This window comes from Halictus rubicundus, chromosome 11 (genome assembly GCF_050948215.1).
Source record: "Halictus rubicundus isolate RS-2024b chromosome 11, iyHalRubi1_principal, whole genome shotgun sequence".
Classification (NCBI taxonomy): Eukaryota; Metazoa; Arthropoda; class Insecta; order Hymenoptera; family Halictidae; genus Halictus; species Halictus rubicundus.
In genome coordinates, this window is record NC_135159.1 from 11,685,171 (window position 1) to 12,159,381 (window position 474,211).

At 38.0% G+C, this 474,211-nt stretch overlaps 38 protein-coding genes, 1 long non-coding RNA gene and 1 other non-coding gene across 83 annotated transcripts; 21 read left to right on the top strand and 19 right to left on the bottom strand.

Moving 5' to 3' along the window:
* Positions 1-7,839: 7,839 nt before the first annotated feature.
* Positions 7,840-28,403, bottom strand: LOC143358723 (uncharacterized). Its single transcript, XM_076796073.1, has 2 exons — positions 28,048-28,403; positions 7,840-14,234 (listed from the first exon to the last, which is right to left on the bottom strand). Exon 2 carries the CDS (start codon positions 14,231-14,233, stop codon positions 13,358-13,360), a length of 876 nt encoding a protein of 291 aa, XP_076652188.1. The 5' UTR covers position 14,234; positions 28,048-28,403; the 3' UTR covers positions 7,840-13,357.
* A 1,132-nt stretch (positions 28,404-29,535) lies between these two features.
* On the bottom strand, positions 29,536-30,773 carry LOC143358518 (large ribosomal subunit protein uL16). 2 transcript variants are annotated; one of them, XM_076795688.1, is made up of 4 exons: positions 30,703-30,773; positions 30,530-30,563; positions 30,042-30,347; positions 29,536-29,923 (listed from the first exon to the last, which is right to left on the bottom strand). In XM_076795688.1, the coding sequence occupies exons 2-4, from the start codon at positions 30,550-30,552 to the stop codon at positions 29,593-29,595; spliced, it is 660 nt and encodes a 219-aa protein (XP_076651803.1). In that variant the 5' UTR covers positions 30,553-30,563; positions 30,703-30,773; the 3' UTR covers positions 29,536-29,592. The 2 variants fall into 2 exon arrangements, with proteins under 2 accessions (XP_076651803.1, XP_076651802.1); XM_076795687.1 differs by having other exon boundaries at positions 30,695-30,773.
* Positions 30,774-30,972: 199 nt separating this feature from the next.
* On the top strand, positions 30,973-33,998 carry Nup75 (nuclear pore complex protein Nup75). The gene is made up of 8 exons (XM_076795689.1): positions 30,973-31,207; positions 31,524-31,950; positions 32,028-32,407; positions 32,487-32,806; positions 32,966-33,183; positions 33,248-33,466; positions 33,556-33,655; positions 33,728-33,998. The coding sequence occupies exons 1-8, from the start codon at positions 31,178-31,180 to the stop codon at positions 33,927-33,929; spliced, it is 1,896 nt and encodes a 631-aa protein (XP_076651804.1). The 5' UTR covers positions 30,973-31,177; the 3' UTR covers positions 33,930-33,998.
* Positions 33,999-34,187: 189 nt separating this feature from the next.
* Positions 34,188-42,943, top strand: Lrrk (Leucine-rich repeat kinase). Of its 3 annotated transcripts, none has more exons than XM_076796659.1 (3): positions 34,188-34,810; positions 35,014-35,176; positions 35,268-42,943. In XM_076796659.1, exon 3 carries the CDS (start codon positions 35,276-35,278, stop codon positions 42,644-42,646), a length of 7,371 nt encoding a protein of 2,456 aa, XP_076652774.1. In that variant the 5' UTR covers positions 34,188-34,810; positions 35,014-35,176; positions 35,268-35,275; the 3' UTR covers positions 42,647-42,943. The 3 variants fall into 3 exon arrangements, with proteins under 3 accessions (XP_076652774.1, XP_076652771.1, XP_076652773.1); XM_076796656.1 differs by having other exon boundaries at positions 34,188-34,753; positions 34,811-35,176; XM_076796658.1 differs by having other exon boundaries at positions 34,188-34,753; positions 34,837-35,176.
* A 628-nt stretch (positions 42,944-43,571) lies between these two features.
* LOC143359059 (oxidized purine nucleoside triphosphate hydrolase) lies at positions 43,572-45,276 on the bottom strand. The gene is made up of 3 exons (XM_076796715.1): positions 44,981-45,276; positions 44,339-44,484; positions 43,572-44,027 (listed from the first exon to the last, which is right to left on the bottom strand). Exons 1-3 carry the CDS (start codon positions 45,130-45,132, stop codon positions 43,846-43,848), a joined length of 480 nt encoding a protein of 159 aa, XP_076652830.1. The 5' UTR covers positions 45,133-45,276; the 3' UTR covers positions 43,572-43,845.
* Positions 45,277-45,448: 172 nt separating this feature from the next.
* On the bottom strand, positions 45,449-46,505 carry Mrps23 (mitochondrial ribosomal protein S23). Its single transcript, XM_076796716.1, has 4 exons — positions 46,333-46,505; positions 45,916-46,077; positions 45,747-45,849; positions 45,449-45,685 (listed from the first exon to the last, which is right to left on the bottom strand). The coding sequence occupies exons 1-4, from the start codon at positions 46,374-46,376 to the stop codon at positions 45,542-45,544; spliced, it is 453 nt and encodes a 150-aa protein (XP_076652831.1). The 5' UTR covers positions 46,377-46,505; the 3' UTR covers positions 45,449-45,541.
* Positions 46,506-46,778: 273 nt separating this feature from the next.
* Positions 46,779-48,105, top strand: Nero (deoxyhypusine hydroxylase nero). Its single transcript, XM_076796702.1, has 3 exons — positions 46,779-47,202; positions 47,279-47,599; positions 47,669-48,105. Exons 1-3 carry the CDS (start codon positions 46,923-46,925, stop codon positions 47,977-47,979), a joined length of 912 nt encoding a protein of 303 aa, XP_076652817.1. The 5' UTR covers positions 46,779-46,922; the 3' UTR covers positions 47,980-48,105.
* Positions 48,106-48,175: 70 nt separating this feature from the next.
* LOC143359174 (uncharacterized) lies at positions 48,176-50,016 on the top strand. Its single transcript, XM_076796922.1, has 4 exons — positions 48,176-48,327; positions 48,410-48,629; positions 48,728-48,907; positions 49,449-50,016. Exons 1-4 carry the CDS (start codon positions 48,176-48,178, stop codon positions 49,725-49,727), a joined length of 831 nt encoding a protein of 276 aa, XP_076653037.1. The 3' UTR covers positions 49,728-50,016.
* Positions 50,017-50,989: 973 nt separating this feature from the next.
* Positions 50,990-62,450, bottom strand: LOC143359043 (facilitated trehalose transporter Tret1). 4 transcript variants are annotated; one of them, XM_076796687.1, is made up of 5 exons: positions 62,292-62,360; positions 61,025-61,193; positions 53,741-53,894; positions 52,144-52,589; positions 50,990-51,963 (listed from the first exon to the last, which is right to left on the bottom strand). In XM_076796687.1, the coding sequence occupies exons 3-5, from the start codon at positions 53,856-53,858 to the stop codon at positions 51,055-51,057; spliced, it is 1,473 nt and encodes a 490-aa protein (XP_076652802.1). In that variant the 5' UTR covers positions 53,859-53,894; positions 61,025-61,193; positions 62,292-62,360; the 3' UTR covers positions 50,990-51,054. The 4 variants fall into 4 exon arrangements, with proteins under 4 accessions (XP_076652802.1, XP_076652801.1, XP_076652803.1 ...); XM_076796686.1 differs by lacking the exon at positions 61,025-61,193 and having other exon boundaries at positions 62,292-62,450; XM_076796688.1 differs by lacking the exons at positions 61,025-61,193; positions 62,292-62,360 and adding an exon at positions 56,482-56,621.
* Positions 56,672-70,181, top strand: Glob1 (globin 1). Of its 3 annotated transcripts, none has more exons than XM_076796710.1 (4): positions 56,672-56,804; positions 57,402-57,583; positions 58,494-58,719; positions 59,494-60,468. In XM_076796710.1, the coding sequence occupies exons 2-4, from the start codon at positions 57,429-57,431 to the stop codon at positions 59,623-59,625; spliced, it is 513 nt and encodes a 170-aa protein (XP_076652825.1). In that variant the 5' UTR covers positions 56,672-56,804; positions 57,402-57,428; the 3' UTR covers positions 59,626-60,468. The 3 variants fall into 3 exon arrangements, with proteins under 3 accessions (XP_076652825.1, XP_076652826.1, XP_076652827.1); XM_076796711.1 differs by lacking the exons at positions 57,402-57,583; positions 58,494-58,719; positions 59,494-60,468 and adding exons at positions 65,183-65,364; positions 68,526-68,751; positions 69,520-70,181 and having other exon boundaries at positions 56,707-56,804; XM_076796712.1 differs by lacking the exons at positions 56,672-56,804; positions 57,402-57,583; positions 58,494-58,719; positions 59,494-60,468 and adding exons at positions 64,482-64,585; positions 65,183-65,364; positions 68,526-68,751; positions 69,520-70,181.
* Positions 70,182-70,286: 105 nt separating this feature from the next.
* Gig (TSC complex subunit tuberin) lies at positions 70,287-99,214 on the bottom strand. Of its 6 annotated transcripts, XR_013083052.1 has the most exons (30): positions 78,727-78,979; positions 78,396-78,532; positions 78,107-78,300; positions 77,821-78,024; positions 77,569-77,743; positions 77,268-77,468; positions 77,053-77,194; positions 76,833-76,981; positions 76,590-76,762; positions 76,344-76,515; positions 76,039-76,260; positions 75,694-75,952; positions 75,502-75,620; positions 75,083-75,247; positions 74,836-75,001; positions 74,585-74,781; positions 74,393-74,509; positions 74,130-74,311; positions 73,840-74,053; positions 73,332-73,763; positions 73,024-73,201; positions 72,757-72,955; positions 72,429-72,612; positions 72,147-72,329; positions 71,894-72,069; positions 71,474-71,822; positions 71,119-71,259; positions 70,884-71,054; positions 70,538-70,810; positions 70,287-70,471 (listed from the first exon to the last, which is right to left on the bottom strand). XR_013083052.1 is itself a non-coding variant. In XM_076796664.1 (29 exons), the coding sequence occupies exons 1-29, from the start codon at positions 98,964-98,966 to the stop codon at positions 70,604-70,606; spliced, it is 5,436 nt and encodes a 1,811-aa protein (XP_076652779.1). In that variant the 5' UTR covers positions 98,967-99,214; the 3' UTR covers positions 70,287-70,603. The 6 variants fall into 6 exon arrangements, 5 of the variants coding, with proteins under 5 accessions (XP_076652779.1, XP_076652776.1, XP_076652778.1 ...); XM_076796664.1 differs by lacking the exon at positions 78,727-78,979 and adding an exon at positions 98,939-99,214 and having other exon boundaries at positions 70,287-70,810; XM_076796661.1 differs by having other exon boundaries at positions 70,287-70,810; positions 76,344-76,512.
* Med26 (mediator complex subunit 26) lies at positions 81,249-86,371 on the top strand. Of its 4 annotated transcripts, none has more exons than XM_076795749.1 (4): positions 81,249-81,621; positions 83,152-83,226; positions 83,350-83,625; positions 85,046-86,371. In XM_076795749.1, the coding sequence occupies exons 1-4, from the start codon at positions 81,559-81,561 to the stop codon at positions 86,255-86,257; spliced, it is 1,626 nt and encodes a 541-aa protein (XP_076651864.1). In that variant the 5' UTR covers positions 81,249-81,558; the 3' UTR covers positions 86,258-86,371. The 4 variants fall into 4 exon arrangements, with proteins under 4 accessions (XP_076651864.1, XP_076651867.1, XP_076651865.1 ...); XM_076795752.1 differs by lacking the exon at positions 81,249-81,621 and adding an exon at positions 81,657-81,772; XM_076795750.1 differs by lacking the exon at positions 81,249-81,621 and adding an exon at positions 81,813-82,602.
* Positions 89,499-92,952, top strand: Ras64b (ras-like protein 2). The gene is made up of 4 exons (XM_076797286.1): positions 89,499-89,887; positions 90,667-90,754; positions 91,397-91,608; positions 91,992-92,952. The coding sequence occupies exons 1-4, from the start codon at positions 89,783-89,785 to the stop codon at positions 92,184-92,186; spliced, it is 600 nt and encodes a 199-aa protein (XP_076653401.1). The 5' UTR covers positions 89,499-89,782; the 3' UTR covers positions 92,187-92,952.
* Positions 99,215-103,209: 3,995 nt separating the features above from the next.
* LOC143359041 (monocarboxylate transporter 12) lies at positions 103,210-125,400 on the top strand. 2 transcript variants are annotated; one of them, XM_076796681.1, is made up of 6 exons: positions 103,210-104,861; positions 117,838-118,094; positions 119,958-120,084; positions 120,203-120,382; positions 121,223-121,386; positions 121,498-125,400. In XM_076796681.1, exons 2-6 carry the CDS (start codon positions 117,881-117,883, stop codon positions 122,544-122,546), a joined length of 1,734 nt encoding a protein of 577 aa, XP_076652796.1. In that variant the 5' UTR covers positions 103,210-104,861; positions 117,838-117,880; the 3' UTR covers positions 122,547-125,400. The 2 variants fall into 2 exon arrangements, with proteins under 2 accessions (XP_076652796.1, XP_076652795.1); XM_076796680.1 differs by having other exon boundaries at positions 103,212-104,861; positions 121,492-125,400.
* A 49-nt stretch (positions 125,401-125,449) lies between these two features.
* On the bottom strand, positions 125,450-131,456 carry Rsg7 (regulator of G-protein signaling 7). Of its 2 annotated transcripts, none has more exons than XM_076796691.1 (13): positions 131,323-131,456; positions 130,980-131,114; positions 130,501-130,726; positions 130,333-130,429; positions 130,203-130,253; positions 129,572-129,727; positions 129,257-129,480; positions 128,957-129,141; positions 128,760-128,873; positions 128,556-128,681; positions 127,927-128,113; positions 127,647-127,739; positions 125,450-125,961 (listed from the first exon to the last, which is right to left on the bottom strand). In XM_076796691.1, the coding sequence occupies exons 3-13, from the start codon at positions 130,717-130,719 to the stop codon at positions 125,896-125,898; spliced, it is 1,518 nt and encodes a 505-aa protein (XP_076652806.1). In that variant the 5' UTR covers positions 130,720-130,726; positions 130,980-131,114; positions 131,323-131,456; the 3' UTR covers positions 125,450-125,895. The 2 variants fall into 2 exon arrangements, with proteins under 2 accessions (XP_076652806.1, XP_076652805.1); XM_076796690.1 differs by lacking the exon at positions 125,450-125,961 and adding an exon at positions 126,588-127,046.
* Positions 131,457-132,491: 1,035 nt separating this feature from the next.
* LOC143359034 (uncharacterized) lies at positions 132,492-145,434 on the bottom strand. Of its 2 annotated transcripts, none has more exons than XM_076796666.1 (11): positions 144,784-145,434; positions 142,387-142,484; positions 141,400-141,546; positions 141,199-141,318; positions 140,851-141,001; positions 140,615-140,744; positions 140,363-140,516; positions 140,091-140,279; positions 139,894-140,013; positions 136,629-139,677; positions 132,492-134,871 (listed from the first exon to the last, which is right to left on the bottom strand). In XM_076796666.1, exons 1-11 carry the CDS (start codon positions 145,082-145,084, stop codon positions 134,687-134,689), a joined length of 4,644 nt encoding a protein of 1,547 aa, XP_076652781.1. In that variant the 5' UTR covers positions 145,085-145,434; the 3' UTR covers positions 132,492-134,686. The 2 variants fall into 2 exon arrangements, with proteins under 2 accessions (XP_076652781.1, XP_076652780.1); XM_076796665.1 differs by having other exon boundaries at positions 134,767-134,871; positions 136,379-139,677.
* Positions 145,435-146,426: 992 nt separating this feature from the next.
* Positions 146,427-150,582, top strand: LOC143359055 (phosducin-like protein 3). Of its 3 annotated transcripts, XM_076796706.1 has the most exons (5): positions 146,427-146,527; positions 147,045-147,285; positions 147,550-147,728; positions 147,801-148,002; positions 148,103-150,582. In XM_076796706.1, the coding sequence occupies exons 3-5, from the start codon at positions 147,552-147,554 to the stop codon at positions 148,369-148,371; spliced, it is 648 nt and encodes a 215-aa protein (XP_076652821.1). In that variant the 5' UTR covers positions 146,427-146,527; positions 147,045-147,285; positions 147,550-147,551; the 3' UTR covers positions 148,372-150,582. The 3 variants fall into 3 exon arrangements, with proteins under 3 accessions (XP_076652821.1, XP_076652822.1, XP_076652823.1); XM_076796707.1 differs by lacking the exons at positions 146,427-146,527; positions 147,045-147,285 and adding an exon at positions 147,331-147,466; XM_076796708.1 differs by lacking the exons at positions 146,427-146,527; positions 147,045-147,285 and adding an exon at positions 147,336-147,457.
* A 1,530-nt stretch (positions 150,583-152,112) lies between these two features.
* Positions 152,113-155,836, bottom strand: Scm (Polycomb protein Scm). Its single transcript, XM_076796679.1, has 8 exons — positions 155,410-155,836; positions 154,977-155,267; positions 154,653-154,888; positions 154,013-154,580; positions 153,552-153,740; positions 152,901-153,470; positions 152,547-152,701; positions 152,113-152,391 (listed from the first exon to the last, which is right to left on the bottom strand). The coding sequence occupies exons 1-8, from the start codon at positions 155,435-155,437 to the stop codon at positions 152,257-152,259; spliced, it is 2,172 nt and encodes a 723-aa protein (XP_076652794.1). The 5' UTR covers positions 155,438-155,836; the 3' UTR covers positions 152,113-152,256.
* A 1,096-nt stretch (positions 155,837-156,932) lies between these two features.
* Pcif1 (Phosphorylated CTD-interacting factor 1) lies at positions 156,933-162,898 on the top strand. 3 transcript variants are annotated; one of them, XM_076795660.1, is made up of 6 exons: positions 156,933-157,224; positions 157,647-157,936; positions 158,548-158,703; positions 158,773-158,915; positions 159,106-160,470; positions 160,657-162,898. In XM_076795660.1, exons 2-6 carry the CDS (start codon positions 157,679-157,681, stop codon positions 160,931-160,933), a joined length of 2,199 nt encoding a protein of 732 aa, XP_076651775.1. In that variant the 5' UTR covers positions 156,933-157,224; positions 157,647-157,678; the 3' UTR covers positions 160,934-162,898. The 3 variants fall into 3 exon arrangements, with proteins under 3 accessions (XP_076651775.1, XP_076651776.1, XP_076651777.1); XM_076795661.1 differs by having other exon boundaries at positions 157,652-157,936; XM_076795662.1 differs by lacking the exons at positions 156,933-157,224; positions 157,647-157,936 and having other exon boundaries at positions 158,552-158,711.
* Positions 162,899-163,020: 122 nt separating this feature from the next.
* Jmjd4 (jumonji domain containing 4) lies at positions 163,021-165,783 on the bottom strand. Its single transcript, XM_076795663.1, has 4 exons — positions 165,267-165,783; positions 164,250-164,547; positions 163,901-164,171; positions 163,021-163,819 (listed from the first exon to the last, which is right to left on the bottom strand). Exons 1-4 carry the CDS (start codon positions 165,499-165,501, stop codon positions 163,352-163,354), a joined length of 1,272 nt encoding a protein of 423 aa, XP_076651778.1. The 5' UTR covers positions 165,502-165,783; the 3' UTR covers positions 163,021-163,351.
* Positions 165,784-166,385: 602 nt separating this feature from the next.
* Cycy (cyclin Y) lies at positions 166,386-170,738 on the top strand. Its single transcript, XM_076795748.1, has 4 exons — positions 166,386-167,200; positions 167,575-167,795; positions 167,931-168,217; positions 168,301-170,738. Exons 1-4 carry the CDS (start codon positions 166,969-166,971, stop codon positions 168,587-168,589), a joined length of 1,029 nt encoding a protein of 342 aa, XP_076651863.1. The 5' UTR covers positions 166,386-166,968; the 3' UTR covers positions 168,590-170,738.
* Positions 170,739-172,597: 1,859 nt separating this feature from the next.
* On the top strand, positions 172,598-174,861 carry LOC143358711 (uncharacterized). Its single transcript, XM_076796059.1, has 4 exons — positions 172,598-173,203; positions 173,272-173,421; positions 173,492-173,659; positions 173,736-174,861. Exons 1-4 carry the CDS (start codon positions 173,069-173,071, stop codon positions 174,444-174,446), a joined length of 1,164 nt encoding a protein of 387 aa, XP_076652174.1. The 5' UTR covers positions 172,598-173,068; the 3' UTR covers positions 174,447-174,861.
* Positions 174,862-184,713: 9,852 nt separating this feature from the next.
* Positions 184,714-311,931, bottom strand: Ca-alpha1t (Ca[2+]-channel protein alpha[[1]] subunit T). Of its 3 annotated transcripts, XM_076796653.1 has the most exons (36): positions 311,278-311,931; positions 281,110-281,221; positions 278,098-278,231; positions 274,243-274,340; positions 271,090-271,261; positions 262,081-262,119; positions 236,498-236,601; positions 235,100-235,275; positions 234,393-234,485; positions 233,972-234,150; positions 232,037-232,209; positions 230,966-231,300; positions 229,532-229,753; positions 226,217-226,346; positions 225,147-225,451; positions 223,634-223,785; positions 222,997-223,200; positions 199,866-200,022; positions 196,158-196,313; positions 195,460-195,594; positions 193,448-193,738; positions 192,743-192,888; positions 192,335-192,481; positions 191,921-192,086; positions 190,900-191,246; positions 190,592-190,784; positions 190,318-190,467; positions 189,794-190,174; positions 189,332-189,524; positions 188,641-188,902; positions 188,302-188,432; positions 188,066-188,215; positions 187,710-188,002; positions 187,043-187,319; positions 186,627-186,886; positions 184,714-186,509 (listed from the first exon to the last, which is right to left on the bottom strand). In XM_076796653.1, exons 1-36 carry the CDS (start codon positions 311,643-311,645, stop codon positions 185,685-185,687), a joined length of 7,656 nt encoding a protein of 2,551 aa, XP_076652768.1. In that variant the 5' UTR covers positions 311,646-311,931; the 3' UTR covers positions 184,714-185,684. The 3 variants fall into 3 exon arrangements, with proteins under 3 accessions (XP_076652768.1, XP_076652769.1, XP_076652770.1); XM_076796654.1 differs by lacking the exon at positions 262,081-262,119; XM_076796655.1 differs by lacking the exons at positions 199,866-200,022; positions 262,081-262,119 and adding an exon at positions 215,575-215,695.
* A 3,775-nt stretch (positions 311,932-315,706) lies between these two features.
* On the bottom strand, positions 315,707-321,966 carry LOC143359038 (spermatogenesis-associated protein 20). 7 transcript variants are annotated; one of them, XM_076796673.1, is made up of 13 exons: positions 321,829-321,966; positions 320,905-321,101; positions 319,999-320,368; positions 319,773-319,916; positions 319,452-319,541; positions 319,083-319,340; positions 318,822-319,001; positions 318,530-318,739; positions 318,225-318,417; positions 317,723-317,891; positions 317,130-317,338; positions 316,622-316,821; positions 315,707-316,445 (listed from the first exon to the last, which is right to left on the bottom strand). In XM_076796673.1, the coding sequence occupies exons 2-13, from the start codon at positions 321,045-321,047 to the stop codon at positions 316,173-316,175; spliced, it is 2,439 nt and encodes an 812-aa protein (XP_076652788.1). In that variant the 5' UTR covers positions 321,048-321,101; positions 321,829-321,966; the 3' UTR covers positions 315,707-316,172. The 7 variants fall into 7 exon arrangements, with proteins under 7 accessions (XP_076652788.1, XP_076652789.1, XP_076652787.1 ...); XM_076796674.1 differs by lacking the exon at positions 321,829-321,966 and adding an exon at positions 321,738-321,752; XM_076796672.1 differs by lacking the exon at positions 321,829-321,966 and adding an exon at positions 321,392-321,534.
* A 19-nt stretch (positions 321,967-321,985) lies between these two features.
* Hspc300 (haematopoietic stem/progenitor cell protein 300) lies at positions 321,986-324,424 on the top strand. 3 transcript variants are annotated; one of them, XM_076796723.1, is made up of 3 exons: positions 321,986-322,090; positions 322,504-322,586; positions 322,663-322,781. In XM_076796723.1, the coding sequence occupies exons 1-3, from the start codon at positions 322,009-322,011 to the stop codon at positions 322,687-322,689; spliced, it is 192 nt and encodes a 63-aa protein (XP_076652838.1). In that variant the 5' UTR covers positions 321,986-322,008; the 3' UTR covers positions 322,690-322,781. The 3 variants fall into 3 exon arrangements, with proteins under 3 accessions (XP_076652838.1, XP_076652837.1, XP_076652836.1); XM_076796722.1 differs by lacking the exon at positions 322,663-322,781 and adding an exon at positions 324,102-324,424 and having other exon boundaries at positions 321,995-322,129; XM_076796721.1 differs by having other exon boundaries at positions 321,995-322,129.
* On the bottom strand, positions 322,782-325,007 carry LOC143359061 (uncharacterized). Its single transcript, XM_076796717.1, has 3 exons — positions 324,899-325,007; positions 323,675-323,938; positions 322,782-323,049 (listed from the first exon to the last, which is right to left on the bottom strand). Exons 2-3 carry the CDS (start codon positions 323,925-323,927, stop codon positions 322,868-322,870), a joined length of 435 nt encoding a protein of 144 aa, XP_076652832.1. The 5' UTR covers positions 323,928-323,938; positions 324,899-325,007; the 3' UTR covers positions 322,782-322,867.
* Ndufv3 (NADH:ubiquinone oxidoreductase subunit V3) lies at positions 324,459-325,484 on the top strand. Its single transcript, XM_076796719.1, has 3 exons — positions 324,459-324,782; positions 324,886-325,012; positions 325,267-325,484. The coding sequence occupies exons 1-3, from the start codon at positions 324,747-324,749 to the stop codon at positions 325,410-325,412; spliced, it is 309 nt and encodes a 102-aa protein (XP_076652834.1). The 5' UTR covers positions 324,459-324,746; the 3' UTR covers positions 325,413-325,484.
* A 643-nt stretch (positions 325,485-326,127) lies between these two features.
* Positions 326,128-329,922, bottom strand: LOC143359065 (uncharacterized). Of its 2 annotated transcripts, XR_013083055.1 has the most exons (4): positions 329,535-329,922; positions 328,481-328,663; positions 328,160-328,241; positions 326,128-326,228 (listed from the first exon to the last, which is right to left on the bottom strand). It is a non-coding gene; the product is annotated as an uncharacterized LOC143359065 (long non-coding RNA). The 2 variants fall into 2 exon arrangements; XR_013083054.1 differs by having other exon boundaries at positions 328,160-328,663.
* On the top strand, positions 326,225-333,566 carry LOC143359049 (farnesyl pyrophosphate synthase-like). The gene is made up of 7 exons (XM_076796699.1): positions 326,225-326,822; positions 331,210-331,375; positions 331,840-331,980; positions 332,129-332,332; positions 332,419-332,583; positions 332,655-332,867; positions 332,950-333,566. The coding sequence occupies exons 1-7, from the start codon at positions 326,659-326,661 to the stop codon at positions 333,148-333,150; spliced, it is 1,254 nt and encodes a 417-aa protein (XP_076652814.1). The 5' UTR covers positions 326,225-326,658; the 3' UTR covers positions 333,151-333,566.
* A 1-nt stretch (position 333,567) lies between these two features.
* LOC143359051 (uncharacterized) lies at positions 333,568-335,455 on the bottom strand. The gene is made up of 7 exons (XM_076796701.1): positions 335,304-335,455; positions 334,994-335,234; positions 334,735-334,914; positions 334,444-334,667; positions 334,113-334,375; positions 333,822-334,028; positions 333,568-333,743 (listed from the first exon to the last, which is right to left on the bottom strand). Exons 2-7 carry the CDS (start codon positions 335,138-335,140, stop codon positions 333,568-333,570), a joined length of 1,197 nt encoding a protein of 398 aa, XP_076652816.1. The 5' UTR covers positions 335,141-335,234; positions 335,304-335,455.
* Positions 335,456-338,277: 2,822 nt separating this feature from the next.
* Positions 338,278-344,127, top strand: LOC143359175 (uncharacterized). The gene is made up of 9 exons (XM_076796923.1): positions 338,278-340,085; positions 340,160-340,365; positions 340,431-340,695; positions 340,768-340,936; positions 341,050-341,402; positions 342,094-342,134; positions 342,231-342,894; positions 342,990-343,120; positions 343,374-344,127. The coding sequence occupies exons 1-9, from the start codon at positions 338,403-338,405 to the stop codon at positions 343,819-343,821; spliced, it is 3,960 nt and encodes a 1,319-aa protein (XP_076653038.1). The 5' UTR covers positions 338,278-338,402; the 3' UTR covers positions 343,822-344,127.
* Positions 344,077-353,097, bottom strand: Tho2 (THO complex subunit 2-like protein). Of its 2 annotated transcripts, XR_013083053.1 has the most exons (29): positions 352,910-353,097; positions 352,717-352,760; positions 352,244-352,335; positions 352,046-352,159; positions 351,822-351,937; positions 351,603-351,733; positions 351,147-351,526; positions 350,899-351,077; positions 349,582-350,174; positions 349,281-349,515; positions 348,971-349,088; positions 348,567-348,729; positions 348,309-348,490; positions 347,934-348,218; positions 347,752-347,864; positions 347,483-347,678; positions 347,113-347,241; positions 346,919-347,047; positions 346,582-346,839; positions 346,329-346,480; positions 346,131-346,260; positions 345,935-346,040; positions 345,813-345,847; positions 345,418-345,528; positions 345,135-345,195; positions 345,006-345,067; positions 344,496-344,568; positions 344,353-344,417; positions 344,192-344,250 (listed from the first exon to the last, which is right to left on the bottom strand). XR_013083053.1 is itself a non-coding variant. In XM_076796667.1 (28 exons), exons 1-28 carry the CDS (start codon positions 352,972-352,974, stop codon positions 344,220-344,222), a joined length of 4,275 nt encoding a protein of 1,424 aa, XP_076652782.1. In that variant the 5' UTR covers positions 352,975-353,097; the 3' UTR covers positions 344,077-344,219. The 2 variants fall into 2 exon arrangements, 1 of the variants encoding a protein (XP_076652782.1); XM_076796667.1 differs by lacking the exon at positions 344,496-344,568 and having other exon boundaries at positions 344,077-344,250.
* A 429-nt stretch (positions 353,098-353,526) lies between these two features.
* On the top strand, positions 353,527-354,610 carry Rpl31 (ribosomal protein L31). Of its 2 annotated transcripts, none has more exons than XM_076797040.1 (3): positions 353,527-353,671; positions 354,014-354,240; positions 354,428-354,610. In XM_076797040.1, exons 2-3 carry the CDS (start codon positions 354,020-354,022, stop codon positions 354,576-354,578), a joined length of 372 nt encoding a protein of 123 aa, XP_076653155.1. In that variant the 5' UTR covers positions 353,527-353,671; positions 354,014-354,019; the 3' UTR covers positions 354,579-354,610. The 2 variants fall into 2 exon arrangements, with proteins under 2 accessions (XP_076653155.1, XP_076653156.1); XM_076797041.1 differs by having other exon boundaries at positions 353,671-353,751.
* A 281-nt stretch (positions 354,611-354,891) lies between these two features.
* LOC143359153 (protein phosphatase 1 regulatory subunit 14B) lies at positions 354,892-361,254 on the top strand. 5 transcript variants are annotated; one of them, XM_076796886.1, is made up of 5 exons: positions 354,892-355,025; positions 357,055-357,272; positions 357,354-357,443; positions 357,525-357,566; positions 357,784-361,254. In XM_076796886.1, exons 2-5 carry the CDS (start codon positions 357,066-357,068, stop codon positions 357,823-357,825), a joined length of 381 nt encoding a protein of 126 aa, XP_076653001.1. In that variant the 5' UTR covers positions 354,892-355,025; positions 357,055-357,065; the 3' UTR covers positions 357,826-361,254. The 5 variants fall into 5 exon arrangements, with proteins under 5 accessions (XP_076653001.1, XP_076653002.1, XP_076652998.1 ...); XM_076796887.1 differs by having other exon boundaries at positions 358,466-361,254; XM_076796883.1 differs by having other exon boundaries at positions 359,488-361,254.
* Positions 358,398-365,354, bottom strand: Bap60 (Brahma-associated protein 60). Of its 3 annotated transcripts, none has more exons than XM_076796879.1 (7): positions 365,275-365,354; positions 364,611-364,738; positions 364,243-364,418; positions 363,589-363,934; positions 363,321-363,518; positions 362,986-363,244; positions 358,398-362,797 (listed from the first exon to the last, which is right to left on the bottom strand). In XM_076796879.1, exons 2-7 carry the CDS (start codon positions 364,722-364,724, stop codon positions 362,391-362,393), a joined length of 1,500 nt encoding a protein of 499 aa, XP_076652994.1. In that variant the 5' UTR covers positions 364,725-364,738; positions 365,275-365,354; the 3' UTR covers positions 358,398-362,390. The 3 variants fall into 3 exon arrangements, with proteins under 3 accessions (XP_076652994.1, XP_076652997.1, XP_076652995.1); XM_076796882.1 differs by having other exon boundaries at positions 363,589-363,919; positions 365,275-365,353; XM_076796880.1 differs by lacking the exon at positions 365,275-365,354 and adding an exon at positions 365,046-365,268.
* Positions 365,355-367,610: 2,256 nt separating this feature from the next.
* Positions 367,611-372,881, top strand: Mp20 (muscle-specific protein 20 transgelin). Its single transcript, XM_076797280.1, has 5 exons — positions 367,611-367,768; positions 369,026-369,237; positions 369,419-369,539; positions 370,362-370,563; positions 372,501-372,881. The coding sequence occupies exons 1-4, from the start codon at positions 367,739-367,741 to the stop codon at positions 370,551-370,553; spliced, it is 555 nt and encodes a 184-aa protein (XP_076653395.1). The 5' UTR covers positions 367,611-367,738; the 3' UTR covers positions 370,554-370,563; positions 372,501-372,881.
* Positions 372,882-388,986: 16,105 nt separating this feature from the next.
* LOC143359047 (muscle LIM protein Mlp84B) lies at positions 388,987-411,584 on the top strand. Its single transcript, XM_076796694.1, has 9 exons — positions 388,987-389,167; positions 394,397-394,521; positions 396,950-397,112; positions 403,416-403,542; positions 406,718-406,814; positions 407,503-407,587; positions 409,138-409,434; positions 409,669-409,989; positions 410,365-411,584. The coding sequence occupies exons 2-9, from the start codon at positions 394,407-394,409 to the stop codon at positions 410,639-410,641; spliced, it is 1,482 nt and encodes a 493-aa protein (XP_076652809.1). The 5' UTR covers positions 388,987-389,167; positions 394,397-394,406; the 3' UTR covers positions 410,642-411,584.
* A 3,820-nt stretch (positions 411,585-415,404) lies between these two features.
* LOC143358763 (uncharacterized) lies at positions 415,405-433,782 on the bottom strand. Its single transcript, XM_076796186.1, has 3 exons — positions 433,434-433,782; positions 429,940-430,133; positions 415,405-415,911 (listed from the first exon to the last, which is right to left on the bottom strand). Exons 1-3 carry the CDS (start codon positions 433,780-433,782, stop codon positions 415,516-415,518), a joined length of 939 nt encoding a protein of 312 aa, XP_076652301.1. The 3' UTR covers positions 415,405-415,515.
* A 6,762-nt stretch (positions 433,783-440,544) lies between these two features.
* LOC143358525 (uncharacterized) lies at positions 440,545-445,161 on the bottom strand. Of its 2 annotated transcripts, XM_076795698.1 has the most exons (8): positions 444,878-445,161; positions 444,139-444,219; positions 443,973-444,021; positions 443,810-443,900; positions 443,614-443,742; positions 443,221-443,423; positions 441,106-443,124; positions 440,545-441,013 (listed from the first exon to the last, which is right to left on the bottom strand). In XM_076795698.1, the coding sequence occupies exons 1-8, from the start codon at positions 445,022-445,024 to the stop codon at positions 440,961-440,963; spliced, it is 2,772 nt and encodes a 923-aa protein (XP_076651813.1). In that variant the 5' UTR covers positions 445,025-445,161; the 3' UTR covers positions 440,545-440,960. The 2 variants fall into 2 exon arrangements, with proteins under 2 accessions (XP_076651813.1, XP_076651815.1); XM_076795700.1 differs by lacking the exon at positions 444,139-444,219.
* Positions 445,162-445,822: 661 nt separating this feature from the next.
* Positions 445,823-445,895, top strand: Trnav-cac (transfer RNA valine (anticodon CAC)). The gene has a single exon. It is a non-coding gene; the product is annotated as a tRNA-Val (tRNA).
* The last annotated feature ends 28,316 nt before the right edge of the window (positions 445,896-474,211 follow it).

Here is a 474,211-nt window from a genome sequence, read left to right on the forward strand (position 1 = left end):
GTAATAATTTTAAGTGGACCCCAACGGTAGTCGAACATACGTGCCTGTGCCCCAGGATCACTATTTTATTTCGTTATACCCACAAACATAAAAACAAAAATTAAATTATCAAAACATCCTATTATTTGTATTTGACAAATACCTGTTTGCGAGTTTTTTTCTAGTTAAACGCCTGGACATAAATTTTTTAAAGTTTTCCCACAGATAGAGAAACCTTCGAAGAACATATGCAGAAATTTTCGATTTCAAATATTGATTCTTTTTTCTTAATAATCTTTGAGGAACATATATTTACTCGGTTTCAAATATTAAGTTCTTTTTTTAATAAATTAGTTTTAATACCCTGGAGGTACAGACATAGAAGAATTTGTTTAACCGTTTAAGTATAAATATTACATAATTATAAGTAGATAATTTAAATATTTGTTACCCGAAAGATACATCTAGATCGCGTTTTACATTGCCCCGTAAAATCTGTTTTGGAAACGCTAACTACGATCTCGATTCGAAAATTTCTCTCAAAAAAATAACATCGAAATTGGGTGCTCGTGCTGTGTGACACTTATCGTTAGAAGGAGTGAATATTTTATCAACGACATTTCTCAATTCTCCTGCGACTTCTCTCCCCTTCTTTATTTTTAGTCCTTTTTCTCTCGAGACAAATGCCATTTCTTTCTTAGACAGTGAAAATAAGCGATTGGAAATTTAGTACTTATATACTGATTGGCAAATGATGCTACGTGGACATAACAACTAATACCAACCAACAATTAAAAATATTTAAACATAAAAACAGTATTTTTAATTTTATACTAAATTCTTCTCAATAGAATATCTTTATTTGAAATATTTCTAAGATTTGTATTTATTTTTAAATATACAGAGAATATGAATTATTCAGCCTTAATTAACAGGTCTTTGTTACCATTCTTTTAAGTTGAAAGCATTTATTTTTTATAATATTTGTGATCAAAATTCTTCACTTGATTAAATAAATCATTTGTCTCTATTTGAGTACTGTAAGGCACGCTAAAATTATATTGAAAATTAATAACGTTAATTTTGATGTATCTGCAATAGTTAAATAAATAATCTAATGTTCACACGTAGCATTCTTTACTGATTTTGAACTATAATAATCGAAGGGGCTACAAGGATTTTCTTTTTAGGGCTCTACGCATAGAGGTATCACTTTTAACGAAATTTGTTTAACAGTAGAGTGATTAATTACTCAAGGCTCTGAAGATCGAGTTCAGGGAAGAAATGAAATTTCCTTATATATCACATATCTACATTTGTATAGTAAAGATTTTAAATCATGATCGAACTGTTTATGTATGCGTCTAATTGGTCGAGACAGAAATTCAACAACGTTTTCGTGTATATATATATATATATAGATATATGTATAATAATATTCATATATAATGTATAATATAATAATATAATCATACATACAATTGTTAGAATTATATTATTATTATACATAATATTATATGTAATTATAATAATTATATTGTTATTATTATATATAATGATATATACACTTATGATAAGTACATTATTATCATCATATATAATAATATACTAATAATTACCTGTATATTATAATAATATAATTATAAATAATAATCATATATAATTCAATGTATGCGTTAAATTACATTATAATTATATTATCACCATATATAATAATATATTAATAATTACATATACAATATATAATAATATATATCTATATACGAATAGAGAGAAGGAGATCATAATACACGGATCACAAAGATTAAATATATACAGGCTGATTTTGATCTGATACAAAGTATAGCAGAGGCTGGTTCATCATACCAAAATAAAAATAAAAATTTATATAAACCCAACACCTTTCGACGAAATTGGGCCTTGGTTCACTGTTTTTAATCATGCTTTGCGTGCCATACAAATATTGTATTATGAACAACTTCATTTAAAGACATGTAAGGAAATATTACAAAACAAAATAAGCTGAAACTCAAAAAGATCATATTCATATTTATATGAATTTTTCTTCTTATTCGATCATACTAAATCATCCTCTTCCATACTTTTCACTTATTCAGAAACACCCTGTATAGATATAGGATGATCATTTCAACGATTCAAGGAATAGTGCAGTAGTAAAAATGTTTGTTTTCCAAGTACCATTTTATCAAATAATCACAATACGTTCTAAATAGGCCTTTTAGACACATAATTGGTCGAAACAGGAAATTCTCATCGACCTGAAAGTTTGGGTACACTTATCTACACTGTCTCTAATTTATCTATTTCCTAATATACAAATTAACAAATTCAAATTAATTAGACATTATATAATTACGCCATCTAGCAGTTACCCTCGTAACTAACATGTTGGATACTCTGTTGGTAAAACGGTTACTCTCTCGGTAACGTTGTCTAACAGTTTGAACGTTTCTCCGCTACATGCAATGGCGCTATTTCGAAATTTTACTAAGCAAATGATTCTTGCCGGAATTTGCATTGATTCTTACGGCAAAAGCGGCACGAATCACTTGTTTTTTATTTAAACCTTAAATTTCATTCATTAAGCTATTATTTATCACAAATTCTTTTTACAATTTCATTCCCCTGCATCAAACGTTATGTAAAACATTTATACTTTCAGTTTGAAAGACATGTGTTTCCATTGAAATGAAAAAATTATTTTTAATCATGAATTATTATGATTCCCTTGCTGTAATAAATATCTGCAAGATTAATCAATGATCTCCCTCGATTAATACGTGTACCCAAACTTTCCAACTACAATGCACAATTCACTGCGAAACTTTGTCATTAATCATCATCAATCATCGTGAAAGAATGACAAACGATCAAACGAATCTCGACAATAAGCAGGCAGCTTATTTACAAGCGAGATACATACATATACATATATATATGTACATACATACGTATATGTACATACGTATGTAAATAGATATACAGATGTGTAAATGAAATATATGTCGTTCGTAGAAGACGTTAAAACTTGTACCTTTCAACCATGTTAAAAAATCATCGAAAAACAAATACAGTACTTTGATTCAAGGCCCTTGCAATCATGAAGAGCTTTTCGCGTAATAAGTTTTCTATCAAAGTTCCTTCGATACTTGTCGAAATTATCTCATAGTAGAAAAACAATTACTAACTATGGAGAAAGTGCTGGATAGAGTTTATCTTCCATGGACATTTTGCAAATCGCCTTTTTGATTATTTAAACATTTTTTGATCACTCAAAAATCACCTCAAACAATAAACAATCATTTTTGTTCAATCACTTAGGCTCATTGGCGTGAAAACAAATTCTTAAAAATTCGCAAAATGTCCATGATCGTTCATTTTAGAACTATCGACGCTAGGCCATTTGGTTAATTCTCTAACAATTTAATATTTTACCGTACTCTATATTTTTAGAAGACTACTAGGTAGATTAAATCATGCTTTTAAAAAATCATTCGAATCTCGGTTAAAAATTCAAAATTCCCGGTGACCTTTTAGCGGGTCACAAACACGCTCGTAGAAATGAATTTAAATTTTGTATATATCTTTCTTTTTTCTGACGACGCCAAGCTATCGCGTGATGCCTTAAAATTTGTTTAATATTATATTATGGAGTTTTTTTGTTATTTTTCTTACTGTAAAGTGGTATCGAAGACAGACAAGATAGAAAAGTGCACTTTCCTCAGCGCCGACTGGCTGAGTACACGTTGACGACACGCATTGTATATGTATGAATATACCGGATGTCTCTGTTGAACAGGATCGTCTAAATATCTGCTTCATTTGTCGTTAAATGAAAAAACATCTCGCTTCGAGACAAGACAAAGTTATACTGTATCAAATGGTAAACATAATAATAGAAAGAAATATTTGCCAAGTTCGTTCTTCAATGACTTTTCAAGGGCGTCGATATTTTTTTCAAACAAGATCTAATTTGGATTTGATATTCTTGTAGGGCATAAAAATACGAATCCAACGATATACATAAACATACTACTTCGATAGCATAATCTCGAGATATTTGTGTCTGAAAGGTTTGAGTACTCAACTACTCGAGTACTTAAATCCTCAAATACTCAAAGCTTTCAGACACAAATATCTCGAGATTAAGCTATCGAAATAGTATGTTTATATATACCGTTGGATTCGTCTTTTTATGCTCTACGAGAATATCGAATCAAAACTACAATGTTTCGTTCGAAAAAAATACCGACGACCTAAAAATCTCATTAAAGAACGACCTTGACTAATAACTCCTTCTACCATTAAATGTACTTCTTCAAATGGAATAACTTCGACCTAGGAAGTTTCCTAATACAACGATAAATGGGGCAGATATTTAGTTGATCCCGTCCAGCTGAGACGTTCTGTATATTATATAGAAAGTTACAAACGATAAAAGAATCGGGTATAATGTACACGTACAGACTATCAGAGGAGACTAGACAGTCCCCCATCGGTTTAGCTCGTTCCCCAACCCCTAATCATTGTATCTACTTCGTGATCTAACTTGGTCTGAAACGACACGAAGTTCCTCTCTGACTTCGAATGTACTTTCACCGCTGACTGTCGGGCGATCCATTGTAATCGCCAGCGATTAATTGGCCAGCACTGTTCCTCGGCCTGTACTGTACATCGGTCATTAGGCTTCGTCGGAATGCGAGCCATGGGAGCTGCGTTTCTTCTTGTAGTTGGTGGGATGATGGTGATGGTGGGGATGGTGGTGCATGAGGGCGTCGGTCTCGGGTTGGTTTGGGTGGCCCACTAACAGGTCCAGGGTGCCCCTCGGAAGGCTAGCCGGCTCGTTTGCAGGAGGCGGAAATGACGTTGCCATCGGCGACTCCGTCGGTAATGGCAGACAATGCAGGACGTAACATCTTATAGTTGCTAGGACGATACCTATAAAACCAGTCGAGGCTTTTAGATTCACGCTGCTAGAATGTTATAAAAATTATCCTTGTACTCGGGAGAATCTACAGAATTGGTTCCCGTAAGAATTAACTCCGCGGTTTTTATTGTTAAATTACTAAAAATTCTCAAAGTTGAACAATCGATTTTTCCTTCCGAGGAATGTTCAAATGAATTTCAGACGATTGTAAATGTTTATAACGTCATTAAAAAAATATAACCGTACTCGAGAGGGTGTGCAGAATGGTTTCTGGTGGGAATCATTCCAGTAGTTTTTATTGTTAAATTACTAAAAATTCTCAAAGTTGAGCAATCGATTTTTCCTTCCGAGGAATGTTCAAATGAATTTCAGACGATTGTAAATGTTTATAACGTTATAAAAAAATATAACCGTACTCGGGAGAGTGTGCAGAATGGTTTCTGGTGGGAATCATTCCAGTAGTTTTTATTGTTAAATTACTAAAAATTCTCAAAGTTGAGCAATCGATTTTTCCTTCCGAGGAATGTTCAAATGAATTTCAGACGATTGTAAATGTTTATAACGTCATAAAAAAATATAACCGTACTCGGGAGAGTGTGCAGAATGGTTTCTGGTGGGAATCATTCCAGTAGTTTTTATTGTTAAATTACTAAAAATTCTCAAAGTTGAGCAATCGATTTTTCCTTCCGAGGAATGTTCAAATGAATTTCAGACGATTGTAAATGTTTATAACGTCATAAAAAAATATAACCGTACTCGGGAGAGTGTGCAGAATGGTTTCTGGTTTCTGGAATTGAAACTAGGTAGGCTTTTTCGATAGAATTCCTACCAAAGAAGAGAAGGAGTGTACCCCCGATGAGTAGGCCGAGTCTATGGTCGGTGGTCGTTGCACCCGGAACGAGTTGGACTAGACCAACGACGAGGACCACTGCGCCCAGCAACAGGCACACCACCACTACGTGCAGTGTTGATATCTGTGAAAAATGTTTGCCTCCCTGAAATCGTATTCTACATCGAAATCGCCATGACAAATTTTACCTTTCCGCAAAGATACATTTCCGGTAATGGGTCCAGATGGCTATTGTGTCCATGGGGGCTGGGGGTTGGGGGTGAACCCTGAGGCGGTGGCATCCATTGAGCCCCTAAGTACAGTTGACTGGGACGTTTTAGTCTTTTTTCTTGTCGTTTCCGTTCGTGGCGTACCGCCACCGCTGGCATAGCACCAATCATCCTGGGAAAGACGTTTAAATAATTATAACAATACAAAAAACGATGAAAAACATATATCGACGTATACAAGAGAACATACGGAACGGTATCCCATAAGAATCGTCCCCGTAAATCTTTCCCCTCGATGCACAAAACTGTACCAAAGTCGAAAACCTAATAATTAGACTGCGGGTTTTATGCATTTATGACAAAAACGGGCAGGCGTATTTTAAAACAGTATAAAACATTAGAAAAATTTTTAAATGCTGTTACATTATTTTCAACCTATTAAACATATTAAGAAAGAAAATAAATTTTTATTTCACTCCAGTTTGTTGGAATTCAGGTAGAAAATTTTTATTCCTGCAGCAGGAATAATTTACTATTGTTTGCCGGAATATATCGAAACGTTGATAATGATATTTTTCGTTCTGAAAAAAATTGAAATGGCATTTGGAGAACCTTTTGAATCGTGTATTTCGCGTTTCCGGCGTTTGCCATTTAATTGTATCGATTTATCGCGATAGGTTTTTGATCAGAGAACATTTTCAACTTCCGAAAGGTTCGTTTACCATTACGCAATCGTCGCTGCAATTTCATCGAGTTCATAAACCGGGAGACGGTATGAACTTTGGTGACCCCAGGTGACCTCGCCGGTCGATACGTCACTACATCCACCCGCTGCACCCGGCGAGCTCACCGGGATGCTCGAATGCACCGGAGCTCCATGCATTTCCACGGATTTCGCTTCTTTCTGCTGCCCGTATACTGTTTTAATGCACACGACCCCCATTAACCGAACATTCCTTCAATCGGAGCTCGGTGAAAAAGCGAAAAAAATCGTACAACAAATTCTCTGTACTCGTTAGAAAGAAGACACTCCAATCTTTAAATCCACGGTGGTTTAAGTCACGGAAAATATTTTTTAAGTTGCGTTGAAAATGTACGAATTCGTCAAAGAAAATGCTTTGTTCGTCAGCTGGCTGACGACACACTTTTCGATCAGAGTGCGATAAAAGCGTAAGAAAAAATCGTACAGCAATTTTTTTTGGCTCGTTGCAAAGAGCAGACTTCAATTTGTAAATCCACGGTGGTTTCTGTTGTTAAATAAATCTTCCGAACTCTCTGGAAACGAGTAAACTAACACTTTTAGGAAATAAGTATTTAAAGAGACGAAATAACTATTTAAAAAATATTAAGAAAAAAAAAAAAGAAAAAATATAACAATTCAGTGGTAGAAAGCGGATCTTTTGTCCTTTAGAACGAGACCAGGCGCGTCGTTGCCGAATCCTTTTACAGGAAGTTACAGCGGTCTGAATATTGGCTGAATTGGTCGGCCAAGATATAGCGATCGGTCGATCATTATTTTAATTGATCGTTAATTAATAGATGGGGAAAAAAGGTGACTGTAGCCCGCAGCATTCTCGGCCGAGTCCACATCGCGCATGGGCCTAAAGTGCACTCGAAAAGATCGATTTTGCCAGCACACTTGCACCGAAGGAAGCGAGTGCTCGTGCGCGCCGGCGAAAGACATCGAAACAGATCTTCGTGAATTTTTTCTCGCATGCAAAATGTGCAGACACGAACATGCGGTGTTTTTTTTTTTAACCTTAGAACCGACATAGACAAAAATTATTCGAAACGAACGAAAATCTCGAGATAACGGCTGAGGAAAATGAAGGACACAATAGATGACATGGTAGAACAGTCGGTGGCTAGATTTATTAAAGTTCGTTTCGTAAAATCAAGGAAACATCTGTGAACGGTGTTTGTTTGAGATTGTCCTCTGTAACGCATCGTCGGGGCAATGTAGGAAACCAAGTCGCATAGACTGGAGCGTTTCATAAAGATTTATTCTCGAAAAAGTCGTGCACTCAGGTGTATATAAGTGGTACAATAGAGAAACGGCATAAGAAAGCTTAATAACGTCCTATTCATAGTAGTTGCGTTAATTATCGGTAAAAGTATTGCGGTAGTACAATGCGAGAGCTATAATTGTAACAATGATAAAGATCGTCCGCTGCTCACTTAAACATCCGCTCCGCCCTTAACAGCTAGCTTACGTCCTAGAACTTGTACATACAGATAAGATTACGCGTTAGGTTACTTATTCAAGAGATTTGGCTCGTCCAACACATCATTTCCTGGATCCACGCCTCGATTTTCGAAAGTGGAGGACGCTCGGAACTTCGTCTCTCCCACGTGGACTCAAGAAATCGAAATTTGGGTACAGGAATCGCGGAAAAAGACCTATTGTGCGCGTTGAATCAACGTTCTCGCGATTTGGAATGTCTTTTTTGTTTTGTACCGTAAACTAATGCTTTAACAAATAAAACTAGGACAATAAAATATTAAAAAAAGGTTCTAGTGATCTTCGAAGCTTTACTGCGTGATATACTAAGTATAAACGATTGTACCACTTATGTCGAGATATATTTCTGTACCCGGAACTCAATGTACGATGGACTCCAGCGATTTTAACAGCCTCGTTCACGAGTAAATACAGATATCATATGTATACACACGTTAAACAAACAAAATGTTCGATTATCGACGGTTCACTTTCCGGTGCGCGTCGCGCGAAAACGATAATGTGTTCGGCGACGAAAAAAATCAGAGGTGTAGCCCAATGTACCAGTAACAATCCTGTAAAGTTTCGTCCCGATAGCTATTGTGGTTCTCCCGGAAAAAATTCGCGAACATCTCCCGGCTGCCCCTAGGGAGACTACATGCGGCGCGGTCGGCGGGTTGCCATGCTTCGGGGATATTTTCGATCGAGTTTCCTACCAAATGGAAGCAACTATCGACACATAGTCACTCTTGATTATAGTCTTGTTTTCAAGCGTAGAATCGATCCAGAGATCGTCCATAATCGAACAATTCGTAAATACTCTCAACAGCATCTTTTTGTCGTGCATTACAGATCTTTTGCAATAGAAAAGTAAGACAACCAACGCAATCAGAGCAAGAAGTCCACCACCAGCGGGTAGTTCAATGATATCGGTGTGGAATCAATAGTCGAATAGAATTTGCAAGTCTCAGCCTTTCAGTTTCGAAGGAATGGAAGAATTAAAATTAATCGATCGCTTAAACGACGGGCGCGCGCGCTTAAATATTAATTAACCAACTAATATAGTGGGATGTACGATGTATATACGATCTGTAAATATTCTGTTCCCCGAATTAGTGTACGTGAATCTCGGATTAGCACCTGTTCGATCTACTCTCGTTTCGCACTGTTCCTCGTTATGATCAACGTTTGTAACTTAAAATTAGCAAGTCAAAGAATATTAACGATTTTCCTTTTTTTTCCACGCAGACCGATAAATATTATCGATTCAATTCCTGATAAGGGAAAAGATTCAACTGACTAATCGAAAACCGGTGTGTCCCTTCAATACCGAAAAGCTACGGATACGAAACGCATAGTAAAAGGCACTTTCACTCAACATTCAATCGAACCGAATCGTCGCGTCGTTCACTTTCCGTTTTGTTTTGTTCGCCAAAAAATGGTTCGTGGCGAAGATATACATATACTTTCTGTCCACCGTAGTAGCGTACAGAAAATGTTGTTTAATGCGCAGAGTGCAAAAAGTTAGTACACTGTCTCTCTCTCTCTCTCTCTCGCTTTCTCACGCAATCTTTAATTAGCTCACTTTCTCACATTCTCTCTCACTCTCTTGCTCTCTCATTCGATCTCTCTGTTTCACTAATTAATGTGCACCAATTTAAAAAAGGTAGAGATGTATAATAATATATATGTACAGAGTAAGATTCTTCGAAAGAACATTATTCATTTCTCGGTATGAGTTTTAATTAATTTTTCATTGGATCACAGAATGGTAGCGCCCGAGCGTGGCAATTTTTTTTATTGAAGATATTCGAAAACGACCGATAAAACGATGGAAAAAAAGCATAGCGCGCTCATTTCCACGGTGTTCGATCGAGTTGTTTCCGAAAATCCTGCCGTCTAAAGCTAGCATATGTATCGAATACCCAAGACATTATAAAATGGAATATAGAATATTAAAATTACAAGCTATATCTTAACAGTACTGCTTTTATCAGTCATTGGACACCGAGCGTTCCCAACAACTGACCTTGGAACACCGAACGGATCGAACCTGTCCCCCGTCTATCCGTCTGAAACGCAATGGAATCGAGAACCGTTGAACAGGTAATTAGCTCTGAAGCTAACGAACTTATCTTTAACCAGGAAAAGTATGATTGAACGTGATTGTCCACTGAAGGTTGTCCTCTAAGCTGATAGTAACCAGATCAATGTCTCAAACTAGCGAAAACTGCATTCGTTAATCTGGTGGATGCATAATTATACGGTGCACGTTATTATCTAAGTGTCTATGGTTAAATCATTCGATGTAACTCCTACTGTTGATTCGATCCAAACAATTCAAGATCCTGTACTTGGATGTAGCTACGTAACTGAGATCCGAATAACTCACGATCATGTTCTTGGATACTCATTCAATATCACTCCGTGCATCTGACTACTCACCCAATTGAACAATTGAGTACTCGGTCCACTGAAAATTAAGTACTCGCTCAATTCACTGCTCAATTGCCGATTAAGTACTCACTTAATTCGATATTAAGTACTCACTTCACTGATAATGAAGTACTCGCTTAATACGACATTAAGTGCAAACTTAAATCGACATTAAGTACTCACTGAAAATGAAGTACTTCATACGACATTAAGTGCTCACAATTAATAATTGAGTAGTAAGTCCGTTGAAAGGTGAGTGGTCATTGAATTAAGATCCGAATATTTTTCAAATCCAGAAACTCGAATCTAGACACTTGAGTGCACAATTTTAAGTTCAAGCACCCAAACATTCAAATTCAGGTTGCACTCAAAGTACTCAAACTCGAGCATATCCGATATGTGCTCAATTCAGATCCAACCGTTCGAGTACTTGCTCAATTTAAATTCAAATTTCTAAGTACTCACTTGATTTAGATCCAAGTAACTCAGTTCTCATTTAAGTTATGTCGGAATAGCCGAAATCAAGTATTCAAATACTCAAACAATCTTGATACAGGTACCAAAAATTGAGCACTCGAATATGTACTTGATCTTGGACCAAGTACGTATTGAAAATTGAGTACTTGAATATGCACTTGATCTTGGACCAAGTACCCAAACTTTGATACTCGAATACTGATTGAACTTGGAATCGAGTACCCTTTAAATCCAGAAACTCGAATCTGGATGCTTGAGTACTCAACAATTGAGTTCAAATACTCGAGTACTCGAATTCAAGTTTCTACTCGAGGTACTCCGAAAGAGTTATATTGGATACTCACTCAACTTTGATCTGTGATCGAATACTTAAGTACTCAAATTCAAGTTTACATATAGAATGAGTACTCTGAGTACGCAGATACCCAACAGTAAGAGCTCCAATTAATTGTCTTTCACAGGTGATTGAACTAGATACACCATCGCGTAATAACAACCGAAAATTCGAGTTTTACCTGTTTAGCAAAGTGCATTCGAATGCATTTCAGGGCCGGACCACTATTAGTTCACACAGAAAATCGTCCGCCATCTTCGTCCCTTTAAACTTGTTTATGTAATATACAAATATGCAACATTCTTAATCAGTAGAAAAACTCTGTGATTTCTTTGTTGAATGTACAACTTCCTAAAACAATAGTCAGAGAAGTCTACGAGAAGCGGGCTGCAGTAAAAGTCATCTCAAAAATGAGAACTGTTGAAGTAAATAGAAAATGGACGACCCCTATTGCGATGATCACTATTATATACAGATATATATATATATCTATAATACTGTACATTTGTTATTAGTCCACGAAGCTATTTTATTTTTCAACTGATGTATAATATATCAATCAAATCATAACGTTTCTATATTGATTATAAATACATTCGAATTATCCATAGTGCGTTTCGAAAATGTGAACGATTTTCGGCGTGAACTTTTGGAAAATTCATCTTCAGGTGCAATGACTAATATCAGACCACTAATATCGGGACCACTTTCCTTACTAGTTAATGAATAATCCACGGATTATACTTTGTTTGGACACACGATACTGACTTCCGATAAATACTAAGTGCGATGAGTATGTTAGCGTTGTAAACTCACTCTCCCTCTTTCTCTTTCTAGTTTTTTTCTGAATCTTAATCGAACATTCTCGGATGGTTAATCAGTGAATTAATTAATGATATCTTGGGAAACGCCAGCCCACAACCCCCACCACCCTCGGTTCCTGTTAAAACCCCTCTTTTCGGATTAATTAAATCTTGGTCCTTGAGCTTATATTTCTTAAGTAAATCATTCCAAATTAACCTCTCTCAATGATACTCCTACCGGCATTCCCTTCTCTACACCTCGGGTACCTATCTACCTATGGTTATGTTCTCAGGTTAGAGTTACCCCTAGCAAAAACCACCTATGAAAGCTTCAATGGACGAAAACTGTAACCGATAGGATCTCCCCTGTCTCCCGAACCTGTTTTCCCATAGTTCCGATCGTCGAGCAACGAACAGATTCGAAGCGAAGGTTTTTTTTCGTTGAAGCAACAGTGAGAGCCCAGTCGGCATCTACAGGGCTCTAGTTTACCCACAAACAGTATTTCGTTCTTGCCTCGATCGGCATTACTTGTGTACCGAGAAAGAAGACTCTCTGACCGTTTAACGAGACGAACGGGCGCATATCAAAAGACTGTATGTATGTGTATCGTTGCGTTGTTTCAGCAGTGAACGCCGAATGAAGCCGCTATACGTTCACAACTTCTTGGACACATCGTTTAAACGATTTTATCAACAGTACAGAAAGATGACGGGTTCTAGTAACTTTCCTGGGACTTGGACAAGAGTCCCGGACCTTGTTTATCGACAGAGCGTGAGGGGAAGTCCCGTTTCTAGGGCATACTGCAACGGTATGTAAACAGGTTGGCTACCCTGCGACTCGAATGCGAGGCCGCTGAACTGTAAATTGTTCGGCGGAATCAACTTTCTATGTTACGTTGTCTAATCTTTGTTTATACGTTGGTAGTCAACGTGTTAGACGATCATTGGCGAGTGTATATAGATCGTCTCTAAGAATCCTCCAAGCAAATTTCCGTCCCGTTTTTTCTTCGGCAATGATGCAGGTCTGACCTGGGCCGCAGAAGGTACTGTGAAAAAATGTCGGAAAGCACGGTTCCACAGTGCAGAATTACAAAAGTAGTCTAGATCCTGGAGACGAAGAGGGGCTGGTGGTGGATCTGCTGTGGATTTCCATTCTGCTTGGAGTAGCGTGGATTCTGCAGCAGCTCTCTGGTCTCGCTGGGAGAGCCGGGGCTGAGACTGTTGGTGGTAGAGGTTTCCACGCGATCGCTGATGATCTCTTCCTCTGTGATCTGTTCGAGATATAGAGCGGCCGATTGGGAGTTCTGGTGATCCCCGTTCCCTATGGGAGGCGGCGAGTAAGCTGGCGGAGGACTTCTCGGTGGAGATCCGGAATCCTTTTCGTTTTCGGTTTCTATGGACACGGTGGAGGCCACCTGCTGCATCTGTCTGGCCCTCTTACCCTGTTTGGTGGTCAGTCCTCCGGTCTCCGCATCCCTCTCCAGTCTGTGACCTGACTTGGACCTGGTCAGTTGTCGTTGAACATACTCCACCAACTCGTTCTCTTCTTTCCTGGCGATCACGCGGTTCAGAATGATCAGGAATATGCCGACGCCCACCGCGAACAGCCCAATGGCCACCATCTCGTTCCACCAGCCTTTGGAGTACTTCGTTCCCCACTGTGTCATGTCTCCGGGAAGCGATCCGCTCATTAGAAAGAAGGCTCCCAGCACTAGGAACACCACTCCGATGTGCAGCATCCCAATAGACGTGACCACCTTCGTGTCCAGCATCCCCTGGCCAGCTGCATGGCTAGAGTGGCCGGATTTATGGTGTCTCGAGTGCTGGTCCAGGGAACCGGTAGACGCTCTGGGCGATGTCAACCCACTGTCACCCGATTGCGCACTATAACGACGTTCACGGGCACGACGCTGCTCGTCCCGGCGCTTTCTCTGACGCTTGATGGCCAGCGCAGAGTGCAATCCAACCGCGTGCATCCTGCAACACCGGAAAGACAACCCTTGCTCAGTGAATCATCGTCTACTACTGTTTACGAGCACTACTGACTCTTCCCGACAAGTATTTTCCTCGATTCTTTAACACTAGAACTACCAGGATGGACTCAAATTACTTCACAGATTTCTCGTTTTGATATTGTAAAAGTGTTCTTGTGGGAATTTGTACGGTAGATTGATAAATCTATTCGTATACAGACAATTGATGTCTCTATGAATGCAGTTTTGTTTACTTCGTATAATTATAATAAAAATAATGGTTATTCCGACCGTTTGGTGCTTCTAGTGTTAACGAACAATAACCAGCTGATTGACCATTGTTCAACAGCTGGTTTGGCAGAGTTCTAATGAGATCGGTCTACATGCATCAGGCTAGTACGATTCTCTCTGAGTGAATCTACTGGCAAAGTGAAATAGATTTTCGTTCGAGTTCAATAATGCTCGTGTCTCCTTCGAGGACTGTTTTTTTTTCTTTTTGTTCCCTTTCTCTCTCCCTCGCTCTCTCCCTCTCTCTCTCCCTCTCTCCCTTGAAAATCGATTCGAGAACATTGGAATTCTAAAAGCTGTACAAGGTTCGCCGACAGGGTTCACAGGATGCACTGCGATAGAATCACGCGTTAATTGGCTACACACTAATGGATTACCAACGGTCCCCGCGTTGTTGTCCCTGGACCTGTGAAAATTTCTTCGTGCTCGCCAATGGCACTCGGCTAGCAAACTACTTGATTGGCTAACTACGGATTGGGGGGTGGGGGCGGGTAGGCGTGGCTAGGAGTCCAGAGGAAAGCGATCGACGATGATCTGATTGATCTAACCAATTTACGAATTACTGTTTTAGTATCTATTGTAAATATTGATTTCTTTTTCAATCGTTTTATTTATTTAGGAAATTATGAGACTGGTCTAGATTGAGGTTAGGTTGCATGCAGAATTTTTAATACAAGTTTTTTAGGATGTAATGGAGTCAAGATGCTAGCGAGTCTTCATACAAACAAGTTACTAGGACTAGGACAGGGATTTATGATTAATTCTCTAATTAAATCTAAAGAATGTGCATCGGTGTGTACCCCTCACGTATCAATACCTTACTTACATGCAAAAAATTGTTATTAAAGCAACTATCGAATCTACGTTCAACAAAATATTTTGAGTTGGAAGTTTAAACTAGCAAAAGTTACAAATACTTTTGCACAGACCTTATATTCTTTATAATAAATTGAGCTCCTTACAAAATCGAATTTTTTATCCTATATATATCCTACGTCTTTAAAAAAAACCCCTATAATGTTTGAAGTACGCTATATTATTTTTATTAATCAAATTATTTTTAATCATTTTGTTTGAACAAGTTAATCGTTTTCGTTTGACTTTATTTGGACGGATTTGCTTTGATTCGAATTACTTTACGAATAGTGCACATGCGAAATATTTGGTGTACATGCTGAAGTGTGTGTGCGAGAACTTTTTGGCGTATTCGCTACCATTTTGAATATTTCCTGTCTATGCAAATATTTTGGAGAACGTTCTCCATATACGTGCAAACGTTCCATGCTCTTTGAATCCCTAGGAATACCCTAGTTTACACAGTATACGTAGTATGTGTGTGGTAATATTTTAGTGGGTTTAGTTTCGCTTTAGGGAGTCCAATTTATGAATATTTCACTGTACGGATAATGCACGAATTTGCCCCTAGTGCATTTAATTTACGTAGTTAAATGCATTAAAGAGTACACAATTTTTGTGTGAACGTATTTTTTTTTATTGTTGTCGAAATATCAAGAAAAATGTTAGCAATGTTTTGAGCTAATCTATGTCCGTTATTTTCTACGTCGGTAAAACAGACAGCCTTTTATTTTAGTCCCTAGCAAGTGGACGTGTAAGTTGTAAGTGATGCCTTTTGTTCGCGAAAACCACCGAAACTTCTTTTCTTTAGGTAGGAAAGTGGTCCATCGCTTAAAGAACCCTGAGAGCAGTGGCTCTTGTTGTTCGATCCGGCTTTCTAGCAGATTGTTTGCCTACTTGAGATGCTTTCAGACGGATCAGACGGGGGTTGCCCTAAATCGTAGCCCATCGACACCCAAAACATTATACGTCGACCCTTCTAGACACTCCTACCCTTACACTCGACTAAACCTAACCTGCAAATCTATTTCCAATCACAGCATCAATCAAATGCGGAATTTTCAATTTCTATCAATTTGAAATATATAAATTGTTTTATTTAATTTTCAATCAAATTTTGAACATTGAACATCCCCATGGACATAAGTGTATAAGTGTAACGTAGTTGCTAATAATGGGAGGCACAAGGAAAAAAAATTGTTAACTCGATGTATCAGTTATAATACCCTCTAGACCGCCGCAAGAGAGTAAAAAGCACTTTTATATATCGATTTTATGATGTCACATTGCATTATATATAATAACGTTAAGGTTGCTTTTAAGATCGCTAGCGGAGCATTTGAAAAGCAATTTGTAGGGCGGTTTTTATATCCCACCTCTTGTTAAATCGAAAATAACGTTCCACAAAATAAATGGGAATATATTACGTAATGAATAGTTCAAACGGAAAAATAAGGAACATTGTTCGCAGTTAATGCTGCTGTCAATTAACACCAACGTGTTTACGAGGCCAATCGACATCGGATTTCTGAAAATAGTCTTACAAACTGAACCTACACAGCGCAGACGGTGTCTGAAGTAACAGCTGTGATGGTTATGAAACAAGTTGAACGGATTTAATGATTTAGAAGTTTCGTCGACGACCTTTCCAAGAAGCAATAACTCCTCGATGCATTTTTGCACCACGGAACAGCATTACTTCCCCGTGAAAGGGATTCCACTTTGCGACGCGAGAAGTATGTGGCCTCATTCTCCGCGGGTAATCCCCCGGTATTGCCACTCTTTTAATGGCGGCTCGACGATGGTTCCCACAAGGCTTCACGTGAGACGTGTACTTTTATACACGGGTTTCTTGCGACTTATTGCGACATAAGTCAAGAAAACAGCTATATTCTCTTTAAATCCCCCCGGTTATTAACGCAAAAGAACGCTGTTATGCTCAATTTTTATGCGCTGGTAATGGAGACATTCCCTTGTACGTATAGCGGGAAATTTAAATTTCAAAGCAGCGAACATAAAACAACTGAGCTCTGAATGATTTTTATTTCTTCCGTCTTTGGTATAATTCTCCCCCGTTATCAACGTAATGAAACTGTACTGAATCTTTCAGAAAACTGACTATATTTTATTTAAGAATAGTCCATTTAAGAGTAGAGAAATAATTATACTAAGTTTCTTAATGTGGTAACGTACCCAGTTCTTGTTCCACACAAGGCGGGAAATTCAAATTTCGAAGCCGCAGAAATAAAATAACCTCTAATACATTTGACCGCTTCTGTCAAGGTAAATAGCAAGGTTTAAAGCAAATAACTCTTCCGACAAACAGCTCACTGGTACTCGAGATCATTTTTACCAAGACTGCTCAAATGTGTAACGAGGTTTATGTGCACGAAATGTGGGTCAAGCCCTGATACGAAAGGGTAAACTCTCCCTACGAGGCTAGACAAGCCACTAGTGGATAAGATTTTTATCATCCAGCCAGTATATCTATCTTCTTCGATCGATGTAGAGATGCTTATCCCCAAAGGCCCGAGTGCAGATCTTCTAGCGTGTAATCTCTCATTGAATCCATAACGAGTCATTCTTTCGCCAGTAAACACTTTTCTTCTCGTTTCTGCGCGGTACTATAACCTTATCTCGAAGCAATCACCAAAATATGGTCGTAAATAAAAGGAGAACAGTTTTTGTTGCGGGAAATGTGAATGGTTTCACTGTTGAAACCCAAAATACTGCGTCAGAAAGTGGGAAAACCCCCATCGGTGTGGAAACCGAGTTTCTGCAGTTGCAGTGCCTCAAAATAAAACCACGGAATATTGTACAGTAAAGTATGCTTCTTTTCTCTTTAATATGCATATAGTTGAATTTGATGATCTCAGAGGAAAGCGGATGAAACACAGGTGTGGGCAGTGGAGTTACAGCGATGAGTACAATTAGCTAATTGATGGAGAAGAGGTTGAGAAAAGGGAAAGAAAAGTAATATAAATTAAATAGAGATTGGAAACGGAAATTGCAGAAGAGAAACATATAAAAGAATTAAAAGAAAATTGGATAGAAGTCTTGTGAAACGTAAAGAAGGTCTTGAGGACAGAGAGGAATGTTTTATCTTTCAAGGATTTCGCATTTTCCTGTAAACTGACAAACTAGATTGCTGCCGCTAAAGGATAACAAAGAAAGTTACAAACACAAAATGCAACAGGTTCTAAATCTCCGCATAGTTTCAGCATCCTAATACTATTCCCTAAGAGTTTCTCACCTATGCTCAGACTATCACTACTGTGGACTCTGAATTTCAGTATACTACTTCAGTATACTATCTTTGACAAAAGACATGTAATGCTAGCTCAAGGCAGCTGCAAGCAGCCTAAACTGCAGCTACGGCTCACCTAATTCTTTCTAAGGCTCTGCAAAGGACTATGGACTAGCCTACACTGCGTCATGGGCTTACCAACTGTCACCGGGATGGTCCAACTTCACAGTTGGGTATAGAGAGAGTTAAATAGCCTTGACTCTTGAACCTTGGAAGACCTTGAAGGCAGCTCAGATTAAAACTCCCATGAGACACCTCTCTCCGGAGTACTGTATTAGGACTTGGTTTATCCATTCTCCCAGACTAGGAACCTTGGGCTTGGTGGACCGTCAGAGGTATCTTGGGATAGGTGATTTCCATGCTGCATGGCTATGCAGTGCCTGAAGGGACAATTACAAGAGTAGTAATTTCTATTAACTGGGGGAGGTGTCTAAGTCTGATAGTTCATTCATGGAGACCTTTGCTTTTTCTTTCGTATAAAAAAAAAAAAATCAGGATAGTTGAGAGGAGACATTTGGTAACTGAACGCATAAAATCACAGTTTGTAAGTTTGTTCAGTTTTCACAGACAAAAATTCCAAAGTCAACGAACACATTGCTCTACGCTTGATAACTTTCCTAACAAGCACGAAGTCTTAATTACAAAGTGAGGTAGTAGGTAAAAGTATGTTGACCTAAGATAAACATTTTCTGCCGTCTAGATTATCAGCTTTTTCTCCACGGTTCTCAACTACCCTCAATGTATTCCACTTCCCAATTAAGGATGGCTTTAAAATTCTTTTAGGTCCGCCATCGAATCAAATATTCAACAGTTGATCGTTATTAGAGCACGTAGATGGAGCCGAGGAATAAATGATCAGTGTGCCTGTGTTACCCGGAGTAGGTTCCTTTTGCGAATACGGAATAATCGATCCAATTAGCAATGATATCTGCTCTAATTGAACGATAATTCGCGGGAACACCTTGAGGAGATCCGGTGTCTGAGGAACGCGTATTAAGGTCGTCGCAGGGGGGTTTACCCGTTAATTTCCTTCTTTATCGGCTAAACGGACCGTCGTGGCGCCTGGCATCCTATACACGTTCACGCACCGGTGCATGTGCACGTGCACACATGACCTCGTTGCACATACCGCACTATCCGACGCCGTCTATTTTGCGTTTGCGTTCCGCAAAGTGGGATGGGGATGGTTTATTGATCGCCAGCGAAGGAAACGATTCTGCGTCCCGCGCATCGTAATCGCGAAACCATCGCGGAGTGTCCGACGACGTCTTCTCGACGTCATTTCCGTTGTCTTTTACCCTAAATACCTTTTACCCCGAGTCTGATCAGTCTTAGGCGAAGGGGCATTCCAGCAGCTAAATTTTCAAGTGATCCGGACAGAATGGTGTCCGGGTCCACTTTGACCCAGCTTCTAAAAGCTCGGGTAAAATAGGGGATGGTACATTAGATTGCTCCTAGAGGAATTTTTAAAAGGAACTGGTGAACGAAATGTTCTAATTTTTAAGGGTCTGTAGAAGCATTTTTTAGCTTTATGTAGCAATTTTTTTGGTAGCTAAAATGTTGCAAAATGGCCGAGTTATACGATCTGGAAGACAACCGGCTCCTTTGAGTTTGAAGTTTGATAACTCCCAAGGAATAACGGGTATTTCGGGAATTTTTTCTCGGATAATAACTAACTAGAAAATTCCGATTTTTTAAGGAAACGTTGATGCGTCTTTCGGCTTTGTGTAACAATTTTTCGAAAGAGGAAGTATTGCAAAATGGCCGAGTTATCCGAGCTGGAGTTTCTGTGCGAAGGCAATTCCCGTGGAATCTGTACGAAATGCGCCATTGGATCGATTTATCGGCACAAAGTGTAACTGGGTTATTCGCTTTTAATCGGTTCCCATCCCTCAATTTATGAGGCAAAGGAGCGTGAATTAAAAAAGAAAAACAAAGAGGCCGCCGCCGGGAGCAAGATGGACTTTCAACTTTCTATTTAAAGCCAGTCGTTTCTGCGATCGACAAACAAGCCTGCCGATACACATTAGTTCCCGCTTCACCGTCGAGTTTGCGACTTTAGATCGAGTTTGCCCCCATCGAAATAGTTCCGAACCTAATTTCCCTCGAATCGCCGAGCTAAATTTCCGAACGAACAACAACGGAACATTATCTATTTCAGTCTTTTTCTTTCCTCGGCAAATTTAAACAATTTTTCCTATTATAAACCGTGCTCACGGCTGAAGTATTTTCTATTTTGACGGATAATGGGGGATCGTCGCTTGTGCTTCGGTGCGAGGGAAATTATTTCAGTGACCAAAGTTTCGTCTTAGAGACGATATCGTTGATTTAGGAGAGGACAATGCGGTAGCTATTGTCTCGCCGGTACAACGTGTTGAAGGGATAAACGTCTGTGTGAATGGATTTGAACACATTGTACTTGTTATCAGGATCGACGTCGTCCCCCGTGGAATAGGCCTGCCTCGTTTGCCTCGCTAATGTAATTAAAGATTAAGCCAAACTTATAGAATGGAGATTACTGGCGTCGGACTACTGTGAAATCGGCTTTGCGGCCGGGAAGCGCGAACGTACGCCTATTTGTCAACTGCCACTCCTACAAGTGAGCAAACAGATTGTACAGTTGCCGTCAAAAATAGTTGAACAACCATCTATGCCAATTACGTCATAACTTCGTTGCTTTCCTGGCTGTCATTCAAAAATATCCCCCCATCCCTTCCAGAAAATTAGTGGCTTTGAAAGTGGAGATTTCAAGCTTTAAAATGAGCCTGGATACGTCACGATTTTTTTTTTTCACCGAGATACAATACCATAAACATCTCAGTTTCGCGAACAATTTGCCTTTTCGCCTGTTTCTGTTTACTGTAAAAGTATCCCAAAGACAAAAATAATTAGCGGCGTTGAAAGTAGGGGCTTCCCCCTTTAAAATGAGCCTGGGTAGATTGTTCTAGGGCTTTTCTCATCGAAGCTGCGATAGTTTCAACTTTTCGAACTCCCTGGAGACGTTTAAATCCAGCATTTTCGACGAAAAAATTTTGTTCATCTTCGAATTTTGAAATGTTTTTAATACATAAGTTGACGCTATTTATTTCGAAATATGAAAATCGCTATCCCCTCTTCTTCTTCTTCTTCTTCTTCGTCCGAAAGCCGGCCCCGTGGCATCGAAAGAGAACTGCAGTGAAATAACGGCGTGGGTCAGAAGTGACCCCGGCATAGGCCTGGAACTCTCGCAGCAGTCCGAGGGTTAAAACGATCATCGTTCGCCTAAGGTTTATTGGAAGCAAAATCGTTTAACAGCTTCAGCTATAAAAGGAGGAGGATATGCAGAAAATATCCGCAATCTAGGGGATGCAAAAAGGTAGTGAAAGGGTTGCAAGAAGGTGGAACATTGCAGGAAGTCTTGTGCGCGAGAGGTGCCGAAGGAAATCCGTTTTTAGCGCGGATAACAAACTGTCAGCGTTCCACGCAAATAGACCTGTTTATTTTTCCACGTAGCTTCGTGTTTTCCAACACACAGCGTTCCCCGAGTTCCTCAGCCATTTCGACGGGCCTACGCCAAGATGGCTGCCGCCGTTAAACACCGTTCGTTCGGTCGCTGAAAACTTTCATTCTCTTAATGGACGATCGGCGGCTTCCCGTTACACCGTTCTCTTTGTTAGTTATTTCCCGTTTATTTTCGGACTGGAAACCTGCCAGCTCTTTATGCTTTACATTACATGCATCTCTTAAAAAACAGACGCACTCTGCCTTCTGCTTACTGTCTTCCACGAATTTAGGACAATTGCTGCTTCAATCGTGCCGACAGACGTTGCAAAAATATTGTGTTTGTCCGGAAAGTTCGCGCCGATTTTCAAGGGAAACTCAAACGCAGTCAAAAACCCGAATTTTGTCGAAACGCTCCGCCATTTTGTTCTGGCGAATTCAATTTACGGGTGCTCCTCCGTCAGATTTCTTAGGTGTAGCGTGTGCAAAATAAAATTAATTTCATTCGTATGAGAACTAAGTTTCAATAGAACTGAATCAATTTCGTGCAAAACTGATAATAAAATTACAAAATAATGAAGCGAAATGAATTTTGTTTGTAGGGGTTCGAGGTTACAACTAAAGTTGTAGCATAGTTGAACGAAATGAAATTAATGTTCGCGCAGTTTTCTGCGGAGTTGAATTTATTTCATTCGTGCAAAGTTAAGAAGCAGAAAGGTACAAATAAATGTTGTACATTCAATTCCGACTAAATTTTCGTTTTACCAAACTGGAACCCGTGTGGGCGTGTTCTAGAGCATGCGGTGGGGGGGGGGGGGGGGTTTAATAACCATAGCGATATGTATCAAACACGAACAAGAGGTGTGTGTACATAGCAGTTAAAAGCAGCGAGATACCAAGTCACGGGGAGGCTTTTATTACAAACGGAAATATGTGTGCGGAACACTCGAGTTCCGACACCGAGCTTTTAGTGTCTCGGTTTAAACGAACCTTGCATACGCTGTCTTGTTACCAAAAACGTTCAGACGCGCTGAGCACACTGCCGCGCAGTTTTATAATAATTTATTTCGACAAAATTCTCTACAGAAACATTCCGGATTTTCCTCCCACAGAATTTACTCGGACCCGAAATTGGGCGACTCGTGGCGAGCGCACGCGAGCTGCATTTCTATGCACGCGAGGAGCATTTTTCGGAACTTTTCTGGCTCGAGACACAACAAGCGGTCGTGCACCTGCGGAAACGAGACGGTTGAAAAAAAGAGGGCCGTGGCCAAGTGGTGGCAGCAGGGATTTGCCCTCGACGGCTTCGTGAGAACTCGTACTCAAGTGTAACAAATTAGAACAGGCATAACGAGAAGCAGAACGGGTCGAAATTAACCCTCGAACCCCTGCGAGAGCTCCCCACCTACGCATGGGTCACTTCTGACCCACGCCGTTATTTCAACACAGGTCTCTTTCGATACATGCCTCGGGACCGCCTCTCGTCGTATTTCAGAGGAAGCAGAGGGGACAGCGATCTTCTTATTTCGAGACAAAAAGCCGTCGTCTTGTATCGGAATAAAATTTCTTCGACGCGTTGAAACGTTGCTGCAGTGTTCGAAACATTTTTTCTCTGAAATAAACTACCACGGAGTCGAAGATTCAAGCCTCCTGTTTGCAACGAGCCCTTCTTCGGTGTAGAATTCTTTCAGGATTTGCTGCACTTTGAACGCAACGTTTCCGATTTATTTCGTAGAGAAAGAGCACTGTAGGAGGAAGCAACTTAGGGCTGTTGAAAGTAGAGGATTGGCCCTGTGAAACGAGCTTAGGCAGTTCTATATTTTATAGAAAGAATTATTTTTTCTACAAAATGTTTTGGAGAAAATTATGATATATCGAAGTACAAAAATTTCGAACTCGAGATTTCTAACCCAGAGCCGGGCAACTGGAGGCCCGCGGGCCGCACCGGTGTCGCCTTCTATCGATAGAAAACTAAATATCGGCGTGGGTCAGAAATGACCCCGGCACAGGCCTAGGACTCGCAGAAGTCCGAGTCGTCGTAAAAGGGAAACTTCAATCTTCAAATTAGAGTCACGGAAAAAATGTTGAAAGCTCTGTAAAAACCGTTCGAATCGTTCAAGAACAGAAGCTCGAAGTGCAAACAGAATTCCAATGAAAAATTGAGGTCACGTTTATGTTCTGCATAGAATAGTTTTCGGAAAGAGACACTCGCAAACTTTTATATGAATTTGCTTCGGTCGATCATTTCCCCCTCCCCTCCCCGCCCCTCCCTCGGCCAACTCGAAGAGGCGGAAACGTCCGTTGCATGAAATGTAATTTCATCGTTGCGTTGCATTGCGATCGCTGTTCCAACGTCATTAAATAACAATGACTGCGAGCGCGTGTTTCTCAAGTCGTGGAAAGAAATTGAAAGCGCAGTTAACTGTGCCGGAGTCATTCGTGACCCGTCGCGATCAGGATAAACTCGAGCGACTGTCAATACGTACAATTTCATTCGGATATAAGACGACGCTTTTTATTTCGAAATAAGAAAACCGTCATAGTGTAAGAACCCAATTACTGTGGGGTACCAATCACTGTGCCTATATTAATTATTTTTAAAGCGTAATGAATATTAAAAAAGGGACATGAAATTTTTTTTTATTCAATTTCTTTTTTAATATGCTTTAAAAATAAGTATAATTAATATAGGCACAGTAATTGGGTCCCGTGACCTACCCTCTTCTTCTTCTTTATCCGAAATACGACGAAAGCCGAACCTGAGCCATCGTCTTACATCGAAAGAAAACTGTAGCGAAATATCGGCTTGGGTCAGAAATGACCCCGGCATAGGCCTAGAGGAGAGGTCCGAGGGTTGAACCAGGAGGTCGACGTACACTGAATCGTAACAGGATGCTTTCGTGATACTGTTAAATTATTATGGCCCAAGGACATCGTTCTTGCTACCCTGACAAATATTATAATTGCGGGGAATCATGCGAACTTTATTTTTTGGGGACGAGTTCACCGACATTAAATAAAATAAAGAAATGGTACTATACGTTATCAAACCTTTTTATGTTTTATTAAATACATTCACGAAATTCCCCTGGAAGTTTTATCTATCAACGAAGAATTAAATATTACATAAATTCATAAAAACCACGACGTAGTTATATTAAAAATGACATTTAAGTTGTCGCGCAACGAAAAATTAAATATGAATTTTTCGTGACGTTCTACAGAAACCGGAAAGAAATAAAAATTTTATTTTCCGTTTGAAATGATCTCAAGGTCGAAATACAAAGATCTAAAATACAATTGCTGTACAGTTACGTTCGAAATAATTCAGGGAGGAAATTCATGGAATTTTGAAGATGTAGATTATTTCTGAAACATCATAACCCGAAGATCCGTGTTGCCAGTATAGCGACCCAAGTTAGTTCAGAAGTCCCCGAAGTGTTTTCGTATTCCTCCAGCACACGAAATAATGTTGACTAACCTGTTGCGAGAAAAGCCGAGGCGTAATACGTTATGCTATAGCAACAGAGCTTATAGGCGAATTTGACCTCTATTCGACTCGGGAGGGGAGTAACAGGGACGTTGTACGAAAATTCTGACTTCTTAGCTGCGCATTAGGTCGCTTAGAAAATCGCAATTCTTATGTACATTGTATGAATTGGCGCTACTGATTGTTTATTAGTACTTCTGTAGTAATGTTTTAATTATCTGTAAGACTCTATACAGTATCTATAATTTTTCGGAGCTATCCTTAACAATATAACATAATTATATTTTATATTATATTATTATATTTTAATGTTATCTGTAACCCTATAATATAATTTTTCAAGTTATGTGCAACCCTATTTATAGCCTTACGATATTCTAATACCTTTTCATAGTTGTCACTGGCACTGTTTATAATACTTGTGTACTATTTTTAAGGACATAGTTGCTCAGGGTGAATGCTCAAGAGACCTAAGAGAATTCTCGAGTTTCACTTTCTCTAGTACTTTCTCAAGATTCTCTTTTTTTTTTAAGTTCAAAGTTAAGATTCGAACATAGCTGATGCTAGGGAATGTAGAAAATAAGAAACTATAGAAAAGGGAAAAGTGAGTTGAAAATGGGAAACTATGGTCTAAATTGGTTCTAATGTTTGCACTGTCTAAGCTAATTGCAGTGTCTCATTAAATTCTAGTTATACCCTCTATATTCTCTATTTACTACTGGGATATAGTCGGATAGATTAACACTTTTGCAGAGTCTATGCTGCAAGATAATTAGAGTATCGATGAAAATGCTGGTTCTAAAATTTGTACAAAATCTGCTATTACTTGTAAGCTTTAATTAGATCCTAGTAACGGCTGTTTGATAATAATCTACTATGTACAATGATTACTTACAATTTACCGTGTACAATGTTTGGCTTCGGCATTGTTTACTATCTAAAATAAATGGTGTATTATCCAAGGTAAACAGGTTTTGGTCTCCTATCCCGAAACTAATTAGGTTCTAACTAAACTACATATTTATCATAGATATCCAATCGTATAAATTAATACTGACCAATGTCCAAACTAATTAGTTCCTAAATTGAACATCTTACTTATCATGTACACCCAATCATATAAATTAATACTGATCATCTATAATACGTCTGTCTTCTATACTAAACAGGGTATCAGTGAAAATATTGGTACCAAAATTTTCACAGTCTATGATATTTATTACTTTCCTGTCTTGGAACTAATTCGGGCAAGGGACCTAATTACTGTGCCTGTATTAATTACAGTTATTTTTAATGCACAAGGAATATTCAAAAAGAGATATATGACGCATATATTAACTAATGAAAAAAATTAATATATCTTTTCTAATATTCATTATGCTTTAAAAATAAGTGTAATTAACATAGGCACACTAATTCGGTCCCTTACATTATATATCTAGTCAAATAAATTAATATTGATCAAGAATAATGGATCGATTAAATTTGTTTTCTTTCTGATAAGACGAGACAAGGAGGCTGATCATTTGGCGTGCAAGAAATTTTTCTAAGATGGACGCCGATGGGTGGGGGGCAGAGGCGACCCCCTCCCTTCAATTTTTGTAAATGAAATACGGTACTAATTTTTACGTTCGAATAGCTGACTAAACTATCTAATTAAACTGTGAAACATTTGCTCAAAGCGTTTTTCCTTAATATACACTGTGAAGAAAGTTACGAGGAAGAAAAGTTCTCGTCAGCGGAAGTCCTCGCGGAGGCGTCGAAGGGTAGGTAATTGATTCGAATAAATTAATACTAATCAGCTACTTGGTACGTCCAACATCTACCATCTAAAATAGATAAAACAACAAAAATACTATTCTCGAGAATTACCCGATCTGTGCTACCCATATTCCTCGGTCGTAGAACCTAGCCCCCGGTTGTCCTGTTTATCATCGACAAATAAATATCACTACAGATAAACAAACATTTGTCACCGAACAAACACAAACAAAGCGTCCCGAGAAACCAAAATAAACGTTCTCCCGACTGAGAACGATTGATCGTCACGGAACTGCGTCGCGCACCCCGTACCAAACAACCCCCAAAAGCCTCTAAAAAAAAACCCTCAACATCTCTAGGAACTGTGATCAAACGATCCACAGGTAACCCGGACCCGCGTTAAAGCCTTTTCGTCCAACGAAAAACCGATATATCCCGAAAAAGCTTCGATCCAATGAACCCCATGCTCACACGCCTAGTTGAGCATAGTCCCTCAACCCCTAAAAATCGTCCTTCGAACGCAACCCTCTAAAAAGTTACCGTATACGGATCTAACTCGTTGCCGCGGCTAAGGAGCCAGGAAAATCTGAAAGAGAGAAGATCCGAACGGAAGAGAGACTGTCTGGGAAGACGTACCTGACAGTATAGTCGAGCTTCAGACGTTGACGAAGGGGTGTAAACGGTGTCAGGCGCTCACGCCATGGAGCCTCCGGCGATCTACGTCGATCCTTTGACCCCCACGATCCGGAACTGACTCGCGCGGTCACTTACATTTTTAATCGGAAACCAACCGGTCGACACATCGGAATAGAATTGCGAGACGTTCGTTAGCGAGTGTTCAGACGAGTTACGAGACCTGAGACTGCGGGGGAGAACACTTCGTTCTGGCACTTGCGCCGACTTGTTCCGGGATCGGCGAAGACACTCCAGCACGGAAGCTCGTCGACGAGTAAAAGCTTCCTCGGCTCGGACGCAGCCAGGACGCGCCTTTTCGCGAATCTGCGCAAGCTCGGACTATCGCGAACCCACTCTCCCCCCATTGTTCGAGCTTAGGGTCGCCGCTGCCGCGGATGGGACGCCGACGTACCTGCCTGCTGTTATGGTTGCCGGAGGAAGGGTCGCGCCGTGGCGCAGGACTTCCGGACCCGGGTAGGGGAAACGCGGGCTTGCCCCGGACAGTTAAACGAAACACAAAGAAACTGTTAAGAAAAATATTCAACTGTGTCGAATTGGCAACATGGTAAAACATAAAATACGATAAATAATTCACCTTGCTAATTATTTTATCGAGTGCAAGATCTTGTCGTGCTTAGCTTTAGCGGAAAGGTCATCAATCGTAATCAAATCTTTTAATAGATATTTAAGTAGATAAACATATTAACAGAGAGGAAATGAGAATGCTCACGCTCGGGGTTTTAGTGTCTCCACTTTTCTGCATCATCTTTTTAGCCTGGACCAGAACCTGCATCATCTTTTTAGCCTGTATTAGAACCTGCATTACTCTGGAATTATTTGCTGACAGGTTCTTGTCCAGGCTAAAAATTAGACTAGGGGCCAGCACTATACCGGGGACACTAAAATCCCGGGCGTGATCACTCTCATTTCCTCTCTGATATTAATAAATATTCCAAAGTATCGAAATTTTGAATTCAATTCGAATTGCGATATATCGAATATCGATTATACCTATCGAATACAATTATCAATTGTAATCGAACACATCAGTATCGATACCTACATCGATACATATAGTCGTAATCGAACACATCAATATCGATACTTATATCGACACATACAAGTCGAGACTTGTTCGTAATCAGTATATCTTCGCTTCAGTACAATTTAAAACATTACAGCGATGACGATGTTGATAAAAAATCAAGTCGCTATAATATTAAATTCATATTTGACTGTGATGTACGATGTACAATTACATTATTTTTGCACCGAATAGGTCACAACAAAGGGTGTTACGTATGTACGAGTCTCAAGATAAAGAAAGTTATAAATAATGTTTCTGTCTCTTTTTATGTACTCAGTTTCGACGTACAGGACCTTTCAGGAACATCATAAAGGTGTCATCCATCATAAAGGTGTTAAGCATAGAACAAAACTAACACCACATAAATGTTTATGTATAGTTTCTTTAATGAAATTCAATTCCAAAAGTTTATTTGTTCTTTACGCAACAGCAAGTAATTTTCTGAATTTCTTCCACTCATCCAAAGGACCATGCTCAGGCAAATACTTGACGTTGCAACCATCTGGAGCAAGACGACCAGCTACTTTAAGTTCTTCATATTCGGCACGATCGTATTTTGTAAATCCCCACTTCTTTGAGACATAAATTTTCTGACGTCCGGGGAACTTAAATTTGGCACGACGTAGTGCTTCGATAACAGCAGCCTTATGACGATCCGATGAGCGTACACTCATTATAGGTTGTCCAATATGTACTCTGGCTACTGTACCTTGTGGTTTTCCAAAAGCTCCTCTCATTCCAGTTTGGAGCCTTGTAAATAAAAGAGACAATTCCATCAAAATTAGTTGCAATACAAGCCAAGCAAATATTTTTTATTCAATGATAAGGAAAATTATATACTTCAATGGATTTCACATCATATACATACCTATCAGCTCCAGCACATGACAACATTTTGTTGATGCGAATAACATGGAATGGATGGAGTCTCATCCGAATATGGAACTGATCTTTTCCAGCATTTTTGACCATGTATTTGTTCGCACAGATACGTCCTGCTTCAAGTGCTTCTGAACTAAGTTGTTCATACTCATCGGACACTAAATGTACACATAATGGAAAATCTTCCACAGAGGCCTTCTTTTTTCCAAGATCAAAGATACGAATCTTTGGGTCAGGCACACCACGACAGAATCTTGACTTTGGATACGGCTTGTTTTTACAGTATCGATAACTATAATAAAAAGAATAAACATTTCACACCATTTCTAACCTAATCTACCGTTTATCATATAGTAAATGTATTGAAGTTTTACACAATGCATTAAACCATAAAAAAAATTAGAAAATATTTTAATCTATCATGTTTCACTAATTTTTTAATAAAATTTGTAAATTAGATATTTTATTACATACCATCTGGCTGGTCGGCGCCCCATATTGGCAGTTGCTAAAAAATAAAAAATATTAGTATAATATTTTATAGAACAGTTGTAAAAATATGGATAATAAGTCAGATAAATGTAGAATGTGTAGATGTATAATATATGTTAGGATATTTTCGGATTTTAATGAACGATTATAATTACTTGTGCTGTCAAACGACTGCCGGCCACTACTCTGAAGTGAGACGCAGAGTAGTCTCAAGAGACCTCTGTGACTGAAATAAGAATTACAGTCATAAAATACAATTTAAATGTAACTAGATAGTTACTAGTCAAGGATAATTTCTAATTGACGGTTCTATTGACGGTATCAGAGAGGATATCCTTATATATATAAGAACGTAAGAAGTATATTTACGTAGATGGTTCAAGGGATCCTCACCAAGCCCTGAAATCTGTAATAATTAATAATAAAGGAAAAATGGCGCCATCACGGGACACCATGACGTTTTTGGGGTCGCGTAACGATACAATCGTAATCGAACGTGTCAGTATCGATAGCCGCTACTGTACATTTAATTTGTGGGAAAAGTGCAGAGAAAATTGACCACGAATGTAAAATTCATGTAATTAACCAAAATTAACAAATACTTCGAATTGAAGGTTTTAACTAACAATTATGGGCGAAGTCGAAAATCCTCCGACTATCGTAAGTACTATAATTTTTTTTAACTGCATGTTTTGAAATCATACATAACCTATAATACTTAACCTCATCACTGTTATTTTGATGCCGTGAAAACTTTTTTGTTTGTTGAATGAAAAATGTTTAGAAATACAAACAGATAATACTACTTAAATGAACTCCTTTTTAATGTCTGGTTTATCATTGAAATTTTGTAAAAGGATACGTAATCTACAGAAATTGAATTATACCTTTATACACGGCTTATATTTGTTCAAAGATTAATTTGACGAGGCTATTAACCACAGAAATTCATTTATAGTAATTTTTTCATTTTCAGGACATTCCAAATGTCCATAAAAACGAACGACTGTCAGCAAACTGGGTAAACAGCAACAAAGTCAGCATATACAACACCAAAAACTTGCAAAACAAAGACTTCGCTAAATACAGTCCAACTGTACACATTTTAAAGCCAGAAGTAATTTTATTTTCTCCACAATTGCGCAAACTAGTAAATGAAAGTAATGGTGTCTTTTTATCCATTCGAAAAATTAAATTGTCTTGCGATGATGTTAGGCCAGAGCTTTTGAAACATAGCAAACAATATAGATCTATCTTAAGAGCATGTATAGAAAGCTTACAAGATATATGTGGAAAATCACTGTCAGACAAGAAAGAATCGCTGGAGAATTTTCTTACAATATTTTATCAGATTGAATGTGTCTGGCACTTAACAGAAATTTTATATATAGATATTGTACCAGGTAAAGATTTTTGTTCCATTTAATAGATTTGTACATTAATTATATTGATTACAATTCATTGCCCTTTTTAAATTTAGGAGACGTAGTCCTACCACAATTGTTAGAATGGATCAAATTTCACTTTCCATCTACAGAACGTATGGCAAATAAAATACTGACTTTAAAGACAATTGGTGCAGACTTGGAACATGCTAACTACTGGGAGACACTGATTCGTTGCACGTTACAAGGGAAATTGGAATCAGTGCGAGCTCTTCTAGCATTGCACAGTAAAGCAGACGATCCTGCCTTCATTATTGCCGACAATATACTTAAAACAATGCCAGTGTACAACGTATATGGTGGTTATTCAGTAAACGAGTTCAATATGCGTTGGAAGCACTGGCAGTTAGATTTAGGCTCGCATTTGAGTAGTAAAGATTTCATCGTTGATCAGGATTTAGAAATGATTATGAAGGTATTCATAATATTGTCATATATAAACACAATGACCTGATATTTAATCATTTTAGATTCTTTAAAAAAATTCAATTTAGTTAATTTCAGGAGACCAGGAAGTTCTGTGGCAATTAACATCTTATACGGATGCTTGGTACGAACTGTTAGCAGCCAAATTGTTTTATTCATCTCCATGTTGCAAACAGCCTGAGCTTTCACATCATGCGAACAGTATTGTCAAAAGATGGCAGGCTAATAGACCATCCGATAATGCTATACGAGCTTTGATGGAAAGCGATCTGCATCAAGTTATTAAGGAAATACAGTATATGGGAGATAATGGATGGTTTGCAACTCATTTAGTGGATTTACTATACACTTGTGGCAGACTTAAAGTTTTAGACAAAGATCAAATCGAGTAAGTGATTTAATGATCACTTTCCTTTTAAACTCTGACGACTTTATCACGTCAATCTCTTTGAGGCAAAATTTGTCTCTTCTTCTTTCTTTGAAAACCACAAAAAAAAAAACTACAATATTCTATTAAATTAATAGAAAATAATTTTGTCTGTTTAAGGGTCACAAGCCAGCTTCATGAGTCTCTAATACTAGAATATGGCAATGCATTAATGGAACATCATTCTCTTTGGCAATGTGGTGCAAGTTATTTAATGCACTGTCCTATGGAAGGTTTAGCAAGACTCGAACTGTTGATACAATCGTTACCGATGGGATCGGAAGCAAGAATAAATAAAATTATGGATATAGCTCGCGATAATAGAATGGACCATATTGGTTGGTAGTTTTAGATAATTTAATATTCTTACAATGTAGTAATTATTTAAGAATTTTTTTTCAGTGACTAGCATATGCAAAATCCAGGGAATAAAGTGCATAAAACACGGCAGACTTGGAAATGCGCTTGCATGGGCATTAAAGGGACAGGACAGTGGTTTTGTAACTTACATAGCTGATCAATTTTTAAAACAATATGCAGACACTGGCAAACTCGAGTGTCGTGATCTTCTAGAGAATTTAGGGTTCTGTATGATGGCCAGTGATAGGCTTACATTTTTAGGTACTAAAATAAATTTTAGAATATTTTCTGGAAAGTTATGTTAATTTTAAAATAAAGCGACAACTATTGTAATAGCATTTCTCTTATAGGAAAATATTGCGAATTTCATCAAATGTATAACATTGGAGAGTTCAAAGAAGCAGCAAGTTTATTGGTGTCCCTTTTAGTCTCAAATCTAACTCCAAAATAGTAAGTCAAATATAGATTAAAATAGGATTGAAATTGATTAAGAAGATATCGGTAAAAAAATTTTCATTTTAGCTTCTGGTCGATTCTTTTGTCCGATGCTATCCCATTATTGGAAGCTCAAGATGTGATCATATCCTCCAACGATTGTTACGAATTATTACGTTGCGTTGAAGCTCATGGTGATGACCCTAAGTTTCAAGTAGAAATTGAAATTTTTAGGCTGGCTGTTGCTAGAAATTTGGCGAGAGCATTGAGCCTCGAAGGCTGCCAGTAAAATGTTCATTACTGTGTATTGTGTAAAAATTTTCTAATTTTCTAATTAAAAGAATACCACTTTTCTATATCCAGTGCAAGAGTTTATCTGAGCCGACCTATACATTACAGATATTTCATATCTTCTATGATTTATGTTTTATATTTTCTGTATTTTATAATTTATATTTTCCATATATTTATTCCCTTATATTTCGTATATTTTATATTATCTATTGACTACTTGCGCAATCTTTTAAATTACGACATATCTGTTGTACAAATCAATCAAACCAGTAATTATTATTCACGAAAAAGTATAAGAAAAATTAACCGAAAACTTCTGTTATCAGTAAGAAAAACAAAATTATAATACAATAAAATCAATGAATAGATCAGATCAATGATTAAGTTGTGGATCCTTGTCCACTTAAAAAATGCAAGGGAAAACAGTTTAAAATTTGGAAATGCGAGGGATTACGTATATGAATGAAGATTAATAGGATTTTTATTTTATTTTCTTCCAGTCAACGCAAGAAAATTTTCCGTTATTTTATTTTTTGTTTAATGAACGAAAAAGAGAATTTGCATAAAAATCTGCAGTCTAATGACGATGTTATGTAATGTCAGATACTATTTATTTTAATCGATTCGATGTCACTGATGCGTGGGACTGCATTTAAAGGTGTGTACAGTCGATAAAGAGGTCTGACAAAATGGCGATCACCGAGTGAGTTTAGTGTTGTTCTCACGTTTCACGTTAACAATATCAACTGACAGTGACCATTATCCTGTCAATGTAAGAAAAACAGAAAAAAAAAGTATGAAGGATGTTTGATGACTAAAGTGAGTTGCAAAACAAATCATGATTTCCACAACAATCATTTATCTTCACGTTTATAGGTATACAAAAAATTTCGTATGTGTAGATTTAATTTAGCGTACCAAATATGGCAATATCAACAATAAAAAACTGATGATATTTTTATTATTGCCAAAACAATACGTAACTCGAAATAAAATAGAAACTATATAGATCGAAAATGTGACAATTAACATTTCTCAAATGTTTATAAACAATTTTAAATACTCAATTTCCACTTTAGATTTAGTGGAAATATTTAAATTCGCAAATAACTATAAAATCTACAATGAAACATTTAATTTTGACTGATCTCGAGCAAAAAGCTGTGCAAAATACCATAAAAGAAGAATGCACCAGCTAAGCACATATGCAATTGGAAATAATAAAAATTTATAGATAAGTTTGTAAGTATTAGCATACTTGTATTTAATTTAACATTGCTGTTATGTTATATTTTTATGGTGAGCTGGTGTTTCTATGGCAAAATCATTCCAGATTCCGTCATGGAAGACTATACCCCAATCGATGAAGATTTCCCTGGCCGTCTGCTGCACCAAGCCGCTTTATGGGACAACGCAGAACTGTTAGAAGACCTTCTAAGAGGTGAACACGCGCAATACATAAACAGCCAGGACTCATGGGGCAGGACACCATTGCATGCTGCAGCAATCACAGAAACCTCGAGATGCTTGGACGTCCTATTATCAGCCGGTGCTAATCCGAACATCCCCTGTGGGCCCAGAGGCCACTACCGAACACCGCTGCACATCTGTGCAGAACATGGTCACAGTTCCAACATCGAAAAGCTACTGGAATTCAACGCAGACTTGATGATCACAGACAATAACGGTGAGAAACCGATAGACATAGTCGAGAAAAACAAACAGGAGGCTTGCAAGAATCTACTAATCTCTGCGGCAGAGAAGTATGAGTTGGCCAAGCTGGCAACACATGCTTCTCTGCGCGCGACTTGCATCCAGGGAGATACAGTGGCAGCTAGGAACATTATCCAGGGTCTTGTGTCCGATGTCGAATATATTGTTAACATGGCACCCAATGGTGCGAACACATTGTTGTTCACAGCCTGTGAAATGGGTCACAGAGACATAGTGCGGCTACTTTTGGACAATGGCGCAGATTGCAGAACGCACTCTGTGACCAAGTACTGTCCATTGTACATTGCCTGTTATAATGGCAAGGTGGAGATCGTGGATCTTCTTCTCAGACATTTTCCTAAGCAGATACAGTCTTTGACGGTGGAAAAATGGCTGCCAATTCATGCAGCGGCTATAAACGGTCACTACTTAGTTATCGATTTACTATTAAAATTCGAATACCCGCAACACATGTACCAATGCTACAAAGACTCGTCAGGGGAGTTCGAGTACGATATGCCGTTTGACATAAACACTCAAGATGTGACGGGGCAGAATGTTCTTTACATATCCAGCATGCTTGGAAATATTAAGATCGTGGAACTGTTGCTGAATTACAAAGTGAAAGCGAGGAAAATTAAGGAGGAGGATATGGGAGTGACCCAACCGCTGCCAATGTCGAAAAGAAAGATTTCCAGTGGGATTCAGAGGTTAATGTCCAGCTTGAATTTCAGGAGCAAAGCGTTCGATAAGAAAGACGATAACATGATGTGTCCCTTGAATTTCGATTTATATTGTAATAATGGTAACGAGACTGCTTTGCACGCAGCTGTGAAAGGCAAGCACACAGACGTAGTAGCTGCTTTGCTAATGGCAGGTGCTGATCCTAATCTACCGTTAAAAGTTCCTTACGATCAGAGTGATGCAGAGAGCAACTTCTCCAGTGCTTTAATCATAGCTTGTCTGCAGCAAGACATAAAGATAGCCGATCTTTTACTGAAGCATGGTGCTGTCGACAACACGTGCAAAGCTATAAAAATCGCCGCACAAAACCGGGACGAGCCGTTAACAGCGAAACTTCTGTCAATAAAGGCTTATCCGGACTCCGAGTACAAAATTAATAAAAAAGCAATGACCGAGTGCACTCAGACCTCCCATTTCTCAGCGTTGCCTTCTTTCGGGAATGTCACATACTCGACACTGTTTCCGAACATACCGACAATGATAAACTGGCACAATCAACAGTGTCATCTCTCGCAAATTAGGTCTCAGTGGCTGGTCGACGCTGTGCTGCACGTTAACAAGAAACTGAACGCGAAGAATAACGACTTGGTCCTCTACGCTATTACAAGGATAGATATTTCCCGTAATTCTATAACTTCTGTACCTTCTACTTTATTTTACCTACAGAGCCTACGGTACCTGAACATGGCTCAGAACAAGATAGACAGCCTGACTGCTGATCCAAAAAGCCAGAAGGACAAATTGTGTCCTGTTCTGGAGGAGATATACCTTCAGGACAACAGATTAGAGCAACTGCCCGAGTTTATCATGAGTCTACCAGTCCTCGAAGTAATGGACGTTTCGAACAATAAACTACAGTGTCTCCCGGACAATCTATGGCGAGCACCGAAGCTCAAAGAGCTGAATGCGTCCTTCAATCTACTCAAAGACCTGCCCAGTCAGGTGTCTCAAAACATTCTACGCAAATCTCAGCGAGACGACGCTTTAAATCACAGTCCGAGCATAGCGTCGCAATTAGGCATGTCCCGAGAAGACTCTCTGGAGTTCGAGTCCTTCACCAAAATAGCAAACGCTCGTATCATCGAGATGAATCGTCCGCATGTGTGGACCAAGTCGGTCCAAGTTTCGGAAAAGATCACGGATGACAATGAAAACGGAGCTAGGTCTGTTCTAACATCTTTGAACCTAGCACATAACTTGTTTAACAGCATCCCAGTGGCGTTACCTTGTCTGGCTGTTAATTTAGTCAGACTGAACATGGCTTATAATTCTTTAAGATCCATGAGCCACATAACATCCTACCCTGCGAGCCTGAAACAATTGGACTTGTCCAACAATCAGATCTCTAGGTGGCCCAGCTTGCCGCAGGTGGACAGTGCCGATGTAATGGAGCAGGCTAACACTGCCTGCTACTGTCCCACTACCAATGTCCAGTCTCCGATAGTCCCAGGTAGCAATAGACAGACAGCAACGTCTCTGAGAGACGTGGTTCTGATGTCAGTCTGCACTCACAGGCGCCATCTTCGACTGGAGAATCTGCGAACACTGATATTAGCTAACAATCATCTCAGCAGAATTCAATTGACTTCGATCGACGACGGAGAGATGCCAGCTTTGGACGAGGAAAATGTCGAGAAAGACATGAAGATGACCTACTCTGGCTCGAAGTTGTATTTGCTGTTCCCTAACGTCAGCATGTTGGACGTCAGCAATAACAAACTGAAAGAAATACCTCAGAACATTTACGAGCTGAATAATCTTTCCGTGTTGAACATAAGCGGAAATCCTGATATTATGGAGTTGCCTCCGCAAATGGGATTGCTCTCTCGTTTGTGGAACCTGAACACGCAAGGTTGTCGGCTGCAGGAGCCTCTGAAGACTATGATCGAGTCGAAGAAGTACAAAACGATGGACGTTATTGGATACTTGAAGTCGATCTTGGAGGACGCTAAACCCTACGCTCGAATGAAGCTGATGATCGTAGGGATTCAGGGAATCGGCAAAACGAGTTTATTAGAACAGCTGAGGCAGGAGGGCGAGGTTCCAAATAAGAAGAAAGCCTCCGAGCATTGGGCGAAGAGGATGGGCAATAAAAACATCAACGCGAAGACTGCCAGAGGTACTATAATATCCACAGTCGGTGTCGACATCGGGGACTGGATCTATGAGAAGAAAGTCAGAGGTCAGTCGTCTCATGGGCCAGTTTACTTCAGAACCTGGGACTTTGGGGGGCAAAAGGAGTATTACGCGACTCACCAGTACTTCCTATCCAAGCGTAGCTTGTATCTGGTTGTCTGGAGGATCATAGATGGCTTCAAGGGCGTGTCAGAGATCTTCCAGTGGCTAGTAAACATTCAGAGCAGGGCTCCGAACTCCCCAGTGATCATCATTGGCACCCACTACGATATATCCAACGAGCACAGCGAAGCGTTGCAGCAGTACATTCGCGACAAGTTCATAAACGTGGTCGATGCTGAAAAGTGCGGCCTACCGAAGGTCATGGAGACCATAGAAGTGAGCTGCAAGACCAGACACAACATCAAGATGTTGTGCAACCTAATCTATGACGTTGTCTTTAGCCTGAGATCTCCAGGCAGCAAGGAACTTCTGCTGGAACAGAAGGTTCCCTCCAGTTACCTTGCCTTGGAGGACGTCGTGATTCAACTGGCTCACGACAGGAAACTGTCTGGAGGGGATCCAGTGCTGAAAGCGGACCAATACTACACCGCAGTAAACAACGAATTGCAGAAACTCCATCGGTCCTTCAGAGACCCTGCGGAATTACACCAGGCTACGCTGTTCCTGCACGAGAATGGCATTATCCTGCACTACGATGATGCTACACTGAAGGATTTGTATTTCCTGGACCCTCAGTGGCTCTGCGACATGTTGGCGCACGTAGTGACCATTCGCGAGATCAACCCGTTCTCTAGATCCGGGATTATGAAGCTGGATGACATACAACATGTCTTTAAATCCTCTACGATATCCTCGATAGACACACAAGGCTACATTGTGAGTCTATTAAATAAATTCGAAGTGGCTCTAACTTGGGATTATCGTACATTGCTGATTCCCTCTTTGCTGCCAACCGAGGAGGACATTTTGAGAAACAACCAGGTGATCAAAATCCCTGTGAAGACAAGAGGTTGGCACGTGAGAACGAAAAAGATAACATCTCCCATAATTAGCTTCCAAAACTCTGCTGATAAACAGAGCACGGAATGCGTACTGACGTCAAGGTCACAGCCAGATTGTTCTGTGACAAGACTGCTTCTTATGTCCTACTTTCCGAGTGGCTTTTGGTCACGACTCATAACCAGGATATTAGCTGACGACGCTATAGTTGAGATAGTGATGTCTTTTTTGGCACCGTTCAAAGATTTCGTGGATGATAATATTTTTATAAGTTTACTGGACACTCAGGCTGAATGGGTGCTCTGGCAAACAGGGATTGAGCTGAGGTACGCTAACATTACTCTGTTACGGCTCAAGGAAGTCAATTACAACTTGAAAAACGTTCCGTACGACTATAGACAGTTTAAGTTTAAGTTGAAGCAGGATGGGATTTGGTGTACGGTGGACTTGAAAAATTCGGCGATTTTAGAGATTTGGTTCCCGGTCGATACTCTAGTGATCAAGCAACCGATAATGTCTGATTCAGCCGACGAGGAGCCTATGGGTTATCGAGCGATCGTCGTAGAGCCTCGTCCAGAAAGTATGCCCCAACTATTAGCGTTGATTGTCGACCATATTGATATTTTACTAGAGGACTGGTACCCCACGCTGGGAACACGTTTCGTGCACACTTCCGAAGGCAAATTGTTAGTCACGCGGCTGATACCTTGCCCTAGATGCTTGTTGAACAATGGAGAGAATGAAAGCGACATTAGCGACAACGATCGGCTGGCAGAGGACATCCAAAAATATTATGTAAACAAGGAAAGACAGAGCCAGGACAGTTATAAGTCTGACGGAGACAGTGGAGTGGGCTACGATAGTCTAACATCCAGCAGGATGCCCTCTCTGGAAGGTCATCCTGATATTTCGAAGCAAAACTCTCATTTCGAGGGTATTTTGGCTTATTCCTGGATGGTGGAGGAGTGCATACTGTCCGCATATAGTAACAAGCCCATCAGTTGTCCTAAACACTCCGACATACCCCTGTCTCATGTGGCTCCGGACATTATTTTCATGGATCTAGGGTTGAAACATCTAATCAAGTCGGAGGATATCAAATTAGGGAAGCTGTTGGGTCGCGGGGCGTTCGGATTCGTTTTCAAGGGGGTCTGTCGCTTGCCAGGATCCTACCAGAAGACTGATGTTGCCATCAAGATGCTACAGCCAGTTCCACCAGGCCCGAATTCGAAACAGTCCGCGGTGCTGGCTTACAAAGCCGCGCAAAGCAAGTGGGACAGAGACCCTCTGCAGTACGCTTGCAAGGCTTACTGCACCGCTAGACAGGAATTGAATATTCTATTAACACTTCGACACCCTAACATTGTTCCTCTGATTGGCATAGTGGTCAGTCCTCTAGCTTTAGTGCTAGATCTAGCACCGGAGGGCGCATTGGACAATGTACTGAGGAACTACAGGCGTTCAGGTGCTAAATTAGATCCGTACACCTTGCAAACTATAATATTGCAAGTTGCGAAGGCCGTGGAGTACCTGCATCAGCAACACGTGATTTATAGAGACTTGAAATCGGAGAATGTTTTGGTCTGGCAGATGCCTTTGCCATTTCAGGATCATCCCGAGCATCCGGTTCACGTTAAAGTAGCGGATTATGGCATCTCCAGGCTAACGTTGCCGACGGGTGCTAAAGGGTTTGGTGGAACCGAAGGATTCATGGCACCGGAAATCATCAAGTACAACGGCGAGGAAGAGTACACCGAGAAAGTTGACTCTTTCTCGTTTGGAATGTTCGTGTACGAATTGATCACCCTAAGGCAACCGTTCGAAGGTCACGAGGCGGTCAAAGAGTGCATTTTAGAGGGTGGGAGGCCACCGTTAACTTACAGAGAGACATTCCATCCCTGCTACGCTCTGGATTTAATGGTGATATGCTGGGCACAGAATCCTAAAGACAGACCCACGGCCAGTCAGATAGTCTCGATTGCTTCTGCACCGGAATTTACGCACTTAATAGACGTCATAATGCTTACTGAAAGGACTCAAGTAACGGCTATCACTATGACAAATCGAACTATCGAGGAAAACATAAACGGAGACGAAATCTGGTTTGGACATAATAATGGCGAAGTCGACATGTTACTGGGAACACAGAAGGGCTGGTTACAACATGTTAGGATCGAGACTCCTGTGATACCTTACGCAATGTGTGGCGTGGATGGGTACATCTGGATCGGGGACAACGCAGGCCAAGTGCACGTCTACCTGGGCAGTAACTTTGGTTGCGTTGCTAGCTATAATCTAGAACCTGATCACAGCAGGGAGTCGAAAGTGATCGGTTTAATCTATTTGGAGCAGATCAAGCAGTTCGTAGTGGCGCTACACAGCGGTAGGATATTTCTGTTGACCAACTCCTTCACGCAGATGAAGAAGATGGAGATTGTAACCGAGACGCAAGACAATATTAAGACATATTCTCTGGCAGCTGTTTACAGAAAAAAACGAATACTTGAATTATGGGTTGGGCAGAGCTTTGGCAAAATTTCCATCTACATAATGAAAGACAATAGTCTGATAGATACGTTGCAAGTTTTTCATGTCACAGGAGAGGCAGCTACTAAGAATCTGTTTGCTACATATTTACTGAGCGCTGAAAACTGTATACTATCATACACGTATCCTGGATGCATTGTTTATCAGTGGGACCTGGACACCAGGCAGATAATAAATAAGCTGGACATGTCGAAGCTGGTACCTTGCTCGGAGAGTCTCAAGTCGATCTCTATAGAGGAGAATCTATCCACAGAGAAGTGTCAAGTGACAACGTTCGAAACTTGTCGGAACCAGTTGTACATTGGTACAACTTGGGGCTGCATCGTGGTAGCAGAATGCAATTCTCTGAGACCAATCACTGTTTTCAGACCTTTTGAAGGCAAGGTCTGCCAAATCATTTCTTTCAAATCGTCAGATGAAAAGAAATTGGTACTGGCCACTGTTGGTCAGGGTTACAGAAGTCTGATTTCAAGGTACACCGACTATCCGATTGACTCGTTAGACGCAGAAGACCTCAGACACAGCATGTACGCTTTATTATGGAGATCTGAACACTGGTCGGCTGCATAAAGGTGCAAAGAGCAACAGTGATACAACTAACTCACAAGTCTATACGTCCATGGCATATGGTGGCGAGCATATAGATAGGGAAACGTGGAGTCGTCGATTTATTTGGATGTAATAGTACAAACTTGAATTTGAAACGATTTTTTAGAGATAGTACGTTAAACTGCTTTTATTAAGCTTTCTAAATCGTATAATTTTTATTCGTTTTGATATACAATTTCATGCATGCATCCAAATATACAAAACTGATGAGTGTTTTCCACTAGCATTTAAATAGGGAAGCAGCCCACAGCATATGTGGGTAAAGCTGTGTCTCATTGTGGAACGATGTGGAAAAAGAAGTGAAAGAAGGAAAAACCATCCAGTCTAAATAAATTATGTGATGTAACCGAAAAGCGTGGAAGAAAATATCATTAGATATGTGATTAATGGATTCCATGGCATACAGATGTGCCGAAGTAATTAAAATAAAGGTGGACCAATAAAATACTAAAAGTTCGTGGTAAAATTCTAATATTTATTCTTTACGAATACTCATCATTTTTGGCATATCAAAATTAATGAACATCATACGATTTAGAAAGCTTAATAAATGCAGTTTAACGTAGTATTTTTGAAAAATCGACTCAAATTAAAATTTGCATTTTAACATGAAAGTAAATCGACGACTTCACAATTCCCTATTTATATGCTCGCCACCATACTTTAGTCTGTAATCTAAGATCTCTCGCACTAAAACCTGAAAATTTGTATCTGTCCGAGCTATATGGTGCTTGACCGAAATATTTTTTGCAAATTATCATTTAGAAATCGGAGGTAGCTTAAGCAGGATATTTTTATCGTTTGTGATACGATAAGATACAGTTTTTGTAAATATTTAGGTTGGCAAGGTAACGACGAATAGCAAATTAATTTATTAGCCTCGCAGTATATTTGAAACATTTATTCAATGATCTCTGATGTGTTGGTAAAGCTTTTATATGTTTAAGGTAGCTTAACGTACGAATTAAATGTACAACTAGTGTAGGGAGTCTGTAAAATATTTGTAAAGTGAATACATCAAAATCTTTTTAATACAAAATCGATCTAAATGGAATTTTGTATAAACAAATTCGTTAGTCTATCGAATTTTAATGCAGAAAGACGTGAAAGTGCATTTCTTTTTATTGTGCGTGAATGTTGAGAAATATAATTAAAGGATATTATTCACTGGGTAGCTCTTCCATAGCATCAAGTTTATGTTTAAGAATTAGGTCTTGACCTCGATAGAGAAAGTATCCCTTGAACAATTCTCCTCGTAACATATAAGGAAACCAATATTCATCATCCGGCCACATTTGTTTAAATGGAATATCTTTTATATTGTACCACTTCGGTCGCATTTCTGAACAAAAAAAAATATCTATCTATAATTAGGATATATTTACTAGAAATCTAAGTAAGCGAACAATTCGTTTAGTAAGAGACTAGGTGTTAGGATTTTATTTTGTTACGAACGTTTTCTTTTATTCAGTGTGATTACACTGTGTCAAGCCAGTTTTACATTTTGTAGATGACTCGATTGCTGAGAAATTTAATTTTTAAGATAAACTGGTTTTACACACTGTAATTAATTACTAACAAGGAATAACGTAAAGAATAAACGAGCAATGTAAAATTTGATTTCATTAAAATGTCAATGTAGGAGTTAAATACCTTCAGTTTCTGTTGCTTCTCCATCATACTTGAACGTCTCGAAAACATGGACTTCCAACAGAGTCTCAACTCCTTCAAACTCAAATTCTAAAATACCAATCTTTTTCAAATCCGGTACAGTCAAACCAGATTCTTCTTTCAATTCGCTGCAAATTAGGAAAGGTGAATTTATATGATTACTATCGCTACTTTATTATTATTCTTATTACTAAATGGAACAATTTTGATTCATGCTTATGTAGTAACTTATTTTATTCTTTAAACCTGTACCTGCACGTTACAACTATAAAATGTTTTACAACTCAAATTTTGCAATAAATTTAAGCGATAATTAATTGATTAATAGGTTTAAACACTCATGTATACAAGCTTAATTGTAATTAAAAATTTCAAACAAAAACCTAGACAATGAATGATTACAAAATTATTAAGAACCTAATTTAAAGCTTGAATATAATTTTCGTAAATTATTGTTGTATAAATCTAAAAAGGCATTTTGTTGAAATTTATTGTTAATGTGATACTAATGAATAAATTGTTGTTGAATATAATGTTTTTAATTTGTTTTATGAATGAAACAAGGGGTAAGTATATACCGAAAAATTTCAGTTAAAGTTGCAGAAATTGTTCAAAACAATTTACCGAACGGCTCCCTGAACAATCGTCTCTCCAGATTCAACCTTCCCACCATAGCCATTCCACAAATCTTTTCCAAATCCTCTTTTTTTCTGACCCAACAAAATCTCTGTTCCTTTCCTAATAAACACCAACGAAAATAGTTGTCTCGCGGACATTTTCTACTAGAAAACAAATGATTCCTTTTTTATGGAATCGTAAACAGGGTTACTAAAATCACTGTTACGGCAGGTAACAATCTCACACGTGAATCTGGAATGTGCTTTTAAAGGTTATGATACTTAAAGATAAGCTTTTTGAGATAAGATGAGTATTATAAAGATAAATATTATAGAGGTGAGATAAATATTATATAGATAAGATAAGTATTATAACTTCACTTTAGCATAGTGTACCATCCTAGTATAGTAATATAAGTAGTATCTACTATATATTTAAATAAATGTGCTAACATTTTCTAGACTGTTGCTTAAGATTTAATATGCAATGAAAGGTCAATGTAATATAGATAATGTATTAGGTAACGATAATATATTATATTAATCTCTTTAGTAATAATATAATTTTCTAAGTCTCAGTTTCAACTTTACTGTCGCTCAAATGCTGGGATTCTGTGTTTTGGGTCTTTTTTAACTTCTCTATTTCACTCGAAAAACGTGATGTATACTTCGACAATGCTTGATCAAATGCCTCTGACTCTGAGAATCCATCCTGTAATTAATCAGTACATTAAATGTAATATATTACATTAATATATTTCATTGAAAATTACCTTTAAGTAGAAGGAATATTTATCTAGGAATAATTGAGTTTCAGTAGTTCCTGCGGTTTTAAAATCTATCGACGGTAAAAATGTTATACTTTTATGAAATTTCCTACAAAATAATAATGCTTACAAATATGTTTGTTTATTATTTGCGTGAATGTATTGTTAGGCTTACGCTCTCGTAACATCTTCCTCGTAAAAGATATTTCTTAACGGCTTTTCAGACACAGGTCTATTAAATGTTGGCTCATACTTTGGAGGGAAATTTTTGTATATTTCGTACCATATCGGTATATTATTCTCTGTTATGGATCCAGTATTAATCAGTGATGATATTCTAGAATTTGTGTACAATAATATTACATGGCCTTTCGTGTACACTTACATTAATAAGATAGTGTATTACATTGGTGGTTTATTAATTTACACAAAAATTAAATTTCGTATAATTCGATATAAATTGTTTTTCTTTCATTTCGGATCGAATAGCAATAAAAAATATTCTTTATACTAAAAAGCTATGATAATTATAGAATTACAACCTAACCTCTACTAAATTTACAGTAATTAGTAAATTAAATATAAACAATACCTTGAGAAGATGGTTCCAATCCTTTCCAGTCTACTGTGCGCCATAATGTACAATTTGCAAGTATAAAAATTGAATATTAAATATTATTAACTTCTCAGATTTATGTTTATAATGTTCAAGCTGATAGTGAACGAAGTTCACTGTCAGTGTTGTCAACTGTGAACAAAGTAGAGAAAAAAATCAACAGAAATTGCGCGCGCTTGTTTGAAATTGTATTAATTATTAACTTCGCTAATTTTCAACCGTTTTCATTATTTTCAATCATTAATTCAGAGTGTCCTCAATTATTACTTTAATTACTTTATAACTATGGAAAAAGATAAAAAAGATAGAACCAGAGAGGATATTATCACAAACGAGGTGTAAGATCCTATACTTCGTCTGTAATATTATCCTCTCTGATAGAACACAACTTTTGATCTCTATACTTTATGACTTAACCTTACATTTTTTAGGTTAAAATCAGTTTAAATAAGCATGCGATACGGTGTTTATGTACATATCGATAATATGGTGTCATCAAATTGTTAATGAATATTACTAAACATCCTATTTAAAGTTAATATCTTTAATAAAAAATTAAGAGAGAAATGTTGCAAGTGAATGATAATCAAATTGCAGCGATAGGTCGTGTTTTAAACGACAAAAATCGACCGCTGAAAGAAAGATTCCGCGCACTATTTACATTAAAAAATGTCGGAGGTTCCGAGGCTATCGAACAAATTCACAATTGTTTTAAAGATGACTCTGCCTTATTAAAACACGAACTAGCATATTGCCTAGGCCAAATGCAAGATGCACTAGCTATACCAATTCTCGTAGAAGTATTAAAAGACGTTACCCAAGAACCAATGGTTCGTCACGAAGCAGGTAAATTTAAATTTGATTTTCATTTTTCAATCTTCAATCTATAAAACAACGAAATATTTTAATATTATTATTACAGGGGAAGCTTTAGGCGCAATTGGAGACATTAGCGTAATTCCAGTTTTGGAGGAGTATAGCAAGGACAGCGTACCAGAAGTTGCAGAAACTTGTCAGTTGGCACTGCACCTATTGCAATGGTCGAAGTCAAACGATGCCCCAACAAATTCTAATAAGAGTCCTTACATGTCGGTGGATCCAGCTCCGCCAACAGATATTTCTGATGTCCAGAAATTAAAAAATATTCTTTTAAATGAGAATGTTCCCTTATTTGAAAGATACCAAGCTATGTTTTCATTGAGGAATATTTGTACACCTGAAAGCATTCTAGCTCTCAGTGATGGTAAAAATATCTGTTTCTCGTTGTAATATTTTTTATTATAATATACTACATCGTATGTTCTATTTATAGGTTTAAAAGCTGGTAGCGCTCTGTTCAGACACGAGATAGCCTTTGTTCTCGGACAACTGCAGAAAGAAATCACTGTACCTTACTTGCAAGCTTCCCTAGAAGACGAGAACGAGAATGAGATGGTTCGGCATGAGTGTGCAGAAGCATTAGGCTCCATAGCAACTCCAGATTGTTTCAGTATTTTAAATAAATATTTAGATGACAGTAAAAGAGTTGTGCGCGAGAGCTGCATAATTGCTTTGGACATGTGCGAGTACGAGAACAGTTCCGAATTTCAATATGCTGATACATTATGTAAAGTTTCTGCATAGAAACATACTTTTAAGCGAGAAACTTGTATAATAAATGTATTGCAAAAAAGTCAAGAATATAGTATTAACACACTATGTTTATATGTAAATATTATGTGTAGAAAATAAATGACATATATTTATTTCTATGATGTACAATGAGAGAAACGATTTTCAATTATTGTGCCAATATGTCAAAATATTTTGCACAAAAAATATGGGAAACCTAAAGACATTGTTTAGAACAATAAAGAAGAAAAGGCGCCAGGAGATTCCCCCAATCGAGGGCAAAGACGCCGAGATAATAAAAGCGATTTGGAAAACTGTGGAAAAGGATAGTGCGTACTACGGGTTTGCGATGTGTACGACGTAATTATTTCCCCGTCTCATTAACCACCGAGCAGTATGGTCGCGTTAATAATAACTATAAAATAATCGTGTGAACTTGTAGACTTTTTAAAAATTACCCCCAATACGCAAAATACTTCGAAGACGAGGCAATACCGGAGTTTGTGCGCGAGGCCAAAGTTAAAAAAAAGTTCACCACCATTTGCGACATCGTGTCCGCATTGTTTATCAATTATAATATCAAGCCTGCCCAGAGGGACTATCTTCTCGGCTACATCGCGATGATCCACAAAGACATGGGGTTGGCGATACAAGATTTCGAAGTGCGTACAGCGTGGAAATAATTGCGTTTTCCAAATTCATTGAAAGCATTAGAGAATTTTACTCCAATTTGATTTTTGATTGATCGACAATATTTTAGAATTTTATATCGTGTATCGTGGAGGCTTTGTGCACAGAGCTACCGCAACTGATGACCTCGGAGAACGTTATAGTGCAAATAAAATATTTCAACATTCTGTCCGAGACAATGTTACTGCTGATGGAAAAACACAGGGCGAAGATCGACGAAATGACACGTGCAGGAGCCAAAAACGATAAAGTATGTATTCTTCATACTGTTCTATTGTCTACAAACATAAATATTTCCTCATAAATGGTGTAACAGCTAAATGAGATCACCTCAACACTCTGTCTTACTTACTGTTCTTTTCTCAAGGTCATTTGTTAACTGTATTCCAAGGTCATCGGTATTTTTTCGAACGGAACATTATAGTTTTGACTCCGTATTCTTGTAGAACATAAAAAGACGAATCCAATGATATGTATGATTATACTATTTCGATGGCTCAATCTCGAGATATTTATGTCTGAAAGCTTTGAATAACTTACCTTTCAGACACAAATATCTCGGGATTGAGAAGTCGAAACAGTACAGTTACGTACATCGTTGGACTCGTCATTTTACGCTCTACTAGAATCTCAAATTAAAACTATAATATTTTTGAAAAAATACCGATGACCTTGAAATCTCGTTTTTGACAAAACTGACAAAATTGACAAAACTAACCCGCTGATGCCGTGTCACATTGTCCTGAGAAGTTTCTTCTTACACTCCAAAATGAAACGTACGTTCCCCATAGGGTTGTAGTCCATGCTTCGCAAAAGAGCCCGACCTGATCTACAACTACCCATTGAAATACTGGATGTACAAGAAACGCTATTGGGAGTATCGAAGGGCCGTTTGGGCGTCGCTAGATATGGGGCCAGCGGTGGGCACCGCTGCCGTAACTGATCCACGGAAGATCAGGTTGCAGAACCGTCGCAGAACGATGGAAATGAGGCGAGCTAGTCGGAGACGACAGACGATAGACACGAGCAAACAGGCTAGCTCCGACAGTGACCAGAACCCAGGTAACTAAAGATCTCAGCTGTTTTTATCCTTAGTCATTTAGCGTAATGAGATCGTTCTTCCAGCGGATAACAAACCCGAAAGACGCACGCCTGTTCGAGACACCTGGCTGCACCCAAATGTCCATAAAAAGAAGGAGCTCAATACAGTTCCCAAACTGCTCCCCACGAAGACCACGCGCCAGGTAAACAAAATTCACATCAATTGATCGTATCACAATTATTTCCCAAACCGTAGTTCGTTGTAAGATATATATTAAAACTTACTCTGTTAAACTTATTCTGTTTCGGGGGGACACATCTTGTGGTGATCACAAATCTTCTCTAGATGGACGTGCTGGCCACTGTCAATCATTAATTAATAAAAACATTCTTCTAAATTAAGGTGGCGAAGCGTGACAAAACCCCGAGGGACATGGTGGTGCATAAAAAGTCGTCTTCTGTGATAGACATCCACCAGAATCCTAAACCAGCTTTGCCATTGCCGGTGAAACCTCGCTCGCCAGGAGGTATATCGCCTTCGTTAACAATTCTTGGTTCAGTATTGCTTAAGAAATTTGTTGTGTTTTTTTATCTTTGAAGAAACTACGGCGAATTCGAAGCGGCACGGCGTGGCGAGAGAGCGCAAAAGACAACGCAACAATTTAATATCACCATCCGCAAAATTGTACACGACATAACCATCTTGCAGAAGGATGTAACACGTCCAACATAGTTATTAAATTAGTGTTCGATTGCCTTTCAATTATTCTCAATTAATCTCGACGCATTACGATCCCGGATTAAATTCTTGACCCATTTCAGGTTCTCGCACACCTCTACTATGCCTCCATCAGAATATGGCAATGACTTTGACAGTGAGGCGCAGGGGGATCTACGAGACCCCACTCTTACGCTTAGGCTTTGGGGGGAACGGTCGACATAGGTCAGTGGTGGGCACGGTAGGGGCCCCTGAGCTGCCTGCTTCCCCCACCAACGTCTCTTTCGTCCAGCGCGCACCTCCGCTGCGCAGCGGTACCTCGTGTCTCCGTCTCTCCCCTCATACCTCCCGCAATAGCCGACACTTATGCTGTCTATCCACATCCACGAGCCAGGAAGCAGGTAGCTAGCTGTCTTTGTCGAGCGATTCGACAAATGGCGGAAGACGTGTAGCGCGAAGTAAGGATATCACGTGGTAAGTTTTCTCACTGCCATCTCCTGATGGACACATAGTACTTTGGCCCATAAATGGCCCATGGCTGGTCCTCGATCACTCTTCAAGAACCGAACACGCTTCGAATACTCGGTTATCCTTTATTTTTATTATATTACACAATATACAATATCATAACCGTGTCGTTAAGCCAGTTCCTCCTTGGTTTCGGTGCTCTCCTCTTCCTTGATGTCCCTCTTGGTGGTGCTCATGAGCTCGTTCTGGATCTGCAAGAAGGACTTCTTCGACGTCTCCGGCATGATAAAGATGGCCGTGGTGGCAATAATCAGCTCGACGGCGCAAAAAATATAGAAAATCGTCTCCTCGCGCGCGGCATCCACTATAGGCTGGTAGCATTTCGAAACGATCAAACCTAGCAGGGCTCCGACGGTGTTTGTCAGAGCTGACGCCCACATCTTCACACCTAGGGGGAAGATCTCTGAGCAGACAACCGCTGGGATGCTGCCTAAGCCAATGCTGAATGTCACATAATAAAGTATAAGCGACACAACCGGCACTAGATTGTACGGTTTCATATTGAACCGAAGGTTCCCGAGAAGAAAGTAAGTCCCTATCAAGGCTAAGCAAATTGAACACATATACGCCGAGATAAGGAACAGAGGTTTTCTGCCGATCCTGTCGATGATGAGTGCCGTCGCAATGCCAGAAACTACGCTGATTACTCCTAGAATGACCAGGACCAATTGCGTGGTTAAGATCGGGTGCATGTGCCCGATCAAAACCCCAGCGTATGAATTGATAGCCATCGTCCCAGACAACTGTTGGCCCCCTATCAGCAACAGCGTGATGTACAGAGCTTTCCTGTGTACCGGTTTCGTCAACAACTCCTTCAGGCCACCGTTCTTCTCCAGTTCCATGAACTCCGACATCTCTTCTATCGTTTTGGTGTTGTTCGTGTTGCGCCTCAGCCAGATCAAGGATAGGTTCGCCCCTTTCTCATTGTTCTTCTTCAGGCAATAGTACGGCGACTCTGGCAGCCAGGGTATCCAGAGGAGTATAAGGAATGTCGGTACCAGGCAGATTAATGCTAGTATCTGGAAGAATAATTTTTCTGGTTAGCGGGATTTTGATTTCTACAGTAAACCACAACACGGTTGTGTTGGGCGAGAAGAATCATGAATGACGAAGATGCTCTAATCTTCAAATAAATAACCAATATAATTTTGCAATTAGTACACGTATTATAATGTGAAGCTGTAAATCTTCAGAATTACCTTCGGGTCGACCCAAGGTCCAATCGCATAAACGATAATGTACCCTGTGTTCAGGAAAATAATGAACAACATGTTCGCTGCTCCTCTGATCTTGGTCTCAACAATTTCCCCGACATACAGAGGAACGACAGAGCAAAGGGCGCCGGTGGGCATGCCTGAGAAAAGCCGTCCTATGAAGAGGAACACCCAGGTGCGGGCAAGGTAGAGGAGTATCCAGCCGGCAACGAACGGCAAGCAAATTGCAAAGAGGAACCATTTCCTGCCGACCCGGTCCACCAGCAAAGCAGACCCGATGGGTCCGATTAAGGCACCCAACGGCATTGCTGTGACCATCCAGGACTCCTGTACTGAGGTCATCTTGATAGTCGACTTGGGATTTCGGTAGTAGTCCAGGGTGACCGTTGGCCAGGCATAGCATAATCCGGCCGCGAGCAACGTTAGATACGCTTTAAATAAAATCAATTAATTAGCCTTTGAATCTTGCCAAATCTAGACCAGTCGTGGGCACGGTAGGGGCCCCTGAGCTGCCTGCTTTCCCCCACCAACGTCTCTTTCGTGCAGCACGCACCTTCGCTGCGCAGCGGTGTCTCGTGAACGTGGATAGCAGAGAGGAAATGAGAGTGTTCACGCCCGGGATTTTAGGGTCCCCGGTATATTGCTGCCGTCTAGTCTAATTTTTAGCCTGGACCAGAACCTGCATCATCTTTTTAGCCTGGACCAGAACCTGCATAATCTTACCTGTATCATTAGCAACGGATTCCAAATAATGCCAGAGTGGATGCTGCTTCTATGTTAAAAGAGGCTCTTCTATGTAGGCTCTGATCCAGCCTAAAAGATGATGCAGGTCCTAATACAGGCTAAAAAGATGATGCGGGTTCTGGTCCAGGCTAAAAAGTTGATGCAGGTTCTGTTCCAGGCTAAAAAGATGATGCAGGTTCTGTTCCAGGCTAAAAAGATGATGCAGAAAAGTGGGGACACTAAAACCCCGAGCGTGAGCACTTTCATTTCCTCTTTGTGGATACACAGCATAAGGGTCGGCCATGGCGGGACGGTGCGCAGCGAAGGTGCGCGCTGCACGAAAGAGACGTTGGTGGGGGGTGCGTTTTCTGCCTGCCGCAGGCACACGTATCCAACACTGATCTAGACTGCGAAACAGCAAAAACATTTAAAGAATTAAAAAAAAAACAAGAAAATAATGTCTATGTAGCAAATTTTTATTTTGCGTCAAAATCCGCAGTCTACGCATAACAAAATTGCTACTATGCCAATCTGTACTTGTCTCGCCTTATCTTACTTCATAAGTGTTCATAATTTTAAAAAATCACTCTGTTGAAAGGTTATTCGTGTAAATGTTCAACGAATTGTTTTGTTGTGAACGTTGCAGCGGTTCTGGTAATTTCGATTGAAAAATCACGTATTGTCCGTGGATTGAATGACTAAGTACTTCCTGGTAGACGCTGCTACATTGTAAACACAGCATATTGGCATTACATAGAGCTCAGTAATATTTCTGGGTGCTTATCAATTGTAAGACAAGGATTACTTAACTGTATTACTTTACTTAGGTTGCTGTAAGATAGTCGATAAAAGTAATTACCAACGACACTGGCGATTATCTGAGGATAGATCGCGATCTTATCCTCCTTCTTAACGTCAGACTGTGTCTCTCCATCAATTACTTCCGCTACTTTATCGGTTACTTCTGTTTCTGTCATTTTGTCTATGTAATTCTTTTCCTCTTTCGGTTTGGTCTGAAAAGAATTCAATCAGAAGCTTAATCATTTTCGTGTACACAGTATTCGCGACACTGAACGTTCTTTGGCTAATGAAGATACGTATACAGGGTGTCGCAAAACTGTTGTACCCGAATGAGGTGATTTCTGAGCTCATTTGAAGTAACTTTTCCCTTTACGAGAATATTCTACGTGGCTCTGTTTAGGAGTTATTAACGAAAACCGCGGACCAATCGGAACGCGTGTACAGCGGACTGGTACCGCCCCGACGTCAGGCCCCGCTGTGCACGGCGTTGGCATTGGCCGAGCCGGAGTTCGTCCGCTATAGTCGCGCTCTGATTGGCCCGTGCTTTTCGTTAATAACTCTTTAACGAAGCCGCGGAGAACATTTTCGTAAAGGAAAAAGTTATTTCGAATGACCTTGGGAATCATCCTTTTCAAGGAAATACAACATTTTTTCCGGGACACCCTGTATGTAATTTAAAGCGTCGACTCAACGAGCGCATCCACCTTCGAAACGATACGTGATTAGCGCGTGAAATGATCCAGTGTCGCAACTTTGCACCTGCCAGGTGTGCATCCGATTTCTTTTGTCGCGCAGAAGATGCACGGGGTGAATTAAAATTGCGATTGCGAGCGAACAATTAAGGTTGCAAGAGATGAGGTTACAGTGAACTATAAGGTAGAGAAGAGTATTAACAGATTACGTTTTTGCATCGTTTGACCCTTGGCTGGCGGGATTTGGGTCCATTCCGACCCAGAGTTGCAAACTTTTCATCCAAAATGTAATTTTCTGGCACCAAATTGAACAATAACCATAAAGAAAATATGCCAAGAAGATAGATTATAATATAAACAAACCATCAACACTGCGACCAGACAATTTTTTATTTTGTAATTATTGAAATTACAGAGACGCTTCCATTCGAAATTATTAAATAAAAATTGCGAGTGATCTACATAAATTATTAAATCTAAATACGTGTTGAAATACTTTCGTTCACAATACTCGTAATACTTCATGATTCAGTTAAAGTATTTCGACATTTTCACCACGAAAGAATTTTCGCTATTTTACTTCGGTGAATTGACGAATTGATTTCGACTGAGCGGTCGATTGCTATTGCCGTTAGGGTTGTCGGTGGTGTCAGGATTTCTTGAAAGCCGAAATTTGTGCAAGGAAGATTGTCCAGCGTTTTCATGCAGCGATTTAATAAAAAAAAAATTATTGCTTGGATGCTTTCGCCGCAATTTAAATTTAAATATCAACTGTTACGTATGGAGACGTTCTCCACGTACATTTCGATTAGAAGTTCTAATCTCTTTTCTGAGAACGAAAAGCGTCTCGTGATTTTTTGCACAAAGTTAGATCAATACTACACCTTGCCAAAACTATTAGTTCCAGACCAAAATCTATTAAAGGTTTTGTTGTATGCTTCTATAAATAAAAAATGGGCAGAAAACAGAGATTTTCGATTAGCCCATATCACTTAATGTTAACAACTTTTTACAAAAAACTTTTTTCTTGCCAAATAAGCGTTGTACCTGCGGCAATCTCTCCACAAATTTTCAAATAAATTCGTTGGACAGTTTCGTTTTTACAGATTCTTTGCCGCTTTTTGGCCATTTGGCACCACTGTGCGACGCAGCGTCGCCAAGACACAGTGCAAGGTTAATCGATTAAAGTAATAAACTCGGCGCATCAGGTTAGTCGAGTTAGGTCGTAATTGGTCCCGGACGATTAACCGAATGTCCTTTATCGAGAAACCGCAAATGGAAACGGGGCGGGCGGTCGTGCCACGATGTCGGGAGGATCGAATACTGGCGAACGCGATTATTATCGGAGCTCGGATTATAAGGTCGGAATTGTTGTCGATTGTTTTCCAATTGTTCGATTACGTTTACAATTGTTTTCCGGTTATTTGCAATTGTTTTCAGCCAATTTTCAAGTCTCGGAATTCTACGGCGCAGAAATAATGGAAATTGCAATTTTCAAATTAATTGAAAAATATCATACAAGTTTCAATGATTATTAACCCTCGATCTAGACTTGTTCCCCCACTCTAATTTCCCCTTCTACCGCGGCACGGTCACGTGACAACAGACGAATCTCTGCATCCTCCGGTATTGGCAGAGGGAGGGATAACTTTTTCCCCACAATTCATGCTCCCTCCCCTAATCTGGCGACACTGAGCGTGCAGGCCGTGGGACCCAGTTCTCCGGCCCTGGAGCAGTATTGCCAGATCGAGACTTGTCCCCCCACTCCAAATTTCCCCTACTACCCCGCTATTCCCCCACACTTCCATCGCGGCACGGTCACGTGACGCGTTGCGTCTCTGACGTGCATACTTCAGTACCGGCAGAGGAGGGGTAACTTTTTCCCCTCACATCGTGCTCCCTCCCCTCATCTGTCCCCCGACCCTGTACCAAAGAAATTGAAACTATTTATATTCCAAGGGTAATCATCCTTCCTCGCATAGAATACAGTGCTGATTTTCATGCAAAATATATTTCTTTTCATAACAGTGGTAATCAGATGGAAATCGTGCAACAGCATTCTCTGAATGTTTTTTTCTCTTTTCAATTCTGCATTCGATCTACTCGCCAAGATGGTCGGGCGCCAGGATAGTCGGCGGGTGATGCTGGACGGCGAATGACGGACTGGAGTCGAACAAATGATTGACAAACTGCTCCGAGACGAGACGGTGGCTTTCGCTGCGTTTATTTTAATCGTTTAAACGCGTGGCATTAATGGCGTCGGCGTCGCCTTGGAGGGGATAGATGTAAAACAGCATTAGACAGCCAGGAGGCGGCGGTTAGTCCAGCACTGAGAGGAACCGAGCTAGTCGCCATCCAACCGTGTCACCGATTCAGCGAATTGAAACACGACGGCACACCGTGGCACGTGACATATCGCACGAAATTACGGTAATTGCCCACGGCTCCGATCGAAACGCTCGCTCGCTCGCTCCCGCGATCGCGACGATCCAGCCGGACCGATACGCGTTCCCCGAAATCACCACGAAGACACCGTTCCGTTCGATCGGTCATTCGTCTATCCAACAGGTCCGCGTTCTTCGGCGCACCGCGGATTCTGCAAAGTTGACGTCCGCCCGTGGCTATCGCGAACGACAGAATCTGAAAATACAATTTCATTCTTGCCCGAAAAAAATTTGCAAAAACTGAAAACTAAACAGCAGTCGTTCCAGTCGCCGGGTAGCTGTTCCGCGGCTTTTGTTCGCAGCGATCGTTCCGCGACCGATCAATTTTCGACGCCCGAAACGTTCCGATAGCTTTCGATTTTACTTAACGTCACTGTCACCCCGGAAACGTTCGATCGCGACCGGAATAAAATGGAGCGTAAAGCACAGGGCGGCTTTGTGGGGATTTCGCGTAACTCCGAATCCACCTCGGATCGTTCTCTTTGTCTCGGGAATTTTCTATTGTCCTTCTTGCCGCGGTTCACGCGCCGGAGATTCTCGTCTGCGTTGACTTGAGCAGAACTTTGTGATTCTGTTGCGAAAGATCGCAGTACTTGAACGTCGCCGGGCCATGGCAGCGTTTCTTCGGCTCTTCGGGATCTACGTCGACGACAACCGAGTGGACGAGGCGACGGGACTGACGGGGAGGCAGAAGAGACTGGTGCAGAACACGTGGGCCGTGATCAGAAAGGATGAAGTCGGCTCCGGCGTGGCTGTGATGACCGCGTAAGTGCCGGCGTGTTTGACCGCTTTTGACTGTCGGGTTCGCGAGATCGACTCTGATAACCCGAGTGTCGTCACGGATCTGTTATGACAACTGTTACTTTCTACACGAAGACACTGACAAGTCCGGGACATGTACGTTCACTGATAAAAACAGTTTTCCACTTCGTTGCATCAGCTCCTCGACGAGAATTCTTTTCTCGTAGTCGATAAACGATGATTCGCAGGATGAAAATCTAGTAAACAGACTGTATGTAACTCTGTTCTCATTGCAGACGAAGAAAATTTCACACAGACTAGTTTTGCACTGTTTATCAAACTTTATCGTCGAGCGTTTTTTATAACAGTGCATGGATCAGCGCAATCGCGAAATGCAATTGTAACAATCATTATACTTTCCTACTTGTTTCCGACGAATTTGCGATTAGTTTTTAGTACATTCAATTTGTTAAAAGTGATTTTTAATTAGTTGCCAACTTTCAACTCCTTTCCAAGTTGATGTACACAGTTTTTTACGAACCAAATGTTATATAAAATAATAATAATATGATAAAGTGATAATATATTATAATCTTAATTAACGTAGTACATAAATTGTTCATCGAATAAACTACCAGCACGATAAACGCAATAGTTCCAGCAGAATTGCTTAAACTACTTTAACAAACGAAATTTTCTGCAGAATGCAGAATGGATTATTTGCAAATGGGATGATTGCTGGCTAGATTAGGGTTGTTCAGCACGGATTCCCTTTACTACGTGTTCCGGGAGGTCAAGCAGAAATCACGATTTATGATAAGTTTGCGAAACAGTCATTAGAATCCTTCCAGAGTCTTCTTAGAATACTTTGCAGAAATGCGTTTCCGTATGTTTAATTTGTAACGGACGGGAATTGTTGGACGATGGTTTTCAGATTTTTTACCAAATACCCGGAGTATCAACAGTCCTTTGAACCGTTCAAGGACATCCCAGTAACCGAACTGGCAGCCAATAAAAAGTTTCAAGCCCATTGTGCGAGCATAATTGCAACATTAAATACTGTTATCGAATCCTTGCATGACCCGGAATTAATGGAGGCGAGCCTAATCAGCTTGGCTGAGCGGCATAAAAAACGCGGACAGACAAAGGAGGAATTTCAGGTATTTCAATCGAATACTTAAATAGTAGAATAATTAATGAGGATTAATCGTCCCCAAGAAGATACCATTTTTAGAGAAAGCAATAACTTGCGGTACCCGTTTCGTTCAATGTACTATAAAACTGCTATAACAAAATTGTACGACATTTGTACCCAATTTGGGGTCGTTGCAAAGGGGAAACTTCAATCTTCAAATTGGTCGTGGTTCGAGTCGCGAAAAAAATTTTCAGATCCGTACAATCGCTGAAAATCGCACATCTTTACGCACGCATAACTTTTGAACTAGTGATCTCCTAGGATCGAAACTTGGATTTTCGGCGTTTTCTCGGCAAAATTTACAGAACTGCATGAAAAAAAGTTAAACATTTCTGGTTTCCCGAGGGAAAGTTTAACCCACCTTCCATTCAAAGTGCGATAAAACAGCAAGAAAAAGTCGTGCATCGATTTTTCCGGGTTCGTTGTAAAGGGGAGACTACATTGTTTAAATCCGTGCCGGTTTTAGTAGCAGAAAATTTTTTCGACATCCGTAGAAACGTTTGAATTTGCGAATTGTTTGAAACAACCTATTGTCGCATTTGCGCTCCGTTTATACCGCAAGATATTTACACGGGGAAAAAACAATTTAGCAGGGTAAAAGTGGAGGCTTCGCTCTCTAAAATTAGTCTAGGTACGTCCCTGTCCGATTTCTTTTTGGAAAGTTATAACAATTTTTCCCCTAAGGTACAGCGATCGAATCTCAACGTGTACTAAGATTCGCAACCTAATTTATTTGTAGAACTTGAAGGAGGTGGTAATGGAGGTTCTTCGTAAAGCACTTGGAAAACAATTCACACCGGAAGTGGCCGAGGCATGGAGCAAAACCTTGGAAGCAGCGTTCTCGAAGATTTATCAAGTTTTGACTGCTTAAGTATGGATACTGTATACTTAAGCGTTCGATACTGTATACGAGATACAGTATTTCACATGTTTTATACAATTGCAACGCTACAAATCTTTCCGATACTTTTATTAAATTGTTAAGGGGACTGGACTAACTTCTTTTTTACAAATTTTAACTTCTGTTAAACTTTACCTCCAGAAACCAGAAATTTTTAACTTTTTCTTATGCAATCCTGTAGATTTTGGCGAGAAAATTCTGAAAATCCAAGTTTCAATGCTAGGAGATAGTAGTTCAAATGTTATGCGTGTTGGTTTGTACGTTGCGCTACGTCTAATGTCGATAACGTAGATTTGCAATCGTAGTCGGCCCTCATACGAACCTAACCTTACCTGTCAGAAACGCTTAAAATCTCTCAACATTACACACGCATAACTTTGAAGCTACTGATCTCCTAGGCTTAAAACTTGGATTTTTGGAATTTTCTCGCCAAAATCTACAGGACTACATAAAAAGAAGTTAAAATTTTCTGGTTTCCTGAAGTGAAGTTTAGCCTTAATTTCTTTCGGAATAAAAGACATTTCGTCTTTTCGACGATTTTATCTCTCAGTCCCCTTAATTTATGTTCGTACCAATTTGACGTGCCACATTAGGGTAACGGACGTCGCCTATTGTTAGCATAAAAATGTTAAATATTTGTAACTTTTTACCACTACGATTTTCGTTCTGTTTCCCCCGAGAATGGTGGATATCGTTGTTTTGTAACTTTTGTTTCGGTTTATTGTGTACTTATGAATAACACTAATTTTTTGTTTATAATCGTTAGATTTGGGAGAATAGTCTTTAAAGATCGAATAAACGTTCGTTTGTTTAGCTGCTTGGATTTTTTATTTAAACATTCGCAAAAATTGACGAGCTTCCAGTATCCTATCCGCTTTAATTACTTTTCAAATGTCCAAACGATGTCTTGTATAATATACAAAGACATCGGATATCTGAAGAAGCCGAAGTTGAAAGTACAATATTGTACAAAAGAAGAAAAAAACAAATAATCCGGTAATCCCGGTAATAATCGGTTCCAATGATCGACACGCGGAAATCTGCGAGACAATTATGTTGGAAGTTCGACGAGAGATAAACATTTATTGCGTAATTCACTGTAAGATTTTATCAGCGGGCACTATGTAATCGTAGCAAAAATGATATTGTTTATCGTAACTCTCTGAGGACATTGTGATTGCACCGCTTTTAATCGAAGATTGACACGCAGGATCGAACGCGTTATCGCGTCGGACGCGGGCGAGATTTAAAAGTGAATCAGGAAAAGTAACTCGCGCGATAGAGCATCGGTGACGAAATTCGAATTTGCAAAATGTTGGGAAGAAGATGCGGCGCGAGAATATCTTAAAAAATCAAGAAAAAGACTTACGTTTACGAGAGTGGAGGCTTCGAGCTTTTCTCCTCGACGATCTACCGGGCCAAACTTTCCGAACGCCCAGTCGAAACGCGAAACTTTCTCAATGAAGAACCGTTCCCGCTTTACCGCGTGACTTCTACTCCGGAAGTTACGCAAATATGTACAACGCCTACGGTAATCACTGTGGGGTACCAATCACAGTGCCCATATTAATTATACTTATTTCTAAAGCGTAACAAATATTTAAAAAGAAGATATTCAATATATATGTGTCCCACGAAGTCTTTCCACTTGAACACCTTAGTTATTTCAAACAATACGAGTACGCCTCCATTTGCAAGAATATCCTCTATTATGTAGTTTCTCAAACCCTACAACTTCCGTGAGTAACATTTTCTCGTATTTTAAATAACCAAGATATTCGAGTGGACAGAGCTCGTGGGACACACTGTATATACAAAATGTTCGACTGCAGGTGAGAGAAAATTCAAGGGGTGGTTCTCCACGACAATATAAGACGAAAATGAAGAGTAAAAAAATTGTGGTTTCGGCTCCGTCTTTTAGTAATTGTCAATTAAATATCCGCCTAGAATGCGGCAACCCGGCCAACAGAGCTGTACGTTGCGTGCGTGTAATTTAGGCGCGCGAGAGTCACAAAAACTTCGATAACTCCGAACCTACTTGACGTCAAAAATTAAATAATGCTAAGCCTCGAAGGTGCGGAGAATGAGCTCCGAAAATTAGTTTGGAATGTGTTTTTCACAAAGTTACAATTAATTCCTGAAATATTCTAGAACCGAATCTTCTCTTCCAGGCGGATTTCTGTGGGGGAACTATTGTCACAGGCAGCGCTAATCAGCTGTATCAAAAGAGCAGGCCAGGTACATTGTTACCCAATGTTTATCCACAACGTTGTAACAACTCTAATATTCCAACTCCAGTAAAATCTGTCGAGAAAATCTGTCTGTGAAAATCTGTCAAGAAGATCTACACTTTCGACACGATTCCTGTTTGCAGAACCCGCCTCCGAGACGGTGCTAATTAGCGGTATCGAAAGAGCAAGGTTTACCCTTTAAAACGAGCCGGGGCACATCGCTGTCCGATCGATCACCACGACGCGACGGCGGTTGGAAGATCGACAGTTTCCGACGCGGGATCTAGCGGTAGTCGTTAGACAGCGGTAAACGTTTAATACCCGTAACACAGTTCGACACCGAAATGACTGAACTTTCACCGAACCGCCGACTATAAACAGTAACTATATAAAGCGACAGCTTACCTGGATCACCTCGACGTTACTTTCGCGCGGAGTGTACCCTAACTGCGGTAAGATATATAAATGTTCGACTTTATTGACGCTCAACATCTCGAACGAATGATAAGATCGATGTTCCACCGTTAGAAATAACGATAATTATCGTTGGTCTTGTACGTTGCGATTGCGATCATGTCCTTATGTTGCAATATGTGTTGTTCTCTAGAATTTATCGTAGCCGTTAATCAGTAATCGGTTATCTGACGGCACTTTTTCTATTCCCGTGACGTCTTCCGCATTATCAGTCATACTGCTTGTTACCGATCTCTCTTCTTCTTTTCTTTTTCTCTTTTATGTTAATTTACCTGTCCGACCTTGGACCCGATGCTCGAACAATGATGCGTTAAAAAAAAATTTCATTGCCTCTTCCTTGACCTGTCAATATCTGTCGTTTGATAATGGACAACGCGGCGAACTTCTGTGCCGAGCTTTCGTCATCTTAAATTAACTTTAGCGATACCGTGTCGATAGAAAGCAGCACGTTCTTTGTGGTATTTGATACGCTTGATTTTTTTTTGTTGGTCTAACAAAGGACATTACCCAAGTGTAACTTTATGCAGGATATAGTTTCTTGAAAAATATTTGACACGTATTTTTTTTTATCTGCAATGGCGCAAATCTGGGGGGCGAAAATAGCCCTCAAAGTTGGGGGTGAAAACCCTATTCTTGCTAATATCTCGGGAATTAGATTTTTTCTTTAAATTTGTGTGTTTTCGATCAAGGAATGTAGCCATATAAAAAGATTTCAGAAAAAGATGAATTTTTTAAATATTCCTTGATGGGAAACACACAAATTTAAAAAAAATCATTGTGCTATATCCTCTAGTACTCGAGATATTAGCAAAAATAGGGTTTTCACCCCCAAATTTGAGGGCTGTTTTCACCCTCAACTTTGAGGGCCCCCAGATATGGGGGTTGAAAAAAATAGGTGTGACACTTGGGTAATGTCCTTCGTGTAACGCATTTTGAGATTAGGGTTGTTGAAACAATATGGCGGGAAGATGACGGAGTCCATGGCGTTGCCAGAGTACGAAATTGAAAGAAAATTGAATTTTTTACATGTTTTCGGCATAATGAATTTCTTGTCAATTTACTCAGTCACTTGAGATGAATTCTGTATGGTAGCTGACCCTTGGTATTCCCATTCACATAGTACAATCCCAAAGGAAATGATTGCGTTGTATAGCGTAATATCGATCATTGTAATAGATTAAATCGTGATTGAAATTGACGATGATAAAGCGGAGACTTCGAAACTTCATAACTCGATCTAATTTGAAGTATTTGTCATAATTCATCGACAATTAATTAACGGCACCACCTACAATTATCTGTAGCGTCAATTACTTTCAATTACCTGAACGTTCAATTCGATTATATCAGCTCTTTCGAAATTCGATTATTTTCAATCACTTTCAACCGACAGCAATAATTACTTCGAACTGTACTATATAATTATGTCGCTATTCAATTGTATTGCACAATTATTACTCAATAACTCTATCGACCTTCGATTATTATTGTTATCATCATTCTGTAACAATTCTATGGATCTTCAAGTTAGTTTCTACTATTATTACTTAACAATTCAAGTGACATTCAATTCATTTTCTTTTAATCAATCGTCAATTATTCTCAACCAGACCAATATATTTTATACTGCACCTTTTCAATTATTCTTAGCTCATTGAAAAGTCGATCAGTTTCAATTACCTCCAATCAGCAACAAATCGAATAATTTCCAATTGTTTTTGAGTAACTGTAAATGAATAATTACTAATTAAAAATAACAACAACAACAATAATAATAACAGTAATTAACCGTAATTATTGCTTTTATTATTATTATTGTAATTTGACAATAATTTTCAATTATATCCAACCGAACGTCGAATTGGAAGAGGATCGATCGCCGATCGATAGTGATCGCGGGGTGCCAGGATACATAGTCGGTGGCACCGAATGGACGCCAAAAGATGGCCTGGAGACGCTGGAGTCGAACAGACGATTGACCAGCTGTTCTCGGCCGAGACAGTGGCTTTCGCCTCAGTTATTTTAATCGTCTGAACGCGTGGCATTAATGGCGTTGGCGTCGACCTGGAGGGGATAGATGTAAAACAGCATTAGACAGCCAGGAGGCGGCGGTTAGTCCAGCTCTGAGAGGAGCCGAGATAGTCGCCGGTGAACCGTATCGTCGACTCAGTGAATCGAAACACGACGGGCGCACCGTGGCACGTGACATATCCCACGAAATTACGGTAATTGCCCTCGGCTCCGATCGAAACGCTCGCCCGCTCGCTCCCGCGATCGCAACGATCCAGCCGGATCGATACGCGTTCCCCGAAATCACCACGAAGACACCGTTCCGTTCGATCGGTCATTCGTCTATCCAACAAGTCCGCGTTCTTCGGCGCACCGCGGATTCTGCAAAGTTGACGTCCGCCCGTGGCTATCGCGAACGACAGAATCTGAAAATACAATTTCATTCTTGCCCGAAAAAAATTTGCAAAAATTGAAAACTAAACAGCAGTCGTTCCAGTCGCCGGGTAGCTGTTCCGCGGCTTTTGTTCGCAGCGATCGTTCCGCGACCGATCAATTTTCGACGCCCGAAACGTTCCGATAGCTTTCGATTTTACTTAACGTCACTGTCATCCCGGAAACGTTCGATCGCGACCGGAATAAAATGGAGCGTAAAGCACAGGGCGGCTTTGTGGGGATTTCGCGTAACTCCGAATCCACCTCGGATCGTTCTCTTTGTCTCGGGAATTTTCTATTGTCCTTCTTGCCGCGGTTCGCGCGCCGGAGATTCTCGTCTGCGTTGACTTGAGCAGAACTTTGTGATTCTCTTGCGAAAGATCGCAGTACTTGAACGTCGCCGGGCCATGGCAGCGTTTCTGCGGCTCTTCGGGATCTACGTCGACGACAACCGAGTGGACGAGGCGACGGGACTGACGGGGAGGCAGAAGAGACTGGTGCAGAACACGTGGGCCGTGATCAGAAAGGATGAAGTCGGCTCCGGCGTGGCTGTGATGACCGCGTAAGTGCCGGCGTGTTTGACCGCTTTTGACTGTCGGGTTCGCGAGACCGGCTCTGACAACCCGGGTGGCGTCACGGATCTGTTATGACACCGGACCCGTTACATGCTTTCTACGCGAAGACGCTGCCTAATCGCGGAAGCGCACAATGGCTGATGAAAGCCGTCCGACTCTGAAACAAAAATACTAGGGCAAGGGACCCATTTACTGTGGTACCACTTACTCTGCCTATATAGGCCCGGGATAGTCACGTGACTTTTTCAGAGTCAGCAGGCCGGTTACTGCTGTATAATATCCATTCACAGCCTTCAGACACAGACTTAAGATCCATCTTGGTCTTGATCCGGCGGGTCTTAAGACTGTCACGCTATGTTATACTGTGCCTTTTTTCTAGACATTTTACGTCTTAAATAAGTAAGTAATCAATTAAAAATGCATACCACCTTGTTTGTACATGTCTTTGCTACGTCTGTATGGAGTCTTTTTTTCGATACGAACTCTAAATCTCTCGAAATTAAGAGAATCTTTCAGCGGCAGCCATCTTGTGACGTCATACTTGCTTCAGAATTCGAATTTTCAGCCGAATATTACAAATTACTCCACGACGAGGTGGAAATTCGCAATTTGGGCTCTATACAGACGTAGATTGGACTTTTAGGAAACACAATTGACCACTTCTAAACTGCTCATTGCAATATTGAAGCGGTAGTTTGAAAAGGTTTTGACCCTTGCATACGTATATGGATTTCAAACCATGCCGGCCCCCTTAAGTCTGTGACTAAACTTGTCACATTTTTTACTCTGTATTACCGATATTATGAATTCTGACGCCCAGAAACGTGCTTCAAGATTTTCGCTTTATTTCGCAGAGAATCAAGACAAAATATAGCTCAATTTGTAGCCGGAGATATTTTCTAGCGCGCGCTACTCTCGATTTCATCCAGAAAACTCGTCCAATGGCATAAAAATGCTTGGATTCCACGGCGTACGCATCGTCAATTTTTGGCCTACTTCTAACGCTTATGTTACCAAATATCTGCATAATCTCGCCAGCTCGTGACCAGCGCGCGCTAGATTGAACCTTCCTCTTTCGAATGAGCCCTTTCCCAGCGAAAAATATTCTCATATAAGGACGAAAAGTTGCGGCACGTGAAACCATTTTTCGCCTATTTTTGTCGGTAACTGTGTCACTCTACCTTATCGCCAATCTACGGAGTCTTGGCGCTTACTTATTTTTAAAGCATAATGGATATTAAATTTTTCTCATTAAAATCCGTTATGCTTTAAAAATAAGTATAATTAGTATAGGCACGGTAATTGGTACCCCCACAGTATTTGGGTCCTTATACCGTGACTTTCAAACTTTTTCAAGACTGAACCATACGACTTGGATTTTTTTTTTTTTTGAGAAGTTAGATCAGTTTGTTTACTGCACGGAGAAAAAAAGAAATTTTGGAAATATTGCTACTGGTCTGAATAGAGAAAATTTTTAGAAAATACTAAATGTCGTTTTATACTTTTTGTGTAGATCTATATAAAAAATGTAAAAAATCTGTTTTGTATTGCATATGATTGTAATTTCGTTGAGGAAAAAATATCGCAGTAATTCTTTAATTTTTCGGAACGTATGCACTTGACAATGTCTGACAAAAAGATAAGATTTCAGACAGTTTTAATTTGTTATGTAACTGTATCACATACTATGTATTCTGTCAGTATGTTCGCTGTAAATGAATATTGTATAATTAATTCTTTAACGTTGCATGCCTCTAAGGGAGATGCTAATTACGCCGCGATGATAATTGTTTGATTTAACGAGGAGGATGATCTTGAAGAGTCCTGTGTCGGTCACATTCAAATTTTTAAACAATGCTATTTATCTCTTATTATATCTTCTGAAAGCTAACATTGAATAATTTTCAATTCGCCAGCTGTACATGTATTTTGCGTGAATAATTACCGAGTTATTAAGCATCCCATTAAGCGCGCCACTAATTTTAGCATTACCCGAATAAGTAAATGCACCATGAGGAAGTTGCTTGGTCGGAGTTTGTTCATCATGTTGGGTTTAAGAACTCATTTAAAAGCATCAAATTATTTAATAACTGCTAGAAAATATATCTTATATTTTCTAAACATACTGTATACTGTATTATCATTATTGTGTAAAGTTGTTCGAAAAGTGAAGTCGAAAATAATTGGAAATTAAAAATACCATGAAAAATTTCTGATAATCCATTTCATTTACTACATCATTCGTTTGTAAGAACATCCGCGATGTTACAGTCGGTTAAAAAGAATTTCGTCATCAGGAAAATTGATGGCGATAAAATTCATTGTCAACAGATAATTCTCAATAATTTCAAAGAATTTATTTTCAATCTGAAGAGCACTTCCGATCGATAAAAATGCAAACTCCATCAAAATATCACATTCATGATCGCGTATGATTATCTTTCCACAGTTTAATATGTTTGCTAAATTAATTTATCGATGTCTGCAATCCAAGTCAATCGTCACGTGTTATCACAGAGATTATTCAGATTGAAATCTTTCATTGATAAACTCTGCGAAAAGAATTCATACAGAGTTTTACATATATATCATTGTTATCTACTACGTATGAATACATGTATGTACACATACACCACGTAACATATACGTGGTATTATAACTCCATTAGCAGTGCAGTTACAGGAAAATGTCAAATGGTTCAAAATAAACAAATCGATAAATAAAAAGTAATACCTCTACCTGCAACTGCATTATTTTTTCAAATAGAAATGCATACATTTTAAACATACATAAATTCCTCTCACCCTTTTTTCATAAAAAGATTCTTCTTCAACTCTTCGTACAAAAGAAACGATTATTTATCAATAGAACATATAATTTATTCATCAAAGAAATGACTAGGGCAATAGACTCAATTGTTCTAGCAGAATTATGAAATTTTCCGCGGAATGTATTATTTCCAAATGGGATGATTGCTGGCTATGTAGATTAGGGTTGTTCACTTCAAATCTCCTTTACTACGTTCTCCGAGAGGTCAAGCAGAAGTTACAATTTATGATAAGTCTGTGCAATAGTCATTAGAATCCTTCTAGAATCTTCTTAGAATACTTTTGTAAATTTAATGCATTTTCATTAATCACTATTTCAGATTTTTTACCACATATCCGGAGTACCAGCAATCCTTCGAACCGTTCAAGGACATCCCAGTAACCGAACTGGCAGCCAATAAAAAGTTTCAAGCCCATTGTGCGAGCATAATTGCAACATTAAATACTGTTATCGAATCCTTGCACGACCCGGAATTAATGGAGGCGAGCCTAATCAGCTTGGCTGAGCGGCACAAAAAACGCGGACAGAGAAAGGAGGAATTTCAGGTATTTCAATCGTATACTTAAATAGTAGAATAATTAATGAGGATTAATCGTCCCCAAGAAGATACCATTTTTAGAGAAAGCAATAACTTGCGGTACCCGTTTCGATCAATGTACTATAAAACTGCTATAAAAAAATTGTACGACATTTGTTTGGGGTCGTTGCAAAGAGGAAACTTTAATCTTCAAATTGGTCGTGGTTCGAGTCGCGAAAAAAATTTTTCAGATCCGTACAATCGCTGAAAATCGCACATCTTTACGCACGCATAACTTTTGAACTAGTGATCTCCTAGGATCGAAACTTGGATTTTCGGCGTTTTCTCGGCAAAATTTACAGGACTGCATGAAAAAAAGTTAAACATTTCTGGTTTCCCGAGGGAAAGTTTAACCCACGTTCCATTCAAAGTGCGATAAAACAGCAAGAAAAAGTCGTGCATCGATTTTTCCGGGTTCGTTGTAAAGGGGAGACTACATTGTTTAAATCCGTGCCGGTTTTAGTCGCAGAAAATTTTTTCGACATTCGTAAAAATGTTTGAATCTGTGAATTGTTTGAAACAACCTATTGTCGTATTCGCGCTCCGTTTATACCGCAAGATATTTACACGGGGAAAAAACAATTTAGCAGGGTAAAAGTGGAGGCTTTGCTCTCTAAAATTTGCCTAGGTACGTCCCTGTCCCATTTCTTTTTGGAAAGTTATAACAGTTTTTCTCCTGAGATACAGCGATCGAATATCAACGTGTTCTAAGATTCGCAATCTAATCTATTTGTAGAACTTGAAGGAGGTGATAGTGGAGGTTCTTAGTCATGCACTTGGAAAAGAGTTCACACCCGAAGTGGCCGAGGCGTGGGGCAAAACCTTGGAAGCAGCATTCTCGAAGATATATCAAGTTTTGACAAATTAAATGTAAATAACCATTCGATAGGGTAAAGGACTCAATTACTGTGCCTGTATTAGTTATGCTTTAAAAGTAATTATGATTAATATAAGCACAATAATTGGGTCCCTTACCCTACTGTATATAATACTCATTTTACATATTTCATACAATTCCATCGATTGTAACACGACGAATAAAAGTGGATAGATGTCTCTATTATTGTTAGGTATGTTTTACATAATTTCTGATATTTTATTAAATTATTAAGGGGACTGGACTGACTTTTTAACAAAGTTCTGTGCTGCCATTTTGTTAAGTCTTTGGCAATTGAATAAATACCTGTTTACACTACTCGGCGGCAATTAGATTCCTGTCAAAGAAAAAACTTTTACTTTGTCTCATTTTCTCAAAATCAATTTTAAAGAGAAAACAATTCGATTTTGCAACAATTTTATGTTTCGTCACGTGACCGTGCCGTGGCGGAAGCGTGGGGAATAGCGTGGTAGAAGGGGAAATTAAAGTGGGGGAACAAGTCTTGATCTGGCGACTATGCTTATACTTTTTCCCCCATCACTACCACTAATTAGATAATTGAAACACCAATACGATACGAGCACCTCCAAACTTATTCTCTTAATTAACATATCATTAGAGATATCAATGGTTCTTCTCGATTTATTTTCAATCGCTTGTCTTTAAATCAAAGAGGAAATACAATGTTATAATAATAATACATAACAATGATAATCGTTTGTCACATGAAAAGTGTATATTATTTGTTTAGTTCGGTAAATATAGATCCTGAAAGCTGTATCCGAAATCCAACGAAAAGAAATATTTGTCCCTATAGAATAATTGTATTAGTCAGGGTTCACGTAAACAGTGCTTGATTATTGCATCAAAAACTTACATATTTTTGTACGAATATGAATTACATTGATAACAACGTTTATGTAATGTTTTTATTGGAATCAAGTCATGTTGTATATTCAGTAAAATCATCTATATAAATACGTTTATTCGATCGTGGCGATAAATCGTCGGCCGTGCCGTCAGGATTGTTATTTGTTGTTTCCTGGACACGGTTTCGAAGCCGTTTTATATGCCGTAAACGTTCCAACCAGTTGGAGGCGTACGGACTATGACTGTTTTGTTCTAAAGATGACGAAACCATTGAAGCAAGCTATAAAAAAAAGCAAAAGTTAATATATGTTACTGAACATCATTAAGTAATAGTGTAATCGTAGGAAACTTACATTGGCATGTAGAGCCAACTGTCGAGACAAAATTGCTAAATTTTGATCTGATATTATCTTGGGTTCGCTATGTCGAATGTGTTTCGCTAATTCCTCTTTCACTTGAACTGTAACTTGATTGGTACCGTGATCCAAGGGCTGGATCACAACGCATGCGTAATTAAATTGCCCCTAAACAGTAAAATCAGAGAGCATTAGAAGAACGTCATGTTTTTGTTACAATTCAAATACATACCTTCACAGTTTGTATGTTATATGGCTCTCCAGATTCGTTATAAACTACGGTAACATAATTATTTCCAATGTGTTGCTTTTTAGAGGTACATTTTGGGTCGCTCGATTTAGTTGGCATCAAAGTGGCCACGTGAAAAGCCACCTGCAAAGATTTAATTACGTTGTGTCTTTAGACATTTCAAATAATGCACGAACTAGCTCGCCTAAAGTATTACGTATCAATATTTTTCCAGGAATTGAACCACTATTATTTTATTATCGATGTTTTAAATCCCTGTTTCTAATACTACCCGGACGAACAAATGTTGTAACTTTAGGTAACCCACTGTACATAACCTTTAATGACTCATTCAAACCTGTGTAACATCGTCCTGCCAAATATACGCGAAGTTCCCATTTTCACCATTACGATCTAGACCTCCTAGAAACACGCTCTCGTCGACGTCCTTTAACCGGACCAACGTTCCCAATCGTTGTAAAAACTCAGTGTACCGAAGAGACCCATGCTGATTAGCCAGGATTTCAGCCTCGTTGGAGGCTTGTCCCGGGGCAACATAAAGGACTCCAATTTTATGGGTTTCGTACGGTTGTATCCTATCCAAATTTGTCACCGCTCTTTGCTCAGCTGTTGTTTGCGGAACTAACAACGGTTTCTCCGAGGGTGATCCAAAATGAGCCGTGTGATACAGTTGTAGAAAGACAAAACTGTAACGCAGGTATTTCAAATGTGAATTCTACAGTACAAGAACCGATGAATATGTTCAAATACGATGTACCTAGGATTGATACCAGCTTTCGGTGGATCTTTCACTCGGGGCGAATTTCCTTTGCGTATGGTGTCCCATTCTGCGCGAGATTTCTTCACAGGACTCATCACGGAGATTGTATGACCTCTGTCACGGAATGGTAGTGGCAAAGGGGGTAGCATGGACGGATCGGGTCTTTCATCCTTCTGGTGAAAATAATGCATCTGTATAATCCCCAATTGAAAAGAGAAATAAGAAAAGTATAATTCCCAATTGTGTATACTTTATCCCCAATATGATTTCGTCCAATAGGCGGTTTATTCTCTGATCCCACTGTCGCTTGCTTTTGACCAGACTCAAGACTAGATAATCGAGGATAAATTTGGGTGGGTGATTGTGGAGGTTTCGCAGTAGATGATTGTATTTGTGCTGTGCGTGCTTGCACTCCCAAGAAGTTCCCCTGTACCTACCAAAATGAAAGCAATTCAAAATTCTGTTGACGTGTCAAATATTTTTCTAAGAACTCACTTCGGTATGTTCTCTCGTTGGAGAAAAAGAACTATACCTGCAGAGTTGTTGGCGATGGCGGAACCGTATTGCTAGTAGTTGTAATAACTTGGGTCACTTGCGTCGCTCCAGGGTATGACCGTTGAGATCTTAATGCGGATGGATGATCCGATGCATTTTCCGAGGATGGCGGTGTTGTGCCCATGCCAAATATTTCTTCTGGTATTGCTTCACAACTGACTCTACAAAATTTATATAAATTATCCGTACACATTCTAATAGACGCTTGTAACAAATTATATTCGCTCTGAAACATTCTCTATGAATTTCTCATCTGAAATTTCTCGTATAACGATACGTAATAACATCTTCGAGGGAGACAATACCTCATGTCCTTCGCATAAGTATTTTTCGCCCGATTCTTGGACTCCGCGTCAAGTTTTATTTCTAGATCTACCGATGAGAGCTCCCGATCCACTTGTTGCAGATTTAATTTGTCTTTATTTAAGAATGGATTTTTCCAATTGGCGCTCATCTCGGGGCTAGAGTTTGATCGGCGCACTGGATTCCGGGAACGGCGTAAATCTGTCAAGGATTATTCATTCTTTAACGCTCGATCGATTCGATCACTCGTGTCAATAAATTATTCGTACCATCGTCACCATCCTCTAAACTTTCCAAACTGTCACGGGAACTCTGTCTGGAAGGGTTTGGTCGAGCAGGTGAACCCGGGATCGCGATTGGACCGGACGATGTAGAAGATGATGTCACAGATTTCAACACACAGCTATGGTCAGTTTGTGCTTGATCCAGATTTTTATCCGCAGTATCCTACGAGAAGTAACTTACATACATAGGCTGTCCCATTTGAAGTATTCTCACGCAATTATTTGTGCTTCGGTGTAGGAAATAATTGCATGTGAAACTTCAAACCCTAAATGAGTATACACTTTTAAACTACCTCTCCTTCGTCTCCGGAATATTCTGACGTAGATTCTTGTTGTCTTTGCAACAAATCCTGATTCGGTCTGTACAATGCCATTATGTCGTGCACAGGAAAGTCCACGTGCATCTCGAACTGCGTAGAATTCTGAATCCTCATTATCCAAGACATGTCGCCCGTTGGTCTCCGTACATATATCTCAGCCCAGCCTTGACACCAGCATGCGCAAAGCACGTGTTCTTCTTGTTTCTGACTGTTGAGTATTTGTTCCAGTTTGGACGATTCAACTGGCTCTTTGTCCATTTTCTCAACGGGGAACTCCCTTTTCGTTGGCTCCAAGTCGTCCGATGCTTTCTTCGATTCCTCTATTGGAGAATTCGCTGCTGTGTTTCCGGTAGAGCTGCCATGACCTCCGGAAGATTGCCTAGACAATTTGTCCTCCTTTGCTGTCTGTATTTCATTGTTTCTTTTTATTGTAGTACGCACAAATGAAAACATGAAGGAAGGAAGGAAAAAGTAACGATACCTCTGTGCTGGACGCCCTCCTTAAATTCGGTTGAGACGTTCTTGTGTGTTCAGGTGATTGAGGACCGGGTTTGCAAACAACCCAACAATTATCACAGAGACCCCCACGCATTGCTTTATTACTACAACCGCTTGTCGTCACGGTGATAAGTTTATTCCCAAGCAACCATGTCATCGATTGGCCTTCCTTCAGAAGAAAGTCAGCGGTTGAAAGTCTGCGCATCGAAGAAGACACATCATGGTGAAATTGTTTATTAGATATCTGACAAAATGTAGGATTTCTAAGCTTACCTTTTAGGCCGTGCTGAATATGTTGAGAATGTGTATCGAGCCATCAAGTCAATACAGGTTTCGGTAAGTTCAACGTGAAAAGTCATTAGTGCTTCGTCGATGGGAGGCTTCAGATCAGAAACTTTACTATCACCAATCATACGATTGGGCATCATTGGTCTTTCTCTTCGACCTCTACTGCCCTACAAACAAAAACACAATAGTAGAGGAAGCGTTAAGCAGATCGAGACGTGTATAGTGGAATGATAGTAATTCATTTACACCTGTTCGGTTAAACTCGAACTACGTTTTCTATTCGATGAGTCTTCGTTCATGAAGTTGAAGTCTGATTTCATCAAGTGTCCTTCTTCGAACGGTATTAATACATTTGCCTTCAAGCCCTAGATAAAAGAATGTATATGCAATACGTCATCTCCAAGATATCAAAATTAGTTGATCTCAATTAATGTACGAACCGTAATAATAAACCTAACAAAATCTCTTCGAAATGGTAATCGACACTTTAGAAACCATACGGCGATCACATGATGTGCCAAAGATACAGTGTAGTGGTCGTATTTGTACGGATTTGTATACGGTAATAAAATAGCAAACACTGACATGTATTGGTCTCCGATAAAGCTCGCAAAAACTTTTGGCAGTCGCGTAAGAGCTGTAAGAAAAGATATTGTAGATGTCGAAGCAGGTAACGAAGCTTCATACTTACTAGATAAAAATTCCAAAATCGGTATAGCAATGTGTACTGTTGCTGAGATTTTAGACAGATTTAAGAGAACCTCTGATAAAAGTTTGTTCATCGCGTCACGCATTTCCAAAATACAAGTTGTAAGACTAGTAACACACTGACTCGCGCATTTTGCAGTTAAACCGACCTAAAATTGAAAACTTGCATTCATATCTTCAAACAACAAATGTTCCACGAAGAGCTTGTAGAAGTAAATTTTATTGTTTACCTCTAAACATTTTATTAGACGCTGCTGTAAATTAGGATCCAGATGCGCATGATACGAAGCTAATGATGCTAATACTGGAAAAACGTGAACGCGAAATTCGGATATAGTAAATTTCGGAGGAACATTGTACAAAGATTCTGGAAGTCGTAGGTTCTTGTCACTGACCTGTTAAAATATACTTCAGTCAATTTTAGTGAACATATTAAACTTATAGGCGGCATTCGTACTATTACTAGCCAGCGTTTTTATCGCAAATAATAAATATTAGAAAAAAATTAACGAGCAATGGCGAATCAATGGAATGCTAGATATCTTTTAATATCATATGAAAGCGTGCGCCAATTGAATATGGTCAGTTGAACATAGCTAGTAATACCGTGAACACCTTGTATTATAGGGTAATATGTATTATAAAATACCATCGAACAAAGTGCTGTGGCAAAACAATCAATATCATTAGTATGTCGTGATAGTACCAAGGCTCTATTTTGCATCACTTGAGGTAACTCCTTTAACACAAGTTGCAGAACCTTCCAATCTGTAAGTATGTAAACAAATTTTCATCGAGTTGTTTAACCTGTGTTTTATGCAACCGAATGAGAAATACAAACCTTTCTCCGACTTAATGCAGGAAATAACAGCTTTGCATGCATGTGACAATGACATGTGAGTAATCTGACAAGACAAGTGCGACGGAGCTGGACTTGCTGGTGGAGGACTGCTTCCACCACCTCCGCTATTCATTCGTTCAGTCGCTGCATGTTCTAAGACTAAGTACGGACTAAATCTTGTCACAGACGCATTTTGTGCATCTGGAAATCCGAGATGATATAACGTGTTTGCTCTAATTTTCAAGAAACACTCAAAGATCTGAATAAGGTAGAACACATGTAGGACTTATTGAAGAAAAGCTTAAAAAATAAAATTAGAGGGCTGAACGTCGATCTATGTCCTACCAGATATCGAATTGTAGAGACATCGTGGAAGACAGTTGGTTCTTTATAATGCTGATCAAGATGATTCACTAGAACCTTATAAGCACGTATTGCATGACTCGATGGCAAGTAGTAAATTTTCAATGTTAATATTTTTATTACACCGACAACTGCTGTTTTCACATCTTTAATATCAGAATCCTTTGCAATTGGAATGTCAGAACAGAAAGGCTTGTTGATTAACTGAAAGCGAACCAGCGAATGTCAACTCTTCTATTGTAAATGTAACATCAAAATCAGTATACTCTGCACACAAAGTGGAATACCTTCTCTATTATGTCCAGAAGTTCCAGACATCGTTTTGTATCACACTCAAGACAAAGATCAACAAGCAAGTATGCAACACTGTTGCGAATTGTAATATCTGAATCGGCATCTATATGTTGAAAATATGGCACAACAATTCTTTCAATCAATTCATCCTCGTACCTAGACCTACTTAAAAGAAAGAAAATTAAAAGCTTGTAGCTTGCACGTATAAGTATACCTTAAAGTTCATAATTTAATAATACCTATTAACTTGAATGACATTCGTTAAAACTTCAAGGACTTTCACTCTAACATTCGTACGTGTTTCCAATTTATAATAACGTTCCATTAAATTGGTCAATCTTGATTGCCATTGATGATGAGTAGGCCCTATAGTATGTGCTCTATATTCAATTAATTTCAACACTGATGCTTCCTGTAAAGAGACATTTAACTTCACATCTATCTTGTTGAGATCAATATAATAGTGCGCGTATGATAATTACAGGTCGTGTGTTACTGCAGCGATCGACAAGCTCGTAAAATCGTTGAACGCAACCATTATAACGGTTGGTATCCAATAAATTTTCGATACTATTTATTGTTTCGTGCAAACTCATTGAAACTTGTCTGGTTGCAGGCTGATTGCTAGTTTCTACAAATAAGGAAAAGATAAGATACATTGTGTTATGTATGATGTAATCCAATTGTAACTTTGTATTTCACCTGTGTGGGAAATTACTTCCTCAATAATATCAAGAATAATACTCCATGTAGGATCCCATAACTCAGCACCATATTTGGTCACTAATCTCTGAATCGATAATGTTACCTCGTACATAACAATTGGGTGGTTGCATTTTAATGCCTTTTGAATAAGATAGAAAATATGTAATTTCTTGCAGTGATATGGCATTGAATGATTCTTGTTTATTACTCACTTGATAAAACGAAGGTAAAACAGAAGTCGGAGTGCACTCTAGTTTTGGAATTTTATGCGTACCCCAAAGGCCCATATTTACATAAAACACTGCGCCCCTAAGTAAACGCACGTCTCGCTGAAAATTTACATCTTGCAACAAACGACACATTGTATATAATGCAGAGTGACCCATGTGTGTTCCTAATAAATTACGCATTATCTGAAAAATTCAGTTATACTTAAACATGTGACTTATTATGGTAAAGTATAATAAAATATAACTACTTCGTGCTTGAGTTTTTATAAAATTCGTACTGTACCTTCCAACTTATTTGACAATAGGTTTCAACATTTACACTTCCACATAAAGCTATAATAAACGTTTGCAATGAGTCAGAGTGTAAATTACTGTAGCAAACAATTGCATCTAGAGCTTCTAAACAGCCAGAAACAACTTCGGTGCTATTGCTATAATAACACAGATGACAAATGTACCTAAAAGTATAAAAACCATAGAATATTTCTTTCCAGATTGTGATTATGATTATCATGGAAAATTTGTAAACATTTACTGCACAAGCCCTGATATTATGTCATCATCTATGTAAGCTGAGTTGAATTTTATGACATTAACGAGAAGAGACAAGAATTCAGAACCCCTTTTCCCATCTCCTGCTGTTACAATTGGCATCCATTCCAATAAGAACGGTCCCATTCTCTCTTCCAAATGTATTATATCTTTCCCATTTTCTGTTAAACTTTGTAAGAGTTCCAATCTAAGATGAAACAATGCTCATTTAATAAAAATCTAAAACTTAATTGATTGACAATATAATTCATATATTACTACTGAAATACCTAGGTCCAATATCCTCCGGAATATTGTGTTCTTTGACAACCATAAAGAATTTCACTCTCATAAGAGAGGATAGTTTAGAGTATTGGCCTTGAACAAGACATCGCAAGAAGTTCAATGTCACATGTCTATGCTCACGAGGTACATCTTTCCCTAAAAGGTCTTGTACTAGGTACCATAATCTTTCAGCCGCTGTCTAAAAGAGATATAGTAAATATTTACTTGTGTCGCACGTAACATTTTTCATTGTATTGGTTAACAAATTTGTTAGACGGAAACATATCTACCTACATCTTCCCACTGTTGATTAAGGACTGCATCGCAAAGGTCTTTAATAGCTCTTGTGCGATGATGTACAGGACTTTCAGGACTGATTTCTTTCTCGAGATCAGTGGTTAGCGTGTAATCTTCACGACTTTTGTAGTTTCCTAGAATCAACATTGCATCGATAAACATGACGAACATACTTGCAAAAACTTTGTCTTGATGTTCTGTTACGACCGTTCGTAACTATTAATTAAAGTATTGTTTCCCATGCGAGAAAGGGAGAACGTGAACCGTTGCGAATGTAATTTATAATTTCATATAGGTAATACACTTTACTGTAATGTGCAACAATCACCTTTGTTAATACGAAAAAATTGTTTCAATTTATCATGTAAGGTTTTGTTGTCCTTGTCTTTCGAGCTCATTTTCGACATTTTATTTTAACAGCTAAAAGGAACCACTAGGATGCAGCCGGAATGACTTGTATCGAGCAACGGTGGACATATCAAAAACAAATCTGAATTGGGGAACGTCAATGGAACGTATTACGTGAAGACAATAGGTATACCGGAATACCAAACACCAATCAGCTGTAATCGGTGACCATGAAAAACCGCTACAAAAGACCGTAGATATCTTTACAGTCAATACCGTATGGCGAGTTCTCATGACTTCTTGTCAGTTTATTTGTACGACATATGTATTAGAAGTGATGAAAACGGTCCTTAAATATCGTCATTCGATTGTTGCATATAGAGGGAAATTCAAATGAAACAATTATATATATTAGAAAGATCTTTATTGATTCCAATTAAAATCATCGTCATTATTCAAATTTATATTACAAAGAAATAAACGTATTATATTATACTGACTTCATGAGATAATACAAAATATAAAATATTCGTAACTCTAACTATATATTTTAAGAATAAAATTTGCAAAATCTTGCAATTAAGGCAAATTTTATGGATCACTGATCTAAAATATATTCAAAAGAAATTTTTAGGAGAAATAATATATTTACATTATGATTCTCGTTCAAATGTGACATGACACCATTGCATAATATAGTTTACATAAATACATCAACATTTACTTAAAAGTATTTTAATCAGTAAGTTACATATGATTCAAGTTATATGAATGTATACATATATGTGTTTTCATGTATAAACTTTCTTTATTTAGTTACCTGAGCATGACTCTGTACTTTTATCAGATATATTAACGTTATCTATAATATTATCATTTCTTTTCATACTCTGAATTGAAAAATAAATATTTCTAATTGATTTATCAATTATTAAATTGTTAATACTACAAATACATTCATAAATTAATAGACAGTGAAACTTTTTTGTACTTTAAACAATTTCATTGTTAAATGTTTAATCACCAAATTTTTATTTCGATACTTACTCCAACGTTATTTATATGTTTGTAATATTATTTTGATAAGTTTTAATGTTTTAACACGCAATTTTCGTGTTCTACAATTGTTATGAAAATTAACCTGTACGTGGTTTGATTCTAAATTCAATGATTTTTCTTTTCTTTCGTAGCATGATGCATAAAACATATGTTTGGATATTCTTAATATAGAAAATACAATGACAATAAAAGATAAATGTAAAAATATGCAGAAATAATTTAATTAGTAACTATATAAGTTATAGATTGCTCATTTTAATAAACACGTTAATATATATTTCAAGATTTATTTATGACATCAATTGTTTTCGAAATGTAAATACAACGAAGATAAAACATTGATAAATAATTACAAGTGCATATTGCATATTGCAAGTTTTCAATATTTGAGGTTATAGAGACTGTTATGGAAATTGCTTACTAAATATACATATAGTGTGGCACATAGTAACACATTTTCACCACAATGAAATCGCAACAAATACAATAAAAAATACTTTGAAACCACAAAAAAAGTTTCTAATTCACCTCGAACATTTTCAACGCAACAGATGTTAAATCTATAATTTGCGATAGTTAATTTGAAAAACAATAACTATGTACTCAACAAAACTTCGAGCACATACCTCGGTTATTTCGTTCGAAATTATTATCATCGAAAGTATATATATTTTACAGTTGATTAATTAAAAGCTATACTGACTTAGGTATATGCATTTGTATTTTTAAAAATTTATTTACATATACTACGGAATTTCACCACACAAAAACTGTATAGTTACTTTACGTCTATAGGTTGGCTGTACACAGTCTTGAACCCAACTTCACTGCACTCTTCGCACATCATGCAAATATAAGCTTCATAAATACTTACCGCGATTTTTATTAATAAAAATTGTACAAGTTATGATTTTAAAAATTCAATTTTATTAGCAGATATTAATACAACTTATATTTAAAAATAAATGCAAAAAATCAGTGAATTTATGAATACAAGCAAGTACGATAATATTATGTAAATAATTCTCTCTTGATGTTAAATTTCAAATAACGCGCCAATAACGATATTTGGATATACAAATATATGTCACGATCGTACAGTAAGAATCGATTACATTTCAAAATTGATCAGCAATTAGGCCAGACTGATGTTTCATTCAAATAGAATATGGACAACTTTGATTTTCAAAATCGCAGATTCAAATTTCAAATAACGCGCCAACAACGATACCTGGGTGTACAAATGTATGATGGTACGCGTAACTTACGATCGTATAGTGTGATTCGATTATGTTTTAAAATTGAGACAAGTAATTATTCTATGGTAAAATGATTGAAATAATATTTAATTGAAAAAGAGTAGGAGGGACGATTGCGTTCGAACAAGCATAGAAGATTCTAGGGTACTAGATAGACCTGAAGTTTACGGAAAGTTCGGTGATCGAGTCGAGCGGCATTTGTTCGATGTGGTGGGGATAGAAGGGAGGTGTAGTAATGGTCGGGAGTCTCATCCAACCACGAGAGGAGCTAGTAGCGCTTGCCTCTCGCAGTATGAGGCGGCGTGGGGCTAGGGACGATGCATGGGCTGCGACTAGGAGGCACTTGGGAGGCAGGGAGGGCATGCGAGCGGAGCACAGTTCAGTAGTCGCCATTGCAAGTCCCCCCGTGCTCTCGTATTCGTGACACTCGTACGCGTGGAGCCGATTTTCCGCTAACCTAATCTCCCCGCGAGGGCCCTAAGTGTGCCCCCCCGATGCAGAGATATTGCACCGAGCTCACCGAAAGATTGTTGAAATCTCTTGACAAGGAATACAATGTAAGTAGCGGAATGAATCCGCGATGCGCCATCCGTCCGCTCACGCAAACGGCTATCGGGCCACTCTCGATCCCCCGTGCGCCGTGTGCCTGTACCAGTGGCGTGCGCGAGAGTCACTAAGAATGTAGTGTAGCGGCGGCTCCGCGTGTGAGTGAGTAATACGTTTCCTGTGTGTACGTACGATGCCAGTCGGCAAATCTTCTCTATGCACGAGTGTGTGCACACGTCGAATGTAAACGCGTTTTGTCGACTACCCCTGGGTATAACCTTAATCGAAAAATGAAATGTTTCGAGGAACCCGAGAAGAGAGATATGTTGAAACACCAGTTTCGCCCTCCCTTCGTACAACCATTTATTTTCTTTTTCCCATAGGCCGTGGTTTTCTCTCGACTCGTTACAACCGACGATGTCATACCTCACGATAACTTACACAATTGTCCTTGCACTCCCAATACATATAGAAGTTTTTAATTAACATCGGACAATTCGAACGTTTTTCGATAATACGATCGCGTTCGAGTGGGTACCGAGGTTCTTGTTTTCTGGCCCGATTGCCGTTTCGATGATCGATACCAGTTTCTCCAATAAATATTTTCAACTTTAATATGAGTCAGATTTACCGTTTGCCCCATATTTAAAGGATGCCCGTGGACACGTGTTGACTATTGCATTTTATACAATGCATTTCCTCACGAAATATTGCATCTGGATCCGTCTGAGATATTCCAACGTACTTATCGCTGGAAAACTTTGTCTTTGTAATTAGAGCAGGATGACTTTTTTTATTTTCATAGTATTTCAAAGTCATATGTTCCAGTGTTTCGTCATAAAATCAATATTAATATGCTATACGATTAAATAGAAGAAGTGTTTCTAATCATTTTATTGTAACAACATAACCGCCTTCAATCATATGTATCACTGATCCAAAAACTGATAACTCATTTAAATAGATAGGTGTACAACGTGATAAGTAACATGGTGATTTATTTGGCTGAATTTTAAAGTTTGTGTAGACACACCAGCACAGTTAACATTCATTTCGTTTGACTTTGTCGAAATATTTGGCACAATTGTAAAGAATATAAATTATTGTAAAAAAAAAAAGAAATATGTAAAATCAAATACGCAAATTATTCTTGAAATAAATGTAACGTTGATTATGCATTGTTATTATTAATAATAGTCTAAAAATAAACGATACTTAACTTTATATGAATACGCTATATTGAATTAAATACTTCTTCAGTATCACATAGTATGACTTTCTTATTTTTTTAGCTATTGTAGTAAGAAGGTACAGTGTAACAAAACTTTTAATATATGTATTACGATATTCAATATTATTTATTCATAGTAGTTACATGTTACATAACAAATCGATGTTTATCTCACACTGAAATTCTTAATTTTCCATCAAATCAATCTCGCCCCATCGATAAAATAATTTTAAGCCGCTTGACAATTCATAAAGATCTAGTAACATTAAAAATCCGTTAACATAATATATAGCAATATTGAAATTTGTAGGTCGTCGATATGGGAGCTGTTGTGGATGTCATTACGGCCCTGGAAAAGACGGCGATCACTAAGGAGTTGCTTGAGGTACTAATATTTCCAAGCACAATAGATTTAATCAAACTAGGGCGGCCTTATTTTCATCTTCGTTTCTTAAGTTTGATTGTAACTGTTTACTAGTAGTTACACAAATGATTTACATCAACTTAGATTACACGGCTTGGAAAACACATTAACGAACTTCGACGAAAAACAAACAACGACGCCTTGGCTAAACGTGCAAAGGATTTGGTACGGCGCTGGCGAGACATGGTTCTACCATCGGCTCACTCTACTCCACAACCTACACCAGCTGATACGGCACCACCTGCTCTCAATGGTGCAAAGCCACATAGTCCTGCACTAAGATGTTTTAAACCACAAAGTCCAGCATTAAGAGGTTTAAAACCTCAGAGTCCATTGTTGAGGGATACCACACCTCTTAGAGTAAGTTGAACAAGTTTTATGCCTTGATATTTATTTGATTTGTTATTTATTATATATTATATGTTAGGTATATACTCTAAAACTGAACTTCTAAAGATAAATATAATACGTTTGTACATCTGTGTTGAGAATTTTTATTTGAATTGTTTCCTTCTGCATTGATACAATTGGCTTTTGAGTCCTATGTTTCTAAAATAGACCCTATTTGTTGCAGTTACTTGTGTAATTTAAATAAGAAGAAGTTTTAAGCTTTTACAATGTATTATTGCTTACAACTTCAGTCCCAAAACTATTTTGGACATATTAGGTATATAATTTAAATTTTCATTTTGATTGGCAGTACATGCGCTTAAATTTATTCGTATTTCTCTTCTGCGCTCATACACTTGTATGGAGTTAGTGTCCTAATCAGATTACAGTTTTCGGTTAATAAGAAGCGGTGCCATTTTAAATTATCATAAAATATTGTAGGACGCAAGAAAAATACAAATCAATTAAGTAATGACTGCCTTTACATTAACATTACATACATTTATTATCATAATGCATTTCTAATACATTACCTAATATCGTATACAGTTGGGAACAAAATCAAGTGGACACCTGTTAAAAACTAATAACTTTTTTAAAATTGCACCAAATAACTTGAGTTTTTTTAAAGTTGTTAGAAGGATTAGTTTACTAGGTAATAAAAAAAATTACCATTGGCTGGAATTTCTAAGAAGACGGTAAAGGTCACAAATGTTAACTTTTTTATCTACGCTTATTTTCTATCTATTTTAACATCTTTCAAAGCATATGGCATATTTTATGCGTCAATCGATTTAGTTGAAACGTTCTGCATGGATACAATTTACTTAAATATATAGAATGCATATTTTTAATTTTCATTATAGGCACAGATAAGAAAGTTAGAAATCGTGACCATCACTTTTTTCTTCGAAATTCGGAGCAATAACAATTTCAAAATAATACTTCTTCACACATTACTCCATAAACTAATCCTTGCAACACCTCGAAAAAACTGAAGTCGTTTGGTCCGATTTGAACACCTTGTATTACAATTTATTTTATAGTTGCAGCGATTATAACTTCTTCGTCGTTCATAGTTTCTTAGAAGATGAAGGAAGTTTATGTTTATTGTATACCTATGCAGCCTCCAATGACTATTTATCGACAAAAATAAAATAGAATTTCATTTCGGTTTCAGGAAAATTAAGAACAACAAAGCGTATACAGTTAATTTGACTATCTTTAAGTACACTGTGAGATTGTGGACGTCACATATCCTTGAACATGTTAATCAAGTTATTAGTTTTTAAAAAGTGTCCACTTAATTCTGTTCCCGACTGTATATTTAATGTCGTATGTTATCAAACGAACAAGTTACATGTAAAACTTGTGAACGATCCAATTACAGGTGCTTAGTCCAGCTCTATCCGTGCATAGTGAACATTCACATTCTTCAAATGCATCGTCAAACAAGCAGTCAATTACAGTGACCAGCAACCACAAAACAAGTTCCGATGTGACGTCTATGCTTGGTTCCTCAAGTCAAAATCACACGACGGAAGCAGTGCCACGAACTCACAGTTCAAACAAACGTCTTCGAAAAGAGGATCACATAAATGACAAGCACAATTGTCAGCATCATGATTCAGACTCAGTTACTGAAAGTGAACCTTTTAAAAAGCAACGTCTCAATGGCGAGAATATAAGTGGTAATTTAAATTTGCAAGTGCCTAGCCCCACATTTAAAGAACGAATCTCTGATCACTTCGTGGAGTCATCCACTGATCCTGACGATTCAGGTCCAAAGAAGCGTGGTAGAAAGAAAGGCAGTAAGTCTATGAAGAAGCAGCCGATATTAGAAGACCGTGTGAAAGAAAAACTAGCTAGTATCTCAAGAAATCCTAAATTAAAAACGACTCAAGAACTGCTGGCTGACCTGCGGGCACGCGGCACCAATTCTAGCGTTAATTCAAGTGCTCTACCTAGTCAAAATGAAGAATCGGCCAGCATGGAAGACATTTTGCGAGGGAGCAACGAACAAGTATCCAAGTTCCTTCGTTGTAATCAGAACAATTCGTCACATAGAAATACAGTCTCGGAAAGCTTGCCAGAAAGTAGGTTAAAGCCTGCAGAGAATTGTCACGATGTCTCGTCGAAGTGTCAAGAATCATCGGGTGTAGTGTATAAAGAAAAATCAGTTACAAGTTGTCAAAAAACACAATCAGAACAATCTCACGAACTAACCGTTGAAGAAATACTAGCTAAGTTACCACCTATAGATCCAAGTTCGATCGACTGGGGTGAAAGTGAAATAGAATTGACCGATGAACAGAATAATACTGAATACCCACCTAGGCAAATTACAGAAGATGATATAAAAAGGTTACACACAGAGTGTGTAGAAGGACTAAATGGAAACTTCCAACCGAAACTATCATCTTTAACTTCTTCTACTTGTAACGACAGTCAAGAAGTAAAGGAGGATATGTCCGAAATCAATGGTGTAAAGAATGTGTATAGCCGACCCGATGAAGAATTTCGAGAGTGGCATCAGATGCTAACAAGGCCCACTTACAATGGCCAACTCCTTCACATATTGCCTTATGTTATTATTGATTAGTAATTTTATTATCCTATTCTATTATTATTCCCAAACTTGTGAAGAATCCCTGAAAAAATATTAAAGAGATTGATCCACGATCACTCTATTAAATCAATTTTGTATTGCAATTTACGATTGCTCTTTATTTCTATACATGCTCACGTTACTACCACCCTTTATTAATATTATAATTTCCATTATTATTCGAATTCAATTCTAATTTTAGCACTTGAATCAATCATGTCGCGAAAAGCATAAATCGTCATCGTCATCGTCATTATCACCTTTATTATCATTGTTATTGTTGTTACTATTATTATTATTATTATCATCATTATCGTTATCATTATTCATCATTGCGATGCAAAGTGTTTCATACACAGAAAAAGTTGTATTCGAACAGAATATCTGGAAAAAAAGCATGAAAATGAAATACTAAACAAGAGGGGCATCTGGTATAATGTGTAGCATCATTGCATGTGGCAAAATAGGTCAATAATTCAAGTTTGGACGATACTCTCTGAACGCTTCTCTTTTGTTGTGTATATTATACTAGTACCACCTTCATTGTCATTGTCATTAACATTATTAACATTACTGTGCTATAGTTATTAAAAAATTACGCCCGAAATTGTTGTAAAAATAAAAAGAGAATCGAAGCGTCATTAATTAAATCATCGCAAGTGAAAAGTAATTCATGCCGTATGTAAATTAGTGTTTCTTTTTAAAATAATTATAAAATTTTTTATAAGTACTCGAACTAGAGAACAGAGATATAGAATAAATAATTTTTTCTAAAGATTTACATAACCATTTGTATTAGACAATATAACACACGTTTGATTATTTCCTACATATATATTATTCAAATGATTTTATTCTTTTCGCTAGGAAAAAGAGAGGCACACAATAAAAAAAAATCAAATATTGTACTTTGGCCTATGCAAGGAAAGAAAAGTTATTTTGGAATTTCTATCGAGAGTAAAATTATATACCGAAGAAAGATCTATGAAAATTAAAGAGTATTCATCATATTTTCTATAACGTATCATTCTGTTTATCCAGACGAAAATTATTTTAGCAAATTCTTCGGGAACGGTGTTAGACGAACAAAATTCTAAAGATGAACTATGGCAAAAGGATTGTATATTTACTACGTAAAATGAAAATTTCAAATGCTTATTGACATCAGATTTTGTTTGTACCATTAAAATATTTATTACGTAATGTGGATAGAAACTGTCGGACTGATAAATAATTATTTGAACGTGGTAAATATAGTTGAACCGAATGTAACGGGGCCTTAATTAAAGTTTAAAAAACAAATATTTGTCACATAGGGTATTATGTTGCAAGAAAAATATTGCACATATTTACACTGAGGGGAACTCGAAACAAATAAATTTAAAAATTTCCTATATCGGTTTTATTTAATGTATTTTTGAATAATCTCAGAGGGGATATATTTTAAAAGGAATATAATTGCGAAATAATCATACGGTTACATGTATCAATATGGCAAAATGATTTGTTATATGCAACGTCCAATGTTCCAACTATCTCAACATTGTATAATTTCTGAAATGAAAAAGAGAGACTTTATGATTTTAAATTGTACATATATCATTCAAAATCATAAACACTGGAACCAAAATGTATTAACACTTTTTGTAATAACCAAATAACATTATGTTATGTAAAAAGGAGAAAAAGAAATGTACATATTAATCAACTATACTGTGTATAATGAAAGCTTTGTCAAACATTATGAATTAGAAAAGAAAAACTTCTCATTTTATATGTGTTACTTTTTTGATAATAATAATTACCTTTTGTTTGGTTTCGTTTGATCATTTCTCAATCATTTAACTTTCGCATTGAATTTTTACTAAAATTAGTTGAAAACATAAAAATGACATGTTGTAATATCAATGTATATATACATTTTTATAATTTTTCATGTTGCTTATCCATTACTATCGACTGAGAAGGCTTTATTTTATAAATACGTTATAAGTAATTCGTTTAAACAAACAATTATGTACCTTTGTATTTATAATATTAAAATCGTGAATTAATATAATTAAATATTATAACAACACATTCATACAATTATATTTCTACAGTCTCTATTAGAAGAAATGAAAAATTATATTATTTGTGCTTTCAGATATAAAAATTTCAGCATTTAGGAAACATTGCAATCAATGCAATGGAATGAATGATCAGTTAAAAATAATGTTGTGAATTCTAAATGGAGACCCGTGCCTTTTGAACTTCTGCAATTCTATCATAGCTTGACGAACTACAAATTATGACCAAACTAAAGCAGAAACAAACCTGATATAGTAAATAGCAGCATTTGAAAAAAAAAATGGAATCAAGACATGTTTAATTTCGCTTAGTTATCATGCAATTGAATTATTGTTAAATTAAATAGAATCAATATTCAATGTCCACCAAGAATGACACAAAGGGAGTTCTCGGTAATAAACCAAATTTTAATTATCAACATATACTTCATAAATTTATCCCCATTGTCAATAAATCATTTTAATAAAATTCATATCGTTTCAGTTACATCTTTGCTTTCTTATACTTTTAATCATTTCTAAACTATATCACAATTGGTGTTAAATCATGTTACATAAATATATATGTATTTTAAGTAAACGAGTATATATAACATCAGTATAATTTCATTCATTCGAGAAATAAATTTGAGTGAACACATTTGACATTAGTTAATGTATGTACGATCTTTCGTGCTACTTCTTTTCTGTATAAATATGTATCATTAAAATATTTGTTTATTATCCATAACGCATATTAGGACTATCGTGCAAACCCTTCCAAGAGCTCTGCTGATTAAATTACTGTAAGTGACTTTATCAATAAATGTTTACAGAAAGAACGTTTCGAAAGCATTAAAGTGAATATGTTGTTCTACATGGAACGTTGAAAAATATGAAATTAAAAGACCGTCATCGTGAGGAATTATTGTCGAAGAATGTGGTATCAGACCCATTCAACCTTACAGAGTATGTATTTCAGGTAGACATAGGCGCTTGCGAGAGGGTGGTATCGTAATAGCGACTGCGCAATCAATCGAAATAGCGTGAACACACGCATGTATATGTATATAGCTGTATATACACAAGGTGGGGACATCTCTTATACTCTCTCTCTCTCTCTCTCTCTCTCTCTCTCTCTCTCTCTCTCTCTCTGTCTGTCTGTCTGTCTCGCGCGCACCGTTCATTACTACAGTTTTCAGTGAGTCCGTGCGTACGAGACTTACAATACTTTAGTTGGTGCTTAGGCGGTGAGCAGTCGCGATATCGAGAAAGTACGTGCACCTAATGCATTTTGTTCACTATACTTGTGCACATACTGTTCGCGAGAAAAAAAAAGGAAATTTCGCCCGTGTGCTTTCATGTGAACGCACCCCGATTTTCGATTTTTCCGTGATCCGCCGCACGGTTCCCGATATGTGTCAGTGAATGTTTATTACAAATTTACCAACTGCCGTTGGCCATACCAAAAATGTCGAAACCCGGTGACAAACAAACCTACGCGCAGACATATAAACTGGTAGTCGTGGGTGGGGGTGGCGTTGGAAAATCTGCAATCACGATACAATTCATTCAAGTAAGTACTTTTTATAGCCAATAGGTGTACCCAATATGTACAGTAAATATGTGCTCGACATTGTGTACACATGTTATTATGTACACCACTTATGTGCGTACTATTTAACTCGACGTACAGAGACGTCTATTTACGTGTACGTATATGTGTGTATGTGTGTATAGTTTTTTCTTTTATTTATTTGTTATGTATTTATTAAAACTCATGAATGAAATTTTTGTTTGGATGTCCGCGTCCTGCCAGCTTCGTCGAAATAAAGAAATGAAATCATCTTTCTGTCGTTTACTGCTTTGAAAACCTTCTGACCAATTTTAGAAACTCGCTCGAGGAACATTGAGAGCCGCGATACTCCTAATACTGATTATGTCATACAATTATGTCGATTCGGCTATCTATATAACATTGTTATGTACATTTATCATAACTCATTTACCAGAATTGTGTAATATTATCCTCCGTTTCAAATAATCTCACACGTATGTTATAAATAATAATGGTTAAACAGTATCGTATGTAAATGAAAACAAATTATAATACACGTTTATGCTTATTTGATTTTTTATTTTTATTCAGAAGCAAAACGTATCGATTTTTATTGTCTTTCTTTATTTCTCTTTTGACAATCCGAGGATGCGAAATTTTTCGCGACTTGCAGAAACGTGTACACTTGTTTGCAAGTATTGTTTACACATTGTTTCAACTCCAAAACATGTTGCAAGTTACCTGCTAGTCTATTGGGACCTGTACAGCTTTGAATTTATCTTAATTATATTTTACAGAGTTATTTTGTAACCGACTATGACCCCACTATTGAAGATTCGTATACCAAACAGTGCGTCATTGACGATGTTCCTGCCAAGCTTGACAGTGAGTACACATGAAGAAACGTAACATTGTGCATTATTATTTCAACTGGGTTACCCTAACCTCATCGACAATCGTTTCACCGACAATCGTTTCACCGACAAGCATTTCACCGACAATCGTTTCACCGACAAGCATTTCACCGACACGATTTCATCGATACCGAATTTCACCGACAGTATCTACCAGTCAACACCTTGAGACCATTGGCACCGAGTTTCATCATCAGTTTTTACTCACAGCTACATTTAGATCATCGACAATTTTTTAAAATAATTTTTGTGTTAGGATAGAACGAATATGTAGATAATACTCATAAGGTAGAGGTCGACAGTCCAATGTGAATTTTGACATTGTCGACGAAACTCGTGTCGATGAAATGGTCGTGAGTGAAGTCAGAGTAACCCATTTCAACCTTGTTTTTTCAATTATGGTAACTTTTTATAACTTACTATATTTTATGTTGATTTTCATGCAGTACCATAATGAAACATGGGTTCGTTATCGTAAGAATTCCTTATTTATTAGAATCAAATAGTTAGTTAAAAGAATTAAGATGGTAAAATTTTACGTGTTCATGTACTATTTATAAATAGATGTAATAATTTTGGTACCACAACTAACATGATTTATATAATTTTGTAGTATTGGACACAGCAGGTCAAGAAGAATTTAGCGCAATGCGTGAACAATACATGAGAAGCGGTGAAGGCTTTCTCCTAGTATTTTCAGTAACGGATCATTCGTCTTTCGATGAAATGTTGAAATTCCATAAGCAGATTTTGAGAGTAAAAGACCGTGATGAATTTCCAATGCTCATGGTTGGAAACAAGGCTGACTTGGATCAGCAAAGAATCGTATGTATTTACACCGTAAATAAGAAATATGATTATACATTAATATACAGGGTGTCTCAAAACTCAATCAACCCTGTGAAATGGGTTCTCCTTTGCAAAAATGTCCACCTCGGTTTCGTTAAGGAGTTATTAATGAAGAACTCTGACTCCGCAGTGAGATCCACTGAGCAGGAGCATTGGTGTTGCGCAGTGATAAAATGAACAAGAGAAGGAGCAGAAATTTACTCTAACAATAACTCTTTAACAAAGCCTAGACACATTTTCGCAAAGGAAAATGTCGCTTCAAATGACCTCAGGAACCACCCATTTCACAGAGATGATTGAATTTTGGGACACCCTGTATTTAGTAACATGTATAGTACCTCCTTTCTGCTGGTTTTTAGGTCTCTGTCGAGGAAGCACAAAATATGGCACGCCAGTTAAAAATTCCTTATATCGAGTGTAGTGCAAAATTAAGAATGAATGTTGACCAAGCTTTCCATGAGTTAGTAAGAATTGTCAGGAAGTTTCAGTTATCTGAAAGACCACCATTAAAGCCAAATTACAAGAAAAACAAAAAGAAATGCTGCATGTTGTAATTACCAATGTGTGTTCATAATTAACACAACGATATAATCGAATTAAAACGAAATCATAGCTACAAACTAAAAGAATTTAATAACAGTTGGAAATCGTAACGTACAGATAATCTCAAAACAACGATAAATTGTTAAAAAAAAAAATATGTGTTGTTTAACTAAGGGACATTATTAACACGCTATAGTTATTAAAAGTTTAAGTCAAAATCGTTGTAAAAGGAAGAATTGTTGCGTCACTAATTAAACCATTATAAAACTTTTTACAATTACGCGAACTAAACAGATATAAAAGAAATAATTTTTTCTAAATATTTACATAACCATGTACATTAAACGATACAGCACAATTGATTACTTCAATACTAATATGAATCTACAAAGATACTTCAAATACTTTGGCCTAAGCAAGAAAGGAATAGTCATTTTGGAAATTCTATCCAGAGTGAAATTATACTAAAAAAGAATGCATGAAAAATAAGAGTATGCATTATATTTGCTGTAAAGTACCATTTTCTTCATCGAAATAAATATTATTTTAGCATATTCATCGAACGAAATTTTAAAGATAAAAATGATGATTAAAAATTACATAAAATTGATAGAAACTGTCGGACAGATAAATATTTATTCAAACGTGGTAAATATAGTTGCAACGAGGCCTTAATTGGAACGCAAAGGAAAAGAGTATTTGTCACATAGGGTATTATGTTTCACATACAGCAATGAAAAATGTAACGCAGATTTACAACGACAAAAAAAAATCAAATGTATTAACAGTTTTTCTATGTAAGTGCTCTTTCGTGTATTTTTAAATAATCAATATAAAAACTTATTTAAAAAAGAAAAAAACAATTGTAAAACAATCATATAATTACAATGCAATATTTAATTTTCCAACTGTCTCAATATTGTACAACTTCTTAAACTAGAATTAATTTCAAATTGTAAATAATGTTCAGAATCATCCACGAGATAATCAGAAGGCATTGGAACGGATAATCTTACATTGAGCAACAAGGTTCAGGTAATCTTATTGGGTGGGGGATTGGTCATCACATTTTCCCTGTTTTATATTTGGTCGGTTCAAATTAAAACTGAGCATCTGTAGTGGATATCAGGATGGGCGAGGTCTTTCGCATAATTGATAAGAACCTGCTGGCCTAGCTGTGCTCTCCAACTCGAAAATTGTTTTTGCGTTGCTCATGAAATAATGAAGCGGATGGAAAATTGCCACGAATGTGTGTTTGTGCCACGGGCTTCTAAGTCCATGGTTTGCGCTTAATTAGATGGGAGTGAATACTAAAGTGTTTGACCAATACATAAGTCCTGGTGAGTTAAATTTTGCAATTACAGTATAACATCGATTATCCGGACGCCGATCATTCGAATTTCTAAGTTATTTGTTGTACGAACAAATTTTTCAAACAAAAGTTTTCATGCCGGCGCTACTTCGGACAATCGACGTTCTATTGTATTTCCTGTTGTTTGTATTCTGAGGATCATGCTGTGGGTACCCTGTTTAGGAGTTTTCCCCATTCTTTTACTGTAACCAGGAAGCCCATTGCTTCGGAGGGTTACTTTGGGTCATCGGGTGCAGAAAATCCCATAATTTCAGCTACAGAGAGTTGGATTAGGTGTCACGCATTATGAAGATGCGATTCTCGAACCGAAGCCCGCTTCCGTTTAATCCGCTGTCGGTACAGGAGGATGATTTTCCTTTCCTACATGTCAAACGTGTAATGTCTTCATGTTCATTTGTAGTATAACCAGAAGAGTGACCACCGACTTAAAGAAATCACTTTCGACTTTTTATAACGAAGTTCAATATTTTGGATACAACATTATACCTCTATAGATAGAGTCATTGTACCTCTTCGATCATTTATTCCTTAATTTAAGAGTATATATATATTTTTTTGTAACATAGTTTCGCTTATAAGTAACAAATAACACACGATGTGAAAGTAATTGACGAGAAACCAGGTAGTAACAAATTTTATAAGGTAATCGCTTGCTTTTTAAGTGTTGTGTAAGGAAAAAGTTAAAAATGAAAGTTTTAACAAATATCTGTGTAACAACAGTTTATTTTTTAATCTTCTCATATCTTGAAAGTACCAAATAATTTAAGTTATTGCTAAAACTATAATTTAAAGCGACGAATATATGACCATTTTTATATTTTTTGTTTTCCTTTTTTTTTTTAATGTTAAGGAGAAAACCAGCATTATGTATTGTTTTGCTATTCCAACATATGCATCGCGTATCCATAGTACTTGTGAATGTAATATGATTTATTAATGAATCTCTACAAATGTAACACTGCAAATGTTCATAATTCTGAGTGTTAAAATTAAGGAATGCGTAATTTATATAAAACAATGAACGAAATGTAAGAATAACATCATATTTATTACAGTAGACACAAATTAACGAATAATATACTGTTTTGAACCGTATACAACATTTTATACAACATACAGGTTTTACTACAATATATATATGTATATTCATTTGAACAAGTACAAGATAGTGGATATCGATTCAAAGTATAATTAACAAACAAAAAAGAATACATTTACAATTTTTATCTGGAAGAAATATTTAACTGACAAAGAACTCTAGAAAGATAACACATGTAAATGTTAAGTTTATTTTATTTTCGTTTATATAAATTAGATAAAAATTTAACGAAATAATTATGTTACAAATTGTATAATTATAGAAAGATTATATATATATATATTTATTTTTAAAACCGTTTTCAAATAATTATTGGAGGAAGTTAACATCTGAATTATAATTTTGTATGAAAATTACAAAAGAATAAAGGATTGTTAAAGTACTTTTATAAACATTTTACATTAATTTGAAAATTATATGCGTCATACGTCGAAGGAGTGGGTGTGCAAAATTAAATTTCGATTTTATTGCAATTACTTTTCATTCAATTGCCTATTTTAATGATCTTGAATGTTGCGAAATCGAGGATGATGAAATATGTGACTGATGTACAATGAAACGGAAACAATATTTTATTATATTCATATTTTCAGAAACATATAACGACGATTGTCAAGCAGGATTTAACCGGTAACAAATTAAATATCGAGTATACTGAATTCATGTATTATTTTTAAATATTTATATGTATACAAATATATGTATTCATTTAACGCTTTGTACCAATGAAATCAATAATACAGTGCGGGGCCAATAAGTATTTAAAACTAAAACAATTTATTTTACCTACCAACAGTTCAGTAATTACTTTAAGAAAATTTTTAACGATTGCTTCGTTATATTTGTTTTTTCGTAAAACTAAATGATTTGTAAACATAGGTCTATTTGGACGACATAGTGTTTACATATTTTAATACGTGAATAAAAATATATTGATTTATTTCATTTATTTGAGAAGAAGTTCTAGAAAACGAATAAGTTCAAAATTTTAGTAGACATATGCTTTTAATTGATGATTTGTTTATTACATATTACATTACCCATTTTATTTAATATTACAGTAATATACATTTTTTTTACAGTAATATAAAAAGTCAATTGCAAATTTTCTTGATGTATGTTTAGGGAACAAAGGATTTTGTATAAACAATCGAAACGGGTGAAAATAAATTTAGTACATTTTCCTCCAGACCAAGTCCCATCTTGGGGCGATAACTTGGCGGAGTTATAAATAATATGGAATCATTGTTGTAAAATAAATGTATAGCGTGTATGTTTAAACGTACAACAATGTAAAGTTTTTTTGGAGAATTTAATTATCAGCATTATCGTCCGACAAACCAAATAACAACGACGACTTTTGTGCAACGGAACATTCACCCTAATTTAGTCAGTAAGCAACCGGCACGCAAGGTGGTCAAACGGGATTCCCATCGTGGCTATTCTTAACCAGACCAAGCTAATATTGAATCCGCTCAATTACTTCCAGCCTCGCTGGCATCAGTAATAAGCATAACTGTTACCATCAATTTTCAGCTTTTCTTTCTATCGCGTATATTCTATAAATAAAGTATTTTACCCAATTCCTTTCATTCGAACGTTCTAAAATACAACCACGCTGCCGAGCAGACCTCGTTTCCAGCTACATTTAGAAATCACCGTCCATACTTAACCCTCTTCCATCCCCCTCAAAGAAAATTAACATTCATTGTTCATTTGATAAAATAGATATTTTTGAACTCCACAAAAAATCTACTTTCATTCTATCAGTATCAGAAACATTTGCAAATTTACATGTTTCTGTTATGGTTATCCTGGGGTCTCTCACGACCCCAGTAAAATGTCAAGATTACAATAACAAATTAACTTAAACATTTAGGTTCTGTAATCTTAAAGTACACGCCTAAAAATATTTCAGTAAATTTTAGATTTTTTGGAAAGATCCCAGTGTGGTATTTTTTGTGGGAACATAGTGTACCATTTTAGGGTTAACTAAGGTTAATTAAGAAGATGTTAGAGATAAATGCATATTAGCATAAAATGCACCTGGACAACAGTATGCAGACAAATGCGAGACAATGCATGGTCGGAACGTGTATATTTACATATTTCTTTTTGTGTGAGGGGTGAGAATCGTGACATTAGAGAGGAAATTTCCTCTGTCGAGAGGTTAGTTATCCAAGAAAAGAGGATTTGTTCGCCCAGTGCCGTGTCAACGTGGCACAAAAGTGACTCGAACACAACCATCCCCGATCATGTTTTTCTCCCAGCAAAGGAAAAGATCGACGTCCGGCTCCTCGGTAGGAAGAAACACGATCGGAAAAGAAATAAGACAACGAGGAAGGGGAGTAACCCGGGTTAAAAATAGCAGGGACGCGTTTCCAAACAAAAACTAATAAGAGTCCTGTAGAATAACGATTAAGCCCGGCGAGTAATAAAAAAGGAAGGTGGGGAAACCGGCGGAGGGGGGGGGGGGGGAGGGGAGGCAAAAAGGAGAAGAAGGTAGAAAATATCAAAGACAGCGGTACTGTCGATCGGAAGAAGACACGAGACGTAACGAAATAACATGCTTCGTACGGTGGGAAGGGTTTGCAAAAAAGGATCGTGACTATACGGGGGGCTAAGGGGGTTTAGGGGCCAGCCTGGTCGAGTATCTTGGCCCAGTGAAATAATATATCGACTATAATGGTCGGTAGCGATGGGAGCAAGCTAAATCCGCGCGCGCGAATCCGAGTCAGTTCTAATACACGAGTTTACAGAAACTACAGGCTGGCCCAAAAGTCGCTGGACCGTTCACAATTCGAGTTTCTGTCAAACATTTCTCAAAACCCGAGAAAAACGCGTTGGAGGTACAGGCTGGCCCAAAAGTCGCCAGACCATTTAGAAATGTACCGTTCCTTTTATTTTTCGGAAAAATTCGTATTTATTCTTTCGTAAAGGGTACTCCATTTTGAAGTGGTCTAGCGTCTTCTGGACCAGCCTGTACATTTAATTTTAATTTCATTAATTGCCATTATATAGCAATAAAAAGAAAAAAAGATTTATAACAACGAAAAATGAGAGTTCCACCAATCTTTCCGTTTTTCGAAAATTCATATTTATTCTTTTGCAAAGGGTACTTGGATTTCGAGATGGTCTAGCGACTTTTGGACCACCCTGTACCAATGCTTCCGACGAGAGTCGTTTATCCCCATCAGTTTTTCGGGTAACTCAATTTTTAATGTAGAATCTGTTCCGCGTTAATCGCAAAAGGTGTGCGAACGCATTTTAGGTACACTGTTTTACAAGGTTGTACACTTTCGAACATGTTCACGAGCGTAGAGAAGGGTAGCGAGGAAACGGAACTTGGACAGCAGCGTAGCGGCGAGGCAATACTGATTCAATGATCAAACTTTTTAATTATTCCTTTATGAAACGTCCGTCAGCGTATTCGCGACACTTTTCTGATTCAAACGAGTCCAAACACGGTACGGTTTGGATACTGTTTACTCGTCTAATCCACAATATAGTAAAACCTCTATTATCCGAACTAAGCTAGCGATAGAGACGACTAGACGCACTAGACAAATCTTTACTTGTACGATAAATCATATCGCTTATGTTTCGTTCTACACTGAATTTGATTAGACTTAAATCAAACGGAATTCAGATATCGGTTCGGATAATGGAGGTTCTACTTAACCGCGGATTAACGGAGCAAATACGATCGAAATGGTACCGTGTTTGGACTTGTTTTAATCGGAAAACTCTCGCGAATATGTTGGCGGTGGTTTCATCAAGAATTAAGTGAAATTAAAACAGATTTTTTCATTGGATTGTATCAAGTTTCCATGAGGGGTAGAACTCGGGCATTTTTTCGCAAATATCGTGCACATCTCTTTTACCAATGTACCAAGCGACAGTTTTGTAGTTGAAAATTGAAGTCCTCCGTCGCAGTTGTTCGTAATAAAATAGACTTTACCGACTAAAAAATGTCCAAGTGACATTGTGAAAGTGTCTAAGCCTCGCTCTCGGCCCAGACCAGTTCAGGTCCCTGACTTTGTCCACTATCTTAGCTACGACAGACTTAGTCCCATCTCTAATGGCCGAGAGCTGCGTGCTCTCTCGCTGTCTCCCTCTCTTTCTCTCGTACAGGTGAGAACCGGTGGTGCGCACACAACAGAGCACACCTGGGAGGAGGCATCCCCCACCCCTCTCTGCTTTTACCCGCGCGTTTCGCAGCGTTTCGCATGGTTTATTGGCTATACTGGCAACCTGCGTCTAGCACCAGGCCCTCTGCTAAGTGAACTTACCTGGTGCACACCGATGCAAGAAGACCATCGCCACGACACACCAGGTTGCAGATTTTCAGTTTCGGTATACGCGGTTCGTGCACAACACCCTGGTGAAAATTATTCGCTGGGCTGTAATTGTTGGGTTGGCCGACTCCCATCTCGTGTCTCTGCTTTTTCTTTTTTCTTTTCTTTTCTTTTCTTTTCTTTTTTTTTTTTTTGCTTTCGCTCATGTGAACCACAAGTGTCTCGCAAACAAAGAAAGTCCGGCAATGATGTGAGCCGTTTGATGCTAGAGTGGTGTGTAAGTCAATATTTAAGTCTATTTAACACCACATCTCAAGGGTTCATTCATCGTTTTCGATCAAATCATTTCGACGCAAACGCGGCGGATTTTTTTTTAACTTTCTAACTGGTTAATTCGCAAATAGAACAATTGGTAACATAATACACCGCGGATTTTTACGCGTTCACGACAAAGAGGACAGAATTTTCTGTGACTACCGCTCCCTGCGATCGATGCAGGCAATTTTTACTTTACGTCAAAGTCCACAGTAACATAATCTCGGCTTGCATAAGCAAACGTAACGTCCTTCGATGTCATTGTGTTTCATATTGGATCGGGACGAAAGTTCGTCGCGTTTTTACATTGAAATTCAATAACTTTAGTCACCGAAAAATTAGTTAGCAAAAAGTATAGAATGAATAAATCTGTGAATCTCGATTTCATCATTGAATTTTAATTTAAAAACGCTCCGGGCTTCCGAACCCAATAAAATGTTTGCTTAATTCCTCGTTATTATGAAAATACAAGAAGACGAATTATGGATTGAAAAATCATTGGAATTGTAATATTATTTTGTTATTTAATTATTACTTAATTGTTGTATCATTGTTGATTGTTTTTTACTTTTCGAGGTGATTGAAAAGGGAATTTTCGTGTAACTTTGGTTTCCTGGAATCGATTTGGACAATTTTGATTCGTAAGGAGCGACTGTTTCGACTTGCATTTAATTTTCGGCAGTAAATGGCCGATGCGAATGGTTAATAGACGTTGTAGTAGTGTCAAGCGAAGCTCGTCCCACAGGATTTACACCCGAGACACGAGGATGCCTCTCGGACAACCCAATAGATCCCAGTTTGCGGTCGTCTTGCTCTTCTTTTCTTACTCTTTTTCTTCGGCTCGTTCTCGGTTCTTTTTTCTCGGTGGCAAAATAAGTATATTGTGTCGGAACGGCTACCTCGTGGCATGCACGCACACATACGCGCACGACAGAAGCAATGTTGGCATTCGTTCGTTGGTTGTGTCACACGATATCATGGAATTCGCGATGCAGTGAAAACTCGCGACGATTTCTACGAAAAATCGCGATCAACGGTCGCCGCGAGAGCGGCTCGGGGATTTCCCGATTTTACAATTTGTTCGCTCGGTGGGACTATAGCAACAATTAGACTGCGGATTTTATGCGTTCGTGACGAAAATCGGTGGACGCAATTGAAAACAGTAAAAATGTTAAAACAATTTCAGAACGTCCATATGTTATTTTCGATTTGTTAAAATTGTTGAAGATTTTGCAATTTGTTGGCTCGGTGGGACCGGCAATAATTTATACTGCGGATTTTATGCGTTTTTCACAAAAATGATTGAAACAGTAAGAACATTCATCCATCTGCTAATTAAACTTATTGTCATTTATTGTTCGTACAAACATTGTAAATTAACATTCTGTGTGCTGTGAGAGGAATTTGTAACTAATTTTACTAAATGTTGAATAAAACGGAATGTAGCTATTAAAAAAAAAGGATATTCCTAATATTAACAGTTTAATGATGTTCATTCTAACGAATTGTCACTAATAATACACTGAAACGCCAGAAAATATTGTCGGAGCTTGGAGGGACCAAAGATGGCGGTTCGAAAAGTTTTCGTCGCCATTGTGGTGCTTGTTACGTACCGTACACTTTTCAGAATGTACATTATCGAACATTTACCGTTACGGTAATAACAATAAACGTTATATATGTCTAACAAGAAGTAGCTAACATGGAAGATAGTCACGCAACTAATAAGTAATTGAACTCCGAATAAATTTGTGTTCTTGCCACTTTTGATAGTTGTTTTTAGAGCGTGTTCCACGCAAACGGTAAACTAATATGTATCCATTTCGCGACCGTCTACTTTCCCCTACGCCATTACGCAATTGTGAATGTATGAAAACGCCATTTTCTTGGCAAATTTCAATAATAGCGTACGGGCATGGGCTAATTATGCGACTTTTGGAGGTGCGTGCGTCTGTTTTGGCCACGGTCTTTCAATTTCAAACAATTTTGATCTCGATCGAGAACTTCATCTGTTTTTTTATTTTACTAGCGTATATCGCCAAACAATTTCTGTTCTATTAAAAATCCATATCGAGAACTATATAAAAAGAAAATTAAAATCCTAGTCTGCAATGCAGCAGAATAATTACTTATATGAGATTAAATTACTTCGTAAAGTTTACGTAAAGTTTAAATTACATTTTTTATCAGTAATATATGCATACTTAATTCTAACGACGATTGAGTACCATCTTGTGGTGCCGTAGTCGAAGAGACGATCATAAGAAGCAATTATTTTATAATATTTTTCAGTGAAAATTTGAATTTGATACAGGGTAAGTGACCCAGTTACTGTGAGGGTACCAATTACTGTGACTATATTAATTATACTTGTTTTCAAAGCATAATGAATATTAAAAAAGAGATATTAAACCTTTTTCATTAGAATCAGTTGATGTGTGTTATATATCTCTTTTTGAATATTAATTATGCTGTAAAGTATAATTAATATAGGCACAGTAATTGGGTCCGTCACCCTAGATGGAAAATTATGCGTGTCACTAAATTCTGCACCGCTGCGAGTCGCATGCGCGAATCAGCGTCCTTGGTGAAAAAAGCAGCATCGAAAGAAATGGTCTTCCGGCTATAAGGATTTATTCGGTTATGAATAATGTAGATCTACCGTGAATCACCTGTTCTGTTTTCCTCGTGTCGTTCGAAAACTTCTGATTAGCATTCGATTTGATTGCAGTTGCAATCTAGAGGCCGAAAGAATTATGGCAGTTTTAACCCTCTGTATACTATTCCCGGAGTTAATCGTGACCCGTCGCGGTGGGGATAAGCTCGAGCGACCGTCGATATGCACAATTTTATTCCGATATAAGACAACGCTTTCTTATTCGAAATAAGAAAATCGCTTTCCCCTCTTCTTTTTCTTCATCCGAAATAAGACGAGAACCGGTCCCGAGCCATCACCTTATGTCGAAAGAAAACTATAGTAAAATATCGGTATACATATAAATATAATAAATATAGAGTAAATATATAAATAATAAAATAAATATATTAGTATATTAATATATTAATTATATATTAATATTATACATTGTATACATTATATTATATATTAATATATAAATTATAAATATATTAATATAGTAAATATTAAGCATTTGAAATAAATAAATATTATCCATTTAAAACAAATTTATTTTTATTGTTTTTTAAAATTATTATTTATTTTTTTATATACGTATATAATTTGTTGTTCCTTTTACATAGAATTTATTCCATTTTTTCAACTTTTTGTTCTGTTTAGTTTTCCTCTTATCGTTATTGACATATAATTTAGAAATATATGTTGTTCCATTTGTATTTGCATTAAGTGTAGCATATCGTTGCATTTAATATTCGTACTTGTTTCGGTAGTGTGTGCGTCACTGTTTCAAAAGAGTTAGCTTTTTTCAAATTGAGCCCCGTTCATTCGATAAGAAAAGAACAATTAGCTGCTTATCTGTTGCTGGTTACGCAAGTCACCAATTTAGAAGCGATAGCTAAATTACTATAATTTCGTATTTCATTCATCAGATACCGTTTACTTATTATTTGTTCGGTGTACAGTAACTCGAAACGGACATCGTTAAAAAGCGACTTTTTCGCTTTTTTCATTTTTTATAATGCTCTTTTTCCACAAAAATTATTCAACGCGTCGACACAGTTCTTTAAAAAATGTTGAACTATGAAAATAACAAATGGATAATAAGATTGGACATTCACCAGGGCAATTAAATTGTAACACACCGAAGTCACAAATAATTGTTAATTAGTAGACAGCGGTTTTTATGCGTTCATAAAAGTAATAAACAATATAAGAATAAACTATTTTCAATTTATTAAGATCATTGCAGAGAAAAAGAAATTTTAGCTACTTCTTAAAATTGATGCAAACAATTTTTAATTGATTAGTCTATTAATTAGGCATGTATATAAGCAAGAAAAGGCAATAAAATGTTCACCCACGAAAATAAATGATAATGAAGTTGGACATTCATCAGGCAACTGTGGAACCAGAGGAAAAATTCAATTTCACTGATTTGCAACACAATAGGTACTTCATTAATTTCTCCCCATTTGACTTTCTAATACAAAGTGCTTTCGCACATCAATGATCAACTGTTGAGCATTTCCTAGTGGACTATCCAAAACAAACATCAACTCCGTCCATAATCCAACAGATTGCATTGCTGAGCATAGCGTAACAACTTCTTCCGAAACACTGTTACACAACACAAAAATCTCCTTTTACCCGCCACGGTTCAACAGACGAAGTGTCAATTCTCGATGTCCCAAGGCCCTCTAGAAAGGCAATAAAACCTAAATAACCTTCGAATGACCTTCCTAAAAAAGAAAACATCACTAAATCAATCATGACCAATGGCCGCCGCGATCGACGTCTATATTACCTAGACCGTTCCATTTTTACGTCGGTCGCAACAATTGCACGAAGTCTAAACAAATGCAGAGCCGCATTAATTAATTTTTGAAAGAAGACTAAATTCCCCGGGACCATAGTGCCATGGAGATCGTGTAGATCGGTTAGATCGTTGCCACTGAGTAAAAGGTAGAAGTCGATTCAAGCACGAAATTACAAAAATTGCACGAAGTCTAAACAAATGCAGGGCCGCATTTCTTAATTTTTCAAAAAAGACTAAATTCTCCGGGACCATAGTGCCATGGAGATCGTGTAGATCGGTTAGATCGTTGCCACTGAGTAAAAGGTAGGAGTCGATTCAAGCACGAAATTACAAAAATTGCACGAAGTCTACACAAATCCAGAGCCGCATTTCTTAATTTTTCAAAAAAGACTAAATTTTTCGGGACCATAGTGCCATGGAGATCGTGTAGATCGGTTAGATTGTTGCCACTGAGTAAAAGGTAGAAGTCGATTCAAGCACGAAATTACAAAAATTGCACGAAGTCTACACAAATCCAGAGCCGCATTTGTTAATTTTTCAAAAAAGTCTCTAAATTCTCCGGGACCATAGTGCCATGGAAATCGTGTAGATCGGTTAGATCGTTGCCACTGAGTAAAAGGTAGGAGTCGATTCAAGCACGAAATTACAAAAATTGCACGAAGTCTACACAAATGCAGAGCCGCATTTGTTAATTTTAAATTCTTCGGGGCCACAGTGCCATCGCGATCGTGTGGATCGGTTCGATCTCTAGTGGAAGATCGTTGGTATCAGGGGTCCAGGGTGGTTGGGTGAAGAGAAGGGAAGAGAAGAGAAGAGAAGAGAAGAGGATCGAGAGCTCTCTCGCGAAGACGCTCCCGCTTGCGGATTTATGATGCCGCTCGGCAATATGCTCACCATTTTGGTTTCGTTGAAGCCGAGGGCAACCTTCGAGTGTCCCTCCGCCTCCAGCTCGAGCTCGAGTTGGACTGAAAGAAAAGGAAGAGGGAAAGGAACAAGTTCTTCGCGGTGCCCGTGCACAGTCTAGTTCAAGACTCGCGATGATAGTGAACGTCCTCCCATGAAGATTCCACTGTCCGGCCGGCCTTCTCTCAGCCTAAACCAGAAACTAGTGTCACCCAGTGTCGTGGACCGGCCAACGTTCGCACCAGGTCAGTGCACGTTTATGTCTTTCGAATGCAACAATTATGCGGCTTAATGTTGCTACCGGGGCCGTTACCACCGTGTTCCACCAGACCCCGGCACTCTTTCTTTCTTTCTCGAACACGAGAACTATAATACACCTATAATACCACCGCCGATTTTTTACACGGACCATTTTCAGTCCCGCCTTACAACCCCTTCGCCACCTTTCTTTTCTCTTTGGCTTCGCGCGTTTAGATCGCCGGCTTTTTGCTATCCTCTAACAGTCCAGATTGCTTCAGAGGTTTTTTCAACGCCGTTTCCTACAACCTTTCGATTTATGCTTCCTCGACAGTGTTAATTGGTCGCGGTTTCGCCAATGATCTCTGAGAAATGGGATTTTTTTCCCGGAATTTTGTGAACCGTTTTTTCGGTCAGTTTACCTTTTATATCTTCATTTCTCTCATCTCCGATAGATCCTGTGTATACTCGTCTCTTATTTTTCTTAACAGGTTTTTGCGGATCTGTCAGAGATTTTCGAAGAACAGTTTTTATTTCGTAATTTTGTGAAATCATTTTTTAATAATTTATATTTCGCACGGTCGATTTTTTCAACGGTTCTTTCAATATCAATTCGATGTGTAGCATGTTGCCTTGTTGACCGGTTCTGTTTTATAATTTTATCAAGCGTTCTTTTGACTCATTTTTATTTTTTACATTTATGTTTCTGAAATTTGTGTGGAATTGTACATTTGCTGTTTGTTTTTGTTAATTGTATTTATGTATTTATGTTAGCAATTTTTTGGGGGAATTTTGCAAAGCGTTTTTTTTTGGTAAATATATATATATATATACATATATATATATATATGTAAATGTTCATTTATTTCACTGTTTATTGTATAATCTTCTTTTTGCATGGAAATTATATGTATCATTGACTAAAGTATTTTATCTATATTTGTTTTCAAAAGGAAAAATATAATGAAAAATCGTAAACTCAGTTTACTAAATATCTAATAATAAGTTAAGACACTTATAATTATTCATTTACGCTTTGTCAATTTGAGAAGTTCAGATTGCCAATTTGAAAAGTTGAATTTTCTAATTTGAAAAGTTGAGTCCACCAATTTGAAAAGTCCAGGTTGCCAATTTGGAAAGCCAAGTTTGCCAATTTGAAAAGTTGAAGTTTCCAATTTGGAAAGTCATGTTTGCCAATTTGAAAATTTCCATTTACCTACTTAAGAAGTCGAGTTTACCAATTTGAAAAGTCCAGTTTGCCAATTTCAAAATTACAGTTTTCCAATTTGAAAAGTTTAATTTTCCAATTTGGAAAGCCAAGTTTTCCAATTTGGAAAACCAAGTTTTCCAATTTGAAAATTCCACTTTTACAATTTGAAAAGTCAACTTTTCCAATTTAAAAGTTCCAGTTTTCCAATTTGAAAAGTCAAGTTTTCCAATGTGAAAAGTTCAGTTTCCCAATTTGAAAATTCAAAATTGCACGTATTTCTCGACATTGAAGTTCGAGTAAATCTAAATCTCACTTGACTTGTCAGTGAACCTGAGAATTTATATCGTCATTGTTCTACAATTATTCATGAATTTTATTACTGACGAACGAATGTTTCACCTGAGTCAACCTATTAAATCAAGCGTCCGTGATTGTTGATTGAATAAGTTTCGTGTGTGCTTGGAAACACAATGGCGATAAACCATATTCGTACCCTTGTACCATTTTGTACTATGCCAATAAATCGAACACTATTACCATTACCACAGAATCACAAAATAGTTACGATGGATATAATAAAATGTACAGGTAATGGGATTGTACAACGACAATTCTAATTAATTGCCATTGTATAGCAATAAAAAGAAAAGAAGATTTATGACAACAAAAAATGAAAGTTAACGTCGTTTTTTTTAAGCAATCGATCTCAATATCATTTTAATTCGCGTTTATGCGCAGCAATAGAACACAATAAGACAATGGTAATTTATTTTTAATGAAGCGGAACGTAAAAACAGTTTTGCACTTTTTAGTACAATTTCTTGTCGCAGACAAATTCACCTCAAGACTGGAACAGCATTGATCGTTGCAATTGTTTTTAATAAAATCAGATAAAGTTAATGTTGCCGACAAGGCAATGGCGTTTCAGGTTTTATAACGTTTTCCGGGAAATGCTAATATTTTTTCTGTCTTAAATCACCGCGTGGAAGCAAAATTTATAAGGATGCATCGTGCATAGTGATGGAATAGCTAATGATCGCGAATACAATAGACAAATACTTTTTAATGAAGCTTTTTAATTAATACCGAGCGAATATTGAATTTATGAATTAAAAACTAATTGAACGATATCTTTGAACAATCGTGCGCAACTTATGATTCAACAGTCTGTTAATAAATGCTGGAGTGTTTTATTATTCAAGTTCCATTGTGTAAATCATTTTTTAAAACAAGGTTATAAACCAATTAAATCTAATACTAATAATATACATTATATTTATGTATATATAAATACATTATATATATATATTTATTACTTAAACGGACTACACTGTATAATAAATGAAATTATACAATATATTAGTAAATTAATAACAAACTACTAGAACATTTAAGAATTGAGATTCTGTCCTGTATGTCATGTTTTAAAGTAATTATAGAAATTAATTTTGAACCCAAATGCTTAAATAAATATAATGCTAATAATAGCACGTTAAAAATAAGCTATACGAGTATTATATCTGTGCTATAAATTGCACCAAATCAGTAGATTAATTACCATCTAACAATCTATCTTTTTCCACATTTCTGCAGTGCATGTAAACATCTGCAATCGACTGTACACAATTTTCTCTACTTCCGTCGAATTAGATTTTATAAACATATTTCGCGAGAGATTTTACCTCAAGACGCCATCGGCGATATTCGCGCGTTTACATAAAACAATCATTTCATTTGCCGGGAGATTAATTACACTCGAATGATGCAACTTGCGTTCAATTTTTAATTGTCCTCAGCATCGGTTTCGCACGCAATCGAGTGGCACGTGCACTCGCGAATAATTCCACGCCACCGACAAATCACCAACGATATCGTTCTCCCCGCGATGAACATTTTATTTGCGAACGATTGTAAAACGATATTTATTTACAATTGTCCAAGTCGATTAGAAAATTTCTTTTTGCCACAAGAATCTTTAAATAGTAATCAGAAAATAGAAATTTTCGATTTGTAACAACATTTGCAATGAATTTTCAGTGGAATTATTTGTTGAATTGAAAAAATTAATAATACAGTGAAGTTTGGGGTGGATCCAATCAGAAAATAGTAATGTTTGATTGGTAACAACATTTGCAATGAATTTTCAGAGGAAGAGTTATTTTTGAAATTAAAAGATTAGGGTAACGTTTGTCGAATGTAATTTTTTCTGATTTTTTCACTTAGCATTTTTCCGCGCGAGGAAATGCCAGTAGCACGTTCGCAGTTGTTTGATGGCAGAAAACGTGACAATGAACATATGACATAATATTTTACGGGACGAGCGGCAATTAAGAAAGGTTTATGGCAATGGCTAATCGACTTTCTCGACGGTATTAACGGCCTTCCATGGAAACGGGCGTTTTTAGCTTTGAAATAATGCCCGCAAATATTGACACGCTTGCGTGTACAGGTATAAACAACTTTCAAGGAGCGCACAGCCACTAATGACTCAATGATTTGTTGCCGGCTGAAAAGCCTTCGCGCAGCGATTCAACTGATTCCGAAGATGATTAAATTACTTTCATAAATAAGGCATTCGACGATCCTCTGCTAAATATAATCTTCTACGAATGAATGGCCGATCTGACCGTGCCAGACGTTTACATCGTCCGGATACGATTGTTTAAACATTATCAGGCAAATATTTGTTGTCGGACGTAACAGTTTCGGGAAATTTAACAATATGTCGTCATTGGGAAACTGTGGTAACGTTATTGCATCATTTTTTCGGTGTTTGTTGTTTGCAAAGAGGTTAAACAATAAAGAAGCAATAAATAGGAATAAAGGGAAATATTGTACATTATTCTGCAATTGAATCAAGTTATTTTATTTTTATATACAGTTAAATAATAAATAAGAATAGAATAAACCATTTCACGTTAGAAATACAAAGTTTAATTTACATTATAAATTTTGTCTCCTCTTGCCTCTTTTTTATCTACTTGTGAATAAGTATTAAATGATCGACAGGTGTAATATTTTCGAGTTGACATAAAACCGCAAACGACACGGCGGAGAATGGTTTTCGGCCGCCATTTCCGCGTGATAAATTTCTCGGACCCTGTTTATTTTTTCTTTTTAAAGAAAGTGAAAGATGCTTCGGGCGCGGATCGTTATTGTGCTCCTCGCGATCAGGGCAACGACCTAATCACAGCGTGACCTTGGCTGAACACGAACGACCTTGAAGATGTTCGATAGAACTGGAGTAGAACGGAAACTCGGATCACGCGAAACTGTAACATGAACTATTCACAGAACTTATTTATTATGCTTGTTTAGTGGTTTTCCTTATTTACATAATATAGTCAAGCGCGAAACTGCCTGATGCAACCACTCGAGAAATTTTCTAACTGCTCAGGGCAAGGGACCCAATTACTTCACCTATGTTAACTATACTTATTTTTAAAGCATAATTAAAAAAGAGATATTGCATTTTTTTTCACTAAAATCAGTTAATATATATGTTTTAAACAGACTGCGGATCTTTATGCAAAATAAAATTTGTATACATCAATTGCAATCTATGGGAGCTAAGTAAAAATTTATTCTTTTCATTGATCATTTTTATATGTTAAAAACGGTTCATCGACATTGTTAAACTCCTTTAATCTTTTCACTATTTTGAATTACACCTACTCATTTTCGTCATAAATGCAATAAAATCCGCAGTCTAGTTGCAATTATTTTGTATTGCTTTATAAAAATAACAATAGTGAATCTATCTAGACTTTCAGCCATGTTTGGAGAAGTAAAATGGCTCACAAGCTTGTGCTCATTTTCCTCCGGAATATTTTTACATTTTTCAAAAACACTGCGGCCTCGAAAGTCTCCGAAAACTTTCAAAAATTTGTCTCCTGAACTTGCCATCCAGTTCCAATGTTACAAATACATTATTTTCCACTTGGTTCCAGTAAAAATAAATAAATGTCTGGCCTCTGTGTCCTGCAACGAAAGCAGACGATTTTCGTTTTGCATGAATTCCCAGTTTAGCAACGGCGTTTAACGTTCCCCGCGCGCAAGCTTTGTCGAATTGAAGATCATCGTAATTGCTATTTTTAGATATCCGCGTTTCGGTGCAAATACCTGGACGAGTCTCTCCGGAGACTTGTTTTCATTTAAGAGGACATTTAAGAAGTTCCTCGCGTTCTTAGAGGCTCGTTCTCGAGCGGCGCGGCGTTTAAGCGCCGGCAATTTAAAATGCTCATGTCCGCCTGAGGCCGAGCACCGCTACCAGTTACTTGACAGTGGTATTTCCTCGTCTAACGTTATCTGACCTTTATGAAAATGATTCACAATGATTTGTATTCATACAAAAGAATGAAATGGACGCGTCTTCGGGAAGGCTCCGACGAGACGCGCCGCGCCGCGCCGGATAAACCCGTGCGACACTTGTTTTCCGCCATTTTCCTCATTCCATTAAACGTAGACAGTCGGAGGCAAGAGTATGAACACTATGCTATTTTTTGTACTTCACACGAAACATACAACTTGCACGTCAGCGTCATTAATATACGTGATAATCATCACTAGATCGAGGATTTTATGCATCCAAGTAATGTTAGTTTAATGGCCGAGCCATGTCAGAAATTTGACCATTTATGTTGTATGTAAAATTATGTTACCATATGAAGGCAATATGTAGCGTTATTGCGTGATGTTTAATTAGTGTTTACTCAAAAATTCAGCTGAATTTCTCGAACTGGAAGGACGTGGCAGCCATTTTCCCCTAAAGATGCTGCGAACCATTTTCTGTGAAGGGTTGGAAAATAATAAAAATTCAACAATTTTGTTCGTACATAAAATTGTTCTTCTTTTTAACTCAGTATATGCATATTATTGCGTGATGTTTAATCAGTATTTACTCAAAAATTGCGCGGAATATTTCAAACTACCTCGACGTGGCAGCCATTTTCCCGAGCCCATGTCTGAAATACACAGTTTGTGCTACCACCTCCTTTTCAGCTACTTTAATTTATGAAAAAAGGAAAAAAGAAAGAGAGTTACTGAAAAATTTATGTCTTATTTAAATATATTTTTTAAATATATTTTCGTATAGTCCGCTTGTTGTTTAAAACTAAATTTATTTTTAACGATTCTAAAAATACCTTATACATATTCTGCATCTTGCTTTGCATTTAAAATGCTGCTTTATCGAAGCCGTGACTCGTCCGCTGTTTTAAATATTTCTTGTTTATACTTTTGCATTACTGCTAAAGAAATTAATTTACCTCTGACTCATTCATTTAGAATAATTTAGATCTTTGACTCCAGGAATGACAGACAAGAAAATATGTCGCTGTCGGGGTTTTATAACGTAAACACTTTGAAATGACTATTCGAAAACGTTCGGAACTCTTGTTCCGCAAGACAATAGCATTTAAATAGTTGTTTGTGGATCTTCATCGACTTGTAGTGTTTACAAATTTATCAAAAATACACGAACATACTTCTTACATTTTTCATTCTATTTTTACTGTTAGAAATCTTCTAATTATATCAAAATAAATTTTCTTTCGTTCCTGCCTGATAGCTTATGTTCAGAAAATATAAAGGGCCTAGCCGAATAAGATGGTCAAAACTGCCCTTAGACGTTTTTCAATAATTAATGAACCATTCGAAAGCTGACCAAGAAAAACCCCTCTGAGCCAAATTTCAACCCCCTATCTTGCTCGTGAGGGTAGTTACAGGGTAAATTAGATTTTGAGCTTTTCCGTGCATTTTCCGCACTCTGATGCTTCCCAAAATTCTGAAAAAAATGTGACATATTTTGGACCCTAAGGCGGATTTTTGAGAATTTTTTCAGATTTTTTGGATGCAAACTGTGGTCGTAAAAAATGAAAAACCTCAAAAAAATCGGAAAAATGCAGGTTTCTCAAAAATATGAAAACATGCTATTGAGCTGTTTAGTGCCCCAATAAAGTACCATAACAGGCAGTGTCCTCAATTTTTTTTAGATTTTTTGTTGTGGGAAGTCTCTGTCAAAAACAAGAAAAACCGAATTTTTTCGACGTTTCTGCTATTAGGAGGAAAGTTACACTTGTTGATTTTATCGCAAGTATATATTAAGGCATTTTTAACGTTATTACATTGAAACAAGTAAGTGTTTGACCTCAGAAATATGTTTTAAGAGAAAAATAAATTCTATTTCGTGCGCTATATACCAGAATGTTCGCAACGTTTACAACATCGCCGGTTGGCCGAGCAGTCAAGGTGTCGGACTACGGAGCGGAAACGCTGGGTTCGAATCCCGTCGAGGGTAAAGTTTTTTTTTTCCATACATCCTCTTTATTTTTTCAATTTTTTATTACATGGTTTATTCATGTGATTTTTAAAATATTTTTTTAATGTTTTAAAAATATTTAAGAAACATTTTTGAATAAAATATATGTAAATATAGTTTTAGAGTATCTATCACTTCCTCGATTCTCTAATTGTATATGATCTTCATTACGGTCCTCTCTAACATTCTTAATATTAAAATTCATTAATCTGGTTTCTAAGCCTTGCGTCTTCATAAATTAGGGAGGAAATGAGAAGAACTCTGAATAAATAACACGCAGCAAAGTATTGGTTTTTGTCCAATTGAAAGAAAAGGGCTACATACTACCACTATTTTTAAAGTGGGGTATCAGGTACAAATAAGCCTTAGCCATTCCTCTTTATTGTAACGTACATGAGGATGTATTTCCGTTTATAGTTACTTGATTGAAAACCATCATGAAGAGGGGAGACTTTTGTGTTGTCGACAGAGGTTTTCGAGATGTTACATCTCATTTAACAGGTCTTGGTTTTAGAGTTCTCATGCCTGCTTTAAAAGGTAATCGTTCTCAACTTTCGACGAAAGTGTCGAATTATTCCCGAAAAGTCACGAAAATTCATTGGGTTGTAGAGGCAATGTATAGTATACAAGGTCAAAAGTACCAGCTTCCACACAAACAAGTAGACAACGAAACCTTTCCAGAAATTGGACATAATTGGAACTGCAAAACGACTCCATTTCAAACAGTATCCTCGGTAGATACTCTGGATTTTCCGGAAATGACAGAAGTAAAATCTATAGATTTAAAAATTCTTTTCACGGAATCTTACCAATTTTCGCAAGCAATTTCTATATCTGGCGGAAATCGTGGACGAACACAATAATATAAATATTAATTTATTACCTAATCCAAGAAAATAATATCATTAAATTCGAAGTCAAATCGGAGTAATATAAATAAAAGTTAGTTAAAAATGTTACCTCAATATTTTTTAAAAACATTTAAAAAATATTGTTAAAATCACATGAATAAACCATGTAATAAAAAATTGAAAAAATAAAGAGGATGTATGGAAAAAAAAAACTTTACCCTCGACGGGATTCGAACCCAGCGTTTCCGCTCCGTAGTCCGACACCTTGACTGCTCGGCCAACCGGCGATGTTGTAAACGTTGCGAACATTCTGGTATATAGCGCACGAAATAGAATTTATTTTTCTCTTAAAACATATTTCTGAGGTCAAACACTTACTTGTTTCAATGTAATAACGTTAAAAATGCCTTAATATATACTTGCGATAAAATCAACAAGTGTAACTTTCCTCCTAATAGCAGAAACGTCGAAAAAATTCGGTTTTTCTTGTTTTTGACAGAGACTTCCCACAACAAAAAATCTAAAAAAAATTGAGGACACTGCCTGTTATGGTACTTTATTGGGGCACTAAACAGCTCAATAGCATGTTTTCATATTTTTGAGAAACCTGCATTTTTCCGATTTTTTTGAGGTTTTTCATTTTTTACGACCACAGTTTGCATCCAAAAAATCTGAAAAAATTCTCAAAAATCTGTCTTAGGATCCAAAATATGCCACATTTTTTTCAGAATTTTCGGAAGCATCAGAGTGCGGAAAATGCACGGAAAAGCTCAAAATCTAATTTACCCTGTAACTACCCTCACGAGCAAGATAGGGGGTTGAAATTTGGCTCAGAGGGGTTTTTCTTGGTCAGCTTTCGAATGGTTCATTAATTATTGAAAAACGTCTAAGGGCAGTTTTGACCATCTTATTCGGCTAGGCCCTTTATATAAAGATGCGCAATCCGCTAATTAATCTGACGCATTGATCGCTTGCTTCTGTGTTTCGAGTTTAGATATGTATCGTTCAGTTTCTTTGGGAAAATGTGCTAAAGAATATGAGCAAAATCATCATTTCGTTCTCGACTTGCAAGCATTGTAAACTTAGATCGTTTTTGTTTTCAAACAACTTTCATAAATCACTCTACACGTTAAGATAGGAGACAATTTTCTAATATGAAAAATTCTCATATTGTTTAAGAGAGATTCGCTAAATGTAAAAATAATATCAGGCAAAAGAGGTCCATAATATATTTTTAAAAATTTTCTCATAATCTTAGTTTCACCATCTTAACTTCAATTACAAAATCGAAAGCGATAACACTACTTGATTTAACTATTATTTCAATTTTATGTTAACTATGAACCGAATATTTTGGAACAATTAATTATATGATTACTGTACCAGACAAATAAAAAATATGTTGATTCAGTCATAAAGATCTACATATGTACAGCTTGTAAATTTCCGCTGGAACGGTATTTTTTTTTTTTTTTTTGATAGTGGAGAGTAAAAAATAATTTTATTCTGACAAAGGAATTAACAAGGTACGAAGGTCAATCTTATTTTTTGTCTGAGTGGAATGCTGTATCTTATTTGCATGTAGGCGATAGCTGCTTTAAAGACGAATTCAATGACCTGCAACACCGAGACCTCCAAGGTCACCGAAGGTCGTATAAGCACGTTTTTTCCGTTTACGGTAGGCACCCGGTTTAGAAGGCTGAGAATAAGGTGATTTTTACAATCGTTGTTCAGTGCTATGAAGCACTCCTTTCTGAATCTAAAAAGAAAACGTGTAGAATAATAATTTTTTGCAGATGAATTCGAAAAACTCAAGAAAATTACAAAATTGACAAAATGGCGAGACTGAATAAGAATTTATGATTTTCACGAGAAAGTGTTGTTTAAAACAGAAAACTGATTTAAAAAATTGAGAATATAGATGTATTTTCACCTTGTTGAAATTATTTTGGTTGCTAGAATTATATTAGTTAAAAATGTTGACATTTGAGACGGTTTTGCAATCGCTCGAGTGGAGAGGCATTGAACGAATTTTTACACCTGCGTTCAGCCTATAACAGCCGTGAAAATTGAATACAGTTCGACTGTCGAGGTTTTCGAGTGACCCAGAAACAAGGTAACGCAAACAGCGGAAACGCGTCTATTAGATCTTCTGGATGGCTGCTCGATCCGTGGGCAGTTTTAGCACTTTTACGCGTGTTTAGCAAAGCGTCAATTGCTCCGTGGTAATTAACGTCTCGTGATACCACGAAAAATTCCGCTGACTCTCATGCACGTCAGAAATGTCCGATCATCGTCACGAACGGCTACCAGCAAGATAACATTCGTTTATTACCGATTTAACAATCTCACTCGACGATGGTGCATCGTTCGAGTTACTCCGACTCGAAACTTTATTATTAACTATAGCCTTCCTAATTCTAATAATTTCTTTATGAAACGTTCACCATCATATTCGCGACATTTTTCTGATTAAAATGAGACCAAACACGACGCTGTTTGAAGTAGTTTTACTTGTTTAATCCACAATTTAGTTGAGACTCGCTTATCCGAACCGTGGAATCCTCCATTATTCGAATACGCGTTTTAGGTTTAAACAGTGTCGTCTTTGGACTCGTTTTAATCAGGAAAATGCCACGAATGTGTTAGTAAAAGTTTTATAAAAAAATAGTTGAAAAATAAAATAATAAAATATTAGAAGAAGTTAAGATTGTTGTGTCATTATCTGAAACTTGCTAACTGAAGAAATATATTTTTTTATGTAACTTAAAAACTTTTTGTTTTGCATAGAATTCTATTAGCCTGTGACGTTTGAAGGACATTTTCGTATAATTTGTTTCTTGTCAATTTATATTCCACGTTTATTATACGTTACGCGGAGATGTAATATTCATCGATAGTAGTTTTAAGAGCATCTTTATAATTGCAAAATGTATAATCAAATCGGTTATTCTAATTGGTCCCCGGTGGTTACAGCGTTCAGAATATCCAGTGAGCTGGACAACTAATTGCTACGCTTAAGAACTTATAATGACTTGAACGGCAATTAAAATAATCGATTCGTAGATCCCGTAATGAAAAGACGGCAAAGATTCGCAGCGGTTTTGACACGTAATTGAAATCGACTGGTGTCCAATAAAAAATGCGAACTTACGTAGCCTTATAGTACACAAGATAATAAAACGGATAAAGCAACAATCAATCTTTCAGTTACTATTAGGAAGATCGATTTTTCTTATTCAATCCCGCGTTGTTTACGGCGATTTGCGACAGAATAAATTCTGGAAAATCGCAGTCTCTTGATAACAGGTTTCGATTTCAGAAAACTATAGTCTCTTGATGCAAATTCGAAATCATTAATCAGGAACTAGACAACGATCATTTTATTCTCTGGATAATATCAAAAAGATTTCTTTAAAGAGTCTCGTTTAAAGAAAACTTCATAAATCATTGTCTTCTCTCGGAAATTGAAGATAAAATAATATAAAATTCGTACTTCTCTTTTAGTTTTCGAATCACGTGTAAATAAAGTCAGTCTCGTTCGTAACCGTTGCGTAACCATGTAACGCAAAGACAACATAACAAGCGTTCGATAAAATATTAATTTTCCTTATTTTCCAACGAATCACAGAAAAAAGCATCTTTTTTCATACTTTTTACGGCGAGCATTGTGCAAAAGCGAGTTCTTTTAACAAATACGCGACGAAACGCACAATTTAATTGATTGTTAATTTTTTCACAGATACCGAGCGATTTACAAAAGCTATTAATACAGCGATGTTCTTTTCATAATTATCCGCGAAAGGAGAATAAAAAATCGTTCACGCGGAATTATGCGAGCACGAAGGGAATAGCAAACAAGATATGTTTTGTTTTCCGCAGGAAACATAGCTGTAATCACGTTCACTTTATCCCGTAGCCTTGTACCAAATACCGGAGCATGGAAATTTTGTTTATTCGTTGAAAAATTAACGTTTTTACATACCGAAACGCTTTCAACAACTTTTCATTCACTAATTCACTCGATTAATGTTCGTCCGTTCGCTGTGCACCGAATAACAAACTTTACATCCTGTGTGCTGTATAATAACTAGGCTGCAAATCTTTAAATAACAATATTATGTGTCAACTACAAGTTAGCAAACAAAAATTTGTCTCTTCCATTAACAATTATAATACGTTGATATTTTTATATCCTTTTTATCTTTCTACTATTTCAGTGTTTCACCCATTTTTGTAATAATTGTACAAAATCCACAGTCAAAGTGTTGAGTTTCATGCAAAATAAAAATTTAATCGCAAGATACAGGAACTGCACAGAGAATGATCTTTTATCTTAATAATTAGAGTGTCCAATTCAAATGAATTATTTTCTTGAATACTAATCTCAAATGAAGTAATTTTACAGTCTCACAAGCTGACGAAGCTGAGACATGATGGAATTATTTGGGACTCTGTTTGGAAAACTATTTGACCAAATGGAGGATAAAATGAAAAATTATTTGTTTCTTTTTATTTTCGTTCTATTTTTCGAATCATTTGTTTGTATATAATTTATTTGTGGTCCCCGGTACAGAAAATTAATTTTCCCGTCCTGTTTTCAGATCGACGTCACCAAGCACCCCTCTTCAGGATCTCTTAGGCAAAATGGGAGCGAAAACGAAGAAAACGAAGTTGGTCCCGCCGGATGGAGGATGGGGATGGGTCGTTCTAACATCCGCCCTGGTCGTCAACTTCCTGATCCCGGGAACAGTGAAGTCGTTCGGCGTCCTCTTCGTCGAGTTCCTCCACGTCTTCAAGGCGTCCTCCACCGCCGCCTCGTGGATGCCCGCGTTATGCTATTTCTTGTACAATTCGTTAGGTAAACAGTAAAACTCGCCATCTCGCATTCGCTTCTCGAACGCAATAAGAACCTCCGCTATCCGGACTCGTGTTGCGAAAAGAAAATCACCGTTAATGCGTACATTCCCTCTCTCTCTCTCTCTCTCTCTCTCTCTCTCTCTCTCTCTCTCTCTCTCTCTCTGGCTCTCGGAATAGATCAGTCGTTAGTTGAAACTAATCGCTTTGTGTTCTATTGTTACTAGATTGCAAATTTATTCGTTTATTAGCATACAAGATTGCGCAGAAACTGGCGAACAGCTTCGAGCACGCATTAATCGAATTTTCCTTTTCGCGCTTAACAAACTCTCGGATTCATGGAATAGAGTTTCCAACAATTTCAATTGTTATTTATTACCACACAAGAGGAAATCTTGTGCCAAAGAGACATAAACAAAAGTCATTTAATTGGTAATATTCCTTCTGCTCGGTTGTAAACAAAATATTTGTAGCGAATTGCCGAGAAAGTTTAGGATAATGGAGGTTCGTCACTGTTAACAGTTGTTTCCCATTGCCAGCATGTTCGCGAAAACTTTCTTGATTCGTCGAAGGACAGATAATTTCTGTGCTGCCAATTATATTGTAACATTGTTCGCAGTGTAATTCTGAAAAAGTTTCATTGTGCGCTAACTGGAGAGTGTTACTCTGCACAATCGAGAGAGTAATCACGGAGCAATTACTGGATACCATCAATTACCGTTCGCCGTATAGAAATATGGTGTCCATCGTGTCGGGACGTCTTTCTCTCTCCCTCTCTCGAAACGGAACGAGTTCGATCGGAAACAGTTTATTGTAATAGCGAATAGATCCGGAGATAATTTCGTGGTTAAATGGAAACGGGTCACCCTGTACGTTACTTTCATACGTGCAGATTGCATAACACTTTTGAACCTTCGTTTAATATTATTCTCCGGCAGCGTAACACTCCCGGGTCGACGTGCAACAGGAAGTAAGGCCCCTCGTGCTAACGCCATGGAAAATGGCGAATGGCGTCGCAACAACACGAAGGTCGACGAAGCACGCTTATAGAGAAAATACTGCGCGCCATGTTTCACTGTAATTGCGAATATACCGGCCGATTAACGCCGAGAACTGCGTGCCCAGACAAAATGATCGGTTCTAAACATTTGAGCTTGCGATCATTGAACAAAGATGCAAACAACTTGTTCGTCCGTAATGATTTCTTTATGAAATGGTTGGCAACGTATTCGCGACATTTTTCTGATTAAAATGAGTCCAAACACGACGCAGTTTGGACTGTATTTGCTCGTTTAATCCGCAATTTTGTAGAACCTCGCTTATCCGAACGGACGAGGGGGATGTGGATTAAAGAAGTAAATATGATCCAAAATGTATCGTGTTTGGACTCGTTTTAATCGGAAGAATGTGAACAATATGTTGGTAAAACGTTCGTTAAAAAATCATTAAAAATAACAAAGCTCGAAAAAATATAATACTCGAGAAAAGTCGATTCATCGTTCTAACAAGCATGAATCGAGAAACAATGGACGCTTTCGAAGTTACAAAAAATTTCCCGCTAATTTTCTAGCACGACAGAAAAGCTAAAACGATCGCGTCGTAACACAGAACAATAATAATTAAAGTAATGGTCATAATAACAATAATCAATAGACGAAGTGCGTCAAAAAATGAACTGCGAAACTCTGTGTGCAGATAGAGTGCGTCATCCGTAACGCGAATCTATTTTTATATTTATTTGATGTTCCCTGTTATGTTATTTTTGCATTATTGGTATACGCGAGTGGGTATAAATAAGTGTAAACATTTTTACAACCACTTTGGTCCTTCACTGTGTAAAGAAAAATGATAAAAATATGTTTTGTAGGTCCCTTGTCCAGTGTCTTGTCCACAAGGTACTCCTACAAAACGGTGACCATCGTCGGTGGTGCATTTGCAGCTTGCGGAATGATGTCGAGTTACTTTGCGAACTCGGTTTCCTACTTGTATGTTAGGTACGGTCTTAGAATTGATCGATAAAATTGTCAAATCATATTTTCCATGAGAAAATTAATTGGAACAACAAACAACGGAAGAATATTTATTAATAAACAATTTATTTTGCAAATACAGCTATGGATTAATGGTCGGAATCGGTGCTGGATTGACATTCCCGCCAACGGTGTACATCGTGACTGCTTATTTTCAAAAACTGCGAGGATTCGCGAATGGACTGTGCATTTCCGGCAGCGCGATCGGAACCATCGTTCTGCCGCCATTTTTGCAATACCTGCTGGACTGTTTCGGATACAGGTAACTATGTTATTCTATTCCTATTACTCTCGAGTATGTCCTTAATTTTGTTATGAAGTAGGTTAACACGACTTCGCAAGATGATAAATAAATATGTTATCACAGAAAGCTATTGTTTAATTTAATCAAAATGGCCTTTACACGGAATTTACTATGACTTCCATAAGTGACTGTAGATTGGGGAGAAATGAACGGCCGATTTAAGGGGCTAACGAAACGAAAACCACAAAAATCGATATTTTTATCATGAATTTTGAAGTCTCATTCTTTGTGAACATTTTTGAAAATTTTCACGTAAATATTCACATAATTACGGAAGTTACTAAGCGTAACTAAGTCATAGGCTGATTTAAATGATAGTGCTGTCCTCATCGCTCCGTAACTTCGACAATTTTCAAAGTTCTGCAAAAAAGAGTGTAGAAAACATTAGTATATTTATCAAACAGTTTTTTATTATCTAATATTGCTACATCCTCATAAATGATAGAATAAATTTCGCGCACGTTTTGCTACGCGCTCTTCGATTCGAACTAGATCTGCGCATGCGCAGTAGGGAAAGTTGCACTAGATGGCGCCATATAAACAACCCGCGAAATTCAAACAGCAAAAGAAGCGCAGAGGCCAATATCATAATATTTAAAATTTACGAGGGATCTACAGGTTACATTTCCTCGTATCAATGTGAACAGCATTGTCCAACATCAAATATTATATAGTAAATATAGTCGTTTCTTAAATATTCATGTTATTTTAGTAATGGACTCCGTAAAAGATGTTGGTAAAGACCTAAACAATTTAGGCTGCATGTGGCTTTGACAGTAATATCATTTGTCATTTCAGGGGTGCTGTGCTAATAATGGGTGCAATTACACTAAATACATTAGTCTGCGGCTTACTATACCATCCTGTGGAAGAACATATGATCGAAGTGCCAGTGGAAGAAGGAATTGATAATGACGCATTATGTATAGACGAACCAGCCCTTGATAAAAAGAAGGAGATAGGTAATTTGGCAAGATTAAATGCACAATACGATAGCAAAAATGTAGACAGTAAATAGATGAATACTTTCATTAAAGATCTTTAATTTTCGTTTCAACTTCTCAAAGTTACAGTAACCACTATTGACAACGAAACTGAAACAAATGATGACAAGAGGCCCAACAAAGAAGAAAAACTCGATGATGAAAGTTCACGAACAGTTAACGACTCTAAGGTAGATCAATGCTCAGAATGTAAAAACGAAAGTTCACTCGAGGACAAAGAGAAAGAGGTGGAGAAGGAGAGCACGTTCAGTACGAACGACGAAGATTTCACCAAAGAAAAAGGAAGTGCTTTGAACTATGAAAATGCAAATGTGTTGAGACGTGAAAGCGCTATATCAGAGACCAGTGTTACAGACAATAAGAATGGAAGTCCAGGATTGAAAAGGTACTCGGAAATCACTATTAAAGATGAGAAGGGTCTCGAAAGTCCTAGGAAGAATTTGGGAGAGTTATCGGAGAAGTCGGTATCGAAGGTATCGTTATCCAAGGTAGAAGAACCAGAGAAATCACACTTCTTCGACTTAAGTGTACTTAGAGATCCAATTTATTTAGTAATTCTGATTTCAAATAGTACCTCAGCGATCAGTAATACTAATTTTATGATCCTACTGCCTTCTTATGCTATCTCTGAAGGTTTTGACAGGAATTCCTCTGCTTTGCTTCTGTCAGTGGTCTCCGCTTTCGACTTAGTTGGAAGAATCAGTGGCGCTTCATTGTCGGACATTGATTTTGTGCCAAAGTATTACTATTTCGTTGGCGGACTCGGAACTAGTGGACTAGCTTTAGCGCTATTACCCATGGCAACGAGCTACACAATGCTTTCATTCTTTTGTGGGTTGTTTGGACTGTCTTCTGGTATGTATATTGGTATCACGACAGTAATTCTGGCAGATATGCTCGGTACTGAAAAACTCAGCTCATCGTACGGTATATCATTGTTTGTTAACGGAGTCCTTCAACTCGTTGGACCACCAGCATGCGGTGCCATATTTGAAACTGTAGGATCGTACAAACCAATCTTCTTGGCTTTTGGTATTATACTTATCCTCGGCACTGCGTTATGGGCAGTCGTACCGCTTATAAATAGAAATAACAAGAAGGATATACAATCTGTATAACAACGTAATACCATTAGTATTATATTATGATATTTGTATACAAAATCTTAAGTGCCTTTACAAACTGTGAAGTATTTTAGGTTTTTCTAATAATGATATATGACAATTGCCATCCGCATAAGAATTTATCATGGAAAATATTTAGTTCATTTTACTCATTTCTATTTTTATTTGTCAAACTATGAATTAGTCTTTTAGTTAAAGGTGTATAAAATAGCGCTTTAGAATATAATAGTATTATTTCACGAATAACGACATCACTGTTGCGAAAGTGTATACATAATTACAATAACTACAATTCCATGTACATTAACAGTACTAAATAGATTACAGTATACTTATTAATATTAATAATCTATCTAGGAGAGAAAGTATCTGAAGCAGATAACTGAAAGATATTATAATTACATTATTGTTCTTATGCATAATAAGAATGAGAAAGAAACACTGCAGTAACATTAACAGTGATTACATACCAGTGATATAATCCCCGAAATTTTTTAGATGGTGATTATTGTGTTAAACACATTCCATAGAAAAAAAAATGAAACTACTTTTAAGATACATTTAATAATTAAAACACTAGTTAGGAATGCTGCAATGTGCAAACGCACGATTATTTTCCTAGAAATGGAAAGCTATATAAAATACTAAACTATTAAGACTTTACAATTTATAATGTTAGGAAATATGTATATACATATTAATATAGGTTTTAGGAAACTCGCGATTCTTTTTTACCTAAAAATGTGCAATCTTCATTGAGTCTATAGATCTGATAAAAGTTGATAGTCAAACATCAATTTCCTTTCGCGTATAACAATATTACTACATTCTCCAGAGAACTATTTATAAATTCAAATGATTGTTTAAACAACTTGTTCAATATGGTTTTTTAGTTCATTATATTCTTACCACACCATATAATTCATATCGTTTAACAAAAACAACTTGTATTGAAAACCAATTAACGACAAATCTTTCCTTCAGAAATAGATAACGTAAATATTGATTTAGGATAAGAATAAAAATGACTTTGCTCTGTTCATAGAACTTTGAAAAACTTCGGAATTGTGCCAAAGTATTATCGCATGTAATAGAAACAATTCTCAGCAATTTCTTGGTGCTCTAAATCAATGACGTATTCATTTCGTTCATGTTTATTGTATAGCACTTCCAAGAACATTTTACGAACTGTGTGAAATACTTTTAGTGTCATTGAAAATGTTCGATATTAATTAATATACTGTACCGATTTTCGCAATCTACTGCAAGTCGGTGTTAATAAGACTACATATAAAAAACTCTTAATGTAAGACTGATTTACTCAAAAGTTAAACTTACATTAAGATACTTTTTATATTGAAATTTATTAATAGGATCCTTTTTATACAGTAATGGTTTTTTATATTCAAGATCTACAAAAGTAACCATATTTATAAAGAAGTTATTTGTTATAAATTTTTTTCTTATTAACTTTGTATATCAGTTTCCCGTTTCCATGTATATCAATACTTTTTAATAACGAATGTATATTTTTATACGTCTTATCAACATTAAAGAAATACGAATTATTTCTATCTGTTAGGCAAATCGAATTGTCTTATACAGTATAGATTTATTATTATCTTTGAACATTTGAACAATTTGTGATTTTCAATATTTTTTCAATAATATTTGACAAACTTATCTGAAATTTCAATCATTGCAGTTTTGTGCTTCCATATTTGGTTTACATAAAAATTTAGGTAAACAAGCATGAACACATAAAATGTATCTACATTTTATTTCAACTATTCATAGAGTAAAAGATTCTCCAAACAATGAGAATAATTCTGATTTGTTATTGATTCAAAAGTGATAGAGTATTAAAGCACTAGCAATGGTAGTAGTGTATGCTATTTTGTATTATACGAATACTCATATAAAATATACAACGTCTATCGTTATTACACGTCATATTTCCATCACATATATTATTATAGTTACTCGGACTATATTACTTAAGTAAATTTAGACACACACATTAACTATATATGTTGATTATAATGATTTAGTATCATCAACTATCATAATTCGAATGCTCGCAAATACATCTAAGAGTTTTAAGTTTAAACTTTAATTTATTTTTATGCATATCTATTGATGCGCATAACAAAAAATCACTTTTATTTTGCATCCTTCAATGCAGTGTTTCATTCTTTTGTTATGAAAAGTTTCTCATAAGTTATTTTTTTTCATTTCATTCGCATAAAGAGAAATCTTACATAGAAAACTGTAAGATATTTTTGATGGAATTTTATGAGTAAATTATATTATTCTTTCTACTCACATTGAGAAAAAGTAGTTGTAGCAAAATTAGTGAAATATTTAATCTATGTTAATATTGTTTTCTCTATCACATGATACTTATCTTCATAGAAAACTTATTATCTGCGATAAGCGACGAAATTAATGATCTCTATAATTAGACATTCGCAGAAATCATACGTCTTTCTTCTAAAAAACATTCATCTATTTTACATTTAAGAATCCAATTCTCAATTTCACTAACTCATGAATATTTATATTTCTTTTTATAGACTGTATCCGTACGAACGATTAAGATTTTTTTAATGTTTAATTACGAGTCTGTAGATAAGAAATAAAATTAAAATATAATTGAAATGAATTCAATTACATGTAGGTTTTTGTTACTAAGTTAACGAGGAAAAACATTATTTCCTTTACTTTGTTACATTCCTGTCACTGTGAATATTTGCTCAATTTCATTTTCTTTTTAATTCTTGTCATAGTACGCTATATTCTTTACATGTAAATTAAAGTGTATGAATAAAAACATCTGTTAAAACCATCTGTAAATACCAGAACTCAATTCCCCTACAGACAGCCCAGAAACCACTACCTTGTAATTGCTCTGTTTATTTTAGTCGAATGTTACATTTTGTATGAACAGATCACAAACTTAAGCAATTATAAGCATCACAATTGGTATGTAATTTAAAAGTGTATATTTAAAATAAAATGTATATAATTCTCATTATCACTTTTTGCGCTTTAATTAGTCTATGTACAGTAGAACAAATCATTCGTAAAATATCTTAAAATATCTTTAAAGGTTCAAGATGTCTTCGAATCTCTGACGAGAAAAGAATCGAGAACAGACAGTATACTAAGAAAGACAATTGTGCTTCATGTAAATAGTATCAATGTACTTACTTCTGCAGAGGGATGCGAAAATCTAACAGTTATTAAACAAACAGTGTTCCTCTTCGACACACTCTAACAACGGGAACACAAATTGATTTTCGGAATGACTCCCATGCTCGAAAAATTGATATTGTACTGATTAGGAGATGGCTGTGTCCCTTCGTCCGCTGAATGATACGATAGAACGAATACCTTTTACAGAAGTCTGAAATAATTGAACAAAAGGAATCATTTAATCATCGTACAAGTTATAAGTACCTAAGTTCTTAGTTAGTTCTTAGGAATAGGATGTTGCGAACTTTTTGATCAATAATACATTCGCTATTAATGAAGGTAGCAATACATAAATTATAATGATAGCAATAACAGGTAACGACAATCGGGACGTTGATGATTATGACGATAACGATGACGATGTACATGAAGATGACCATGACCATGACCATAACGATGGCGATGAGAAAAATTACGACTATATATATGTCTTTTTGTTTGTCACTTTGTCATCTTCTGATTACGTAAGTCAAAGCAGGTTGGAAGATTACCACTATTTAAATCATTTAGAATACATCAAGCAGTCGTGCTTGTGTAAAGTTGGACTAGAAATAAAAAGCTGTTATTTGCATGGGAATCGAAGATGTTAGAATGTTAGAAGCATTGTAAATATATCTACATTGTTGACAAAAATAAAGTTAGCTTTAGGAACACCTGGAACACTAATCTTAATAAAATTATTTTTATATGTATATGCCGCAAATCTGTAGGAGCATAATTCATAAGAGTAAAAATACTAATAACCTACAAAATGAATAACCGCATAGCATGAAAGTAATTATCAAAATGATGCGTTAAAAATATCAAAAAGTGTCTAGGAAGCATTAGTGAAAAATTACAGAAAAGATCTAAGAGTTAATAAAAAAATGTGCAATTTGTCTATATGTATACTGGAAATTTAAAGTATGCTTAATTTGCATTGTATAATTAGTAATGTTTTAAAAGTGCTCGAAGTAGAAATGTGAACCTAAGCATAAAGCAACACAAGTTCTGAAGTTCCACTAATCGCAAGCCGTAATTATAATTTTTCAATATATTGTAGTAAATATGAATTACCACAGCGGTCCGTATTGTACTGATCGATATAAATTTATTATTGATTTAATCTAAAGAAATGAGAACTGGAGATTTTGGAAATCGGATAGCCAAGTTTAGGAGAAAGCAGCTAAGTGATACATACAATCTCAGTAGTAAAGCTGTGGTTAAAAGCCGAATTAACAAAATGTTGAAGAATGCCTGAAAGAAGAAAAATATATCGAGATAAAAAGCCTGTTATCTATTTGCAGAAAAAAATGTTTCACGAATATTTCAAATACATCAGATATTTTTTCTTTATAAAAATAAAGAAAATAGAAAAACATGAATTAAAGTAAGGTAAACTGCACAAATAATCAAATATTGTAAATGAAAAGTGTATAAGGGGTACAATATACACACGAATTAAAGACCTACATATCTAGCTGCCCATTAGTACTATACACAGATTAAAATATAAGAATACCTTTCAAGTTAAATAAAAACATTGCTAGAGTATGTGAAATTGATAACAGAATATTACTATCGAGGAAAATAACAAAAAAAGTAGTATCAGCAGCAATAACAGTAGTAGTACTAACAATTTGGTAACTAATGTTATGATAGTGATGATGGTAATGATAATGGTAATGACGATGATGATAATGAGAATAGAAACGTTAGATACGATGATGTTATATATGAAATAATAATTACAATTGTAATTATAGCTATGAGAATGAATACTAAAAGTTATAATTTCATTAGTTCGTGATATAGCTTTTCACGTGTCAATGTGTAATTTATAAATGTTATATTGACCTTTTTCTTCGAGCCATTGAGAAAGTCCTTATACATTTCCGACCGTAGATACCTCGAATAACTATCGCTTTTCATCAGGTGATAAACATGCGCCTAAAATTTAACAATAGTACGGAACAATTTCTTATTATTTGCTTCCCACTGTGTAATCATTATCTTTACTAAGTCTACTGCATTCAATCCGTTCACTCTAATTATCTTAATATTATTTTGTAACTTGTTTATCTGTCTAAGAAATCCATTTCTATTGTAACAAAAAGTTGTTGATTTAAACTTGTACCGCTGCTACGTCGAAGCACCATCGGTCAGGCTTCTGCATATTCTTCTTCGTTATTTCGTAAGACTGAGAATCAACGTTAATTGGACAACTAGCGTCTGGGCCCAAGTATTCATTCCAAATTTCATTTATTTTAGTTTGAATTTCTTTCTGGGGTAAAGTTTTCAATTCCTGAACAGCTTCCCAAAATCTGAGCATGATAATAAACATTTAATACTATTAATTTAAAATTACAAATAGAGGAGTACAAGGACAATTTGGGGTTGCAGTGTAACGCAGAGCTAATACTTATTTCTCGAAAGAAATATTACCACTTTTCTAAAAGTTATCAAATAAAAGAAATATGTATATGTAAATATGTATAAGTTGATTTTTTAAGTTTAATTGATTATCGTGTATATTGCCAGCACGTTCTGACACCATTCTAGTATTATTTATAAATACTACAGGTGTGCAAGAACCCGAAAATTTCGGGTGCTCGAAAATTTCAAGATTCTCAAATATAGCGGGATTTCCAAGAATTTTCGGGAGTCCCGACCCGACATTTTTGGTTTCTCATACACCTCTAATAAATACCTATCTTACCTTCTCGTTACCTAACAATTGGTATAGTAAGATCACCATTTACTTACTTCAAATTTTCTCCACTGAATTCCTTATCTAAAAACCTCGTGAACTGGTCTCTACCAACAGGGTCTTGCAACAGTTCTTGAAGGCTGAAAGCCCACCTCTTTACTCTTCTTGTTGATACTTCTTTCCTATTAAAATAAGAGAAATAATGTCTATTATCTCACAAGAAACAAAGTGTCACGATAAAGACACAAAAATGTACATACGCTAATTTTTCTTGTTCCCACATTTCAGGACTATCTGATACCCATGGATTTGTGAATTCAGGTTGTGTAAAAAAGGGATCGTATTCTACATATTGCTCGAAATATCCAATGAGACTAAAATAGTGAAAGTAAATACATTTTGAAGATAAGTTAAGCAAATCTTTAATGTCCAGTTTCGTATTTTGACATTTACTTACGCCTCTGATACTTTTGATACTTTTGTATTTAGTCGATCTAATATACTGTTCAATACTTCAATCTCTTTACGCAATGTTTCTACTGATCGTGTCTCTTTTGATCCTGGTTGTGCAGATTCTGAAGTTGATTTACAACTACGACATGCTTTTTTAATATCTAGTTCTGTAGTGTTCACACATCCAGGCTGAAATACGTCTTAGGTTGTAAATCTTAGGTTGTAAATCTTAGGTTGTACATAATAAGACCGCAGCTGTAACGAGCAATATATAAAATTAAACACATGAGCATAAAATAGTTACCATTGGTCTATACACATCCCAGAAAGCTCTTTCTTGACTGTCCAACACTTTGCGTTCGAGTTTATCTCTTTTTTTGTCAACTTTACTTTGCGCTTCTGCCTGCATAAAAATGAACTCCCACTTTCGTGAAAATATTTTTTGTAATTTGGCCAAATTCTCAGCCTCGTAATCTGCTAATTCTAAACGTGTTTTATTCTGCATTGTTCTCTTACACAAATAAACAGCTGCAACATTTGGGTTCAAGCATTAAGACGTTTTTGAAGGGATAATTAATTTTATCTTTTTCTAAACTGGTTATAGGCAAAATGACCATACCATAATCTGTATTTTCTGGTTCCCAACAATTTGATGGCCAAAAATACGGTGTTTGAAATCTGTAAAACGTATTATCGTTTCTAACAGTAAGGCAGTGGTCGTCGATAGGGAAAAAATATCCGTGAGATGCCATTAGATGCGCTACGTGAAGAGCTTCTATAATATTTATACCAAAATTATTTGAGTTTGTCACAATTTTCTATATAACTTTATTTGCTGTGGATAAAACAAATATAGTGATTTTGTAATACATAGCAGACCAAACAGTTATTTAAAAAATTTCACTAACTAACAAGACTATTGTACAGGCTGGTCACCCTATTACTAGCCAGCGTTTTTCTTGCAAATAATAAATATTAAAAAAGAAATGGAAGAGTAGAAAGTAGTATTGTTTTTTGCAAACAACTTAATGGCGTGTGAAATTTTTTGTGTTTGCGCTAATTGTTTAGAAATGAAGGTAACCTTCAATTTTTTAAATGGAATGTTATATATTTTTTTTATATTCGTTCGTGTACGTTACAATGACCTTCAAGGTCATACAAGGTCAGAAATAGAAGAAACATTTCGTAAGACATAAAGAAATTTACTACATTTGTTTTATCAACAATTGTTTTTAATATTTCAATAATACCTTGGTCATCTATAGCCATAGTCTTCATCATCCATGATATTAAATCTGTACCTGCGGTAACAAGTTTAAAACATTAATTAATTCGACGAGTAATAAAATTGTTTGAAATTGATAATTTCCGGTACTTTACCTGTAAAAACCGAAGGTGTTTTTGTCATAAAGCTCTTCACTGTTTTCACAGGAACACCTGATACTTCATCTGACATTTTTTCTACAATAGCTTCCATCTAAACAGCGAACATGAATGAAAGTGTTTAATGAAATACAATAAACAAATGCAACGTATACAATAACTTACTTTCTGGAATACAAGATAATTGGGTGTATCTTCGGCACACGAGGCAGTGATGTGATATGTAAGACTACTCTGATATTTGTCAATTGTCTCCCCATTCTGATTATTACACTGATTTCTTTGATTATCTCTATGCCTTTGTCGTTCAGTTGTTCCGCTAATATCACTGCTTTCACCAGCTTTTCGGCAACATGCCGATTTTTCAGAATTCATCGTTACCATGTCCACTCTATAAACAATCATTTCAAAAAACAATTTTTTAAACTATGCAGAACAGTATGAAATTAGTATCATATATGCATCGTGTTCAAAAATAGAATGATTGTAAAATAAAAACATATATATAACAAGGTTTGAAAGTATATATACATTTTATCACATAAATTAATTAAAAATATTTTAAATATTCGTGTTATAAATCTTCACTAATTTGTACAAAATTTTTACAATAAAATTTATATGACATATTCCATAATACTTACCAAAAAAAAGTTTAATTTCCCATGACACAAACCAAAGGCAAGTGTCTAGTGTGCATCACATTCATCAGGCAATAATTCCTAATCAATGAATTGTTCATTGTACTAAATGCATCCGAAGTTTACGTTGAAATCAATCTACACAGTAACAAAGGATTATTAAACGAAATTGACATGTCAGTCAACCGTATATTGTTGTTCAATATTATTGTAATGATACCGTTTAATAACGCGATTTAAAATATGGTAAATATTTGTAACAAATTTTCAAGCATAAATTAGTATGAATATCATTTATAACTTATATTGTAGCTTAACATAAAAACAAAACAATGAAATGAGTTACCGTTTTTTCAGAAGGAATTCCGTGTCATTGAAGCGAATGAAACCACTCATCCATTTCCGTTTTGTCGGACAAATTGTCGAAGTGATACAGTAATTACATCCTCTATCACAAGATGATGATCTGTGCAATATTCCTCCGGCGATTACTTTCAAAATACGTGTTTTATTTGCAACAGAATCTAAGTCGGAAATCTCTGCTTTTCATTAGATGATCAATATTCCTAAAATTGCAAAGAGCAAACACTCGATGCCTGTAGATTGTGGTCGAAGAAGTAGACGTTGATCTCGAATGTGTTTGCTTGGTGGTTAACCGAAAATCATGGAAATTTAAATCGACAACCGAAATTGCGACAAATTGTTTTTAACAGCTGCAATAAAAAATAGTTATATTCGCCAGATACAATCCTCCGTATATCTGAAACGCGACTGCGCGATTCCGCGCTGATATTCACCCTCCTGTTTTCTATAGCCTCCGTGCACAATATAGATATCTTAAACATTTTTTTTTATTACTTATAACGTACGTACATATTCAATTGATAATTTTAAAACAGGCGCCAAAGATTAACGTGACGAAAATCACAATTATTTCAGCACCAACGTAATAATAAGCAACTTGGAAAATCATTAGAAACTTGATAAATAGAACTATGAGTATATATCTCGTAGCTTCAAGTGCTAACATTTATAATATTACAAAAATAATGTACTGAAACTGACAGAAATATTTTTTACATTATAGATTAAAAGAATCTGATCTGAATGCAATATGAATTGTCGAATACAATACAACGTTAGTGTTACAATTTTTTAATTTCAAATAGTTCTCGAATAAATGAAATAATACTTTTTTAATATTAATGAGTATATATACTTACGTTTTTTTAGTAATAATAGTTCAAAAACACGTATAATAAATATAAATAATATTGTAGAAGGCAAACAAAAACGAATAAAATAAAAAGCTCCATATAAAAGGTGCACTGACTTTTTCCGTAAGGTTTAAAAAAAAGAAGTGTACGTACAATCATCGACATAATACAAATTTAAAAATATGAAAAAGTGAACTATATTGAACAAAAAATAGAGTAACACAAGGACAAAATATGTATGCAGTATTAATATATATATACATATGTACAATCTGTTCGAAAATTAAAAGACCATGACTCTTTTAAATAGAAATATATTTAATATGTACACATATAATATGTATAATTTGACATATATTAATTAATATGATTAACATGTATGAATGAAGTACAATGTATCAATAAACCATCTTTATTCTTTTTATTCCCTTGACTTGATAAAACTCTTAATAAATTCAATTCCTTTTCAATATACAAATTGTACAGAATTATAGTTTCAAAATGTACCTTCACATAAGTCGTGTGTAGTTATATTTGTAAACTTAATCTATAAGTAGCGCGCGCGCACGTATACAAGTGTGTCTGTATATATGTACAAAGTAATTATAGCAGCCAATTTTATGGTGTCTCGTAAATGAAAGATAAACGGTTAAAATTTACAAATTCTTAAAGAACTTTACAATTTTTCAAGAAAATACATATACAGTCGCGTACAACTGTCTTTTGAACATTTTTTTTTTTTCAATTGTTCTATCTCCCGAAACGTTCACAGATATTTATACAACAAGAGATAGAACCCGAGAGTTATGGATTTTCAAAACTACTTTTACATCTACACAATTATTTTTATTATAAAATAATACTTTGCAATTCCGTATTAGCTACAACACTTAGCTTTAAAACTACGACCGTGTTACGAAACACAATCTGAACACAAACAACATACTTTATGACTACCAATCGCTACTGTTTCCTTCTGACGTTTACATTTAATGAATATTTATGTTAAAGGAAATTACATTAGCTATTACAACTTCACAAGAGAATATATAAAAAATATAAATTCAGATAAAATCTCATTCCAATCATTTCAATGTCATTCTTGTACTCTTAACAATGATTCTTTTATATTCTATGTAACATGACATTCATAGTTAATTAAAGAAACTTTATGAATGCATAATATAACAAGTATACATATCTTCGAGTAGGAAAGACTCAAGTCTAAAGATATTCACTTACAATTAAGTCAAACACTCCTTTGCTGTGTATCATGTACATGTAATAAAAATATATTATGTCAATGTTAAAATTGTTCGCAATTAATAAATAACAATCTGATGTTAAACACAACAGTTTTAATATCATTTTCATTACTGACTGATAAATAGACTCGAATTTCTTTTTCTTTTAAAAAACGACACTTTTTCTGTGATGTGTGTATATATTAACTTATATACTCAACTATGCGTATAGACATGTATATATTCACATGGTAATTCATTTCTAAATTGCGCGTATTTCGCATTGCTTCCAATTCATCTCGAACGCTAAATTTATCAATTAACACACATTTAAATTATTATTATTTCGACCAATTCTTTCAAATTGCATCTTATAGTATATCATAAACCATCCAATTCGCGTCGTCTTTTTGGTGTGGTATCTACATTTTGAATGCACAGTACGGTTTATGATAGATCAATAGGTTCTCAGACTAGAATCAATTATCTACTAAAATTTTCGCTAATAGACGTAGATAATATTAGATTACGTGTTATATATCTCTTTCACCTGCCTCTTCGCCAATTGTAGTCATCAAATATAACTCATTTACAAGTTGTAAATTACAACATTTTTTTAGCAAAATCGTTTCGCAATTTTTTACCCTCTTTTTTAATAAAATCGTAAAAGGCATATATATATAATTGAATTTGATTCCCATCAGTAGTTAGAAAAATATCGATTGAAATTTTGGAAACTATGTGTTTAAAAAAATTCAACTTCAACTAGAAATATATTGTTTCCATCGAACTAAATAACTTCTTTTGCACATCTTTTTGTTCGCAGAAACAACAAAGATATTTGTAGTAATGATATTAAATAGCCCATTCTTCTGCACAAAGAAGATCGTGAAGACTCATTCATACGCTTTTCCTTCGCTAACAATAAGCAACAACTCGTGTGGAACAGTTTTCTGCTCCCCGAATTGTTTTTCTATTTTAGATAACTACTACCCAGCATTAACACTAGAACTACCGAGCATTAAAAGCGACTGGTTTGTATTGCTTTATAAAAATAATAAGACTGCATTTATTTATTTTTCGCGTAATTTTTATATTACGGTGTATGTCTGAGCGAATAAATTTGCTCAATCATTTCCCATAAAAGCTTCTCTATAATTTTAATAATTGCAAAATAAAACATCTGACATCAGTCATTTTTACTGGTCTGTCAAGTCTAGTGTTAACGACAACCTAACAGCACGTTTCTTTAAATTCGCCATTTAGCATACCGTTGGTATTGTGGTTCAAGATCCATTGTCAGTTTTTGAAGTTCATCAATTTCATCAATTTCATCATCTAAATCATATAAAGTGTCATTTTCTTCGGCGTCTAGTCCCACATCTTCCATTTCCTCATCTTCGTCCTCATCCACATTTCCTGTCTTACTTTGTGCTATAAAAACCATACCAATACTTTTTATTGCATGACCGAATAAACTTTTAATATTTTAATGAAGCATACATTGGATTCGTATTGGTACTAATCGTTAGTGTTTTAGTACAGTAAAGTAAAAAAGAAATGCCACCGTACATAGCGTGTGATAATGAAATACTGTGAGAATTGTCACTCGAGTGAATACTTTATTCAACGCTATTATAGTAAGCCGGACAGAGCTTCTTCGTTTCGATTACAAAAAGGGAGGCAAATGTGAATATTCAATGCATGATGGAAAGATCACTTTCAAATTACCAATATAAGCGAGATTGTATGAAATATTTCAAATAAAATTCCACAACAGAAAATGATTATGTATGAAACAAATGAAGTAACATGATTTTTTTAATGCAATTAAAAATGTATTACTTTGCTGTACCAGTACCAAAACTTATTTGTACAAAATTGAAAAAAGAAAAGTATATAATCCAAATATTTGGACATTTTTTCTAACTAAAATCATACTGAATCTCTATCTAAGAAATATATTATTTCGATATGTTAAACGTTAAAGAAATGTAATATTACTTAGGCAAAGAGAGTTATCATTCGTATTAGCAAAGGAATCTATATAAGTATGATGAAAAACTAAGGTATTTTTTAGAGGAGAATTAATATGATTTCTTCATTAGTTAAACAAAAGTTATTATAATATTTGCAAGCGAGACATAAGATAGTGTTGAAATCAGCATAGATAGAAATATTGTTTTACAAATACAATTCGAATTTGATAGAAATTATTTACACGAATTTTGATTTATTACAATATATAATTATATTTTTCATTAAATCGTTGCAAGTTATTTTTACAAACCATTATGTTGTATTACACACCGTAAAGCCATATGATCGTATATGGATGAATTTACACATTTTATTTATAATTCAATTGTCAACCATTCTTAGTTTATCATGTATAGCAATGAAAGAGATATCGAGTGGTATGAAACAGTGTTTTACAATAGTATCAACAGTTTTACAAACAGAATAATCTTCACATAATAAGATATTACATATTTACAAGTAATGTCAAATTACTTCTTTTTGTGTATGACAATTTTTTGTTATCTTAACGAGAAAGTGAATGAAATTGTATGACCATAAATCTTATGATAAGTAAGATAGAGTAGTAATAGTTTAATTTTCCTAAAATTAAATGAATTTTTTCAGATAGAAGTAAATTTCAATATAAAGAATTTGTAGTGTTTATTTCTCACATATGTATAAAAGTGTGCAGACATAATACAATGTACTATCGATTCTCTTTATAAAATTTTTACCAAAGGTTTCATACTATTTTTTCTTTCTTTTTTCAGATTTTCAGCGTTACTTCTCGATGCCTGAATGAAATGTTCGAAATAACTGAATCACATACTCGTACAGCGAAGCACAAAAATTTCTCAAATATTTAGAATCATATAAAAATTGTAGACTTTCGTCAATCCTCATAATGTGCTTTACTCACCTTGTCGCATGAATTACCGATGAGGAGTCGGCAACATTAGTACACTCATCAGAAATCATATCGACTCTGATATTACTCCTTGTGTTCACTGTTGCCTTTGAACACATGGTTGTGGTAACCGCACACTTAATCGTATTAAGGTATTTCTGAGTCATATCACTAATCGCATTTGGACTTGTAAATTTTACACGTTGAGCAATGTTCGATCCAAATTTAGTGAACATATATGTATTCTCTAAAGTATTCTCACCTATACCGCTATCCTCTTTCGACAGGCATACATCTTCTTTCGAATGGACTACGGAGTTAACTTTTGTACGTATCGAGGAACATTCAGACTTCATTCCGGACTCATCGTTTTCTTGGAATTTTTGTTTCCTATGAAAATGCGCGTTGTCCTGCGTGTTACGGCGTATAGAAAAATCATTATCCTCGCTTTTGGAAGCTTCATTGGTATTACAAATATTCTCTGTCTCCTCGGTGACGAGATTCATGCTTGAATTCTTACATTGAGGTAAAGCACAAAACGAGTTCTTTAACGTGACAGCGTCGTTCGAACTCACACGGGGAATAATGTCCGATGAGAGTTTCTCCACGGAGCTCCTATCGAGAGAAGAAACATCAGCTATGTAAAATATAAGATCTTTGGGAATGGACTTGTTAAAGTCTGCTGTACAAGAAGAACACGTTCTGAATCCAGGCGTGATGCCTGTTTGTCCAAGCGCATTGCCCATGGCGTTTTCCATAAAAAGATATCTATCTTTCATCTCGTTCACGTCACTCAACTCCAAGTATTTGTTGTCCGCTATATTAAACGATTCGGTTATCTCCTGTATTCTCGGTGTATTCGTAACGTACTCTTCGTGACCGGTGCTTAAATCTGTACTAACATCGCTAAAATCAAGATTAATATCATCGTACATAAAACTCTTTTTCTTCTTCTTCGTTACTCTTGCTTTTGATTTTTCACTTAACGAGACGCATCGTCGATCCGTACTATTATTTACACGACGAATATCACTTCCCTCTGCTTGCTCGCTTGGCATATTCTGAACATTTGTACAAGCCACCTTACGACAATTGGTATCAATACTATGCATTTTGGTAACTTCATTGCGTAGACAATTTGTTCCTATATTTACCTTGAACGCATTGTGATATGCAAGTGGTTTATTACATATATTACAAAAGCGGTTCTCTGTACATGTGAAACACGCCGGATTACTTCGCTTATTGTCTACGTCGAAAACAAAATGATCTCTATCGTCGTGTTTCGGACATAAGTTTAATAGAACTAAATTGTGCACTTTCTCAGGCGTATTTACAGTATACGTATCATTTACATTCTTCATATCATACATTATATTACAAGACAAGGAATTACTATCACTAGTAAAGTTAATACTGTCCGTTAAAGTTTTATCACACGTTTCTTTTATCAGTATGGAATCTACCTTGCTCAGTACTTCCTCTATGTCTTCGATTTTCACATCGTTCATCGTCGCTTCTAGAACCGGATATTCGTAACTATCTACAAATTTCGACAAAGGTACGATCATCTTTCTATTCTCGGAAATACGTTTCAAGAAACTATTATGTGCAGTCCTTAAACAGTTATCCACTGCTATATTCGAAATAATAAAATTTCTGGGCAATAGAAAACTTTCGTTCACAAGATCAACGTAGTATTTTGATTGTATAGTTTTCGGTAGCAACTGATTATCCACAGCGTAAAGATTCATCTTCTGCCCTTCTATGTGAACCTTGATTTGTTTATTGTCATCGTTATGGTCGGTATTCCCGCGTTCCGGTTTCAGTAAAAGATTCACCTCGGTAACTGGTTCCGAGTAAGACTTGCCACTCTGCTCGGAAATATTTAAATTATCTTCGAACTTGAACGACGGGAACATATTCGCGAAGCTTTTCAAGCTTAACATCTGTGAAATATTAAATGATTTTGTCGGTTTACTTTTCGACGACGCCGAAGAGTCTTCTGTTCTCTGTTGACTTCCGGCCTCCTCGGTTTTCCGGCTTCTGTCTTTGTCCTCCTTTAAGTAACAATGTAACTTGCTCTCAGCCGCCGCGAGACTGTTCGCGGTATCTTGAAATGTACTTTTAAACTTCAGTTGGCTACCAGAGAAAAGACAGCTAGGATTTTGAAAGAGCGCGAGCAACTTTTCCAAGTTCGGTGTATGCTTCTGGATGCATGATTTCTGCTGCCTTGTTTGCGCTTCTGTTCTCTCGCTTTGAACGGTAGTCGCTAGTTTTCTGCTCGTGTCTGGTTGTTTGTCAACAAGCATTCGTTTATTGTTCGCTGTAACAGTAGAATCTTTGTCATCCTTATTTACAATTGCAGATGTCTTTGTCTCTCTCAAATCATCCGGCACTTCCGTGTTGTTCATTGTTGTCGCTGCGCTTTCCACCCGCCAATTTCGAATATTTGTTTCGTTATTCTGTACATGATGTTCCTGGTCTTCCAAAGCGGTGGGAGCCGCGCTGTCATCTACTCGAATCTCGACGACAGCTTCGGCAAGTTCTCGATCATCCTTCGACCGAGCCGACTCGTTCGTTGACGGCGGCGTAGATCTTTCTTCTTCTACCTTGTTATTCGAAATTAAACGAGACACGTTGCCTGACGCGCCACGGAAATTGTCATCAACCCGAGCAGCGTTACTCGTTTCTAATTTGGATCCGAACACGTCGACGGAGTCATCCGAATCAGTCGACTCCGCGCTATTGACTTTAAACTTTAGATTGAACGTAATGTCAGCCTTCGACGGGCCGACATTGATAGGTTTATGCAGAATGGTATTTGCTGATTCAACAACAGAGACACGAAATCTAGATGGCCCACTTGCGGAAGATGCGAGATAGGTAGATGATTCAAGGGAGAGAGTAACTGGTGACGAAGATGCTGAGGAATCTGTCGAACATAATGATGTTTCTGGCACTCGGGACACCACAAATCGACTTCGTGAAGGACTTGGTATCGGGCTCGCTATAGGTGATGAGGCTGGACTAAGGGCTGGGGAACGTAGACGACCTCCATTTATACGTTTCGGTTCGAGCATCGTTTGCCCTGGTGCGTTATTCCGTATCGAAATCACGGTTGATAAAGAACATGGAAGTGTTTGACAAGTAAGCGAGATTTTACGAGAGTTTGTACTACAGAGGATGCTATGACGTGAATTTTCAGAACCTTCGTTGTTTTCTTCTACGATACGATTCTGCTCGTTTGCCGAACAACAGACTTGAATCTCAGTTAATAGCTGCGTGTATAAGGTCTGGTCTGGGTCATCCTGTTATTAACAGAAAACAGGCAACGTTATGTAACGAAAGGTATTCCTCTATGCCAGGCACAGTCACCTGGAAACCCATAAAAAGTGGCCGGAATTCGAAATTTCATGGAATCTATCAACATTCAAAACTCTTCGATATCTATTTTCTTTCAAACGAAAATTGGGTTTCCAGACTACTGTGCGACGGTAGACTTGTAGACTTTCTTGTTTACTTACTACTTTTGTTCTGAGTTTGTCATCCAAATCTATTTTAGTGATGCTTCTATTCGTTTTCATAGCAGCATTCAGGGCTGTTAATCCAGTCAGTCGTACATCATTGTTTCGTAAATCTATCCTCTAAAATAAGAAAACAGATTTAACGTGAAATAGCCGTTGATTTTATTATGAAGTATCACGAAGCTGTTAATATTTACTTGCAAAACCTGGTTTGTTTCAATAATCTCTGACAATGCAGTAACGCCATCGCACGTGAGCTCAGTCGACTGTATTCCCAATTGTAATAATGTACGGCTCTTTTTCAATGCGTCTTTTACAGTAAATATCAACTCATCGGTCAACATGTTTTTCCCGATGTTTAATGTTTCTAATGTTTTAGACAATGCCTATACGCATAAAGACGAACGTAATATACATGAACACACAACCTAACTGTAACCGTGCCATAAAAACGCGTAGAATTACGTACTATAATCCGTGAAAAATAGGGAGACGAATTTTTTGTGAGTTGATTGTTCCATAACACTAAAATGCTTAAGCCTTTACCGCTCTTATCTTCGTGTATTTGATTAATAAGTCCTTCTAGAATATCACGCACGCCTTCGTCTTGGATGTTATTATTGCTGAAAGAAAAATGCAATTTATATTATAAAATGTTAAATCCTTTTTCCCTCAGCTATGTACAGGTTTTGCACGCCGTACGTTTCGAAACAATACGTACCTAATATCAAGTAGTTGTATATGATTATTTATCCTAAGAAGAGAACCAAGTTGTATTGCATCGTACAAATTAAGTCCATTGTCAGCTAAATATAATTCCCTTATTCCAGTGTTCATTTTCAGTGCTGAAACTGGTAGAAGTAGCACACTTTTAAAAATTATTACTTCTCTGAAGATACTAAGTTTTTAAAGCGATTCCATAATAAAAATGATCAAACTATATCACATAATAAATACCTAGGGTGACGATACATCTTCCTGAAAGTCCACAATTTTCTAATTTTAGCACATGTAGATGGCAGATTAATCGCAATGCACGACTCAAGATACTCGTGTATTGTTCATCAAGTATTACATCCTTAGCTTCAAGATGTTCTAAACATTGGGTCTAGACAAATAATAGCGGTATTAATTATGTATTCAATAGTAAAAAGAAAAGAAGGAGAAAGAAATTTTAATATGCACATTCGAGTTAATTTCTAATGGTTTTGCTACTATCCTACATGCATATTACTATGTCTTTAACAACAATAATAATAGCCTAAAAAAAATTGTCTTATTTACAGAGGAATATGTTGTGTGTACCTTTCTTATCATACTAGCGCATGCATGCCATCCATATTCTCCAATGCCTTGATTAGATGAAATATTCAACTGTTTTGCAGACTCATAATACTCTAACATATCAAATAATATCACAGAACTCTGTAATCAAAGACAGAGCAAAACATTAATCAAAATTCAAAGGAGTACATTTCCAAAGCAAATTGTAGCTTAGCACAGTACCTCATCGTTTAAAGATGTTGCTTCTAAATCAACTTTGTGAAATTGAATTCTCTTAAGAATTTCTTCCAATGCTTCACAGTCATTTGGATCTAATGTTTGTCCTCTTAATGTAAGTTCTTCACAATGTTTTTGGGATGTATCTAAAGTCTGTATCGAAAATTGTTATTTAATATCGATTCCAATGCGTGTGTAATCAAATGCAATTACACTTCTCAAAAGCCTCCACATTATGTACATTCCGCAACTTCACTACACACTTTAACCTTCATCCGTCCCACATTTTCGCAACTTAATGTGTCGCTCGTGTGTCGAATGACACAGTAGCGAGACATCCAATGAAATGAAACGATAAATGATTAACTTTGCTAATGACTTTATTCAGAATAAAGTAACAAACATTTGCTTATATTAACAAACAGACAATTAGTTGAAGAATGCATCAAAGTCGTAGTCAGATCTTCGTCTAATTCAACAATAAATTTAACAGATATAGTCACAATTATATGTTAAATAATAATACTAATTAATTCAAATTCGTTCGAAATCAATAGATTTAAAGTTCACGACTTTAAATAATAAGACAATAAGAATCTGGTACACCGCAAACAGTAAATATCATAAATATCCCTTTATAGCTGCAATAAATAATAATACACAAATCTAATAATTGCTTTTCATTTGTGTGTGCTTCAAACACACTGTGATATTCCTTTGAAAACATTTTCTTATTCCTTTTTTTCGGTACCTCTATAGTCTTGAACTTTAAACTATTTTTAAACATAATCCCGGTTGATTAGCAATTTACATGCATCCCATTTGAATTTCTTACAACGAAAGCTTTTTCATGCACATGTAGAAATCTCAGTTTTCCGTGTAAAACTGAATAATTAGCTAATCAATCGAGAATATTTTCCCGAAACTATAATATTTTTTTGTCTTAAATTATTTGTACAGAATACAATGATTAAAAGAAGAAAGAATTTTTACCTGGAGTTGGCTTATAACAGTTTCCAGAGGATTGGTGTTATGTTTTATACAGGATTCCTTGTATGCTGAGATTAAATCATCACGGTTCACATTTTCAGCTGTGAACAATTAATTGATAGATTGTTAGAACGTTATGAAGTCTATGATTAACATTATTAAGAATTAAATGATTGATGGAAGATGTTTTTATAGAACTGTAGAATATCAATACATTTAAACCTACTCAATACTAAATATGTACTGCTAGCAATACAGTTTAGAAACTGAATTTTGTACATTAATCGATATTTTTCTTTCGTAAACGTAATATTTCTTAACACGTTCGCTGCGGTATTCATTGGTGACTCACCAAGTTTTTCATTTGTAGCAAGGACTTGATCATTAACTAGTGTCTATATTTCCATGAATGTTCACCTCACTATCACAACTAAGCAAGTTGATAAATTTGACCCTGGAAGGAAAGGATCAAGACAAAATCAACTCAGCATCTTTCTTTTAAGAATCTAACCAAATATTTACTTGCATTTCATTTTAACGTAAATATAAATCACATTTTCGAAATTAAATATACTCGGCTCAGTTTTACAATTAAGTTTACTACAACTTCAAAAGCTCTACATTTTCTTTTGTTTTATTTTTTCATATTTTCCACAGAGAACGTATTAATATAATAATGTAACAACACATAACATGTGCATGATAAAATGTTTTTATTCAATCTCATTTAGACATTAATCTGTTTTTTGTTAACTCAGATTTCAGATGCAAATTTTTACATAAACACTTTCGATTCGACTGTGTCTAACAATGAAACAATAATAAAATTAACAGTACTCTTGATAACAAAAATCTGCTTCGTAAAGAGTATTGTACTTTAAGAGTAACTTACAAGTTAATTATACATTGCGCATAGTTTAATATTGCATCAAAGTTATAATTAGTACATGGTTCGCGTTGTGAAATCTTAGATGTTCTTCACTTGACATGACCTATAAAAAACCTAATTGCTTAGTCCCTATTACTATGCAAGTAAATAATTATAAGAATTATACTGACACATTACATTACATTTTCGTATACTAATAACTTCTTTAAAACAATGTTCAAGTAATATTTAAAGAAGTTATTGCATTAATTTATACAGATTGTTCCAATAAAATGGATCAATTCTTTTATTTCTTCAAATATCCTACTACTCTATAGAAATGCAACTGAAAACTATGAAACAAAGAAATACATCTTTCAAACGTGTGAATGTATGATGTAACAAACTATGCGATAGAGAATATTGAACCGAAATATTGTATAAGATTAACAAATATATATATACACATATATAAATAAAAGTAAATTTATGTTCACATTAAAATGCAATTACACTGCAATACACTTTAGCCGTATAAAAACATTTACAATTGCAAAAGTCTCACGAGTTGAAATTGATACTATTTCGAACTAAAATATACAATTAAATAAAATACCCCGTAGGGTGTCCCAGAAAGAGTGTAGGAAAAAGAACAGGGTGATTCCTGAGGTAATTCGAAACACCTCTTCCCTTTGCCAATTCGCGCGGAAACGCTTTGTTTTCGAGTTATTAACGAAAAACACGGACCAATCAGAATACGGCTACGGAGAACGAATTCCCGCTCGGCGACAGGTCCCGCTGAGCGTGGCGTAGCCATTGGCCGAGCCAGAACCTATCCGCTGTAGCCGCGCTCTGATTGGTCCGTATTTTTCGTTAATAACTCGAAAACAAAGCGTTTCCGCGCGAATTGGCAAAGGAAAAAAGTGCTTAGAACCATCTTAAAAATCACCCCTTTCTTTTTGGACACCCTGTACATAACGAGATAGAAGTCTCTCGTCGATACATTATGTGAAATTAAATGCAACTTTGTACAATAAATTCTTATACAATTCAAACTCAAGACTATTAAAAAGGAAATTAGTTGAATGCAAGCATTTCCTAGAACATTTAGAATCTTTCTTCTTTTTAAACACTATCCAAAATCTATCTACAGATATTCGTTTACCGGGTCGCAAACAAAATTTATAATTTGTAACACTGCAATATTTTCGAACAAGAATATATCTTCCGTTCCTTTAATACACTTAACTGTAGATTTGCAGTTTCACTAAACGCCTAAGTTACAAGTTTCCTCGTATATTCGACTAACTTCGAACGATAGAAATTCTAAGAGACTTTCAAATATTTATGAGCGTAAGTCGGTCTATTACTGAACGATTATTCATTGTTGCCGATGACAAGCTCTACAGGTCTCTACCGAACGAGCTCCATGTTACTACGATTATGAAAAGGAAAAGTAAAATTGATAAAACGCAATTGCTATCGAGGCATGACCATGAAAATCGTGTAGGAGTCGAGGGTATCGTTCTTACCGAGCTTCCAAGGATTGGCAGGCTCCAGGCACCCCGTAACCAAAAGATTGTCATTCTCAGGAAAACTCACTCGTCGCGGAGGTCGTTTCTTGGTGAAAGCCAACGAGCTCCGTAATTTTCTCCCATCGATTAATATATAGGGGGAAAGCGGAGTATTGCTTACGCCGAACCGTGGCCTCCTAGTATTGTGCGATATTATCCTTGGAGGGAGTTTCTCAGGATCAACCTCCTCAGGATCAACTTTCAAGGTCGTAAGCGAATTCTCGCAGATCGACGTCAATGAATCCGCTCCTTCGCTCATATTAACTGGATTTCTAACACATTTTGCCAGTGAAAATTTACACCGCACTAGGCACAACACGCACGCATATATACCCCACGGCAATATGTCAATTGGACTGTTCGGAAAAATCGTTTAACACGCGTATCGAAGCAAACGTCAGCTACCCGTGCATTACATCCGCCATCTTTATTACTGTGTAACAAGTCGACAACTGTGTGAAACTGAACCGTAACTAGAATCATAAAGCCCTCTCCACGGGATTAGAAAATTTAATCCTATTCCTGCAGAATGCGATTTTATGCACCGATCAAATTCTTTGCTAATCGAAAAATCATTTTATGCAAAAATATGCGTTCTTTTATCTACGTGCATTACCGATGACGTTTTAAGTTTACTAATCGAAGGAGATACGACTAGATCAATCGATAATTATTTATATCTTATAAGCGTTGAAATTATTGTTATTGTTGAATAAACTATAACAAGAAGAATAGGGTGTTTGTGGACGATCAATTACCAAGATAAATATATATATATATATATATCTGTACAATTTAACAACAATCAACTCTGGAGATACGAGTTGCAGCTATGAAGCCACAAAAATCTGTGTTCGTTCTCATTGGCTAACTAATCGTTACTGTCAAAATGTCGGCCAATTGTCGAGTAGTTCTTAAAATGGTGGGGATTAGGAAATGCAGTTGGAGCATATCAACCCATTATTATTGAAAATATCAGAGACTGTTCAGAATACTTTCTGACACGTCAAAAGTTACGATAGAAGTTTTGTCTTCGTAAAAGTTCTGTATATAGTACTGTAATGAAATGTTTTGCAATAAGTTTTTGCAAAATGCACGCCTGGTGGTAGGCAATCCGCATATCTGCAATGTAAGAACAAAAGGTTCTCTGTTCAATTCATGTATTTACGTCATCTTAAATTCAAACCTGTTAACAGTTGAACTTCACTCATTGATTCATGATTTATGAGGATGGCTTTTTTAACAAAAGTGTCGATAGTGTACACACACGTATGTTGCGCCATAGAACGATTGCACATGTGCAATAATTTTACAATAATTCAATAATTTAGTTATTGATTATCATCTTATAATTTCATAGAGAATCGTACCTCGAATTTGGTTCAACTGGTTGTTGAACAGAATGCTATTTGGTAATTTTATACTAGAATATATTGCGTATACATGTATATATAAATGAAATATATATTTTTGTACAAACTAAAATGCAACGCCTTTACGCCTTTCTATTTCTCAATGGAATGTATAACAAATGATTCCTTCATAACAATATATCTGTAACACGAAAATCAAAAGTAAACAGATTGCAGTTTCGGCCTTGTCTCGAAGTTGTTAATAATTAAAGCTCACCAATAACATCGCGTGAGCCATCTTTTATCTCGCTTTTTCTCATACAGTATGTCACAATCATCGATATGTCACAGTAAATCGAGATATATGCTCTCTGTCGAGATCTTCAATTTTTAATAATAAAACACAAAGCTGAAAGTTGAATATTTCTATTTCTGATTTTCGTTTATACACTGTTATAAAGGATCATGCCTTAAATTTTCTCCCACCTGATGTCAAACACCCCGTATAACTATAATTTAACACCCTTTCAAATAATTATTAAATTAGATCAAAATTATATGAACACAAACGTCAAAATAACGAAAATAATAAACTACATGCACAAATTCAATAGTCTATAATTTTTCCAATTACTATGTACATCTATCAATACATATATCAAAAAAATATAAAAACTACTTTGTTATTCAATATTTAAGAAAACATTTGTAATATATTAGCAAAGATCGAGATAAAAATTTTACGGTACATTAAATGTATATAGGTTATTGTGTATGTCATTTGCTTACTTACGTCTTATGTTATTTTTCAGTGAACTTACCTTTACGTCATTAAATATATATATCCATTATGCGCCTATGTTTCAGTAAAACTCGTGCTCTGACTGCTTAAAATTTCTTACTGCTACAAATTTCTTAACATAGAAGAAGTTCGAGAAAATAATAATTTTGAAATTCGTGATCCCGATTGAAATTATACGGACTATACGAGGAAGAAAGACATACTTTTGATTACATAAATGGTAGAGATATCTTTTTCTCTGTCTGACCGGCCGAAAATTTGACAGAAACGTTGATTTCCTTATACGGTCACGCGAAGAACGAATCAGTAAGAATTACTCCTTTTTAGTAAATTAATTCTGGAAAATTTATGTACAATACTAGAAATCGAATAACAATTTATGTGTATTTTATAAGATGTTTATTTATTTACTTGTGAATGAATTAATTTGTTTCATCTAACTAAGAATTTTCTTGTCACGTTGTGTCTCGTACTAAATGTAAGAATTGTACGTAAAGTTTGCAACAACAATAATGTTAAATTCACGATATTAACAATATCATTTATAACCTGTTCAAATTTTATTTTTAGAGATGGAAGCTGTTTTAGAACAAAAAGTGAGAGAAGTGACAAAGTGCATCGAAAAACAATTAGACGATGAGATACAGAAATTAGACAATTTAGATATTAATGACTTTGAGAAGTTGCGTGAGGCTCGATTAAAGAAGTTAAAATTACTTCAGCAACAAAAGCAAAATTGGTTGTCACTGGTAATACATCTTGCTCAGCAGTATATAATTCATTGTATATGATTCACATATATATTTTATGTGTTACTTTAGGGTCATGGAGAGTATATGGAGGTACATGATGAGAAGGAATTTTTCGAGGTATCGAAGAAGTCTGAAAACATAGTTTGTTTGTTTTATAAGGACGATTCACCCAGATGCAAGATAGTGGATCACCATCTCAAAATTCTTGCAAAAAATCATGTAGAAGCAAGATTTTGTAAACTAAATGTAGAGCGGTGTCCATTTCTAACTGGTAATTCCTAAATTATTCACAAACCACGAAAGGTTATTTTAATTAGCTAGTCACTGCTTACAAAATATTTCAGTAGTAAGATTAATTTTTCTATTTTCAGAACGCTTGAAAATCAGAATCATTCCTACAATTTCCCTTATTGTAAATAACAAAACTAAAGATTATATTGTGGGATTTACTGAACTAGGAAATTGCGATGACTTCTCAACAGAAACATTGGAGAAAAGAATTGCACTTTCTGGTGTAATAAAATACGAAGAAAACTACTCTTCAGAAAATGGCAAAAAACCATGGTTATCGCAAGTTGTAAAGCCTAAGACGATTAGAGGATCTAATACTGCGAATTCAGATGATTCCGATATCGAGTGAAATTATTTTTAATAAATGAAAACAGTTCTTTTTAATACATATTATTTCTATCTTCTTCAATTTCTTATGTTCATTATAGATTATAAGTTTATTTATACTACACATTTTTACTTATGTAACTATTTTGATTAATAAAAATTCACAATTATTACATATAATTTGTACTTCAGTAAATATAAAACATTTGCGGTATGGTATCGACATTTGTCGATATAAGTATTCTTTTGTATGTTTCAAAATATTTTATTGTAAGAAATTTTATTATTTAAAGCTTTCCAACAATTATATGAATGCAATGAAATAAAATGAATTAAGCAATTAGTATATATATACTAAATATATAAGTCTCTTTTTATTTTATAACCGTCAATTACTATAGCAAATGAAATTTGTGAAAATTGTAAATAATTATGCTAAAAATAGAAAAAAATTAATTTTATAAGAAATATATTCTTGTACTAACAGTGACATTCCCGTAATAATTTTTTTTACGTTTTGTGTACGACCAACTAAAAAGATAACTGTATTCCAATTAAAATATTCTTCACACAAAACTTCAACCCAATATGACATATAATTGATACAATTCTTGATAAGAATTGCAATATAAAATCAATTTTTTAATTTCATACTATCACTTATAGTAAAACAATGTCGTCCATTCGATCTCTTCTTATACTTTAAAAGTACACCACTTATGCAACAGTAATTCATTTTTTTAATCACTTTATTTTACACTAATCTTTTTACGTATGACACATGTATCTCACATTAATAATATTATCTTTGTGTTTTTCAATTTAAGATTAAGTGAAATATAATTGAGAATGTATTTGAATGAGATTACTCTAAAAATGCTATATCTGTATACATGCATAATTTCTTGCAGATATGTACAACTCTTTTTAGCGTGATTAAAGTTAATTCAAATTTAGTGGGAAAATATTCTGTTTCTTACATTTATATATATGTATAGTTAATAACTAATTTTCAATATTATAATTATGCAATGTATCACAGTGATAATTTTGCATACATTAACAGTTGTTATATATACATGATGAAATAAGAATTGCATTTATACTAATGCACTCGGTATTATCTGCATGTGCTACTCGAAATAAGAAAGAGAATGAAAACGAAGCAGTGTAATACCATGTAATGCCCCTGGCTATGAAACATATACTTCGTTTTCATAAAAGTTCTCAATGAAATTACTAATACTGATCTACTAGTGAATATAATCGTGTAATATTTTAAAGGCTTTCTTTTTACAAGGGAGTAATAGTAATATAAAAAATATAGACACTTATGCGCATAAAGTACGATAGTGCATGTTCTAAATACAATTATTATTAGGAATGCAACATCGCAAAAGTATGACACAGGCGATTCGATTTTACTTAAATTTCATAATTAAAATCGGTCTTGATAAAGAAATTTGTTTTGATACTTCTGTATCGATTAGTCGTGGAGAAGTGTGATAAGGTGTCAAAGAAATGTGAAAAAAGGAAATAATATTATTTAATTATAAGCTTTTGATTTTACAACTGCAGTTTTTCCGTTTATGAATTTAAATATGATGAATTTATTATGTGTAATACTTTGAAACTCTTCAGAACTATATTTACAATGTATTCAAAAATAGAAATTACATATTATATGTATAATGAATATGAAATAAAATATTGGTAGCATTTATAAAACCATACTGTATCGAGATGTTAATACATTGTAAGCAAATAGAATGGTTGTATACAAATTTAATAATTCGTAAATGTTTATAATATCAAACAAAAATCAGTAATTACACTTTGTACATGTATGTTTTTAGAGAATTATTCTTCTAAATAGAAATGCGCAAAATATAAAACTTTGCTTTAGCATAAATACGTTGATACATGTTACATTTGGAAAATAGTTACGTGAAATGACATATTGTTCGAAATAATAAAGTAAACTTCCAAGTATACATTCTCCTTTGATACTTATGACACAAACTTAGGCAATAATCGGTCTTGTCAAGAAAATATATTGTTACGGTGTCTTGGGGAGCCGCGATTGCATTAGGAAACAATTACAAAAATTTATTAAAATGTTAATAACAGATTCTTTCGCCAGTCGACAAGAGTACAGCCTGTAAATTCATTTGAACTTTTGTATTTCAGGATTCTGCAGTAAAAACAATTGACCCAAAATTTTAGTCAACTCGTGCGCAAAGAAGATTGACAACACAGTGTACGAGTTATAAATGAACTTATTAAATCAGTTAACGATCGTCAAATATACTAAAGTCCTAAGAGGAACTATTGTTGCGGGCTTTGGAAGATTTAAACACAGCCTACATTGTTAGAGTCATACATGATCAAGAAGAAAGGTTAGTATACAGCTTCATACAGGTCATCTGTAGAAGAACATATAAGACAAGAAGTCGAAACCAAGTGGCTTCAAAATGCAACGCTTACATAAATCGGCTTAGATAAAATTGGCCTTTGAAAATTCGACTATTTTTCAGCTTTTTGGTCTAATAAATGTTTTACCAGACGATAGTAACAGTTGATATAATTATTGCAATATTTGAAGCCACCGAGCACTCATTGAAAGAACTGCGGTCCATTACATCAGATGACCCAGGCATACAGTGTCCAACTGAAAGAGGAGGTCATGCTGATAAAAAGGCTAAAGTTACTGCAAGCATCTTAGCTATCAGATGGGGACGACACCGTTATAATATTCAACGGAATGATAACCGATCTTCACTGTGTCAGAGAAAGATCATACGATCGAGAAAATAAAACGGGTGTTAAGTTGCTTAAAAAATGTGAGTAACAGCGTTTCGAAACTACAGTTACAACCGTATGTTGATAAATGGAAATAAAAGCAGTGCTGAATACAGATTTAAAGCAATCTTAATGGAGAATAAGGACATAAAGAACATAATATAAAGTTATACATATGTATACGGGTCTCTTGTTAAAGTCTTCAGTCAAAAATAAATATTCATTACTAACACGTTGAGTGCCACGCCAATGCCCATAAAAGTCACACAAAATCAAAAAGCTTATTTTGTAATACGAAAATAGAAAAAACAAAATTGATCATAACAATAATTTATGTAACATTCTCACACCTTATAGATCTTACTAACATTTGATTTACTTAATAAAGAATAAAACTTGATTTTTAAGTTTAGTAAAAAAAATGGTGTGTTGGTCATATATGACCGACGTGGCACACAAAGTGTTAAAGATTGTTTGTTACGAAAACTGATAAAAAAAAAGTCTTCTCTTGTCGATTGACAAGCATGAAGCATTCTCTGGTACCGAGAAGCGTTCTAAATAGAGTTAATGAGCCGTTCTTGTCTTGCGTTATCTAGATTGATTTTATCACTATTGATTTTGAACGACCATTACGTTATGTGGCGGCACCCTCCCTGGCGCAACAATATACAGACTACGACAATGTTGCGTAGCGACAAATGCACTGCGAAAGTGCTTCCTTAGTCCCGTACTTAATAATAGTATGTAAATAGAGTTGGATAAACTAGTCTAATTAGAACTCTTAGCAGAGAAATGTTGTTACTAATCATATCCGAAAAGAAAAACAAAAGAAAAAGGTTTTATATTCACGTAACTAATGTAATTTTACATTTCTTTGAGAATAAAACCGTTTAAATACTAAAATAAAGTTAAACTTTGATTTGTTTCACTTAAAGCCTACGATAAGTGATAAATGAATAAGTTTCGAAAATTTTATAATCAATATATTCACATTGTTTTAACAACTTATATATTAGATTGTTTTCAATAATGAAAACAAATTTCACCAGCCAGATAAGTAATGGGTTGATCCAACTCACTATACATAGTCTGATATTCAACAAAGTCATAGAAGAATATGTCTTCTGCCTTTAATACGATTTACCAGGTTGCATATTTTAAGCGCTGGCCCAAGTTTCAATCCCATGTATTTCATCATCATATCGGAATTTAAAAGTAATAAAGCTTTGCCGTCGATTTCCTGAAAACAGTTCAATATTATTGTATTACGACGTCCATAACGAAATCGTTTGTCTGTTTACAAATGGTGAAATACATTACTTATATTGTTTTGATATTGTCAAATACAGAAATCGTATTTAAATGTCTAAAATGGTAATATGTTTAGTAGCTTACATGTTTCCGGAATAAATCTGCATGCTGACCCAATGCGGGATCAGTGACGCCAATATAATGTATTACATCTTCGATAGTCCACTCTGCTGGTTCGGTGGAAGCTGTACGATTCGTAGAAGTTTCAGATTGTGTAGTTGATGTTGCAGCTTCAAGTTCTGATTAAAGTAATAATAATAATAATAATAATATTTTTCTAACCTTAATGGCAACTAGAGGTGTGCGAGAACCCGAAAATATTGGGGACATATATTGGTCTTGGAAAATATTGGTATATATGGGAATTCTCACAACTTACAAAGATTGATAAAAACAAAGTATGTGGTTCCTTACAACTTTTAGCGGTTAGTTACTTACCTGGAACAGATTTCTTAGGTTGTTTTGGAGGTGTCGGCGACAATAACGTTGAATTATTTGTACTTGGCACGGAATTCTGTTGTATTTGTTGTTGCGGAATACTCGACGATAAATTTTGTTGATTTTGAGATTGCCATCTCCTCTTCTCTCCCGTGGTATTATTATTTGTTGTCGGAGTAGCAACTGTTTCTTCGTTATTCGTAGATTGTGGTTGCTGACTATTTGGACATTTATTACAAGATTCTTTTCGCCTGAACAGCATGTGTTCGCATGCACAGAGATCTTCAAGTTGTCGCCTTATGTATATATAAAAATCCTCTTCCTCCATAAATATTGGTAACCTAACAGAAGTAGGTTTACTCTCTAAGATTAAGCTTATGGTTTCTCCTTCACCACGTTTTAATAAGCTTAACATTTGTCTTGGACTCATTGCTGCCATCAGGAAAGCTTGAAATATATCTCTTGTAACATTTAATATGGGACCAGTGCCAAATTGTGCTGGCATAGCTTTTACTTTACGAGGATCAAAGTAAGGACCACAGGTACAATTGTGGTTTACATAAATTGTAACTGTAATATAACAGAAGTAATGAGTCAAAAAACAATAAGTAAGCAACAACGAAATAATTGTGTAGACATAGCAAGGCATACCATTCTCTAAAGAATGTGGTTTGGTATTAGCTGTACTAGTATCAGGTTCTGTAGCTGGTTGCGGAGGAGCACTCGATCCTGCAGGACTTACTAAAGCCACAGCTGGTTCTCCATTAGTACCTCCGCCAGATATCGCCATTACCGGTAAAACGTTACTGATTCTGGATTTAAACCTATTAGGCCCTGTTGCTACAATGATTCACACATATATATTATAAAATACATTATCACTAGAGGTATGCAAGAATCGAAAAATATCAGGTTATGGTCAGGACGGGTCGGAATCCGTTATATTCAAGAATTCTACTAAGCCCGATACTCTCGAACATTCTCGGGAATAATCCCGATATTTTCGTAAACCCTTCCCGATCCCAAATAAAATTCTCGACCCGACATTTTTTGGTTCATGCACACTTCTAATTGTCACATATAAATGTCGCCAACATCAAAATATGTTTTACATTTTTGCCTCGGTGGTTGTAGTGGATGTCCACTTTTAAAACACCATCCAGCAGGAAAGATATCTCTGGAATCATAGCGGCACCAGTAGTCAAAAGCACCACGCCAGCCATCGAACGTAATATGAATCATATCATCTTTCACAGCACCAACAGTAGCCGTACATATTAATTGTGGATTCTTTTTGTCTATGGCTTCTAGTTTATGTCCGACTTCGAACATGTTGGAACGTGGTGTTTTTGGTTCACGTTTGAATACTTTTGCAGGTGCCATTTCCGCTCCATTTAAAGTCTTTAAAAGAAACATGGGCCAACTGGAAGCATTCATTCGGAAGCCTAATGGAGGTTGCAACATGCCACCAGACTTTTCACAATGACCAATAGGATGAATCTCGTTGCTGTCAACTAATCGCCAAAAATCATTTTTGTTGTCCGAACCATCTAGTCTTAATCTCAGTCGTGGACCAAGGACACCGACTACAGTTGCAATGCAAGTTGACGTTAAATTACGAGGATCGAGAGCTTCCAACTTCATACCCATTTTGAATTCGTTGGTTGGTGGAACTTCATGCTAAAAGAAAATTTCATTGTTATAAATAATGAATATTTTCTATCTGATATTCAATTTACTAAGTTATCATACTTGTTTAAAGCAATCAGTGGGTGCAGCTTGGCTGTTCGTTTCCTTCAAATAGTGATCCCAATCGAATGTTTGATATGTTTCGTACTGAAATGGGCCTGTAGAAGTTGATGGAGAATGAGATATAGTTGTATGGTTATTAGAGTTCGTGAAAGACTGGGTCGTAGATGGAACGTTATTTCCACTCAATAAACCTGGTGGCGAAATAGTTGGTGCAGGTGACGATTGGTCCCTATTATCTAATGAAGGAAAGTGAAATATTAAAAAAATGCTTCACAAATAAATAAAAGATAAATACAAAAGTTACAACTTCTATAAATTACTAACTCTTTTTCACATCGTTTTGCCCTTCCTTTTTCTGATGTTTGTTCAAACAAAACGAGGAACAAAAATCTTTTATAGGTCCATCTTTTTGTTCCAATCGTACAGGTGTGCCTCTAATAACATTGTCACATTGGACGCATGCTCCTCGCACATAAGCTTTACGAAATTCAGACAGACAAGTTTCAGAACAAAATTCTTTTTTTCCATGTTGCGTAGGAAGAACATATTTTAAGGGCTGTTTAGTTTCTCCACACCATGTACAAGAGTTTTTTGATTTTGGTGGTCTTCCTGGACCTGCATTTGCAATTAAAAAGTATTTTAAAACCAGTGTAAAATATCAAGTATCGTATTATATGCACGGTATAAATATTAATGAAAAATGTACACGAATTATATATAAAGTGCAGAGAAATATTAAAATATAATATTTCTATACCTCGCATTTTGCTTTGTGTTGACGACATAGTTCTTCATAGAAAACTGTTGATCAACACTAAACTTCGCTGCACAATGATGTTAGTTTAATTCAGTAATTAAGGACATCTTTGCGTCTATTAATAAAATAAATTTTGGAAGCACTGTTCAGTTTTAAATGAAGGAAACCTCGTTTTCAGCCGGCTCGCGAACACGTTTCGTTTATATTTACACGGGCCAACGTACTTTCCTGTTAACAACCGATCAAAGAATAATTTAATAGAAACGCGGGACGATTATTTCGTTACAATCAAAATAATATATTCCGTATCAAAAATTATTATGTCAAGCCGCCATATTGCTTTGATTTGGCCGCGCAATCCTTAGGTAAAAAGGTAGTAGAAAGGAATCGCTAAATGAATATCGATACACTCATGACACAAAGTGGTGTATAACCTGTGTGTTGTTATGAATTTTATATATGTAGTGTTGCGTGATCTTTCAGGGACTTGTACTTTTTACAAGATTCGGGATCGTGGATTGGTCCCCGTAGAGTACTAATATACTCAGCTCGAACCTGATTTATATTAATATAAATCAAGTTCAAATATCGTATACAATATGGCGGCTTGACATAATAATTTTTCATATGGAATATATTATTCTAAATGAATAAACGAAATTTAAACAATAACTTGAATTTAAAGCGTAAATCTGAAGAAAACAAGAATAAGAATTATAATGAAACAAGAACAAGAATTGTAACATTTCAATCAAACAATAACTTATTTTAATAAATGTATGTTTTACATTATTACAAGTACTTACGTCTTTATAGCTTGAGTTCATAAACAGAAGTGATCTTTTACGTCCTTGTATCTTCAATTGATAATGTAGAATTTCATATGTTTTTTATCTCCAATTTTAATTATGGCATTATATATAGTTATTTGTATGAACTAATATAATTGGTTAATTACATTTGTTTTATGCGCGTTTGATCATTGAAGCAATGATTTTGCGATGGTAACATGAATGAACATAATTATTAATAAGTGTTACAATTTGAATTTAGCGCCGTTCTAAAATCATATAGTGTATTCGTATTCTAACTAAGTTTATTCATTTTAAATCCAAGAGGATTCTTCGGCCAATAGCAAAATTGCGTATGATGGTAGGGGATCGCTATTGGCCGAAGAATCGTCTTAGTGTTAGAACGAATACGTTTTGCCAGCTATTATCTGGGGCGCGCACGGTAATATGATGAACCATATATTAAGATTAGTTTACAATAAATACGTTTCCGTGGTGTGGTAACACTGGTAACACAAAAATGGTCATAAATGATAAAACTCACACTAATAAAATATATGGATGTAAATGATCTAAAGATCATTATTTTCATGTTTATATTAAATAAATTGTACTTTCCATTTCCACATTTTGTGACATTTTCATGTACCGTTAAAAATGATCACTTGAAAATAAATCACCAACACCATATTATAAATGTCCAGGCTTAAGAATATTATTTGCGCAGTTACATATGTTTGCGACGCATTTCAATAATAAAAGCATAAATTACAATAATAAATTGCGGTGACGTTTGACTGAGACGAATATTAATTTAATGCCTTGTTCAACGCACTCAATTATCTCCTTTCACACGAATTTATCATCCGTTGTGATAAAAGCTTTAACTTCTCTGTCGTCAGAATTTCAGTTCAAGCAAATGGTATCTCACGGGTGGAGGTCGTTGCGTCAAATTTCACAAATCATGAATGAATTCTAAGTTCTGTTGCGAATTTTATACGAAATCGGGATATTGTTGATCCTTGTAAGTTCTACCTCGACGATCCAATCATTTTTTCATGTTTCCGCAACTCCAGTTCGCGAAAAACCGTGAATTTATCGAGTGTTTTCGTAGCATGTAAACAAACACTGAGTTACGAAATGTTGTCACAGAATTTATCCAGTTTTATATTCGCTAAGTTAATGAAAATTACAAGCCTGTCCAGTTTTTATTGTGTGCAATTGAATTGTGAAAGAATTAATACATTTTTTCATCGAAACAGTAATTACTGTGAGAGTAAATAAAAACATGTTTTTTTTTATCAAATTCTGTGACAAATTGCTTAAAATACGAACTATTAGTCAAGTTAACTCCTTCGATGTGACGAGAATGAGAATTTTTATCTCTGAAATGTATAAATTGTGCAGCAATATTTACACATACATTTTGTTGAATGTTCTACATAGCGTAGACACTACTCCAAAACAAAAATCAAACAATGAATGAAGTAAGTGGAGGAAAACAAGATATACCTAATACTTCTACGTGGGAAACATTGTCTGGACAATCTGCATCTTCTTATTCCACTATGCATCATCATCATCAGACGTTACAACAAGATACAAATCCTACGGTTGCACAAGTTATAGTTCCTACTCCTGTAAAACTTCAAGCACCTATATTAAGCTCGGCGCAAACTATACCGGACCACTGTTCACAACTTGGTCATATTCAACAACCAGCCTTATTGACACAGGTAACCATATACTATAAATGTATGATAAATTAATCTGACGCGTTCAGAGTGTTTCAAGAACTTTTCAAGAATAACAATAGCGCAATACATGTTTCCTTTGTTTTTAATATTTTCAGCTTTCTATATGTATTTTCGTTAATATATAAAGTGTTTTGATATTATAAAAACAAATTTCTTTCACAGAACATCAACACGAATCTCATCCATAACAAAACATAGTAATCACTACATACATGGTAGAAATATGACTAGATTATTACACATAACATAATTTGTGATACGCTGAACAATTTCTTTCATGTTTTTTTTCAAATTAGCGTGATATTCCGAGAGAAGATTTAATTTTATTATCTCTTGCAAAAGCTTTGATTTTTAACAACAATAGATTTCTTAGAAAACTGTTACGACAATGTCAGTGCGTCTATTGCTAATAAAATTGTATGATTACACAATGATAATTGTAAGAATTGGAAATAATGAAAATTTCACAGTGCGCAAATACGATTGTAAGTGAATATTCTGTAAGTTGTGTTAATCTAAGTAAATATAAACAGTGTTGATGTAGCACTATAAATGTTTTCCCATAAAGGAATTAATATTCTGAATTATAGGGTACACCACCAGGATCATTTCCAGACTCTGAACTTTCGCCAGAACTTCAACAACAAGGCTGGAAAAAGTTCTGGAGTAAACGGGAGAATCGACCATATTTTTGGAATAAATTAACTGGAGAGTCTTTATGGGTAGTACCACCTTTGAAACCTCAGGTACTAAGGTATAACCTGAACTTATATATCGTTAATAGTATATGTGAATTAATTACATTTATTTTGTAGTTTGATCCGATTACGGATCCTCTTGGTATCTGTGGTGTGCAACCTGTTCCTGGGAATGGGGCCATCCCCTCCGGAGGAACAACAGTCAAGCGTAGAGCATCGGAGGACAGTATTGTTCCACCCGCAAAGAAGTTTGTCTTGGCGTATGTTCAAACTATTTGAATTGCACACTATTTACTAGAGGTGCGCGAGAATCCCGATATATTCGAGAACCCGTCCCGGCCCGACAATTTCGGGTTCTCGCAGACCTCTACTATTTATGTGTTAGGATAAGATATTATTAAAGCGATAGCATTTTAACGCAATATTCCAACTTCTCTGATTTAACAACAGAGGCCCATGGGACTTAGAGATTCCGACAAATGTTATAATATACGAAAGAGCACCGTCAAATTTGCCGCACGTTCATCCAGAAGCAGAAGCGTTACGTTGCAGCTTGCTCGCAAAGTTAAGGCAATGCTATCAAGAACTGTGTCACACTCGAGAGTCGATCGACGCACCTAAAGATTCGTTTAACAGATGGTTAATGGAAAGAAAAGTTATAGACTGTGGATCAGACCCTCTCTTACCGAGTCAGTGTTTCCCTGAAATTTCTATGTCCATGTACCGTGAGATCATGAACGATATCCCAATCAAATTAGTCCGACCGAAGTTCACTGGTGACGCGAGGAAACAACTGTCACGGTACGCAGAGGCGGCTAAAAAAATGATAGAATCAAGAGCAGCTTCGTCTGAAAGTAGAAAAGTGGTCAAGTGGAACGCAGAGGACACTTTTCAATGGTTGAGACGAACGGTCGGTGCTACGTTCGATGATTTTCAGGATCGCCTGGCACATTTGAAACGGCAATGTCAACCGCATCTGACGGAAACGGTGAAAGCTAGCGTCGAGGGTATTTGTTTAAAGATTTATCACCTGTCGACAGAGTACGCGAAGAAAGTCAAAGATAAAAACAACCAGATATTGAAGGATAATGGTTTAGGGAATGTCATACCGTTAGGAGGACCGGCCAGTACGCAAAGAAAAGTTTGGTGTTACCCAGTGCAATTCTCACTTCCAACTCCTCGCCTTCCACAACTGGATTATCTTCCCGAACGTGAACAAACTTTATTGCGTTTCCACGGTGACGCTGTGTGTATCAACAACATGCACCTCGCCAAATTGGAACATCTGTACAGATACAATTGCTTCGACGACAAAAAGTTCGAAATGTTTTTGCCGCGTGTTTGGTGTACGTTGAAACGTTATCAGACATATCTTGGTATCAACGAGGGCCAAGTGACGCAAATGGCTCTCCCCGTCACCGTTTTCGAATGTCTACAAAGACATTTCGGTGTAACGTTCGAGTGCTTTGCATCTCCGCTAAATTGTTATTTTAGACAATACTGTTCAGCATTCGCTGATGTAGATTCCTATTTCGGATCGAGAGGACCTTTCTTAGACTTCAGGCCTGTCAGTGGCTCGTTTCAAGCGAATCCACCGTATTGCGAGGAGCTAATGGAAGCCATGGTCAATCATTTTGAACGCCTATTGGCTGATTCAGCAGAACCTTTGTCTTTTGTGGTGTTTTTACCGGAATGGAGAGATCCTGCGCCGAATGCTCTTATCAAATTAGAAGGCAGCCATTTTAAACGAAAACAAGTAGTGGTACCTGCTATGGAACATGAATATAGACATGGGTTTCAGCATATATTGTCGAAGTATGTTATCAAATTTATATGAGAATCATTATTGTGGTAGAAAATAGGTATCTGATTCAAAAATAGTTAATGTTTGTGCGTATGACAGAGACAATGTTTACAATAATGTTTTCTACCACGATGCACTGAAATTGTGATTTACTGCTTCACGAGTGGTAATAAAACAATGAATATTTCTGATTTTAGAAGCGAAGTTAACATTAGGGCAGCTCATGGAACATTGGTGGTATGGTTACAAAATGCAGCTGGTACTGCTCGTTGGGGACCTACAGAAGAAAGAGTTGAAGCATTGCTGGAAGCATGGCGACCAGGAAGAGAAAGAGAACGGGACAGACAAGAACTTTTATCACCGCCCAGACAATCTCATCAGCAAATACCATCTACACCTATGCCTGTTCTAGCACCTGCGACACCTGCAACACCAACAGTACCGTTGCAAACACTGTCCACGCATCCTATATAATTGCTACAAAATGTTATGCAACAATATGAGGTCACAGAAAGGAATAAGTTACAGCTTATGATTTTAACTTTTTTTTCCAACAGAAATTAGATTTTTTACTGGGAACGTTTGATACATAACTTATCAATTCTTCGATTTATATATTTCACGTAATTGAAATACATTAACAGTACACTGGTCTTAAGCATCTAATCAGTTCTATATAGTTTGTTTAAAGGTACATTAATACTTCAATATTATTAATGGTAATAGTTGTAACATTAATCTATTTCATTAAAAAAAAAAAAAAGAGATATATAGACGCATATACGTAAGTGTATGTGTATGTATTATATATATACACACGCAAGAACGAAAAACATTAATTTGAATATTATATTTTATTATGTCGTATGAATTTCGTGAAAATTCTTTCTATTGAAAATAGCAGGAATTTGATACTTAACTCGAATAATTCTTTTGTGATGTTTATCATACAGTGCAATTCCATTAACTGTTTCCATAAGAAATGTTAAAATGTATGAGACGCGACAAAGAAATATGTATCTATTATATAGGTATAAAAACATAATTCAATAATTAATATAAAATCACGTTGCGTGGAGTCTAATCTTTGTAATAGTGTTAATTGTTGTTAATTAATAAGAAGACTTTGTGAGACGTGATACCTTAGGTAATATAGGTGCTTGCCATGCAAGTAAAAAATTGGTACTATCACGAAAAGTTTAAAAGGAAATAGTTATGCGTATGTGTGCGTGTGCGCGTGTGTGCGCATTATGTGAATGGGAGCGCGATCGTGTGTGTAAATAGTGAAATATATACTATATTTACTTGTTTTTAATCGAAAACTTACTTTGTATGATTATAATTTAAAGAAATATCCCTTTTTATACCTTTTATCCATGACGATCTTTTCTTTTAATATGAGATATCATAACTTGCGGCAAACACTGTTTCTTCTAAGCGTATCTTCATCAGTGCAATATTTTATATGAATCTTTACATAGAGTTTATGAAATGAGATATTGTACAGAAATATATCAACTTCCTGAACAGTAAATATTTTTGTTATTTTTCAGTTGGTTTTCGAACTTTTAAAAAAGTACATATATATAACTAATTTATTAATACAATACAACATTTTTCTATCTGTAAAGTAATTATAAGTTTATCGAAATCATTTTCGTCTGACTCTCATCAATTAAACATAAATCTGTTAATTCGACGGTTATCAAACGTAACAACGTATCCTAGTTATGTTTTTATAAAACGTATTTTGATTTCGACAAATCCATTCGAAATGTGTCCGATTTCTAGATAACAACGCGAGAAATTCATATCAAACAATACATATAAAAAAATCAAAAGACAATGAGCAACAATTTAAGGATATCATATAGATATAGTATCATCTTATTATAACATGTATGCATACATAATACACACATTAATTAATTTTATTAATAGAGAGTGAGAGTGTTCATGTCTCGTGTCTAACATCGAGAAAATTGCATTATGTTTTTATACATTTTGTACATCTTTATTTATATGTATACTTACACATATACATGCTGTATGTATGCATATGTATAATTATATATATATACATACACATTGTGTATATAAAAAAAAAATATATATATATACAAATATATATGCATAGAACAAAGAACTATCACTGTTAAAATATAAGTACATTGCCTTTTTGTATATAGGTATACAGAGTGAAGTACACAAAACAAATAATCTAAATAAATTACAGATAAAGTAATGTTTAAAAATAATCTATGATAGTGATTTCTTACTTTGAATTATCGAGGAAGCTTGATTGAAGGTCCTGTGTAGATACTTTCTCAAGTGTTATATTATAATTTTATATTCATAAACCGTTTAAGGGCATTTTGGAATATGAAAATGAAATGTTTGAAATACCTACTATAAATTAGTAAATTTGATTGTAATAAAATTTGTTCACTTATCTTTTATCGTGTTAATAATACATGTTGGTTTCCTATTACTGAAATTTAAGAGGAATTAAATTTAATGTGATCTGGAATACTCTGATGCACAAGACCTTTTGTTTATAATTATATTAGACTCTCTTTTAGCGTTTTATTGTCCTTTTTACATTACATTATATACAATATTTGCAGTATAAATAAATATATATTTACAAGTATTTATATTACATAAACAATTTAATTTGTTACTAAATACGCCGTTAATGTTGTAATCATATTTTTATTAAAATATGAAAACAGCTACAATGTTGTAAGTGTAATAAAAAAAATCTTTTGTCGTTGTAATTGAACATACTCGGTTTTCACTTTATTGTATATAATTTATATCATTATTAAACTATAAAAAATGCATTTTCGAATCGATCTGTTTAGCTATACAAAACTTATCACTTCTATTTTAAACTTCACTGTCTGCTTCACACGCAGTTTTGATTTTGTGTGAAGTTAGACATGTTACTATTTTATTCAATAACTTATTGGCCTGTTGTCTTTCATTAATCGATTCATAAAGGGATTTCTCTTTCGCATCATTCATTAAATCTATTAGTACCAATCTTATTGCGTCAAGATCAAATAAACAGTGATTCGTTCCAAATTCGAACTTCTTGAAAGTAATTACTTTGTCCTTACGCAAAAGCATGTTTAAGCGTTCTGTGGCTATGAATGTTATGAAATCAAGGAATTGATAATAATCCATTCCAAATGTAGACCTCAATATCAGTTGACACTGTTCTGCCCAATCACTCATATCTTGACAATCGGAAACTTCTTTCATTACAGAACATAATTCCTTCTGAAGTCCATGCCATACATCCATAATATTGCATCCATTGATCCAGTTATGATTAATAGAAATTGTATCTTCCTATTAATGAATGGTTCATAAATTGAATATTTTTGCTTATAAAATATTTTTAAATCGATAGTATGGGCTCGTAATACTTACCAAATTCCAAACTTGATGATGCCATCCAGATGGTACAAATATAATTTCTCCAGGTTGTTGAATTACATCGATATACTTTATTGTACGTTTATCGTAGGCTTTGTATTTTGTATAGTCATTAAGTTCCTCAGATGTAGCATCATATATTAATTGGCCATGAATATCACGTAACAAGTCTTCTTGATGTGGTGGGAAAAGTAACCAACGCTTTTTTCCAATTACATTTGCAGACCAGCTGTACGACCCAAACACATCTGCATGTAACGGTGTCCTAGACAAGAAGAAAGGTTTTACTTCTATAAATAGTCCCTAGATTATGAGATCGAATGCTTAAAAATATATATTTTACCATGTTCCACTTGGTCCCATATACACGAATCTATAGTCATCATCCAAATCAGGGTTTGCAATGTAGTATTCGTTTAACCAGTCAGATGCAAAGTACTGGGGAACGTTGTACATGGGAGCATTAGGAAATAATCTTGGACAATGCCAATCCTTTAAATATAAAAGTGACTTATCACTTGAATAATTACTTTTTACGTAATCCATCCAATAATTTAGGTAATCTGTCATTTGCATGTCATCTTTCGATTGTGAATTGTAATACTTCTTGTTACAATCTGCTACCGGCACTGCAAGGTTTCCTATGAAATAATAACGATTTCAATTAGAACAACAGTGTAGGGGAGAAATCTATTCTTAGATTTAATATTAGTATTCTGCGTGCCTCGCGAGAAGTTCCACAAAAGGAATGCAGGACCAATTGGTCAGAGTAAAAGGGGCATGCTTTTACATGTATAAGTGGTGATATAACAATAATAACAACTTCTTAGTAGTTTACCCTGGCACATAGCCGTAAGAGACTATTGTACCTGGGTTCCTTTATAAAGGCTACTCGAAAAAGTCCTTCCAGCAGGCGGGTTTTACAATAGAAATACATCAGCCCGCCCACTGTAGAGTACTTCAAGTTGAACATCATGAGAAAAGTGGCTTGAAATTGTCCGTCCTGGTAGACAGTTCCTTACAATGTGTTACCATGTCAGATAACATAAACTTAATACACAACAATAAAGCATTATAATAACATATACTGACGACATTAGTAATGTAATATAGTAAAAAGTATAAAATTGTTTATTAACAAGGACAATTATTTTAATGTGAATTATTATTAGTTGCATAATTGTGTTTCATTATTATATTAAATTATGTAGTTCCGACTGTTCAAAACAAGAAATGTCACTGACAAGAGTTTAATGGTTTTATGGGGAACATACTCTGATGTTATCAGTGGTAAAATACCTCTCAATTGTTTACATTTTACAATGTTATTTTGATACGAGTATAACGTGTAAATGTTTACCAAACAATATTTCGAGAGCATCAAAATCTGGTGCATCGTCCACACTCCATTGTCTTCTGCACGACCAATTCTCTGTCACTTTTGAATTAAATATACACGGCTTATTTGGAATTAAATAATTTGAAAAAAATTCATCATACGTCATCGATGGACTCACATGATCGATCCAATCAATTACATCGGTACTTTTATCAAGCGATACTTTGTTTCTTTTAATCTCGAGTGCTTGCAACATTGTGCCGTTTTGTTTATACTAAACTTAATGACCGGACTTCATCATATTTTTATATACATTAGGCCTCGGGAATCAACGGTGGTGTATAGCTGTTTTTAAAAACTCATGATGCCGTTTTCTTAAACAGCACAATGTCACGTTTACTATTTTAAAACCACCTTGAAGTTTTACCAAGTTAAAAGCGCACATGTTTTATGCAATATTATATTTTTGATTGTTTGCAAGAAACCACCAAGTAAATAGATTTTCATTGGTTCATTCAGCCCTAGACTCGAGTGCATTATAGATATGTGCATACACATATCACAAGGTATACCAGAGGGGAAACTCTGACCATATCTGAACTTTGCATTCAAGAGCGCACGCGTACACAAGTGTGCACCGTGAACATAGCTTCAGAACTATTATTTCCCTACGCTTCCGCTGTGGTCCGGTCACGTGACGCGTTTCGTCTCTGTCGTGCATACTCCCTTAGACCATATATACTTATAGACCCGGCATAGGTATAGGATATGCACAGGACGCAGTGTTCCAAGATAACAGAGTACTGATGCCCATAAATGACGTCACAAGATAATTCAAAATGGTGGATATTAGAAACCGCGGTTTTGAACCTGTACTTAAACACATGTGTACACGTGGCACGTGAACCGTGTAGTAAGAAACTAAGAGTAAAGTAAAATAATAAGAGTAAAGTAAAAATGAACGAGTAATAACTTTCCCCTCTAACACACTTTAGCTTCGCGGTACTGCGATTTTTCAACAGACTATAGCACTTTGCCCACAAGCGTCATCTGGTAGATGATATAATTTTGGGACAGGGCATGCTATCTGAAGCCGGGTCTATAAGCGTGTATGGTCTAAGGTGTGAACACACTGAGCATTCTCTTTTGCTCTCCAATTTATAGTTTATGCATGAATATGCAATATCAAAACAGGACCGTAAGGGCGGCGTACGAAGAAACATACAAAAATATTGAAATAATCGCATTAAATGTGGAGTAACAATGAGAATGGCGCACAACGAAGAAAACGTATCAGGGCTCGTGCCTACGAGCAGAAATAAAATTTGACTGATTAGTAATTTAAAGAGTAATCAACCGGCACAGACAGTGCTCGAAGACGTCAATACAGTAGACATTTATTATATTATTAGTTATAATAGATTCGTAAAGTGGCTCTTGAAATCGCTTCCTAGAATTTCCATGTTTAAATCTTTTATATCTATGATACGTCCGAGTATCGATGTGGATGAAATTAAAAAAGGAATGCATATTGATATCATTGATAAGTCTATCAGCTGATTGTCATCTATTAGGGATACTTAAAGGATGTGTAGTGATGAGCTCTAAATTCAATCATTTGTATAGTTACTGCAGTAACAAGTATTACAGTTCAATTGATATTTCATGAACTTTCCTTGGGGTGTGAGAGTAGAGAAGTGATATTGGCAAGTCTCATGAAAGAATGGGAAATAAAAGTAGTTGCTGCGTCTATTCTAGTCCGCAAGTCGGACGCAAAGAACTAGGATCTGAGGGTGTTACTCGTGGTCTCGAGGAACACTTACCAGAAGGTGGAGTTAGCATTAATAATTTACAACATATTAGCGAACGTGAGCCAGAAGACTGGGATTCAGATCCTTCGTTACATCCATGCACCGGTACTATTTTTATGGAACGATCTAGACATGCTATCGAAGGTATGTATTGTTATCATTCTCAAATTTTGTATGCAATTAGCGTTATATGATTCGGTTTTAAGTATGTTGCATTGCAAAAGAGGAATTCTTCAAATTATACTTGTTAGCGCGTTAAATGCCAAGCCTATTTTGCTAGACTTTTCGTTTATGACACACTCTACCATCAAATGCTGGCATGGCAGTACTGCATGAATGTAAAGTCCATGACAGGTTCATAGGGACCAATGCAGTATAAATAGAAAGTCTATGACCAGTCCCTAAGGACCAGCGTGGCGTTTAACGTGTTAAAATAATGGTAATCATTAGTAGCAAATGTCTGTATCAATATGCAAATTTTCCGAGCTCATTTGGTTTCATAATTGAATCTTTTCTAGTTGGCATGGTAAGTAAAAAGAGTCAGTATCAAATTGCAGACACAAGGCTTTTGAAAAAGAGTAGCAGTTGCAGTACAATATATTTAGACAACAGTACTGTTTCGCAACCTAATCTTAAAAATACTGTGAAATGTGTTGCCTTAGCTGTTTATTATCACATAAAAAACAGAACCTCACAACGACAGATCGATATATTTGATGAGAAACTCCATCCATTGACGGTAAGTCGTATAACTAATATGTGTACACAAGGTGAATATATGAATTTGATATATGCAGTAACATATGTGGAATAAATTAGTTTGGATTAACAGAATGTAAGTGCAGAAATATTATAACTTCTTGATTTTTTCCAGGGAGAGGGAGTTACAGAAGATTATGATAAATATAACCCAGAACACAAACAAATATATAAATTTGTGAGAACATTATTTACCGCTGCTCAACTTACAGCTGAATGTGCCATTATAACGTTAGTTTATCTGGAACGCCTACTCACATATGCCGAAATAGATATAACACCAGCTAATTGGAAGCGAATAGTACTTGGAGCTGTTTTATTAGCATCGAAAGTGTGGGATGACCAGGCAGTATGGAATATAGATTATTGTCAAATTCTGAAAGATATTACTGTAGAAGATATGTAAGTCGATGTTTAAATCATAGATAGTAACGATTAAATACCCGTAAAATAATTTTTACCTACTCTTTCTTGTATTTATTTAGGAATGAACTAGAAAGACAATTTTTGGAAATGCTACAATTCAACATAAATGTTCCTTCGAGTGTGTATGCTAAATATTACTTTGATCTGCGCACACTAGCAGAAGAGAATGAGCTAACATTCCCTAGCGAACCACTCAGCAAAGAAAAGGCTCAGAAATTAGAAGCAATGTCCAGAGTTTATGAAGACAAAGTCACTGCTGAAGCTTTACGTACTGGTAGCAAGAAATGGTCAAGCTTAGATAATATATGCATAGGGGGACCTAGACGTAGCATTGCTATCTTATCCTAAGCTTTGGATACAGGTGAACACGTTGCTTATATTTATAACTTCTGAATTAAGGTATGTGAACAAACAAAATTTTGCAGACCTATTACACAACAGTATCAATCAATTTCAAAAGTTTTACGAGCATATCATTTTTATTATTCAATCGTTTTTATGTTCAACTGAAATGTTTTACTACAACGTATGTTTTATAAAAATTGTTCATTAATATGGAACCTTGTAATACGTTGAAGTGGAAAGTGATAAATTGATTTAACTTGTTATCAACACTTGATTTATTAAATTTGTGATACTTGGCAGTTGTCTTCTTTTGAATATACTAAATACGAATATACATTAATTGGGATTTTTGTATAGACAAATTTGCATGAGATGATTAATATTGATATCAAAAGATGTAGGAATATGTTATATTTTAAAACTTATATTAAGTCAAAGATTTTTAAAGTTTTGTTCGTTTACATAGAATTTATTATGAACGATTTAAATAATAAATATGTCTAAAGGAACAGTTTAAGTCAAAGTCTTATCAATTTATATACATACGTACGAGATACTTTTTCGTATCTGGATATTTCTTCAAAATTGTGTTCATATTTTATTTAATCTAAACATAGGAATGGACACTGGAGTATACCAAGTAGCGTATTCTTTATGAAGTGATTACAAAGGCATTGTATATCTTTTTAAACTTTTTAAAGAACAAATTACACGTGTTTTACATTTTACTAACATGACTTTCTTTATCATTTTACCAAGATGATTCCCTATATTATTTGTCCAGTTATGTGTGTAAAGTAACTTCCTAAATATTGTTTTTAGGTATAGCTCTGTATGATCAAAGTCTTTGATACTTCCAAAACGTTTATAAATAATTCAATCCAACTATATGAAATCTTGATAATAATAAAATTATGTCACTAATATATAATGTCATGGACTATTTATAGTGACAACGATAGTCCATTTAACATTCATTTTCTTTCTTTGCCAATATAAAATTGAAACCCATCCACGAACCTGAATTTGCTTCTACTTTCATGCAAAGGAAACAATTTCAAATAATAATTGATTTTTACTGCTCCATTCCATTTTAATCTGCATAAAGTATTTACTTCACGTATAATTATTTCAACTCAAGATTTTGATCATTCAGTATATAACGTTCGGCAACTATTGCTACACATAAACTGCTTGTATTAGTTCGTGTCTAATAAAGGAAGAGGCGAAATGTAACATCGATTATATTAAAATAAGATATAATTCTTATTTAAATATAATTTATTATAAAAATATTTTTTTCTATTTTTACTAAATTTCAATTACTCCCTACAGTATCTGAATTATCTTTAGCTTCAAATTTTAAGCCTTTCAACTATATATTACATCATATAATCTAATAGATCTGTAAAATTAATGCTTCTTTCAAATGGACGAAAATAATACTTCATTAAGAAGTATTACCAAATACGAAGAGAATAAACATGATAATGTATTATTCTTGAATTAGATAGTTAAAAAGAAATTTGTAGACAATTACTCAAGATACAGAAGACAACTTATTGCAACGTTGAGTGTACCCATGCCGTATAATTAATATTGCAACGAGATCGATGAAATGAAACAAAGTTTTTAGTACTTGTTGCAAAATGTAAAATCAACTTCTAGAAAGACATTGTGCTTATATTTCAAATTTAAATGTATATACACATGACCGCGAATAATAAGCTCACATTCAGGGAATTTATAAAACTACTCATTTTGCACACATGATTATATACACAATTAAGATGTATCATACAGAATAATGAACTTGTTTACAACAGTTATTTAACGTTTTATACTCACAAGTGAGAACTAAACATGTAAATGTTGAAACGTAGAACTAAGATACCATTTACATTATTATGTTCATAAAAGTTGAAGTAATCCAAATTTCTATTGGACCTTTTTAATACTGTTACAAAGTAATGGCGATTCATTCTTATTTTTATACTTTACTACAGGATATTGCGTGTAATAAAGAAATTTTAGCAGTAATAATTAGACATTATTGTGAAGCTGAGTAATGCCAGACTGTAATATGAAAATCTATAGTGTATCAAAATATAGGTATAATATTAACATATCTGCTACTTTTGCCAGAATAAAACGTGTTTTAGTTCCTTGATCCGAATCAAGAATTTTATACTATAAAAGTAATTAGTTTGATGTATTGCAAAGTAATTGTGTAAGATATTATGAAATGAGACAAAAAAAAAATATACGATATGTACATATATAACGAATGCACTAGGAAAAAACCAAAAAAAATGATTAAAAGTAATCAACTCGATAAGCAACATAAGTTTTTTTCATTTTAATATTCTGTGTTCCCAAAGAATTAGGATCATGTTTATAAATAGAATTGCATTATAAAGACAATCTTGAAGTCTGATTGCATCCTATAAATAAATTACCGTGCTCTGTATATATGTCTTGTAAGGTTGTATTATAAATAAAGTAATTTTATTAACACCATGTCTATTGGAGTTCAGACAAGCTTGAAGTGCTATTTTAAATAATTTATATTTTTCCAAATTGATATTTTTATTCATTTGTTTCAATTCATACTAGTTTGCAATGTTCCTTTAATATATCATATATGATGTTCAACTGGATATTAGTATTACTAATATAACATAAATATGATATTTCAAAGCAAGTGATACAGTAGTATCAACTTTTGAGTCTTCCATCTTTAATAAACTAAAAAAAAACGTATAAGCAGTTTTAAGATTTATTTATTAAAGTTATTGCTACTTTGATGAAATAAGTTTCTGATATGCTGTTATATACAATTACTTTTGGTAGATAAAGATGCTTCAATACATTTATGTTATAAGTTATTGCATCTTTAAACAATTTTTAACAATATATTATAATTATTTTTATTTTGTCCTTATATTTATAAAAATAATAGTATAATTCATACTTGAAAAGTTTCTAAAATTCCTACATACAGGTTGTATACCAATTAAATTTAAAATGTATTATGAAATTGTAAAATACATTTATTATATATATATATATATCTTCGTTTTTATAATCATAAAATAATAAAATACTATTCTTTACGCTTTAAAAAAACATGCATTTACTAAAAAGTTCATAATAATACATTTTCTTTCCTACTTCGAAATTAAATACAAGTTTAATATAAAAAGAGGCAATTTGTATTAGCATAATTATAAATTCCGTATATACATTTATACTTACAAAGATATAAACTTCACAATGTTTATTTTTTAAATCAATTCAGACGCATTGGTTTTAACATATTTGTATGTATAAATGTATAAGATAAAGTAATATGCTCTAACATTTTTATTGACGAATGTTTATGAAATTTTCTTCGTAAATATATATTATTAAAAATCAATAAGAAAGTATTGTACATACGTATGGTAACACAAGAAGAAAACTATAATATAGAAATAAAGTAATATTTTGAAAAATGCGCTTTTATTGGTCTGTGAAATGTATCTTCTTATTGGCTATCAACTTTCAGATAGTCCCTCCACTCCGTTCAGAAAGATCATTATTCATATAATCATTCTTATATGTTCAAATATTTAATGGTAGAAATACATTTCTTTTCTAATGATGTCAGATAAAGTTTGTTGAATTGCATTCAAATGGTAATATGAGCTAACAATTTTTAATAACGATCCATTTTATCCGAGAAGGACAAACTTATGTACTTTACGGAGGGAGAGAAGGACGGACATAGGACCTTCTCGCTCGCCTGCGTAGTTCATGAGATAATATGTTAATAACATCCATATTATTAACGATTTAGGGATATTTGCAATCAGAAAATACAGAGTGAACTTTCAGTTATTTTCACAAATACTTTTCAGTTGGATTTTTTCACTGTTTTCGTGTTACGAAATTGATGACAGAAAACCACGAGTTTCTCTTCTATATGAATTCTCCATACCCAATGCATCAGTACTCGAGCGACGCGACCATAAGCTTATCATTTTGTGTACTATTGACCATCGGCCAACAATTTTGCCAATAATGCAATCATTGGAAACAATTATTAAATTTCTGTTTCAATTATTAAATTATTAAATTTCTTCGATTAACATTATATTCCTCTAACAATTTTCCTTGTTATTCGTAATCAGTCAAGAAATCTTTGTGTCAGTTTAATTGACAACCACTGCAGGGTACATTGCAAAATAATAGTAAACTGTCAGAAAGACAGAGTATGTAAAAACGTCGTTAAATTGACGCACATAAGTTCATTTAACTGACACAGACGCATAAGCATATGATGCTTGCATGCAAAGATAAAAAATGAGCAAAACAGGTTTTCTTTTTACACAAGCATCTAAGTGAAAAAGAGATTTGAAAAGACTTCGAACTGTATCGACTACGTTGATTTACTGATTTCATTAAAGTTGTTAGGTGACTCTAAAGCAACTGTGAACGATGATGCTACATAGCGCAAGTTTAAAGTTATGCCGTCTTTGCGGCAAAGAAAAATTGCAAGGCACGGACTTATTTACAGACAAGATTAAAGGAACGGTTCTAATTTCTATCATAAACAAATATTTCTCTAAAGAGGTACATTCCTGTGCATACTGTAAGCTTCTATTTTAATGTTAGCGATTTTAATGCATTTCTTTGCACAGGTAATCAATATTTCAAACTCTGATACATTTTCTAAATATGTTTGTATTGATTGTGAACAAAAGATTTGTACATTCGACGAGTTTTATATTATGGTAGCAAATGTACAAAAGCAACTCGCAGCTCCGTCTTTGGAAATTGATTTCGCTGAGGTATTTGATGATTATTAACACAATGTGTTAATTAGATTCAGTTTTTCAGTTATAAATACTTCATTTTCAGAGTATGTTATGTCAGTTGAAAGAAAATGATACAGTATCGAAAAATGCCTTAGGGAAACAAGGTCCAAGGAAAAGTATATGTCCGATATGTGCAAAGAGCTTTAGGTGTCAGGCACATTTAAACAGACACAAACGAATTCATACCGGACAACGACCATTTGTTTGCAATGTTCGTAAGACAATACAATGTGTATATTTTAATAGTCAAAAGACCTGGTTTATTAATGTTATAATAATGTTTTTAGATTTGTAGAATGTCGTTTAATCAACAGGAAATACTAATGAAACATATAGAAAGGCATGAAGGGAAAAAGCAATTTCAGTGTGCAAATTGTCATCAATCATTTCGTTATAAGGTATCACTAAAGTCTCATATGATAAACTTCCATATGGACGCAGAGAAGTCTGCCAATAGCCAAAACTTACAAATAGAAAACAGTTCTTTCACTTGTTCAGACTGTGGTAAACAATTTGTGACGAAATATAAATTACAAAGACACTCGAGGTGTCATACCGGTGAAAGACCGTATCATTGCAATTTCTGCATGAAAACATTTTCGCAAACCAGTAATCTAAAAGTGCACCAAGTAAAGTATCATCAACTGCCTAATTCTCTGACCGAACTGAGAGGCCAGATTCAATATAGCAATCAGATAGTTAACTGCGATGTACCTCCAACATTGAACAGCTACAATACAGTCAATATGTCGGAGACCGAGTTACAAAATACGATAAACGAGACCATAAATTCTACAGAACAAAGCGGCTCATACGTGTCGAAAATTTATGAAAATCCTTTGTATATCGATGATGAAATTGAAACAATTTTAGACCGCGATCTTGACCAACTCGGTCAGAGCAAATATTCTACAAACTTGCAGGACAAAGTGTCTCTCTGTTTGAAACAACCAGAGACTCCAGAATTACTACATAGTTTACTATATGACGACGGATAGTTTTAATTACTTAAATATTATTAAGCATCTACGTTTAATATTCACGCAATTTACTTAAAGCTTAGAACTTACAAATGAATCATTCGAAGTGGAATATTAGTGTTTAGAAAACTGTTAATGCATAGCTTTGCATGTATAACCATAGGAAGCAGTACTAAAATTTCAATGTTGGAAATTTAATCAATGCTAATAAAATGAAGCATCATTTTCGTCTCTCCTTTCCTGTAACTTTCTATGTAATACATGTTACATATTTGTAGGTAAAATTGTCCATTATAAATACAATATTACATTTCAAGAAGCTATACATACAGTTCAAGCTTTCATCTTCCACATATTAAAAACACTTGTAAATAGTCAGACATTTCGTATTTTTATTGCAAATAAATATATATAATTTAAGGAAAGGATGACGTTGTCACTGTTATACCTAATCTGTATTACTACAGTTTCCACCAAAACTGTGAGGGGGCTGAAAAAAGAAGAAATACTGATTCAACGTAATCGTCACTCAATTTATTACATTTGTACATATTTAGTCTTGTTCTACGTCTCTATCGTCGTGCTCCGTCACTTTTTCAGACTCTCACGCACACGTACATTCTTTCTCCGTCCCTCTCCCTCCCCTCCCTGCTCCGAAAATCTCAAATTTTGACTGGAAACCCTCGGAACTACGCGTTTTTTTTCGAAACACGTATGCTGTAATTAAAATAGCACGGTACTTCTCTTCCACCTCGTGTTTCGCTATCTTCACTTTTTCCTCGTTATTATGTTTCTTTTTATTTACGCTTCTTTTTTTTTGCGGGGCTTTTTCGGTCTTTTTCAAATAGACGATTACGCACTGCCTCTTCTAGGGGCGAAGAACAGACTCGAGAGGCACGCGGCAACAAATACACTGAATAACACGTTATAATTCTGATTACGTTTCTTGTACATTATATTCACGTAACTATACGAGCGTACACCTACAGGCAACGATATAGTGGACTACTATACCCAGAGGGACCATTGCTCTTCGACTTCTTCGAACAGGCAAACAGCTCTTCAGCAAAAGACAGCGAACTTGTCGAGTTAATTTGTAATGTTGAATTGTTAATTTAGACCAAGGACACCGAATTATACAAATGAAGTGAAAAGGTGTTTTCATTTGGAGGAGACAAAAATCGATTTTCTTTTATTCTATTTTGTAGAAAAACTATTTTCTTGGAAACTAGAATTTTATGATTGTTCAGCAATGTCTCTCTCATCGTCACGATTTCTGCTTCGTTAATTGTCGCCTAACTATATCTCTAAAAATTTTTTAACATCAATTCCCTGAATAATTGATCTCTCTTGATGATTGTCGCGATGCACGCCTAATTCTGTGACAAACAGAGAGACTTCGAACACCGTATCTATAACATTGGAAATATACTTCTCGAAAAAATAGACTGAACGAAAAATCTGAAACATGTACGAATTTTACTTTTTTTTTCTATCTCCTGTTTTTGTGTAGAGTATATTTTATTTCGTTACAGTTTTATAGTGCACCACGTACACTATACAAATTGACGTTCGTTTATAAAATAAGTATGCGTATTTTTTACTATTTTAAAAATCGATTTTTGTATAAATGACGAACCACTTTTTCTTTTAAATAGGATACAACTTGTATGTAATTGCTAAATTTTTTTGAATAGAACAATTGTCAGATACTTTGCAAAATAAATCTTTTTAAACGCGAAAAAATTGTTCGAATCTCACAGTTTTTCAGAAATTCGCAAAAATCGCTTCTTTTGGACTTTTCGCCGGAGCTATAAACTATAAAATCCCACTCAAGTATACTAGCTTCACTATTGTTTGTCCAAATCAAAGATGGACCCCTTTACAAATGTGTTCACTGATCGTGACGTGTAGAATAAAATGAAAGAAAAATTTCGACCTTGAAATTCAAGGTCAAGGTCAATCTCGCGGCAACTCTTTTTCTGCAGATCTTCATCGATCCGAAGATGTAGAATACGCCTGTGGCAGCCAAGAGCAAACATTTCTTTACACCCTGTGCAAAGGCTTATTCATAGCAATCGCCGAGAATGCTATACCGAGTATTACGTTATATCGATATACGGCAAGAGTTTCGAACGATTTCGGACCGAATTCGAACTCGGAAAATCTTGAAAGTTCGGAAGAACAGAACCTGTAACGAAATGCTTAACGCTTATGGTTGAACGAGCAATGGCTGTCGATGTAACCGGTCTGTATACATCTAACTAATTGTAAGTTACGTACAACATCAATACTTTCAAGACTTTTAGAATTTGAAAGACTTTCGAGATCTTCGGGACTAAACTATAGTACATTTACGAAGACTATTAAGTCTTTCTAAACTTTCACGATTTTCGAACAGGCTTCACTCCGAATATTTGTCGAATCGATTCGAAACTCTGATCGACTTATTCATAAATAATAAATAATAAAAAGCTTAATCAATAAACCTCCAATACGATAAAAAATTCACTTGATTTTTGTACCTGATAATTATAAACAAAAATTCCATAAAATTCCCACTGAATTAGTGTCAGGTCTAAACGGGCTAGTTTGTTACTTAATGAAGGCTAATAAATTGTAATAAATAAATAGTATATAAATATCGATAATTGTAATAAATTCTAACTGTACTTTTTAAAAGGCTGAATATAATAATAATTGTTAAAAAGGCCCACCTGTTCATAAACAAACAAACCATCGTTGCCGACAAGTGCACACGTATACGAAGCTATAAATATACATGTATACAACACACACACGCGTGATTGTATATCGTTTAGTTTCATACATTTTAGCATCCTGTCGATAGAACAGACATCCAATTAGGATCTCCGCTCGATTATGTCAACGCGATTGCCCTTTATGTATTCTCTTTCGCATCTCCTTTTTTAAATATTTTCCATCCCCCCCCCCCTGATCGGTCATGCTAATGATACACAGTGCAGCTGATCGGCGAATAGTCTCGCCCGCGATTACACACGATCATCCCGTGGCTATAGTAAACTATAATTCGGAGATCAGTCGTCTAACGCTATCGAGCTATCGAGGGTCGACCGTGGTGCCACGGACACTTCTTAAATTCTTACTATAGTACACGCGATTGTATTATGCGATTAGAATATACACGGGATCGTCCGATTCAAAGGTCTAAAGCAGCCCAGAACGGTTTTCAAATTTTCCCTTCGATGGCTTTGCTATAGTTTCAATCCAAAAACAATTGTACAGGGTGTACCGCAAAAGTTCACCTTGATCCTACTTTTCAAGGTCAAATATTGCATTCCATTGTGTGCACCGTCTCCGGATTGGTGGAGAATTTAACTAAAATGTGGCATTACAAGATTGACCTTGACATTCATTTTCAAGGTTAAACATCACGTTTTTTTAAAACTACAGACATATGAAATTGATTTTGATCGTTTTTTGAAAAATGTTCTCTTGGAAATGATCGTAGACTATCAACGGATCGCACGAGATTACTTTAGACCTTTCAATTAGAGTGATTTCAACTATTCATAGTTAACAGCTTTAACCAACCCCGTCCACTATACTCGAAGAGAGCGATCGATCGACTCAGACGAAAATCAATCAAATCTCGCATTGTTTAATACGATAAAAAATCGAATCGCCAATTAAAAGTTCTTTGGAGATGACTGGACTTCGCGTATTTACATAAATTTTTATAGATTACTTTTTCAGAAGTCGAAACCGAAAAGAACTTTGCAGAATGTTTAACGAATTTCAAACAAATAGTCATTCCACTGGAAATTAACTGAGAGAAGTAACTAATCATTGCTGGACAATCGTTTAAGAAATAAATGCCTGATGACAGACTAGGAAAATTAATTATTTAGGAGTCTGTATCCAAAGAAAATAAACATTTGCAATGAAAAATGATTTGTCAGTTATCATTTCTTATGCGTTAATACCGTGTTATATTAAATATTGGCTATTAACAATATTCATTTGCCTACCTAACAATGCCAGTACTTTGCAACGTTTATTATGATTCTTAACACATATCCGACCGCCATTTTCTCTCTGTTTTCTATAATATATTTTAATCGAATGAAAAATATGATGATATTTTAAAATAAATGATGTTTTTTTGTTAATCTACATAGATTTTTCAAAATTACTAAATAATTATTTCATAAATTATTAATAGTAACATAATTGGTAATAATATGACCAGTATTAGTCACTTGGTCGTGCGGTAATAAAAAGCAATTTCGTAATGGAGTCGGATGTATGTGAATCTCCATTGTTTCTTGAAATCTGTTTCTCTCCAATTGCAAAATCCGTTTCCGCCAATGCGAATAAATGCCGCCACTGTAAAAAGTCGATCGACAGCCGCCTCGATCAACAATTTAACGTGTTACACAGAGAAACTATCGCTACGAATCTAGTAACAGCGATCGATGTAATATTTTACAGTGTAGCTGTCCATCGAATTCAAAATGGCAACAGAATGGCAATGTCAATTGATTGATTCTCGTGATCGGTCAACGGAGTACACACGCCTATCACGATTAACATTAACGTACGAGGATCGTTCGAAAGTTTTGAGTGTACAACAAATCGTTCAACAACAATGTCGATTCGATTTCGACTGCCGGATTTACCTTAACTATCGCGGACTCTTCGGAACTCGGCGCTTATGCCAATTTGCCTCGAATATTCGCAATGTTAACTCTTCATTGTTAACGTTAAGCCTAGAAACAAATGGAATGACAAAAAGTAAACAAAACTTGTCCAACTCTGTTGCAAAATTGATGTTAAACATTCGTTTTTCTGTTATTCACAGTAACAGAATATAGAGCGTAATTAATTACAATAACAATTATCTTAATACGTCTTAATTGTAGATGCAAATTTGATTATTAGACGACTGCGAAACTTGCAAATGGAATTGTCCTGTAAATGGCAGGTGGCAGGTTAGAGATTCAGCAATTAAACAATTGCGGGAACGCAAAAAATTAAAATGAACCATGGTTTTTTATGTAGAATAAAAATTTTTTTATATAATTGTACGGAATAAGAGTTAAATAGAAATTTCAATAATTGAATAGGAAAAGATCACCTACTTACTAATTTTCAGCATTAAATAAATAATATGAATAAATGTCCTAAATATTATAGCATCCACATTGCGTACGTTCCGAATCAATATTCGCAATTTTCCATTAGAACGGAATTAAACATACAATCTCACATTTGAATAAACAAAACGAACCATTACAACAACAAAAAATGATTAACATAACAAATGTGAATAATATGCGTCGCAGTATTAAATATACATAGTAAATGAACTGAATGATTTATTTTATATGTTTATAAAGTGTATTTACATATTCTCATACAATATTCCGTTGAAGTACAATGAATCATGTTCACGAGACACGTCAAACCCATCTGCGAGAAGATCGCTTCAATTACAGGATGAAAATTTGCAATAATCAATGAAAAAGAAATCGCTATGAAAATATTCGTGTACTCGATTGTACAAATATATAGGGTAAGGGACCCAATTACTGTGTCAGTTACAGTAAAGTCTTGATCTAAGCCGAACGGAGCTACACGATCTATGTCACAGTACGGACCAGAGGATTAGGCTTAGATCAAGACTTTACTGTACCTTGCCCATATTAATCATACTTATTTTTAAAGCATAATGAATATTAAAAAATGAAAAAGAATTTAACATCTCTTTTTAAAAATTCATTATGTTTTAGAAATAAGTATAATTAACATAGGCACAGTAATTGGGTCCTTTAGCCTATATCCACTAAAAACGAAGTATTACAACGAAAAAGAAAATGAACGCCAAGTTCCAAGACTGTTGCAACGACTTGGTTGAACAGAGGAAAATTTTGCAATAAAAATTCGCAAAAATTTTCAAGCCGGAGGAGCGATTTTTCGGATAGAATTATGGCTATTCTCGATTCTCGAAACTTTCGAACCGATCCGTATAACGAGGCGCACAGCGCTGATTAATTATTTAACAGCCTACTGCTTCGAGTCAACGAAGAGGAGTTTTTGCAAATCGATCGAAATTTTTGCAAAAATTGATCGTCCGAAGCGCGGGCACCATCTCCGCGCGAAGATTTCGTCAACGTTCGTCAACGTTAGAAGGCATAGAGTTTATTTACTTTAGATATTTGTTTACTTATACTTCTTCTTATTTTTCTTTTTATCTTCTTGTTGTTGGATTTATTCCGACAATCGTTAAATATTACCGCACACGGTAGTATCAAAATAAACCACACCAAGTGTAGAGTATGTAGAATATTCGTAAGTGTATGTATGTACAGTAGAGTTCCCTATTATACTTGCACGAGGACGGTTACTTGGAACTGTGCACCGCGACGTTTGTTGCAACAATTTTTGTTTGGAAAATATCCCGTTCGAATGTCTGATTTTATCTATAATTTTCAACATTGATTTTCCATTCATCGGAAATCTACCAAATTGATTTTTAACATTCCAATTATATTCGTTTGTCATTTCAAACATTTTTTAAACTAGTTTTTTAACATTCAAATTCTACTGACATTTTACAACGTTTTCTAACAAATTTAACAGACCAATATTAACATCGATTTAGATAATTTTCTGTTAAATTAATTTTTAACATTCCAATTGTATTGATTTAAATGGTTTCAAACATTTTTCTAATAAATTTAATAGTCCAATATTAATATTTCTTTCTTCGATAACAAATATTGTACAATATTTTTCGTTTATAGTTGGAAAATTGTATTTTCTATTAAAATTGTATATTTATATAATAATAAAATAATAAATAATTGAAGGAATTTACAAATTGGAGGAACGAAATTAAATTTAGAAATATGTAACAAACATTTTCGAATTCTTTCGCAGAGCAGAATGATTATGGCGTCGCGTTACACAGTTTCAAGTGACACTCGCCGTATTTTTCATCGATAGAAGAGGTACGTAGCGTTTGTATAAGGGGAGTTAACATCCCAGGGCCAAATTCGATTCATTGGCGCACTATAATCAGAGCTAAACCACTGGAACATTCAAGACTATTTACCTGCATGAGCCTATTCACGCGCCAGTACTATGCGGAGCTATAAAGGCGACTAGCAGAAAGAACATGGCTCTGATTGGCTGTAGCACGACCCCCTCCCTGTGAACTTATCTTCTCTGACATAATCATTAACCAACATAGTACAGGATAGTCCAAAGACTTATTTTGTAACTGCATGCTTTGTTTAGATTTTGATTGAATTTATTTGCTTTGCGCCGAGGTGTGATAAATAATAATATAATAAAGGAAATATGTGTGCTATAAATATTTTCTCAGTGACAGAAGAATTTAAAAATATTTTCTTTTAAATATGGTATAAATAATAATATTGTCACAATTTTTCAGAGGATTTTCAGTGTTCAGATAGTGGCCCGGATATGTTTGTTAGTTTAGATTCGATTATAGTTGTTTAAGAGCCTAAGTAGGCCCGTTATGGAGGCCCTGTAATACATTTAGTCGTTCGCAGCCACATTGTCAGCGCTTCGTGTGCCACTTATGCGTTCCTCGCGGAATTTATTATACCTCTTCTACCGACAATGTATACATACAGCGTGGGTGTAAATAGAGTACAGACTGTGGAGCACGGTAGAACTCACTCGAAGAAATAGTAAAACTTGCTAAATTTTATATAAAATAACAATTTTGAATTTTTATGAAATAACTATTCCATTGGTGCTCGATAAGATTGTCGTTTCATTTGTTGTATTCGAAGTACCGTCATTGTGCAGTTTCATTTTCTGAATAATATTTAGCTCACTATCTCGTTGGACTGCTTTGCATAAAAGGGAATAGAACATTCGCAAATGAGAATTTTATATTGAAAATATCATTAGAGAGGTCTAACTTTTGTTATTATTTTATCTCAAACTGGTGTTACAACAAGTTGTCTGCAATTTCCGGATTTAGAAAATTTAATCTACTATCATTTACTCTGACAATTCTGTTGGTTTGTCGTTCTTCAATTTTTGGCAAACTTTCAAAAATGAAAGTCCCACTGCACCAATAAAAATTACACGGAAACGTTTCGATAAAGATTAAAAGTTGAATATATTTACTAAATTAAACAAGTTTCCTTTTTCCTTCCTTCTGATAAATAAATTTATAGGAAATAAAATTTTCAACTTGAGAATTCAATTTCGTTTGTTATTTCTGCTTACAATCTTTGCGAATAACGACGATAATTTGTTTACAATTTTCCAGTTCTCAAAGACCAAAGAATTGAACTGATTTAGTTTCAAACTTTTGCTTTTCTTACCTTGTCTTTTCAAGATGATATTTTAAATAAAAAAAACTGTGCCAAATTTTCCAATAGTCCCATTATTTGACGTGACCTCGCATTTCAGTTGTCCTGTTAAAAATTGTTCACAATCAAATTTTCAATCTACCACAATTGTTCAAGCCTATTTGAATTATTCCCGCAACAAAGAAATATAAAGCAACTAGACTCGATGATCAATATTTAATGCTAATCTCCATAAGAACAAACAAACGACAAGTCACTGATACCTATCAAACAATATACACTAAGCACCTCCGTTTACATTAATCAGAAAATCCTTACAAAAATCAACTGAATCCAACGATAACTCACTGCAACCTTCAGCTTCTTTTCAAGACGAGTTCCATCGCAACTCATGCACTTATACTGAACTTCCACCCAGCACGGTATACATCAATCCCCCCCGCAGAGTGACCTCGCACCACCATCGTTTTTATTAAAAAGTCGGCGGCTACATCTCTAAATTGTGTTTCGTACTCGTCATGCTTTTACTTTTCTCTTGTCTCTCATTTTCTACGTTTAAACGTCTCCGCGGTCTCGGTTGCATCGTCATGTTCTCATGAAACTTGTCGCTACGTCTCCGATGTACACTGTTTTTTAGCCGTTTTACAGGAAAATACACTACGATTAAAGTATATCACAGATGTTAACGAGAAGAACGTTCTAGAAACGCGCGCGCGAGAGAGAGAGAGCGAGAGAGATAGATAGATAGATAGATAGAGAGAGAAAGAGAGCGAGAGAGAGAGAGAGAGAGAGAAAGGAAAAATAGGAAAAGGAGAGAGATTTTATGGGAGTATGACGGAGAGAGGGGTGTGAAAAGGCGTTTCTCAGAAACAGGACGACAGTGTCGCCAGATCGAGACTTGTACCCCCACTCTAATTTCCCCTTCTACCGCGGTATTCCCCACTGTTCCGGCACGGCCCGACTCGGCCCGACCCGGCCCGTGACTCGTTTCTCCGTTACCAGTCAAGAGAAAGTGTGACTTTCTCCCCTGAAAATCGTGCTCCCTCCCCTCGTCTAGCGACACTGGAGGCAAGAAGAAGATCAGGGGATGCTCTGAGGAGATCCGGTTAGAAGAGGAGGATAATTAGGGGAGGGTGAATATTCCACGATCGTTGGTCGCCGCAGGATCATCGATCCGGAAGAGTTGCACGGCAGCTGTACCTCGGCTAATTACGACCGGCTAATTACGATTAGCTATCCGCGTGAACTCGTCGAGCGTGTACCCAATTGACATGGAGGATTAAAGATTGTACGAGTTTCAATTTGTATTCAAGATTATCACAACGTCGGGTGTCGTTTTTTTTTGTTTCTTTTTTTTTTGTTTCTTTTCTTTTTTCTTCCCTCGTTTTAAGTCCTTAAAGGTATACCTAATCACATTTATACAGTAATTACACACACCTCGAGAGGCTCGACTAGAATTATTACACGTCGGTAGCGAAAGAGACAAAAAAATACCATCATTATTATATATATATCATCGACTATAAGAGCTATTATATATATATATATATATATATATATATATATATATATATATATATATATATATATAATAGTATATATGAACCGGCCGCGATATACAACATCTCGATTGTGTGTTCCAGCCAATAATAGTAACAATATATTTTTCTCGATCAGCCCTACCTCCTCCGTCGACTGTACGTTGGTTCTGAAAATATCTCGATTACGAAGGTACGTCTTACGTCTAATTAACGATTCCCATTTTTTTTGCTCTCTTATTTCCCGTTTTTCCTCTGCTTTTTTCCTTTTACAACTAAGAACGTGTGCGTGTGTGTGTGTGTGTGTTTGTTCGTGTATGTTCGTGTATGTTTGTTTCGCGAAAAGGCTACGGCGCTACACGTCTCCCCCGGAAAGTATCATCGAGTTTTTTTTATGTTTATCTCTTTTTCTCTTTGTTTAACTAGATTTGTTTTGTAATCTGGCACTTCGGTAACAACCGTTCCCCGTTTCTTTCTTTCATTATTTTTTTTTTTTTCTTTTCTTCCTGTTTTCATTTTTGCCTCGGCATCGTTCTCTTCGACGACACAGAAAGTGAGAGAAAGAGAGAGAGAGAGAGAGAGAGAGAGAGAGAAATCTTCCGTTTCCTCTTCGCTATGTCGAACGCTTGTCTCTCTCTCTATCTCTGATCGTTCACGTCCTCTCTCTCTCTCTCTCTCTCTCTCTCTCTCTCTCTCTCTCATTCCGAACGATCTTTTCTATTTCCCGACGAGCTGGAGAAAAAGGAAAAGGCGAGAAAGTGTGGTCCGATTAATTGCGATGTTCGTCGGCGCAGACGTCGACGGTTAAAATAATCTACCCTAACGGCTACGGAACTCCTCTAATTGGTTTGTCCGGCGCGAGAAGAAGGTCTGCGTCGTTCGTCGTCCTACCCAATTCCTAAACGGATCGTCTTCACCGCGACGTGTCTCTCTCGTGTATCGTTTTCGTTTCTTCTCCTCTTCGTCATCTTCTTATTTGTTTATTTGTTTGTGTTGTCCGGAACGTAAAACCAGTTCCGCTGGCAATAATAGATTGTCATAGGTACTCTTCCGTCATCCCTCTCGTTATTCGTCCTCCTCACGCTTCCAATCCCCACCCTGGATCCTATCCTTCTTTCTTCTTTACCATTTTCCCCGGTTCCATTTTCTGGTTGATTTTTGGCAAGTTCACGGCGACGAAGTGACTAGAATATTAACGACTATATTGTCATGCACTACAGTCTTTCTCGGAGGCCCGGGAGCAGCCTGGTCCGAACAACGACAGCCCGTCCAGACCCTGAAGACCCCCAGGTGGGTTAGCTGACCGGGGTGCATCGCCGCGGGCACCGCGTCCAGCCTTGAAAACCGGTTTCGAACTTGGGCCCGGTTCGTCCTGATTAAGAAGGATCGACGGGCCCGTCGTCGGAGGACGGTCTCTCCTCGGGCCTGACCTCGTTGGCCTCGTTGGTGTCGTCAGGTTCGTCGACGTTCTCCTGCGCCGGGCTCACCGACGAGACGTCCGGTGTCTCGTCGCTCTGACGACGCCGACGGAGTCCGTTGCTGCTCGTCGAGTCGGTGTCGTCGACGTAGATCCTGACGTCGGTGCCGATGCTCTGACAGACGCTGTCCGGCATGTAGACGACAGCGCTGCCGCTTCTGCTGACGCTTCCGCTTCCGCTTCCGCTTCCGCTTCCGCTTCCGCTGCCGATCACGCTGTCGCTGACGTTGCCGGTCTCCTCGGCGACGTAAATTCGTCCGTAGCTACCGGCTCGAATCGCGGAGCTATACTGATCGGGGACGCTAGCCAGCACCGCCGTCGAGCCTCCGGCCTTCAGCTTGGACGGTCTCCTTTCGTTTATGATTGACTGCACGTCGAAGTCGTCCGCGGGTGGAGCAGACGCACGGGCCTCCTCCTTCGTCCTCGTCCCGTCCGTTTCCGGCTTGCCGACGGTGATCTTCGAGATCTGCTCGTTGCTGCTGCCGGTCCCCGAGCTTGCGTTCACGTCGGACTGTTGGGTCTGCAAGTCGCTAGACGGTCTGCGGGTCAACGTCGCCTTGGACGGGTAAACGGTCGCCGTTGGCAGAAGGTAACGCTCGCTGGCTGGCTTCGGGCACGACAGTGCTGTCACCGAGCCGGCCGGCGTCACCGGGGACGATGAACTCGTTGCCGATGGCCGGGTCACGCTTAGCAGGGACTTGTTGTCTTGCGCGTCGCTGGTCGCCTGGAATTCAATGATTAGAACTAGTTACAATTGGAGCGTCGCTTGACCGGGAGTTTAGGCGATTCGAAATAGTTTTATCCCTGCTGGGATGCAAGATCGTGTTTTGATGGAGTGTACCTGTAACCGTTGACGCTGCGGCTGACCAGCGTCGCGTGCAGCTGGTCCGTAACTGTGTTGCGAGATGATTCGAGGCACGCTCAGATTGCTGACAGGCTTCTCGAAAACTTCGGCGACTTCGAAGTGCATCGGCAGTAGGGACCTCCTCTGGTGGTGCCCCGAATGGAACGTTTGTCGGCGCTTTGACTTGAACTTGGACGGCCTTGAATTGGGACGATGATACGAGCTGCGACGCGACAGCGACACGGACACTGATCCATCTGGAATGTTATTGTTTTCAATGTTTTAGTCACTTCGTATCCAGCCCTGTCAAGATCCTTTGTTTATGTTTCAATTTTTACGCGTAACCTCCTTGTTCTGATTTTCAAATGTAGGGTGCCTATTCCGAACGAATTCATTCTGAACAATGAACGTACCGTCTCCGCTCCTCTCTCGCGGTGGATTATAAATAAAGTTCGCAGGCAAGGAACGGACTTTGGCGAGGCCAGGTCTGCTGATAGGAATCTTATCATTCGTCACCAGAATGGACTCGCGTTCTCTGACGTCGTCATCCTCCCCAACGCCGTCGTCGCCATCCCTCTCTCTTCTTGGACTGTCATCCTCGTCATCTTCCTCTTCCACTTCCAGCAGTTCCTCTTGTTCAGCAGCCAGCTCTCTCTCCAGCTGCGTTTCCATGTCCAGTTCGTCCTCCATCTACCGAAAAATTGAAAATTAACCAGCGACCAAACGAGAAGGTGGACATGAAAAGGAAAGTTGGAGTTTCGAAACTGTTACCAACGTATTTGCGACATTTTTCCGATTAAAATGAGCCCAAACACGATACAATTTCAACCGTATTTACTTGTTTAATTCGCGTTCTACTGAACAGTTCGGATAAGCGAGGTTCTGCTAAATCGCGGATCGAACGAGTAAATATAATCGTAACAGTGTCGTGTTTGGGCTCGTTTTAATCAGAAAAATGCGACGAATGTGTCAGTAAAAGTTTCATGAAGAAATGATTGATCACAACAAAGTTCTGACACAAATAGCGACATTTTGGTTTCGAAGTTTTCACATATATGGGGACGTTACTGTGCTTCGTACCTGTTTGTGACTCTCCTCGAGGTGTTTCATCAGCACCGCGACGACGACGTTCACGAGAACGAATTGTGCCATCAATACGAAAATTACAAAAAAAATCGGCGCGATGATAGTGCTCACGCAACAGTTCTTCACGCAATCAGCTGCCTCGTCGCAGTCGTCTCTTAGCGTGTCCTTCATGATACCGTTCCAATTGTCACCCGTGGCCACCCGAAAGAGCGTCAAGAACGCCATACCGAAGTTGCTGAAGTGGGCGTGCTCACCGAGTCCTTGACATGGCATGTCGTCATTGCATTCTGTAACAATCAGAATTTTTTAATATCTAAAACATTGTTCTGCAAATAACACGCGCCACTCACCTAACCGGCCGAAGAGTTCCACGCCAAGTGCTGCGAATATGAAGAAGAGCAGAAAAAATAGTAGTCCCAAGTTTCCGACCTGCGGTAACGCTTGCATCACAGTATCTAAAAGGGCTCGTATTCCCTTCGCCATTTTCAGCAACTTCAGAACTGCAGAAAAAGAAAACGCATTCATGAGAACACTTGCAAATTATTTTTGTCATACCTGAATTATTCTCGAATTTTTGCTGACTTACCCCTGGCGATTCGTAGAACTCGCATCACCCGAATGATCGTCGGATTAATCGGAATGATTTTCGACTCAACTTCCTCGAGGACTATGCCAACCACTGAGAGTATCACTATACCAATGTCTAATTGATTCCATCTGTAATTTAATATTTATTCGTTTATTCATTCTATTGGTTTTAATCGATATCTTATGTGACGTAATATTACGTCCTGTAATTAGAGATGTTCAACACTGTTGACGTAACATTCAATTTTTGCAAGTAAAGAATTACAATTTAGCTATAATTAGTGAAGTACAGTGGATTGCGTTTTATGAATTGTGGTTGGAATGAAATATCACGTACTTGTCTTTCAAGTACAAGTGCAGACCCAAAGCAAGGAGTTTCATGAAGGATTCGAGGATGAAAACTGCGGTGAAGAAATAATTGAATATTTTCAGGGCGTAAGTCAGAGCCTTCGGCATCATGTAGAACTCCATCGCCATCGTGACAACGTTCAGGCCGATTACCGCAGCGATTGCTAGGTCGAAATACTTAGAGGTGACAACGTTGTGTACGAACAGCCTGGACTTCGAGTAGTTCGTGTAGTAAGGTGGCTCGTGCATCTCTGAAAAACAACAAAATTATTTATTATATTATTTCCTTCGATATTCTTGTAGAGCATGAAAGGACGAATCCAACGACTACCATGACCATACCATTACGATCATTTGATCTCGAGATATTTGTGTCTGAAAGGTGAGATGTTTAACGCTTTCAGACACGAATATCTCGAGATTGAATGATCGTAATGGTACGGTCATGGTAGTCGTTGGATTCGTCTTTCTATGCTCTACAAGAATACAGAAGAAAATATGCAGGGTTCCGTACAAAAAAATATCGATGACCTTGAAATCTCGTTAAAAAGTGGCTTTGAAGAAAGATTTTTTCCACTGTTGCATGCATAACTTGGGTCTGAGAAGCTTTTTGATACAACAGTAAATAATCAGGTTTGTAAAAATCTATATAGAAATCAATAATTCAGGTTTGTTCTTACTTCGCCGTTTCTTTTCCATTTGCAGGGCCCGTTTTGCAGCTCTTCGCACACGTTCTTCCTTCTCCTGTTCTTCACGACACCTGTGAAAGTTCTCCACCACAACCCCAACGAACATATTGAGCACGAAGAAACCGACGAGCAGGATGAACGCTATGAAGTACAGCAGACGCCATTCTGAATAGTTCTCAATTGGCTGCAACAAAAACGAATAAAAACGGAATAAGTGAAAGTATCTTGAAATGAAAATTCAGATTGCAACAGGTGATCCAATGAGTTTATTTTAATCTTTGCACTTACAATTCCTGAAATGTTTATAATTGAAAGAATAAATCTAAAAACAGCAGTAGCGTTCCCTCGGGTCTGCTATCGTTTAATGCAAAGTTTATTTAGGCAACGTGCGGAGGAGATAGGAACACCGGTGGAATTGATAAATGAAAGGAAAATATGTGGACTGGCTTATACCTGTTGATCAACGCCAACAGCATCGAGGCCGGTGTACATGATGTTCACCCATCCGTCCCGCGACGATAGGACAAACAACGACATCAAAGCTTTGCCGAGGTCGTCGAAATTATATTTCCTATTCAGCCAAACGTTCCGTTTGTCGGCCTCGCAGTCGGTCTTATTGCGCACGTTTTTAATGTCAGGCCCATCGCAATAATAAAAGGCACCCTTGAAGAGCTGCACGCCCAAGATACCGAAGATTACGAAAAAAGTACAGCATATCAAAACGATGTTGCCGATAGGTCGTAAAGAGGACAACAATGTCTGAACAACCAGTTTCAAACCAGGAGCTCGGTTAATAACGCGTAACGGCCTCAGTGACCTTAAAAGTCTAAAAACCTGCAAACAAATAATTCAGTTGTCAATAGACTGCGATTGCAAGACGCAGAGGACAGATTAAAATTTCTTTTTCTTCATCTTCTCTATCTTTTAGTATTTCGAACAGATAAGAAAAGATAGTTTCCGCGAGTAGGCGTACCTACCCTCAATATTCCAAATATTCTTGGACTACTAGACGAAAGTAGGGACATTGATAAATCGATGATGGAGATGACCACGAGGACTCCGTCCATGATGTTCCAGCCAGAAGTGAAGTAAGCGTCCGAGCCGTACAGCATGCTGGATGCAACGACCTATGACAACAGTATCGTTTATAATTATCTGTATGAACGTTAGATCTGTTATTTCACATATATATTTATATTATTGTTGTTACATATATTTTCTCATGGAGAAGCAACGTTTGCAGAGTAATACCTTGATGAACATTTCGATGGCGAACACCCCAGTAAAAATGTAGTTCGCTGTTGATAAAAAAAGCCTTTCCCCACTGTCAGGCGGTATGTTTGGCCGTTCCATCGCCAAGGTGATACAATTCAGACCGATGAAGAAGAGGACCACGTTGTCGAACCATTTCTGATCAACCAACTCTCGACAGAAAACTCGAAACCTGCAGTTTAAACAACATTGATTGGAAATCAATTTTTAGGAGAATATTTATTAAAAAAATTTAGAAAGGACGTGTAACCTTGCGGAAGACGTTAAAATACGATGTTTGCGATTACCTGTTGTTCGGCGGGAAGAGATAGAGCGAATAATCGTCGCGTTCTTTAAGGCAACCTTTAGGTTCGAAGAACATGAAGATCTTCTTGATCCTCTCGATGCTGCTGGCGCTTCCGTGGCCGTTTAAGGGGGGCGACTGTTCGTCAGTGCGCGGATTGTCATCATCTTGATCGGGAAGTTGCTTGATTCTGGGCAGTGGACCAGTCTCCATTGACAAATTATTGATTGTACGCGCCGTTGCACATTGCACATGCACCTCGTCCAGGGGCAATGTCTTTCTCGTCGGCGATTGAACGTTCTCGTATCCGCGCAGCGACGTTCTTCGCGACAGGTCGTCGATCCAGCGCATCTTCTCAACATAATCGTCCACAAATGTTATGCAAACTTACAATTAATCAAACACCTTTACAATACAATCAACGACAATCAACGACGAATCAATATACAAAAGTTGGACGGTTTGAACGGGTACATTACGCAGTGTATTTATTTATTTTTTTCTTTTTGGTGAAAGCGTTTGGGAGATTTGTAGGTCAACTTTGTTTTTTTAAATGAAATACTATATTTTTTACACCAAAATATGGAAGAATTGCGAATTTCGAGTAAAAAGGTGTTGACCTTCATTAGCCTTGAACCTAATAATTAGACTGCGGATCTTTATGCAAAGTAACAACTTCTTGAATTGGAACAAACTGGGGTGAAATAAAAATAGAATTTCTTTTTGATTATGTTGAATAGATTGAAAATAATATGACAGAATCTTTAAATTCTTCCAATGTTGTCACTGTTCTAAACTACACCTACTAATTTTTGTCATGAATGCATAAAATCCGCAGCCCACTAATAATTAACGAGTAATTTCGCTTTGTTTCTTCAACATTTTCTTCGCGTCACGTCGAATTGGTGTCTGATCAATTATACGAGTCGCCGCATATTGATTTGCCCGCGTAGCGCTGTGAATGCTTATGCAGCTTTATTGTTGTATTGTAAAATGAAAGTTCGTCGCATGTCTGGTCCACTGACCTGATTAGGAGTCGCCGTGTAACGTCGTATGGAGGAGCTACGACTGCAAATCGAATTATTAGGGCTGAGGCTACGATTATTGCTTGTTAGGACGGCCGTACGATTATTCGGCGTGTCGCATTGCGTGTCGTTCCTTATGGAACCGTGCAAATATCCGCCATTGAAGCTGCAAATATCATTAAACAATTCTTACAATGACGCAGAGTTGACAATGTAATGGAAAAGAAAATCAGTTTGCCTTCCTGATCGATTTCGATGGCCGTAAAATATTACAAAATGTTTATTTGAAACAAATTCATGTGGAAATATTTAATTTCGAAATAATTTCAATGAATAATGCGGAATTTTTCGAGGCCATCGAAATCGATCAGCAAGGTAAACTTCCGAATGATAAATTGTTTATCGAGAGCTCACGTAGAATTCGAGCCGAGCAAAGTGCTCCGACCGTTGTTTAAAACAGTGGCTCTTCCAAGAGGTTCATCTTCGCTTTGCGACCAATGCTTCCTTCTTAGAGAAGGACGAGACAATTTCCACGAGTAACCTCTCTGTATCCTTGGCGGACTGTAAACAGTGCAACAATATTCTTAAAGTACAACGTCTTCTCGGCGGAACTTCACTTCAGGAAATCAGAAATTTTTAACTCTTTTTCATGTAATATTGTCGATTTTGGCGAGAAGATTCCGAAAATCCAAGTTTCAATCCTAGGAGATCAGTAGTTCAAATGTTATGCGTGCGCAAATATGTGAGATTTTCAGCGTTTTTACAGATAAGGGCGCCGCCATATTGGTGTGTACTCCTTTTTTAATGTACATTAGCGTTTACCTCGAACTGGATGGTTCCCTCGGGTTGACCGTAGCAGTGACAAGGCTTATTCGTCGAGGAAATTGTCCGGCGATGAGGTTCTTGGTTGGTATTTTGTTAGAAACGTCCGGTAATTTTAACAATCCCGAAGGAATGCTACATTGACTCTGCAATCGGACCACTTTCATTAATATTGACAATTACATGGCCATATTTTTTACATACAATATGAATTCCTGTGTAATTTATAGACTGCGGATCGTTATGCAAAATAAAAAATATTTGCATTGATTGCAAGACCCAGGAGCGAAATAAAAATTTCTTTCGTCTTTTAATTATTTCATTAAGCTAAAACCAACACACTAATGCCCTTGAATCTTTTTAATATGTCCACTGCTTTAAATTGTGCTTACCCATTTTTGCCATAAATGCATACAATCCGCAGTCTAGTAATTTATATGAAAACTTTGTTAAACCTTGTTTCAAAAATGAAAAAACTATTTGAAAATAGTTGAAATTGAATTCAGTCGAGTCAAATAAATTGTCAAATAAAAATAAAGCATTGGAAAAGATTATTTGTTGTCCTATTTCAAATAAAATATTGCCAACCCTGATTAAGGGTTTTAATGTGAAAGCAATGTTGAACGTTTACATCGATAATTTTCGGAGTAGCATACAGTTTGATCTAGCAGTGTACAGCACTGTATAACGAGATGTCGTACGTACGCCTGAACGATCGATAGATTCGATCGACAGTGCCGCGGTTGGATAAACAGCCTGGCAGTTCAAGTCCCTGTATCCGACGTCTAGGGTGGTGTTAGGCGAGTCCTGTGGGGTGGCCGCCGTGTGTGTAATTATCGGTGGTTGTCCTGCACCGCCCAACATCTTGTTCTCCTTCTGAATGTTGCATTTCGGCTCGTCCATCTGATGCCTCCACACCGTGTTCTGTTTTTCCCTGCTGCTGTTGTCTTTGTACTTGCGCAGCTCCTCGCAGCTTTGCCACGAGTTCTTCCGATCCTGCATTTCCAAAATAAAACAATACTAATTATTTGAGCACAAAATATATTAATTCTTTCCTCCAGAAAAATTTTATAATTGCTTATAATTGCCTTCTCATTTTCTAAAATATTACTCCTTCTCTCGGGACACGTGTGTAGGAAAATTGTTATAATTAAAATGTGGATCTTTATGCAAAATAATCGCAAGAAACAGAAGCTGTATAGAAATTAATTTCTTCTCTGAACTATGCGGAAAAGTGTAAATAATTAAATTCTTAAATTCATCTGGTGGTTTCGTTATAAAAATAATAATAATCTCTAGGGAGAAATTTGAACATTGGAAAATCCTTAATGATCCTTAAATGCTCCTTTGTATTTGTAACTTAGAAAATTGATGTTAAATATTTTTGAATTAAATGATTATTTCCAACCTTAATAATAATAATACTTTTCGTGTAAAATAAAAATTTTTAGAAACATTAACAACACACAGGCGCCGTATAATTACAAAAATAATTAATAAAATAAATATGAAAGTAAAATAAATTGATAATTGATAAAATAAATTGGATATGACATTTTGCTACTTTTTAATTCCCCTTTTAACCCGTTTTACATAAATGTCCCGTACATCAATTTTGTCGCAAATGCACGGATTCCGCAGTACAATAAAATCCGAAAGAATGGAAAAAAAGAAGCATTCGACGCGAGAATTGAAAAGTTCAAAAGACTTGGTTAAAGCGCATCGAGCAAAAATGCGCAGACAGCTAAAAATAAAATAAAAGCGGCTGGCTATTCGCGATTCGCACGCATCAGCACCGTACAGTTTGCATTCAGCCTGATTGTACAGTACCGTCGAGTAACAAGCATAAGAGCAATCCGCTCGTTGTACACAACGCATTAATTGGCAAAGTGGCCTTGAACGTCCACAATTCGCAACAAGTCGTTGTATTTGTCTCATTTCGAGCCTAGAGCGGTTCGAACAAAATGCGCGATTGCACCGGATAGCGTAATTAAGCGAAATCCGACTGGCCCGTGGCTACAGGTGAACGCGAAAATTCATTTTGCACGCATTCGCAACTATTTGTTCTTGCTGTGCACTTGTTCAAAATGCGAGCGAAACAGTGCCGGGGGTTTTCAATTCCCGTCTTGTTAATTTTCATTTTGACGATTAAAAATAAATACACGGCGAAAGAGGAAGCACCAAGCTTTAAAATGAGCCTAGGCTCGTTGTTCCACGTTCATTTTTTGCGGAGTTATAACAGTTCAAATACAGGCATTTCGCAAACATTTGAGAAATATCCAAATACTGTTTCGAGCAATTTTTATATTAATTTATAAAAATTATTCATTAATAATATTAATGATATTAATGATATTATTGATTTATATTTTTTTCGACCTTTGTTCAAACTTCATTTTTGCAAGTCTCTTGAAACACGTTATCGGGATTTTAAATAAATTGTGGAAAGAAGTTGGTGCAAGAAGTTCGGAGCTTTTATTTATCCATGAAATTAATTAATTTCTAACGCACTATTGATTTTACGTCAACGTTACGTCGGCCACATAAAACTGGTTGATATATGGTGCTTCTAAAAGAACGTTAAAACAATTCGATAGAATCTTTTGCGAAAAGATGGCCGGCCATCGTTGAAGCCAAAGGGACGAAGAGAAAAATCTAACAAATATTTTGTAGTGTTAAAGCCCACATAATTACGTAAAAATAATAAATCCTTTCACCTGAGTATAGGTATCGCTGTCGGTGATCGAATGCGATCTCGATATTCTCGAGGAACCATCGTCGCTTCCCATTCCAGCTTCTTTCGCGGCGAGCCGCGCCATTTCTCTCTGCTCTCGTTCTCTCCTCTCATTTCTCTGCGAAAAAAAGTATAACACGATGCTATACACCACTACCAAGTAAACCGATTCATTGCTAGGCAGAAAGTTCGTTCCACTAAACACTTAGGTTTCGTCGATATTTAAAAAAATGTATTCCTCCGGCGAGTTCGGATAATAGAGGTTCGACTAAATCGTGGATTAAACGGGCAACCATGATCCAAACTGTATCGTGTTTGGTATCGTTTTAATCGGAAAAGTGTCGCGGACATGTTGGCCAAAGGTCCATGCAAAAATCATTAACGACAAACAAGTTATTACTGAAAAAGTGTTGTCGGACCAATACGCCGGCGTCGATTTTTCTTATACTGATGGCTCCTTACTGCATTTCCAAAGTGAAATTGCACTGAAATTCTATACTACAGTATTATGATCGCCACGTACAATATTTACCGACTAATATAAAAATTGTTTAACCAAAAATTCCACCGTAAATGAAATAACTAATTCTTAAATATAAATTGTAGAGTTTAGGGTCGGTTATGGTGTTTCACATCCAAATAACTGGGTGTTTAAATAGAAGAGGTTAGGAATGATCATACCTCCGAGGAGAAGCCCTCGACAAGAATGGCGACCAAGAGGTTGAAGAGGACGTAGTTTCCGAAGGTCATCAACGCGACGAAGTATAGCGCTGCCCAATGGGAGGTCTTCTGCATGCCGTTGAAGAGCACAACGTTCCAATCTTCTTGCGTCAGGATCTACACGTCAGAGCGAACAAAAAGAAAAGAAGCCGCTGTAAACATAACTGCCAACGAACGAGCATCCTCGTCGGAATGAACTTCACGAGACGAACGATAGGCAGAGATCATCCTAATTCCCAAAAACGATCTCGAAACGAGACACTAATTCCACAAGAAAAAGTTACAGTGAATTCTCGATATATGTCACCAACACGGTTCTAGTCAGCGTCTTGTATCGTACAGGAGACATACCCGAGCTCCGCGGCTCCTCACATACCTCGCGGTAGTGGGGATAATTCCGCGACATTTATCATATAGGTCTTGGCGACATATATAGAGAAATCACTGTACATAATTTCGTATTTATGTATTTTGAGAAACAATAGTTAGGAACGAAACCGTGCCGATCAGTGTCGCCTCGTACTTCATACTCTGATTTCCCTTTCTTTTTCTTTTTTCATACTTCATACTTGCACCAATCTCACCGCGAATTTCTCTCTGCACAACGAAAGCGTTAATCTCCAAACGAACAATACAAATTTTTGCGAACTCATTGTTCTTCGGCCGCAATTGTTCATACCATAGCAACAAACGTGACCGAACTGCGATCTTCATACGCTCCTTGTTGTTCCAATAATTTGTGGAGCAATTTTTCGAAATATTTTCTAAAGAAATTTTTTGTTTGAACTTTTAGTTTCACCTTGCATGAGGGTCGCAGCTCGACACGCGACAAACGGGATGCAGTTATTTGAATACAGCCTCGATTATCCGAACTGAACGGGTAAACACGAGAGTTCGTGTAGTGGGAGACGTTTGATTGAATTTTTTATTGATTTGTGCAATAAAAAATTGCAATGTTTGCGCGACAGTATTTTCTGCTAGATTTGTGCTGTTTGTCGTTCGGATAATCGAGGTTGGGCTGAAGAGAAAAAACGGCGAGACACGCGTCTGTGACCCGTGAGATCGATTTGCATTGTCGATTGACAACGGGGGGGGGGGCTGTGTTAAACGAACCGTTTTCTTGGCAACTGGCAAAAATCCGTGCAAGAAAACGTCGAGGGGGGTGGGGGGCGAAAGAGAGAGAGAAACTCGTCAGCACGTTGATTATTATCTGTCGTGGCGCTCAAAAAGCCGTATGTAGAGCGTGAGTGAATGAGTGTGAGATAAATGCTATGGATAGAGACAGAGAAAGTGAGAGAGAGAGAGAGAGAAAGAGGAAGAGAAAGAGAAAGAGAGAGAGAGAGAAAGTAGAGAAAGAGGAGAAGAGAGAAATCGCAGAGAAAATAAATTGAGATAGGAAAGAGCGAAGAAGCAGAAAAATATATTCGAGTATCGTTTGCAATTTCCTCAGATTTTACAGTACTTGCGTGACCCATTTTCCGGATAATGTTGAACAGCCAGACGGCAACAATTATTTCACGTGTAATCACTGTTTTCATAATTTAACTTTCCTAGGTGGAAGTGTGAAAGACTTTTGAAACACGATTGCTCTAATTTTACATAGAATTGTGTATTTTCTTTTTAAAAAGTGCTAAGTCGCTTATGGCTGAAAATCATTCGCTCGGGAGATAGTATTTTGCACTTAAAATACGTATCTATTGAACCAATTGAATGTAAATACTTCAATACATTATTTTCACAAATAATACCACCCCGCATGTATGTTGAAAAACGTATAATTTCCTTCGAAATAACAAAGTGGACCTTCAAACGTCCTTCAAGCTTCCATTTGACCTATGGAAAAAATACTTGAGCAATTATGTGCTCTACGAAGTTTTCAATTTTTGTCTGAAATTATTTGTTCGCTTCCTCAACAGTTTGAAAAATATCCTAGTGAATCGATTGGATTCAAATGAGTCACCCTATATGCATATTGCCTGTATTTAAGAGATACCTAAACAATCAAGTATTTTCTACTATCAATTTCGCGATATTATTTTGACTTATTTCTTCAACTTTAATTAATCTCGTTGACAAATTCGTGAGAAAATGACCAATTCTTTTGACTCCATCTTTCAGGTTCCATTTTGTGCATTTTCCCGCCACGGTTCAAACTTTCAGACGAAGCAAAATGATCTAAAATGGCAGGACAACATAAGAAGAACTGTATATTTGTTAAATTGTAATTTGTAACATTACTTCTTGTCATCACTTCAACTAAGTTCCAAGCTATTTTTCTATACAGTAATTTTTAGTTAATAGTTATTATTAATTAGCTATACAATTCGAGAATGACACAGTTTTGGGAACGAAAGTGGAGCAAATGTTTCCACAGCTGTCCCTACGATTAATATTTTTAATACAGCTTTTAAGCTACGGTAAATTTTTAAGCAATGTAAAAGCTTTCTTCGTGATGCATTCTGGTACTGTTTTATGCAGTTTAATGGTAGGACACCCTGTGCAGAAAGTAATAACAGGGAACACTTGCGGAAAAAGAATCGGTTGTTACAACCTCCCGGATGATTTATGCAACCAGAACATTTTACCGCGGCGTTCCTTCCGTTTCATTTAACATTACTGCAGGAAAATGGGTAACGCAAACACACTCCTTATTCGCTGAACATGTGAAATCGTAGACAGAGACACAAGTATCGATGCAAATGCAAAATTCATACAGGCTGCTCGCTTGTGATGCTCTTTGCAAGCGATTTTTCCAGGATTTGCGACAACTCGTTCGAAAAATAATAATAATAGTAGAACACTCTTACACTCAACGTTGAATGTTAAATTACATGTAACGAATATTAAAGAAAGTAGAAAAATATTTAATTTTACTATCTTATTATAAAATATTCTAATACTTTTAAGGATATTTCCGTTCGCTGTAATAAAATCCTGATTTTAATCTGTATGTAATATGGTTTTGCACATTGTACTTATATTTTAATCTCCTTAAGACTCTACCAAAAAATATCCAAATAAGAATATATTATTTCACTACTAAAAATATCTAAAAAATTCATCTACTTTGTACTTGGCAATCTACCAAAAAATATTCAAATAAGAATATATTATTTTACAACTAAAAATAACTTGAAAAATGGACTTGAATTAAATAATCCGCCCAGATACATTGAAATAAAAATAAGTTCTTCCTGCAATATCTTTATTAAAAATCTGCAAACTGTAAAAAAAGTAGTATCACAAGTAGCATCACAAGGAACAGCCTGTACACACACGTATCTGTATAAAACCCGGAAAATGATCCAGGAGCCGAGAAGTATAAATACAGAGAGACGTAGATACATACAGATACAGAGACACAGAAGGGCGGAGACATGGAGACACGAAGATACAGATACATAGACGTAGAAATGTAGACATAGAGTGCACAGTAATAGATGTAGAATATAGAAATACAGAAATACAGATGCATAGGCGTAGATATACAAGCACAGATAATAGACATAGAATACGGAGATACAGTGAAAGAAGAGAAAATACCTTGGTGCTCATGATTACTTAGTGCATATACTATTGATTCATTGAGAATATAGTTTTTCTTTTGAAGTTTCATTATTATTAAATATTTTTTTTTTTTTTGGCTGTAAGAGGGAGGAACAGTGGTACCTGAAAGACCGTGACAAGTGCCCAGACGATGTCGTTGAAATGTTTGCGATCACAGCGACACATTGGGTGCCGCGAGACCACCTCGGCACAGGTGCAGGGCCGACTCCGGTCCGCCCACATGCAAAACTTACCGCCGAACAGGTACATCCCTAGGATGCTGCAACCGAGACAATCCGCTGGCCTAAAGTATCACCGCGACTCAGATCGGCGGTTTTTTTTTTGGGATTAGGGGACCGGGGAGAGAGAACCGATACCACACGTGCCACTCGAAGCGTCTTCCCCCGCGGCAAGCTCGTTTTCATTAGGCCAATTACGCAGCCGGCTGCGAGAGATGGAGATGTCCTTGCGAGCATCGTTAGGATCTTGATCGGTCGAATCAAGTAGGATTGTGCTGCTCCCGCGAGCTCCAGTTCCTACTAATCTCTCTAACGCGACTGAAGTGCCATTTCTGATGTAACTGTAATTTGCGTCGACCATTTTCTGATGTAACTCTTTTGTACTCGATTATTTCTTTGCGAAACTTTCGCCAGCTTGTTCGTTACATTTCTCCGAGTAAAACGATACCCGACACGGTACAGTTTGGATTTGATTTGCCCGTTTAATCCACGATTTAGTGGAACCTCGATTATCCGAACTGGTCAGTGGAGCACGTAATGGAACAGTTATCTGGGTACAAAATCTTTACTGATTTTGACAGCGAGTCGCTTTAGACGTGACTGTTTGGATTGGAAAATGGAGAGTTCGAATATCATCGGTTCGGATAATCGAGGTGCTATTGAGCATTGTATTGTCGAGATAAATGTAATCCGAATTGTGTCGTGTTTGGACTCATTTTAATCGGAAAAATGCCGCAAATGTGATGGTAATGGGTACACAAAGAAATTATTATGAACAATCAAGATTTGTCATTGAGTTAGCAGAAAAAAGAAGATACAGAAACCACGAATGGTTGTGATATATTTTGTGTCTCGTCTTAAAAAGAAACAAGCATAAAGAACTAGTACAAATACGTTAATCTAGAGAATGTCAAGCTCGCAGAACGAAAAATAAATTCCGACTCCCGTTTTTGAGCCTGTTATTGGATTAAGTACTGCGAGCGTGCACTTTCCTTCTCGCGTAATCCCGAAGAAAATAATCCAATGGCGTTAAATTGCACGGTGCTGGTAGCCAATTAACATCGCCCTTTCGTGAAACAATTCTGCCACCGAACTTTGATCGCGATAAATCGATTGTTTCGCTGGTTGTGTAACGTTCACTCCAACCGAAGTATAGTAACTTCGTGATTCTCGTTAGAGCACACTGCCAACGATTGTATAGGTGGCAACAACATTCCATTTTACGATTATACTAATCAATATTTATTGCCAAATTATTTATTATTAAACAATTATTGTTTATCACTAAAATTTGAGAATCTAGAATCATTATGAATTTTTGAAAAGCAAGGACATCTCCGGGTCTCTGGTCCATTAGCCACGGGTCTCTTCCATCACTGATTGTTTCGTGGTGAACACGTTTTGTTGCGTATTTATTCGCATGATCCAGTCAAAAACGGGTCATAAGACTTAGATTTATGTCACCGGTGATACGAAAACGTGCGTTTCGGTTACGTAACGGCTCCGATGTCGGCCCGAACACGGATTTGAATACTTTAAACGGTAATTCCGAGCTGGAATTGTGTGTCCCCGTTCAGTAATCACGATATTATTCATCCGCTTGGAAATGGTTATTCCTCACGGATGAATACAGTTGAGAATCAAATCCTGTTTAAAGGACGACCGGTGTGCTTGCATCGGCGGGCAAGACTCGATTTGTTATTTCGCTAATGGAGGTCGATTAGATTCGATTTTACTAAGTTGTTGACTCCGCGATTCGCGGTCGTCCTTACGAGGTTTTAATGGCAACCGGTGTCGCCATTTTGTATGGATTCACTAGATTTATTCGATTCAAACTGATATACATTTTATATAACATCGTGTCCTGTTTGATGGAGATAGAATTTTTAATAATTGTGGTTGTTCAAAGGAAAATGATTCTTTACTTAAAAATTGTTAATGGAAAAACAAGAATCATTATCATCCTGCCCAATTATTGAATCCAATTGTTCTCAATCGGTGTGGAAGACAATCATTTATGAAATCTGTGGAAAATATATTTATTAAAGAAACCAACATGGCGCAGTCTGCGAACCAAAATTCTCTATAAATTTTTATTCATATGCAAATAATGAAGAATCATCTGACCAATTGTTCAATCGAACTGTTATCAGTCAACGTAGATGATTTGTTAATAAATATCAGTAAAAATTGGGGGGAAGACACTTCTTTGGCAGCAATTAAGCAGGTGGGTCGGGTTGACAGCGAGAACAACTGTCACTCGAAGCTTGTACAGTCACATTCTGCAAGATCGGCGTGTCTGTTCCACTTATACAAATACATATGTGTCTCGTATTCAGACAAGAAACAAATAGGCGGTCGTGTATAAGATATACTCGTAATGTTGTTATCAAGCGAATGTTACATAAGCTGTGGTGTAACTGTAAGAAACGGTACGACACGGCACGGTGCTATAATTATAATTACTGAAGGGCTGTTACCACCGAGTGTTCGTTAAAAAATCAATATTTCCAACGCGAGTAGCTCCGATCAAGGCGACTAGAAAATCTCTACGATTAAAGTATCCCGAACAATTATCCGCGTCTCTCGCTCGTCAATATTTCCTTTTACAGTGGCCGCTGTGTCAAACATCGCCAAAAACTAGCTTTAACAATCTCCGTTCCATTTCGAAAAAATATGTTTTACAACGAACACAAAATAATTTTGAAGTTCCTGAAATTAAGTATGCACGTGCACTGTCCTTTCGACAGAAAAAGTTTCAACATCATGTTCCGTACGGAAACGTGTGTAACGTTCTACAAGTAATAACGAATAAATTTATTTATTAAACAAATTTTTTAATTATTTATTAAATACATTTTTTAATTATTTATGACATAAACGTTTAACTGATTTATTAAATAAATTAGTAATTCATTTATCAAATAAATTAGTAATTCATTTATGAAATAAATTTGTAATTCATTTATCAAATAAATATTCAATTCATTTATGAAATAAATTTTTCGTTTCACATTGTTGCAATCATTTCAGAATGCGATGCTTGACGTCTCGGGCTCCAGGAAAATGACTGAACAGAAAGCATGTACACGCGGTGGTCCTCCATTGAAAGTGGACCTTGTTCCTATCTAGAAAAATCAGAGAAGTGCAGCAAAGAGTACCAGTCGTTGCAGAATGTCACGTTGGCAACGTTCAATCGGAAAACGAAATTCAAAATGGGAAACTGAAACGAAACAGCGAAGCGTGTGTACAGTGGAGCCTCCCGTATCTGAACTGATTATTTGAACGTTCAATCAGTGAAACGTGTTCTGTTCGAATTTCTTCGATTCACACTTTTCTTATTTCCCAATAAAAGATTCCGATCGTAACGATTTGAAATTATTTAACCATTCGAAGGCTACAAAACTTTCGTATATTTACGCAGATATTTTTTGAAAAATGAAAATGTCACTGCTTCTGGGGCAATTGGACATTTTCTATCAACTATTATTTTTCACATGATCAATGTACCTTGCAGCGAATATATTTAAATGAAAAGTGATTGTACAGTTTAAAAAATGTCTAGATTTTTCTCTATCGGTTCAGATACACGAGGATCAGCTGCACAATGTCTAAAACTGTAAAAAGAAAAAGAATCTTGAAGGAACTTTCAGCGACTGGTTGCACAAGTACTCACTATCTATCGGTAATAGCGGTATCTGTAATGTTCACGTTATCTTATATTATGCCTCTAAGAAAATCTCTACCTGGAATCGAATACCTAAGGTAAAGATGTCGGGAGAAATCAAAGGTGTCTATCTACAGTGACTAGTACGCATAATAATAATAATAAAATAGTAATAATAATAATAATAATAATAACAATAATAATAATAATAATATAATAGATAATTAAAGTACGTAAAAAATCGTACGCAATTACGTGTGGGAGACGGTTGTATCAAAACAGATAACTAGCCGCGGCTTTTGTATTCTACTTTTTGTTTATCTGTCGCGGTCTGTTTGTTCATTCTATTTGACGCTGTTCGCGGAGTGATTTGAACGCGATTTGCCCCGGTTTACCCGCGCGAGTTCAATTTTCTTTTATCTCTCTTTTCGGTGTCGGTATGTTGGTGCGCGTCGATCGAGACAGTGATACGAGCTCTCGGAAAGACTGTAGAGAAAAAGATGGCAAAGAGACACGACAGTGAAGACCAAACAGCTCAGAGGAGATATACGGATGTGTGTAGAAAATCGTTCACATTAATGACACCGAAGGTGCTGAATAAATGACACGGAAGGGTCGAGATACAGAGTACACGGAGCGCAACGACGATGATCCTGCAATCGAGACGGAATCGATTCAATGCGAAAAGATAACAATAAAAAAACCGTTTGTTCGTGGATTTTTCGATTTTCACGGGAAGTCGGACTCGGGTGTTTGTCGAGCACACTGGCCAATTACTGATTGAATGATACGGGTCGAATCGTCGGCACAAAGTCGTTTTATGCGGGAAAAAGGGAAACCTTCAACTATAAAAGTCGACAGAACTTTGTTATTCCCAATTATATTTTTATGAAACTTTTACCAGTATACGCGGGACATTTTTCCGATTAAAACGATACCAAGCACGATATGGTTTTGATCGTATTTAGCTGGGAAATCCGCGATTTAGTGGAACCTCTGCTATCCGAACTGATTAGTTCGAACGATCAAGGTTCTACTATATCGTGGATTAAACGAGCAAACATGCTACGAATTGTATCGTGTTTGGACTCATTTTAATCGGGAAAATGTCGCGAACATTTTAGTCAAGGTTTCATGGGAAAATAATTAAAAAAAAATTAAATTGTAACCTCGGTGGGTCCAAAGGTACCATTTACTTTTTAAGTAGTGATTTGCGTATCTGAGAAATTTTTGTGCATCGAAATAAGCGTGATTTCGACAAACAATCAAGTTTAATCAATTCGAAAATGGGATCTGGAACGAGAATATTTTATTCAATAATACCGACACGTTTTGTCGCGTGGAATCATGCGATTCCGCATTGCACCATGATCGCCGATACGCACCGTATGTGCTACACTGTTAAAAATTCATGGCGTAGCCCGAGAAATTAACGTTCGCAGTGCTGTTTCGCGCGCGGGAATCGTATTATCGTCGGAAATCATTTTTATTGTCTGTTATTTATGGATCGTATACGTTATTAGGTTTGATTTCGGCGAACAGGGACCTCTGCCAGTTTTCGGTATCGGATTCCGATTGTGCGATTTAATTGGAGCGATCGGAGCCATAATCGAACGTTTTTACCCGAATTCGGAACGACTCTTTTAATTAAACCGACGCTTTAATTAAATTTCCGAGTGATAATGCACGTAGTTTTAACCCTCGTGCGTCGGTTCGGTAGATTTGCCGATCTGCAGCTCAGCTTCGGTTCTCGTTAGGTTGCCGATTTTTGCATTTATGGCAAAAATTGAGTAAAAATTATTGTTTAAGAATGTCCAAATTTTTATTAAATTTATCTAATTTTTTTACTGTCTTGAATTTTACTATCCCATATTTTATATGAATGCATAAAATGTCTACTAATTTACACTCTATCATATATATTCTTAATTTTAAAAATCATAAACCACTATTATGGTTTATATTAACACCGAAAGCTCTTTTTTCACTAATTTAATAAAACCAGACTTTGATTTACTAAAACCCTTGAACGTTTATTATTAAACAAAAAGTTCAAGCTTTCCTTTTCATGTTATTCAAATAACTTTTAACAAAAATCAAATCTTTCTGACGTCACAAATTGTATCACAATTGTATATATTGATTGAATAAAAACCATAAATCACAATTATTATTTAAATCCAAAACGACAGGTTTTACCAAAAATCATGGCGTTTAGGTCAGAGGTCCCTGACACCAGCGCTAACGAATCAATTAATTATTAACAGATCCACAAACAGAGTCACAAATTATACAATGTATGTATGTAAAAACGTGGATCTGTTAGTATATACTGAATCCCGAGCTTTAGGTAAATTTCAGTGCCGTTTTTTACAGTGTAACGGAAGTACGTATGATCGAATGTAAATATTGTAAGAATTCGTGTGCATATTGAAATGAGAAGCAACAACGAACACTCAGGGAGACATGTCAGCATGCAGAAGCGTTATAAATAATTAAGAACAATTAGAACACCAATATATATATATATGTATATCGGAAAAAGGACAATCACCATGCACGGCTCGAGCCTATGTCCCACTGAAAATGAAGCGATCAAGACTAAAATAAAAAAAATGCATCGAGAACATCGGAAAAAATAGTTAAGTGTTTCTCCTATCTACTTGTTGATGCGACAAATCGAATGCCAGTGTAGAAAATTCTGAGCAACAAGAACAACAAGAACAACAACAACAACAATAGTAACAACGATAACGATAATATATATGTTCGATCCAGAATAATAATATTGTGATCCATCAGAGATAAATTGTTGATGCAGCAGCGGCAAGCGAAAAATCAAAAATGCAACGACCACTTGCAGATTCCGAGAGTAACAGCACAACAACAGGCCCGTAACGAAACGAAGCTTCAATGCAGTTTCTCGCGATATAAGCCTCCATCTAAGAACTTATATCACAGTTTTCTCGAATCAAGTCGAAAAAGGTTTGTCTCAATTGGCAGGAAAGTGGAATAGTAGAAACGTGTGATTTAGTTTCTTAATCCTCGCACTGTCGAATAAACGGGTGAACTTCGCCTTGGCAACCCAGAAATTTTTAACTTTTTTCTATACAGTCCTGTACACCTTGACGAGAAAATGCCAGAAATCGAAGTTTCAAGGCGAGGAATTCACTGGTTCAAAAGTTATGCGTGCTCAAAATTGACCGATTACACTTTGTTCGGGACGAGCTGTCATCGAACAGTAATTAAAGTGTAGAGACTCATATACGGGATATCAGAGAGAGGAGGTATAGTCCAAGCTGGTTGGAATTAGGTCGTTGGGGGCGGAGAGCGACCTCGCTTAAAATCACTCGACTTTAAACGCGCATAACTTTTGGACCAGCGAATTCCTCGACTTAAAACTCCGATTTTTGGCATTTTCGCGTCAAGGTGTACAGGATTCTATAGAAAAAAGTTAAAAATTTCTGGCTTGCCAAGGTGAAGTTTAATCGAAATATGTTTCCGATTTTTAAAATTTTGAATGTTTGTGGGACTGAACGAGGGTTAAGAGGTAGAAATATAGTTTAAAAAAGTGTGATGTAAGATCTTTTTCATTCAGCGATCTACATTCAACACATTTTCCGCGCGATTTCTAAAGGTCTTTTAGAATTGGAAGAAGTAGGGGTTGAAAAATTGAAACATTGAATTGTATGTTATTATACTGACATTTTTTAGGTTAAACTTTACTGATTCTACAGAAAAGGTACAATATATGCTACCCACATATTTTCAATATCAATGTAACTATTAGTAATTTATAACAGTTGGATTTAAACTTTTTTTTTTAATATAGTTTTCCTGTTAAGTTTACATTTTTAAAAAAAGAATATATTAAATTTCAATTTTTAGGACGTAATATGTTGAATTCATATATTTAATTGTAAGCTATTCAATTTATATATTTAGTTTTAATATATTAACTTTATATATTTAATTTTAATACATTTATTTACATATTTATGTGTAGAATGTTTCGTTTTAAATTGTTTTTGAAAAATTATGGGACTAGATTTTAGTAAACAATATTTCCTACATATCCATGAAATTGCTAATGGAACATTATGTTATGCAAAAGGATGTCGACTTACTTTTCTTCCAGAAACTGATCCAGTTTCTGACAGAAGAAATTTTCTCTACATCTCAAAGCTAGAGAGAGAGAGAGAGAGAGTGAGAGAGAAAGAGAGAGGGAGAAGTTATTAATGGGAGACTGTTTTAAACGTTTCATTGTCAGCGAGAACAAATGTAACGCCGGTACGAATTCCTTCTGAAAGAAATGGAAAGATAATGAATAACTCAGTCAGCGTCTACGAGTTCAAAGAACTGCCGCCTTACCAGCTTCCCTTTTTACAATCTGCCCATTTGTTTCGAAAATCCCTTTAATACTTTATAGAGAATTTAATTGTCCGTGACACGACTGCAATTACGGGAAGAGTTAATCACTTTTGCGCACGGAATCATTCAAATCAGTCAAAAGGAAAATGAATTTGGAAAATGACATTTACGATCGATTTCTCATCAATGTCCGCTCGAATACGATATTATCGAACCGTTTTCTTTAATTTCATGAAAAATGCATATTTTATTTTATAAAAATGAGATTACATGGAACGAGCAACGTTTGTTATGCGAAATTTTTTTCTACAGCTCTGCATGAATGTTTATTAGGCTGACGTAAGAATTTCGAGGCTCTTGGTTTCGCTGCTCCTTTTTAGTTTAAGGGTGGAAACCGCCCCTTTTATCCGAGCCGCCTTTTTATTTATGTGCTCGTAAATCCGAAACCACAAAAGATATCGAAAAACCTTTATTCGTATAAATTTTATGCCCTTTCGGCGCTCTAGACGTTATAAAAATATTTTATATTTTAGCTAAAAATCAGAAACTACCCTTTTCCACTTGGAAAAAATACAGACATAAAATTTCATATTTACAGACAAATTTACAGATTTAAATATCACAGAACAATGGTACAGGTCGATTTTATTTTTGTGATCTAAAATTGAATTTATTGAACCAATGAAATTAACACTAAGGCTGAGCGGCTTTACAAAAAAATGGCTCGTTTGAATTTATTGCTATTTTCTTTTTATGTGCTTGAATAAAAGAATTTATTTAATTATTTCCCTCCGTAATTTCAACAATTGCAAAATAAAATACATGTAATAAATAATTTAGATTGGTTGGGGTAGTTTTAGTGAATTGATAATGAATGAATATATTTGAAGAGTTATTAGCATACTTTTCAGTGGCGACGGCATGTCTAGAAACACTCGCAGCGCTGTCCGCCATTTATTGCTTCCGGGCTTAATGGAAATTTTCTGTAAATTATGCGAAATTTTTGTCGCAGCTAGTCTGAGAGGTGCCATCGCGTTGTCCCTCTTTTGCCATTACTTGATGGCGGAGACATTATCGACCTTGTAGACGCATAATGAGCTACTCTACACTTCAAAAGGGTATACAGGGTGTTTAACAGGTTTGCGTATGCGCGTTATAATTTATGCTTCACTATCAATACAAAATGGAAATATCCACTTTAATCACAGTATATTTTCCCTAAATGATTTAATTAAATTTGTATAAATAGTTTTATAGTATTTACAGGTATAAATATCACTGATTTTATTATAATTTTGTGTTAAATAATAATGTTGTCATTATTTATATGAAATTACGATATTATCACTAATGAAATTATTATTATGCAAATGCTTTACTTAAATTGGTATAAATAATTTTACATTCAAAGGTAGTTTTGATAGGTGTAAATAGCATTATTTATATGTTAATTATTTCTTTCTATTTAATTGCATTTCGTATTCTCTTGTTGCTTAGAAATTTTTAACATCCATTTTGGTTAAAAAAAAGGCAGAGAATGTTCTCCTTGTCTTAATACATAATTGTTTTTGTAGAATATTAATTATTATTGTCGAACCAGTAAAATTTAATCGAAGAATAATTCTAAAATAATAAGGGACCAGAAGAAACCGAGGGGAAAATGGCGACGGAAGCACACAAGACATTACATTCAAGAAAAATGATAGCAAAAGGGCGGTTTTTTAACCCCTTAACTGCTGGAGATTAAGATAAATGAGATTTTAGTTAAGATAAATATATTATATAATATTTCATATTTTATATGCATATATAGTATTAATTAAGACAAATACGATTTGGTTTTGTATAATAAGTTCCGATTTCCAGTTTATACACTCTGTATATAAATATTATGGCTTACAGAAATTTCACATTTCTATTTTCCTTATAAACTAACATTACACTATTTCTTCTGAAATAATGTGCTCGAGTTCATCAGTTTTGGCTGGTTAAACATTCTAATATTGTTATATTGTTCTTCTTATATTTCCATTTTCTAAAAAGTTCCTTAGGTATGTAAAAAAATCTTGCATAAATTACACAGCTACTGATTGCTGTGATTGTGATGATTGCAGTTACAATAATTGTTGTGTGTGCACTTTTACAACAAGTAGAAACAGTACGCCTTGGTCAGACATATCAGCAGCATTCTACTTGACGACAAAATATTATTTTGAACAAGGAATAGCAATGAAAAAAATTGTTTTAAAATTCTAATTCTAAAGGTGTGAACGTATTTGTGGTTGAAAAGTGCAAACTCTCTCGTAGGTAACAAAAGATCGACTCTTCCGAACGTTTCAGGTATGAAAGTATTACAGAAACGATGAAAAATCAATATTTCATGCGATGCTCAAAAATGAGAAGCATAGAGAAACGATTTACGAAGGGCTTTTTATACAATGGCCGAGCACATTCTTGAATAAGGCATACGCTCCAGAAAAAAGAAAAACGTTTGAAGCACCTATCCGAGGAGCTAGCAATGTTTCTAACATGATACCCTAATGTTTTCACACTATACTGAAGAAGTGCTGGACGTATAACAAATTTGATTGCTTTAGGAGAGAATACGAACTCTAACGAAATACAAAGTAAAGTCATGACTTAAGTAAGAAAAACCTTTACCCATCAAAAACGTTTAAAATCACTCAACATTTGAACCAGTAAATTTCTCACATTAAAATTAGGATTTTTGGCGTTTTCTCGTCAAGATCTGCAGAATTATATAAAAAAGAGTTAAAAATTTCTGGGTTGCTAAGGTGAAGTTTAACGCAAAATAGAATTTTATTTCGGTTTAAAGGAAATTAATGACACATTTATCAGAGTCTGACTCGATATTGTAGGGCAAGGAGATAAGTTGAGTTGCGCGTAATAAAAAGTTTATGTAAACAGTGTTTTAATCTCGCGAATAATGAATATTCACAGCCGCAAAATTCCAGGTAAATCGAGGTGTAGAAGGGCTGAAAGTTTCCTTGTTAGACACTCCCTATACAGTATGTAGTACAATCTCTGTCCATTCGGACGCGTTCATTATAGTTTCAGAACCGCTTAACATAATCAAATAAAATCGCTTGTACTTATACGAATTTAATCATGCCTGTTACCGTGTATAATTCGATGGTATAGCCATCGGGCTCGCCATCCTCGAGCTAGCCAGTATATTCTCGCGATAAGGGCCGCCATATTGATCGAATTTGGCGAATTAATTATTTCAATCTACCTGCACCCTCTCCTTTCGAAGCTGCGGATTCATGGATCCCCATAAATTTTCAATGGGGTTTGCGCCAGCCGGTTGCTCGGGTCAGTACAATGCCAGGATACTATTCACGCGAATTTCCCTGTTTTGCGTTATGCTCGAGAACAGTTGCGTTCTCCATCGGTGCTGAGCAACACAATCTTTCTATCAGAAAATACTATATTATGGTTCGTTTTGACTACATTCTATTAGAATAAAAATTACACAAAAATTAATAGACCAACTGCGGAACAGTAAAAGCATTTAAAGAATCGAAAAATGAAATTGTATTGTTTTCAGCTGTATGAAGTCCTGCAATTTATATAGATACTTTTTGTTCTTCATAAAAATCTGCAGTTTGGTCATTAAATAAGTTTTCTTTCATTTTTCTGTGATTTTTTTTGTCGAGGTGCTCAAATTAGATGGAACATCTAGATTATTATGTTTTCTCTGGTACAGTTCTTTCGATTAATCACCGTTTCCCTTTTTCCTCTGTTCTTCGTCACCTACTACGACCAACTTAAACCTGTCCGCTCTTCATTAGCTCGAGCACAGTTTTTCCAGTTTCTTTGATCCTCGAACAAGGCTTCCTGAAAAAGTTGCAATGTTTCTCCTTCCTTCTAGGATATCCTACAAAGCTCCTTCTTCCTCCTGGCTATCGATTAGCTTTCCATTCATTGCAGTCTCTTCCTTTTGTCTCTTTGCTCCAGTTGCTTTGGTTCATCCTCTACCATCTGTTTCTTATGGTCTATCGCTGGCCTCGATGCTTCTATCCTCTTTCACCGGATCCTCTCATTCATCGACAGTCTTCATTCCCAGATTCTATACTATATTCTTCCATTTTCTATTTATTGGCTTTTTCCTTCTCATTAAATCTGTGCACTCTCATTTTTTCTTTCTCATTAAATCTTTCTCTGTTCTCTTCTTTTTCAGCTTCCATTGTCTCTGACGATTTTCTATTTTTTTTTTTCAGTAAAATATTTTCACGGTAGCTTTTCTCCTCGAGTTTTTTTCTTGCTTTTTTGGTATTTTTTTCTATTTTTGTTTCTTCTTTCATTGTACGCGCTTTCATTTTATTTTTCTTTCTATTATTGTGTACTTGCTGATTATTCATTACAATTTTAATCTTTGGGCCGTATACAATTATGATAGAACTTGTAACATGATAATCAATCAAATGCAGGACAGTATTATACAGTACAATATTAAATGGTACTGTTAAATGAAATAGTACAGTGTACAATAAATTATGCTGTTAAATTGAACGATGAAGTGTGCAGTAAATTATACTGTTAAATAAAATAGTAAAGTGTACAATAAATTATGCTGTTAAATTCAATAATGAAGTGTACAATAAATGATACTGTGAAATACCTAAAAAATATAATATAAAAATTTGTAAGATAATATTTTATTAAATTTCCGGTTTCCGAAGTCCGTTCATAAAAATGTTGATGCGAGCCCATTTCAAGTGAAACATTCGTAGTTAGTATGTTACACGGCAGCTATCGAAGCTCAAAAGGAATAAAACGGGAGTGAACTGCCCCTAAATCGGTGTTACGAAAGTTCGCCGGCCGAAAGTCTCGTTTACATTAGTTCAGTTACTTGACTTTAAGTAATTGGAAACTACTTTAGCAGCGTGAACCTGTTATTCACTTCAGCTGGAGAGTATACACTCAAGTTTCTTTCAACTTTCCAGCGAAGCGAATAAGAGGTCCATACAAGCGAAGCAGTTTCTAGTTACACCGGAAATTCGGATAATTTCGCTAATGTGAACGAGCATTAACTTCCTATCTGTATCTCGTTACGCGTACAACACCAAACTGCATCAACCTGATTGAAATCATTAGACTGTTGATCTTTATGCATCGCATTAATTACAATACAAGACTTCACCGTACAAAATTTTCATACAAACAGAATTTAACATCTCTGATTTTCTGAATTCAATAAAATTTTATTTGATCCTTGCACCTCTAAATATTTTACTGACAAACATTTGATTGTTTTATTGCAATAGGAACTGTAAATTTACAGAAAATTTTGTTTACTGTTATATGCATACCGAACACCGGATTTGTTTAACAATTACTTTCGCCTTTCTAATAGTCTATACAAATTTTTAGAGGGATATTGAACTTCACAGAATTAGATTGTTAAAATAGTCAATGAATATGAATGTAGAAAATGCTGAAGAAATTATTATAGTTTCATATGGTTCTGTATAATACGTGTTAAATAACTACGTCGTTTGGTCCTCGATAGTCTTCGACTATTATTCATAACAGCCTGTACATCACCTGCAGCAGGTGCTGCGCCACTTCTAATGCACTGATTTGCATAAATCAATAATCTGGTGCCACAAATGATAAGTGTTCTATTAGAAATTCATAATCCAGATTCTTCAACTTTTTCTACCTAAACCAGCCAAGTCGCCAGAACTTGAGCAACATTAGAATGCTGCCTAACAGCGATATACAGAGTGTTTCAAAACAGTTTATCAATTTCTCAATTAAAAGTATTGCAGTGTCTTCAATACCTTAAGTATCATTAACCATCTAGCATGGCAATCAGTACTTTCTAAACTAATTACAACCATACAGCTGCTATTTTATTCAAACAGGTCGACAATAGCACGAAGCTATAAACCCAACAGCTAAATTGTTCACGGAGAATGTTTTATAAATAGTTCACAGAGGATGTCTATCAAATTCGTTTCTTCATCTTAATTCGATTAATTAATTCAATTTATTGCGACTAGAGCAATATGTTGTTGCATATGGAAATGTCCGATCGAAGAATGCAAATGTTTCAACAAGAAATAGTATTACAATCTTCAAGTTTAATACAGGGTGTTCCAAAAATGTTGTATTTTCTTGAAAAAGGTGATTCCTTAAGTCATTTGAAATAACTTTTTCCTTTGCGAAAATGTTCTCCGACGCTTCGTCGAGGAGTTATTAGCGAATTACGCGGACCAATCAGAGCGCGCCCACAGCGGGCCCATTCCGGCTCGGCGATGGGTCCCGCTGAGCGCGTCGTCGGTATTGGCCGAGCCGGAGTCGGTCCGCTGTAGGCGTGCTCCGATTGGTCCGCGTTTTTCGTTAATAACTCCGCAACGAAGCGGCGGAGAACATTTTCGCAAAGGAAAAAGTTGTTCAATTTTCACTGAACTATTCAATTTTTAATACAGTTGAGAAACGTTTGATTCATCGACGGAATATGTTGCTCGCAATGGTGCTTGCTTTGGTGTAAGACATTTTCATATGCAACAGCCTAATAATTACAGCCACGTAGCTATCATTCCATCGGACCCGGTCGCCGAATTAAGCTTATAGTCCAGCTATAGTTCATAGAGCATGTCCACAGTTAAGGGGTTAATCCGCTTAGCTCCCGGCAAGCGAATTGCGGTTGGTCTGCGTGTAGAAAAGCGAAGAAACATTAGGAAAACAATTCGAATGACCCGTGGCCTCCTCCTACCTCGATACGGCGACATGCCATAGGAGCGAGATCATGTACCTTTCTCTCTCTTTCATCCTCACACACTTTCATTCTTACTGTCAGCATACTCTTTCTCTCTCTCTCTCCCTTTCTCTCTCTCTCTCTCTCTCTCTCTCTCTCTCTCTCTTTTCGTTTCTATCATACGTTACCTTCAGGCCTCAAGAAATCATAAAAGCAGACGGGTCTGCGCCCTCGTACGTTGACAAACGCTCGGACGTTGGCAAACGTTGATCGTACGCGCTATACTAATCCTCAAGGCAGTCGAGAGCACCCTGCGACAACTTCTGCGAGCACTATACATTCTAATCGCGATTAATTACGTCGCTTTTCAATCTCAAACTACGTCTTCAGACGCTTGGCGAGTACAAACCACAGTAGTTTTAACCTTAACAAATTAGATTTCACAATTTACGTTACCAATAGAAGATTAAAGCCGGTATAGTAAACGAAACAGTCACAGTGTCAAGGTCAAAGCGTGCAAACTTGAGTAATCGTGTGGGGTGCCGTCTAGCTGCCTTGACTATAGTATAGTCATTTCGTTAGCGTACGTAGCGTCGTGTGCGAACGTCCAGTAACGTATATACGAATATATGTATATAATATATATAATATACACTATGGTAATAGGAGGATAAAAAAGCCCTCGAGAGAGAGATGAAAAAGGTAAATCTGTGTTTATCATTTTTGTAATGATTTTCTCATTTGTTCGTTTTATCGGTTTTGTTTTTGGATTTGTTTCTATTTTTTTTTGACTGTTTTTCGTTTTTTTTGTTTGTTTTTAGGTACCTGAAACACCGTCACAATAGCCCAGAGTAACGAGTCAAAGTTTTTTCTATCACACTCGACGTCAGAGCTGCCTTTCATCGTTTCACAGAATTTGCAACCAAACAGGTTCATCCCGAGAATACTACAACACAACGAAACGTGCAATGTACTTCCTTATCCGTAAATATATAGATAGATAGGTAGAGATACATGTGTGTGTGTGTGTGTGTGTGCGTGTTTGCGGGTAATAGAGAACAATTTTAGATAGAGGATGAAGGAGATAGAGACAGAGCAGGAAATATAGAGCGACAGACAAAGAGGAGGGGGAATTGAATTTTTGGGAATTTAATTGGAACCAGTTTTTGGTTTTTCGATTAAGAAAAATTGATGGGTTACATTTACCTAGGTTTCACCTATCGATTTTTTTTTAAATTTGGTTATACGAGTGGACTGTTTTATTGCATTTTTTAAGGTTTAAAGAAACGTTTCAATAAATTAATGTTTGGATATTATTTCAATATTTTTAGATATAGTTTTATGCATTCAAATATTTCAATATTTTTAAGAAATATATTTTTATAAATACAAGTATTTGTGTATTTCATATTTTGTAACTGTCTCGACTCTTATTGAAAATTTTTATGGAAATTTCTATTATTTCGAGTAGTGAATCAAAAGTTGGAAGAAAATTAAATTATCTTGCAAATCTTGACCATTTTTAAAGACGATTCAATTCAATTTCAGAAACAATATACTTAGAGACAATTTAATAGCAATTCAAAATGGCAACAAAAACGATTTAATAAAATTTTATATTATTATACGTGGACAAATTGTTAAACATATACAACCTTAATTTTTGTCTTTTACTAGGTGTATGTAACCCCTTAAACTAGCATCAGAAAATTGTGTTAATTTTTAGACAAAATGATTCCGCAAAAGTCAACATCATTATATTGAACAAAACAAGGAGTGGAATATTTTTACGGTAGTCATAATTTATACGTAAATATTGTTAAAAGGTCAAGAATCTCGATTAAGGTAAAACGAAACGATTTAAAAATTCGATTTATGTAAACAAAATGGTTTCGCGAGCCGAGGTTATAAATTGTTTAATAGTATATAATTTTGGCGAGGATCGTATAAGAATTTTATTTTCGATTAATTATGAGCCAAAAGATCTCTTTACACCGAAAGATTAAATGATCACCAAATACAGTTTCATTTAAATTTATTTAATTTTTAATGGAACGGAATATACGTTAAAATGCAATTCACATGTCAAATTCTACAAAAACAAAATGACTTCTCCAGAAATCCAATAATTACACTCGGAGCATCGAAAAAACGTTTCCGAAAAATATAATTCTAAAAGTTTAACCAGGTTATAACAAGTTACCACGTTGACTCTGCCAGCTCGCGTGCGGCTTGAACCGAATGAAAGCTGGTTTTTTCACGAAATTAGAGCTCGGTAAACTGAATTTTTGTCGGGAACGTAATTACAAAGGGAATATTTTTTTCGTACTTTTCCGACCGTTTCTGCGGGTGTAGTCGAATTGATTACGGTTCGAATGGCCGCAGTGATGGCACACGCACTGCACGCACACGCACAAACGGTAGTCAAAGTTTCGAAATTGTTTAAAAACCGACGGCTTACAAAGTCCGTTCGACGGTGCACAATCGAACAAAATGGCGCTGTGTACCACCGGGGGCACGTTTTGAATAAAATAGTTATCGATTCGTTCCGTTCCGTTCCGTTCCCGAACGGTCTCGCGTAATCGAGTTTCGTTTCAAAGTCAATACGACTTTGTTACACGTATGAATGAATAACTTCCGTTCAAAACAAAAATCTTTCGGTGCTGTTTGATAACAAACTGGGTTCACAAGTCGCGACGCCATTTCAAAAACCAATCTTCTTGTTTATTTTCCGTTTAGATTTACCTTCAAGTCTGATACTTTATCTATTAAGTGTACAAATTAATTCGTAGCGCTGTAGTCGTGAATTTGTTCACTGTTTACAATGCGTCGGTATTTTTTTAAACGACACGCTATATATTTTCTTTGATATGCTTGTAGAGCATGAACAGACGAGTCCAACGATTACCATAACCATACCGTTTCGATCATTCAATCTCGAGATATTCGTGTCTGAAAGCGTCAACATCTCACCTTTCAGACATGAATATCTCGAGATTCAATGATTGAAAGGGTATGGTTATGGTAGTCGTTGGATTCGTCTGTTCATGCTCTACATGTATATTAAAGAAAATATATAGGGTGATGCTCAAAAATACATCGATGATCTTGGAATCTTGTTAAAAAATGATTTTGGGAAAACATTTTTTTGCTATTGTAGGTAACTTTGGAGATAGCGTAACTTTGCTCTGAGAAGTTTCTTTCATAGAACAATAAATAAGGCAGATATTCAAGCGATCCCGTTTAGATGAAACACCCTGTATAGATAAAGATTGATAAGCTAGAATTTGAGTACATTTAACCATTTAATGTGTATACAGCTTAGCCGAATAAAACACTGATACTAGCATAGTATAATATTTCAAGTCAATTACTGTGCATTTCACTTTAGAAATAATTACTGAACTCTCAATTCGGTGAATAAAGGATTTAGACTTAAATAAAATGGCCAGTGATTGATTGCCAGAGCCACGAATTAATTTGTACATCTAACAATTTAAACCGTGAGGTCATTTGAATATTTATTGTTTTATTGGTGACCGCGATGTATGGTCCAATTTAGATAGAGACATTATCGAAATTTTATGGAACATAAAATCGTGTTCACAGTTTAGTAAATAAAATAGTTTTATTGGAATCGGTAACAATATGTCACTTAATTAACGCGGAGTTTTAAAGCAGACAGTATTTATTATTTAAATGGTGACGCAATTTATGACCCAGTTTAAACAAAAATATTATAGACATTTTATGGGATATAAAATCGTATTTATTGTTTCGAGGAGCAGAAAAGTTTTATGGGAAATGGAGTTGGTAAAAATATTTTGGTAATTAGTTACTATTTATTTTGCGGTGCCTAGATGTTGGGAATTATTATCTTTGTCTGTTTTCGGACGTTGTGGGTATATTTATTATATATTTTTATAAGAGTATAGAAATCAGATAGATTGAAAAAAAAAAGTTTGTAAGTAAAGCGAAATATTCTTAACAGAAACCTACAGAAAGCCGCACTTTGATCACCTAATTTCGATGAGCATCGGACTATTATTTAAGTATTGCGAATATCAGGCTATCCTGCAAGTAATGTCGTTTCGCAGTAACAGCAATTGTTGGAAGATTAGTGGTGATTGCTTGTATACTATTTACAGTATACGAGGTTGAACATTGTAAGTGTCAAATAAATACTTGTATATACGAAAACCATATGTGTGTTACTGTTGAAACATTTTTCGAGATTTATTATGTCTACAAATCTCTCATATTGAATTTTCTATCCAGATATCGAGGGCACACTCTGTTGCGACAGATTGTAGCAGTATCCCCCTCGATCATAGCAATCCATAGTAATCCTAGACATGTGTCCAGAACAGGTATAGTCAATAAGCGCTTTCTGCCCTCGCCTCGGAGCGCTTTGGATTTGGAACTGCGCCCGAGGGCAAATCACGTCAAAGAACGAGTCCACTGATTGGATATCTATCTTGCGTGGAATGATCCGAGTAGGCGTGGTTTTATCAGTTTCGAACAGGGACCATAACTGCTACCACCAAAATGTAAAAAGGTCACGGATACAGTACTATTTCTTTAAAAAAAAAAACGTTTCTAGCTACGAATAGTAAAATTATAAATTTTCAAACTTGTTGAAAATATTCTTAAAAAAAAATTCTCTACACTTTGCAATTAACCCTGAAGTCATGGAATAAAGATAAAAGATCTTCATAAATAGCAGAGCAATACAAATTAATTGCAAAATAAATGGTAAAATTCAAGTGACCACCATTTTTGGGGATTGATATTTTTAACCTGAATAATGAACGGGTTTCCGTGATCGACTTTTTTTGCAAGCATTTTGAACACAGCTGCGAGTTATGGTCCCTGATTTTAGCGGAGTTAGAGCAGTTCTCCGCAGTGCAGACTCGGCACGTGTCAAATTCAGGCAATTAGTTTCTAAAACCACAACAGATTCTGCATCAGCAGCTTGTTCCATACGTGACACCATTCCTCTATTAGATCAAATCCCAAGTGTTGGGTAAGTGCGCAAACTGCCAACCATAATGTGATAGCTTGTCCATTTACGTATTCCAGAGTGACAGCTCAAAAATGCTTAAAATTGCACATCTTTACACACCCATACCTTTTTAACCAGTGAATTCCTAACATTAAAACTTTGATTTTCGGCATTTTCCCGCCAAAATCTACAGGATTGCATTAAAGAAAGTTAAAAGTTTCTCGTTTCCCGAGGTAAAGTTTAACCCTATATTTCCTGAATAAGTGGAAAATTTAGAAAAAGACTCAATATTTAAAAAATTTTTGTCACTACTCAAGGAACGTCTGTATTTTCTTGTGGAAATATTTCGTCCGAGACGGTTTCGGACTGTTTCCGGGCACGACATTACTCGCAGGATCCCCCGTTAGCAATAAAAAATCGGCCGCAAGAAGATCGAGGGTAAGGGCGATTGTGGCGAGCGGCCAATCGAATCGAACTCTGGGTGAAACCCCGGTTTAGCGAGAGGCCTTGTGCGCAGCATGATCAGAGAACCGGGGTCGGAAAAGGTTCACATATCGTTCATTCGCAAGCTGACTAATATCGATGACCACACCGAGGCGCACGCACTTTGTAGGCATTTGAAAGAACGAGAGAACAAAAATGAAAACCAGAAGAAGTAGAGGAAGAAGTAGAAGAAGAAGAAGAAGAAGAAGAAGAAGTAGAGAAAACCGAAATAAAAGTTTCGAACGAAAAAGGATAAACAAGATGGAAGGAAGAGTAGTGTAGAGCAGAAAGTAAACGAAATAATAAACGGAATAGAAGAATATTTGGTAGCGACAGTGAGAGAAAGTACGAATACACGAATAATCAATAGGTAATAGGTAGAGATATATATATACATATAGCTCTCATACTTCGTCGCTAGGTAAAAAGCATCATGCACACATGAGACAATTTCTGGTATATATACGTATATATATATGTATATACTTATATTGATAATTCATATATATATGTATAATAGGTGTCCTCTAAAGAAAACGGTCAAAGTAATACACGTTCGATGCCTCAAGCCATGAGAAAGGGCCAACAAGACATCCCTCGTAGACGTGCCAACAAAACACCCATATCGCCATTACCATTAACAACGTTCAGATAAACGCTGCTGATGAACGCTCAGAAAATCAAAATGTAATATTTCAAAAACAAAATAATATACAGAGTCTGGTAGCACGTATACAGGCTGGGTCATGTCACCGGGACCGGGTTGCGAATCAGGCTAACTCGGGAAATCATTGCAGAGAAAAATGTCGAACGATACAATCTATTTTCCTGTCGTTTCGATTTTCTCGTGAATACGATACTGTTTAAAATGTGGAATTTTGGAAATATTTTATTAGTTTTTATTATATTTTATTCATTTTATCCATTTATAATATTTTTCATTTAGTGGAAATAGTTCTTAAATTAACAATTAAATTAACTCGATTATAGAAACTGAGGTCTTTCAATTTGTTGACATGAGCGGGGTTCTAGCGAATATTAAAAGTCACGAAATTAACTATGTAAAAATAGGACCAAAAGGTGTGAAAATATTTTTTACTTTGCTGTTTCACAAAATGGCAACGGTTCTCTTCGGTATAATCTAAAAAAAAAAACTTGCAAAGTTCTCAAAAAATATTCATTTCCAAACATTTCAACAAAAAGGTAAATTTCTCGTTAATATATTAAACAATGCAAGAATCCCAACGAACGCAAAATAGTAAAAAGAAAATAGATCTTTCTGTGTCATTCAAATTTATCTTCTGCAATTTTTGTAGATAATTACGTCAACCAGAACGCATCTCACTGATCTCAATGATTTGCAAATGCGTTGTCCAGGTCGTGATCCTAAATAATTTCAATTATACTTCACAATTATAATTCAAGGTCATCTCAAGGTCATACACGATCACTGAATTCTTTTTAATATCAGCTACAACTCTAGTCCAAAGTACATGTTATCATTCAAAACGACAAGGTGACCTTATTTAAGGTCAAACGTTTCAGAAATTTTTCAATCAAAAGCCAATTATCGTTTGAACAAACTATTGTTTCGAACTTGAAGATTGTTTTTCTGGTAGATAAAATTGGAAATATTTAAACAAGCCTAACCCAAGGTTACTTAAAAAGTCTCGAGAAACTATTATTCAAAAACCCGTCAAAAACCAAAAACCAGACGTCACAAGCGTAAACGAAAGTTCCCCGGAGCATTAACCTTGACCCCAACGCATTTAAAAATCATGAAAATCGGCGACACGTGGTCCAACGCTAATCACCTATTTCCCCGATCAGCGACCATAATCTCGCAAGCCCGCTCCATCGAATCCACGACTCGGCCCGTGTACGGGCGCATGTAGACGAGAACTGGCTGCGACTCGATCATCTATGTAAATGGTGACGATGCAATCACGCGGTTACGATCCAAATGCCGTGAGACAAAGTGACAAGCGCATAAACAAGAAAAGACAGGAGGTATATAAAACGGAAGACATAGTCACCTAAATGGCGCATATCGCGGCTCGAGAAAAGGGGGTGGGGGGGTGGGGCGGGTCGGTGGTAGGGTGGATGGGTTGGTTTTCAGCGGTGAAAATTTCGCAACGAGAAAAAGCTCCAGGCTCCGGTGGAAGCTCGGAAGCGTAGAAAAACAACAAGCTCTTTCACCAAGGTAAAAAAACACGGATGGTCAAATGATTCCGAGGGGTTGAACACGGTTAGCATGGAGGATCGATCGAGGCTCGCTTGTCCACGATATAATCTTCTATAATTCAACGGCGTGATCGGGATCAAGATATCTCTTTTCCACGGCGTGAGGACATCCCGTGAAGGATCGGCTCGAACTGCTTCGGCGATCATGCAAAACGCACCGTTTAGGCTGATGAAGGACAAAGAAAGGGGGGGGGGGGGGACGAAGAGAGGTGTGATCATCTGAACCGAGGTAGCGAACGATCTACGGGGGGGCCCGAGTTTGATCCACGACGCGGTACCTGGGGGGGTTAAATCGCGATCCTGGGAACCGTGCGCCTCCCGTTCGATATCGATCGATCGATCAACGCCGACTGACGACGACGACGACGACGACGACGACGAAGACGACGACGAAGACGACGACGACGACGAAGACGACGACCAAGACGATGGTGTATAACACACACACACGATCGACCGCGTGACGTTGACCGTTGTTGGTCCAACGAAAGGGAGAACGAAAGGGAACGACTTACCTGAATATAAAGATGAATAGTACTAAAAGGGAAAAGAATACGGCAACGTTATCCATGGTGCGCAGCATCACGAACAGCTGGCGGCGCAGGTTCGGCAGGAAACGAACCAGCTTCAGGATCCGCAGGAGGCGGAAGGTGCGCAACACGCTCAGACCGGAGCTTCCGCTTCGCTCCTCGACGAACGCTTGGAAGATCTCGACCACACTGGACAATCAGAGGACAAGTTAGCCTGTCAACTGTCACGTTCCGCTCGGTGATCGCGACTATACTGTAAGAGACAGTGTGCAGATCTCTCTAAAAGTAGACATAACTTCTTTCTCTCTAATGATTGCTTTATGAGACTCTCACCAACGTATTCGCGACGTTTTTCTGAAAAGAATGAGCCCAAACACGATACTGTTTGGGTCGCGTTTACCTGTGTAATTCATAATTTGGTAGAATCTCGATTATCCGAACTCGTAGGTGGCGCCGCGTGCGTTCGGATAAATGTGCTCCGAATTACGTCGTGTTTGGGCTCGTTTTAATCGGAAAAATGTGACGAATATGTCTGAAGTAGTTTTTCAAGTGAATTTGATAGTATGGACGTTTTAGAAGTCTCTTGAAGACCCTCGAGAAAATGATTTGATGGTGTACGTACCTTAGTACGACGACAACCCCGTCAAAGACGTTGAATCCGTTGCTAATATAGCCAAACGGGCCCTCCGCTATTATCTTGAGTAACATTTCCACGGCGAAAACGGCCGAAAACACAATATTGCTTATTTCAACCACTATGGTTAATTGCTCTGGCTGTTGACCGACGAACAGAAAAAATATACCACGTTCGGTGCGTGTGTTTAAAATCGTAGTGTACCTTCTACCCTAATGCTAATTACACCGACAGTTAAGGCGGACAGGGTAAGTCACCGTAAAATTATTTGCATGGCTCCCAAAAGTTTGAATGTCTCGTATAAATTGTTTCGAAAATTGTAAAAATACAGAATGTATAAAATTTGTTTTGTCAAACATTTTTATTAGCTCATGTTGACTGTAATTGATGAAAATTTTTGGTTCACCTGAAGAACTGCTGTTCGTTGCAAAACGTATAGCAATCTGTGTCCTATTACAATAAATAAATTCAAGACGAGATATTCGATTTAGATAAAGCCATAACGTGAGTACTGAAAACTGAGGGACGAAAGTATTCTACTTCCGCTGACGTCACTTCACCTACTAATTCCAAGTGTTTCGTAATTCACGGTACAATGGAGATGATGATAATTTCCGCTAAGGATGCAATTTTATGCGCCGTATCGAATTTTTGCGCACGAGGCTCTACGACTCTCAGGAAATCGAATGCAAAACTACATAGTATACACGGTGATCGAATAATGTCGGCTTGTTAACCCGTATTTCGCTGACAAGGGAGCATCAATAACCTAAAAATTCGATAACCTGAACGTCGATTGAAGTATCAGACTATTTTTTGTCCTTGCCGCTTCATTTTCGAAAAATTTGCAAAGATGTCCTTTAAACTTCTCTTATCAATATTACGAAGGATTTGTTACAATTGTTACATGTCAAGTGACTCACCCTGTATATACAGTAATGTCTCGATACTGCAAAAATTCAGGACTGAAATATTATTTGTATCACGTATAGACACTGCTGCATGATCTATTACGTGAAACAATATTAATTCAGTTGCAAAACTTATTTCTCTCTAATGGTTTTTATTCATAAACCTTTTACCAACATATTCCTGACATTTTTCTCATTAAAACGAGCCCAAACACGACACAATTTGAATCACATTTACGCGTTTAATCCACGATATAGTGGAACCTCGTTTATCCGAACCGACCATTTCGACTAGTTCAAATCGTGATTTACGCAAGCAAATCAGATCCAAATGGTACCGTGTTTGGACTCATTTTAATCAGGAAACTATCACGCATGTGTTGCTAAAAGTTTCGTAAAGAAATAATTACAGTAAAAAAGGTTTCGTCCTGGAATTACTATCGTTTCATGTTACAGTTCTCACCAGCTTCCAGGGCACACTCCACCGTGACGGAGATCAATTTTTCGCAAACACCGAGAACATCTCTTTCGCATGTATCGAGACATCGCTGTAGAGATCGTGTTTGCGTTTCGCGAAGGGACATACTGACCTGATTATGGTACTCGATGCCCATGCTCAGCGTATTGATCAGAATCGCGACTAGTATACCCTGTTGAAAGTATTTGTGCTCGACCAGCTTCTTGATCGACCGTCTGATGCACCGTATCACGCAGATACAACAGCTTCCGCAGGACCTGAGGAGCCTTTTCGCCCGCGAGGATTTCGCCCATTTGTCAGCCTCATCCGGCCATTGATCACCGGCTGCCTGCAGCTCGCAGCAACAGGAGCAATTATCGATGTCCGATGTTAGCCACTGTGTACGATCCTCCAGAGTAATGTGTCGATCCCTTATGCCTAAAATAAATGCTCCCGTCTACATGCGATCGCGTAATCAGACGCCACCTCCTGCTCCGCACTGATTTCGGATTACTCCGTTACACGCGCACAATACCAGCCATATTCGAACGAACCACTAACGGAAATCATTGTCAATCTCGATTCATCCAATTAACATCACCCAGACACTCCGGCTTCATATACCGAGATGTATTAACAATTTATTAACTATGCATACTGTATTTTGTTCACAATTTCCCATGTTTTATTCGATGCTCTTATAGAGCGCGAAATGACGAGTCGATGGAGTACAAAGACCGTACAGTTACGATCATTCAATCTCGAGATATTCCTGTCTGAAAGGTAAGAATTTAATTTATTCAGACACGAATATCTCGAGATCGAATGATCGTAATGGTATGGTCATGGTACTCGTTGGATTCGTCTTTTCATGCTCTACACATTGAAGAAAGTATGTAGAGTTCCATGTAAAAAAATACCGATGTTACAATAAATATTCTCGTTAAAGCTGTGAAAAGCAATTCTTCCCAATTAAATTCTTCTAAAAAATATTTGCATACATCAACTGATAAACTAATCCTTCTAGTACCTCAAAAACAAGACTCAAGTTACTCGAACCAATGTTAAACAAATTATTCTGTTTTGGAGGCGTTAGGGGGCGTACTGACACTTTTTTGGCAGACTGTATGACAGGCTGCTGGCACAGTAGAGTCGTAAATCCACGGCTGGTTAGCTCAGAAGTAAACAGAGAAGGACTGTTACCTTTTGTCAGCGAGTTCAAGAAGGAGTCCAGTGTCAGTTGGCCCGTTGGCAATGCAGCGCTCAGAGCACCGCCCAGCGCCAGCAACTCTTGACAGGTCATAGCTTCGCTTCTGCTCAGCTCCGCCTGCAACTGTGCCGACACGTGCACATGACAGATAGCCGGTGTAACGGACACGTTTTATGAAAAGCACTATACTACGGACACCGGAGAAATAGTCTAGTTGTAAATTAGCTGATGTGACAGACAGTGCCGTGCGGTTCGGTCTACCGTCCAACAGGTGTTTGCAGATTCATTGTCAAGTGGACATTTCTTTCCATGGAATCAGGAATTTCGGCCAGTAATATTGTCCAATGTCTACTTTGCACGTCAACAAACAGCACATAATTTTTATAGATTTTTGTGTAGGTTAAAAGTTAATTTAAAAATTATTATTGTATACAATAACACTGACCAATGACTGTTTTCTGTGTCAGTAATTGATAAGAGGTTTTTCAGGATTTTATGCAGTTATAATAAAAATCGGATCAAATGCAAAATAGTAAAATCATTTAATTAATTTAGAAATGTATTCGACTTGTTAAAAATATTAAGTAATGTCTATGTGACATAAAGGTTTAGTTAGAATTAGGTTCTGCACGACAGTCCCCCCTAAGCAGAGAAAGTCACGGCTAGAAATTAATCAGGCATAAACGTCGACACCGAAACCGTTCATGCCAAAAAGGTGATATTGTGCATTTGGTGGGACATTAAGGATGTCATTTATCACGAGTCGCCGCGATCTGATCAAACTGTTAATGTAGACCGTTGCCAACGGTAACTCATCCGTTAGAGTGATGAAATAGGGCGGAAAGGAAATGGATTTACTGGCAGCGAAACCAGGAAAGTTATTAGCTTCAGACCGTTCCCTAGAAACCAACTTGAATAAGTTTCTTTTTTAACAGTATACTGAGTGGTTCATGTAATTAACATTATTCTGATATCTTTAGGATTTTCTATCGATTAATTTTTCATTATGATTTCGCATTTTTCTATAAACCCGAATAAATCTACCATAAATACCGATTTTATTTTTTTATGATTTTTTGTTTATCAATTCTTCGAAATGATCTACAATTTTTCTAGTAACCTAAATAAATCTATCATAAAGTATCATTTTTCAACTCTCTTTTGAGCCCCCAAAAATTTTCAAATTCCTTCAGGAAAGCATTTTATAATCAACTCCAAAACAACCCCTCGAGATTCAAAAAATTTCCTCCGAGCTACCAATCGAAATTTATCACTTTTTTTTTTATTAAAAATTTTCCTATTAACCTAAATAAATCTATCATAAATTATAATTTTCCAGCTTTCATTCGAGCCCTCAGAAGTTCAAAATTTGCATAGACTTAATAATGGGAAGCAAAGGAGCTCATTGAAGAATGATTAAACGATAAAACCATTAAAATAAGAGAGATTATTTAGTGGGCTCGTTAGGTTCGTCGCTAAAGATAAATCGCAGTTTCGCAAAAGTCGAGAGGTGTCGCAAGTTTTACTTAAACAGTTCCTGGCTTATGACAAAGTTAAACATTGGCGTACCCTTTGCACAATCGACCAGCTAAGCAGCGAGACACGAGAACACACATAGCACAATGTAAGCGGAAAATGAGGACATTAAAAGAAAATGAAGGCGCACGCTTGATGTCCCCGCACAGTGAATAGTACATTAGGTACCGCGGAAAGTTCTTGACGTTTTTACGCGTAGAATTGCGGTTTCTGTTACAACGTGCATCTCTTGCTTTACAACCCATTGTACTTTTCAACAATATTTTTATAATACTCCTCCCTTTTCAAACCCTAATTTCTCTCTGTTTCCTCTCCAAAGTTGCACGAATTTATAAACAATTTCTTCTTCAGTTTCCTTACTATTTCATCACTTTTTTAAAAAACAATTTGGGAATTTTGTCGTTCCACAAACTCGTTAAAAAAAAAAAGAAAAAATAAATTTCTTTTTTCTTCTCAAAAAATTAAACGAATGTGTTTTGTCACCTTTACACAGAAAATGGCAGTTTCCGTAAATTTTCATTACTATTCTTTCCGCTGATTTTGTTTCATTTTCAAACAATTTTTTTTTTGTCATGATTACACCATCATTTCTCCGCGAAAATCTGAAAAACATTTTCGCACGAGCTCTCGTAGCTCGTTTAATTTTCTTTTTGCGCGCGACCGAGTCGAGTATAGTTCTCGTTCCAGTATGGTTCTCCAAGTAGCGGAATTTTTTTGTAATACGTTGAGCATAATGCGGCTGAAGTGGGCTTTGTGCTTGTGCACGGTTTTTCATTGGTATTCCCCGGGTAAAAATTCAAAATTGACATCTAGCCCGCGCATGAAACGTTTCTGGGTGACCGCCGGGGTTAGGTCAGACGAGCTTTTACTTCTTCGCGAAAAAAAGGGTAATAAAGACGCCGCTCTGGAAACGACGCGAACTTTCCGGGCGACCTGATAATTTAATAAAAAAGTAGAACTCAAAGCCACGGATCCCAGAACCCGGTCATATTAACGCGGACTTCCTCTCGAAACATGTTTCCAGCACCGGGGAATCCTGGCAATTTTGATGTTCCCATGCTGAGAGAAGCTTTCAGCAATTCTTCACGAAAAAAATATTTGCACTCATCCGACTTGACATTCTTATCATTTCGTGCAACAATTTCGCCCAAAATCAATGCACCCTGCTAAAGACGATTTTTATAAATTTTTTTAAAGAAACGAACGAACTTTTATTTTTAAATATGCGTTGCGTCGAAAAGGGAGATTCCCAAGGCCATTTGAAATAACTTTTTCCTTTACGGAAATCTTCTCCGACGCTTCGTTCGGGAGTTATTAACGAAAAACACGGACCAATCGGAGCGCGGCTACAGCGGATAGACTCCGCCTCGGCGACAGGTCCCGCCCAGGTCCTGTAGCCGCGCTCCGATTGGTCCGTGTTTTTCTTTAATAACTCGTTAACGAAGCCGTGGAGAACATTTTCGTAAAGGAAAAAGTTGTGTCAAATGACCTCGGGAATCACTTTTTCAAGGAAATATAACATTAATTTTCTAATTTAAAAAAATGTCAGAGTGACAGCCTCTTTCCCAGAAATCTTTCTGCTGTTTAAATTTGATATATTGTAGCCAATCTGAATTTCAAACAAAGTTGAATAATTGTCGGACAATATGGTAATTTTGTCGAGAAGAAAAATCGATGTTAAAGTGCTTTCTGCAAAGTTCATGCGAGCGTCGTAGGGAAGATGACGTTGATCGCTGTGGTCTTATAAAATTAGTATGATCAGTAGAGAGTACCTGTATGGGATCAGCCAGAGGACTCGACCAAACGTTGCCGTCACCGGTCTGTGTCATTTTCTCGCTCGAGCAGACGTTACGTTCGCCGGGCGACACCGTCGAACTTTGTTGCAAAGTGTTCCCAACGCCAGGACTGCCGTGCAACAGCACAACGTCGCTGAACATCACGCTGCTTCTTCTTCTATAGTGCATGCACGGCGGGCTGAGCAGCGCGTTGTTCGTCTGCAAAATTATTGAACAAACCAAATCGTTAAAATTGAAAATCGATCGAAACTCCATACATTTCCAATTCCCCTTGGAGCCTTGGATTTTATAAATTCTTTTACATTTCTGGAATTTTCTTCTTTTTTCAACTTTCATTCGAGACCTTGGAAGTTTAGAAATCTTCCTGGGAAAGGGTTTTAAAATTAATGTTCTCCTCGAATTTGTAAAATATAAATATTGTAAAAACATAAATACATTTTTAAAGTATTTACAGAAATATTGTAAAAATATTATTTATCCGTTCGAACGCTTATACAAACATTCCTTATTTTTTGGGACATTTTGTAGAGATACATTTTTTGAAACATTTTACAGACATACTTGATGTAGCATTTTTTATGTACTTTGTAAACATATTTTTGAAATACGTTTTATTGTCAGGAATATTTGTGAGACTTTAGCATCGCTTCTCGTACACTGAAATATCCGGGAAAATATTTCTGGAATATTTCGAAATTTTCGTTTATTTCGTACACAAAGCGAGTGCAAGCTTTATTTCTCTTTTTTCCCGCTTATCGTTGGTACATCCATGTCTGAGTCACTGTTAGCATTTCCTACGTAACATATAGAGATTTACTGTATCACGTATTGGCATGTGTCTGTCAGATCAGCCGCGACCTCCGCCGGGTTCGCGGATTCGCTATCGCAGATTGAAAATGTCTTCACCACCTTTTTTTCACCGATACTGAATTTTCCGAGCGAGTGAAACGCGTGTAGTTCCGGTAGAAATCCGAATCATTGTTATAAAATAATGTATACCGAAAATCACATAAAAAAAAATACAGAAATTAAATAAAACAAATATTTAATTTTTCCAACCAGCGAGTTTAGCTTGTTAACAATTTTTTAAATTACCAGTCCTCTTTCTAGTTCAAATATCCTCCACAAAACGTGGAATAAAAATTGCAAGACATTGCCAAGTTTAAAACAAAAACATTAGAAGTATATAAAAATACTGTTATTTTCAACTTGTTAAGCATATTCAGACAGAAAATTAATTTTTATTTCACTCCCGTTTGTTGCAATCCAGGTGGAAAATTTTTATTTAAGAACCACTGTCTATTGATGATATTATCAATATCTAAATACTGATAGTGGGGGTTAAATATTTTTTGAAAAATAGTATAGCGATTTAGATGGTGGGAGGATTGATTTATGCGATCGCTATACCTGTATGCTGGCTTCAGTGGCGTTGGAGGCGACATTATCGCTGCCATTACAGGACACCGACGACGTCCGATGGATGCCCAAACGGTTGCAGATGTTCGACGAAACATCCGCCTCGGAAACCTCGGGGCTGGCACGTGGTGCAATTGCCAAATTCCCGTTGCTTCCGCCATTGCTGGCGACAGAGTTGCCGAGGATTGCTCCCTGCGTCGGTGGACTATTCGCCGCGAAATCAGTTAATGATCCGCCACCGCTGCCGACTCCTTGTTGCTGATGCTGCTCTGCGTACTCTAAAGCTGCCAGCAGCCTCGGACATCTCCCGTGATGGAGTCTTCTGTCTGTCAACAAAATTCCAACAAAATGGTACTGACTAGTTACCTCTACAGTACTCCATGGGCGAGAGAAATGAAATAAAATGAGAATTCTTCAATATTTCTTATTAGTTGATTAAAAGTGTCGTCGAAAAAAGTACAATTCAAGGATGTCAAAAGTAGAAGCTTCAAGCTTTAAAATGAGCCCTCATAGAACATCCTCCGACTTCTTTCCACGAAGTTACGACAGTTCAAAATTCTCGGTTCGGATAAGAGAAGTTCTACTTTAAGGTGAATTACACACGCGAATACGATCCGAATTGTATCGTGTTTGGTATCATTTTACTCGGGAAAGCGTCGCGGATGTGTTGGTAAGAGTTTCATGCAAAAATCACTAACAACAAACAAATTATCGCTGAAAAAGTGTTGTCGGACCGTCACGTTGGTGTCGATTTTTCGTATACCAGTGACACATTACTGTATTCACCGAGTGAAATTGCACTAAAATCCCATACCACAGTATTGCTATAAATAAAAATTGTTAAACATTGTTGTCGGAGGGTGTTCAATTGCCAAAAATTCGGAAATAATCGCCGGTAAGTAACGGCGTTAGCAAACAAGCCGGAGTCTCGTATTTGCCATGGCGGAGTTTACCTTGCGCGGTACGGGTAGTTTGTTATATTGCTCTCGAAACTGTGCAATAAGGACGTATAACTATAAATAATATCCGAGTCGACCGCAGAGCGTGGTCTAGCGTGCTTACCTCCGGGTAATCTATTCGAAGCAGAAGTGGGCGCGCTTCCTCGAAACGGATGTCCGTGCTGTTGCTGTTCTTTAAGCAAGTTCTGCTCGCGTTTCTGCTGCCTTTTGTATAAATACAGCCGGTACCTCTTCATTAGCCGTCTCTTGCCCCTCCGCCACAGGTGTGCGATGTATCTGCGGAAAACACGCGGTTCCTGATGCATGAAAATCAGCCGCTCGGCAACTATTTCAAGTACTCCATCCCTCGAGCACACTGGCTCAACAGACGCTTCATCTTCTAATTTGACTTTCAATTCCGAAATATTACACTGGGGGAAAACCGCGAGACAAAAAACACAGCATGAGTGAATTATTAACCTCTTGCCTCGCCATTTAATTCGTCAGATTATAACATGCTCTATTACTGAACATTTCCTCTCACAAATTATGTGTATAAGATATCAAATAAATAATTCGATGACATACCAAATAATATAAAATAAATAATGTGGTAACATAATAAATAATATAGAATATCAAGTAAATAATGTGGTAGCTTAATATACTATATAAAATACATGTCAAATAAATACAGTGATTTCTCTATATATGTCGCCAATACCTGGATGATAAATGTCGCGAAATTATCCCCACTACTACGGGGTATACCCCGTTAGGGGCCACGAGGAGTGTAAACATAACACAGCTCGGACATGTCTCCTGTACGATACACGTCACTGGCAAGACCTGTTTTGCTGACATATATCGAGAATTCGCTGTAATACGATGATGGAATAAATCATAAAATGATAAAAATAATTTATCCAATGACGAAATTCATGGACTAATATATTAAAAAGCTAGTTAAAGAAAAAGAAAAAGTAGGATAAAAACAAATTCTAGTCGGATCGTTCTACAAGATTTTTGTCCTTGCCAAGCTGTTTTGACCAAAGAAGGTAAACACATAAATTGCGGTAATCAGACGGATGATCTAAGAAATCGGATCCGGATCGTCCAAGCCGGAGCCAAAAATGTAAATACGCAGTAAAATGCGATCGGGACCGGCGTTCGTTGCCAGGACAGTATAAAAGTAAAAATACGCTGTAGAAAATCAATAGCTTACTAAAATTATGCCGTTCCATTGACGGGGAATTGTGCAATTTTAGATACGTACATCTTCGCTTTTATCTTTTCACCTGTGTACGCCGCATTTAGCACAGGTGGCATGTATATCGATATACAGTCAGTCTCATAATTGATGGCACACACTTTCAGTCAGAATAACTTTTTAATAAATGGACCAAACGATTTCAATTTTGTTTTCCAAGCGAGATTAGTTTATCAGACGATATTGTGAAAATTTTGGGAAAATTGCGTCTAGTCTGAAAATAGTAAAAATTGCTGTTTACAACTTTTTCGCTTGGGCGAAAATTTAAAAAATGTCTGCACGGATTCGCATAAGTTGGACACGTGCTGAAAATTTCATCGAAATTGGTCAATTTGTTTGTTGGTTATAAAACACATTTTTGTAAAATTTCTGCTGTTGTTTTCGTAATTCGGTTCATTTCGAAAAAAAAAACGCGACGTTTTGTCCGTTTGTAAAAAAAGCTATTCCGATTTGAAGTGTGTGCCGTGGTTTATGTGACTGACTGTACACGCTCGGCAATGTGCAATGGAATTTTCTACGCGTCGCGTTATCCGTGACCCTTTGTATTGAAATTCTTCGATTAAAATGAAACGTGACTCGAATACCCGTTCCATTTCGCACTTTGCCGGGCTCGTTTTGAAAAATTAATAGCACGGAAAATGGCGGCTGTCGATCATGGAAGATCAATATTTCGACGTTAGCTTCTTTATTTATGCTAGATCTATACCATTTACACTGGAATATTTTTGTTTAGGATGTTCAGATTTGTAGAATAGGTTTACGGGATAGAATATTTTTGTAAATACTTACTTAACAATTTCTGCGTAACAAGTGGTTGGTTCGGACGTATTAGTTGATGATGCAAGAGTGGATGTGGAATGAAACCGAGCCCGCTCCAATCGCATTCGTTCCATCTCCCTCTTTTTCGTTTCGGAAAACTGAGTTGCTATTACGACTAAGCACAGGTTAATCATGAAGAATGAACCGATCTGAAAATCAAAATGTTCACATTTAGTCAAGTCTCTTATTATTAAAAATTCTGATAAGCCTGAGAATATTAAAAAAGGGAAGGTCTAAAAATTGTTTATGGTTTTTAAAATAATTCATTTGTTACATAAGCTATATCATTTCTTGTTGCTATACTGCTAGGCAGTTTCAATAAAGATCCTTCAATTAATGTTTAGTCAAATTTCATTATTAGTGTATCGAATGTTTATGTATTCAAACATACCACAATTAAAAGGACGAAATAAATCCAGTCCCAAAATGAATGAGCATCTTGGACATAGTACATTATGTCTGTCCATCCCTCAAGGCTAATTACCTATGGCAGAATTTCATAATTTTAGCAACCTCGATTATTTAATTAACCTGCTAACCGGAGAGAAGACTTGCCTTTCAGTAATTTTGCATTTTTAATTATTCAATAATTTTTTCACTTTGTTATGTGATACATTTTTATCTCGGGATTATATCGTTATCAATTGTTTAAAATTGAACAACTACCCAGTTAACAGGTTAAGAAATGGATAAAAATCATTATATACGTTATTGTTCAACGATTTCTTTAACCAATGCCAAAATCAATTTATTTGCAGTTTTATCCCATCGTCTTATAAATTTCCCCGATTCTTGATAAACAATTAATCAGAACGCAATAACCTCGTTCTATCAGATTCAAAAGAACTGTATTTGCAACAACATCTCTACTAAATCAAAAACCACGTTTCCAAAATTTCGTATTACACACAGGACAATTTGTAATCCGCTTCCGGCCAAAAAGCAACTCCGCCAAAAAGAAAAAAAATCCGGACCGCTGGCGCATTCGAAAACATGTTTTTGGTTTGGTAAATGTTTTGGAAACGCGGAGCGTTATCATGAAAATTTGGCCAGCAATGGAGTCGGAATCGTTGAACGCGGTAGAAGTAGGACACTCACAAGAAATATTGCGACCCAGGCAAGACCGATATTATCGAACGATATCGTTCCCTGGAAAGGATTGTTACCCTGACCCTTGCACTCCGTATAATAGTAATTCCAATTAACGCAGGTGTCGTTGGTGATAAACGTTGCATTATTGTTCGACAACGCGGTATTGTTGCACACCGTGTTCCCTAAAACCAAGAGAAACATATGTGTGTAGCATCTGTGACATTCGGAACAAACGTGTCCATTCTCTTTTGTTCGACACACATTTTCGTTCCGGATCATTTTTGGAACAATTCTAATTAATTTTTGGAACAATTCTAATAAATGGTACAATTTATGAAATATTTTATTCTATAATATTGAATGAATTAAGTTTCATTAATAAATGCGTGCTTCATTGTGTTGTTTCGAAAATTTTAACAAATAAAATAAATACGACGAAACAATTAAAATAAGAAAAATTAAAATACTATGGTTGATCATTGTAACAATTGTGAGAATGGTCACCGATAAAAATTGGCAAAAACTTTTTCGAATATCTCAAAAGTAATAATAATATTAATTATGGCTATTTTAATATTATATATTATGGAAGTTTCAATTATAATTATATTATACTTTCACAAAAGTGACAAATTTATAAATTAAAAGTACTTTTAAACAGAAATTGTTTGATTGAAATTATTTTTTAATAAACTTGTTCGTAGTGCAAAATTCAAGTGTCATTTCTCGAGGTATTCTATATTTTTTCGAAAATCGATTCAAACGAGCGTATTCACTACAAAAATTCTCGTTCATAAAAACTTTCTCTCTACAATGTAAATAGTTTGGGAGATAAACCAATATAAGCCAAATATGGTTTGCATGCCGAACTTTCAGGGTTATTTTCACCCTCTGAATATGAATGATGGCCTCTGGAAAAATAAGTATCGAATATTTTTTTTCGAGTTGTACACCACTGGACGAAAGTATCGTACAATTTTTACAAAATAAATGTCCGTAGCATCCAAAAAATACCGTGCTGAATATCAATGTTCCAAAATGAATGTATTTTCTACAATTTAAGATATTATTAAAAAAAAAATTCGTTAAACAATAATATCCGTTAAAACTCCCCGTCACTGACTCGATATTTCAAAGGGTTGGCAAAGGCTTTGTGACTCGGATGTTCCATATTTTTAATTTTTACCCTAAAAATGGCAAGTCCGGTTGCTATGGCGTTGTATACGTCCGGACAAAAGGTGTGCCAGGTTTTTCGACGGAGTTCCACCGATAGATAGGCGCGAAAGCGTTCTGAATGAAACCGGGGGGCGTAAATAAAAGCGAGAAAGAAAGGTGTATGGGAGACGGGGGAGAAAAAAAAAAAAGAAATCGGCCCATTGTTAAGGGCGTCGAAGGTGCACTCACCGAACTTGAGCGGCGGCAAGTTACTGCAAGAGTGCATTCCGTTGTCGTCGGGCCGCGAGCAAATGTAGTCCTGACCCTGATACTCGAAGTACTTCTCGAGATCGCTGGAAAACCAATGGACCACGATTAATATCGCTTTAAACAATACCGTTCGCACGCCCCCGCATCCACCATTCTCAATCCCCCCCACATAAAAATATGCGTGTATGCACGTGGTGAGTCACCCAACCGCACAACCTAAATTTACTCATTACCTGCTGGTTGCATAACAAAAAGTTTCAAACGAAAGTTGCTTTATATCGACTAAGACATGCAACGAGACCACTTGATTTTTGATGTGTTCATATTTTACAGTGATATGAAGGTGACCTTGAGATTTTGTTCCATAATGTGTGACATTTAATTATGCGATTCGAAAGAGTATCGAATGCCGAGTGAAAAAGTATTAAGGTATGTGGGGTCGGAATGTAATAGTTGCCGAGATATTATTCGGTGAAAGTTGATGGAACCTTCCCGTGCATGTTTGGACAAATTCAATTATAACTTGTTTGTTTTTAATTAGTTTTTGATGGAACTTTTACCAACATGTTCGTGGCGCTTTTCTGATTGAAACGACATCCAACACGATACGGTTTGGATTGTATTTTCTTGTTTAATCCAGGGTTTAGTGGAATCTCTGCTATCCGAACGCTCGCGTCCCACAGGACAAGCTCAGACAACGAGGGTCAAATATGATCCGAATTGTGTAGTGTTTGGACTCGTTTTAATCAGGAAGACATCGCAAATGTGCTAGTAAAATTCTTATAAACAAATAATTAGAAACAGAAAAGTTTTGTCATTTTACTTCCACTACAGACTAATTCAAGAATATCTTGGTAATTATTAGTTTTCGACCACGTATACTTTAATACTTATTTACTTAGAATTCAATACTCTTTCGAATAACATATTTAAATACTACATGTTATGAAACAAAAACTCAAGGTCACCTTCATATCTCGATAAAAAAGCGAAATATAGGAAAACTAATTACTACATTGTACGTCCTGGTTAATGTCAAACAACTTTCGTTTGAAACATTTTTGTGTGCGACAAGTAATTCATGAAGAAATTTGGATGATACAGTTAAGTGACTCGGCCAGTACATCGTTCCTTACAGTTAAGTGGTTGCGTACGTATGCTTTATGCACGGATGCACTCGTCACATGCTTCGCTTATGCGCACACCGTGTATATGCAGCGTGTCTGACGACGTATGTATACAGTATTTATACTTACAGCACAGGAACACTATACTGGAGCACTTTGCCTGTGACAGTCGAGTGTTTCTGATGTTGAAGCATGTTCGTGAGTAGACTGACGATTTTTAAAACGATTGTTCAAAAATTACCTTATGAGAAAAGGTCATCGATACTTTTTAAAATGGAATTCTATATTTTTTCTTCAATATTCTTGTAGAGTATAAAAAAACAAATCCAACGACTACAATGATTATACCTTTCCGATCATTCAATCTCGAGATATTTGTGTCTGAAAGTTAGGATAGATAATGCTTTCAGACACAAATATCTAGAGATTGAATGATCAGAAAGGTATGATTATTATAGTCGTTGGATTCGTCTTTTAACACTCTATAAGAATATCAATAGAAAACTATAATGTGACGTTAAAAAAATAGCGACGACCTTGACATTTCGTACAAAATGACCTTGAAAACATTTTTCACACCAAAATCTTCAATAACTACGAATGTATACATAATAATGAATCAACATCTTCAGAACTGTTATGTCACGTAGCACGAGCCTCGGCAAGTATAGTGCGCCTCGGAACCAGTCGCACAAGCCGAAGAGTTGTCGAGCCTAAACGCGAAAGTCCGTGGAAAACACGGAATAACATTTCCGTGCACGAGTTTCCGTTTTCGAGAAGACCAAATTCAGCGAATCCCTTTGACACACATGCATTCGTGCTGACAATGAGTGGGAAAACGATGATCGATGAGTTGCGTCGGCCATTTTGCTATTCAACGGCGCGCGTACCTGACAGGAATTCAAATTCGATTTTCTCGAAAGCGGAAATTACAGCTGAAAAATCAAAATGTTATTCTACACTCCCGACCGACTTTCTCACTGGGGATCAACATTGTTCGACTTCTACGGCCGATTGCGAGTCATTGTATAATGTACAATATACGATACATCGCGAACTCCAAAATGGCGGTCTCGATTTTGGAGCTCGGAGTTTTGATTGGTTCGTGTCATGCAGAAGAGAGTATGAGCAAACTATTTCGTTGACGATGAGGGAATTTGTTGTCTGGGACAATCGAGACCTATTTCCAGTAATACACAATGCCATGGTAATTGTGCAGAAATTCGTTCTACGTAACACGTTGCTTCGCTATGGAATTTGCTAAACTAATTTGTTGGTCGTTGTGATTTTATTACCGTCATTTACAGACGTGGAAATGTACACTTATAAAATTGAATTGTTCAACGTGGTTATTGTACAAGCCCCTCAAAGGGTCGTGTGCTTAATTAACAATCCGATTAAGTCGTGATTTGCGGGAATTATTTCTGAAGAAATCAGTGAATGCTTTTTAAAATAAACTGCTTATTTATAAATTATTTACTGTCGTACGAGGAAAATTCTTGTCAAATTTATTGTTTCAAAAGGTATAATGTTCGGAAAGGAATTATGTTCGTTCACTGTTCGTTCAGATCAGTCGGTATGCAGATAGATACACGTTGCATTCTAATTGCAAGTGATGCGAATCAGACACTCGACGGTATTCTGTCTGACATGACGCACTCCTCTTCTCCTTCTCGCTGCGCTTCGGCTACTATGGTGTAGTATACTTCGCGAGCAACTCAGGCGTGTGAAGTGAACAACAGCCCTCTGAACCGACAGACTTCCGTAACACTTGTACGTACGCCGTAGCAACGGCCTTGTTGGATATTTGCGATCACGCTTTGCTCGATCACAATGTGCCCGTGAACGCGAGTCTGCACCCACTTCAATCTATGCTGCCATGATCGTGTCAATTGGCATCGGAAGGTTCCGTTTCAATCGTGCTTTCTCGCATTGGTATTCGCGTCCCAATTTAACGGGGCTCATATCTCAACTCTAACCTGCGGATTTTATTTATTCGAAATTCTAACAGCGAGCGTCCGAATACTTTCTTGACTCTGTCTTTGCGAGTACGTCGTCGCAATAAAAATTTTGTAACTTGTACAAACTCCATCGGATTCGCTCCAAATTTCATACATACAAGTAGTTAAAATATTCTCTTCTAATATCTATTTCTAAATGTCTATATTGTTCGCAGTCCTAATATCGTTCGAACATTTTCGCGAACCATTATAAGTAACATATTCGCGAGAGAACATAGTTGACGCGAACGAGTCAAGTGAAACGATAAGAAAGGAAACTGCTAGCGCCTCTCTAGTGTTTAGAGCTGGCTGCGACGTCCGTGGCGTTCCTAGCGGGCGCAAGAAAGTAAACGCTCTTGTTTTGTTTCGAGGGCTGCTCTTATCGGCGAGCTATTCATTCCCATCGTGTGGTGCCGCCAAACAATGTCGGTTACCCTGACAAAAACATTTAATAGAGAGATGCGCCCGATACGCCCAACGTATTTGTACACAGCTTGTTACCGCGAGCCGCCATTGTCTCGTAATTATCGTGTCATTTCGACGCCCTTCCCGCGGCCATTTTTCTTTCCCATCCAGCCCTGCCTGCGACCATCATTCTTCGCACTATTTTCGCGAACTCGGTCACCCAGATTTTCTTTCTCACTATATCTTTTTTAAATTCACTATATTGCATTTTTTTTTTATTATGCATTAGGTTGTCTAGTGTAAAATGTTGGATTTCAAGTAATTTGCAATGTTTTTTATCGTTCAAATGGCATTTTGCTGGACTCGAAAAAGTTTTAGAGCTTCTTAATAAATTTATTACATGTGGAATTTTTGTAAATAAGTTCTCGTGTTATAACGAGCATTATTAAATCATTTTGTGCAATGATGCAACATTCTGCACAGCTTTCAACTTTCCACCAGTCCTTTATTTAGTAATATAATATAGGGACGTTTACTTCTGTCCATCGATTATTGTCATTCAAATGTGAACATTTGATGTGCAATTATCATAAATTGCATCGTTGAACCATGCCCTACTGAAGATTCATTAAATGGACCCGCATATGCGAGGTTATTGTCTGAACCATTTCCTTATTTTTCAAAATTGTTGTGTGTCAATAACTTTATTCGAATTATTACTTAATAATGCGGTATTTAATTTTCTGTGAAAAATGATAAATTGATGAAAAAAAATGAAAAATGATAAAATGATAAATAAATTCTCATGTTTACGATTTTGGAAAAAAACAGCATCTTTTTTTTCACTTATTTTTTTTAGAGTTTATTTTACGTTACGGGAAACCGCTGAAAAAGTTAATTACTGTAAAGGTAGTTACTAAAATTATTAAAATTAAATATTGGAAAAAGAATTGTTAATATTTATTACTGCAAAAATAATTATTCAAATTAATTGTAGTATAAATAATGTCCTGCTCACTAATTCACACTTCCGAAAAGTTTAAATAGCATGTTACTTAGAATTATGTTACTTTTTCACTGTCCTCTGAAGAAAAACGTAATAGTTATACAGTGGTCTCTTATTTTTATCAGCTACTGTAGTTTACGACCTAATAGTTAGGTATTCTATTGCTTGTAACCTCCTCTAACCCGGTTAGCCTGGTCTCTAGAGTACTTTGGAACCGTCGGATCGCAGTTACCATGGGTTACATTAGCCTTTTACGGGGAAACTGGATTACGATTCGGATTAAGCAATGGTTACGACCCCTAGTTACTCGAACGACAGAAATCTTTTACTTTTCTCCGATTTTTAAAAGTGAACCGGACATGGCACTATTGACCTGCATCATTTTTTATCAAAATATCACTCCATCACAAATTTTAAATCCTTTTCGTTTTCCTCAGCTGTGCCAAAACAAATTGCAATTTTAAAACATAATTTACAAGAGGCAAAGGGTAATTTTATTCAAAACGAATTTATAATAGTCGAAATAACTTCTGTCACAGTCTATACAATTTTTCAAACGTGGTACAAATTTCTACCGTGTTATTTTGTCATTGTGTTTGAATTTTTTTATTTATATGAAACAATTTCAAGAACCAGCATAAACTGGTCCATTCTATTTTTCTCAGTTTCACCATTTACACAAATTAATTTTGAAAACCCCCAGAAACTTGTCTATTTTATTTTTCTCAGTTTCGCCATTTACACAAATTAATTTAAAGAACTGCCAGGAACTCTTTTATTCTTTACCGTCTTTCCGCTTGTCAGAAATCATTTCAAGGACCACTCACCCCGAAATCCTTTAAAAGCCCCAAGACCACCGCCGTAACATATTCCAGCAACAGGAAACGAATGATTCGACTCCATCAGCGAGGCTCATCCTTAAGTAGCTACGGAATACTACCGTGGACGGTGGGAAATCCACAAGTATACTAGAAACTCGCCACAAAAGAGATTTCGCAAAGCTCGAAGACGGGCCCATGTTACCGGGGGGGGGGGGGGGGACTTTGGCAATACTTCGCGAAGAAACGTAGGTAAATTCTTGCATGACCCACATACTGAGCGGGATCTATACGTGTACGGGGAGAGGGCATATCACAGCCCTTTGTATCGGAGTTTCTAATAGACAGCGAGAATCCAGCGCGGAATATTCGCACATGCACAGCGAATATCCGCCAAAAAGGCCGCACATAAACAACGATTCCCTCTGGGTATGTGCAAATATTCTGCTGGATTCTCGCTCTTTATTAGAAAATCCGATACAAAGGATTTTGATATGCCTGCACGGACTCTACCGTCGGCATAGTAACTCGCACAAGCCCGCGAAATTGTTGTGAGAGACCGAGCCATTTAAACGGGGATGCCTAAACTCCTTCGTAACAAAAATTCTGAGAGAAAAGTTGCGCTATTTCAATAGATAAATTCACAACAATTTATTTTTTGCGAAATTTTTTTAAATGGAATCTTGCGGTTTTCTTTGGGCGAGCTTGTAGAGAGTAAAAAGGCGAATCCAACGACTATAATAACCGTATGGTTCTGACTATTCAGTCCCGAGATATTTGTGTCTGAAAGGTATATTTAATATTATCAGACATGATGTTTATTTTAAGTGGAATTTTACACTTTTCTTTCGATATTCATGCAGAGCAGAGAAAGACGAATTTAACGACATCAATGATCATACTGTTCCTGTTATTTAATCTTGATATACTTGCGTCTTAAAGCATTAAAATCCGCACCTTTCAGACATGAATATCTCGAGATCAAATGATCATAATGGTATGGTTATTGTAGTCGTTGGATTCGCCTTTTTACGCTCTATAAGAATATCGAAAATAATATATAGGGTGTCGATTAAAAAAATATCGGTGACTTTGAAATCTCGTGCAAGAATTATTCTTTCGAATAAAATGAGAATTATTCTATGGAATAAAAATGTTAATTTGCGTTTCTGCGTAACATATTGTGGTTGAATTTCGCGGGAACGTTTCTGTTAGATCTTTCACGACCCCTTCATGTGGTAAGCGTTTGGGGATTTCGTTTATTGGTTGGCACGCAGCATCCTTTGCATTTTGATCGGCCAATTCGTTGCCCGGTAGCTCGTTAATGTTTTGTTAGTTAAATGGGTTTCTCGGAAACAGAACACGCCTCATTCGAATTCAGTCGGTGTAACAATTAACATGCGGCGGGGCATTAAAGAGAACCGCAGCCCGCTCGCCCGTTATTGCATCGCGCAACTGTTACAAGTTGCCGACGCGACAGAGATTTTTAATCTCCTCGAACCCTTCTGGCGCTCGCTAAACAATTTATTTATTCGACTATTATTTATTAGACTATTTCGCAAACCAATCGCTGTCATCTTCGCAACTCGACAGAATGATACAACGCTTCAAAAATGTTCAAATTAAAAGTTTAATATTACTTTCAATATGAACGAGAGTAGTAGAGAAATATTTTAATCAATTTCTTTTTATCAGCTGGTTCATCTGTCCATTGCTATTTTTATTTTGACTAATATTGGCAGTGAAGCGATGCCATTAGTCACTGAGAAAAATTTGATATAAACTGATAATGTTGTAGACACGATAAGATTACATTGCCCAACAAATGTCAATTTTTTTCAAATTTGTACCACAATGTATGTATGCCAAACACTTTATTATAAAGCAGCATATAATTTTAATATGTTATTTTTAATATTATCTTGACAGGGAGTCTTTTATATTATATTCTTGTTAAATATGTAAATATATATTCTCGTTTCAGTAAAATGTTAAATTTTACAAAAGTAATAAATTTTGATAAAATATCTGCTAACAGATATTTTTAGCAATTCGTACAGGAAAATTTTATTATCTTTTTCATAAAAATTCCCAGTACAGGTATAGTCAACAATGAAAATGGCTTTTACGGTTCTATAGCAATAGAGGGTGACATAAATGACGGAGTTTATGGTTCCACCAGCCCCTGAAATTAGAATGCGAGATGATTCTATAAGACCCGGGGAATTATGCAGACATAATTATTTATTGGAAATCCAGTGGGAAAGTTGGAAAGAACAGCGATGAAGATAAAGGCGCGAGGAACACGGGGGCTGGGAGTTTTCAACTTTAAATGACCATAACTTCGAAACGAATTCATAAAAGGGGGAACATTCGAATGCCATATTCCTGGTTGAAGACTATATTACGCACTGTGAACGAATGATAAAAGAGAATTGCGAAATTATCAAGCGATCGTTCAAAATAGTTGTCTGGAATCTCGTATTTCACAAAAATAATTATCTACTCATCATAGATTGTACAAAATCAATTAATCAGAACATCCTTGGAAACTTATTTTATTTAACAGTGATATAACAATATTATATAATGATTTATATGATATTATTGTTTAATATTGTAAGTACATATTGCACTGAATTATTCCATTATTAATAAATTTATTGTTAACAAAAATATTTCAAATATCTTTTTAGAATGATTGAGTGAAATCCAATTTTAATGGTAAAAATCCAATTAGTTTAGTTTGTATTAATGCAAAATTGTTCCACTGCAAACGCAATGGTAAATGTTAAATTTTCTTGAAATTTTGATAATGATTTGTTTAGAAATTACGCCGGGGAGTTGCCATTAGGCAAGCTGTGCATTAGTATAGCGTTAATACGCCATTCATCTAAATTTGCTAGGTAACCGGACGCTTATGGCCGCCATTATAGTACATACAACGGCGTCATCTGTTCTGAGCGTGTAAAGGCGCGTGGAAACGAGTGTAAAACCGGAAGTCAATCGGTTTAACGGTTTCCCAGGCGTACGTGTGCGCGTGTGTGCTGCCAGTTTGAAAAACGTTTCGAGAGAAACGTGTTCGGAAAATCTCTTTACCGATCAATTTCCCTTTTCCTTTTTCGCTGGGAGCGGCTCCCTTCTCTTGGCAGTTCTCCACGTTCCCAACATGCTTTTATTCTATTATGCTACCGTTAGTGCATTCGCGCAATGTTTTCACATTTCCGTTTCGTTTCGTTTCGTTCTTCTTCGTAGTGGTGGGTACAAGACTGTGTCAAATAAATAAGAAAAATATGTGAATAAATTGGTTTTTTGGATTAGTTAAAGTGCTAGTCGAAGTATTTACTTAATTTCATACATATGTGCTACGTGTAGCATTAGTGCATTTGTAAATGTTTTCCTTCCATTTTTCTTTACAGTGCTCTGTAAAATTTGCAAATTTTGAAAATCAAAATTGCTGAATGAAACTCTCATGGACATATTCGTGACACTCTCCTGATTAAAATGAGTCCAAACACGACGTAATTTGGATCACATTTAATCGTTTAATCCGCGATAATGGTTATCGGTGATCCTCGGTACGGATAATAGAGATTGTAATAAATCATGGATTAAAGGAGCAAATAAGCTCCGAACTGTATCGTGTTTGGACTCGTTTTAATCAGGAAAACATCGCGAACATGTTGCCAAAGGTTTCGCAGAGAAATAAATAAAAACAACAAAGTTTCGTCATAGAATGTAATAAAAGTTTCTGCAAGGTAATAGCGAGCTTAAACGGGGTACGTCAACACGTCTTTCCCAGTTAATAGGTTAAACTATTGCTGCGGGGACTCGGGATCACCGCACAAATTGACAAAACACGTCAAAACAGTTAATTCGAGTTCACCGACGCGTATAATTCGCATAACACAGTGCGAACGATCGCTCACAATTAGTCTCCCGAATGCTTGTGAAGTTTGCCGGTGGTTTTACTGCTGGTGCTCGGTACTATAACACAAGACGACTATTTCTATGCTCGTGATGTGCTGAACGTGCTTCTCGTTTGTAAAACATCTACTCGAACGCATGGACAAGGTTCTCGTTGCAGTGCGAGAGTGCTCAATCATTGCGAAATCGTGCGAATCAGTGCTCGATCTAACAACATCCCACAATATACAATTTTGATCTCTCGGAGCCGAGGAAGAAAAAAATCCTCGGGCTCAAATTCGCCATGCGATGGATGAACAAAAAGTGGAAATCTGAAGCGGTTACATTTCGATCCAGTAAGTTAGGAAAACATCCTTAACAAATCACGTTGACTTATAATTCACTGTCCTCTTGAATAATAACTAGACTGCGGATTTTATGCATCTATAACAAAAATGAGTAAGCGTAATTCAAAAAAATAAAAAGATTAAAAGAGTTTAACAATGTCGATGTACCATTTTTAACGTATGAAAATTATGAATCAGCAAAATAAATTTTTTCTTAGCTCCTATAGGTTACAATTAACGTATAAACTTTTATTTTGCATAAAGATCCACAGTCTAATGATAATCTTTTTCAATTTAATTTTACAATAAGCCCCTTCCCCGATACTGAGTTCTGTAGAAAAAACTGACTTGTCCATCGAATGAACATAATCGACGAGAAAATAACTACAAATAAATGATAAACAAATCGATGCTTCTCGGGTCCGTAAAAATTGTTGGTATAATTTTTTCCGCGGAGAAGATCGGTGGAAAGAAAAGTCGCCGGGCCAGCTTAACGCAATAATGCTAATGGATGAAAACGTAGAATGTTCCCGGTGTGTCTTTGTCTGTGTATGCGTGTGTTTGTACAAGCAGTTTCTTGCATGGAGTGTACACTCGCTACCATTGAGACTCATGGTATGGTCCCACCCCCTTTCCCATCCCTCTTGACACAGTTCTCTGTAGCTTCGTCTGCACACGTTGCGCACAGCCCACGACACAACACCATCGACCGCCTTCGCTGTATAATGTATAGTGTATTTCGAATCCGAGCAGTGACACACAACCGGACCTGTTCGCATAACATAAATCAATGGCACCGAAAGTCAATTGACTGCCGTGAAAGACAGCGTCGTCGACCCTGGCGCTCATTGTCAGTGTCCGGGATCAATAGGCGATAGGTCTCGGGTCAAATTAAACAACCCTCGAACCTTCGTCAAACTTTTTCTTCATCAGTCCCTCGTCATTCGTTACGCTGGGGGTGACAAATGATGTACGAGTTAATACTCCTTTAACGCATTGATGTATCGAATTAATTAATACCTTCCCTCGTCAAGTTGCTTCTCTTTCCCTGTTCAAATTTTTTTATCGAGGTTCTTTGTAAAATATTAAGACAATTTGGACATTGTTCTGTTTATTAGGAATTTGGGCTTAACTTCGCCTCAGGAAACCAGAAATTTTCAACTATTCTTTTCTCTGATCCTACAGATTTTGGCGAGAAAATGCAAACATTAAGGTATTCTTACTTGTCGAGAATGCTGAAAATCGCACACCTTTACACACGCGTAACTTTTTAACCAGTGAATTCCTAACATTAAAACTTTGATTTTCGGCATTTTCTCGCCAAAATCTGCAGGATTACACAAAAAAATGTTAAAAATTTCTGGTTTCCTGAGGTAGAGTTTAACCTTCGACTATTTTTAAACACACCGTACCTACGTGTTATTCTTGTCGCGACACCTCTAGGCACGTTTCCACGTGACGGTAAATTGTTACTAGATAAAATACAATCTCAGCATCCGATTAAAATATAATTGATTCTGCGATATTGAAGTTAAGACATCTCCTAAATTAACAATTTTTCGACACACATAGGTCAATCCTTTTTTCTGGGAAATGTCGAGATGCGTCAGCTAAAAACTTAAAAAAGTGAAAATAATTCTCCCCAAACTACTGCGCCCACACAAAAAGGCTTCAGTGCCATATTATAGTCCTCTTCATATCTAAATCTGCTTGTACCGCCCTGTATAATAATAATAAGCAGAAAAATGTAATGTAGACCCCTAAATCACGCTCTCACGTGACAGTAAATCGTTTGTACAGTGACACGGAGAAAAGCGAATGACTTGTGTCGTCGCGCAAGCAAGAAACCGGCGCCGCCATGACAGCTTCAAGGAATCATGATATCTAATGTTAGGTGAAAACATGCGCCTCTAGGGTATTCCGATATGGGCGAAGGGGAGGGGGTTGGCTCTGCTGTAAATTCCATTCATTCAACGCGTCCCTCAAACGTTACTATTCTCAGCGTCGATTTAGTTGGCGGTTCAAGGTCACTTCGCTCTGTTCCCAATGACGTCACCAACTACCGTCTTTTTTGCAGTATTGCTGAAGGACTCGATATAGATAGATAGGCCGGAATGCCTCCAGAGAGAGATACGCTTTATAGATTTTTTGTTTACAACGACCATATCCCAATTACCGTTGGGAGGGAGTGCCAATTACTGTGCCTGTATTAACTATACTAATTTTTAAAGAATAATGAATATTAAAACAGAGATATATAACATATTAACTGATTTTAATGAAAAAATTTAATCTATCTTTTTTAATGTTCATTACGTTTTAAGAATAAGTGTAACGAATGTAGGCACGGTAATTGGGTCACCCTATACACTGTATGTGTTAATAATTATGGCAATATTGCAAACGAACATAACGTGTACACGTTCTTTCCATTTATGAACTCGTTTAGGGTATAAAAATGTACGGTACGAGTACGAAAAATCCATGATAAAAGAGTGCTGTTGTTTATGCAAATATAGACTTTTGAGGATCTATTGACTGAACCTGGAACCGAACGGAATGTTTGCAAAAAAGAGCTCGTTAAAATTTAACAAATTTTTTTAACAGGTCGACGTGCACTTCGTTCAATTTTCCACGAATGTGTAAAAAACAAAACAGATAAAAATATAAAGCAAATTTACATATGAATGAAAACATGTATTTTTATTTTACACGAATCGAATATAAACTAAAAATCGTATTTGTTGAAGGTAAACGAAGCATATTTGGAAACTAGGAATAAACATGAAAGTTTAGGTGAATCGATAACCGCGGTTAGGCATCCTATGCAGTATTGAAATTCCAAATAAATTCTTTTTCGCATGGAATTAATTATGGTTCAATGAATATGATTTCTTAAGCAATTCTATGAAACAACCATAAATCATCAAAACTATTAAAAACCAATGTTAAAAGTAAACATGTTAAAATAAACTTGTTAAAAAACACAAAAAAAAACATGTTTACTAAAAATATGTACTTTGTTAAAATTGTGTTAGTGCTATGAGAAGAATTGAAATGATTAATTGTTCAGGTCCCCATCATCTAAAAAAGGAAAGTTCACACAACGTGCGTCACAAATAAAAAATTCAATCGAACATATTGTCTACATGTTGCCGAAAATATCCAGATGAAAGGAGATTATTCTGTGTCAATGAAAAATTCAGCGAAGTGTCCAAAACAATAAACTTCCCGCAAGAATTTATTATTGTTCTTTAGACGTCGTCTTGATGATTTAAAGATCGAGGCTAAATATAAATTTCTGAATAATGATACAAGAAAGAGTACATACTGAGAATCGATGGGAATGAATCTTGGAAAAACATATTAACTAACAATATTATTAACAAATTCGACTAGTGTGTCGATTAACAAAAATAATTCGATATTGTCTAACTAATGTATCTCACGTGTTAATACGTGAAAATAATTTCTGAAAATAATTAACACATCAGTTTAATTCACTAATTTAACTAGTATAAATGAATGAAAATAATGCAACATTAACTAATAGACTCAAATTGTGTCAATTAATAAAAATAATTCAGTAATACCTAACTAATTTGGCTAGTATGGCAAACCCAGTAAAAATTCAAATGGAATGGACAAACTTTGTGGACAGTCTGTACTCGCAAAAATACGCAGTAACACTGTGCTCGAAAGTGTCATATAATATAAATAAGGTGTAACGTACAGCATGGTTATACGTCATACAATGTAACCAGGAAGTTGCACGGTTGCTAATGACCTTGCTGTAGACGCGGCTTAAAACAAATAAATAAAAAACGATGCGAAATGGTGGAAATGTCAGGTTCCGCTACATAACGTGTCGCGGAACGGAAACGTATTATTCTCACGCATCCCAGAATATGTTTAGCATTTTATGTTCGTTTTATATCATCCTAATGTCCCTCCTTGTGCCGGGAACCAAATATTTCTCTCTTGTGTGTAATACTGTCACATATCCAATACCCAATTTTAACTATTTTATTTACGTTTCGTGGGTTATATGTTTCACTAAATGAAATTTCCTTTACATCATATTTCGATTTCCAGTTCCCAATTTTAATAATTTCGCATTCTCAATTCCCAAATTTTAATAATCTTGAACCCCCAATCCAAATTTTAATAATTTCGTACCCCCAATGCCAATTTTAATAATTTTAGGTCCCCCAATTCCAATGTTAATAATTTCGACTTCTCAATTCCCAAATTTTAATAATTTTGAACCCTCCAATCTAAATTTTAATAATTTCGAATCCCCCAATGCCAATTTTAATAATTTTAAGTCTCCCAATCCCAATTTTAATAATTTCGAATTCTCAACTCTCAATTTTAACATCAAATTCTTAATTCTCGATCATGTTCGTGTGAACATGATTATGTGATCACTGTATGATTATTTGTATAATGTTTCACTTATTTTATACAAGATCCCAACTTCGAAATTAAGCACAATTCACACGAAATGAGTTTAAAATACTATTTTACTTGGCCTGTAGAAGAATGATAGCACAAATTAGAATCTGAAACATTTTCCCCTGAACTTTCACCCGTCACTGGTCCCAACAAATGGCGTCCGGAGGTCGCAAATGGTCCTCTGTTGGCGGTATCAGCGGCTAAAAGGTGAACCTCAAAAACTAGTGAAACAAACAGGGACTGGCGCGACACCCGTGGACGTCGAAAAATCATTTCGAAATTCCGATGCTCATAAACGGATCTGCGGATTTTCTGTTATTTATTCGTCGCAGTGTCCAACGTATTCACCAGCCTAACAGCCTAGCTTCAAGGATCCCTCAATCATTCAAGGACGCTTGAAACATTCAGCCCTCCCTGGTGACAAAAGCCAGATGTGGACAGTGAAATCAATGGAAAGTGAAGAAGCAGAACCGAGTCCTTTCGTTCTTTGGATGCGGTATCATAAATCGTCTTAACTTCGCCACCGTGAAGGACGGGGAACTGAAAGGATACGTGTGCTGGAAGAAATTGCACAGCTGGGGGAAATTTTGTATGGTTTCTGACAAAATACTGAACACTGACATATTTCCATGAGCACAACATTCGAAAATACTGTTCTATTTCGTACCCGAGTCAAATACTATTTCATTCAATGTCTGAATAAAATAGCATTTCATATAATGTCTGAATTAAGTACCATTTTATTTGTCTGAATAAAATACTATTTAATTTTTCTGACTAAAATACAATTTAATTTTTCTGACTAAAACACAATTTTATTTGTCTGAATAAAATACTATTTCATTCAATGTCTGAATAAAATACTCCTTTCTTTAATGCTTAAGTGAAATACTACTTAAAAGTGCCATTTCAATTAACAGCTAAATCAATGCTCGCAAAGTAAATTTGTCTGCAAACATGAAGAAGACACGTAGAAGTATAGAAGTTGAGCAAGCTACGTGACTGGAGAGAGCAGTAATAACGAAATAAATCTTGTCTCTTTGGAAAATAGGAAATATTGTGCTGCTCAGTGAAATGGGTCATTTCAAACTAAATCGATCACTTTTTGACGTCAATGTCTGGGTTTTTGTTCGAAATGAAATATGATGTACAGTTCGTGAAATTGGAAGAGGGTGGAGAGGTGGGAGTAAGTTATCATTTTACCGGTTCCAAAATTGTTTGGAAAATACGGACCATTGATTTTTGCGATAAATATGCTGTAGAAACGTGTAGAAATATGTGTTCTACCATCTTGCATATAATAAATCGAATGTGGACCATTTTATCGATTATAAGGTCATGAATATTGTATTACACATGTACATATGTGTATGTAGAACGTATGTTCCATCACCGTTGAATTGTAGAATTGCACAGATCAATTTGTTATAAAAACATTCAACTGTGTATTTGCATAATGATTAGTATAATCATTAGCATTTCATTTGAACATTAAATAGTGTTTTATTCAAACATTAAATGGAATATTATATTTAAATAATATTTTACGTAAGCATAAAATGAAATAGTACAATTTTGTAATTAAAACCCAATTATTAAAATGAAGAATTGAATTCTATAATAATCTAAACATTGTAAATAGACCAAAGTCATTTGAAGGTCATACTATTAATACTTTAATTCTTCGGAGAACGATTAAATTAAATTGCATAAACGTGATCCCCAAGTCATGAATCATTGTGTATCTGCAATAGTTTATTTTCCACGGAATAAAAGTGTACTACCGCCAGTCTGCTGAACAATGTTCCTCCCCTTACGCTTCAACAAATCGGATCAAAAGTTTGAGACATCTTGTTTGGCGATGGCCGCGAGAACATAGTTATTGACCAGAAGCCAAAATCGTGTAAAGGAACAGTGAAACTTTTCCGTATTTTCACCGTCGCGTCGGGACTCCCGCAGCGCTTTACAAATAAAGTCCGATTTCCATGTAAGAGCGAACCAAGCAAATCCTGTCTCGCGAAATCCAAAATAAAGCATGACTAAGAGACAGCGTAGTAAAGTGGATCCGTTCAGTGAATGAACACTCGAGCTGCATATCTGCTAAAATTACTATTTGCAAATCGTTCTTTAATTTTCCGACTGCCATTTCTGTAAAAAAAATATCATTGTTATTCATTAATATCATCGATCTCACATTCCAGAACACAAATCCAAAAATATTTCATAGTTACTATTATTATCTATTAGTGCTTCGAACCAGATGGATTATTTAACAAATACAATATTATTACACGTAGCTTAGGTATTACATAATTTCTTGGGGAACATTGTTTCAGAAAATTATAGATCTGTATTTTCAGCTTTAAAAATCTGACACAAAAATGATAAAATAAGAGAATTCAGATATCGGTTCGGATAACAGAGGTTCCACTGAATCGTGGAGTAAACGAACAAATATGCTCCGAATTCTGTCATGTTTGGGTTCGTTTTAATCAAGAAAACGTCACGAATATTTTGAGAAAAGTTTCGTAAATAAATAAATAACATCGAAAGAGTATTGTTTTACGGATGCGAACAATTTTCGAGTACACTGTACCTCTCATCCAGATTCGAGTACAGCGAATTGGTCGATTCGTGTCGAAAAAATCGATGTTGTTTGTCATTTTGCGAAACTATTTCGCTTCACGGAGGCAATGAAAAAGTTTGATCGAAAAATTCGAAGCATTCGGACTTTCATAGCTCTTCGAAATGAGCGCGTCACTGCGTCGACAGGCGAGTGGGTATTCGCTGTCGAAAACTTTTAAATACGTTCCGTTCGAAACGGCTTTCTTCCCTGCCGGTGGAGGGGGAAACGAGGAAAACATGTTCGAGCGCTCCGGTTTTTGTTGGCGTGACTGTAACAACTCGTCACAACAGACATAAACCTCCGACATTACATTTTATATAAAACGACTGAAAATTGCAAAAATATTGCAACTCTCGTTCCAATTTCGAGTCGCACGATTTTCGGAATATTCTGTGCCGATTCTAATTTATCATTATTATTATCTTTTAAATTGACCGTGTTGAACACGGTTCTGAAATCCTTTCTACCGTGTCACATTAATTATTATTATATGACTTACTCGACTGCGGATTTTTATGCAAAATAAAAATTGCTAATAAAGATTGCGGATTTTATGCGTGTATTACAAGAATGAGTAAGCACAATTTAAAGCAGTGGACATATTAAAAAGATTTTAAGGGCACCAGCGTATTGGTTTTATCTTAATAAAATAATTAAAAGGAGAAAGAAATTTTTATTTCGCTCCTGTGTCTTGCAATCAGTGCAAATATTTTTTATTTTGCATAAAGATCCGCAGTCTGGTAATTACATAGACATTTATTAATAATTTTAACGCGGCGGAAACGATTCAACAATGTATCTTTACATTTTTACATAGATATCTTTTCACTTTTGTTATGAGTGCATAAAATCCGCAGATTAACAATTACCAATTATTTTCCATCGCGAAACAATTAAAACTCGTCCCACTTTCGGCGCCTACAAGATGGAGGAATCGCTCTGAACGGACGAATGAGATCGAGATAGCATTTCCACGGGCCGAGAGCAGAGTGTGCTTCAATTTTGAGGAAAATTGGACGTAACAGGTTGCACAGAGGAAGTCCCAGTTCGAAAAGATTCGAGTATTAGCCGTTTAATGAAATTGCCGCACGGTCACGTTTCGAACTTGTTATTCACTGTGCAACGCGTCGGTCAGTCTCTCTCTCTCCCTCTCTCGCTGCAAGCGTATTCCAAATCCCATTTATTTTCCTGCACGCTTTGTTCCCCGTCGTCCTCTATTCGCGCTGGTCATTCAACCACCGAACAATAGCAAACGCGAGTGGGACGGAGTTTATTTGAAAAGATCCAGAGTTTCTACTCGCGACTTCCGCGGACGTGTGCCTGCGATTCAATTAATTTTCACCGATAAACAATGGCGCACAGATCGGTGCGAGCGCCATGGGGCCCCGTAAGCAGCGTCCCCCCGACTTAGGGCAATTCAACTCGCAGCAACCACCTATCTGAAAATACCCGGGAATTTTTTCACAAATAATCCTTAAGCGAAAAAATTCCGGTTTTTCACGTTAACATTATTCTTAACTTTATTCTCCAATTTTCCCCATAACGAAATACTAAAAAATGGCAGAATTATTCGCTGGGTTTTGAAACGACCGGTACATCGTCGGACGGCCGCCATTGCTGGCAAAAATAGAAACAACGTATCCTTTTTATTCCCAAATTGGAAATTCGATCATTTGTAGAAATGAGAAAATTGATTTTCAAAAGTCAACTTTGATCGTTTATAACTTAAAAAATATTCGAGATAGAAAATGTTGTCCAGTTGTTATGGAATAGACATTTTTGTTCATCATGTTATCGGCAGAAACTAATTTTCCGTTCATAAATGTTGGAACAGGTTCTCATGCGAGCACGTATATTTCAGTCTCAGTGCTTTGTGCGGAGCTCCGTGCTTTTAACTTTGAATTCTTCATTTTTCTTTCGCCTCGCTATTCTTCGTCCATCCGATTCAAAAGGATTAAATTTACATCCATCGCTAAAAACAACATCGCTGCGCCGCGCCGTACACTCACTTTTTCAACAAACTCCCTAGGAAATTTTAATCCTTCCGCCATTTTATTTCGTTCGTCCATTTCCCTTCGTGGCTTCTGTTCAAAGTTCTAATTCTCATGCTTGTTTCTATACCTTTTTTCTTCAATCTTCCATTACCTTTCCAACAGAGTTTCATTAATTTTATTCCTAATTTCTTAACTCGTAGAAATCCTCAAAATTGAAATTAAAAATATACTTAAAATTGTATACGATCATATCATCCCTCTGAAAAATTCAGAGACCATTTCTTTCTGATTAAACACAACTTTCCATGTCGTCAACTGAACCGGAAGTGACCCTAAATGCACATAATCACGATCACAAACCTCAAATGATCAATGCATCCAAAAACACCCGAACAACGTTCAATTAACACTCACAATTAGTAGTGCGTTTCACAAAAATAAGAGCCATAAAAATCGAAATACAATATATGAACACATCATTCCTATGATCGAAAATATATTCCCAAGATGTCTTTATCTAGAGAAGTCATGAACCTCGCAGTGTGTGCACGAAGTGTGCACGAAGGTCGTGGATTGATCGAATATGAACAGGAACAGACAAGAGACAGAGGCAAACGAGATCAGCGTGTAGATCTAGAGAGCGATGATACAGAGAAACGGAAAGAGACAGACAGACAGAGAGACAGAGAAATTAAAATACAAAGAGAGCGAGAGAGGTATGCGAAGGCGCAAGAGGAGAGCAACACGATATCGAGATGTTGAGAGAATATAGAACATCGATTCGTGCATCGAAAGGATTCGAAGAGAGCTGAAGATGCCGACGAAGACACGAGGAATGACATTCGAGCTCGACACCGTGCCATGTGCACACCAACAATCCTCTGGTTAAAGGTTCCTGTCGTTCGCATTCGATTCCCGTTCGCATAATACGCTCGCGTTGTTCAGTACTGCTCGCTTAAATTTGCTAGAAATAAAATAAAACTTACTTTCCAGTAGGAGACAGGCTTCGAAGACGGGCGTAATTATGCAACAAAGAAAATTAAAATTCAACAAACTGTCTTACCTTTCCGATCATAGCACCATTGAATTGTAGAGATTCTCCCGATTAAAACGAGTCCAAACACGACCTATATCGGACTAGTTTCACGAACTTCGTAAAATAGCATAATTGAGGACATACGCTATGTACGAAATCTATAAAAGTGGACCGATTTGGGCCGTGTTTGGGCTCTTTTTAATCGGGAGAATATCAACAATCCTCCGGTACCACGTTTGGATAGGTGAGACAAGTGTTAACTAAATTTGAAATTTTGTTTATTGCAAGTTAACGCTCGAATTTTACTCCTGGGTCCCAAACTTTGCAAATTTAAGCGAGCCCCGCTGTACAGGCCGTTTAATAACATCTATACATCTCTCCAGCAGACTTTATTCGCGTGAGCAGTCGGATCACCTAATTTTTGCTTTCGAAAGAAGTTATGCAAGTTCTTATTGTACGCCGAGTTGCCGTGTATTTTTCTGTTTCTTTCTGCAGAAACACAAAAACACCTGGAAACAGGTAAACAGACGTTTACGCGAGTTCTTTTCCGAATCTTTGTGTACCTCGTTCTGTACGGCTTTAGGATTTATGCTCGGAGACTATGAAACGCTCGGTATACAGGGTGTGTCTGTTAAATGGGATTAGCTGGATGTTTGATGCTATTTGTTGGTTGTGTATAAAAATTTTTTAGGACGGAGTTATAATGTTTCGAAGCGTGTAATGAAGGGAAAAGTTTCTTTTTATGAGATTTCGTGATCGTGGGTACCTTTTTATAGGGTACCCTATATATTTTCTTTGATATTCTTGTAGAGCGTAAAAATACGAATCCAACGACTACCATGATCATGCCATTTATATCATTCAATTTCGAGATATTCGTGTCTGAAAGCATTAAATTCTTACCTTTCAGACATGAATATCTCGAGATCGAATAATCGGAAGGGTATGGTTATGGCAGTCGTTGGATTCGTCTTTTCATGCTCTCCAAGAATATCGTAGGGAATGCATAGAGTACCGTATAAAAAAGTAGCGACAAGTTTGAAATCTTGTTAATAAATAAGCTTCAGGAAAAGTTTGTCCGAGGACGTACTTCTATGCAACAGTGAATGAGACAGATATTTAGGTAATTCTGTTCAGTTAAGACACCCTATATATAAGGTGTTCCCTTTGAATCGATTCGCAGAAGCATGGTTCAAAGTGTTCGCGACGTCGGAAAGCATTCGCTTTGCTTACTTGTATATTTCGATAAGGATGTTTGCGCAGTGGACGATCTTTCTGTGTCTGTGCTGCGTTCAGAGCAGTCAAAGGTTGCCATGTTGCATATTGAAATTCGAGGTGGCTTGGGAATTGTTTGTTTCTTAAATTATTTTGTGCGAATAACTCAATCCGCAGGCTAGAAAAATATCAGAGTTAAGAAAACTATCAGCTATTAATAATTAGGAATTGCGTACGAATTAGCTAACAATCTCAGACGAAGTGTGGCCACAAATACAGGGTGTCTCAGCTAACCTTAACAAGATTTCATAAACATCGATATTTTTTTCATCGACACCTTATATTTTTTCTTCGATATCCTTATAGAGCACGGAAAGACGATTCCAGCGACTACCATGACCATACCATTTTAATCATTTAACGTCGAGATATTTGTGTCCGAAAAGTGATTTTTTTACGCTTTTGGACACGAATATCTCGAGACTGAATGATCGAAACGGTATGGTTCTTAAGGTTATTGGATTCGCCTTTTTGTGCTCTACGAGGATATCGAGGCGAATATATAGGGTGGCGTTTAAGAATATATCAATGACCACGAAATCTCGTTAAAAAATGACTTTGAGAAAAAATTCTTCTCTCGGTTAGCCATGAGATAACTTTGTTCTGACAAGTTTTTCCGTATAACAATAAATAGATGGTCCCATTAATTTGAGACACCCGGTACAGAAAGAAGTTTACACGTGAGAAAATTGAATAGACATAACCGTTTAAAACAATCCAGCCATAAAATCGTCGAACGCTGCCGCTTTAATGGGTTAAAGATCGATCAACCCTGAACGCGCGGTGATTTGTCGAATTCGTTACACTTTGTCTGCGGACTATACACGACATGTCGCGTGTTTATATTGGTTGGATATAGCCGTGACATTTAACGGAGACATTGCGGAGGACCTCCTTAAGCCCCGTCAGCTTATGCTGGACTGCGCAGCGGGAGATAAATATTAATTTACCTTGTGGATAAACACAAGGCGGAGGGGGGAGGTGGAGGGGCGGGGCTACGGAACGGAGAAAACGTATTTTCCATATACGGCACAAATCCGTAGAGCCGATTACGCGTCTCAAAAACTGGCGCATTAATTAGCAAACCGTGGGCCACGAACGACCTTGACAAATTCGTTCGCGATTCATTAATCACACTTGGAGATTCGCTCACTCCCCCCCTCCCCCTTCCCCCTACCCCCGCGGGGCAATTAATTTTGTTTCAAGTTATTGGGGCTCGTTAGTTTGACGGTGGTATAATAATGATCAACGTTTGTTCGCCCGGATTTTCTGATTGCTATTTCCACGTCGCATTGCTGTTTAATTCCCTTCTCCGCCGGAATGATAAATGTAAAATTTTGTAATAGTGTAAGATTCGGATCGGGAGAACTGACGTTTGATTAATTGGTCGTTCGATAGGTTTCACTTAGATTCTTTGTTCCGACGTATCGATTGCATTGTTATTAATTATAAGGGAGCTGAGGAGTTCGGGCATTCATGGGAAATATTGGCAGACGTAAGACAATAAAAGCACTAGAAAAATGTTGGAACGTCGACGCGATATTTTTAAATAATTAAAAGTTTTAACGGGAAAAATAAATTCCTATTTAACTCAAAATCTAATTAGTACAATTTTTGTTACACGTGCACCTTGATTATTGTTCTTTGTACAAAATGTTGAAATCTCCGACAGCGTGCAGGTGAATATTTATAAAATTATAATGCAACACGCCGGCGGGACAGGCCGGGGTGAATATGTTAAATTAAAAAGTTCCAACGAAAGTTTCGTGCTTTTATCTCATTTTCGGATTACCAAAGCTCTCAACCACGAAATTCAGGTTACGACGGTGTAAATGTGTTTATACAACCGTGTTCTAGTTATTACGAAACAAAGTTTGGGTTTGGTGTGGCTTCGCGTACGCGCAAAATGTTAACGCAGAAAATCCTCGGAAACCCATAAAGAAAATATTTGGCATACAGTGTGCTCCGAGGAAAAAGATTACTTAACCGTGAAAATATTTTTGCAGAAGAAAAAGCAACAAGATTAGATTAAAATCTCTATTAATTATTTTATTTCCGCTTATCACTATTAAAAATGAGTAAATTTGTCACGAAACTGCAATCTTACGTTTTGTTATAAATATTGATCTAACCAAAAGTGACTATATTTATTTCATATAATTGTATGTCCAAAGAAATTTTATCGAATTCCGCATAAATGCACCTTTGCAATTTCAATAATTGGATATAAACAAATTTGAAATTTTAACGGGTTCCGTGTTTCCCATGTCACGGAATATATAATTGTATATTTCTGAGTAATTGTTTAACGTTGCAGCAATTGTAACGCAGTTCTGGTATTTAGTCATGCACACAGCGATAATTACATGCATAAATATTTCTGATGTATATATGCGGATAAAAGATATGTACAGTGCTGTGTTCATTAGTCAAACATAATGCAGATTAGGTTAATAGGAGCGCGTACGGTCTGTTGTAAAATATCTGCATGTATTTATGGCACTCTGTGTATTTTCGTTATCGAAACAAATTAACAATAAATATGCTAAAATTCTTTGCGTTAGTAATGAACGAGTGCAGTTCGCTTGAATTTTTTAATGAACCTACAAAATGTTTAAAAATTAATTTTTCAACCTGTACAACAAAATCACTTGTGATATTGCAGAAAATGTTATAAAACTAAAAAATACATGATATTTAAGTTAATATTAGATACCTATAGAAAAATCTATTTTTAAAGATACACTGGGTAATGGCTTCCTATCCACCAGCAGGAGTCATTTCGACCCAAAGAACCCAATTAAATCCAAAAACAAAAATAACCTAATGTCTCTCGGGGTGTCCCCTAACCCCACAAACTTCGAAAAATTTTCTCACTCCCAAAATCCCCTTGTTAATTGTATTGCGGCTCGCAGCGTGTCAAAGACGCGGCAACGCTGGCCACACGCGTCGCGTCAAGGTCACCCAATTTGAGGCCGCGAAGATCAAAGGTGCACCGACAGAAGGTTCGCTGTAAGAAGAGTCTGCGTAAGAACGCCGGGTGTCTGCGCAACATCCTCATCGCAATCCTCGAGTCGTCGGCGCAAACATTCTGCAGCGCGATCATTTTCAACTATACGGGGTCGGATCGATTCGAAGACGACACCCTGTATACACACAATAGACAGCGAGGACGACACCGCAGTGTCAGGTCCGTCACACGAGTATACAAAACGGCGGTACGCGAGACAGGTGAGACACGGAGACAGCTGAAACACTGTTTCGAACCTCGAGGAACATGTCCCCGTCGTCAAATAGCCTAGCGACGACGGAAACACGGTTTTCCGATTCGAAACGGTCTTTTAATCATCTTTGGCGCAAGGTGGCATGCTACTATGTTGCGTGACACACTATATAATACATATTTGTACACTCGGACAATGATCAACCCCCGGACGGCTTAGCCTGGGCACATTTAGACCCCTGGGTCTTCGTATGATGCAACTGACTAAATGCTGGCTGGCCACTGCAGCTGACAGTTGCTTCTGATGCACTTGGAGATTGGTATTAACATGCTCGCTGTGCCCAGTGACTTGATGGACCTGATTACATCCCATTTGGTAATGGCTTACATCCTGAAGTAATAATTACGTCTCCCACAAAAATGTATTTCCTTCAAACGAATGATTCCTGAGGTCATTCGAAGCAACTTTTTCCTTTGCGAAAATGTTCTCCGCGGCTCCGTTAACGAGTTATTAACGAAAAACGCGGGCCAATCAGCGCGCGGCTACAGCGGCCAGACTCCGCCTCGGGGCAGGTCCCACTGAGCGTGGTGTTGGCATTGGCCGAGCCGGAATCCGTCTGCTGCAGCCGCGCTCTGATTGGTCTGTGTTTTTCGTTAATAACTCGTTAACGAAGCTACGTAGAACATTTTCGTAAAGGAAAAAGTTGTTTCAAATGACCTCAGCTATGTTTGAGCATTGCTGAAATATTAATTGATTCCGCTACAGTAGACTCCTGTATACTCAATCAAAAAAATATTTAGAAAATCTGTACATACGTATCCTACGGTAAATGTACAATAGATATACAAAAATATTGTTTGAAAAGACTGTTGACTTGCTGCCGCGGAAGATGCATGCATATAGTCTGTTTAAATCATTTTTTGATCGCGTTGTAAGGGAATCTATTACAAAATTAGCTCACATAAGACACTGTCGGCGAACTTGTTAAACCATTTGCTTGAATATTATTGATTTATTACTGTATTTTAAGAAAGACTGAGCGGGTCGAAATGGACCCAGGCGTCGCCGCGATTGTGCATTAGTCGAAAGCGTCCTCCTTCCAAGGATTAAGTACAAACAGAAATAGAATGAAGATAGAGGTAGAAGTAGACAGAGTCAGATAGATAGATAGACAGAGATATATACATATGCACGTGACCTATGCATGTATATACATATATATGCACACACATGGATGCCACGTCTATCGCATATTATTGTGTCTATGCAGTTTAGATTTATATATATATATATGTATAGAGATATATATGCACAGCACATTGTTCTCTACTAGAGCTTACTAAATGCGTGATCGAACCGAGTACTCGTCCGAGAGTAACCTGCAACAGCGAAACAATAGTCACTGCCCCCTACAGTCATGTACTTACGTCTAGTTTCTAGATTTTTAGTCGTCTAGTGACTTTTATCTTTGGGGCAATATGGGACTAGTCAGATTAACGTGTCGTTCAGGACAGAGTTGGGCATTAATTCACTATAATTTCTAGTCTCACGCTTACGATTAAAAAAAAAAAGTTGGTCGTGGAATAAACAAAGATCGACTCGATTGATCGATAAAAATTTGTAATCGAACTTCATTTTTTTTCCTCAATTGTTAAAATGGAATACTTTGATTGCACTTCAGTCAGGTGTAATCATTATTCCAAATGCGTGCTAGAGTTCATTCAGGGGTTCGCATTGAAATCACCCATAGTAAATCTGGATACGATTAATTAAATAAATTTTTGCATTTTGAAAATCTATTTGAAATCATCGAGTAAAAGGAACCGACAGTGAAAAGTGAATTTTTTATTTAAGATTGTGTCATTACCGTTCCCGCAGGTAATTGTGGACCCGGATGCTGCGCCCGGGTCACTTCTGACCCACGCGGAGTAATTTTTACGTAAAGTAAGAATTGACTGTATCAATATCAAAATCGAATAAATTTCAATCCATCTTTGAACAATCTCAATAAATTAAAAATAATATTGACGTGCTGAACCCTCGCAGTTGCCGGTGACCGGGTCTCGCGTGACCCACGCGTCTACACAGTCAGAGACGCAAAAAGCTGGTCGAGATCAACAAGCGTGTTGCGGGTCACTGTAGACCCGGTCGTCGTCGTAACCAGAGCGTTCTACCATTTCCATAATGGATTGTGAAAAACGTCCAGTGGCATTTTAAAAAATTAATCGAAAGATTACCGCTTCCAATAATCGATCAACATAAATTCGCAAAAATAGTGGACCGCTGATTGGCATTATTGGCGCATGAGAAGACTGGCCAGAAGCGACACAGTGTCCGCCTAGTAAAGTTTAATTAGCTCGAGCAAATGATTGACAGTCGTTTTCGTCGAATACGTGTACACTTGGGTCAACGATGTAACGAGAGGCGGGACGCATAAATATTTTGTCGTTTGGCAAAACGTGTGTACACTGGCGGGCAAGTTTGTTGTTAATGCTGGTATCGGCAAAACTCGGGTCGTACTTCGACAATGAGCCCGAAACAATCACGGTGATTTCAATGCGACCCGTTATTTCGCTCGTTTATTTTTACTAGGAAAGCAGCAAACCGTGATTTGTTGCGCTTTAACGCGTCCGCTGTCCGAACATTTACATTAATTGGAAATCAATGAGCTTCTTCGCGAACGATTAGAAACTGTACGCCGTTATTCTATTGACTTTCAAATCGCTGCCGCGATAATTGTCTTCGATTTTCTATTATTGGGGAATTCATTCGCCGGAAATGCAACGGGGAACTGCGAACGTGTTCAGATTAGTCTTTCCCGTGAATTTGAAAAGAGTTCTCTAATTAATCTCCTTGAAATTTCGTTTTGAAATTGAACTCGGCTCGACATTGTTACAATCTAAAGATTTCCACCAGGCCTGGACGTTTTTGAACAGTATACTAGCAAAATAGCAACCGCATTTGTCTTTTACGGTAATTTCCAGTTTCACTCATACCGTGCATCGGTGAAACAATACTAATTTAGCGATACAAGGGTTTTGTGGCTTGTCACTTTTTAATTAAACTTTTACGAACGTATTCGTGACACTTTTCTGGTTAAAATGATACCGAACACGATACAGTTTGGATTATGTTTACTTGTTTAATCCGCGATATAGTCGAACCCTCGATTATCCGAACTGTTCAATGGAAAGTCAGTATTCGGATAATTATGCTTCGAATTGTGCCGTGTTTGGACTCATTTTAATCAGAAAAGTATTACAAATAGAAAGGTTTGTAAAATTATATCTTTTGTGTCTTTTTCAATTTGAAAATTAAACTTTTTGTTTCGATGTTGCCCAAGCCTGGCATCCTTCCAGAAATGTTTATTAATTTCAAGAAATTAACCCTTAACTGCACCTTGGCGTACGAAGTATACTAATCAAAACGGTAAAATGATGTTTGTGGAATTATTTTTCAGTTTTTAAAAGATAATAGAATTGTTCAGTGACTAATTAGGCAAGACTGCGAGTGCTTTAGAAATTATGGTATATCTTAATCCTTAGAAAGCGACGAAAGGGTCAAAGTGAATTGTTTAAAGTTTTGCTTTGTGTGAAAATTATTACGTAATTATCTTGTTAAATTACCCATTATTCATCTTGAAGAGACATGTTATTTTAAGGAACAAAACACTTTGATCCCAGCAATAGAAAATTTATACTTCCAGTGTGAAAATTTTAGAAATTGCCTCAAAATTGTTTAGAATTGTGCATTAAAGAATTATCTATCTTCGAAACACACAATATAGAGAAATATTCAAATAATAAAGATGCAAGAGACGAAGAGAGATTATCCAAAAAAGCGTGACAGAGTATCTAGATTACTATAATCATATGAGAAAAATCACAACCTACTTAAAACAGGTAAAACTACTTTACGAACTATAGTAACACAGACTAGTTTATAATAATTACTATTACATGTACAATTTATATGTATCTCAAATACTAGCACAATCACTAGATCGTAAGAATAGAATGTTATTTAGTTACAAATAGTTTAGTATACTACACAATGATGGTTTGAAGTGATTGCTAATTGCTAACAAGCTGATGTGAGATTAAATAAGTAAAAAGACAAGATTTCAGAGAAGACTAGTAATATTTATGCGATTATAGTGATTGAAATAGAATCATTAGCATAGGATAGAAATTTTTATGCAATTTTTATGAAAAGTAATCAAATCAGAATAGAAAACGTTTTCTCGAAAAGAAATTTTCACTTCAAAAATTTAGTTTGTTAAACAGATAAAGAAGATATCCCTAAATTTGGGCACTTCGCACAACTACTTGGGCTGTCGTTTTAACTATTTTTTAAACATATTCCCGTACTCATAATCTAAAATTAAAATATGTCATCTTAACCAGCAGAGTCTACAGAATATTACTGCGTAAATTTAAATTGTATAATTGTTAGTGTTAAATTGCAAAACGTCTTCAAAGGCTACAATTCACTGTACGCAGCAGAATAAAAATTCGATCGAGCAGCACATTTTTCGCTGTGACACGCTATGAACCTTTTTCGATATTTCCCAAGTATTTTCGTTCATTTCCCTAGCCCCGGGACCGTGTTCCATCACGCTTAAACGAAATAAAACACTCCGTACGCCAGAGAGCACGCGATTCTATCAGAAAGTTGTGCGCAGTTAAGGGTTAAAAAACATTCGAAGGTAATTTGAACTCATTGAGATTTATCTTGCGAAATTTCACGTCGATGCTCAACAATTCCCGGCGAAGCTTTTCGCGGAGTATTGCGTGAGCACGAGATACCCGCCCCTGGCAAAAAGTTATTTCCTCTACGAGACTGAACTTCCCTTATGAAAATCGCTCGCGGGAAAAATCTTGCTACGACGAGGAAACTTCCCCTGTGAAAGCAGTGTCTACATAAATAAATTATTACATAAAATATAACAGCTTTCTTCGGACCTTTTGTTAAATTTTATCATTATTATTGATGCCGTTTCCAATTTTTATAGACAAATTTTGAGAACGTGGAATGAAGCAAAATCCAGTTTCTCATGGGAACAGCCATTGTAGATCAAAAACAAATAAAGTGCTAAACTTTCCTTCAGGAAACCAGAAATTTTTAACTTTTTGAAATGTAATCCCGTAGATTTTGGCGAGAACATTCCGAAAATCCAAATTTTAATGCTAGGAGATCAGTATTTTTCAGATCAGAATTTTTACTTTGCATGAGGATCCGCTGATAACACAGTTCAAGCTCAGATACTACGGTTAACAATATAATTGAATTGTTCGGTAATGATTGAATGTAACGCAATAATTCACTTTTTGCCAGGAGTAGCAAGTATAATAGAAGCGAAATGGCTCCGTATCGACGAACTATGCTCAGAGAAAAAGTGCAGCCAATTGAAGATAGCCACAGAAACGTGGAAAGGTCGAGTGAATAGAGCCGAGTGGAGGGACACACGACAAAATAAATATTTATTTGAAGCGGTATACTTTGCGGCAGTTAGTGTATATATACATATACGAGCTACTTCGCCATGCACTTCAGCATATTGCGTGTGTACGAACCGTATATGTAAACATTCTTTAAGTAGCCGCGGCCATGTTGCCGTAGCTCGCGCAACTTGCGCAGGGTCTTTCAAAAATTATTTATCCCACCATGCAACATTGAATCTGTACCTCCCGCTTGATCGATCACTCGGAAAAACTCGCCGCAAAATTATCTTAAATATTTTCGTACAAACGAGAACCTTTTTATCAACAAATTTATTCGCCACATTTTGCAGAGATTTTTCGATCGATCAACAAATTCAATCTTGAGGATTTTTATAGACACTTTTTACGCATTTTTATGCATTATAAAATACAAACCCTCTAATAAAAAAATTTTTTCACAATTCAATTTTTTTTAAATAGATTGTAGAAATAAAGATCCGCAGTCCAGTGATAAATAATTTTTGTACAGACTCTTGTACATGTTGCGTGAAAGCTGTGGATTTAAATTATTTGTTGCTAAATTGTATAATTCTGGTAAAACCTCCATTATCTTCTTGAATACTTTAGTAAATGAATATTTTAGTAAACAAATAATTATGCAATTACTGCTATAATTAATAATTTATAGTTATAAATAATAATTTGTAACACTCTATGCGGATGGACTTAAAATTAATTTTGTAATACAAATCACTATGTACATTAACTTCTAAATCATTTTTTGATAAAGTAGTGCGATAAACGAGTGTCACCTGTTAGACAATTTAATAAAAACTGCCAATCGATAGAAAAATATTTTTCTGTTATATTTAGTTACGCCATGCCTCGTCTTGCACGCGTTAAACACTACATAAATATTTACCTTTCTTTTATAAGAGAAAAAATTGATGGAACGCTTCTTCAAAGATTTTTTAATACAGGTATTTTTAATAGCGCAGTCTATATGTATAGCTCGCATACTGTTATATACACAGAGCGTAAATATAAAGGAGACAAAGGCGATCCCTGGAGCTAATTACCGATGGAAAATTATAAATTTTAAATTGTAATTTTCTTCCGCAATCAAATTTGTATTTTTATCAATTTAAAGTATTTAATTAAAATTGATTATTTAAAATATTATTAAATTAAAATTAAATTAAATATTATCGTAGAATATAAGATATTTGAATGTGTACAAACATTTTATTATTCACAATTTAATAAATCGTTCAATAGAGAATGTAAATTAAAAAATTTTGTTATTTTGCTATTTTCACTATGTCCTTTTGAAAATACTGATATTCTTGTGTTTTTGGAATTTTTCTGAAAGTGTTACTGAAATATTATAGTTGAATTCGTAAAATTGGCATCGCCGTTGGCCTTGAAATAGGACGCTCTTACATGCTTTATTGAAATGTTCAATGCGTCCTTCTTGAAACGATATTTTTCGAGGGCGTAAAACCAATAATATGATTTATTTCAAACTTGGCAGCCATCTTCGGTTCTAGATGTCCCTTTGCCCTATGAACCAGATCTGTGTCGACATTTCCGAAATTGAATTTTCGCGAGTTAAAACGATGCTTTTGCAAAAATTAAAACCTTCTCTCTGGAATGCCAGTAGTCCCTTATTTTTATTAATTCCTCGATTTGAGCAACCATAATGGCGGATTTTAGATTCTTCGTGGCGAATCTTTCTAAAAAGTGCTCTGCTTAAAATTGCTATAACTTGTCAGAAAATCATTATTTCTGCATTAAACAAGTTTCTGCATATTCTCTGAAGATTGCTAAATAAGATTGCAAAGTTTCAAATCAGAATGTTAATCAATTTTGTTTAAAAAAAAATATGTTAAGATATAAACCAATGGATCCAAACTCTTCAACTCTCCCTGGAAAGAACCCACTGTAACTTCGAGGAAAACCACTATGCTCGCCTAAAAAAATTCCTGTATACTCTCAAAATATTGTAAAATAAGCCGAGAAAGTTTCGGACCATTGCGTCTGTTGGTTCGGTTTTTAAAAAATCCGCGCTCCGAGCACTACTTTATCGGACAAAAATAAATCGGGGAAAAAAAGGTTCCGCGAACAGCAGTTATGGTATTCGCGAGATCATGCTCCGGAAGCGGAGCAGGCTCGCGGTAAATCATTCGGATAATGGAGGAGCTACCATATAAGACAAATATTTGGTCTTTCGGCATCCCAGCGCCGCCGTTGAAAATAGAATCAGGAAATCGTGGAAGCACTTAGCTGCAAAGAAGTTTTAATTACCGGTACATGTAGGTGGTGCTAGAAATACACAGAAGCTATTTAAACTTTGCGCCCGGAAATAGACGCGTTCAACGGAGGAGGGAGGAAAAATAAAATAACAAAGAGAAACCGTCGAACAGGTCGAGCGTTCGAAAAAATCGCGGGAAAACCGCGCGAAGACTATGCCAACGGTACACGAAGCTGAAAATAAAACAGGGAGATAGGGAAGAGGGAAATGCAGTGATAAAGAAAACTACAAGCTCGAATCTTGAAAATTGAAAGGCATTCGATTCGCTGGAAAATTGAAGGGAAAAAAGCTTCGAGAACGCTGCAGCACAAAACGAAATCGTATTGAGGAAGATTGTTTAAATAATATTCAAATCGCATTCCAAGTGTTCAAGAATAGATATAGGGTAATAGAAATAATAATTGTCAGGTTCGCGTGCTTAAAATTTGTTAGAAACAAATTGCCAAACCGAGAATAATTTCTGTGCACGAAAATATGTCAGAAAAGTGAAATTGTATTTATTTTTTACAGTCAAAATTAAATTTCACAGAATCGTTGTGCTCGGTTTAATAATTATTAATAAACATCCACGTCGCGGAAGTTGTAAGCAAACTTGTTTTTATAGTTAGACGAACCAACTCTTTGCACTCGTCATTTGTATTGTGGACCTTTATTGAAGTATTGGAATTTTGAAATGCTGATGGTTTCTGTGACATTAGAAGATGGAATATGTATGATGTTTCAAAGTGTGCATTGTATTAGGGAGATGAATCAAGTTAAAATTAGAATGATGATTTGGTCGAGTTTCATTGAAGTTCCTGCTCCGATGGATTTTACAGAACCACGTTTGCTTGAAGCCATAAAATCCGCAGTCTATTTGTCACGGTACCAATTTACTCGAAAGCCGCACAGTTCTTACTGGCAACGGTGCAAGACACAGTCACTTTACCGTTAACAATTTGTTCGTAGAAGGGGATATTCTCCCGTGTGTGCCAATAAATAATCCACCACTTTCCTTACAATTCTCAAACTTCGGTAACTTGAATATTCTAATTTTGTTCTTAACACACTACCCCGTCGAAATAAATAGTAAAACCTAGCGCTCGACCTGCTAAGGTAAACACAGTTTGTCATATATGTATACAGTGGATGTTCAAATCAAGATTCCAAGATAGTCAGTACTTTTTTTAATGGAATCTCATACTTTCATTCTGATATTCTTATGGAGCATGAAAAGACGAATCCAACGAGTACCATGACTATACCGTTACGATCATTTGATCTCGAGATATTCTTGTCTGAAAGGTAAGATATTTTATTCTTTCAGACACAAATATCTCCGGATTAAATAATCGAAACGATATGGTTATTATACTCATTCGACTCGTCTTTTCACGCTCTACAACAATATCTCAGAAAAAACATAAGATCCCGTCTAAAAAAAATATCGAAATCTCATTTTAGGGAAAAGATTCTTTCTAATTAGCTTAGCATTTAAAGGTTAGTTATCCAGGGTTAAGGTAAGTGTCTCTAACAATTTGATCACCCACTGTAATTACCATTCCGTGTATTGTAATCGTCCGTGTCGAATTCGCCCAATAAAACCTCGCCAGGGGCGTGACCGTGCACCGTTCGAGAAGCAGACGGGTGTGCAAAAATTTCTTTCGCAAGCGGCCGTCTTGAGATTCGCCGAAAAGTTTGGTCGAGTGCAAAGAGCTGGGGGTTCGCGAAATTCGCGAAATGGGGCGTCGAACAAAGCGACTCTATCTGTTCGCTTTCTCTCTCTCTCTCTCTCTCCCTCTCTTCGCGTTCAACGGCTCAGTTAATACGCCATCTTCTTGAAATAGAGTGCAGCTGACATTCATCCTGCTGCTGAATTTTCCCTAACCCCTTCCCCTAAACTGTGATACCTTCTTGGAAAATTGTGTACGCGAAATTTCCAACTAATCGGACCACGAAAACCCTCGAATTTCGAAATTTTTGTGATTCGCAGTTAAGGGATGGTTTACCCTCTTGAAATTGTTCTAGAGGAAATGTAAAATTACTTTACAATATTTTTTGGTGTCAGAAACTGTAGCGATAGAATGTTCTAGGCAAGTTATATTTCTCATTGCGACACAACTGCTTTTGATAATTTGGTAAAATAAGTTATCCTTACAGTGGATCCAAAAAATATTTGAAATTTCCCTTTCTTGAAAAATAATATTACTGAAACAAGACTCGAAGAATAATTTTTAACTGAACGGTGACCTAGGTATCACAATTTAGGTGTGTAAAGTTGAGAGAGGACTCAACGAATAATTTTTAACTGGACGGGGGTGCTTTAAGTATCGCAATACAGGGGCGCAGAGCCAAAAAATTCTGAAAAAAGCATTTTCGACCGGCGTAATTATTGACCACGGGTACGCGTCGACCCCGGTGCAGGCAAACAGAGTTCGAAGAAAAAGAAGTAGAGAAGGAAACGGGCGGAGTGGATGCAAGTAAAGCGTAATAATAAACGGAGAAAATGGCGGCTGAGCTCGAGCCACAGGAAACGTGTATAATACGGAAGAGTAGACGTATAGAGTATATGTATGTATATGGAAGCATGCGGTTCGTGTTTGCAGACTTACTCGGGGTATTTCACGTTTGGTAGAGCCTTCAGGAAGCAACGCTGGCGCAGGATACCCTCCCACAGTTGAACACCGACAATACCGAATATGAAGAAGACGAAGAAACATAGCAGAAGAACGTTGCCCAGCATGGGAAGAGTGTCCAGCAGCAGCATCACCAGTATCCTCATACCTATCAACAGATACAACCATCACAATTTAAAAAATTGATCTGCTCAGACCTTGGCGACATTTATAACACATATATTTAAGAATTGAAACACGTTTGAGAATATCTCAGTGATTATTAATTTCAAGCTTGTAAACAGGATGCTCTGTTTAAAATAAGCTCTCCAGACTTTGTTTACTGCCAGTCTGAGGATCTCCGTGATGCGTCAATTTCAAAAATTCCAGCAGTCATCAAATCATCAAAATCACGAAATTTAATCGACATCAACCTAAACCTTGGCGGAGGTCTGCGAGTGTACATCGAACTCGATTATGTTTCCAGTTAAGATTTAGGGCGAAACGATCGAAAGCTACTGTATGCAAACAAAGAGACTGAACGATAGAGTGTGCGCATAATGCGAAGTTACAGATTATGCTACGAGTCGTGAGCGTATTACAGCTTAGTGTGTAGAGGCCTTCTAAATGATGGAAATGAACAATCGAAGGAATGTACGGGGCGCTTATAAGCTTAGGCTATTTTCGGCCGCAGTTCGTCAAGTGTCAAAGTACAATTCCGTGCAGAAGTTTTCGGACAGTTACAGTGGCTGGCAAAAATCAATGCTGGATAGAATACTATTGTCGAGGAGCGAAAAACTTGAGTGTTAACTATCGACAGGTGAGAGCAAAAACATGATACAAAGGACAAAGAACATTTGCATAAACATAAGAGGAGAATATTTTGCGAAGGCAAGGAAAAGAACTGAACGCCGAAACAACGCGCTATCTGCGCCATCTGTCGACGTGTTGAACGTATAGTCCAACAACTATAGCTCGCAAAAATGATCCGGTCAAATAGATCAAGTCATTGTGATTCATTTCCACCGTGGTAAGTATTTTTGTTAAAAATGTATACAAATTGAATTACTATACCACGAATCTTTATGCAAAATAAATAGTTTCTGTGTAAATTCCAGGAAACAAAAATTTAATAAAAATATATTTCTTCATAGCATACCGGGCGTCCCAAATATGTATTTCCTTGAAAAGGGTCATTCTTGAGGTCATTTGAAGAAGCTTTTTCCTTTGAGGAATTCTTCTCCACTATTAACTCGTTAACGAAAACGCGGAGAATATTTTCGCAAAGGAAAAAGTTGCTTCGAATGACCTCAGGAATTATTCTTTTAAAGTGCAACATTTTTGAGACACGCTGTGTAACTAATATACGCTTAAACTCTTCTGTTTTCATTTTTATCGGAAAAATACATAAATTTCGCAGTCCAGCGACAACCTTCCAGAAGTTTCACCCCAAAGCGCCAAAAACTGGTAAGCAAAAAATTGCCTGGTATTTTTATTGAGGTCCCTGAACAACAAACAAGCGGAAGCTTAAAAAAAAACTCGAAACGCTGTTTGGGTCACCGAAGTTTCCTCGTCAGCGACTGTTGTTCAATTTAACCTTTTAATCCTCGGAGTCCTGCGAGTTCTAGGCCTATGCCCGAGTCATTTCTGACCCACGCCGATATTTCACTACAATTTTCTTTCTATGTAAGATGGAGGCTCGGGACCGGCTTTCGCCCTGTTTCGGATGACGAAGAAGAAGAAGGGAATAGCGATTCTCTTATTTCGAAATGAAAAGCGTCGTCTTATACCGGAATAAAATTGTACGTATTGAGCCCGGAAAATCGTAAAAACCTTATTATTATGAATTATTCTGAAAATATTAGTGTGTTCTAGTCGTCAGTCCGATAATCATTTGCTCGTCAACGTCTGCAGCGGAAGTTGTTCACGCCAGAACCGAATAACTCGGTTTCACAGAAGAGTGTTCATTGCGCTGTCTATTCCCGCGAGCTGTTGCACAACTGTTCTCAAAAACAAGTCGAACCGGGCTAAAAATCGTTAAATGGATCACCGCAAAGTTTCTCAAGGAGACGGCGAAGAGAACTTTTCCCTGGATTCCCGTTTATGCGCTGAAAATCTGTCACTGTCCGCTGACAAAAGTATCTCTCTCGAGAAAACTATCTTGTGTGCACCCAATTCGTAGCGTGCCTCAATGCCTAGGAAAAAAATTCGATGAAAAAATATGTTCGCATTTAACATTTAAAAAAAAAGTTACTTTTCTCCACTCTTAAAGTACCATGCACTTTCGTTCTTCCCGCCAGGAACCAGATAAATAAAGGGTTTTTCTATTTGCGTCTCGAGGGGGAATGATAATGTCACCTGTCAACTGTAACCGGAAGCGTAGCTCGAGTAAAGGTAGATGCGACGTACTGAGTTGTTGGATATATAGATTATAGATAGGGAGACTAATACGGCGTACATACAGAGGCTCTTCATCATTTGTTCATCGAAATCGCGCGGAAATAAGTCGTTTCAAGTTCATTCATTGTCTGTGGGTCGCGGGCAGCCTGTAACAATTCATATTTTTACATTCTCCGCAACTACTTGCGATATTATGCACAAACAATTACTATCGAGAAGCGTCAAGTCTAAAACAATGCTGACATTTATAATTCTACATGAATTGTTTGTATTTGCATAATATTGTTAACCGGAAATTATTTAGTCTGGCAACAATTCATCTTTAGAATAGCAGACTTCTGTACAAACGTTTCGTTATCAATTCATTCAACGATTTCTGACGTCCGATAATATTTTCGTTTTTCTTGTTTCGTAAAAAGCAACTAGCGAGGTTGCACTTATGACAGAGAAAACGCGAGGTCGTTAGCGATAATGGTTGGAAAAGTCAGAGGCGACAGTGTCAGATTATTCAACAATCTAACAATCTAACTGTCCATAGCACACGTAGACACATGAAAAAGAAATGTGCAGAAATGTGCAGTCGGTTCGAGCGCAGATCGAAATCACCGGGCATTACTCAGGCGCGTACGAGCGCCGATAAAACTCACGTGTATACGGCAATGCATGCATATTGTAAAATCGATGAGAGGGAGTTTGTCATGCGAATAGAAGTGTCAACAATTTTTTGCCGATTGTGCTCCCCATACTCACTCGGAATTCTGTTGATGGCGCGCAGGGGTCTTAGAACTCTTATTGTTCGTATCGCCGATAAATTCATGTTCTCCACGTTCAAGCAGTACTCCAGGGCGCTGCAAAAAGTCCAAAACATACGTTTTTCTCTGTTATCTCGTATCAATTTCCCTCGTCCACGTTTATGCTTCTCTTATTTGCTAGCCGTTGATTCATGTGAACAAGAAAGTCTTGGAACGTAGAAATTGGATAACGTTTGGAGGATTTGTTGTTGCTCCGAAAGAGGATTTTTAGGAACGAGATTGCACTCTAACAAATTGATGTAAACAATTTTTGTATACCAATTTTTTCTATGGATAAACACGACAATCGATCACACATATTTTTCAACATTTGCAATGACTTCCCATTTATCAGGTAGACGACTATAAGGAGTCGTTAGGATAATAAACTCTAATGTTTGTGGTATTATTTTATACGTATGATATAATAATTTAAAATAACTGAATCTAATGTTTCATTTTCCTGACATACAACACGTCATCGGGAATCGAACCTGGCCTGTTTCTGGTGGTAGCCGATCACTCTACGCACTGAGCCACCGAGCTACTTACCAAACTTCACTTTCCTGATGTACATATATAGATTAGAATTAAAATATTCTTGAATCCATTATATAATATTGCAAAAAGATCTAAAATACCCTGAAAATTGTCAGAACAAACAGCATGTTACATTAAACAGCATTGTAACTTGCAAATAAAATAAATTGACCATTTATTTTTCGAAAAAGAGTAAGTGTAAACTGGGCAAGTGGTAAACTGGGCCAAAGAATTTCTCCGAAATTTTCATTTGGCTTTTCTGGTTTCCTGTTCGTCGAGGTTGCATTGCACCAAGATTTTCCCTTTCCCGACCGTACTATAGCGGGACCGTGTCGTAGAAATGTCATGTTATACGGAGCTTGCCTTGTATTTAGAATTTTCCGTGTGGAATTGAATTCGAGTCTATTTAACGAGACAACTACCAACTCAATTTAACGGTCCTGCCGAAGTTCCATTGCATAAGTGGCTCTGCGTTACTGTAATGCTGTTAAATGCTACACGAAATAGGTGACAAATTCAATTATAGGATCTTTATCATTTGGACCACTTTCGCAATTAAAAATTCGATTAATTCTATCCTTTACCTAGAAAGATACTGATAGACTTTGAATGACTCTTCTACATAAAAAAGGAGCTACAAAATCCTCTTGTAGATATTAAATAATATTTCTTAAATTATTTATTCAATAAATACTATTCATCAGATATCTATTTATTAAATAATATTTATATCAAATGATACTTCTTGAAAACAATTATTACATTATATTACTAAGAACATTTGTTAGTTAGTGACTGAAATTATTGTTAAATATTCGCTAAGAAATTCCTAACCGTGAAATCTCTAGATTTTTAAGAAATGTTAAAAGAACTGCCAACAGTTAATAACATTATCAGTTGATTGCTTTCGTTAAACTAACAATAAGACTGCAATTCGATCCGCCATTCGTACGTTCGTACGTTCAAACGAATTCGGATCTTCGTAAAACACAATAACAAGACTCTGCATAAACATCCGCAGTCCAGTTATGCTTCTCCTACACGTTTAATTAATACCTCGGTTTGCAATAACGAATCAGCGCCATAGGGATCATTTCAATCTAAATTTAATAAACGGGAATGTTTTCGATCCGTATAGAAGGAAGCATAATATTATTTCATTCTTATTAATAGTTAATCCTCGCGCGTTATTGTCCTCCATTAGCGGGCTGTGGATTTTATGGATTTATTACAAAAATTTGAAAGCGTTGACAAATTTAAAAAACTGAAAAATATCCATACACTATTTTCAATTTATTCAACCTTTGCTTAATCAAATGATTCATTATACAATCTATCTATGAATTAAAATTAATAGAAATGAAAGAAATGTCTAAGTATAATTATACTTGCTTTTATTTGACTTGTGCAGAAGATTTCTATTTTGCATATAGGTGGAAAGTGTGTATGTATTTGTCTTACATTCTCAGATACTATGGTATGTAATCCTAATATTGGGTTAAGTGGAAAGTTTGTTCTGTTTCGTGTCACGAGATAATAGTCCTACTTTTGAACCATTGTAATTAACCTAATTCTATTAAAATATCCTTAGACGGTTTATTTCACTGTAAAAACAGATTGTAAAAATACGAAATTACAAAGACTGTGATATTTTATCAAAAAATATTTCCACATTCGAAATTGTTCTTACTCTAAAAAGTGAAAATATAACAAAAAAAAAATGAAAAGTCGAAATGTAATACTGAAATAAATAAGAGCTCGAAAATATAATTATGAAATGAATAAAAAATCGAAATATCGGTAACAATGAAAATAAATGAGTCATCCAGCGCAGCAATGGAAATTAATATTGATTAAATACAATCGTACGAATATAATTGAATGACGTATTTGCGAGTAAATTGCGAGCATCTGTTAGCGAAGCCATCATCGTAATGGCAGATGAAGTGAACGTCTCTTTATAGCTTGTTGCGGCTGACGTAAAATAACGCCATTTTATAAGGCAAGGATACGATGCAAGTGCCAGTAAACTTGAAAATCCTGTTCAGGTGTGTTGCTCTCGTTCCTTAACATGCCTATTGAATTCTGCATTTAAAAAAGCAGACGCTGACATTTTAAAACAAATTCCTTCAATTCGTATCCTCGGATTAGCGACAAAAGCCTTTTCAAGCTTCACAATTCAGAAACGAAGAAATTATAAGCCTTCGGTATTAAAGCTCGAACAAATTATGAATCTTTGAACAAACTGCTGGCTTTCATGACCGGTGCTCTATTTCGAGGCAATTATTAATTAGGCGTGTTGTGTTCGTAGCGTGTCCAGCGAATGAACATAATTAATTAAACGAAAAAGCAACATTTATGATAGCCCACTTCGTGTTGAAATTTACACGGTAATTCTATTCCAGGTTCACTGAAAGGTACCATTGTAATCAAAGTAAAATAATGGTATCATTATTTATTCATTTTTATATAAATTATAAATTGTTTTCCGCAAAAAAATTCTTAAAATTTTTTCATTTCAGTTTCATACGTGCTACATACTAAGAAATGCCATAAGGGTCTCGCGTAACGCGTCGACTGCAGATTCAGCGCCCATAAAAATCCCGTTTATCGAAGCAATTTGTTTAATGAAGCGGAAACTGAAAGTGAAGATCTACCAATAGCGATTGCTCTTTGAACCTCCTTACATCTCATGGATCTTCACGACAATATGCTCGCTACGCCTAGGTACGTTGCCATAAAAATTGATCCTCCTGACTGGACAAAGAATCCAGTCAACCATACGCAGGTCAGGCCGTTAACTTTTACTGATTGGCTTCAGTCCTTTGACAAATTATGCTCACAGCTTGTCGCAAAAGTCCTACGTACACCTGCCAAATTTTTATATTTAATATTCAAACCTCCTAATCTTTCGGATAAGGACGCCGAGATTTTAAATATTTGTTCATTTAGTAAATTAAATTGATTCCGACAAAATTATTTGGCAAATTAATTTCTTTGGGTATATATTATTTTTACAATATTACTAAAAATATGGATAGCAAGTACTTGTTGTCTTTTATAAAGTAATGCAAAATATTCACTTTTAGTGCTCGGTAAACCCAGTGTTGAGAAGGAAAATTCTACAACGATGGAACATAATGAAAATCAAAATATGCATGAATGGAAACCGTGAGTGGTCCCGCAAACTGCGTACTTTTTAATGGGAGGTTAATATTGAAATAAGGTGTTAAACGCTGAGAGGAGAATGAGCAAGAGAAAGAATAGAACTTACCCGGCAGCCACGATAAAAAAGTCGAGCCTGTTCCAGGAGTCGGCGAGGTAGGTCCCTTTCCCGTAGATCCCCATCGCGACCATTTTGATTGTCATCTCCAGGGCGAAGAAGGCGAAAATTATGTCGTCGAACATCTGTAAGCAGGTCCGCGTAAACGGAGAAGGACTCTGATTAGGCGAGAGGACGCTTTAATTCAATCGGGCGCGTAGTCGATCAAGGACACTCGACACGAGTTCCATTACTCATCGACACCAGATGTTGGTTCCTCGTGTTTGCCTCCGTTTTCTCCGCCGACCGTGCAAATTCTGAAGCGTTAGGGGGCAAGGTAAACAGGGCAATTAATCAATTCACCTCTCACACTACCGGTAGCTGTTTTTGATTCTATCTCACCCCCGGAGACCGCCGCGTGAACTTCCGGTACTTCCCGTTCGTACCGACTACAGTACTGTCTCCGTAACTGTCGCAAAGGTCTCTACCGTAACTGTCCAAATGGCATCCCCACCAATGGGGGGATCCCCCTCGGAGTCAGTCAAGTGGTAAACACGCTCGACCACCACTACTTTTTCATCATATATGTATGCAGTGGATGTTCAAATCAAGATTCCAAGATAATCGGTCATTTTTTTAATGGAATCTCATACTTTCATTTTGACATTCTTATAGAGCATGAAAAGACGAATCCAACGAGTACCATGACCATACCATTACGATCATTTGATCTCGAGATATTCTTGTCTGAAAGGTAAGATATTTTATTCTTTCAGACACAAATATCTCCGGATTAAATTATCGAAATGGTGTGGTTATTATACTCTTTCGACTCGTCTTTTCATGCTCTACAACAATATCTAAGAAAAAACATAAGGCCCCGCTAAAAAAAATATCGAATATTTTTCCCCGCGAGCAAATGCAACAGATAAACGTTTAAGATTTCAAATACAGTGACTTCTCTATATTTGTCGCCAAGGCCTGGGTGATAAACGTCGCGGAGTTATCCCCACTACCTCGAGAGGCCCCGGACGTCGAGGAGTGTAAACATAACACGGCTCATGGCTCCTGGACGATACACGACGCAGGTAGGACCCGCGTTGTTGACATATATCGAGAATTCACTGTACCTCGTGAGTTATAATACGAAAAAATTTGTCAAGGTTAGGCGCGCGTCGTCAAAGAAGTTGTTCTACGGAGGAAACACGGTGGAACAAATGTAATTTTCGCAGATGAGAGAAAATTTAATATTTTCGGGTCTGATGGGCGAAAACTGTTACGGCGTTAAGCGAATGAGTAGCTTCGCACTGGAAATCTCAGGCCAACCGTGAAACATGCTGGACGAAGTGTAATGGTTCGCGATTCGGATGCTAGAATTGGTTCATTAGGGCGAATTAGGACTGATGGATTCTAGATGGAGATTTGGAAAGAAGGTGCAGCAAACGTTGACGTAAACAAACAAATAATAAACTAATTTTATTCATGCAGCATTTTCCAGACAACTTGTAACACAGAATGGTCTGTATTACAAGTCACAATTTGTGTCCTATTTTACGAATAATCGTAATTTTTAATTTATTTATACCATTTCTTAACAGTTTAACATATTCTGCTTCTCGAAACGTTTTTTTTTTTTCTATAGACTCTCTTCGCGGCGTGTAGAGCACATGATTTTCCAAGAATGAAATTCCCCGGCTGAAAGTAGCGCAATTTATTTAATGCATTGTGCATAACGCAATCCGGGCGCGCTTTGTGCTCGCGCACGATCTTTCGTTCACGGTTTCCCGCGAAGAAAAAAAAAAGCACGAAATCTAACTTGCAGCGAGGGCGCACGTGAAACATTTCTGGAAGACTGCGTGCTCACCAAGTCGAACGAAATTTTATTTCTTGGGGGAAAAACGGATAATAAAGTCACTGTGCAGGAAACGGCACTAACTTTCCGGGCGACCTAACTGGGAAAAATCGTCCGAGAATCTTATTCCAGTTTCAACAACTGTAATCCGATTGGCGGACATAAATTAAAATACATTTACAAACCGGGGATTTATTGCTGCGAGCCGTGTCTCGGAATATTACGATCTGTGTTCTCCAGAAAATTGGAAAAAGGTCTTACAAAATTGGTCGTATTTCCTAAATCAAATTTCATTGATAATAATAACTTCCATGAATACATTTGTCACATTTTTGCGAGTAAAATGAGCCCGAACACGACATAATTACAAACGCGCTTGATTGTTTAAAACACGATTTCTGTAGAACCTCTATTATCCGAACCGATGATGACTTACACTCGTGTCTTAGAGTCGCAACATAACTTTCAAAATTCAACTCCAACGTGCCGGTAATTCTGCCGTTCAAAGTCTGAATATCTCATGTCTGATAAGTTCGGATAATAGAGGTTCCACATAATCGTGGATTAAGCCATTAAATACGATCGAAACAGTATCGTGTTTGGTATCATTTTAACCGGAAAAGTGTCGCCCACGTACCGGTAAAATTTTCATTAAAAAATAATAATAAACACCAGAGTTATGTCACTGAATTAGTATTGTCTCTTTGCATTCTCGGTATTCTTTGCGACGCTCTAGCATCAGTGTTTGAAGCATCTAGACTTTGAAGTTTTCGCAAGTATCGGGGCATTACCGTGGTGCAGCAACAATAAATCCACCTAATCGTTTCCAGATCTGTGAAGCTCGAGGGAATGGGAAGAACTTGGTCGCAGAACGGCTGGAAAATTCCCGATCGAAGATTACGATTCTCGCGTTGCAAGCTTTTAATCAGACCGTGGAGGATCGTAATTGCAGCGTTTACGGTTCGGAAAAGTGAAACGCGAAGCAGCAGGCGGTCGGGCAGCGACGGCCGGGTAAAATGGAGGCGTGCATGCAAGGACAAGCGTGATTTAACGGTCTCGTTTCTTTTCGACGCTCGTTACACTGTTCCCCTAATGGGACACGGACACGTAAGTACATACATATATGTACATAGATGCATGCATACGCGTATTATACGCCGACTGGTACCTACTTGTAATATTTTACAGCGATTTGTCACGCACTGGTCGTCGACGCACGGCTGATACATCCCCAGCGTGATGCAATTCAAAAGAATCACCATCATGCTCACCCTCTCGAACCACGTGGATACTGTGTTAAGGAAAATCCTGTGCTGTTGTGGACTGAGAATATTAATTAACAGGTATGTCACTCCGAATCAACCCTCACACCGACCAAACTCACCTTATTGCAGATTATATTCATCACTTTACCATAGTTGCCAGACGAGGGGAGGGGGCACGAATTTAGGGGAAAAACTTACCCTCCCCTAGCCTTCCAGTCACGTGACACAGGCACGGAAGAGGGGGAAGTTAGAGTGGGGACACGAGTCTCGATCTGGCGACTATGCCTTTTCTAGATCAAATTCATAGCAATACTCTTGAGAAGATTTTCCTGAAACTCATTAATTCACTAATTACGAGTATCCCTGTTCGTTTGAGAGCTTGAACAGGTTTCTTACAAATAAATAATAGGCAAACTCAGTACTTCAATGGCTACGAATTTCCCAATTGATTTAAAAGCCCGAACAGCAAAATTACGGCCCCGGACCACAATGCACCGCGCCCCGGTCGATCAATGAATCATTTGATCAAATTTTTTTCCGAGTTCCGTCGGTTGTCGATGCGACAAATTGACTGAGCGATTATTCTCCTTTCCCGGCGGTATAAACGATTAATTCCTCGGCGGGGAGGCCAAGTAGGTGGGTATAGTAATCGGCAGCTATACCCCGACGTCGAGAGAAAACCCATTCGCCAATTGAACCGGTATTATGACATTTCAGTCAGAAAACGAATAAAACGATCGATCGACGAGACGAGACTCGCGATAATCTCCCTGATCGATCACCGTTGCCGAGTGACTGTTAACCTAAACACTATCCTCCGCGGGTGCGTGAACTGGGCTTTATTCGACGCCGGATAAACGCACGGTCCTGTTGACATTTCGCCTAAACGGCCGTGCGGCGAATTAGGCTCAACCCGGTCCCCTAACTTGCGAAACAAGACGGTGGCCTAATAGGACAGGATGCTACTTCATGGTACGTCGCACGTACTGGGTGAGTCTCGTAACTGGCGAGTTATTTGAAATCATGTTACGAGTCTCACCTTGTACACCTGTTAGGGGAATCAAAATGGTATTTGTACAATAATTTTCGTTCGTGGCAATTTCGTGTGAAGATGTAGAGGGTAAGTCTTTACCTTACGTTTATTGAGTTTGATCGACTTGAAGTGTGTGGGCAGTTGGGTCGATGTTCTGGATAAGTGTCGCGTGGTAGTCCCGATGGAAAAATGTACCGATACGTTGCTGTAACTTTTGTACCATGAAAAATAGCAAAGTGGACTTTTAACCCTTAAACTATGGACCTTTTTTCTAACCTGTTTACAGCTTTGAGTGTTCATTTGTTTAAATATACTTCTAAGGTCACTTCTAGTGGAGACACGTGTTATTCCTAATGCAATGCGTCTAATTTAATTGCTAAAAATTGAGAGCATAAATTACTATTTTGATATTCTGGATCAAAATAGACCCAGGCATCGCCGACGTGAAACAATTTTTTAATCAAGAGTTATCGGTTCTAATAAAGTGTTATGTATAAAGAATTATGCACTTCATTTGCGAGTACAGTGACGTTCGAATACCTTGCAAATTTATACACGTCATCCTGTTGTTTTTGCACTGTTTATGCACGTCGCGCGATGACGCGAAGATGCCATCATAAGCACGTCACTATGAAACGTGTCACCGTGGAAAATTCTCTTGAACCCCTTCCACGACTATTTATAAATATTACCGTACTTAGAATATTTAATTAGGCGTGCCAGGTAAAGAGACGAGAGAAAAATCTAAAAAAACATAGATTTAGCCTAAAGGGATTCAAACTTGGGGTTCATTAAGTTGCGTAACCAACGAATGCTTGATGCATAATTAATGATTATTAGACTTCTTTGAAAAGTATAACTGAATTCGCCTAAGTTCCCGAAACATCTTCCTCGGGTGAGTTCCGCGTGCATAATTCAGTTCGTCGGGAATAAATGTCATACGTAGGCTTTAAATCTGGGAGGTAAAGGTCATTTCAAGGTTATATAATTATTCACTTTTTCCTTAATGTCATCTTATAATATACGAGAGACTAAAATGATTATTAGGATCTTTATGTAAGATAAACATGTTCCGCCTTAATTGCAAAAAAAAAGCGGAAGTTAACTAATTGATATTTATTTGTTTTCTGTATCTTTTTATTTATTTATATCTTTAAATGCTTTCTCGTATTGAAATCGACAATTCCAATATTATATAGAAAGAAAAATATTTAATAATACTTTCTGTCTAGAATAAATTAATATTGTACAAAATAATGTAAAAATATTTATATTTTTTGTCATTTATTTTCCGAATGTCTAATTGTTCGAAGACTTTTGCAAACCAATAGGAAAATTGATTGAGAGACAACCGGAGTGATTCAGCCAATAATGCTCAGGAGAATTTAATTAACAGAATTTGTACTGCCCCTGTCACCCTAACTACTCTCGTGCCCTTGAACATTATACCACAACATTTTTATTAAGTGAATGGATTCGAAATTAAATTAAGAGAGCATCACTTTCATTAGAGGAACATACTCCTGCTTGGTTACAATTCTGTTAATTAAAAATAAAACAGAAATGAGAAAGTGTCTGTCGGTCACCTTTTTGGATAAATAAAATTTTGTAAATACTGTCAAATTTTCAATATTCTCAGTACTATTTGTCCCCTTTTGAATACGTCCGAAAAGTAATTATTTATGGTTCTTATTTCAAGAATTTTATCTTATTTAGTGAAATTAGCTTGTAGTCAAGTTTCAGCATTTCAAAATTCCCGCCAAAAATCGGCCATTACTTCTGCAGTGAGTGAGACTGGTAAAATGTTAAAAACTCTACTGCTTTTGCACAAAACATTTCAAATTCGGCACACGCGCATAAACTTCAGTGGCTGCAGTCGTGATAGCGAATTTAATATTTCAGAACCTGCATCATGAAGCTCGTATTTGTCAAAAGATTTATGGTTTATAGAAATAGCAGTCAGGTTTGAAGGCGAAGAGCGTGCCGGTCGTCGAAATGAAAGCCGGTCCCTCGTGAATAAGAATTTGATGGGATAATAAAGCCGTCAGGTTTAACTGAAAAGTGAAAAGTATGAATGACAAAAGGTAATACGTTGCACGCAACCTTTGTTCACGCGACGTGTTAACCGGCCAGTGACACTGCTAACATTGTTACACAGCAATACACAGTCAACGGTTAGGCTGACGGCTGCCAACACGAGAAATCAACATGTCGTAAATTTACCCTAAGTGCGGAATGCCAACTGCAATAATTCCCACAAAATCAAAGCAATTTTATCAATGAAACCAAAAAGTTTATCACTGTGGATGCTATTTCAAAATTTTTGCATTTGAAAAATTATAATAAAACTCATTTTTAAACAAGCAAATGTAATGCAAGCTATACCGTGTTTGGACTCATTTCAATCAGAAAAATGTCACGAATACATTATTGAAAGATTCATGAAACAAATAATTACAAACAAAGAAATTATTGCAACTAAAGCTGAGAATTTCTATCAAATTATTAATCTACTATTTGAACTGAACTGATTGGTTTATTAATTGGAATTATTTTTATCAAACAAAAATGGAATATTTAAACAATTTTTGTATCAATAAAACTGTACTATAAACATTCGTCGTATCTATAAAATGGTGATGATATTCCAAATTTCGAGTGATATCAAGAATTATTTTGAGAATAAATCTTGATGGAAATTATGCGGTACGATAGAATGGACGCGACCGCGGGATTATTGCCACTTGTATGGTTAGCATAAATGCGATACGAATGATTTGTTGCCGAATATACAGCGAAATAACCTCATCGTATTTAATATGCTTCCTCGTCTCGTCGCCATTAGTAAGACTCGTTTTATCCTCGAGTATTTCATTCTGATTCGAAGATGCGAGAAATTTGGCCTGAATTTTGGATCTTAAATTTGTCGATGTGTGCGGTCCGCATGTCAGTTTTCAAAGGATATTAAAATGTATACTATTAGGCTGTACAAAAAATTAAATATCACCCATTTTATGCGAAACACGATAAATAATTTTACATAGAATTTTGCTCAACTATCTTCTTATTCTTAACTACTGTTTCCTGCAATTAAATGTAAATAAATAAAATTAATAAATGAAAATCCTTCTAATAAATATCCTGATCAGATTGAAGTAGCTTAGATAACCAAAATTGCGATAAAACTTGTAAAATGAGGCTAATGAATATTATGGTAAATAAGGCTAATAAATATTGCCAATCAAAATTTGGAAAGTTGTCCAACGAACAAATTCTCAGACAAACGATCCACGAAAATTTGTCCTCACGTGATGAGAAATATTAATCACGGTCAATTCGATTTTTAAACAATATCAGTTTATAAAATTGGCCTCTCCGGTTTTTCAAATTTGCAACAAGTCCTCGAGCACCCCGTTTCCACGTGGCAGCTTATAATATGGTAGACCAAGATATTGGAACACTCTTATCGGATTCAACAACTTCATCTTTCGTTTCCTTTTACTGGAAAGACATCGTTATAAACTTATTTCACGGTCCACTGGCCACGGCACAGTCGGGCTACAGCGCCGAAGAAAATGGAGGACAATAAACGGTGGATTGTAAGTGGCTTACTGTCACAGGCTGCCACTCAAAGGGCCGAGACGAGACCCTTTTAATTATAAATATACGTCCCTCGGAAATTTCGAGCGTTATTCAATTTTCCTATTAGAGCGTACCATTTTTCCACAAAATATTGTCAATTTCAATACATGGTCCGCACAAATAGAATTGAAGAAGGTAATTACTAATTTTCGCTCACGGGGTATACCCCGAGGTACTGGGGATGATCGCGCGACATTTATCATCGAGGCCTTGGCGACATATACAGAGAAATCACTGTATACCAAATTTCGAAAATCCTTCAACATTGACACAGATCTACGAAATGCACTTTATAAATTTTCAATATATTTACTTTATAATTTTCAGCATTTTCAATATTATATTATTCTCAATATATATACTTTATAATTTTCAATTTTCTTTATAATTTCATTTTCCATATAAAAATGTTGCAAAACACAAGTGTTTATTTTCCCCGCAATTTTTTGAAAATTGTCGGACAAATACAGCTTTCGTCTGGAATATTTTTTGGTAGTTTTCGAGTAGTGGAATTTTGTGGAGAAAACGGTTCGACGCGGCGTGCGTGGCGTCGCGGCGCTAAAATCGCGACGAGGGCGCGACGGAACGAAAAGCGGAAGCTGACGAGGGACGTTTCCGCGGGCAGATCGCGAGAAAGCCGGCACACGTTATCTACTTTCCACAAACATGCGGAGCGTGTCCGATCAATAAACGGCTGGCCTCCGCCAGGCTCTCTTCTCCGTGTAACCCTCGAATCTTGGCGTGTCGCGCCGCGGCTAATGCGGGGGTGGAAAACGCGCGCGGCCGCAACACGTTTTCCAGCTCGATCGCACATCGCCGGGCTGAATTCCGGATCACGGCCGCGTAAAAACAGGAGCAACTGTTGCTCCGGGGAACGATACGCCGCGCCGGTTTTTCACGCGGCCGCGACCATACCGCTGGCTGAACCATTTACGGGAGGAACACCGGTTCGTAACAATGGATTCGATGACACGACCGTTTCTATAACCGAGTGGTTCGTATGATAAACCGACTCGTATGCTCATTACCTCTGTTACTAAAAATAAGATAATATAGTATTTCGCTACGTTTGAAATAATAATAGTTTATTTGACCATTTCTTTAGAAATTGTTTCATTTGATCAAATAATTATTTCGTGTACTCAACAACAATTTTAAAAACTAGACGAAAAGAAAATATTATTTGATTTAAACATCAAATGAAAATTAAATTTTTATATTGTTTGTGCGATACAAATATATGTTTTCCGTATATTCGTTTCGATATTCTTGTAGAGCACGAAATGACGAGTCCAACGACTACCATGAACGTATTTTTCTGATCATTCAATCTCGAGATAGTTGTGTCTGAATAGATGGTGGCTTAAGTAGATCACCTTTCAGACACGAATATCTTTAGATTGACAGATCAGAAAGGTACGTTTATGGTAGTCGTTGGATTCGTCTTTCTGTGCTCTATAAGAATATCGAAGAAAATATATAGGGTGGCTATATAGAAATACACCGATCACCTCGAAATCTCGGTAAAAATGCGTTTGAGAAAAGGTTCGTTCTACTTTTGCTGAGAATTGGAGTCTAACGACGTGGATTGCACTGAAGGTCGTACAACATTCAGGTGTAGATAAGAGGATTAAACGAGAAACAAATCTCTCGACTTTTGGCAGGCCTCTGAAAATCAGGTGTTCCACATTGGCAATCTTTAGCCTGCATCAATGTTCCCCGATAAATCACAGCGTTCTGATAGTCGGTCACCGGATTTTTTCCCGGGGGCCTGCAATGGCCGCAGCCCTTAACGACTTCGTCTGGCTCGAAAAATCGGAGCACGGACGCGGCGATTCAAATTTTGGATGAAAAATAACCGGACATAAATCGCGGCCGAGCATCGGGCCGAATTATTTAGCTCCGTTCCAGATTCGCCGGTGGATTTATTTGCCGGCCGATGGGATGGATCGCCTCACCCGGTATAACACGCCGAGTCGATCCTAATACGCTTGATGCGCGTCCGCGGAAATGAAAGACGGAAACCTGCTATTCTAACAATAGCGCTCTGGCCATCGAACATTTATGCCGGGAATCCCATTGTTTTCGGGGGTTTCGATCCCGGGCCTCTGGATACATCTTGACCGAGGTCCGAGGTCTGCCCGTGCTGATTAAAATTTCAAGGGCCGATCCGCTTACGGCCCGCCCAAGGAGATTGAGCTCGCCCGCGAAATTAGATTGAAAGCGATCGAGAATCCATATTTTTGTAAACCGGCCTCCAGAGTGACGTTGCCCAAATAGGGATTCCATTATCATTTTATTTTTTATCTTCTTCTTGAACCAATTGCAAACACAGCAGGCATACTGAAGATTTAGCAACCTTAACGTTAAATTCACTGAGCACCAAAAGCTGATCTGTTTTGCAATATTAAAAAATTTATAAAAATAACGAGAATTTATCTATTAAAATTATTAGCCTTTTTTATAGTTATTTTTGTAATTTCCAGGTGGGTAATAGTACTGTAAAAATAATTATACCGAGTAGAGCTTAAAATTAATAATATTTATACCAGAGAAATTAAAGTTAAATTCGTTTAGGTTCGATGTCGCATCGGATCATAATTATATGTCCATAAAGGTCCCCAACGCGAGTTCATTATTACAATTAATAGGTGTGCATCGGATCATTACAATTGAAACGCATCGTTTGTTCTCGTGCAGGAGCAAGCTGTTAACGATCCATAACATGAACGTAACAATGACATTGATATTAATATTTGGCAATGTTGTCGTTATGATTCGCAGTGCACAACGTTAATCAGTCAATTGTAGAATCATAACGTTTAATTACACTTGATAGTAATAACATTTATGCAAACTAGCTTTTGTTTAGAGCTCAGATTCGAAACATTAGCATACACAAATCAAATATGGTTTGTAAAATTGAATATTTAATATTTTTCATAAAACGACCAGTCATCGATCTACGCCATTGTAGAATTAATTAATTTTTAGTAATTAATTTTAACGTTTAAAATCCGTCGTTTTCCACAGCTCTGTCCAAATAAATTGATGTTCAAACCCGAAAAATCATCTTTAAAAATTGGCGAACCCTAATCGGAGTCAGCGAATCAATGAAGTCCCCTAATTTCCAGCACCTGCACGCGCAACCATATTTGACCGTTGAGTATCGGTGTCCGGATTGACGGATCACTATCGCCACGCGATATACACTCTGTCATTAGCGTCGAAGGGCGTTTGATCGCGTGCTATATATAAATACAGTAGCCATCGTCGCGAGTTTAGGCTAATTCAAGGTTCTAACGGCGTTAGACCATCGGTGAACGAAAACGTGGCCGACATTCGAACACATAGAACCAGCTCTGTACAACTATAGACTCGCACACAGAGACAAGAACTGATATTTAAACAATCTCTACGATAAAAGAATATTTTTAAAAATTTAACCAAACGACTCGACTTTTTCCAACAAATTGAAAAGACTAGTTTTACCTGACGATGGAAAGCAATTGTTGCTATTTGCGATTCTGACAAATGACAATTTTTTAACTGGTTAAATGTAAATTTTAGTAAAATGATCCTTTTAAGGCTTGGCAAACTCTAGTCGATTGAAAAACCGAAACTGAAAAAACTTGAAACTTTTTTTATAAAATAATATAGTTAAGTGAACTAACAAAATTAATGAAAACTCTTTGTTTTAGCCTCGCGAAGGACGCTTCGATCGAGTCTCTATATACAGGGTGTCCCAAAAATATATTTCCTTGGAAGGGGTCATTCCAGAGGTCATTTGAAAGAACTTTTTCCTTTTCGAAAATGTTCTACGTGGCTTCGTTTAGGAGTTATTAACGAAAAACGCAGACCAATCAGAGCGCGGATACAGCAGGCGAATTCTGACTCAGCCAATGCCAACGCCACGCTCAGCGAGACTTGCGTCGAGGCGGAGTCCAGCCGCTGTGGCCGCGCTCTGATTGGTCCGTGTTTTTCGTTAATAACTCCTAAACGAAGCCACGTAGAATATTTTCGCAAAGGAAAAAGTTCCTTCAAATGATCTCAGGAATCATCCTTTTCAAGGTAGTACATTTTTGGGACAAAAAAATTCCAGAAAATTCCAATACGCAAATACGGGGCTCAACAAAAATTAATACGGAACAATTGTACGTCCGTTTTGGTTTCTTAAAAAAATGTCGGGGATAAGCTGCTGAAATACAGAACCATGTAGTCGCCGCAAGAATGCCCAGACCGATGACCTTGAAGTGGTGCGAAACAAGAGGAGCGTCGTCTAGCCGTGGAATTTCGAGAGCAACGTTCGAACCGTTTCGACCCATGGAAAGTTCCTCGGAGCATGTTCGTCCCATGGAAACATCACGGGGCCGCTCCTATGCCTATGATGAATCGCGTGCGCGATAAATTATGCAGACGTTGATGCGCCGCGAGCCGTAGGGCAGAAATAAATTCAGTCACGCAGGTACGTATACCGCAAACGTGGAATACCGCGCTCGCTTCTCTTCTAGGTCACGACGCGCAATTATTGAGCGCAATCGAGGACGATATTTACGCTCGTGTTAATATATTTACGTGCCAGCAATTTGTTTCCAGATGCGCGAGAGAGCTCTCTCTCTCTCTCTCTCTCTCTCCCGGAGGCCCGTGCCACCCGGTCGTTTCTCCTTCGCCGTTTTCTCCCACGAGAGATACAGTCGAGGACAATATTATGCGGACGCTCTTAAAGATCGCATAACTTTTTTAAAATCGGTCCGAATGACTTGAATTTGTTTTTAGATGTTGGACCGACTAGTTTCCTTGACAACGAGCAAACCAAAATTTCTCTAGATTGCAATTAGTTGGAATGATACAAAAGAAAATGACAAAATGGTGATTTTTCAACTTTTTTATCTGAGCCTGTAACGATCATTTAAAAATTGCGTTTTGTAGATCTCGGTAACTTGTGTGCATACTGAAAATTTCATCGAAATCGGTCGACGTTGCAATGGGCTACAAACGTTTCAAGATGAGAGGGTGAAGGTCGCAGTTTTAAGGGGTTGTACAGGGTGTCCCACCTAACTTGAGCACCTCGAACATCCCCTGAAAAACATTATTTGGTTCGAAGGGACAAGTACCGTGACGGGGTAAACGTTTTTGTCATATTTTTCGAGATCTCAGTCGCCGAGAACGTAAATTCTAACCTCAAACTCTCCGGACTACTGTCTCCTTATTACCAGACTTGTTTCTAACACTGGTAAATCTTGAAAACAGTAATTTACCTACAAATACGTTTTTTCTGAAAAAATGTATAATTCGAAGTCCCCACCGTACATATTAGGTCATACAAAGCGTTTCAATCGAGAAACACCATTTACGATCTACAGATTCATCAAACTTCAAGTGAACCGGATAATATTTCTAGAAGCGATGAAACGTTCATTATGCACGAGTCTGCCACCTGAAAAATTCGTTTTCAAATCTGAACAAATAATCCCCGCTACTGTCAGTCCCGCGGCACTCGAAAGTGTTAAACTCGCCGAGAGGCTGGGAAAGGTTCAATTCATATTCGCGAGTACTTTCGGCCGGTTAGCGGGTTGAAGGTTGGGATCCTGATTGCCCTCTTGGGTCACGAGAGGCTTATAAAACCCGAAGCGGCGAGATATCCTTAGGAAGTTTTCGTTAGGGGGATGGGTGAAAACGGATGTTCGAGGGTTTGTCTGCTCTGCCTCTCCCCTCCCCGCCCCTCCCATGAAAAATCATTTCGTCGGTTCACCATCCGTCAAAAGGGGTCCTTGGGGATCTGGCCGAGTCATCTGCCGAGCAATTTGGGGATTGTATCGCTTCGGTCTCGGGAGAGCGTTTCTCTCCTTGACTCGTAATCCTCGCGATTTGTCCCATCGCCGCGGTGCCGTATAAACTGTAAAACCCGCCGAGGGAGAGCCCGGCTCTCGATTTATAGTCTTTCAACGGCGCCCGATAACTTTTATCTCTCGCACCCGCAAACATTTAGGCCACCGGCTTTATCCGGAGTGATCCCGTCGATAGGCGAGCCGATAAGATGTTAAGATGCCGCGTTAGGATAAACTAGTAGAGGGTGTCAACCGATGGTTGCTAACACCGTGCAGCTCGAGGGTAACTGGTCTCACTGGCGATTTGTCGGTTAGTTGCAAAGGGCCCCCTTTCAGAAAAATAAAAATAATTTAACTTGAAAACATAAGAAACAATAAATTATGTACAAAATTTTGGTACTTGAGTTAATCGAGCAGGCCCCCATACAGTGTAAGCCCAGGGCCCCAAACGTTAACCGTCCGCCACTGCCTAGTTGGGACGGTATAATTCTGTTTCAATAATGTACTGTCACTTCTCTAAATGTTATTCAATCCACTTCGAATTTTCCAGACACATGTGACATGCGTCATCAATGGACCCTCCATCTTAGTATTCAAGCGTTGCGGCCTCCCGATGGAACACGAGCCCTCAGAGTCTCTCGAGTGATTCGACCCCTTGATTATTCAAAGGTCGCCACATCATCAACCTTGGTAGAATACGTTAGGGCTCGATCGGACTGTGGTGATTGGATCAGAGAAATGGAGCTGATAATCAGTATTTAATAGTGGGGATAATTCCGCGACGTTTATCGTCCGAGTCTTGGCGACGTATACAGAGAAATCAGTGAGCTAAAAACTGTATCACGTTCCCCGACGCAAATCAGAGATTTCAATTGGGCATCGAAGCAATTCAAATGTCCAAACTTCTGGTTGCAGCATCGAGGGGGAATTATAAATCCACAATTTATCATGCAGTCTGCACGATCAAAGACGCCCGATTCGACTGCGCGCGCTCGAGTACGCCAAAAGCAGAGTTGCGTTCCGCAATTTCCGAAAATTTCATTGACCTCCTGAAAACGTGAAAGAAGTGTGCCGACGGTTTAGGATGAATGGCCGCCAACCAGAGATTTCAATTGGCCAGTTGGCCAGTTCAAGATCGGAAGGGTCCCGCTTCTGTGGGTCTCGTGGCCAAACCAAGATGGCTGCGACGTCCGCGAAAAATTGGGATTGTTGTTCGGGAAGGACGCGGTTTCTGCCCGGAAGCCTGAGCAGTCAGAGCCGCGGTGCAGCACGGGTTGCCGGTATCTTGCGGACTATTGGCCGTAGGCTCGTCAGGGGATATTGACGCAGTAGGCTCGGCAAATATTGCGATCTGTCAGGGGCTGATTAAAACGTGAGCGCAGCGCTCGGGGAGCTCTGCTCGTTAGTTTGCGCGCACCGTTGAAACAAGGCTGAACGAGACCGAACAAAACCGTCGTCGAATGACAACCGCGTAGAGTCGTTCAGCTATCGGTCGTCGCCGGGATGTTTCCCGAAAGAGACGAGCGACAGTTACGGCTGTCTAGCGATCCGACCCGGCGTTGCATAAAGAATAAGGACATTGTTCCTCGAGGACCCGGTTTCGCAGCACAGAAAGACGTCTTTTGTTGCGAGAACTCCTCTCGCCGAGGGGACGCGAAACGAACGATGTCCAGGAATTTTTCAGAGAAAACTATGGGACCTATCGATCCCAAATTTTTCCAGAGTTAGCGACGCGTGTTTCGAGAGTACGCATTATTTTTTTCCCCCAGCAGAAATATCGATTTCGTCCCGAAACTGCGGCGGTTCTGCGAGAACGTTTTGGGAACGTTATTCTTCGTTGCTGACGCAATAGCGGCTGCTGCAAGTTGCATGGAACGAGGAGACCAGAAAGATTCTTAATCTGCACGAGCGTGTGGATGTCCTTCGAACGTGTACCAAGAGAACGTATGATTTTCATGCGGCATATTTTTTTAAGTGAACGTAGCAGCCATGATCGCTCGAATGTACCATAGGCGAACCGTGGGTTTTTATTCTAACGACCGTTTTGTCGGTGACGAAAGTTTGTTGTACGAGTTTTCCACCTCAACGACTATACCCTCCAGTAAATTAGATCTAGGTTGAACGCTAGATCTGGATTAGACTAGGTTAAAACAGTTAGCGAACTTTCAGATATGAATGTTGAAAAGAAACTTGTTCTTCCTATCGCCACTTTTTTTTCTTTCGAACAACGGAACCCAAGAACTTCGCGACATTTTCTTGTGGCATACGTTTAATTGCTCCTAGGTCGTTCACACTGACCTATGGCCGTTTCAAATCCTCATTCTTGATGTATCATTGCATATTATATTATTTTAAATATTCTTTACCGTTTCAATTTTATTTTGTTTCTTTTCGGAAAAAATTCGAAGCCTGATCTTATTACATATTATTTTCTTAATTTATTTTTTGGCGGAAGACCCGAGCTCCAAAAAACCACAATTTTCTGTAACAGTTAAAATTCGCACGTGAAATTAGGTATGAAATAGGTCCCTCGGGAGTTTAAGTATTCTGCGAATTAAAAAAGGAAACCAGGGCGGAGCTTAAGCCGATAATCACTGCAAATCCATATGCAAATTCCCATTGCACATGCAAATTACCGTACATCCTTCCATAGAGCCAATTACTAGAAAGCAATTTTTTCTAAAAAGACAAAGAATCGGAAAATTCGTGAAATTGAAAAGCGAATAGAATAAAAGATAATATTATTAATTCTCGTTACGAAATTTTTGCACACGCGTGCCATAAGTGCGCGTGCCGTTCAGTCTGAATTCAGTCAGTTTTAATTAAGAGACATGGAATTAGTCTCATCGTAAAATTAATTGAACAGCCCCGAAAGGAAATCTCCCTAACGTAACGCCCGTCAAGCTTCGTCTGGAAATAACATTCGCGTTAACCTGTCACGTTCGAACACACTGCCTTCCGAAAATAATTCTTTGAGTTTGCGAATCGATAGTCAGTGACATTCGCTCTCACGTTTGTACAGTCATCGACGCATACGATCCGCCCGGATAATTCTTTTCAATTATTCGTGCATTAATTTGCATTAAGAGTATTTGCAAATTGATTTTCTCAGGAATTAATTCGCTTTAAAATAAAGCAAAACAGTAAAAACATTAAAAGAATTTAAAAATATATATTATTTTCAATCTGCTAAAATTATTTAAGAAAGAAATTTCTTTCTCTGTTTTTTATAATTGATGGAGGAAATTTTTGCGAAAAGTGTGAGTCATAAAAAAAAACCAGTGAACCAATTTCCGAAAATTTAGAAATCTGTTCATCCCCCTCTTCCACCACCACCACCACGGCGTCAACTTGTAATTGTTTGCCTGTCCACGCATGCGTGTTATTTTAATTGAGAGAGAGAGAGAGAGAGAGAGAGAGAGAGAGAGAGAGAGAGAGAGCATGCAAGAGATCAATAGCAAACATATTTTAATTGACAAAAAAAGCGTTAGTGCCACTGTCAAAACGGTGGATTTACAATTTATTGCGACTGTGTTGCTAAAAAAATTAAACAAATCTACATAGTCATTTAAATACAATTTTATTTATCTCACTGGAGAGTTCAGATAACATACAGAAATAAATTAAAGAGGCCAAAAATGTAAATTGTGATTATCAAAGAACATAAAAGTCTGCAACAATTTTTCCACTTGTCAACGAAAATATTAAAAAAATTTGTATAGAAATTTGATAGAGGTTAAAATAAATTTTCCTAATTAATTAAACTCGTCACCGTCGTCAAAATTCTAAATCAAATCTTATCGTAAAAGTCTGCAATAATTTTGCTACTTGTCAACAGAAATATTAAAGAAATTTTGATAGAGATTAAAATAAATTTTCCTAATTAATTAAACTCGTCACCATCGTCAAAATTCTGAATCAAATCTCATCATTTTTGCAAGGGGGTGCATTCAGGCTGTATAAAATAATTGATTCACTGTTAATTCACTGTACAAAAGTAATTAATTCTTATTTGCAAATAAAATTACACGTTTCATGTGCTAAATAGATAAACTACAGCACAGGGAGTACAAAGGATGAAAAGGATAGATGGGAGAAGATAGATGGCGACGAGAAAATGAATATTCTCGTATTTGGCCAGGACACGCGATACGGGGGTGGGCCCGGAGGGGTTGAAAACCATGAAAGTGTCTGGGTTGTCGATCCGAGACCAACCTCTTTCGGATTCACTATTCCCGCGATATGGCTGATCGATCCAACGAGCCTGCTCTCAGCCTGGAGACCTAAATCTCCGTGAAAATCCACCCTTCTATCGACTGGGCTCCAACACCCCCTCCCCACCCCTCCCCTCACCTATTTCCTTGCGTTCCACCTGTTCCCCGTGATTCCCTTGGTTGTCGGTGACTCACCACCTTCTCGCCAGCACGATTCCTGATATCCACCGATGCGTCCGATCATGCTATCCCGGAACTTGCTATCGAAATAATGTTCTTCCGTGTCTTCGGACCGTTCTCGTGTTTCCACCCCCTAAATATGAGAATCAGTCAAACACTAAGAGGGTGTTCCGCTTTTTCATTTCTAAAAAATTGATTTTCCGTTTTTCATGTACAGTGAAGTCTCGATCTAAGCCCAATCCTCGGGTCCGAGCTGTGACATAGATCGTGTAGGGCTATTATTTTCGTGAAGGTCAAATTATATCTATAAGTAAGTTGGTATAATAAGAATAAGTTGGTGAAAGTCCTATAAAAAAATAATGAAAAATGAAGAAGTTTTGTAATTGGATTAGTATAGGATTACACGTAATGTTTAGAGTCGCGGGGTGCAGCCCCAGTGGAGGGGTTAGGCGAAAGACTTGCTTACATAATTTCTGTTTAACCTGCTCCAATTTAATCTATTAATTATTTAATTTTCCGTTTATAGGTTTTATTAATTTATTAGTTCATTTTTGCTTCGAATTGTTCAGAACGAAATGAACAAGAAAATTGAATTTCGATTGAAAACTGGCAGTAAATGTTTAAAAATTGATATTTGATGATACTGATATTCGATAATTAACAATACTGATTTTATCTGTTTATAATAAAGATTAATAGATCGATTGCAAAAGAGTGAAAACAATAAGAGAGTTTGGAAATGTGAATTATTTGAAGTTCAATTTCGTTTCTGCAGTTATTAATTGATATTCGGAAATGTTCAATCATTTTGTATTTAGAATCGCGGCCAGTGAATACGACAGCTTACACGATGCACAGAACAACACTGTTTACGGTGGCAGGTCACGTGTGTAAACACAGTTCTTGTCAGATGTTAGACATTATCGTTTATGATGCGATGAAAACGCACCGGAAACTGACATAATGGATGGGGACTAATATGCTGACCAAAATTAGCCATTACACATTCTACCTTCTCCTGCAGTTGATCAAATTAGTAAAAAGCTAATTATTGCCAAAGTTATTAACTGTCCAAATAAATAAATATCACGTATAATATAGACGATTTAGTAAATGAATAAGTACCATATATTGCATAATAAATAACCGACTCTAAATGTCGATTTAGACCCAGTCAGACATTTCTAAAAATTATTATAAAATCCAAATATACTTAAAAGATCCAAAAATACTTAAAAACGGAAAAGTTGTCATCATTATCAAAACATACAAAAAAATAAACACAAACAGAAATATCTAGACCAGTTCCTATATATTTATTAAATTGTACGATTTTCTTGATTGTTCAATAATTCTAAGTGAACGGCTCTATTATTTATGAATTAATTTTACGTTCAAGCTGCCGATTTCGATCGTAAAAATAGTAACACAGTTCCCAATATATTTCGTTAAACGGCAGTCAGCTGATCGGAGTCTTCGAATAGAAGATGAATACATGCATGAAACCTTTCGAGAACTGCAATGAAGAAACTGGACCAAATACATAATACATGGGGGCGCACGGTTTCGGCGGTTCCGTTTAATAAGATCGATATAAATGCGTCTATTGTTTCCAAGGAAAATTTTATCCCGTCGAAACTAATTTCACGACAAATATGACATTCCCTCCGAGCCGAAAGTTTTCGGAGTCGATTTATTTTCTTGAACAAGAATCAACTGGTTCGAAATATACTTTTCCGTCGAGGACGTTCACTATAGCACTATACATTTATAAATATAGTGTTTAAATTTTGTATTTGACAAATGAATCAAATCCACGATGTAATAATAATTATATTAAAATCGTCGACGATCTTAAATTATGCTTTTTACGAATAACTCCATTGAAGGTCACTTGAAGGTCATCATATTATACATAGCTGATTTGCGTGGTATTTCACTAACTATAACGTTACACCGATGGTGGCTGATAAGTTTGCAGATCATGCGACTACATTAGAATAAACTATAAATAAATAAAGATATTAAAGATATTTCAGGTGAAAATTCGGTTTTAATAGGCGACACGCTCTGCACATAAACATCTATTGAAAAGTGAGTACACACAGCTACAGTGACACGATAGGACCACAATCGTTACTCTATAATTATTTGTTAATTAACGTCTCGGTCTGTTTTATGTTCGTTTCGTCGCGAAGGCTTCTCTTCGTCTTAATGAGGATTCGGCCATGGAAATCCAACTAGTTAATGAGGAGACGAAGTATTGCGGTCCTTGCGGTGCAATAAGATAATTTCGAATGCGAAAATCTCATTAAACATTACTGCTTGCAAACTCGAAGCTCTTTCAAAAGAACACAATAGAAGAACGCCTCTAATAAACTTGCAAACAAAAAAAAATACACGAAACAACAAACTATAGGTCGCGCTGTCAAGTAAGACCTTTTTTCAATAAACAAATAGAATCGGCATTAGAAAACCAACCACAAAAGTCTACTTGTAAAATTTTTAATATTTGCAACAAAGAAGGTTCAAATCAATAAAATATTTTTCGTTGTTACAAATAATTCGTTAAATTACAAGAAAAAGTGTTTTGCAATTAATAAAGACCCATTAAAATTATTAAAAGTAAATGTCCACGTAGCTCCCGTATTTTGCAATTACCAAAAACCCATTAAAATTACAATAACAAGAAATAAATGTCTACGTAGCTCCAGCATTTTGCAACTGGCGATGATAATTTTTATTTTATGGGTTTTTTTTCAATTAAATGATAAATTCTGAACATCGTCATCAATTCCGCGCGAGGCACGAGCAGGCATTAAATTTTCATTCGACAATTCCATATTTCATAGTTACAGTTCTCAATAGCTCCGCCGTGCCGCAGGAAATCGATGCTTTAATTCCAATTCAGAAACTTTTCGGACAAGCAGTGTATGCCCGCGCAGGGGCCGGGAATCATTTTGAAGAATTTCCGCAATAAATCATCGAGCCGGCCCATCTCGGCCTGATTCTTCTTTTCCGATCGCTTTACTTTCCTCGCCGCGAACTTTCCTCTTTGTTTTTCGCCGGCAGCATTCGGCTCGTGCTTAAAAACTTTCCTTCAACTTCGACAGGGGGAAAAGTAAAGTCAACTTTCCGCGTGGAAAGAATCTCTAGGTCATCAATGAGAGATTCACTGCGCCGCCTGATAGATGTGGCAAGCTCATTTTAGCGCGGCAACGTGCCCGCCATTCTTCCTCATCACGGTAGCGCCTCGATATACACGAAAACTTCGGGACCGAAATGTAAATTGACACTGTTTCTTGACAGAACTTTTTCATTCCTAATTATTTCTTTATGAATCTCTCACCGGCATACGCGTGACATTCTCCCGAATCAAATGACTCCAAACACGACGCGGTTCGGATCATTTTCACGCGTTTAATCCACGATTAAGTGGAACCTCGATTATCCGAACTCACCTTCAAACGCCTGTAACTCAATTAATTTTACGAATTCAGCCAAATCCTTTGGCACACGTGTTGGAGAGTGCTTATACTTCAAGAAACTGCGAAAAAAATTGATTTTTTGAAAGTTCAAATTCCTCCGTAATGCTCGCAGTAAACGAGGTGTAACTTCGTTATTCTTTCGAACGCGATTACAGAATTTTGAGAGGATACTTTTGAAATATTGTACTTTCGACGTATGTGGACGTAAAATCGATTTTCCCACTTACGCTGAAAGAATAACAATTTAAGAGCGTAGCAAGGTTAACTGACACGTATCTTGTCGGATTCGCCTCGCGCAACTCCATTACAAAACCGGGCGAAAAATAATCGAATGACTGGGACCGTCGAACGAGGCAATCTTCGACAGCCCCGAATCCCGGCCGGAAGTGACAGTCGATCGAAACAATTTGCCCGGCCCGCTCCGGCCGGCTGATTGTCTATTAAGCGTCCCGTAAATGAGATTCGAAGCATCGATGAGAAACAGGCTGACAGAGGTTACCGATGGATCGTCAGATAGACGGAAGTAATCGATCACACTCGTGGTGCCAACCGTCCGATGTCCTGTTTTCGACAAACGCCCCCGGGGGCCGAGAACGTTTCGCCAACTTTTCGTTTTGCTGGGCTGCGGTCGATGCAGCAACCCGCAACGACACTTAGCTCGCCGAAAAATTTCGATTTCTTCCCGAGTTTGCAAGCTTGCGGTGCGCCACGACGCATTTACCGCGGAAAAAAACTCAAAAACTTTCACGTTGATAGCCGAAACCTTCATACAACTGTCCCCGGACATCTACTACAAGGGCAAGTAATGATTAGAATGTTTAAACAATTTCTAAACTTCGTGGTTTATTTTATAAAAATCAGGCGAGGAACAGGTTCAATTTTTCGACTAGAAAATTCCTTATGGTACTATATATTTTTGTATTTAAAAAGATATCTGTTATATTTTGAGTATATTTTTAATATATTTTGAAAACACTGCAAATATCCTACAACTTTCGTCTGAAACATTTTTTCGAATCTCCTATAAATTTCAAGGAATTAAATATTGTCCTTAACGCGCTATGTGCTGGAGTGTTTTGATACATGTGCAAGAGATGCGCACGATACTTGCGACAAAGTTTACCAGAAAATCGATCGTATATGAAATTTCGAGCAAATATGCTCCGAACTGTATTATGTTTGGACTCATTTTATTCGGAAAAATGTCAGGAATATGTTGGTAAAGGTTCCAATTTTCAGTTGACAAATTAATAAAATCTACAACCTGATTAATATTTATTAACCTATTTACACTGGAGAGACCTATCCTGGGGAGTAATAACCCTGGTAAATCATTTAAATTGGCCGCTAGGAAATTGGAATTTAGACGGGGTGTTTGTGTCTCTGGGTCGAACTGGACCCAGCACCCATAACTCAAGGGTGAAAATAACAAGAGACGAGCCGGCGCCGTGGCAAATTGTTTTGTTGACTGGAGCTTCCGAGTCCATCACGGACGTCCATGGAATTAGCTTGCCGATGCATTGAGAGGGTGAAGGGGAGGGGGGGAGAGAGAGATTCTTTTTCCTCTTGTTGTAATCTGTTCGACCCCTATCCTCTCGCGTGCAACGGATCGATAGGAAACAATTCCGAGAGGGTTACGCGAAGACGCTATAATGCACCGGATCGCCGTGAAAGGACAATGTTCAGCCTCGATTGGCGAAGTGATAATTCGGTTACCTCCGCTGGCACGACGTGCTCCAATTTGTTCCTCTAATTGGACAGTTCGGATTCTTATTATTCTTCGCGGGACCGGCCATTTAACGCTACAAGCTGCAAAACCACTTACGACCTACAACCGGAAACGTGTCCTTGCACAATTCGAACGATTACACACCTCTGAGCAACAACAAAAATTCGACAATTTAATTTAAACAATCAATATAGTCTTACGATATTTAAGTAGCGTCCGTTACAAAATTCGAGTTCAATATTTCAACAAATCAACGATTTTTTTATATATAAAATTAAGTCTCGATATATCACCCATAAGACCGCGACGTTTATCACCCAGGTCTTGGCGACATATATAGAGAAATCACTGTATTTATTCTGGTACCATACAATTTTACATTAAACTGAAACAGCTAGACCCGAAACCAAATCTTGGAAAATCAATTTTGAAAAATGTTGCAGTTATTGCAACTTAAACATACCTTACATATTTTCTTCAGTATTAGAGCGCGAGAAGACGAATCCAACGAGTACCATGACCATACCTTTCCGATTATTCGATCTCGAGATATTCATGTCTGAAAGGTAAGAATTTAATGCTTTCAGACCCGAATATCTCGAGATCGAATGATCGAAAAGGCATGGTTATGGTAGTCGTTGGATTCGTCTTTGCATGCTCTACAAGTATGTCAAAGAAAATATATAGGGTGTCGTTTAAAAAAAAAATTTCTGATGTTTCGGTACGAACCGACTGCGGAATAAAATGACGGAAGAGGCGAGGCGTGGAGGACGATTCCGCAGCACTTTTGGACACCTTGTTCGTGTGGAAAGAACACAGCGGGGTGCTCGAGACACGCTCGAGTAGCGTAGAAAGCGATACCCTTAAGGGTGCGAACCGCCAAGTGTGTTTCTCACCCCGCAAGGCCACACACAAGTTTGTTATATCCAGCCTCTTCGCCGAGCCAAGGCTGTAATAGGCTGCAGCGATGCTTCGAGGATCACTCGGCCATTCGAGACCAGCCGCGAGAGACTTTTCTGACCTAGAACCGTTTCCGATCAGATAACGACCCCTCGCGGCCGGTGTCAACCGCTAATTCGAAATACTTTTAATCGTAATCATGTACGTCCTCGATCCTTTCGCCAGCGTTTGGCGGTCCTCGCGGGACGCGAACGCGGGCACTTTTTGACCCAATTGCAACCGAGACCTGTGCGTTTATCCTTTACAGACGGAAGATTGAAGAGCCTCGTGGATGGACATGTCGAGTGACATTTTTGAAAATAAAAATCGAGATTTGTTATATTATTTTTCTGCATATTGATTTAACTTCTTTCTCGCACGATTTTTATTTTGCAAAAGGTTTGCACTCTCGGAATAATGTCGCAATTAACGCCAAACGGTGCATAGAAAGATTTCAGAATATTTTAGAAAATGTAAATATTTTTTGGCGGCTGTTCTGAGCACATTTGAATTTCTTCCGGAAATGGCCTAATCGTGAGAAATACAGTGACAGGGCTGTCAAAAAAGGAGAGATTTTCTGATCCAGAAGAGAGGGACACTAAGCCCTCCTACTGGACAGCCCTGAGCTTCCATTATCCTTCATCTCCTTCATCAAGCGCTTCAGCATGGACTAGAAGCTGAAAAGGAGACGCAGAAAACATACTTGCAACCATCAGCTTCCGTGTCTTTTCTATCTTAAAAGTGCACTGGGAAGTAAAAGACAATTGTCATTTTATTTATACAGCTGTGCAATTATTGTCTCCTTTTTTACAGAAAATTTATTGTTTTATTATACTGTCTGTTTTTTAAAGTATACGATCACTTTGTTAATTTTATTTTTTTTTTAATTCCATTTTCTATTATTCTTTAATCCAGTCTAGTAATTTTGTTTAATTCTATTTTGTGTTTTAATTAGGTCTAGTCCAGTAACTTTGTTTAATTCAGTTTTGTGTTTTAATATAGTCCGCTCCGGCAACTTTGTTTAATTCAATTTTGCGTTTTAATGCAAATCCGTAACATTCCAATTCTGTATCTTAAATGCAATATTCGCAATATTTCGCAGCAATAAAGGTATATTTAGAAAAGAAACGGTAGCATAACGCAAGGAACCGTAATATTCGGCAGCGGAATTTTATTTTTGGTTTTAGTGCGATCATCGGCACGGAACGAAGAGCATCGTTCGAAGTTTTTATCGTTCCGTCTACGCCTTCGTGGACAATCCTAAACAAGAATATTCGAAAATGCATAGCGGCACTGTATTTCAGCGAAAAATTCGACACGTTTTATGCTAGAACAGTGATAGTTACACAGTTCTAATTTACATAGTAATATTCTGTAAACTTTCCCGAACAAGCTAGTTTAATATTACATTACGAGCACGGAAGCATGTTTAAACAATGTTCAAAGTGAAAAAGGCGGTCAAAATGCGCCGCTAGTTGTTTTGTTTCCTTCGTCTTCGACCCAAGTTTTCTGGAGTCGAAAATTATTCGCGCAACTGCACTTGGAATTTTCGATAATGGAGATAGTTTGCTCGGTGCTGGACAAAAAAAAAACTTTGCAAAGTGGGCTACGAGCCAAAAAAGTTCGCGGAACTATCGTGTAACAGAAAATCGCACCCTTGGGGATCGTTAATAATAAGTAGACCGGTAGCTTCCTTCAAGTTTCAATTTTCATAATTTTCTAGAAATTCCTGGAAATTGATTCCATTACAACAGCAGCATGGTAAATATCAAATTGTTTCATGATCATGCCTCACCCTGCTACACCCTGAGCTATACATCTCAAATCAGAAACATAAAACAGGTACATTAGCAACAATTTCATTTCCATGCTCTACAAAAATAATATACATTATATGATTTTGTTATATAATTAGTTATTACAGTAGATCTTCAATATTCTTGTAGAGCACGCAAAGACGAATCCAACGAGTACCATAATCATACCTTTCCCATCATTTAATCTCGAGATATTCGTGTCTGAAAGCATTCAATTCTTACCCTTCAGACACGAATATATCCAGATCGAATAATCGGAAGGGTATGGTTATGGTACTCGTTGGATTCGTCTTTTCGTGCTTTACAAGAATGCCGAAGAAAATATACAGGGTGTCGTTCAAAAAGGTATCGATGACCTAATAATCTCCTTAAACAACTGAGAAAAAATCATTCCTACCAACGTATGTATACTTCGAAATAGTGCAATTCTGTACCGAGAGATTTTTTCATAGGGTAATCAATAAGGCAGAGAATTAGCTGCGAGACACCTTGCGTAAGAGAGGAACGAATTATTCTACATAATTATGTAGGATTTTCTAATATTACCGTGTATCGTTTCAAAACGTCGACCTATTGTAATTTATTTGTGGCAGCAAAGGGAGCGAAGGGTCGGTTTCGAGTTTCATGTTGATGGCAGTGTCGCGATCATGGTTTGACGGTGTCCGCGTCAGGGGTGGTCGACTGTTGGCGGAGTCGGCGCGGGGTTGGCCTGAAGGCGGTTTAAATAGGTCATTGATTGACCTATCCCGAGACGAATCCCCAATGTGCTTGTACGGACACTGGCTGACACGTCTGTCTACGTATTTCTACCCCCGTTGAAACAACCCCCTGTGTGCACACGACACACACGTACGCGTGCACACAGTGGCGCATATATGGCGGCTGTGTGCGTGCTCGTTTGTGCGCGAAATTGCGGGGTGTGCAGGACGCACGTGGTCGCCGGGCAAAGTTTAGTCAGCCTAGCATCGGAGCAACAAGCGCCGGCAGAAAGATTCCCCATTGTGCGGGCGGACAATGGACGGCTGGAACTACCGCGAATGCGGGCCAAGCATTTCGCAATTCTCCGCCGCTTTTATCCCCCTTCGCCGCCGCCGCCCCCTACCCCCTGGCACCGAGGAGAAATTGAACAAACGTTCTCTTGTACCCTACGCCACCGGCCTGCTACCTTAGACGAACACTTATCCCCGAAGGCCCGCGGAGATTTTTCTCGATATTCGCACCCGTCACTGGCCTTCCATGGTTCCTTGATTTTTCCCCTCCAGAAGACTGCCTGCCCCCTTAATGTTGGAGTAGAGTATTGTGGTATTATCTCTGTTGTACGCGATTAATTGAGGAACATCAGTTTTGTATGAGGGAGAGCTGAATGATTTGGATCAGTGCCTAGAATCCATAGGTTCGAACTGTATGCGGACTGAGTCATGATTTTTTCTCGAGGATGTTTTTTAACGAGGTTTCTAGGTCTTCGATACTTTTTTGAACGACACCCTGTATGTCTTCTTCGACATTCTTGAAGAGCGTGAAAAGACGCGTCCAACGAGTACCATAACCATACCCTTTCGATTATCAAATTTCGCGATATGCATGTCTGAAAGGTAAGAATTTAATCTATTCAGACACGAATATCTCGAGATCGAATGATCGGAATGGTACGGTTATGGTAGTCGTTGGATTCGTCTTTGCATGCTCTACAAGAATATCGAAGCAAATATGGATGTTTATTATCAAATAACATATCGATGACTTTGGAACTCGGTTGAAAAATATTCTTGAGAGGATTACCCAGGACTAGTCCAGTTCGAAAGATTGGTAATATAATTTTAAAGTAGTTTCGACACTGTCTGAAGCTCCAACTATTTAATCTCTGACTGTAAGTAACAAGTCTCGAGTTTAATATTATCCTAATCAGCGTATTATGCAAAATTTCGGAATTTTGGAGTTCCCAAACGCTCCGTGAGATGGTACAAAGGAGCGAATCAGGAATTTGGAGCGTTGCCCCAAATTGTGCAAGGTCTATTGATGTGGGCATACGTCAATTGACATTGAGAAGGGTCGGTTCATTCCCCGGTTCCAAAAACCAAATTTCCAGCCTTCAGCTGAATCCTTGTACCTAATTGAGAAAAGATTCTGGACCCAGACGAACAAATTGAAATGTGAAATTAATATACATCGAAGGTAACAAGGTACAACTTGTGATTCAATGCTGGTTCCATCGATACTGATACGTATTAATTCCCGAGCAGTGAATTATGGTATCAAACGGGTCTCGAAATAACGTGTCTAAAGGTATTAGCGAAATCCGTTTGTTGCCTCAGGTAACATCGATGCGATACGATTACGAGATACTCATAGAAATAACAATGGAACAGAAGGCGCATTGTATATCAGAGACGAGAAACAATTCCAGGAGAAACGGAACTAATTTCGACGAGAAGATTGAAAACTATTTTTATGGTTGCTTTGAGGTGAACATTGAGAATTTTAATACAGATCCTAACGATAAATTTAAAGCGATATTTAATACTACTGATAATTTCCCTTGAAACTTCGCGAATGCGTTCACCGAATGTCACTTGATCCCCAGACCGAGATAAAATCGATACTTGGTAAACTCGGGCCGTGTAACTTCAAAAGCAATCGCCCATTTCGCAAAAATTGCAAATTCCGTCTATTTTTCAATACTCCTTTCTTAATACACGCTCGAAAGACAGCCACACTCCTACAGATTAAGTATCTTCCTGGTCTCCTTGTTTCATACAACTTGCAGCAGTCGCTATTGTGTCAGCAACGAAGAATAACGTTCCCAAAGCGTTCTCGCAGAACCGCCGCAGTTTCGGGACGAAATCGATATTTCTGCTGGGGGAAAAAAATAATGCGTACTCTCGAAACACGCGTCGCTAACTCTGGAAAAATTTGGGATCGATGGGTCCCATAGTTTTCTCTGAAAAATTCCTGGACATCGTTCGTTTCGCGTCCCCTCGGCGAGAGGAGTTCTCGTAACAAAAGACGTCTTTCTGTGCTGCGAAACCGGGTCCTCGAGGAACAATGTCCTTATTCTTTATGCAACGCCGGGTCGGATCGCTAGACAGCCGTAACTGTCGCTCGTCTCTTTCGGGAAACATCCCGGCGACGACCGATAGCTGAACGACTCTACGCGGTTGTCATTCGACGACGGTTTTGTTCGGTCTCGTTCAGCCTTGTTTCAACGGTGCGCGCAAACTAACGAGCAGAGCTCCCCGAGCGCTGCGCTCACGTTTTAATCAGCCCCTGACAGATCGCAATATTTGCCGAGCCTACTGCGTCAATATCCCCTGACGAGCCTACGGCCAATAGTCCGCAAGATACCGGCAACCCGTGCTGCACCGCGGCTCTGACTGCTCAGGCTTCCGGGCAGAAACCGTGTCCTTCCCGAACAACAATCCCAATTTTTCGCGGACGTCGCAGCCATCTTGGCTTGGCCACGAGACCCACAGAAGCGGGACCCTCCCGATCTTGAACTGGCCAACTGGCCAATTGAAATCTCTGGTTGGCGGCCATTCATCCTAAACCGTCGACACACTTCTTTCACGTTTTCAGGAGGTTAATGAAATTTTCGGAAATTGCGGAACGCGACTCTGCTTTTGGCGTGCTCGAGCGCGCGCAGTCGAATCGGGCGGCTTTGATCGTGCAGGCTGCATGATAAATTGTGGATTTATAATTCCCCCTCGATGCTGCAACCAGCTCGGCTACGAAATCGATGGAAGTAGAATCATTTGGATATTTGAATTGCTTCAATGCCCAATTGAAATCTCTGATACACTTTCGAGGCTTCAGTGTCCTTGGACCACACGATAAATGTTTCGTTACTAACATTTCAAAGCCTCGATAATAAACACTGTAAGACGCTAGCTTTTTTTTAGCTGTGTTAAAGGGGGTCAATATTTGTGCTTTTTAATTGTCCAATAAGAGTATTCGCAGGTGCAATAACAGCCTCCAGTACTAATACACTGCTGGTAAACAATTCGATGCGAACAAGTAATAAAATAGTAATAAGGTCAATAGAGAATAGTATCGCAGTGTCTGTGCTTATTTCAAGTAGAAACGGTCAGCAATAAACAGCCACGCTCGTATGCCATGTTGAACCATATGACTCACTGCATGCTCAAAACGTTAGTCTTCATTTATTTATAAATTTGATCGTTGCAGTTGTTGTAAATAGTGCTTCGAACTGCAGATTTCTAAACATGTCGAACAACTATTGCATACACGATTTTCGAGATAAATAATCCTATAAACTTCGAACCTATACACTTTAACACAATTTTTAAATAAATATAAACTTTCAAAACATCATGAAATTCAAATGTGTAACATTCTAATTAATTTCTACGACCAATTAACGAATATGCGCCCCTACAATTTTTCTCCGAGTAAAACCACTGTATATTTATATATTTTAGTGTAAATATATATATATATATATCTTTTGTTTTAATTGATGTCCCAGATTTAGTTAATCAAGTTAATCCAGCCTAATTAAATCTGCCCGGAATGAATAGCGAGGCGATAAATATTTTCCGCGAAATAAATTCGTTGGAATCGACTACTAGGAGATTATTAAAAATCCCGAACCCACGAAGCAATAAAAATACTTTACGAGCCGTGGAAAGGAGAATCTGAATTGGATCCGGAAGAATTCACCAGATAGAATATAATACATATATGCATATACGTATATTTCATATTCACGTCGCGGGAAAGTAAATTCCAAATAGAGATAAATGTAAGATCCTTACAGCAGGCAAGCCAACAAGGAACTTACTCCATTTCCAGGTAGAACTATTCTAATGCGAGCTTCGCGACGCACGTGCAGGGCATTTTGAATCATTGTGGCGTATCGGAAAAAAATTCATTTCCTGATCCTATGCAACTTCATTTTCAAATTCTGATAATTGGAAGCTTTTGTAGAATTGAAAAACATTGGGAAACATAGTTTTCCATATTTTTTAGAACAAGTACTAAAAATTCAGACATTTCAAAACATTGTTGCCAAAGAACAAAATATATTTTCTAGTCCGAGGCAACTTCATTTTCAAATTCTGATAATTGGAAGCTTTTTAGAATTAAAAAACATTGGGAAACATAGTTTTCCATATTTTTTAATATTAAAAGTTGTGACAGTACAGTGAAAGTACAGTTTTGTTAAAGAAATATCGATTTTCAACGATTTGAAAAAGGAGAGTTTACACAATAATTGCATCATACGTTTCAGAAATTGGATGAGAGTAAATAAATAGTTTCTAACGGAATGAAAAGAAGTTAGTGTTTTCCCGGACTCGTTAAGACGCGGATGAATCACGTTAAGAACTTCGACGCGGAAGAAAGCTTCCCGATGTTAATACCTACCGCGGAAAACTCTTAAGGACTGTTGGTGAGTGAGCAGTTTACTGCCATTAAAGAATTAAAAATGTATGGAAAAAGTCTCCAACCCAGAAAGCTATCAAGAAATTTATTAGCCGAACCGCGGGTTCTCGAGAGCAAGAATGCCATTACTAATTACCAACAAATGTAAAAATGTAGAAGTTCTTTCGTTTTACGCTTCTGTCGTAAAGTTACGCGTTCCGCGGAGAAGAAAAATTCTCCATTTTCAGATTCCTCTTTTCCGGCACGAGTGGAACGCAGTGCCAGCCATAACTTCGTTCTGTTACACGGTCCGACATCAATTTTGGTGACCATTAGGCTAACTTTATAGATTTTAATGCACTGAATATAAACTTAAAAACCATCTTTCGCTGACGGATAACGACTTTCGAAAAATTCAACTTTGAACTAGGTCGACTTTTGAACATTTCTTTTGCAGCAACTATGAAAGTTGTGCGAGTCTTTTTTGCCTGGAATCGTTCTCTAGACTCTCCCAAATACGATATATTTTTTTATAACATTATGAATGTTTGAAAAAAAGAATAGAAAATGTTTTAAATATGTTTAAACAATATGCGAAGAGAGCGATAAATACTACAAGATCCTCGCAATCTTTTAACCCTTTGAGGACGAATCTCGACGCATTATAACACTTATTGTGTAAAAATGTTCTGCACACAGACTATTAAAAATGGAGGAATAAAAGTTTGCGTTGTATCGGCTGTTTCCACCCAAAAAGTTTGCAACAGTTTCCCGACATATTTCACAATTTACAGGAATTATGTGAGCTCAAATAAAAAGGCGATTTCTCCATTAAAGTATTAGGTCATCCCATAAATAATGTAATTTGTCTCTATATTTGATTGGAGGTTGAACCGTAAAAACATAATCACGACCATTAGTCTTCTGCACGTTCTTCTCCTCATTCTCTGCAACCCCTAGAATAGTATACTGAAGACTAATGCTTGCAATTAGGTTTTTGCTGTCTTGTGCGCAAAATGCATTCGTCCAAAATTATCATCAATTTCAGAATTAATTCGTTAAACCAAATGTTTGAAACTCTTCAAGTTTGCCATTGCTATTGTTCATTATTACAATTTTTGAAAACCAAAAATCCTGAGGTTGAAAACATATTATTATTTACAATGACTGACAGCAGTATTTTTTTGGAAGGACGATAACTTTTTTAGGAATGGATTATAAGATTTGACCCTTTTTTAAAAAGTTAGAACAATTATTTTACTATGTGGAGTGAGAAAGAAATTTTGGAAAAAATTGCTATTTTGGAGAAATTATTTACCAAATCTATCTCTTTGGGTATATATTAGTTTAAAAATATTGCTAAAAATGTGGATGGCACGTTCTTGTTATTTTTACAAAGTAATGCAAAATGGTCACCTCTAGTGCTCCGTAAACCTAGTGTTAAAATACAGCTCCTATATTTTGCAATTCAGACAGACAATTTCCATTATGCATAAAAATCGCAGTTATCGTCATTCCAAAAGTGTCCGAACATTACTGCGAGTGGCCCCGTTCACTGTCCCCGTTATTTAAGACTTCAGGGTCCAGTTCCCCAGCAAAACAAAAATTCGAAAAAATCCCCAAAGGGTCAAACCCCACGAGCCCAACAATCGCAGACCTTGAGGACCTCAAACCAACCCCTGGAACGTGCCCGAAGACCGAGGCCAACGGATCAAAGAAAATAGCCATAAAACAAGAAGAACAACAACAACAAAAACAACAACATCAACAACAACAACAACATCACCGTGTTGGAACGGCGTGGCAGTAACGTTCCAAAAGGATATGGATTAGTGATGAGCGCCAGACACCAGTTGCGCGGTCGTGTGTTCTGGTCGAGGTACCTCAGCACGACCGGCATGAATCCAGGATAGGGTAGCTCGTCGCCGTCGTCCTCATCCTCGTCATCGTCATCGTCGTCGTCCTCGTCCTCGTCGTCCTCGTCGTCCTCGTCGTCCTCGGGGTCGTCATCGTCCTCGCGACGGGGTAGGATGCGTCTGTCGGTCCCTTGGCCGCCTCCGTCTTCGTCCTCGTCGTCCTCGAGGTCGCTCAGCTCCGCGACGTCGCTGTCGGACCCTTGCTCGCCGTTGCCGATCATCCCGGCGGCCTTGGCGGCCGATCGGTACCTGTATCCTTGCGGATAGTGCAGCGACATGGTACCACCGGATTTATCTATCCGGAACAACAACAATAGAGTGTCTCGCCGTTCTTGCTCGTCCGAGGATCTCTCCTCCGGGATCAACGTGGATCGCCCGACGGGACCGTGCCGATGGTAGCCTGATCGAGATTGCTGGCCCGTGTCCTCGGGGATCCGAGCGACGACACCACCACCGCGAACCGACACCAGAACGACATCGAGGACGCGGCACTCGGTGGATCGCGGTCCTCGGTCACCCTACGGATTTCTGTCGAGGTTCCAGGGTACGGGCACACTGCACTGATTGGGGTCCGGGCGGGAGGGGGTTGGGGGAGAGGTGTTCTCTACCACGTTCTACCGGGGGCATTCGTCATCCTGATCGGCGTGACCCGTGAACGAAACGGTCGTCGCACTGGCCGCATTTTTATCGCCCCGGGGAGAGAGAGAGGGAGAGAGAGACAGAGAGGTAGAGAGAGAGAGAGTGTGTGTGGAGCAACAGACGACGGCTAGCGAACTGGAGTAGTCCAGGAGGAAGCAAACGTGTAGTCCCCAGGAGCAACGACGTCGACGGCGGCGGCGGTGGCAGCGGCGGCGGCGGCGGCTGGGTATCCAGGTGCTGGATAGTGTACGCGCCTGCCCAGTCCTCTCACCTGCAGTTCTCACCTTTCGTGCCCCTTTCTCGGGGCCGAGCTCACCTGCTACCAGGAGCCACTACCAGGAGTTCACTCGGACGACAAGGCGGTTCGGAGAAATCGGAGGAACACCGCGGGAACCACCGCCGCCGCGCGCCGTTTCGGTACGGTTCCACGAATTTCGGTGTATTCCCGAAGACAGTGAGAGAAGCGTGCGTAGAGGATGATGATGACGAGCGCGTGAGCGGCGCGTGGCGTGTCGCGTGGCCACCCAGTTAGGGCTTCGAGCAGGGAACTGGAGTACGCGACGACGTCCCCAGCGGTTAGTATACCGACACCGGATCGTGTACGCGCAATTCTCGACGACGACGACGACGCCTGCTCGAACACCAATCCACCTGGAGAGACGACCTCCGCTGATCTAAGGGACCATAGCAGGTCTCGTCGAGGAGCGATCGCGTCGACGGTGCCCGGTGCAGCGTCGACCGGTGACTGAAAAAAAAACGTCGAACATCCTCGCCGACAAAACGAAACGCATGCGCGACCCCTCCGCAACACGTCCCCGTTCCTTCTCGTTGCCGCCGACGCCGACGCCGACGCCGACGCCTCCCTCTAGATACACGCTAACCCGCTTCGTGACCTCCTGCGTCCTCCATCGAGAAGATCTGGAGATCCTCCTACTCCTACCTTCCCTGCTTCTTCTTCTTCTTCTTCTTCTTCTTCTTCTTCTTCTTCTCGTACTCTCGAATATTTTAGACTGATATTTTGGAGAAGAGGATATATTTCAAACACAGCCGCCATTTTTAAAAGAGAATATTAGTTTGTTAACCCTTAGCACACGAATGGCGACTGTAAGGCGCCACTAAAAATTGCTGTATCATTATTCAAAATATTCTTTGCATTATTTAATTTCTTTGTATTCGATAAATTACTAAACATTTCAGTGTTGTACGAGTAAGTTGCACCATTTTCGCATGTACAGCATGAGAAAATATATACAGAAGGGAAATATTCGGAAGAAATTTTTCGTTTTGGAGTTAAAATGGCTTCGAGTGCAATGGGTTAATATCGGACCATGTGAGTTGGGCTTTTTCCGGAAATTAGAACAATTAGTTTACTGTGTGATAACATTTTTGAAAGAATTGTGGCCGGTCGGAGTTACAGAGAAGATACTAAAATCCAAGACTCCGTAGATTGGCGGTAAGGTAGAGTGACCAGGTTACCGACAAAAATAGACGAAAAATGGTTTTATTGCCTCAACTTTTCGTCCTTGTATGAGAATATTTTTCGCTGGAAAAGGGCTCGCTCGAAAGAGGAGGGTTCAATCTAGCGCGCGCTGGTCATGTGTTGACGAGATTATGCAGATATTTGGTAATGTAAGCGCTAGAAGTAGGCCAAAAATTGACGATGCGCATGCCGTGGAATCCAAGTTATGTCGTAACTTGAATGGAGGAATTGAACGATTAACTTGAATTTTAGGGAACTTTCAAGTTTAAATTAATTTTAAAAGAATTGTTACGATGAGAATTAATTATTAAGCTCCCGGTATATAATTATTCAACTGCATAGAATTCCAGTTAAACGAAGTACGAGTGTCCATATTTTTATAATTTTGCATCGTTGCCTAACAGTGAGCATTGCAAAGTACTAATATTAGCAAACTATTAGCAAAGAGTTAACTTGATGAAATTTTCAGGATTTGCATAATTGATACACGGTACGTATTTCTAAAATTTTTGTAAATCTAAAGTGGTGCATAAGTCGATATTATCGATAAACAATATCTTCTTATTTCAATAAAGTAATTAACATCGTCAGCAAACATTTTTTCTAGCTACATTAGTTATAAGCGGGGATGATAATAACTTTGTATACTTCCTCTGTAATAAATACATAATTAATATTTATTTTATCTAACCACAGTATTACAACACGTCAATAATACAAAACCGAAATCGTTGCTACATCAATTTACAATCGATGTTTACAATATCGCCGTATATAATTAATAATAACAACCTCGCAATTCTTCGCAACATTCGACCACCGTTAACTAAACTATGAGTTCCATGCATTCACGACAACAATGCATACAACACAAAAATTGAAAAGACATTTAAGGAAGAATTTAAGTATATTGCAATATTAAAAATATATATAATATAAAATATAAATGAAAATAAAAATATGTATAAAATATAAATAAAAATAAAAATATGTATAAAATGTAAATAAAAATAAAAATATGTATAAAATATAAAAATAAAAACATATATGAAATATAAATCAGAAAATATACATGTATAAAAAGTTAAAATATTGAAAATTTATATTTTCTGCGTACGTATACATTCTTTGTTTGCACTAATTGTTGACGCAGGCTTTTAATCGGCGCTTCACCAGATTCGGAGGTACAGCCGCCGAATACCGTTATTTCGGTAGAGGCGCCAAGGCGAAAGGGACAAGATAACTATTAGAGGTAGAGCAGCCTCGACGCTGACCTCTGCTGACCTCCTCCAGATCTTGTCGCTGCCATTTTCATCGCCGACAAAGTGTCCCTCCGAGTCCTTCTGAAACAGTGTCTTGTTCCCTCTCTTACTCTATTTTACCCTGACTTATCCTGCCCCGCCCAGGACCTTGACCTTGGGCCGATCCCGATGATCGACAACGATCAGCTGAACGCGCGATCGATTATCGTGCCGTGTTCTCGGTGGTCTGAATGCGAGCTGACGAACCATTGTGAACGACAAGGTCGAGGGGATCAACGCCGCGTCTCGGCCCCGATTTCCTCGGGACAGATCGGTTCGGTCTTTGCACACTTTCTCTTCTCACCTTCTTTCCTTCTCCCTCTCCCTCCCGCGGAAGCCTGTGCTCGCGTTGCTTCTGCTGGTTTATATACCGTGGCTATTTTCGGTTGGAATTCGACACGAGATTTCGCGGCAGCCGCCGCTACCGTGGTTCCCCGACGAGAAAGCCTGTCGATGATCCAGAACCAATCCGGAGGATCGTCTGGATCCGAGGCTGGGGAATCACCGCGTTACATGGGGGATTATAAGTGCGATCTGGCAGACGCGAGATACGTAATAACGACAGGGGTACGTTGGAGCGTCTGTTAGAGCAATGGGGAAAATGGAACTGTACTTAAGTATAAATTAAAGAAAGTAAGATAAGGCAGGATAAAAAGGAAGGGGCAAAATAAGTTGCATGTGCGTGAAGAAGTCCATTCCTTGGCCTCGAGGCTGGAATTAACAATAAATAACAATGTGTCATCGACCTGAAGTCCGGACGTCTGGACGAAAAGAATTTTCTACAACAATATTTTCCATCGCAAGGACCAGTAGAGCGTTAATTATTTTTTGGCATTTTAAACATATTCGTGGTCCGTATAAACGCACAGAAATCCGCGGTATTACGCAACGATTCGGTGTAAGATGACGGTATTAGATCCGATAATCCCACATTTCTGCTTTATTAGTAAAACTATATATACAACTGTATGCAACATTGTTTTCGTCGGTTCCGCGGTAACAATACAATCTATTATATAACAATGCGGAAGGTAACTCGTTGGTTCGCGGTAAACCTTTTTCGCGCTACAACTACCAAACAGAGAGCAGGATGGTACAATTCGCATGCTCGTATTTTAGCCGGCGGCATTGCTTTTAAACGCGCTAGCGCAGAATGAATCTGCTGTCATCACAGTAACTCGGAACAGTAGCCGATGATTCTACATAAATCGATCGTACAATCATTGAAGAATATATGTGTGTATAGCTCTTTCTGGCCAAGCAAAATATTTTTAATGATGTAGCGAAATGGCCCTAAAATTTCAGAACGATTTGTTCAAATATTCCTGAAGCTTCAATGATTTACGTCGGACCACCCCCTAAACATTCGCGGGCTTGAACGACTGTTATGCGTCTGCCTGTCGTTTCTCGTCTAATAAGGTTGCCAAACGATCAGGACTAGTAACAGGTAAAGAACAAGCGCGACGTCGACAAACATAAGCCGCGGCTTGGCCATCCGTAGGTATCATCTTGCTCATATGCTCGTGTTTACGGGACAATAAACTATCTGATTCCTCTGGGTCGGCCAAGATAAGGATCCTTCCCGGTATCAAACGGTCGTAGACTACTCGCAACAAGTCCTCGGTATCCTTTGCTCCTCGTCTTCCAGCTATAACGATCTGGAAAGCATAAAACACGCGGTTAGCATTCATCAAACCTCTAAGCGTGCCTAAATTCGATGATTTCGAAACTGTACATTTCACGATCTAGGCCGGGAACATAGTCTGGTGGAATTTAAAAAGAAAAAGAAGTGATTCTGGTTTGTAGGGCGTTCGAATAATTTGTATCTGCACACCTGCGTTGCGTCATCGTGATACCGAACAAGCGCCGATACTAGTTGTGGAAGAGCGATGGGTCTCTGCATCAACATTCGCCTAAGCGCCCCGAAAAGACGTACAGCTTTATCCTTGAGTTCGCCGCGATCCAAATAGTCGGCCAGTCTCAGTAAATTCTCGGCGGCAATCGAGTTCCCGGATGGCTCTGCTCCGTCGTGTACTGTATAGATGGTGATAAATCTCGTTAAAACACATATCGTATCTCCTCCTTCCCATTCAAGTTTCGATCTAATATCGTGGTAGGCAACGAGCGAAACGGCCGCCGGTTGATAGACTTAATGGCTGGACGTAATGAAACACTAAGCAGACCGTGCTATAAATATTTGGACACGCTCGCGCTTTACTACAGAATGTAGGTTTCCTTGATTTCATAGCTGAGCGTGACCGCAACTACCGCACGCACGCGGCACGGGACCGAGAATTTTAATCGTCCCAGCTAAAATTACCACGAAAAGTACTTAAGCGTACCCTCCTTCAGCCGTAGGATTACAGCAGGATCGGACGATGTTGTTGAAAAATATCCGCCGTTCGCCTCGTCCCAGAAGAGCTCGTCTTGAATGTCCTGCAGCTTCTCCGCGAATTCCAGCCATTTCTCGTCCAAGCTGGCTTCGTACAAGTCTATCAGACCTTTCACGACGAACGCGTAATCGTCCAGGAATCCAGATATCGGTGCACTCCTGGAAAAGCGACGATAAAACAGTTATTCCACGGAAGTCAATTCTCCAGCGCACGCCGTTTCATGTCTCGTGGAATGTGCAAGGTGAGTCACCTACTGTGACGACATGAAATTGAAGGGGCTGTTGCAATAAGTAGCTTTTAGGTGATTAAAATTCGAGTACTGCTTATAAATGTATGGACAACTAATATTCTGATATTAGAGTTGTCTTCTTCTTCTGCCAAAGTAGACTTTGAGGAGTACATTTTATTGGAATTATTACTGTACTGAACTAATTCGTCTTTGTGCGAAAGGTCACGTGTCTTTGAAAAATTTTTTAGAAATGTATAAAGAGCAGAGCTGCCTCCTTATTACTGCAAACCCATCAATTATTGAACTAACTTACGTCTGTACTATTGCATCCTTGTCGTCGCGATAACAACTGCGAAGCAACACACCTTTAGACTCATCGAAAAGATAACGTTCTATAAATTTCGCAGCATCCGCTGCGTATTCGATGTACTGTTTATTGTTCACTGCGGTTCCTCCGCGAGCTAAACCACTTATCATAAGACCTGGAAAAGTTCATTGCAAATTCAATAACGCTATGAAATACATTTTCGAAAAGAAAGATTCCCAGCGGAAGTTGTCTCATTCCATAGAGACCATAATGCAGTACACAAAAATTGTTTTCAGATGGACGATGTAAGAAATTCGAAGGTCAACTTCATCTTCTCAAATGGCCTTGTATGTGCCACTCAAAAACACATGATTTCATTTAAAAAAAGAGATGAAGTTAACCTTCAACTTTCTGTACACTAAATCTGAAACTAAACAATTCTCGTTTGTACAAGTGGCCTATGTGGCTCATCTGGTAAAACATGCGATAATTGTTCAGAATTGTTTACCATTCCATGCCGTAATTATTTTATCATCTAAGTGAGGTCGTGGCCTTGCCGATCTAGCTTTATACAAAATAGAGCATGCTTCTTTTAAGTACTTTTTCGCTTCTTCAACTGTGAGATCAAAGTGTTCTGCAGTTTCTCCTATCCCGTTGTACATCATCAATACATTCTTTCCTGTTAATTCTCCGTGGGGATCCTAAACCAATAGACTTCATTTAAAAAAATTCGAATTCAATATTTTCGATTTGGGCTCGCTAACTAAATACTTTTCACATTAAGATAAAGTATACTATGTACATAAAACATACTTGGTATTTCTTTACGTTTCCTGATTCTTTTACATTGAAATGATGGCAAAAAATATCATACAACCTCTTATTTTTCTCATCGGAAACCTCTTTATCTAATATCGATCTAATTTCTTCGGCAGTCCACACATAAAATGCACCCTCCTTTTTGGCAGGTGCGCCATGTGTAGGGTACGAATCTGCGTCTTCAGCACTGTAAAAGCCTCCTTCCTGATATATATATAACAAAAGTATTGAATAAATAGAACTTCAATCACCGGACTCCAGATGCATACGTAGACGAGAAACACACCTTGTGCCGTAAATCTCTTAAAACATAGGTAGCAATGTCATCGATAACTTCAGCGAAAAGAACATCTCTTGTCGCCAGAAACGCATCCGAGTAAGACTGCATTAGTTGACCTTGATCGTACAACATCTTTTCAAAGTGCGGAACATGCCATTCTCCATCTGTAGCATACCTTGAGAAACCCTAATTAAAAACGAACGTAAAATCGTAGTTGAAAAACAATTTAAATATGTTCATTCATACATTCGAACTTAAAAGTCTTACCTGACCCACATGATCGTGAATACCACCGTAAGACATTTTTCTTAAACTGTATGTACACATATGCAGACATTTTTGAGCAAGATCACTATTGGGTTTACGCATGTACATATGAAATAGGAAGTTAAAATTCACGGGCTGTGGAAATTTAGGTGATTGCATACTGTACGTAGAACCAAATCCTCCAAATTCAGGTTCAAATTCACTAACGAGTTGCTGGCAGCAGATCATGCTACACTCCATCGGCGGTGGATCCAATATCTGTATTGGAGAATCAGCAGGCAATTGGTATTGGGACTCCTGAGCATATTCGAGAATCCCGAAATTTTCGAGAACTCGACTATACTCGCTATTTATTATTCATTATCTTACCATTGATGTTTGTGCAATCTCCGAAATATTTTGTAACGTTTGTAGATTAACAGAACCAGACTCAATTATTTTAGTTCTAATCTGCTTCCACTAAAAAGTACAAAAAATATATAAATAGACTTCTTGTGTATCTAATTTACTAAAATTTCTATAGAAATTGTTTATGAAGTACAGTAGATAGTCACTGTGCCCATGCATATAGCTTAAACACTACTATTTTTTTATCAATAACATGACCAACATCATAAGCTCGTTTATGTAGGAATTCATAAATAATTCCTTTTACTGTGTGTCACTGTAAACAAGGTGACTCTTTCATACTTTCTCAGCGATATTCATTAAAAGTTTCTTAAATCCAGTATGCCCATATCGATCCTCTGGAGGGAAGTATGTTCCTCCAATTATGGGTTTCAAATCAGGCGTAAGGAAGACACTCATTGGCCAACCACCATGACCAGACGTAGCCTATGTTAAAAAATAGCTCTTATACTTTATCCTGTAGAGTATTTTCAAATCTATAGATACTGACTAAGCATTGAATAGTTACCTGTATAAAAGTCATGTATATTCTATCTATATCTGGCCTCTCTTCCCTGTCTACTTTGATATTAATAAAATACTTGTTCATAATTTCAGCAATTTCCTTATTTACAAAAGATTCTTTCTCCATAACATGACACCAATGGCACGTTGAATACCCAACAGACAAGAAAATTAATTTATCCTCCTTCTTTGCTTTTTTCAAGGCTTCATCACACCATGGATACCAATCGACAGGATTGGTTGCATGTTGTAGTAAGTACGGAGACCTTTCTAAAGCAAGTCGATTTTTCGCATCCTCCTGCTTGCCCTTAGATTTGCTCGACGAAGCCATATTTGTTGAAAATGGTAGGCAGGTCAATGATTTTTCATCTAACCTATGGAATTATTTGTTTATTCGTTTATTGTTACATTTATGTTGTATAAAATATAGAACAGTCTGACATAATACGTGTTGAATAAGAGGAAAAGAAATTGTTAATGAAGGTAGAATACTATAATAATGCAATAGGTGTAACTGTTGTAAGCAAGGTCACGTAGAACAATCATTCGTGTGAATTTTTTTTTGGTATTTTAGTGCACTGAATCTACCACTAAATTTATGTTCCCATGTTCCAGCACGTCCTATATATAAATACAATAACGTATTTCAGGTACCCTCACAAACATTTTCATTCAAAGCAATAAAATTAAACATCTATACCATTATTTATCAAGAATCAAATCGAAATTGCTTAAACGAAAATTTAGATTATTTATAAAATAATAATATTATGTTTATTAGTTTCTGCATTTTTCAAGAACGGTAGTTTGCAAATTATTGAACAAATGGTTGTAATATGTTTAATTATACATTGAATTTCACTATAAAAATTTCATTCATTTTAAAAAAATTAATATTTGTGTGTGCTACCTGATTGGCCGACGTGCACCAATTGATAAGAAAGCACCTTGAAAGAAATGGGATTTCGCGCCACGATTGTGAGTGCACCGTTGTTTAGATAATTCGCATGTATACCGAATTATTGACGAAATGCAACATCTTCCCAGAGTCATAACAGATTTGGCATGGAAGTGTGTTTGACGAAAGCAAAAGTTCCGATTATTTTGCTGCAAACATAAATTTCGAAGATCATAATTTGATTTACATAAAACAATAAACATTCAAGGTGTGAATGAAAACGGCCAAGAAACCGAAACATTATTTTGTTCGAAAACAAAATGCAGTTCTGAACGCTTAAAGAATTGATTTGTAATGTACAAAGCAACATAAAAATCAATCGATTTATATGTTTGCAATTGCGTTGGCAGTTTTATAAAGGTACAGATTAAGCAACATTAGACAGAACATAAGCTGCTATACAATATTACATTTGATAATGCAATTTAAAACGAAATACCTATTCGAATGAATTCATTCAAATTGATTTTAGGATTAGCTGATTTTTGTTTAAAATGCACAACTTTTAAAGCACATGACATGTCGTGTTGTTAATAATTGATATATTCGTCTGGCAACGATGTAAAAGAATTATACACGCTGTTGTTAGATCTCAAAAATATTTATTTACGCTTCAACTTCAAAGGAATATGTTTATACTGATGCACTACACAGTATGCAAATAGAAAATAAAAATGGCGGATCCCCCTTCGGCTTGATATGCAATATATTTTTACTTTCGTAGTTTTAGAGTGTTGATACAATGTAAAATGAGAAGCGTAATAGAGAATACGATAGGTATGAACGGTATCACAATTTGTAAGAAAATCTACTTTATTTCGAACACATCTACCCACAAAAACAACAGATTTCGTCTGTGCACGAACATTCACTTACGAGCAAATTTTCAGTTGCATCTTTTCACCGTAAGGGGCATATGTGCTGCATTAGACACAATTAGACATCACGAATCAACTTGCGGACGCATGCGCACTGGAAATTGATTACCGAAAACCTCCGACGTTTCACTTCTGATATATTCCGTGGGTATAAATTGGCATAAACGTACTGTCAAAAATGGCCGCTGTGCATCGAGAAGCAATCCAAAAACAAATTCAACAAGACTGGGCAAACCGTGAATACATTGAAGTTATAACTGGTAGCATTAAAAAGATCACCGATTTTCTGAATTCTTTTGGTAATATATAGATATAATTATATCTAGCATCTGGATACAAAGATTGCTAATTTAAAATAAATTGTTTGGTGAAGTAGCAAATTCTTTACTTTATTTCGTAATTTAAGTACATTTCAGATGTTATTCGGTTGACTTAGATAAATCTTTAAAATTTAACGAACTAAGTGAAAATGACATTTCAAGTAATACAAGGTAATGCTCAGCTTTAGTACAGTAGAATATCACGGTTTACAATTTGATCGTTTGAAAATCTTCTTGTAGAATAGACGAAAATTCAGATTTTGACTGAAAATAAAATTGGCAAAATTTGAATTGAGATATACGTGAACATAGGGACTTACTTGACAATAACTAATAGAAACCTTTCTTTTTAGATATGTCTTGTAGGTCACGAATAGCAGTCTTAAACGAAAAACTGACTACGCTTGAAAGAAGAATAGAGTATCTTGAAGCATGTGTAAGTTGTTACACATTCGTCTGTATATATAATCTATGTATTTATTTATAACCTGTTTTATTGCTATTGTCTGTAGGTCACAAAAGGAGAAACACTAACTTAAATTAAACATTAATGAAACCACCGTTTTTAGGACTTTAAGATTTTTGTATTTAATGGAGCTGTATATGAATAAATGTACTTTAAGGACAATAATTATATAGACCATACTTTAATGTAGCTTCTACAATTTATACGATTTTTAGTAACATCTTTAATTTTCAAATAATAACATGTTTAATTTATTTATCGTACACCAGAAGTCTTTTGGCCCTAATGTGTTCAGTGGTTGGCAAATGTACTCCATCATTATCTTCGCAAATGCCATAAATAGTTACACTAAGAGCAACCAATAAAATTCCATTCCGTACCATAAAAGGAGGTAAGTTCAACCACTGTTTGAGTATGGGCAAGCAAGATAATCCTGTAAAAAAGGAAATATTTTAGAAAATAGAACAACAAATGTTTCACATAGAGTTAATAACCCAAAGAAAGTATCAATCAGGTATAGTTGAATCTCTGTAACTAATAATAATCTTTGTGGCTCAAAATTCGCTATGAAACAACAATTTTCTTTCTCCATATTTATTTCTTTTATCCTTCCATAGCTGTAAAAACCTCTAAAAGTCAAAACCTAAGATTACTTTAACTTAAATTGTTTTTTACATGTTTTATATCTTATTTTATTTCTGTAACTTGAATTCAAAAAGAGCCTGATTTTTGCAAATCGAAAGAAGTCGAACTTTTATCATTATCTCTTAGAAATTACGATTATCAGTTGTTTGTGAAGTCCAAAAATTTAATCGCTTGTTCCGCAAGCAATTATGATCCTAAGGATATCGTGTTTGGTGTCATTTTAATAAGAAAAACTGAGTAATGTTGATTATTGAATTTAAATGGCTGAGCTATGCAGACTCAAAGTTTTCACAATTATGAAGAGAGTATTGCAGTGCATTAATGTAACTATTCTTTAAGCCTTTACAATCCGAGTTGGACATATCTATCAACCATCGAACAAATCTTGTTAATAGCTAGTTTCATTTACATACCTCCTACAAAGTAATTGAGCGGATCACGCTTTCCTCTGATTCCTTCGGAGACGAGAGTCATAGCAGGTAAAGTAAAACCTAGTCCACCCATTGGTAGGACATAATATCCTATACGTTGTAAAGCATGTAATGCTGTCTTGCACTGTGTACGTATATACATGTCATGTAAACCCATAATCCCTCCTAATTGTATTGCTGGGTAGAACCAGAGTCCTATCCTCTTCGCTGGATCTTTCTCATACTCTGCCTGCATGTTTGAAAGATCTGAAACAAACAATTTTCGTTTACTTATGCTATTTCTTCAACTAATCTAGTATTAATTTAAATGTGTCCTTATAGTAGAAAATTATAATTATGTGTAATAACACTTTTCAAATGTATAAAATATTTCGTTTGTTAATGTTATTTAATAAAATGTGAATTTGAGTAATCTGGGATCAATTCAAATACAAGTTCAAGTAATGTATAGATATCTACCAGAAATAAAATCCACAAATTTCTAAATGCAGGTAGGTAAGTGTTCCGTCACTGGTATATACAATATTACATAACATAAACCATTTCTATCATAGATTTAAACCTTGCCTTCTGGTTGTTTGCGATTACTTTTTTTTATAAATTTGCAAAATAACACGAAAAACCAAATCAATCGTCAGAAGACACTTTTTCTTCACGAAATTTTTTTTTTTAAGTGAAACACTGTTTACTAAAACATGTTACAATCTGTTACATGTAGACAGCAATATAATCCCTAGAAAAATATGTAACTTCGAAAAAATTATTATCATTGTTTCAAATAAAATACTAATTGAAATAATTTAAAATCTGTTGAATTTGTCTTATAGTACATTTCAACTTAATATCGACAATGTGTATATTGTTGCATGTTCGATAGAGACTTTCTTGGTGCAATAATCATAGAACCATCATAGAACTACATAACCTTAGAAAGCAAAATCGAAGAGGAAGTTTCCTCTCTGTTCACTACAGTTCAGATACGGTTGTTATATAAATATTAAGAAGTAATTACAGTTTTCACGTAAAATTCAGTTACTATTACTTCTGTAGAAAAATGTTACGCCCTATTGCAAATATAATTTCGTCGCAGGTACGCACAAAGATTATTTCTATCGAAATGAAAATAATTTTAGGTTATATATTTCTTCGCGATAACCTTCTGTTGTCGGGAAATAAGAAATTAACGATTCCAGAAAAGGAACTTACCGTTGTTACGAACTTTGTCGACGAAAGCGAAGTCAACAAAAACGCCTAAGCAGTCCGGAACGGATGGAAATGTTAAAGGTCTCAGTGACAAATGTGTCAATGTCCCAAATCAACGTAAGATATGAATACATTTACTATTTTCATGTAGTCTTTCTGTTCTTGTACTTTAAGTTTGTAACAGAAATATTGGTAATTGTACATATTTTCAGGACAACGAAATAATTTTGCAAAATATATAAATTATTTCAGTTCCACTGTTTGTTTAGGTTGAATAGACATTGTATTGTATTATTACACATAGCAAATATCACATATTTTTGGACTATCCGACTTAATTTTTTACATAGTTGAAAAGTTTAATTTTACAGCTGTAGGTCCTGGCGCTGCTAAGAACAAGGAATACAAAAATCCTGAATATTTCTGTTATCACGTAGACAGTTTTGGTGAGGCAGAAGTTGAACTAGCACCGTATAGATTACCAGCACCTTCTAACAAAGTACCCTTCAAGCCATAAACGAAATTAGGTATTTATAATAATGTAATAGGTAATATAACAAATAGAATAAATTATATCCAAAACAGAGAACGTGGAAATTCTTGACATCGGGATTACAAAAAATCGTGACTAGGCATTACTCTGATCTGTTGACTCGAGAGTTACATATTGTTATTGAGAGAATAAATTATTATATATCTATTGGAAGGATCAATATATATATAATCAATTTAAAATGTTGACAAACTATAGATTTTATTTATTTGATAGACGCGAGTGAGAATAGTAAATTGGTAAATTATTTCAGATATAAATGTATTGTAGAAGTGTTTATAATTTCTATATTTAAATGGAATTAAATAAATATAATAATAAGCTATGCATTTCTCATTTCCTACAATACATTCATAGAATATTTTGTGGTAGATGCGACAATCCAGCGAATTTACAATGCGCATGCGTTCATACGTAAACCACAGTGAATATAGCTTCAGAACTCTATATTCAAGTGCGCATGCGTAGATAAGTTTACCCAGTGAACATAGTCACGGAAATACTATGCGTTGTTGAAGAGAATGTGCCGGAGAAGAAGGCAGATCTGATTGGTTGTTAACCACGGATAATTTCCCGGTTGGGTAAAGTGACAATGCCAACCAATCAGATTTCGACTCTGGCAGCAGCCAGTTCCATTGGATGCGCTATTAGTGGCGATACAAACGAGATGTTAAAAAGAGAAAACTGTAATTGTGTACCTGATACAAATAACTTGTTTGCGGTCGCATGACCGCTGTATGCATCACCGTGATTATGTAACCTTTATATCTATATGACTATCTGGGAAATCAATGAAAACAAGTTCAGTGGGAACTTGAATTACCGCTTGTTTTTAATCATTTTTAAATAAATTAATATTTATGCGTACTTTGTTATGTTCTGTGTATCTTCATATGCTCGACAGTGGTATAAAAGCACGAGTCCCGTTTCCACGGGAGCAGATTAGTATGTGCGTTAAGTAGCGCGTGTTAGGTTATGCGGTAACGTTATCTGGTTCTGACGTTCCTTTTTTATGTTTGTACAAATTGTTAAGTCTCTTATTTTCTATAATGATCTCTGCGTCGACCGAGTGAGTGTACATTCTTCGTAAAATTTAGTATCGCACGCAACGTCCTATGCTTAACACACATATCTACGTACATTCATAGCTCGTTATTATTTCGACGAAGACAGGTTACAATTGAACCGCTATCTAATTACGTACGCAAACATGACTTCCACTTTACAAAAAACCGTTCTGTCACTGTTTAAACGAGACTTTCCTTGGAAGATTGTTAATTCCATACATATTAGGGACAATGCACGACTATTTCATCAAGTCGTCGCACAATTTCCACGCAGCAGAAGAAACATAGTTTTTCCAGAATGTTTTAAGTGAGTATTCGTCTCAGGAACTATTTAGTGAGTTATTTATTACGAACACTTGAAATACAAATGCGAGTGAAATAAGCTACTGTTGATTACTTCCGGCAGGCAAATATTGTAACGTGTAGGTTGTTTGATTTAAAAATTTATTACATATCTTCGAAATCCATGTTAACAAATTTATTTCATAATAAAATAGTGTGGTTTATAAAATTAATAAAGCTTATAAATTACGCTTTTTCAAACATTATCGTAGTACTCCCTACGGAAAAAATACTCGTAGTCTCAAGTTCAGTAATAACACGTAACAAAAAGGAAAAAATATTTTTGGAATAATATTTAATAAAAGATTTTAATAATTAGAATTAATTTTCTTTTTATATAAAAATTCAGAAGATATTCCATCAATTTGAAAATTTAATTATTTTTTACATGTAAACGTGTATGTAGTATTCACATGGCTAAGTACTAAACCTAATCTCGTAAACGATAAAAGGATAAACATCGAGGGACAGGTGTGGTTTCTTGGCAATTTATCGTTACACGTTGACAGCTTCAAAAATGTAAAAAATGAGTCCGAGTTTATCAAATAAAGTACCAACGTATATATTTCATGAAAAATAGTTTGCGAACTTGTTAATTAATAATGCATTGACATATGCATTTGCTCGTAAAATTGAGCATGCAGAAACTATAAAAGCAGAAACTATAAATGAATAACCATTAAAAAATAACTCAATGAATTTATGCCACCTTATTAACAAAAATAAAAAATAGGGTACTATATAAGAAGATCACAGAAGAGGATCATTGATGATATGGATAAACAAAATATCTCAGTCTTTTATCTATTGAACAAATAAGAGGTTCGAGGCTTCCATAGCCCGGTGTCATACATTTTCTATTGTATCAAGTCTATAAGACTTTTAAAACTAGACTGTGGATCGTCATGCAAAACAAAAATTGTCTTCATCAATTGCAACAAACAGAAGCCAGATAAAACTTCATTTCTTCCTTTAATAATCTCAGCGAGTTGAAAACAATATGTAAATATTCTTAAACTGACTTAAAATCTGCATAAAATCTGCAGTCTATTTAAAGCACATTATACGCATGTTACTTTGGACTATATCATTCAAAGAATTTTATCAGTGCATTTGTTCTTTTTGAATTATTCATTATGTATATATGAATATTCATCAAAAGTCATATGTTATAAAATGGTATCTCCTGCTGTCTACATTTCATAATATATTAACGGGTTATTAATATGTGCTCTGCGTATAATGTGATAACTTACGTATGCTCAATTTTGTAGCTGTATATTAATAATACCTAGTACTTACCGTTTATAACTTAGCAAAACAGCCATTTTTTTTTATTATTAATTTTTGTCTCATGCTACGAGGGTCAGTCCTTAAATTTGACCTTGAAAAGGACAGTCTGCTTAACACTGTGGGGTCGGTGAGATAAAAAAAAGGGTCGTCAATAGGTCATGAGTAGATTGCAGATCTTTATGGAAAATAAAAATTTCCTGCCTAAATTGCAAGAGACAGGAGTCCAATAGAAATACCTTTTCTTTTTTTTTAAATAAGTCTAACAATCTAAAAATGATATATCGACATCCTTAAATTTTTTTTCTACCATTTGAAATTTCATAGACTCACTTTTGTAAGCGGTGCCGAGATATGCATTCATACTCTGGTATTGATAATCATATCGATGAAGTTGGCTTTGGTCTCGTCGGACTTGCAATGAATTACCGTTTGCGTTCCGCGGTGCGTCACTGACTTTGCAACTACTGTAATAGATTTGCTTATTTCCGAGCCGAGTTCTTCTTCTTGTATAACCTGCGTGAAAAAGCGCGAATTAACCTGTTCTTGAACATTCGTTACAATATGATAATAATAAGAGAGAGAGAGCGCACGTGTCCAGAGATATGAAGATTATTACGACAATCGCGACCTTAAGCATGCCATTCACTTAATCCAGATGTATATATTTGCATTGATTAGGAGGCATTCAATATATCGAATATTTTTCTAAATAAGTAGAAAGAGAACTGGGAAATCTATTCACTGGTTACCAATTTGGTAAACTTTTCCATATCGCTATTTGATATTTATTTATCTACTAGTTCGTGTTAAAAAAAAATAACCGAAACTTTTATTATTTATTTAATAAGCAAATATAATCGACAGCGTATCGTGTTTGGTCTCATTTTAATCAGAAAAATCTCACCAATATTTTGACGATGCTTTTGTATAAAAGAGGAATTGAAAATAACAAAGTTCTGTCTCTGCGTTAGTATTGTCTCACAGACGTCCCAAGTATTGCTTACTTCGGACAATGTTTAGGGAGCGTTCCCGGGGAGGAATCGCCTAACTGGTCCTTCTCGTGACAGAACTACGTATCGTCGCGTCAATAATAAACGGAACAGAAAATAATAGATACCCTAACTTTTTAGAAATGGTTCTAAAATTATTGGAAGAACCGTTAATTGATTAAAATTAATATATGTTACTGCTGAAGTAAACATTATCGGTTAATGTCTCGACATTGTAACATTAACATCTCTTCGATGCAACAATTTTGCAATTTTGCAGTTTAATCCCTGCTGCGAGATATGTATCTCGTGGTTCGATGCATAAATTTGATGTTCCACTATGAAATTATCATTTGAAATAGCATCTACCGATTCATTGTACAGTTATATCATACCGGTACTATAGTCTGTACAGATTCTTCCCCTTCAGATAGCTCCTCGGATTCTTCTCGGTCGGGCTCCTGTTCAGTTTCTTCTTCTTCAGGGCTTTTCAATGCATCTTCCGACGCTGACATTTACAGCTCTGTTATTACATATAATGAAAGGCGGGACACGTTGTCGGCGAACAGATCTACGGAAGAGTTTATGCACTCCGTTTTGTTATTTACATAACAAACGACTGATCGCCGCGATCTCTCGATCACGGCCATTGAGCGGATTCTCGGTTTTTCAAATGTTATTTCAATACACAATTCACGCGCTCTAGAAATAGAGGCACTAAATATTTATCCTGCTCGTGTGCAGATTGGCGATAAGTCGCGCTGGAACTTGAGAGATGACCATGATGTTTGAACTGCAGCTTCGTGTCAACGTACATACATTTTTATGGAAGACTGACAACAAAATATATTATTTATTTTACATACTTTACGAGGGACAATGGAATTGAAATTTTGCAAATTCGGGGACCCTATGGGTCCGACATTAATTCCGTGCAAAATCTTTTTTACGAGACCTAAGGACAAAAAGGGAGGGGGTTAAAGTACTTTTAAAAATATTATCTAATAATATAATAATATTATTTCTAATATTATATAATATTATTTTAAGTATTTTAAAAATATTATTTTAAGTATTTTAAAAATATTATTTTGAGTATTTTAAAAATATTATTTTGAGTATTTTAAAAATATTATTTTATTTTCATATTTTCAATATGTAAATGCTATTGGTTGCTCAACAGCCTTCGAATTATAAGCACAGTAAATACTAGCGTTTATTCCTCCCATTTGTCGTCACAGTCAATTATGTCAGTACTTGTTATCTTAAATAATTCAGTTGAGATAATTATGGGAGGTCGTTGATATTCTCAAGGTCGTTCTCCTGTTTCACGACATTCCGTCTAACTTTTTTTCTGCCAGGAGAAATTAAAGATTCAGAAGGTACTCTGAAAAAATATTAACTGTAAACTTTACGCCCCCCCCCCCCGTGTTTGCTTCGGCTTTGCCAGAGATACTAGATAAATTTGTCGTATGAGCTCTTTTTGAAACATCTTCGCTGCCATATCGCTACATAAGTGCATAAGGTGTTTTTTTTTCTAAAAAAAAAAAAAAAACAAATATATTCATTTTTATATTAATATTTTCTTCATACATGACGAATATATTCGTTGTTAAATGCTTGATTGAAATAATAATGTAAAATAGTTGATATTTTTATTCGAACGATCGCGCACATGATGTTTTAATTCAAGCGTTTCGTTTGTTTGTTATTTGATTTGAAATTATGGCGTCCCCCCGATTTGATTTCTGCAGGCAAGCATAATATTCGAACATCGTCAAACAACTTTATCAGAACGAAAGATTCCTGTTCATTGTCGATAGGGCTTATCGTGAATGTATGTGTTCGTGACTCTAATGGCTAGATATTATAAATGTTGGTCGTATTCGGTGGAACGTTCGGTTATATAATGAACAATTTTTATTTTTATTGGAATATCTATTGACCAGCCGGTCAAAAAATTATTTGTACAATTTTGTATAACTGTTATACTTACACCAACGTGGCAGTACAAATTAGTTTATGATAAATAAGCATCATTATAACAATTAACAATTTTGTATTTTTTAGGTCAACGTGCGCAAACGTGCAAATGTTGCATTATGCTCCAGTGTCTACGTTCACGAGCAAAGATGAAAGTCGCGAATTGATGGCTATTTGGCCGGATATTGTTCGCGACGTCACGGACGCTGGTGGCAATCATGATTTGCTGCATGTCTCCAAGAAGATGGCAAAGGTGCTTTTATTATCAATTAAAAACAATTGTGAACCTACAGAACAGCTACCTATCCTGATCTCGATGATTTTTGTTCATCTTATAAATGTCAATATTTTGAAGCTCATATTTTCCGAGATTTTCCATTTCCTCTGAGTGACCTTGATTGACCTTCATAATGGGTTATTGCATTCTACTTGAAACGCTCTATCAAAATGTAAATAGAAAACCGTATCATTCCATAAAAACAAAGGCTGGGAAGATATGACCTTGAGATGACTTTCACCCATGTACACTTATGTCCCTCTCCCAATAGGATAACTTCCTCCCCAAAATTTTGTTTATATCGGTACAGATAAAATTGTTAGGAATGGCAGATTTAAATAAGACACATAATACAAACATTATCCCCTGTCCCTGAATTATGGAGTATGTCCATAGTAATTGGGCATCGAATGTTAACTAGATATTTGTTAAACTTCCAGGCATTACAGTATTCCGTTCCTACAGGGAAGAAAACGAGGGCATTAGCACATGTACTTGCATACAAAACACTGGCGCCGGAAGATCAATTAACAGAAGAGAATTTACGTTTAGCACGAACTCTGGGCTGGTGTATAGAAATGGTGTGTACTTTCACTACACTCTTTAAATGAATTTATTTTACACTATATGTTGCATAATATTATCTAAATAACATTGATCATATTTTACATAGTATAGATAGAAAATGTATGTAATACACACATGTAATATGACAATACTCTATTATAGTTGCAATCATTTTTTATAATAATTGATGATATTCAAGATCAATCGGTAACTCGACGTAATCAACCGTGCTGGTATTTATACAATAATAATGGATTGGCAGCCATTAATGACGCTATATTAATCAAAATGTATTTATACAAACTTTTAAGAATACACTTCAAGACGAAAGAGTGTTATACAAATCTTCAGAACTTATTTTTAAATGTAAGTAGTTACATATTCTATCAATTAATTAAATTTACTTCTCGGAGAATTCTGAATGATTAAGTTAACGTTTACACTAATTACAGTCTACGTTAACAACCATAACGGGTCAGTCTCTAGATATGTTAGCAATGGATGGTGGAAACAAACCCAATTTAGATCTTTATACAATGGATCGATATAACACCATTGTGAAATACAAAACAGCTTATTATACGTTTGTATTGCCAGTCACAGCTGCTATGTATTTAGTAAGTTTGTAAGTCTCCTTTTTCTATCTCATGCTAGTCCCTTTATTTATGGATTTCTCATAATATTTCAGGCTGGTGTAAAAGATCCAGAATTGTATAGACAAGCGAAAACTATTTTACTAGAAATGGGTCACATCTTCCAAGTGCAAGATGACTATTTAGACTGTTACGGTGATATCAGTTTTACTGGTAAACAGGGTACGGATATAGCACAAGGAAAGTGTACGTGGCTTGTTGTTGTAGCTTTGCAACGTGCGACGCCAAAACAAAGGAAGGTTTTAGAGGTAACTACATATGGATATACCATTGATAAAGTTTGTTCACCAAACGCTAGCAGAAACGATAATCATTTTTAACGATATGCAGGAATGTTACGGGGAAGAGGACAAAGAGAAAGTGGATCGTGTTGTACAGCTCTACAATGAACTAGGCTTGCCAAACACCTACTCGATCTACGAAGAAGAAACGTACAATTTGTTGAACACGCACATACAACAAATATCACGTGGACTTCCGCACAAATTATTTTTGAAGTTGCTCTCAATGACGTACCGCAGACAAAAGTAAAATGTACAATGTAAATGTAATTAAGAAAGAATAGCCTAATTTATTCTTAAGTCAGGAAAGATATATTCATACTTCTTACGAATTTATTGATCAAGGATAATCCCTGATCGCAATTATTTACAGTCTATTTGTTTTGAAGAAGAACTAATTTAGTAGTATTAAATCATTACGAAGGTAGCAATTACTTGTCACGGCTATTCGATTTGCAATGGCCAATAACGAAAAAATCCATTTTGTATTAGGACAGTAAAATATTTTGATATTTTATACAGTATACACATATTATTATATATATACACATACTTTTACACAATTTTATTTTTCTTCTATGGAAAGCATTTGTACGAATTTAATGTTCAAGTTAAGATATTTAAAAGATTTAAAATCCAGTTAAATATATCTCTTAGGTTTCATCATTTAGTTTCTTTTTTTACGTCCTACGTTTTGCTTCATCACCTTCTTTTTAGGTCCAAATGGTTGACGTTTTTTCACATTTTGACGAATTTTCGCGCGCATAATGTGCTTCAGTTCTTGTCTAAGGTTTTTGAACTCCTCGTCAGGCATAGATTCCTTAGAAAAAAATGTCACTGCCTCTGAAATTTTATGAATATTAATATATACAAAGTGATTATTTCTTATAGTTCTATTTACACTTCTCATAACTCGCATACCATTAAATCGTGTATCATTCTCTTCGAAGAAAAATTTATTCGTTTTTTTAGGTACATATGGCAGTGACTCTTCTTTCTTCAATTCGATTTGTTTATTGTCATTTTCATCATCGGATGAATCGTATTTAAATGGATTCTTTGTGTCGAAATTGAATTGGAATTTTTTATTCTTAGAATCTATGGTTGTTACACTATATTCTTGCTCCTCTGAAAGTGTACCAAATATTAGAAAACTAAGAACTATAATAAGCAGGTATTTTCAAATATAAGCTAGCTCTTAAAAACACTCACCCTTCTGGTTAACTTCTTCTTTTCCAAATGTTTTTAATAAACTAAATTGACCTCCTTCTTTCATGCTTTTTGTTAGTGATTCTGATACAGAAAAATAAATATCTTTTGATACTTCTACAGGTGCGGTTTCCACAGCATTTTCAGCGACTTCCTTGTTTTTCTTTCTTTTTTTAACTTTTTTCGTATCCGCTTCAGAGGTTTGTGGAAGGATTTCATACTCTTTATGGTTGCTTTCTGTAGGATCATATCTAATCATCTGTTTCCTAAAATATTAAAATGTGTAAAACGATAGTGCATTACATATTATATTATTTGTTCTTTGTGTCTTTACTTTGCAATCTTTGAATCCTTATTCACTTCTTTGCTTTTTAAACCACTCTGAATTGGTTTGCCCAGGATATTTTCAAGAATATCCAATTGCATTTTCTTTTCTTTCTGCAAGTCAGTCTCATCATTGTTTTCTGTTGCAGTATCCTTTTCCGATGCATGATCGTCGTCCATGAAACGTTTATCTATTTTAAATCGTTCATCGTTTCCTAAAATAACAGTACGTCCCTAGAATTAAAATATTCAACCTTTAATCATTAATATTGTTGAACTGTTTATAAATAATGTTTACTACCTTTTTATTAGTTTCAAAATTATCGATGTCCCAAATTGGTTCATTATTGTCTTCATCATCGTCAACAGTATCGTCGAACAAATCATGCTTCTTCTTTTTTGCTTTTTTTTTAATTTTAGGTTCCAATACTTCATCAATATTATCATCAAATATTATTTTATTTTTGTTCGATTTGTTATCCTGTAAGGATATATTTCAAATTGTTCCATTATACGCGAATTAGGATGAGTCAAAGCATTATTTAAATTTCAATATTTACCAAGTTCTTTAGTGCATGTTGCACTGCCAGTTCTTTAGCTTTAAATGATTCCTTCTTTCGTTTCAATGATTCGAGCCGTTTTTTTTCGGATTCATTGATTTCATTCATCTTTACATCTGTCTCGTTTTCATAACTCATTACAACCATGGTGTTTGTTTATTTGGCATAATTTTAGGTTATGTTGACTCACGCGAATGATGGATTCCCTCGTTATAAATTCGTTGAGTAAACCGAAGGTGAGCTTATAAAGAATACGATCATTTAGTGCAGTTTTTGGAATAAATAATATTCTACAAAATGTAATAATTACAATATTCACGATTAATAATCAGTTTGTTACGATTATTTTATCCGTACTAAAGAAACTATAATTATATAATTTATTTATTATCAGAAGTTGATTCCAATTGTCTAAGACTATTTCATTTACTGCTAGAAATCTATAGCACTTAATTTTTACATTATTAATTAACTATTAATAAAGGAATGGATGAATTAAAATTTATATATCATTAATAGTATAAATAAATCAAATTTATTCAAATCACATAATATGAAAGGTACGAAATTGAATAATTAAATAAAATGTACAAATTTATTCTAGTTCAATGAATAAATGTATATCATTGTTTGGCAAAATCCAGGTGTAAATTCCATGGTAAATGTGAATAAAAAACCAGGCTTCTCGAGTCTTGATTCCAAGTTGCAAATTCTGTAATTCAATTTCAAATTTCCAATATTGATATTTAGATTTTATAATAATTTTCTTATTATTTCACTGTAGTAATAAACTTACTCAGAACACTGTGAAATAGATCTTTAGAAATTAAATTTTCCCATCGTTATCTTCCTGCCTTTTTATATATCATATTTGCTTCGGCGTTACTATAGACAACATCTGCAATATAGAATAAACGAATTAATTAGAGAATTATTAACAAAGACCGATGATTATAAGTAATAACACGAACCTCTATTTGCAGCCATGCATTATTTCCTCAGAAACATTCTGCTGTATGTCCATCCTTATCCTGTAACTTATATGTAACAAAATTATAAGAGTTAGCTTCACCTTACCAATAATCATTTCATCAACACATATTGTGAAAACATACTGTTGAAAAAATTATGTGTCAATGAAATGTTTGTCGGCCACGTGAGCTAAATTATAAAGACTTTTAACATGAATTAAAAATAAAAAGAAGACTCACCCAATACAGTCTATGTAAAAACATTCCGACGAAATGTATGTGTCTCCTCTTCCACGAATGCCTGTTTTACGCTTGACAACAAAGTCCTTATATATTTTGGTTTTCCTTCTGTATGCCTATATAAAACTTCGAAAGCCTTAGCTATCTCTAAGTCGGCGCTCCATTTACTTTCTTCTTCGGCATCTCCAATCTGCCCTTCCTCTTCTTCTTCCACTATTACTCCTTGCTCTAGTTGTTCATCTTCTTCTACCCTTTCTTCTTCTTCTTCCTCCATATAGATTTCTTGGACTTCTCCAGCCTCGTTCTCAGAGAAATGTGCTTCGGCTTCTACATCGGCCGATGTAATATTGTCCACACACTCGTCATTGTCTGTAAGGATAGCAACCAGCTCGTTTATCTGATCGTCCTCTTCGTCTTGCTGTTCTTCCATTGTTATCTCTTCTGAGGATTTTGTTATATTGTTCCAAGAGTTCCTAATAAGTCTAGAATTGATCTCTGTCCACGATTCGCCTATTATTTCTACATAATCTTTTATGGAATAACTAGTATAAAATTCGCTTAGCCCGCCATCGCACTCTGCCATTTTATGTAGCATTTTCAGGCAAAACGATTTCTTCAGCTTAGCGATCACGCCTTGGTCCATAGGCTGAAGAAGAGAGGTGGTGTTAAGAGGCAGAATCACGATCTCAAATTGATCATCCCGATGGCATTCCTCCATTAATTTAATCCCCCGATAATTATCCAACAACAAAACAACTTTCTCCTGTACAGCGTTCACCGACTGATACTTTTTCACGGCTGGTTTAAAATCATTCTCGTACCAGTCCAGAAATACTGTCTGATCCATCCAACACTTCTTCTGAAATTTAAACACTACCGGCATGTCGTCCTTGAAACTCTTCAACGCTCTTGGATTCTTAAGCTTGCTTATGACTAGCGGCTTCAACTTGTGCAATCCGTTCGCATTCGCGCACAAACCTACAGTGACCACTTCCTTGTGCGTTTTCTTCCCTTCGCTTTTCAGTTTAGCGCATTGCTCCAATATTTTGGTTGGGAGAACCTTCCAGCCAAGTTTTGTCCCATTCATATTGTAAATATTGTGCCATTGTATTTTCTCCTCTTCGAGTTTCTTGTGAAACTCCTCTATGAATTTCCCCACGGACGCCGCGTCTGTGTTTTCTTCTTCTTCGTCGAAGTCGTTCAGCAGACGTATGTTGTGCCGGAGTTTGAATTTCTCCAGCCATCCGTGGCTTGCTTTGAACGTGGACGAACAGCCAGTGTCCTGGCTGATTTGCAGCGCTTTCTTTTGCAACAAACTGTTCGTAATAGGTATTCCCAGTGTCCTCGTGTCCCGGTACCACGAAAACAATTGTGCGTCTAAATCTTCGTACATAGGCTTCCGAATCCTCTTTCGCTTTTGTATATCATGACCCAGGTACGCAGGAAGCCCTTTTTTACGGATTTTTCGCACGGTGCTCGGATGGATATTGTATTCATAGGCTATTCTCGATACAGAAATTCCACATTCTAATTTCTGCACAATTATTCGCTTTTGCTCTATCGAGAGAGCAGACACGTATCCACGTTTTTGATTTTGCATGATCCTGTAATAGAGACACAGCGTTTCCTCCGTAGCGTCGCAATATGTCGTCGGCTCTCACTCTTTACTTATTTCCGCTTTTTGCCATTCCATGACGCCACCTGTTTGATGGCGACAGAGAGGATATGAGCACAGACGAGGTATAGGAGTAGACTAATCATCCATTGGGTAGGTAGTCTATGCTATTTGATTTACTATTTCTTCATTTTGCCAAAAGGTGTCGCCTCAAAGTCGCTTCTCTGTCGGGTCGTTTTACAAACAGTTTCAGCGTTTTACCAGAAGATAACGCCCTTTGAATTGTGTCTCAGTCGATAATGTTCATCAAACTGTTTCAGTGGTTTACCAGAAGATGGCGCCTTCAAAGTACTTCTCTGTCGGTAACTTTTCCGTACAGTTTCTGCGTTTCACCGTTACTTATCGCTGTTTATCGCAGCTCCCTAAGATATGATCAGAGAGGATATCCGAGGACATGATAATATCAGACAGTATACAATTGTATACGAACACAGGAACATGTTGACATAAGATGACGCAAGACGGTGAAATGCTAACTGAACAGAGCGGGTAAGAGATTTCGCAATTTCGCAGAGCTTTTGAGATGAGCGGTCTTTCGGAAGATGACAGTTCTGATAGTAGCAACGAGTTTCTAGTGGATCCAGAGAAGATTAATCTAAATTCTACCTTTTTCCGGAATAAACAACGAAACGACAATTCTGGCGCGCCGGAAAATGATACAGATGACGAGACCTCCGAGGACGAGGATCTCGAGGATGTCAATCAATCCAACATCGAACTGTTTACCGAAGTTCTGAAAAATCTAGAAAGTACACAGAAACTCGAATTCAACAATGACGATATTAAGAAGGAACAAACAGTCTCCGACTCCTTGCAACAAAAGAAAAAGGGGAAGGTACAGGTAACGAACGAACTGAACGCCACATCGTCCAATGAAATCACTGAACTTTTGCTGCGGGGAGAGACTGCTGCAGGTTCTTCTCCTAGAAAGAAGCTCAAACAAGAGTCCGTAAAGTTAGAAGACGATGTGGAAGATGTGGAAGATACTCCAGAATACACTATCCCAAAAGACGGTGTTAAGATCACTCTGCCTGGCACTAGTATCATGCTAAAGAGAAAGAAAAAAGGAGGCGAGGATTGGAAAACAATTCTACGAAGAGGAATGCGAACTACCCAGGTATACATAGAGAAAGTAGGTTTACTCTGCTGGCTAGCTTATGGATTCTATATGAACAAACAGGCGAATGAGCCCGAGTTGATGTCAAGTGTACTGTCTTTAATGTCGTCCGACAAGTACCCAAAGAGTAGAATCGATCTTACGTATATGGAGAGATTCACGAAATGGTTTAAACGTCTGTTCATATTTGAAGAAGTTGCAAGCAGCGATAATAAACGTATCAACAAAGAGAGTTTGTTGAAAGTACTGCGGGAGAAGAAGATCTCTGATTACAGGGAGTTGGTAGTGCTCTATGTCGCTACATTAAGAGCATTAGGCTTGCACTGTCGATTAGTTATATCTCTTTGTCCACCTCATAAGGTGTTCAGCGATAACCCGATATTTAAAATTGATACAAAGGAGCGACAGGAGAAGCCTAAGAGTCAGTCGAGTAAAGCTAAGGAGAAAACCAGTTTGAAATCGCGCAAGAAGGAGAAACCTGAAGAGACGAATGTAATTTTGAACAGTTCAGAGGCGCAGAAGAATGCAAATATAGAAGCGAAGAAGAGGGCAGCGGAGATTCTGCAGTCGAAATTGCAAAGCAAAAGAAAGAAAGGGAAATCTGATACTATGAAAGAGTCTAAGACTGTGGAAGAGGAAGCTAAAGAGTCGGCAGCTACGAAAAGCGAGACTAAAACAACAAAGAAAATAGAAAACACGTCTAATCTAAGGCAGCTGAGATCCAGAAAACTGAATGTTTCGTCTGATGATAATAAATCCAAGAAACCTGCAGACCTGATCTCGAAGAGCGACGGTACAAAGTCGAAATATTACATAGAAGAAGACTCCACGGACTCCGAGGCAGAATTCCAACCAAAACCGAAAGTTGTAGTAAAAAGGAAATCGACTGACGACAAGAAGAAGGAACAAAGTTCTAAGAGTAGTAAGAAAAGCAATAAAAAGTTGTTATCTACTGATAGCGAAAGCGAGGATACAAATAAGAAAAAGAACTCACAATATCTTTGGGCTGAAGTGTACCTAGAATCGGAAGAGAGTTGGATTTCTGCGAACGTGATGGAAGAGAAGATCCACTGCGTGACAGAAATATACGTGAGAGATTCAAGGAATAATTTATTTTGTTTCTTAAATTTTTGTATATTAATAATCCTTATTTTCTATTACAGAAAAAAGCGAAAAAACCTGTCCTGTACGTAGTAGCATGGAACTCCATCGGTTCGATAAAGGATGTGACAAGACGTTACTGTCCCCATTGGCTAACAGTCACACGCAAGCAAAGAGTTGATGAGAAGTGGTGGATGGAAACGTTGACTCCTTGGAAGGAAAAGGACTCTGCCATCTGTAGAGCCGAAGATCAGATGCTTCTAGACAAGTGTGTTTCTCATAACTTCTTGCTGAAGTACTTCATTATATAGTAAAATAAACTTTGCATTACAGGGAATTGGAGCAGCCATTGCCAAAAACCATTGGCGAATGCAAGGGACATCCACTGTATGTTATCGCAAGGCATCTACTGAAATTTGAGGCATTGTACCCTCCAGACTGCGTACCATTGGGACACACATCTACCGGTGAAGCCATCTACTCTCGCCACTGTGTGCACACCATCTGCTCGAGGGAAACTTGGTTGAAGAAAGCTCGAGTTGTAAAACCGAAACAGGAACCTTACAAGATAGTCAAAGCACGTCCAAAGTACGACAAGGTAGTTAGGACAGTAGATATTATATTAACCCTTCGAGAACGAATAATATATAAAGTTTCTTGTTTTGAACAGTTGTCTGGAATGAAGATCAAAGATTCAGCTTTGGAGTTGTTCGGAGAGTGGCAGACTATGGACTATGAGCCTCCAGAAGCCAAGAATGGCATCGTGCCAAGGAATGAGTATGGAAATGTGGACCTGTTTAAACAGTGCATGCTTCCAAAAGGCACTGTCCACATTAATCGTAAGTTCTTGATTTTTCAATTCCAAAATGTGATTTTTCAGCAACCATGTCAAAAATGACTCGACGCCAATGTGTTAAGGAATCTTGAACGATGCACTGATCTTTGTTAACAGTTCCAGGACTGAACCGGATCGCCAGGAAGTTGAATATCGACTGTGCATCAGCTGTTGTTGGTTTCAACTTTGGTTGCATGGGCGCAGTGCCTGCACTCGAAGGATTTGTCGTTTGTGAAGAGTATGAGGACACTTTGAGAGAAGCATGGGAGTCGGAACAGGTTGAAGCCCGTAAACGGGCTAAAGAGAAACGCGAAAAGAGGGTTTATGGTAATTGGAGGAAACTGATCCGAGGTTTGCTCATTAGGGAACGATTGGCAGCTAAATACGATTTCTCGCAAGAAGTGGAGCCAACGGCTACTAACAAACGGGCGAAACACAAAAAGACTGATATGAAAAAGGCGAGAATCTCCTAAGCATCAGGCATTTAAAAAGTAATTCTGAACATATTGCTTACTGGGAGCTTCAATGATCATTTCAATGATAATATTATATACAACAGAATTTCAAGAATATATTTTTAAGTAGTCACAAGACAATAGTTACTAGATTATGATTGACATTATTTAAGGATTATTAAAATCCTACTGATAGGAAATGTGTTCGGAATTATTACTGGTTGCAGGGCAGCTTATAATGTGTTCGAAATTATATAAAAATGTGCTAACATTTATTCTATTCGATTGAGTATGTAAAGCATACAAAATTGTGTGTGGATTGTTAAATTATTTAGTTTTTTGTGATACGGAAAATGCATGGTTGTGTAAGAAATTTTTTTGATTTACTATCATTATTCTTTTAACAATGAAAAACACGATTGATATTTCATTATCGTATCCAAGGAAATACGATATTTTGTTCATACATGTTCGAACATTGTATATAATAATTTTTGTACAATTATAGAAATAAAGTCATATACTTGTAAAACCGTTATGACCATAGTTTTGAATTTAATAACTTCGATACACAACATCGACACAGGGCGCGCGCGTCGATAATCTACGCGAGATTTAAATTTTGTGTACACACAACAGTTTGTTGTTGATAGAAGTCGATTTAATTAGCCGTACCTTTATTCGATAATCGTTCTAAATTATTCGTTTCGATATGGATCAAGAATGTCATCCATCTATATACAATTGGTAAGTGTACTTTCACGTTATGTTTAAAAGCGAAATCAAGATGCAACGAGAGGTTAGGTTTAATACAGAATTTAATTTAAAATTTGAAACCCGTAGGTTTGAGAAATCTGGAATGATATCGAACATAAGAACTCATCTCCGTCAAAATTTAATTAACGCATTAAGGAACAAGGACGTTGGTTTGAAAACCGATCATCCAAAATCTGCAAAACAATACATCTATGATTTGTTGATAGCGGAGTACTTGTTCAATCACAATTATGCTTACACTCTATCGGTGTTTGCCAGTGAAGCACCCTTGCTAATTAACTTCTGTAACAAGACAGTTCAGCGGTCTGACAAGAACGAAGAAGGTACAACTGAAAAATTACAGAACGATTACGTACTCCATGCATTGGAGACGCTAGGCATCAATCCTCACGATGTGAAAGGCCAATATGTTATATCACAGTACATAGAAAGCGATATGCCGCTTCTCCTGTGCATACTAAAATGCATCACTATGTTCTCTTACAATATGTACAACAGCATACCAATAAAAGAGCATGTGGCTCTCTGCAACGAGTCCACACAAACCAAATTCTCTTGGTTGTCTTACAACGCTCATGTAGAGAAACTGATTGCGCTGAAGAGGAAAATATCTCTGCACAAACAGATAGTCAATAATAAGTTGCATAAGAGGGAAGCAATGCTGAAAGAACAAGCGTTGCACGTTAAAGAACATGTTGAGACATTGAATACTCAACTGCAGCAGGTGCAGGTAGCTGAAACTTTACTTTTGTGATTAACTGTGCTTTTAAGCCTGTGTTTCTTAACCTTTTTAGAATAGTATTGATAAATATGATCTTTTTTCAGAACGTTATGCATTCGATGAGTCTAAAGGAGAAAGAATTAGAGGAAAAGCGGCAGAGTAACGAACAAAAAATTCTGCAAAAGGAAATGGAGTTGGTGTTGAAGGAAAGATTGTTGTTACAAGAAGAAAATAGGTGTGCATTATTAATAGACTGCGGATTTTTATGCAAAATAAAAACTGTCCAAGTCTATTATAAGAGACTGAAGCTAAATAAAATTATATTTTCTCTTTTAATCTCCTTAAAAAGTCGAAAATAATATAAGGATATCCTTAAATCCTTCTAATGTCTTTTCAATTTTGTATTGGCATGAAATCCGCAGTCTAGTTATTAATAATAATATTAACATAATGCCACAAGGTTTCAATGTATGTATTATTATTTGCAGGCTGCAGAGGGAACAAAATGACCACATGAAACTGAAGGAGGATTTAAAACAATTACAAGAGGAGAAGAAAGCAGCAGAAATGGCTATGATTCAAAATGTGCAAAACACAGAGGTACAAACCGATTTTGCAGTCGATGCTACGCAAGAGGAGAAGATCGATGTTCTCACTAAAGAGAAAGAAGAATTAAATGCTCTCATACAGGACCAACAATTGAGAATAGAGCAGATAACCCAGCGTGCTCTTCAACTATCTCGACAAATAGAAGGAATACGAGCTCTAAGGCCTGCTAACGAAGTCCCAGCTCAAACAGCTGCTAACACAATTGTCAGCGAAAGCAGTTCGACAGAGGACATCCTTCAGGATGCAAAAATGAGATTGAAGCGCTTGGAGGAGGAAAGTCTGAAAGCAGATCAATATTATTACAATTTTATAAATAGTTCGCCATAACATACAGTAACTCGCTAACAATAAATATCCAGCAAATATGCACGTAGCATTTGCATTGCAGCGTGTTTTCTATTAATTTATTTACAAAGTATTTAGAGGTAATGCGAGGTAAACAACAAAGTATTGTGAAAATCGATTTAATTTATTGGCATCGTTGATTTCTATTTATTATAAATAACACAGAGTATTGTATTGTATATGTACAAATCTCAGACTGAATTGAATGTGTACCAAAGAAAGCTTTTTTGTTACCTACTTTATTTTATATAAAATTGGACGTCAATATAATATACAAATTATTCACTATCTTTCTTTATTATTTGAATTCTACCTTAATTACATGCAACACCAAACGTAGTATATAAAATGTTAAGTCAATTTTTTTCCATTGTTGTACATCATCTTCGTTTGGGATCCGAACTTCTCCTAGTATTTAGGAATTAAGGAACGTATCGTGTTCTAAGTGATTGTAAATCCTGCCAAGTAATTCGACTGATGTAATTAATTAATTAATCAATAGAAAAAGGATATTGTTTGTCTCTGCCTTCGCGGCCCTCCCGTTCATGAGCACGTTCCTTTGTGTAGGGAGACTTTTCCTGAAAATACATTGTTATATGAATCTTCTGAGTGTCACGGGTCCCTGGAAATGGCGTTTGGGTACTTGATAGTATCACCTATTTTTTCTGGTCTTTGCTATTGTCTCCCATTTCGTCTTTTCAATGTACTCGAAGCGGACGTCTTTATCAACTAAGGGGTCAAGGAATAGTGTTAGAAATTGCGATTCAGTTAATTGATGATAGAATGTCGGGATAAATGTATAAAAAACCGTGATGCGATAAGGATTTACATAAACGAACGTGATGTGATTACGTGACTCGAAACGTGTGTATACTCTCTCATTGATCAGGGTCTATTATTTTTCTCTATCTCTCTAATCCTACGCTACACTTTGGTTACGCATGAAAACTCTAGGGAGTACAACTAAATGACCTACTTGCAATCGTTTTCGTTTATTAATGATGGCAAAAACAGCTATTCGACTACAGAAGAAATAGTTATCAAAAAAAGTTGTACTTTCCTCAAATACTCGAATTAATGAAGATTGATTACTCTCAAGACTCAGCTCGTTTCATTTTTTCTGTGTTTTTGGAATATAATGGAAAATTTTAACCGGAATTACCGACCTTATTATAATGATGCTTTTCTCTGTGTTCGGGCATATCGCCGTTTTGATGTGCTCCTTTCGCTGCAAACAATCTCATTGTTTATCAAAAGATTTTCCCCGATAGACCCGTCGAATAAAATGTAGTTACCTCTTTCGTCATCTTTTCTTCTCTTTTGCTCGGTAGTGACTGCCGACTCGTCTGCTCTATCCTGATTTAAAAAGAAATTATAGTGTAAATAAAGTACAGTGTCAAATGTTAACACCTCTTGTATGTTATTTTATCGTAGTCTATCGACTGGGAGTGATTGGTAGAACACGTGGGTATGCAATAAATATAAATTTTCCTTTTTTCCCTGGTGAATTGTAAACATTAATGAATCGTGAAATAAATCGTAATGGAGGGGGTGAACCACAGTTCATACAATGCGTACCCTTTTTCGGCCCACTTTCTTCTCTCTGCGCAGTTCCTTCTGTTCGTCTCTTATTTTACTTTTGCTCGAACGCTCCTTTTTGTCCAAATTTCCCTCCGTTCGTCTCCCTTCCTATTAACGAAACAACAAATTAGAAAATCATACCAAAAAATAATGTTAACACTCGCACGGCCGTCAGCGAGTCCTTTCAGGCATATAAATCTCAGTTTCAAGGAAAACAATAAATGTAGAATGTATAAACTGTATAAACTTTTTTATGTAAAATTTTAGAAATACTGTATTCTAATATACAGGGTGTACTAAAAATGTTCTTCCTTGAAAAGGATTCCTGAGGTCATTCGAAGTAACTTTTTTACCGATGGCCGGTGCAGGTGTTGAAGATTAGAGATTCTCACCTTTTGCATAGTTTCAATTTTTCTTCTTTTGGCATCTAAAATCAAACATCACCAGTATCACAGGGAACAACAACACGCTCTAGATCATACGTTTATAACTATTGAAATATTTCAATGCAAACCTCTGTCGGATCCATCCTGCGTGGGTCCGGAGCTGGCACTGCTATTCGATACACTGGAAAGATCCCTGTCTAAATTGTCCACCCCACTATTGTAATAATGTTCCTCCTGTAATCAACATCATAATTTACGGTTCATCGAACACCGAACAATAATCCCCGTAAAACTTATTTTGCAAACAGATAAACATATAATTACTTTGTAGTATTTTCGATCCTTTTTATCCATAGGATCATCCTCCTTGACTTCATCTTTCTTCAGGTGTTTGTCCTTTCCCTCCATGCTCTCTTTACCTTCCTCCTTTTTTCGGATCTTTTCTGACCCCTCACTGTGTCAAAAAGGAACGTTTCAAAACATTTCCAGGAAACACCGTTAAGCAAAAAACGAAAAACCTACTGGTACAGTTGATTCGACGCGCTCCTTTTCTCACGTTGGTCTTTGTTTTCCTTCTCTATTCGCGTGTCGCCATTGGTGATCTCTTTATTCGATATTCCATCACCTACTTTCTCGGATGTATCGCTGTTCTGATTATCCTGTGTCTTTCCAGCCTGCAGAAGAAACGTGTTAGTTTCGGTTCAGACCCTGTTAGACTTTAGTCTATTACTTTAGACTTCATTCAGACTCTGTGGAACATTTCGATTGTAATTACTTTGTCTCCAACGTGGTGAAAGTCTGCTTCCCGAATCATGTTGGGTGTCTTAGCTTTCAATTGGCCACTGTACGATGTAGCTAGAACATGGAGGTCCTGCCGCTGCCCACGCTCCTCCTCCCTCACCTTCTCCACCTTGCGTTCAAGGATTTGAGACAACTTGGCCAGCACGGGGAAATGCGGCAATATTTTAATCAATATTATTAAAGAATTTCTTATTTGTACATAATCCTTGGAATCGAGACAAACTACAATAGCCTACAACAATAGAGCGTGTTAGTTCTGGAATCTCATCGTTTTTCCCAAGGACGATCCACAAGTCGTAGAGGAGGGGTACCTTCGTAATCTTGTAATGCCACTTGTGACACACGTGTCTGTAATTTTCAAATCCTACCATGTCGTTCGCTTCGGAAAATTGATTGCTAACTCGGAACTTTGTTACAAACCCCGGATAATTGCTACACTCCTAAAACATAATAAAACTGTACATAAATACATTCACCAGTTTTGAATATCGGGAATGAAGTATACCTTGTCGAAAATTGCTTTTTCGGAATGCCATCTCATTACGGTCTCGAGCATGGCGCACAAGAATCTACCATAACGATTCGCCTCGTTCTCGGTGCATGAGGTAACTGAATATGTTATATCACAGAAAAGCTGAAAGATTTAATTGCAGTTAAACAAACTCTGCTCCCCTTTTTCTATTATTATTATTATTAGACAGCGGATCTATAGTCGAATATACGGGATACTAAAAGTGACTATTTTTACATTACTTTATAGAAATAACGAGAACGTGTTTATCCAAAGAAATAAATTTGTTGAATAATTGAATAACCTAGGGTTAAATTCTGTATTTCACAGTCTAACAAATCGGCAGTCTAATAATTATACTCACCCTGTCATAGCATAGAAGCGTCGAAAAATTTGCAGTCTTTAGAGAATGTATGGTGTGCACGAACTTTGCACAGTACATGGCATCCACAGTAGTAAATGTACATCGTGGAAATAGACACAATTGCAAAAATTGCGTTATTGTTTCGTTCTTCGCCGATTTGGCGCTTCGTGATAAGAACCATGTATCTTTCTCTTGTCTGCAGGCCAAGAAAAATAAAAATTTAGAATTTATAATCGATTTAAGGCATTCTCAATGATTCGAAAATTCACCTCAAATATGCAAACACTTTTTCAACGTGCTCCTCCTGCTTTCTCTTTTCATCCTGCAATTTCTCGATTAAAGTGGTGCATCTCTCTTGCTCCTTTTTGCCTTTACTAACATTCTGCAAGTGTAATATATTTGTCAGAAACTTTTCAAATATAAAAGCTAGTATTATGACGCGATTACACACCACGTCTTTGGAATCGGCGCTCTGAGCCGCGAGTTGCTTCAGTTTATTAATCTCTCGTTGATAGCTTTCCACAGGAACGTACAAATCGTACATGGAGAGGGACCAAAACGTCACTAGAAATTGTGGTGAAATATCCTCCCAAACCTTCAGAGGATGCAGAGGTCTGACGGATTGAGCAACAGGCGCCATCACAGCTTGCGCGGCCTCTGCATACTTCGTTTGCTTCATCGTGGTGGACATTTTCTTGTAATTAGGATCGGCTTTACGTAGGGCGTCATATTTAATCTACAAGCATTTCATTTAGCTTAACACTCTAACCCGAACCTAACTTAGATCATCAAAATTTATTTTTAATTTAGAATAAAAATGATTTACGTTAATGGCGTGTGCAAACATTGGCCTCGCGAGGAAAAATGCAACATCAGAATGTATGTGATTGTCCTGAAGCATAGAATGTATGGAAGGGAGTCTCTCCACATATTCGTCTACAGTCATCGTAGAACCCAAGAATGTTCCGAACTGAACTAACGTGTCTTGACACTGATCGTACAACTTCCCTGTGATTATCAAATTCCATTAATCCCCATAGAAAAAATACAGGAAGATTAATTGCTCAGCGAGCAAGATATTTACCAACAAGTTTAAGATGAGATTTATCTGTTTCCCTATACACGACACAATGTTTCTGCTGTGCCATCAACAGGCACAATGCTACAGCTAGATCATGCTCGGCTAAAGCTTCTTTCAATCGTTGCGAGGATTTCTTCGTGTTACGTACTTGACTGAAGTAACCAGCCTGACAATAAAATATAAAAATGTATTGTCATGTATATGATATATATGTATGATTATTAGTAGACTGCGGATCTCTATGCATTTATGATAACACGAATGCGACAAATACAAAGCTGAAACGATATTTAAGGTTATTGTTTCACTATTTTCGATTTCTTACAATTACTCGACTTAGACAATTTTCATTTCGCATAACGATCCGCAGTTTAATTATCATATTAAGTTAGCTTAAGTTAAATTACCTCGTTCTTTAGTAAGTCTCCACCCGCCATAGCATCCAGCTGATCAGAAGTCATCTCTTCGGCAGCCTCGATACCTGCCATCTTTTGTACTATTTCTTTCAGTATTAATAAATCTAAGCTGAAAGTAGAAACAAGCAATAGACAGTAATAAACTATAGGATTCATCTAAGTACTCAGCACAAACATATTAATCTCTCACCCGTCCCTTGTGACAATTTGACACGCGGGGGACGCATTAAGTTGCGAAAATGAGGGACGAATGAGGGTTAAAGTAATAAGTAATATAACCATGCCAATGTGTACAGTGTACCTTTTTTGTGCTTTGAGTTGGTTCGCCACATACTGCAGCAGACCAGTGAGTTCGATATTATACTTTTTGAATATAGCTCCACAGAAGGAAGCCAGGGACTGGAGCCAGAGTGATATGCTGGTGCCGTCATGCTTGAACCTGTCCCTATCAGCACCAGCCAGTGCTTCAACGAGACAGTAGCCAAGTACATCATAGGAAATGTTTGTCAAATATTTTAAAGAATCTACAACGGGTCCTGTAACACATCAAGCAATCGAATGTACTCAAGTTCTTCTTAACCATCGAACCATGGCTAACATACCTATAAGGTTATCGTACAGCTGGATCTGTATGAGCACATAATCGAATAGAACACCGGGCGAGGAGTGTGTTAGCTTGCCTATTGACCTTCCCACGGGCTTGATGGTCTCTTTGCTCACTCTCTTCATGATGGACTTGATCTTCTTTTGCGCATCTGCTCTTTTCTTTAGAAGAGCAGCATGCTGCAGAGGCGTGTCATTCTTCCAGCGAGCGTACAAGCAGTATCGGTTCTGATATGGATAATACTTCAAAATGTTCCACAGCTCCTCCGCGACGCAGCAGTTGCAGTCCATGAAGGACAACGAGGGCAACAACGCCACGTCTAGTATGGTCAATACATCATAGTAGAGGTTGTTGTTCTTTTCGACAGGCTGCTTGTTCGAGTCTAATGGACACTGTCTTATGGCAGCATGACACAGCCTCATGATCTTGTACATCAACACGGGGTCGTGGTGCAGATTGGGACCAAGAACTATCAGCATTGGCAACAACTGATCATGGATCTCTTCGAGGTCTTCCACTGGCTTTGGAGCGAGAGAGCTTTTCAAGGGAGGAATTCTTCTGCCTTGCAGTTTTGGTGATATGATACAATGCCTGGAACATGATGCAATGGTGTACTATCCTAATTTCATTCGGATAGCACAAGGCAAACCATGGAATGTGATCACAAGACTACGGATTTTTATGCAAAATAAAAATTGTCGTGCCCATCGCAAGAATTTGTAGCCATATATAAGATTCTTCCCTTCTTTAAATCGCATCAATTCGTTTTTATCATAAATGCATAAAATCCGCAGTCTTCCAGCAATCACCCTTAAGGAGAAATTCTCATGTAACTGGTCCAAAACATAACGTGTAACTGTAAAACATGTGACCGTTTGGACTCGGTGCGGACGCAGCAATCGCAAGGACACTATATTGTTCACGTTATAGGGGATATACATTGTATAGGTTCATTATCAAAAAGATTGAAGAAGGACCTACACGAAGCCACTACATTAGTGGAAGGAAAACTATATAGTCCAATATTTTAAAATATGGCTATGACAAAAACATCCTTTTAGCATGTACTATGAGAAAACATTTTTTTTTTTATTTCTTTCGGATAAAAGCCGTTGAAGTTACCGCTGACGTCCTTTTTGCTGAACAGCCTTCACAAGACATCTGTAGGACTGATTTCTTGATATTTTTCTTTAAAAATTTCAGTGTATGTACATAAAAGTGTGTACTTCAATATATATATACACATTTTATAATAAAAATTATTTTTCACGAATCAAGATATATGTAGCCCCTTAATGATCTCTGCAATACATACTTGCGATAAACGGGTTCCATAAGAGATTGGATCATCTTGCACAATGCCAACGCAATAGGACGCTGATCCGTGAGACTGTGTTCCGGTAATCTGTTGAACAGGTTTTGTGCAACCTCCCACGCTCCTATTTGAAGCAGCGCCTCGCATAATCCGTACTTTTGATTGCTGGCGTACTTATCCTATCGAAAGACACTCGTGTAATTAAGATTCTCTATTAATCGATTCATCGTATGGACACGGGCTTTTACCTGTGGATTCTCCTTCTCCTCTGGTACATCTTCCTTGTCTTTAGTAGAAATTACACTCAGCTTGCGAACGTACTCTTTCGCTTGTTTCATTGCTTGTTCGTGCTCCTTGATAATCGTTCTATCATCTGGCACTAACCATGGCAATATATCGTCTAGTTTAATCACACCATGTTGTAACATGAGTGCAGTGACTTTTTGCAATGAAAACGGGGTTGTGTTGACAGTAGAACAGTATTTAAATCCTAAAACTTCGCAGAGTACCTGCTGGTCACTCATGTATGAACGAATCAAAGGGATAAAAAGTGCATCGTCCTGTGGTCGATTCTCAAAAGTTTCTAATAAAATGTCAAGTACTCTGTTGGGGTCTAAATTGAAATAGCCTGGAAGAATGATACAAAATTTTGTTACACCTGCTGTTTACATAATTAAGATGGATTCAAGGTTTCACGAACGTACCAATAAGAGATTTAACAATTTCCAATATCGTTGGTACTTCACTTTCTGGACGTTCCTGATTTAATTCCACTATGAGTTTAGAATACCCTTCGCTTTCTTCTCTAAATAAATTAAATTTCCGTTGCTTATAGCTGCGAAAAGAAAGGCAGAATTAAACAGGTCTCTTCTTGTTTGAATTGAATTCGGTAGACCAAGCAAGAAAAGAAAATAGATACATACTACAATTTTGTCTTCACTTTAATGAATTTGGTTTGGAAACTTTTATTCTTTAATGTTCCTACATCTTGCAACGTATCAATTTCTAAACGTTCCTTTAATATCCTATCTGTTAGAAACTGTGCAAAAAGCAAATGACATAAATTATGCCATTAGGACATTGTGTTCGGTTTTTAATCGATCGTAAATACTTCAATCACGTTTATTGTTATCCTATAAAATGATACCTTTTCAGATTCTTTCACAATATAATAAAAATTATTTCTTTCTTCGTTATGTGCTTCTGCATCTATTAGTGTAAATATATCTACTATCGCTGATGGTATCGCTCCATCAATATTCTGCAAGTAGATACATAATCGTACAATAAAGTATATCTCTTTCATGTGATCAACTCCCCTCTATCAATTATCATCACATCTTACCATGAGTTCACCTAATGTCTGAACTACACTGTCCCTTTTTATGTTCCCATGGATTCCATTTGATATTAATTCGTACAATCCTCTTCGCCATTCTAGAACCAAACAAAAATAGCACATAAAAATATAAAACCTTTTACGAAGCTCCACATTCGTTTTACATCCGTACTTTTATATAAATTTTCAAAAGTACAAAAAATATACAATTTACATTCGTAATTCCCAAAACCAATAAATATAATAACGCAACTATGTGCATATGTGCAGTCTATATGAAATTTGTTGATTCTTTGCTTTATATCTAAATAATGGGTATATCGAACAAAATTAGTATTGACTTTGGAGGGGGTGAGGGAAAAGATGATTAATAACTCTGAAAACACAAAATAGACAGGCTTTAACGTGCATAAACAGATCGACAATTTTGGAGCATGCAGCTAAGCTGGTTGGGGAAAAATCGTAGAGTAAAGATTCACCTGTAGTGTTGCCTTCCTTAAATTTGTGCTTGATTAACTTGAGGCTGCAAACAGTCGTTAATTGACAATTAACTCTTCAGAAGAGCGAGAAACAGGAGAGATAAGTTGCAACCATCAATTGCACAGAGTATGCAGAGTATCAATTCAATATTAATCGAACGCACTTTCTGACGTTAACGCGTTAACCACTTACAAATCATTTTTCCCATGTTTATCCCATGCTTTCCATATTTCTGAATTCCACACTTTACCAGCCATTTTAATTCCATGAAAAGCTTTTTAATGATTAAAAACAATCGTATCAACATCACAGGTTAATAGACTCCATTTTCCGCCATTGCAAGCGTCCTCGAAGCTATCGTGGCGCGATCTTCCTTATGGCATGCAGTGTATCTAGTATGGCACTCTCAATGACGAAATCTATACGTAATGACGAACCCACAATGCACTCAACCATAGAGCATATTTTCAGAGGTGAAATTTCAGCCGCTAAAGATTTAGGTTAGGTTAGATTTTACTCTCACGTGAGACGCGTTACAAACTAAGCAACGGGCGGAAGGTTTAAAATTTTGATTATGAATCTTCAGAATTATAGATTCCAGTATGTATGATCACACAAATGTATAATAATACTTGTATTTGTCTGTTCAAACGTCAAGTCAAATATTCCGACATGAGTTTCACCTCTATAATATACTCTGTGTTCGATGATCATTAAGGCTATTTTTATGTGTTCTACTTCGTTGCTTAAAAAGTATTCATTTATAAAATAACAATTTACATAAAATAGTTAAGTAATTAAATAGCATTCTTGCAATATTTTATATTATAAATATACGGTATTCATATTTTTATGCGATGAACATACATATGTAGTCAATGCCGCATACGGAAACGATGAGTTTAGGAACACTAGAAACTTTGGTTCTTTTACGGCGAGCCATTCTTCCGAGAGGTAGGTAATGTCTAAATCACAGGAAATATGTAGAATCGTGAAACATCTGGTTGAAAATTCTCCTAAATAAACATGCTTCGGTACAATTACCTTAATTATTTGTTGTATTATCATACCACTAGAATATTTTTATCCAGGAATATCCTATTTTCCGGGTTGAAAACCCACGAGTTGATCCTTGTTTTGTTTACTGTTTGACTGGTTGACATAACAGGTATCAATTGAACGTTATCCGGCATTGTACTAAAAGGATATTTTTACTCTGCGCAAAATACTTTTAAAACTCAAACTATATTCTTTAATTTTTTGCCATCATGATCGTAAAGAACTCTCTTTCTTCAGGGCAAAATGACGAAGACAACGGAGAACAAGGGAATGAGCGCTATCAATGAGGTAGTGACTCGTGAATACACGGTGAACCTTCACAAACGCCTTCATGGTGTAGGATTCAAAAAGCGTGCTCCACGAGCAATCAAGGAGGTCCGTAAGTTTGCTGAGAAACAAATGGGAACTCCAGATGTGAGGATCGACACACGCCTGAACAAGCAACTGTGGTCTAAAGGAATTAGGTGACTATTGCAATTAAATATAGGAAGGTAGATATTTACAGGGTGTCCCAAAAATGTTCCGACTCCTTGAAAGGGGCAGTAAGATAAATATATCCTTAGGGGCCTTAGAAAGATAAATATACTTTCATAGATCGATCAGAACCAAACCGATTATTTTCCATTCTAATTAAACCGTGGTATTTTTCAGGAATGTACCATTCAGAGTACGTGTACGACTAAGTAGAAGAAGGAATGACGACGAAGATTCCCCCAACAAATTGTACACCCTCGTTACGTACATACCAGTTGCTAGCTTCAAAGGTTTACAAACAGAGAATGTTGATGCCAGTCAAGATTGAATTATTTCTAAACAATAAATAGTTTTCGCCAATTCCTGTATATACATTATTTAAAAACCTCTACATTGTATACTTATATTCGACTAAAACTTCTACGAATTGTCTGCTGTTCAGAAGCATTAATATTTCATCTGTGCGCTCTTTATGACGTCACTTCGTACGAATTTAAATGCAAAAATATACGATTTGAAGTTGCTCCGTATCGATCGCACCGTCAAGTTTGCAAGCAAAGTAAACATTTCCCACGTTGAAATGTCCCTAGCTCATCCAAGCTTCGATTCGCCAGAAACTAGGTAATTCGCAGGTAACGTGTGGCAGTCGTGGCTAGTGAAAAAATGCTATAATACTCGACTACCTTTAAGAAAGTTTATTATTCGTATGGATCTTGGCATTGCGATAGTGCGTTACGGCTCGAATAGTAGAAATTTGGAAATAGGGGCTGTAAGAGTAAGTAAGAATAAACGATCGGTGGAACGGTCAATGATAATACTGTTTTTCGCGTGGACGCGGAGTCTCGAGTCGGGTTCACGGACTTGTCTTTGTTTATCCGGACGGTGAGACGGCGACGAGGAGTCGCTAATCTTTTATTAAAACGCCGAGAGAACGTACATTTATTTATTCCCCGTTGGCCTTTACACGCGCGGCTATCTGTCCCGTTTTTCTTTTTCGATTAATACGTTATTGGATCATCGTTGTCGGGACTCTGCTCGTTTTATTTCGTTCGCGTGTTTGTATAAAGAGTAGCGTCGTCGGGTCCGCGTTCGCCGAGGTTACAATTTGCATTGAATACCGCCTAACGAAGGGAACGAAACTCGTCAGGGCTCATTGTTTATCGTAGCATGCAAAAATAGTGGTTCGCACGTGCGTTAATTATTCGGTTCCCCGTGGGAGAGTATTCGCGATTCCGCTGCCCTCCGAACGCTGCTCCTCGTCAATTACACTGTAACAAAGGAGGACTACACACCGATCGGAACGAGTGCGTTTTTCTTTTTTCTTTTTTTTTTCACGTCGAAATTCAGTGCAAAACGGAGCCGAGTAATGAGCAGAAACAAATCTCACGTTGTTAGCTACGAACGTCTCGCCGTTGTTGTTAAGTAGATTTTCAAATTACGGACTTTCGAGAGAGGTATTGTAATGTGCCGTGTAATTAAAGCGGTTCTCAATTGTAACAATAACCGGGCTGGACCTTGAACTGCAACCTATATACGGTAAATACGACTATAAATAAACAGAAATGTGAACAATATTAATCAGAACGCAATACGAACGACGTATCGTTCGATAGAATTGGCACGCGTTGCTCTACTTCGTTAGCAACACGATAGTATTATCAGAGAACTGTCAGAAAAAGTATAAACAGCAACTCAGGATCGAAGAATTTCGATTATTATTATTATAGTTGAGAACCGCTACTTAATTTGAGGGGTTAGGGTATTGTAAAAGGTCAAAAAACTTGGATTATTTCATTTTTAAAAGAATGCTACATTAAAAAAAACCAATTACATAATTTATTAACTATATTTCTATACATTGTTGTTGCGGTTCTTGATTTTGTTTTAGATTGACATTACAAACTATTTTTGTTTTGAACTAACATCTAACGAAAAAGTTTCAATTTGTAAAAATTTTACAATATTCGAATCCCCACAATTTCCAATTACGAAACTTTATAGTTTTTAAATATATTAATTTTTCTAAGATCCTTTTTTAACAATCATTTTTTGTACCGCTTGTAAAGAAAATAGGAACGATTTATTTGTACTCGCTTTCGTTTTACGTCAGGCTCGGATTAGCGGAAACAAATCGTGGCCGCTAAGAATCGCTAAACCGGGGAATCTGAAAAAGCGGCGCATTCCGCGCTTATAGCAACCCGGATCTCATTCCCTCCTCGATTAGTCAATGGTTCTTTGTGGAATTTGTTGTCTCTCCCCTTTCGAACTAATCTCGTCTTCATTAATTCTTTTGTAACGCTCACAATCACGCACGGACTAATAAAGGAATGCCGTTTTTGTAATTCTTTATTTGTACATGATCGCTTTTGTATTTAATTCCGCTACACGACTAAGTTTCTCGTAACGGAAGAAAATCTGTTTCTTTCGTTTCGCGGCATTGTAATTTCTATTTTCCGAAATGCGCGCGATTTTTGAACATACCCGGTTTCAATTTCAATCTCAATTTGTACTATTATTTCGTTTTGTAATATATGCATGTTAATCTGTGGGATAATAAAGATGTGTAGATATACATATAGTTTTTTGTACAATACTATGTGTTTCTCTTATGTGTTCTCTTTAATCCTTCCTTATCCCCTGTTTTTCCTATTTTTAAATTAATTCATTAATCGTCTGACCCATAACATTTCTCGTTAGTAATTGTATATTTACTAAAAAAAAGCTACTAATATTTACTATAATTTTTATATATAATTACTTTATATTTTTTACATTTTTCACTATTGATTTTTTTGAACTGTTAGGTAGTTTTATAATGGAAGGAGGTGGGGTACTTACTGCTGAACGTAGCCCGGCACGTGCAAATCTGCATGTGGCGTTCACTGAAAAAGGAGAGGTGAAGGAGCGTCGAGAAAAATTCTTGACCGCCAAATATGGATCTCATCAGATGTCCCTCATTCGTAAAAGACTAGCAGTGGAAATGTGGTTGTTCGACGAGCTAGAAAAATTATACGCGGCAGTTGTAAGTTCAAGCTCGATTGTTCCGATCTCCTTTCCCTTCGAACTCTATTGTATCAGTATAAAATACATTTCTAATTTACAGAATGATAGTGGTAAAAATCGAGAAGTTGAAATAGACATAGACGAGCTTCTTGATATGGATAGCGATGATCACAGACGGAGATTTTTGCAAGTAAGTAAATTATCCAATTTCAGCAATGCCATGTTATGTTTTAAAATAATATTAACTGTACTTTATTTTTATATTTTATAGGAACTACTGGTCGACACGAAAAAACCACCACATGATATAAACGTGAGTACCATGCAACTGTGTTGTCTTTCTTAGTGTAACAACTATTTGGTGACTCACTGTCATAATATTCTACGCTGTAGAATTTAATATCGTGTGACTAATTTCCAAGCGAATCGAGTCTAATCGTAGTCCTCCTCTCCACAGTGTCTTAGAAACAATCGTTCAATCCACAGTGCTCGAGTAACTGTTACTAACACGAGTCGTTTATATGTTTCAGAAATTCATTAATGATTTACTTGAAAAAGCTAAAACACTTTGAAGAACTTTCGCGTTCTTCTTAACACTCCGGTGTTTGCAAGGACTTTTTTGAAGCATTAACAAATTTGCTCAGATTTGGAACGAGTCAAAGACATATTCAAGCCTTAACGAGTTGCACGAGCATATGCAACTCAAATGCCAATTTATCATTACTTGGATAGAACTTAATGGGGAAAACATCAAATGACTCTGCACATTTTTATTCTAGCGTGTATTATTTCATATTGAAATCGTAAGCATTAGTGTCTGACTTATCTCAGTACAACGGCTAACTTTGTTAGTTATTTGTGTGCGCATCGCATATCAAGTAATAAACCTCACAGTACACAAACTGCCTTGCTGTACGATCCATCCAATGTGATGTATAGTAGAAAAGTTTGTTCTTCTACACTCTAGTTTTGTATGCCTCCTATACTCCATCATTCGTAGTAATATTTATGTTATTAAGAATTTATTAACTAATAATACTTCCAAACGTTGTAACTATACCAAATGATTTCTATGCATATCCTATGTTTATCGAATTTATATATCCCAACCGAGAATCTGGTTTGGGTTTAAACACAGTTAATGTTTTCTCTTGTTTCTTTCTTTTTTTTATGTTGTAGCGTAACGAAGTAACACGTGTTTATTTATTTTAGAAACTATTTTAAGGAAGTAAAAAAAAAAAGAACGTAACTATGCAAAATTTCGCATCGAATGCTTGTACGAAGAAAAAATCGGTTTTGATAATGCGATCGAAGAGTGTGTGTTTCAGATAATTTTACCACTGGCATTAGTCATACAATTAAAACGTGGAAATGACACCTATCGTTGCTCCAGTACCGAATCAGTATTGAAAATTATCTCGCAGAATAGAAGTATATTCTTCAGTAAGTTTTTTAATGGTTAGTTGAAAATTTTTAATACTGTTTGAATTTCAGAAACTCTTGTTAAGTCGTTGAAAACGAAACGAAGAAGTAAAATGTAGTAGAAACATTCCTAAATTTAGAAGAATATTGAAATTGTAAAGAACTTTAAACGATCTATTGAAACATTTTTAATTACTTTGTTACTTATATAATCATGTTGTTAATTTCAAGATTTTAGATTTCTATTTATACGCGTGTTATGCTTTTTTAAATTATAGAATTGATCATTTCGGATGAAATGTCGATCAGATTGTCTCGGAAAAATTCGTGGGTCTTCTGTTTTTATGGCCTCGTTTGGATAAAATGTTAATGTGTGACGTGTGATGCAACGCTGGGCATTTTTGTTGCGCGCAATCATAGGTGACATTTATACGGTTTATTTACAGTCAGTCGTTTCAATACACGAGCTATTATTTCAAATGTATCCATAGTCATGTAAAAGAGGAAGGAAATGGCAATTTTAACGTAAACTTCCTCAGTACGGATCTCTTGCACTGATGTGTGTCTCGCATTATTACTTAACATTTGTACCAAAAAAAAAAGACTGCACGAATGGAATTTACCTTCCTCTTGAACCTAGATGCGTACAGAAATCACACGAAAGGAAAACATGATTACAACATGGATGTATATTGTAAACTTAACAACACAACAACAGTACACGTAGTGTCAGATGTTGAACGAAAGCCAAGAGAACTCAGCGAACAGCATGACACACAACACAAAAGATATTTGTCTTTTATGTTCGATAGTATACAAAGCAATACCCGAAATGTGATCACTTCAACGACATGTCTTCGTAACAACACAAGGAAACCGTTCAAAGGCTATGTGCTACCTCGTTCTGCAAAATAAGTGTACGATCTCTCTCTCTCCGTAGTGTTATTAAATCCCCAGTTAACACGTTGGCTGCTATATCCCTAAAACACCAGCGTACGAATGGCACAAGAGCTCCTTGCTGCATAGTTGTGTATTCAAACAATTTTTGGGATCATAGTCAAGTATTTTCATATTGAAAGTGTGTGTGTGTGTGTGTCGCACACAAGCATCGTGGGAGTCAAGAAAGTATGAGAAAACTATTTTATTACGTACCACTGCGTGACCAAACCAGAAAACCAAAGGTTCAGGCCAGAAATGACAAATTTTATCGAACAAACTACTCTGCCAAGTTGAAACCACGACAAATCCTGGGTTAAGAAGATTCCAGCGGAAGGTTTTATGGTTTTATATACAAGATATGGCAGTCAGCGTGTTAAAGAAGACGGAAGAAACATGGTAAACAGTTTTATCCAAGCAAGGACTACTAGTGAAACATGTACGAACCATGATTATATACAAGATATTATAATAGGGTGTACAGAGATTCATCGAGCCATTTGTCGAACATCAGTTTGGCTGGGCAAAAAACAAAAAAGAAAAAAGCGGTGGTCTTTGTGAATTTGTCAGGAGCATAGGAAAAATGTGTGTAGGCTACCCTTTCTATCCTTCGACTTCCATATATGATTTAAGCGAATAATATCTAACTAAACGAACAAAAGAAAGAAAAAAAACCAGAAAAATATGAAACCATTCAACAACTCGTCTCGTCACCCGCATGTATATTTAAAACTTTATACGATGAAATATATGTGAATGTGTAATTAAGATTAGGGAATAAATGTATACAATAAACCTTGATCTCATGCATGCAAATCTGCGGCGTACTCGCTCCAATCAAACAGGTCAATAATAACAATAATAATAATAATGATATTATACACTGTGAAACGACTTTTGGAGGATTACGCCAGAATATAATCAGAGTTTATTGTATTAGAAACGATACAATCAATTTGTGCACTTGTGATTTAGCGTTGTAAAGGATTCCGCGACCATCGATAGAAGTTACCTATGTTCATCGAATCGAGACTTTATGAGGTTTTGAAATTTTATCGCTAGAGTCAATGTCGCTATTGGATCGTTTCTTTTTTAATGGCATTATATGCGGTACGCGTTAAGTTGGTGCGTATGAAGTGTCACCCCGTTTTTATAATAGTCGGATTGCGGATATATACATGCGAAATAAAAATTTTCCATGCAACTCGGAGAAGTATCTAGAAATCGTGTAAAAATTAATTTTTGTCTTCGAATCATTTCAATGAGTCTAAAATAATGTACTGAAAGTGACTATATTACATTACTTTACAAAAATACCGAGAATGAGTCTATCCGATATAATATTTGTACTGTTTTTAATTACACTTATTCGTTTTTGTCATAAACGCATAAGATCCGCTGTCTACTAATAATGATCGACCAGGTTCGAGAACTTGAACCGTGGAATATCTGCACAAATTTCACGATGTGCCAGATCCGATAAGTTTTTAATTAAGAATGACATTTCACATACACCGACATTAAAGGAAAACAGTGTGTGATCGATGCTTTACGTGTAATGCTCGTTGGCATGTGAAGAGGATGTGTGTTTCGTAATATCATAATGGCTTAGAGAAGAAAAAAGAAAAAGAAAAAATAGAAAAGCGTAGGAGGTTTATCGAACGGTGCGTTTCAAGTTTATTTTCCACGGTGCGTCATTCGCAAGAAACGGGAAATATTTGAGCTGTGTTATGCGCGAGCAAAGTGCAAAGTGAGAGAATGATAATATCCTGTACCACAACGGAGTTTCCCCGATCCCGTGTGTGAATGCATGGAATGTTAACGTTGTAATACTGCATCAGATTAATCCATAATATTCTTAAGTAAGACGGAGATCAGACGGAAAAAAGCACTTTTACACCGATTACAAAAACATTGAAATTCCCGATTTCGGAAAAGAAGCGAGTGAGAACAAAAACAGATCAGATCAACCGGAGAAGATTCGAATTTTTAAGATGCTCCTGTTCCCCCGGGCGTTTGAAATTGTGGCGGTATTGCCAAAAACAATATTTTGCATCATGTACTGGTTATGTAAGAAATTGTATTTACTTGCACAAACAAAATAAGAATTGGATAACGGAACGCTTGTCTTTCTTTCATTTCCTACACCCTGTTCGTTGCATAATTTCGGTCGTACAAATTAAAAATCGTATCAATGTCGAGCAATAAATAAAAATTATATTACAGAATGTTTGGCACATTCTCGAACAAAGTAAAAGAAACTCTTACAAACGGAAGAAAAAATATTTGCTTCTCATGGGATGCAGCGCGAGACGAGATTTTCAGCGAGTTATATCAAAGATTTATTCATTATATTGTACAGAATTTCATCGCATCGATGAGGATGCGTATCGGTTGTGGCAATATGTATATATATATATATGTATATATTTTCCTTTTTTTTTTTCATAGAAAAGATTTATGAAAAAGATGGATTCGAATAAAGATACGTGATATACGTTTCGTGTAAATAAAGCTGTTTTTTTTCTGGAGGAGAGTCTCGTTGTTACTTCGGGACAGTTTCTACGCTTCGTAAGACTATACAGCTTCTCTTCCTAACAATTTCATGAAAATACGTTGCCCTAGTTGTCGTCTAGACATAATAGAAACCACAAGGGTGTCAAGTAACTGTGTGGGACATGTTAATCGACGCCCGTTGAAACCAAAGGGAAAACGATTCGTATAAATACTTTACATAGTAATGCTTCGAAAAACTGTTACTGTACTGCGATCATTATGCTTATGAGTTCCTGATGCCGAGCGCCTGCTCCAATTCCGCGCGTTTTTGTTGCACTTTCGTGTAGAAGTACCGGCAGACGGCTTCCTGAGCCCACGGTTGATAGTAGAACTCCGCTCTGCGTTCCTCTTCGGGGTTTCCAACGACGTCGATCATGGTCTTCAAGTCCCTGGTCTGCGAGATGATCCACTTGTTGATGAACTGCTGCGGATCCTTGGCGAAGCTTAGGAAAAACTCTCTGTTCGTCTTCAGCTGGTTGATCGTCTCCACCGTCTCGTGGATCTTGTTGTCCAAACTCTGGATCTCCTGCTGACTCGCGGTCGATAGCAGAAAGTTGTTCATCTGCGTCTTCAACGTGTCGTCTACCTCCACATCGATGTCGTAACACGCGGTCTGTTTCGTTTCAGTACCTGTTCGAAAGAGTCGATGTAAATGTCGCTGTTTTCTTTGCGAAAATGTTCTCCGTGGTTTTGTTAAGGAGTTATTAACGAAAAACGCAGAAAAACGTGCCACGGAGAATATTTTCGCGAAGAAGCTCAGAAATCATCCTTTTCAAGGAAGTACATTTTTGGGACACCCTGTATAAGTCTCTGCGTACCTTCTACACTGATGACGTGATTAATTACAATCGGATCCGGAGGATGGAGCAGCGGGTTCAGCCGCTGAGGTATCTCCGCGAATTTCATCCGCGAACAAGCGAATATTTGTTCCAAGTATTTATCACAGTTTATGAACTCTCTCTCGTGGCTGTCCTGGAGCTTGTGTGTCTTTATGTACTGCCAGAGGGCGGAAATGATAACAGGTCTCGTCTGTGTATGTACACCTAGCAATCGCGCTAATCTGGGGTCCAGTTTAAACTGTGAACGACAATAAATTTATATACTATCACTCTCCTACCGATGTGTTAATCGTGAAAAGATGAAAATTCAGTACTTGTAGGGGTTGATAATCGAGGAGCAGAAGTATAGTGCACCGAACATTCTTGTCTCCGGGTCTCTTCACTTGGAAACCATCAGTCTCTTGGGTTGTTAACGTACGATGCCACTCGACCAAGTGGTTATCAGGGCCATACAGATCTTTATCCAATTCTATAACTAAGCTTTTAAAGAACGAGGAGAACTTCCTTTTCACCTAGAGTTTTGAGTACAGATTAATAAAGTTTACCATTATGTTGCACCGAATATCTGAAAACGTTTCTTACTTTGTTAGGATCGTTTTTCGTGTCATCCAGCAGTCGACCTTCTACTCTAAGTTCCCATGATGCTACCGAACCGTCCTCCCCCTCGCCGGCCTCCTTCGCGGGATAAAATGTATTCGAAATAAATATTCGCAGCTTCCTTTTCTGTTTCATGGGACGTTTCAGTGCCTCTTGTATGTCTAATCGTTTTCGCATTATGGTCGCGTCCAGCTTCCTCTCGAAAGCCAACAGGTCCATGTAGGCCTGCGATTCAGGCACTAAATCGCGAACTTTCTGCGGCAATATTTTGTCCGCCAGCTTTTTCTTCTTCTTGGAAGTGGAATGTGAAAAATCACTGTTCCAAAAATACCTAAATGAGTTTATGTAAAAATCATAGATTCAAAAATCAATAAACCAATTTTGAAGCTTATGAAATGCAGTGAAGTTCCTGGCAAATTGGTAAATGATTTTCAATGTTGACACAACACCATGACACAAACAATGAAAGGCAACGCAATTTCAATTACGTTCAAAATAAGATGTTTCTTTTGAAGTACAAAGTAAAATGTTCCTTTTGAAGTATAAAACAAATAGATCGATTGTTTAATGAATCAATGAGCACTGATAGATACATGAGTAATGTAAAATCAACAGGAAACGTTTCGTCGATGCACTTACGGTTTCTGCTGTGACATAGGTATACGTTGATCCGCGCTTCTCTTCCCCACCGGAGGATTAGGCATCGGGCCTGGGCGCATGTTGGAATACGGTTGACTGGCTCTTATTATGCTTGCTGGGCCAGGTCCGGCGTTACCCATCTGTGGAGGTGGAGTGAATCCGGACCTCTGTTGCATCTGTGTGAAGAAATGATACATTCTATGTATGATCAGCATTTGATTAACGCATTACCTTGGTAATGCAATAAGCAGATCAAATTATTTTTAATTCGTTAAGTCATTGATACATGTGTATAAGAAAGCATTGTGTTAAGAGGTATGTTTATTAGATGGTAACGATAATAACATTGATGCACAGAATGTACTCACAGAAAAATTTGGGCCAGAATACTGTCGCAGGTTTGGAGGCACAGACGATGCTGTGTACCTCTGCTGAGGCGGGCCATTATTCCCTGTATTTGGTACAGGAAATCTTTGTGCCATGTCTGATGACTCCCCTAACAATTGAAAAGCATCGATTATTCATCACAATAAACAAAAAACAAGTGGAGTCATAACGAATCAGTTTGTCGGACCATTGTTGTAGGATACAATCTCACAAACAACCACCGACAAGTGAAATATGTAATTCAACGTGAAAGATTGTTTGTATTTCATAGAAAACGCTCTTTTTTTTACGATAGAAGCAGGCAACGCTAGTAGAAAAACAAAAACATAATCTACGAGAGAAGGAGCGTCTAGCGGCTTCGCCAGATCGAGCTTAATTCGACTGGTTTATTTAATTGTTTAATGAATAGGACTTACGAGGCGGCGAGATATGGAAAGATAACAGGAGAACGAATTTCAAAACACTGCGGAAACTAGAGTCTCTGCGGTTTGCCTGTCGGGTTCGTGTGCGAGTATGCGTCAAAACACATTTCGGCGGGGCTCGAAGGTGGCAAAATTGGGTTCTTTCCCGGCGCAGGATCAAACGTAATGAGAGAGAACAAAGAGGAAATGAAATAAGCCCGGCGATTAACTAAAAACAACCTACGTTTTCGAGACTCCTATCCACTCACTGCTGGGGTTAGTAAGCTTTCGTCTAAACGGTGGATTTATAGACACCTATGCGCCTCGGAAAGTGCCATCTAACAGCGAAGCCTGGAAACCATTCACACAGAAACAGGACGCCATATTCTTACCGCGAACTGTATCGCTCAATCCAACAATTTTTCACTTAAATAAGAATTATAAATGACCAGAGCCTCGGTTTCTTTTATAATTTTATAGGTTAGATTTACATAATATCAGGGAGAAAGTTTCCATTCTGATAACTAGGTTATCGAATGGGATTTCCCCACTGGATTTTTAGCGGTAATTTGAAAAGCGCGGGATTTTGAATGTGCAGTCCTATAATTCGAGGAAGAGTGCAATTCTTTCCTGCGCTAATTTTAAATCGAATATTCTACGTTCTCCGAATTGAAATAGAAACTTTATAAATAATTGATTCGTAAATTTTATTCGTATTTACAGTTTCCCTGTGTACCGACAGACATATTTTGTTCAGTTTCACGCGATCGCTGATAGATGGCGAAACCATACCCTTTTCGGCGCCAATTTTAAATCGAGTAGCCCGAGCTCTTCGAACTCAAGTACAAAATCGTGTAAATAATTAATACGATACACTTCTTTTTTGCCTACCGAAAATGTTGTTACTATAATCAATCCAATTAAACGAATGAAACTAATTAAATTGCTCTTAGTTTTATAAGAATTTCGTCTTTTTTAGGCATTTGAGAATGTACTTTCTGAAATTTTAACTACCCTTCTCGTACGGAAGAAAAATGATTTAGAAACATTATTCGAGGCTTTATTCGAGAAAATGATGAAGGATGAAACTTTAGAACGAACGAGACACGAAATCAGCAACTTTCATCGAGTTTTCTAGTCAGCTGCCTCGCGACATCCTCCTCAACATTGAAGAAATGATTAAGAGACGGTAATAATAGAATACCTTGAATACCAGATGCGCCAGAGCGCAGTTCTTATGAAAATAATTAATCATGAACCGCGGGGATTTAATTTTGGACAGTTCGTAGTTAAATCGTTTCGGAACTCGGCGAAAAGTGCGCGATGCGATGACGAGGATGAGCAAAACGCAGGACGCCGCGAATTATATTTAAACTTGACTAAGTAGCTAGCAATTCCGCTGCGGAACAGTCTTTCGTATCATTCGGGTTAATAGATCCGTCGATTGCGTAATCGTTTGTTATCATTCCCTGGAGAAAGAATGCTCGGAAAAAGTCCCCCAAGCCAAAGATGTCCCCCTACTTCAACATCCTTAAAAAAAAAACCGAGTCGATCCTCCTACATTTTTCTTCCAACGACAGCTGATACAAATGAAAATTCGTCAAAAATCGAATGCAATTTAACGCATCAGAAATAGAATAAAATTACGTTCGTATAAATTAGTAATAGTAATGTTAGGTCTCCTCGTTATGGAGGAACGCCTAACTTCTTCAAGCCTGAAGGCACAGCCTTGGCCCTGTCTCCTTCGATCCCTCGCTGTCCTCGGTTCCACGTGAATCCAAAAAGCGGCTGATATAATAATAGTCCGACCTATATAGCGGACGGTTATTTACAGGAAAAAACACACGGCACTTTACGCAACCGAAATTTCGTTTCCCATTTCTCTTTCCGTTTCGGATCCGTGTGGAAATCGTGAAACGGCAGGGACGCAGAGCTGCATCCTAATTTCTAGCAGCCATTTTATACAAAACCAAGGACAGTAAGGTTGACGAATGAGGGTGTCAATATTTACATCAAGTAGATACATCCGTCAATAGCCAGACAGCCAGCCAGCAGCCAGCGCGTCTAACAAATCTAAATCGACTATTCTGAAAATGATGCTTCCACCTGGATTAAATAAACCAAATCCTTCCGAACACTTTACGGCAGCAGCAAAGAGTCCACCTAGGTTCTGGAAGCTCACTTTCTAGTTTGACCTACCTAAATCTGAAGCTAGGTAGCTCACCACGTACCCTAAACCTAGCTACCCTACCAGAACCCTAAAATCTAGGTAGTCCAATGTGGTTTAAACAAATTAAACCCTTTTAGGGCCTCCGTGACAGCAGCCAGGAGTCTATCCAAGCTGTGGAAGATAATTTTGAAGGCACGAGTCTCAGGACTCTCGTTGAAGCGTTTTGTCCACGGTTAGGCTACCTCGAGGCCTGTCCCATGTCCATCGCGGTTTGGCAGCCTCGATTTTGGAAAATCTACGTGCCGCCATCCTGTCCAAGTGAACAGATCGCTAATATTAGATCCTCGATAACCGTGGATCCACGCACATGCACGCGGCTCCACCCACGGACGCCGCCTTTGCTGGTCTTTTTTCGACATGCGAAGCCGCGCGGGTGGTGAAACACACGTGCGTGGGCCGTGTTTCCCGCCGGTATAAGAGGGGTCGGTGCTCGGCCCATGCACTTCAGTCCACTAAAAGAAACCACCACCGTGCTACAATGGCTCTCGAACGTCAAGTGCGCGCCAAGGTACGGCCCCAAAACCGTCACCGAAACCGTGTGTCGATTGTGCTGGAGGATCGTGAGAGTGAACGTTGGAACCCTGTCTCCCTTTTGGACCAGTGAATTGTGACTACCTCCCAGTATCCCATCTGGAGAAGCCCTTGTCTAGTCTGTACCAGGTTTGGCCACTGCCGGGCTTGCCCTGGGTCTTACTCGGTTGCCACCCTTAGTTCAGGGATTCTTGTAGATTCTGCGACTTGGAGATTGGTCTCTGATACTTTTCTCATGTAGGTCTTAGCTGGGGTTGATTTAGTACATGTAGTCCAATGCGACCCCATGTGGGGCTAACTTGAGTGTGAACTTGGATCTAGACTCAGCTGGAAATAAATTACGCTCAGTCAAAAACTTAGAATTAACTTATGTACTTATGTAGGACTTATGTAGACTTGATTGTGATTTGAAGTTCTACAATTTTCCTTGTCTAAGTTTTAGCTACAGTTAATGCCATTCTGGATTTAATAATCTTCTTACCTGACTTACTTGTGGACCTAGAGATAGATCTAGTTGAGAATAAACATATAGTCAAGTTGGTTATCTGGGGGTAATGAAGACTTAACTCAGTTATAACCTCAATATTGGTCTTAGGTTTCCAGGTTTAGGGGACTTGAAGACCCATGCTTACACCATGGGTGTAAAAGTCCAGTCTATACCTGATTAAGTTATATTCCAAATTAGGTTATATTCCAAGTCTTGGGACTTGGGTTTCTAGGTTTAGAGGGACTAGAGGGTTTAGGTTTTAGGTTTTTAGGTTCAGTGAACTTAGGAGCCTGGGTCTATGTTCTAGACGCAAACTTAAATTTAGATTAGACCTGATTAGGTTATAATCCGGGCTTAGATCCGGGATTCCCAGGTCTAGGGGACCTAGGGACTTATAATGGTGTTGCCAACTGACTATCTGCGCGCTTCTCCAGGCCTTGCAACCGAAGAGTTCTACCGAATACTTTCAAGTCTGGTCCAATTTTGCAATTTGTTGGCTTCCAATGTTCTACTCTCCAAAATTATTGACAATATTCGCCACTATTCCCGCACATTCTGCAATTTTCTTCAAAGGGCGGGAAAACGCGTCGAATTCAAACTGTATCCAGCACAATCCACGATGAATCACGTTTCAAATTTGATCAAAAGATCGTTAATTTGTTAATGCAACTTGTCAGTTTAATCGAATCATTAAATTAGTTTACAAGCTATTTTAAAAAGCGATCCATCTTGTTTTTTTCGCTATAGATCGCTGCAAAGCGTAACCCAGAACAGGAAAGAGAGGCCAAGGAATGGATCGAGTCGATCCTCGGCCAGAAATTCCCTCAGGGTGAGACGTTCGAGGACGTGCTCAAGGACGGTCAAGTCTTGTGCCATCTGATGAACAAAATCTCCCCTGGATCCATCACCAAGATCAACTCTTCCGGTGGACAGTTCAAAATGATGGAGAACATCAATGCGTTAGTAACATTCTACGAACTATTATTAACTAGATTTCGGATCGTTATGCGAAATAAAAATTTTGGTGAATCAAAAAAAAATCGGTTTTCAAAATTCTCCTACTCAATTTTATTATATATTAGCTCTTTAAGCTAGCTAACTGGGTAGGGCTGCTATTTAATTAGGGTCATTTTGCCATAGGTTCCAGAAGGCTCTAAAGGATTATGGGGTGGACGACGTCGACGTGTTCCAAACAGTCGACTTATGGGAGAAAAAGGACATAGCACAAGTGATCACCACTCTGTTCGCCCTTGGTCGTACGGTAAGTCCAATTAAAAATTAATTAATCTTTACCTAAGCCAAAAATAGGTATCTCCAAATAGAAAATTTCAATGCATCCTCATTGCTGTTTTTTATTTTATCGTGGTACGAATCAGTTTTGTCTATTCTTACATGCCCGGTCATGTTTCTTGCAAATGTCTAAAATTAGGATCATTTTATAGATGTTGCAGATTTTGTCTGATTAAAATTGTCTCTTAGTTGGACGATACGTAGCCACTAAAAAGCATTGAACTTCGATGCAAAACTTTAAGCAATGACGCCAAGAAATGACTGTCGTCTTTTGGCTCATTCACTTCGCTCTGTCCCCCCGCATTGGCGAACACTATGTCTGCCAGATAACGTATCACTCCGTGATCGTAAACATGCAGGAACGGCGTACGCGTTTCAATGATTCGACTTAACGAGCCTCCGTTATTCAGCTCCACGCGTGCGGATGACTTTGCGTCTCTGAATGACTGTGGTCGCCATTAAAACGGGTCGTTCATAAATTTCACGTTTCGGCGACTTTGGATGAAAAATAACGAATTTAAAAATATTTCTAACTCCATAAAATCATTCAGTAAAACTCCGCTAAATCATTCCTGTAACCAAAGACAACGCAAGGACTGTGGGCCTCGCCATCTAAATTTCAAAGATGGCGGACTACCACGGTTAAATACGGAGCGTTTTTCTAGTTTCATTTTCCTTAAAAAGAGACAAACGTATTCCTAGCTGTAAAAATCTAGTATTAGTTTCCCCCCACTCCCAAAAAATTGTCCAAAATGGCTGTTTCAACGCACGGTTTTCGCCCGCCATTTTCCAGACCTACAAGCACCCAGAATGGAAGGGGCCCTATCTAGGCCCGAAACCATCAGAGGAATGCAAACGCGATTTCACCGAGGAACAGCTGCGAGCTGGCGAAGGTGTGATTGGTCTGCAGGCAGGATCCAACAAAGGTGCCACCCAGGCAGGACAAAGCCTTGGCGCCACCCGCAAGATCCTCCTCGGCAAATAGATCCCAGGATGTAAGCAGAATAAGGCCCCTTAGACTCCAAAATTTCTCTCTCGTCCCCCCCCCCGCCCCCATCATACAATGTATATTATGTATTTATTTTGTATTTTGTAATTGAACGATAAGAATACACTATATCTATTTATTATTCGTCGTTTCGATGGCGTTCCTTTTCCCCGATCGATGAATCAGAGAAAATACGTGTGTGCATAGTTGAGGAGAATGTGTGTTTGTGTGTATGTCTGTGCTTTTATGAGTATGATCTCGCATTCTCTAAAAATATGCGTCCCGGGGCTGGAACGCGAGCAACAAAATTTGACAACAGCTGCCGGCGTTAATAGAACCGTGAACGCCGCGATTTCTGTAATTTTCTGTCGTTTTCAGACCCCGATTCACTCGGCACTGATGTGATTTATCGGGCGAACTGCACCGTGGAATGACGCCGGTCCTGACACACGTCCAAAAATATAGAATCGGTGACTGGCCAACGTTGGTTCACCCACCGACTCGATTTTCCGATTTACACGGGCCGTTCAGTAACTAATTGGCTCGTGGTTTCTGCTTGACATTGCTGTTTTACTGGTTTTCTACTCGATCATTCGATTCCGAGTTGTTTCGGCCGTTCCGGGTTGATCGTCGATTTTAAAAAGTATTTGTTTATCATTTTTCTACACAATTATTCGGTTTAGAATCGTTTTCTAGGTTTATTACCGATTTTTTAAACTTATTTTTCAATTTTTCTCTTTTACAATTGTTTCGTAAAATCTGTTTCCCTATATCCGCCATTTTCGCCGAGAAGAGCGGGAAACGCACAGTATTTGAATGAAATTTCTGATCCATATAATAATAAAATTTTCTACATCTATTTTTTTATATTATTTTGTTTTTATTAACGTTCTAAATTATGCAACAAGCGCACAAATAAAGTTGCAATACGTTTCCTGTGCTCCTTCGACTATGTTGCTTCCTTTGTTTGCTTTCAAGCCAAGTTCAACCTAATTCCCTTGGTCTCGGTCTAATAAAATTCTCATTAAAACGAAACGTCTGTTAATATTTCTGAATAACATCGTGAAAACGCAGGTTCGTGTGTCTCGGTGGTCTATAAATAATTGTTTATTCGACCGACCGTCTATTATTGCGATAATATTGGCCTCATCTCCGGTTGGAGTGTCTTCCAACAAGTACATTTAAAGAGACAGAGAATAAAATGAAATCCGATCCCACCACGATGGTGCAACGGTACAAATATTTCATAAATTCAATCATGAGATTATTGTATCAGTCGGTTTATTCTTGTTTTTGAATCATCAGTAAACCTAAATGCAAAGTCACTATCTCCGTTATCAAATTATTAAAAGATCAGTTTTAATATCTTATTTTCAATATTTTATAAACAATTTTGTATAGAACTAAATTTTTGCCAAGGGCTTTTTTCAATTTTCAATTTTTTTAACTTTTAAAAATCATTGTCATTTCTTTTTCATTTGTCATTTCTTGCGCATACTTTTCACTTGGAAAGACTAAAAGAAATTAATACTGATCTTTCCACAGGAAATGGTTGAATATATTTGTTTATTTAACCGCAAAAATTAATCGCAAATTTAAGTTTGTCATTTTTATAAGCAACACCTGTTGACTATTTTTAATGCTGATTTTTAGGGTTAAATAATTGAGGACGAGGTTTGAGGGAGGGAGGGGGGAAGAGTAATGTTTAAGTATTTCTGTGACATTGGAGAATTCGAGGAATTTCGTGGATTGAATGATATTCGAACAAGGTGCATCGAATAACAGGTGGATGATTAACGCGGCGACAAGTGTTGGCCCGCTCACGAAAATAGTGATATTGTAATTCGCTTTGTGTATCGCAGGTGTACACATTTGCTGTGAGATTCCTCTTGGCACGGCCTTCGTCGCAACAGGTCGGTCTAAATTTATTTTTGATCCTTCCAGAACGGTGCTGGGCGAATCTGCGTATTCGACGTGCAATCTTCGACAATGGAGACGCTGATGGAATGCATCCACGGCGTCTGGAACCACCTAAACATCTCAGAATCACCGAATTCACACCGGAAAACCAGTCAAAAATACTGAAGCTGTCAATTTTCTAATTTTTCTTGAATGTTTCTATTTCTTCTTTCATTCTTTAATTTCTTCTCTTCGGTGCATGAAATTTCTAATCGTTTTTAAAATTCTAGAAATATTTTTGGTACCAGGCAATTGTTTCTGATCTTTTTAGTGCACATAATAAATTTTGTTTCGTTCGATTACACACGTAAGAAATAAATTTGTGCTTCAAATTGTGGATTTGCAGAAATAAAATTGACATTGGAACTTTCTACAATTATTTTCCCAATTTCCTACGTAATTGAAAATTATTCATAGCTTTGAGGTTTTGTATAAACTTCCTTAATGGCTGATTTTATTGTGCATGAAAGCAAGTCTCGTCTAATATTAGTTTAACTGGAAACAGACGGCCGTCGACTTGAAATGTGAAGACGAAAACATGTTCGAACAGTTTGATAAATTTGGGGCTGGAAATAGAAATTGCTCAGCAGCAATAAAACTTGGAATATAAACTAACCACCGAACGTTTGAAAAATTTGCGAATAACGTCGGCCTTTAAATATAAAATTACAACATAGTCTAGCTATTGTAAATTACTACAATTTTTTAAGTAACATTAATTTCTACAATTTTTGTTAATTTCTACAATCTCTACAATTTCTCTATTTTTCTAAATATCGACCACACAATAATATAAATAAAGAATCTGTAATAGCGAATGACAGTTCGCAATTTACATTTAAAAATATTTATCAATTCTCATGTAGAAAAATAAATAATTATTTCATATAATTCAAATAAAAACCTGTGCAACAGTTGGTACAGAAGTTTGAACATTTAGTTTCCAGTCTGTCAAAGAAGATGGCATCACTTAACAATAAAACTGATGGTAACTTACCGACAATTCTGCAAATTACCGACAATTCTGCAGTTTCCCTAACAGTTTTAGCATTTTGCCACGGATGGCGCTGCCGATCAAAATTATTAACTAACAGTTACTTGCCGCTCACGACAGAGGGCGCTGGATGGCCCTAAATTGCAACGAAATTTTGATTACAAATATAAACATGACAAACATTTTGCATTTCTCCAAATAAACATTATGAATTCTGTTTTCCAATGATTCTGTAAACATACAAAAGTAAAATACAAAATAAACCAAGTACACTTCGTTCTCTATAGCTTCTACAGAATCATAAGTTGCTATAAAAATTCCTCAATCTAAATTTTGGTTTGGATAAAATTAAATATGCGCCCAATTGTATCGTGTTTGGGCTGATTTTAATCCGAAAAATTTGAGGAATACGAGATTTTAGAAAAATCTGAGACACTATACTGTGAATCTGGTTAAAAAGTTCTTAAGTTTATCGATGTCTGGTTGAAAAATCGAAGTGCAGTGGGTGCTACGACTATGTCTGGCGCCATATCAAAAGGCACAGTTGCTTCTCACGCCAAGTATGTACGAAATGAGAACGACTGCCTCGATCGTGTCTATTCCTGAGTGCGTGTTTCCTAGCACGGCTGACTTTATTTTATTTTACGCCACTTCGCGGACCAAAGTCATCTTTACTATAACGCGAGGACGATGGCGATGTCCTTCTCGCGCGGTGTCGCCATTCTTCCCGATTATTAATCCCGACCAAAAATATTTCCGGTTTATTTTCGCGGTCTAATCGATTTTCGAACTTCGACAATGAAACTTCCATACGCACGCAGCGTCGATGAACAAATTTTTCCTACGCCTTTGCATTTCAGTTTAGAATCGGAAGTTTCCGTGCGAAATTTTTCGCGGCGTTTTGCCAAAACGGTTATAACTGCGGACGGGGTCGTCATTTTTGAAAAATTGCCTGCACGGCTCTCCTGAACGTTGACAAATAAATCTTAAAAATTGCACGTTGTTCTGGTCGTTAATAATTTGCCGTCTCGTTTGGAAAAACTTTTTAGGTTCGCTCCGTGATCGCTAAAGCGGGGAGGAGCCTCGAATTTGTTTTCTAAGCCGGTCCCTCGAGGATGCAGCGAGTTAATCCGGTCGATTTCGTATTCAACAAATTACTGGTTAGAAAGCCGCCCGCGATCTGCTATACGATCTTGGCAGCTGGATCCGCGAGATGATTTAAATATTGTACGAGCTGGCGAGTGAGTAAACAACGGTGGGAACGTTGTTTTTTTTTATCGTACCCGTTCCTCTTCGAAATCGTTATTTTCTCGGCAAAACTCGGGCATTAACGTAAACTCGAACTGCTTTTGTGCAGCTCACAACTTCATTCTAACAGAGAGATTAATTATTACTGTTATTATTGAAATGATTATTCTATACTTCTACAGGAAAATTTTTAGTTAGAACTTTTAGCTAATTTTTTGTTAGAAAATTTGTGTACAAGCTAATTTGACCGTCGTCTTTCTAAATCCAATATCCTTTTTACCATATCTCCTCCCTGAAATAATCTAAAATTAAACCAACCTGGTCCAAATGTGAATACTACTGTACTTTCAATATTTGTATCTCTTAAAATGTAAAAAATCCGGTCAAACGACTGTCATCTAGACTTCACAGATGACAAATTACCTTTCCCACTAATTTTAAATCAACCCGGACTGTTTCAGTCGGGGAAAATCGTTTTTTAACGCTCGGAGTCGCGAGACCTCGCGTTTAAAGAACCGCTCGGCCAAAAAACAAAGCCAGAGGTCCCACCGCGCGGAAGATCCTCTCAAAACCACAAAGATCACTCGATGAGCTTGGCAGAAGATGACGAGTTGCTGAAAGAAGCCGTCCCACACCCGCACAATGAGAAACTTTGAGAAACAAAATTCAACAAAATTAAAATTTCCTTTATTATTAAAACTTTGGAAAACAATTCTCGTTGTCGGTAATAGTTATTCGTAACCAGAAATGAATTCTGTCCACGATGACAGTGATTAATGATCAGAAAAATATTAGTCATTCATAATTTCTGACCATAATAGATAAAAAATTCTTTTTCCTTTTAAACTTTCTGTAAAATTGACTAACACCTGGCTTCGATTTCAATAAAAATTATTTTTGGTCTCTGATTTATATCGTGAAGAAGAACAATAGTCACCAGGGTTCCAGGAGCGAGAGCTCGGCGCTTTCTCGCTCCCCGAAGGACGATGGCAGAGATTGACCTAACCGTGGCGTTCCGAGAAGCTGGTGCGACCGTTTTGCGCCGCCATTAATCGCTCATTAACGCATTCGTTAAACGTGATAAAGCGTAGAGCCACGGCCGGGAGACGGCCGTACCTGTCGTACGTGCGACAATTTATTCCCAGAGAGATATTTCGGTGGCAATAAAGTCTCTTCTCTTCCCCCTCCGATAATGATGATATCTGATAGCGATCCGATAATAGAAAGCCGAGCGGCGATGGCTAACCCACCGAATAGAAGACCCCGGTTCTCTACGCGAATTCGCAATTCGCAGGCTGACGAATAGCTTTTCAAGGTGACCGGCCGAAATATCCCGGTTCGCTTCTCCTGCATAGCCGATTTAATATTCTCCACGATCCGCTGCCAATTCGAGCAGCGCAGCGCGTTCTACGTCCGCTAACTTGTTACATTATCGTGACATAATGATCCGAGCGGCACGCGAATCCGGGGGACCGAGGATTCGCGGACTTTTTGCGCAACCTGGGCCACGTTTCGATTTTAATTGGTTAGGCTAGCGTGCCTGTTGGGAAACGGGGCGCGTGGGAGAACCATTGTGGCCATTTTGGTTCATCCACCTGCTCCTCGTGCTTCAAATTTCGATTATCCAGCTGTAACGGACGATTTTATCTTATATCGTTTGAATTTTTAGGTTAGGTCTGTTGCGACCAACGGCGGACCGTCAATTTTGGGGTCCTGAGCTAAAACTATTTGGGGGCCTACTCAAGTATCAAAAATTGTTGTATAATCTACTGTTTCTTAAGTTTCTAATTCAAATTGTTTTCATTTTCAAATTTCTTGACCCCTTTATCCCTGGTCGTGACGAGGTTGGGATTCGTGAGAGATGGAAAGAAAGGGTTATTTTTATTTTGCCAACTGTTTTTGAATTTTCTAAACTAAGCTGACACTCAAAATGGTCTGTCGAGAATGCCGAAAATTTGAAATTTTGAAGTAAGGCCGGGAAATAAGTAAATAATAGGGAAATCATTTTCAATGCGATGCTTCGGAAGAAGTCCGGGACTCGAGTGGCGGCCATATTGGTTTCTTCGATTGGGTCCACAATCGAACAACTTCATGTTGCAACCCAATAATTTACACGATTGGATATTAATTAGATGCAGAAGTGTGTCGAATAAGATTGGTTAGTGAAGACTCGCGAGGGTCTAGCAATGGCTGCCATGAAAGTCGAAGTTAATTTCTGTTTGTCGGGATTTAAAGGGGTCCGAGGGATAGAGTTTCAGCTGGTCGAGGGAGTTAATTAACGAGCCCGATTGTTCCGCTCGTTTCTCTTATTTCTGGACTCGTGTTACATCGCGGATACACCTGCTGGCATTCGCAGCTCGTTCAGCAATCGCATGCGACGCTCGAATTCCCCGCATGTCATATTTATCTTTCGCGGGACCCGATGGCAGGCCAAAAACTAGTTTCCCGAAATTTCCCGATGATTTTTCAAGATTCCGCGAAACCCGATCACTTCCCTAACAGCGTTCCCGGAAAATCTCGGCAAATTGGTCTAGTTTTCTTATCCAACCTAATTGGCTCCAAAATCTCGGGTAAATAATATTTATGCGTAGGCTACGAAAATAAAATGGTGTATCAATTGCAACAATCAGGAACCAACTATGTAGAAATTTCGTTCGCACTTTACGACTCCAAGCTAGAAATTCTTTTAATATTTCCAAAAGGAAAAAAGAAAATTAAAAAATATTTATTTAATATTTCTTTTAAATATTTAATATTCCCTTAATAGTTTAGTTAAGCACGATGCATTCCGTCGCAACGAAACGAATAAAATTCGTAACATTTCGCAAAAATTCTCGGCGAGTATCCTTTTATCCAAATTGCGAGATGCGATTATCAGCAGATTTACGACACGCTCTGACATGAAATCCTCGATCAATCTCGATAAAATTCCCCGGGGCTCTCTCCAACGGATTTATCGTTCCAGACAATTTTTCCCGGAGCTCCGAGATGGCCTCTTCCATCGAGAACTTCCAAAAAAAAAAAAAAAGAAAAGAAATTCGATGACGATCCCCGTCATCAAAGAAAGTCCTGTTCGAGCGTATCTGCGCGGCCCGAGAGTCCGGTTAAATATAGGGGTTTCATTATTCACCGCGAACCGCTCTGCCAATATTACTTGGACAGTCTTCAATTCCCTTTACCAACCGGTACACTGGGCATCCTAATTTTGCTACAATTTCGCGCACATTGTTGCCGGGCACGTTAATTAGACACGCCCCCCGTGTGTATGTGTGTGTCCGGTTGGTTTTACGATGTGACGACGATTTCGTCGCGTTACCAGCCGACACACGCCCGTGGAATTAATTGACACGATCCGACATGTAAATTGTTAATGCGATCGTGTCAATGAAATGAGCGAGGCGTTCGCGAGAACGGCCACCGCCATTTTGTCGCGTTCCCGTCGACACTTTCGGCCGAGTTGTCATCTGGAATTTGAATTCGTTCGAACGAATTCCTGTCGCGGAACTGCGATTGTTTAAACTGTTTCTTAATTGTTTACCGATGTAGTCGCTAATCCAGAAATTATTGATTCAGCAAAAAATTGTTTCAGCAGAAACAGTACACTCTGGAACGCCGGTAGATGATTCAACAAGATGGCCAACCTCCGATATCCATATCTACTGATCTACCAATCCAGCTAATCCAGAATATCCCTGCGGGCAAGCCACAGCTACGTGACCGGCAACGGCTGTCCTCATAGTCATCAGATGAGGGGAGGTAGCACGAATCGAGGGGAAAAGTTACCCCCTCTCTGTGTGCCAGTGCCGGGTCACGTGACACATGCGCGACAGGGACGGAGCGCGTCACGTGACCGGCCCGTGGCGGAAGAGTGGGGGAATAGTACGGTAGAATGAGAAATTAGAGTGGGGGAACAAGTCTTGATCTGGCGACTACCTGTGCTGTGGCCTACCCCCACTCCAGAAAGAGCTAGGTAGCTGATCCAGAGTACGCAAAGTTGATCTAGGCAGTATCCGCTAGCACAAAGACGATCCAACAAAAGATCATGACGTCAGAGACACCACCGAGTGGAAAACAAGCGTCCGTGTAAACAATTCGACGAGGAGGCCGGAGGGCAGGTGGGAGGCCAGGTAGGAAGCTGAAGAGCTCTTCTAGGTCCGCGAGCGACATTCGCGAAACGCGGGGAAGACAAGCGCTGTCGCCAAGAGCTACATCGTTCTGTCCCGAGGAGCAGTAGGTGAATCATCGACGGTTTGCGAAACCGGTAATTCGTTAGCAGTCATTGTCTCTCGGTTCCACTTTTAACGGGCCGGGTCCTCTTCGTCAGACGCTCGGGTGCCTCGGTTCTTCCATTAACTTCGATTAAATAATCACCCGGCACGGCATCGACGTCCAAGTAATTCAGCCTCACTATGCGTGCCCGTGATTCATACTCCCTGCTATTCCTCGCATCCTATATTCGTCCCCAAGAGAGCATAATCGGCCCAGGCTCTTTGATCATCTCCACCGCCTCCTCCCCGAACGCCATTTTATTTTCCTACGGGCGGGAAAGCGTTTTTCAAATTCAAATTAATTCATTGATTTGTACACTTCCTGGCGAAAAGTTGGTCGAGGGAGGTAAAGGGAGCTTAGTGTACACTTGGTGTGTACTGCAATTACCGACGCCATTTTGAAACCATAGGGCGATTGTTCACCCCCTGATAGAAAGCTCGTGACATTTATTTTAACTTGTTGAAAGGAAATGGGAAGCAGAGGCAGCTTAGTATGGGTAGTATCGATCCCAGTGATCGGCGCCATATTTCTTTCGTGCGCGGGAAAACGCTGTTAATTCAAACTGTGGAAACTCTGTTTCCTTGTTTCTTCCCGTTTTCTTGTTGCAAAATATGATTTTCAATGATGGAAACATACCCAGAGACGCTGAAATTAACCTTTATTTGTTTTTCATAGAAAAAGAACCAGAAAATGTGTTTTTAAGTTTGGTAAATATGTCAGATTTAAAATATTCGTTTACGCAACGATGAGTTTGTGGATCCATTGGATTGTGGGGATCGATTAACGAGAGAAACCCGACGAAAAAATCGAGAGTGGCCGATGGCAAACGGGACCAGGTGTTCTCTGGCGGCCGTTGAATCACCGAATAGATGATTTTACAAGTTTTAGATAAATACGCCGGCCCCAGGGCTAATAATAAACGATGACTGAAGAGAACGATCTCCGAGGGTTTCACGAATTTTTGCTTGGCTACGAAAATAAACGCGGGGAGCCGAATAATCGCGGGCGCAAGGCTTCCCAGAGTGGTAAATCTTTAGCACCGCTTTGAAATCCTCTTAATTAATCTCGGCTCAATTGAGAAAACTCGATAGAGCCGTTGCGCCGATGCCAAACCGTCGCGTTTTCTAAGTAGGTCGTTCACTTAGCGAGCCTGCGCGATTAGACACCTTATAGTGTCACGATCATCCCCATAAAATTCCCAAATTCCCCTATAGATCAGCTTTGCAGATAACAATTATGGAAAAATGTATTTTCAGTGTTAAGCACAATTTTTTTTAATTTTTGCTGTGCTGAGAGCCCTTAAATGTTGATTTTGAAAATTTAATGGTATGTCATAAGAAAACAATTTAATAGATTAAGAATTTTTAAAAAATCGGTTTTTAGCGTTAAGTAAAATTTTTGCTGTGTTGGGAATTCTCCAAGTTGTATTTTGTATTTGTTTTAAGAATTTTTTAAAAATTAATATATAGGTGAGTACATTAAGTAGTGAGTAATGGGTCTTGAGTCTTCTATTTTTATTAACTTTAGAATTTTTTTGATTTCCCTGGAAGTGAAAATAGCGTTGAAACCGTACTGCATTTTGCAACAGTCCTTGACACGGCTGTATCCGAATAAAATGATTACGTTAGGTAGGATTAAGTAGTCTTGAACTTAATCCTTATTTACTGGGGACTGTTTGTTTTCCACTACTGCCTAAGTCACGACTGCATTTAAACCGGTCTAAGTGTTGCAACAGTCCTTGGTTCGGTCTTGGTTAGGTCAGGGTTAGATCGGTATTAGATATAAATAAAATCCGTGATGAGTATCACTTGAGTTCAGCTTTCGTTTAAGTTCCGTCCCGCGCGCTGGCAGCGTTTTTATGATAGTCCTTGGTCTCGTGTCTATATTTAGGCGGATTTCGAGTTGTTCAGACACCAATGAAGTTCAAGTTTAGGACATGTTCAATTCTCAGTCGAATCAGAACCATCGTCGACTCCTCAAATTTCATCCACGATACAATAACTCCCATGCAACTCGTAATCAATCAAAATTTCGAAATTGAATCAATCAATCCACCATTCCAGAAATTATAAATTACTCAAATCGTACTATTTTCAGTTAAATTTCACTTGAACACTGTAAATTAATTCTGACTCCTGACCAGTTGGTATTAAGTTAGGCTTAACTTACTCATAAGTTAATCTTGACTCAATAAGAATCGAATGCAAAGTGAGTTACTTAACTTTTAGTATGTAAGTTTAGTTCATGCTTACCTGAGGTCCATTCGGCAGCAATGTTGGTCTTCATAATTTTTGCATGTACTCAACAATAACTCACCCCAACTGCAAACAGAATTAATTGAGTTAGCTACTCAAACTTAAATAGAATACAACTCCAAATTAGTTCATTCCTACCAAATTAGTAACTCAACTTATACATTCATTGCAAGCCGATACACTCAAACCTCACACAAACGATATGTAACACGGGTCAGAACGGACCCAGCCATCGGGTTTTTCATCTAAAATATTGATAAAATAAAATTTCAAATTGGAAAACATGATCAAGGCTACCGAAGCGATTGAGTTAGAACATTTTCATGGCTTATGGAGTTCTAGGTAGGTTCAAAGCCTGTACTTTTGTACTTTGTTTTTTTTAGTAGGAAAAAGAATAATTTGGAGGCTACTCACCCTCCTAATCTTTTTGTACACCGATCTCCTCTCCGTTCGGGTTGAGTCATCGCGCGTGCAAGTGTCTCGAGGGCGTCTGCTAAGTCACATGCTAAATTTGGTTACCTTACCATCGGGATTGTATTACGCGCGTGGGCTTATTCTAATATTTCGGATGGCCGCGATGGCAACTAGGCCGTCCTCTTGCTATACTTACATCGGCTTCCCCGAGCCGGCGAACGCCGCACCGCCGCGATAAAGAGGAAGGAAGTATATCAGCATCGAGCCGACTGAATTCCTCCGCATTCCCAAAATAAAAGCCGAAAGAATCTTCACACAAACAGACATGATCCCCTGGGCCACCTCTGTTACTCAACTCAAACCTAACCTATACACAGACCACCGTTAGTCTGTGGCCTTTCGTACGCTCGAAAATTTTTTGAAAATCTATTGTGTCTTCAATTCTTGAATCTGAAGTAAGGAATATGGGAAAAATCATTTCTGAAAATGCACTTGAACCTAACCTATAAGTGAGTCAAGATAAGTCTGAGTTTTTTTATGTTTATGCTTCTAGATTATTTAAATATATGCACATCAAACACGATTTTATTTATGAAAGGTAGAAATTAATGCTTTTCTGTCGAAACAACTGCAAAACCATTTTGGATTTGAAGTCTTTCTGCCATTCAATGATCTTCTATTACCAACTTGAGAATTCACGACACAGAGGACGCAACTTTAAAAAACATTAATAAAGCCTTTCTTTAATTAAGTTTTTACAAAGTAGTATACAGAAACTGACTATACGAATAATTGTACAATGAATATCTTAGTGTAAAAGTGAATAAATCACACATGCTTCTAAATAATAAGTACTGTAAGTGTGGCTAGCCTGGGAGCCATATTGGAAACAGTGGAATCCCCTGGAATCACATTATGTAACTCAACTAGCGCATAAGCTTGCGTTTAGGAAAATAATCTTGGATCAAGGAACCGAATTGTTGATTGAACCAATCGACTTTAAACAAACCAGATATTAAGCATTCAAGCTCAGTACAATCTCTCACAAAATTTTGCGCTGCACCAACGTAAAACAAAGGATCATTAGGAACCAAATGAAACTAGAATGATATATTAATCTTCCACGAGGTTTTAACAGTCTAGGAGCCGGATTCTGGGTCCAGATAGACCCACGAAAAATTTTAATTCCAAATTTCAGTTTTATCTTATCGAATTTGGATATTATCCACAAAATCTCGTTAATGTCCCATGCGATTAGTCATGCGAAGTTATAACGCATGATATTAAGTACAAAATGGCGGTATTTCGCGAGACGCTATTTCTGGGCTCGACCTGCACAACAAACTCAATTAATCTTTTATTTATATCGATCGTGTTTGTAAACAGACCGGCCGCCGTATTATTTTTACGCGTTATACTTCACCGTTGACAAATTGTTTGTAGATCCAGCGGATTCGTTATTGGCGCGATGGTAGCAACGCGATAAATAATCCCCGATCCAGTTTTTGTTTTTATTCCGTGACAGAACTTGAAGAAGCCTCCATTGATAGTGCTCGAAACAACACTCGGTTGAGTTAACAATGAACAATCTGCTTCAGCTGCATTAATGATATCAATAAACTCAATTGTTGAAATATTGCAAAATTAACTAGTCTCCCAGTATTGTTCATTAAACTTCACTGAAAAACATTTAAATGCTCTCGGATTTATAGCAATTTTTGTGGTAATATTTTTGTTATAGATTATTACTCTTGCGTTCAATAAGAATTATTATTATTATTATTAATATTAATATACACAATGTACACATTAATAATTGTTGTCAAAATTTTTTAAGGGTTTTTTATATTTGATCTTCAATAATTAATATCGTTGCGTGTACGAGAAATTGTTGAAAAACAAAATGGTAGAGAGTGGTTTAAAAGGGTGAACAGTGGTCGACGAATGGAGGATGGAGTGGTTCAGGAATTTAAAGGATTATTTAAAGATGGAGATTATGGTAAGGGTGGATATTATAGTTCTCGTTCAAAGGATTACCCGAAGAGGGTAGATCCGTTTCTTCCGCGATCATGTAACACCCGCGACGGGACGGAAATAATTTCAGGCCATGAAGAGGGGTGAAGGAGAGACGGTCAAGTGGAACAAGTCAAGAATTTCTGCATTATGCACTGCCACAAACCTAATCTAATGGCTACTAATAGCCCTTTCTCTCGGCATGGTTTCGAATGTGCAAAATGCCACTGTCTTCTTCGTCTTCAAAATGGCCACCAATCACCACAGAACTTCTAAAAAATTCTACTATAGAACGAATAAAATTAATTGTTTGGACAAACGAAGTATGATAAACTATTTATGTCACTTATCAAAGAAAATCGTGTCTTTCAAGATGGCCGCTAACTTACCAGAGAAATTCGTTTGTTTTGTGTTTAATATTCGATTTCTTCGTGCATTTTGTTAGCGAAGTGCTCGGAAACGATCACAATTTATTTATGCAAAAGACGGAAGGGGAAGCGGGGCTTAGACGTTTCGGAAATAGTTTCCATGTAGAAATCTAGTCTGCGAGAAAACAGTTTCCCGAGATTCTGAGCGAATTGAAACGAGAGGAACCCGCGTTGCATAGCGGAACCGCATCGAGATCGTTGCACCAACGGGTTAAATATAAATAAACCGGCTGCTTTTCCCCGTTGAAAATAAATTTTTAAGCACTTCCTCTCCACGCTCGGTCTTCCGCGACTTCAGACAAGTGTATTTCTGCCGGCGATCGAAGGGACACCCGTTTTCAGAAACATAATCCGATTACCGTGTCAATCACACCGATCATTCGCCGCACCCACGTGGCTCTCCCAATCCGCCAGTAAATCCTGCTATCCGATTATCATGAGAGGTTACGAACATTTTCAACAAATTGGCCCCGATTCTCGGAAAGTATCAAACGGAAGCGTTTCTAATTCTCAGGATGAACTGTTCTGGGAATTTATCGTCACGATTTAAGTGGTTACGAATTTTTTTAAATTGAACGAGCGAATGGAAAATTTCGAAAAGTTTACCACAGTCGGACGAGGCTTTGGAGGATATGCAAAAATGTTTAGGTTCATGGGATTCATTTTTCAACGAGATATCATTAGTTTAATCGACAATTTTTAAGGAGAACCTTTGAACCCTTCCTCTTTCGGGAATTTTTGAAAACAGAACGAGTGAATGGAAAATTTCGAAAATTTTACCACAGTTGGACGAGGCTTTGGAGGATATGCAAAAAATGTTTAGGTTCATGGGATTCATTTCTCAACGAGATATTATTAGTTTAATCGACAATGTTTAAGGAGAACCTTTGAACCCTTCCTCTTACGGGGATTTTTGAAAACAGAACGAGTGAATGGAAAATTTCGAAAATTTTACCACAATTAGACGAGGCTTTGGAGGGTATGTAAAAAATGTTTATGTTCACGAGATTCATTTTTCAACGAGATATTATTAGTTTAATCGACAATTTTTAAGGAGAATCTTTGAACCCTTCCTCTTACAGGAATTTTTAAAACTAAATGGCTGAGTATGAAATTGCAAAACTTTAGCCATGTATAGACGAGGTTTTCAAGAACATATAAAAAATTGTTCGTCGTCGGAAATTCATTTTTCAAAGAGTTGCAACAATTTTCTCTGAAGAATCTTGGAAACATTGTTACGTTAAAAATAATTCTATGACGCTTGTCATCTCGATATTTACTGGCAGAAGCCAATGCAAATTCGCATTGTTGTGACAACGGGCGAGTAAATTCCGAGTTGGAGCGTCCTCAAGATGGCCGGCCCGAGGGACAAAGCTCTCGAAGGAGGAAGTCCACACTACAATGGGTGTGATGGACTTCTGGTTTCGTCTTGGTCCCGTGCAACATCCGCGTGGGCGTGCACAGTCACGCACGTAAACCATACTAACACAGAGCCGGGTGGCGGTGGTTTTTACATAAAGCCACGTGCGCGCGTCTAAGCCCCGCTAAAAATAGAAATTTGAGCAAGATTCTATAATTAGCGGATGAGTGTGTTCCCACAGCGAAAACGGTTCTCACTCTCCTCGGTAATGCCTCGGCTCGTTGCTCGAGTCTGCTTTTCGGAAGTCGGCCCTACTTTCGGCCACCTACAACCGCACCATCCGAAAAGAAAATGGAATTCGATCCTTGTCCGATCTCTCCACCCCGAGATTTCGGATCGAAATAAACTGGAGACGGTGCGTTCCGACTTGGACCGCGACGACACGCTTGCAATTTTGGCTGCTGTCGTTTCTTTCGGTCCTTTCGGACCTCGCTTAGACGCCAACCTGATGCCCGGACACGGACAGCTAATTAACTTCGAGCCGCAAGAAGTCCCAGCGGCAGCAATTAATATTTTCTCGACAGTTTCTGCAAAAGTTGTCGACGCGGTTTTGAATTTCCCGCCCTTCTCCCATTCGAACGTGGCGTCTGGAGAGGAGTGCATTTTTGACTCAAGTTTCTCATTTTTAGAGATTTTTTCGCTTCGAAGCACAGCAATTCATACTTTTTCGACAGTTTCTGCAAAAATTGTCGACGCGGTTTTGAATTTCCCGCCCTTCTTCTGTTCAAACGTGGCGTCTTGAGAGGATTGCATTTTTGTCTCAAATCTGTCATTTTTATAGATTTTTTAAAATATTTTCTTTGCCGCTTATCACGTGCGAATTTGAATTTTCCCGCCTTGGTTTTGTTTGATCATGGCGGAGAATGTCGAAAATAGTGTAAATGACTCCTTTAGAGGAAATTAAACATTGAATATGGTAATGAATAATGGATTGTTTATTGGACCACATATTATTTCAAAAATATAGTCCGATAGAGGTTGGGAAACATTTTTTTTTAACCAAGATGGCTTTTAGTCTTGAAGCATAGTAATGAGACCGTAATAGTGAAACATGAAATTGATTCGCGGTCTAGATACGTCAATACCGTTTATGAATCATGCTCATAGCCGCGGGCACACTCTGGTATTCGTTTACATTGTACTAACAGACGAGAATGTGTTTTCTGAGCGATGAACCAGCGGAGACAACACCGAAATAAATTTATTACTCACGCGTTTTGGACTAACTCCCGCGACTTAATGGCATCCGCGAGCAACGGCAACGCGATACTATAATAATTCTCAGATTAACACCTTTCGGATTGGCAGTTGGTCAATATTAATCCAGCTAGACTTCTCCACCCACGCCGAGGAGAAAAAAAAGCAGAGATATGTGGCCTAAAATTGATATTCGGTATTAATAAGTCTGAACTGAAGCCATTTTATGCATTCTTACAGTGGGGGAGGTTCGCATAATCTATGTTTGAATCCTTCCAATATTATAATCAGGGACTGTTTTTTCATATTCAATATTTAACATTCAATATTTTCATTTTTAATGTTTAATTTTACTCACAAAAGAATATTTCACTATTCTAAAAGCATAGGTCTCTATTTCCAATATTTACCGCCATTTTAAAATGAGACACTGGTTTAAAAATGTGTCAAAATTTAGACTATGTCTCTAGATATTAAAAAATTGTAATTGTATATGAATTTTTTTGACTTAGATTCGTTATTATACTCTAGGAAAAATGATTAATTTCATTGAAAGTGTAGGCGGCCATTTTGGTTCATCCAGGAGGGCAACCAAAAATTTCTCTCCATCATCTCAACGTGTAAATGCATCATCGAACGTGCCAGTTGCCACACATTGTAATCGTCGAACTTTCAAGCTTCTTTAAATAAAATAAACCGAATGAAATTTATCTTTGCCCTAATCAATCTGTTTCAAGCAGGGAGCAGCCATCTTGCTCTAGCAAAACAAATCGGTTTTCACCACGTAACTTCAAAGTGTGACTTTATAAAAATAAATAAAATAAACATGTGGTCTGTAATGGTTCAGATTCTTAAATTGTTATAAGATTTACAATAAACATAGTAAAAAGAATTTGTCAAATAGTTTATACTTTAATCTCTGTTATATTATAGTTTTGGTAATTCTGACGACTTAGTAACAGGAAAGTTATGGGACACGGCCAGATAAAATCAGAATGAAATTGATCTCGATATATGTATTCTGCCAAGATGAATTCTACATGAATGGTTAGGTTAGGTTAACGGCGGCATCAATAAATGCGACTGTGAATAAATACACCTCGTGTGGCATCGTTCGTGTGGTGTATTTTACTTTCTTTGCTCCGTGTAATTGTACTGTTTACTAAATGTTTATAAGACAATAATATTAAAAAAAAAATGCTAGAAAGTCCCCAGTAAAATCACGCTGGAAAAAATGTCCCTAGAAAAATTGAACTTGACGAATAAACATCAGGGAAGATCAAAAATCTGTAAAAATTACTAGAAACTCTCTGATAAGATATTTTGAAAAAATATCCCTAGATACTTCACAGTAAATAAACACCAGGTATATTACCCACTCCCATATTCGTTGAGAAACTACCCAAACATTCTAGCCAGACATCTGTCATGTCAACACAAAATTTCTGTAAAATAAATTAACAGATAAAAATGACAAAACATCGTGGACACCCGGTACATTACCGATTCCCAAAAAGAAAATCGACGATAGTGCGCCCGAGGATACTATTACAGCAAGACATAAAATTCTTATAGAATAATCTGATGGGAAAATCCTGTCGAAAAATTGGTGGACACCCGGTACATTACCGATTCCCAAAAAGAAAATCGACGATGGTGCGCCCGAGCATACTATTACAGCAGAACATAAAATTCCTATAGAATAATCTGATGGGAAAATCCTGACGAAAAATTCGTGAACACCCGGTATATTCCCGATTCCCAAAAAGAAAATCGACGATAGTGCACGCGAGCATACTATTACAGCAAAACATAAAATTCGTATAGAATAATGTGATGGCAAATCCTGACGAAAAATTCGCGGACACCCGGTACATTACCTATCCCCAAAAGGAAAATAGAATCCCAAACTTACTAGTGGGTCCTTATGGATCGTTGTGATCGACGACTCACGGTGCCTCGTAGCGCCGGTCACCGGTGACCGTCACGTGCCGCAATCTCGTGCGTCCCGAGAAAAAAGTAAAAAAAGAAGAAAGAATCGGAGAGAGAAGTTTCGAAAAGACAGGTACGCCGGTACGGTTCTCGTCTGGTACCAAAGGAGTATAGTTGTAACACCCCCGCTGGCGGAAGGCGGTTAGGCACTCCCTCTGCCACCGCCGACGTTGTCGTCAACAGCACTGACGTTCCTCCGCCTGCCGCACGTGCCGTGTGCAAACCGCCGGGCTATGACTAGGACGTGCACGCACCGAGAACAGCCATTCGAATCCAGTATTAGTGCGGTGTAGAGTGGTTTCGCTCGGTGCTTTTTAATCTGACACGCAAACTCATCCGATCCTCCTCCGATCCGATTTACGAGAGAGAGAAAGAGAGTTACCAGTTTAAGATACCTGTGACTACGAGACCGATTACCGGTGGTGAGTACCTACTCCGCACATCCAGCTCCAGAAAACAGAGAAAGAGTTGATATCATCAGTGTACACACGTCGACCGGGGACTTTCATTTTTACACGCGCGACACCGACCGTCTACCGGTGGATGCTTGCCGGCGACTATGATGGAACTCGAACCGATGGGGATGTATTCTAATCTTGATGAAAATCATCGGTCAGGTCCAACGTGTACCGTCCAGTGGAGGAGGATTCTACGCGAAAAATTTAGGGGATTTGGTAGAATCATAGTTTTTCGGATGAGGCTCCATTTTGGAGAAAATTAAGGTTCAATATATTTAGCCCTCATGCTGTTGGCTAGGGCTATGGGGTTTAGTAGAATTGGGTATGGGCGGATTCTACGGGAAAAATTAAGGAGATTTGGTAGAATCATAGTTTTTGAAACCAGGCTCCATTTTGGAGAAAATTAAGGCTCAATATCCTTAGCCCCCATGTTGTTGGCTAAGGATATGGGGTTTAGTAGATCTGGGTATGGGCGGATTCTACGGGAAAAATTGAGGGGATTTGGTAGAATCACATTTTTTGGGACCAGACTCCATTTTGGAGAAAATTAAGGCATAATATCCTTAGCCCCCATATTGTTGGCTAAGGATATGGGGTTTAGTAGATCTGGGTATGGGCGGATTCTACGCGAAAAATTAAGGGGATTTGGTAGAATCATAGTTTTTGAAACCAGGCTCCATTTTGGAGAAAATTAAGGCTCAATATCCTTAGCCCCCATGTTGTTGGCTAAGGCTATGGGGTTTAGTAGATCTGAGTATGGGCGGATTCTACGGGAAAAATTGAGGGGATTTGGTAGAATCACATTTTTTGGGACCAGACTCCATTTTGGAGAAAATTAAGGCTCAATATCCTTAGCCCCCATGCTGTTGGCTAGGGTTATAATTTTTAGTAGAATTGGGCACGGGCGGGTTCTACGCGGAAAATTGTGGGGATTTGGTAGAACAGCATTTTTCAGTAGACGCCATTTCGTTTTAGAGGAAAATGGGTTCGGGAGGTCGTGAAGTACATACAGGCGATACTGAATTTTTTTTTGGAGGTAGAATTTGGAACACGGCACGATTCTACGCGAAAAATTGTTCAGGAAATGTAGACTTATGTTTTTTCCTATGTGGTTTCATTCAGAACAGTTTCCAAGAAAAGATGAAAAGTCGCGAAGCACGTGTGACATTTACCGTCATTAAAAAGTGAAAATCGCAAAAATAAAATGTCGAATTGCGATTTTCCAGAGAGGGTTAATGACGTTTCGAGGAAACGTGATGAAATTTGAGACGAGCCGGGTATAGTGTACACCGGAACGCATTCTCCGAGTGTTATGATGTAATACATGGCGGAATATGTACAAACAAAGGCGCTAAAAATACCGGCGTCCCGCGAAGAGTACTTTCTTCTTCTTCGTTCTCGTTTTTCATTGCTTAGACTAGCCATCTTCCTCGAATTTAATTTATAGAACAATTCTTATTCTTGGAAAATTACTCCGTAGAATACAAAGTCTAATTTGTTCAAAATTAATTCGCAATTCTTTAATTAATCAAAACAGGAGAACCAAAATACATCCAACTAATTTTTCTCCACTATTTTTAAACACCAAAGAAATAATTTTTATTTTGGTATTATTAGTTGTTTTAATATTTTTTTATCAGTAGTAAAACTTGTACTATATTAATTATGTGTGCCATTGCTCTCGCACACAGTACGCCATTTTTATTTCCGGCATTTCAGCAACTTAAACTATTTACCGTTTACTTAATTGATAATAGAATTATTGTACCATTTATTAATGCACCCAAAGGCAAAGATTAATGTCGAAGATGTCATTCAATTTTTGAAGATGTCATAATTAAAATTAATTTGACGCGTAGGATGTAGGTGAGATTCAATATGGATGACAATTTTTAACGAAGGCTCGCTAAGCACTTTAAATTTCACCTTTTTGGATGTTAGTCGCGCTACCGTGGTATTAATAAAGCAGATTACTAACGAATTTGATCAAATACACATAAACTGGTTAACCGTAAAAGCTGATCAAATATGTATGGCAACTTCCTGCCATGAAAGATTGGGAACATTCAGTTATTAAATAAGTATAACCAAGTTTTCTTCGAGCGATGTCTGACGGATGCGAAATAAAGTTTCGAGGCAGAATAATGATTTACATCGTGTCAATGAACAGCAAGTATAATTATCCTTCCTTGGATCCTAATTAATGTATTATTTATTACTTGGGTATAATGACCCAAAGGGATCAGGGTTGAAACAATCGATGGTCAATTCAACCTCAAAATTAACTTTCAAAAAATTATTTAAAAACTTTCCAAAATAAATTTTGGTAAAATTTTTCAAGGGTGTTTTCATTAATCTTCGCAACAATCTTCAGATTAATATTCTAATTACAATAAAAATCAATTATAATAAAAAAATTATTTCCAAATATTTTCAAAATTAATTGTCTGGTAGATAAAAATTTTTCAAGGATCATGGGGGTGATGTCATTAGCCTACTCTGCCTCAGGTGTTAGGTTCTTTGGAGGTTCTTCACTAAATATTCGTTTAAAAAATTGGAAAATTTCTTTTTGGATAAAATTCGATCTGAAGAGGGGGTGGGGGTTGAAATATTTGGATTTTGTAATAGAAGTTGGAAAAAATTGTTCGGTTGGATAAAAATTGATTTGGGGAGGGGATGGGGGTTGAAGTTGGGATTATTGTTGAAGTATTTGGATTTTGGAAGGAAATAATGGATAGCCAGTGGTTCGGTAGAGGTAATGGCGACCGCGTTGTGGAGAATCTAGCACCTTCCCTAATACGGCCTCGCGTCCGGCTCACGTTCGCACGGATATAGAATCCTCCGTCTCTCTTGCTGCTCTCTCTTGGTGTCTCTATCGTCGAAAACGAACGCTCTCGTCGCTATACACGGCTCCCTACAGTCGCACGATTCCGTCCTCAACTTCTCTTCAAATTTCTTCGACTAATCTTCAAAAGCTCCCTCGGACTTTCGCTCTGAACTTTCCTCTGCGATCGCTTCATGCAATTTTTCCCCTATTTCACGAGGACTTCCGGTTGCAGTGATCACAACTTAGTATCAACTAGTAAGAATTTAAAAAAAAATTTGGAACATCCATTTTATAAGAAAAAAATTTGTTCGGTCTTATAGGGGTTGTATTATACATAAAAAAGATAAAAATTTTACTATTTTCAATTTTTAAAAAGTTTCTCAGAAATCTTGACCCGACTCCACTTTCACAGACTGTTTCGTTGAATTTTGAAAACTTATTTTTAATTCATCAAGGTTTGCGAAATAATCCAAAATGGTAAACAGCATAAATCGTGTTTTAGGAGACCATAAGTGCTGTAAATAAATAAAGTGTGCAGTCTGGTTGCTAATGTTTGTTGACACAATCGTTTTCTTGAATTTGATAGCGTGTTAAACGCCATCGCTGCATAAACATGTAGTTTGCAAAATCAGTTTTGTACGAATTTTGAAACCAATTCCAAGAGAAGATTTTTCTTAATTATTAAGTGATACTTCCAGAATTTGAGTAGCTATATATATTTTTTTAATCACGCGATTCGAGTGTTCAGCCATTTTGGATGATCTACATCGTCTTCGAAATTTTGGCGTGTTTCCACTGCCGGGTTGACCCATTCATCGAGGCAAGATATTCTGCTAGACCAAAATTTCAACTCATGCGACATTTATGGGAGGAAATTGAATTTTAATTTTATCGCGGCTAATATTAATATATTCCGGAATGATCGTGATTAACGCGCGCTTTAAAAGCTTCATATGCTCGTGGCAAGAATCATTACGATTTCCATGATTATATTACTCGTCTACGCTCACGTGCTTCCGGAATCAACACGAACGCGTCGCGACGCTTTTAATTGATTTTCCCGCACTTCTCCTTCCATTACACTCTTTTCTTTGTGTACCTAACATTTTTATAATATCCGTAAATATTTTTGTAGACGCTCTACAATATTATATCTTCAGTTGCATTTTTATGTTTGTATAGACATTCCATAAAATTTACAGACATTTTTAAATATTATAATTTTTTACAATGCTTAAAACTATTAAGTAGTACATTTTTGCAGTATTCTGCATCATATGTTTATGTCTTGTAAATGTTTCTAAATGTATTATACATTTTGAGAATACTTTTCTTAATTTCTGCAAAATTTTTTGGTTGAATAGTGAGGTGCTAAGAAAATGTAGATTTCGTTGTAGTTTTTCGAGGTAAAATTGTTTAGAAGGAATAATTGACCGTGTAGGGACCTTTTTATAGTCGCAGGGGGTGGAATGTATTTTGATGCAAAATGGAGCAGTTTCGAGGAAAACCCCCGCGAAAAATTAGGCGTGAAAGAAGCATGTTGCTTCCGAGTTCTCTCAGGCTCGTAAATCTTCGAGAATCTCGCGGCCCGCAATGGCCGACTGCAAAAATAGTCGCGGTTGTCGACGGCCAGAGGGAAGCCACGAATTCTTCATGTTTTCCAGCTCGCTTATTTCTGACGGATCGCCTGTTGCGATTCCGCTCCCTTTTCGGTTAATTTAGAACCGATTTTTGCCAAAATGATCACACCTCAAATTATATTGTTAAAAATTATTACACCTCTAAATTAGTTTCTCAAAATTACTGCATTTCCAACGATTACATCTCAAATGAAAATTGCTACATTTTGAACGATTCCTCTTCAAATTTTGTCAAAATTACTACCAAATAATTCTTACATCTGCAACCATTTTGACAAAATGTGTGAACAAAATATTGCACTCAATAATTTACCTTTTGAAAAATTTCATTAGTCCTTGTGCCCGGTAATGTTCGCATACATTCCATTTTTATAAACATTTATCTTTGCGATGATGAATATAAAAGCAATAAGATAATAATAGATTGGTCCTCGATGCTTGAAAGAATTATTTTATAAAAAAGAAAGTCCTCTCGACAGTGTTCACAAATACACAGGGTTTCGAACGTAGTAGTGCAAAGATTTTGATTGAACTTTTTTATTTCAATGTTTCTGAAACAGAACATTATTCTATATTTCATTTGTAAAAATGCTAGAATAATTTTGGCCTGATGGCACCATTAATTACGAGACTCTGCGTATCGGAAAATGAAATGTAAATTTAAATTTAATTAACAAATGCTGAAAATTTAAATTTAATTAACAAATGCTTTGTTTCTGTTTCCAGCACAAACAAAATGCCTTTCAAACCAGTAGAACACCCCAAGTGTCCCAAATGCGGCAAATCCGTGTACGCCGCGGAAGAACGAGTCGCCGGAGGCCTCAAATGGCACAAGATGTGCTTCAAGTGTGGTGAGTAATCTCAAAAAAAAACCCTACACTAATTATACAATTGCTCATTGGATCTACCGATCATTTAATCGATTGCCAGTCAATATTCTCCGAGAAATTTAATTTTTGGAACGCCCTGTACATCTGTGCTTGTAAAATACAACATCTTGACTCGCGTGGTCATTCTTCCGCCATATTGGAATTTAATATAAAAATTCTAAAAAAAAAAATGTTTAAATCCAAAAAAACCCACGATTTCCGCCACAATTGTTTAAAGGACAACCATAAGACGCATCAGGACTTATACTGCACACAGGACGGCAACCGCGATTCAAATTATGGCGGGAAACGTCCCGAATGGTGTCGTTGCGCGAAACCCCGTGCTACCATTTTTAAAATAAACCATTGCCAGAAATAGTTTTCCACGGCGGTGTCCGGGACGGTGTGTCTCGGCCTTAATTAGTTTTGTGTGCCAGCCAGAAATCAATCGTAGCCACCCAGAGCAGTTAGGGGAGTGTAGAGGGGGTCGTTTAGGGTGCAACGACCCCCGGAAAAATTCCGTGGCCCCGAAATAGAAAAGCCCCCATCGAATATTCATCGGGCGTTTCGCGACGCCACGGGAATAATCCGGAGGCCGGAAACATTATACGAACACGATCATTATACACACAGGTTGTGTGATTCGGTTACATCCGTCGACTATCGCGGGTGAGAACGACGGGCCGGTCGCCATTGCTATTCGCGGCGACGTCAACCTCGTAACCCGTGGATTCCGGTGCTATTAACTCGGGAACCGGTGATTATTATAGCAGGATAATGGATTTAGAATAATGAACGAGTCCCTTTTCTTCCGGAAATTGGATGAACCGGTTTTGGTCATTTTTGGGACCCGATTGCTGATTAACGTGGTATTAAAAGAGTCCTCTTAGGTGGAATGAGAGACCCCCCCCCCCAAGTTGAGGGTGTTGTTGTTCTTGGTAACGTTGAGTGGGTAGTTTTTGGGAACAGTAGTTGGTAGATTGTGTTCTTTTAGGCTGATTTTGATTTTTTGGAGAATTTTTTTTTTTTAATTAATTATTTAGTGTTGCAGCATCCTCTTGTAGAGGTTATTTTCGATAGAATAGTTTATGAGGATTTAGAGGGGGTTCGATTGAATTATTATAAAAAGTTTTGAATAATGTGAATTTTGATAGTGATCAAAATTGTTGACATCCTGTCGTGACTTATATAGTTTGTTCTTGTAGAAGTTTTAATGGGTAGAATATTATATCAAATTCTAATGTAGCTTGGACAATTTGAAAAATATAATAGGAACAATTCTAATTTTGCTACGGATTCGTTTGGAAACATCAGCAACATCAGCTTTGCCCGTTATTAGAAACATACAGGTGTTTGTAACTAGTAGCAGACGTTTATAATTAGACGTGGACGTGTATGAATCGACACAGGAGCTTGTAAGTAGTGGCAGACTCTTATAGTCAGACGTAGACGTTCGTGAACAGGTAGAGCAACTTGTAAGTAGTAGCAGACGCTTATAGTCAGACGTAGACGTTCGTGAACAGGTAGAGCAACTTGTAAGTAGTAGCAGACGCTTATAATCAGACGTAGACGTTCGTGAACAGGTAGAGAAACTTGTAAGTAGTAGCAGACGCTTATAGTCAGACGTAGACATTTACGAGTAGAGACAGAGGCTTGTGAGTGGAAAGAAGTGTTTATGAGTGCAAAGAGGTGATTATGATCACAGACAGGTGTTTATGAGTAGTAAGAGGTTGTTTATGAGCAATACGAGGTATTTATGAGTGCATAGAGGTGGTTATGATCACAGACAGGTGTTTATGAGTAGTAAGAGGTTGTTTATGAGCAATAAGAGGTATTTATGAGTAACAAGAGGTTGTTTACGAGTAATAAGAGGTGTTTATGAGTAGTAAGAGGTGTTTATTAATAAAAGTTGTGTAGTAGAATAGTAGGATGAGTAGAACGAGGTGTGTTTACAAGTAGAAATGGGGGTTTATGAGTAATAAGAGGTGTTTATGACTAGTAAAATGTGTTTCTGAGTAGTAAGAGGTGCTCATGAGTAGTAACAGGTGTTCGTGAGCAGAGAGAGGTGTACTTCTAAGTAGAAATGGAGGTTTGCGAGAGGGAATAGGCACGTATAAGTATGAACAAGGGTTTACCAGTAGTAACAGTCGCGCATAAATACAAACAAGCGCCCACAAGTTGAACCAGGGATTCACGACTAGGAAAAGTTATTTATGCCAAGAAAAAGAGGTCTACCACCAACCAGAAAAATCCACCAACTAACTCAAGAAAACTACTCACTCATTCTATCAATTGTACAATATGCCCTCCGAAACCTCTTGTGAACCAACCGAGGAGGAAAAAGGAGCATAAACCCCGAGACCCCGGTGACAGGCCGCAGCCAAACAAGCACACGCTATCTCTGTTGCAGGTCTCTGCGGCAAATTGCTCGACTCGACAAACTGCAGCGAGCACGAGGGCGAGCTATTTTGCAAAGTCTGCCACGGCCGCAAGTTCGGCCCGAAGGGATACGGCTTCGGCGGAGGCGCTGGTTGCCTGTCCATGGACCAGGGCGAACACTTGAAGAGTAGCGAGTGAGTGCCACCTGCCGTCGTCCGACCTCTCCAAAAAGAAACCCCCTGTGAACCCGCCCCCCCTCCCCCGAACCTTGATTTAAACCAAAAGAAAGAAAAAAGGAAAAGAAAATTCTCTCCGAGTCGTCGTCTGCCGATGCACACCTCTGTCTCTCTCTTTCTCTCACTCACTCTCTCACTATCTCTCTCTCTCTCTCTCTCTCTCTCTCTATCTGTTTCTGTCTGTCTCTCTTCATCCCCTAACTGGTGTTCAAAAACACCGTCGACAATACTATACCGATCGACCGTAAGAGAAGCCCCGTCGATCCAACAGCAATGATCCTCTTCTTGAAACCGGAAGAGACCTGGATGAAGCCTGCAGCCACAGTATACTCGAGGACCGAGAGCATCGATCACTGTGTCCCATGGTCCCCCATGGTCCTCCATGGCGCCCGATTAGTTTCCTTCTATGGACCCCCTCGATCCCCCAAAATTTTTCGTTTGTAAATTTCGGTTGAGTTCACCTCGGTTGAAATTATTTTCTTTTCCTGAGTTATGGTACTTCTTCTATTCTCCCCTCTCCACCCCCATCCCCCCCACCCCTCTTTGAAAATCTCGTTTTCCACATCCTCTCGTCGTCCAGCGATCATGGTGAACGATGGCGATGGCGGTGATGCGACCCATGAGATACGAGAATCGACGACGACGACCCACCGTTTATGAATAATGATGATTAACTGTGTTTTAATATCTAGCTCGACTGTCTCTTTTGTTGTCACGTTTAACTCGTGCACCTGTCCCCCCATTCGAAACAAATCATAATTTTTTCCCGAACCCCCGTTGTCTATTTTGTTTCCGTTTTCTGTTTCTCTCTGTTCTATTCTCTTTTTTGGCCCACAAGATTCACCATTTTCTTTTTTCCACTTCTCCTGTGTGTGTGTGTGTGTGTCTGTACGTTGCATGAACGTTTTGCAACATCGTCACCACGCGCATACTTCAATATATGTGCGACACACACTCCCCACTCTTTCCTTCCCCCACCCAACCCAACCCCCCCCTTATTTTCTCCGTTACACGCATACGATTTAATTAATTTACGTATTATAATGATTGTTTACTCGTTTCTCGTTTCTTTTATGCGACTACTACAATCTCTACGCTCTAGTTTATAGAATCATTTGTACCATCTGTAATAAGTGCCATTAAAAGACGAAAAAAAGGGAATTTGAAAAAAAAAACCACAAAAAACAGAAGAATCTGGTGTTCTTCATTGACGACTACCGTTTATATCTTTTCTTTTTTTTTTGGTTCCGTTTTGTTTATCAGAGATTAGCGTTGGACACGGTCGGGCAAAAATGTTTTTGGGTTTACAGTCGCTTTGATTTTTAAGCCGATAATGTGTTATTTTTGATGACTAATTCAGGGAGTCGACTGATTTGGAGGTTAGGTACGTCGAAAACATTTTTGACCCGCTGTACAGTTTCCAGATACGTAGTTTTCTACCAGTAGATGCGAAAAAGATGAATATCACGATGGCCTGGCGTCGATGAGGCACGATGGGAACCGAGCATCGGCTCGTGGACAACGAGAGACGAACAAAATGGACGCCAGGCCCGTTCTTCAACTTCCGTTGGCGAGCTCGAGTCTTAGAACACCGTTTCGAATGTTTTCTTTGTGTGAAATGTTCGACTTTCTGACGAAAAGTTCACTTTTTCTTACAATCTTTAACGTACGCTTGAAAATATTTTGAATTTTGCGCCGTTTCTACGTCACTTTTAATTGTTGAGAAGAAACGTTAGCAGACATGTTGGATTTGAATTAGAGGGTCCCTTATTGACTAGTTGGTCAAATTTGAGAAATTTAAAATGTGTTAACTAATTGTTTTTGGTCTACGTTGCTTGCTGGGGTTGGAAAACGCGGGAAGTTTGAATTCGAACGATTACAGTTAGTGGGAATCGTAAATGGAACACTCTTTCGATTACAGTTTTCAAATGATTTTGATAAGTACGTTTTAAATTAGAATGAAAGATACAAACACTCAGAATATAAATAAATATATCCTAGACAATATTTTGAATCCGAAAATAAAATATGCAACCAATAAAACTGCAGAGACAAAAAGAAACATGGCGAAAACTATAGATAAAAATTCTACTTATCAACAAGCACCAACCGCATCACAGTGGAGGCAATATTCTGAGTATGCCAATTAAAAGAAACGGTGAAAACGTTGTCTAAAGTTCTCAGCCTGAAATCCAGGACCGGTCTGATGAAACGAAACTGGTGGACTGTTCGTCAGGATTAATACGCGTTAACGATCCATGAAAACAGCGTTAAAACGGTGTTGAGAGTCCATCTCGCCGCCATATTGAGACCAACCCCCCAGCCCCTCTTCTACATCCTCTACCTGTCCCCATTTTTTTCGCCAGAAAAAGAAAAAATGAAATGAAATGAAATGAAACCGAACGAACGAACGAACGGTACACGAGCAAAACGCAATGAAACAGAAAAAACTGTCAAAAACACCCCACTACCACCCCCGCCAGCCCCGCCGAGTGCGAGCCAACCGGAGGCCCATTGAACAATATATGTTGTCGCTTTATCACGAGCCTGCGCGCACCCTCGTGATAAAGGGAAATACCGAGTAACTGAAAAGAAAAATGGTGAGCACCGAGTCAGATTCCACCTCTCTCTCTCTCTCACTCTCTTCTCTCTTTCTTTCTTTCTCTCTCTCTCTCTCTCTCTCTCTTCATATCTCTGCCTTTCTCTTCTGCCATACACACTCCGCGCGATGAACAACAAAAACTGGGCTTCTACTTTGATTTCTTTTTTTTTTCAGTATTTTATACTCTGTTTTTCAATTACCTTTTTTTTACTGGTATTATTTCGTTATTTTTTCGCTATTATTTTCAGATTGTCTTTTTCTCTCTCTCTCTCTCTCTTTCTGTCTGTCTCTTTCGCTCTCTTTCTCTCTGTGTTTCTATCTTTCTCTGTCTATCTACATATATCTCTACGAATTTATCGATCCGCACACCTGCACGGCCTCTCTCGTACACCACTTCTTCTTTTTCTAAAAAACAAAGAGAAAATAAAACAAAAAAAAAAAAGAAAATTGAAGGATACACGTAACCCCGTAACCTTGCTAACAACGTTAACTCGATGGGTGCTTACTATAGTTGTGAGCGCGCGCGCGCGCGCTCGATCACGCTCTCGCTTTATCACATCACACATTATACACACAGAAAAGCAGATTATTATTTCGCTAGTAGAGATAAATACGTAGACGAGCTTCATGCTGCAGCCGCCCCCCCATCCCCAACTACCATCTTGATTGTAATTTTGGGCAACAGTGTTTCTCGATGGTGCTTTTTTTTTTAGGTGTGTTGTCGGAGGGAATGGGCAGGATTTTTTCCGTTAGATTTTTTATTGTATAATTTTTATAATTTCTTTCAGTTTTCCTTTTTGATGGACACAGATTCTCCATTTTGGAAAACGCATAAACATGAATATCAGTTGTAGTCAAAAATGAAAATTTCATATGAGAATCTATAGTTGAGATTTTGAGGTTAGGATTTTTGGAGAAAAAAAAAATGAATTGTAAATAGATTTTACTTTTAAAGTATCTGAAACAACCTGATGCAATCAACACTTTGATTATTGTTTAATTGTATCCTCCATTACAGTGCAACTTCTGTCGATTTGAATTGAAATCGACAGTTGCGCGTCACGTGACCAGTATTTTAAAGGATGATTGCATGATTGTTAGACTTTTTCAGCCGTTTCGACGGACATAATCTTTCCAGTAAAGTTTGATATAAAAATTAATAGTTGAGATTTTGAGGTTGGAATTGATATTCTTGCTGGAAGAAATGTGAACTAAACACAGTTGTTATTTTTAACATGTTTTACAATTGTTTTAAATGATAATTGGGCTCGAGAGATTTTGGCAAAAATGAAAAATTAAATCTGAAAAATTGTTGTACGTGAAAATTTGACTTAGGGGATGATTTTTGGGCAGCAGAAGAATGATAAAGTCATCGAGAGGCACTGAACCAACCCCCGAGTTTGTGTCTGCGATTTTCTCTCCCCCACCCCTTCTAATTGAAACGACTTTCTTTGCTCTTTCTCTGTCTGTCTCTTCTCGATCTGTCTCACCCTGTTTCTCTCCCCTGGCACCCTTCGTCCTCTCCTCTTATTTTATATATACATATCTCTGTCCTCACTTTTTCTTTTTCTCTTGAGTCAATTTGTATTTTGTACCGTTTATTTATTTATTTATTATTTTATTGATTTAATTGTTTATTGATTGATTTAATTTATTGTTACACACGATCCGCTTCTTGGCTCTCCTCTCGGGGCTCGGCGGAAGCCACTTGCGTGGTTGCAAAGGGGAAACGGGATACTAATCAATTACTAACACACGTGCCTAACACACTGTCTAACCCGAGGTTGTTCATTCTGTGACGGATTTTCTGGTAACCTAATTTCTTCTGATGTTCTCTGGTTTTTTTATGTTTTTTTCCTTTGTTGATTCGTTTTGATTGTTGTTCTTCTCCCACCCCCGCCCCCGCGTAGGTCGAGCCGCGAACCATGGGGATTCCCATAGAAAACAATTCCCGAAAACTGAAGTGATCGACTCCACTTTTTGTACAGTCTTCGATGTTCAAACCGAATTTTATAATGGCGGCACAGATTATCGAAAAATGCTACTTGGTTGGACAAAACTCGATTTTTCGATGATGATCAACAAAAATTTCTGATTTTTCAAACTGGCTTATAAAAATTGTCTGCATTGTTTTGCCCAGCTAGTTCTCGAAATACTGTGCTCCATTATCGATAGATTTATCGCCACAAAATGGCGGATGCATGCCTTACGATACCGTTGAATAGTTTGGGATCGTTTTTTGTATGTTGCAGTAAACTTGTGATTTTTTTTAAACAGAAATTCTACCAGCCACGATATCCTAAATATTAAAAATATTAATGTTGACATTTAGCAATTTTCTTACATTTAAAATTTGCAACATTCTACGGCTCCTTCGCACAAAACAAGTTTGAGCACTTTCTGTATTAAATATTGAATGAATATTAACAATTTTAATCCTTTGAGGACGAACGTCGCAATATTGACAACATTCTGACATCACAATATTGCAAACAGATTGTTATTTAAATAACGCAAGATCAGTATTTAAGATTCTAATGCAATTCTCCAAGGAAAATATTTTTAACATTTGATTATCTCCGTTCACAAAGGATTGACATGATTGCACACGATTATCAATGTTAATATTTCGTTAAACAATATTTAAAAATTTTATAAGCAAATTTATAGTTAATACAAAGTTAGAATATCAAAAGTGATCCGAAAACTATTGCGTGGGTACATTAAATGTATCAATGAATACAGCACAATTTTCACAGAAAAGTGGTTTGAAATCTCCAAACTTTCCCGCCAATTATGACAAAAATGGCGCAGAAGCTTAAATATCGTTAAATCGATGAAAATTATGAATATCATCGAGTTCGATGGAAAAAGACACTAGACGACTGATTGGTGCACGTAATACTTAACATCTTAAAATGTAAAACCTACACATTCAACTAATTCACTGTATAATATTCGCTTTTATATATTTCGAGCAACAATGTACATAGTATCGTCCATTTTGTTTCCGAGAATCGTTTTGTGGAGTCGGTCAGCTTGGTTTCTGGGATGCTCAGCTTCGAATACTTTTGAAAAAAGATCGCGAAACGAATATCGTCACTCGAATTTGATCTTTAACGCAACAATTCGAAGTTATGGTTACCATGTTCACCGCTCGACGTTCCCCTCTACTTTGTGCGGTGGTTGCTTTTTTCTACTATTCGCTTGTTCTCTGTATCCAACGTCTCTTTGTCGAATGACCTTCATACATTTATTTATTTTACCAATTGTTCATATTTTTATGCAATTTAAAAAATTGAAAATGACACACGTAGATTGTAGCACACACGTTCTTGGAAAACTCTATTAAACCAAGTTTGACAAAAATGATGTTTGGTGAATTAACATTACATTTTGCAAAATTTTGTTTCGATATTAATTTATCAGCAAATTTTTAAATATAGGATAGGATAGCATAGGATTCTATGCAATCCTATCAATTTCTTTGAATTAATTTTTTTCTAGTTAGCAAGATAACTCGATATTTAAATTGCAATAAAAAAGTTTTCAAAATCACGGATTGGAGGATCATTGGATAATTTGTGAGGTTGGAGTCGAGAATCGAATTCGATTGATTAGTATTAAAAGGGTCATAGTTATAACATCGCCATTTCTAGGGAACTCTCGCGAGGATCGAACGCCATATTGGAGCCGCGGGTCATCGCGAAGGCCCCAGAGGGCGAGGGATGCCCGCGATGCGGAGGATACGTCTACGCCGCGGAGCAGATGCTGGCTCGTGGAAGGGTGAGTTTTCAATTTAGGGGTTGAAAGCACCCCGGAAACGGACCCAAGTAGATTATCCGCGTGTTGGTGCCGCGGACACGACCAAAATAAATCCCGGATCGAAAACAATTCCGCGTTATATCATGAGCCGAGGCGAGCCAGCTATTCCTGGCCCGATGGTGATCTTATTTTTGTCGGGAAACATGATCCGCCATCGCGGACACGGAGAGGGGGTTGTAAACAGCCGAGCAGGACTCTCGCGTTATTAACTATGCCAGTTTTTATGCAACTTGGTCCCACACAACTTTTCTTTTTAAACAATTCTTACATTCAATTATCTTTATTCGATCAAATTTATTTATTTTTTGGTCGTGTGAAAAATATTAAGTGGAGGCTTAAAATAATTATTAATAACTGTTGATGAAGTCATACATATTATATTACTATTATTTCGTATAATCCCAAGCCGGCATTAAACAAAATCATTAATTCATCAAGCGCAAAAACTGTCACTATATAAAATCAATAATTTATCAAACGTACAAACCGGCATTGCATAAAATCGATAATTCATCAAGCGCCCAAACTGGTGTTATGCAAAATCAATACGTCTATAGTAGTTGCGTTCGTTGGAGTCATCAGATCATCAGATCTCGTGGAGGCTTGGAAGACGGTGGCCTCGCGTTCTCCGCTGTCTAAAATTGACTTTTGCCACCGGCTGACAATCTGCCAGCACCGTGACGCGGCTCCGTAATCTTACCGTGTGACGAAACGCCTGTAATTTCATAACAATCAGGGAAAAAAATCCGGCCCCCGTAGTATGCGAAATCCGTGAGTAGAGGATGACTCGCACCTATGTCTGTCTCTCTCTCTCTATCTCTCGCGGATTTAGGATCGCACCGAGGCGGCTTGTTGCCGTTGGTGCCGGCCCAAGAGCTTTTCCTGTCTTCCAACGCCGGTTGGCAGACCACCAACTGGTCCACTCGTCGCGTTGGAAAATAACTTGGAACCGGAGTGGCCGGTGGATTAAACCGATGCAGGCTAATTGCCTTTTCTAGGCTACTGCCAATCCGTCCTTTCGGCCCCGCGACCCGAAAATCAACTATCATGCCACCCTAAGGCTGACTGTTCACCTAAAACACTCGGTCAAGGCTTGGCTGACGTCTATACCCTCCATTTTTATCGAGATTTAGTTCTTCATACTCCGCATTGCTCTTTTTCACTGTTTCATTGTTGTTAAATTAATTTTTATCCGTGTTCTTTTTTTGTTAGAATTGTCGTTGTCTTAGAAATAGTCAGGAGAAATTTTTGCAGTTCTTTTTCAAGTGGAGGCAGGCTTTAAGTTTCCAAGTGGGTACGTGGGTTAAATTTTTAGTTTTGTCCAGTTATTTTTATATCACAAATATTATTTCGTGTGAAATGGTAAAATTTTTGGAGTTCACTGTCAAGTGAAGACTGGCCTTGATAGTTGCTCGCAAGTGGAGACGCGGCTTAAGGCTGGAGAAAGATTTTAGAAATGAGATGGGCAGTGAGGAAGTGTTTTGAGGAGCTGCGGACTAGTTTCCAGAGCAGTTTTAGCGAATTTTTTTAAATATTATGTTGCGTTTCCACTAAACGGACAGTCTCCGGTAAAACAAAGTTCCGAGAACGGTTCCGAAGACATACAGCGGAGTTAACTGACCGATCGACGAACGAACCTGTCTGTGTCTGTGCATCGACGGAGTATTCCACTGTCTGCGGGGCGAGCCAACTTCCTCTCCCGAGTACAACAACGAGTGCGTTTATTTTCGGCCACGAACAATGGTCCCGGTCTCTCCGATGCTGCCTGAAATCTGTCTTCCATCTCGTTAGCTTCGAAACGCGCTCTGAATTATTTAACGATCGCCATTAGTTACAGCCGGATACATTGTCCGACCAAACAAGACGCAAAATAACCCAATTTCGCGGATACATAAAATCCCCGGGTTGATCCACGGAGAGCTGACGATCGTCCAATGAACTCGTTAATTGGCAAATCGTCGAACAATCTTCCGATAAAACCGCACACCAGCCACCTAAATTTATCGAATCCCCTTCAAGCCAAAAAGTCGTGATTTTGATCGCTCTACAAATTATTTAAATCATTTTATTTTATTACAAATTGAGTTCAATTTAATAACTATTTAATCACTGCAATTTAGTTTGTCAGAATGGTTGGATCTAATTTATCAAAATTGTTAGAATTCTAGTTTAATTTAATTCGTCGGAATTATTAGTTTTGTCTATTGTTGGGCCAGTGCTTGGAAGTGTTTATTCTTGAAAAAGAAATGGCACAACTCGGCAATTTGCATAAAAGCTCCATTCGATGAATTTTTATTTTTATTTTTAACATAACCTGTGAATAGTAAACATAACCTACAAAAATTGGCACTTACGTCACGATACATTAATATTTTTGATGCTCGTGTCTGCAACCCCTACTCCAACGGGTACAACGATTAAAAAGACGAAAAACGGCAACGTGAATGTTAATTTTTATTTGGTTAAAAATTGTTAAATGAAAATCGTCCGCGGCACCATAACCTGTCCACGAGAATACATCGCCTGTCTCCGGGCGCATCATGGTTATTCCTGCTTCTTGTGATTAGGCTTACCATAAGCAATGCTACAAGTGCAAAGTCTGTCAACGGTCTCTGGACTCGACGCTTCATTGCGATGGTCCTGATCGCGAGATATATTGTCGAGGTATCTTATCGAAATCCAACAGAATGTAAATCGTCCACGTGTACCCCCCAAACAACATGATCTCTTTTGTTTTTCTTCTTCTGAATAACGAAAGCCCCCGAAATTAATCACATCACACTCTTGCAACCTGTGTTACCCGTGCCCATTGGTTTACTTTTATTGACACAGACTGGCGCAAAGTGTTCTGTAGTTACACGGAGGAACCTCAGAGGAGTCTTTGTCCCTTCTAGTCCAGAGTTACTTTGTCCTGTCTATTTTGTCGGTTCTATTACCATCGGATTATTTTATACAAAATTTTGTTTTTGCATCAATTCTCTAGAAAATAGATCAGTGGATAATTTGCGTTCGGTTCGGACGTTTATCGTTGCGAAGATTAGTTGACGATCGGGAATAACCGTGTGTAATAGAACGTAAGACTCGTATAAGAACCTACTTTTCGTGACTAACAACTGTCCCTTTGTCTCCCACGCAGCAATGGCACAGGGAATGCTTTAAGTGTGCCAACTGCTCCAAGAGATTAGATTCCGTCAACTGCTGCGAAGGTCCTGACAAGGACATCTACTGCAAAGGTGAGGGAACGCCACCAATCACACGAGGACCGGCGGTCACGTGACTGGCGTGCTCTAATTACTAGTAACAATTTTCGACAGAAATAGTTGAATTTCAAGCCTAGGGACATGTCTTCTCAGACCTAGCCAGAGCCTAGTAACTTCGATCACTTCACTGGAATACCTTCAGGTCCTAACCTGGCTTTGAACCTAACCTAGAATCTTCAAATAGTGACTAGGTTTGAAAAAAGGACCTAGATCAGGATCTTAGGGTATTTGGAGTCCTGGAATCCCTCTTCTTGAGTTGGACCACCTAAAATCAGGGCTTGATTAAACCCTTAACACTAAACCTAACCTAATCCGGCATCTTGAATTAATGACTAGCTGGCTAAATCATATTTTTAGAGTACTCAAAGTCCTGTTTAAATGTTCAAACCATCTAAAAACAAGATGGAGGGTTTGATTAGATCCAGAACACTAAACCTAACCTATACCCAACATCTTGAAATAATAGCTAGTTACGAAGAAAGGTCTTGGACCAGGTCCCTAGTGATTTCACAGTCCCAGAATCGTATTTTGAGGTTAAGGCCGCCCAGAAACAAGATTGTGGGCCCGATTAGACCCAGAACACGTCAGATCACGTGACAGCCCGATGACGCAGCAACGTCTACGAACCAAACGAGATACCTTTAACCGATATTCTCTGCAGTATGCTACGGAAAGAGATTCGGACCGAAGGGTTATGGCTACGGCCAGGGTGGTGGCGCCCTACAAAGCGACTGCTACGCCAATGGGTGGGTTTTCAGAGCCGAGACTGAGACGGGAACACACGAGAGAAATCCCGCCTCGGCTTCTACACTCTCACTATATATGATGCGCTTGTCTGCTTAACAGCTTGCTATCCGAAGAAATTCGGTCCGCGAGGTATTGGCCACGCTGGGGTTATGTGGATCGGGCTGCAGTGCGATATTGAGGACGAGGGGTACGCGCCCCCCTATAGTTCATGCTATTCCACTTTCGCCAGTCCAATTGTCTGTCTGTCTGTCTGCGTGCGTGAGAGTTTGCGTCCGTCCCAACAATTAAGCAATCCAAACAACTCGGCACCCCTCACTACATGGCGAATTTTTTAAGATGTTTTAAATAATAGTTTGACCCCAACTTTTAGTCATTCCTTTAATATCTGGAACTGGAAATTAGTTTATTGGTTGCTTAAGGGTTGGGACAGCCCACAGTTCGATCATTTGAATTGATAATCTTGTTAAAAATTCAAAGCAGATTGTAAGGGCTGGTAACTCAGCAAACTACTTTATCGACCTGCATTAAAATTCAAATGGAAGAAATCCCGGGCAGTCGAATGAAAGAACGAGCGTGTGCATGTGTCTCTAAAGACCAGTATGCGTGTGTGTACATGCCCACAATACACACGAGTCGACGCCTTAACGCTTTGCGCTATTACTCACCTTCACCATTTTCAATTTTCGCGCCACTCGGTCGGTAAGACTGTCAAGTACAGTTCCCCTCAAAAATGTAAACGTGTACAGGACTTTCATGATTATTTTTCAACGCTTGACAGTTTAATCGTCGAGTGGCCAAGTGTGTGCGTGTATGTGTGTGTGTTTTGCAAATAAACAGTGAATAACCGTCTTCCCCACTGGCATTCCCCGAAGTTAATTACGCTGAAAATATTCACCCGCAGAACAGAAATTATTGAATCGAGATGCATTATTTATGAACAAGCAACTTCCGTTGCTGGTTCCTTCCGACGTTTCGCGGATTTCATTAAGTATCCTTCTCCACCCCTCCCTTCCCACCCCCGCATGCTAATTGCCAATCAGTATCGGTCGATTTCGCATTTGCATGCTTTCTTTTTGAATGTACAAGTGCGAGTCGCGCCAATGAGACGAGTTAAAGGAAGTTAAAGCCGAAGGGTCGAACTGAAATTAACAGGATTCTCATTTTCGCGACTTGCTTTTGGATACACCATTAGCCAAAAGTACACACATTTCAAATTTCACTTTTTCGAAAGTGTCTCTGACGATGTAATTATAAATTTTCCAAATTGGGACATAAAAATCATGTTTTACACTTCTACGATTTTGGATTGAAAATTTTGAACGTGTTAGCTGAATCTACGCGAAAAAATGAATCAAAAACGTAGAATACACTTTTTTCTGTCGACGCCTCGTTTCTGAGTAAATTTGGTTTCTGTGCGAGTCGACCACTCAGGCTTCTGCTGAGAGTGTAATCAATAAGAGAGTATTCTAGGTTGAAGTTTTGGCAAACGGTGTGTTTTGCGTGGCGAGGGAAAGCACGGTGTTGATATTGTTGAAATTTGTGCACATAGCGATGCTGCACCTCGTACCACTGTCATTGACACTGCTGCGATCAAGGCACCACCTGGCAAGGGTTGTCCACGTTGCGGTGGCGTAGTCTTCGCCGCAGAGCAGGTGTTGGCAAAGGGTCGTGAATGGCACAGGAAATGCTACAAGTGTCACGACTGCACCAAAACTCTCGACTCCATCATCGCCTGCGACGGGCCCGATAAAGATGTCTACTGCAAGACCTGCTACGGAAAGAAATGGGGACCGCACGGATACGGATTCGCATGTGGCTCTGGATTCTTACAGACCGATGGCCTATCGTGAGTAGCTACCCCTCTTTCCCCTCTATTGGCCCACATAGACTCAAAGGTTACAAAACCCAATCATGCTAACTGGGTAGGGTGCCCTAAATAGCCTGCTACGCCAAAGATAGGACACCCTAAGAGAACTCAATAACCCCAATTGCGTTGCAACTCGGGATAACCTAGTTTGAAGTATGACCCCCAGACCCCAGAAGGTCACCCAGTACCTTGACAAAGTACTATTCCTTTCAGGGAGGAGGAAATTTCGGCCAGCCGACCATTCTACAATCCAGACACGACCTCTATCAAGGCGCCAGCCGGTCAGGGTTGCCCACGTTGCGGTGGCATGGTGTTCGCCGCCGAACAACAGCTCGCCAAAGGCACCATGTGGCACAAGAAATGCTTCAACTGTGCCGAGTGCCACCGACCTTTGGACTCCATGCTAGCCTGCGATGGACCCGATAAGGAAATTCACTGCCGGTCCTGCTATAGCAAACTCTTTGGACCTAAAGGATTTGGATTCGGCCACGCCCCGACTCTCGTTTCGACGAATGGAGACCATGCTCCTTCGTAGTAAGTTCCAGTCACCAAAAGACAGAATCCTATCAGTATAGCGCAAGCTAACAACTTAGCTACCCAGCGTACCCAATCTGTTCCCTCTCTTAACCTAGCTACCCAACGTACCCAATCTGTTTGTCCACCTAACCTAGCTACCCAATCTAGCTGGTCAGTCCCTGCAAAGGTACCCAATCTAGCTAGTCAGTGCCTGCATAGCTACCCAATCTAGCTAGTCAGTCCCTGCATAGCTACCCAACTAAGCTAATCAGTGCTTAACCTAAGCTAGCTGGGCAGTTCTAGCTCAGGTATCCGACCTAGTTGATCAGTCTAATTTAACAACTTGACCTAGTCGATTCTAGGGAACCTAACCAACGTTGCCTTTTGTTTCAGCATCGATTCCAAGCCACAGGTCGGCCAGAAACGAGACGACGGTCACGGGTGCGCGCGTTGCGGCTATCCGGTGTACGCCGCCGAACAGATGATCTCGAAGAACCGCGTGTGGCATAAGCGTTGCTTCAGCTGCGGCGAGTGCCATCGTTCGTTAGACTCGACGAACTTGAACGACGGCCCGGACGGCGACATCTACTGTCGCGGCTGTTACAATAGGAATTTCGGTCCCAAGGGCGTGGGCTTCGGCATGGGCGCGGGCACCCTGACGATGGCCTAATATCTCGACAGCCATAACGAGATGCTCGACTACAGTCTCATATCTATATATATATATATATAAATATAATATAAATATAAATCTATTCAAGTAACCAGCAAGCGAATGGACGAACTCAACGCGACCGTCAACGTGAAAAACCTTCCGAGGTCTTCGACGTCGACGACCATGTTGGTGTTCGTCCATCCGCCTGTCGTAAGTATGTATATGTATAGGCGCCTGACTACTCGACTAACTCCGACAAGTGACGAAAAGAAACTACGCTGCTCCATGAAGAAATCAAAATGTTCATCTCGATCTATATATTTTTTCCGACGACCATACACGCCGAGCCCGATCGGAACGAGTACGAGGTAAACGTGCTCGCGATCGGATCGACATCGGACACCGGGGGTTGCAAGGTCGATCCCTTCGACGACGTAGCGCACGAACGACCAACGCACCGATTCATTTCAGCGATTCTTAACGAACGCAATTTATGCACGAACACGCTAACTTTTATTACTTTTGTATGGCGAGATCTCGAGGCAGACTGACGCTCGGGTCTCTCCCCTCCACGCTGTGACGTAGCAGCGCGCGTCACGTGACCGAACATGGCGGCGCCGGCCGAGCTGTGGAGGGGGAACCCCGAGCGTCGCTTCGTCACGAGATTGATCACGAGTAGCGATGGGACGCGCGAAATTTGAAACGACTCCTGAGCGCCAGCCCGCGAAATTCAAACGCCCGACCGAGAAACTCGATTCTTTTACAGTAATTCTTGCATTTATAGGATTGTAAATTAACGGAACACGAAGAAACCGTGTACCTCGAGGACAATTATATGTATTTTCGTGAAATTTGCTTTCATCGAGAGTTTCTGTTTTTTTTTTTGGTTTTTAAAGTAAATTTGGTTGGGAAATTCGGTGTTTTCTCGCGAATGGAGGGTTCTCCGGTGAACGAAAAACGACGAACGACGAGAGACCGCGGGTCCCATCCCTAACGACGAGCATGCGAGCGACATAGTACAAAGGGTAAATCCGCGTCTACCTGGACCGCAATCAGGAGCAACGATGATGTAATATCCATGCACGACGACCGTTGAGACGAGTGAGAGAGAGATGTTGACGACAGATATATATGAGTAAAAAACACAGCAGAAATGCAAGAACGATTATTTTCAATAAATGTATATTTCGAAATAAAATGGGGGAGAGACCTGGTACCATTTTTTTTTCTTCTCTCGCGAGAAGGGAAGCCGGCGACACATCGTTTTCACTGTTCACGTTTTTTCCGATTTTTATTTTTACTTTTGTTTTCTTTTCTCTCTCGACGGCACTCGACATTCCATTTGTCACGGACGCGTCGAAGGAAAAGTCATCGTGTCGAACGAAGCCTCGGAATTTTGTGGCTACGGGCCCCGAAGCATTTACTATAAAAATAGTTCGAATATCGAGAAAGCGTGAGAGAAAGAGAGAAAGAGAGAGAGAGGGGGGGTGGGGGTGGGGAAGAGAATGTGTGAGTGAGAGAAAGATAGTGATAGGAAACGACGATAGAGAACTCGATTCGTTCGACACTCGAGGAGACCCTTGAACCGGAAGTGGATGGTCTAACTGCCGCGGGAGACGCAGCGTCTGTTAATCTTTAAGTAGCCGCCGTGAGCAAAGGACTCGCCGTGTGAACGTTGCACAAACACCGACTCTAATCGTAGACCTGATCTGTTCTGTAAAATAAATGCCATTTCGATTTCTAAGACCCCGAACAGGCTGTTGATTCGACCCCCAATGACACGCGCGATTACTTAAAGATTCGACCCCCGACCGACAGAGTCGCCTAACCGCGATCAGTTTTCCTTCGACACTCGCCGCCATTCGTTTCTCGCCGTTGCGTCCCCGTCCATCGAGCTAGCGATGGGTCTTCGCGCCATTTCCGGCTTCAAACTTTAACAAACATCATCGAACAAGGGCTTCGTCTGTTGTTGATCCATCGTTAGGTTGGATGTCTGAATATCATTGAAGGGACAAGCTTATTGAACTTGCAGATGGTCTTCAAATTCTAACAAACCGAAAGAAACTCAAGCAATTTAGAAACAATTTAAAACTCGAAGTCTGAGCACGTTCAAACCCCGTGAAACAAGCTTCTCAATCCTTCAGTGACTTCAAATACTCGAATACTACCCTGGACATTAAGGAACAATTATAATCCCAATGCTTCTTTGCAAAGGATCCTGTTCAAACTTAGACAAACACGTTTCTCGATTCTCAAACATGGTTAAACATTAAATTCCCGTGAATGTTGGACGTCAGACTGTAAAATCTGACGTCCTATAACCCAAGCCCAACCCAGACCGTAATTGAACATTTACTAGTTAAGTTGGATCTCGTTTGTAAAGGTTTGAATACGTTTGAACACAAAGTTTCACTAGTCCCACCGAAACCAGATTATAATTATGTATCTCCATACTCACGTAATCCAACTAGTCCCTACTTATTCAAATCCAACCCAGAACCATATTTGTTCGTACTCGAGCGCCGCGAAGACCCATCGCTAGTGCTCCACCAGGGGGCACGGGCTAACATACTCTACTTACGAATGGACCTTAGTAAACCTTACACGCTAACGCATAGTTCTGCGAATGTATACTTGGTGGAACAAATGATACAGACTCCGGACACCTGATTACAGCCTCGCAAGCAACACACACCGTCTTCAAACATCGTCAAACAGGTAATTTCATAGTTCTACCGTGTGAGTCTGAGGTCTATAGCACTCATGCACAAGTACAAAGGGAGAAACCACTACACTGGCCATCGACACTAGTCTGCTAAGTCCGTAGTCATGGTCAGCGTTCTTCCTCGTAGCACCACACTTATTCCCGAAGAGTCCCCCACATCACAATTGAACTGAAACACTATCCAGGTGGTAGACTATCCACCTGTGTTGTTGGTTTTTGCTAATCGCTTCTCACTGTTCGCGGAATCCCCCAAATCGATTGGAGAGCTCACGTCTGATTTAGGGTATCGCGCTGTTGAGTCTCGGAAAAATTGTTTTTGCACTTGTTCCACCGACTATATTAGAAACGGCAATGATACAGACGGAGCTACACTCTGGTTCCCACGATCTCCGGGCTCGTTTCGATACTGATTACGGTGTAAAACACTAATCCCCTATATTTATAGCAACAACTGTACAAGCGCCGACCGCGCCACTTCGATCGACACTGGCGGGAACCTAGGGTTCGCCTCAACATTAAACCCACCATCACCATTTTATATACTTTGTTATTCAAGCACACACGATGAAAATCATTATTTATGAAAACAACTAAATTAATGTTCCACGTTCCAGAATAAAATATCTTGGGTCCTACGCCATTGGGAACCTAATCTCGTCCATTGTGGATCTCGATTATCTTTCTGTCTCTGACTGTATGTATACAGTGTGTAATCGCCAGCGTGGGTCACGCGAGACCCAGCCACCGGCAGCTACGATCCGTCATGCGAGGGTTCAAGACAATTTGAATAAACATTCTTAATTTTAATTTTGCAATTTTTATAAGCAATTCAGCAATTATTTTTAACGTGTGGTAGGTTCAGTGTTAAACGAGGAATGGCGTGGTCGATCGAGGGACGTCTGAACTTCAAACACCGAATATACATTCTCTATTTCGTTGGATCATAGTTAACGCTACTTTACATCGAATACTTTCGCTCGTCTGTTCGCGCGATGAAAACAGAAGGGATCGAAAGACTTGTCGGGCTTTTTAATACGTTAATGATAAATATTTAAAGAAAACTAATCGTAAAGATCCGAAATGATGCTCTATAGGAACAGATATTTTGTTTATCAATTCTAAAAAAAGTTCTCGATCATCGTAACAAACATTAAATATTCAATTAATAGTTCTGCAACAATATATACACAACAAATAAGTAAGTCAGCTAAATTTTTCGGTATATTTTCAATACATTCTCTACTTGTCATATTCGACAATTATCTCATAGTTTCAGTTCAGAGATTATTCTTGTTTCTCTTGCGAAATCATTTTTAATAGACGCTTCAGAATAATTCGTTTCCATGGAACTTTTATTGTACAGATTCAAAAATACCTGTTCCACGAAAACACTTTTCAAAGAGGTTCCCAAGGGCGACGCTTCCTCCCAAAAATTGTAGATTCGAGCAGACTTGTTTAAAAAAAATGAAAGATAACTGTTTCTTTCGATCCCTGTAAAACAGGAAACATTCGTTCGACCGCTTCGACTCGGTCGACGCGGGCTTATCAGCTAGGTTCTCTGGCGATGATCGATTTAGGGGAATGTAGGACGGTACGTGAGTATCTGCATCTCCTCCCTGCGGAAACCGGCTCGATTTTCGCGTCGAGATCGTTTCAAAATTGTCAACCAATATTCCGAAGACCCTTCATGTTCCATCTACTTAATTAATTTCTGTCGTATACCAATTCAATCTCCATTTGCAACCCTACTCTCACCGATATCATCTTCATACCGGAGTCCCGTACGTTCTCACCAAAATATTTTCAACGCTCTTCCGTGCCCCTAGAATTTCATGAAATTATTTTTATTGCGTTAGCTCAATTCTTAAAAAAAAAAACAATAAAAATTTCGAAAACCTTGTTAAACATAAAGCACATTTGAACGACCAATCCAAAAACACGGAGCCCCGTTCAGCATAGAATTGCAAAGAGTTAAACCCAACCTAAACCCGCCCCGCGAGAAGTGACATAACCACATCGAAACGCTATAACATCATCGAGAAACGACCTCGAGCAGAGCCAATAACAACAGTCCTCTGAACAGCCCGGCGTTTCCGGTTCGAAGCGCTGGGTACTCTCTATTTACAGGACTCGTTTGGAATGGCGCGGTTGCATTGGCTCGCGATTAGTATAGGTTCGCGGTCTTCAGGGGCAACGGGTCCAGCAGGTAAGGTGGCAACGCCGCGGAGAAGGGCCTGGGGCTGCATGAGCCCCAAGCCCCGCCTCCGCCGCCGCTTCCCCGCGTGTTAGGCGAACCGTTGTCTACCGACGGGTCCGTCGCGTGCTTCACGCTCACCAGGTTAGGGTTCGCGATCGGTTTCACCTCGTTCGACGAGAGGACGCTGTTCGAGCCGCCCGGCGGCGTTGCCGGACTTCTCGGCGAGCGTCCTTCCGCCTTCACGTTGCTGGCAACGGGGCTCGAAGCGCCGCTGTCAACTCCCATTCCGCTCTGCGACGAAGACTTCTGCTGGGCCAACCTCTCCTGCTTGCGAAACTTGGCGCGTCGGTTCTGGAACCATACCTGGAACAAAGCAATTATGGTTAGGGTTAGGGTCTGTGCGAAAGTTCAGGTTTGAGGACAGGGGATGTTGGGTTTTGACAGTTTTATGTGGGGTTGGTACTCGTGGGGTAACAAGTTGAAGCTCATTGGTACTGTTGAGGTACCAAGTGGAAGTACATTGGTAGTATTGAGGTACCAAGCTGAAGTATACATTGGTACTGTTGAGGTACCAAACTCAAGTATACATTGGTATTGTTGAGGTACCAAGTGGAAGCACATTGATAGTATTGAGGTACCAAGTGGAAGCACATTGATAGTATTGAGGTACCAAGCTGAAGTATACATTGGTACTGTTGAGGTATCAAGCTGAAGTATACATTGATACTGTTCAGGTACCAAACTGAAGTATACATTGGTATTGTTGAGTTACGAAGTGGAAGCACATTGGTAATATTGAGGTACCAAGCTGAAGTATACATTGGTACTGTTGAGGTACCAAACTTAAGTATACATTGGTATTGTTGAGGTACCAAGTGGAAGCACATTGATAGTATTGAGGTACCAAGTGGAAGCACATTGATAGTATTGAGGTACCAAGCTGAAGTATACATTGGTACTGTTGACGTACCAAACTGAAGTATACATTGGTATTGTTGAGGTACGAAGTGGAAGCACATTGGTACTGTCAAAATACCAAGTTGAAGCACATTGATACTATTCAGGTACTAACTTTAAGCACGTCGGTACTGTTGAAGCACATTGGTACTGTTGAGGTACCCAGTTGAAGAACATTGGTACTATTGATGTACCAAGTTGAAGCACATTGATACTGTTCAGGTACCAAGTTGAAGCACATCGGTACTGTTGAAGTACCAAGTTGAGGTACATTTTTATTGTTGAAGTACCAAGTTGAAGTACATTTGTATTGTTGAGGTACCAAGTTGAAGTACATTGGTACTGTTGAAGTACCAAGTTGAAGCACGTTGGTACTATTGATGTACCAAGTTGAAGCACATTGGTACTGTTCAGGTACCAAGTTGAAGCACATTGGTACTCTGTTCAGGCACCAAGTTGAAGCACATTGGTACTGTTGAAGTACCAAGTTGAAGCACGTTGGTACTATTGATGTACCAAGTTGAAGCACATTGGTACTGTTCAGGTACCAAGTTGAAGCACATTGGTACTCTGTTCAGGCACCAAGTTGAAGCACATTGGTACTGTTGAAGTACCAAGTTGAAGTACACCTTTATTGTTGAGGTACCAAGTTGAAGTACATTGGTACTGTTCAAGTACCAAGTTGAAGTACATTAGTAATGTTCAAGTACCAAGTTGAAGTACATTGGTACTGTTCAAGTACCAAGTTGAAGTACATTGGCACTGTTCAAGTACCAAGTTGAAGTACATTGGTACTGTTGAAGTACCAAGTTGAAGCACATTTATACTGTTGATGTAACATTCTCGACAGAGCCTAGAGGACCTACCAGCCACCTGTCAATATCAAACCATCGACATCAACTAAAATGAGCCTTCAATCACCCATCACTCGTCCCTGACAGCTGATCAGAAAACAAGCACCCGATGTACCGAATCGATCCTCTCACCTGAAGCACCCTCGACCACCCCGAACCCCGTACACCAATTCTTAGCACGCCCAACCAAATGAATAACAATGGTCGTCAAAGACCCAACACGTAAAACGCGTATTTCCACCATCGATTCCACGGGCAAGCCATAGACCGAAAGGGACATACAGTAAACGACAGAGGGAAAGACGAGAGAGTGAGAGAGGGTAAGGGAGAGAGAGAGAGAGAGAGAGAGAGAGAGAGAGAGAGAGAGAAAGAGAGGGTAGGAGACGCGTCAGGTCCCTCTGCTCGTCAGGCAGCGCTCGTAATTGGCTCTAGTTGGCCAAATGAAATATTTAACGAATAAAATAAACGGAAAGCGGCGGTGACCTGCATGTTAAAGTAGCGGATTTATTTGCTTTACCGTTTATCTGACCAGCAAAGCCACCCTCTCCCCTTGTCCCATGTTACATTCCCCTCTCTCCTACACACATACACACACACACGCACACACATACACACACATCTTCGTTGGCAGGGTCTCTCCTCGTCTATCTCTTGTTCGCTCTCGTGGACGTGTGTGCACGTGGATCCCACCCCCAGATTTTCCAGGGGCGGCTACGTTCGAGCTCTGAGTGGCAGCCAGAGACCCGAGGAGGGGGAAAGGGGTGGATTCAGAGAAAGAAAGAGGGGGACAGAGGAGAGAGAGAGAGAGAGAGAGAGAGAGAGAGAGAGAGAGAGAGAGAGAGTCAGGGGCGCGCGGGACACCATGATGAACGTGATTGCCCTTTCCGGACGGCAAACACCGCTATTGGATTTTTATCAGTCGCCGGGGCTGCTGAACCAACCGGCCTTCTGCTACCTCCTGCCTGCTGCTCTCTGTCTCGCTTCTGCCCCAGGAATTTCGTCGACGAAAACTGTCCGACATCCTCCACCAACCCCCTTGCACCCCTCGCGCGTTCGAATGCTACCGCTTTTGTCTTTCGAATCGACGGAGGGTTAATTTTTATCGATGCATCGATCACGCGTCAATGGACGCCGTTGTGATCTCTTAGTTCTAGGTTTTTGAATATTTTAGGGGTCGTTGGCGAGTGGAGGATTCTGTCAGGTTGGGCTGTTGAAATTTTTTGAATTGTTCTTAATGTCTCAGCCGGCGATTTTGATGGCACTGTGTCATTACGTAAGGGTTGAGTTTTGTTTCTCATCCCTTGGCAAGTTTTTGGAATTGTTTTTACAACTACCTTGTGTGGAATTATTTGATGGTGATGGATTATCATATAAGGGTTGATTCTTCCCTTTCGTCCGTTAGCACTTTTTAAAATTAATTTTTAGAGGTACTTTCTAAAGAATTATTAATTCTGAAGAATTGAGTACAACTGAGTGGTGACTTTGAAGCTGTTGCATCATTATAGAAGGGTTGATTTCTCTTTTCATCTCCCAAATTAACCCTCAAGCCTCACGGAGGGCTAATAAAAAATTATTAAATGTTCACGAGGTTTCACAAAATTCTATTTTAATAAAAATATTTTAGCGTAAGTTGTTGCATCATTGCACAAAGTTTGTTTCCGGTTTTTCATCTCTTGGCAATTTTTTGGAACTGTTTTCGGAGGTATACTTCGTACTTGAAATTTATTGCGAAGAGTCGAGTGCATAAATAGAACAGGTTTTGCAAGGGTTAGACGATTTCGAAGGATTTGCGTTTTGTCCATTTACGGGCGCAGTATAATAAAATTACGTGATCTCGCCGAGCAAAAACTAACGTAACACACGCGGAAGCCGGCGGGTACGCGCCAGTGACAACACTAATAATTCGTATTTGGCCACGGACCAAACCCCGAAGAGACCGTAGCATGTGTGCCGTTGTTTGCCGAACGGACGACGACGACGACGGCGTGAATTAGGGAGACTACGTGCCGGCGTTAATGTTAAATAAATACACCGACGCCTAAATAAAATGCAACGAGCCGCACCGACAGATGTCCACCTCGTTTTGGATAAATATTTAAGCCGGAGCTTCGTCCGCGCCGTTGCGTTGCCTCCGCTATACTTGCGTCCCTCCCATACTAAACGCCCGGGATTCCCCATCTTTTTATTTCTGATAACTTCATTTTCACACCACCGTACCGAACCAACCATTCTATCAAACCCGAAGCAAGTTCATTGGAACATTTTATACTCAGTTTTTAGAAAATATTCTGTAGACGCCATTTTCTAAATTGTTCTGTACAATTTAGAAAAATTAACTTTATTAATGTGAAGGTCGGTTTTTGTAAAATTATTTCAGACACATTTTTCATCAAATTCAGAATGAGAGAGAAATTTATTTCATCAACTCGAGGATTATTTATGCTAAATACTATGTGGAAATGTTATTACTTTTTATCAATGTAGATGTTGGTTTTTGGAAAATCATTTTGCGGGCACATTTTTGTGAAATTATTGTGCAGACGCATTTCTGTAAAATTATTTTGTAAACACTGTTTTGTAGATTTATTTTATACGGGTGGATTCGCGTCTCTGAATGAGTATTGGGTAATTATTTAAGGGAAGGGGTGGAGGGAGAATGAAAATAATCACCTAACGCATCGAAATCAGTGTTACACGAGGAGATGAGAGCAAAAGTAATCCGGAGCAATCCGAGCAACTTTCCCTCGTGATTAGAACTCCAGGCAGAACGCTGATGGAAATTGCTCCCCAGGATAACTTTTCTGGAAATTACAACTTTCACCCTTGCATTTCAGGGATATACAGAAATCTAATAAATGTAGGAACTATTTCACAATTAATGGGGGAGGACGTGATGTTCTTATTGAGAAAACGGTACACAATTTTGGAGAAAGCAATTTTTCTATATCTTCTACTTTTAAATGTTAAGAAAAAAGTATTTTCAACACCGAATTTTAAGGGTTTCTTTCACTCCTCAATTCTTTACCCTTACACCAATGTTATCAACTTCAAACTTTCTAAATTCTCGTCCATTCGATCACTAGATTTAACTTCTGTTTCCTTTGAATATTCCCGCGGAATTACCTAACCTACAAATTCTTAATTAATTTTATTTTCAGTCTTTTAAACCTAAGAAAATATTATAAGGCAAAAAGTATGTGAATTGATATTTTGTTGGATGATTTATGCAAAGGCTTATGGGAGCCAACCAGAGGGTGTATATTTTCTTAACCTAACCTAAAAATTTTTAACAAATTTCATTTTTAAAATTCCTATTCGAGTCTGAGGAGACATAATGAAGCGAAAGGTGCATGAATTGGGATTTGTACGTCTTGGGGGTTGAAGGAGGGGATGGAAATTTAGTTAACCTACTAAAATTGGTTAACCTAACCTCCAAATTTTTAACGAATTTAATCTATTAAATTCCTGTTTGAGGGGGTTCTTATGAAACAGAAGGTCGACGAATTGGGATTTACACATTTTAGGGGCTGAAGAGGAGGCAAACTAGGGGGTGGATATTTTCGGTGTCGGTGTAAACATTTCGTCAAGCGAGCCTGTGAGCTTATGGACGGCACATTAGGAATTCTGGTGCGGTAGGAACATCGGGTTCACGGCGTATTTGCTCGTTCGATTAACCCCCGCGATTGTGACTCGCCGTGATTTCCTCCTTCTGGGCCGGTTAACAGAGGATTTCGCGCCGTTGTTAGCCCACCCCTAGGGCTTCCTAAATCAGGCAACCTTGTGCGTCTCGCAACAAAAATAAACCCTTCGGAAACCAGACGTAAATATTGCTAAAATTTCATTTTCCTGGCCCACTCTCAAGAAAAATAAAAGAATTAATTAACTATAGAGAGGGAGCACGATGTTTTGGTAAAAACTTCAATGAGAAAGAGGATACAATTGTTTGAGGATGTATTGTACAACTCTTTGATTGGAACATTGGCGTAGGAGCATACAAGTTTGTGGAGCATGAGCTCCGACGGCCGTCGGATGCTCGACAACCGTCGGAACGTTGTGTCTCCGGTCAATTATGCTGTATGTATAGAAAAACACAATTCTGACACTGAAATAATAACAGCCTCATCTAAAATCCAAGATGGCCACCAAGTAAATGGTCAAGCAAGCTGGTCAAAGATAAAAACAAAAATATAAGAGCTGTGTTTACTCGAATCGGATCGGAGACAAATCTGGAAAAACAATTCCAGCACTGAAATAATAACAACCTCGCGTAAAATTCAAGATGGCCACCAAGTAAATGGCCAAGCAAGTTGGTCAAAGATAAGAACAAAAATATAAGAGCTGTTTTTACTCGAAGGGGATTCTAGGTATAAAAATAATGAATGGATCGGAGACCAATCTGGAAAAACAATTCCAGCAGTGAAATAATAAAAGCCTCGCGTAAAATCCAAGATGGCCACCAAGTAGTTGGTCAAGCAAGCTGGTCAAAGATAAGAACAAAAATGTAAGAGCTGTTTTTACTCGAAGGGGATTCTAGGTATAAAAATAATGAATGGATCGGAGACCAATCTGGAAAAACAATTCCAGCAGTGAAATAATAAAAGCCTCGCGTAAAATCCAAGATGGCCACCAAGTAGTTGGTCAAGCAAGCTGGTCAACGATAAGAACAAAAATGTAAGAGCTGTTTTTACTCGAAGGGGATTCTAGGTATAAAAATAATGAATGGATCGGAGACCAATCTGGAAAAACAATTCCAGCAGTGAAATAATAAAAGCCTCGCGTAAAATCCAAGATGGCCACCAAGTAGTTGGTCAAGCAAGCTGGTCAACGATAAGAACAAAAATGTAAGAGCTGTTTTTACTCGAAGGGGATTCTAGGTATAAAAATAATGAATGGATCGGAGACCAATCTGGAAAAACAATTCCAGCAGTGAAATAATAACAACCTCGCGTAAAATTCAAGGTGTCGGCCAAGAGAATCTCGCGGAGTCGTAGGTTTCGTGCAATTTGAATGATTATCTGTTGGCCGGGCGCAGTTCGAGGCAAAAGAACGAGCTCGCGGCGATCAAGGATTCGTCGAAGACAATCAAATCAGACGCGGTTTAATGGGATTAAAGCCCGGGATGGTATGGCGTGGGATGGGAATGAGAATGGGATGGGATGGAATGGTATGGCGGCCATCACTGGCAAGATCGCCTTCTTCAATTAGCCAAATAAGTTCGGCGTGGTGCTGCAGTCAAAATCTTGATTAAGAGATGCATCGGATGCGATGAATAAATCGTTCGGACAGGATCTCATTAACTCTGTATCCACTCTCTCTCACTCTCTCTCACTCTCTCTCTCTCTCTCTCTGGCATCTGACCACAACTGTGACGGCACACTGTCAATGAGTTACCAGCCCGTTTCGCTGGCCACCGACGGACGTTCGTTATCTTTGCTGAATGATTGATCAGAATGAAATTGGATCAGAATGAAATATTATTAATAGTTAGACGGATTCTCATGAGCATTAAAATTTTTATGCGTCCATTGCCAGATGAGCAAAAATTTTATTCGTATTTTTTGCCCATTTTTAAGAGCTCGGTATTTTTCTGATTCTTTAAAAGCGAAGAAAAGTATTTTGTTCGGGGGAACTTTTTCACTATAGTTGAGAAAGGTAGTATTTTATTTGGAATGTACTTTTTTCCTGCTGGAAATTGTTGATTTTTGAAATAATTTGAAGGAAAAAATCACGACTGCCATTAACAATAATTATTTAATTTTGTGAAACAGTACCAAGGGTCTAATACTAACTAAATTAGAAATTGTTACGCACTCATACCGAACAGAAGTATTAGCAACACTATAAATTTTCAACTAGAAAAGTAAAATATTACAGACATCTTAAAATTCGTTTTGTATAAAATATGCCATAAAGGCTGGCAGTCTAATAGCAACAATTACGAAGGAAATAGAGTTTATAAATGGTCGAGTAATTATACAAATATCGTTAAACGTTAATAAAAAATGTTTAAGATTGTTATAATAAATTTAGTCTCATGGGAATAAAAAGTTTCTGGCGAAAATCGAATGTCTCGCGACAGCAGCAATTCTGGTGACACAATCGGCATTTTATCATACTGAAGCGAGTCTTGAAATTCCCCATGCAATTCCCCATGAAAAAACAAACATGACCTTGAGATCTCTGAACAGTTTCCACCTAGAGAAGAAAAGTTACTATCGAATAAACGAGCGACGCAACTTTTCGTCAAACTTTTCTCCTGCCCTCATAGTTTCACAGCGGCACTATTTATTATACCTATACCATGTACCTCCTGCACTATGTAACAACTATATACGGATCGGAGATTTCTATGCATTTATAATGCACGAAGCTTTCTAAAATTCATTGCGCCGCATAACTTATTAACTACACTACACAGTTTGAATTTTAATATTATTTTTCATTTGACGCTTCTGCTGTGGAGGTTATTGACGTTCCGGCCATTTTGGATCTATAATAATTCAGTCCAATGAACTGTATTTTATTCATCATTTCGCGTTCCGAACAAACGGACTGTATTTTATTAATCATTTCCAATATTCCCGATACTTTGAACCAGTATATCAAATTATAATGTAAATGAAAACTATTGTAATGCATGACAAATTATAATGTAAGAGAGAAACTATACAAAACAATAAATAAATTAATACATTATTTACAAAATCCATAAATTTTACACATTCGTGGCAAAATTTGTTCTCTTGAATATAAATGATAAAAAGTAACCTGACGATTATATGATAAATAGATAGAAGATGAAACAGGAAACAGGATAGTCTCCGGTTAAACAATAAATAAACAAGTAACAGAACAATCGAATATCTTCATATTAGCCGACGTTAGAAGAAAATCCTTGGCACAAAGAAGACCGATAAATATTAAAAGCAGAACGGCGAAGACCGAAGGAAGAAGTAGGGTGTGCTTGTAGTGGTAGTGGTAGTGGTGGTGGTAGTGGAAGAGCGTTTCCGACGCTTAAAGATAAATGATAAATAAAGAAGAGTTCGGAAACAGGGGCGGCAGAATGGGCAATAACACTTCCCGGGGAACCTGAGCAGAGCTGGAAAGAGAAAGGAAGATCAAAAGAGAAAGAAAGAGAGGGATGGTCGGTCGGAAGAAGGGGCTGGAGCCGTCGGTGGCCTCGCACGAAGGGTAGAAATGGGGAAAACATTCGTGTTCGCCGCTGCCGGGGCTGATACACAAGGGGCCCATGCCCGGAGTGTGCCCTGGTAATTGCGAACTCTATGTAGATCCACTTACGGTGATTAAAAACTGTCCTGCTGGGTATCATCCGCCGTGAACAGCGAACGACGCCGCCACGGCCTGCAAACATCCAGAACCAACCCCCTGCAGAACCAATTGCCGGCTTGCTTTCACGCCCCGGAGAACTTTCTTCGACTATTCTTCCCAGCATTTACGCGATAATTCCCCCGAAAAAGTATTATTCTTTTCAACCACCTCGGAATTCTTTTCAACCCCCTAGAAACGCGTTCTCGACCGAAATGGACCCGAAAGACAAACGATTGGCCCAAATCGCTCCTAGACGTGCTTAAAATGCTCTTTGGAGGTGTTGGTAACAAGCACAATAGCTATTTTAGTTTTCTGTCATTTTTTCCGGTAGGTCTAGTGTCCTGTGCGGCGGCAAATTTGAATTTTTTGAACATTTGCACAAATAATGGACATAAATCGCTTGCAGATCTGTTTGAGAAATTTTGGGACGTGTTGGCAACAAGTGCAATAACTATTTTAGTTTTCTGTAATTTTTCCGGATGGGTCTTGTGTGGCGGCAAATTTGAATTTTTTTGAAAATTTGATATTGACCATTTAATATTGACCGTGTTTACGGAATAATAGGGTTACATTTATTTTTCTGTGCCTCCTATTGAACACAAAATTTTCTCATTCAAGAATTTTTTGTTTGTGGTAACATTTGGAAAATGTTAATTTCCCCCTCTTCGCCATGAAATTCAAAATTAGCAGCTATTTTATTCCTCTGTACTTTCCACTAAGCAATTTGTATGACATCTTGTTAAAAAATACATTCCACGTCGCACAATTGTCCAGAATAAACGTCGCCGACAAAGTCTTGACAAATTTTCTCCCCGGGGGCAGTTTAAAAACACTCTCACCTCCCTCCCTTGCTTCAATGGCTTATTTTCACCTTCAATTTCCGGATTCTTTCCACTCGGCTTCGCTTCCATCTACAGTCCTCGCGTCTGTTTTTCTTCTTTTCAACCCTCCCCAACCCCCTGAACGACGACCCTTCATCAGACGAGTCTCCCCCCTCCCTCTTTCGAGAGTTGACCTCTCGTTTCTCATGACGGCTCGCGACCGTATCCCATCGGGAGAAAGAAGCTCCCGTGTTGATTTTCCGGGTCTCCGCCAAGGTTGTCTGTTTCTAAATTGCTCGATCCCGGCGACCCTAGCGAACCCCCCCCCCCAACCCTAACCCCCCGACCCGCCACCTTTGTTACACCTGTCTGCGATTCGACGCTCCGTAAGTGTCCTTCTCAAAAGAAACCGGGAATATACAATTTTCAATTGCAGCCAAATTTTTCTAGATTATTTTAGACGAATGTGCAAATTTTACATTGCATTTTACGATTAAAGGAAGAATTGTGTAAGCAGTTTTTAAGATTCATTAAACATCAGCATCGGAGAAATCATTTTTAAATTCACAGTAAAATGAAGTGCCAAAAGAAATAGCAAGACACGTAAAAAAAAATTCCCTAGAGTTACTAGCTCTCCCCCCTCTCCTCTGTCTTTCACATGTATTAGTTTAAACATTAATTTCATCAGAAGCACTCTAAAATTGGCAAGGTAAAAATCGGTCTAAATGTGGTACCGCAGGAAATCATCGTCCAAACAGAAATTCCCTAGAGTCACTAGCCCCCCTCTCCTCTTCCTTTCAAATGTATTAGTTTAAACATTAATTACACTAAACTTGACAAGGTAAAAATCGGTCTAAATGTTTTACCGAAGGAAATCATCGTCCAAACAAAAATTCCCTAGAGTTACTAGTGCTGTCATTAAAAAACAATCTTCAAGCTTTGAAGTCTAACACCCACTAAATTTCAAATACATCAAAACACAATTGTCCTATAATACAGTTACGTAAGATCGTTCTACAACAACTTTTCTCAAAGATCCTAAAATCCCCCAGATTTCAAGGTCACCCAAGGTCGGAGTTAATCACCTACTCGTCCAATTAATCGAGATCGTTCCACTTCTTTCAAATTGAATCGAGACAGCAGCCCCTCAAACCACCAAGTGTTGATCCACCACCGTGAGCAACCGCCACTCTGTCCGACCACCCCCTAACCTGTCTCCCCATAGAACCCCCATGGAACGCTGCGCTTTTATCCTTGACGGTGGATCCCATCGATGATGGGGCGCAGTCTGTCGCGTGGCGACACGTTTCGCCTCTACTGAGTCACATGTCGTTCCGTATGAATTACAACTCCATTAACAGTCAGAGCAACCTGCGAGCATGCATAATACCAGCGGATCGGCACCGGTGGCCAAGATGTTGATTTATGGGGGAGACTGTCTTCGAAGAGGGAAGCCTAATTGATTAAGTTTCTTGAACGACGGGGGATTTTCATAATTTTTTTATCTTGTACTTTTTCCACTCTTTGTTGGTTTGTAGATTTTGGGGGTTATCGTGGGGGTTGAAAGGCTCGAGGATCAGTATTCCGAAGATTAGGGGTTGAAATGGTTTGGGGAGCTAGGAGTTTCAGAATCTGAGCGATTTTGGATGTTTCAAAGAATTTTTAGGTTAATCTGGGGAGTTTTTGTTGAACCGGTTGGTAAATCGATTTGAATTCGTGAGATTTCCCGCCTTTTCAGTAAGTCTATTGAAATCACTGCTAAATTGTATTAAATTTAAACGGTTTGCAATGTTTCCGAGCCTTGAATATAACTTATTCACCTAGTCTTATAAAAATGGCGAGATTGAATTTATTTACTGTCTGTGCAGTTCCTCGTTAATGAATCGTTAACAAATCCGAGGCAGACATTTTTGCAATGGAAAATGTCGCTTCAAATGACCTCAAGAACCACCCCTTTCACGGGGTTGATGTAATTTTGGAAAACGATTAATTTTTCCTCTAACCATGATTTTTTAATGAGGGTAGTAGAATTCGATAACGAAACGCGAGCATGTTCCGAGGCACTCCGGTAGTGGACCTAGGGTTACGAGTTGGAGAAGATTCGATCTGACAAAGGACTACCCTCCTTCGTCAAGGTGAACCTCCTTGGAAATGGCGGTCGTCCCATGACGCCGCAAACTACTAGAAAATTGATAGTAACTTCGTGCTTAATTATCACGCGCGTATGGGAATTTACATTTACGGCTTCGAGATAATCCCGCGTGCACCTCTCCTGCCGAAACTTTATCGTTCTTCTCGTAAAATCATACTCTTTCCGATTAACAATCACGATTACTACGTCTTCGAATAAAATAATCACCAAATTCTAGGTTATGTTCTCTATTTTGCCTAGCTGCGCGGCTGCTAATTTGTAGGTTATGTCATCTATTTTTCCTAGTTACACAGTGCTCTATAAACGCTACAGTTGGCACTGCAAACTTGTAAAATGGCGGGAGAATGTTTCAATTCGAAATGCTTTAATAAATGATTAAAATACTCGGTTACTATTTTGTCGAGGTTATGTCGCTAGTTTCTAGTGACATAGTACTACACAACTGTAACGGTTGGTACTCCAAACTCAAAACGGTCTAGCAACTGACTCAACGAAACCGTGAAAATAATAAAAGTCCCTAAATTCTGATCGGGATCCTAGTAATCGTGTAGGATCGTTTAAGCTGCCAATTAAGGCAATAGCGTTAATGAAACAGCGCTCCAGTAATGCAGAATACATGCCGCCGGAATTAACCAGCGACGCTGGCAGCTGCTCGTCGACTTTCATTCACGTTATCAGCGTGTAATCGGTCCGGCGAATATCGAAGGCGCAATAAATTTAATCTCTCGGTCTACTACTAGCCGGCCGTTATGGTCCGGATTAATATAACCGTCTGTGATTGGCAATTACGATTATTATTACACGAGACTTGCCACGGGGATCAAGGGAGACGCCCGACACCGGCTCCTTGTCTATCGAAAGACGACTATTTTTGGAACGGGACACGACACCTGCCTCTGGTGCGTCGCCGGAAACCACCAATTCATCATCCATGCATGAATTCTTGAAGAACCGCGACCGTAAGGGGGGAGAGTCATTCACCTTGAATTCATTTGTCTCGCGTGGGGACGTTTTTTCGTTTCATTCATCGAACCTCTAATTATTTAATTGATATCGGACGGCTTCGAGGACCGCACGCGTCGAACAAAATGGCGGCTAGGGATATTTCTGTTTAAACTACATAAGCGGTTGCCATGTTGATCTTCCGTGGATTTAAACTACTTCTTGGCTGTTATTTGTGCGGAGTAATTGTATTGGATAGTGAGGACATTATCTAGGGACAAAGTTAGTCACAAATCTAGTGACAAATCTAGTGACAATTCGTTTCCCACTCAATTTTGTAAAATACAATGAAAAACAGAGGCACCACTATCTACCTCTATTATCTCGAACAATCAAATTAACTTTCAGAATTTGGAAAAGTTCTGGGGACAAGGCAGACAAATGTTTACGATTTTTCTAAACAACGAAATTAATTTTTAGGAATTTGCAAGAGGACTGGCACATCGAGTACTGCAAAGGAGCACAGATTCGATAATATCATAAGTTGCCGCTGTCCGATCGGCCCAGCCCGGCCCGGCCCGATCCGGCCAAGAGCATCTCTCATGTTCCCGGAATCTCTCATACTCTCACGTTCCCACGCAAGAAGTTCAAGTTAATCCGTCAGAGGCATTAGACGGCGTAATCCATCACCTGCCGTGACTTCCAGGTAACCGTGAAAACGAAAATGGGGCCCGGTAATGCAATTACAGGGAGCGCTTGTTCCGCCATCGCCTCTGTCCCTCCATTTCCCGAGCCTCCATTTTGTCCGACGCCGGAGGGAGGTCCTCCGAACAAAACCTAATCGAAGAAACTGCCTCCCATTCTTTACGGACACGTTGATGCTGCTATTTTTTCCCCTAAACGATTCTTAATCGCGACTGACAATTTTTTACTGCACTTGCTATTTTCATTGTTTGTTTATGACACTGTTACCAACATATTCGTGACATTTTTCCGATTAAAATGATTCCAAACACGATACAGTTAGGTTCGATATCTACCTCTTAAATCCACGAAATAGTAGAACCTCGATTATCCGAACTACTCAATGCTCCTGCCGCAATCGTGAATTGTACAAGCAAATATGCTCCGAAGTGTGTCGTCCTTGTACTCGTTTTAATCAGGAAAACGTCACGAATATGTTGGCAACAATTTCATAACAAAATCATTAAAACCAAAAAAAAAAAAAAATTTTCATTGGACAGACAATTTTGTTGGAGTTTTTCCTAGAGAATTCAGGGGGGTATTGCAGGATTCAAAGAATGTGATGAATAGAATTTGTTAATTGAGGACTCACCTGGACTCTGGCTTCCGTCAGGTCGATCTTCATAGCGATTTCTTCCCTGGTGTAAATGTCTGGATAGTGAGTTTCCTGGAAGGCACGCTCCAGCTCTTTCAGCTGGGCCGAGGTGAACGTTGTCCGTATCCGTCGCTGTTTCCTCTTCTCCGCTAAACCGTCGTGACCGGAATACGCTTTGTACCCTAACCCACCTGAAAACCAACGTGCAACATTAATTAACAATCTCCGAAAATCTGGCATCAATGCCCAAAACGGATCCACAGTTACAAAAGCAATAATCGCAGTCTCAACCCTCGATCTCATTCAGTGCATCTTTGCAATAAACGTTTCACAAAATTTAGCAAATATTATTCAATTCACTTCAAATTTCATATATACAATCTCGATACTTGTATTTCACAATAGCCACAATATAGTTTCCAAATCTCGAGTCGAACGTGCGTTTAAAGTTTTAATAACTGGTGCCTCGCTGCGAGTTCGGATAAGAGAGGTTCCACTATATTGTCGATTACTCAAGCAGATACAATCCAACTTGTATCGTGTTCGGGCTCATTTTAAGCAGAAAAGTGCGAGGAATATGATAGTATTTGTGCCGTAAAAGTATCGTTGCCGACAAAAGTGTTAGCCTCGGATTAGTGTCCGGCGGAACAGTGTCCCCACACGAGACAAGTGACATTCCTCGTGCGTTTCAACTTGGAAAAGCAAAATATGAGAAGGACGCGTTTTCTACAGTAATTACCGATCAGAAGCGGTAACTACGACGATTAATAGAGTTTTTTAAATTTGAAGAAAACGGTTCCGAGAGTTCCAAAAACCGAAAATCTCTGTCGGATTGCACCGGTCTCGCCTCGATCGGGCTTCTAGATTATAGGATATAGGTGAGGCCACGGTACACCGAGGAACGTAACCATAGCAATGAGTGACTGTGCGAGGAGGGTTGTCGAGGGGGGGGGGGTGGTTATGGGGGGCGCATGAGAGAAAGAGTGGCGCACGGTTTAGAACGGATAAAGAGAATAGCAACGATCGTTGAAGAGAGGAGTCGGAGGGGGAGGGAAAACGAACGGGCAAATGAGCAACGGAAAGAGTGACAAAGAGGGGCGGTTTTGTACGGGGGTTGTCGGGGGTGGCAGGAGGAGGAAGGGAGAGGGAGGACGAGACACATCCATTGATTTTCAGTGCCATCTTGTCGTCGTTTCTCGAGGAAACAGCGGCGGCCAGGCTATCCAGCAAGGAGACGACTCGACTCGGTTCCCTGGTAACTTTCCCCTGGGAGAAACGAAGGAACCACCCTCGATCTTTTTCGATGGGGAAGACGATCTACTTTGCCCCGCCCGCTCGTGACACCCCCCGCCACCCCCGTAGATACTTTTTCAGGGATAGCAATTGATTCGGGTTTTATAAATTCGAGTTTGAGCACGTTACACTTGTTTTTACTATTTTTGATTCTTCTTGAACAACGGTGGGAAGAGCTTTCCGCGTGATTATGGCAGGTGGGTATGGTCGTCGTTAGGCCGATAGGAGCAATTTTTTGAGATCGTAGCGTTTCAGGCTTTATGGGGGTAGAATTTGATGAGCTCACTTTTGCGAGGACTTTTCTTTCGATTATTTTTGGTATGGGTGATCAGTAGACTGCGGATTTCGTGCATTTATGGCAAAAATGAGTAGGTGTAACTCAAAACAGCGAAAAGATTAAAAATGTTTAACAATGTCGATATACCATTTTCAACATATAGAAATTATTAATGGGCAAAATAAATTTTTTCTTAGCTCCTATAGATCGCAATTGACGTATAAACATTTTATTTTGTGTTTTATGAAATAGAAATAATCGGAACGAGTTGATTTTTTATTTTGCTTGCTTTTTAGAACCGAGGGTAGACTGTTTTAGTATTTTTTAGATTAGTATAACTAGAAGAGGTATTTTAAATGCTTATGGTAGATGATGATTGTCAAGCTGCCAATTGTGAGAATTCTATAAAAGTGTTTTATCTGTCAGTAGAAATCAAAATGAATTGTTGTTCTGTTGAGTAATTCAAGTAAAATACAAAATTGATAGATGATGATTTGACAGGTTTCTATGAAGCAAAAATAGTTCGAACAGATAATTCGATAATTCGGACCGCTCAATATGTCATCAGAAAAATTAATTTTTGAACATGAACGAATGATTTAATAATTAAAAACCGCACTCAGCGAATTCAGCATTTAGGTAGACGAATTTCATCGCTGTTAAAACGTGGAATGCTCGTTTAATTCATGCGAAAATATTTTCAAAGACGTTTCCCTGATTTCATACTAGTAGAGAAGCATTAGTTTGTATTTAACTTTGGAAGTGAATTATGACTAGAAATCACTACAATCAAGCAGCAAAATACCATGAAGAGAACAAATCAATTTTGCCAAGAACAAACAAAAATCTCAACTCAAAGATTCATCCACAAAAATCAGCCTCAAATCCAAAACCACAAATGTAATTAGAATCTACCTTTATTTTTGGCCCAACTGACGTCTAACAAAAAATCAAGAAGTCTAAAACAACAGTCAAGCAGGACATTAAATTAACAGCATTGCTAATTAAGAGCTAAGGATCTATATTAAAAAAAACAACAGATAAAGTACAAGATTCAAAATTAAATTATACCAAATAAGACATACCTAATAGAACGAGCACATTTAAACCACGAATAAAATGCTAATCTTTGTGTGGACAACAAAACTTAATAAATTATATCAAAGTTTCGATACCCAAGACTTTTTACAAATTAATATAACAGTGTCCAGAAATGGACGTTCAAAATAGTTAAAAAAATATAGTAAATGGGTACCGTGGTACCAAGATCATAAATTGAACTTTACAAGGTGAGTCTACTATACATACAGAGCCAGTCACTTAACTGTATCTTTGTATTCTTTAATTAACCACTAATTTTACACATAACAATAAAAAAACCCAAAGAATTACCGCGATGCATACTTCGCTCAATACCAAACAACTTTTATCTGAAACATTTTCTTATACAACGAATAGTCCACGAGTAAATTGAGATAGTACAATTAAGTGCCTGGCTCTGTAATAACAAGAAAAACATAGGGCCCCGTGACCAATTTCTCTGCCAACCATTTCCCCAAACAACAATACCCGAAACGATGAAACAAAACAAAACATAGCACCACTACACAACACCCTGTATACCCACAAAAATTTAATTTCACTTACAACTCCCCACCCCCCCCCCAAAAAAAAACAATACACAAAACGATAACAGTAACCAAAACATAGGGCCCCGAGGGCCACCTTCTCCCAAACAACAATACACCAAATATACATCCAACAGTACATCAAATAAAACAATAGGGCACTACTATACTATACACAATACAGTGATGAAAAGATAAGGCCCCCCAATTTCTCCTCCAACATATTTCCAAAAAAAAAAAGAAGAACGGTACATCATGCGATCAAAGAAACCAAAAACGAAATGGGGACTCACTCTGTAAATTAATGGCGGACGGGAAAATAGCGTGCCGGTGCACGTCCTGGGACCTGGCGGCCATCACGGAGCACGGCGTTGCGTGGGCCCCATGGTGCGCGTGGGCATGAGAGTGGCCCGTGTGGTGTGCCCCCAGGGGCGCCGTTGCCCCTGTGCTACCGGCGCCCGCGTTCCCCGGGTACCCGGCAGCCCGCGCGGCAGTATAACGATACGCTGCCTGGCTCATCTGCGAGCATGAGCTCAGGTCCCCGTACCCACATTGCATTTCACTGGCGGCCAGAGCGCAGCTAGACGCCTCGAAACCTGCGGCCGCGGCGGCTGCCGCTTGATTCAAGTACGAGTAATCCATCGTTCACTTTCCACACTGTCAGTTATTAATAATTACTCCTACACAAGGTCACCTGGCCGACTCATCTGAACTCTGTTATTTGACCACTTTCCAGCTAGGTCTCGGTTAATCGATTTTGAAAGTTAGCGAGTTAGTCGGTTCACTTGGCGTTGATCTGATGGCGGAGTTGCGGGTCTAGGTTGTTCATCCGACGGCGCACAGTGTGGGGTTATTGGTAGACTCTTCGTAGACCCTGATACACTCACTAGTAGACTCTTCGGACTCGATTCTTCAGCTTGGTCTTCCAATCTCTTGGTCTTGATGAGCTTGAAGAGTGATCGAGATTGTAGCTTGATCAGGTGATACAACTGGTGGCTAGCGACGGATAGGCATTCTCGATCCCATGGTCTGTACTTTCCACAGATTCTCTTTTGTGGTTAGGTCCCTGCGTTGGGTATCCTCTTAGACTCTTATTGCGCCGACTTGGGTCCTCTTTGCAATGACGATTGTGGCCCAGCTGATGCACCGAGGGGCTTGTCTCTGGTTATGCTGCCTATAGTTTCCGGAGTCCAGAAATCCTCTTCTGGATCTGGTACCCTCTTTCACCCTTATTGCGTTGGGTCCTCTTTTCAATGAAGCTTGCCTGGGTCCTACAGTCTGCTCAAGGTTGGGTGTCCCCTATTCCTAGGTGATGCACTAGGAACCTTAACAGGTCCTGCAGAGTCTTTTGCGGCGAGAGATCCTCTTCCCTGATGATTGCCCGGGTAGTCGCCTATCCCTTGAAGCTTCTATAGATACTCTTCAAGACTCCGAGGGGTTGTTGCAGTTGTAGAATTTCCGTTCCCAGTTGCTCAAAGCTCCAGGTGTAGGTGTCCAACTTGTCCGATGTTTTCGATGATCGCATCGAACAGGTCCCGGCGTCGTGACGCGATTAGGTTCGTTTTAGTGGGCAAGGTGCCGCCTGGCGGGGCCCGCGGCGTCGGGCCCTGGCCGGCACGCGCGTCTTTCTTTTCGCGTCTGGGTTAGGTCTGCGATAATCGTCACCCGAAGTGGAGGCTGGGTAAGAGGCAAGGCAAGGCGAGAGGCAAAGGCGTCGGATCGCTCGGCGTCGCGTAATTCTATGGCGGCAGGGTATACGGGCGGCGGCGGCCACCGCCTCGATAGCGGCTTATGACAGCGTAATCGGATCAGCGATATCAAATTATTGCGATTATACCGCGGATAGAAAGAAGTTTTTCGGCCCGGTTAAGAGAGCCCGAGACGACCGACTGGTGGGTCTCCTCAAAATCAAATGATAAGCTTAATTCAATAACCCCGAGAGAGAGAGGGTGCAGCGAGCGTGGGCGTGGCCGGGAGTCGGGCGCCGGGGGAGGGGTGCGCCGCGAGCGGAGCGCCGATTCGCTCGGCGCCGCCCCACCCACTCCGCGGTCAAAGACGCCGCGTCCGGCCACGCCCACGTTCGCTCTCCCCCACTATCGAGCTCGTCAGCCCCACCACGGGCAGGCGAGCTCCCCCGACAACCATCAGACCGAATGAACGCTATCATTCGATGATGCCTGCCCCTCTACCAGCCGCGATTTTACGATCGATCCCGAGGCAGGACGCTACGCGACAAGCCGGACACCGGAACACCACGCTTCCCGACCAGAGGGCTCACAGCTATACCCTCGACCGTGTTTACGCCGACGCTCGCACGCTGATCACGGCGTTCTCCTACAATGGGAGCCGACTCGACGACCTGACACGACCATGTCAGACGGCATTAATATGATTATTAGGCGAGAACGACGGCACGCTGCTCCGCGGACCCGTCACGGTTTAACAGGTTGATCCAGGCTTCGAATCTCGTTTTTAGGTGTTCAGCTATGGACTGGGCATTTTTCTTGCGGCTACGGGGATTGTTATTGCTGGTTAGGCTCGCGAGGATATTTTTACTGCAGTATGCAAAAATTATCCCCTTTGCGCTCGGCGCTATTTTCATTTTACAAATAAATTTTTCGTACGTCTTAGAATATTTTCATTTTATTCATACGAAACTGATCCGATTTCCACGTAAAATAGTTAAATGTTTAGTAATCGATTGAATACAAATTTTGTAATATTTTTTGTAATTTCTTTGAAATAACGCCACAATAATTTCTAGCGGTGCTTCAGAATTGAAGCAAACCTGATGGAAATTTTGTCCTCGTTGTTACCTCAGGGAAAAGTAGGTAAATAATTGAACATTTTAAACGAAAATTCGGAGAACTTTTTTGTGTCTATTTCGGTTGTCACGGGTGAACAATAAGCCAACCCCTATAATCTAATCTATTGAGAAAAAAGGCATGATATCTTTATCCAATTATTTTATTTATGACGCAAAGAGTTATTGCAAATAATGAATAAGGAGTTTTTTAAAAGAAGGTATAAATTGAATTTTGATATAATTTACCAGTTTTGATGAACTGCAAATGTTCCTCGAGTCGATGAACGCTACAAATAGCACGAGCTGTTAGGGAAAAATGGCGGACGTTGGTAAGAGGCAGTAAATTTTTTATTCACACGGAAATAAACGGAAAAATTCTACCCGAACTGCGGATTACTAATTTGCATGGGTAATTCGGAAAATCCGCTTTAAGAGTGGATTCAGGACACCAAAACAATTTAAACATTCATGTAAACGCGAATCCAATTGGAGCCAGCTTCCGAATTTCCAGCGAGCCACCACTGAAAACCCTGTATATCCCGTTACTTCGAATAGAAATCCGTATTTATAGAAACCATACTGCCATTAGACTATTACATTTTCGGCCCTCAAAAAAGCGAACGAAATCAATCCGCTTTCGAATTGAGTTACAGCAAATCCGATTTGAACTAGCCGAGAATTTCATTATACAAAAGTGAAGTCGTGTTAAATAAAACTGCCTCGAAATAATGTTAAATTAACGGCAAAGAAAAATTTTGTTTAGGGGTTGATTCATGACCCATAAGATTCTCTCAATTTTTATCTGTAAAATTCTGCAATTAATTGCTAACTTTTCCTAATGTAACAGGAAAGAAAAATAATATTTTGTTTAGGGGGTAGTTTTAATTTTCACCCTTATGCACCAACCTAGAATGTTTCTTAATTTCAATTTGAAAAATTTGTCCATTTGGTTTCAATCGTTTCTAACGCAATAGCAAAGAAAAATCATGTAATTTCTGTTAGGGGTAGTTTCCACCCTAAGCAACCAAATCAATCCTTAAATCAATTAATTAGTCAATAAATTAATTCAATTTGAAAAATTTGTCCATTTGGTTTCAATAGTTTCCAACGCAATAGCAAAGAAAAATCATACAATTTTAGGGGTAGTTTCCACCCTGAACAACCAAAGAATTCCCTAAATCAAAAAATAAAACTTAAAGATTTTCCAAGGGGAGTACGATCTTGTGAAATTGCGTAAAATAAACAATAAAAATGGCACGACCTTACAGGGGTAGTTTTCAAGGGCTCAGCCAATTTTCCCAGCAGAGAATCTAATGAATAGTATGCCGTTTTCCAAAGAAACCAATCGGCGCAGAGAACGTCGGACAAAAGGGGGGTAGAAAGTAGCGGGCATGATTTATTTTCCAGATAGAGAAATTACATGGTCCGGAGCTGACACGGGGCCGGCCTTGGATAGGTGGCAGGAACCTGTGCGACACTTGTTTCGCACTTGTTCTCACGAAAGGGCCACGATGAGAGCAGTCCTGGGCTCTCTCGACCCTCTTCCCCGTGTGTCCCGTCCCAGGAGAATTTCTGTTCGAGGAACGCGGTGTGCCGTGCAACACCGAAACCGTCTGTGGTGTGTGTACACTGGGAAAACACGGGGACGAGTTCCCCAATGGCGTAGCCTCGTCAATAATTTCTCGACGTTGTAACCAAGGGGACGCGACCGCCCCGAACGCGTTCGAATACCTCGACGATACTGCCAGTGTGCAAAACTATGATTTACCTTCACCCTGAAACTACAAAAATCATTATCTACCTGTAACTTCATTGTTTCAACCCTTAGAGATGGCACAAAGGTGACCCCATCTTGTCAAATTCACTTTCCCACTGACAATACTGCTTGGCTGTTTTTACTACAGCTCGAATGTTAATAGATTTTTTTTCCATAATTTTAAGAGTAGTTTTCATTGTTTCAACCCTTAATGATGGTACAAAGATGACGCCATCTTGTCAAATTCACTTTCCCACTGAAAATACTTTTTGGCTGTTTTTACTACAGCTCGAATGTTAATAGATTTTATTTACATAATTATAAGGGCAGTTTCCATAGTTTCAACCCTTAGGCATAATACAAAAGTGACGCCATCTTGTGAAATTCACTTTTTTAGTGATAATAGTGTTTAGAATTTGTTGTAGGGTATATTGAAATGTGATAAGAAAAATGTCTTTCTGTGATAAGAAAAATGTTTTTAGTAGCATTGCGCGTTGTACAAATTGTAAAGTTGCATTTGCTACAATTTTATGTAATTTTCTTCATAAAAATTAAAAAAAATTTTGCATCACTTTCAGATTAACGTTAAGGGTAGTTTCTGTAAAATTGCATTTGATGAAAGTATAAATGATGATAAAAACTGTGAAACGACGTTTGTTAAAATTTTGTGCAAGTTTAGTACAATAAAAACTTAATTTTGAGGGTGACTTTTGGGAAAATGATCATCCACTTGAGGGTAGCCAAATCCCATTAGCAATACTCAAAAATTCTCAGCAGTTTACAAAATACAGACATGAATAAACTCTGATAGAATTCCACATAATTTTCAAAAAATGCAAAGGGTCGATGATTATAAATATTTCCATATAAAGTTTTTCGAACTAGTCCACAGAAATAAAAATTCCCACAAACCTTTGGAGCCCGATGATGACGTGGATTGATCGAGGACAGTTTTGGTAGTGAAAGATGAAGAATCAATTGAACGGCAGCAAATACGCCAATGCGAATGAGCACAAACATAAGGGTGCGCGCGCGCTCACTCTCTTGTATGTACACCCGTGTAAACGGAGTTTCGTCTTTTATATCAATACAGAGAGAACGTCAACCCCCCTTAGCGGTCTGATACATATGTCCTTGATTTGTCCGGAGAATAATATTCTCCTGGAAAGTTGATTAAATATTGGTTAGTGATCCCGTGGCCCTCCCCTGCTTCACCCCCGCCGCGCGATTCCACCCCATCGACTGCCGGGCCCATAGGAATACAATTTAATATTTCCACGTCCGAGAGAAAGCTGATAATTTTTCTTCCCGGCTGCACGCGCCACTGTCACTCTCGACGCCATTTTTCCTATTGTCCGAGGCGTTTCCGAAGACAACCGCAATTTTTCCTCGTCACGCAAAGCCCTTTGCTTGCGAAACATCCACCTGCATCCTACGTCACTGCGTTCACATTCGTTATTAATCAGCTTTCTAGCAAATAAACATTTTTAAAAAATCAAGTTTTACAATATCAGGAAACTGCATTCTACGCCACTGTGTTTACGTTCGTTATTAATCAACTTTTACACAAATAAAATATTTATCGACCAATTTTCAAAAATTGAGGGGTTGGAAGTTCACTCTCTCCTATTGCGAGCTTCGTTGTTTAACAATCCCAAAACTTTGTAAAACTTCAGTCAAATTATTAATTTAATTGTTAATCTATAGTGAGAACTTTTTTTTATGCTTCTAAAGTTCAGCATACTCCCATCAGTGAATTTTTTGCCTATCTTACTTTTTTTTAAATGTTAACAAATTTATTGAAAGTTTCCGGCAAAGAATCAAATTTTGAATGAGCAAAAATTTTGTTTGCGTGATGCCCCGTACAATTTATTTCTATGTCTGTTTTTGTCAAATTGTGTTTAAAAATCGATAAAGAAAATTTTCCCAGAATTCCTGTTAAACAAATTATGCTTTGTTTGCAAATATTTTAGTATCAATTTGCACCATACTGTGTGGTAAATTTCAATTTTTGGTCAAAATTGTTCCCCCCGCAGGCCAGATTTACCGAAGCGACCAGATAATTTGTTTTCGGCGAAACAAATTTTTGCAGTTGGAAAAAATTACATTCCAAAGCGATAATGTTCGTCCATAACCGTAACGCATCATGATTATCGTCGCGCAACGTGAAGTAAATCGATGTTTCCGGTGTAACGAGACGTAAACTACATTAACGTAGTAATTTTCCGTCGGCGTTCTGTAAAATTGTTGTTGGGGCTTGATTAAAATGGGCCAGCAATTATTCGTTTGCTTTTGCGCGTCGTTATCGTGCCTGCAATCCTATTTGCCACGCGTCGATGGCCTCATTATTTTCTGTATCGTAATTAATTTCATTTCTCAGCATGAAAAACGAGAATAACGAGTATTGTTAATTCCTATTCAAGCTTACCTGAGGTATAATTCGAACCGTACAGAATCCTATCTTCATTTGCATTTAATAGATTTTACTTGAAACGCTGAAAGAGGTTTAAAATTGGCGCCATGACGCGACGCGGTGCATTACCTTCTTAGGCGGGAAATTTAACAGTGAAAGATTTTAAAAGTGGTTAATCTGTGTTAATTTTTCAGTGTAACGTCAGCTAATATTAAATATCATTAATGTGAAGGCTATATATGTTCTTAAGATAAATTTAACAACATAATAATTTTTTATTTATTAAATATTGACTATTCAATATTAACTATGCTGTGATTTTATATTGTGACACATTATTGTAACACATAATCCTTGTAGAGTTGTTAAAGCAATAATGATTTTGAACTGTGGTATAGAAAATTGTTATACACAATGGAAAACGTAAAGTTACTTAAAGATTAAATTTTAATACTGGATATTGTACAAATGAAACTTTAGTATCAGACACTCGATTCGTTCACAAACATAACGAAAAACGGAGGTTCATTTTGATCACACCAAACGTATAAACATTAAATTAATACTATTTTTCTAAAACACTTTCTCTGTAATTTTCATTTCCTCGTATACTTTATAAATAAAAATTTGAGCAGATGGATCATTGCACTATGGCCCATACGATTAATCCTTGAACTTTCTGCAAATGTGCGAAATCAAAGTTCGGAAACTGCGATTCGTCCGGGAACAGAGAGTTGCAAAATGTCTCAGTACTGTAGGAAGAATGCAATAAATAATTGTATATATCTTACTGAGCTACTATAAAAAAATAATATGCGTAATACAATATACATAGCAAGAGTCAGTCATTTCTTGAAGTAGACAGTCTTCGCGCAGGCATCCTTCACAATCGTGTGCTCTGCAACAAAAACCAAAAAGAGCAAATTTCCATCACCATTTTCTAAAAAGAAAAATTACTTCAAAATTTTCAAAAATTATTTTTCTGTCTACCATGATTCGGTCGGCAATGGACCTCCTCCCAATTACCGAAACTTTTCCTCATCTTCGTGCCAAGCTCCGTTTGCTGCAGCCCAGAGATATTTTCGTACCCAGAATTCGCAATTTCCACCAGATTCTGCTTCGAAACGTGAACCTCACAAATGTTCGAATTCTTTTCGCACTGCACGTCCGACTGAGTGCGCGGTCGGTAAAAGAACATTTTCCTGGGTTGGTTAACCCTTTCGTATGAAACACCAGGCCGGTGCAAGCTCTTCTCCTTTACATACACCAGCTTATTTTGCTCGTGTGAAGGTACCAGCAAAATTTTCTGCGCTGGTTCCACTGGGCAGGACACCAGTCGGTAATTTACTTTCGGATTCACGTCTGCATTATCGACAGAGGTGAACTGGGGTCGCTGCTTGCTCTGGACGTATATGGGGATCTTCTGAGTCTCGGAGTCATTATCGAATGCTAGGTACTTCACCGGTTGTTCCTCGAGGACCACTGTGTTCGCCATACACTGGGTGGCGCACTTAGCTCTCTGGTCTTCCATGGGCAAGATTTTCAGGTTCTGGACGCCTTTCAGTATACCCACATCAGCAACGTTATCCTGACAATAGACCTTCTCTGGAGGGACTTTCCCGCAATCTTGCACCCCATTGAGCTCCTTCCCCCTATCCACAGCCACGAAACAGACAGTATGATTTTTGCCAGGGTGCTGCAGCTTCCGGACGAACACTTCCTCGCAGGCAACAGGCTCCTGTTGCACCTGCAGAGGTCGCACCTGGGGCACGCTAATCTCCTTCAGCTCTTGACTATAGTAATTCGAATCGTCAGAGTTCTCTGAACAGTAGAAGGACTGGTAGCAGCTAGACGCAGCTCGCTGACAGTCTCCACACTTCTCCTGCTGTTGAGGAGCCTCCTGCCTCACCAGGCAGACATTCGACGAATCCACTGACCTCTCAGCCACCAGGTCATTGAGATGCAGACACCTATTTCGAGTGTCCTTCTTGGTGAACATCAGTGTCTTCTGGATCATAGGGATCCTCTTGATCCTCTTCTGGAAAACGTTCACCCCCGAATTGTCAGGATCCCCTTCAGGGTTCTTCCCAAAGTCCTTCCGTACACTGGGCGAGGCCACCACACAGGTCTGCACATTTAGGAGACTGTTGTCAGAGCTAGACACAGTGTCCCTTTCCAATGTGACACACATCGGGGTGATCGAAACACTCGGTTTGGATGGCTCTATTGTCTCGTTCGTTGGGGGATCAAACAAGTTGACCTTGTTGCACCTCCGGAGTATGGCTGGGACGTGCTTCAGGTTCTTAGCGTTCACCTGATGCGTGGGTTTTGCGTTACACTTCCCCGGGTGTCTCCTTGCCCTGTTGTTTAAGGAGTTGGTCGTTTGGGTGATTTGGTTCTTACGTTGGACTAGATGCTTCTTGTTCATGGACTTCCTCAGCATCTCCGCCATGGACCTTGAGAATAAAAGTGACTTTCGGTCTCTCTGCGTGTCAGACCTGTCTATCCTAGTTACCGCTTCATTGTCCAGACATATTTGACTTTCACAACACTTCTCCAGAGAAGCGGTGGTCGGAACGCTTCCAACGAAATAAGTATCCCCACTGCGTGCATGGTGTTCGGACTCTACCTTATCGACTCTGTGATCGTTCAACACGGAAAAATCGAACAAAAGGTTAGGCGAGGGAACTTCTTTTCGCTTCTCGCGTTGGATCGGTTTTGGTGGCACGATCAAGTTCTGATTCGCCTGCGAATCGACCTGTTTCGTCGTTTTTTTGTAGACGTCGTGGGAGTCCGAGCTGTCCACCGTCGCCGCGATTAGGCCAGGGGATTCACCGTAGCCGGACGTGCTGTACACTGCTTCCGGGAGGAGGGGATTTGTGCCGAGGGAGCTCGGGGTGGCGCGTTCGCTCAAAATTTGACCGCGTTTGATCATGTCTTTCAGAAACTGGCTGTGGAAGGACTCCGCGTAGAAGCTTCTCAGCTTCTTCTTCACAGACGACAGTGGATCTACTAACAGTTTAGTGAGTTTAATTATTTGTGGGAATTTGTAGAGAATTTTCGATTCTCAGACTTTTGAAATAGAATCAGGGCTAAGATAATTACCTGCTGTCAACTGGTCTGGTAGGTTCAGCCCCTCGAATTCTGTACAAATGGAGGCACACAGTTCCTCGTATTGCTCAATGGCAGACTCTTGCAAGGATTCAGCGTGATCCACCTTTTTTTTCTCCAGAGGTAAGTGGGAAAAGTCAGGACACTTGGAAGGACCAACGTGCCCTTCTTGTTCGCCCCTGACATGTCGTTTTGTTCTACAAAGAAGTGCAAATTTTTAATTTTAGTAGAATATCATTAATTTACCGTAATGTATTATAATATAGAATCTATTGATTCCTCATGATATATTATAATACCAAATTAATAAATTTATATCATACATTGTATCATAAAATCGATAAATTTGTTGCAATATATTACATACACCATTTACCTGAGACTTACCCATCCACTTTACCCAAAATTGGACTCGGAGAATGCACACTTGCCGGAGTTGGGTGTAGAATGTTTCTAGCAATGGGATCTAGCAGCAGATCCTTGGGCTGTTCTCGATTGTCGTTGATGACAATGGTCCTAAAAAATGATAAACAATTTTATATCCTTAACCAAAAATTATTTTAATTTATTACAATTTACATACTGGGCGTTCGTGTCGTAACCGTGAAGAAGCTTCGTAACGTTCCCCTCTAACCTGGCGTTGTTCGAATCGTCCAAAGCAACCTGAGGTTGTGCTACAAACAATATAAAATTATACAAATTACTTACAAAATGAAGAATCATTTTTAAAAAATTATTAAACATACCTCTTCGTATTTCTTTGCCTATGGCGCCATTTCTGTATATCCCAGACAGCTGTCACGAAAAGAAATTAAAATGGTAAAGCCTTTTCGAAGTTAATTATAATTTTGATTAGGTTCTCCCAAAAATATGAATTTCGATCGACATTGATGAAAATTTTGCGATGCTTACGGCTCTCGGAAGAATTCGGTTCGATATCTTTTTCGAATTTCGCGCCTTGCCCAACTTGCCGTCGGTTTTCGTCTCTTTGCCCTGGAAGAGATTTATATGTATTCACTCGAGTGATCCAGAACGAAGAAGATGAACACAGATGAACAAAAATCGCTCAATGTATACATATTCCTCCCGTATATCCGCGAAACGTTGCAGAAGCTTTACGAAATTGCTCTGCCAGTAGGATAACTTCCGGTTCCGCTGCAAAAATCCCATTTCGTCGCCGGTAAAAAAAAATATTGCCAACAAACAAAATTACTAAAGTAAATTAATTTATAGAAGAAATGCAGCTGAAATAAATTTGGCCAGAAATGCAGACGCAAAAGTGGAACGGGCTGTAGCACGTGAACTATGTTTACGTTCCATCACAATAATTAATACCCTCGAAATATTTCTCCTAATTAGAAATATACCACGTTTCCTTCTAAATTGTTCAATAGAAATTAATACAAATCGCTCTCACCGATTGTCAATTAAACACAACGCTTAGTACTTTCACATAATAAATAAATTGTCAAGACACTTGTCAACAATTCTTGACCTAAAAAACACAAAAATAATAAATAAAGCTGTAATAATAAAAATATTCCATATCGTACGCGCAACAATCTCTATTTACCAGCACAAAGAGAGACCTGTCAACAGCTTGTTAAAGTCGCAGAGTGTTATAAAATAAATGTCAACAATGTTGTCATACTTTTCCTGGTTTGCGCAGCCCGCAGTGCAGGTCGATTAGGTCCTTCTTGCGCCGTTTCTTCTTGGTCTTGACCCTCTGCTCTTCCCTTATATTATTTTTGCGCTGTCCCTTCGTACCGTCGCTGCCCGATTGCGTCACTCGGCCCATAGCGTCGCGCAGGCCGCGCGCCTAATTTGCCCGCTGTGTGTACCGTCGGGCGCCGCGACGGAAATGCTTGCCATAAGCCCGAACTGCTGATCAACCACTGCCCTTGTCCCTGAAGCCTTTTCCTCCTTCCTCCTCAGGGTGACCGGGACGTCGCGACAAGTGGCGGCCTGCTAACATAAACAAACAATATTTTACACGCTCCACCGTGGCTGTTTCCCCCTGGATGCAATATTTACCGACACCTCTCCGGCGAATGACAATGGCTCGTGGACTAGGTTAGTGACGTAAATACGACTTGAAGTGCGAGTCGCGATTATTGATGATCGAGATGGTCCGCGTTCGAATTTGTTGGATTTCTTCAGCTTGTAAGGGTTGCGCAATTTGTTTGGGTCTACTACTCGAGTCAAGCACTCTGGGGAACCTGGTTTGTTAATTAGAATCGGTATAATTGTGATGCGTGGGATTTTATTATGTGTAAAGATATGGCAGTGGAAATTTATTTCGAATGTGCAATCTGTGAACGTGTTGAACGTGAAGGGTTGAACGTGTACTTGACTTGAGACGTATGACGCCATTTTGGAGATCAATTTAGATTTATCTGAGCACTTATATGTACCACAATTACTGTAGTCCTTCTCCAGGATTGGTTAAATTGATCTGATAATACTGCCGTCAAAGAATTTATTTATGTATTTACAGTTTGTGAATTAATTGTGCACATTTGTTCATTGACGGAGATAAATAATTGGAACAGGTATTTTCGTTTTCACATGAATTTAGAGCACCATCACCATCGGAGTTTCCGTAGTGTAGTGGTTATCACGTGTGCTTCACACGCACAAGGTCCCCGGTTCGATCCCGGGCGGAAACAATTATTTTTGATATTGCTTTTTTCACTCTCGTGCTTTGCAGTAATAAACAATACGACATCGCGATAGCAGAATTTATATGGAGTTTTATTTTAGTTGAAATTGATATAAGAAAGAGTTGTTAAATTAATTTTCTGTATAAGAGTTGACCAAGTTCTCCATCTATCCCCAATCCAATGCAACATTGCGACCTATGCTTATCGACAATGTAGTTCAAAGTACATTTCTTTACCGACAGTAGGTAAAACAGAAAATTATATAGTAGATATTTACATTATCTATGGAAGACATACTCTTGTTTACTTGTACTAGATAATATAGATTTCTATATGAGTATATACTAGATGTCTGTATCATTTATATTAGATAATACAGAACTCTGCGCAACTAAAATTTAAAGATTCTCTACAATATTATAATTAATTTGTTATTTTTTAATTAGTTTCATGTACGTAAATTAAATGTATCGGTCTAAGTATAGTAGTACATATTTATAAATAGTGTTGATATCCTTATCGTCTAGATAAAATACATTACAATTTCACAGAAAATTAATTAATTGCCAGTAAGATGCATTTAATACTACATTCGAGTTTCCTGACACTATCTAAATTGATTTTGTTAGAACATCAAGATCGTAATGGATGGAATCAGGTTCCTCCGGTTGAGATGAATGCATAAATCAGTAGAAAATCCAGTTTCTTAACGCGATGGTTATTTTGCGGTCTGAGCACCGAGCGAAATATCCGATTGCAATCGCCTCGCGTCTAGTTCGTGCTGTTGAACGGTTTGTCATGGTTCATCGTATATTTTAAGTCCTGCTTTATCGCTCTGCCGCGTAATTACGGTGCAAGTTTACGAGGGCTGTGAGCCAACCTGAAATCGAGACACGAATTAACGTGAAATGACTGTAGGCCGCACCATTTAACCTTCTCCGCTGGAGGCTATTTTTCCTGTATTTTTCAATGAACTGGCGCGTGGACAGTGCATCTCATTGCACAGAATTTTTCCAACTTGTTTACGACGTTATTCAACGTATCAGGAAAGAAAGAAAAAAATGATAGACTTCTGTGGAACCATTTCTCAAAAGTTAGAATCTTATCAATTTTAAGACTTTGCAATGTTGAAAATATCTTCGTGTCATTTCATTATTTTGGATCGCATTCACTCTTCTGAAGGTTGTTAGCGTATGCTAGTTATTATGATCATGATTAAATTGAAATAATGGGCTTTATAAAATACGATTGAGGATGCAATGATATAGCAACCGCGTACCCCCTTAATCCACCGTGGGACGTTTATAGTCGTCGCAAGCTGTAAATTTGTAGGAACCGGTATTTGTACATCTAATTAGAGAGGGAGTAGACCCGTAAGACAGTTCTCCGTCGGCTGAGAGGCTTGGAGGAGACTCGAGGAAGGATACGGTCTAGCCCTAATGAATGAGAACTATAGCTCGAGACGAGCACGTTGTCGACCGGTGCTCCAAGCAACAAAGTATGTGTATACAGCTACCCGGTAACACCCCCACATAAAACAGAGGACTGGTAGAAGTCACGCAATCAAAATCCCAAAATTAGCAAAAATCCAATAGCTAAATCTTATCGTCCACTCAATCCCTTCTATAGACCCCCATAGATTTTTCCATGAGATCCCATTTTTTCAAAATTCTCTAAATTTTGTCCACAAGGTTTTGTCCTCTACAGAGTTTCCTTAATTAATGAGTTACATTTCATGGGAAATACCCGAGCTCTGAAGCTGTGAACGCTCCTTTACCCCATTCGCAAGGGGGCACCGGCAGCCCGGGAATGCTATCTTTATCGAGCGGCCGGTTTCACGGCCGCCAGGACAACCCTAAACGCGGAGGATCCGTTTTTCTCCATCGGAATTCACGGTGGCTTGCCTTCCAAGCTGGAATCCATTACACACCAATTGTGTCTGCGGGTTATAGGTTAGTTTGCGGGACTGAATGACGGAAGGTTCAGCCTAGGGTTAGGTTAGGCCGTTTCTAACGTCACCCTTGCGTAAAAAAAAGTACACGAGCGTCATCGAGATGCTTGCTCGTCATTGGGTAACGTTGAACGATAGAGTGAAAGAGAGAGAGAGAGAGAGAGAGAGAGAGAGAGAAAGAGAGCGAGAAAAAGAGAGTCGAGGCACGCAATGGGGGTTTATGTAACTCGGGCATTAGTGGCTGTGACGTCACTGAGCTGAGGCGTAACGGTTGCACTGCCGGTAATGCAGGGAACTATCATTTACCGAAGAGATTCAAAATTGTTCCCAGATTTAAACGATTTTATTGCAATTGCAGCTACGTGATTTCCAATTGTTGTGTATCATGGTATGCATTGTAATCGAACCAATCTATTAAATAAAATTTCATGGGGACACGTTTTTGTCTTTGGTAGTTGCAAAAATAAATATCTGAAGTAGACCAGGCTAGATTTTAATATTGATGTAAGTGGGTTTGGGAGGTGTACTTTAAATGTCAGTATTGTATTGTCGCTCGTTAATTGGCCAAGGGTCTTCGTTGTCAATGGCCACGCCACCGACGACGTCGAGAATCGTCACGGCGTATTGATTACCATTACTGGCAGTGGAATACACTCGCAACACAGCAGCGACCTCGTGGCAGTCCGGACAGGCCGATGTGCAGTTTGCATACTTTCGGGGGCTGCGATTTGCAGGTTATGTAACAGGCTACATTGCCCGGCCGGTCTAGCGAGTAACAGTGACCCGATGACTTTAATAGCATGCACCGGCCAGCGGGTAGGGTCGGGGACTTGTCTCGGGGTTTCTCGAATCTTGGTACCTGTCCCTAGCCTAACCGCAAACAAACTAACCGGTCTATCGTCCCAAAACACATACCCCTTCCTACAGCTACTTTTGCCAAACAAACTGAGAAAAATTACCAGATATGAAAGACACAAAACTGTTTTTAAATCGAGCCCAAACGTGTAATTATATATGCCCGAGAATTTGTTACTTGTCAATTTGTAAAAGCGACATTAGAAAACTAAAAAGCCATATTACATTCGGCTATTTTCTTCCGTATTTTTACAGTCACATTTACGGAGGCATTCCTGCAATTTGTGCGAACTTACGGGCCAATTAAACATTTCCAAACAACAACCGTTCTCTGGTTTGGTGAAGCAAACAACAGTGGAATCCCTCACCAATTAGTCCGACGGCACAACGAGCCGGTATAGAGGGAAGAGGAAACCCGTACCGATGAGAATGTATCAATCAGCACAATTTAATGCGTGAGCGCAAATAGGAAATAAAGACGACGGCGGAGGGGGGAAGAGAGAAATGAATGCAGTTGCGGAGAGGTTAGGGGAGACGAAAGAGAGAGGGACTGGCCGAGAGAGGGCTCTATAGCGAACAGGAAACGGCGAGGCTAAAGAAAGAAGACAGAGCCAGTTATCCGTGGGACGTTACGGGGGGAGAGAAGCTTAGTGGCGTAGGACAGAGAGCGCATTAGCAGAACGAGACGGAGATCGCGAGAAGTGGGGACGAGGAGTCTGTGGGACCAGGATGAAGAGAGTAGAGGGGGATAGAGTTATGGTTGTCGGTTGGGGAGGAAGAGAGAGGGGGAACGATCGGCGCGGGACAACGGTATCACCGTGGCGGGAGATCTGAATGCGAGTTTCATCGGCTCGAGCGAGACCGTACGGAGAGAGAGAGAGAGACGGGAAATGGAAAAACGAGTGGGTTACGAGGAGAAGGGAACGCAGAAAATAGAATGAATATAGGAAACAAACACCGGGAGGGGGCCGAGGAGGCCTTGAACTGCCGAGCCGGTCGGCATTGCAACTTTCCGCTCGGCGGGCTTTCCTCTTCTGCCATTTCTCGGCGTCTTTCCTCTCGATGGTCGCGATTCCGACGGCTGATTCAATCCAACTGCCGTCTTTCATTTTTAAAAAAATTGTTATTCACGTCCTGGGTAAACATACGTGAACTGCTCGAAGCCATTTTGACTCCAGGATATTTCATACGCTTCGATAATTTCTTATACCGAAGCGGACCTTACAGAGGTGAAAGTACCTCTTCATTATTTCATTTAAAATTAGTTTTCAACAAGAAAGTAACGTTAATTGTTATTAAAAAATTGGTTTGGTATACTCAATACCATATTATATAGTTCTTGGAAGAAGCACCTTTCGGAATACTGATTTAAAACAAAATGGCGTACGTTCCAGGACAACTTGCCCTTTTACTGTAACACTCCCTCTTTGATTAACCATAACTCTGTAACTAATAAACATATTTCAATAAAAAAATTCGTGTGCACTCTCCAAAGTACGCTCTTTAAAACCCACTAATTTTTTCCCCAACAATATCTCCCAGTTCTCGAGAAAAAAATTTCCAAAAATCGCCTCAGCTCGACCTAAGTTCAACGATTTTCAATAATAAACACAAAATACATAAAATAATTCATTGGGGAATTGCAAGCGAGGCAAAGAAAAAGAAAAATTTCTTTCTTTTCTTTTAGAATTTATTTACCAGCCGAAACGATTAATTGCCGGAGCAGCACGCCTGCTCCCGAGTGTTTTACAAAATGGCGTACGTGGAAAAGTAATCGGCGCCGTTGTTCGATTATTTCTGTCGGGTTTCGGCTTCGCGGGACACGCGCAAAATCGAGTGCAAGAAACTCGGCGTCCGGATCGTTGACTCAGAAACACGATTTTCGCGGCCGATGCATTGTTTCCTGGTATTCGGTTACGCGCGCGCTTATGCAAACAATCCGTCGCTCGCGCGCCCGCGCGCACGCTTATTATCGCCGCGGCCGTTCGTGCACGTGATAAAAGTTCAAGGTGCCGGATCTCTGATGGCGCGCGCGACTCCGAGCTGCACTGTGTATACACGTGCACTAGCCGTTTATGCGACTTGCACCGAGAAATTACGCTCGGAATTCTAGATGATATCGTTGAACTTCAACACGGTCGAGTTCGGGCGATTTCTCGGAATTTTTTTCTCGAGAACTCCGGGACTCTGTCAAAAAACAATTAGTGGGTTTTGAAGAGCGCACTTTGCAGAGTATTTGCGATTTTTTTGATCGAAAAATGTTCATTGGTTACAGAATTGTGATTAATCAAAGAAGGAGTGTCAGTAGCAGGTTATTGAAACTGCACAGGATAATAGAATTTAGGTTAGGTCCCAGGTGTTAAAAGTGGGTTAAAAGGACAAATGTAACTATATTTCTTCTTGAATGATAGTTATCTGCCTCTGTCGTCCAAGTGAATTGGCACCAGGGAACAATATCTTGGTTAGGCCTCGGTTAAGTCTACAGTGTTAAAAAGGTGTTAAAGGGTCAAATATTATGTAACCATATTTTCTGAACGTTAGTCAACTGTGGTTGCCGTTCAGGTGTATTGCTATTATGAAACGGGATCTGAGTTAGGGCTGGGTGAGCTCTAGGGTGTTAAAAAGGTGTTAAAGAGTCAAATAATTGCATTACCATATTTTTCTGAATGCTAGTCAACTGTAGTTGCTTTGGAAGTGTATTGGTACGAATAAATAAGTCTTGGGTTTGGTACTGGGTTAGATCTAAGGTGTTAAATAGGGGTTAAACGATCGAAAAACAGTATAACCATATTTTGTACTGGATTCCAGTCATCTTTGGTCGTCTTCCAAGTGTATGTGGTACCAAGAAAAAAAAATCTGGGTTAGGTCCACGGTGTTAAGATGGTGTTAAAAGGGTGTCAAAGAGTCAAATAATTGTATTACCGTATTTTTCTGAATGCCAGTCAACTGTGGTAGCCTTTCAAGTGTATTCGTACGAATATATAAATTTTCAGTTTGGTACTGGTTTACATCTAAGGTATTAAATAGGGGTTAAACGATTAAAAAACAGTATAACCATATTTTTTCTGAATTCCAATCATCTTTGGTCGTCCTCCAAGTGTACGTGCTACCAAGAAAAAAAAATCTGGGTTAGGTCCAGGGTGTTAAGATGGTGTTAAAAGGGTGTCAAAGAGTCAAATAATTGTATTACCATATTTTCCTGAATGCCAGTCAACTGTGGTAGCCTTTCAAGTGTATTGGTACGAATAAATAATTTTTCACTTGATACTGAGTTAGATCTAAGGTGTTAAATAGGGGTTAAACGATCGAAAACCAGTATAACCATATTTTTTCTGAATTCCAATCATCTTTGGTCGTCTTCCAAGTGTACGTGGTACCAAGAAATAAAGATCTGGGTAAGGTCCAGCGTGTTAAAAAGGTGTTAAGAAGGTGTTAAAATGTCAAATATTGTGTAACCATATTTTCTTCTGGATAACTGTCACCTGCAGTTTTCCGAGGATCAAGGAACAAAGTGTGGTTTAGGTGTAGGGTGTTGGGGTGGTGTTAAAAGATGAAGTACGACCAATTTCTTTTCTTAACGGCAGTGGTCTGTCGATATCAGCCGGCTATATTGGTACCGGGAGACAACGTCGTTCTCTGGACAGCGCGCGGAGGAGAGGACCGCGCGTCATCGGGTTGCACAAAGTGGCAAACGACTCGGTCCGGCAAGGTCTTTATCATCGACCCGATCCATGTCGGCGTCCTTAGCGACGTTTCTCACGGTATACGGTCGCGCGGGCTATTCACGTTTCCCGAGGCATCGAACGAACGAACCGGCGGCTGGCGTGTGTGCTCGGGGATCGATACGTTTCCCGAGGCTGCTCCGGCCATCGGATTCTCTGAGCGGCTCCGGTCGTTAACGACGTCGATAACAGGGTCGCCACCGTGTTTCCCCGTACGTGCCTCGTGAATCTGCATAGTATCACGGTTAAAGAACCGGGTTATTACCAGCGATTCAACCCTGACATTTCGTACGATGACGCCCGATGCGCCTTTATACAACCGACACATGCACACCGGTGCCTCGCGCCGTCGAGCTCTCTCACTGGCCAGCTTGCAAAGCTGCACCGCTGCGATTTTTTTTCCTCTTCAGAGAGTTTCTCGTTCGCTGCCGAGTTTGGCCGAGCATTTTTTTGTGGTCGAGTCGGAACAAAAACGAATTTTGAGGAGAATAAATATAGGTGCTACGGGTCTTTGAAAAGTGGATTAGTCGAGGTCTGCACTTGGTTGCAAGTTTTGGGTCAGGAGAAAGTCTTTGTGAAATAAATATAGTTTTACTCTTCTGAGAAAAGTGTAGCCAGAGTTAGGTTCTAGGGCTGTGGAAGCTTCAATGTTGCAATTTTTTTCTTCGGATAATTGTTAGCACATTGTTGCAAATTTTAGGTTAGAGAAAAATGGGAGAGGTCTTTGTGAAATAAATATAGTTTACTCTTCTGAGAAAAGTGTAACCGGAGTTAGGTTCTGGAGCTTGGAAAGCTGCAATATTGCAATTTTTCTCTTCGGATAATTGTTAGCAATTTGTTGCAAATTTTAGGTCAGAGAAAAATTAGAGAGGTCTTTGTGAAATAAATATAGTCTTACTTTTCTGAGAAAAGTATAGCCGGAGTTAGGTTGCAGAGCTTGAAAAGTTGCAATATTGCAATGTTTCTCTTCGGATAATTGTTAGGACTTTGTTGCTAATTTTAGGTCACGGGGACATGGGAAAAGTCTTTGCGAAATAAATATAGTATTACTTTTCTGCGAAAAGTATAGGTGGAGTTAGGTTCTACAGCTTGGAAAGCTGCAATATTACAATTTTTCTCTTCGGATAATTGTTAGCACTTTGTTGCTAATTTTAACAGTCCTTTTGTGCTCAAGTTGTATGAAAGGATTCTTTGTGAAATAAAAATAGCTGCTTTTGTTGAAAACAGTGCAGTCTGGGTTAGGTTCTAGAACTTGCAAAGCTACAATTTTGCATTATTTTTCATGTTCACAGTTTTTCGCACTATGTTGTTAATTCCAGTCTGTTCGTGTTGCCTTCGGAAAGGGAAGCAATAGAAATTCTAAGACAATTGCGATAGTTATTTTTCTGGAATGAAGAGTGCACCCGGTGCAACTCAAGGATGGTTCGCTTATGATCGTTGGAGGAATTGAAGGTGAACGTTCAGTGTTCCACCCTTAATTGGTCAGTTGTCCGCACGCAATCGTGCAACCTTCCGCCGTTTTTCCGTTTATTTTCGTTCGACCTCCGCCCGGTTCCTTTTAATACGTGTATTTACGACTGTACAGGATGTTCCAACACACACGCGTCCCTCAAGCTCATATTTACTAACCCATTTACCGAGGCAGCGTTTGATTTTTACAATCTTTGTTGCAGGAAAAGGCTTGCTGTAACATAGAAGCAAAACTAACCAATTAATTTTGATTTTTGAAACAGTAAGGGAATTTTGATTTTTCTGGTAGCAGGTACCATTTTGAATACCGGATGTTCAATTCTGGGAACGAGCGTGTCAATTTCTAAATTGATAGCGCTGACAATTTGCGTGATTACATTGATTTCTCGATATATGTCGCCAAGACCTGGATGATAAACGTCGCGGAATTATCCCCACTATTGCGGGGTACACCCTGTGAGGGGCCACGAAACTCGAGACGCTTCGGACCCCGAGGAGTGTAAGGCCACGTGGATCAAAGAATAGTATAGTGAATTCTCGATATATGTCGCCGAGGCCTGGACGATAAATGTCACGGAATTATTCTCACTACTGCAGGGTATATCCCGTGAGGAGTAGAAACATAACACAGGTCGGTTATGTCTCCTGGACGATACATGACGCTGGCAGGATCCGTGTTGTTGACATATATCGAGAATTCACTGTATTGCTTTTTTTGAGTCCATTTTGGGATATGTTCCCGTAAGAGTTTTTGTACGTTCGAGGGCTCAAATTGGAGCTGAAATTTCGGTCTTTTTGATAGAACAAATTTCATTAAAAAATTATTATCGGTCTTCCTTTGACAATTTGAATAATTCGATAAAAGTCTGCAATTAAAATCCAACGAAGTCCACAGCTCAACGATGACTCCGCAAATGAGTTCCGAGGATCATCGAGGCACATCGGATGCACTCGATGATCCTTACGGTTCGTTCGACAGGCAAACAGATCGTCGAAACGGGCACTCGAAGATCAAAGCAGACCGTGGACACAGTGTACACCGGTGGCTTCATTCAAACAACGTCCACGTCGATTAATGTCACATGCAGTGACGCCATTGTTTCAGAAGGTCAATCCCCCTCTTAACCTTCGCTAGGTGGTGGGTTCATTGTAACCTCATAAGCAAAGTTAGCAACTCCGTTGGTCGACTGTCGGGGGTCAATCGATAGCCGAAAGCTTCTTTGTTTCTGCCGACGGACGATTATCCGAACGGTTGTCCGGCGAACAAGGCTTTATCGCGCCCCGCCCCCCTCCCCCCCGTTTCGCTGCAATAATAATAATAATGTCCATGTTGAAAATTAGCCGCGAATTAAACCAACAAATTGCGACAACCGGCGCAGCCGATAAATTCGACGCTCGCTTCGGGGAACGCGAAGATACGCGGAAAGTTCCGAGAACCGGAGGACCAAAGTTTCGTAAACTACAGGACGTTTCAAAATTTCATTCAATTTTTTATGTCCACCTAAAATTTTGCATTGGGATTTTGGAACGGTTGGCCGATGGTTCGGATCACTAGGAACGTGACGCAACTAATTTTATTACTTGGGGGACACGGTAGATTTGGAACACCCTGTACATTGGTTTCAAAGAAAACTTTAACTGTTTCGAGAATTGTATTTAATTGAATATTGGTTCACAAAATTTTATATGAAATATTTAAATAACCGGAGGTATCTGTTAGTATTATTTAAACAGTACACTAGATTTTGAACACCCTGTACATCGATTTTAAACGTAATTTAAATTCTTCGGAAGTTCTATTGGATTCTGTGTGCCTTACAAAAATTGTATAATAATGTAACAGCTTATGTTTATTTTTGGAGGGTACATTAGATTTTTAGCAACCTGTATATCGGTTTTAAATAAAATTTGAATATTTACGTTTCAGTTACATGGATAAAATTGTTTAAAAGTCTGTAATTATCAACATTACCCTTTGATACGAAGCGAATCATAAATATTGAAATAAATTGAAAAAATTGAAAAATTTTTAATAATAATTCCTCTTTGGATCTATTAGGTGTGGCAAGTGGTGTTAAAAGTAATGAATCTAAACTCGTGCGATGAACGTTCACAATCGTTTCCTGAGTAGCCCACACTTTCTACTTCCCCATTGGCCTTCGAACTATGCAGTGGCGGTGGTCATGCAGTGTTGGCCTATACTACTGGAAAACTTTCCCATCGAAACTCCCTTGTTTCTGTATCCTCAAACCACTTCGTTGCCTTCGTCAGGTGATTTAACTACATACGCACGAAATTCGAACAGAAAAACTTCTGAATATTCTTGAAGCATTAATAAAAACATACCGACAAATTCCATAACCGTAACATTTGTAATTTCATAGTAAACGAATACCAAAGTCAGCCTAAATACTCCATATCTAATTTTCCCTTTCTTGTGAAGCGCCCCGTTTAAACTGCCGTAACTTCTGTAAAAATCACTATATTGGCATGAAAAAAATTTCTCTAGATTCACTGAAGGTTAATAAATAGTGTATAAAAATTTAAAATTAATGCATCCACTGGTTCCGCTTTAAAAAATTCTTGAAGATGAAAAGATCCCCGCCTCCTAGGAATCTCTACTGTGTCTTTAGTTAACGTTGTATGGAAACTGCCATAACTTCTGAAAAAATCACTATATTCTCATGAAAAAAATTTCTCTAGATTCACTGAAGGTTAATAAATATTGTATTAAAGTTTGAAATTGATGCGTCTGCTAGTGTTGCTTCAAAAAATTCCTAAAGTTCGTGGTTTTCGGGGGTGAGCGTGGGGGGAAGATTTTTTGGAAAAATTGGAATAGCGTGAACAATTTGTTGATCACCTGAGGGAGCAGTTGTTCGGATGCTGGAGGAAAGAGGGATCATTGAATATGTAATCTGTTGCGTCTCTGCGTCGGCTGGTAACCTCCGTGAACCTTTCCATGCTTCGGGCGTATAAATATAGCCGCGATGCCTGATTAGGAGAAGAGAGGAGAAAGGTGGAGCGCGGCAGATAGACGGGCAAAGATAATGGAGTGACGGCATAGAAAAGAGACGAAAACGCCGCGACAGGGGCTCCAGAGCTGTGGTCCGCGCATTATTACTCAAACGCGAATGCGTCGATCATAATCCCCCGGTGCGCGGTGGGCCGACGCGCCAAAATCACACATATTTCATCAGACGACTCACAGGCTGTTTAAACTCCGCTATAATCTCGTAAATAAACATGTCATTTGATTACTTAACTATTACCAACTTTTTACTAGCTCCGGTTTCCTCGATTTTTTATATTAAACAATTTTCTGACGATTTGTCGATCAGTTTTGGAACGCCCTGTATACGACTAACGATTTTTTCAGAATCGTATAATACAGAAATTATACATTTTTCATATAGTATATTTTTGTTGACGTTCCTTAAATATTTAATTCTCATTTAATTTCAAAACGCCCAGTAACGAACAATTAATACATTTCATCTAACAAACGCCAAATACAAATTTAATACCATTTAACGAACAAAAAGGTTCGTGGACAAATAAAGATCGTGTAATTTTCAGCATTTATTTAGGGAATAAAAATGCCTGCAAACGGATACAGATTTTCACAAAATGTCTAAATTTAACAAATGAAGGAGCCCACAATCGAGGTACAATAAAATAGCATTTAAATGAAAAAGCAGTGAATGAAAGGTCCTCGATATTTTCAAAAATCTAACCACCCCTGTAAACATTTATGGCTGAAAAAAGATTCGTGACACGGCTCGTTCGACCAGACCTGGAATATCGAGACTAGAAATACCAATGAAGGAATAAAAGTGACATAATTGAGGGCTGAATAATAAAGGGTTGAAGACAACGTAAGGGTTGAAGTGGCCAACAAGTAATAATCGCAGGGTTGGCAACACGGAGGAATGCCAGAATAATTTTCCAAGCTCTCTCGCTGGCTAACAATAAGTATGCGGACGTGTGGCTTGCAAGCACGTCGACAGTCGTACGTATTGATTTAGTCGGATCTGTATGCGTACGAGGCGAGAGCGAGAGAGAGAGAGAGGGAGCGAGAGAGAGAGAGAGAGAGAGAGAGAGAGAGAGAGAGGGAGGGAGAGAGAGCTTTGTGCGGAGACACCGCTCAATAACCACCCCTTTTACACTGGCTTTGGCCTTTGCCAGCCGACTTACATTCCTCTCGTTAAAGGATCCTCCCGGACTCCGTAAAACTGTCTTCCTCCCGTCTCACGCCTCGTGAGCAATTAGAACTTCAGCGATGATCACGGCTGAAGCCCGTCTTCGTGAAAGGGTTGCGATAACTTCGCTGAATAGTACCTTGCTGCGTCAATGTAATCAACTTTCTTTTAAACGATCCTCGGGGCTCGACGTGACGAGCGACGCAACCGTTCACTCGTGACAGCGAGGCAAGAGAATCTCAGATATTGTACTATTCAGGTACCTGAATTTAATACCTGACAGTTTTAGTATGCAAGGCTCGATAAGGTACCTGATTTCAGTACCTGAATTTTTCAATATAGGAGACTTCTTTTTAGCAGACATGAGAATTTGGGTTAGTATCGTTCGAATATTACTTGGGTACCATTCAGGTACCTGAATTTAATACCTGACAGTTTTGGTATGCAAGGCTCGATAAGAACAGTTTTGGTACTCACAGCATCAAGGGTTTAATGTATTTGCTAGACTCTTAAAGATACATTAAGGTACCTGATTTCAGTACCTGGATTTTTCAATATAGGAGACTTCTTTTTAGCAGATATGAGAATTTGGGTTAGTATCGTTCGAATATTACTTGGGTACCATTCCGGTACCTGAATTTAATACCTGACAGTTTTGGTATGAAAGGCTCGAGAAGAACATTTTTGGTACTGACAGCATCAAGGGTTTAATGTATTTGGTAGACTTTTCAAAATGCACCTACATTAAGGTACCTGAATTCAGTACCTGGATTTTTCAATATAGGAGACCTCTTTTTAGCAGACATGAGAATTCGGGTTAGTATTGTTCGAATATTACTTGGGTACTATTCAGGTACCAATCGGGTACTACTTGAGTACTATTAGAGCACTAGTTGAGTACTAATCGGGTACTATATTAGTACTATTCGGGCATTTAGATATAACCTACATGCCTGAATATTTTTCGGGTACTGAACAGAAACACAATAAATTAGGTACTATTCGAATAATGGTGCATTATTTCGTGAGTACTATTAGGGCACTAGTTGAGTACTAATCGGGTACAATATGAGTACTATTACGGCATTTGTATATGAACCACATGCCTGAATATTTTTGGGGTACTGAACAGGTACTCCAAAAATTAGGTACTATTCGAATAATGTTGCATTACTTCTCGGATCATTCTCTACTTAAACAATTAGGTACCGCGCGAAGGAGTAACGAACGCAATTCAGGTACTAGAGATCCAAGGTTGTACGAATGTTATGAGAGCAATCGGGCACCATTAGGTAGAATAAAATTCCACTAATGTCTGACCACGACTGACCTTTTCTACTTACTTCAGGTACTGTACAACCAGTCAAGGTATGGTAGTAATCAGGTACTGTTCGATGGAATGAATTTCTACGAACGTCTGGCCACGACTGACCTTATCTACTTCCATCAAACAGACCAGTTTTCGAATTCAATTTTCTCGAGAACGAAGCCGCGTACGTAAAAAATTTCTTCAATATGTTGCACTCAAAATCTCCTAAGGAATTCAAATTTTCTATGCATTATCGACAACATTTCATAGTGTGTCCAATATTTGACAATTCTTTGTGAACTTTCAGACTGCCATTAAAAAAAATGGAACAAATTCGTAATAATCATGACAAAAAAATATTATTAAAAATCATTTAAGAGCAATATTACTAAAATCATTTAATAACAATATTGTTAAAAATTATTATGACCTAATATGACTCGGTACATTTGGTGTTCCGCAGGTCGTATAGAGACATCAGCAATGACTTCACGGCCGTTCCCGTTCGATCGGGGCGTCGTGTTCGGCCGATCGGCGTGGCGCGGTTCGAAAATAGGTCTCGCAGCGAGGGACGGGTGTAAACAGAGTCTCTCGAGCGTTCCCGAGGATGGAAACGCGGCGAATCAAACGGGCCGCGGCGTGGTCGGAGCCGGAGCCGGGGCAAATTTGCAACGAGGTTGGTAAGCCCGGCCAGCTGTGGCCCAGCTTGCTTGCATCGGGTCGATCAATAAACGGCGTCGACGGTAGAGCAGTTGGCCGCGTCCTAGGCGTCGCGACGCCCCGCGGGCCCGGTCTTTTCGGCCACTGCACCGGTGCCACTGTGTCGCCGAGCGCTTTTGCTTCGTTCGTTCGATCCTCATCCTCTTCCAACCGACCGCTATGAAACCCGGACGCGTGCACATGCTCCTCCTGGACGCGGAGCGTCGCGACGCCACGCTCGACCGACTTTGCCAGCCGGAATCCTGGAATCGCGACGCCGAATGTCACCCCTCTCCTCTCACGAGGCGTCGCGGTCTTTGGGATTTTTTTCCGATCAACCTAGCAAACCTATCATTTTGATATTTTAGGGGTGTATTTACTAATCTTTGGAGAACACGAGGACATTTTTTGTTTGAGGATATCACGATTTTTTACGGAGTTATGGAGGTTCAAACGTATTCGATCAGACTTTTTTTATTGTCGTCAGACTTCTGTCTTTTTGACACTGCTATTTTTTGATTTTTTGATTTTCTTCACTTATTTTTGGACAAACGATCGCTATACTCACTGGGAATCAGAATCCTTTGGATTTTTCTGCTTCTGATAACTCTATGACAGGTGCTGTAATAGCAACCTTGGATATGTGTCGTTGTAATATATGTTTCATAAAATTGCCATAACTTCGGACACAATCACTATGTTCGCATAAAAGAAATATCGTCGCACTCTCCAAGGATTGGTCAATATATCTGCAAAGTTTCAGATCGATATGTCGTCTCGTTTTTCATTAAAAAATTCCCCAAGATGGCTATGCAGAAGGGTTCTTAGGATCGGAAGTGGGACACTCTAGTTTGCAAAAAAAAAAAAAGAAAATTCATTAAAATGATTAATCGAGAACGAATCTCCCAGAGACTCGAGGATACAATTTCTTATCGTTCCCGGATCTGGGTCACTCGATTCCAAGTAGAATGGTCATCGACAGTTCTTCATCGAATTTCGCCGGTGAATTAGGTCAGAGATATTTGACCCAAAAAATCTGGTAAAGTGATTGAATCGAGGAAATATTGGACATCTGCGGATGCAAATGCGCGGCACACAGCTGTGACATTTCCGACCTAGGCCCCGATTTCCGCTGCACCAAAGGTCTCGGTTAGGTTTCCAATCATCGAACCCACCCCTCGGCTCCTGCCAACATTATCAACAAAATTGTTATTTCGAGGAATCACAAATATCCAAGCACGATTCACAGAATCAGGTACAAGTTCAGGTTCTATCTACAACATAGACTATTAAACTGTAGGACAGAAGTTCTCGAATTATTGCAACATTATTTAAAAAAAAGGGTAATTGGGTTTATCGCAAAATAAAAATTTCCTACCCCAATTGCTGAAAGCTAGAGTGAAATAGAAATTTATTTTCTTTCTCGGCGTGTTCAAAATTATTAAAAAAAAGGGTAATTGTGTTTATCGCAAAAAAAAATTTCCTACCCCAATTGCTGAAAGCTAGAGTGAAATAGAAATTTATTTTCTTTCTCAACGTGTTTAAAATTATTTAAAAGAAAGGGTAATTGTGTTTATCGCAAAATAAAAATTTTCTACCCGAATTGCTGAAAGCTACAGTGAAATAGAAATTTATTTTCATTTGCAACTACCAATTACAATTACTTGTAATTGCATTAAACATACTTGAAATTGCAGAAATAAAATTACAATTACATATAATTGTAGATTGGTAATTGCAATTGATTTGGCTCAACCAGTAGTTGTAATTGCGGACCACAATTACAATTACAGTGATCCATCAAGTAATTGCAATTACCAATTACAATTACATGTGATTGTAATTTTGATTTCTGCAATTTCAAATTACAGTAACTGGTAAGTAATTGTAACTGCAATTACCAATTACAATTACATATAATTGTAATTTTGATTTCTGCAATTTCAATGACATATAATTGTAATTTTGATTTCTGCAATTTCAAATTACAGTAATTGCTAAGTAATTCTAATTGCAGTTACCAATTACAATTACATGTGATTGTAATTTTGATTTCTGCAATTTCAACTTACAGTAATTGCTAAGTAATTGTAAATGCAATTACAAATTACAATTACATGTGATTGTAATTTTGCTTTCTGCAATTTCAAATTACAGTAAGTGGTAAGTAATTGTGATCTTGATTTCTGCAATTTCAAATCACAGTAAGTGGTAAGTAATTCTAACTGCAATTACCAATTACAATTACATGTGATTGTAATTTTGATTTCTGCAATTTCAAATTACAGTAATTGCTAAGTAATTGTAAATGCAATTACAAATTACAATTACATGTGATTGTAATTTTGCTTTCTGCAATTTCAAATTACAGTAAGTGGTAAGTAATTGTAATCTTGATTTCTGCAATTTCAAATCACAGTAAGTGGTAAGTAATTGTAATTCTGATTTCAGCAATTTCAAATTACAAGTAATTGGTAAGTAACTGTAACAGTAATTGAAATTACGTTTAGCCGAACACTGGAGAAGAGTCGGTCGGTGCGCATAGCTCCCGCGGACGGGTACGTCAGGTTGAAATTCGACCCGTTGCGAGGGGTTAACATTGACCGAGGTCCTCTAAAAGGCTTGTCGACGCCACTGTCGCGGCTCGCGTCTGTGGCGGGTGGGGGGTGGTCCGCGTTGGCCTGGCGCCGAGCGATTGGCCGGGCTGCGGCGCGTCCGGTGGTGGGGGGCCGAGGCGAAGCGGCGCGGGAAGGTGGGGAGCGTTGCTCGCGGAGGGAGCAGACCGGCCGATAGTCCCCAGAGAGGGAACGAGGAAGGCTCTATCGATCGTTAAGTCTGTAGACCGTCTGCCTCCGGACAAGATCATAATATACGCCGATGGGGAAAGGACGCGGGGGCAGAAAAAAGGGGACGCAACCGGGGCGGGGGCGGGGGCTGAAACCATGAACTCTGTTCGTTCGTTCGTTTCTCTGCCGGAGTTGAAGGACGATCGCAACGAACCGGCGTCGGCGCCCCCGTTCACCGACGCTCCCTTCGCAGACGATAGGCGGCTAATAGGAAGCCTTCGGACCCTCGAACTTTTCTGTCCTAATGCCATTCTTACTGGAAAGGTCAGCACTCGACGCGGCGACTACGCTTGTTTTCGACACAGTCGTCCCAGAACTTTCAGGATTTATGCCCGTGGATGGGACCACCGTTGCTTCGCTTTCTGCTTTGAATTTTTTAAATCCGATAAAGAGATTCCTCCCCCTTTATCGATTCGAAAGTTTTTTCTCGGGCTGCGCGACTTTGCCGCGAACGTTTGCTGCTTTTTCTGCAACCTTCCGGGCAAAATTGGTTTTCTTTTGTTGAAATACTGTTTCCTTCTTATCTTAATGCCGTTGCGTCGTAAATATCTTGTTTTCTCTCATTTTTCAATTTCAGGAAATTTTCCAGAATTTTCTTCTGCGAACAAATTACCGACAACGAGTTAAAAGCACACGAACGCGGTTTAGATCTATGCAAACAACCATGCAAATTTCCACGGGCATAGGTCGTTCGTCTTATCGAAAAGAAATTCTGAAAACACTCGCTCGCTTCGCCGTCTTCGTAATCACTTAATAGTTACTACGGTTACACTGCTGATACATTCACGAGTGAGCCGGTACAGTTACACAAGAATAAGTCACCCGTTTTATCAAAACAACAATTCTCTATGACAGGCTCGGTGATAGCGATATACAAAAATTTGTGAATTCAGTTTGCCTATAAATAAACAAGTCCGTAAATTTCCGTAAGCCTGCGTCGTTTTGTTTGCGCGACAAAAGATTGCTAACTGACGCAAAAATGGGTGTTTTAACCCTTTCCACTCGAAGCCATTTTAACTCCAAAACGAAACATTTCTTCCGACCTAGAATATTTTCCTTCTGCATATATTTTTTTCATGTTACACATACGAAAGTGGTGCAATTTACTCGTACCAAAATGTTTAGTAATTTACTCACTGCAAACAAATTTAATAATGTAAAAAATATTTTGAATAATGGTACGGAAATTTTTAGTGGCGCCTCAGCCGATCTCAGCGACATTCGTCTTTATCGTCTAACAGCCACTACAATTTTAACGATAGAATGTTATAAAAATTCACAGGCACGATCAGAAGACATAAAAATAGCCTCGATAAGTTCAATAAATTTTCTCCCGTTCGGTACGTTCAAGAAAAATAATTTTTTCGAGCTATGTCGTCCGGAGATGGATTTCGGTTTTGATGGATGTTTGCTAATGTTCGCGTCGATAAATAAATTTTGCTAGGGATTTCACGCGAGGTATCGGATCGCACCTTAGACGGAGATCGACGAAACGAGGCTCGAAGGTCCCACGGGACGCCGGGGGTATCGTCGAAAGGTCGCGAACCGCGGTCGATTGCATATTTTTAAGAGCATTCGTATCTCTCGGCACGGCGGACACGTAAATACGCTTACGTCAGCTGGCTGGAAAGAAGGTTCGTGATCGCGTGAATTGTTCAGCAGCCCGTGAACACAGCGGAGGAGGATTTTTATTTTCGGCTTGTTAAGGGACGAGCAAGCCGGGTTGCATATCGACGGGAGATAACGTCAACCGTGGGAAGATCAAACGCCCCGTTCAACAGCCACCGGGAACTTGTCCTCGCCTCTAAACAGCTGTGCCCAATTAAAACGTTGTTCAGCGAAATATTCGCGAGGATCCAATTTTGCTTCCTAGCCGCCATGTTGCGAGACCCGCGTTTTTGCGGAAAATCCCAGTGTCGAATGCAATCTCATTTCCTCCGTGTATCGGTAAATTGATCGCGGTACAATTTTTATTTCATTTTTCCAGTTTTATTGATTTTCTTTTCTATCACTCGCTTCGCTCTCCTGTCGCTTTATTTGTGTCTCGTCGGTTGTACAAAATGCGACTTTCGTGCTTCGAAAATACGCCGATTATATGCTATAAAAATAGTAAACGTATATCGTTAAGGAACATTGATATCTCGTTTGTTGATAAGTTTACGTTAACATTTTATTCACGTGTATTAGTAATTAGAATTTTTGTTAAACATCTTACTCGTGTTTCTTAATAAATGATGTTTATAGTGAACATTGTATACATGCTTATTAATAGATGCTGCTTATATTAAACAATTTATCCATGTTTATTGGTAAACGCCATTTGCATTACACAGTATGTTTATTATAAAATGCTATTTGTATTGAACATTGTGCTCGTGTTTATTAATAGATGCTATTTGTGTTAAATATTATATTCATGTTTTTTGATAAATGCTATTTGTATTGAACATTGTGTTTATGTTTATTTTAGTAGATGCTATTTATATTAAACAATATATTCCTGTTTATTAATAAATGCTGTATGTATTAAACATTATTTTCGTGTTTGTTAGTAAATATCATCTACGTTAAACATTGTATTGATGTTTATTAGCAAGTATTATTTATAGTGAGCATTCAGGTTCGTTAATAATTTTTTGTGCATGATTCTATAACGTACGAATGTATAGAATGAGTTTTTGAGGTTTTGCAATTATTTTGCAACTTTCGCAGGATGAATAAAATTGCGGACGGTCTTGTCGTGACTTTTTGCGATTTTTTGTTTGCAGGGTCTTGGCGATTTTGTTGCAAGACGCGATTAGATCGGGCCTGACGTCACGAGAGGCACGACCATACTCGTAAAACCGGAGGAAAATTCGTGGGACGTAGACCCGAAGAGATTTTACGAGAACGTTCGCTCGCTGCGAGTGTTATCGACCGGATGATAACAGCAGCCGCCGCGCGATAAGGTGTCAATGTCACGGTTCCGCGAATTCATTGGGGCGCCGCTTCCGTAACGGTGTGCACCGCAGCATCGGAAACCGAGGATTTCCGTCGACATCAGCTTCTGTCGTGATTTTTCATCGAAACTTCGTCCTTTCACCGAATTTGCAAAAATTCGGCCCAATAATCCCGCGATCATAATTACCTGCAAATTTATTACCGTGCCATTTAACGTTTAAGGAATTTTAAAACGGGAGAATTTGAGATTTTTCGTCGAAACATTCGCCTGTTACCCAATTCGCAAAAATTTCGGCAAATGAATTCGCAAAATATTATTTACAAACGCTACACCACTGAATAATATTTAAAACATTTCAACGGTTGTGTTATTCTTGACTGGTCGAAATTCTTATGAAAGGAAACAAATGTCTACGTGACTGCTCCAAGTTGCAATTAATATAAACAAAATATTTGCAAACTATATTGTAGGTGTATTGCAAATGCGATGTTCAATTGTCAATAATTAGAATTATTTTTCCAGCATTTCTTCTTGAAACTACAGATATTTTCAAGAAAGAAGATTAGCATAAAAATGAAATTGTAATCGTAGGATTAAATGTAGGATGAAAAATAATCTCATCGTTTAAAAGACAGAATTTGAATTGTTCATTTGTATAAGTATGCTCGTGATAAGTAGATGCGGTCAGCCACAATCAGACACGCCAATAGCATTCAATAGGTTCGTTCGTTAAACAATACTCGAGATTACTATTTTTGTAAATTCTAACTGAACTGGTGACTCTAATTAATCAAAATTTAGTTCCCAGGTTTCAATGATTTGTTTGTGCAATTGTATTGCATAATATATTATTAACGTATAATGCGATGATTATATTTAATTGCTTGATTAAATTTAAATTCGTTGGATCGACGTGTTTTTAAACGCTGGTGTCGATGAACATGTTTATAAAAATCCGTAGTCAGACGGTCGCTGTGTGTAAAGTTGATAACGCGTACAGATACAGCCACGAGTCTGAAATCGTAACGAGATAAAGATAAGAAGAAGGCGGAGTAGTATTACATATTTCATATCGTTTAAAGGAAAACGACGGGTCGATGGCTTGATGCACGTGGAACGAGCTTAATCCTGTTTACCGAATTATCTCTCTCTCTCTCTCTCTCTCTCTCTCTCTCTCTCTCTCTCTCTCGGCTGCCTCCGAACATTTATTTTAGGCTTCCCTTTTCCCCCGTCAATTATTTTTAAAATCCACCTTCCGAAACGTCGCTGCGTGAAAACAACGTTGATGCATTAACCGAAACGCTTTTAGACACTGCAGTGGCTATATCGTGCCACCACCATTTGAAACACCCTGTAACATTTATAGAAACAATTATAATTTATCGCAGACATTATTTCCTAAAAATAAATGATTGATGTATCCCAATACGTGGACATTCAATGTCAATATAAATTAGAAATTTGTGAGAAAACGACCGATTCGATGGTACATATTTACATTAACATTAACAGTAATTATTCACGTAATATTAATTGTGAGGGCCCTTACGGTCGATGATTTTTCCAGAGGATATTGCTTGAAATATAAAAGATTCAGCAGACTCCAGGCATTTCTCCATATATGTCGCTGAGGCCTGCATGATAAATGTCGGGGAATTATCCCCACCACCGCGGGGTATACCCCTTGAGGGGCTGCGAAGCTCGAGAGGCCTCGGACTGTAAGGTAGCGTAGATCAAAGAATAGTACAGTGATTTCTCTATATATATGTCGCCAAGGCCTCCATGATAAATGTCGCGGAATTATCCCCACCACCGCGGGGTATACCCCTTGAGGGGCTGCGAACCTCGAGAGGCCTCGGACTGTAAGGTAGCGTAGACCAAAGAATTGTACAGTGATTTCTCTATATATGTCGCCAAGGCCTCCATGATAAATGTCGGGGAATTATCCCCACCACCGCGGGGTATACCCCTTGAGGGGCTGCGAAGCTCGAGAGGCCTCGGACTGTAAGGTAGCGTAGATCAAAGAATTGTACAGTGATTTCTCTATATATGTCGCCAAGGCCTCCATGATAAATGTCGCGGAATTATCCCCACCACCGCGGGGTATACCCCTTGAGGGGCTGCGAACCTCGAGAGGCCTCGGACTGTAAGGTAGCGTAGACCAAAGAATTGTACAGTGATTTCTCTATATATGTCGCCAAGGCCTCCATGATAAATGTCGGGGAATTATCCCCACCACCGCGGGGTATACCCCTTGAGGGGCTGCGAAGCTCGAGAGGCCTCGGACTGTAAGGTAGCGTAGATCAAAGAATAGTACAGTGATTTCTCTATATATATGTCGGCAAGGCCTCCATGATAAATGTCGCGGAATTATCCCCACCACTGCGGGGTATACCCTGTGAAGGGCCACGTAGCTCGAGATGCCTCGAGGAGTGTAAACATAGCACGGTTAGTGTTGTTGTTGTTGTTATATATGTTGTTATATCGAGAGTTCACTGTATTTTAAAAAATCCGACAGAATGTTGTTTAAAAAGTTCCAACAGAATATTTATTTGGAAAGAAATGTAACAGGGAAAGATTCAATTGAATTCGTTCAATTTTTTATTTTGAGTGGAAGACATTTAAAAAAAAATTGATGATCGTTGTCCAGTTGTAATTGCTATCCGATTGGAATTGATTCGAAGAGGATTCCGGTTGTGGTAACAGCAAAGACGATGACAAACACGTTCGGACAAACATTACGCCACGGTTAATGCAAGAATCGTTACGTGGACAAACAGAAGGAAAGTGAAAAGTCACTGAAACGTAAGACCGACGCGATGGCGGCTAACGAGTTGCCCGTTGATATTATGCAAAAAGAAAAATGCGAATACCCACGCGTCAGCCTACGCACTCGCACGTTTCGATCATGCGTAAAAGTGCGAGTCTTGAAGCTACTCTCGGCAGCTAGACAAGGGTATCAGCATTCCCCGAAGGGCTTCGTTCGCCTAAACCTAATTACTCTCCTCGCCTCACCTCTTGCCCTTTGCGTAACTGGCGTCGCTATACCTTCGTCGAATCCGTTAATGTTTGTAGGAAGACGAGTTATGTCATGACGAGTCAGGAGAAATGAATATTTATTGGCCACTTAAACATTCTAGGCTTTTACGCTTTACACTAGGCTCAATTTGTGTCCACAATGTGTACACTTTAACTGCTAAGAAACCTAATCGTTGTGGTATGGGGTCAGCCCCATAGGCGGCTAACCCCCTAGGTTAAGTCAGTAACCTAGATGGATTCAGCATGGACATAAATTGTACACCATAGTAACTCTGACTTGTCACAGACCTAATTGTTACATAGGCATTAAAAAATTCGAGTTGGAATATCTGAGAATAATCTTGGTCCTGATCTAGAACTAGCCATGGACCTAACCTTCACGGGTACTGTAAAATTTCGATTGGAATCTGTGTTCCCGATCTTTGACCTAACGTAGGCCTAACTATAGACCTAACCTGAATGAAGTTTGCCTATAAATAAACATGTCCGTATAGTTCCGTAAGCCTGTGTCGTTTGGTTTGTGCGACAAAAAATTGCTAACTGACCAAAAATGGGTATTTCAATAATCTCAGTGACAGTCGTCTTTATCGTCTAACAGCTACTACAATTGTAATGATAGGACGTTATAAAAATTCACAGACCCGATCAGAACATATAAAAGTAGCCTCCACATGTTCAATAAATTTTCTCCCGTTCAATACACACGAAAAAAATTATTTTAGGGTATCGTAAAATTTCGATTGGGATCTGTGTTCCGAATCGTGGACCTAACGTAGGCCTAACCTCCATTATAAAATGTCGTGTGGAGTCCATATTTCCAATTTTGAGCCAAACCTAGACCAGACGTAAACCTGACCATGTCTCGCCTGCCCTCCGACCCCCAAAAACCCTGCACCTGAAATCCAAACCCAGAAGACCCCCATCCCCAACCCTTCTAGGTCTCCAAATCCTCCCACTTAACCCTTAACTGCACAGGTAAACTAAATATTAGGAACATGAATGCATTCGTGGTGTCCATTGAGGTCACCACTTACCTAATTCCTTGCTAACTTTGATTACAGCAACAATTTATTTCTGTGAACGCATTAAACATAACCTAAATATTCACAGAAGCAAATAGCTGAACTCTCAGTCCACAAATGGCGCGGCTAAAAAGTGTTAACACAAAATCCAACGCTGGGGTCCTTTGCGGACCCCGCTCATGCATTTAAGGGTTAAACCCCGCGGAGAGACAAGAAGAGTAAAAGTCCGTGTCAGCCGCGAGTCCAGTCCCGGTGGACAGTGACACGCGGCGACATCCGAGCCTGTCCTAGCTAGCTCTGCGGGTCGAAAGGTGTCAGAGATCCCTGCCGGGGCTTCGTCCCGACGAAACCCGGCGACCCAGCCACGGCACACACTGGCAAGCCGTGACATTGACCCTGGCATTGATCTCGCGACACCACACGCTCTTGCCGCACTCCTATGTTACAGTCTCTCTCTCTCTCTCTCTCTCTCTCTCTTTCTCTCTCGCTCTATCTCTCTCTGTGCGTACGCAGTTGCGGTCCCGTTTCAAACCGTAGGCCCGACGGTCGGGTGACGAGGGAAGAGAGCACAACCTCGACCATAGGCGAGAGGAGAGGCGAGGGGGAGGGGGCACGGTGAGCCGGAGGGAGGGGCAGGCACAACCGGCGACCTTGAAGCGACCCCATCCAAGGTCGCAGACGCAGACGCCCCTTCCTTCCCGCGTTCCTCGATTTCCCTCCACTCTCTCTCTCTCTAGAAGACCGCGCCCTCTCGTCCTGTTTCCCCCGACCCCTCTCCCCGCCCCGCCCCTCGCCGAACCGAGCGTTTCCACTCCGGTCCTGGGCATCGAGAGTTCGGCTCTCTTCCTTATCGCCCTCCCCCCCCCCACCCTCCCTAGTTCCTCCTCCTCCTACTTCTTCTTCTCCGCCACACCCTCCCGCCGTTCCCGCGTTTTTCTCCGGGGAACTTTCCTCCTGCTCTCTCAGCTGCCGCATGCTTCTTCGGGCTTTGAGCGAGGAGACTAGGGGATTCTGCGGATCAGCTGTGGAGGCTCCCGAAGGATGCCGGAGACTCGGCCGCGGTGCTCGCGGGTTGCCTGACTTCGGGGTTGCCGGCGCTGGACGAAGGGGCGGAGCAGACCGACGGAGGAATGTCGATTTTGGGAATTTTTTGGGAAGAGACGGCTCGAGGTGTCCCGATGCAATTTTTACCATGTTTGCCTCGACATTTGAAGATGCAAATGGTATTTTTTTTGTAATTTGGTAGGACGTCTTGTTGCGGAGTTATCGCGGTGAACTTCAGCGGACCTTCCACCGATTGCGCTGATGGATGTGTCTAGGGACTTTCATTTTATTTTTACAAGCCTGAAGAACCTAACTTCATTTAAGAAAGTGTAAAATTAATAATAGCGTGGGTCTTTGACGAACACGCAGAGGTGGCTTTAATTCGCGTTCAGTTTAATTATTGTTTGGAGGCGTTGCTGGTCTTTGACCGTGACCGGTCGAGCCACGAACGTTGACCTTGCGCAAGTAGGTCGCAGTGGTTGCGTATCGGAGAACTTCAGCGCTCCTCGATGTGGGAGCCTGATTTATTGGAAAGTCTGTAGATTCTGCTGTTCTTCTTATTTTCGGCCATTTGTCGACGCGTTCAATGAATGGACGTAGAGAGGCTCGGCGGTGGGGCGCGCCGTGTCCGCGCAAAAATAACACACCCCCGCAGGTCGCGGGGTATTTTTAGGCGGGTTTCCCACGAAAAATTTGGTTATTTGCGTGTTGGTCGGAGCTGTTTGGTGCGCTACACACAGAGGCCCGGTGTGTCCCGTCTCGTTCCAGCAGGCCGCCGGCTCTATTCGTTCGCTGTTCGGCCCTCGTCCGTCCGTCCGTCCGTCCGTCCGTTCGTTTCTCATTCTCCTTTCAGACGCCTCGCTGTCACGCCCCGCATCCTTTCCCGCCGAGGTTTTTTGCGTCGCGGCACGTTTCGCTCGCCGATGCTGGCGCATAGTTGGAACACTTCGCGTCGCGAATAATATTAGGCTGCCTCAATTTCACTGCGCCTTATAAATAGTGCGCCGATGAGTCAGTCGACCCAAATATCCGATTTATCGGAAACATTTCTCTTGCGTTTGTCCTCTTCCTTTGGTCCCTTTTCGGATTGAAAACGGTCTGCCACGGGAAGACTCGCCTTCAATTTCCCGGGACTCATTGAGCTTCCCTCCCTGGGACCTTGCGGCTCTTCCCGGACTTGATAAATTTTTCCAAATTTTCCTAGTACTCCCTAGACTTCCCTAGAATAACCTGGTTCCCCCCGGAGGTTCCTAGATTTCTCTTGCCAGGTATCTGTACATCTCCCTAGGACCTAGTAGCTTCTCCAAGATTTCCTAAATTTTTCTAAATTTCCCTAGTACTCCCTAGACTTCCCTAGAATAACCTGGTTCTCACCAGAGGTTCCTAGATTTCTCTTGCAAGATATTTATATATCTCCCTAGGACCTTGGAGCTCTTCCCGGACTTTCTCAATTTTTCCAAATTTCCCTAGTACTCCCTAGACTTCCCTAGAATAACCTGGTTTCCCCCAGAGGTTCCTAGATTTCTCTCGCAAGGTACCTATACATTTCCCTAGGTTTTTGTAGCTCTTCCCAGATTTGTCTAGATTCCCTAGATTTTCCTAAATTTCCCTATTACTCCCTAGACTTCCCTAGAATAACTTGGTTCTCCCTAGACGTTCCTAGATTTCTCTAGGAAGGTATCTATACATTTCCCTAGGATTTTGTAGCTCTTCCCAGATTTCCCTAGAGTCCCTAGATTTTTCTAAATTTCCCTAGTTCTCCCTAGACTTTCCTAAATTTCGCTGGTATTCCCGAGATTTTCCTAGACATACCTAGTGCAGTGCCTCGCGACTCAGCCAGTTCTCGCCAGGAGCCAAAACCCGTCTAACCAACCCCGTGCACGCTCATTTCGAATTTCCAGCGTCATCGTCAACAGTGCCCCGTTAACCAAACTCTCGACGTCCATCGCCCCTGTATTCTCGCATGGGTGTGAGTGTGTTGGTGTGTGTGTGTGTGTGTGTTTGTGGGGTGCTCGCGCGTCCTTAACAGTGCACAAGCAGAGAGTGTCGGCACGCTTTATTCGCAGTCGGGTTTATTCGAGGCGGGGTCGTTGGATCGGCCGAAGGACGAGCAGCATGAAAGAGAGAGAGAGAGCCGGGGAGAGCCGGGGAGAGCCGGGGAGAGACGGGGAGAGACGGGGAGAGCCAGGGAGAGCCGGGGAGAACAGCACTGGTTGCTTTTGCTTCGACGGTGGAACCGAACCGAACCGGCGCGGCAGCCACGCCGAACCAGACCGTTTCTGATGATTTATGTAAACAACGTTGAGAACCTCGCGGGAGGTCTGACGCGTGGGCCGCCACGACGACGGTTCGTTTCGAGCCGTCGGCTAACAACCCCGGTCTCCTCTTAAGGACTCCGAACCCGCACCAACCCCCTGCCCCTCGGCTCCCTTCGGTGTCCTTCGATGTATTCCTTCGCCACTCCAACCAACCACCCACCCCCACCCCTTCACGCCCCTCACCCACACCTGCCCGGTCTCTTTCTTACGGTACTCGGCCCGGAATTTTATTGGCCTCTCGCTCCGGTGACGTAAGCACGCATTTCGATGGGGGGAGAGTGTGTCTCGCAGGCTCGCGGCGATTTAACTCTTTCTCTCTGTCTCTCTTTCTTTTACCAAACCCTTTCGGGACCATCAGACTCGTCCCTTATGGAAAAGTCTATTCAAAAAGAAGAAAATAACATTCGCAAGTTGGTTCGATACGTTAGGATTATTCTGGGATGATCTAGGAATCTTTAGAGGCTCTAGTCCTCGTCTGAGTCCAGGGAGTTCTAGTGAATTTTTTAGGAAATGTGTAGGGTAGTATGCAGAAGTCCCTGAGAAACGTTCAGGAAGTTCAGGGAATCCTACAAAGGCCTAGGGAATGCTAGGGACCTTAGGGAAGCCTAGGGAGTACTGGGGAAATGGAAGAAATTCTAGGGACTACGAGGAAAGTCTAGGGAAAGGACCCTGGGGACGTCTAGGAAATTCTAGGGGATTACAGAAATGCCTTTGAAATTGTTAGAAAGCCTAGTGAGTTCTAAGGAATTCTAGGGAAATCCTCCACGGTTTTGCGAAGGCTCAGAGCACACTGAGGATTCTTAGAAAGTGTAGGGAGTACGAGGGAAGTCTAGGGAAACCTAGGGACTACTAGGGAAATGGAAGAAGTTCTAGGGAGTACTGAGGAAATCTAGGAAAGTCTGTATAG

Excerpts from the sequence above, each read along its gene's own strand:
- Hspc300 (XM_076796721.1), top strand. The coding sequence starts at position 322,009 with ATGGCCGCTGTGCATCGAGAAGCAATCCAAAAACAAATTCAACAAGAC. Across the intron at positions 322,130-322,503 it reads CGATTTTCTGAATTCTTTTG|ATATGTCTTGTAGGTCACGA; the intron begins GTAATATATAGA and ends CTTTCTTTTTAG. Across the intron at positions 322,587-322,662 it reads TAGAGTATCTTGAAGCATGT|GTCACAAAAGGAGAAACACT; the intron begins GTAAGTTGTTAC and ends TATTGTCTGTAG.
- LOC143358723 (XM_076796073.1), bottom strand. The coding sequence starts at position 14,233 with ATGCACGCGGTTGGATTGCACTCTGCGCTGGCCATCAAGCGTCAGAGA.
- Jmjd4 (XM_076795663.1), bottom strand. The coding sequence starts at position 165,501 with ATGTTGCAAGCACTCGAGATTAAAAGAAACAAAGTATCGCTTGATAAA. Across the intron at positions 164,172-164,249 it reads ATGGGACCAAGTGGAACATG|GACACCGTTACATGCAGATG; the intron begins GTAAAATATATA and ends CTTCTTGTCTAG. Across the intron at positions 163,820-163,900 it reads ATCATCAAGTTTGGAATTTG|GAAGATACAATTTCTATTAA; the intron begins GTAAGTATTACG and ends ATTCATTAATAG.
- LOC143359055 (XM_076796706.1), top strand. The coding sequence starts at position 147,552 with ATGGAAGCTGTTTTAGAACAAAAAGTGAGAGAAGTGACAAAGTGCATC. Across the intron at positions 147,729-147,800 it reads AGCAAAATTGGTTGTCACTG|GGTCATGGAGAGTATATGGA; the intron begins GTAATACATCTT and ends GTGTTACTTTAG. Across the intron at positions 148,003-148,102 it reads GCGGTGTCCATTTCTAACTG|AACGCTTGAAAATCAGAATC; the intron begins GTAATTCCTAAA and ends TTCTATTTTCAG.
- LOC143358763 (XM_076796186.1), bottom strand. The coding sequence starts at position 433,782 with ATGGATTACTCGTACTTGAATCAAGCGGCAGCCGCCGCGGCCGCAGGT. Across the intron at positions 430,134-433,433 it reads GTCCGCCATTAATTTACAGA|GTGGGTTAGGGTACAAAGCG; the intron begins GTGAGTCCCCAT and ends GTTGGTTTTCAG. Across the intron at positions 415,912-429,939 it reads TGACGGAAGCCAGAGTCCAG|GTATGGTTCCAGAACCGACG; the intron begins GTGAGTCCTCAA and ends GCTTTGTTCCAG.
- Rsg7 (XM_076796690.1), bottom strand. The coding sequence starts at position 130,719 with ATGGTAACGATGAATTCTGAAAAATCGGCATGTTGCCGAAAAGCTGGT. Across the intron at positions 129,728-130,202 it reads TATGGCTATAGATGACCAAG|AAGCTCTTCACGTAGCGCAT; the intron begins GTATTATTGAAA and ends TAAATATTATAG. Across the intron at positions 129,481-129,571 it reads ACCAGAAAATACAGATTATG|CTGTTTATTTGTGTAAGAGA; the intron begins GTATGGTCATTT and ends CAAATGTTGCAG.
- Ndufv3 (XM_076796719.1), top strand. The coding sequence starts at position 324,747 with ATGTTACGCCCTATTGCAAATATAATTTCGTCGCAG. Across the intron at positions 324,783-324,885 it reads CAAATATAATTTCGTCGCAG|AAAAGGAACTTACCGTTGTT; the intron begins GTACGCACAAAG and ends TAACGATTCCAG. Across the intron at positions 325,013-325,266 it reads TGTCAATGTCCCAAATCAAC|CTGTAGGTCCTGGCGCTGCT; the intron begins GTAAGATATGAA and ends TTAATTTTACAG.
- Glob1 (XM_076796710.1), top strand. The coding sequence starts at position 57,429 with ATGGCAGCGTTTCTTCGGCTCTTCGGGATCTACGTCGACGACAACCGA. Across the intron at positions 57,584-58,493 it reads GGCGTGGCTGTGATGACCGC|ATTTTTTACCAAATACCCGG; the intron begins GTAAGTGCCGGC and ends GATGGTTTTCAG. Across the intron at positions 58,720-59,493 it reads AGACAAAGGAGGAATTTCAG|AACTTGAAGGAGGTGGTAAT; the intron begins GTATTTCAATCG and ends ATTTATTTGTAG.
- LOC143359051 (XM_076796701.1), bottom strand. The coding sequence starts at position 335,140 with ATGGTTGTAATGAGTTATGAAAACGAGACAGATGTAAAGATGAATGAA. Across the intron at positions 334,915-334,993 it reads AACATGCACTAAAGAACTTG|GATAACAAATCGAACAAAAA; the intron begins GTAAATATTGAA and ends ATATCCTTACAG. Across the intron at positions 334,029-334,112 it reads AGAAGAAGTTAACCAGAAGG|AGGAGCAAGAATATAGTGTA; the intron begins GTGAGTGTTTTT and ends GTACACTTTCAG.
- Pcif1 (XM_076795660.1), top strand. The coding sequence starts at position 157,679 with ATGAATGAAGTAAGTGGAGGAAAACAAGATATACCTAATACTTCTACG. Across the intron at positions 158,916-159,105 it reads GCAAAGAAGTTTGTCTTGGC|AGGCCCATGGGACTTAGAGA; the intron begins GTATGTTCAAAC and ends ATTTAACAACAG. Across the intron at positions 160,471-160,656 it reads TTTCAGCATATATTGTCGAA|AAGCGAAGTTAACATTAGGG; the intron begins GTATGTTATCAA and ends TTCTGATTTTAG.
- Ras64b (XM_076797286.1), top strand. The coding sequence starts at position 89,783 with ATGTCGAAACCCGGTGACAAACAAACCTACGCGCAGACATATAAACTG. Across the intron at positions 90,755-91,396 it reads TGTTCCTGCCAAGCTTGACA|TATTGGACACAGCAGGTCAA; the intron begins GTGAGTACACAT and ends ATAATTTTGTAG. Across the intron at positions 91,609-91,991 it reads ACTTGGATCAGCAAAGAATC|GTCTCTGTCGAGGAAGCACA; the intron begins GTATGTATTTAC and ends GCTGGTTTTTAG.
- LOC143359059 (XM_076796715.1), bottom strand. The coding sequence starts at position 45,132 with ATGTCCGCGAGACAACTATTTTCGTTGGTGTTTATTAGGAAAGGAACA. Across the intron at positions 44,485-44,980 it reads ATTGTTCAGGGAGCCGTTCG|CGAATTGAAAGAAGAATCTG; the intron begins GTAAATTGTTTT and ends CCTAATTTGCAG. Across the intron at positions 44,028-44,338 it reads AGAAGCAACAGAAACTGAAG|AAATGCGACCGAAGTGGTAC; the intron begins GTATTTAACTCC and ends TTTTTTGTTCAG.
- LOC143359043 (XM_076796686.1), bottom strand. The coding sequence starts at position 62,378 with ATGTTGAGCGTCAATAAAGTCGAACATTTATATATCTTACCGCAGTTA. Across the intron at positions 53,895-62,291 it reads GTAACGTCGAGGTGATCCAG|ACCAAACCGAAAGAGGAAAA; the intron begins GTAAGCTGTCGC and ends AATTCTTTTCAG. Across the intron at positions 51,964-52,143 it reads GACCTTGGGTCGACCCGAAG|ATACTAGCATTAATCTGCCT; the intron begins GTAATTCTGAAG and ends TTATTCTTCCAG.
- Scm (XM_076796679.1), bottom strand. The coding sequence starts at position 155,437 with ATGTCGTCAACACAAAGCAAAATGCGAG. Across the intron at positions 153,471-153,551 it reads ACCACATTCTTTAGAGAATG|TTACAATTTATGTAAACCAC; the intron begins GTATGCCTTGCT and ends GTTATATTACAG. Across the intron at positions 152,702-152,900 it reads ACCTAAGAAATCTGTTCCAG|AACTTGAAGCTGCAACATCA; the intron begins GTAAGTAACTAA and ends TACTTTAATCAG.
- LOC143358518 (XM_076795688.1), bottom strand. The coding sequence starts at position 30,552 with ATGGGGCGCCGACCAGCCAGATG. Across the intron at positions 30,348-30,529 it reads GGGCGCCGACCAGCCAGATG|TTATCGATACTGTAAAAACA; the intron begins GTATGTAATAAA and ends TTTTTATTATAG. Across the intron at positions 29,924-30,041 it reads TCATGTGCTGGAGCTGATAG|GCTCCAAACTGGAATGAGAG; the intron begins GTATGTATATGA and ends TTTATTTACAAG.
- Tho2 (XM_076796667.1), bottom strand. The coding sequence starts at position 352,974 with ATGGCTGGTAAAGTGTGGAATTCAGAAATATGGAAAGCATGGGATAAA. Across the intron at positions 348,491-348,566 it reads ATCTCATCTTAAACTTGTTG|GGAAGTTGTACGATCAGTGT; the intron begins GTAAATATCTTG and ends TGATAATCACAG. Across the intron at positions 347,048-347,112 it reads AAAAAGCAATTTTCGACAAG|GAGTGTAGCAATTATCCGGG; the intron begins GTATACTTCATT and ends ATTATGTTTTAG.
- Bap60 (XM_076796879.1), bottom strand. The coding sequence starts at position 364,724 with ATGGCACAAAGATTTCCTGTACCAAATACAGGGAATAATGGCCCGCCT. Across the intron at positions 363,935-364,242 it reads CCTATGTCACAGCAGAAACC|GTATTTTTGGAACAGTGATT; the intron begins GTAAGTGCATCG and ends AAACTCATTTAG. Across the intron at positions 362,798-362,985 it reads TCACGTCATCAGTGTAGAAG|GTACTGAAACGAAACAGACC; the intron begins GTACGCAGAGAC and ends TCTTTCGAACAG.
- LOC143358525 (XM_076795698.1), bottom strand. The coding sequence starts at position 445,024 with ATGGGCCGAGTGACGCAATCGGGCAGCGACGGTACGAAGGGACAGCGC. Across the intron at positions 444,220-444,877 it reads GGCTGCGCAAACCAGGAAAA|GGCAAAGAGACGAAAACCGA; the intron begins GTATGACAACAT and ends AATCTCTTCCAG. Across the intron at positions 443,901-443,972 it reads AGGCAAAGAAATACGAAGAG|CACAACCTCAGGTTGCTTTG; the intron begins GTATGTTTAATA and ends TATTGTTTGTAG.
- Ca-alpha1t (XM_076796653.1), bottom strand. The coding sequence starts at position 311,645 with ATGTCGCTGCACTATCCGCAAGGATACAGGTACCGATCGGCCGCCAAG. Across the intron at positions 271,262-274,242 it reads CGCCATCAACAGAATTCCGA|GTATGAGGATACTGGTGATG; the intron begins GTGAGTATGGGG and ends ATCTGTTGATAG. Across the intron at positions 186,887-187,042 it reads GCGAGAGAGGAGCGGAGACG|ATGGATCAGTGTCCGTGTCG; the intron begins GTACGTTCATTG and ends ATAACATTCCAG.
- LOC143359038 (XM_076796673.1), bottom strand. The coding sequence starts at position 321,047 with ATGACTCTGGGAAGATGTTGCATTTCGTCAATAATTCGGTATACATGC. Across the intron at positions 317,339-317,722 it reads AAGGATGCAATAGTACAGAC|GAGTGCACCGATATCTGGAT; the intron begins GTAAGTTAGTTC and ends TCGCTTTTCCAG. Across the intron at positions 316,822-317,129 it reads AATCCTACGGCTGAAGGAGG|TACACGACGGAGCAGAGCCA; the intron begins GTACGCTTAAGT and ends CCATCTATACAG.
- LOC143359047 (XM_076796694.1), top strand. The coding sequence starts at position 394,407 with ATGCCTTTCAAACCAGTAGAACACCCCAAGTGTCCCAAATGCGGCAAA. Across the intron at positions 394,522-396,949 it reads CAAGATGTGCTTCAAGTGTG|GTCTCTGCGGCAAATTGCTC; the intron begins GTGAGTAATCTC and ends TCTCTGTTGCAG. Across the intron at positions 409,990-410,364 it reads GGAGACCATGCTCCTTCGTA|CATCGATTCCAAGCCACAGG; the intron begins GTAAGTTCCAGT and ends CTTTTGTTTCAG.
- LOC143359061 (XM_076796717.1), bottom strand. The coding sequence starts at position 323,927 with ATGCAGGCAGAGTATGAGAAAGATCCAGCGAAGAGGATAGGACTCTGG. Across the intron at positions 323,050-323,674 it reads GCTCAATTACTTTGTAGGAG|GATTATCTTGCTTGCCCATA; the intron begins GTATGTAAATGA and ends CCTTTTTTACAG.
- Nero (XM_076796702.1), top strand. The coding sequence starts at position 46,923 with ATGTTGCAAGTGAATGATAATCAAATTGCAGCGATAGGTCGTGTTTTA. Across the intron at positions 47,203-47,278 it reads AATGGTTCGTCACGAAGCAG|GGGAAGCTTTAGGCGCAATT; the intron begins GTAAATTTAAAT and ends TTATTATTACAG. Across the intron at positions 47,600-47,668 it reads CATTCTAGCTCTCAGTGATG|GTTTAAAAGCTGGTAGCGCT; the intron begins GTAAAAATATCT and ends TTCTATTTATAG.
- LOC143359041 (XM_076796680.1), top strand. The coding sequence starts at position 117,881 with ATGGGAGCGAAAACGAAGAAAACGAAGTTGGTCCCGCCGGATGGAGGA. Across the intron at positions 118,095-119,957 it reads TTTCTTGTACAATTCGTTAG|GTCCCTTGTCCAGTGTCTTG; the intron begins GTAAACAGTAAA and ends TATGTTTTGTAG. Across the intron at positions 120,085-120,202 it reads GTTTCCTACTTGTATGTTAG|CTATGGATTAATGGTCGGAA; the intron begins GTACGGTCTTAG and ends TTGCAAATACAG.
- LOC143359175 (XM_076796923.1), top strand. The coding sequence starts at position 338,403 with ATGAGCGGTCTTTCGGAAGATGACAGTTCTGATAGTAGCAACGAGTTT. Across the intron at positions 341,403-342,093 it reads TGAAAAAGGCGAGAATCTCC|TTCGATATGGATCAAGAATG; the intron begins TAAGCATCAGGC and ends TAAATTATTCGT. Across the intron at positions 342,895-342,989 it reads CTCAACTGCAGCAGGTGCAG|AACGTTATGCATTCGATGAG; the intron begins GTAGCTGAAACT and ends ATCTTTTTTCAG.
- LOC143359034 (XM_076796665.1), bottom strand. The coding sequence starts at position 145,084 with ATGAGCGAAGGAGCGGATTCATTGACGTCGATCTGCGAGAATTCGCTT. Across the intron at positions 140,745-140,850 it reads AAGATGTATCGTCACCCTAG|TTTCAGCACTGAAAATGAAC; the intron begins GTATTTATTATG and ends TACTTCTACCAG. Across the intron at positions 140,280-140,362 it reads CCTATTTTTCACGGATTATA|GCATTGTCTAAAACATTAGA; the intron begins GTACGTAATTCT and ends TTATGCGTATAG.
- LOC143359049 (XM_076796699.1), top strand. The coding sequence starts at position 326,659 with ATGACTTCCACTTTACAAAAAACCGTTCTGTCACTGTTTAAACGAGAC. Across the intron at positions 332,584-332,654 it reads TCACAGCTGCTATGTATTTA|GCTGGTGTAAAAGATCCAGA; the intron begins GTAAGTTTGTAA and ends ATAATATTTCAG. Across the intron at positions 332,868-332,949 it reads AACAAAGGAAGGTTTTAGAG|GAATGTTACGGGGAAGAGGA; the intron begins GTAACTACATAT and ends AACGATATGCAG.
- Gig (XM_076796660.1), bottom strand. The coding sequence starts at position 78,805 with ATGTCGAAAATGAGCTCGAAAGACAAGGACAACAAAACCTTACATGAT. Across the intron at positions 71,055-71,118 it reads ATAACATACAAACTGTGAAG|GGGCAATTTAATTACGCATG; the intron begins GTATGTATTTGA and ends TTTACTGTTTAG. Across the intron at positions 70,811-70,883 it reads AGTTGGCTCTACATGCCAAT|CTTGCTTCAATGGTTTCGTC; the intron begins GTAAGTTTCCTA and ends TTTTTTTTATAG.
- LOC143358711 (XM_076796059.1), top strand. The coding sequence starts at position 173,069 with ATGATGCTACATAGCGCAAGTTTAAAGTTATGCCGTCTTTGCGGCAAA. Across the intron at positions 173,204-173,271 it reads ACAAATATTTCTCTAAAGAG|GTAATCAATATTTCAAACTC; the intron begins GTACATTCCTGT and ends TTCTTTGCACAG. Across the intron at positions 173,660-173,735 it reads AACGACCATTTGTTTGCAAT|ATTTGTAGAATGTCGTTTAA; the intron begins GTTCGTAAGACA and ends TAATGTTTTTAG.
- Mrps23 (XM_076796716.1), bottom strand. The coding sequence starts at position 46,376 with ATGGCGCACAGTAGACTGGAAAGGATTGGAACCATCTTCTCAAG. Across the intron at positions 46,078-46,332 it reads ATTGGAACCATCTTCTCAAG|AATATCATCACTGATTAATA; the intron begins GTATTGTTTATA and ends CACAAATTCTAG. Across the intron at positions 45,686-45,746 it reads AATATTCCTTCTACTTAAAG|GATGGATTCTCAGAGTCAGA; the intron begins GTAATTTTCAAT and ends GATTAATTACAG.
- Mp20 (XM_076797280.1), top strand. The coding sequence starts at position 367,739 with ATGGCTCTCGAACGTCAAGTGCGCGCCAAG. Across the intron at positions 369,238-369,418 it reads ATGATGGAGAACATCAATGC|GTTCCAGAAGGCTCTAAAGG; the intron begins GTTAGTAACATT and ends ATTTTGCCATAG. Across the intron at positions 369,540-370,361 it reads TGTTCGCCCTTGGTCGTACG|ACCTACAAGCACCCAGAATG; the intron begins GTAAGTCCAATT and ends GCCATTTTCCAG.
- LOC143359153 (XM_076796883.1), top strand. The coding sequence starts at position 357,066 with ATGGAAGGAGGTGGGGTACTTACTGCTGAACGTAGCCCGGCACGTGCA. Across the intron at positions 357,273-357,353 it reads AAAAATTATACGCGGCAGTT|AATGATAGTGGTAAAAATCG; the intron begins GTAAGTTCAAGC and ends TCTAATTTACAG. Across the intron at positions 357,567-359,487 it reads AACCACCACATGATATAAAC|TATACAAAGCAATACCCGAA; the intron begins GTGAGTACCATG and ends TATGTTCGATAG.
- Lrrk (XM_076796659.1), top strand. The coding sequence starts at position 35,276 with ATGGAAGACTATACCCCAATCGATGAAGATTTCCCTGGCCGTCTGCTG.
- Cycy (XM_076795748.1), top strand. The coding sequence starts at position 166,969 with ATGGGAAATAAAAGTAGTTGCTGCGTCTATTCTAGTCCGCAAGTCGGA. Across the intron at positions 167,201-167,574 it reads ATCTAGACATGCTATCGAAG|TTGGCATGGTAAGTAAAAAG; the intron begins GTATGTATTGTT and ends AATCTTTTCTAG. Across the intron at positions 167,796-167,930 it reads AGAAACTCCATCCATTGACG|GGAGAGGGAGTTACAGAAGA; the intron begins GTAAGTCGTATA and ends GATTTTTTCCAG.
- Rpl31 (XM_076797040.1), top strand. The coding sequence starts at position 354,020 with ATGACGAAGACAACGGAGAACAAGGGAATGAGCGCTATCAATGAGGTA. Across the intron at positions 354,241-354,427 it reads CTGTGGTCTAAAGGAATTAG|GAATGTACCATTCAGAGTAC; the intron begins GTGACTATTGCA and ends GGTATTTTTCAG.
- Nup75 (XM_076795689.1), top strand. The coding sequence starts at position 31,178 with ATGGGCGAAGTCGAAAATCCTCCGACTATC. Across the intron at positions 31,951-32,027 it reads ATATATAGATATTGTACCAG|GAGACGTAGTCCTACCACAA; the intron begins GTAAAGATTTTT and ends TTTTAAATTTAG. Across the intron at positions 32,408-32,486 it reads ATTTAGAAATGATTATGAAG|TTAATTTCAGGAGACCAGGA; the intron begins GTATTCATAATA and ends AATTCAATTTAG.
- LOC143359174 (XM_076796922.1), top strand. The coding sequence starts at position 48,176 with ATGGGAAACCTAAAGACATTGTTTAGAACAATAAAGAAGAAAAGGCGC. Across the intron at positions 48,328-48,409 it reads GGGTTTGCGATGTGTACGAC|ACTTTTTAAAAATTACCCCC; the intron begins GTAATTATTTCC and ends GTGAACTTGTAG. Across the intron at positions 48,908-49,448 it reads CAGGAGCCAAAAACGATAAA|GGTTGTAGTCCATGCTTCGC; the intron begins GTATGTATTCTT and ends CGTTCCCCATAG.
- Med26 (XM_076795749.1), top strand. The coding sequence starts at position 81,559 with ATGCAGAGATATTGCACCGAGCTCACCGAAAGATTGTTGAAATCTCTT. Across the intron at positions 81,622-83,151 it reads CTCTTGACAAGGAATACAAT|GTCGTCGATATGGGAGCTGT; the intron begins GTAAGTAGCGGA and ends TGAAATTTGTAG. Across the intron at positions 83,626-85,045 it reads GGGATACCACACCTCTTAGA|GTGCTTAGTCCAGCTCTATC; the intron begins GTAAGTTGAACA and ends ATCCAATTACAG.